General features: G+C 42.2%; 4 protein-coding genes and 2 long non-coding RNA genes across 9 annotated transcripts; 4 read left to right on the top strand and 2 right to left on the bottom strand.

Annotated features, from left to right (window-relative positions):
* Nucleotides 1–3,145: 3,145 nt before the first annotated feature.
* On the bottom strand, nucleotides 3,146–18,315 carry FGF16 (fibroblast growth factor 16). The gene is made up of 4 exons (XM_048864118.2): nucleotides 17,394–18,315; nucleotides 9,783–9,886; nucleotides 3,651–3,892; nucleotides 3,146–3,310 (listed from the first exon to the last, which is right to left on the bottom strand). The coding sequence occupies exons 1-4, from the start codon at nucleotides 17,665–17,667 to the stop codon at nucleotides 3,247–3,249; spliced, it is 684 nt and encodes a 227-aa protein (XP_048720075.1). The 5' UTR covers nucleotides 17,668–18,315; the 3' UTR covers nucleotides 3,146–3,246.
* A 23,751-nt stretch (nucleotides 18,316–42,066) lies between these two features.
* Nucleotides 42,067–351,723, top strand: LOC142073234 (uncharacterized). Of its 3 annotated transcripts, XR_012670000.1 has the most exons (7): nucleotides 42,067–42,374; nucleotides 101,763–101,795; nucleotides 127,422–127,547; nucleotides 152,763–152,897; nucleotides 318,283–318,410; nucleotides 320,777–320,847; nucleotides 348,266–351,723. It is a non-coding gene; the product is annotated as an uncharacterized LOC142073234 (long non-coding RNA). The 3 variants fall into 3 exon arrangements; XR_012669999.1 differs by lacking the exon at nucleotides 101,763–101,795; XR_012670001.1 differs by lacking the exon at nucleotides 127,422–127,547.
* Nucleotides 351,724–396,952: 45,229 nt separating this feature from the next.
* On the top strand, nucleotides 396,953–443,407 carry ZDHHC15 (zDHHC palmitoyltransferase 15). The gene is made up of 12 exons (XM_048865238.2): nucleotides 396,953–397,208; nucleotides 411,374–411,400; nucleotides 414,807–414,901; nucleotides 417,413–417,533; nucleotides 419,793–419,862; nucleotides 420,561–420,593; nucleotides 422,178–422,298; nucleotides 424,663–424,795; nucleotides 426,750–426,876; nucleotides 427,684–427,793; nucleotides 433,885–433,967; nucleotides 435,597–443,407. The coding sequence occupies exons 1-11, from the start codon at nucleotides 397,091–397,093 to the stop codon at nucleotides 433,926–433,928; spliced, it is 999 nt and encodes a 332-aa protein (XP_048721195.1). The 5' UTR covers nucleotides 396,953–397,090; the 3' UTR covers nucleotides 433,929–433,967; nucleotides 435,597–443,407.
* On the top strand, nucleotides 404,544–406,061 carry LOC142073233 (uncharacterized). Its single transcript, XR_012669998.1, has 2 exons — nucleotides 404,544–404,913; nucleotides 405,510–406,061. It is a non-coding gene; the product is annotated as an uncharacterized LOC142073233 (long non-coding RNA).
* A 1,116-nt stretch (nucleotides 443,408–444,523) lies between the features above and the next one.
* Nucleotides 444,524–471,210, bottom strand: UPRT (uracil phosphoribosyltransferase homolog). The gene is made up of 7 exons (XM_048865239.2): nucleotides 470,879–471,210; nucleotides 456,916–456,958; nucleotides 452,872–452,941; nucleotides 450,601–450,663; nucleotides 449,530–449,691; nucleotides 447,679–447,777; nucleotides 444,524–444,979 (listed from the first exon to the last, which is right to left on the bottom strand). Exons 1-7 carry the CDS (start codon nucleotides 471,154–471,156, stop codon nucleotides 444,873–444,875), a joined length of 822 nt encoding a protein of 273 aa, XP_048721196.1. The 5' UTR covers nucleotides 471,157–471,210; the 3' UTR covers nucleotides 444,524–444,872.
* A 126-nt stretch (nucleotides 471,211–471,336) lies between these two features.
* LOC142073232 (uncharacterized) lies at nucleotides 471,337–478,861 on the top strand. 2 transcript variants are annotated; one of them, XM_075132487.1, is made up of 2 exons: nucleotides 471,337–471,616; nucleotides 476,308–478,861. In XM_075132487.1, the coding sequence occupies exon 2, from the start codon at nucleotides 477,332–477,334 to the stop codon at nucleotides 478,127–478,129; it is 798 nt and encodes a 265-aa protein (XP_074988588.1). In that variant the 5' UTR covers nucleotides 471,337–471,616; nucleotides 476,308–477,331; the 3' UTR covers nucleotides 478,130–478,861. The 2 variants fall into 2 exon arrangements, with proteins under 2 accessions (XP_074988588.1, XP_074988589.1); XM_075132488.1 differs by having other exon boundaries at nucleotides 473,741–478,861.
* Nucleotides 478,862–479,235: the final 374 nt, after the last annotated feature.

The following is a 479,235-nucleotide window of genomic DNA, read 5'->3' as shown; positions in this document are numbered from 1 at the left end:
TGTGACTGCAAGGTTGGCTCTTCCATCACTCCCTAGCCTACAGGGAAGAGCCCTACCTTCTGAAATGCAGCTCCCTTTGAACCAAGTAAGGCTAAAATTGGTGCAGAAGGGCGGGTGGTCTTGTGATTAGGGAACAGAACTGGGAATTGTTACTTCCTGGGTGACTGAACAAGTACTTTAACCTCTCTGTGCCAACATTTGCTCCTGTAAATGTAAAATACAGCATTTTCCTTACATGGTACTATAATATTTTCAAATCTGCTGTGCTCTACATGCAAAATAGCATTAGTTGGGGGAGGCACTTGATACTGAAGTTCTCTTCGGCAGGAATAATCTCTTTAAGGTTTATCTGTTGCACCTGTAACTGTCCAGGTGGGTTTCCTCAGGACTTTGCTCAAATGGAGCAGTGAGAAAGGAGCCCCCATCTGATGACATCCACCCAGCTGCCTTTACTTTACAGAGAGATTTTAAGATGAGAAATTTAAACTTTTAACATAAGGAAACAATATAAACAACCAAAATACAATATACATTTAGTTTTTCTTTCACTAATTCAAAACAAGTTTCAAGTTGAAGCATTGCGAGCATTTTTTCCTGTGGACCATGGGCTATACAGCAGCCTTGGAACTTGTCTGTCAGTGCAATTGGTGTGTGGAATTTTCATTATGGAAATTATGTGATTGTAGGAAAACCATTTCACCCAATGCCTTTCATGCTGCTCTACTGTACTGATTTCAGAGTCCATCTGCAATTCTTGTCAATAGGACTACAAGCTATAGGAACTTCTGACACAATGTAAAATACTAGCATTTCCAACACATTTACAAGTGTAAAAGGTCCATTTTATTACACTTTTCATAAATGAGCCTGACTCTGACTTCTGATATAGGTACTGAGATGTTTCAGTGATGACTCAGAGAATAAAGGAAAAAAACATTTTATTTCAAACACTGGATTAAATTCCTTCATGTCTAGCTCATTCGGGTAAAGCTCTTTCAATCTTTACCTTGCCACTTGAAGTCTGCTGTCCGTAGTGGTGGTTGCATTGCGTACACTCAGCTGCAAGGACAGAAATGTTTGGGAGAGCAGAGAACTGTTGCAAAGAACTGGCAAGATTGTCAAGAAGGGGAAATGATACTAGATAAAAAACCTGTGTGCATCAGACAGAGCTGTGTTAACAATATAATACACATGAAGCATGATCTGACCATCCTTATTTTGGTAAAACTAACATGGGAATAAAGTAAGGGTGGCGGGCTAAGACCTACAGGAGTTTGTGCTTCTCCATAGCTATTCATACAGCTCCTTAAAGGCAAAACTGAAAAACAACACTAAAAGATGAGGTTGCAAGCAAAACATTTTTAAAGCTACAGGTCTTGATTTTCTTTTACATATGGAGACATAAGTGTCTCAGACATTATTAGCTCTTTGGATTTAAAGTGCAGGTGAGCTCGACAAAGTGACCATGTAAAAATGGCACATTCTTATTCAACAGACCTGCTCCCTATGTGTATTCAGAGTCAAACTTGCTGATGTTAATGTCAGAATATCAATTGGACTGTTAGCCCTATAGAGGCCATACAACTGAAGAGAAAGGGAGCTGGAATCTTGAGCTTAATCAGCAGAATTTGTTAATTTACTCTCCATCAATTGAGGGTATAATACTGCACAGGTGTTATCAAGGGCTTAGAAGACACTGGGCAATTTGTACTGTAAAACTTTTATCAGTGATAGGGCGGGTGGGGGACAAGAGCTAGAGAGAGACCAACTTAATTTTCCAGAGCTAAGACTGAGTTTGCAGGTCTAGCAGGTAGAAAAACCACCTTTTAGCCCATGAGCCCATAAGTTCAGCTCTCTTCAGTGCAGCATTTAATCATAGTTAAGTGCTGTGCTAAATCAGAGTCTTAACTTGAAGACTGAGCACATTTGACATGGAATCGATGGGATAAAATTAACAAAGCATCCCATAAGGCAGTTTTCACAGAGGGCACCCTTGGCACTGATTCAGGAAAGCACGTCAGAATAGCATGTGCTCCGGTGCTTCCCAGAATTAGGGCCTTTTAGCAGTAGCAATGAAGGTTGACTGGGAAGGAGCTGCCCATTTCTTGAGATGTTAACGCCGGCCACAGGTTATTCTTCCAGCAATGCCCGTTGCTGAAATTGTCATTACTATGATAAGGTGAATGTTTCAAAATACTCTGGAATGACTGTTTTTGGTTTTGCTATGTGTTTTCTCTCTGCAATGCCTCTGCCTGTCCTCATGTTTGACTATTTTTTTGCAGCATTAACGCTGGGCTGGTTTGTTAGTCAGGAAGGTTGTTGCTCAATGTTCTGTTTAGTTTTTAGAATGGACCTGTAATCACTCCTTAATCCTGTCATGTGTACCGGAGTCTCATTAATACTACATGGGTAAATACTGCATATGTGTTCAAACTCCTTTGAATTCCTTCAAGCTCTTTGCTATCCTGCAGCATTGGTTAGTTAACATTTGTAAAGTACTTTGAAGACGCAAAGCACTGACTGCTAAAATACTAAAAGTGGTAAAGATGTGTTGAACATCGTATCGCCTTAACTTCAGTTATGAATGAGAGCTCCTCATCCTTGTGCCTCTGCTGGAGCTAAATCTTTCCCAGTGTATCATTTTATTTTGCCTATATTACTGCAACTGAGAAATGTCTGAGTGAAATCCTGGCTCCACTGAATTCATTGGGAGTTTTGCCCCAACAAAACTTTATCTTGACCTGATCAGGTGCTGCCTTTGAGTGCCACCTTTCATTAGCACTGGGTTTTATGGATTTGTGCTGCCCGTCACAAGAGTCTCATGGTTTGTTTGCCTCCACCTCAACCCAAAACACTGTACTGTTCGTTCTCATGGTAAGTGAACAAAACAAAGTTAGTGAGAAATCCACAATATAAAGACAACTTTATTGCCAATAAGCTCTTAAAACTCTTTTTTTCCTGTTTCAGTAGGACCTTATTCTTCCTGATGAAAATCCGGTCATAACATCTCTCATTAAAAATAAAATTATTTTGAAATAAATAAATATATAAAATAAATATCATATACATTTTATAAATAGTTTTGTCCTTATGCACAGTATCCATGCTTACATCTTAATAATGTTTCCCACCCTCACTCCCACCCTCAACAGCAGGAAAAAAAACACACATCAAGACCAGTCCATAATAATCCATGTTGCAAATTCCAGGGCCACTTCAGCAGGGTACCATTTGAAGGGCATCTTCTTAAAACGTAACCATTCCAAGCTTACCAGCAGCATCTGTATCAGTTCTGTGGTCTTTTTTTTTCCTGTAATCAAGTTGTTGTGGGTTGTTTGATTTTTTTGTTTTGAATCATCATTGTATGTGAACATTCCACCTCTTTCATAACCTCCAGGTAAAGACAGTGAATGAAAATGAACGATTATACGGAGGGCTCCCTCCCCATACCCTATACCCCACCCCCACAAATAACCCAGCTTTGATATACACTTTAAAAAATGAGGAACGGCAGTGTTGAATTCAAGGTAAGTGCTTTTCTATGTTATCTAAGTTTATAGGAATGATGGAATGACTATTAATATAGTGCTCCAGGAAAAAGCTTGGAACCCAAGTATGTACATTGACTGGACAGCGGCAGGAAATATCACCTATAGTGGAAAAGGTCTCTGTACATTGCAGGTATTTTAGCAGGGTCCACGGGTCTGGGTAAAAAATGAGTGAACTTCTGGTGTCTCTTAGTCCTGTATCCTTCACGCGGTGAGCCGTCCTTGTTCAAAGCCACATAATACTGTCTCTCAGAGTCGGAATGTTTGTAGAGGGTTGAGGCATAGGTGTTGTACCAGTTTTCTTCAAACTGCTCTCGGAAAACGCACTCCCTCGTAAGTTTCTTCTGTGTTGGGGAGTGACGAGAAGGAGAGAAAAGGCACATGCATGAACTTTATACTTGTAATGCTTTATAGATTCCATTTCCTCCTCATCTTGCACCTCAATTTCCTGAACTTTCTTGGCTTCCTAATTTTGGCTCCCCTAAGGCTGGCTGCTGCTGACTGTAAAGTGCACCCTTGCAACATGCTTCATTTCCCATTCATTAATTCTAGAGCTAAGCCCAATATCATAAAAGCCCCAATTCAAATACCCTTGAACTTTGAGAGGGAAGGCAGCAAAATCCAACCTGAGATCTGAATCTGAATTTTGCTGTTTTAAAAATAGGCTGAACCAAAACTCAAAACCTGAACACCCCTGGAATAAGGAGTGTTTGAGATCTGTATTTGAATGTTGTAGCTTGGCTACATCTTTATTTAACACAGGGAAAGGTTCAGGCCTAAGATGGTATCGCTGTGCTTTGTATGCTGCATGATACACAGCATTAAGGGCTGCTACAAGGAGATCAGATTTTGCCTGTCACCTTAAGCACAAGACTTGTCAAACGTACAGATATGTCTAGCTGACCAGCGATTAAAAGTGGAAAAGGGTGCAGTTAATTTCAAAGGTTTAAATAACCCTGAAATGCACTTTGAACTCTCAGAGCACACAACCATATAAAATACAATAATGAAAGGACTATAATCTCTGGAAAAGCCGAACTGTGGTCTGAGGCCATAAATGTAATGGAAAAAGGTCTTTGTGCTCAGCGGCATAGTATTGTCCTACAGCCAGGACACCAACCAATAATGGTTTGTAATGGGAACTGGGGCCCAGACCCCGGAGCATAGTGTGGCTGCTGTGTGCCCACACTGCCAGCCAAATCTTAGTCATAGGGTCAAAGGCCAGAAGGCACCACTTGATCCTTTAGTCTGAACCTCCTCTATATCACAGTCCACTATCAGCACCTGCACATTAAACCCAACAATCGAAATGTGACGAAAGTATTACAGCCCACAGGAGATTAGAGTGTTCTGTGCCCCAGGCAGAGAGTAACAGGGACTGAGGTCCCAGGGAAATGATTAAGTGAGATATACCCAGATAATCCTGGCAAGTGACTTGTACCCACTTGGTGCAGAAAGCAACCCCCTCCCCCCAAAGGTCACTGCCAATCTGACCTGGGGGAAATTCCTCCCAACGCCACACATGCTGATCAGTTAGATCTGGGGTAGTCAATTATTTTTTTGTAAAGGTCCAAATTTCTTGCTCAAGGTATAGTCAAGGTCCAGACTCCAGAGAAAATAATAATAGAAAAAATAAGTAAATAAAAAGATTTTGGGGTCCGTTCAAAAGAATGTGGCACTCCAGATTTGGCCTGCGGTCTGCCTATTTGACTACCCCTGAGTTAGACAGGGAGCAAGAAATAGCCAGCTAAGCACTTGAGAGCACGAATACTCAGTGTCACCTCAGAGCCCCGGTCCTCCCTTCCAGTGTCCTATCTCCAGCTGTGGCCATCCTGATGCTTCAGAGGAAGGAGATTTAAAAAAAACAAAAACAAAAAAAAACCTCCCAGAGTACATTGGCAGAATGCCTTCCTGACTCCTGCTGGTGGTCCACTAAAACCCTGAAGCATGAGGTTTAGGAACATAAGAGGTAAACTGGAAGTGAGCCCTAGGACTGCTGAGCCTCTGCCCCACCATCACAAGCAATCCCATCATGCAATTGCACTCATAAATTTGTCCAGCTCTCTCTTAAAACTATTTAAGTTGTTTGCCCCCACAACTCCTACTGGGAGGCTGTTCTAGTCTGGGTATGGAGCCAGTGTAATCAGCCATCGGAGGATCATCTCAGCACAGGGAAATTCTCAGGTGACACAGAGTCACTGGAGTGACTGGGACATAGGGGACATCTGCGGCCTCTCTCTCTCCCATTGATCTCTGTCTGCCATAACTGCATTTTGGGGCTTTTGGCTGCTGGCACTGACGTTAAACAACATGCAAGTGACATGCACCAAGTTGACAGCGTTGCATGGAGAGTAGTATATTGCTAACTGCAAAAGGACAGGTTAGATCTGTCACAGAAAAGATTTGCAATCAACCTTCTACATTTAGCAACATACAGATTTATTAAATGGAGAAAAAATGAAAGCACTGAGGGAGTAGATGGCTTTGATCTTTGGGGCTGTTAAATTCACACACACAAATATATGCAAGATTAGCACAGAGAAAAATGACTTCCTTACTGAACCCTTACAAAAACACTAGACTATTCTACAGCAACGTCCCAAAATATGGCCCTACCGCCAGTACAAGATATCATTTAATGGGCCTTTACTGTAGAATACTGTTATACCTTTTAATAAGGGAATCCTGGTCAAAGTGTTGACACCTCTTCCAATATTTGGTGTTTTTCTTAAAGCCCTAGCTCTTGGAATCCTATGATTTCAAGAGAATCTGTTTTCACCTTCTTTTTATTATTTTTTTTAAAGAACGTTTCTAGTCCTTCATGATTGCACAGAAAAGCTTGCAAATGTGACCTGAGTTGTACCCTGAAGCCAAATAAAATTAATACAAAAATATTTTATGTATTATTTGTTTTAAATTCTCATGTTTTTTAACATTTGGGCTTGATGATATTGCTGTTACAGCCACCTGGCCAGTATGAAGTACATTTTCTAATGCGCAGGTCAGTGGTGGCAGAAAGGAAAATTCCAATGATATTGTACTGAAATTAACTCTTGTTACCAACTAAGATTATATGCTATTATATTGACATTTCTGTGGCATGACATTAATGGATTCTGTAGTTTGATTGGCCTGATTGTGGGACTGTCTGTTGCTTTAAAATTGCAAGTACAGCACTTCAAAGCAAAACAAGCAGAATGCAGGTTAGTTTCCTACGTTTCAATAGTACAGCTTAAGGTTCTGACACCAAGAGATGGTGAGCACCCAACTCCTACTGACTTCAATAGGAGTGGTAGTAGCTGAACTCTTTTCAGAAGCAAGCCCTACTCCTTCCTGAAGTACAATCTCACTTTCTGTTACCTGGTACAATTGTTGTTCAAATTAAAATTAAATTAATGCCAAATGGAAAACAAGAGTGACAAGAATGCAGATTTTGGGTCCCTGCTGTTGTGTGGTTTAAATTTTTCAACCAACATTTTTCTCAGTACTTATGTGCCAATAGACTCCAACAGGATCTCATAATGTTTCCCTAGACATTACCCCTGAGGGCTCTGCATATGCCTTTTACCACAAGTGTAACTGCACATTCCATCCTTCTGGGCTGTCTGCCTAATCTGTGAACATGCAGCACATCAATTGAGAGAAGAAGCTTTCTCCCTTTTGCCCTACTCTATGCATGTGTAATGCCATGAAGGACATTGATACACTATCCTCACTTCCACCAAGATGCTTACCAAAAATTAGCCATCTAAGGTGGGGTATGTTGAAGTGGAGAGGGATAGCTCAGTAGGTTGAAGCGGGGAGGGAGTGGTTTGAGCATTGGCCTGCTAAACCCAGGATTGTGAGTTCAATCCTTGAGGGGGCCATTTAAGGATCTGGGGCAAAAATTGGAGATTGGCCCTGCTTTGAGCAGGGGGTTGGACTAGATGACCTCCTGAGATCCCTTCCAACCCTGATATTCTATGACACTTGAAGGCAGCAGATAATTATTAATGTATAGGTTATAAAAGAAAAAAACCAACAACCCATACTGCCAGTAATTTGGAACCATTGAGTTGTGCTCATCACTAACCTACATAAATGTGTGATCTGATCATTGTTGCTCTCATCTTTCCTCCTTTTATTTGTTATACTCATTTGGTGCATTTTATTTCAAATTAGATAAGTCTTCAGAGCAGAGAGTATGTGCAGGGATGCAGACTAGCATAATGGGGCCCCAATCCTAATGGAGGCTTTTGCTCACTAGGATGATTTAAATGGCTCATAATAATGATGATGTGGCAGGTTTTGATTTTGAGAAACAAGGCTAAGGTTTGAGCATCACCATGTCACCCTGGATCGCCTACATTGCATATGCCCTATATATTTAGACATGCGGTTAATAGCTTATCAGTCAATTAAATATATGCAATATAGGTGAATTAATTTTACTACTAACCCTTAACTGCCTTTTTTCTGTTTAAATGTGTAAACTTAACACGTAGTTCTCTGCATTTAAATTTTGGGTTTTTTTTATTTGGAGGAGTATTTTAAAGGACGTGAGGGGGAAAAGGGGAAATTGCCTATGCACAGAAGCATTTAAATTATCTCTCTTAGGCTTTGAAGTTCACACCTCATGAAGAGAAATGGGGTTTGTGTGAGTGGTAGTGTGTGGGGGCTGGTTTTCTATGAAGGTTTGTACATCCGGATTACACCAGTTTAATGTACGGTGTGATTCTAAAGTGATTTGGTTCAATCAGTGTAAAAAGCTGGGTTGTCCTGTTTCAGTTTGAAGGCGCTTTACTTCAATTTGGGTTCAATTGATTAGGAATGGATTTAAATTACACTGAAATAAGCTCCTTTTAAACAGAAATATAAGTGTGTCCACACATGGGTTTGCATTGTTTTAACTAAACCAGTGCAAATTTGTGTGTGTAGAAAAGGCCTGAAGGGGATTTATTTTGCTTTAGGTTAAGTCAATTAGCTCAAACCAATTCCTGAACTAACACACTCTTAAACTGAAATTAAAGGCTGAAACCCTGGCCATATTGAAGTCAATGGCAATTTTGCCATTGACTTCAATCAGAGTTAGGTTATCATCTGGAGCATCCACAAAGAGATTTGCACTGGTTTAACTAATCAGTTTAAAACCCGATTTAAGTTAAAATTGATGCAGTTTTCTGATGTAGACTCAGTCTAATTTTGATGGATTGTGCTGGGTGTATTTTAGTAAGACATTTACAGTCTCGATTCTGCAGCAGCCCAGGGGCCTATTTCATCAGGCAGAGACACTACAGTATGAGAATGTCACAAAGGGGGTGGATCTTCATTAACTTCCACTAAAAGTCTTAGCTGATGTCTGTGCCAAAGGATTTTTCAATCACAGAACTTTCTATCCTTCCCTGTCTCCAAATCAGTGCTACCAAGGCCTGATTCCTCTGTAAGAACCATTTACAAGCATTGTTTGGAGGGATTTTCCAGCTATTTTGGAGTTATTGGTAAGCAAAACAAGTCTCTCGTCTTCATCAGTTTTAAACAGGCTGAAGTGATTTTCCAATGGGATGAGACCAAGCATGGAAAATGTCAGTGCCAAAGGGGCATTTTTTAGAAGGTTATGAGAACACAGGAGTTATAATGAAAGTTCCACCATAACTTTAAGTACAGCTTTCATTATTGAAAAGCTATAATATAAATGTATGCATCTGCAGACGTAAATATATATTCCTGTGTGAACCCAGATCATTCAAAGTGACACACTGTTCAGATGAGAGAACACAAACACACACCCTGATGGTGCGCTATAATTTATTGCCTGGCCTTTAGTTTATGATCACCACAATATCCCTGAATGGCAGAACCACAAGTGAGCTACACAAAGCTCCCAAACAAAGGCTAATAATAAAAGCTTTATACCCATCATGTTCTTGTCTGTTTTCTTTATCCCAAATATTTGTCAGGTTTTGTTAGAGCTGGATTGGTCTCTCTCTCTGCTTTTTTCTACTTCAACTTTGGTTGCAACTATGACAACAATGGAATAATTGATATGCGTGGAGCTACATGACATCCACAGGTGCAGTACAGAATCATTTGATTGGTTGTAACAGGCTTGCAGATGACCATGTCCTTAGGGAAGGCTGGCAGCTTATGTGGTGCCCTGTTGGACTCTCATATGGGCAGTACGCAGGCTAGCCCAGCTCTCAGAAGGCACTGTGTAAGTTTTATAGTATTACAATGATTATAAAACCTCAAACTTACCGACCCATACAGCTCTCCTCTCTCATTCATTCCGAGGTAGAGTCCTGAATCCACCCCACGGATACTAACCAGCCCCACCGCCAGGCTAATGAACTCCAAAATCCCTAAAGAAGAGGAATACAGATCATTCAGAGAACAGAACTGACACCAGGTACAAGTGACAAAAATAAATCAGCCTTCCCCTGCCTGTTGGAAGAGCTCTTTGTTTACAGGGTGTTCTATGGGCCCTGACTCTCCTCTTGCTCACACAAATGTAACCCACTGACTTGCACTCTGAAATCCTCACCTGTGAAGCATTACTATAGCCTTACAAAGTTTAACTTCCTCAGGGAGAGTAATCCTTTATTAGTAAAGTATCATTAGTTTCCTTGCCAGTCACTGCAGGACGGGACAGGTGAATATTTTGTGCCTGGTCTGATAACTGTCCTTAACATTCTGGAAGGCTCTATAGTAACAATATTTATTATCCACTGAAAGTTAGGTGGTGATGACCCCCACCATGCTTCCTGTTTGTGGACAGTCTGAGGGGACTGGCTCCGCGGAAAACCCTTTGGAGGTTTGCAGGGACGGCACAGCAAGGCTATGGACGATTTCCCTCTCTCTTAGTTCAGAGGTTGGTTATGTACTTGTGTGCGTGTGTGTGCGCAGGCATCTCAACGAATTCACTGGGAGCTATGGCATGGAAGAGAAGAGTGTGTTCACTCCCCCAGTCCAAGCTTCTGTTTAAACTGATGGGAGAGAGATTTCCACTGAGCGAACATCTCCCTCCTTCTAACCTTTCATACAGCTCTGAATCTATTACCCCAGCTCCTAGAACATCCAGCCCGGGATGAGCACACCTCCCCCACCCTGCTCACGTTACCTCACACGGCTCCTCATGTGCGTGTGCCCCGGGATTCTCAGTGCACCACGTGGGGTGAGTTCGGTCATCTGCCACCTGCTGACTTTACTGGGAGTCACGTGGCTTGAAACCCACCCCTCCAGCTGCACCTGCTTTTGACTCTTTGGAAATGTACCTTCCAGTATGTCAGGTGCATCGCTCATACAGCAAGGACGGTATGGCTAAATATAGGACAGATGTCCCACTTTCCCTCCACTCCCTCAATCGTAGGGTAGGTAACCTTCTCACTCAGCTATGCTGGCAGTTAAACTAGTGGCAACAAGGTAGACTTCCTAGTTTAACTTAAATTTTGCTCCCACAGATAAGCTGTTTTTTGGTTTTACTTCCCAGCTCGTGCCTTGACACTTGTGTGGTGTTAGAATTATTCCACCAGCAGCTATAAGACTGGTAGCTTAGTGCCCTTCTTTTACATGTGCTTGCTGTGAATGTAGTCCCAATTTAATCTCTCCACCCTACTGACTAACATACCATGGACCCGATCAAATTTCCAATAAAGTTAGCAAGAGCTGCTGGGTGTTGAGCACTTTTGGAAACCAGTCACTTATTTAGGAGCTGAAATATGGACTTCCGAGCCAAAATGTAGACTTCTGTTTTTTAAAATCTTGACCTAAATGTTCTTAATGGATTGGCACACACATTTTCTAGAGGGTTAAATCTGCAGCCATATTCCGTCTGGGAAAACCTATCCTTCCTATGACCCCAGACTCGCTTCTGCCAGTGAAGTGAGTCACCCTGTTGTGACTCTAGTACAAAAAAATGGAAGAATACAAATTGTTTCCTTACGTTCTGTGCTTTCTACAAAGGGATATGTGGCAGGATCCAGAAATTACCAGTACTTGTTTTCTAGCAAGCAGGGAGTTAACTCCTACCTTAGACAAAAGTCCCAGTCAGACAGTCTGGGGCAATACAGGGGACTCTTTAAGAACAGGCCTTTGGTACTCAGCAAGGGCGGGGGGGCTTTTTAGAAGGCCCATTGGACACAGACTGGCTTGTGCTCTAGACTGCAGAGGTTTTCTGCTCACTACTGATGTGTTTTCTGGGAGGTGGCACTGTCCAGTGAACTGGGAGTCGAGGCCTAGCTTCTATTTCTTCCTCTGCAAGTCACTAATTCTGTAACGTGGGGCAAGTTACTTAACCTCTGTTCCTTTGCAAAGTGCTTTAAGATGTCCGGGTGTAAAGGGCTATATAACTGTTAACTATTATGCTACACCATTTTGTTTTCTTATTGTACATATTGACCTCTAATCCATAAGAATCCCTTTCCTAGACGTAGAGACCATACTGAATGAGACTATTTTTATTTATTCTATTTTTTTGTTGCTGAAGCAACAAATTCAGTTCACCAATTTACAATACTTTGGGAGTTTATTGCATTTGTGTTGAGTACATTTATCCTCTTGCAGTTTCACAATCAGCAACATTTGGGATGGGACATGAGGCTAAGGGGATTAATAAATAAAAGGGTGGGGGGAGGAGTTTTAAATTGACTGGGCAAAGTCTGAATGAGAGGCTCACATAAGGGAACAGGAATATAGCACTATCTTAGAAACTAGGAGCCTCTTTCTCACCCAGTAAGATTAATTAATTTTTATTTGTGTGAGAAATGCCTGAAAATGTTTGAGAACCGTGAATCTATCTTAAGTACTTATACCACCACCACCACCCCCATTTCCATAGCATCTAAGTGCCTCATAACACCCTTGTGAGAGATGTACTATTACCCCCACTTTACAGATGGGGAAGTGAAGCACAGAAAGCCTAAGTGACTTGTCCAAGGTACAACAGGAAGACTATAACACAGCTGGGAGTTGAACCATAGTTTCCCAAGTCGTAGACTAGATCTTACGCACTAAACTCTCCTTCTCCTTTTTAAAATGGATGGGTAAACAAATACTTATCCTACTCTGGGGTAGATGTCTACCTCTATTTTTGCAGGCACTTAACTCTCTTCCGGTATACTCATGACAATCTCTTTTGACAATGTCACTTGTAATATTCTTCTTTTCTGATCATTCGAGTGGCACTTAGAGAAGTGAACCAAAGACAACTATGTTGAAATAACATTAAGAGTGTAACTTAAACCCACAAAAGTCGGGAGAGAGAGTGAAGGCTGAAAAAAATGTGGGCGGACATCCATCTTGTCCTTAACTCACTCCAATTGCTAGACAAAATTGCAGCTTTATGCCTCTGATCTCCACCAGCACAGGGAGTGGCCACTGGGGTTAGATCAAGAATTTACTTTCTAACTGTAGTGGGGTGTGTTTATGAAAGTACGTGATTTTCTTTTCCAACACTTGTCTCTTCTTTTGTTGCTTGATTATTCATTCTGCTTGCTCTTTGAGTCCCTCTACATAATATTCAGAGAGATTTGACTAGATGAAGTAAACACTAGAAGGGATGAATAATCCTTCTAGCCTCCTTTGTAATGGCCAGATCCCACTCACTGTTACATTACTAAATGAATGTTTAAGGAACTGTTCAGCTGGCTGCACCTGTCTCTTTTTGCACAACTATATCCATGTGCCTGGGTGTAGAAATATCAGATGTTGTACTGATCTCTACAAATCTAAAGCTTCAGCTAAAAACCTCAACAACTGTTTGGGAACAGGTGCACTAAAGTATGAATGTCAAAGTCTTCAGAGGAGCTTCCTCTACAGATTTCACTAGCTTCCCCTCAAAAAAAAAACAAAAAAAAACCTTCAATACAGACTTTTTAGATCTGTGCTGGGGGGAGTTCTGTTTGCTGTCCTTATTACTCTTCAGTCTAAACTTCGACAGCCGGATTCTCTTCTCAGGGCTTGTGTACACTGGAAATTTACAGCAGTGCAACTTTCTCACTCAGGGGTGTGAAAAAACACCCCCTTGAGTGCAGCAAGTTTCAGCACTGTAAAGCACCAGTGTAGACAGTCACCAGTGCTGGGAGCTACACCCCTCGTGGAGGTGGGTTTTTTTTAGAGCGCTGGGCGAGCTCTCTCCCAGCACTGCGCCGTGACCACACAAGCCACGTTAAAGCTACACTTATAGATTAGATTACCTGTAACTTTGTTGAAGTCAGTGGAGTAACACTAGTGTAAAACTGGCATAAGTCAGAAGAGAATTGATCCCTGGTTGCAAGGAGTTCCCCAGTAGGTCTAGCATTCACATAAGGAACTGGGGAACTGATATCTCCTGGGGAACTGATATCAATTCAAAATCCCTTCCAGATTTCTGCTAATCATCCATTTCTTTGGTATAGGAAAAGGTCTTGGCAGACCAGTAATAACTGAGATATGGTTTCAAATTCTTCCAGTTTCATCTATGATTCTTTAGGTAGGGCTACTAGTTTTGTGCTGACATCTGGGAACTTCTCCAACATGAGACCTAGCTTTGCTCTACAAATCCTGGAGAGTCTTTCTCCAGGATCCTGAGCTAATCCTATTCAAAGAGGAATGTGCTTCAACCTATAGGCTACAGTATTCTCCATAAATATGACCCTGTTACCGTCTTTATTTCCTATGGACATATCTCTTGAATCCCACACTAGGCCTCCCTCCCTTCGCCCCCAGAGGCTAGGAGCTCCCCATCATATTACTCTGACAGCATTTTGCTTCGTTGTCTTACTTTAAAGAAAACTTTTAAGTCTTGTACAGATTTAGACTCTGCACTTTGGGGATGGATCAACAGAGGATGGTGCAGACACAGTACACTTTTTCCTGAACCCCATCCAACATTACAAGATAGATAACAAGTCCAGTTCCACCCCTTATTCCAGCTGCAGTTGGATAGATGCCATGGCTGTGGTGTCCCGGAGTGTTATCCTTGGAGTGGATCTAATTATCTGCTTAGGAGGTCAGGGTGCATCTTCGCAGTCTATGGGTCCTGTCAAGCTAGCACCCAAATCTCAGGAGTTTCTAAATCTAGCCACATTAAACTTAGTACCCTAAAGTAAACCCCATCTTTGGCTGTAATCTAGGTCCTTCACCATGCTTTTCCCCTTCCCCAGAATTGTGTAGTGTGCCTATTTCTGTAATAATTCATTGTCTTCTGACTGGTGCATGCAAAATTCAGGAATGCATTGGTACATGAAATTCTAATGCAAACCAGACCAGTTACATTGGAATTTAAATATTCATGGCTACTGAATGCAGATGGTGAATACAGTGTGCCAGTACATTATTACTTTGCATCTCTGTTGCAGCTAAGCTCAGTCCAACTTTATCTGAACATGAGGATTCCTGTGTAATCCTCTGGGGTCTTGCCCTGCAATTATAACAAATAACTATTTATTTTACGCTGCCTTTGGGAAAACCCCGAAGGAGAAATCTGTAATATTTTATATCTGACGTCTGGTCTAGTTTACGTAGCTGGATGCTGACTAGTAAAACACTTATGGAATGCTAACGTTTCAATTTATTGCACACACACTATGATTAACTCTTAATCTTAACCTTGCAAAACTAATGAAACGTATTTGCTTGTTTTAATATGTGCAGTTTCCAAACTTTGTTTAGAGACAAATTTATTTTATCTTAAGCTTCAAAAAGTGGAACTGGGTGAGGTTCTGTCATTAGATGCTGACAGTTTATTTGTCTAAAGATGTGTAAAAAGTGAGCAGAAAAGTAGCGATAAAGTGGCAGAAGTAGATTAAAAATATACAATAGATACAAAGGACTTTCTTTCAGTTCCTCTTAATATGGAAACTCATCACATGTTGTGAGATGAAAGGGAAAAGGTATGTGTCTTTTAGGAGGTAATTAAAGAGCACTTGCCCCATGAGCCTATTACTACCTTACTCTGACCTGTGGGTTATGACTTTTTTGTTGATTTAGGCAAGGACATGCTACCTGCACCTGGTGTTTATGCAAGGTACAGTACACAGTCAGGGGTTTTGGTTTTTTTGTTTGATTCCAATGAATTCAAAATCTTTGCCTTCAAACAATAACAACAAAAATATTCATAAACTATTATTTCTCAGATAAAATGTATGAGTAACAAAGCTTAAAAGACAGAATAGAAATCCTTTCAGTGAGGAGTTAAATTATTGCAAGCCACAAAAAGTCACAAGAATGTTTCTTGCAACCTGTTGACTGTACAATTGAGATCACCAACTTGGGACTTGTTGATAGTTTACACAGACACCTGCACCATTTGCCAAAGTAGCAGGAGTTTTTCTTAACTCTGTTCAGACTTACTGTACTTCTGTGCCTGTGGCTTGAGATGCATTTTTCAAAGATTACATAACAGTTTCATTAGAGATCTGTGAGTTTCTGTGATACTAATACAGACTCTGAAGTCTTTTCCATCTTTGCCCTGGATGCTAGGTAAATCAGCAATGTTCTGTCTATTCTCATTTCATTTTTCTCCTCCTGAAGGTTAAGGTCACCAAATATTTTCTCAAAAAAAAAAAAATCTTTCTGCCCTGCTGATTCTGCTTTGGGGACATTCTTAATGGCTATGCAAGTAACGCAAAAGAAAAGACTTTAGCCCACAAACTCTGCAAAGGCAAAAAAACCACAAGGTTTGTTTTTGTTTGTTTTCCCAGAGTGCTGTGTCTCCTTTCTTTTGCCTTTCCAGCTACGCTGAGCTTCAGAGGTCCGAAAAGAGCTGAAGTAGCCAGCAAGTTGCTTTTTTTAAAAAAATCATGTTTTTGTGCACCTGCAGAATGACTTAGCACTGGTAGAATAGGAAATTGAAAATAAAAATGCCCAAATTTCTGGGGAGTGAGCGCATTTGTTTAGAATTCTAATTATATCCATTCCAGGGATGATTTATATTAATAGTGTAATTAGTTTTGCATGTGAGACAGGCGGCTGGGCTCTTTGAACAAGTTCATAAAGAAAACAGGCAGCTTCAGAGCCATCGCGTGTATTGAGCAGAGAAAAGACACCTGTTTCTTGGATGGGGGAAGATGTGGAGACAACTCTCCCACTTGGAGGGGGGAGAAAAGGGGGTTAACCCCTCACTTTCGGAGGGGGGAGATCACAAGGATGCATTGCATCGGATTCAATGAGGAATTTTATAAAAGGTCTAAAAGAAAAAGGAATAAGCAGAGGCAAACACGTGGTTTGGAAGCTAACCAAGTTCGGGATTTTAAGGCTGTAAACAGTGTTAACAAGGTGACTCGTGGGTACTTTTCTATTCTTCTGCACGACTCCAGGGAACTTTTCCGCAAGATAAGGCGCCCTCACCTACTGTCTCACCGCCAGGAAAGGACTCGGAGCCAGGCACCGAAACCCCGAGGGATTAACCTGCCCCAAAAAAGCTTTTGCACCCTCCCCAGTTTCTCTGGCTGTGTTCAGGCAGGACAGACCTCTCCCCAGAATCCTCACTGCATCTCTCCCCCTCTTTCCTCCGCTTCCCAGTGTGGGAGTCTTGATTAGGCGTTTGAATCCGTGAACCCCAGTCGGACCAGGCAGGCAGAGAAGATTCCCTGATACGCCTGTAGCAATGCAAAGAATGCGGAGCTTGTCTTCTGCTCAAACGCAGGGGGAAGAAGTGCAAAAAGCATATTTGGCACATGCAAAAAGAATGTGGAGGCAAATGGAGGTGAACTCAGGATCCTCAACCTGCTTTGTCTGGGACTGCAGGAAACTCAGACCAGACCCTAAGCAATCAGTGGAAAAGCGAGACTAGAACACCCCGCCCTTGCATTCCCCCCCCCCCCCATCTCCCAGCAGCTCCCACACGTATAAGGAAAAATCAGTGATAAAGAATATAAGCTCCTTTCTTACCGAATCTGCTGTGGTCCTGCCTGGTGCCATGCACCGTGCCATTGGGGAAGATTTCCAGATGGAAGCCCGTCCTGCAGTAAAGCTGCCTCCGCCTGAGGATACCTTTAAGGTGGGCAAAGTCAGTGGGAGATCCCCTCTGGAGCCTTCCTTCAATCTGTCCCAATCTCTCATTCAAAAAACCAGGAGAATCAGCTAAAGCAACATTCCCAAGAGAGGAGGAAAATCCATGCAAATCCAAATCCAGAGATCCAAGAAAGCCCCCTATCTCAGCCATCGCAATAGCAGAGAGAGCGTGTGTGTATGTGTGAGAGAGTGAGAATAGTGAATGTCTGTGCAAACAATAAAAAATTGCTGGTCTCTTTTTAAAAATGTGTGTGTGTATTATATATAACTAACCAGCTGTGAGCTTGGCTGCCTTCAAGTAACTTCCCTACCCTCTCACAGTGTCTGATTTGAACGCCTGACCTTGCTTTGAATAAAAGTATTGTTTTTCCTTTGCATTGATCTCCTCTTGCCTTTCATAGCTGGATATGTCCAGCTATCAGATGCAAACTGCACTTTATATACATACACACTCCCCTTACATTGACATATTGGATATTTAAATGCAAGCCACACCTCACTGGCATCCCCTTTGGCTATTGCTTTTTTTTTTTTCCTTTTTCTTCTTCTCTGATCCATTTGGCTTTTTTTTTTTTTAAGAGAGAGAGAGAGAAGAGGGAAAAAAAGCTTCACTCCCTCTTTTATTATGAAAAAATGGCAGGAAAAGGCTACACATTGCACTGAGGCATAACAGCTTTTGGCAGGTTCTTGTAAAACTGCTGATGAAATCATGGAGCCCTGTGTATGCAACCCTACTGATACACAGACTGCACATTGCTGCTGGCTATCCAAAACACTTTGTGCGCGTGTAGCAGTTTGTCTTTCCCCTTCCTTCGGTTCAGTGTGTCTGTTTAGTTATACCAAGCATAGTACTTTCACAAAGAAACCAACTTTCCCATCCCCCATCTCCTATTTTTCACACCAACCCTGAATTAATCACAGTAAAAACCCTTTCCTATTCAGAACTCTGTCTTTCAGTCAAAGGTTTTATTTTGTGGGGCTGAGGTTGGGGTTTGGAAGGGGAATATATTTCAGACACTTTTTTTGCAACATTAGACCCATCTGTAATTTTTTGCCCTGAACAACAGACATAGTGGTAAGGGTAGTGGGGGAGGGAGGATAACATGTAAGGAGAAAACTTTAGAAGCATTTTTCAGCTAAATATGTAAAAACTGAAAGAGATCTTTTTGAAAAATGATACTTCAGATTTTATTACTTGATTTTACAAGCCACTTGAGAGAAGAATATATGGAAGGAGTTTCCAAGCCTGTTGTGGGCTTTCTCCCCACCTTTTTCATGTTGGAAACAGGTGTTTCCTAGCTCTCTCTTGCCCTGTGACACTGTATCTGTAACAGCAGCTGCTGGGCGAGCTGCAGACAGACAGAGTCAGGCACAGGGAGACATGGGGACCAGAAAATGCGTGGAAAAAAAAATTCCCCGGAGGGGAGCTTGAACCCTGCTTTGATGCAATAAAATGGACATTTTTTTCAGAGCTCCTTTCCCCTCTCCGTCCCCCCGCTGTAGCCCTTCCACCCTCACTTTCTGGGCTGCACGGGCAGACAGCAGAGGACTCCCAAAGGCAAGGCGTGTCTGTGCTCTTGACCACTAGAAGGCGCTGTCGCTTGCTGTATTGCTTGGTATCCGCGCTCCTGTCCTTCCACTTGGCCTGTGTGTGGTGAGGGGACGCGGCCGTCCCCCTCCCCGAGTCGGCTTGGAGTGGGGAGGGACAAGGCGATCTGCTCTCTACCGCCGCCCGCTGGAGAGCAGCAGGGCAGCGCTTAGAGCCAGGGGAGGCAGACAGCCTGCCATGGAGACACAGCAAAGGGGATTAGAAACAATAGTTACAGGGAGCTGAAAATGCTGGGAGATTAATGTCCCTAAAACAACCCCCCCCATCAACCAACCCCCCCCCCCACTATTCAATGTCAGCTTTTCCGAGGAAAATAATTCTTTCCAATAACTCTTTGTCCTTCCTCTCCCACTGTCCAGCCAAGCCCATCACACCCCTTAACAGACATGTCTAGAACCTCCCAACATCACTGTGAGGGGAGAGGGGCATTATCCCCATTGTATGGAGGGGTAAACCAAGGCACAAAGTGGTGCAGCGACTTACTGAAGGACAAAAAGCAAGAGGAACAGAAGCCAGGAGTCCTGATTGGCAGTCTGCTGCTCTACGCCTCCCTAGACCCGTCTTTTCTTATGTGAAATATAATAAATCACTAACAATAAAAGTGAAATAACAGCCCAAGTTTTTGTCTGGAGTGAAGGTAGAAGCAGGTTTTAAATGAGGGCTATTGTGTCCAAGAGATATGGCTGTCAGTGGATGACTGGAATTTGGGCTGATGTTAACAGTGATATTTGAAGCATAAAAGGATTTTTTTTTTAAATCTCTTCCTGGAATTTAACAGAAATTTAACAATTGCCTTTCACTGTCTGTTCTTACATTGGAGAAATTCTCTCTTGGTGGGCAAAAAATCTGTTGGTGGATGACTGAAGAATAGACTGTACAGGGTGAAAATGGCAAAAGTCCAAGATAAAAACAAACCCTATCAAGTTAAATAATCATTAAGGTCTAATAGTGCAAACTCTACTAGGTGTAATGCTAACAGTCAACAAGATACTCACAATGGAGAACACTGTGGGTGAAATCTTGGCCCCACTGAAGTTAATAGGAGTTTTGTCATTGATTTAACTGGGGCCAGGATTTCCTCTTATGTCTGGAAGTAAGTGTTTAAAGGGTCAGGGCCTAGATGTATTAGAAAAAGGAGAGAGAGAGAGAGAGAGACTCCTTCATAATGGGCCTGATCCATACCCCACTGAAGGTAATAGGCATCTTTTTCCATGGACTTCAAGGGGCTTTGGATCAGGTCCAATATCCATCAACCAAATCCAAAGGAGGACTAGAGGGGCATTCAGGAAACTGACTAGGGGTACTAGGGTTCAATTACATTACAGTAAAATCCAGGATTTAATAAAAAACACAAACCTACATGCTTAATGTAAAACAAAAGCAGGGAAATCCCCAGCCCAGGCTGACATTCCTCTCTTAACTCTGGTGATTATGGTTAGCTTTTGCAGCGTCTGCAATACGGTCTGTAGGAAATTATATAGCCCACTACAACAATGCAGGATGTTTAGGCACAATAGGGTGAGGGGAAGGTAGCTTTCACTTCCTTTTTTATCTTTAATTTCCTGTTTTTTTGCTAAGAGGATGAAAAGAGAGTAGAGAAATTTTGTTTCCTGCAGTGTTACAAAATATATATAATTTAAATTTGTGGGTCTGGATTGACGCCTTTAAAGGAGGAACACATAGTTAGCTATTTTCCCATGTATTGTATAGAATATAATTTTGTACTAATTTATTTCTTAAAATGCAGGAGAAAATTATATACAACATGCCACAATACAGGGGAAAACTATAATTCTATATAATACATTGCAAATATGTTATAATCCATCTAGTTTCCCCCAGGTTTATGCATTGATTAAAGTGTATATTGTCTACTGGGAGAATTAGAGTGATTACAGCCAAATTAATCTCTCTTTCTATTTACACAAGTTTGCCGCAATATTTATATTTATTTGAGCATAATGGACCTTTCAGAGCCATTACCATCTATTGTGGGAATGCACATTTAGCCCAGTAGTAAAACTCCTAATTACATTTATTTGTTTAATAATTACTGTTCATAGGCAACAGCAACATTTGATATCTCACCTACTAATTGTAAAATCAAAGGCTTTGGTGCTGCAATTGACTCTTCACAGGTGCAGGACTGCACCCATCTGCAACTAATTGCAGGACAGGGGTCAGAGTTATAAATTAGTTAGAAAAGAGTAAAATGAATAGAATAATCAAACCCTGATACTGTAGATCCTCTGCCCAAGACAATGCCATTGATAAAGGATCCAGGTAGGGTTGCCAGTTTTGGTTAGATCTGTTCCTAGAGATTTTATCACATGACATAATCTTTAATTCCTGGAGACTCCAGGCCAATCCTGGAGGGTTGGCAACCCTACCTAGGCCTGGATAAAAATTTTTTAATAGCATTGATAGCTATGGTCACATACAAGAAATCAGCTATATGAGGAACAAGACAATTTAGAGAATAAGGAAACATCATGGAGACCCTTTTCACTGTATTATAATAATACATTCTCTTCTCCAGCACCACCCATCCAAGGATCTTAGTGCACTGTACACATTTTTCTGAATTAAGACTCACAACCCCATTCTGTGAGGTAGTGAATAAACAGATTTTTTAATGGGGAGATTTTATTAAATCCTTTAATTGACTGTGATTCAATTTGTTGTTTAATTTATGAGTGTAATTATTGTGGTAGCATTTAAAAGCTCCAATCTCAAATGAGGACTCTATTGTGCTAGGTCCTCTACAAACACAAAACAAAAATACAGCCCCTGCCACAAGGAATCCTGGGGACTTTACTTGGGGAAGGAGTCCTATTGATGTACATGACATGAACAAGGTGAGTACCTCATATTTTATTTAATTATGGTTAGAGTAGGTGGCGGAGCCAGGAATAGAATCCAATGCTAAACCTGTCACATTTGGGTGCCTAAGTTTAGGAGACAAATCTGTAACTAGGCACCTAATTAAGTGGGCTGATTTTCACAGGTGATGAGCGCCCACACTCTCATTTATTTAGGCACCCAGAAATGGATAAGTTTTAAAATAGTGGCATTAACATTTAGGAAACTCAACTCGCCAGGTAGCACAGCTCATTCAGAAGCCATGATATTATTATTTCCCCTGTGAAGAGGAATTATTGCTACCTGGTGACTAGGAAATCTACATCCTCCTGAAGGAGGTATTCTATGAATGACAGCTCCTTCTTAGTTCCACTCTATTTGGGAGTTGCAAGTGCTCAGCACCTCTGAAAATCAGGCTTCTTAGGTGGGTAAATGTGGATTTAAAAATCTGGCTTGAGGCACTCAAGCTAATATACCTCAGGAGCCTAAAGGACTTTGATCTGTATATCCAAACTCCCCTGCTCCAACCCCTTGATAATTAGTGTGGTATGAGAATCTCAATCAGGAAAGGGACATGCTTCTTTACTCACGGAGAGCACTGCATGTTACAGTGGGCTCCATTTCTAAGTGTTTTAGTGCTATCCGTGTAAGAATAACATGAGCCTTGATAATTCAAGTAACAGACTGCCTTTTGTGTAAATAGGCCAGGCTTGTCTACACTGGGAAATTTACTGATATAATTATACCACTATAGTTATGCTGGAAAATTTCCCCATGTAGACAAGCCCACAGTAAAAGTGTGACCCCTTTGTTCTAGTATCTGAATTATGGAAGTGAAGAGGAGTTGAATAAACATGCAGAGCTCTGTTGCTTAAAGGCGTTTAAAAATGTGATTTAGCACTTTGATATGTCCTGACTTCGGAGACTTGTGTAGGATCTTTCTACCTGCCAGTGGCCTGAGTTCAGAAGCTGGTGATATTATTAAAGAAAAAACTGTATCTTCTTTCCTCGTTGTACAAGATTGGATGCAGGCTGGTAACTATTTCCTGGTAGAATATGTGCACTGGCTTTTATGCTCTGACAAAGGAGAAAATTTATTTTCTATGCTTTCCCTCTGTATGTAACTCACATATCTACCTACTATGAGTTTATCGCATAATACCAGGCCAATGTAGCTGTGGTTCATTGTTAACTTGCTCAACCTGGGGTAGTGTTGGTGGATGGTAGGAGTGTAGTGTCCTGGTAAAATCCCCTCCAGTTTCTTGACCAAGCCTAGTAACAACTAAGAAGGGAGAGCCTCAAATAATCCATTCTAGTAGGGTGTCTCATGACACATGAGGACCTAAACTGCTGCAGAGAGTGCTGAATTACAAGTGAGTCAGTTCCCTCTCTGATTTCACTGCTGAAGAGGGAGAAGGATAGCCTCGGAGTTGCAAAGCATGCATAGGTTGCAAGAGTCCCAGTGAAACAGGGCCTCAAGAGGTTGCTTGGTTGGTTTGTGCGTAAGGTTGCCCCTGACCTCAAGTTTTACCCTAGGCCTTGTTGTATGCTAGGGCAAGACTTGAGGGGTTTTGGCTTGTGTTGTGCAGATGCTTGTAAGTGTTGCCACATTCAGCAAGGCTGATGGTTACTTTAATACCCAATCTTAGTGCATCAAGTTAAGAAGCTCTTGCTCACCCAGGTGTTTTGGTTTAAAGATGGAATCTGGGGCAAGGCTGGATCTAGTTCTCTGTGTGGGTTCACCTGACCTTATTGCTAATATGCATGACATATAACGAAACAGAATTTAATATCCTAATTTCTCTGCAGGTGAGAGAATACATGAGGAAATCCCAGAGAAACATAAAGAACGTTCTATTCCAATGCAAATAAGATGAGTGTTGCCCTGTATGATTGTTACTCTTCTTTTCTGCTTAAGTTTCTATCCTTTCCTATTTCAGATATGCATAGAAATGTCTATTGGGAGCATGTCTGTACAGTAAATATATTAGTTGATAGATGGTGTTGCCATTAAGGCAAAGGATTGGGAGTCAGAACTGAGTTCTATATCTGCCCGTGCCAAAGCTTGCTTTGAACCACTCTGTGCTTCTGTTTCATCATCTGTAAAATGGAGATGATACTTGTCTCTCTCATCAGAGGGTTGTAAAGCTGAACTCATCAATGTTTTGTAATGTGCTTTGAAAGCCTCAGATGGAAGGCCCTACAGAAATGGGTAGTACTAATATTCCCATATGAAATTTTGAAATAAAGGGTAGATGAAAAGGGGATAAGAAAGTGAAAAGTGAATGCCTGAGTATTCTTAAATGCCATGAATGTGGGTCCTAGTAATAAAATGCAGTTTGAGATACTCATGATGGTGTTCTTTGCGGGACCCGGAAATGGCAGAGACTGAACATAGCTAAAAATCTGGAAGGCTAACATTGCACTGCTCTATGGCCAAGTTGGCAACTTGCTGCTCAGAGATCTTGGGCAACAGGAAACCTCCTGCTAGGAAGGAATTAACAGAGACACTGCAGTTTCTATTTTCATGATTCTCTGCCATTGTGGTTGTACTGTTAGGCTTATATTCATTGTGCAATGACACAAAAATACAAGCATATTTTGTCATTGCTCACCTATTGCTTTGGCTTATGTGATTTTTAAGGAAGGGTAATAAGCCATTTATTCTGTCTTGACCTGTACATTATGCAGATGATGTCTCTGTTAAGTGATCCTCGCAGCTCAAGGAGGAAAGGAACCAAAGAGCATGTTTATTTTTTTTTAAATCTTTCCCAGCTTTCCTTTTTCACTTATTAATGAGCATGGGGGGACACAGGGAGGAGAGTGAGAATGCATGCTGGGATGTGAACATACATGTTTGAGTTTGTATGCCTTTACAGTTGAGAGCATGTGTACCTACAAGCATGTGTGGGCATCTGCAGGCTTCTCTGAGCTTTTCAGTTCTGCAGGTTAATTTGATCTTATGCTTATGACACTGCAGTTTTTGGGCTAAACCTTGCAAACATTCCACATGAGTACTAAGTATATATTTCATGTACTATGTATATACCTACTGTATTTTCCACTCCATGCATCTGATGAAGTGGGTTTTAGCCCACGAAAGCTTATGCCCAAATAAATGTGTTAGTCTCTAAGGTGCCACAAGTACTCCTTGTTGTTTTCACATGAGTAAAATTGCTCACATGCATTCATGGAGGATTGGCCCATATAATTACAAGGTGACACATTTATACTAAGGAAAATGTTTTTTAAAACTCTGTAAATAGGATTCTTGGTTTTGCTAATTATTAAATACATTCCTTTCTAGAATTCTAAATAATGTGTGAGTTCTTTTCTTTAATATATTTCCTTAAATAATGTATTGCATTCCCACTGCCAAAAAGGCACCTGGGCACTTTTGAAACTAAAATAAATCTGTGTTTAAACCATTAATGGTAAGTAATCAAATGCCCAGCTCCCACTCTGCCCCAGCACCATATCTGTGCGGAGGGGAGTTAAATAGATATGAAAAGCCAACCCAAACAGGCATGCCTGTGCTGAGTCCTGAAAAAAGCCAATGGATAGGGAGGAAGATATTCCGTGGAGGCCCTGCACCTTTGCCCTACACTGAGGGCTTGATCTTGCAAGTTGTTTCTACTCCCAATAAAGTCCAGATCGAGCCCCTTGCAAGATGTGATAGGTTCCTTTTCAGAACAGTGAGAAATTAGTGTAAGATGAATTCTGTTATAACACGAGGCTCACCTTAGTAGAGATGGTTAAAAATGGGAAAGAGAAGCTAAGAAGAAATAGTAATGCAAATATTTCCCTATATCTCATCTGACAATACAAGTGAGTGAAGTCAATTTGTAACATCCAGGAAGGTTGTTACCTCCCACTAAGATTTGGGGGAGAATTCTTTATTCAGGGCCAGTTCTAGGGGTGGATGAGCAGGGCAGTTGCCATGGGCGCCAATTTCCAAGGGGCTCTGTACTGCCTTTTTTTTTTTTTCTATGCCATTTTGGGGTGAGGAAGTCTGAAAACATTTTCCACCCTGGCCTGCAAAATGGCCAGGACTGCTCCTAACTGGGAATAATAATGGAACAATTAAAATTGCACTTATTCAAAACCATTTTCTTTTTGTGTCATACTGAATGGTAAGCATAACCAAGGATCAATCAATGACACTGCATAATTTACAAATGTAGACTCTTCTCAGCGCTGTTCAGCTCTAGGCCCTGATACAGCATAGCACGTAAGTACATGCTTTAAGTTGCATTGACTTAAATGAAACTAAATTTCAATATGACTTAAGTACAAGCTTAAAATTAAGTGCATTGCTGAACTGGGGTCCTAATAAATATTAATTAGAAATGAATACATTGACACAAACTTTCTCAGTTGCAGAGCAATGTGTATTCTACCGGACAAGTGGATAGGGAATTTAATTTAAGACTGAATCCTGTATTGCCCTTAAAAGTGTTCCGCTGAAGCCAACTTTGGAAAAAAAACACCCCCACTTCAGTTTAAGGACAAAATTTTAAAAAGAAACATTGCAGGAAAAAGGGGACAAAGAACAAAGTGCCGTGCTTCAGTTCAAAGGAAAGTCTACATTTATGCAATGGGACCAAATCCTTCTCATTTTATTTACACAAGGTTTCTCTTTGACTGCTATATATGATGGAGATATACAGAGCTACTCTTCGATAATGAAAACCTAAAAGTCAGGTTTTGTTACAAAACATTTTTTTACAAAATTAATTAAAAATAATTTCAGGAAACATTGTTCTTCCTTTAAATAGTTTAATATAAAAATTCATTTGCTGTGTTGCAAACCCCAACACCACAACATTGGACTAATTTATGAGGACCAGAAAGTGAACCTAAGTAGAAATTTAAAATGAAATAATCTCATGTAGTTTCATTGTCCTGCCTAAGTGAAGAGAATGAATCACAGAAATGGTGAAAAGTACATGAGTTTTAAGTGACCATTAATTAACAGGCTTTTTTTTTTTTTAAATATGGGGTGCTGATACCATGTATCGCTCTTACATCATACAAGGTCATAACTGTGTGTGCTGGATTCCAGTTTCTGCAATCATCCTTACACATCTTTTAAAAAGAAATTTGGGGGTGGGGAGGGGGGAATAACTAGGTCAGAACAAACGGCCAAATGAATGTACAGTCATCAAGGCTGGAATAAATGCAGCATGCAGTAATGAGTATACTTTTAGAGGGGAGTTTCAAGATCTGAAAATGTTTTACAAATGTTTAACTAGGTCTTACAACATCTCTTAGAGATGGCTATGCATTATTATCACTTTTTTACAGATTGGAAAATTTAGGAACAGAAAAGTTTAGTGATTTAGTCAAGGACACACAGGGTATGTCTTCCCAGCAAAGCGAACTTGGGTGATTGGCACCCAAGGTTAGCCTACCCTGGATGTGAGCAGCCACACTGCAAAGCCCTCCCTTAGTTACTGTGCCAGCACTTGTGGTGTCCTCCCCCATGAGTGTCTCCTAGGACTTCTGGGGGTATATCCTATGCTGCAGTAAGCAGAGCAGCTATATGATTCTTCCCCAGTCAACTGTGGGACAATAGTTTGTCCTTCTGGGCACACACAGAATTGTGGGAAGGCATTGGAGGAATCTCAGCACTGAGAAGTGGGTGATGTACCATCTGGAATTAAAGTCTCACTTGGGTTTGACCCTCAAGCCCCAGATAAGCTGGGTTGAAAGGACCACCAAAGTTGGGGGAGAGAGTTTTGTATGTGGACGGGAGCAGGTTTAGGAGCAACACCCAAGTCAGAGCTCATGTTAACTTAGACACAGAGTCAGTGGCACAGCTGAGCTAGAACCCAGGAATCTTAACTCCTAGTCCACTCCTGAAAACCGCAAAATTCACTTACAACAGACTTCAATAAGGGAAGGAGAAGAGGAGGATCTTCTCAGATAGTCATATCGGAACATGATGGAAAAATCCTGTTGCTGGGGTCTCCTCTAGATTAGAAACCTCCCATTGTGTCTCCCTCAAGCTCACAATAAATGTACCAAAAATTGAAAGTGAAAGTAACCCTTGCCCCTTTCCAGACACTTGGCTTATCGACATGGCATTTTGGACCCAGCAGGAGTGAGTTTCCCAGCCTAGGTAAACAGACTTGTGCTCCTAGAGTGATGCTAGTGTTCTACAAACAGCTGTATCGATAGCGCTTTGAAGTTACAGCTATTTTTAGAAAGCTAGTCCTGCTAGCTGAAGAGTGTCAACTGAGACGCTTGGTCCAAAATGCTGGGTAGACAGATCCTTGGAAACATTGCCATGCTTTATACATGATGTAGTGACAGCTGTGACTCATGACTGATGTTGGGATGATGATTTATCTTAGTCTGCACCATTTCCTTTCCTTATGGAAGACAAAAGCAAATGCAAACAAAGCATGTTGACACATTTCTTTGCAAACAGACTTGATAACAGCACAATGATGCCCAACTGGAAGAGCTAGGTCTAGGTTTGGTAGAAGGAAATAATAGGGTCTCAGGTATACAGTACCTCACAGGAAGATTGTAATGAGACCCAGCCAGCTATAAGAAAGAAAACAAAACCTACTGATTTTAGTCCAAGCAAAGAAAGAGAAAAAGAACAGATGCATGCGTTCTTCTGTCCATGCACAAACTGCAATCAGCAGTGCTGAGTTAGAAGCAGATAATAGCCTAGACTTCTTTTCTTATTGTGCTTCCTGCTGAAGAAATACCCTGGCTCACAGAGCGAAAAGATTTAATTTGGGGTGGGGGAAAGGGGGAGGAAGAGCAAGGACCTCACACAAGAACTGACCTAAATGCCAAGGAGGTTTGAATAATCTAATTTACAATAAAATGGTATTTACAATGTTATCAGACAAAGCTTAGCAGTGTTAAGTTAAACAGCATATAATGTGATTAGTGAGGGGGTCATGCCCATGATGTCATGCAAATTCTCTGAACTCTCAGTATGGGAAGATAATGTCTCAGGCATTTATTCTCTTGTGACATGTAAAAGCTCCCCAAAGGTTTGGGTTGGGAGGACAGCATGCGCGTGTGTGTGTGTGTTTATATATATATATATATATATATATAAAGAACAAAATCCCAATGTGGCTTATTAGTTCAAACAGAAAAAGTCTCTCAGCATGACAGATCTCAACCGCATGTACATACAAGGGATACTGAATGCATCCGATGAAGTGAGCTATAGCTCATGAAAGCTTATGCTCAAATAAATTGGTTAGTCTCTAAGGTGCCACTGTACTCCTTTTCTTTTTGCGAATACAGACTAACATGGCTGCTACTCTGAAACAAGGGATAATGCAACTTAGTGGTTAGAACAGGGGCTTGGGAGTTGTAAGGTCTGGGTTTTATTTCTGATTCTGCCACTGACTTGCTGTTTTACCTTGTGCAAGTCATTTAAACTCTCTGTACTTCTGTTTATCCCATATTTAAAATGGAGATAAAGTAATAATATTCACACACCTTTGTAAAGTGCTCCAAGATCCTTAGGTAAAAGGCCCTATATAAGTGTAAACTATTGTGATTCTGCTCCTAATGCAAAACCAGTATGGAATATGCAACAGCAACCTTCAGTGTAGATTAGAGTGGAGAACTTCATTGTGGGCAATGGCTCATATGTACAGCATTAAATCCTGGCATCCCTCTTTATGTAAAAATGCAAAAATTGTGGGTTTTTAAAAGCAAATTGTCTAAACTAATCAATCCACAGACCATTAAAGAATCAAAATGACAAAATATAAAAGTTTTAAACTCAAAGATAATGTGATGCTTATTTTAGAACATATTTTGAGTCTAAAGGAGCTCTTAATACTAACAGTTAAATCAGCAAAAGTCCCCTTAAACTTTAAAACTCTTAGAGTGTGTATGACAGGCCAGACTGTGAACTCAGGGACTGTCTACACTTACTGGGGGATCGATGCGCAGCGATCGATGCATCAGTGGTTGATTTAGCGGGTCTAGTGAAGACCCGCTAAATCGACCGCAGATCACTCTCCCATCGACTCTTGTACTCCACCAGATCGAGAAGAGTAAGGGGAGTTGACGGGAGAGTGTCTCCCATCAACGACGCGTAGTGTGGACCTCGCGGTAGGTAGATCTAAGCTACGTCGACTTGAGTTATGCTATTCACGTAACTCAAATTGCGTAACTTAGATCGACTTTTCCCTGTAATATAGACAAAGCTGAGTAACTCTAGTGTAGATCTGGAGTAACTCCATTGAAGTGAATGGGATTACTCCAGATTTACACCATATAAACTGAACTCAGAACCTAGCCCACTTTATTTCATGCTTACTCTTTAATGGAAGCATACAGCTTCTTTACTCCCACTTCTTGCCATGAGGTGAAAACAGTATTAATTGTTTCATTCTAATTTAGGGATTGACTATATGGTATTTCTTTTCTCAATGATGAAGAAAATAAACACTGGCTAGACATAAAGTCAAGTGGAAGTTGAAGTTGCTTGGGCCATCACAATATCAGGCCCAAAAACAAAATACAGGAAATCTTTATCTCAAAAAGGGGAATGGGGTGGATAAGGACAAACAGGATTTGAAACAAAAGACCATGCAATATAATATCCATAGGATGTGGCAAACTCAACTGAAACAGAGTTGTATCATGTGTGTCTTTTATCACGACAATGATCCTTTGTATTAGCTGGAGCACTGATTGATGTTTAGGGCATTATCTCTGCTCTGATGAAGAATGCCTACATTAATTTTATTTGACTGCAGAGGGATGCCCTTGGGAATAAATCACTGTTCAGAAAAGGGAAGCCAAACTTTTGTCTCTGCATGGCTGATGAATCATGAGCAGGAGCCAAGTGCAATATGCACAGAGCGCAATGGGGCATTAGCCAGTCAGCTCAGGCATGTGGGATGTACTAATTACAAGAAAGAATGAAAGCAAAGCCTGCAGGTAGTCACCTTTTAAATAATCAGGGCTGACAGTTTTATTACAGTAGCAGAGGTTAACACTTCGTAGGTATGTGCTACATCATGTGTGCTGCCTGTATGAAATATTCTTTGAGCATTACATAATGTATTTAGTGGACAATTTTTATTTCAGGCATTTTTATATTACTAATGATTCCCCCCCCCCCAGAGTTAATTATAAAAGGAATATCTTATTGTTGCTGCAGGTGCTGCCAATGGATTATGCTGGATAATGTATCATATAGAGTTTTCAAATGAGCTATGGGTAATTCATCAAGGAGTGATATACATTCTAAAACTCAGAACATTTCCAAGAATTAATATTTCCAATACCCCTCTGTAAGATACGTTAAAATAAGTTCTTGAATTTTTGTACCTGGACAAACCGAGGCAACTGTGGTCAAGCTGACTGAGCATAGTATGATTAGTCAGGAGACCTGGGTTTTCTTATGGACTCTGCAACTGACTTGTTATGTGATCATGGTCAAGCTGGTCTGTGCCTCTGTTGGCCCATCTGTAAAATGGGGGATAATGATACTTTTATCTGATGTTTGTAAAGAGTTTTGGGGTGTATGATGAAAAGCATGATGAGAGTATAAAATAATGTACTTACATAGTATTTAATTAATATCATAAAGTTTTTCACATCTTAAAGCATGAATCTTTCCGTTCACAAGATGTCCTCCTCATAGCCAGGGCTGACGAGGATGGGGGCAAAGGGAAGACAAATGTACCAGGGCCCTGCCCTGCAAAAAGCTGTAACTGGGATGAAATGGGGGGGTGGCGGGAGGGAGGGCCCCAGCCAACATGATGTACCAGGGCCCCAAATTTTTCTCAGTTGGCCTGCTCATAACTCCCACAGGAAACAAGTTAATTGGTAAGCAAATAACTATAGCTGCAGTATCCCCTTGGGGCCAAATTTCTGTTCCATGTTATGAAAGCTGTAAAAGGTGCCGTGCCCTCAGCAGGTGCCGCACAAAGGGCATGTCTCAGCTTGCCTCTGTAAGGCAGAAACTGTCAGGGCACTAGCTTCTTGAGGCTCATCACAGATTTCCAAACCCAGTGCTAAACAGCTGTGTGACAGAGCCTTGAAAAATTGGTACTAATCTAACTAAATAAATGGGGATTTAACCAAATAGAATGTAGCTGCAAAATAACATCCAAAAATTCTTACTGTGCTCTCCTTTGGTAAAACAATCCCTCTTACTTCCTCCCACGTAATATAAGCTGGAGAAGAGAACTAATGTTTAATCATAGGCTGTTTGGGTCCACACTGTGGAGTTACAGAACACAATAAGTAATGAAGTTGAATCATTTCATTAAGTGTGACAGCCTTGGCTATGTTAATTAACACAATAATAGCTTCAGCTAGATCTGGGCTGGGCAAACTTTTTGGCCCGAGGGCCGCATCTGTAAGTAGAAATTGTATGGTTGGCCATGAATGCTCACAAAATTGGGGTTGGGGATGCAGGAGGGAGTGAGGGCTCTGGTTGGGGTTGGGGGCTCTGGGGTGGAGCCAGAAATGAGAAGTTCAGGGTACGGGAGGGGGCTCTGGGCTGGGATGGGGCAGTGTGGGGGGGTAAGGGCACCGGCTGGGGGTGCGGGCTCTGTGGTGGGGCTGGAGATGAGGAGTTTGGGGTGCAGAAGGTTGCTCCAGGCTGTGACTGAGGAGTTCAGAGGCTGGGAGGGGGATCAGGGCTGGGGCAGGGGTTGGGGCATGGGGAGAGGCTCAGAGGTGCAGGCTCTGGCCAGTGCTTGCCTCAAGCGACTCCCGGAAACAGCAGCCATATCGCAACTCTGCCTCCTACGTGGAGGCATGGCCAGACGGCTCTGCATGCTGCCCTGTCTGCAGGTGCCACCCCTGCAACTCCTATTGGCACTTGGGGCAGGGGCAGTGTGCAGAGTGGAGCCCCCTGGCTGCCCCTACACATAGGAGCCGGAGCGGGGCCATGCTGCCGCTTCTGGGAGCGGCATGAAGCAGCCCCTGACCCTGCTCCCTGGCTGGAGCACCAGACGGGGGCCATGCCAGGCCACTACTTCTGGGAGCTGCATAGAGCGGCCCCCAATCCTGCTCCCCGGCTGGAGCGCCGGAGCAGGGCAAGCCCCAGACCCTGCTCCCGAGTGGGAGCTAGAGGGCTGGCTTAAAATGGCTGGCAGGCAAGATCTGGCCCGCGGGCCATAGTTTGCCCACCCCTGATCTAGATCAATCCATAAGCAATTTACATGTACAAAGATGTATCGCACCAGTCACCTCTGAAATACAGTCACCTTTGTGTGGTAATTCAGGAGTTGTTTAACAGCACTCAGTTCCTAGCAGTTCAGGATGGGAGAAAAGAAGACCTTTGTTGCTGCATATCTTCTGGATTTTCACTGCACTAAACTTCCTGATGAGTGTCCAGGCTTTCATGATAGATCTTGACATATCCACTTCTGAGATTGCTTTTCTCCAGTGTGCTCTTTGGGCTACATTCAGACTCTCTAGGAAGTGGTTGTCTATTTCTTGGTCACTGGATTTTTCTTTGTTTAAGGAGGCCTGCACATTTTTTCATCCAGATATCGTGTATAGTTTATTTTTGGCACCCACATGGGATGGACTTCGTGGTGGTGACCTTCCTGAACCGCATCATACAGATGCATCATACATGATACCCAAGATACGGTAAAAATCTGAGGTTATAGCTTTACCAAAACTTGGTAAAGCCCACTCTTTTTAGGAGCCAACTATTGCCCAAATATCACTTCTGAATTATAGCTACAAACTCCTACAGGCAGATAATCCTACAGAGAATTATGCTCAAGATAGAACAACTTTTGCATGATGATCAGGCAGGGTTCTGAACAAATTGAAGCACCCGTGATCCAGTGATAGCACTTCCTATGAACATCGACAGTACATATCAACAGATGCAGAAAACTAGAGCTGTCTCTTTTGATCTTACAGCAGCCTATGACACTATCTGGCACACTGGTCTGCTGTACAAGATGTCAGCAGTTCTTTACAATGGGTTGTCATGGCAACTGAGCTGATGTGCCAAGGTAGAGATTTTCAGGTGGCTCTGGGCCACAAAACCAGCACCTGGAGATTCCAGAAGAACAGACTCCTACAAGGCTCTGTGCTGGCACCAGCTTTATTTATATAATGTATTAACCAATAACATACCAAACACCATCTCCAGACGGCTCACATACACAATGAAATCTGGCCTTAAGAGACCATGATTTCTAAAAGATTGAAGAGAACCTGAACTGTGATATGGTTGCCATAGGTGACTATTGCAAGAAATGATGATTGAAACCAGGTACATCCAAAACTGTGCCAACATGCACCATGCTCAGAGCCAGCTTGAGCTTATCTTTTTGGCACAGGATACAAAGATGCTGTATTTAGGGGTCCCCCTAAAATGCGCACTTGCATACAAATACCAACTTACTAAAGTTATTCAAAAGATCAGGAGCGAACCTCTCCTGAACAAATTAGTGGGGTCTATCTGGGGAGCAAATGTGCCAACACTGTATAGTTTGGGGCTTGCTCTCTGCTATTCAGTTGGTGAATAATATGCCCGAGTTTGGTTAATTTCTGCCCACGCTAGACTAGTAGCCACATCATGTCTTACTCATACCATAAGTATTATCACAGGCACACCAAAGCCAACAACAAACTTTATGGTTCCCAGTCCTAGCCAATAATCCTCCGCCTAATATCCAGTGTCTGAATGTTGCCAACAAACTGATCACTAAGATACAGAAAATGATATACTTCAGGGATATATGGGATGCACCTTTCCACCAACTGCATAGCAGAAATTCTGTCTGGATAATGTTGCAAACTTTCCATCTAACTAATAATGTCATCAGCTTACAATGGTGGGCAGAATGGGAACAAGCCTCTGCCACTACCAGGAACTTCCAGATCATTATCAAACCAGATGCATGACTACCTGGCTTTGGGCTCCCATGCCACCTCTGGAGCCAGCTTAACAGGTTCAGATGTGGCATGTTTTGCTGTGCCAAGACCATCCATGCCTGGGGCATCCAAGACAACCCATCCAAGTCTGTGGTGAATGCTGCATGCAGTCTCGATGGTTGGTTGTTTTGTGCTGGGCTCTTTGGAGGTCTTAGCAAACGGAACATTGCTGACTCAAAGGCCATTGACTGGCTCCAGACTCTCTTTAGCTGGGTTTTTTTGTTTGTTGTTTCTCCCACTATCCCCTGCCCCCGCAACCTTGATCTAGTCTTGCTCATATGTAATAACTATGTAGTGATTTAGAATACTTTATTAAAATAAAATTACAGGGGTCAAGTTTAAGAAGACATAATTATTCCAAATGCAATAATTTGGAAATCTTATTAAAGATTTGCAAAAAGTGATCTGGGGTCATCTTTTTGGTTTGTTTAGTTCTGTAAAGCATTTTGAGATGCAGATTGTATGAAAGATGGCGTACCAGATAACATCATATTGCATTAATGACCATAAGTGGTCAGGGCCATTACATCTGCTCTTAAAGGTGACACCTGTAGCAGCACCTTTTTGGTCAGTACTGAATCAGAGGGCAGAGCACCGCACACTAAATTGCTTGTGCCATTTTCTACGACATCCTCCAGTGCTTCTTGGAGGTCTGCCCTTCTTCAAATACTGGCTAGACATGACTGTCCTTAGCTTGTGAGACCTGTCAGATCACTTAACCATAACGGTTAGACTTGATAGATAAGACTAAAAAGGTGAAATGGGGGAGGGGAAACAGATATCAAATGTAACTGTGAGCTAAGTAACTACTAAAGACTAACACAGGAAAAATAGGATATGTCCAGTTAACGTTTTTTTTAAGAAAAAATCAACTGTTTTCAAACTGCCAGTAGTTTTGTTTTATTTCCAGGTCATAAACCTTGCTCGCAATCCTGTATCTTTGCAGAGTGTATGTGCTCAGCAAAATGATCAGAAGTTAAACAGCAACAGCTGCCAGAGAAGACCAAGATGTACTAGCAAATCATTTTAGTTAAAAGGAAGACAAAAATCTATGGAGTGCGGAAGTGAGTTTTAAATTAGCCATTGCACTAAACTCAGCACTAACAAAGGACCATCTGCAGGCTTCCACAAAACAAACTAGAGCATTGAGTTAAAACTAATGGAAGCCAGTCATTGAAAAGGTTTTCCTTATTTACCTAATTGGAAGCAAAATAATTCCTTTGGTAGTTGTCTTGTTTAACAAAATTTCTCCCTTTTCCTGATTTATACACAGTAAGATGAGCTTGTTAATTACAACCATATTTCTCTCTGTGCAGATTGGTGAGTGTTTGTTTGGGAAAACCTGGAAACTACATCCACAAATCAGGTGGAAAGATCTGCAGTGCAAATTCCTCATAGAATGCCAGATTAAAGTCTTAATCTGGAAGACATCCTGAACTTCATTATCCTGTTCTGTGTATTGGGGCAGCTCTGCTGAGTTTAGTGCAAAGTGGGCCATAGTGGAAATCAGAGGAATAAACTCATTAGAAGTTTGCACTGGAACTAAGATTTGAATTGGAGCTCCTAGGGATCCTTTATCAACTAAACCAGCCTGATTTCCTTCCTCATTCCATTATTTCTGGAGCTAATTTTCAGATAAAGTAGAAAGGGGCTGTTTCTTTTTGATATTTTTTTCTAAATATTGCAGAGATTATAATTTAGGGAAGGATGCTGCCTCGTTAAGTTTTTCTCATTGAATTCAATGACAACAGGATCAGGGCCTTAAGGCAGCAGGAAGGACTGCGTCAGCCATAGTCTCCCTAGAACAACGACTTGTCTTGATTATAGTATTAGTTTGGTAATGGAAGATGAGCTCACCCCTGTGAAAGATTAAATAAAGTATCACAACTTGGCTGGCCTTAAAACAACTTTCTTCTCAGCTATGTTTTGAAACCTTGCAGCCTCCATGGTATTCTGTAATTTGAAGAGGGGGTCATAAAAATGTTTGCAAAAATGTGTCCTACGTCTGATGGCAAGAAGACAAAAGCACAGATGGATAAAGGGCATGACTAGAGGTGATATTTCTCTTTCTAATAATAAAGTAAAAATAAATAATCGATTTGAGGATTTTAAAAGCAAGTGAAATTAATCAGCCCGGACCTTGCCACTAATCTGAACACTTCGGAGCTTTGAAGTTTTTGAAATCCATATCCAAACTTTGCAACACACATACTTCTCTGTTCAAAACCTATTTATGTCAATGAAGCATATAATGTAAATTATTTCTTAGGTACAAGATGACATGTCAATAGGACTGATACTTGCTCATTTGGCATGGGATGATGGATGTTGTGGGCATTGTAATGAGTGCTCTTAATGTCGCGACTGCATACATAAGGGAGCGTTGAGGTATTATAGGTTGGCACTGTTAACCGGTCTGCTTTTTTCCAGATTCTGTAATGTTAATATCACATTGGTTTGTGTGGTCACTGTGATGGGGTGTGCGCCCCATTCTGGCCTTGAAAGGGATGAATTAGGCTGGATAGGCCCAATCAGCCAATTAAGTTGCAAACACAGGGGACATTTAGGCTGTGTGGAGGGCACTAATTAGAAGGAAGCTTACCTGTGAGGGAAATGGTTTGCTTCTGTAAAGTTAGGCTGATGAAGGACCAGATCTTAAATGCTCACCTTAGGGTCCTGGACTGGAACCCAGAGTAAAGGGTGGGCCCGAGTTTCCCTACCATCCACTGCAGAGTGGTATTGCTTGGGACAGTGAATGGGAAGACTGCCTGAGTCACTGTGGGAGTCAGGGAAGCAGGTGTGAGGACTGCTTGTGCAGAGAGACTTTGAAAGACAAGTGAGCTGTAGCTCACGAAAGCTTATGCTCAAATAAATTTGTTAGTCTCTAAGGTGCCACAAGTCCTCCTTTTCTTTTTCCCTAGAAGGGGAATCACAGTGTGACCTGACCGGAGGGCTGAGTCACGAAGATGCTGTACTGTGACTCTGTGAGCAGGAGGAGAGTTGTAACAGTGGAAGAGAAGAAAGGGGGAGCTGAACTGGGTGGAGCTAATCACTAGAAGGGGGTGCCACCCAGTAGTGAGTAGAGCAACCTGTAACAGTCACTGTAAAACACTAACATTCAAGAGGAGGTATTGTTTAAGCTGATTCTTAGTTTATTTATCAATTTTATCTTTCAAGTTGAATAAGCTGCTGTGCTAATGACTCAAGTTGTATGTTCATTCTGGTGCCATGCCATGCCCTCTCTTGATCAAATGTATCCTAGTTGGCCTTTACTTTTAAATATTTCTGGGTAGTTTGATTGTTTGGAGTGTGTCTTCCTCTAAAGATATTTCTACATTTAAAAAGTGTAGTGTGAAAGGAAGAAAAGAGCCACCTCTGATCACTTCACTGGAGTTAAAGAAGGGATTAATTTAGCCCATTATTTATACATGAGACAGGAACAGTTTCTTTGGATGTGGGAATGATCTGCCTCCTACCACAACACTGCATGCTGCCTGATTCATGATATCTACCTTAAAAGCAGATATCATGACATCTGACTAATCTGGTATTTCTTTCTTGAACAAGCTCAGAAAGAGGGCTGTTAATTAGCTTATTTTCCTTCAAAATGTAAAATAAGGCAGAATATAATAAGTATTCTACTGGCAAGCGTCTTAACTCTAAGAACTCTTAGAAATTCAAAGAACTGGAGGAGGCGTCTGTGAAACGTACATGCAAAGTGGAGAAATTCAAGCAGACTGGCTGCCAGTAACTTGAAGACACCCATAACGACTGCTTGTACTTGCATGGTTTATTATGACTCATAACTACACAGCCAGAGTTCCAACCAGTGCATGTAATTCCTGGAAGGTAGGAGACCCCCCCCGCCCCCTCGAAAAAAGAGAATTTTTAGTTCTGTACATTTCTTTAGCGTTGCCAACTACTACTAACCTGACAATGCTTCAAACAGTGCTAACTGATCAACGCCACAGTGCTTGTACCATCCTCCTATCATCTGTAGAATCCTATCCAAAACATACGTAAATATTCTATCTAGTCTGAGGACTCAGCTTATGTTAATTTGGATGGAAGTTGCTTTAGGTTTGGGCTAGCTGCTAGACAACCCAACTTAATGAATAGAGTTACCTGTGCAGCCAAATTTTATATAAAAGGGTTAACAATTCTACAAATGTGGATTTGCTGATTATTGTTGAAGAGTCAGTCCTTTATCAAGTGTAGTTATCTGAAATCCTTTGGCTAAAACCTATGCTAGCAAGTGCTTTTGCTTTTCAGAAGCAATATGGCTTAATACTAGTATACAACATGTGGCAGATGGCAACTTCATGTGCAATCAGGCATGAATGTGTGCCTCAGTTAGCCCCAAATAACCAAGATTTGGGGGCTGACTCTCCTCTTAAGTACACCAGTTTTACACATGTATAACACCATTTATTTCAGTAGCGTTACTCCCGATCTATACTGGTGTAAGTGAGAGTAGAATTGGTCTCATAGTCTTTCTATTTTTCTGTTTCAGCAAAAAACAAACCAAAAAATCCGCATTCATCTGTGGGACATTTTAGGTGATCTTAAACTGCTTTGCTTTACAGAGCTTTGTAGCTGAGTGGATCAAGAGAAACCATTACTACAATGTCTATGAGTACTTGTGGCACCTTAGAGACTGACCAATTTATTTGAGCATAAGCTTTTGTGAGCTACAGCTCACTTCATTGGATGCATACTGTGGAAAGTACAGAAGATCTTTTTATACACACAAACCATGAAAAAATGGGTGTTAATCACTACAAAAGGTTTTCTTTCCCTCCACACCCCACTCTCCTGCTGGTAATAGCTTATCTAAAGTGATCACTCTCCTTACAATGTGTATGATAATCAAGGTGGGCCATTTCCAGCACAAATCCAGGGTTTAACAAGAACGTCGGGGGGGGGGTAGGAAAAAACAAGGGGAAATAGGTTACCTTGCATAATGACTTAGCCACTCCCAGTCTCTATTCAAGCCTAAGTTAATTGTATCCAATTTGCAAATGAATTCCAATTCAGCAGTCTCTCGCTGGAGTCTGGATTTGAAGTTTTTCTGTTGTAATATTGCAACTTTCATGTCTGTAATCGCGTGACCAGAGAGATTGAAGTGTTCTCCGACTGGTTTATGAATGTTATAATTCTTGACATCTGATTTGTGTCCATTTATTCTTTTATGTAGAGACTGTCCAGTTTGACCAATGTACATGGCAGAGGGGCATTGCTGGCATATGATGGTAGATATCACATTGGTGGATGTGCAGGTGAACGAGCCTCTGATAGTGTGGCTGATGTTATTAGGCCCTGTGATGGTGTCCCCTGAATAGATATGTGGGCACAGTTGGCAACGGGCTTTGTTGCAAGGATAGGTTCCTGGGTTAGTGGTTCTGTTGTGTGGTATGTGGTTGCTGGTGAGTATTTGCTTCAGGTTGGGGGGCTGTCTGTAGACAAGGACTGGCCTGTCTCTCAAGATTTGTGAGAGTGTTGGGTCATCCTTCAGGATAGGTTGTAGATCCTTAATAATGCATTGGAGGGGTTTTAGTTGGGGGCTGAAGGTGACGGCTAGTGGCGTTCTGTTATTTTCTTTGTTAGGCCTGTCCCGTAGTAGGTGACTTCTGGGAACTCTTCTGGCTCTATCAATCTGTTTCTTCACTTCCTCAGGTGGGTATTGTAGTTGTAAGAATGCTTGATAGAGATCTTGTAGGTGTTTGTCTCTGTCTGAGGGGTTGGAGCAAATGCGGTTGTATCGCAGAGCTTGGCTGTAGACGATGGATCGTGTGGTGTGGTCAGGGTGAAAGCTGGAGGCATGTAGGTAGGAATAGCGGTCAGTAGGTTTCCGGTCTAGGGTGGTGTTTATGTGACCATCGTTTATTAGCACTGTAGTGTCCAGGAAGTGGATCTCTTGTGTGGACTGGACCAGGCTGAGGTTGATGGTGGGATGGAAATTGTTGAAATCATGGTGGAATTCCTCAAGGGCTTCTTTTCCATGGGTCCAGATGATGAAGATGTCATCAATATAGCGCAAGTAGAGTAGGGGCGTTAGGGGACGAGAGCTGAGGAAGCGTTGTTCTAAGTCAGCCATAAAAATGTTGACATACTGTGGGGCCATGCGGGTACCCATAGCAGTGCCGCTGATCTGAAGGTATACATTGTCCCCAAATGTAAAATAGTTATGGGTAAGGACAAAGTCACAAAGTTCAGCCACCAGGTTAGCCGTGACATTATCGGGGATAGTGTTCTTGACGGCTCGTAGTCCATCTTTGTGTGGAATGTTGGTGTAGAGGGCTTCTACATCCAAAGTGGCCACGATGGTGTTATCAGGAAGATCACTGATGGATTGTAGTTAAGTCATTATGCAAGGTAACCTATTTCCCCTTGTTTTCTTCTACCTCTTCCTTTCCCCCCCCCCCCCCGACGTTCTTGTTGGACCCTGGATTTGTGCTGGAAATGGCCCACCTTGATTATCGTACACATTGTAAGGAGAGTGATCACTTTAGATAAGCTATTACCAGCAGGAGAGTAGGGGGAAAGAAAACCTTTTGTAGTGGTAAACACCCATTTTTTCATGGTTTGTGTGTATAAAAAGATCTTCTGTGCTTTCCACAGTATGCATCCGATGAAGTGAGCTGTAGCTCACGAAAGCTTATGCTCAAATAAATTGGTTAGTCTCTAAGGTGCCACAAGTACTCCTTTTCTTTTTGCGAATACAGACTAACACGGCTGTTACTCTGAAACCTACAATGTCTATATAACTCTCTGACTCTTCACTGGCTTACTAGAGAGCTCAGCAGAAAATTAGAATTGCTTTATGAAGCCACTTAAGTTTGAACAGAGACGACAACAGCCTTTCTTCATTTTAAAGTACAATGAGTTAATGAGGAACCAGTTGTGGATATGAACATTGTGTTTAATAGGTGGCTATAGATGCAGAACCTTTAAAAGATAGAGGAAAAGAACACTGTATATCCCTTTCTTGCTGTGTAAGGTATTGTTACGGAGATATACAAACTCCATACGGGACAAGAAGTGGTTAAAGATCTGTTCTGGGTGCAGGCAGCTCTATTCTGCCACACCTTCAAGGAATGCAGAAGCTGTAGGGGGAGCTTAAAAGGGGAGCAGAGCAGCTCACTTGTTGGCAGACCAGGGAAGAAAACAGACCTCCTCTCCAGAAGGCAGGAGCTTCCCAGATGACCACTGCCTTGAGGGAAGAGAGGGCCTCATGCTGATGCACCTTGACAAAGAATAATTTTTCTCTTTCTTATTAACTCTGTTTATTTGCATTAATTCCCTTTGTCTTTTGTTCACAGATTGCCCTGGAAAGGGAGAGACTTTCAAGTGACCTGGCTGGAAGCTGAGTCACAGGAGGAGTCGGGTCACGGCAGCAGCTGTCAACAGGAGACACCCAGTAGGGAGAAAGCTGCTACATCACACCCAGCCACAAGGAGATGACAGCGGTGAGTCAACCCCCTCAGACATACATACTGTGAAAGTTCCAATTAATATATTAAAGTCACTTCTGTGAGGGGGAGAAAATGCGATGACACAATATGGGGCTTAATTCCACTAATTCGAGAGTGGTCCCATACAAGTGACTAAAAGTAACATAATTAGTGGAAAATTAACCACCAAGAAAAAAAAGGCCCAATCCAAAGCCTGCTTAAGTCAATGGGAGTCTTCCCACTGACTTTAATGCACTTTTTGTCTCAAACCCATGGTTCACTTATTTGTCTCTTAATATTCTGAACTTTCTGTCTATCTGGTTCTTGGTAAAGATGTTTAAGAATATTAGAAGTACAATCAGAAACTAAGAGATGTTTTCTCTGCTGCAGAATTGCAGTGGTAATTATGAGGCTCAAAGACAGGTGTGGAATAGTGATAAAGCATTTACTCTTCTGCAGCTCTGAAAGGTCTGACAGTTTTTTGGGATGAAACAGCTGACTATTAAGGACCTCAAATTCTTTCCAAGGAATCTCACAGATAGCTGGGAGTGAAGACGCTGAGTCACTTCTTGGGAGAGGATTGTGTTTTTTACCCTCAATGTAGGGTGGGGCCATAATATTAATCATTATTATGGATAAAAACAAACAAATCCAGACTGCAGTGTTGACCCGATCTGTTTCTCTGCTTTCTGCACTGATATGAACTAAAGTGCATGGTATTCTTATGTTTATCTCTTCCTCACAATGGTTGTGTTAATACTTTCTTCAAATAGAAACAACCGGAAAGAACAGGTCCCAACTCCACGAACCAACCAGTTTTTGAAATTCTTGAATTATGAAGGAAAGTCTTTCTATAGCATAATACTAATGTAACTGCAGTAGCCAGAAAATTAACAATTCCCACAGGTTAGACATTCCTTATATGTGTAGTCATTAATGTGTATGTAACTCTGGTCTAAGGTTTTAATCTTTGTGCTCTTTCAAAAATGTGGTTTTGATGGAAATTTACATGTTAATTGTTTTTATACTTCTTTAACTTTTATTTCTAAAGCCCCAATCCTTTAGGGCCTGGTGACCAACCTATACATCTCTTAATGTGTCATTAGCACGCACTGAATTCTTGATTCGTCTTACATCACTATCCCACACATCTTCTGCTTTCTCCACTCCTCCAGCTTCAGTGCTCCATTGCTCTCCTTCTGCTCCCATCTCTGTTACTTTCTTCAGGCATGGAAAGCTCTTCTTATTCCAGCTTTCTAAGCCACTCCCTTCCCTCATTCAAAACCTTCCTTAAGGCTCACTTATTCTGCAGGGTCAATAAGAAGTGAACCAACCAATCAAAAACCATATTTCTGTAACTCTAGATTATTCCTCTAGAACCATGTATGTCATATCTCTTCTCTTTTAGACTATAAACGCCTCAGGGCAAGCACTGTCTCCATTCCGTGCATTGTACCACATAGAGCATTTAGCCAATGATGAAAATTTGCACTTACGTAGCACAATACACCTGAGTATCTGAATGCTCTTTACACGTATACTCATATTGGCATTTAGTAAGCGAGATAGCTTGAGGGAGGCTGGGTCTGGGTTAGAATTAGACTAGCATTTAGGGTTCAAGGTTGAATTAAAGGTAGGGTTTGGATTTGCCAGAATTATACACTCAAACAAGATTTTTTTAATTTTATTTTTTTTGCCATGAAATTGCAGAAGTCTCTTGATTGATCACCTGATCTCTTGAAATTGATCGATCTGCTCCAGATTTATGGCAGGGTAGTTAAGAGCAGGGTCTGGGCATAACATTTTTTTTAGTCACTTTTACAATGTAAACTGAAAAAGAAAAGTTTTGCCTAATTCTGGAAATATAACTATGAGACGGTGGTAAGACAAGTGCCAGCTCAGTTCAAAGTCTAGGCATTGGCTGAGAACTGACAAGCTCGCAGCTTGAAACCAGGCCCATTTATTTGTGATTGAATGTATTTGGTGAAAACTAATGGCATTCTTTGTTTTCACTCATGTGTATTCTGTTATAATGTAATAGCCAACATTTACATTTTATATACTCTAACTAAATAACCCATCAAATGAGAAAGAAGCCTTGTGTAATGCAAATGAAGAAAACTTTAACAGGAAAGTGCTAATTTTTGTGCATTTTAAAACAAGTGGTCATTTTCTGTGATGACTGGTAGAGGTGCTGGAACAATTTTTATAGTGGAGGTTCTGAGAGCCATTGAACCAAACTGTAAAGCCTATATATAATGGAAACCACTTCAAACTAGGGGATGCGGCAGCATGCCTAGTTTGAGCACCTATGATGATTGGAGATCAGACTCTAAATGCGTTCCTCTCTCTCTCTGTCATTACTCCCTGACGTAAGGGTCACCTGGATGAAGCACAAACCCTCACCTGCACCCCAACCCCCTGCCCCAGCCGTGAACCCACTCTCGCACTCCAAACCTCTCGGCCCCAGCCCGGAGCTCCCTCCTGCACCCCAAACCCCTCATCCCCGGCCCCACGCCAGTCTGCACTCCCAGTCAGAGACCTCACCCCTCATTTCAGGCCCCACCCTGGAGACCACGCCCCAGCCCAGTGAAAGTGAGTGAGGGTGGGGGAGAGTGAGCGATGGAGGGAGGAGGGTGGGGGAGTGAGTGGGGGCGGGGCAGTGGCAGGGCCTTGGGGAAGGTGGGGCAAGGGTGTTCGGTTTTGTGCAATCAGAAAGTTGGCAACCCTACTCATCATGTCATTTCAACAAGTGTAAAACATCGTGTGGCAGGACAGGGGTAAACCCTTTGAATGCCCTGCTAAATTGCTGGCTAAGCCCTGCTTTCTGGTAGGGAGGCCAGGTGCAGGGGCCCAGGCAGTCAGCAGAGAGCCCAGCTGCAGGCCCTAACAAGGGCTGGCTCACTCCTATGAGTTGAGTTAAATAGCGACAGCTGGGCTGAGGACGAGAGGGCTATAAAAGCCCTGAGGACAGCTCAGTGAAGAGGCTACCCTGGGAGGGAATAGGAGGGTTACATCTCTGTGTAAGGGGACTGTTGCCCTCTTACTAACATTCAGTGGGGTGTTTTGGTTGGCTAGCTCCCAGTAGTAAAAGGGGAAGGGTCTATGGGAAATCAGGACCCTGAGACTGACAGTCCCTGGGAACAATGGCGAGAGGTCAGTGCTCCAGGTTAGCCTGCCCACCCTGTCATTCAGGCTGATCAGAGAGTCAGAAGGCCAGGGAGGTCCCATCCTCCATGTGAGCTGGTTTTGCCTAGGTCAGACAGAGTGGGGCCGAGCTAAGGAAAAAGCAGGGGCCCAAGCTGAGCTGGGGAGCAGAGCTATGTCAGATCCAGAGAGAGCAGACCCTGTCCTAGAAGCAGAGCTGTAGCCCCAAAGCCAGAGGCACAGCCCAGAAAGAGCAGACTTGCCCTGGGAGGAGAGCTGCAGCAACCAGAGCCAGAGGGGCCAGAAAAGCAGCCCAGGAAGCAGGTCAGTGCTGGAAGCAGAGTCACAAAAGCAGCCTGCAGAGCAGGCCTGTCCTGGGAGCAGAGCTGCAGCAACCAGAGCCAGAGGGGCCAAAGAAGCAGCCCAGGGAGCTGGAGGCAGAGCAGCAACAGCAGCAGTGCAGAGACAGAGTGGTGCAGCTGGGGCTGGAGTAGTCTGGAGCTGGGTGCGGTGGGGTTACGGGGGCTCTGCCAGACAGGAGAGTGGAAGGGGAGTCCTCAAGGGCAGGGAGGCCACTGGGTAAAGGAAGTGGGAGCGAGGACTCAGATCCTTTCGCTAGCCCACTTCACCGGGGTAGTGCAGAAGCCAGGAAAGTTCCCCACAAGAGCGGGACTATTCTCCTGCTTACATCTGTCTCCTCACCCAAGGAATGGCGCCCCACGGGCCAGCAGACTCTGGGAAGGGTCTGACTGGGGATAGCTGTTGGGGGGGGAGGGGAAGGGTGATAACCCTGTTGCACTGTAAATAAAGACACAAGGGTGAAGCATCGAAGAAGGCGTGGGGACTCTTTATTTAACCAGTCAACACAGGGCACAGGCACGAGAGAGTGGAAACTTGTGCAGACCCTGTGACACACTCCCCAAATAGCTAGAGCTGCGATTAAAATCACAAGAGCTAGCAATACAGGTATGGCCTTTGAAAATAAGAAAATGCAACTGGCTACCTGGGATATTCTGTGAGATTGCCCTGTGAGCCTATGCAGGGCTGCAGCGACTCCCTTGCAGTATGGCCTCCTGGCCACCAGGGGCAGCGGCTGCTGCAGTGCCAATACTGAGGACAAAGAGACTAACTTATCTTCACGCTCTCCTGAGCGGGCCTCGTGCCTGTGTGGTGCTGCTGTGGGGAGACAGGAAGAGGTCTGGCTGGAGGACCTTGCCGGCAGGGAGGTGAGGGCCAGAGTGGGATGTGGGAACAGGAGTTCAAGGGGGGTAGGAGTGGGGTGGGCTGGACTCCTCTTCATGCCCTTCTGCCCTGTATGGTTTCCCTAGCCTGTTCCCCTCCTTGGATCCCTGGCCCCTCAGTCTGTCTTATTTGAGACATGATCTATGTTTAATTCTGTAAAAAACCTGTCTGTCCTGGAGCACAAGCTATACTCAAACAGGTTGCCAAGTAGGCTTCTAGCATATCTGTTTTTAACTCTTTCTGAACATGATGCTGTGGTAGCTAACCTAGCTTGGGGCTCTGGAGAGGATTATGTTTTGATTCGCATTTTAATGTGGTAAGTGAAACCATGCTATATGCTATCTATATGCTGTGTTTTAAATACATTTCCAAACCACAGCATAGATGTACAGGCCCACATTTTCAAAAGCAGGCTTAAAACAGCGTACCAAATATTTATGGATGAGCAGTTTGGAATGCCCCATGTCTTATATTCATGTGTGCAAATGGCATTTATGTAAGTGAGTTAGGTAGGAAGATGTCTTTGTCCCTGATCTGGAATGACAAATGCGTTTTTTATTCACAGACTGAGTTTGTGGATGAACAAAATCACATACAAACTTGGAGGTGCAATGTTAGTCTTACAGATTTTAGAAGCTGCATTGAGGTCCTCTGAAAACTGCCTAACTTAATCCCGTTGTGTATCAAACCTACAATAAGTTGCAATTTCATTATCAAAAGAAAAGCAAAAGTAAAGAGGGTTGGGAATCAGGTATGACAGTTTTAGGGATGTATGTGCATGAGTGCAGCCTTTTACTAGAAGGTCAGCAACAGCAGGGTCTTGTATGTGGTCTCTCGTGAAACAAAACAGCAGCAGTTAATGTATTTTATGAGTAAAGATGAAAATAGTATCCTTTGAAAACTGAAAAAAAGATATGGTGGGTATAAGCATAAATGAGAGGTATAGTCCCTGCCCTGAAGGCCTTGCAGTTTTTCGGTTCTGAGTTTATAGATCTGTTTCTTCTAGTTCAAATCTATTTTTCCCTTCAAATGTGATTCAAAAATTCCAGGATGATTTGTTAAAGAAAATTCCAAAGGCATTTTGTTCTCTATATGAGGGATAGAGGAATCCTGAAAAGTTACTTGTCCAAAGTAGTATGCCTTGTATAAGATTGTGGGGTTTTGTTCCTTTGGCTGCTCTCTGTTCTATTTCTCACTGTGTCTGCTAAGCAAAATGTGAACTGTATAACATTTTGTATAAACCATTTGAGTCAAATCTTCTAATTTAAAATATTCAAAGTAGGTTTGAAATTAAACTAAATGAATTAATCCCATCCTATTCTGAACCCCACCTACATGGCACATGACCAATATTCAGAATCTTTGTAATGCAACATTTCTGCCACTGAAGCAAGAAGAAAAATAGACCCTCACATGGTTGGCTGATCCATATAAGCCACTGTTCAGTGAATAGGCCCTTTGGTGTGTCACTACTTTCTCCTCGTTTGATAAGCCTGAGACATGGTTACTTTGCAGCTTTGGCACTATATACCTGGCTTGGGAATGGTGTGATGAAAACTGAGATTAGATCTCTGTGCTGCTGACTTGCTAATTTTGGACATAATTGCAAGTCTCAAGGCCAGTATGCCTTTCAACAGCAGAATACAGTGTCTGATACATAAAAACTTACTTCAAAATAGAACTCTTAGAGTCACTTTTTCCCCATGGTCTAGTTCTAGCTCATATGTCACCCTAAGGTCACTGGTCTGAGCCCAGGTCCAAAGCTGTTGATGACAAATCATAATTGTGTAATGGCTTTTCTGTGCATTAGGTGAAATGTGTTGCTCACCACATTCTTTTACCAGGGAACAAATGGGGATCATTTGGAGGGGGGCAGGGTAGATACTACCACAGTTTGCCCTCCTGTTGATAGACGCATCTGAGAGGTTAAGGAGCCTCGGACCATGGAAGCTGGTAGTCCCTCCAAAATAGAACTCAGGCATGTGGGGAAGATGGGTGGGGGAAGTTTACAGTACCACTGCTCATGCAGTTCTGTCAAACCACCACCTTTCTCCACTGAGAGGCATTGCACTGAATCTCTTCACTAGCAGTCATCCCAGCTAACTAGACGTGACTGTGATTAAGAGGAACTATTAAATGGGTTCTATGGCAGCAAATGTATGTGCATCCCTTTCATTTTTGCTAAATGGTTTTGAATAAGAGCCTAAACTTCTGACATTTCAGCAGTCCAGTGCCTGATGAGTTTTCTTTTCATTGATGTCTAGTAATTTCATTTTGCACACAAAAGAAAGTATTTTTAACTGACAAAAGTACTACAACGGTATAAAAAAATCAACAGTTATTCATAACTGTTAACCAAGGTTTGTCCTTGGACAAACTCACAATTTAGTTACGCAATGACTCTTGACTCTTTATTCTGAGTATTCTTCAGATAAATTGTGATGTGTTGGATTTAATAGCACTCCCCACACCACAGTGAGAACTGCCTTGCTTAAAGAGTCTTGGAGCCAGGACTCAATGTACCCCCTAGTTATGAGGTCAGTGTCCCTTAACAGGTGTTAGGCGTAGCCAGCAGAGGAGGATCCACCTCGTCATTGGGATTGCAGCCAGGAGTCTTACACAGGCTATTGCTGTGTAAGAACAGTATCTCCCACACCAACAAATAATGTACTTAAACTTTGGAGTTTAACAGCTAGCTGGAACCAAGCACAACTGGAAACGGAAAAGAGAAGTATTTCTAAGTGCTGCAGTTTTCAAGTCATGATCCAGCAAACCTACACACAGTAACATTTGCTTGTTTGCACAGCATAATCAGATGATGAGGAGGATGATTTTTATTTTGCATTTAATTTAAAAAGAGATGTTAAGAGAAGACATGCAGCATGATCTAGTGATTAGAGTTCTGACAGTCTAGAGATGCAGGTTCTCACTGTATGATCTTGGGGAAATCGTTATACTTCTTTGTGACTCAATTTACCCTCTGGAAATTGTATGTATGTGTATGTCAGATGAAACATGTAAGTTTTTTTTTTCCCTTTGATGAGGAGACCGGGCTGCTTATGAAGGATATTTCCTATTTAATCTCAGCACCCTGCAATATGCACTATGTTTTTTGCATGCTGCTTCTGAAACCTCAAACACAGTGACTGTCTTTGGGCAGATCAAGATCAGATGCATGCAGCTTCCCTTAGATACCATCAAAGCTATGCTTATGTTGGCTGGAGAGGTGACTTCAGGACCCCACATGTGGTACTTGTCTGATTGTCATCAGCATATGTCATCCCTATCTGTCTAGAAAATTGAAACTGTCTTTGGAATGGAGCTGGAGCCTTTTGGATGGTAATACTTATACCTATTGGTACCCTCTATTAACAAAAGTGTTTTGGGGAGAATCAGTTGTTTATGAAGAGTCGATAATAATAATAATGTTAAACTAGAGGATAACTTCCTACTACTGCTACCAAGTAATTGAGGTACTCCTATAACCTAAAGGGTAGGAGTTCTGTGTTGCAGTGCTGAAAGACCCAGGTTCAAATCCTACTGAAATCCAGTGCAAAGGGTCCTCAAGTGTGCAGAAATAGGACAGAGGTGGTGTTCAGATCTATACTGAGTTAAGTTTTGGGTGTTCAGGCTGAATCTGGGCTAGGATTGGAATTATATGATGGTGAAAACTTGCCTTTAGTTCTCACAAAATTTTGGCCCAAGATGGCAGGACAAGGACAAAACCGCTTTTGTGATACTTCCTCCATCTTGAATGGCGCTGAAATCTTGTGAAAACTTGTCATGAGGGTCGGGCACATCATATCTGGTTTTTAGAATTGGGTTCCTTCTGGATTTGGATCTGATAAGAAACCAGAAAAACAAAGGCAGTTTCTTTCAATATGGGGATTTAAATCCAAACTTCTCTGCTCCAGTGTTGAAGAGGTTCCTATCTGAAGGTCTGATTTCAGGCAATTTTCATTTAGGGAGTGACTGTTTAAAGAGCCGCAGGAGCCCTAGAAACTGAAGTCTTTTGTTCACAAGCCACGTACAGTGCAGATGACAGCAATCCGTTTTCCCCATGCATTGCCAACAAGCTTAACCCTGAGCTGGAAAGACTTTACTCTGGAGAAGTGAAAGGAAATTCAGTCTCTGAGCTAACTCAGCCCTTTATTTCCTTGGAACAAACATTGCCAAGTGTACAAAGTTATGATGATTATGTGATGAGGACCCATTGTCCACTAGGGATTTAAGGACCCTATGATTTTAATGGAAGACTGCAAAATAAACGGTCCCACAGGACAGTGGTCTGGAGGTAGGCAGTAGAGCCTCAATATACTTATCCCTGTTATACTTGGACACCTTTGAGAGCTTCAAGGTAAAACTTTTGATGTCTCTTTTACAATGATCTGTTTCCTTACATATTTTGAAACATCTGTTCCAATAGTACTAAAAGTTTGCTGTGACCGATAACTTTTCCAATGCTAAGCACTTGTTAAAATCATAACATGTGTTCAGACCAGACCTGGATAAAGATTGTGCTATTCTCCAAATTATATTGAAAGTTTGGCAATTTTCTTCAAGTTACAACATAACTTTCCCATGAAGTCTAAATATAGACTTAAAAGTAAAAAATCTTTCCTGTTTAGTGGAGAATAATAGTGACCTTTACCTTGTCCAAATCCTATTTTTAAAACCTAGGATTCAGGGATGTGTTGCTGTTTGGGTATTTTTTCAATTAGCAATTCTAATGGACAGTGGCCTGTTTTCTGAGCAATGCCACTTCAGTTGCCCAACTCTTAATTTCTTTGCAGTCTTTCCTTTGTGAAATGTTAACCTACTTGATCAGCATCTGATAAATGCTGTTTCAGGAGGACATAGGGACTCAGCAGAGGTAACAATCTATCCATCCACCTGTAATGTGTACATTTTGGGCCAGATTCTAGCTGATGTAAAATGGCCTAGCTCTGACTCCACCAGCTGAGGATCTGTCCCTTCTCACTAATGAAGACCAAGGTGGTGGAAGTTTTTCCAGCCCTACATGAAATTATTATTATTTTTTATTATTTATTATTTTTAAAGTCTTTCATTTAAGATTTTCATTTGTTCTGACTTTGGGTTAATTTTGTTCTAACAAAATCGGCAGCATTTTCTAGTAGTCAGAGAAAGGGACTTTTGGGTTGTGTTCTTCAGTTTGCCACTGACTCACTTTTCAAAGTTAGGGATCTTACAGTCTGATACTACTAACGCTATTTGCTGTAAGTGCTTACTAACACATAGTTTCAGTTGTTTTAATGGGACTACTCATGTTATTAGTACTTCAAGTCTCTGGGCGCTGTGGATGCTTAGAATCTTTGGAATTCAGGCCATTTATTTAGATGTCTTTTTGAAGGCACCTGTTTTGAAAATGTTGATATTTTTCAATGCCTCAGCTTACTCATCTTACAAATGGGCATAATGATACCCAACTCATAGGCACACCATGAGGCTTAAGAAACCAATGTTTGTAAAACACTTGTCAATCGTTCATTGCTAGGTGATCTATATAAATGCCAAATACTGTGGGGATAATTGATTCCTTTGTTTTTATTCACTATTTCACTTACCTTACTGATGAAAATGATGTCTATACAAAACCTGACAGGCTTCATCAGTTCACTCGGCATTTACTCTGACTGCAGGCCTGATCCTGGAAAGTGCTGAATACCTCTTATGAGCTGTGCCTCGTTCACTTCAACATTTTGCCAGATTGGGTCCTATACTTATTCCTGCTGCTTCAGATATCTTTGCTTGTAGGGCCCTAATTCATATGGAATAATCTAAAACTGCATTGTTTGATTCTTGATGAATCTTGGATCTTCATGAAATTCTCTCTGTTCAAGCTTATTATTTTAGTGTTTTCCATTAATAGTGAGATTTATGCTTGGCAACTATGCCAATGCAGGGCAAGAACTCAAAGCCTTTAATACCAAGTATTTTATATGCCTTCACAGTACGTCAGATAAATCCAATTGAAAACAGCTCTTTAAATCTTTCTGTAGCAAATACCAAACAGATTTTTCAAGGAAGCTTTGTGTGTGGTTTCTCTTTTCTTCATTTTTTTTTTTAAGAAGGCAGCCAGAAGTTGTACTTTTGTTGTTACCATAGATTCTTCTTGTCGGATCCAAATATTCCTAATAGTCAGTGGGAAATTGATTTGAAACAAAATGTTAAATCATATTTTTAGGAACAAAATTCAAGTGTTTCTGTTAATCCCTCTGACATAATAAGGCTAGACAGATACTTTTTCATTTGGTAACCTCAGATTCAATTATTGAATCTATTATACTGGTCAATAAACTACTTTCTTGGAAATCCATAAGGTCTTTTCATTATTGGGGGGGGGGGGGGGGTAGAGTTGGAAAGGACCAAAGCAGGGGGTGGGGAAAAGAGTGGTATTTTCAGCTTTCTTACAGGGTGTTACAATGATGAATAGCAAAAGTTATACAACTTTAGGTGTTTAAAATATTGAAGGGTGCCCCTTCTGTATCAAAGCTCTTTAATGGTTTTATAAGTAATCTAGATTTATTCAAAAACCTTCTGTTCTAAAGACCATTCTGATTTGGGAGAGAAACAAAATTCCAGAAATCTCCATAGAGCCTTATGTCTGGCATGACTTTCAGAACAGAATTTCAGATAAACATCAAAACCTTGGAGACTTTTGGGGTTCAGTCATCATTCCTAGGTATTTTTTATAATTTTTATTTTTGAGTGAATTTAGTGCTTATGGAAAGAGGTTGGACTGAAACCACTGGAGACTGAAATTACCTCAAGTATTTTTTTTTAAATTGTATTATAGTGGTGTTTAGAGGCCCCAACCAAGACTAGGATTCCAATGTGCTAGATGTTGTACAAATGTACTATAAGAGATTCACTGCCCCAAAGGGCTTACAACATACATTGAAATTATTAAATTTAAATCTCAGTTTACAATGCGCAGACAGTGCAATGTATGTTATCCTCCATGTTGCTTCAACCCTGACTTAGGAGCTAGGCCCACTCAGTTCTTGGCCTTGCTTCTGAGATTGCTATCTAGTTTGTTGATTTTTGTTTTGTTCTAAGTAGTTTGGACTCTGGGAACTTGCCACTGTACAGTCACACATGCCACTGTACAGTCATCAAATACTAACCCCTTTCAGTTGCTACTGACCTAGGGTCAGTGAAGTAGCAACAAAAAAATAAAGGAACCAGGACTTGGGAGTGCATTTATCCTACAGCCACATTGAGAGAGACAGTGCAGTATGCATCCGATGAAGTGAGCTGTAGCTCACGAAAGCTTATGCTCAAATAAATTGGTTAGTCTCTAAGGTGCCACAAGTACTCCTTTTCTTTTTGCAAATACAGACTAACACGGCTGCTACTCTGAAACCAGTGCAGAGTTGTGGGGCAACATATCCCCCTCATATCCTCTTAGTTCTTGTACCTAAGCATGGGTTGGATTTGAACAGGTGAATGACTGTATAGTCCATTAGCAATCCCCTGAACCAATTCAGGCCCCCAGTTCCCTTTCCCACCCTTGACACTTGGTATAATTTATGTAGTAATTACACTTCAGTTGTAATTCAATTCCCAGTTTTGCTCTTTGTACAGAAATTAGCACTGAAAGGCATAGCAGTGATGGAGGGCCCTGCAATAACAACCAGGAGGTTGATCTATTTAATAAACATTTGTCAAAGATACCATTTTAATGACTTTGAGAACACAATAGGGCTAACTGTATTTCAGAAGTTCAGCACTGGTTTACACTCTCTTTGAATTTCATGCTGCAACGTCAGCGTTGAGTGATGCTATTAAAGACCCGTGAAATGGAGAACTACCCTAATTCCCCCTCCAAAATAAAAAGCAGAGAAGAAAAACAATGATTCTCTGAATTATTTATCTTTATCCAGTTCCTCTGTCAGTGAGGGGATGAAGCGAAAAATTCAGAACAAAGTAACTTAAAAAAATCAAAGGATTAAAACCCTATGTATGTGATCCTGATGAATTGGATGATTCAGAAGATGTTAACCAGAGCAACAGCTGTAATGGAAGGAAAGCCTGTAAAACACACAGGTTTTCTGATTTATTGTGGTAATCAAGCCTAGAAGTGGGCAGGCACTGGGTGGTACAGAATACCAAAACCTTCCCCCCCCCCCCTTTTTTTGGTGCTGCCTGGGAGATATATTTCAGTCTATGTGGGAAAAAGTTGAGTTTTATTCCCCTTTAAAGAATATTTTTCCCTTCAAAAATGAAAGCATTGAACCAGCACTTTCCTGACTCTCACCTAAAATCTCCTTAGGTTTAAAATGACTATTGATATGGACTGTTCATTATTAGGTGTTTGTAAAGTGCCTAGCATGTTGGGATTCTGATCCCAGATGAAGGCTGTACGCACTACCATAATGCACATAAGTGATCAGAAACTGAAAACATAAATATAGACACTGGATTGATTAGGAAAAATACAAAAACTCCATAGCCATTAACCTCCATCAATCTGACTATGACAGTTTGGTAGGGACTAAGTTCATAAGAATAGTTCATGACCTTATCTCATGGGCTTTATGGAAAGGTTTGAGTTAAAACCAACCCTGGATGTGAGTTGCCTTGCCAACCTCATTTTCTAGGGTAAAATCACCCAAAAACATGATGACCAAGATTCAATAAGACTTCAGAGGTGACGTGTGAGGGGGTCATGTGGGGTCACACCCTCTCCCCCCTCCAGATTTGCTGCTTTGTTTGTACTGAGCATGTTCACATGGAATGAGCATGTTCAGTAACACTGCCGAAGCCGGCTGCCCTCCCTCTGTCTCCTCTGTCAGCAGGCACAGGTTGTCTCTGCCTGACCTTGCCTACATTCTTCACCAATAACAGTCAGGCTTCAGTCTGGTAGTACATGGGATGGAAATGGTCTTGATCTTTGTAACATAGAAGAATAATTTATGTGTTACTGTACTTTGTACCAGCCATTCAATGGGACTTGGGCTCCTTAGTCATGAAAGTGCTTTTGAAAATTTTACCCAATATATACAAAGACTGGCAGTTCAGAACGCAGCACAAAACCCATCTTTCCACATGAGGTCCCCTTCATCAGTAATAAGGGCTCAACAGTCAACCAGTATTTATCATGTTTAGGTAAGTTTGAAAAAAATTCTCTAGGTACAGGATTCTTTTAGCAGTTGTGTGTGTGTGTGTGTTTGAAAAAGGGACAAGAACATGCAAGGTCTATGTGAGTTGTAGGGAAACAAATTACAAAGTAGAATATCTGCCAAAACACCATCTCAAACTTTGCATAGTAGACACATGGCTATAATATTTGATTCTTTACCCTGACACAGAGACTAATTATTATCAAGCATTCCTTAGGCTTAAACAATATCTCTTGTTTACTATCTCTGCATTTGTAATACAGTGTACTTAATGTCTGGTCCAAAATATAATAAAACAATATCAAGGAGTAGTTTGTTTATTTCTATTACTTTTAATCCAGTAACTTTATTAAAGTTTCATGTACTCATCACCTCTGGAAATAAGGCCACTTTTTTGCTTAATTGCCTAATATTGTTCTAGATGTTTAACTTCAGGCACTCAAGTTTGAAAAATTTAATCTTCATGCTGTAGCTCAACCAGAAGTTACGTGCTTGACGCAAAAATTCCTTGGTGAAATTCTATGTCCTGTGTAATGCTGGAGGTCAGACTTTGGTGATCATAAGGGTCCCTTCCAGCCTTAAAAATCTATAAATCTGTGTTGACACCAAGGGCCCAATCCAGAATCCACTGTAGTCAATGGGAACCTTTGTATTCATTTCAGTGGCCTTTGGATCAAAACCCAAATACCCAATGCTGGCCCATTCTAATATTTTAGGGCATCTAAAGTTAGGCAGGAATTTAGTTGTCTAGCTTAACATACCAAGTTTGTTGCATAGGAAGAATGCAAAGAACAAATGTAGAGGAGAGAGCAAAATATGTAAACCCTTTGGGAGTACTTATGGTATTTTATATCTTAAATATGGGGAAGACTGCAAAGACATTGGCAGCAGTAAATATTGTACATCCATTTTTAATGGTGCTCACCAAAACCAAAAATGCCTCAAAAAGTGTACTTTTTGAAAAATGAGTTAGTGTTTACCCATCTATGTAATATGTATTTTTCATGGGAAGAGTTTTTCTTTCCAAGTTCATATCTAGAAACAAAAGTCCTATTTATTTTTGATGAGAGACTGCAATGACATTGCAACTGCAGGTGAAGACTTGTCTCTTATTTATTCCTTTTTATTGCTCATGAACCTCTGCCATGGTCCCAACAACAGCATGAAATGTTAGTTTCAGGTTCCTGTGGAGTAATACAATCAACCTCCTGAATAGCCTTATGACACAAGGACTCACAAAACTGCTGGTGAACAACACCAGCCATAACTAATGGGCCTATGTAAATTCTAACTATTTGTGAGATTGGGGGGGAGAGGGGGAAGAATTATTATCCCAAGTGCTTTTGTTTTTATCATGCTCACTATCACGTCCCAGTCTTCTGATTTCTGTTTGTAGCACTTCTGTAGTCTGTTATTTTTGTTGAAAATAATTTTTGTTGCCCATCACAATTTTCTGGGGGTGGGGGAGGGGAGGGGAGGGGAGGGAAAGGTTGATTAGATACAGGGGAGAATTTTTGTTTGGTTTCCTATCTGTCCTGGATGCACAAAGCAAGAAAAAGTTTCAACTTTAAGATGTTGCCTCTTGAGGTGATTATAGAGCCGAATGTATAATTTATCACATGAATCGAGCTTGTTACTTTTTGAGTGTTTGTGTAATATCTATAAACGGACTGTGAATTTCTTGAACTTGTTTTATACTTCTTTGACTTGATCATCCATCTATATCAGGATTTTTTGGCTAAGCCTGTGAGGCCATACACTCATCTTGATGGCCTTTCTTTGTCTGTCTGTAATGTGATAACTTTTGAATGCTGCATCTGGTCAATTCCAAAATTTTAGGGAATGTTCTAGGCATCAGTGGGCATAACACTACTGATTTTGGGGTAAAATAAAAAATAAACCTGAAAGGGGGAAATGGGGGACAAATGGAGTCCTTAGCCTGTGTTTAACACAGTTACAGCTTCAGGAATCTCTGTAGTTGTCTGTAGATCAAACAACTAGGTGCTGGGACCAAGTAACACCTTGCAACTAATACCTCTATCTCAACTCTGCCTATCCTCCCAACAGAGTTTAACATATTGACTCGCTGAATGATTGATCTCCCAGAGAAAAAGAAATAATAATGTGGGGAGGGAAGGGGGATTTTGCACAGAGCCTCTGACAGGGGGAGAGGGGAGAATAAGGAACCTGGAGTGGGGGGGATTGGGGAGCATGCAGAGCCCCAGTTGTGGGACCCTGGCATGGGGGAATAGAGGGCACACACAGCCCCTACCATGGAGGAAGAGGGGAATGGGGGAGTACACAGAGCTGCTGGCCGCAGGAGGCAGAATGGGGGACCCTTTTATATGTGGGAAAGGAAGAAGAGCGATGCATGCAAAATCTCTGGAATGAGAGAATAAAGGACCCTGATATAGGGAGCATGGGGGGCCCATAAAGAGACCTTGGCATAAGGAAAGGGGCGGAATGCTGGGGGGAGGGGTAGCCAGAGACCTTGGCATGGAGGGAGAGAATGTGGGACAGTGGTGTGTGAGGATGAGGACGTGGGCAATACACTGAGACCTTGCCCTGGGAGAAGAGGGGATTGGGGAACTCATAGCCGTAAGGATGAGGGAGTAGGTAGAAAGAGTTGCAGGGAGTCTGAGGCATGGGGGAGAGGGTAGAGGGGGTTGGGAGGCTGGCACATAGGGAGCTTGTGAGACTGGGGAGTGGGAGAATGGAGGAATGCAATAAGCCCCTGGTGTGCCTACAGAAGCTATGCAGCATGCAACCCTCTAGCTTTATAAAGTGCCTATTGTAGCACTAAATGCTTACAATCTGTTCTCTGCAAATATTCAATACTTGTAATTCAAGCTTTTGCATAGTTGTGATTGGTCAAGCAAGTCATGTGGTATGGTTTCTGTTCCATGAGTGGATGAGCATGCAAGCTCTTTTGACATGAATTCTCATTTATGCACATCTGACACTGAATTTTGTTTTGGCAAACAGCTGAATTTCTCATGAATGGTCAGGGAAAGAAAGCGCCTATGAACTTGATGAATTATTAACCAATTCTAGCAGATATTCATGGAACATTTCTTGCAGTATTTTCCTACCTTTGCCCAGGTGTTTCAATAAAAGTACCTATTTTAAACTCTAGGCACTTATATCACTATTATTAAAAAGAAAAGGAGTACTTGTGGCACCTTAGAGACTAACCAATTTATTTGAGCATAAGCTTTCGTGAGCTACAGCTCACTTCATCGGATGCATACTGTGGAAAATACAGAAGATGTTTTTATACACACAAACCATGTATAAAAACATCTTCTGTATTTTCCACAGTATGCATCCGATGAAGTGAGCTGTAGCTCACGAAAGCGTATGCTCAAATAAATTGGTTAGTCTCTAAGGTGCCACAAGTCCTCCTTTTCTTTTTGCGAATACAGACTAACACGCTGTTACGCTGAAACCTATCACTATTATTATTTACTATAGTAGTAGTGCCTAGGAACCCCAGTCAGGGACCAAGACCTCATTGCACTAGGCACTGTACAAACATAGTATTTATTTAAATGAGAAACATCAATAAAATCGTATTGTCAGGAATTCAGCTGGTTCTGGGCATGGTCACCCAGCAACCCAATGAGCTCTGCTGGGCCCAGTAAACCCTCACTAAGTGATTGTGCCCCCTGATAGGACAGGATGGCGAACAGACCCTAATTATGGTAACAACAGCACCACAATGCCTGCTCAGTGTGTTCCATGCCAGCAGCTGTGCCAGACCTGTTTCCTGTTGAGCTCTTGCTCCATTTCTTGCCTATTCTGTCCCAGCGAGGGTTGCCAACTTTCTAATCGCACAAAACTGAACACCCTAGTCCTGCCCCTTCTGTGAGATCCTGCCCCCCACTCACTACATTCCCCCTCCTTTGTTGGCTTGCTGTCTCCCACCCTCACTCACTTTCACTGGGCTGGGGCAGGGGGTTGGGGTGCAGGAGGGGGTGAGAGCTCTGGCTGGGGATGCGGGCTTTAGGATGTAGAAGGGGCTCTAGGTTTGCGGGGGGGGGGGCAGGCTCAGGGCTGGGGCAAGAGGTTGGGGCACGGGCTTACCTCTGGTGGCTCCTGGTCAGGGGTGCAGTGGCGGGGCTAGGTAGGTTTCCATTCTTCTTTCTTGCAGTGTAGTCATAAAACATCAGAACTGACGTGGTGCTACCCAATCACTAATCCAGCAGGTGCACTTTGGAAAATCTAACAATACATCTGATGAAGAACTAAATACTTTTTGGTCAGTCTTAAGAGATACTGTGCCCTGCAGTTTAGAATCCTGTAAGCAATGACATATGCCTGGATTCACCTGTGGCTTTTATGTAAAGCTTTCATCAGTGATTTTTATTTTTAAAGATAAGGGGACATAGTTTATCACGCAGCTGGTACTTTTAGATTTGTAATTGAGACACTGTTACTGAAATTCCACAATCAGAACACATTTGGTGGTTCTGTTAAATTTATCATTATTTGGCTGCCTCTAGTCACATCTGTTTGTATTCTTACTCTTAAGTGTATCTTTGCCATCATAATGTTGATTATATTTGAAGCAAAAAGAATTTTCATAAATAATATTTACCGGTAGCTGTGAGCTGGACCCTAGAGTCTGTGTGTGTGTCAAGAATGTGTTTTAACCTGAGTATGTTGCAAACATGATATGAAAGAAGCACAGAGAATGGATCTCTGTTACATTCCATTGGAACTTTGATTCATTTTCAAAGCCAAGGCTAGGTAGTTACTCCATAAGGAAGAAAAAGCAAGGGGAAAAGATTTGATGGGAAGAACACTTTGGGAAAATGCAAATATTTGGGAAAAAAGACTTTGGGTGGGGGAAGAACTGCATCATAACTACAGCATTTAAGTCAGAATCTCCCTCCTATTACCCCCCCTTCCCCCGCTGACATCTATTACACGCACAGTATGTGATTTCATGAAAAATTTAAATTTATGAAGCGTCATCAGGCAGATCTATTTGCTTTTGTGTGTTTGAGTACATCTCTGATATAGATCATTAGCTAGACTGTGCCTAGTCTTTATCAGGGACACAACAGAGGGAGGATGAGGGCACAGGGAACCTACACATATGTATTCTCCCTCCCTCTCTCTCTCTCTTTGTGCTCTCAGTATACAAAGCCCAGGAGAGCCTAGCATTGACAGTGGCAGTTGATTTCCCAAAGAAGAAGGAAGGATTTGCCAAAGGTGGGACTATGGCCTTATGCTGAACCATCCAGCGGAGCTGGCTCAGTGCAGGGCCAAGGAGAGTGCATCTTGTTTCCCAGAAAAAGAGTGTTCCAAAGGCTTCTCAGACCAATATACCTGACTGCCTTGTGCCTGCCTGATGCACAATGCATATGGGAATGATCACTGGTGCAAAGGCATTCCTCACCTCTGCCCCAACGTGGACAGTTCAACTGTTGAGTCTTTTCTTTAGTTAAGCAATGCAAATGAAAAGAACCTTAAAGTGGTACAGGTAATTAGTTAAGCAGTTGCTTAACTAAGATTTATTTCATACTCTATCTTTCTTACAACAGGCTGGTGAGTGGTTGACATATAGTATTTCTGCATGTCAGAGACTGCCTTTTGGAATCATTGTAAAACTGTCTGGAAAGTTAAACTTTGTAAGTTATGGTAATGTTAAAAACTTTATTTACTGGTTTGACAGACATCAGAAATGATTTCATCAGCTTTACATGAGTCATAGAGTATAAAAATATGAATCTGAAGTAGTTGCTTATAATTGTACTAGTAGCTGAAAACCCATGCTGCCACACAGGAGTGGCAGTCTCTCTCATACAACCAATGAAATTGTTGCATGTAAATTATCTGTAGAGCAAGTGTGGTAGTTGGCTGAGTTACCTCTGATATTGTGACTTAATTAGCATCATAGAGACTAGATGGAATGTATTAGTATAGAGGGGTAATAGCTCATTCAGGAAGGACAAAAAATGCATGTGTTGCATTATACATCAAGAATATATACACTTGTTCTGAGGTCCAGAGGTTGATAAGAGGCAGATCAGTTGTCAGTCTCTGGGTAAAGATAAAAGGGGTAAAAAATAAAGGTGATATCATGGTAAAGAGTCTCCTATAGATCACTAAATCAGGAAGAGGAGGTGCATGATCCATTTCTAAAACAACAGAAATATCCAAAACACAAGTCCTGGTGATAATGGGGGATTTTAACTACTTAGACATCTGTTGTAAAAGTAATATTGCAAAAACAAAATTTCCAATAAGTTCTTGGAACGTATTGGGGACAAATGTTTGTTTTAGAAAGTGGAAATAACCAAGAAGACAGCCATTTTAGACTTGGTTCTGACCAACTGGAAGCGATCATGCGTGAAAGTGATCATGAAATGATACATTTCGTTATTCAAAGGAAAGGAAGGAGTGAGAGCCGCAGAATAAGGACAGTATACTTCAAAAAAGAAGACTTTAACAGCTTCAGATAACTAGTAGGTAAGGTTCCATGGGAAGAAAAACTAAGGGGAAAAGATGTTCAGAAGAGTTGGCAGTTTAAGGAGACAATATTAAAGGCACAACTGCAAACTATCTTGAAGCGAAGGAAAGATGAGAAGAATAGTAAGGGGCCATCATGGCTCCATCAAGAGCTCTTACCTGAAAATCAAAAAAGAATCTCACAAAAAGTGTAAATATGGACAAATTGCTAAAGAAGAGTAAAGAAGAGTAAAAAAGAATAGCACAAGTAGGTAGGAACAAAATCAAAATGCCAAAGGTACAAAATGAGCTATGCCTAGCAAGGGACATAAAAGGCAATAAGAACAGGTTCTTTAAATACATTAGGAGAAAGATGAAGGAAAGTGTAGGTCCTTTACTTAGTGTGAAAAGAGAACTAGTAACTGATAACATCAAGAAAGTTGAGGTGTTTAATGCCTATTTGGCTTCCATAAAAAAATTAATGGTGACCAGTCATTCAGCACAGTTAATATTGACAACGAGGGGAAAGGAACCCAAGCCGAAACATGGAAAGAACAGGTTAAAGAGTATTTAGATAAGTGAGATGTATTCAAGCCAGCAGGACCTGATCAAACTCATCCTAGGGTACTGAAGGAACTAGCTGAAACAATCTTGGAACCATTAGCAATTATCTTTGAGAACTCATGGAAGATGGGTGAGGACCCAGAGGACTGGAGAAGGGCAAACATAGCACCTATCTTTTAAAAGGGCACAAAGAGGACCCAGGGAATTACAGAACGGCTAGCCTAACTTCGATACCTGGAAAGATACTGGAATAACTTATTTCAGAGTAGCAGCCGTGTTAGTCTGTATCTGCAAAAAGAAAAGGAGTACTTGTGGCACCTTAGAGACTAACCAATTTATTTGAGCATAAGCTTTCGTGAGGTACAGCTCACTTCATCGGATGCATGCAGTGGAAAATACAGTGGGGAGATTTGTATACACAGAGAACATGAAACAATGGGTGTTACCATACACACTGTAACAAGAGTGATCAGGTAAGGTGAGCTATTACCAGCAGGAGAGTGGGGTGGGGGGCAGGGGAACCTTTTGCAGTGATAACTGTTCCTCACACATTCTTGTCAACTGCTGGAAATGGCCCACCATGATTATCACTGCAAAAGGTTCCCCCCCGCCTCCACTCTCCTGCTGGTAATAGCTCACCTTACCTGATCACTCTTGTTACAGTGTGTATGGTAACACCCATTGTTTCATGTTCTCTGTGTATATAAATCTCCCCCTGTATTTTCCACTGCATGCATCCGATGAAGTGAGCTGTAGCTCACGAAAGCTTATGCTCAAATAAATTTGTTAGTCTCTAAGGTGCCACAAGTACTCCTTTTCTTTTTGCGGAACAACTTATTAATCAATTTGTAAGCACCTAGATCATAATAGGGTTTTAAGGAATAGCCAGCATGGTTTAGTCAAGAACAAAGGCCTCATCTGGAGTACTGTGTCCAGTTTTGGGCCCCACACTTCAAGAAGGATGTGGATAAATTGGAGAGAGTCCAGCGAAGGGCAACAAAAATGATTAGGGGACTGGAACACATGAGTTATGAGGAGAGGCTGAGGGAGCTGGGATTGTTTAGCCTGCAGAAGAGAAGAATGAGGGGGGATTTGATAGCTGCTTTCAACTACCTGAAAGGGGGTTCCAAAGAGGATGGCTCTAGACTGTTCTCAATGGTAGCAGATGACAGAACGAGGAGTAATGGTCTCAAGTTGCAGTGGGGGAGGTTTAGATTGGATATTAGGAAAAACTTTTTCACTAAGAGGGTGGTGAAACACTGGAATGCGTTACCTAGGAAGGTGGTAGAATCTCCTTCCTTAGAGGTTTTTAAGGTCAGGCTTGACAAAGCCCTGGCTGGGATGATTTAACTGGGAATTGGTCCTGCTTTGAGCAGGGGGTTGGACTAGATGACCTTCTGGGGTCCCTTCCAACCCTGATATTCTATGATTCTAAAGCATGTCAGATCAACCTAATTTTCTTCTTTAACAGGGTTACTGGTCTAGTGGATGGGGTGAAACGAGTAGATGCGATATATTTTGAATTTTAGTAAGGCTTTTGACACAACCACATGACATTCTCATAAGCAAACTAGGGAAATGTGGTATAGAGGAAATTACTTTATGTGGGTGTACAACAGGTTGAAAGACAAAACTCAAAACTGCTTACAACTCGAAACAACCTTGACAAATTTGAGAATTGGTCTGAAATCAACAAGATGAAATTCAATAAGGGAAAAAGGGGAAAAAATTAAAATGGGGAATAACTGGCTAGGTAGTACTGCTGAAAAGGATTGGGGGTTATAGTCGATAACAAATTGAACGAAAATCAACAAAGTGATGCAGTTGTGAAAAAGGCTGATATCATTCTGAGGTGTATTAAACCTGACCTGTGCAGAAAAATTTAAAAAAGCTGGGCATGTTTTGTCTTGAGAAAAGAAGACTGAGGGGGGACCTGATAAGTCTTCAGGTATGTTAAGGGCAGTTATAAAGAGGAATGTGATCAATTATTCTTCATGCCCACTGATGGTAGGGTAAGAAGTAATGTAAAAGAAGTAAGAAGCAATGGTGTTAATTTTCAGCAAGGCAGATTTAAGTTAGCTATTAGGAAAAACTTTCTAACTATAAGGATAGTTAAGCACTGGAAAAGGCTTCCAAGGGGAACTTTCATTGGAGGTTTTTAAGAACATGTCGGACAAACACCTGTGTGGAATGGCTAGATTTACTTGTTCCTGCCTCAGTGCAGGAGGCTGGACAAGATGACCTCTCAAGGTCCCTTCCAGCTCTACATTGCTATGATATCATAATGGTCTAAGATTCTTGGCATGGCATAAATATATGCCTTATTGTAGCTGTACACCACGCAGATGTAATTCATAAAGTCAAAATTGCTGAGAACTTAAAAGTACATGTTCCCCAAGGTTTGTGCACAGAGCTGCTCCCTGGCTAGAGGTACAACCAGCTGTTTGTTATCCCACCTAGCTGTTACTCCCACCTTCTCTGATCAACTGTCACATTCCAACTGCCACAGAATTTTGGGACTCCAACATTCCATCTGGTTCTCTCAGAGAGTATGACTGAGTGTGAGTGAAAATGTGTGTTCTGGGAGATTTGTGTGGGCGGTAAATGAGGGGTAAATGTGTGCAGCTGTGAGAGGCAGTGTGTGTTTGGGGTTAGTGTGTGCTGGTTGTGTTGTTGTGTATTTGGTCTTTAAGAACTGTGGTAGTTGGGGCATGTGATCCATCATCTGTGCAGTCTCTCTTATGCAGCCAATGCAGTTGTTGCATGCAAAATAGTTGTAGAGTAAAAGTGGTGACTGGTTGAGTTATCTGTGATATCACAGTGCGTTAGGACTCTTGGCATGGCATAGATACATACCTCCTTGTAGCTGTACTCCACATGGGTGTAATTCATACAGTTAAAATGGCTGAGAACTTAAAAGCTGCATGGCAACAGACCATGCATCCAGTAATGACTGAACCTGGTGATAATTTGAGCAGAAAGAGCTCTCAAGCACTCTTGTTGCTGTTTCCATCACTTTTCTAGGCTTCAGAATGACAATCCTGGAATCTTAATAAATAGATGGTAAGAATGCCATTAGAAATATCAGCATGTTTTGAATATCTGTGTGTGTGTGTATGTGTGTGTGTGTGTAATGTTTATACACACTAGTGTATGTGCATATATGCATGTTTCTGTATGTGTGTATGTTTGTAAAATATGACATGTATCACATTGTATTTATAAACATTTCCACTCATGGGATTAAAAAGGAATAATTTAATATTTGGACTTTGTAGAAGATACCAAAGTGTATTTTAGCTGAGATAAGCTAATGGCTGATCTTACTGACTTAGCTTTTTCTCTAAGGCAAATCCTTTTGGTTATCTAGTAGAAATGCTACTTATTGACTACATAGCTTTCAGTTCGGATCCTGGACACAGTGATATGCTGACTGGAAGGGAGACATTGGTCGATGACAGGTTTCAGAGTAACAGCCGTGTTAGTCTGTATTCGCAAAAAGAAAAGGAGTACTTGTGGCACCTTAGAGACTAACCAATTTATTTGAGCATAAGCTTTCGTGAGCTACAGCTCACTTCATCATTAAGCTTCCCTCGTGTGTTTAGCTGCCTCTGGCAGGTGCAGCACTCTTCAAATGGTTTGGAAACAGACAGCTGATTGATCTCTCATTTATTGATTTCCCCACCCCCCTTCTTCACCCAAGCTTTCTTTTGGCCTGAACTAATTACAGATTAGGACAGTTCAGAAGCTATTGTTTGAGAGAACTACTAGATAGTCCCCAGGTCAAACCCTGTAACTTTGCCTATTGCAAACAAGATTTTGTTTTGTAAGACAAACTTAATGGGAATGGTAAACTGTCAAAATCCGGTAAACTGAGCTCTGTGAAATCTATCTGAACTTGAGAGGCACTAGTTATACTTCATCAGTGAGGTAAGAAAATAAATATATTCATGTACCTTGGCTCAAAAAATATTTTAGGCAACAAAAGAGATCTCTGGTTAGAAATACAGTTAGGACTTGACAGCCTGACAACAGTTCCTGCTCTGACACTGAGCAATAATAGTGAGTGCTGTTTTTTTCACAGAAGTTGGAACTGTGTTGACAGATCTTCCCATGTTATAAGCACAGTTTCAGGTCAGAAGCAGTGGTGGCATGCCTCCTGGAGAGCCACACACAATTGCTAATGTATACGGTTTTTTAAAAAGACAAATTAAAGCTCCCTTTTTATCTTGCCTTATTTTTCTATTAAGACTACCCAGCATGGAAACCTGCTGGATGGAGGAACAGAAAAGACACTGAGAAAGGGTCAGACTACTCTTTTTTTTAAAAAAGACATTTGTTTTCCTTCCTCCCATTTTCTCCTTGTCTCTCCTGTTGAAATCGTGATAGCGCTTCTTGTTTGACTGGCTATCCCTCTCTCCCATCTCTGTTAGGTGAGCACAGTCCAGTATGGATCCCCTCCTGATAGTGAGATCACATGGAGTATTTCTGGTACTCTCCAAATGGTTTCGTCAGCAAAATAATCTGGGAGCATAAATCAGAAACTTATTTTAAGAAAAAAAAATAAAGTATTTGTTATTTATATTACAAATAGCAGCCAAAGATCCCAGCCAGGACTGGGACTCAACTGCACTAGGCACTGAGCAAACACAGGATGTATCTTCTCTGAAAAGAGTTCAATCTAACTAAAGAAAGATGCAAGAAGTGAATGTAGCAAACAATCGGAGGGAAGGGGAAAAGACAATGAGAGTAACAGTAGTAATGTTATATGGTCCACAAAATAGCAACAAAAGGAGGAGAGGTGGACACAAGAAAATCTCCCTAAGATGTCTACACTGTGGAGGAAACTGGAGCCTACACCTGTGTACGCTGCAGTGTGAACTGTATTGTCTACAACTGAAAGCTTCAGGAGTTTACAGGACTGTATTTTTTTCTATGTTTAACTATGCATTTTAGCTGCCTTACAGGATTTTGGGGGTAATAGAACCATCAAAGTTAGCCTTTTTGAACCTTTGGTATGTTTAGAATCTCAATTAACTTTATTTAATAAGATATTATCAAGATGGATTAGGCCCCAAAATTGACTTATCTTAAAAGCTGTCATAATGTAAGAGAGAAGTTAGCATGTCCCTAAATTAGTTATCTTAAAGTGGATGGTATTGGTAGTTTATTAATGGCAGAGATAAGTCTGACTGCTAGTGGTTGTAGATGGAAGGCAAGCTGTAACTGAAATGGTGAGAAATCCAAGTATTGAGCATGAAAGAAAGGGGAGGAGATTGAATGAGTGGACATATGGCATAATTTAAAGCTTTTCTCTGTGGCACTTCTACCATGTATAATGTGCAGAGCTCTGATCTTACATCTGAGTTTCTAATTTGAGAATCTGGAGAGATTGGAAATGTCATAAAACTGGCTTGTGTGTATGTACACCGCTGCCCTGTGTTGAACAAAATCTGAACTATTCTACAGTGTCATAGCCTTGTGTGGCTAATGAAGATTTTTTTTTTTAACTTAAGCTGTAGAGGTTTGTGCTTTTGGAGCAGGAGGATCAACATTTCAATCTTGCTCTTGTCATCAAACATATGTGAAGCCCTGGGGGTAGTACAGTGGAAACCACAAAATTTCTAGATGACTGCATATTAGTTAAAATGTCTAGTTAGGTGTGTGCTATCCGGCAACTCCAGAGCTGAGTTTCCAGGAAACCTTTACAGCTTTTGCAATAACAATAGTGTTCATGTACAACTTTGTTCATCATAGGCACCTACAATGAATTATTTGGGTTTTATCTGTGAAATTTCTGGCCAGTGGAAGGACTGGTTTTACAAAGAGTAAGTGTAGGTTGGAACGCTAGTGGACTTAAACCCTTACAAGGAGAAAACAATATTTTAAGGAAAATCATATTTTGGGCCCAACAAGTTTGACCATGATAATTACTGCCAGAACCTTAAATGATGTTGTGTTTAGCAAATGTTTCCATCAAATTCTACAATCATTTGGAATGTTCCCTTTTTTAGTGAAATGAATGCTTGTAAACTGCCAGATGATTAACAGTGTTTGCTGTGATGTAGACAACTGAGGGCGCCCCGAGAGAATCTGCTATGCTTTGCTACTGTAATTTCCAGTAAAGGTTTGGTCAAGATTTGAAGCTGTGTCAAATGATGTATTTTGAAGCTTTAAGTTAAATTCAGACCTGCCAAAAGGTTCTTGATTGCTAGTTTTTCTGGCTGAAAGCATTTAAATGCTCACTCCACCAAGTCTCCATAGCTTCCCTTGTTCCCCCATGCAGAGCACACCCTATCTTTCCCCGACATCCTGACTTTTCTCCTCTGCCCCCTGACTCTCCCTGCCCTCCATGCAGATTAGCCATCCCAGCTTCCCTTCCAATCCCTGACACCCTGACTCCCCCGACGTCCCATGCAGAGCACTGACCATGACTCACCCTCCCTAATCCTGATGCTCCAACCTCCCCCCTCCTGCCCTGGCTCACTCTGCTCCTCATGCAGAGAAGAGGAAAGAACTGCTTCTTAGCTGTCTTGGATATTTCTAAATAAACTGAAAGCAGCAAATCATAGTTCTTTCAGTCCCACCAAAACATTGCAGTTCACAAATTCATAAAGTTATATTAGCATTACCCCATCAGCACATTCAGTCATTCTTAGCGTGATGGCAATGACTTTTGCATGAATATTTGTTGTAGGTGTTATTTAGTTATAAACTATAACCTTCTTCTTTGGCATAAGAAAAAACAAGAGCTGGCTCTAGTCAAGAAATGTTGTACACTGCGTTTTCAGAACCATTAATTTATCCACCCTAATCACCAGTTAAATTATCTCATCCTTCATCTTTTTTCCCTTCTTTTGTCACTCCAAGGAAGGAATATTTCTATCACAATAAAGATTGTTGTGTATTCAAAACAGGAAGCAAAAAGTATTATTGCCAAGCTATGCTGAAAGGACAGGAGACACCGGATATGGTTTAATTAGGCCACAACTTTTTTCCTAAATGTCTAAAAGTACCCAGCAGATAGAATTGTGCAACAGAGGTAATTCCATAATCATTTACACATACATGGGGAAGGGGGCTGCTGTCAGCCCTCCCCCTTTACCCTTACAGGTTTTCTGCCAACCTGCTGCTGGGACCCTGCCCCTTCCCCCCTTGAAAGAGGATTAAGGGGAGGAGAGCTATAAAGGAGAGGGTAGTTGTTCCCTGCTCTACCAGTCATAGGAGTCCTGAACCCCCCTTGTTTCTATTCCTTTAAAGAATGCCTCCTTTAAGTCCTTTTCCAATCCATTTTATCTGATTACCCTATCCCTTCCCTACACAGTACCTGCATTGGATCTCGACCACAAGGAGGTGCCAGCAATGAGCTTGGGTGTCTTCCCCACCATAACTAGCCAGGTTCCCAGAACTCTACTAATGCCTTCTTTAATATCAGCCAAAATGTGTCGACTCCCAAGTCTGACAGGTGGATCACATCCTCCCTGAATAATTCTGGTGCCCCATATGCTATTTCCAGATAAGAAATTACTGACCCCCCCCCACCCGCCGTCTATGAATTTGGCCACCTCTGTATTCATATCCCTCCTAAGTTTGTCGACTCGAGGTATCTTCACAGCTCCCTGCCACACCCTGTGTTGCAACATGCCTGACCAAATAACTTTTACTCCTGGAAAAAGTTCCAGGATCTGTCCCAAGTCCCTCTTAGCTCTGATCATTAAGTCCATCCCTTTACACATTGCCAAATAATTTTCCCTGAGGTGAACCACAATCAATCTGGTGTCTTGATTTGAATGTGCCTTTCATAGTAAAAAAAAACCTCAGTCCTTCAAAATGCTGAAAACACTGTTCAGGTGATAATTGTATTTTTTATTTAAGCATCACCGTGATTTCACACTGTACAAGAGAATAAATAAATAAAACCATTTCCTGAAATGAGGCACTTAGGCACTGTAATAAATGAAGTGTGTGTGCTGGGGGGGAAGCTCCCTTTTATGGACACCCAGCCAGCCAGTAGCTATAAAATCCCTGTTAGTAGCCGTTTTCTAATTGCTCTACCTGTAAAGGGTTAAAAAGTGTCACTGCTATGCATAGGTAAAAGGAAATGAGTGGGCACCTGGCCTAAAGAGCCAATGGGAAGGCTAGAACTTTTTAAAAGAAAACTCCCCTTTTGTCTGTCTGTTGTTGTTCTCCTGGGGAGAGGTGGACAGGGCAGAGCTATGCTGTAAGAAGCTTGGGCCAGGTATGAAAAAAACTATCAGTATCATACCTAGAGATTACTCATTTAAAACCCCAGATATGTAAGTAAATCAGGAAATGTCTAGGAAGACGTGATTGGGTTTATCCCTTGTATTGCTTTATGGCTTGTGGATTCCTCTGTGCTAACCCCAGGTGCTTTTGTTTTGCTTGTAACCCTTAAGCTGGACCTCAAGAAAGCTATTCTTGCTGTTTAATCCTTGTATTTGCTCTTTTTAAATCTAGCAATAGCCCAAGTTCCCAGATGTATTTTCTTTCCTTTTTTTTAAAGTAATATTTACCTTTTTTAATAACAGAATTGGATTTTTGTGTCTTAAGGGGTTTGTGCACTTTTTATTTTTAATTAGCTGGTGGCAACAGCTAATTCCCCCCCCCCCCCTTTTTTTTCTCAGCTCTTCCCCAGAGGGGTGTGTGTGTGTGAAAGTGCTTGAGGGTACCCCAGAGGAAGGAATTCCCAAGTGAGCCTTCCAGGTCTCTCAGAGGGGTTCTGCACTTGGGTGATGACAGTGTTTACCAATCCAAGGTCAGAGAAAAGCTGAAACCTTGGGAGTTGAATACAAGCCTGGATTGGCCAGTATTAATTTTTAAAATCCTTGCGGGCCCCCACCTTCTGCACTCGAAGTGCCAAAGTGGGGAATTAGCCTTGACGGCACACAAAAGACTAGATGCCAAGGTTAAAAAAAAATAGCTTGCTCAAGGACAAAGCACTCAGTGGAGTCTGTAGCCTATACAAAGAAAATTTAGAGGGAATCTTGCAGGGAACAGCTTTGTTTCAACCCATATTCTCAAAATGGTTTCATTTTGCTACATCTACACCCTGACAAGGCAAGTGATGTTCAATTGTTTCTCTCTCTCTCTCTCTCTCTCTCTCTCTCTTTGTCACTGTATATAGCATGCATGTGTTTGGTATATGCCCATTGTTCTGTCCCATTTCTCTCCTCCTACAACAGTTGGATGCACAACAACAAATGTATGTGAGCGTTTGTACTTTGTATTTCTGTTAGTATATCTGTGCAAGAAAAGAAATGTTGTTCGTTGTCAAGGTTCCTTCCCCACTCTGAACTCTAGGATACAGATGTGGGGACCTGCATGAAAACCTCCTAAGCTTACTTTTACCAGCTTAGGTTAAAACTTCCCCAAGGTACAAACTATTTTACCCTTTGCCCTTGGACTTCCACTGCCACCACCAAACATTTATCTGGGTTTATTTATTAGGAAAGCATTGTTTGGAAACGTCTTTCCCCTCAAAATCCTCCTAACCCTTGCACCCCATTTCTTGGGGAAGGTTTGGTAAAAATCCTCACCAATTTGCATAGGTGACCACAGACCCAAACCCTTGGATCTTAAGAACAATAAAAAAAAGCATTCAGTTCTTGAAAAGAAGAATTTTAATAGAAGTAACAGTAAAAAAGAAGTAACAATAAAAAGAATCACCTCTGTAAAATCAAGATGGTAAATACCTTACAGGGTAATTAGATTCAAAACATAGAGAATCACTCTAGGCAAAACCTTAAGTTACAAAAAGACACACAGACAGGAATATCCATTTTATTCAGCACAGCTTAATTTCTCAGCCATTTAAAGAAATCATAATCTAACGCATATCTAGCTAGATTATTTACTAAGTTCTAAGACTCCATTCCTGTTCTGTCCCCAGCAAAAGCATCACACAGACAGACTCTTTGTTTTTCCCTCCCCCCAGCTTTTGAAAGTATCTTGTCTCCTTATTGGTCATTTTGGTCAGGTGCCAGCGATGTTATCCTAGCTTCTTAACCCTTTACAGGTGAGAGGATTTTTCCTCTGGCCAGGAGGGATTTTAAAGGAGTTTACCCTTCCCTTTATATTTATGACATTTGTAGATCACTGTTGTGTTCTTGTGTTATGAGAAGGAGTAAATAACACTTCCTTATTTACTTTCTCCACACCAAACATGATTTTATAGACCTCCATCATATCCCCCTTAGTCATCTCTTTTCCAAGCTGAAAAGTCCCAGTTTATTAATCTCACCTCATAGGGAAGGTGTTCCATACCCCTAATCATATTTGTTGCCCCTTTTTATACCTTTTCCAATATATATTTTTTTGAGATGGGGCAACCAGATCTGCACACAGTATACAAGATATGGGCGTTCCATGGATTTATATTGAGGCAATATGATATTTTCTGTTTTATTATCTATCCCTCTCTTAATGATTCCCAATATGGTTAGCTTTTTTGACTTCTGCTACTCATTGAGTGGATATTTTCAAAGAACTATCCACAATGACTCCAAAATCTCTTTCTTGAGTGGTAATAGGTAACTTAGACCCCATCATTTTATATGTATAGTTGGGATTATGTTTTCCAATGTGCACTGCTTTGCATTTATCAACATTTAATTTCATTTGCCATTTTGATGCCCAGTCACCCAGTTTCATGAGATCCCTTTGTAACTCTACACAGTCTGCTTTGGACTTAACCGTCTTGAGTAGTTTTGTATCTGCTTCAAGTGCTTGCTCATGTCCATTCTAAGTAGGTATGTGCACGCCCACGTGCACGGTAGCCAGAGATTTTTCACTTAGCGGTATCCATAGGACTGGCTCTAGTGCCCCCTTGAGCCCTGTGCTCATGTGCCCTGCCGCCCTCTCTGTTCCTTCTTATCACCAGTGATGGTGGCTGGAACACTGCTTGCTCTTGCAAGTGCCCTTAGTGCTTCTCGAACTCTGAGTTGTTTCTCCCACCTGCTACAGTAACTGCTCATTCCACAAGAGCAAAGGCTTCCTCAGTGGCCTTCCTAGCACAGATCCCGATTCAAGATATTGGTCTTCAGTCCATACCTTTGTGTCCCACTATGCTATCACTCAACAGGCTCAGGACAATGCTGGCTTTGGTAGAGCAGTGTTGCAAGCTGCATGAAAGTGAACTCCAGACCCACCTCCAAGGATACTGCTCATGAGTCACCTTCATGGAATGGACATGAGCAAGCACTCGAAGAAGAAAAAATGATTGCTTACCTTTCGTAACTGTTGATTTCAAGATGTGTTGCTTATGTCCATTCCATGACCTGCCCTCCATCCCCACCATCAGAATAGACAGCAAGAAGGAATTGAGAGGACTCGGGGCCGCTGGCGCCCCATATACTGGTGCATGAGCACGGGGTCCCAGGGGGCACCAGAGCCGCCCCTATGGATACTGCTAAGGGAAAAATCTCTGGCTGTTGTTCATGTGGGCACACACCTACATGGAGTGGACATAAGCAACACATCTCGAAGAACAATCCGTTATGAGAGGTAAGCAACTGTTTATCTGTTTATTCCTTTTTCCAGATCATTTATGAATTTATTGAACAGCTGTGGTCCCACTACAGATCCTTGGGGGACCCCACTATTTATCTCTCTTCACTGTGAAAACTGACCCTTTATTCCTACTCTTTGTTTCCTATCTTTTAACCAGTTACTGATCCATGAGAGGACCTTCCCTCTTAACCCACGACCATTTACTTTTCTTAAGTAAGCCACCAATTGGAAGGCATGAGATGCCTTGTCCCAGGGTTGGGGTTCCACAATCACCGCTCCCAAGAGAAGGAGGCAGGTGGTGGTGGTTGGGGACTCTCTCCTTAGGGGGACTGAGTCATCTATCTGCTGCCCCAACCGGGAAAACCGAGAAGTTTGCTGCTTGCCAGGAGCTAGGATTCACGATGTGACGGAGAGACTGCCGAGACTCATCAAGCCCTCGGATCGCTACCCCTTCCTGCTTCTCCACGTGGGCACCAATGATACTGCCAAGAATGACCTTGAGTGGATCACTGCAGACTACATGGCTCTGGGAAGAAGGATAAAGGAGTTTGAGGCGCAAGTGGTGTTCCATCCTCCCCGTGGAAGGAAAAGGCCTGGGTAGAGACTGTCGAATTGTGGAAGTCAATGAATGGCTATGCAGGTGGTGTCGGAGAGAAGGCTTTGGATTCTTTGACCATGGGATGGTGCTCCAAGAAGGTGGAGTGCTAGGCAGGGACGGGCTCCACCTAACGAAGAGAGGGAAGAGCATCTTCACAAGCAGGCTGGCTAACCTAGTGAGGAGGGCTTTAAACTAGGTTCACCGGGGGAAGGAGACCAAAGCCCTGAGGTAAGTGGGGAAGTGGGATACTGGGAGGAAGCATGAGCAGGAGAGCGCGAGAGGGGAGGGCTCCTGCCTCATACTAAGAAAGCAGGGCAAACAGCAAGTTATCTCAAGTGCCAATACACAAATACAAGAAGCCTGGGAAACAAGCAGGGAGAACTGGAAGTCCTGGCACAGTCAAGGAATTATGATGTGATTGGAATAACAGAGACTTGGTGGGATAACTCACATGACTGGAGTACTGTCATGGATGGATATAAACTGTTCAGGAAGGACAGGCAGGGCAGAAAAGGTGGGGGAGTTGCACTGTATGTAAGAGAGCAGTATGATTGCTCAGAGCTCCAGTATGAAACTGCAGAAAAACCTGAGAGTCTCTGGATTAAGTTTAGAAGTGTGAGCAACAAGGGTGATGTCATGGTGGGAGTCTGCTATAGACCACCGGACCAGGGGGATGAGGTGGACGAGGCTTTCTTCCGGCAACTCACGGAAGTTACTAGATCGCAGGCCCTGGTTCTCATGGGAGACTTCCATCACCCTGATATCTGCTGGGAGGGCAATATAGCAGTGCACAGACAATCCAGGAAGTTTTTGGAAAGTGTAGGGGACAATTTCCTGGTGCAAGTGCTGGAGGAACCAACTAGGGGCAGAGCTCTTCTTGACCTGCTGCTCACAAGCCAGGAAGAATTAGTAGGGGAAGCGAAAGTGCATGGGAACCTGGGAGGCAGTGACCATGAGATGGTTGAGTTCAGGATCCTGACACAGGGAAGAAAGGAGAGCAGCAGAATACGGACCCTGGACTTCAGAAAAGCAGACTTTGGCAACCTCAGGGAACTGATGGGCAGGATCCCCTGGGAGAATAACATGAGGGGGAAAGGAGTCCAGGAGAGCTGGCTGTATTTTAAAGAGTCCTCATTGAGGTTACAGGGACAAACCATTCCGATGTGTAGAAAGAACAGTAAATATGGCAGGCGACCAGCTGGGCTTAACAGTGAAATCCTTGCTGATCTTAAACACAAAAAAGAAGCTTACAAGAAGTGGAAGATTGGACAAATGACCAGGGAAGAGTATAAAAATATTGCTTGGGCATGCAGGAGTGAAATCAGGCAGGCCAAATCACACCTGGAGTTGCAGCTAGCAAGAGATGTTAAGAGTAACAAGAAGGGTTTCTTCAGGTATGTTAGCAACAAGAAGAAAGTCAAGGAAAGTGTGGGCCCCTTACTGAATGAGGGAGGCAACTTAGTGACAGAGGATGTGGAAAAAGCTAATGTACTCAATGCTTTTTTGCCTCTGTCTTCACGAATAAGGTCAGCTCCCAGACTACTGCACTGGGCAGCACAGCATGGAGAGGAGGTGAATAGCCCTCTGTGGAGAAAGACGTGGTTCGGGAGTATTTAGAAAAGCTGGATGAGCACAAGTCCATGGGGCCGGATGCGCTGCATCTGAGAGTGCTAAAGGAGTTGGCAGATGTGATTGAAGAGCCATTTGCCATTATCTTTGAAAACTCCTGGCGATCGGGGGAGGTCCCGGACGACTGGAAAAAGGCTAATGTAGTGCGCATCTTTAAAAAAGGGAAGAAGGAGGATCCTGGGAACTACAGGCCAGTCAGCCTCACCTCAGTCCCTGGAAAAATCATGGAGCAGGTCCTCAAGGAATCAATTCTGAAGCACTTAGAGGAGAGGAAAGTGATCAGGAACAGTCAGCATGGATTCACCAAGGGCAAGTCATGCCTGACTAATCTAATTGCCTCTATGACGAGATAACTGGCTCTGTGGATGAGGGGAAAGCAGTGGACGTGTTGTTCCTTGCCTTTAGCAAAGCTTTTGACACAGTCTCCCACAGTATTCTTGCCAGCAAGTTAAAGAAGTATGGGCTGGATGAATGGCCTATAAGGTGGATAGAAAGTTGGCTAGATTGTCGGGCTCAATGGGTAGTGATCAATGGCTCCATGTCTAGTTGGCAGCTGGTATCAAGTGGAGTGCACCAAGGGTCGGTCCTCAGGCCGGTTTTGTTCAATATTCTCACCAGGAGTGCTTCCACTGACCTAAGACGGGCAGTGTGAGGAGCTGAGAGCCCAGTTTCAGCTGCCTCCTGGGCTCCTGGCAAGCTGCCCCCCCCCCGGCTCCCAGTTCCCCGTTGGGAGCAGGATAAGTCACCCAGGGCTTCTTGCCTCCCTGTTTGCCGCTGGGAGGGGGGAAGCCACGTGGGGCTTCTCCCCCTCAGGGAGTGGAGTCCAGCTGCCCTGACTTCTTGGCCCCCGCGCGCACCCCACCGGGAGTGAGCAGCCTTGTCACTTTCACAGCTCCAGCATGGAGCTGTGAAATTGATAAGACAGCCAAGCTTCCCAGCAGGGAGGGAGGGGAAGCCACCCGGGCTTCTCGCCTACCCGTTCCCACTGGGAGCGGGGTACAGCCTCCCAACTCTCCAAGGGAGTAGGGGGCAGCTGGACTCTAGCTGCTTGGCTTTCTTGTCAAATTCACAGCTCCTCTGACAGGCCTACCGCAGCATCCTCTCGATCACATTGACATTCTTGTGGTACATGAGTAATGTTTCTGCTTGTTGTCTTTGCATTTGCCAGTCTATATTCTTCATCAAGCAGAACACTTGAATTCACATTTGATACTCAGAGATTTTTAATGGAAATGATTCTCTAGCTCTTCAAAGAAGGACTATTACACCCTTACAATTCTCCTGTAAAGCATTACAATATTCCTTCCTGAAACGGTTTGACTGAGTAGTGGTTTGATGTCTATTTCCTTTCTTTGGACTCTGTGTCTTGCAGTATAGGGGTTTGGATTTGATAATCTAGTCAGTCTTTTCCATTTTGAACTACTTCGATCCCCAAATGAACATGTAAGGGATTGATTCTTGCTACAATGCAAAATATTCCTCTACTATCCACAATGCCAAGCTCATCCCTGCTCTGTGGATTTCCCATTGGATCTGAGATGAGTACAGAAGATGGTCTCCATTGTTTGGAGAGAAGAATTTGCCCTGAGTGGTGTGTGTGTGTTTTGTTTTTTGCTTGGTTGGTTTAGGGTTTTTTATTTTACAGAGAGTAACACAGGGGACATGATGGAAATATTTGACCTTGGTCATATGGTAAGTCAGTGCTGGCGTAGCACATGGGTCTCTGTAGTCACTGATCATAGGCTCTGTTCCAAATGGATGTGCTTCAAAAAGGTGACATCTCAGATGCCCTCAGAAAACTCTTTGCAGTAGCTATCTCAGCATCTGTTTTTGTTTTTGTTTTAAACACCATTGCAACCTTTGCAAAAGATTATTTTGGAGGAGGAAATGACATGATTGAAGGACTGGATGGCCTGCTAAGAAAGGTTGGTTGGTGGTAGGAAAAGATCAGGGAGTGGTGGACCTGGAGGGACCAAACCTCTCTATTATTATGACATCATCTCATGCCCCTAGCACTGGCCCTGAGTAGAAATGGCAGAGTACCTAAGTACATTATACTGTATACTGATCAAAGTTCTTTAAAACTCAAGTGAGACTAAAGGACTCAAATTTATTTATGGTGTTTTTCTCTTGTCTTCAGGGATTAATTTGGATGACAAGGATGTATTTGGCCCAACAAGTAGAATTTCAAAAGAGCAAATTTGGCAAAAGATTTGAGAAGTAACAGGTGAAGGTAAATAAAATTGAGCTCTGGAGGGAAAGGATGAAGAAGAAGAAAAATGGAAAGTGTGCAAAGACAAATATATGGCCAAAGACTGGGGCCAGAGTCATGTACAAATGCACTTGGGGGCCACTCCCTGCTGACACGTACTTGCAACTTTCTCTGATATTCTTGTGAAAACTATTTCAGCCATGGAATTAAAAAAAATAAATAAGAAGAGGCAGGTGTGTCTGTATGAACAATTGCCGTAACACTGATGAGAACTGTTATCTTATGTATCATTACGTAGTCGGAGGGTGGGGGATTTATTCTTTCAGCATTCCAAAGCTTGATTATTATTCCTACAGGATTTACGTTCAATAGATTTCCTGCCTGTAGCCTTTGTCTTAGAGAGATTTCTGACAAAATTATTTATTTTATGGGATAATATACACTCTTACCAGTGCTGATGACAAAAGTTTGTGCTGAAGGATACATTTGCAAATACTGAAAATTCCCTTCAGATTGTATTTAGAGGTCACACATGACTCCTTATCAAGATCAGCTAACACAATAGGGCTCAGTAAACCCAAAAGACAGTGTTACTATTGTATGTAAAGACACTCAAATCAGGGCCCCTTAGCAAACTGCTTAAGCATGCACTTTAAGCATGTAAGTCATCCCACTGAAATTAATGGTATAACTCAAATGCTTTGAGTTAAAAGCTTGCTTAAAGTCTTTGGTGGGCCCCAATCCAAACTGGCTTTCAGTATGTTATAGGCTAACTTCCTGGGAATGGCACTGAATTAGAGGTGTGCTAAAGTATTTGTAACAAGATGAAAAATTACTTACAATCCAAGGTTTTTATTACGTTTTCAGTTTTATATGAACACAAAAATGAAACCATTTCTGTGTCATCTGAGTATATGACGTTTCAAAAAGAAATGGGCTAATTTTCTAAGTGAAAGCGACTGCATTGTGAATATGTAAATAGTCACATTTTTACATGTTTACGATGCTGAAGTGGTTTTATCTCCAAAAATTAGGTATGAAGTGAAATAAAATAAAAATTGTGAACAAACATAGTTCTGTGCTGAATATTTCTCATGGTCTGCAGAGAGGCAAGTTAATAGCGCTCTGCATGGGCACATGGGTCCACCCATGCAGATATGATTGCAGACTAGGGTATCTGTGTGTAATGTAGAAGGATGTGCATGTTGCTTTCAATGCTTCCTAGTGGTGGTCCTATTTATACCTATTTATAATTAGTAAAGAAATGTCTGTTGAGGAAAATGGGAGCATAAACTCTGGCAAATGAAGTGTAAAATTACAATTAGGAAGGCCAAAAAAGAATTTGAAGAACAGCTAGCCAAAGACTCAAAAAGTAATAGCAAAAATGTTTTTCAGTACATCAGAAGCAGGAAGCCTGCTTAGCATCCAGTGGGACCAATCAACGATCGAGATGCTAAAGGAGCACTCAAAGACGATAAGGCCATTGTGGAGAAACTAAATGAATTCTTTGCATCGGTCTTCACGGTTGAGGATGTGAGGGAGATTCCCAAACCTGAGCCATTCTTTTTAGGTGACAGATCTGAGGAATTGTCCCAGATTGAGGTGTCATTAGAGGAGGTTTTGGAACAAATTGATAAACTAAACAGTAATAAGTGACCAGGACCACATGGTGTTCACCCAAGAGTTCTGAAGGAACTCAAATGTGAAATTGCAGAACTACTAACTGTAGTCTGTAACCTATCATTTAAATCAGCTTCTGTACCAAATGACTGGAGGATAGCTTATGTGACACCAATTTTTAAAAAGGGGTCCAGAGGTGATCCTAGCAATTACAGGCCAGTAAGCCTGACTTCAGTACCAGGCAAACTGGTTGAAACTACAGTAAAGAACAAAATTGTCAGACACATAGATTAACATAACTTGTTGAGGAAGAGTCAACATGGTTTTTGTAAAGGGAAAACATGCCTCACCAATGTAGTAGAATTCTTTGATGGGGTTAACAAGCATGTGGACAAGGGGGATCCAGTGCATATAGTGTACCTAGATTTTCAGAAAGCCTTTGACAAGCTCCCTCACCAAACACTCTTAAGCAAGGAAGGCAGTCATGGGATAAGAGGGAACGTCCTCTCATGGATTGGTAACTGGTTAAAAGATAGGAAACAAAGGGTAGGAATAAATGGCCAGTTTTCAGAATGGAGAGAGGTAAATAGTGGTGACCCCCAGGGGTCTGTACTGGGACCCCTGTACTGGGACCAGTCCTATTTAACATATTCATAAATGATCTGGAAAAAGGGGTAAACAGTGAGGTGGCAAAATTTGCAGATGATACAAAACTACTCAAGATACTTAAATCCCAGGCAGACTGCAAAGAGCTACAAAGGGATCTCTCAAAACTGGATGTCTGGGCAACAAAATGGCAGATGAAATTCAATGTTGATAAATGCAAAGTAATGTACATTGGAAAACTTAATCCCAACTATACATATAAAATGATGGGGTCTAAATTAGCTGTTACCACTCAAGAAAGAGACCTTGGAGCGAACAGAATGTTGGGAATCATTAAGAAAGGGATAGCTAATAAGACAGAAAATATCATATTGCTTCTATGTAAATCAATGGTACACCCATATCTTGAATACTATGTGCAGATGTGGTCGTTGTGCAGATGGTTACCATCTCAACAAAGGTATATTGGAATTGAAAAAAGTTTGGAAAAGGGCAACAAAAATGATTAGGGGTATGGAACGGTTTGTGTATGAGGAGAGATTAATAAGACTGGGACTTGTCATCTCTTGTCCAAGATGAATAAGGGGGTATATGATAGAGGTCTATAAAATCATGACTGGTGTGGAGAAAGTAAATAAGGAAGTGTTATTTACTCCTCATAACATAAGAACTCGGGGGCACCAAATGAAATTAATAGGCAGCAGGTTTAAAACAAACAAAAGGAAGTATTTCTTCACACAATGCACAGTCAACCTGTGGAACTCCTTGCCAGAGGATGTTGTGAAGGTCAAGACTATAACAGGGTTCAAGAAAGAACTAGAGAAATTCATGGAGGATAGGTCCATCAATGGCTATTAGCCAGGATGGGCAGGGATGGTGTCCCTAGCCTCTGTTTGTCAGAAGCTGGGAATGGGTGACAGGGGATGGATCACTTGATGATTACCTGTTCTGTTCATTCTCTCTGGGGTACCTGGCATTGGCCACTGTTGGAAGACAGGATATTGGCTTGATCGACCTTTGGTCTGACCCAGTATGGCTATTCTTATGGATGACACATTGACCCTACCCAAAATCCTTGTCATAAAGTTGGGAGTTTACAAATTATGGTGGACTGTTATCAGTAAACCTCAAGTACTGTCTGTCTGTCTTTTTATTTATTTCTGAAGGTTTTGTTTTGATGTGTGCATGAGCTGCAATATTCTTCCTTAATTAGAGTTGAGAGAATAATTTGAAACAAATTAATTTTGTTTAATTAAATTTGGCCTGTTTCTTTGCTTGTAGATGAGTAAATCTCAATTTCCTTGAACATATTTGTTCAGATTTATTCTACAAATATCTTTTCACATTTTTTCCTCTAATGGTTTGGTCTTGGATGTGTAACATTTGAGCTGTGTTGCAGATAGTTTTGATTACTAGAGCACTGTGTAGCTTGAAAGCTTCTCTCTCTCTCTCTCCAACAGAAGTTGGTCCAATAAAAGATATAGCCTCACCCACCTTGTCTCTGAAAGGACATAGCATATTAGTTACATTTCTAAAAGTCTCTCTCTTCTCTCTTTTAAAAAAGAAAAAAAAAATCAAACAACTTGTTAAACATGTGTCTAGACTAGAAATTCTCCCCTGAGCTCCTGGTAACTACAGGTGCTCGTCTTGCTCAGGACACACCCTCTGTGTACATTCCTCACATTCCACAAGTGACTTTGCTTATATAACCTTAACTACACTACCTCCCTAATAGCTAAACTGCGGGTTTCTTTCACTTACCCCACATGACTATCTTTATCACTCCAGCAGGGCTTACTCTGCACAAATCCCTTCTCCATTTCTTGTTCCATAACTCTTATTACAACAGCTAAACATTAAGGCGTCAGTTCAGGAAAATATGCTTATTCAGAAGAGCACTTAAACACTTGCTTATGTCCTACTGAAGTCAGTGTGATTATTCATATTAATCATTCTTTCCAATGCAGTTTACTTTTAAAAGCTATGAGGCCATGTTTACACTATAGTACCAACTTTGGATGCATGTTATACATATACCAAAGTTGGTAGATCACTTGGGCACGTGAATTCTTGGGTACTTGCACATACAAACCAGGTATGCTTGTGTTGATGGAAAGAGTGGTGCACCATGGGCAGGTATCCCAATGTGCCTCATGTCACTGTCGATCCCAATAACTTTTGAGAAATTTTCTCAATGTGTTATGAGATAGAAATGGCTCACCTAGGGATCTGTGGGAGCTATGGGTCAGGGTTCCCAGCATGCAGTTTTCTCCATCCCATAATGCCATCCACGTTCCATAATTTTCATGCCTTTTTGAAAAAACATCCCACAAACCCAGATGGCACTTCTCGGTGTCTGCCATCATTGACAGAAGCATGGAGCCCATAGACCTCTGCACTATTCTCATGAATGTTACAAATAACAGAAGAATTGTGAGTCCTGTATTTGCAGGCACACAGGAAGTACCACAACAACAGGGAACATGACGATTTCTTCGAGGACAGTTTGCTAAGGGACAGAGCAAAAAACACTTCAGGGTTGTTGGTGGCATTAACGGAGCAGCTGCAGGTGGTGGAGTGCTGCTTCTAGGTCCGAGAAACTAGCACTGACTATTGGGATTGCATCATAATGCGGGCTTGGGACAACATACAGTGGCTGCAGTATTTTGGTATGTGAAAGGCCACATTCCTGGATCTGTGCGCCAGGCTTACCGTAGCCCTCCAGTGCAGGCAGACAACAATGAGAGCTATGCTAACCGAGGAGAAGAGAGTGGTGTTTGCAGTCTGGAATCCCGCAACACCAGATTGCTACCAGCCAGTGGGAAATTACTGGTGTTGGAAATCGACAGTGGGGGCTATAGTCATGCAAGTGTTTAGGGCTACTAATCATCTCCTGTATGTGACTCTCAGCAATGTGGATGGATTTTCAGTATTGGGGTTCCCAAACTGAAGTGGGGTGATAGATGGCACACACATGCCTATTTTGGCATCAGCCCACCTTGCCACAGAGTACATCAAGAGAGAGGCTACTTCTCTATAGTTATGTAGGTGTTTGGTGGATCACCAGGGATGCTTCACCAGTATCAGTGTGGACTGGTGAGGGAAGGTGTATGACACTCGCGTATTTAAGAACGCAGAACTGTTCAGAAAGCTGCAAGCAGGGACATTCTTTCCTGACTGGAGGATTACCACTGAGGATATTTAAATGCTTACTCCTCTGGCTCATGAAGCTGTACGCTGGTCATCTGTACAGCACCAAGAAAAGATTTATGTACTGGCTCAGCAGGTGCAAAATGACTGCTAAATGTGCTTTGGGTAAATGGAAGGGACACTGGCTCTGTTCACAGCCTGCCTCTTGCCTGCAGGCACTGCTCCCCCCCCCCAGCTCCCTTTGGCTGATTCCTGGCCAATGGGAATGCGGAGCCGGTGCTCGGGGTGGGAACAGTGCATGGAGCCCCGTGGCCCCCCTGTCTAGAAGCCGGACCTGCTGCTGGCCACTTCTGGGGCGCAGTGCAGCATCGGAACAGGTAGGCACTAGCCTGCCTTAGCTGGGCAGCACCACTGATGGGACTTTTAACCTCCAGGTCGGTGATGCTGGCCAGAGTGACCCAGTGCCTTACATGCCGCAACCCGGTACTGGGTCGCAACCCAAACTTTGAAAAATGCTGGGTTAGAGCACTGGACTCAAAGGTGCTGTTGCTGACTCTGCGATTGAATCATAGTGTGACTTTGGGCAAGTCATTGCAACAGTGTGTCCCTCTGTATTGCCATCTGTAAAATGGTAATGATAATATTTACCCATCTTTTGTATAGTACTTTGAGATCCTTCGATGAAAGATACGATTTAAGTGCCAAGTATTCTTACAGTCACTTAAAATAGTGCACTTGAAATCGATTCCCCCTTCACTTAACTGCAAAGACCTGAGTTCAGGCTTACATTTTTCTCAAAATTTGCTGAGCTTTTTGGTGTCATTAACCATTGCAAGGGGAAACATAGAAACCAAGAATTGCTAGGTAGATAAAAGGGAAAATGATTTTAAAAATGTTTTGTCTGAAAATAATTTTGTATTTCACTGATTTATCTTCAGTAGTTTTCAGAAATGATTCTCAGAAGCTGCTGAGTTTCATCTTTAACCATCACTAATATTCATCTCAGAAATCTTTGAGAGAGGGCAGCCCTTTAATATATTATAAGTATGACTTCTCATATTGGGAGGTACTGCCGTGTCTTTCTTTAACTGTAAGCTTACCCCTGGAAGACATTGCTTTCCAATACTACCTTTAACTAGAATTTAGCAATAAAAATATTAATTGGGGCACACAGCTCATGAATTTGCATAACCCTTGGAATGTTAATAATGTCACAGTAAAATATAGCTCACAACATGAGTTCAAAAAATGTCTACTGTATATCTTGAAAGTTTAACTAAGCCTCCAGACTGTCATGCCAAGCCTTATACCCATCACAGATCAGGATGGATTGTCAAACTGATACCTTTATTCAGGATCAAGATTAGAGAGAAATGATATCCGCATAAAGCAAGCATCATCAGTTCAAATGAAGCTGTTCTTTCCTGATGCTTTTGCATCAGCCAGTTATCTGGGGTTTTAATTTAATAATATATTTGCTCTATATCTCTATTTATTTTATTTTTAAAAGGCTAATTTACCTTCCTTAGCTATTTTTATAACTTTCATTTTTCATTTCTCAGATGCCTTCATTTGTGTCAGCTAATTGCTTTCCATACTTCCCTTAACGAGGCTTATCTGTTGCCATCATATCAAATGTTCTCTGATTTTGCTGGTGCTGAAGAAATCTCACTGATGACCTCATGTTCCTGTGGCTTGGCTTTTTTGCTCTACTCTGATTTTTAAAGGTGACCTCCAAATGATTTTTTAAAAATTGGTCTTGTAGGGCTTAAGCTCTTTTTTGCTCTTCATGTTGTATATGAAGAAGGCTAGAAATTTTTTTCTTAGAAAAAAAATTAAAAGTTGTTTTCCTGTCTGTCTGTTTTTCCGGTGAAATATCAGGAATGCAAAGCTGGTCTTTACTGGTTTTCCTGGAAGAACTTTTGGTGGTCTTAAAGCATGTGTATTTGTATGTTTCTTACACCTTAATTAAAGGAGTGGTGTGTGTTTTTGGAGCTGGATTTTTAACAAAGATATGTTTCCTCCAAGTTGTGCGTTAGTCATTGAAGCTAAATAACTGTTTATTTTTTGTTAACAAATAAAAAGTTTAAAATAGACTGGTTACAAATTCCTCTCACTCCCAATTGCTCAACCTTCACTCTTTTGACTCTTGTGTAGTCATCATTTCACTAATTCTCTAGTCATCACAGGGTCTTCTTGAGTAAACAATACCTGAACATTTAATGTTGAAAAACAAGCAAAGAAAACGTCTCTCCTTTCAGGTCATCTTTATACATTAGAATAGGGATGGGCAAACTTTTTGGCCCGAGGGCCACATCTGGGTGGGGAAATTGCATGAAGGGCCATGAATGTAGGGCTGGGGAAGGGGGTTGGGGTGTGGAGAGGGTGCAGGAAGGGGCTCAGGGCAAGGGGTTGGGGCAGAGGAGGGGTGCTGGGTATACGAGGGGGTTCAGGGAAGGGGGTTGTGGTTAGGTTGACCAGATAGCTAGTGTGAAAAATCAGGATGGGGGTGGGGGATAATTGGAGCCTATATAAGAAAAAGCCCCAAATATTGGGACTGTGTCTATAAAATCGGGACATCTGGTCACCCTACTTGGGGTACAGGAGGGGGTGCACAGTGCAGGAGGGGGCTAAGGGCAGTGGTGCAGGGAAGGGTGCAGAGTGCAGGAGGGGGCTTGGGGCAGAGGCTTGGGGTGCGTGCAGGGTGCAGGAGGGGGCTCAGGGCAGGGGGTTGGGGGGACGTGGTGCCGGCTGCTTCCGGGAGCGGTGTGCGGCCCATGGCTCCACAGGGGTAGCAATCCCGCAGGCCGGATCCAAAGCCCTGAGGGGCTGGATCCGGCCCATGGGCTGTAGTTTGCCCACCCCTGCATTAGAAAGTAGCAAAAAGGCAAAGAGCAAGCTAGTTTTCCATTTTGTAGGTCGCTTCTTAAAGATGTTACAGACTGAGCAAGATGGAGCCTGGTGGGGCTCAGATGGGAGGCCTTCAGGAATAAACCAATTTCAGCCCAACCTGTCTCTTTTTTCAGAGGTGCTAAGTACTTGTAACTCCGATTGAAGTTAGCTGGAATGATGGGTGCTCAGCACCTTTAAGAACAAAGTGATTATTTATTATTATTAATTTTATAAACTGCAAACATAAAGTGTGTCAAGCTGGAAACCCAAAACTTGATGTACCTTTTGAAAATTTAGGCCATATTGAATATGGACATAACAATTTTCTTAGAGCAGTGGCTCTCAATCTTTCCAGGGTACTGTACCCCTTTCAGGAATCTGATTTGTCTTGCATACCCCCAAGTTTCATCCTCCTGCTTAAAAACTACTTGTTTACAAAATCAGACATAAAAATACATCACTAGGAATATAAATATTGTACTTACATTTCAGTGTATAGTAGTATATAGTGCAGTATAAAGAAGTCATTGTATGATATTTTAGTTTGTACTGACTTCATTAGTGCTTTTTCTGTAGCCTGTTGTAAAACTAAGCAAATATCTAGATGAGTTGATGTATCCCCTGGAAGACCACTGCGTACCCCTGCGGGTACATGTACCCCTGGTTGAGAACCACTGTCTTAGAGGCCCTTCTGAATATTGGCCTAGCTCTCTAAAGTGCTTTTCATTCCCACTGACTCTCAGGTCCTTCTCTCTGGGCATCTTTGGAACTCATATCCACATGGGCCCCAGCCACCCTAGCGTCAGCATGCTGCTTCCCTGAATAGGAGCAGCCTACCTGGGCTGGGACCAAAGGGGAAGAGCAAGCAGGGCTTCAGGGAGAAGCGTGGGTGGGGCCACGCTGGGCTGTTTGGGGAGGCAAAGCCTCCCCCAGCCTATGCAATGCAGCGCCCATGCATATCCACACTAAATCATTTTGTAATCCTCTCTAGGCAGGCCCTGTACTGGAATTGCAAAGGTGTCAGGTGCAATGCTAGAGAGCTTATTCATGGCTTCTCTTTGCTGGGCTTTGTTATTTTGGAGGGCTGTATTGTGACAGGTGATATGCCTCTTTAACTCTCAATGTCTTCACTCCAGTGTGCTCAGCCCTTATCAGGACTGAGGGCAATAATCACCAAATTTCTCATCTATCTTAGAGGAAAAGTAAAATTAAAAAAAAAACAACAGTTGTGCGAATGTGTTTTTTAAGCAAGCTGAAGGAATCTGCTACTGACATGTAACTCCTCTGTCTTGGTGCTCACATTGATGCATTCTGTTTGCTTGTTATAAATCTAAATTGCCATGTATAAAGATATTTATAGCTAGATTATCTAGTATAAAGTTATTTAGAGAGAGATCATCTAGCACAGGAAATATTTTGTTGGGAGAGAGAACTGGAGAAATGAACTGAAAAGGCATCAAGTTTTGCACTGTTAAACATTCTAAAAATAAACTGGAAACATTAAAGTATCTGATTTTTTTCCCTCTTCCCTCTTCTCCTCCTCCCTCTCAGGCATGTGTACTCATAAAATTTAATGGAGTGAAATTGCTTGAAAGAACTGGGCCATTTTTTACTCCTTGATACATATGTGAACAATTTTAATAAAAAAAAAGGTTGATTCTTAAACAGCTTGTGGTCGATAATTTGTACTGGACGGATGGATTTGGTCACTGTAAGCCAAATAAATAAATTAGCGCTATCTTTGAAATGTATAGCCAAGCTTGGCATCTGCGGTTACCATACTCTCCCTTCAGTTCAGATACTTTCACCTGTGCTGCTGAACCAGCCTAACTGTGTTCTATTTGGCCTTGAGTTAGAACAGAGGACCACCTGCCTGGAAGAGATGTGAAATGTTACGCGTGCCTTTGTAATGGGATAGAGTACCAGAGTACCAAGTCTGCAAATATTTTACTGAGCAGGTCATGTATTAAGTAGAGGACTGAAAGGCAAAATGATAAATGATGAGGTCATCCCTTTAGAACTGGTGTCCAGGTGGTGAAAAGCCAGAGGTCCAAGGATAAAAAGTTAACTTCCTTTTAGGTTAGCCAGCTTAATGTCTTTGCCTTAATTTTCACTATATTTACCAGTTTGTCTCAAAGTTTTTTGGTTGTTTTGTATATAAATACAACGATCCCACTTTATAATTACAAAAGGAGGATATGTTTAGCTGTTCTGATTAAAAAAGATGAATTCAGAAAAATTAAAGTGATGCTCTTGGGTAATTTAGGCCAAAAATGTACATTTTACGTAGGAGTACCATTTTACCAAGTCCAACGTCAATATTTTAATGAATTTTTCCAGAGAGATTTTTCTCTATGGGGAGAGTGATGAGGGTTGGATTTAAACATTCCACTCCAGTTTTTATACCCCATACATTGAGCATTGGCTAGTACATGAGAATCCAAAAGTGAAACTGAATAGAAATGAAAATAGAATTGACTATTCCAAGCTAAGTGAAATGTAACAAACAGCATAATTGATGAAATGTAACTTCTGATTTACAGTATTAGTTTTATTATAAAATGTCAATAGGTGAACAGGGAAAGAAATTGTTTTATTTGAAATGATTTTTTTATCTGAGATTGTTCCTTTAATTAGATATACATATCAAGGTGGCCATGTGTGAACAAGTGTTAGATTTGGATGGGATTGAACAGTTAGACTAATATATTTATTGGTATTGGTGTATTGGTGCATGTTCATACGCAGGTTAGGTTTATTTACATTTTGTGCAAATTATACATGGCTTCCCATTTACTGGTAGTGGGGGAGGGCAGTGCAGTTGGAAAGGTTGGAAAAAATTCCAACTATCAATCTGTTGATACAACTGTCAATCACTGGGAATTCTGATGGAAATAAATTCTGATCTGAGTAACATAGTATTGCAAAGGCAATGGGGCCCACTGAATAGGGCACTGATGGGAACCAGGAGACCCCGGTTCTATTTCCAGCTTTTGTCATTTACTTGCTCTGGGCAAGTTATTACAATTTCTGTGATCATCCTTGTCACACCAGGTCTTTTCTAGTTTTGGGAGAGGAGGAGACGGTGGGAGAATAGATATTTTTGCCTAACTGCGAAGGGAATTATGCTTTGGGTGAGAAGGAAGACTTTAGGCTGCCAAAGCTGTAATTTTTTGTGGAATATCATTTGTGAAGCTCACAAGCACCAGTTTGTGTTCAGATGTGGGCTGAGCACTATAGTGGGAGCATTTAAAAATCATTAAAGTTTATCAACTTTCTGAAATTTACTGGGATACTCTTGATAGCGGCTCATTGCTTCCATGTGGGCAGCTTACATTTTTGGTGCTTGCATGGTGGAAAGTTTTCTGATGCTTTCATTTTGCTGACAGTTGAGCAGTTAGTAGGTTTAACGTTATGTTTACTTGCTGTATATTATTCAGCCACTAGATGTTTCTGAGTTCTAGACAGGGTGTGGTCTCTGGTAATCAACAGGGACAAACCTGAGACTCAAACTGTGTGGAAACCTGTTTGTATGTGTCTATAGCATGTAGTTAAAAAATGCCCCCTGTTTAAAGTAGACTGTGGTTCCTTATATCATGACAGCAGGAAAGCTTATTTCAGAGAGGCAAGTCACCTGTGTAGGTCAATGACAGTTTTGCCTGACTAAAGCTTGCAGGATGCAGACCCTATGTGGAAGTATTTTGTATGTACCAGATGTGCCTGTTAGTTAGGTGTGGGCAGCCCAGAGGCATATCATGTAGCTGAAAGATGTAGAGAAAGTTTTCTGTATTAAAATAGGTCATGTTCATTAGACATTATAGGTAGAACTTTCAAAAGAGCCCAAGTGACATAGACACATAAGTCCTATTGAAAGCCACTGACTGTCAATGGGACTTGTGCTCTTAACTCACTTTGGTGCTCTGGAAATCCCCTTCTCCCCCATGGCTTTGGACTCATCAAGCAGTGGAACCTCTCAGCAAAATGATTAAACCAGAAGACTACTCTAGCTTTCATATAGTAAGAGTCTAACCTGGTGAGATCATGGATACTGCCTGTGGGGTGCTGAGCACCCACCCTTGACTCCACTGATGTCAGCAGGACTTGTGGATACGCAGCACTTCACAGGATTTGGTCCTCTCAGGGCATTGTCCTGGAGGACTGCAAAGATCAGCATAAAACTAATCATACAAACATTATTATAAACATAGTCCCAGCTAAAAAAGAAAAGGGGTAATAAGAATGATAGGAATTCTTTACCCATCATTTGCTTTTATCACAATAAGATATGAAACTCTGGGGTGGTCGGAATTCTTTTTCAAGGAACTCTTTTTTTTTTCCTTTTAATTAACTTGAGTGGCATCTAGCAAGAGTGAATAAACTAATGGTAACAATTTGAAACAACTTTTTAGTGAAAGGCAAAAAACCTTCCATGAAAAATGTGCAGTAATAGTTTTTTTTCTTTCTTTTTTTCCCAGTCTTTCCTTAGTAAATGCTAAGGAGTCCACCCTGAACCAGATGTTGGGAGTCTATAGTTTAGTGTTTCTGGATCGGTGCCCAAACTTTTACCTATCTTTTCAGCTATTTACATGGGTTTTATTTCTCCAGCTGTGCTTTCATTGATACTGTACAGTTGCAGACCTGCTAAATTAAGAGTCACTAGTGTAGGGTATTACTGTATTTTCAGTGAGACTAACAGTGATATTAAGCATCAAATGAAAATCATTTGGGCTTTGTTTCGTGAACAGGAGGATCAGACTTAATGAAGGATGTGAAGAAATTTGCCATGGACAATGATAACATAGAGGGAGGGAAGGGAGGCGTATAGGAGTATTTTTCCAAAACTACCACAGAGAGGGAACAGACAGTTGCTGCATATGTATGGAAAAGGTGCATGGGGATGTCTTTTGTTTAAAGCAGACTAAACTTTCACTCTGTTGTTTGACTTTAAAGCTATTTTTAGTTTTAATGGTTTCTACTTTAGTTGCCTTTTCAGTTTCCATCCTTACCTTGTACATTTCTTTTTTTTAAATTTGTCCTTGTGGATTAGAGTATCACAGGCTTATTCTCAAGAGCATCTTTGGCTTATTAATGCTTGAAATATTAGTTGAAGGCACACACTCTTCCAGCCAATATAGCATAGAACCCACATCTAGAGGGGCCTCCAGGGGTAAGCTGCATGGGATAGATGAGCTGGCCAGCTTTGTTTAGCGAGAGGTAACTAAAATACTGTACTTTGATAACTTTGTCTTTGTGGTACTGTGAAATAAGAACATAAGAATGGCCATACTGGGTCAGATCAATGGTCTATCTTGCCCAGTATCCTATCTTCCAACATTGACTGGTGCCAGATGCTTCAGAAGGAATGGTCAGAACAGGTCAATTTGAGTGATCCATCCCATCCAGTCCCAGTTTCTTGAAGTCCAAGGTTCCTGAAGCATGGGGTTGTGTCCCTGACTTTCTTGGCTAATAGCCATTAATGGACCTTAACCTCCATGAATTTACTTAATTCTTTTTTTGAACCCAGTTGTTCTTTTGGCCTTCAAAACATCCCCTGGCAACAAATTCCATAGGTTGACTGTACATTGTGTGAAGTAATTCCTTTTGTTTGTTTTAAATCTTCTGTCTATTCTTTTCATTGGGTGGACACTGGTTCTTGTGTTATGTGAAGGAGTAAATAACACTTCCTTACTCACTTTCTCCATACCATTCATGATTTAATAGACCTCCATCATATTCCCCCTTAGCTGTCTCTTTTCTAAACTGAACAATCTGAGTCTTTTTAATCTCTTCTCATATGGAAGCTGTTCTATACCCTTAATCATTTTTGTTGCCCTTCTCTGTACTTTTTCCAATTCAGTATATCTTTTTTGAGATGGGGTGACCAGAACTGCATGCAGTATTCAAGTTGTGGGCATACTATGGATTTATATAGTGGCATTATGATATTTTCTGTCTTATTATCTATCCCTTTCCTAATGGTTCCTTTTTGTTAGCTTTTTTGACTGCTGCTGCACACAGAGCAGATGTTTTCAGAGAATTATCCACAATGACTCCAAGATCTCTTTCCTGAGTGGCAACAGTGAATTTCAACCCCATTATTTTGTTTGTATAGTTGGGATTATGTTTTCCAACATGTATTACTTTGAATTTATCAACATTGAATTTCATCTGCCATTTTATTCTTCAGTCTCCAAGTTTTGTGAAATTCCTTTGGAACTCTTCACAGTCAGCTTTGAATTTAACTATCTTGAGTAATTTTGTATCATCTGCAAACTTTGCCACCTCCTTGTTTATTCCTTTTTCCAGATCATTTATGAATGTATTGAAAGCCATGGTCCCACTATAGATCCTTGGGGGATACCACTGTGTAATTCTTTCTCCACTGTGAAAACTGACCATGTATTCCTACCCTTTGTTACCTATCTTTTAACCAGTTACTGATCCATGAGAGGACCTTCCCTTTTATCCCATGGCTGCCTTCTTTGCTTAAGTGCCTTCAGTAGGGGACCTTGACAAAGCCTTTCTGAAAGTCCAAGTATATTATATATACTGGATCACCCTTGTTCACATGTTTATTGGTACTCTCAAAGAATTCTAATAGATTGGCGAGGCATGATTTCCCTTTACAAAAGCCATGTTGACTCTTCCCCAACATATTGTGTTCATCTATGTGTCTGCTAATTCTGTTCTTTACTATAGTTTCAACCAATTTGTCTGGTACTGAAGTTAGCCTTATTAGTCTGTAATTGTCAGGATCACCTCTGGAGCCTTTAAAAAAAACAGAACAGCATTACATTAGTTATTTGCCAGTCATCTGGAATAGAGGCTGATTTGAGTGATAGGTAACATACCATAGTTAGTAGTACTTTAATTTCATATTTGAGTTCCTTCAGAATTCTTGGGTGAATACCACCTGGTCCTGGCCAGTTATTGGTGTTTAATGTATCAATTTGTTCCAAAACCTCCTCTATTGACACACCTGCCTGGTGCAGTTCCTCATAATTGTCACATAAAAAGAATGGCTCAGGTATAGAAATCTCCCTCACATCCTCTGCAGTGAAGACAGATGCAAAGAATTCATTTAGCTTCTCCACAAGGCCTTGTTGTCTTGAGTGCTCCTTGAGCACATTGATCATCTATTGGTTCCTACTGATTGATTGGCAGGCTTTCTGCTTCTCATATACTTAAAAATGTTGCTGTTAGGTTTTGTCTTTTGCTAGTTGTTCTTCAAATTCTTTTTTTCGGCCTGCCCAATTATACTTTTACACTTGACTTGCCAGAGTTTGTTTCTTTCTATTTTCACCAGTAGGATTTGACTTCCAATTTTTGAAACATGTCTTTTGTCTTCTACTCTGGTGTTTAGTTATGGTGGCCGGGTTTTTTGGTCCTCTTTAATGTTTTTTTTTTAATTTGGGGTGTGTATATGTAATATATATATAGTTTGAGCCTCTGTCGTGGTGTTCTAAAAAACTTTCTAGGCAGCTTGCAGGCATTTCACTGTTGTGATTGATCCTTGTAATTTCAATTTAACTAGTATCCTCATTTTTGTGTAGTTCCCCTTTTTGAAATTAAATGCTGTTATGGTGGGTTTCTTTGGTATTTTCTAGCCTACAAGGATGTTAAATTTATTTACGTTGTGCTCACTATTACCAAGCGATTCAGCTGTGTTCACCTCTTGGACCACATCCAGTGTGCCACTTATGACTAAATCAAGAATTGCCTTTCCCGTCGTGGGTTCTAGGACTAGCTGCTCCAAGAAACAGTCATTAATGGTGTCTAGAAATTTTATCTCTGCATACCAACCTGAGGGGGCATGTTCCCGGTCAATATGGGAATAGTTGAAATCATAGAATCATAGAATATCAGGGTTGGAAGGGACCTCAGGAGGTCATCTAGTCCAACCCCCTGCTCAAAGCAGGACCAATCCCCAGTTTTTGCCCCAGATCCCTAAATGGCCCCCTCAAGGATTGAACTCACAACCCTGGGTTTAGGAGGCCAATGCTCAAACCACTGAGCTATCCCTCCCCCCTTATTATTGGGTTTTCTGGTTTGTTTCTCTAATCTCGCTGAGCATTTAACGGTCACTGTCACCATTCTGGTTACCATCACAGTCACTGTCGCCATCCTAGCATATTCCCACAGCTACACTCTTACTATTCAAGCATGGAATTTATATCCATAGAGATTCTGTGGTACTGTTTTAAAAGATTTTTACTATGTTTGACTCTACGCTCTATTTCATATACAGTGCCACTCCCTCTCCAGTGAGACTTACTCTGTCATTCCTATATATATTGTACCCTGGTATTACCATGTCCCATTGAATATCATTGTTACACCGAGTTTCTGTGATGCCTATTATGTCAATATCATTTAATCCCAAGCACTGAAGTTCACCCATTTTAGTAGGTATTTAGATTTCTTGCATTTTGTATACAAGCACTTCTAAGAGTTGTCACTTTTTAGTTGTCTGCCTTCATATAAGTGAATGTGACTCTCTTGCATACGAATGTTTCTCTTCAGCTCATATCTATACTTTATAAACTTCTATCCTCTCCTCTTTACTAGGATATAGAGTATTCCTTTAATAAATCCTCCCATAAGGGATGTGTCTTCCCGAACCACATGCTCCTGCGCACCTGTCAGCTTTCCCCCAGCCCTTAGTTTAGAACCTCTTCTATGACCTTTTTAATATTACATGCCAGCAATCTGGTTTTGGTTTAGGTGGAGCCTGTCCTTCCTGTATAGGCTCCTGCTTTCCCCAAAAGGTTCCCCAGTTCCTAGTAAATCTAAATCCCTTCTCCAAACACCATTATCTCATTGACGCATTGACTGTCCAGTGGGCCCTGCGCATGGAACTGGAAGCATTTTAGAGACTGCTACTATGGAGATCCTGGGTTTTAATCTCTAACCTAGCAGCCTAAATTTGACCTCTAGGACCTCTCTGCTACTTTTCCCTATGTCACTGGTACCTACATGTACCACGACTACTGGCTCCTCCCCAGCACTGTACATAAGTTTGTCTAGATGTCCTGAGAGGTCTACAACCTTTGCACATGGCAGGCAATGCAGCATGCAGTTCTCCTGGTCATCACAAACCGAAATCCCCTGTTACTATTACCCATCTTGTCCTAATAACAGGAGTCCTCGTCCCTTGAGTGGTATCCTCAGTGCAGAGAACATCATCTGGAAGGAGGGTCCCAACTATGGGATTTAAGTTTATAGTGTGGCCTGCTGTGATGGGGGTTGGGACTGTGTGCTGAGCCTAGCAGTTTGTTTTCCCTCTGCTCCAGCTTGATGTTCTCCTTCCCCAAGACTTTCATCCACCCCAAGAGCACAAAGGCTGTCAGAGTGGGGATGGGACTGCTCTGCTGTGTCCCAGAAAGTCTCACCTGTGTAGCTCTGTGTCTCCCTTAGGTCCTCCAGTTCAGTAACTCTGGTCCCAGTAAAAACAACGAGGAGTCTGGTGGCACCTTAAAGACTAACCGATTTATTTGGGCATAAGCTTTCGTGGGTAAAAACCCCCACTTCTTCAGGTGCATGGAGTGAAAATTTTCATGCATCTGAAGAAGTGGAGTTCTTTACCCACGAAAGCTTATGCCCAAATAAACCTGTTAGTCTTTAAGGTGCCATTGGACTCCTCGTTGTTTTTGTGGCTACAGACTAACATGGCTATCCCTCTGATATCTGGTCTCGGTGATACTCTGAGGGCCATGAGCTGCTTGCACCCAGTGCGCACACATGCCACACACCCACAAGGCAGGTAACACATGCTGCATTCAATTTAATAAACTGGATAGTCCCCACTCTGCTGCTGGACTTCTACCTGCATTATTTTTATTCTTGCTGGGGATTAGTTTGTTTGTTTTTGGTGTGTCTGTGTTTTTGGGTGGGTGGGTGTGGGGGAGAGTTATTGGCCGAAGTTTAGAGACTATTGATTAGGTGTTTCTTGCTCTCACACTCCTTCTCTAAACTCCCCCACAAAAATCCCCATTTGCTGCTCCTGTTTGCTAGCTCCTCTGGTCGCTTCCAGGCTGACTTTTTTAAACCCATGTTCTTCCTAAGTTACCCAGTCCCCTTGTTAGGGATTCTAAAGTGAATAGGGATTGAAGGATGTCAGACTAGCGTTTCATTAGGAAGCTCTCAGCCTTGCCTAGCAAACTGCAAGGCTCAGCACACAGTCCCCCAACCCCCATCACAGCAGGCCACACTATAAACTTAAATCAAGCAGGCACAAGGCAAGCACACAACAAACAAACTGGCAGGTGGCAAACTGGCCCCGAGGGTCATGTAGTTGCTCCTTCTACACCTGGAGAACTCCCTTGCAAAAATCCCATTTGCTGCTCCTGTTTAATAGCTGTTGCCAGCGATGCCAGCAACAATAAAATACCTGTGTGCTTATGCATTGAGAATGGAGCATCTGCTCCAGCGATATTCGTAGGGTGAGCAAACACTTCCTTAGCTTTTGCATTTCAGATGCACATTTGTAGATTAATTTCACTTTTAATTTCTTGTTTTATTATGTCAGTAAACCCTTATTGTGTGAAGTTATTTGTTTACGTTATGTAGCGTGGAACAATGGGCAGTTAAAGATCTTAGCAGTTGTCCTTGATATGACATGCCAAATCTACCTCCATCCCACACAGACCCACCATCACCTCATTTTTATTGAGGTGAATTATGTACATCAGAATGAGTTAATTGAACAGACACTTGTTTACATTAGAGAAATCTGTTATGCTGTCATACTTTCTGCATTATTTTATCCTTCTGTTTCCATATGAACAGAGTAATGATATACTTTTGGTATGAATTATTTTTAGTTAAGTGAAATAGCAAACAAGAAAGAACAAAAGTAAAGCCTCCATGAGAGGCAACAGTGTATGCATCTCTTATGCGACAGTCTGCACTGAACTGAACGCAAAATAGCTGCTTGTCTCTGTAGAAACTTGAGACTTTAGGCATTTAAAGATGCAGTACACAGAAAACAAAAGGTTGCTTACCTAAATGCAACTCCTTCATTTTGCCTCCTGTGTCCCATATTCTAGGCTTTAGGAGATTGAGAAGTGTGGCTAGTTGTCTTTTGTGTTGCAATGGGTAGCACCATACATTTTCCTATATCCACATTCTAATCCCTTGCATGATGCCTAAACCAGTTCATAGAATTGTTGAAATACCTACATTAAAAACCCTCTTTTGTGCCAGCATAACTCTTTTCTACATCAAATTTAATTAATGTCCTTAAAATTTGCAGTTGGCCCAGTTGTGAAGTTCAGATCAGGACCTGAATTTCCCTAACAAGGTTTTTGGATCTGGATTTGGGCCCATTTTACTTTGTGTAACTTGCCACTCTTTAAAAAATCTGCTCCTGCCTCCCCTGGCAAAATGGCAACACTTTTAAAAGACAAAGTTTCCCAATAAAAATCTGTTTATAGATTTTCTTCAATAAAAACACTTAATTTTTAGTGATTATCAAAGGGGCCACACTGACAACTGGCCCTGGAGACTGAAGACCTTAGGCTACGGACACAGGTTAAATTAGGGCAGTGACAAGGTAGGTTTCCCCCACAGTGTGTCTAAACCTTATTTTACAGAGCGGAGTTCAGTTTTCATACCTATTGTCTGATCAAAAACCATTGAATTCATTAGAAGGACTCCCATTGACTTCAGTGGGGCTTTGGATCCTATATCCTTGGTCTTTCTAACAAAATACCAACATGGAGGCCAGGCAGCAATGGTGGTTTTGAACAGATGTCTGGTGATAATCCACCAACTCTTATCAGAACAGGTTTCAGAGGAACAGCCGTGTTAGTCTGTATTCGCAAAAAGCAAAGGAGTACTTGTGGCATCTTAGAGACTAACCAATTTATTTGAGCGTAAGCTTTCGTGAGCTACAGCTCACTTCATCGGATGCAAAGCTCAAATAAATTGGTTAGTCTCTAAGCCACAAGTACTCTTATCAGAACAGTCACTTAAGAACCACCCTCTGATGAGCAAGTTTGGTCACTATTGATGTAGTCTGGATTTGAACCAGTGCCATTGAACCATTGGTTAGTTCTGTACAACTGTATTGTTTTGTGGAGTTTTTCAAATAAACTACATGTGCAAGAGTAACCTCTAGAAGCATGACTCCCAGACCATGTAGACAGACTTGCTCTAGCTCTACTTGAATTAACATGCTAAAAAGAGCAGCATGGATGTTGTGGCATAAATGGCAGCTTGGGTTAGCCACCTGAGGTTGGACTGAAGGGGTCAGGTGGGCTTTGGACTTGGGTATTTAGTGTGAGCCGCAGTGTCCACACTGCTATTTTAGCACATTAGCTTGAGCAGAGCTAGCGTGAGTCTCTACCCGGGCTGGGAGTCACGTTTGCTGTTGCAGTGTAGACATTCCCTCAATGCTTTAAAGAGAGTACAGCTGGAGAGCTAAAAGCAAACAACAGAAGGAGAGAGAAATGATGAGCTACAGGCAAGGAAAGATGGGGAGATTGAGGAAGGGTGTTCTAGAATGCTGGGTCCATTGAGACAAAGGCTGTCTGAGTGGCAATGATAAGTTTGCATAGCTGGGTTAGACTCAGAGGAACAGAAAAATTACAAATCAGTTTTTGTCATCAGACTTGCAGTGTAAATACTGTACTAGCATTTTCACAAATTATATTAGATGAGATTCAAACAATTATAAAACAGTCCAGGTGAGAGAGAGCTTGTCAGGATGGATGTAGAGGGCTCCAGAGCTACTGTAACTTGTCAAAACTGAAATGAGAGAGGCCTTACAGAATGGTTGTATTGTACAGGATCACCACGTATCCTTCCAAGTGAGCTAGTTGTGGGCAAGGAAACGTTCTGGACAAAATACATGGGATGCTCAAGATGTTATAGACAAGTGCCTTCAGCATCCTTTTTGGACGGCATTCTTACAAGCACCCTAATGAAGTCATAGATACGATGTGTATAAAGAAGGTGTGTCTGAGTCTGGGGGACTGGATTGGACTGTGGTTGGAATACAAGATTGGGGTCAGGCACCTATGTGTTCTAATCCAGACTTTAGTACTGACTTCAATCTGTGGAGCTAAATTAATACCATAAAGCTCTTGCTCCTACAGTTCCTGTGCTCCCACAGCATTATCTGCTAACAATGTTATAGTTCAGGCTAAGATTTTGTCCTGGATATTTTTAGTAAAAGTCACGGACAGGTCGCGGGCAATTAACAAAAATTCATGGAAGTCTGTGACCTGTCCCTGGCTTTTACTAAAAATAATTGTGACAAAATGGGGAGCAAGGAGGATCAAGCACCTACTACTGCTGGGCAGCTATGGGGTCCCCCCACCACTCGCAGTGGCTGGGCAGCTGCATGGTCTCCCCACGGCAGCTGGGCACCTCCAGCCCCACCGCCCCAAGGCTGATGCGGAAAATGTCCTGGAGGTCTCTGGAAGTCATGGATTCTGTGATTTCTGTGACAAAATCTTAGCCTTAGTTATAGCATATACCTTTTTAGTAAGTAATTAGAGATTTTTACACCCACGATTTTTGGCATCTTTTATCATTTTTATCCTAACGATGTGTTTCGGTTGCCAAGCTGATTATGGTAGTTGAAAATAAATAAACTGCTTCCTCGCTTACATGTCTTTCCCATTCCAAAGATTCTTGGAAATTTGGGCCTAAGTTTTTTTTTTTTTTTAAGATTTCTGAAAATTCACATAGAATATTTTCAAATGTACTCACTTGCATTTGTACACTCAAAATTGGTACGCACAAATCCTGCTTACTGTCAGATGGGTTTGTGCAGATGTAGATGGCTATCGCGCACACATAACAAATATCTGTTCAAAAGTTCCTGTTTTATGCACATAATTAGTTGCACTTACAGATACTGTATGTGCATTTTTGGAGATTGTTTGTTTGAAAATTAGACCTTCTAGCTTACAGCTCATGAAGCTGCTATGGGACCAAATCCTTGTCCTATTAAAGACAATGGGAAGTGATTGCCTCTGATTTATCTGGACTAGGTTTTAACCTTTATTTCTAAAACTTTCATAATTCACCTGTAGTCTTCTGATCATCTGTTTCCCTTCCCAGCAACCACCTGGAACTTTCACCTTCTTGTTCTAGGAACACAAATGCCCCTTGGCTGGACAGCTTTCTGTTCTTTAATTGAAGTAGCAGTTTACTACAGTCTGTACAATTCAGCTCTGTCTCTTCTGGAGTCTTTTGTACATAGTCATGGGTGAGGGAAATAACAGATGTCACTGGAAAAGCTGATTTTCAAGTGGAAAATTTGTGAAATGTAATAATTTGTTGACATTTATTTCTTCCCTTTATTGGACACACTGAAAGGATTTACAAGCAAATATTTGGGAACCCTTCTCTTTAGAGCTAGAAGATTCATAAAGTTCAAGAGGTATCCTTTATGCAAGCCTATGGACCAGACAACTTCAAGGTTTCATGGCTTGGGTCTCAGCACAGCAAACTTATTTTCTGAGCGATAGGAGTTGGGATTGGCCATAGGTTCTCCCCTCATGACAGGAAAGTTTTATTCTGGTCAATTTTGGTTAAATTGAGAGAGGTTTGTTTGACAATTTCTCTCTCTCTCTCTCTGTCTCTCTTTCTTTCAGGAAAGCAAAACAAAAATGAAACACACCTCAAAGGTAACTTTTGCTCTGCATTATCTTTGTTTTTTTTATAATGGAAAGGGAACTGATCTAGTGTGTTCATCAGTCAAGAAGCAACCTATTTTCCGTTCTGTCCATAGTTTATACGAAGTGTCCAAAGAATAGAATTTGCTTGTGCATTTTTTGATTATTTAAAAAACCATAATGGCTATTCTAGCAGTAAAAGTGTCATGAAATTACTGTAAGGTTGCATGAGTTTTGGCCATAAATCTTATTCGCTTCAGCTAGATCTCATACTTTAATTCACCGGGGTATAAAATACTATTTATACTACTTCTTAGTTCACTTAATCATAATTAAATGACTTCAGAGGGCAATAATTCCTAGAGACTCTTTCTTTGATGTGACACAAATAACAAACTCTTTGTAATGTGTAGGTGTTCTACTTCACTTTTACATTTTGCCACAGTCTTATACAACATATAATGTTCTCTTTAGCTACAGGCATATGGTCTAGTTACATGCAACATATGGGTCACAGATGGGCTGACACGGCCGCATGACATCTTTTTTAATTTCATTGCACTGTATTGAGGATATGCTTGGACCTTTTCATGATGGCTTGAAAGGGGTCTACTAAGGGTTTTCTTTTTCTCCACCTGTGCATTTGTATACCATTTTTTTGCCTTTAGATTGTGTCATATTAATAAACAACGTTATCAAAATCATACCATGATGACAAATTTATTGTTGCCTTAAGCATGGCTTCATTGCAAAGTATTCATAGCTTCTTTTCTGATTTTTGGATATGCCTGTTATTCTTGGGCTTGCTTTTTCTCCACTGATCCCCAGCAAGAGGACATTCTTAGGAAGCAGAGAGGGGCCTGAGCCAAAACCCTGGCTCCAAATATCCTTGATTTTGGAGAGTTTTTGAAAACTAGATTTGAATTTTCAAAATGATCTAAACCAAAATAACAATATTTTGCCCTTCTATAGGACCTTCTATCCAAGCATGTGAACCATGGCTGCTGATACCATGATTGTTAGCATAGACCAAACTCAAGACCTTCAGCAACAAAAGCACAGGTCTCCAGGCCAGAGCCTGAATGGAACCTTTGGGTTCTACCAAAATAGACATAATAAATTATTTTTAAAAATAGTAAATTGCAGAAGTTTGTGTGCTGTGCTTGAGGAACTAAGGTTATCAAGACGTAATCCTGGTTGGGAAGTGAATGGTTACTTTAATTTCAATATCAACACATCAGCGTTCTCAGAGCCTTTATCAAAGGTCTGATTCTTGTTGTCTATGGTTGAGGAGCTCTGACTTGACAGCACATTGGATTAGGGCCAAGAGAAAATATAAGTTTGCCGTATCAGAACAAACCACTGGGTCATTTATCCAGCCTTTGACAGTGGCCAAAAATACGTTAAGAGGAAGATGAATGCCCCATTTGTACAAGGCTGTGTAAATGTGATGGAGATGGGAATTATTTGTTACGTTATGTCTGGTAGCCAGAATATAAAAGAGAATAACTACAGGATGGTGAGTTTGATTCCTTACAAGTATCGCTGGCAGTTGATCCATTACAATAGAAGCAATCCCTGTTCATTAAACAGTGAAACTAATACCTGGCAAGACTGACTGAGCACTCCAGCCTCTGACCTTTGTTTCCCACTATTAGTTGGGTGTTCTCCTCCTGGCCTAATGTTATGGTACGGAGATTGAACTAACACAAAAGCTCAGAAGAAGGAGGTGGGGTGAGGGATACTAGAGTACGCATCCAACTCATAAATTGTCTTTCCTGCCCTTTGAAGTTCTTTTGTACTGTCCATGAAAGCCCTGAAGCCTTGCAGGTTTGGACTTTCTGCAATAGAAAAATTGCAGTCAAGCCAGGAGTTAGTCATTAAGCTAAAATATTTTATACTTGAGAAGGTTTCTTTTTTCTTTTCCAAAATGTGAAAAATAAGCTGCTACTTCAGGAGCACTTGTCAGATGTGCAGATACAGCATTTCTTTTCCCCAAAGTGACCAGGTCTGAAATCAAAGCTGAGAGGAGGTGGGGTAACTAGGAACTGCTCCAGTATCTCAGCAACTAAGTTGTAACTCTGATTATGTTGTTGTTGTTGTGTTTCCAGACCAGATTCCTTTATTCCTAAATTTCACATTTTTGGTTACAAGTTGACACAATGGATGAAAAAACAGACTTAAAAAAGAAGGTCTTACAGTTGTGTTGAAAGTCTGTTTCTGTCACATGTTTTACATTTTGCTAATCCCTTTTCAAAAAAGCTTTCTCTATGTCTTCCTGGTCAGATGGTTTGATTAAGCAAATATAATAACAGGTTTTTTCAATTATCTGACCCACAGTATCTGAACTTACATCATGCATTTTCTTTGGAGGCTGGAACCAAAACTCTTTAGGTAAATAACTGGGAATTTTACATTTATTTCAGCTGCCTGTTTCTTTAAGGAACAGACTCAAGCCCTATTCCATTGTTAAGAATTTGTGCTGAATTACATATGTTTTTAAGGCAAATATCTGTTAGAACTAACCCAGAATGGGAAAGTGTCATGAAAATACACCAGTCTTTGGATAAATTTGCTTTGCATATTTCATATGCTTTAATTAAGAACAATACTACTGGCTCTGGATGAAAAAATGATTTTTTGGGGAGAAAAAGAAAATATATTTTCAATAGAAATGTGTTTGGACCAATGCCCAGATAAAAATCTCCCCTAATTTCGTGAAAGTCTAAATCTAGAGCTAAACTTTGTCTTTGCTGGATATCTCTAATTTTACATATAACGTGATATAGTTGAGATCCAATGAAGTGAGCTGTAGCTCATGGAAGCTTATGCTCAAATAAATTTGTTGGTCTCTAAGGTGCCACAAGTCCTCCTTTTCTTTTTGCGGATACAGACTAACACGGCTGCTACTCTGAAAGTTGAGATTTTGTTAGTTTTAAGATAAAATCTATAATCACTGATATACTTGCACCTGACTGATAAGATTTATCCTTTTAGAGGAAAACTATTTCAAATAATCTACAGTGGATTCAATATTGTAAACTCATGAAGCCTAAATTGATGCTAGTTACTTCTATAATCCCTTTAAAGTACTTTTGACGAGCAGAGAGGGGACTGCAGTAGAATTGATGCAGCCCTCGAGTGTATTAACTCTCTCTGCAAGCTTTTCCACAGGGTTAGGGGGAGGGAGGGGAAACAATGCATATGGTTTTTCCACCTTACCAGTCCTGCCTCTCTTGTCTCTGACCTGCTCCTTCACTGCTCCTGATCTTCAACTCAACTTGTATTTTGTCAGGATTGAGTGGAATTCTGACCTCTCAAATTTTTAGTCTGCTCTAAATCTAGAACCCACCTTTTTGTGTAGGTTTTAAATTTGGTATAAGTTATTGCACTCATTCCAGGAACAGAGGGATGAGAGCAGAGAACAAAACAGAAGAGTTAATTTAGTTCTCCATTTTTCTATATCAGGCTTAGGGACATCACTTGTACTATACTTATGGGCTCCATGTTTTCCTTTCGCCAGTTGGTTTATTCACAAAAATGTCTTTAAAGATGTTTTATCCATTCTGTTATCCCTTTAATATGTATCCTCCTTGAGCTGAATACATTTGTCCCAGTTTTCTCTGAATAGTTCCCTGCAAAGTATTTTGTTTTAGAAATGAATTAGGTTTGTAGTTTGTAAATACAATACACTTACCAAAGCTTGTCACTTTTCTGTAAAACGGCCTCTGAAATCCGTCTCCTTCTCCATCTCTTCAGGTAACACCCTGGTCTAGTCTTTGGCCATTGCTCACCTGTAACCCTCTGTCCCCTCTGCCATCCCAACACCCAACCTATTCCCCTTTAGTATATGGTACATTCAAAATGCTGTAACATATACAATTAATCTGTCACCGCTCTGATCCAGTTGGTCCTCAACAGGTTTTTCATCACCTGTATCCTTTTTAATTTCCTCATCCTGATCATCACCTATAACTTTGCTGTTGTCTGCATCTTAAATCTCATCTCTTACCACTTCCTGTCCCCCTTCACTCCACCAACACCACAGTCCTGACGACCTTCCTTCAATCCCACCCGACCTCCTGGGTATGTACTTGGATGGCTAGTCCAAGCCTCTGCCCATGCCCATGCGGTAGCACTGCTATTTTTAGCCTGCTATGTTGAGCAGAACAAGTGTGTGTCTGCCTGAGCTGGGAATTACACCTCCCAGCTGCTGTGTAGACGTACCCTTTGTGTTCTTCTCCTACTCTAGTCTTGAGGTTTCTCCCATATTGCCCCTTAAACCTGGAAACATCCTAATGCAGCTCGTTCCAGTCCTCTCCTCTTCTTATTTCCTCCAAAGGTCACTTCTATGAACACTGTCAGTTAATGCTATGGTTCATTAAAAAATAACAGACAAAACCAAACTGGTGCTGCCCTGCAATATATCTCCAACGGGGACTATTTGTGCCTATGTTTATTTTGTTTCTAACTGTTGCCTATGTTTAACTTCCCTGACCGTGAGTTTCTTTGACCAGGACTCTCTCTCCTTGGGATCTGTACCATGTTGAGCACGCTGTCTGTGTTCGATAAATAATAAATGATTATTTACTAAAGGGTCATTTTGCCTCTTCCTTTGTATCGATTTTTCTCATTAGCAGAATGGAGTTACATGTCTGTCTCAAATGAACATAAAAGAACCTGAAGTCTGAAACGATCCTTTTTAGGGGATGAGGGCCTGCACCCACTCCACAATAAAAATGGATTCAATAGAAGGTATTAACAGGGAACTGGAATTTTTCAAACTCACTTTAAAGGAAAAATACACAATTTTTGACTGTGTCAACAGCAATGCCACTACTTGCTCTCTCTCGGTACAAAGAGTGCACACGCTGTTATAGTTATTGGCAGTGAGGAAATGGAAGTGAAACCAACTCAGGTACTGAAAGGAGGACAGTCTGATTTCTGAATGTTATCTCTTGGATTTTACAACTTTGTTTTGTAATTACTAACTAAAGATGGGTCTGAAATCTGTGGATCCAAACCTCTGGATCTGAATAGCACAGAATTTTGAGATATTCAAAACTCACATCCAGATTTCAAAAATAAATATATTTATTCATTTGTAGTTTTACTACTCTACAGAAAAGAAAAGAGCACCCATCCAGTGCTCTGGGTGCCCTGGACAATATTTTTAAAATATACTAATATCTAAAGATTCCCATACACTAAAGAGTCCCATCGGTTTTCCCAAGATCAAATCAAAACAAATATTAATTAATTTCACAAAATCTCTGACAGAGTCTCACACCATTTGTATCCATCTCTTCCCCATTTCTTTGTGGACCAGGAAGAAGAGTTGTGCTCTGCAGTCTTCCCTGAACATTAACAAACTCAAGCCGTTATGGACCAAGATGAGGAGTGAATCCCAAAGGCCTAGGGCCCTAATGGAAACTGTCCGGCCAATGCCCCCAGCCTTATACCTAGGGTGACCAGATGTCCCAATTTTATTGGGACAGTCGCAATATTTGGGACTTTATCTTATATAGGCGCCTATTACCCTCCCACCTCCTGTCCCAATTTTTTACACTTGCTGTCTGGTCACACTACTTATACCAATGGGTCTCCAGCTCTGGTGTCTCCACTGACCACAGATGTGGCAGCATGTCACAGGGCAAGAGATGTGAAAATAAAACCCTTTAGCAAGTGACCGATATCTTTGTAATGGGCCAAGCCAGAACCCCAGTTTCAAACACTGAATGCTTGTACTCAAACTGTTGGTTTAACCCCTCTATGTAAGAGTTTTTTGCCTTTTTTTTTTTCGTTTTATTAAATCTGGTTTGAACTCTTTGGATGGTGTGAAACTATACAGATGCATGGAAGAGAGGGTTTGAGAATGACAGCATCTTGCTAAAATCTGTGGAATCTAATAATATCCTGATAATAGAGCTGGGTGGAAACTATTTTCCCATTTTGCAAGAATTTTTCAAACATTTTTCCCATCCCAAATCAAGGCAAAAAGTTAAAATCTCAAAAATATTCACAAACCAGAAATCAGAAAAACAATTTGGCTCAATTGAAACATTTTGTTTCAATCCTTTCAAAAAATTATTTCAGTTTTGAACTTGAGAATTTTTATATTTTTTACTATAAATTAACTTAAATTTTGAATCAAAGTCATTTTGACCTAAAAAGCAAACTTGTTCATTTTGAAAATGTCAAAATGGGCATGTTTATAATTTTAAATCCTTTTTTCAGAATTTTTTCAAAATGGGAAATTAGTCAAAAATGACTTTCCTGCCATTATGGTTTTGAGCAATTGGCATTTCCTGATTTAAAAAAAAATGTTGAAAAATTCTCAACCAGCTTTACCTGAAAATGCCACATGATTCTCAGTGATATTGATGTGAGCTGTGCACGTGCAACCAATATGCAGATTATCGGTGTTATTTAGAGTAGATTAAGTGGATTGGATAAAATTAGAGCTGATATGAAATATTGCTCAAAAGTATAGATGGGCTTATACTGCTAAATGTGCATTTGTATTTTGCACTCCTCAATGACTGAAGCTGGTGATTGGAACCAATCTTTTGGTTCAGGATCCATGTTTGCTCCAAACCTCTTGAGGTTAGTTAGTTCATCAACCCACAAAAGATGCCCAAGGTGCTCCTTGATTCTTCACAGTTATTTAAAGAATTGGTTTAGGTTACAGTGTTGCACCTTTTGTCAGCTGGCTTTTGTAAAGAATTGTACAAAGGCAAGTAGTCCTATTTTTGCAGACTTATCTTTCTTAAAGGTCAAGGACTTTCTTCCTCCTACTGAAACCTTAGAAGACCCCTAGGCCCTGTATCTCCCGCCAGACATTAAAGGGTACATTTCAAAGCAGTGAGTGTGGGAGGTACATACACAAATCTTTTTAACAAATAATGGGATTTATTTCCGACTTGATCCGCTTGAGCACCACTTAAAAAACTTACCTCTGAACATGTGTCTTAAAAGTCCTTCAGTCACCACTCTTTGGGATACAGAATTTGTTGGCAGGCAGGGTGTGGACATTATTTACCTTGTGTGTGTTGGGGGGAGGGAAAGTAAAAGGCAGTTTAATGGCTTCATAGCCATTTAGTTCCCTTGGGGCAGCTGCTGCCTAAGCTGACCATGGTAAGACACTATTATTCTGGAGCTTGCATCCAAACTAGATCACATCTGCGAGTTAAAAAGACAGGTTTCAGAGTAAGAGAATGTAAAAAGAATGTATGTAGGCCTTTGGCAACGAAAGAAGCTCCCATCATTTTCATAGCCCTGCTGCAAGCATACCAGGGTCACACAGATCACATTGTTAAACTTGCATTGTGCACTGACTTCTTTCCAATCCCAGGTCTGTCTGAGAGCCTGGCCCTTATTTTCAAAGCACTAAGTGATCCAGGCCCAAGTTATTGGAGAGACTGACTATGACTCTACACCCCTATGCAATGCAAACAGTGAGCACGCTGAAACAGATGGAGCCCAGATTTAAACTTGTGGGAGCAGGCAGCAGGGCATTCTCAGTGGAGGAAATCGTTACCACCAAAGAGAAGGCTGAGTCCAGAAGAAAAGTTATAGGAGGAATGTGAATGAAATGAGAGCAATGACTGTGGATAAGAATGGGGAGGATATCCCTTAAGTAGGAAGCAGCATAGAAGAAAGGACAGTGATGGCTGAGGGAGTAGTGGATGAAAGGGGCATCAAGACTGAAGAGAGTTTGGCTATGTGGGCCAGGCAGATTTATGTTGGGCATTGAAGGTGAAAACAAGGAGCCTAATCTTTGGTGTCTGCTCATTCTCTTTCATGCCTTACAAGCAGTGCAAAGGGGATGGAGAGCTGTCCTAGCAGGGTAACTTGAGATTTCTCTTCCATAGGGAACCCCTGAATGGCATAAAGCTGGCATATGTTTATGGCACTTACTCTTGGACTTCTGCTCAAAGTAGTGGGTGTGCAGGGGGAGGGAGGGATTGTGGCTGGAATACTCAGTATGGGAAGCGATCCTGGGATGGTGTAATTGCCTTAAGGGGCAATCCCAGGCAATGCAATTTAGAGCAGCACTGAAACTTCTTTAACATGTGCTGTGTGCTGAGTGGGCCAAACTGGTTCCTAGCTGCTCCGAGTATTGGTGTTGTAGAAAGATGACAGAAAGCTTATCTATGCCTCCTTTTCTGAGGTGTTTCAAGCGCAGCTCAGCTGCACCTGAGAATCTGATCAGGAAACTGATGTGGTGGTGAAGAGGAAACTAGTGAAGGGATTAAATAAGGGAGGTAAATACCGGAGAGGGAGAGGAATTATTTAAGCTCAGTACCAATGTGGACACAAGAACAAATGGATATAAACTGGCCACCAGGAAGTTTAGACTTGAAATTAGACGAAGGTTTCTAACCATCAGAGGAGTGAAGTTTTGGAATAGCCTTCCAAGGGAAGCAGTGGGGGCAAAAGATCTATCTGGCCTTAAGATTAAACTCGATAAGTTTATGGAGGAGATAGTATGATGGGATAACATGGTTTTGGTAATTAAATATTCATGGTAAATAGGCCCAATTGCCTGTGATGGGATATTAGATGGGGTGGGAGCTGAGTTACCCAGGAAAGAATTTTCTGTAGTATCTGGCTGGTGAATCTTGCCCATATGCTCAGGGTTTAGCTGATCGCCATATCTGGGGTCGGGAAGGAATTTTCCTCCAGGGCAGATTGGAAGAGGCCCTGGAGGTTTTTCGCCTTGCTCTGTAGCATGGGGCACGAGTCACTTGCTGGAGGATTCTCTGCTCCTTGAAGTCTTTAAACCACGATTTGAGGACTTCAATAGCTCAGATATCGGTGAGAGGTTTTTTGCAGGAGTGGTGGGTGAAATTCTGTGGCCTGCGTTGTGCAGGAGGTCAGACTAGATGATCATAATGGTCCCTTCTGACCTAAATATCTATGAATCTAGGTGATGTCAGATGGGGCAAGAACTAATTTTTGAAATCTGTTTTAGATTAGGGGTCTCGGACTTTAAATCCTCTCCTTCACACCATAGTCCCTTAACCCAACTAACATCAGCTCAAAATAATTCAAGAAAAAAAGTTTGATTATGCCATCGAATACTGAACGTTTCCTTTGTTTTGTTTCTTAAATTTAAAAAATAGTTTTAGATGAGATATTTCTTTAATATTGTGTTGCTATTGATATATGACCCCTAGCAAGTTTATTCCATCCGGATGCACAGTTCACTCAAATGAATTATTAGAGCAATCACAAAATCCATAGTAGAAAAGCGAGCAATTAACCTTTACTAATAAGAGCCAGAGGTAGGCTTTGAGAGAGTAAAAGTGAAGTAGGTAGCTGGTGTTTAGTTTCAACAGCTAATTTTAACACCAGCAGATGGTGCTAAAATGTCCATTTTTTAAAACAAACATCTCAAATTTCCTTAAAATCATAAACTGTCAGGGAAAGATAAATTGAGATACATTAGCTAATTGCTGTGGAAAGTTCAAGCTAGGGTGATATTAGTCATCATTTTATTTAGACTAGCATAACATGCATGGAAACTTATGTAGCCCTTTCTTATTTTGCTTTTAAGATGTATCAGTTTTCCTTGAGTCAGGTCTTTACCTTGAGTAAGGTAATTAAAGTATTTCAGGAATTTCCATCCATATGCAAATCTGAAGAAACACCCTGATGTACAATTTTTACAGATAATTAAGAGAAAGATTTATGTGTTTGATTTGTTTTTCCTTTATCTGAGTACAAGCTACAGAGGAAACAATTGGTAATTCTTTATTCCCAAGACATTACTCTGTGGCTTTGAAAAATGTTGCTTTGTTAGTTGCTAGTCTATTTGGAAAGACGTACTACAGTATTTTTTAACCTGTAGTAGCCCTTAATACCAAATGGAAAATACAAAAAATTAAAGTACAGGAACTGACTGGATAGCTCAGGGAGGTTGGTAAAGGGACACAGAGTCTGTTCAGTGGCCTATGTGAAATGGGTTGATGTGTCTCACAAAATAGCTCATAGTGGATAAGAGTCCATCTACATAAAAATGATAACCACAACTGGCACCATTGTTGGTAGTTTCAATAGAGGGGCAAGGACTGAATAGGCCACTTAAAATAAACTATTCTCTACCTATTAGAGGGAATGTAATGTGTTGGATTTATATACATATGCATGTCCATATGATATGGGGGAGAAGACAGAGAAATACCATATTTTCTGTGGCTGGCCCACGGAGTGGGTAAGTGACCCCACAACTAGCAACAGCTAAGAGTTTTCCTGCAGCTCAAATAGTACAGGTCTGTGTTTCTGGATCAGAAGGACCAAAGTCTGAGTCTCATCTCCTCACGGGTGAGTGTGTGATTAATATAGTAATGGTCTGCTGCACATGGATTTATAACAGTGGTCCCTTTAAGTAAGAACTGAGGCACATTTCTCAAGGTAGAGTGGGGAACTCTCCAGGCTTTATATGTTTTGTGTATAAACTGAAGGTTTCAGTCTCAAGGTCAATCCAGCACTTTCATTATTATCATCATCCTTGTTTGTAGTCTGGTAGTACTTAAAAGTGAGTTCCAGATTCATTTTAAACACACAGCTTTATTCTCTGTAGATATATTATACAGTTAGTATGAAGAAATGAGTATTGTAATAATATTGGTTGTACAGCACCAGATAATACAGCCACAGAGCAGAAACCAGGCAGACAACCAGCTTGCACCCCCAAATACTATAAATCCGCTTTAAAAACAGACATGGAGGGTGGGATTTTGACTGAGGTCACCAGGGCAAACTCAGTTTAGGTCTTTTCCAGAAAAGCCAGTATGCACAGAATACATAGACCTCAATTTATGTACCTTAGGGAGATGAAGGAGTACACCAATCCTGTGGTTATGGGGAGTCTGGGTATCTCAAACCTGTGCCTACAAAATTAAACCATCCTTTCTAATGCCTAAAGACATATTTAAAAGTTTCTTGTCTTTGTCATTCAAGTCTGGAGATTATTGTTAGTGAGGTATTTTAATCATTGTATTCAATAGCTGTGAGCCAGATCCTGATGTCTCTTCCATTGACTTCAGTGACAGTTTTCCCTGAATAAGGGTTGAGAAATGACTTCAGAATGTATCCCCTTAAAAATAACTTGATATGACTATTGAATGTTTTAGCCAGCCATGAGGTCACTTTGTACTATGCAGCACCCTGCTGCTCACTTTATAAATACCCCTACCATAGCAGTCGCCCAACTGATGCAGCAGATTAACACCATGAAAAGGTATCCACAAAGACTTATTAAAAATGGTATGTAACTATTTTTGGCAATGATGCGTGTATAATTATTTGCTGACCTATTGAATTGGTCATTGAAACACTGTGAAATTCAGGTTTTAATAAGCATTGCCATCATGATAATTAAAGGCTCTGTCTTATGGGAATGTGTGCTTGTTAAATTGTAATTTGGTTTAAAAAATAATTAAAGACAGAGGTTATTTAGGAAGGAAGGCTTAAGACCAAGATTGTATCTGTAAGAGATTAAAGACAGGAAGCCCCAGGGTATTGCAGTCCTGAAATGCAACTCTTATGAAAGAAAATAAAGAATTATAGGCAGCACAGGTAGTGATGCCTATAGTTAAAGTTGTCCAACACTTTCTATTATAAGATTCTGTTTTCAGTTGCTTATAACTTTGCCAAACTTAAACCATTTGGGCTGAAATTTTCCATGCCAAGTGTCTGCCTCAGATTGAATTTTTTGGAAAGTTTCAGCTAGAACGGTTCAGCCACTTCTCAGAATGAGAATGAGGTTAGGGAAAAATACATTGTTTTGCCCATGTTAAAAATCTTACAACTGTTTCCTTGAGAAGCCCTAATCCCTCTATCCTTTGGAGCAGGGATTTGAAACTTTGCAGGGGAGTTGCCCTAATGTCAGGGCTGTGCCTTTTCCCACCCCGATAAAAATTCACCCAAATTTGGCCAACTTAAAAAAAATCAGTTTTCATGTGCCCAGAGACTTGTTAGAGTCTGGCAGCCAACTTCTCTAAAGATTCATCTGCAGTTAGCACGCTTTATGTCTTCACTGCTGTTATGTACCAACCGGACTGCACATGCACCATCCCCAGAGTGACCGAGCATGTTCCATCGTGGGACTGCAGGGGCTGATCAGGATTTCCCTGCAATTGCTCTTCCTGGTTGCTAGACACTGCTGTGGCACTCAGCATAGGAACTGAGAGCAAGAAGATACTCTGTCTTATGCTCTCAGTGACCCTTCTGCTTGTGCCCAGGCAGTGTGGAGGAGAAGGAAGAATCTGCTTGACTTGAAAACAGAGAGCTGAGGGACAGGGAGTGGGATGAGGGGAAGAGATGCAGGGTGGTGGGGACAGTGGCAGGAGTAGGATCTCAGGGGCGTGGGGGAATAGAAGCCTGGAAGGGAAGGGGCAATTGGAGCAGGACCTGGGAGAGTGGGACACAAGACTTGGAGGATGGCTAGGAAAAAGAGGGGGAGAGTATGGGCAGAAGTCATGGAGTGGAAGGATAGATGCAGAAGGGGACAGGCAAGAACAGGTATAATTGCAGGAAGTGGGGATAGGAGCAGAAGAGGAGTCTGGGAGGGACAGGGGTGGAAGGGTCTGTAATCACTAGAGGACACTCCCATATAGAATTTGGAACTCATCCTCTTATTCCTGAGTCTCAGCTGTCCTTTTCTGTTTAGCAAATAGGTTTGAAACCCTCTGACAAAACGTGTTTCTCCATCCCCTCTAGTGGCAGATCCACACAGAAGATAACAGCCTTCTCCAACTATCAATTGCTCCGTCAGGTCAAGAGGATTGTAATGTGAATCTTAAGGTCCCAACCCTGCAGATGACTCATACTGGAGAGTCTGTATGATTCCACCTGATATATTTTTGTTTTTTAAAATTTTTTTTTAAAAAAAACTTTGGAAATTACATAATAAAAGACATTAAAAGAATGTTAAGGTGGCAAAGTCAAGCACTAAAAGGTTAGGAAGTGGCAGAATTAAGTTTGCCATGGCCATTCAAGCCATCTTGATTATGCTGTCAAAACCAGCATGTTGTTTTATGCTCTCTCACTCTAAAGTACTTTCTTAACAGTCCAATCACAATTCTCAATTCAGATTGTTTGTTTATTTTTAAATTATTATAATGTTTTACAATTACTGTGGTTCAGTTCAAGAACCAGTGATGATCCATGCTTTAAGGCACAGCTGTACTTAGAATGCAGCAGTATAAAAATAGCATCTACATTAGAGATAGACCAACACTAGAACCTCTAATCCAAACCCTTAGGATTTTTTCGTGGGCCTATATGAGTGAAGTGTTCATTTCAGATTCCTGGATCTATACCCTGCCTCTTTCGTTTTGTTTCTGGATTGAGCCCAGAGCTGGAAAGGGTCTGGTTTCTGGTTCAATTCTCACAAAAACAGCTTGCAAAATGTTGGTTCTGTTGAACCTACATTGCTCCCCTGAGTTAGCCTGATCGTTAGCCTAAACCTGATTTCGATCTGGATCCTCATCTGAAGGCTTCCTCCTCATCCCATCTGAACAGCTTACCCAATGCTGCTCCTTTAGGTTCTTGGATTCACATCTGTTTTATCTTGGATTCACAAAATCTCTTTGTCTGCCACTCAACAGCAGCAAAGAAAAATTTTATAAAGAGTTGATCATCTCTCAGACAGTACCTACAAAGGTGTACCAATAAGAAACTAGCAATGCAGGATCTTCTTTCTGAGATGAAACTAAAAATCTATACTAAACTAGAGACCATCTTTAAATGAAATAAAATTTTCATAGACTTAATGTGTAAGAGACAGTCTTTGGCATTTATTACACAGTTATTAGCCACACTGAAATCCAACCCAATTATTAGCTTGTCCACTATCTCAGCTGTCCAATCTTCAAACCCAGTTTTCGGACAGGTACACATTCCTCAGTCACTGTCTCCATTTGAGACCAATTAGGTAGTTCAATTTTTAATCCCCTATTCCGTAGCCTTTTTAGCATGTCTGGTCTAATAACTGTTATGTTTGAGCTGGTGCCCACTATTTCCATGCATTTCATAGATCCTATTACACATTCAACAGCCAAACTCCCATTATTGTTTAACTGTTTAAACGTGAACAAAAACTGTGGGGCCCATCCTTGAACCTCCAAGCGTTGCCCCTTCAGCTTGACCATTTCCCATATTGGGAGTGGGGCATTCACTAGACACTTGTGATGCTTTGTTCTGGCCAGCCTTGCATTTTTAACATACCTTGTTTACAAACCAAATTTATCACTTTTTTCAGGTCATTCAAAATGAATCCCCTTTTCCGTCATACATATTAGTCACAGAGTTGTACTTACAGGATTCCTGGTGATCAGCTTCCGTCTTCCTCACTCATGGCTGCTTCCTCTTCTGGTACACTGCTGCTAATTTTACAGTTTCATGGAGTGTTTTTGGCCTTTCACCAAACTTGATATACAAGTTCAAGTCTAGCTGTCTATAAATTGGTCCACTGCCAATTTCTCCTGAAAATCTTTGCTGGTGTCTTGGTATGCCAGGAACACAAGTCTCCACAGGTCTGCTGACAGTTTAGGTGGAGAATCTCTCCCCCGCCCTCCCCCCCATGCTTAGTTGTACCAGGCTGGCTTCAAACAACATATCAAGGGCTTGTACTATATCTGGATAATTCAGTCTCTTTTATGGGAGTAAGTTCTGTAGCACCATCAGAGCTGAGTCACTCAGGTTGGCTGCTAGGATTCCCCCTTTGTGTCCATCTTCCCAGCCATTCACTTGGGCTATGATGATGAACTGAGTCAAATACCCCTCCCAGAGAATTTTTGCTATTATTTGTCCTGGGACAATTTGACCTCTCTCCTCTGGGGTCCTTGTGGGTAACAAACAAGTTAGAAAAGTGTTGTAAGTGTTCTGTCTTACCTGGTTCTCTGGCTGGCCCAGTTCCTCACTTAAGTAGGTTCTTACAACTATCTTAAATGAAAGGTGGTGGTAGCACCCAATCTATAACATAACCAGTGCAGTATACATTGGTTTCTCTCATTGTGGACAGGAAGTTGGAAGCACTGTACCTTTTGAACCTTGTTGCTCCATCCCACAGTGCAGTCCCTGGCATTTGTAAATTGCTCAGCCTCCCTGTTCCAAGCAAGACTACAGAGTGCCATGGGATAGTTGATTGAAAAGTCCTGGAATGCACTGTCTTATAGTGAGGTACTGTGGATAATTGCATGATTGCCAACTTCATGGATTTGGTTGAAGGTAATACGGATGGAGTAATTACAATTGATTATTTTTTCTGCTATTGAATTCAGGGAAGTCTTATGGCCTATGTTATGCAGGAGGTCAGACTAGATGATCACGTGGTCCTTTATGGCCTTATAATATATGACTCTATTGAGCCAATTAATATACTAAATTGATTGCTCATTTATTTATTTGCTGCGTAGTGGCTTAAGTTCTTAATTGTTTACGAATCATGTCTGTTTGCCCTTCACCTATGGCTCTCCCCACAGCCCCCTTTCCCTTACTCTCATCACCCTCCTCTTCATTGACTTGCTCTATATGCTTGCTTGCTATTACCCTCCCCCTTCAGTTCCCACCAGCTCTGTATACTCTTCTCCTTCTCCCCTTCTCAGATCCCCACCTCCTGCAAATCTGTGCCTTTCTCTATACCCTCCTCTTACTCTACTGCTGTGAAGAACACTGCCATCTCTCAGTCGCCCAAGACCGTAATCTGGGCTTCATCTTTAACTTGGTCCTCTCTTTAGACCCACACATCCAGGTCAGGTGTAAATCATGCTGTGTTTTCCTTCATTGCATATCAAAGATCTGACATCTTCTCTTGTCTCATGTTTTCCAGACCTTTATCACCTCATACCCTGACTATTACAATCTCCTCCTCTGTGGCTTTGACTTCTGCAACCTTGCCTTTCTGAAGTCCATGCAAAACTCTGCTATTTAGGTTTCAGAGGAACAGCCGTGTTAGTCTGTATTCGCAAAAAGAAAAGGAGTACTTGTGGCACCTTAGAGACTAACCAATTTATTTGAGCATAAGCTTTCGTGAGCTACAGCTCACTTCATCGGATGCATACTGTGGAAACTGCAGAAGACATTATATACACAGAGACCATGAAACAATACCTCCTCCCACCCCACTCTCCTGCTGGTAGATCATCTTCCTGGCCCGTCATTCTCACTATTTCACACACACCTCTTGAATCCTTCTACTGGCTTGTCCTTATCTTTTCCAATTTATCCCTGCTCTATCTGTCAGCTTTATGATATTATTACATTATAAGCTGCTGTCTTTGCTTTGCCAAAAATGCCAGCTTTTACAATCTGTTAATTAACTCCCATAAGCACCTTCGTGCTTTCTCTCATGCCATCCTCTTGTGTGGTATAATCCCCCTGGAAAAGTCTATAAAGCTACTACTTTATTCAAATCCTTCTTTAAAACTATCTGCTGCCATGATGCCTAAAGACCAATGCTAGCTGATAATGATTAGACAGATGACACACTAAACTGTGTGCTCAGCTGTACTCACATTATTGTTACCTGTTCCTTCCCTTTCCTTTCCATCCCTTACCCTCACTTGTTGTTTCATCTGTCTGTTTCTTGTCACTAGCCAACAGCATAAAAACTTTGGAGCAGGGAATGCCTTTTTAGTACATTTGTATAGCACCTAACACAGCATAGCTCTTATCCCTGATTGGGATCTCTAGGCACGGTTGTTATACTAGGAAGGAAACATATCTCAATCTGAGAGATCTAAAGGTCTAGAAATGCACTCAATTTGCATCCTGAAAAATTATGCTTTTAAATTTTCCATGTTCTCATGAGCTGTCAGGCTATGTCACCAGTGTGTGTGTGTGTGTGTGTCAAACAACAGAAAACTCTTCTTATTATGTAATTTAAAAAATCCTACATTATGGATGAGTATATGAAATATTTTTGAAAGATTTTTTTTTTCTTTAATGTACCTTGTGTATGTTGTCCTTGCAACACTGCTTTTTGCTATGGTAACAACTTCTTTTTTATTGGAATGGAGCATAAATGTGTAATGCTGCATCAACCCCTTTACTCCTGAGAGAAATTAGCTTTAAGAAGATTTTTCTGCCAAACTTTCTAGGAGGAAAAAAATGTTGAAAAATGTGCAATAATTGAGAAAAACAAGATTTTATTTTACATAGGAATGTTTCCCAATAAGATGTGTCATTGTCTGTTTGATTATGGTCCTATATTTGGAAACATTGACCATTTTTAAATAAAGGGGTGGAGAGATTTTTTTTGCACACTATATTTCATTTCTGTTATTTTTCATATCAGAAAGTAAGTGGTTTCTTTCCTGAGTCAAATGAGCAACAGCTGGAACTTCCTGCTCCCCTCCCATACTTCCACTTGAGGATCAACATCAGCTGTGGCTTTGTGGAGAGGCATAGTGTGGGACTGAGATTGCAATTTAGCATCTGATTTGAGTATGTAATAACAATTAGGAGCTCCAGGGTCCAGCAGCACAATCATGGGCCTTGGAATACACTTGTATCTGGATGTGTTCTAAATCTAAGTTCTCTGGAGGGTAATAAGCCTGCAAGCAGGCCAAGAAAAGGAAAAGGAGAGAACTTGGTTTGGAGGTACTTTAGGACTTCCCTGGAGGTCCTTCAACCAGTGAATCATCAATGTTGAAATATTTGCAGCCAAATTCCAAGTTCAGGCTGAATTGTGGAAAGGGAAAGAGGAACGCTATATAAATTGGACAGTTGAATTGTCTCCTCAGGATCCCTAATAATTGATAGACACTTCATACTATCAAGTCTGTCACCATAATGGATACAGTTATGCCACATTATTCAAATTAGGCCTGATACTGCAAGATGCTCAGGAGTTCCTGCCAGATTCTAACTACCCTCTCTTCCCAATAAAGTCGACAGAAATATCTGATCTGGTGATCAAGAGCAGACTTCAGTCTATAGGGCTGTCAATCTTATACCTTTTTTGTGAATTGTCCTATCATGCACAAATAAATGAAATTTTAGATTTCTCAAAAGTACAGTGAGAATACAAAATGCTATACATGTGCAGTCACAGTGCAGGGTAACTGTATCTTGTATTTCCTCTCAGTGGTCCAGCAAGGGCACCCACTCTCAGGCTTCCTGCTCCCCAGCCATTCCCTTTCATGGGTGGAGACCTGCATCTCACTGCCCTGTAATTAGGGCAGTGAGATGCAGGTCTCCACCAGGCTGCACAGTTTCCTGCCTTCACTGTTATTCCCAGCAGAGACAGGCTGCCCAAGCAAGCACACCTGTTGGCTTTCACTTCAGACACAGTTAACAGCATGACTGCCTAGTTATAGATACCACTACAGGAAAAAAAAACATTAAAAACAGTAAAAGAACCTACGTGCATGCTTATAAGCTTACCAGAGATCACTTCAACTCTAACATGGGCTCTGGCAGGAGCAGTCCTTCAACACCCCGCTCACAGTGTTTCCTTGTGGTTTCAAGTTTATCTCAGCTTCAGCTCAGAACAAGCACGTAGTCTTACAGAGCCTCAGTAGGCCCAGTCCTTCCAACCCTTCCCTAAGGATTGGGGTCCTTTATGTACCAGGAGTACTGTCCTTTTGCTGGATCAGGAAGAAGGCTTTGAGCCTTTTTAAAACCAGGCTCTTTATCCAAAAATCCTTTCTTTGTCTGTTGTCCTTGGAGAATCCAGTTTGAACTGGCATATACACATCTCTCTGGGATGGTGGCTTCAAAAGGCTGATAACGGAGGAAGTACATTAGCATCCCCCTCCTCATAGAGGAGTTACATACAATTCCACGGTAACACATGCACAATTGCATTTTTAATACAATGAATGCAAAAAAAATTTAACCTAATCCAATAATGTTTAATTCAGTAACGTTTGACCAGGATGTTGTCATTCTGTCACAAGTGTCTCTGAGGTAATTTGTAAGAGAAAGGATATTGTAAGACATTGCTGCTGAGAATGTGTCACCACATTCTTGGTGGCACTGTAACTGCCTGAGACATATTACAGCTGGGATCTGATACCAGTTTGCAGCCACTTCTTATGCCCCACTAATGCAAGCAGTGGTTTAAACCATAATCTCATTTTAACAGTGGTCCTCATGATTCAACTACAGTGTGATCTTTGCCCTACCCTGTAAATTAACTCTGAGCAGACCTGTGAGTTAATTTTGTCGACACACTTTCAGATTTCAGAGGAACAGCCGTGTTAGTCTGTATTCGCAAAAAGAAAAGGAGTACTTGTGGCACCTTAGAGACTAACCAATTTATTTGAGCATGAGCTTTCGTGAGCTACAGCTCACTTCATCAGATGCATACCGTGGTCACTGATCTTTATTTCCTATGAATACAACTTGCATAGGGAGAGGAAATTAAGATACTATTTATAGGGGCTAATCAGGCAAAAATCTGTAGAAGTCAATGAGTGCAGAGTTCATTCTGAAGTGCAGTTACGGTTAGAAAAATATCTCCTTCTTACTTGACAAATCTGTTTCCTGTGTATCTTTGAGTCCTACCTTCTTATTACAGTGACACAAGCAAGTGCGTATTGTTGTTAGTACCATGTAGCCAGGGCGACCTGGGGTCTATTCTGCCTGGTGTATCCTTAGTGAAAGTGCTAGAAAATATCTAATTCAAGAAGCTTTGTAGCTGATGATGTGAAAGTCTGTAAAGAGCTTTGTGATTGTTCAGGATAAACAGGACCGTATAAATGTAATCTGTTGTTTTATATAAAGGGTGAGAAAAAGTAATTTCATTATGATTAAAAATACGATGTGTCTTTTTTAATGCAGAAAATTTCCCCAAAAAACAACTTGCAAATTAAGAGAATAACTGCATAAGATGAGTTGTGTCAGAGAATATTATACTGAACTTGTTTTTAACCTGCTTCCCAGTGGTTTCTTCTGTTCTCTAAGTTAGTGAGTGGTCAAACATTTTTTTTTGCGGTGTCATTCCCAGGAATATGGAATGAGTTACCACTAGAACTATGTCCTATCTATTCCTCCACTCTCTGGAGAAAAACTGATGACATTTACTCCATATATGCTAGGGAGTTTGAGGGTAGTCTGGAATTTGGTTTTACTTATAGCAATATTTGAGGATGGTGGACTGTTATTTTTATTTTATTGACTTTACAAAATTGTTGCACAGCCAATGAAAAAAAATCTAAAAATTAAGTAAAATGTTCCAAGTTGAACATTTTTAGCTCTCTTAGCTCCCAGTGGTTTTATTTGGGACACACTAATCATTTTTACTTCTCTGTGAATCAAATACTGAGATTCTTCTTTATCCTAAGGTCCACATATCGATTACAATGGGTATTTCAGCCTGTTTGCAGCTTGGGGGCCAAACCAGACCTCCCAGTCACTGGCAGTAGGTAAATGGTCCGTCATCTGAAATTCTCACTGTTTTTTCCCTGTTACCGTAACAGCAGGCAGGCTGAACCAGTCTGTGACTGGTGGGATCAATAACAATGAAAGGATGTTACAGATTGCCAAGAAAATATTCATTTCCCTATATTGGCTGCTGGGTGAAGGTAGCTGTAACTAATTTTGTATGCCACTAACAATGTAGTGATACCATCTAATTTTAAAGAACCATTTGCATGGATGTAACATTATCCAGTTCCAGTATGTTGTGGGAAGTTATAATTGTAGGCTTTCTGTGCTGCAGTTACTTGATACAACAGGACTGAGTCAAAAGTGCTTTCGTATCTCCAGTTTATAAGCTCCCTGGCTTCTGTGGGTTTTTTTTTCTCTACCCTAATTTTATTTAATTGTAGCTTTTCCATTTTTAATTCTGTACTCTTTATCAAATCCAGTATGTTAGTTGTAGGAGGTGTAGGGGTTCTGTGATTGTAAAACCCAGACTCCTACATATGAGGTTTTTTTCTCTCTCAGCATCGGCATGAATATGTATTGAGTCTTCTGAAGCCACAACATGGCTAGAAGGTGCCTGATAAAAGAGGTACCATAATTTATTTCTGTAGTTTGCATTGCTAAATGAACAGCTGAAAGCAGAGAAGGGCAGCTACAATATTCCACCATTTACTCATATTTCTAACAGTTTCAGCTGATTCAGTCATCCCAGGGCCGGCCCTAGGTTTTTTGCTGCCCCAAGCTCCGAGAGCGCAGGCAAAAAAAAAAAAAAAGGTGGGCGGGGGGGAGGTGGCCGGAACGCCGCCCCTGGAATTGTGCCGCCCCAAACACGTGCTTGCTTTGCTGGTGCCAAGAGGCAGTCCTGAGTCATCCTATTTTTATTTCCAATACCAACAAAATAGCATCTGTAAGTTACTCTAGGTAGGATAAAAATTATAAAGAATTTGGTTGTCATCCTTGGACACAAGTGATCACCACTTGGATCTCTGGAAGGAGTTTCTTCCCATGATTCATAATTGGCTTGGTGCATTATTACTTTTTTTTAGGCTTTGCAGTGAAGCGTCTAAAGTTGGCTACTGACAGAGACAAGATACTGGAATAGATAGACCATGTCTCCGTTCCATTATGGCACTTTCTATCTACTTAAATCTAAAATCTAGCAAAAAGATGCTAGAAACATTTACTTGTAACTGTCTAGTAAGGTGGGTTTCTTCCCTGTCATTTGGAAAATTTGAATTTTGTATGTTCATACAATAAAGTTGCTCAGGTCACTCATTTCATATTATCTTTTTCTGTGAGACTAGAGATGTCGCCGTGGAATGGTGTTGTGGAAAAATGCAGTTACAATTAAAACATACCTTTAAATAAAAATAATTGAATACAATTAAGAAGTTTTGTTTGGGGGAACTATTTCAGGATTTCTTATTGTGTACCTGATGTCATTAACTTATAAAATAAACTAATGACAAAATATAAACTGTTCATTTTAAATACTTAATAACAGACCCTTGCTTGCTATTCCATGAATTTGGTCTATGGGATGGGCTCTATACTATCAGGATTCCCAAAATCAGTTTTCCAAACAGGAGTAGACATGCTTGAGATACATATGACCAGAGGGACTATTATGTGAGTGACTACCTGGAGTGAAGTTTTGGCTGAAATTAAATGTAGTATCAGTTAGTATCTGATCTGACTTGTATTGGGAGAAATCAAGCTGAAGTAGACTCCAGGGTGATTGACTCAATCTAATAGACTGCTTCCATCTTTAACTATGATCCTGTGGAAGCAGGAAAAGATAAATAAATCCACAACAAAAATTCATTCTATTGGAGGAGGAAAGCAAGGAAAGAAAATGCTAATCTGAAAAATATCTGGCAAAAATAGCACTTTAGTATAACTGTAAGCATGGCACAATTGTTATAGATTTGGAAGAGCGAACTCTATTCATTGCAACAAAGCTATCTGATAAATTTTTTACAGAAACTTTATTATGTCGTCTTATCCTGCTATTTGTCAAGGTCAGTGACAGTGGGACAAGTTTGGTGGGATTCTCCCATCAATCCACCAGGGTGCACTGTACTAACATTAGTTCCACTAGTGAAACTGTTTAGTAATCACTGCTCCTTCCCAAGAGGCTTTGACTAAATGCAGCTGCATGATGCATGTGCTTACAGGAGGGCACCTTCAGGTTAAGAAAACACTAATTTATGTCTGAAAATGGTTCTCGGGTAAACTGCTACCAAGACATGAAAAACTGGATCTGAAGGAGCACTATCTTAAGGAAAAAGCTAAAGTATAATGCCAAAGATTCTGTGGGTTATTAGACCTACTGTATGTAATCAATATATTTTAATATAGAGATAATTTATATATATGGCTTGATCCTGCAAATTATTGAGCATCCATGACTCCCGCTGATTCCAAGGATATGGCCCATAATCTCTATATTAAAATAATAGTAAAGGTTTGACATAACCCTTCAAAAGCCATGGCATTCAGAGTTAAAGCTTCCTACTGGCACTCTGAGGAATTGTCTGCACATAGTTATTCAGGAATAGCTATTTGGAATAACTCCATACATGGACACTCTTATTGCAGAATACGAATGTTGATGCATAGAATTATTCCAGAATAGCTATTACATTTTAAATTGACAACTGTACCTTATTCCCGAATAATTCTCCTGTATAGACAAGCCCTTATGCATGTTGGCATGCTTGCATGTATGGGTCTGTGTTTTTTATTTTTATTTTTTTTTGGATCATATATGTGTGCAAATTTTAGTGCTCCTGGAAGAAGGTATATCTTGAATGAATGCATTCTTCTGTTATCTCCAGAAAAGATACAACTGTAGAAATACAAACGTCCACACAGCCACACCAATTTGCTTAACCCTGAACAGCTATGTTATATGAAACAAGTTGATTACTGCAGTTTTTAAATAGGTGACCACATCAGAGAACCCACAAAAACAACTGGTACGAATTGGTGGCATCCTCTTGGCAGTCTCAGAAAAGAGCCTTTGGAGTGAATGGACATGCAGGTTGAAATCCTTTCTCACTCCTAATAGTGATCTCTTCAGACTGCAGGTCAAGATTGAGGTGTATAGGTTGTGCTAGATGACGGAAGCTTGTATATATTGGTACTACATATTCTAAACCCTAGAAAATATACTCTATCTGATACATTTTACTTCATAAAATCTAGCTAAGTTCCATGCCGTGCTTTTATTAGCAACAAGAACATGATAATTAGCCAAAGGGAAATAGAGAATAAACAAGAAGTAGGTTACGAGGCTTTTTGTATTTTCCTTATCCATTCTATTTGCTTTAAAACTCCTTATGTTACACTCCTATATTAAAAAGAAAAGGAGTACTTGTGGCACCTTAGAGACTAACCAATTTATTTGAGCATAAGCTTTCGTGAGCTACAGCTCACTTCATCGGATGCATCCGATGAAGTGAGCTGTAGCTCACGAAAGCTTATGCTCAAATAAATTGGTAAGTCTCTAAGGTGCCACAAGTACTCCTTTTCTTTTTGCAAATAGAGACTAACACGGCTGTTACTCTGAATCCTATATTAAAGTGGGCTTTCTGCTGCACAATACTGGCCATATCTATTAGCAGACGGAGTGAATCAAAGCTAAGTGCTTCCCAAACTAACTAAAAATGCAGGTCCCAAACCCTTTCACTTATGTTTGGGGGAAGAGGGGGCAGAAGTACTGATATTTGAGTTGGACAATTTTGCACTATGTTTGGAACGCAGTACATTAGTCATCTGATCCATTTGTTCATCAAATATGACTTTCTCAAACTTCTAAAAAAATGTTTTGTTGGGTCCTTTTCTTTTTCTTTCTTTCTTTCTTTTCTCAGATCTCACTCTGGGACTCATCTGGTGCTATCTCACTTGATTATTATGCTTGCCTCCACAGCTCTGCCTCTATTAAGAGAATTGCAACAACCCTAGGTGAATTCCTTGCATTCCAAGCCAAAAGCAGAACAGATTTAGAAACTAATACTGCTTGGCTGATGATCACTGCCATTCCCTTTTCTATCACTTTTCTCTTTAATTTAATAAAATCCAAGACCTTAACATTATATTTTTGGAATTGGACCTAGAAGCTGTGCTAGCTATTTCTCTGTTAATGGTTCTCTGAATCCTTGCATCTGTGATAGTAATAAGAAAAACGACACACACTCCAGGTCTGAGCTTGGAAGCTGGCACCTGTTGCCTTTCAGCTCAGGAGTCAACTTGACTCAGAATGAGATGGAACTCTACTGATTAAGATACATTAAGTGATGCTGCATTTTAATCCATATTAAAGACAATCGTTTCTATTTCTGTTCAATGAGTATCTTCTTGGCTGATTTTAAAAAAAAAACAAATATTGTGAATTCAGTTACTTGCCAGTCATTGTCACATGTGAATCTAGTGTCAACAGCTCAATAATGCTCTTGTCGAACCCTGATAACATTCAGCATTCATTTTTTTCATTAAATTTAAGATGCTATAACACATCAAATGGTTTGGGCCCTGGCAATCTAAAAGACCCTCCTTGATTGCTCTGAAACAGTTATGATCCTCAGAGGCGCCTGAGCTAATACTCTGCTTTAAAACAGAGGGGTCTGTTGATAGCTCCTCTCTTCAAAAGGGATCCTTTACTTTGACATGTTCTTGGAAAGACAGGATTTATTTACATTCATGGCATGGCTCTTCTTGGATTTTTTCAGGAGGGGTACAGGGTATTGGGATGACTGATTACTTGGCGTTAGTTTCAATATTTGATGAGGTCCTTAAGTATTCTTGATCTGTCTGTATATGTATATGTTGCAAAGTGGCTCTTGGTGGTAAAATATATTTGTGCGAAGCATGCTTATCCTTGGGTATAATTTATATGTGCACAAACCCTTATGGTTTTAGATAGTCAAAATATACAGTGATAGTATGTAGTTAACCAGTGGAAGAACAATCATTCCCCCTTGCCCTCACAACGAACAAGCAACACTAAGGTAATGGCACCACCCAGCAAAAGCCTCTAAACATAAAGTTAAAGCTGATGAGTAATTTTATATGGGTAGGAGGGAGATTTAGTTGGCATAGTCTCAAAGTGGTTATCGTTAAACTGCAGGGTAACTCTTAATAATAAATGTCCAGGTCTGACCTCTAGGGGTTGTTAACTGTCTGCATTTACTGAGGGGTAAAGGTTAAACGAGAACTTGGTCATCCTGAATACATTCCTTGTATATTTAGGACTCACGGACTGCAATAGAAGATAAAGTTGCACGGGCAGTACCAGCATGTCTGAAGCAAAGTGAGAGAGAGAGAGAGAGGAAAAACTGTGATGGGATAAAAGTCTTTGCTACTCTACTTCTGACGGTATACATACAGTACTAAATACCAACATTCAATATTTGGGAGCCATGGCCTGTTTCCAAACCTGCCAGCATTTGAGATGTAAAGTCAATACTGGAGGGAAATACACCTTTTAAAGTAATTGAAATACATTGCACTAGGAGAAGTTTGCTTTAAACTTTCTTTTTGAGATTCAGAGGGGAAAACACTTACATTAAATATGAACAGTTGGAATGTGCTATTGAAAGCCTCTGAACCCTTGTGTAGTTAATACCATAATAAGGGCTGATGGAGCATTATGGGCCAAATTTGGAGAGCTACTGAGTACCTGCAACTCCCATTGCAATCAATGGAAGTTGCAGGTGTACAGCTGCTGTCAGGTTTTAGCGCTGAGCTTGGATGACTGACTCAAAAGGAAAAGCCATAAGGAAAATTAATTAGTGGAAGAAATATGTCACTGCCCCTGCTCAGCTGGTAGGTACATATTGGAGAAAGATGATATTGGGTATCAGGGCCTGCACCAAAAAATTTGGCAGAAATCAAAATGCCCTGTTGTAGTTACTAGGCTTGAGGAAAACTTTCATAGAAGATTATATAACCCCTATTACACTATTTATTTATTTATTTATTTATTACATTTCTTATATAACACCATAGAGAGTCTATTTGGGGCACTCTGATCTCTCACATGCAAAGGTAAATATGTATGTAAGGCTTATAAAATATGTATTGAAATAAAATTTAGGCACTGAAGTGACATAATGAACCAAATTCTTTCCTGGTGTAGCTCCATTAACCTAAGTTGATTAACCACAGCTGAGTATATTTGCCCCATTATTTTCCTGGATAAATATTTATTTTGGTAATAAATTTATTTATTCAACAAGCAAACAAAATATTGATTTTACTATAAGTGCTAATTTACGAAAGTTATATTATTTACTCAGATCATAATGATTTTAAAGAAGTCATTACACTGCTAAACAAAATCATTTTTGATCCAAAAGGTGGTAAAACCTCTGAAGAAGTTATTGTCCTTTGTTAATAATGGCTCCAAAAGAGCCAATAAACCAAGAACTAAAAATCCTGTCAGTGTGACTACTGCTCATGTACTGTCAGGGATGAATGCTGGGAAAGAGCACAAAGCCAAAACGAATGGGTTGTGGTGCTAGGAAAATACGCTTCGACTTGTGGGTCTTTGTACGCTCAGTTTCTCATGGACTAGCATAGAGCTGTTGTGTTTGGGTTTCCATTGCTGGCTGTGTTCAGGAAAGTTTTTATTATTATTATTACTGCTACTAGTACTTTTGTGGTAGAGCCCAGAGGCATCAGTTTGTGGACCAGAGCCAGGCAGTGCACAGACTTAGCAGAAATATAGTCAGGGTCACAAAGGATTTAAAATCAACATGTAAAACCAGAGACAATGAGTGGATACAACAATCATATGAGGGAATGCAAGGAAACAAAATCATATGATTGGTGTGCTATACAGTGGTTAGAGCACACCACTGTTTAGCCATTGTTATATTTAAATCCCTCCTCTTGACTCTCTCCCCACACAAAGAAAAAAGTATACATTGAATTAAATTAAAAAAGTTTCTATTTGGTTTGTACTACTCCTTTCCACACAAAACCAAGAGACCCAATTCTGCTTCCATTCAAGTCCAATGACCGTTTGCTTCAAAAGGAACAGGAATGGGGATTAAATGTTGACCGTTCGACCAGATGATTCCTGAAATAGGCTGAGATTTTGCATCAGTTCTGGTTCCTTTGACTTTTGACTTTGTAGTTTGTTTCACTTTATTTCCCCATAGTATCTTCTGCATAGTGTGTCTGCATCTCAGAACACCACAGTCAGATGTAATAGTATGGCATATAAGCATTTTTCATAGTAATTTAAAGTAGAAATGAGTCCGAGTTGAAAAATTTTATGTCTGAGACTTTGCTTTAGCTCAAGGGCCAAATGTGGTGTTCACATCCACATCAGGTGCTGACCTTCCCCAAAGTTAGGGATGACTGGATCCAGGGTTCTGGTTCAGACCCTTCTTTAAACAATATATGAGGGAGAATGGAGAAAGTAGTTGTAGTATGGTCTCTGTCTCAGGTTGAATTGAAAAGGGTAGCTTTTAAGGTGAGATTTGAAGACAGGGCTGCTCATGGGACAGAAAATAGAGACTGTCAAATAAATGGGGCAGCGCAAATGTAGAAGTGAGCCTCAAGTTCATGGAATTTGCAAGAGGGAAGGGAGATCAAGATTCAATAAATATAGAGAGTGCAGAAATAAATAGGTTGATGTGAAATGAGGTGCATGCAATGGAGCAAGTCTGTTGATATTATGAAACCCAGAATGGCAATTTTGAGTTTCATCTGAATATGAACAGGAAGCTGATGGAGAATGCAGAGTTCACACTGTATACGATGCGACTGTATTTCCTGGACCAAGACTGAGTAGTGTGGATGTCAGGGGCCCTGTATTCTATTTAGACCCTCTGTATTTTTGAGAATGGGATTTAGGAAGACTATAAAAGAGTTTGCTTTGTAGTAGTGACACCTATTGTACTAAGAAGGGTGAATATAAAGAAAATAAAGCAAGAGTGATGGGAAATCCTCTAAAGCATTTTCACGTAAACAGAATTTATACTTGTCAAGGAAGGAAGACTTTAAAAAACCCACTGAAAAAGTTTGAGCTCTACTACTTTCATCTTTATTCTCTGAGAAGTTTCAAATATCAAGAGCAGAGAGGGAGATTGAATCTCTAATTAGTAAAGGGGGCAGGTAAGACATTAATTGATTTGTTATGCTACCGCTTTGTCCTGTGCTGTATTTCAGAAAAATAAGACAGCTGTAATATTCTTCAGCAACAGAGCACAGATTTTCATATGCTAGAGAGTTAGAAAATGTTGTTGCCTATTGTACTGGTGAGCCTGTACTTTTCACCTTTGTGACAGTCTGTACTGCTGTGTTCACCCCTTTTACAGGACTCTGATAAATCTTGTACAAAGGATGCCTTGTGAGGTATCATTTGAAAACTCATAGTTTGCTGATCAGTATTGTCCTGGTAAAATATGTGTGGCGACATTGTATGTAAAGTTATAAGATTCTACGGTATAGTATTATTAAAAGCACCCACAAACCAGTGAGCCAGTGCCTCAGCCAGGTGTCAGCAAAATCAAATGGACTATCACCTGGTTAAGTGGCCATTCTTTGGAAGGGAACAGGATATGGAAAGATTTACATTTTGATGAAAAGCAGCAGGGGTTCCCACCCATATGGATTTTCTGTCTCCTGAAACTCTGCTGGAGATGATTCTTAAAGAAGAGGAAAAATATAAGAAGGAAGAACAAAGGCCCCAAATCATCTCTCCATTCATCTCTACTCATAGCATTGACAACACTTGAAGGACAAAGGAAGCATCACTGGACTGGGGAGAGATCCTGGCTGAAAGGAATTCAGCCAGTAAGACTGCTATAACAGGAGGTGCAGCATGGGGCATGGGTCACTTGCTGGAGGATTCTCTGCAACTTGAAGTCTTTAAACCACGATTTGAGGACTTCAATAGCTCAGACACAGGTTAGGGCAGTGGTCCCCAACCTTTCTGTGGGAATAGCATATTCCTATTCCCAGAAGACTGTGGTGGGTGCCAGACACCCTGCCGCCGAGAAGTGGCAGCAGCAAGAAGCGTCGCTGCCGAAATGCCACCGAGAAACGGCAGTGCTTCTCGGCGACATTTCAGTGGGTGGTTCTCCAGTGGCCGCGCTCGGTGGCAGCATTTTGGCGGCACGGTGTCAGGCGGGCACACACAACTGTCCTGGTGGGTGCCATTGCACCCACAGGCACCCCGTTGGGGACCCCTGGGTTAGGGGCTTGTTACAGGAGTGGGTGGGTGAAATTCTGTGGCCTGCATTGTGCAGGAGGTCAGACTAGACGATCATAATGATCCATTCTGACCTTAAAGTCTATGATTCTATGAGTCCTTTGCTTTGAATTCACTTTAGCTTGTTAAGTTAGGCATTAGTTGTGATTTACTTTTATTTTCTTGTGACCAATTCTGACTTTTCTTTTTCATTACTTGTAATTAGGGCTGTCAATTAATCACAGTTAACTCATGTGATTAACTAAAAAAATTAATTGTTATTAAAAAATTATTATGATTAATCACACTGTTAAACAATAGAATATCAATTGAAATTTATTAAATATTTATTAATTTTTTCTACATTTTCATATATATTGTATTCTGTGTTGTAACTGAAATCAGTGTATATTATTTTTGATTATATATACTTGCACTGTAAAATGACTAAGAAATAGTGTTTTTCAGTTTACCTCATACAAGTACTGGTGTGCAATCTCTTTGTTGTGAAAGTGTGTAGTTTTTTTGTTACATAACTGCACTCAAAAACAAAACAATGTAAAACTTCAGAACCTACAAGTCCACTCAGTCCTACTTCTTGCTCGGCCAATTGCTAAGACAAACAAGTTTGTTTATATTTACAGGAGATAATTTTGCCCTCTTCTTATTTACAATGTCACTAGAAAGTGAGAACAGGCATTTGCATGACATTGCAAGGTATTTACATGCTAGATATGCTAAATATTTGTATGCCCTTCCATGCTTTGGCCCGCATTCCAGAGGACATGTTTCCTTGTTGATGTTGCTCATTAAAAAAATAATGTGTAAATTAAATTTGTGACTGAACTTCTAGGGGGAGAATTGTATGTCCCCTGCTCTGTTTTACCTGCAGTCTGCTATATATTTCATGTTATAGCCGTCTCGGATGATGACCCAGCACATGTTCATTTTAAGAAGACTTTCACTGCAGATTTGACAAAATGCAAATAAGGTACCAATGTGAGATTTCTAAAGATAGCTACAGCACTCAACCCAAGGTTTAAGAATCTGAAGTACTTTCCAAAATCTGAGAGGGATGAGGTGTGGAGCATGCTTTCAGAAGTCTTAAAAGAGCAACACTCTGATGCAGAAACTACAGAACCCGAACTACCAAAAAAAAAAAAAAAATTAACCTTCTGCTGGTGGCATGTGACTCAGATAGTGAAAATGAACATGCATTGGTCTGCACTGCTTTGGATTGTTATTGAGCAGAACCCATCATCAGCATGACTGTACACTTTGTATTCGGTGTTGTAATTGAAATCAATATATTTGAAAATGTAGAAAACATCCACAAATATTTAAATAAATGGTATTCTATTATTGTTTACCAGTGCGATTAATCGCAATTAATTTTTTTAATTGCGTGATTAATCATGATTAATTTTTTAATTGCTTGACAGCCCTACTTGTAATCACTTAAAATCTATATTTCTGTAGTTAATAAACTTGTTTTACTGTTTTATCTAAACAAGTGTGTTTGGATTGATATGTTTGGGAAACTCCATTTGCGATAACAGAATTTGTGCATATTATTTTCTATTAATAAAATGATCAGACTTTATATGAGCTTATATTGTCCAGGAGAGTGCCGGGCACATTTCTGGGGGGAAGTCTGGGACTGGGAATTTGCTGGTGTTGCTCTACAGTGTAATTCAAGAGTGGCTGGCCATAGCACTCATACAGTATAACTGGGAGTAATTTACATGCTGGAGGCTGTGTGAGAGCAGACCAGGAGTGGTTGCTCTCATAGTGAAGCAATGTAAAAGGCACCCCAGATTGGAGAATTGAGAGGACACAGTTTTTCAACAGTCCAGACTGTATCCTGGATAATGTCACAATCATATTTTGGAAATACTGGATTTTTGTGGGTTTGTTTTAATTTTAAATTGTTTTTTGAGGAGCCAGTTTTAAAGATCTGGAATTCCTTTCATTTAAAAAACAATGCATGGAGAATCATTAAAGCAATATGTTCTCTTCTAAAAGGTTGCTGTGGTACAAACCTAAAAACATTTGCAAGAGTGGCATAGTTCATGTATCTATGTACAACGTAGGACATTAGAAAGCTGTGAAAGATGAGGAGAAGAAAAGATGGAGGGAAGGATATATTTTAATCAGGACTGGATTGGAACTCAGGGCCGACCTTCACATGTAATGGTGTCTGTCATAACTCTGGAGTCCCAGATTTCATGCAGAAACTTCATAGTATCACTGCTGAATCCTTTGAAAGTTATAATCAATTAAGGTGTTTAGTAGTGTTAGCTTGATTCATGATTTGGAACCAAAGCTGCTTTTCATTTCAAGATAGTATATAAGAAGTAATATTGTGATCTAGATTTGGATTTGGGTGTTACAAGAATCTTTATAAAAGCAGTATATGCATATGTATCATGTATGTAGATAGTTAATACGAAGAGTTATTGACATAGCATTGGTCATTGTTTGTTAGCTCAATAAAGTTATTAGGCACTGCAAAAGGCTTCCTGACTACAGATCTTAACAGTGGGGATATCTAACCTTCAGGAGAATAAAATACTGATTTTTTTAATATGGTTTCAAGGTCTATGTAGATATCTTGGAAACTTCTAGAGCAAGGATACTGCTGTGTAAAATGTGTATACACTGGTTCAGTGTGTGTTCTGTATAGGTACAGCACTTAGGACAATCGAGTCCTTGTCCAAGACTACAACACCTAGGCACTACAGTAATACAAATAATAAATAATGATCGTAATTAATCCATGAGCTGAAAGCATACAGGCACCAGAACTGTCAAAGAGATAGAACCTAGAGACTTTGGCTCCCAAACATAGCTCTCTACCACTTGAACTAAATCTCGTAGGGATGTTTACACTAGAACAGGAAAGTGTAAATTCCATCTTGAGGAGACATATCTGCACTAGCTCTGATTGAGCTAGTGTGCTAAAAAAAGAAGTGTAGCTCAGCAAAGTGAGTGTTGGGAGGGGCTAGTCACCCTGAATATGATCCCGTTCGAGACTATAGTGTGGTATGTACTGGGGTGACTGGCCTTTTGTGACATCACAGCTACACTTCTGTTTTTAACACAATCAGAACTAGTGCAGGTATGTGTTCATGAACTGGAATTTACACTTTCCAGCTCTAGTGTAGGCATACCCTTAATCTCTTTTAGTTGTTGTAGTTTTGGGGTTCCTGTCCTTTGTACCAACTACTAGAAGGAGACATGGTCAAATGCTTTGATAGTATAAGATATTGGAATGGCAGCAAAGCCTTTTTGGGTCTCACTTAGCCTTAGATCAGTTTTATGGTCATTAAGTGTTAGTGCTTGTCTACACAGGAAAGTTACACTGGTATAAGGTAAGGTGTGAATTTAAACCAATATAGTTATACCAGTATATCCACCAATGTGGATACTCTTACTCTGGAATAAATGCATTTCAGTTTATTTTATTTCTCTTTGGAAGGGATTAAATCTAATCTCCCCCGAAAAGCAGTCTTTTTTCTGGAACAAGGTTGTCTACATGGGGAGTTATACTGGTATAATTAAACTAGCAAAGCTATATCAATATTAATGTACCAATATAACTGGTAAAACTTTCCCACATAGACAAGCACTTAGATCAGAACAGATTAACATTGTTCCCAATGGAATTACTAAAAAGATTACCACATAGTTTCAACAAAATATTGTGAGCCTCATCTCTGACTTGGATGGATCAATTACTCTGAGGGCTGATAAGCTGTCAGTAGTGCTTTCTCCAGATCTATTCTGTCTTTGTTCTAAGTGCTGAGACTTATCATGTTGTTACAGCATAGGTTCCACAAAATAATGCTTGCCATTTCACCGTGACTGAGCCATATTTGTACCTCTTCTGCCATGCAGAATGCCCAGTGATGTCAGTGGGAATAACATATGTGGATTGAAGGCTATGTATGGCTTTAATAACTCCTCTTACCATGATGGTATATAAAGATGACAGAAGAAAGGCTGACAATTGCATTTTCTGGAGAACTAAATTGCTCTTTTGTTTTTTAAAAGACGTTCTTTATCATTTGATTGTTATTTTCTCCCCCACTCCTCGCCTGAAGTCAAATAAAAAAAAGATAAAATGAGTGATGAAAAAAAGAAGACCCAGTCCTATGGTTTTTGGAGAGGTTGGTGTGGAAGGGAGGGCAGACACAAGCCAAAATAAGTGTTTGACTGTTTTGCAAGATAATCTGTACAGTGATGTAATATCAGGCACCTGGTGCAATCACATCATCATTGGTTTTAGCTTTTTTTATGACTAACAAAAAAAAATTAGCCAACAAGTAGAAAAAAAAAAGCTGTAGGCCAGATGTTCTTTGAGAATGGAATAAAGTGAGAGGTGAAGTAAGTGTTTGACAAGAATGCACAGGGAGAAGATTAATCACCACTTCAGTGTTCCATGTCCAAAATGATTGTGTCTGTGCTTGTTTATGAATGTCTGATTTTGAATTAGACAACTGGTGTTCTCATCAAAATACAAACACAGAGAATTGCTCATTTGAATAGAGGACTAATATCAGACAGATGTAAGTGATTTGGATGCCTTTAAATAAAGCAGAAAGCAGCAAACTATTAAAAGAAAAAACAAACTGTTTGTCCAAAACTACCATGATATGACTTGTTGATGGTATGAAAAATCAACTTTTCACTTCTGTTTTAAGTACACAATCATTATAATCTCCTTTTTCCAATCTCAAAGTTGGGTAGGGCTGACTTCTGTTTGGTTCTTCTGTTTATTTGTTACTTAGTTAAGTACCTAGACTGCCAGCCACCTCAAGTCTAGGCTTAAGTACAAAATAGTAAGTGCTTAAACTGTTGAGAAGATCAATCACCACATTCTAATAGTGTACGTGGCATTGTTTTTAAATTGGTAAATTACATATTTATTTTTACTGAGATTAGTAAGAATGAACTGGGAAATATAAGAAAGGTACAATATGTAAAGTGTATATGCCGCCCAGCTAGCAAGCAGCAGAATTTAGCAAGCAGCAAACTGTTCCTGACTCTAATAAATAAGTGAAATAAGAACATAACAGAAGAATATAAGAATGGCCATACTGAGTCAGATCAATTGTCCATCTAGCCCAGTATTCTCTCTTCTGACAGTGGCCAATGCTAGATGCTTCAAAGCGAATGAACATAACAGGGCAATTATCAAGTGATCCATCCCCTTTTGTGCAGTCCCAGCATCTGGCAGTCAAAGGGTTAGGAACATCCAGAGCATGGGGTTGAATCCTTGACCGTATTGTCTAATAGCTATTGATGGAGCTGTCTTCCATTAACTTATCTAGTTCTTTTTTGAACCTAGTTATAGTTTTGGCTTTCACAACATCCCCTGGAAACAAGTTCCACAGGTTGAGTGTGTGAAGAAGTACTTCCGTTTGTTTGTTTTAAACCAGCTGCCTATTAATTTCATTGGGTGACCCCTGGTTCTTGTGTTATGTGAAAGAGTAAATAATACTTACTTTCTCCATACCATTCATGATTTTATAGACATTTATCATATCCCCCTTTAGTTGTCTCTTTTCCAAGCTGAACAGTTGTAGTCTTTAATCTCTCCTCATAAGGAAACTGTTCCATACCTCTAATAATTTTTGTTGCCCTTCTCTGTACCTTGTCCATTTCCAATATGTGTCTTTTTTGAGATAAGGTGATCAGAACTGCATGCAGTATTCAAGGTGTGAGTGTACCATGGATTTGTATAGTGTCTAACATTGTTAGCTTTTTTGACTGCTGCTGAACGTTGAGTGGATGTTTTCAGAGAACTATCCACAATGACTCCAAGATCTCTTTCTTGAGTGGTGACAGCTAATTTAGAACCCATCGTTTTGTATGTATAGTCGGGATTATGGTTCCCAATATCCATTACTTTGTATTTATCAACATTGAATTTCATCTGCCATTTTGTTCTGCAGCGACCCAGGTTTGTAAGATTCCTTTGGAACTCTTCACAGTCAGCTTTGGACTTAACTATCTTGAGTAATTTTGTATCATCTGCAAACTTTGCCACCTCACTGTTTACCCCTTTTTCCAGATCATTTATGAATATGGTGTCCGTACAGATCCCTGAGGTATATCACTAGTTACCTTTCTCCATTCTGAATAGTGACCATTTATTTCTATCATTTGTTTCTTGTCTTTTATCCAGTTACTGATCCGTGAGAGGACCTTCCCTCTTATCCCATGACAGCTTAGTTTGCCTAAGAGCCTTTGGTGAGGGACCTTGTCAAAGCCTTTCTGAAAGTCCAAGTACACTATATGCACTGGATCATGCTTGTCCACATATTTGCTGACCCCCTCAAAGAACTGATATGATGTGTGTATACGTATGCACAGTAGTACACATGATATACATTGTGTGTCTATGTGTATATTTTCTTGAGAATCAGATAATTATCTTATTTTAGGATCTGGCATTAAATATTAAAGCTGAAGGAAGGAAATTGGAGATATTTTAGAAAACTACAAATACAACAAATAAAATTGGTTGGATATTATTACACTGTACCGCAACAAAGATGAATATGTATTTATCACTTATGTATTTGGTCACATATTCTGTTCATAATAAATAATTTTGCAAGCAAATCTTGGAAGCGCTGATCATAAATATAATAAAAATTGTAATTATGCTTTTCAAAGTGGGACCCTGATATTGATTGAAGTCTCTATGAAATACTGTAATAGTAATAATAATAATAATTTATTGCTAATCATAAAATTACCCTATGAAACTTCTCACATGATGGTCAACAGACACTTTGTGCAAAGAAAACAAATAACCACCCTAGCTCATGCATGTGCAGATGAATATTGCTAGATAAAGGTATATATGCAGTATCATCTTTGTTATCCAAATATCAATTATCCAATTGTCATATCCTCTGTCTACTAATTAACTCAAACATTCTCTTGATTATTTGAATGTATTCAGTGTTCCCCATGACACTGAGATTATTAACACTGCTTTGTAAATATTGTTGAGGTTTTTCCTTTTGTCTTAAGTGCTGTGTGTATCATGATGAGTGGAACTGGAGTCAGAGGGCTCAGATTCTCTGGAGGGCCTATTATGGAGGGTGTGACAGATATGGCAATTTTCTGCAATATCTTTGGGAGCTCATATTGGATTAAGTTTAAATAGCTGTGGAGTCCATTGTATTATAAATGCAAAGTTTATGTATTATTCTGGAACTGTATGTAACTTGTCTAGGGGGAAATCATGGCCTATGTAAACGCTAGGATGCATTTTGAGCTTCAAAGAACTATTTTGAACAATGTGCAAGACAAGAAGGAACTTCTAGGACAAACAAAGTTAAATGAATATTCTAGGAAATAGCTGAGGGAAGGGGAATGCAAATTCCCCCCTCTAGACCCAACCTTTTGAAGCTACGCCCCGTCGAGAGAATCATTGTCTGACTGATTACATAGTCATAGTTTCTGAAGATCAAAGACCTGAGCTGTGTAAAAGAAAGGCTAGCTTATGCATAGGTGTGCTTGTCCTGAGCCAAGATGGTTATGAACTTATCATCCCAGGAAAACTTTTTTGTGGGGTGTGCAGGACTGATCTTCTATCAGAGCGCTTGTAGGAGATGGGGATTATTGCTGGTAAGCTTACTAGGATGCATTAGATTTTTTGTATTGTTTTAAATATGTTTTCTTTATAATGCTTTCACATTAAGAATAAATGTGCCTGCTTAAGAAGGGCTGTGTTCTAATTGTGGGCAATTACACTGTTTATAGCCTCTGAGGAGAAAGCAAAGCATAGATACAGGCTCGTTAGGCTGTCTGACTTGCTGGGGAACTCACAGTGTAGGCAGGGAGCTATGCAGCCTGGGAAAACCCTGGTCAGGAGGGAGAGCGACATAGGTCTCTGCCCGAGAGAGGTGATGGCTGAGGAGCCAGGAGTCTAGAGTGGATGTCCTTGCTGGACAATGCAGGGGTAGTACAGGTGCAGTTGGTCCGAACGGTGACAGAGGGGACACCAGGGGAACGGAGAACACAGGGAGTTAAGCTTAAAGAAACCCAGCCACATGGACAGGGCAGTCCACTTAATAAAGTTCCATTTGTTCAGCTTAACCTTCATTCAGCAATCCTGTTTGCAAAAGTTCACTCTCCTTTTATCTGGACATTCTCATTCCTTGTCTTCTGTAAAGATGGGCCTGTTTGAAAGAGTTTGGATTTTAGGGTTGATTCAGAGGCTATCCAAATTCAACTCTTAATCTAATGAAGCTGGTATTTTGATTTCTCTGCTTCCATTCCCCACCCAAAGCCAATCACAAAAAAGAAAAAAAAAGGAGCCAGGGACGGGGGACTGTAGCCAAACATTTCAGAACTATTACGATTCAGTTTAGAATTTCTGTCGAGAAATGGCTGAAGTACAGGATGTGAAATGGCATTGTTATGTTTGTGTCTCAGTGATCCCTGGTTAGGTCTAAAAAGTTTTTTGTTGATTTTTTGTTTTTAAGAAGCTTTTTCTGCTGGGTTCTTTTTGGGATCTGACAGCCAAGCTGCATTCTATCCTTCTCATGTATCACCACCATCTTATAAATATACCGCCTCCTTGAAGTGTGGTTTAAGTTTCCACCCTTTTCTCGCCCTCGTGCTTGCTATCACCCCTGTTTGGAGTGACTTTGCACCCCTCTCCTCATGTGGGTCGGGTCCTGGCTTCTTTTCTGGCACCTGATGCCTCCATCCAAGTGCGCTTCTCACTGTGCCTTTTCACAGGGTGCTGCTCCTTGAGAAAACAAAGACTAATACTGCTACCTGACAAGGAGTGTAAAGCCTAGTATGCAGGAGCAATAAAGTAAATGCAAAAAGAAAAGGAGTAGTTGTGGCACCTTAGTGACTAACCAATTTATTTGAGCATAAGCTTTCGTGAGCTACAGCTCACTTCATCGGATGCATACTGTGGAAAGTGTAGAAGATCTTATTATATACACACAAAGCATGAAAAAATACCTCCTCCCACCCCACTCTCCTGCTGGTAATAGCTTATCTGAAGTGATCACTCTCCTTACAATGTGTATGATAATCAAGTTGGGCCATTTCCAGCACAAATCCTGAAAAAAGTAAATACAACAAACTCTGGCAAAGGAATGACACCCAGAATAATAGTATAACAAAGAAAAGGCGTACTTGTGGCACCTTAGAGACTAACCAATTTATTTGAGCATAAGCTTTCGTGAGCTACAGCTCACTTCATCGGTGAAGTGAGCTGTAGCTCACGAAAGCTTATGCTCAAATAAATTGGTTAGTCTCTAAGGTGCCACAAGTCCTCCTTTTCTTTTTGCGAATACAGACTAACACGGCTGTTACCCTGAAACCTGTCAGTATAACAAAGGGGGACTTTATTGGGAACAGGAAAATAGGATCTGGGGAAGGAATGGGCTAATGATAATAAATAATAAACGTTAATAAACCAATACCCCATTTCTTAATACTCATCAGTGGTCCAACCCCCAGCTTCCTCCCTGGCACTTTCTCAAAGCAGATGGTTCACTGAGGTTTCAAGTCCTGAGGTGGTGGAGTATTGCAGTGCTGTTGTGTTGGCCCACTTAAATAATAGTTCCCTTATTTTCTCTTCACTCCTGGGGTCTTCTCCTGACTCCAGCTGGGTTTGCTGTTCCCTGGCCTGTAATTCTCCTGAGATGTTGGCTTGCTCTTGATACTAGTTGAGATCTTTGTCCGCTGGATGCTGGTGACTACAGTGCTGGAGCTGCTTGATGCATGCAGCTTAAGAGTGTCAGAGCTGTGCAAAAACTCCTGTGGGGGGTGAGTGGGAGTTTAGCAGGGACTCTCTGAGCTGAGGTCTTCCTCTCCCATTCCAGCAGCCATACCAAAACTAAAGCTACATTCTTTCTCCTTTATGTAAAGTCAGGCTGCCCCATCTCTGTAGGGCTGTGTGGGCTTGTCTTTGGTCCAGTGAACTTTTTGTCCAGATCACACCACGCAGAAGCTTTCCTATTGGACTCAGCAGGGTTTCTAGTTCCTTCTGTCCCCACTCCTGACTCCATGCATACTGGAAAATGAGGTCAAAGGGCTATGGTTGCAGTTTTAGTTGTAGTTGTTTTGCTAGAGTCCCCTGGAGGATTGATCTGGAACACCAGGAGCTGCCAAAGTTAAAGTGCTGGCTAAATACACCCTAAATACACTTATGCAATTCCATTAGCATTGGGGACATTTTTACAGTTATTTTCAAGACAGAACCCCACTTGAGGGATCCTTTCTGACCCTTCCACAGATTATCATTTCCATGGCAGTCAGACGACCTTGCTGAATGGCTCAAACTTCTGCATAACAGAGATCTGTGTGGGTTTGTTTGTTTATGTTTCAAGATTAACTGGGATCGGCGATTCATATTGGATGCATATGAATATTTACTGATACCCACGTCTTTTGCCATTAATAATCGTGTGAAGATTACTCTTATACTAAAAAGCATTATTTCTCTTTTGCTACTTTTATAAACAAAGGAATTTTCTAAATCCCAATAATATTTAGGCCAAACACTAAGAGAGTAAGACCTTCTTTTCTGTTTATCCTATAACAAAATGCATACACTATATCTGTAAGAGCGTGTATAATTCAGAGGACCCTCAATTTTATGAAATCCCTTTTCATCCCCTGGTAACCCACTGCACATGCACTTGATTTTACAAAGGTTTTGGGCATCTCCCTTAATAAAATTCAAATGATACTGCAGTAGTATTCTTCAGGCAGTCTGGAAGCCTGAATGTATGTCCTGTAATGCTCCAAACCTCTGTCACCCTAAGGTTCAGAACTTCTGAAGTGACTCTCAAATCGAGACCTCCCGCATGGTAATACACTGTGTCACCAGAGTAATCTTTGGGCAAGACTGACATGTAATTCTGCTGAATGTGTATAAGGCCACTAAATCCTCCTGCAAACAACCTCAGGTATTGTGATGTCACAGTCACCCACACACAGCTTACTTGTGAAATGGAACTTCCTGCTGCAGTATTTTAAATATGAATAATTCTTTTCTTACCTTAGTCTCCTCAAATAATTTGATTTTAGAAACACAATAGAGACGTATATCTTGATACAAGCATCTCCAAAGTTCAGGTGCATTTGGACCTGATGTTTTGGTGTGGATATGTGAATTTAGTGGCAGGAACCTAGGCATTGCAATACTGAAGCACACCAGTTTCTAATCTTGGCCAGTATCTTGTCTTCAGCAGTGCCGCATACCAGATGATCCAGAGAAAGGTGCAAGAAATCCTGCAGTAGGTAGCTACTGAAGAACCTGCCCATGGGAAATGTTTATTCCTAACTCCTGACAAATAGGGAGTGGTGTATGCCTTGAAACGTAAGGTTTTGTATCCCTTCCAAAACTCGTGTGTTTTTAAATTTTTAAAAAATCCTTATAATATAACTCTGGATGTTCTCATTATCCATATAATGTTCAAATCTTTTTTTTGAATCCAGCTAAGTTCTTGGTCCTAACAATATCTTATAGCATTAAATGTTCTTGAAAGAAGCTGGTTTGACAGCACTGGAGATTGAGGTCCTTTTTAGCCACCCAGTAAAAACATCATGGGCGCTACAGTACATGGTTGCCACACTGCCCTGACAACATTCCTCAGCTCTGTCTTGAAGGCACCACCTATGGAGATAAAATTTTACTCTTATCATTCAGTTCTAGGTCTCTCTGTCAAGAGTGTTAACAAAGAGGCAAGTTAGTGCCAATTGTAGTCATAGCTTTTTGATGTGGAGACTTGTTCATCAGGAAGTGAGATCACTAGATTCATTTTCACAGAGGCTGCCTAACGGTCGCAAGTGTGTAACAATTTTGATCCCCATTCAACTGGGATGGATTTAAATAGGCAAAACCCAGCAAATTACTTATTACCAATCCTTTAAATCATCCAGTTCCCCAGTACTTTGAGATGCCTGGATGAAAAGAGGTACAAAGTGCATTGTGACCAAAACAGCAAGATACACTTTGTGAAACAGGTAGGTGTTGGTGGGTAGCCTTGTTGGTCTGTATCGACAAAAACAATGAGGAGTCCGGTGGCACCTTAAAGACTAACAGATTTATTTGGGCATAAACTTTCGTGGGTAAGTTCAGATGCACCAAAGCTCATGCCCAAATAAATCTGTCAGGTAAGTGTTGTTATTCCCATTTTGCAAATGGAGAAACTCAGCCTCAGAAATGTTGAGTGTCTTTTCCAAAGTCACGTAGCAAGTCATTTGCTGAGTCTTTTGGGGTCTGATGTATGTTTATCAGGTAACATAATTTGGTAATCTGAATACAGTACTTTGCACTGCCATTTTACTTGCCAAAATCACAAGAGATATTTTCAATCTCACTATTTTAATATGGTGTTATTTCCCCCCATCGATATTAGACAAAAATGTTTTAATATATCAATAATCTTTGTACAATTAAAAATTTAATTGTACATAAATGAAGTTTCTATGTTCACTATCTTAAAAGATTAGTTCCTGCAGGCCTGCTGTTCACATCAGTAGCAATATAAAACAACAACATAGCCCCATATAATGACAAATCATCTAGCCTAAGTCTGCCAATAGCTCTTTCCACTTTAGTTCTACGAAGAGATTAAACCTCAGATCATCATTTCTCATTGAATCAGGCTATATTTTCCAGTCATGTTTGCTATCATTTTCCCTAGGTGACCCTAAAACATTTTATAATTTTATTCCATGTATCTGTCTGAGTATAAAGCTACACTCATGCATCATTTAACACTCCTCTGCTGAGAAGGTCGATGTTTTGGCAAGGTTTGGTGTTGATGTCTTTATGAATGGAAAATTTTGGTTTTACATTGTATCAGTAACCCTGTAGATGTGATATTGGGATGTAGGGATCTAATATCTTGGAAAATGCCTGGTGGGAGCCAACTCTGCTCTTGTTAGGCTTACTTTTGAAAGAGAGGCTGACTTTTGCAGCATATAAAAGTACCATTCAACTGTCCACTGAAAAATGAAAGGGTGAAGAGCAAGAAATCTGCCATTTTTATTTTGGCCCATAGTCATTAGTTTAGATAACTAGCTACTTAATTAATTTTCATAATAGCAAATTTATTTCATTTATGTAGTAGCAAATTAAGAATTAAACGTTGACTTTACCATAGGTTAATAGTATTACACATTATTAAATGACCTTTTTAAAATATGTTTCAATATCCAGGATTACATCGATATTATTTTTTAAAATAAAATCTAAGGATAGATTTTAAATTAAAATATTCTGAAAAATAATGAAAAGGGGATTATATCTTTCCTCTTCTTTATGGAAGTATGTTGTGGAATATCTAAGTATCCTTTTAGGTCCCGCCCGTATAGTCCACTATAAATGCAAAACTCTAATGGCGCCAGTGGCAAAACTCCCATTGAGTTTTTTGGAACCTTACTTGGAACCTGACAATTCCACCTGCACTACAGGAAGGAAATGTGTGGACGGTTGCTTTTTTTGTTTAATTTATTTTCTTGCCGAAACTCGATGGAATTCATTCTGGAGTCATGTGAAAGCTTCAGGTCTGTCCTCCTTCTATCTGGGATTTACCTGTGTCTTTCACAGAGCAATGTTCATAAATCATTCTATTATTTTCAGAGAATGAGAATGCTGATGGTTCTCTGCTCCCTTCTTCTTTCGCACAAGTTCAGAATTTGTTATGTAATAATTAGAAACGGGCCATTCAAAATGGTGGCAAGCATTCTACCATTTATGGGCCAAAATCTTGTGAGAACTGCTTGCAAGATTTTCAAAAAGAAAAGGAGTACTTGTGGCACCTTAGAGACTAACAAATTTATTTAAGCATAAGCTTTTGTGAGCTACAGCTCACTTCATCGGATATCCAATGAAGTGAGCTGTAGCTCACAAAAGCTTATGCTCAAATAAATTTGTTAGTCTCTAAGGTGCCACAAGTACTCCTTTTCTTTTTGCAAATACAGACTAACACGGCTGCTACTCTGAAACCTTGCAAGATTTTAATACCATTGAGCCCAAATCAGAGCTTGGATTAGAACCTTAATCTAACTCTAGTGTGGATCCAAACAGAGCCTCTTTGGACTGTTTTAGAATAATAGAATATTGCCTGTGGGTCAGAGAGATCACTCAAAAGCCTGAAGCTAGGCAGGTATGTATCCATCTTAGAACTTTGTCACCACTGACACCTGACCCTTAGCATGAAGAACTGTAGCTGTGTCCAGGGAATTCCTATTTTTACTATTTATGATAGAAAAATATTAAAAAGTTCTAGTGCTAATTTCCAGTTTTAATTATAGCATTATAGAAAGCATGCTGCCCTGTGTATTTCTGAAGCACATACTCTCAATACTATTCAGTCTTTAGTTTCCTGTTTTCAGAAATTCTGCCCACCACAACCTTTTTTTAAACCTTTATTGATATTTTGATATTGATTGGTATTTGCCTTTGAATCCAGAGAAATTAACAAACAGGGAATGCCTTTCCTGATAATTCTACAAACACAAACAAAAACCCCTTTTTACTCATCTGCACTTATATCACATTCTAAGTACTCAGTCAGTTCCATTTGTTTTGGGAGATAGGTAAATAAGGATAGCAATCCCAGTTTTACAGATAAGGAAGTATTGGCACAGGGTATCAAGCCAAAGCCAGGATTCAAAGTCAGCAGTTCATAGTTTCCAGACCTGTGCGTAGTCCACTAGATCTCACGAGTATTGCAAATTCTAATTCATTCAACGCTCCTGCAATCCAGTCATTTTAGGATTTGTAATTTTATAAGCTCATATCAGTGTTAATTGCCATGAAGGACTCTGGTTATCTCAAGACAATTAAGAGATAAGAAGAGAATTGGTGGAAGAGTGAATCAGGGGTCATAGTCTGGTTCACTATACAGGCAACCAATATGTTCATTCTGATAAATGAAAACAAAATACAATGTTTAAAAGAAGCCAAAAAATATCCTAATAAATACTAAGAGTTTGACCATCACACAGAGTTGGGTTTTCTTGGCAAGAGGGGCAGGAGTCATTTCTGAACAAACAAGATTGAAATTTATGTCTTAGTGGAGCAATATTGGAAGCCTGTTTGACATACTGCACAAAGGCCATTTCCAATGCTTTCAGCCAAATGAATTTCCTCCATGTAGAAAAGGGGAAAAACATGTGCTGTGTTTATTTCAGATGCAAGCTCCATCCGTACCCAAGAGCAGATAGGCTACGCTTAGAATGTAGGAATAACTCACTGACTCTACCAGTGGGTCAAAGGCAATGGATGTTCATTTTTTAACTACAGGTCTATGCAGATTTTCAGAGATGCTGGGCACCTGCAGCACCCGTTGATGTAAGCGGGATTGTTGGTGCTCAGAATGTCTGACAATCAGGGCTCTAGAGGACAGCGGTTGTCTTCAAGCACACTTGTACATGTCTAGCTGTTCTTGTGAGCTTTAGTGAATACTTGTACAAGAGGTTTATAAAAGAGGCTGAGATGAGAAATATCTTTAGAGATAGGAATTACTTTATCTCTTCAGAAATATTAACTAATTAGTTCTTCCAACACCCTGTGAGGTAGGAAAGTATTATTATCCCTATTTGTGAAAATGAAAACAGGCACAGAGGTTAAGAGACTGCTGCCTTTGAGTCCTATGCTTAGTCTATTGGACTATATTGCCTCTCAGCTAATTAGTAATAGGTACAATTTTTCAAAAACACCTGTGTGATTTAGGAGCTTGTCACATTATCAAAAGTGACTTAGACACCTAGGGTTAGATTTGTAAAGGTATTTAGGTGTCGAAAGATGCAGATAGATGCCCACTGGGAGTTTCAAAAGCACCTAGGTGCCAAACTCCCATTGAAATGAAATAAATGAAATTGTACTTTGGCATTTCAACTTTGGGTCATGTCAAGAGATACAGAAGCATGTGGGGACAGATATAAAACAAAATATTTTAAAAATATGAATTGTTTTAATCTAAAAAAGCTTGGTTCAGATCTAGTTGTAGTATGGACCAAAGACTGAGAGATTATTTCTTCTCCTTGTGCACCGCACAGCCTAGCAGGGATCTCATGCATGCAGCGGGTCATGAGCTGAGCAGAACTTTTCCTGCAGTTGCTTCTCTTTGTCACTAAGGGCCACCATGGCACCAGCCACCAGAACTGAAAAAGGGAGAGGGTCTCTCCTCTGCTGTTAGTGCCTCCCCTGATGGTGTCCAGGCATCCTGAAGGAGAAGTGGGGAAAGGCTTGACTGGACAGGAGGGCTGTGAGGAGCTGAGGGAGAAGTGGGGCAGCATAAAGTCAGCCTAATGGGATGGGGTAGAGGGCAGGATAAATGGAAGTAGGAATAGAATGGGGGAAGGCTGCCTCAGTCTTTCCTCCTCCTCCCCTCAAGTCCTCCCCACAGGTTGCCTTAAGTTCTGCTCCTTGCACCGCCCTTGCCCACAAGTCCCTAGCTCCCCAGCCAGAGTCTGCTACTGGATGCCTTTGATTCCCACTAGCATCTGAAGACTTCTCAGTCATTCCTGGCTCCCACAGCCCCCAGACTGCCTCTAGCACTTCCAACCCTCCTTTTGTGTGAATGGAAGAGAGAAGCTCCTTTCCCCTCATCTACCTCCAATTTCCATTGGATTGGACATGCTCAAAGAGGTGGACATCAGTGCCTGTTTCTCACTAGCAATAATGTCACACGTGGAGCTGCACAAAACACAATGTTTATGGATATGGAGGTAGAGTAGTTAAGGATGGAAAAAAGTTACTAGATCAAGCTCCTCACCCTTTTTAAGTATTCTGATGTAAGTCTTTGCTAATGGCCATATATGATACTAAAAATAGGCCTGAACCTCAAGGTTTAGAGTGGTTTAAATCATAGGGGCTTGTGACTATCTGTATGACATATTTAACTGATGTGAGCCTGAACCTTATCCCAAAGGCTGAGAACACTCTCTCTCTCTCTCTCTCTCTCTCTAATATTTGCTGTGTTAACAGTTTGATCCACTACAAATGATTCGAAAGGGAATAAAAAATTAGCAGGTAGTTGTGAAAATTGTATGAATAATAACCACCTGTTTTTTAAAATGTGTTTGATGTTGTAATAGTTGGTGAATACTGAATGGTTCTAAATCTTTAATTCCATGTTTTCCTTCCCTATGTAATTCCTTTATCCCCAACTTTCCCTTCCTACAATATTAAGCAGCAGATGGTATAAGCCAGTTAGATGCTGCTCTCTTCCCCAGAGTTTCCTGCATTTCAGAGATGTTGCAAAATGCTTTTAGATCATTTGGGATAAAATACATTATATAAATGTTGTTGCCCCTTTTTGATCCAAGCAGCTAGTCAAAATTTGCAGGCTGTCGGTGTTCCAGTTGTGAGTAGAAATTGGTGGTAGTCAGGTTTTTCTTTGACGCAGTTTTGTTTATTTACAAAGAATGTACAAAGCCTGTGTCTCTCATCACAGCAGGAATCAAATAGCAGGAAACAGCTTCTTTTGCTCCCAGTAGGAAGAGTACTCTTTTTCAGTCTGTATGCCTGACACAAAAACCTCTCCCCAGGTTTCTTCCAGGGTCAGCCACATGCTTGTAGCTGCCCTTCAGGCTTCCTCTCTTCCTTAGTCTGTTCTTGTCTGACCTCAGTTTCTGTGAGATCTCTTCTCACCCCTCCCCATAAAACTCCAAAACAATCTCTCTCCCACCACAATATTCAGCCAAACTCCTGGGCGGGTTCACACACAATTGTGTTAGATGGGTCTTATGCTTACAGTTATGTTATCTGAAGGACGAGTCCACATCTACCAGTCTCAATGGGATTTTAATTCAGCAAGGTTTCGCCCAGCTCATAACATAAATTAGTAATGTTATGTTGTATTACAAAACATTTCAACACAAAATATGTTCTGTTCTTAAAAAATTGTTGCAGCATTGCTTCTTTTCTATGGTTTAAATTGGATTAACGGTATAAAGGGGTTTTGTTTCTCTGCAGAGCTGGCCTCTGGAATCTTCTCAATCTTTTTCACAGTTTTAACTTTTAAAACCTTTCCTGAGAATTATTTTTCTCTGAGCTCCTATTTTAAAGGGCTTATTTGCTTTAAGAAATTGCTTGCTTGCTTGCTGTCATTGTGAAGGAATGTATCAAACCTGGTGTCAATAAGCTTAATTGGAGTGAAAGTCTGATTGGGTTTTGGGGAGGAGCGTGTATTTTGCCCCCTTGCTGAGCCCTAGAAAAGAACAGGCAGTTCATCTTCACCACAGCAGAAATCCAGAGGAATAATCAGGAAATGTGTAAGTAAAACCATCATTTGAAGATTAAAAAGAAAAACTCAGCTAGTGTTGGTGTTTTACTGTTGCTAGTGGATCAATGCATCAGACCTTATATCTTGAGTAAGTGAGAGCTTAAAAACACGAAGGATGTAATTAGCAGGTGAGCATTTAGACCTGACGAAAGGGAGATGGTGGGACTGGAAGATCAGACCAATTTTGGGAAAGAGGGGAAGTTTTCTGGATCAGGGACAAGTTAGTGGTTCCTAGAGAGGACCCTGACAGTTAGGTTGGCATATCTTGGTTCCTGTTAGAAGGGCTGAGTTCTTCATAGGAAATTACTTCAGTGTGCATTTGAACATGACGAAAAGTTCTGGGAGGCAGAGAGGAAAATAGTGCATTGCAAGGAAACCTCTGATGGACAAATGCTCTTAGCTGGCTAGGGCTATTCTAAGTAGGCATGAGATAGAGAGAGGTTAAGAGGAGGATGTATAATTGTATGGCTCCCATACAGTACAGGAAGTTACGAAGTAGCAGAGTCACTGAAAAAAGTGAACTTCAATGTATTTGTCATTAATGCTAATGGACTCAAATTGTTTAACGGAACACAGAGGTGGATATAAAATCAAAGTGTGTGTGTTGACTGCAGGATTATTTTGTGTTTTTTGTCTTTGGACAATAAAACTGTACCTAGAAAGAGACTCTAGGTGTGGCAGTGGGTCTGGCAGGGGCTGGGGACAATCCAGCACCTTACAATGGCTGAATAGGTCTTCCTAATATCTATAATATTTGATATAATTTTCTGTAACTATGTATAATATAGAACTATATAATATCAAGAGAGGCAAGCCTTACGATACCCTGGTAAGGCTTTTTACACAGGTAAACTGAGGCACAAAGACCCAGAAACAGAGTTCAGAGGCCTGATTCTTCTGTCACTTATACCAGTTGTATAATGGTGTAAATATCCACTAACTTCAATGGAGTTATTCCTCATTTACACCAGTGTAAGTGAAAGGGGATCAGGTCTCCAAAAGTCCTGTCTCTATGTTCCATGCTCTGACTACTATATATCACCTGATTAGGATGACATGAGTTGCTGTCTGTTAAGTGCCTTGACGTTATCAATAAAAGGCTGGGAAAGGCATATGTTAAGTATGTGTGATGCACTAAGGCACCAGTTATGCAGCTGATAGTATGTGGGCAGGTGTGTCTAGGCAGAGCCTTGTTGAATTGAATGGAATTCTGCATGGGTATAGTGGTCCATCTGCACGCTATCCGTTATAAGATTAGTGCATAAATAATTCCAGTTATTAAATATTGATAATGAGCTATTTCAGGTGATGGCAAGGGATCACATTATAGTAAATCTATTAGTACAGTGCTGGGATATTTAAAAATAAAGACTAAAACTCGGGTTTGTTTTAGAAAAAATGGCCAGTTGAGTCCCCTTCACATATACTTTTGTGCGAAATTCAGTAAACTCACAGATATTTTCTAAGTGAAAACATCTTTGCATTTGGAGTAACTGTTTTTTTCTTTTTCTTCATGACACCACATCTTGAAAGGATAGTGCAGCAGGGTGAGATGAAAGGCAAACCTCATAAAATACTATTTTTTAGTATTAACTCTAGAAGAAGGGAACTTTTTCCCCAAAAATCTTTGTCAAGGCCGCTTTAAAAACTTCTGTGTTGACAGCTCAGATTACATATAATCCCCCAGCTGTGAAAGGACAATTAGTGCCAAAATCTCTAGAAAAGCTTTCAGTTCTCAACAGGTGCATCGCCATTTTGTTCAGGTTTAACATCCACCTGCCAATATTTGGGGAAGGAAATTTCCACCTTCTGCCATTATCCCTCCATCCCCCAAATATCAACTCCTATTACAGCCTCTATCAGAGCAGCTCCAGTCTCATATTGTACAAGAAAAATGAACAAGGCTGTACTTCTATTCTTTTGTCTATTCCATTAGCTTTCTTTAGCTTTTTGATTAAAGGAATCTTAATTTTGTGGGGGAGGGAGTGGAATTGCTGCATTTGTTGTCTCATATATATTATGAGCCTCATTCTCCTCAAATTTATGCTTGTGAAAATCAGGAGTTAACTCTCTTTACAATGCTATCCATCATCATAAATTTTAATACAAATGGAAGAAAGTACTTCTTCACACAAGACACTGTCAAAATGTGGAACTCTTTGTCATGGGACATTGGGAAGGCCAAAAGTATAACTGGGTTAAAAAAAGAATCAGGTAAATTCATGGAGGATATTTCTATCAATGGCTATTAGCCAAGATGATCAGGAATGCAACCCTATGTTCTGAGTGTCCCTAAACTTCCAACTGCTAGAACCTGGGATTGGATGACAGACGATGAATCACTCAAAATTGTTCTGTTCATTCCCTCTCAAGCATCTGGCACTGGCCACTTCAGAAGACAGGATACTGTGGTCGACTTGTGTGGCCATTCTTATGTTTTTATGAGTTCATCTAATACCATAATTTATGTTTACTATTTTCTAATATAATTAAGAAAAACAAAAATGGAATATCTTTGGTTTCAAGGACATGCATTTCTCTTAATCTGAGGGAAATAAAGACACATTGGGCATATTGATAGCTGATGTAACAACTTTGCGGTCGGTGGAGTTATAGCAGTGCTGAAATTGTCCATTACTTTTCATTTACGGCATTTCACTTGTTAGTGGGTGAGAGAAAAATGTTAACTTATAAAACTCTTTTTCTAGATGGGATGTGTCATTTGATAATGAGTTTTGTTTCCTCCTTTAGCTCGGGAAATATTCAATAAATTACGTAGTTTAACTTTGCATGGCACCCTGTACAAGGGGGTCTTCATCCAAATTTGGCTTCTAGATGCCACTGTAATTCAAATAATAATACATATTTCTGACATGTCAGTAGGAGGGGAAGCCAGATAACTTATGTAGTACCTCTCGTGTAGTATGTGTCATCATGTTGTGTTATGGGCTAAAGAGCTGAATGGGGAATAGTAGATGGATCTTAAGAAATGAAAACTGCTTAAGATGGCACTGACTTATAAACAATTCCAAATATTTTTGGCATAGTTTTCAGAAATTTATTTTCTCTTTATACTTTTTTTTATAGGTAGAAATAAGTTCCTGAATATTCATCAGGAAGGAGTGACCTGCACACGTGAAATTCTACGAGCTCAAAAACCTGATATTTTTGACAAAGCAAGCACTTCAGAAGGTTGCAGCCTACAGGGAGGCTGACTGCCTGGTGAGTTAATGGTTTATAATAGAAGAAAGGAAGCACTTCTGGTTTAATTATGAGAGCGATCAGATGATCTAGTAAAACATGATGGCTCTTTACATTTTGTTGCCCTTTTGCCTAAGCGGTTAGACAATATTTGGGGTCTTGCCAGATTGTTTCTATTAGGAGGAGTAATTGCTGATATGAATCACCTATTTCTTTGGTGCAATCTTGTTTATTTACAAAGGATATATACAAAGTTTTGTTTTCTTGAACACAGTAGTTCATTTATTTGCTCACAACTTCCAAGCCGGTCTTTCTAGCCAGGCCTGTGGCTCTGTCTCTGCTTTATCTCAGGGCCATGCTCATGACTGTTTCTTGGGTTCTCTCTTTGCTTTCTGATTGCTTTTTGCTTCTGACACACATGCACACACACAGATGCATACAACTCCAAAAAGCCAAATGCCCCAGCCCCTGCATTTGCCATAAATTCCCAGTCCCAGGGAAACTCCTCAGCAAAATCCAGCAACTTTATCTTGCTTTTACTTTTGGTTAAGAGAGTATTTATCCCCACCTCAACATACAACAACCATGTATGTGAAACAATTTAAGAAGGGATGCTATTCCAGTGACTTCTCTATGGTATTACCCACAATATTTGTCATTTTCTAATTGCCTCTACTGAATACTTTTTAGAGTTGTTTACAAAAAAGCAGATGAAATTTTATCTTAGTGTCATGACATTTTTAAAAAAACTGTTTAATGTTCAGTAAATTGTGTAGATGATTTTTAGGCCCCGATCCTGAAAACATATACATATGTGTTTGAGTACTCGTAGGGGTTAATCCCATTGAAGTTAACAGGGTTACTTCACATGCTTAAAGTTATGAACATATATGTTTGCAGGATCAGAGCATTAATTAGTTCTGTGACATCTGTACTGTTGATAAAGGTAGTTTGTGATTAAATTGTCTGTCTTTAACACCTTATATGTTAGTGTGCTAATTAAATGCTTGTAAAACAATAAGCGTAGTGTAGATATACAAAAGAGATAGCTGTAGATAGTTGTAACTTGGGTTTTGTAGGGGAAGTTTGCATTAGTGGAAGTCTGTACAAGTATTGTATTGCTTGCTACTTTCTACTGATTTACAGTCCTGTATTAATGCAGTATACTCAAACCACAAGTAAAGTAGGAAGAACGACAATAGACCACTAAAGGTCTGTTGCAACCCAAAATTATACTAAGATTTGATTTTAAAAGCTAGTAATTTCTCAGGAAAGTCACACTTATGAAGTAACAATTTCTCTTCATTCGGCACAGACTTGAATGATACATTGAATTCAGTATTGGAAAGATGCCAGTTATGGATCCATAGTTGAGACGATATAGTGTTTTCACTTACAGCACACATGTAATCTCTTATTTATAAAGAATATAACATATCCTCCCCAAAATTATAACATTTACTATTTGAGCACTGAGTGAATTTTCTGAGAATGTACAATAACTTAATTTGTGATAAATTTAATTTTTAAATAGGCCCTTTAAGAAATTTACCACCTGGTAGCAGATTAATTTAAATCCCAAATGATCCCAGTAAGGGAATAATGCAGACTTTTCAAACCTTCTATACAAATAAAACTCACTGAAATAGTGTACACAGGCAGCATTTGACATAAAAAAAAAAAAGGATTTATGGTCATTTTTTGCCATTATTCTACCCAACAGAAAGTTTAGGAGAGATTGAACAATAATATTTTTCAGAAAATTCCACAAACAAACAATTTCCTTTTTTCAAAATAGCTGCCACCCCCTTTGTTCTCAATAAGACTGAAGTGCAAAGATGCTCTCTATCAACGTGCCCTTCTTAGAAATAGCCACTGTCACCCATTATTTTCAATAGGACAGAAGTCACAGACTGTTCTTAGCAAAGATGACCATTGCCTCCATTCAGCTGTTCTTCACAGTGCTCCCCTCCATCTTCTGACTGCATATAGAGCCACCATCTTCCTTGCAGGCAGTTTGGCTTCCCTTATATTGGAAACAATGGGGAATGCTGGCTTTTTATAAAGTGGCCTCTTAACTGAGGGCAGCTTTTGGCCTTGGGCCTAATCAGAACAATAACTGATGGCAGCAGTTTTGAAAGTGTGCAAGTCTTTGTGAGTTTAGCAGGAAAATGGAATATACCGACCTTTTCCAACAAATAAACTTTCAATTATGAAAATTAACAGCAATAAATTACCATTTTCCCAAATATTTTCAAAAACTACTTATTGCACCAGACTGACTCACTGCGAAAGGCAGGATGGGGAAATTTGTTGGGTGGACAGTTAGTGTGCTAATTCACATTTGTATGCAGATTGTTTCGGGGAATATGGGGTGTGAGTGTAGGAGAATGCAGATAGGAGGAAGGGGGAAAGTAATATATATCTGTGTGGAGGAAAGGGGAGAATAAGTGGAAGAGGAAATTGGGTTCTGTGTGTACAGGGGAATGAACAGAATTTAGGAAGAAAATGGATTGTGTACTTTGTCTGGTTTACATCATAAAGTACTTGTAAACCTCAGTGTAACTGGGGAGAGGGGGCAGGGGGAAGTGTTTTAAAAAAACAAAGTAAAACTCATTTTTAAAATCAGCGGCATGTAAGCTGGGGCTACAAATTGATATGTGTTAATCATAGTTGGTATGGTTATTGCATGGTTTTTGATAATTAAAAAGTTATTTTCAATTTAATTTAATTTAGGCCCCAGGTTTTTTTGTTGAAAATGAATAAATTTTTCTAAAACCTAATGTGAATACAAATGTTTTAATGAAATTTTACATTATTTTAAATCTTCTTTTAAGTTTTAAGTGTTCTGAACTTAAATTCAGCCTCTCAGTGCTAGTGGACAAAAATTCGAAAGGGAAACGGAAGACTCTTGTTTCATTGCCCAAGATATGTAAAATGCAAACAATGGAGGATAAAAGCAGTATATATATATATATATATATATATATATATATGTGTGTGTGTGTGTATAAATATATATATAATATAAAATTATATTTTTAAAATGTTGGTTATCAATTTAAGGTATTTCTGACTATGTAGCAATATGTAGCAAATGTAACTAAGTGGTGTACAGTACTACTAAATACACTAAAGTCATTCCAAAGGCCGGGGGCCTGCAAGTGAGAACTATTGATTCTGGAAAGTTAAGTGCCAAGGAGAAAGTACAATCAGACAGGGGAATCATCTATCACTGAAACTATCAGTGTTGGGGAGTTGATATTATTTCCAATTCATAGCTGTGGAAAAATGAGACAGATTGTCGTTATCCAAGATTAAACAGCAGGACAGTGACAAATCTGGGATTTGAATTCAGAGTGCTTGACTCCCAGTTCCAATCTTAAAGTCCACAGAATACTTAAGTCTTTGAAGCATTTGCTAATACTGAACTGTGGTATGTCAAGGGCCTGGAGTAATAAAAATACGTTTCTACTAGTTGTAGTGCTGGATGTTGTCTGCATAGAAATTAGCATGGTTAAAGTGGGCATTAAGACCTCTCACATGAAAAAGTGGGTTAAAGATGGCACTCCAGCATTGGCAAGGACAAAGATAAGATGTAAAATTTTGTCAGAAGTGAAAAGGGAGGGGTTAGATATGTAAAATTCAAAGCAGAGAGTCAGTGATGGAGGCAGTGGTTCTTTGCTTTAGATACTCAGGATAGGCTAAGTAGAGTCCCTTTTTGTTTTTTTTAGCTTGTAGTTTTCAAATGAAGTTCCTTGAGATCAAATACAACCCCCTGACTCATTCAAAGTTTAATGGACTGGCATTCCTTGATGAGGCAGAAATCCCTATGTTGCATTGGCAGAGCATGTTCATTTATTGTACATGCTCAGTAAATTCCAGTGGATTACATACATTTTCCTAAACCGATAGATATAGTTTCACCATGCAGATTCATCTGTGAGGTTAGTGATAAATCATATGGGGAAAAAATCCATTTGAGTGTGGTAATTGCATCAACTTGTATTATTTTAGTTCAGCATGGTCACAGATATAAATGTCCTTAAAAGAACCAGAAAAAAGATACACATTTACTATCCCCCTTCCTCCCCCCCATCATCCCCATTTTTCACTTGCTTCTATGAACAATTGCTAATATATAGGCCTGGAAGTACTTAAAGACCTTCATATTTTTGAACGATTGACTGGCTCCTTAACTTAAAAAAAATGTAAAGTGGTGAAAGGAAATCTTCTGTTGCTGCAGAAATGTAAAAGTAACATTTTTGGCAAGCCACGTTGGATGATGTCATTCTGGAGAATGTGTTAAAGTCTGTTATTTTACAGCGGGAACTGATTTCTCTAGGCAGGTCAAGTCTATGGGCACTTAGTGTCCCTCTCAACTTTAGCCAAACAAGATCTGTGCGTTTTTACACATCATTTGGTGGTAATAAACCATGCACACTGTTAAACCTGGGACCCAAAGGCATTTATTTTTTTCTAATATATATATTTTTAAAAAATCTTTTTGATCTTTTTGATCTCATAGTATTTATCATCTGGGTCCATCTCTTGAATTGATAAAGGAGCAATGGTTGCAGGCACTGGGTGTTGCTTGCCTCTTGTAGTGGACTTCTGGGAAATGAGAATACAAAGAGCAGCTTTATAAGAAGCATTACTTTTTTTGCTTCTCTGACATACTGCCAGTAACTCGTGTGGTGACAATTCCTTGCTGTTTTTTTTTCCACGTGGTTGTCAGTACTTAGTCAATAGATAAGTGGAGTAGCAGCAATTCTGTGAATATGTTCGTTTTTGTCAGGGTAAAAGCTGATTCTCAGATCTGAAATACATTAACTCCAGCCCAAACCTTTGGTAATCTTCAGATACCTTTGATATTTAAAGCATTAAGTGACAAGGATTAGATTCCCCTGAAATGATCAAAGAGTGAGTATGAGTTAGGTGGTCTTTGTAAGGTGTAAGGAATGTCCAGTTTAGAACCAGTACCTTTAGTTCACTTGTAGGCTACGAAGTGGATTGTTGCTTGTTACCTTTTAAATCAGCTTTGTTTTGATAACAGCTGCTCTACCTCATCTGGTGACTATTTAGCCTCGTCACATGGTATTGGTGTTTAAAACAAAATCAAAAGAACAAAATAAGTAGCAAAGAATACAGAGGGCCAGATTCCGATCTCTGTTATGCTAGAGAAACTTTGTTGACTTCATTGGCGCTATTTGGTATTTACACTGATGTGATTAGAGTCAAATTCTGACTCCGTCTCCAAACAGAATTTTCTGGCTCTGAAATAAGAAACTTCAGGATCAGCCCAAAATTCTGTTGAGAGAGGCTGTTCCATTCCATGCTTTACATTTGGTTTCCATGCTCTTTTTTTTGTAATAAAAATAATGTACTACTAAAATTAATTACTTGTGTTCCTAATACCTTTATGCAGGTTGAATTCAATTTGACTGCTTAAATAAGAGGGCACAGTCAGGCCTCATAATTAATTATTAAATTTGAAAAAAAATTCAATTTACCATTTGTGTTCCTTCTTTGCATTTCACTCAGGGTGACTATGAAAATATAATAGCCTGTTGAGTAACACTTCTGTTTCTAATAATACTACTACTTAAATAGTGTTTTCCATCTGCAGATTTCAGAGTATTTTACAGAAGAGATTTTCTGTCTCCTAGTTGGCTTTATTTCTTCTTCTTGTGCACTGGCATCAGGCTATTATATTACAATTTACAGTGCTGCTGGGGGTTGTTTAAATCCACCATGAAAACTGCTTGGAATAAAATTTTTAGAAAGGAAATTAATTAAAATATTAGGTTGCGTAAAATCTTATCTTTATTAAGAAAACTTATTTGCTGGATCTAAGCTAAGTTGCTGTTGTTACTTTTACAGTAACATCCTTTCATGTCCTGTGTTGTAAAGATAATTTTATCTCAATACTGAGAGCAATATTTTAGAAATGATCATATGGGGCAGATCCTGCTGGTTCTGTGGAACTTTTGAAGGATAGCTATTCTAAGTGAGGCTGATAGCACCACTTTTTATTAAGGTTGCCCAACACTTCTCATTATATGGGCTTTTTTCCGTTGCTTATAACTTTGCCAAACTAACTACTGGGGCTGAAATTTTCCATGCCTGTTGTCTGCCTCAGGCTGAATTTTTTTTTTCAAGTTTCATCCCAAAAGTTTCTGCTGTTTCTGAGAACAAGGCTAGAGAAAAATAAATTGTTTTACAGTGTTAAAGATTCTGTCTAGTTTTGAGACGCTCATGGTTTCGACCAGGGACTTTAAATTTGCAGTGTGGTTGCTTTTATGCCTTTCACTATTCCTCTGAAAATCCATTCAAATTTGGCTTGGTTATGAGGCTTTGAAAAAAAAATCAGTTCATACATGCTCAGTAGAGACTTTTTAGAGTTTAACGGCTAAAATCTCAGTCTATTCTATTCTTACTGAGCATGCTCCAATCCCTCATAGCTCCTAGGGCTCACTAGACTGTGCATGCACGATCACTACAAACAATTGATCATGCAGGGGCAGAGCCAGACTTTTCCTGTAATTGCAGCTCCTGGCTGTGGTGAGGCTGGGCACAGGAACTTAAGAGCAGGGATCCTGACTCTTGTGGTCTCTCCTGTTGGACCTGGGGAGAAAGAAGAGAGTAGATTGGGGCAAAGAGCCTGGTGAGACTAGGACTGAGGGAGGATGCTTGGGAAGAGAGAAATTATAACAGGGTTCTGGTTGGGAAATGGGAACCTGGGAGAACCTAAGACTAGTTGGGGAAGGAGATTGGAACTGAGGGGGTGGGTTTGACTGGAGGGGAGGCTGGGACTGGGAACTGAGAAGAGGAAGCCTGGAGTGGCTAGATAAGGGGAATAGGGCTGGTGTGTGAAATGGGGAGGGATAGGGAGCCATTTTGTGTGTGTGTGGGAATATTGAGATCGGATGAAGACCTGGGGTGGGGGGAGATTGGGACTGTCTGGGTAAGGAGATTGGGTCTGGGAACTAGTGGGGAGGGACCTAGTGTGTGCGCGGGGGCTGGCAGTGGAGACAGATCTCATGAAGAGCTGGGGTGTGGGGAGATAACTGAGATTGGGTGCCAAAGAGAATGGGACAAGAAGCTAGAGAGGGGAGTGGGATGAGGCAAGTAGCTGGGTTTGGAAGAGAGATCAGATGAGGAGTCAGAAGAGGAGGAGAGAGACAGATCAGGCAAGGATGAGGTGCCGGAAGAGGGAATCTGAGACTTGCTGGGCAAATAGAGCTGTATGAGAAGCCATTAGAATGGAGACTGGGACAAGGAGCAGGGCTGGGGAAGGCTTTGTCTACGCTAGCACTTTTGGCGGTAAAATTTTTGTTGGTCAGGGGTATGAAAAAAACCAACACCCCAACCAATGTAAGTTGCACTGACAAAAGCGCTGGTGTGGACAGCACTATGTCAGCGGGAGATGCTCTCCCACTGACATAGCTACCACCGCTCGTTGGGGGTGGTTTAATTATGCCGGCGGGAGAGCTCTCTCTTGTCAGCATAGAGCATCTACACAGGAGGCCTTACAGCAGCACAGCCTCAGCGGTACAGCTGTGCCACTATAAGGTCTGTAGTGTAGACATAGCCAAAGAGACAAGACCAGAATAGGGCTAGGTTGGAGGGGACAGGGCAGAATAGGTCAAGCTTTGGTGGGGGGAGGTATAAATAGGCACAGCAGTCTCTGACCACTCGAGCACATTCCCCTCCAGTGTCTGGAATGGAACCCAAGATTCCTGAGACTCGCCATTCCTTTGATGTCAGCAAATATCTGTGTAATCTACTGGCAAAGTGTGTGTCTATCTCTCCCCCCTCTAGCGCTGGTCCACATAGCAATGCAAGTTGTCATCCTTTATCAGATACTAAATTAACTCCAGTGGCAGAGGTCTGTGTGGTGGATCTAAAGATCCCACTCTGCTGATGAACCATATGGGTGTCAATACAAGGGAATTTGCTTGTTTTGGTTTGCTTTTTTAAAAAAAAAAAAAACCAAACCCTCAGTAATTACACTTACAAACAGCTACAAACATCAAGTTTGCAAAGTCAACCACTTGACATTTAGGAACTGCCTGAATTAAGTTTGCCTGTGGAACTGGCCCCTTTGGACATGATCATGGTTCACCCTGAATGAGGTAGGAGTGCTGATGAAAAAGTAGTATGTGATCATATAATTAAAGGCTGCACAATACATATCCACTGAGGACAGGACAAGAAGTAATGGGCTTAAATTGCAGCAAGGGAGATGTAGGTTAGCCATTAAGAAAAAACTCCTAATTTAAGTGTAGTTCACCACTGAAACAAATTACCTAGGGAGTTTGTGAAATCTCTGCCATTGGAGGATTTTAAAGACGGGTTAGACACACACCTGTCAGGGATGCGTTAGAAAATATTTAGTCCTGCCTCAGTGCAGGGGACTGGACTAGATCAGTGGCTCTAAACCTTTCCATACTGCTGTACCCCTTTCAGGAGTCTGTTTTTTCTTGTGTACCCCCAAATTATTCCTCACTTAAAAACTACTTGCTTACAAAATCGGACATAGAAGTACAAAAGTGTCACAGCAGACTGTTACTGAAAAATTGCAGACTCTCATTTTTTACCATATAATTACAAAATAAATCAATTTGAATATATATATTGTACTTTCATTTCAGTGTATAGTACACAGAGCAGTATGATTAAGTCATTGTCTGTATGAAATTTTAGTTTGTACTGACTTTGCTAGTGCTTTTTATGCAGCCTGCTGTAAAACTAGGCAAATGTCTAGATGAATTGATGTATCCATTGGGAGACCTCTGTGTATCCCCTGGGGTACACATACCTTTGGTTGAGAACCACTGGACTAGATAACCGATGAAGGTCCCTTCTTCTAGTCCTACATTTCTGTGATTCTATGAAAGCTTAACTTTTACATTTCCTGACTTTTTCTGGAAAATGAACATTTGAATTTCCTTAGGTTTTAGGGGTGGGGGGGTTAAGAAAAAGGAAAGGAAACTGCTTGTGCTTAAACATTAGAGCTGGTTCAGAAGCAGACAAACAATCTTACAAAAATTTTCAATGCAGTTTCCATTTCTCAGGTTTCAAATTAGACCCTGTCAGACTCCTGGCTGAGCTCCCACTTGTGGATGCTCACCACGCAGCTTGGTTTGGACTCTCACTCTGGATCCATGAGCTTCTAAGCTCCTTTGGGTCTGGGCACGCTCAAGCCACAGTCTCTGGCCCCGCTCAAACACGCTTCCTGAGCACAGGCTTTGTCTGGCACCACTTCTCTGGGCTCCCAAGATTGCTAAAGCACATCCTCCCCACAGCTCCACCCCTGGGTACTCCAGGTTATAGTTTAGCCTATCAGGGACCATGAGTTTGTAGCAAGAAGATACGGACTTGCAGAGGGATTTCTAAACCGTTCACTCTTTCACTCAAAAGTACAGGATATGCATACAGCTAGGCAAAATAAGAAATACCTCCTATGCAATTCCTTCTCTCACCAAGCTTAATCATTCTCTGCGTTTTGGTCAGTACATTCACAGGTCCCTTCTCATGGACCTCACTCCCTCCAGGTCAGTCTTTTCCTGGTCAGAGAGTCTCCTCTGTGTTTGACTCCTGCAGTAATCTCCTCCTTGGTTTGATCAGGTCCAGCAGTCAAACAATTCCTCTCACTCAGAAATCATGTCCTTTTGTGTTCCCTGAACCTCCCAGAGCCTGTGGGTTTCTCTTTAAGAACAAGTTCCAACACCTTGTTTCTTTGTTCCTTCTTTTCTGCTCGAGTTTTCCACTGCTCTAACCCATTCTCCTGTAGGGACTCTGGTTAGAACTGGTTTTCTCCATGGCTATAGCTGTCTCATTTTTCTACAGCGCCCCCATTTGAATGAAAGGCTATTCATGTTAATGACTCTCAGTTGTTCCTGGTCTAGGAGGTGTGTGACAGCAGCCGTGGTAGCAAGTGGTTTCCTGCTGCAGTTTCCCCTAATGTCATCAATAAGTTCACTGAGGCTTTATGTATGGAACAAAGATCCTTCTGAGGGGTCTAGTTCATTAAAGAACCAACAAAAATTCAAGGAAGTCTTCACCCCAGTGTCTTAGTTGTGAGACAGAGTCAGTTTCCTATATGGGTGCACCACGCCTCTCCATCTTCTCTTGTCTTGGGTTCCTTCCTAAGAGTCAGGCCTCTTGCTGTTACCTGGGAAGAATCCTTCCCTGGAGCCAGGGTTCTGTCTGTAGAATTCAGCTATAACTTTTCTCCAAGGCTGCTTATAGATCTTGGTAGACTTGGCTTCCGGTCACTGGTTGCACCCTGTCCCTCACATCACACCTTCCAATGAGCTCTCCTCAGGAGCTTCCTGTCTCTAGGAACCATATTAGTTAGTTGAGCCCTTTATCAGGCTGTTTAGCTAACTAGCTGCCAACCAACCACCTAAAGGATTTAATCACTTCCAGGTGGGTTGAGTTGGCTCGTTCTCTGTTACAGGGCCTGTCACAGGTAGGCTGGTCCCTGATTCCCCTGAAAGGGCCAGCCTCTGTGATAAAGCAATTTCATAAAATTAACCAGAATTCATAAGAGTCACCAAGACAAATGTCCCAACTTTCACAAAGATCTGGAAATTTTTTTTTTAACCAAAATTGAAATTAGTTGTTTGCTAAACACGTTTTTAAGGCAACAAAAACATTTTGATATCTATTTTGAAAACAACGTTGGTAAGAATTTTGATTTAAATGTAGTGAAAAAATGAAAATTTCAATAATATCAAAAAATGTTCATGAAATGTCTTTTTTTTTTCAATGAAAAACTACGCAAAAATTTTGAGCAGCTCTATAAATCATGTTAGCATTTAAATGGCCCCAGTAAAGAACTGAAGTTCAACCCCATTAAGGTGAATGAAGCTGGGAGCAGTGACCCCCCAATTTCATCATAATACTCCTTAGCTATTATATAGCCTTTTTCATTTGCAATACCAGTAATAATGATTTTATGGTAGCACCCAAAGACTTTGCTGATGATGATTTTTGGATGGGGAGCTAGTTGTAGCAAGACAGAGTATCAGAGCATCCCTTTATATCAGGGGTAGGCAACCTATGGCATGCATGCCAAAGGTGGCACGCAAGCTAATTTTCAGTGGCACTCACACTGCCCGGGTCCTGGCCACCGGTCCGGGGGGCTCTGCATTTTAATTTAATTTTAAATGAAGCTTCTTAAACATTTTAAAAACCTTATTTACTTTACAAACAACAATAGTTTAGTTATATATTATAGACTTATAGAAAGAGACCTTCTAAAAACGTTAAAATGTATTATTGGCACACGAAACCTTAAATTAAAGTGAATAAATGAAGACTCGGCACACCACTTCTGAAAGGTTGCCGACCCCTACTTTATATTATGATAACTTTGTCTATCCATCTGAAGAGATTTAAAAAAAAAAAAAAGCTTAGAACTTGATTAAATTACAGCAATTGTTGTGGAGAATTGTGAGAGTATTTTATTTTATTTTATTTTATTTTATTTTTCTTATGCTCAGTTTTTTTTCTTTTGTCTCTGATGTTAATACTGTGTTCTGGAGAATTTTGCTGTTAACTTGCTATTTTTGAAATGCACCGTTCCTCATGCAAATTATCCCAGTAGCGGCCACTGCCAACCAGGCAGGAAAGAAACGGAAATTCTCCCACTCTCTCCATCATGCCTAGTTTCATTAGGCTCCGCTATAAATCTTAGTGGATGACCTATGAACATACTCTGCAGTATTTTTTTTGTTTAAGCTTGCCAAAGACACGTCTCCTCACTAAGGACTACGACGTGTGATGTTAAAACTTTCAAAGATCACCTGTTTGGAGTTATCTGTATGTGAATTACTGGTAGTCAGAAGAGAAAATATTATAGGTATGTTAGAAGATGTTAATGGGTGCCATCAGTCGCAGACATGGTTAAAGCTGATGAGTATACCTCATTCAGGCTAAATGGAAGGAGCCTTTTTGTGTAATGATAGCTGCAACAATAAGAAGCCAGCTCCTGAAGCAATGGGCAGCATGGCAAGGCCTGAGCAGAAGTTATGTGGACCAAGAAGTTTTCCTGGGGAAATGGAGGGGCTAGGGGATTGATTGGTTGCAGCTGTGTGTCTGTGTGTGGCAACAGTAGAAAGCCAGCGGACAGTGAGAGAGGCAGTCATGTGCATGGCTCTGAGAAGCAGAGGTAGAGCTCCTTGGGGCACAGGACTCACTAGAAGAACAGGCTTGGATTTCTAAGCAAGGAAACTGCTGCTATTGTTTCTTTCTACTATGTTCAGGGAAACAGGAATTTGTGGCCTGTTTGTAAATAAGCAGGATTGTACCAAAGAAATACCTGACTCATATGATCAATTTCTCCTCCTAACAAAACAACCAGGCAAATCCCCAAATATTTGCTAACGGCTTAGGCCAAAAAGGGGCAACAATATATTGTTTTACCCATTTAAAACTCAAAAACATATTAACTCTATTTCTTCAAACTTTTTACACACAATCAACTTCAGAATGTTATGAACCTCTGACAACTGTTTTGCTATAGTAACAATAGACTTGTTTATTATGTTAAACCTACCTGTGAGAATCCAGCTGATAGAAATGTTCAATGTTATGACTACTTTAGCTAGCTATGATTACTGTGATTTCCTTTTCAAATCATCCAGTATATCCCTGCTTAGATAAATAATCCACACAATATTCCCCCAAATATCTCTCTAATAACATATACATACCACTGTGTTCTAATAACTCATACTTTAAATGGTTTAATTATAGGAATCTTATAGGGCTATAATACAGAGGTCATGGAGGGTGAAGTGATGCTCTTGATCTGATGCGGGGAAGTGGTCCATAATAATAATAAACTGGATTCTTTGTTCAAGCAAACTCTCAAAAACATATCAGCTCCCCAGATAGGATTTTTCCCTTTCCACCTGACTTCTTCCTGAAGCTCTCTAATGTTCTCAAGTATGTATTGCTTTTGCTCATTCCTAGGGTTACCATACCTCCAGTTTGTCCTCAACATTGCCTCTTTTTTGAGGCTCTGTCTTCTGTCTGGGTGGATTTTTCAAATGAGGGAAAATATCTGGAATTTTTGCACACATTGCAGCTTAGAAAGAGCCTAGATTGGTCCGCTTCCTCATTGGTTCCCCTGCATTTGCACCTGATTGATCCATTCCCCTGTAGCCAGAGCTGCCAGATCCCACCCACCCAGTCCCCAGCTCCTGGCCCTGGGGAGGGGGTCCCAGGAGGTGCTGACTGATGGCTGTTTCTGCATCCTGGGCTTGTGCCAGACACCTTGACAGGGAGCAACACTGCCCCCAACCTCCAGTGAGTACCCCCACCAGCACCCCCAACTATACCTCATCTCAAGCTCCCTCGCCCTGTGGAAATGTTCTCTTTTTGGGAACCTGAAGTATAGTAACCCTTCTCATTCCTGCTTTATTCAGTTAGCACTAAATACATCATAGGAAGCCAATTGGTCCCATGCTTTTAGCTGTTCCCATAAAATAAGGAAAAAGGGAAAGTAAAGAAAGGCAATACATTACCCCTGGGGGCATTCTGTGCCAAAAAATTAAAAATTCTGCACCAAAAAAAAATTTTTTGCACACAATATTTTAAAATTATGCAAATTTTATTTTGTCAAAATAACACTACATAATCATGCAAGTTTCAGTTATTTTGATAATTTATTTCAAAATACCTTTCAGCACTTATGTCTGTAACAATACAGACACAAAAATTCCCCCAGGAGTAAAAGGTTAAAGAAATCCCTATGACAATCCAGTTCCTGTTTCTCTGCCTTCTTCCCACCCCAGAGCCCAGCTGGGGGGCCAGACACCCACAATCCCTCTCCCCCCTACCCCCTGAGCCCAGCCACTGTGCCCTCCCAGCCAATACACCCAATCCCCCAGGAGACCAGTCCAGCTCAGATACCCACACCCTCTCCCCCCAAGCCCAGCCGCAGGGTTCCCCCTTGCCCAGATACCACCACCCCTCACTCCCAGAATCCAAATACCTTACCCCCACTCTGCCCCAGAGCCCAGCTGTGCCCCCCCCCCCCCCCCCGCCAGTTCAGACACCTGCTCCCCTCCCCTCCAGAGCCCAGGGATCCAGAGGGAGAAACAGCCTGATGCTGGGTCCTGGGCTTGTGTGGAGTTTCCTGCACGCCACTGTCTCCTTCCCTCAGGGTGTGTGGGGAACTGCAGCTCCTGGGAACCCTCTAGCTTCCTCCCCTTCCCCCTGGCAGTGTCTTCTGTGTCCAGCAGCCCCTACTAGCGATCAGCAGCACTGCAGCCCATTTCTGTGGGGGAGAGGAAATTCTGCATGCACAATATTGATTTCTGCAAAATTCTGCATTGCGCAGTGGTGCAGAATTCCCCCAGAAGTAACACATTTAGATGACATGTAAAAAAAAAAATGAAAACAGTTCCTTATTCGACATCTATTCATTCTCTGCATTTCATTGCCACAAAGAATCATCAGCATATTCCTACTGTGCATGGAAATGAGAAAGGAACAGGAAAAGTTTATTACCATATGTGCAGCTATCTAATTTTAGACTATAATAAGGGTGATCAGCCCTCATACTAGCAGGTATAAACTCATTGTCTTAGAGGATCAAGGAAAGAAATCTTTCCTCAAACTAATTTTCCCCATGTATAGCAATTTTCATATACAGCTAGGTGCATTCTCCAGAAAGAGGGTTGCCGCCTTCTGAAACCTCAGATACAGGCCTGTGCAGGATACAAGAATTAAAGAAAAATGATCTGGAAAGTCTCTTGTTCTTACAGTAATTTACAAGCACTTCACCCACTATCACCATCGCTGGTAACCAATCAGATTTGGAACTTAGTCATACGCATAAATCATTTAAACCGATGATACTGTTCATGTAAAATTAGCAGGATTTGGTTTGTTCTGAGTTTAGTACAACAGGCCTAGTATATAGATTTACATAATATGTAATCTATTTCTCTAACTGTAACTTCTAACCACAATATCCAAGTCCTACATACCACCATAAAAATTAATCCTAGGGGAAGAAAATTTTCATTGTTGTCATCTTAAAAGTTGATACATAAAAGAATAGAAGGCCTGAAGCCTTATGGAGTGTGCTTAACCAAAGAAGCTAATACATATTCTTACTGTGTACCCCTTGTCCTGTCCAGTATCCACTGTTTCCCATGTAGACTTCCATGACCGTGTCTTGTTTTATTTTTACATTGTAAGCTCCTGCAGGAGCAGAGACTTTTTATTGGCCTTGTGAATAGAGGTGGGCAAAAAAATGTTGGTCAAAATATTTTTCAGTGAAAAATGCCAAGTTAGCAACATGAAAATGTTTCACAAATTCATGTCTGTTTTGCCAAAGTGTTCATGTTAAACAAACAATATAATCTGGAAAAAAATGTTTTGAAGTTTCAAAGGAAAACATTTAAATTATTTTAGTTCAAAGGACTTATTTCAAAATGTCCATAAAGTTTATTTAAAATTTTTTTTAAACATAAAAGAAGTTCAAAGTAGAAATGAAATATTTAATTCTGGTTTGAACTTAACGTTTTGTTCAAAATAATATTTTTTTACTTTTCCATTTGCTGAACATTTCAAAACAATTTGTTCTCAGTTCAACTTGAAACAAAAAGACCTTTAAAAAAATTTTTTTGGACTTGCCAGCGAACCAAAAAATCCGATTATTCACAGAACTCTATTTGCGAGGCTTCTAGCACACTTTTGGGTGGTTGATTAAAAAAATAATATGTATGATTGCATTATGTGTTACACCAGTTCTGCAGGAAAACAGACTTTCAACTATCTAATGAAGTGTTAAGTTTGATTTACTGTTTATGTGTTCAATAGTAGATGTTAGCCAGAATTCAGATAATTTAAATCCTATAAACTGGCTATGCCAAAGGCAGCATAAACTGGAGAGTCATCAGCATGTATGTAATAGTTCACACAATGTAATACTGTCTAGATTTTCATCATTAATTTTCCTGGACTAAAACCTAGTAGAGAAATTGGAGAGGATTCAGCTGGAAAATAGTCATAAAATCTAAATGTTCTATGGAATATCATATTAATATTTGTCATTTTGCAGTAGTTCTTTGGTAATGCTTGTTTTTCAAGCACTTCATCCCACTATAATTAAAGTGAAAAAAATCCACTATTTTTTTCTTTCTATTTTTTTTAGTGCATTTAATTCGTTCTGTGGGTGGGCTCAGGAAACCCGTAGCGGGGAAATTCGAACAAATCCACCACAAGCAGAAATAACTGACCTGACAGCAAAAGAGACACTTGCTGAAGCACTTTGAAAAATAGTATATTTTTGGGGTGTACTTTTACTCTCCATCATTATTAATATTCTCTTAGGGTGAAATTAAGCCCAGTGCAGCAGCCGCTATGCATTAGTGAAACCCTACAAGCCCATAATCCAGGGACAAGGTGCTCAGAACAAACAGCATATGCCAGGGAAGTGCATATTTCCCTCTCACTGACCTTCCAATGTGCCTCTCTCAACCACGACATGGTTAGACAGAAGCGCCATCTCAATGGGTCATTCAGTCCTTGGCCTCTCTCCTGAGGCAGCCAGCAACAGGGCTGAGTAATGCCAAGTAGATGGGTGGTTTTTGTAATGTGAGTACTTGTCCACAGGAACTGCACTGGAGTAGATGACTCAAACTCTGTGCCTATGCAGTACTTTACCTCTGTGTTGGAACTACCTACAACGGTAACATTGGATGGCACTTTTTGTGATGTGAATAGATATCCACAAGGGACTGGATTGAGACTCCTAGTTTATTTCATCTAGGCTACCCACCAGCTATCATAAGGAAAATTTTTTAGCTATAGCACTAAACACCCGAACCGAGTTGGAACCAGTGTGTCGAATATATCAGGTTTTTCCTGCTAATTCACTAAGTCATACAATCTCCTGTGACTTGATCCCTGCTGCTTACCAATAATTTTAGCACTAATTTGGGAATAGTGTTTGTTAGTTATCATGACCTGAATTCTCTTTTCAGATTCTAGGGAACAACTTTCATCAATGTCAGTTTGTTCACAAGTATGTGAGTGCAGAATAATGGCCCAATGCATAAAGTTCTCAGCAAAATACGGTGATCTTTAAATCTTGAGGACATTCCAAGTCAGATGACAGAAATATAATGGTTGGTCAAATATTGGGTATTAAAATAACTTCAGAAGGAAAATGTGAATATTTTTAATATAAGAAAACAAAGATTTCATATATGTTATCGGTTGAGTTAAATGTCATTGAAACTGGTGGTGTAGCAGGTGCCCTTCATCCGGGATAAATGTAAGAAACAGCTAAGCTCCTTTGTGGAACCATATACAGTAGCTGAAACAATAGCAGCCTCTGCCCCGCAAAAAAGGCACATGCTGGCTAAAGGGTTTTGCTGGGTATCATTTTGTGAAGGTTTGTGTATCTGTGAAAGAGACAGAAAGACCAAAGAAGCAGAGTGAGAAGGAAACAAGGAAGTACCAGACAGCCACAGAAGCAGTAGCACTGTGGCTCTGTCTCGGACAAAAAGCTGAGAGAGAGAGGTTTTGGGCCAAGTGCTGACTAGAAAGGGGTTTGGAGTTTTGAGCAAAGAAACTGTCTCCTGGTATGCGAGTCCTGCTGTGTGGAGGGAAACAGGACTATTTACATTCTTTGTAAATAAGCAGGATTGTATCAAAAATACAGGCTCCATCATCAGTTCCTCCTCCTAACCGAAACAACTCACAGGACCCTAAATTTTGGCTAATTGCTCAGGTCAAAAAGGGGTAATAATATTCTTATTTCTTAGGCTGTGATCAGATGTCTTGCTCTGAAGGCTTTTTACTGAGTTACATCAGTGACACAATCAAAACTTACAAGATGTCATTCAATTCACTCTTTCAGTATGTACTATCATAATTTGGCTTTTATCCAAGAAATAGTTGCTTTTGTTAACATGTAAGGAAAAATGGTGTGGTTGAGATTTTCAAAGCAGTCTACGGCAGTGTTTCTCAAACTGGGGTCTGTGAGGGTGCTCCAGGGGGTCTGTGAGTCATGTCTGGGACCGCTGGCCCCGCTGATCAACTCCTCCCCCTCCCTCCAAGTGCCTCCTGCACGTCGCAGAACAACTGTTCAGCGGCGTGCAGGAAGCAGTGGGAGGAGCAGGGATGGTTCATGCTCGAAAGGAGGGGGTAGAAAGAGGTGAGGAAGAGGAGGGGCAGGGATGGAGCTGGGGTGGGAAGAGGTGGAGTGGTGCCTTGGAGCAGGGTGGAGTGGGGGATGGATTTTTTTCTTCAAATATAAATAAACATCACTAGGCTTGGACGGCTGCAAAAATGTTAAATCAAAATGGGGGTCCTCGTGTTGCTAAAGTTTGAGAACTGCTGGCCTAGAGGATTTAGACACTTATCTTTTATTAACTGTAATAGGAAATGTGTCTAAATCACCCAGACTGCTTTGAAAACCTCAACTTAGTGTTTGTAAATATACATACGGAAATATACTAGTTTCTTACTTTTTCTTTATAGGTGTGTTTATGTGTATATATTGTTACTATGTCAACATATACATATAATGTACATTATGGGTCAATGATTTGTGAGTAACCAGGATAAAATTATCACTGCATCCAGACAGTTGTTAAAGGGAATGAGTGAGGTAAAGCACCTTTTGTCTGGGCAGTAAAACCTTTTCTGAGGTTCCTTTGTGTTGCAGAGCTGCTTTACAAAAGAAGGGTTAATGGCTAGGCCACCTATCTAGACCACATAGAGCTAGGTGAGTATCTTGGACTAAAGGTTTTCCAGGTAGAAACCCCAGGGGCAGAGGCAGGTGCAAGTAACAATAGGTGAAATCCTGGCCCCAGTGAAGTCAATGGCAAAACTTCTTTTGATTGAAATAACACCAGGATTTCAGTGTGTTTTAATAGTTCTGTTTGAGAAGGGTCTAAGAAAGATAGAGGTCTAAGAAGTGTACCACTTGGTGACAGGACAGTGCAGTGGTGCTTTCGCTGAGGTTTCTGCAAAGAGTTGCTTTTATGCAATTTACAGTTAGTTCTGTTTAAGGACCTCGGGCTTGTAAGCAAAGGGGCAACAATATAAACATATTTTGTATTCCTCAGAGTTCTTTAAGTCTTTTGAGCAGATCATATTGTTAGCATTTGAAACTTAATGGTCTTTATAAGAGAGATTTGTTTAGTCTGTTCTCCTAAGGATCAGCTGTTGCTTTGGCTGTTTCATAGGATAATAGATATCTGTGTGGATCTTATCATGGAATTTCTCTGAATATTAATAGGAGTTTTGAGGGCAGTTTACTCATACTTCATACTAAAAAGACACATCTGTCATTAAAATTGGAGAAGTCACAAATATGGCACTACCTGGAGCATCCCTGAAAGGCCTTATCTTGCAATCTGTATGACTAAATCTGCTAGGGAAATAGGGTATAATGTCAGGAGGAAGAATGATTCACAAAAGAAAACTGTGGGAAGACTAGGTTGTTTTTTTATTTTTAGGAGGTGCAATTAACATGAAAAGATTAAAAAAAAAAAGAAAAGAAAGAAAGAAAGAAAGAAAAGGAGGGGGAGAAAGAACATCTTCTCTTTTTACCTGAACCGTTAACATGTCTGTTTTTTAAATATATTTTTAAAAATACGCACCTAGCTTTATATTGATACCAGATGAATGGATTATTCATATTTATAAATTTCTAATTTTATGGTAGCTGCCCTTACCCACGATCCTTACACTAAAGAGCTACAGTGTAAATAGATAACGTATAGATTATGGGTGCTCCTTGGGATGGAACTAACAGCAAGTTGTCATGGTGGTTTTATTTTGTATGTTTTTTTAAACACTTTTTTGAGAGAGGAGGTCTAGTGTCAGTAGCGCATGTTCGTTATAGTTCATTATATTAATAGGCAGGATCTCACTTTACTGCAGTTATTGCTGGTTTATGGTCTTTTATTTTGAGGTAGGAATCAGGCCATAAGCAATATTTGTATTTCATGGTCTATGAGCACTATCTATGTAGTTTGTTTTGTCATAAGAACAGATAGATCTGGATGGAAAACCTTTTAAAAGCAGTATCTCGTTGAGAGATAGGAAAGGACATATTATGGCTTGAATCAGCTAATTGGGCATGCAGAATTTTACTGTCTCATGTATGGAAAACAAATTCTGTTGCAGGCATATTTTCATTTGGTTAGGTGTCATCCTGGTGAAGAATGCATTTCTATAACTTCCGGTGAATTCTTGGTGAATAGCATTTGTAATTAAACAAGCTTTTACATACCCCATATTCCTTTCTGTATTACGCAAATGAATGGAGCGGTTGACTGTTGTTAAAGCCAGAAGTGTGCCTAATAATTGGCATGATAGAAAAGCAAATTGGTAGCTCAGTACCTTTTAAAAACAGCTGTAAAGTTTTTATTCAGTAGCAGAAGTCAATTGATTTTGTTTCCCTTTCTTGCCTGGTTTTCCTTTGCTCTTGCTCTGTGGTCTGAGCATGTTACATTTTTCTCCCACAGCTGTTGAAGAGGTCTGCAAAAGAGCCAGGTTCAATGGCTCACACCTGTGTAAGCATTGAGGTAGAATAGTGTGAATTAGCCAAAAGCTACAGATCTCAATGTAAACTGTTCTTCATTGTGGTAACTGAGGAGGGAGCTTCTACTGCTCCTGTGAAATGTTTCCCTGCTATATAACCTCAAAATATTAAAAAGAAAAACCAAACCCATAAAACCCCAAGGTCTCCAATTTTTATTTCATGCCAGGTCAGTGCATACCAGAGGCTTTCTCAGAGAGTGAGTCACATAGGACTTTTAAAATGTTGTCTGATTAAGACCCCAGTAGAACCTCTTAGTTTCATTTCTTGGGAGCTTTTTATGGACCCTTTTCTATTTTAGTCTTAAGTCAAGTAAGTTTGTGGTAGAGTGCATCGATAAAAACAGTGGAACAGAGCACCACCACACTTTGGAGGCATTGTCATCTGCCTCAGTATCTTGAATCTAAAATGGGCTCAGCAACCTTCCACCCCGAACTTTGGAGCATTTGAAATATAGATAAAATTTTGCTTGTAGGGGTTTTCATCTTCTGACTTCCACTATGAGTTTCAGTGTCAGATGAACCCAAAATCTCTAAGTGAAACTCATTGGAAACTGGCAAGTTCCTCCTATTTTAGGAGGTTAGAATTGTACAAAACTACTGAGTTTAACGTAGTTTGCATGTGAAACCATAAATCTTTCCCTGATTTATGAAACTGAGCCCAAATTTGTTGAGTGTACCTTGGTATCATTTTGTAAGTTTCACACAGTTCTCCTTTATGCCATACACTTATGCACTGACAGGCTATTGGCTTGGAAACATGATTCTGAGGAGCAATTCTACAAAGAATTGTCCAGAGTCCTTAGATGTGTAAGGTCGTTGATGATGTTATATGACAAACCCAGCCCCCAGTCTTTCTGTAATCACGGCAGTGAAAATTAACTTTTATTTCAAGACCTCCTACAATAAATAGCCCCAGGAAGAACATGAAACAATAAGCAGTTACGAGATTTGTGTAGCTATATGTTTGTAATAAATCCTTGGGGAGCTAAGATGTCATACTTGTTACTATGTTCCACACCCTTGCCAATTTGATCTTTGTAGCAACAATGGAAATAAAACTTGCCTTCTCCTGCTCTAAAACCAAGGCACCTACCCTACCACTCGAGATAAAGCAGAATCTTGGTTAGAGATATAAAGCTTTTCACACAGAACAGCAACTCTGTTTTCAGCAGCGGGTAGTGGTGCACATAACAAACACAACTCGGTTTATTATGGTATTTCATATATAGCTCTGTTACTCTATCCTGTGTATTCCCTCTTTCTCACTATGGTAGCTTTTCCAGAGAACTCTCACATTGAAGTGTATGAGGTGGTATGAAGACCTGAAGGAATCAAATTAACCAGGAGTCCAATTTAAAATCCAGGTGCCAGCTGTTTAGGCTGCTGGGTACGGCGAGCTTTTGGAATTCTAGTCAAATTATTTAGGAGCCTAAATTGGAGATGAGCTTTCTTGAAAATATGGTCTCACTTGGGAGTGCTGCATTTTCCTGAAAATTTGGCCTTAGGCCAGCTGGTGCTTACTTTGTGTCTGTGATTGTTCATAAATCAAATGATTGCACTTAGCTTGCCAATTGTTGTTTTGCATATTTAAATCTTGGGAGCTCCACATCAAACCCCTGCTACCATAATGTATTATCTAACAGTGGAAAGCAAGGCTCTCTTTATGGGCAAAACCTTTTCCACCTTCCTAGGGCTTGTCAACATGAGGAGTTTAGTTTGCATGGGGTTGATGCTCACTAGTTGGTGCACAATACATAAGCCATACTAGTAGCATGTACATGGGACAACTGTGCCATCTTTCAGTGTGTATCGTGTGCATTAAGCATATGGTATTTCAAGCAGATATTACATGGTCCTTTTGCTTCACTGCTGAGCTGTGTGCATTCTGGGATTTTTCTCACTGCACATTGAAGAGTGTCTTTTAATTTACAGGGTTTGAAGGGGCTGTCTATTGTTTGTGTGCACGTAATGCTGCTGTGCACTATTTTGACAGCCCTCCAACTGCTATCTCACATTATTTTGTGGGTGTCTGTGACCGACCTGTTTACCTGTGTGTCCTGCACTGCCCTGGAAGCAAGTTGACCTGATGTCCCCTCCCGTGCTTAATCCGTCTTAATCCAGCCCTGCTTTCTTGTCACAGGTTTATGACAGCAGTGTTGCAAAATATGCAGACTTGGCCAGCTAAACCAGACTCTTATAAGACAGAATGCAAAAGGAGAGGGACAGAAATGAAAAGAAATGAAGTGAGGAAGAAAAAGAATACAGGGGTGGGTGACACAGTCTCACATCCCCAGTTGGTGGTTGGGATGCAGCTGGAGCTGGTGGAGGTGTTGGATCATATTAAAGAAGTTCTGTATTAAAATCACAAATGAGTTTGATTCCCCAGAGTTTAAATTCCAGGGTATTACTAATTAAGAGGTCTCTTGGTTTTTGGTACTGTTTCTCTCCCTCTATGTGTGAAACTTGCAAGCTGCTAATTGTGTTAGTACATTCTAAGACAGAGTCTATTCTCAAAGCAATTCACAGAGAGAGAGACTCAAAGCAATACTCTAACAACAGAAACAGCACCCAGAGACTCCCCACCCTTTTGTTGTATTAACAATTGTGATTAAAATAGAGATAGAGGATGTATGTGGATGGATGCTTGGTGTGGATAATAACTGAATGATCAGGGAGGTGCCAGCCTAAGAATCCAGTGTCCATCGGCTGAAGAAGGTGTCAAGTGGAAATAACCAGAGGACCCCCCGGAGGGCAGACTGGAATCCACCCAACAGCCTCAAGAATGGGAGAACCAAAGAACAAGATAACATCTTGGAGCCCTCAGGAATGTGCTATCTGCTGATTGATTCAGCAACAGCATGATGAAGCAATTCCCATAGACTGGCATAGGAAGAAATTCCTATAAAAATAGACTCTAAAAAGTGAGAACTTTGGGGTCTGATTCTGCAAACCAACTTCCAGGAGCATCAGATGAGCATCTGACAAGGCCCTGCTCCCTCCTCATGTCCAGGCCACCTGGCCAGTGGCTTGGCATGAGCAACTCTAAGGCTGGTAACTATGATAACAACCTTGCAGAACCTGTGTGTGTATGTTTGTATGAATGAATGTGTGAATAAATATGAGATTGAATGGAATGTTATAACTATAACTAACTGCTTACTATGATTCTTTCTGTATTCACAATAAATGTGGTATTTTGCCTTTTTCCCTTTAATAAGATCCTGCTGGTTTTTATTTTATTGGTATAACAGAGGCCCCTCTCTCTGGCCTGATTTGGTCAGGACATCTCTTAGGATCAGGATGCTAAAGGCTCAAAAATGTCATGGTAGACACCTGGGTCCTGAGAGATGGTTGGGATGGTAGCCATGATGGTGAAGCTGACTCCTTCCCCTTGTCAGCCAGTCACGGTACACAGCATTATGGTGGCCAGCTCTTTTCCACAGAGTCTCTTTTTGAGGACCCTGGAAGAGAGCGATGAGTGAATAGTTCATCTTCTCATTATTTTGTCCACCAGTTAGGCCTAACTTCCAATACACCAATTTTGGTTCTTTAATTTCCAGTCCTACACTTTTCCTGTTTACCAGTCATGATCTTAACACAGTCCTTGAATTATATCAGTAGGCCCAGCCCAGTTTCTGTCTTGCTTTTGCACCTTTTGTCATATAACTTGGGACACGGGTGGTCATGTCTACTGGCTGCAGCAGGAGTCGGGCACAATAGTCAGAGCAGGAGTCATACCTAGTGGCTAGAACACGAGTCAGTAGCCAGGAATCTGAGATGGTGTCAAAGGTCAGGTGCCAGAGCCAACGGTCACAGCCAGAGTCAGGAGCCAGAGCCTAGAATGTGAACCTGAGTCAGAGGCCAGTGGCCAGAACTGGAGTTATGGGTCAGGAATAAGAGCTGAGGGTCAGAGCCAGGTTACCTGAAATGAGGCAAGGCAGGAACAGGGCTGGGTCTAAGTTTGGGAACAAGCAGGCACAAGAGCTATTGCAGCCACTGGTGAATACTTTGACCAGCTGCTGAGCTTAAGAGCCAGTCTGTTGATTCTTCCAACCAATCAGTTGGCATAGCCAATCAGGCAGCTTCTTACAGGCCATTTGTCCTTGTTAGGTTGCCTGGAGCCTGGCTGTAGGAAACTTTAGGGCTAGAATGTGTGACCATGGGGGTTCTGGGCTGCTGATGCACATCACCACAGGAGGTTTAGGCTGGGCTCCCAAAGGAGGACCCTATGAGGCTGGGCTCAGCAGGAAATACAGCCCAGCAGGACCTGAGTGGCAGCTCCTTGCAGCCCCCTGATTGGCTGGCACCAGTACTTAAGCCAGGAAGCCATGACTAGCTATCTGAGCAACAACACAGACTGCCTGCCTGTCTCTGCTTCAGATCCCAGGTGTAAAAGACTCCGGCCTCCGGCTCTGCCTGTTTCCTGACGCAGGGCCGTCCTTACCCATACGCAAAGCAGGCAGCTGCGTGGGGCACCAGATTTCCTGGTGCCCTGTGCAGCTGCGTGCTGCTCCAGCCCCTGTTCCGGCTCTTGCCCAGGGCCCCTGCACTTGCTCTGCCCTCGCCTCACCCCTTCCCAGTCCCAGCCCCACCCCCACTCCTCTGAGGAGTGCAGCAGGCCGGGTTTGCACTCACTGGCAGTGGGAGTGCAGCAACCTGGCCCCAGCCGCACCACCGGTGAGTGCTGGGGCGTGGTTCCCCCCCTGTCCGCCAAGCCGCGCCCCCCCCCCCCCCGCGGAGGCCTGGGGCCCGCTCCTCCCCCGCAGAGGCCTGGTGCCCCAGACGCACCCCCCATGGGGGGGGGGGGGGCTGCGTAGGGCCCCAGAACAGCTAGGGGTGGCCCTGTCCTGATGCCTGACTCTTGATTGCCCTCTGTCCTGTCTTGGACTCTGGCCTTGTGGTACCAGACCCGGCCCAAATCCTGACTTCAGCTCTGATTGCCCATGTCCTGGTAATGACACTGGGTCTGCTGCAGGCCCTGATTCTTGACAGTTTTTCTCATCAACAGGTGATATGGGTTATTGTGACATCTCATGAACTTTCACTCACATTTTACAGTTGATCTACAATTAGGATACATTTTAGGCCCAGTTATCAGAACACATGCATAGGGGAAGCCAGGTGAAAGCCAGTGGAATTCTGGGACTTCGGGTCAAACTCCAAAAATCCAGGATTCTGCTCCCTCCGTCCTGTGTTTCCTCTCTTTATGGACAGGTTAGTGCCATTTTCAAATTGCTGTTGGCCAGCAGGGACACAGCAATGTGCCCAGGGCTGGATTAAGACCTTTAGAGGCCCTAAGCATTGAAAAGATTATGGTGCCCCCCCCATATGTAATTCAAAATAAAAACAATACTATACTGTAAAATAAAATTTTATTTTTTGAAATGACACAAAACTTATATGTATGCTGAAATTAAAATAGTTTCTTTCTAGATTTTCTGATTGCAAAATTCTGGATATGTTCATCAAAGCTGACTCGATGAAGCATGTCTGCTTCCATACACAATAGGGAAAGTGAATCATGTCTGTCCTGACACATTGTTGTTCTCTGAGGGTTTTGAATTCTTTTCAGCTGAGAAAAAGAGCATTCTGCGGAGCAGTAAGTAATCATCAATGTTAGAAAAATACGTAGTGTGATCTCTACATTTGGAAATTCACATTGTATTCCGTCTTTCAGTATTGTGTCACGAAGATCAATGTGACTGAATTTCATTTTTCCTATTTCATTAAACTTTGCACGCATATAACAGTGGAACTGCCGTACTTCTCCACAGAGATTCATGTTCAAGTCAACCGGGTATGAGTCAACTAGCTTTTGGGAACCTTGTGAATATTGTTCATCAGATAAGTCCATATCGTTTAGAAAAGAAAATCTACTTGATACTTCTTTGTACACTTCACCTCTCCTCTTCATATGAGCTTCAAGTGTATCAATTATAGCATAATAAGTAGATACGCAAAATTTGTCTTTAGGATTCAATGCTGTTTCTGTTGAACTGTTATCATTTGCTTGTTTTTTCCTGATTCGCTTGCGGGACTGGGCTTCTTTGTAGTTAGTATCAGGCAAGATATCTTTTGATATGTCTTCAAATCTTTTGAAATCATTCCTCAAAGTGTGTAAGTGGTCTGCTAGTGATTGACAGAGGTCTGCACATGTTTTCAAATCCAATTCTTTTTCTTGGAGAGCTTGACTTGTGTCGTAAAAGTGTTGTAAAATTTCATTCCACGTGGTCAACATGAATACAAACTCTAGTTCTTGCATCTTGTTTGCAATGTTTTCTGCCTCTCGTATCTTTTCTCCCTTTTTCGATTGGTCTTCAGCTATACTTTCTAATGCATCCACAATCTCTGAGTAGGACTCCAGAATTGCACTTGTTGCCACTTCATGTGCCTCCCAGCGAGTATGAGAGATTTCAGCACACAGATTTCAGTTGAACATATTGCCCAAATGTGTTTTAAGAACTGCCCATCGGTGTGTTGAGGCAGAGAAAAATGTATAAAGTAACTGGACTGTTAAGAAAAAACTTACTGCCACCGGACAACAATCAACAGCACCGCGGCCAACAAGATTGAGAGTGTGTGCGGCACATGGTATGAATCTGGCATATTTGTTCTGTTCTAAAAGCTTCTTCTGCATTCCTTGATAACGCCCTGACATGTTGGCAGCGTTGTCATAAGATTGACCTCTGCACTTTGAGAAATCTATTTTGCAAACTTGGCACAGATAATGCAGTACTTGATTTGCCATTTCTTCACCAGTGTGGCTTTTCAAATTGAGGAATGTTATAAATCATTCAACTGCTTTTCCATCTGTGGGAGACACATATCTTAGTACAATACTCAGTTGATCAATATGTGAAAGATAAGGTGTAGAGTCGACAGATAAACTGAAGTACCCAGTAGTACTTATTTCATCCACAATAGTTGAACGAACTTTGTCACTCATTAGACCAATGAGTTCATCACATATTGTCTTGGATACGTATGATGGGTTACCTTTGCCAGCATTCCTATATTTTGAGATATGGCCTGCTAAAAATGGGTCAAACTGAGCCACAAGCTCCAACAATCCCAAGAAATTTCCATTCTGCAATGATCCAAATGTGTCATTTGATCCCCGGAAAGGCAGACCACATTCAGCTAATGTTTGAATAACAGCTATAACACGTTGCAAGACATGTTGCCAGTATTCACGCTCCCCTTTAATTTGTTCTTCCAATTTTTGTGTCAGTCCAAAGCCCTGTCTTCAATTTAAATATGTCAACATTGAATCTCTGTGAGTAGTGCTATTTTCATGTTGTTCAATTAAAACCGTATTCCGCCAGTCACTAAATCCATCTGCAGCAAACCGGATGTTGAAGATTTATATACAAAAAGTTTGCAAACAAAACAGTACACAGACCCTGTTGATGGTGAATACAGTAGCCATTCTCGAGTATATTTCTCACCATTCTCTTTCATGCCGACAAATATTTTTTGTGGACAATATCTTGTTTGTTTGCCATAGGTAAAAGTCTGACGTGATTTCTCAAATGGCCCAGTGTGTTGTTGACAATCATTTGATCCACAGTCTATCCAGTAAGCTACATCATCGGTACTGAAGTCAACCCACATACCAGGATGTTTTCTCCTATTATTTACAGCATGAGCAGCTCTGACACATCCACACCTTCTAGAACAATGTTTTACCACCAGGAGTAGGATGATTAGTTACAGTCTCTGACACATCCACAGGTTCTGGAATGGTGTTTGTTTCACCCATAGAAAAAGGCTCAGTCTCTGAAACACCTACAGGTTTTGGAACGATGTCTGTGCTACTGAGAGAAGCTGTTGCTTCTGATGGATTCGCTTTGAAAAATGTCAGCTTTGGAAGATTTTGGAATATTTCACTAGTTTTTTGTTTCTTTTCTTCCACCAGTTTACGGTTCTGTGCTCCACTCAGTTGGTTACGTTTCATCCTGCCCCTTATCTCAGTTATTAAAAAAAACAAACAAATTACACAACATACACGATTTTTATGTGTGTGTGTGTATGTGTGTATATATATATATGAAAGAAAAAACGAATCAAGTACGTATAACTCAGAAGACTATATCAATAATAAAACATAAATTTATTGCAGTACATGACAGGATCTGATTTCCTCGCATTATTTCAATCTATGTTAGTAGGATGCCCCCCTGGTTTAGGAGGGGATAAATAATAAAAAGAGAACAGAAAAACAGGGGAAGAGTGTGTAGTGGAGTGTAAGGAAGTCTAACAAAGTTCTGATTTTTCCCATGATGACTACTTCGATGCTTTTTTTGAAATATCAAATATCAAATTTTTAAAAAAAAAATCTTTTTTTTTTTGTGCCCCCTGCTTTGCTGGTGCCCTAAGCACGTGCTTAGTGTGCCTATTGGGTAATCCAGCCCTGAATGTGCCTTGCTGCTATGCTGGCAACTGTAAATACACAGCGATTGTTTGGGCTTTATTTGAGCTCTCAGGTGTCTTCAGTTTTGGACTTCAGTCATCACACCACCAAATAGCTGACATGGCTACAATAGCAGCTCCTGCAGCAGCAGACATGGAGGGAGGGAAGACAACACCGAGCAACTACTACTGTATTACACAAGCTCTTTCTGGAGCAACTTCACACAACGCCATTTCTGGGCTGCAGACTTGGGGTGACCAGCATTGGTGACAGAATTTCATGATGGTGAAGGCTACCTTTTGTGAGATCTGTGCTGAACTAGCCCCAGAGCTGCAGCATACCAACATGCAGTGTCCCACACCCACTAGGAAACAGGTCACCATTGCCATCTGGAAGCTGGCCGCTCCCAACTGTAATTGGTCTGTTGCCAACTAGTTCACCATGGAAAATCAACTGTAGGTGTGTACTTGCATGCCGAAGATACTGTTGCACTAAGTTATAAAACTTGGTAATGCTTAGGAGATTGATGGAGTTGCATGCATGGGGTTCCCATACTATCTTGGGGCAATGGATGGGACCCATGTACCTATCATTTGCCTCCCATGTCAGGACTCCTCTATTTCTTAATTCCATCCTCTGAAATTCAGTCCAGTTGTGGGGAGATGGTAGGTGGTATATGGGTGGGGATTAGATTGAGAAGTTGTGATTTATGTTCCTGGCGTGGGTCTGCAGTTTATGTTGTCCCTTGGAGACTGTAGAGTGTTGGGATTTATGCTCCCAGTTTGGGGGCACAGTTCATGCTGTGCTTTGGAGGTAATTATATGAAGTCAGAGGGGTTGGTATTAGTGGGAATATTGGGAAAAGGGGGTGGAGAGGCTGGATACTAATGCCCTATGCATCCATTTTAGGTTGTCCTGACTATCAATGATGATCCTCTGAGGTGGGTGACTAGAAAACAGAGGATAATTTAATTCAGAAAGGGAAAGGACAGATCAGTGATATGCTGTGAAATAATATGGTTCCTCCAAAGTGATGCAGGAGTACAAGGGAACTGTGAGCTGTGCCAGGGGCGGTGACCATACAGCTGTCCCACAGAATATCCAGACTAAAATCAGTTTCTCAGTTTAAGGGCATGGCTACACTTGCAGATGTAGAGCGCTTTGAGTTAAACCAGCCTTTGCAGAGCACAGTAGGAAATCGCTGCAATCTATCCACACTGACAGCTTCAAGCACACTGGCGTGGCCACATTTGTGGCACTTGCAGCGGCATTGGGAGCGGTGCATTATGGGCAGCTATCCCAGCATGCAAGTGACTGCAACGTGCTTTTCAAATGGGGGAGGTGGGGTGAAGTGTGACAGGGAGTGTGTTGTGTGTATGTGGGGGGAGAGAGAGTGGGTTTTTGGGGGGCTGAGAGCATGTCAGCATGCTGTCTTGTAAGTTCAGACAGCAGCAGACCCCCTCCTCCTCCCCATCTCTCTCTCTCACACAACATTCCATACTAATGGTTGCTTTGTCTCAGAGTAGATAAGCAGCCGGCTGTCAGAAACGGAGCTTTCAAAGGGCATTTCCACATTCCTACAGCCGATTCCAAACAATGACAAGAGTGGCCACTTGACTTAAGGGGATTATGGGACGTTTCTGGAGGCTGATCAGAGCGCAGTAATGCAACACCTCGTTCACACTGGTGCTGCGGTGCTCCAGCGGGGGTGCAGCAAACGTTATTCCACTCGCCGAGGTGGAATACCAGCAGTGCTGTAGCCATGAAGTCAGAGTGCTCTGTGTGCCTTGCCAGTGTGGACGGGTAGTGAGCTAGTGCGCCCGGGGCTCCTTTATTGCGCTGTAACTCGCAAGTGTAGCCAAGCCCTTAGATTCTGTTTTATCTCCCCTGCAGACATGCTGAAGGTGCAGAGAGAAATAGACTGGATTTTGCATTGATTGTTTGAAATCTTAACCGCTCCCAGTCTTTCTATGAAACATGTAAATCTGTGAAAAGCCATTAAGAGCTGTATAGTTATGTTATCGCTAACCTAAACTTCTTTTCCTATACGAATCCCTGTTACAGGGCATATATACCCCGGTAGGGAGAAGTAGCAATACTGTCTTTACGGTCATGCAGTGCACATGCCTACATAAACCTCACATAAGCTGTAAATACTAAACAAACTTTTTTCCTGGAACAACCGTTCCAATAATTTTTGAATTTCACACAACAAAATAGTATCGTTATTTGAATCTGCTGTGTGTGGTGTGGTGCAGTTGTGAGTGCTCCATATGGCCACCATTTTGAACATGCACATAGAGTTGTGGGGAGTGCTTTTCATATGCAAACAGCCAATGGTTGGGGCTTCAGCATGAGATAGAAGCCAGTTACCCAGTCAGGGCAGTCACCATTTTGAAAACATGTTTGGGAGCAGAATGAAAGGGGGCAGCGTTGGGCGAGGGAGAAAGGGAAGGAGGTGGGGGCCGGGGTCTCAGAAATACTTCTAGTTCACGTCCACCAAAAAGGGCAGCATCCGTGGAGCCCTCAGAACAGAAGCTAGCATGACAGTATAGCATAATAAATGGTATAGATAAATCTGAACATAGAATCATAGACTGTCAGGGTTGGAAGGGACCTCAGGAGGTCATCTAGTCCAACCCCCTGCTCAGAGCAGGACCGATCCCCAATTAAATCGACCTTAAAAACTTCTAAGGAAGGAGATTCCACCACCTCCCTAGGTAACACATTCCAGTGTTTCACCGCCCTCCCAGTGAAAAAGTTTTTCCTAATATCCAACCTAAACCTCCCCCACTGCAACTTGAGACCATGACTCCTTGTTCTGTCATCTGCTACCACTGAGAACAGTCTAGAGCCATCCTCTTTGGAACCCCCCTTCAGGTAGTTGAAAGCAGCTATCAAATCCCCCCTCATTCTTCTCTTCCATAGACTAAACATCCTCAGTTCCCTCAGCCTCTCCTCATAAGTCATGTGTTCCAGTCCCCTAATCATTTTTGTTGCCAGGTCCCCTGGATAGGATCTTCCTCCTGTGTCCTAGGCTGGGCTTGGGGTTGGGAATTGGCCTGGCTTCCTACATGGCCACCCACAGGGTCCTTAGTTTTGAAAAGATCCTGATTGTTCAGGGAGATCTCTTTACTGACCTCCTTGTTGTCATCCTCTTCCAATGACTTGCAGCCATCCCTGGGCGGGGCGGGGGGGGGGGGGGGCTGAGTTTCCTCGGTGACGACAGCAGCAGTAGTCCATAAGGGTGTGGGGTTCTGTAGTGGCGTGCCAGCAAAAAATCCTGTCTAGCTCTTCCTAAAATAGACAGGTCAAAGGGCACTGTTGTTGTTGCCATCCCTGGGGGTGGGGGGCATGCATTTTTCTTAGCTGCTTGCTCTGATAAGACACTGGTAGGTATCATGGCTGTGACCCTTCTTCTCCATTTACTTTGTGATCTCCTTAAAAAGTTTCTTATTATTGAGGTTGGTCTCAAGAGCTGCCAACACTGTCACTTCTCCCCAGATGACGAGGAGATCAAGGATCTCACCATGGCTCCAAGTGGCTGCTCCAGGCATGTTGTAAGGCTGCTGCAGTAATATTGCTGTAAGGCTGATATAGTCGAATCTGGGAGCAAATGAGCCAGTCCTGCCCCTGCACCAGTTTTTAGCGTGGGAGGGGACATCAGGTCAACTTGATTCCAGGGCAGTGCAGGGCACACAGGTAAACAGGTTGGTCACAGACACCCACAAAATAATGTGAGATAGCAGTTGGAGGGCAGTCAAAATAGTGCACAGCAGCATTACGTGCACACAAACAATAGATGGCGCTAACTCAATTTGAATCAAACTTAGTACACTTTGGAAAAGGATTCCAGAATTTGCTCCATGTAGGGAGTTAGTGCACTTTATAAGTTTGTTTGCAAGCATTTTAAATCCTCACAAATTCGAGTTACTACAGACTATACCCCCCAAGTAGACAAACCCTTAGCTTTTTGAACCCTTTGGAGAGTTTAGAATGGAGGCTGGTAACCTGATAGGGCAGAGGGCTGTTGTCTGCTGTATTTGAGCGTCATTGTTGCCTGGCAGTGAGAATCACTCTCAGGGAGAGTGGCTGCTTTGCAGAAGGGAGGATAACTTTTTTCTTGGGATTAGGAAGTGCTGCTGCTGCTGCTACTGTAGACTGGTTTTTGTGTTATTGCTGGCAAAATATTTACTCCTGCTTTTGTTTAATTCCACTCAGCTAGTCTTATTCAAGTCTCTGTAACCCTGGAGCCATGTTATTTATGGCTGTTAGTTGTCAAATAGAACAATTCATTAAGCGGCTCAGTCTGCTGATGCCCTTTTGTTTTATTATTCAACTTCCTGACACCCTTCCATTACTGTCTCTACGATGTCACAATGTTTCCAAGTTTTGCAACACCCTTTTTGTTGCTGAGGCCTTATTTAGCTGCCCATCCTGGCCCAAGCTGCCAGGATGAATGAGAGAGTCTTGCTCACAAAACCACATTCATTTCCCACCCCACTAGATCTAAAATCTTTGGGTATGTAGCTCAGACACAGGTATTTTAGATCTTGACTTTACTTAATGTGACAGCCTAGATCAATGCAGGATGTGTAGGACTCTTGGGTTGGATGTGCTTTCATTTATTGACACCTGGTATACTATCTCCTTCTTATCTGACTGAAGTTTGTCCAGTGAAATTTTGCCTTGGAGACATAGTAATATTGTGTAGTAATAACATATTCAAGCACATTTCCAGACTTGGTCACCAGAGGCTCAGTCCTGTTCAGCTGCCATAAATGGAAGTAGGATCAGGCTCAGTGATACCTAGACTTTATTGATCCATATTCAAATGTGGTAGGTAAAGTGGTCTAAGTGAGTCATTATGATGGGATAGAAGAAACGGGATGTAGGCTGTAAAACAACCAACAGGATGGTATAAATAAATTCTGTTCAACCCCACTGACTTCATTGGGATGGCACAGTGTGAATTAGGGCAGTATGAATTAGGTCCCGTGACTTTAATAATTCATTCTGTATTTCTTTTTATATTTTTAATATGAATTTGGTACTTGTGAATGTGAGAGAGTAATAACGCTGGACTTTAGCCAGCCATAGTGTGGGCAAAGACAGTAAAATTCCATACACAGCTGTGCTAGTGTACCTCAATCCTAACTTACAACATTTCCTGCTGTTCTAGAACTGGTCTTGTCTTAAACAGACTGCCAATCATGACAATTTCAATAGTTTTGTGACAGGTTTCAGAGTAGCAGCCATGTTAGTCTGTATCCGCAAAAAGAAAAGGAGTACTTGTGGCACCTTAGAGACTAACAAATTTATTTGAGCATAAGCTTTCGTGAGCTACAGCTCACTTCATCGGATGCATTCAGTGGAAAATACAGTGGGGAGATTTATATACACAGAGAACATGAAACAATGGGTGTTACCATACACATTGTAACAAGAGTGATCAGGTAAGGTGAGCTATTACCAGCGGGGGGGGGGGGGGGGGCGGGGCGGGGCGGGCGGGCGTGGCGGCTTTTGTAGTGATAATCAAGGTGGGCGATTTCCAGCAGTTGACAAGAATGTCTGAGGAAACGGGGGGGGGGGGGGGGGGAATAGTTTTACTTTGTGTAATGACCCATCCACTCCTAGCCTTTATTCAAGCCTAAGTTAATTGTATCCAGTTTGCAAATTAATTCCAATTCAGCAGTCTTTTGTTGGAGTCTGTTTTTGAAGTTTTTTTGTTGAAGAATTGCCACTTCTAGGTCTGTAATCGAGTGACCAAAGAGATTGGAGTGTTCTCCAACTGGTTTTTGAATGTTATAATGCTTGACGTCTGATTTGTGTCCATTTATTCTTTTACGTAGAGACTGTCCAGGTTGGCCAATGTACATGGCAGAGGGGCATTGCTTGCACATGATGGCATATATCACATTGGTAGAAGTGAAACGTTAGTGCTCTGATTCACTGAAAATTTGAGTCCATTCTCCATATTGACTCTCTTGAGCACCTGCTAATCTGTTGGTTTCAGAAGTGGTTAGATTCTTTGGGCCTGACTTTGACTTTACTGTACATATAATGGTGTAATTCAACTGACTTCAGTAGAAATACTTTTGAATTTAGATCAGCTTCAAGACCCCATTGACTAATTCAAACTTTATTCACATGTAAATCTCTTTGCATTTTACTATTTCAAATTATACCCTAGCATATTTGTCTTTGCTTGTGTAAAGGTTTCATTTCTCTTTCTCCTGAACTTCCTCACCCATACCTTATCTATTGTCATGCTCTCTGTTCTATATTGATACTTTATCACAGCTTGTTGTCTTTTTTCTTTTTGCAAACCCTACCATGGTCTTGGTTTCTTTTAATGATCTGGAAAACCTCCAAAATTCCATATTATCTGTATAATGATGTTCTCTTGAAAGACATTTATTGTCATGGTTTTCTGGGGACTTTGTGAAGATTTTTGGCAAAATTTGGAGTCCAGCTCTAAAGATGCTGGGCTGCCCATTCTTTCAGAAACAGAGAAGTCAGTTGCATAAGAATGTGTTGGAAATGGTGCAGTGTTCATTGTCTTTTGAAGGTAACATTCCCGCTACCTTATTCAGAGCCTTTTGATGTTCTGAACAAATCTTGAGTGGAACTTGATAATAGTCACTCGTTGTCATGCTCCTGTGAGGCTTTACATGTTTTGTAGTTGAGAGTGAGAGAGAAAATTGCCTGGTGATTAAGGCACTGAACTGGAATGCAAATTATTTGGGTTCTGGTCCTAGCTCTGACACAACTTTCCTGTGTGACCTTAGGCAAGTCATTTAATCTCTCAATGCCTCAATTTTCTGATATAAAAATTGTGAATAATAATATTTCTTTACCTCCTAGCAATACTGAGGCTAGATTAATATGAGATGTGCTCTGATTTTATAGCACCTTATCAGTGTCTTGACTTATTTGAATAACATATTAGGGATATTCATATGCTCAGCTAATACAGAAAAATCAGTAAAAAAAGGTGAAGAGGTTTTCATAAATTTAATTTTAATTTCAATATACATCATATTTAGAGGTGAGAGGGAAAAATACTTCAGTATAATATTTTGTTCTAATGACAGCTTGTAGACTATCTATCTACAGTAGTGAAGGTTGAATGAAAGAGTAACTGCCCAAATCTGGTGTATGCAATAGTTTAGCTAACTACTCTCTTTTACAGGAATAACAAACAATCACTATGTTATTAAGTGACACATTTCTTACTTTTGGAAACAAATGGTTAAATAAAAATCCCAATCCATGATCTGCATCAAATACAGGTGCCTCTCAAACTTGAATATCAGACTGAGGAAATGTCACTATCTTCTTTACAAGGGATATAATACCTGAATGCCAGAGTGCCATCTAGTGTTTCAAATCATTACAACAACATAATTGCAACTCTTACTGCAACCTCTCTAAATTTTTATGCCTATAGTTTCTGTCCTGGCTGCTCCTAGAGGGATTGGTTGAGACTGTCTGGGAAAGCCTAGTGCATGCACAAGGGATAACTGATTGTTGGTGAATGAGACTTGTTCTTCACAGACTGATATTGTAGAGAAATGGAGTGTAGCTGAACTGTGAAGCTCTGATCCAGTTCTCCCCCAAATGTGATGGAACTGGAGATCATTCAGAGTGAAATTCAATACTCCAGGTATAGTAACTAGATAGATATTGAACATTTATATGTAGCAATTTATATTTAGCAATTTATAAGTCCTTGAACCCAAAGGTTCTGATTCTTTTCACACTAATATTGGTGTAAATGAAGAGCTCAGGGCTGTTTCCCTGATGCAAACTCAGTATGAATGAGAGGAGAATCAGGCAGCAAAACTTCAGTTAAGATAAACACCTGAGAGTCTGGAAGCTAATCCAAAGTAAATTACTCTCTTGAGTCTGCAAAATTAAACTGCAAATCTGCCAAGTACAGTCTTCCTCACAGTACTTTGGTACTTTCACTGTTTGGCTCTGCCAGAACCAGGAACTGCTGAATCAGGTGGATACAATTAACAGAACTTTTTTGAACCTGCTAGAGACCTACCAGGGGGCGGGAGTAATTAGCACAAATAAAAAATTTCCCAGCCTGTGCAATGTTCTGTGGTTTTCAATTCCTAAGGCTCAGGTGCCTGAAAACAACATATTAAGTTCTGAACATGGCAGATGGCAGCCTGGCACTTGGAAAATCATCTTCCAGCTTCTAAGCAGTTTTTCTTTCCTGCCACACCTACAGTAAAAAGAATATCCTATTAAATGTGGTCTCCCAGCTGCAGCCTTAGGTCAGTCAAGATCCAGCCCTGTGGACAAGAAGTGCCAGCAAGGAGAGATGCCAGCCAAATGCTAAGAGCATGAGAGTACTCTCCTTTCCTGCTGCCCCCATCTTTGGTTCAAGTCAGGCCAGGGAGGATTATGAAATAGGTCTGTATGGCATGTTAGAAGCTGAGTCCTCTCATAACAGAATGTGTGATTTTTGGAATAAACCACCACAGCTACAGCAAGTTACACATTAAAACTCCTTTTCTTCAAAGCAGCCAGGCCTGCTCTGACAGACAAGAAAACGAATCATAGTGGCAGTTCAGACTTACCTCAGCACAGCATACCCCGTGAAAAGGTCACCCTTTCAAGTCCAAGAATTTTTGTGTTAGAACTATTATCCTATTAATTAATCTTTTTATTTTCTCTCTGTGTCAATGTTAGATTTTAGTAGAGAATGGAGCTGTACTCTGGTAACTTTTTCTTACAAATGCCCCACTCACAAGGAGCTCTAGGGTACACTGCTCAATATGGGGTCTGAATTTAGGACTATACATGGTAGTCCTAATTCTCATTCCTCAATAATGATATTTTTTTCAAAAATCAATTCAGTTTTCAAACACCCTAAGGTTCACAGTTGTTCATATCCACGGTTGGCCCATTAAAGAAAGAGAGGCAGAGTGCAAAATTTTGATCTAGATTTTGGGTTTAAAACATTCCCGCACTTCAGTGGTGTTTGGATGCCTGGCTTCAGAGCAGGTTGATCTCCATGAAAAATGTGCTCATCTTGCAGGATATGTTCTGTGAATGGGGTTTGTGAACAGAAGAACCCTGTAGTGTGATTTACAGGGAATGGAAATGAATTAGCTCTTGCTGATTTGCTTGGAAGTTTAAGTTTGATACGTTCCATCCACCAAGGGAACCTACTCTTATTTCTTTCCTCCATTCTCACCATACCCCCTGGGTCCCTCTGCTTAATTTGGGTGTATGCACAAGGAGAGCTTGCTAAACTGACCCCTCCCCCACTTCTTTTTGGGGCCAAGTGGTGCCCTCTTAAGGTTTTCATGGGGAACGAAGAAATTGTGAATTTTGTGGTTATGCAAATACCCTCCACTGATGATTGCAGAATGCATTGAAACTTTAGCCTTGTCTGCATTTAAATAGTTTTGCACAGCTCTGGTTAAAATCCTATAACAAGCTGGCAGTTTTTGCTCGAAAACCTCATCCTGTTAACTAGGTGATGCTCCTGCTGGGAACTATTTTACTGACTCATTTTCATAACTCATTATCCTCACCCATATATAGGGGAGGTATATGTGTTGTTTCTGGAGAGAGAGGGGGGGGGGGGGAGAGAGAGAGAGAGGATCTATATGTAACTAAACAGTCATTGCAGAGGGATCCTGAAGACAGCTACATTTCAGTTGGATTTTGTGTTGCTTCATTTTGGTGGCTTAACTGGAAAAACAAGAGCAGCTCATTTGGGAAATAGTATCTTACATGTACATAGCTTTTTTTCATGGCAAAAGAAAACACCTAGCAAATCAACAAAATAATTTAGCACAAGAATTTGACGATATTATACAAGGGGAAACTACAGAGGTGATATAGGCAAAAAAAGTAGTTACCATATTGAAATGTTGGATTTACAGCCATACTGTATGCATAATGTCATGAGTTTTATTCAGCTCCTGAATTTTGTCTTTTGAAAGAATGCATGCTTATTTTGAAAGCTGAATGATGATAAATGTGGATGGAAGGGTGAGGCAAGAGTTTGCCACAAAATCATAAATTTGTATCTGGGGATAGGTCTTCAGGTCTGTGTGTCATTCAAAAGACAACAACTTTAAAACACAGCACTCGCTTAACGCTATGTGAGTATGGGCTTCGAACTGCCCCAGAGGAGAAATAGAAGGGCATTGTATATATAAAGGGAAAGTGAGCATAGGGTAAGAGAGCTACTGTGGAGAAGGATATAGGTAACATTAATCAGCATGAGGCCAGTACTAGATGGTGGCAAACAGCACCAATATAGGTGTAAAAATTCACCCCACAGGATGGAAGTGTGAAAGACTGCCTAGGGAACAGGGTGATGTATTGTAGATGGCCCACATTTCTAGGTGTCCTAGCATTGGAGAGAGAACTTGTGGAACCAAGAAAGCCAAGGTATCAGGTGAGTGGGCAAGTTGGCAGTGGTGAGTGGCCCAACAGTACACTCTACAAAGTCATTGGTAACTTGCTTCACTTGTTCATCCCCTGACTTCTGCTTGTTGAACAGAAATGGATGATCACATAGATATCCATGTCAGTTTCTGGTGGTGATTACTTTATATTTCCCCATTTTGTAAATCCCAGATATGCTAGTTTTGTATTGTTTTGTATTTTCTTGAATTTAAAAGGAGAATGCCTTGTTCCACAAGTATGCCCTAGTTGTAGTTGACTATGTGTTCACCCCACAGCTGCAGCCATTTCCAAGCTTAGTATTGTCTAGTTGCTCAAAATGGCATCTTTTCAATATTAGTACAGTTTGCTTTGGCTTGCTGATGAGTAGATATCTATGGAAAGCCATAGTGCACAGCCAAAGGCCTATTTTTGTCCTGAATCAATATAGCTTCGCAAGTGCAGGTCCAGGATCAACATAGATTCATGGAAACTTTTGCTATATGCCTAGCAGTTAGGGCTTTGTGCTCTCCAGAATATGCTTTGTCTTTGTAATCTGTGTGTCCTGAGTAAGGCATAAACCAGTGAAAAGAAAGGGAGGGGGAAAATATTCTTGGAACAAATGAGATTTTATTTTCTGGCATCTACAATATAATCCTTGTTAAACTTTTTCCCACTTCAAGTCAAACACAGGTGTACGGTCAAGACACAGCTGCTACAAGATGTCTCCAAAAATGTTGATGATCAGACTTTGAGAGATGGTACAGAAAAACCTAGAACTGGTATAAACCTCCCCACCTCATCCTTCAACTACACAAAATAGATTATGTATTTCTGTATATGTATGTTTCCTGTTTGGATCTCAAAGTGCTTTAAAAGCATGGCGGAGGATGAATGTTATTGCCATCTTGTAGATGGGAAAATTTAGGCACAGAATGGTGAAGTGACTTGTCCACCAAAGTCACATAGTCAATCAGTGGTGGAACTGGGAATACAACTCAGGCTTCTTGAGCCTGGTTTCTTTCCCTAACCACTAGTAAAGCTAATGTTAAAAAAATTATATAGTATACAAGTTAAGAAAAGAGTGTCTGTACATCTGGGTATAGTGCTTAGATTATCCACAAATACAAAGTTTGTTTTTAAAATCATAAGATACATATAGTGCATAATCAGCAATAACCCAAATTTAGGTGAATAAATTTAGCAATACAGTTTAGATATTAGCATCCAAGTATTCGGGTACATTACTCATGAAAAGTTATACAGAGAGTTGGTTGTGGAAAGCAAATATAGCAATGAGTGAAGATTGTCCCTCAGTAATTGAAAATTTAGGATAGGTTGTCCATTTAGAAAATACAATCCATGAGGAAAGTATTTCAGATACTTTCCTGACTATGATTCTCATCGGCACTCCAGCTCATCCATCCTGGTATTGCCAATGTCTGGTGATGTGTTCTATGTAGATGTCCCTCGACCATCTGATGGCATCCAACACCATGAGTTGCCACATCAGCCAAGCGTAGCACTCACTGATTCTGCATTCTCTCAACACTCGCTGGTTACTGGGGTCCCATGCGCCCAGGGCTCTGATGACCAGTGGTTGTATCTGAACCTAGTAACCCTTAGCTCTCAAGGTTTCAGCTAGAGGGGCGTATTTCTCCACCTTTCGAGCTTGGGCATCACGGAAGGCCGGGGTCCTGTTCTCGAACGACACTGTGACGTCCACCATCATGATCTTCTTCTGATCCTCTTAGGTGATGACGATGTCTGGTTGCAGCTGGCTGTTGGTTCCGGGGATGGCAGAGTTCATGGCCACCTTCCCTACGGGTGGCGGGATGGCTCTGACTAGGCAATCCGGGATGGCATTATGCTGCAGCTGCCAGGCTCTGGAATGGGACGTGGGGTAGTGTCTCGTTGGCATAGCCGCACTTCCTGCATCACTTGTCCCTATTCCCATGGCAGACAGCTCCGTTCAGTGGAACGCAGTTGAGCCAGGCCCTGTGGATGAGCCTCTAATTGGCAAATTGGATGGAGCTGCCCCCAGGAAGGAAGTGGTTGCTGGCATCCCACTTGCACGTCACCTCGATACTATCCAACATAATCCTAAATCTTTTTTTGTGATAAAGCTTCTCCATCATGTTTATCCCCTGACATACATAGGAGCCCAAGTAATTGCCCATTTTTCCTGCAAGTCCTAGGTAGGTGGAATCAGAGCATTCCATAAGGAGTGGCTTACAGTTAGGGTGACCATATTTCCCTGTGTTGAATATGGGATACCTGGTAAAATTACTTGTATTCAAGCGAGTTCAATGATGATCAGTCAGAACTATGCAGTACAAACATTCAAATTAACATCAAGTTGACTGAGCCCCTGTTAAAAAGAAATACGGCATAGTTGGATTCTTTTTATTTACCTTGTTATCTTTAAGGTTCACACAGGAAAAAGTCACACACACACACACACACACTCACTCCTGTTCACCTCCCTCACACAGGGGGCATGACCGACTGACCCTCCCCTCCCTGCCCTGAGCTCTCCGCCCTCCATGCCTGGCTGGCTGGCCTCTCCTGGTACCTGATGCCGCACCTTCCTGAGCCAACACATGGGGAGCCATGCAAGTCTTCTGGTCCCCCTCCCCAGATTTCTGTCAGGGTTCACATGAGAATGTGGCCAGCAGCAGCCTTTCGGCACTCTGCAGGAGGGAAAGGACAGAAACTGCTCCCAGCTGTGGGGATGGGGTGGGGAGGGATGACCTGGCCCATGTCTTTTGCGGAGCCCCTCTCTTCCTCCTCCCCTCCACCTCCCCATCTGGCAGCAGCTTGTCCCTTCCTGTCTGCACAGTGTTGAAAGTCAGCTAACACCTCCAGGCTGCTGCTGGCCACCGACATAACCCAGCCGCCTCTAGCTACAGCACAGGCAGGAAGGGGTTAAGCCCTAAGGATGCATAGTGCACCAGGGCCCAGGAAACCTGACTGGAGGGGCTTAGTGAGGGGGCCAAAGAGGTGGCTCAGCAGAAGGGAGAGGGGGTTCTCTGCTGTGGAGCCTGCAGTGCTGTAGTGTGAACAGGCTGGAAATCACTTCCCGCCGCTCCTCCACTCCAGAGCTTAGCTGAGGAACAGAGAGACTCCCTTGTGCCAGCACTGTGCGAGGCTTTGGCACACATGGGGCTCGACTCCTCTTGGCCAGTGCCCCAGGCTGGAGGGTCTTGGACTTTTCTGGGGGACTGGTGCAGCCAGAGGCAGTGGGGGAAGGAAGGATCCTGCCACCCAGGCTGTTAGTGAACTGAGCACTCCGACCGGGGATTGGTTCTCCGCACAGCACTTGGAATGGGACACACCCAGCTGGGGGGGGATATGGCAGAGCAGCGGAGCTGGAAGGCGAAGGGGCAAAGCAGGGAGAGGACAAGGGTCACCAGGTGTCCGGTTTTTGACTGGAACGTCTGGTTGAAAAGGGACCCTGGCAGCTCAGGTCAGCACTGCCGACTGGGCTGTTAAAAGTCCGGTCAGTGTTGCTGCGGGTCTAAGGCAGGCTAGTTTCTACCTGTCCTGGCACCGTGCTGCACCGCAGAAGCGGCCAGCAGGTCGCTCTGTGCGCTGTCCCCGCCCTGAGCACAGGCTCCACACTCCGATTGGCCGGGAACTGCAACCAATGGGAACTGGGAGGGCGCTGCCTGTGTGCGAGAGCAGCGCATGGAACCTCCTGACCCCTCTGCCTAGGACCTGGACCTGCTGGCTGCTTCAAGGGTGCAGCGTGGAGCCAGGAGAATCAGGGAGCCTGCCTTAGCACTGCTGCACCTCTGACTGCAAGCCGCCCAAGGTAAGCCCACGCCCAAGCCCCAGGCCTGAGCCCTCCCCAAACCCAGAGCCCCCTCCTGTACCCCAAATGCCTCATCCCTGGGCCCACCACAGACCCTGCACCCCCAGCTGAAGCCCTCACCCCCTCACACCCCAGCCCAGAGCCCCCTCCCACACTCTGAACCCCTCAACCCCAGCCACACCCCCGAGCCCACAACCCCAGCCCAGAGCCCATACCCCTCCAGCAGCCCAACCTCCTGCCTCAACCCGCAGCCCCCTCCTGCAGTCTGAATCCCTCGGCCCCACCCCCTAGCCTGGAGCCCCCAAATACCTAATTTGTGCATGAAATCATAACAAATGTGGACACAAACTAGGTTTGCAGTTATGCTGCCACATTAAAAGTCATGCTGTTATTTATATTTTGAATTGGACCAGAACTAGAACATCAAACTTAATCCTTCAAACAATAGAACAAAATAATATAAATAAAAATAAAATATATGTCAGTAACTGGTGATGAAAACAGAATATTGCAAGGAACAAGGAACTCAAGCCATTAGAAGTGGTATTAGGAGGAAGAGAAGAGAGGTTTTGAGAAAATTTAAAATATGAAGAAAGTTAGTTTTTAAAAAGGAGATTTTCAAAGATTTGTGAGTAGAAGAAGCAAAAGTCCAATATTTTGGCACTTGGAATGGGAACGGAAGAAAGAATTGTGGTGCAAAGATGAACCAAGAGAGCAAAAGGGAATGTGAGGAATAGTTGGGTAAGAAGGGTAGTACTGGTTGGGGTGACAGCATTAAATGTAGGAGTATGAAATTAAAGCATCAAAAGAGAAGGATAATAAGCCAATGAAATGAAAAAAAGAGGAGAGAGATATGTGACTAGCGAGGCCAAAACCACTTGGTCTGTTGGCATAGAAACAATTATGTGGCTAACTATTTTGGACGATGTACTAAAAATGATTTTTCCATTACCCAGAGCCTGTGAGGTTGGGTTATCTTTCGTCATGACACAAGCCAAAACAGTGTGAATTGTAAAGAGGTTAGTAACACATCTGTGGCACGACTTGATATTTCCAAAAGAACAACTGTTTACTCCACAAATCAACTGAGTTGCTTCATGCTCTGTGTTTACTGGCAGTCTTACACTGGGTCCACCTCAAGGTGATCTATAGCTTTAAATCCCTAAATGGATGAGGCTTTACCATAAAAATGATCACCCCTTTTCATGCTCCACCACAGTAGCTGTGTTCTGTAAGGATATGCATGTGATGGAACTGAGACTTTAATTTGCAGGAACTGGGGGACAAGGTGTTTTTGATGCACGGTCCTCAGCTATGGAATTCACTTCCATACTGAGCTAGAGGGTTGTCACCTTCAGGTCACAGTGAAAGACCCATCTCGGAGTTGCAGAGTGGTCCTGCAAATGTATTGCTGGATGCAAATTGCCTACATTACTCTCTTCCTTGAAGTAAGCAGCTTTAATATGAAAGAAAGAGAGGAGAATCTGTCTTCTTACTTTTGGGAACTAACATGTATTCATGTAATGGCACGCAGAAGTGAATGTTATTGATTCTATATATGATACAATCAAAGTAGGCATCTTAATGAAAATATTTTCAAATAATCCCCAGATAAATCGGATCCAAGGCTACCTTAACTATCATCACACAGTTATTTATAATACAAATACTATAAGATAGTATTTCCATAAGCGCACACAGAGATTTGGGCCTGATTCTCCACTAGCTTGCATCTTGGGTCATCATTTACAACTGTAAAGTAGGTGTAAAATACTGTCATAGAAGAATGGTAGTGTGTGTCAACCACCTCGCATCAGTATAAACAACCACATAAGGTGTCAGAGCATTCAAGGCTATATACTTGCCCATATAGATATGTCTGCAAGAGATATATGTTTTCTAAAAAGGAAATGCAGTTGATACCATAGTTCTTGTGTTATGGCTGGAACCTCACAAAGATACAGGATTTATATTTACATCTTTTCTGTGAGTCATGCTGTACTTGAAGACATGTGGCAGATGCAACAGCTGACTGCTTCACTACAGACAATCTTCCAAATTTACAACAAAATCTGAAGAACAATAAAATAAAAGGGAGAAAATTGCAGTTTTTTACCAGTTTATTCTGGATTCCTCACTCTGCATAATGAGATGAAGACTATTGGCACTTTTAGTCTAGGATGAAGAGTTTCTAGTTTCTCTGCAAGCAAGACTGAAGTTAGCCTTCCATTATAAGCTTAATTTTGATACCCACCATCAACTTTACCGAAACCAAACCAGTTTGCGTGATATTTCACATGATAGATCTTATGCCAAGGTAGAATTTTTCTGAAAGTGTGTGGCATTTGGAAGACAGAATGATCTCATGTTTGAACATTGCCTTATTGATTTTTTTGGCTTGTCATATCTTCAAAATGGCTTGACCTAAAATGCCAGATTTGTTTTAATCTGTTGGTCTTTGTGAGGACTTAGTCTTTGACTAATTTGGGGAAATTATTCATGGAATCATTTCATTATTAAAAGCAGTATCTGCTTCTGTTATAAGTATGAAGTTTATAAACTCCATGTGACCCCTGATGCAGAGACCGCCATAATGGGAGAGTGACAGGTAGAGAACCACACTGAGTGATGAGGGGCTGTCTGGGGAAGCAGGAGAAAGTCGTGGTCTGGGGTGGATTGTGGATGGTTAAAGAGCACATCAGTTGGATATGGTCTTTGGAGGGAAGAGGAACCATCCAGCTGTCCACAAATAAATCCACTTTAAATATCCTCCAGCCCATGTAGCTCTCTCCCCATGATTGGTGAGGCTAGATGGAGAAGCAGGATACTAGGAGCTACATCTTGGGAGAAACTTCTCCTTTCTTTAAAGCCAGGAAAAACAGTGTCGGACATCTCTTCATGAGAAATGACCATATTCAGTACAATAATTTGGGACGCGTCCCAAATATACACAGATTTCAATTGTTAGTGTTGTTATATTGTGTTATTTTAAATTGGTTCCCTCACTTTACTCCATTTGAGCCACTCTGCTGTCAAGCTCCAGTGAGAAAGGAGTGTGCTTGACCACATTGAAACAACAAGTGAACTACACAGGATATGTCTACACTACGGAATAAGGTCGAATTTATAGAAGTCGGTTTTTTAGAAATCGGTTTTATATATTCGAGTGTGTGTGTCCCCACAGAAAATGCTCTAAGTGCATTAAGTGCATTAACTCGGCGGAGTGCTTCCACAGTACCGATGCTAGAGTTGACATCCGGAGCGTTGCACTGTGGGTAGCGATCCCACAGTTCCCGCAGTCTCCGCTGCCCATTGGAATTCTGGGTTGAGATCCCAATGCCTGATGGGACTAAAACATTGTCGCGGGTGGTTCTGGGTACATATCGTCATGCCCCCGTTCCCTCCCTCCCTCCCTCCTTGAAAGCAAGGGCAGACAATCGTTTCGCGCCTTTTTTCCTGAGTTACCTGTGCAAATGCCATACCACGGCAAGCATGGAGCTCGCTCAGGTAACCGTCACCGTATGTCTCTTGGGTGCTGGCAGACGCGGTACGGCATTGCTACACAGTAGCAGCAACCCATTGCCTTCTGGCAGCAGACGGTGCAATACGGCTGGTAGCCGTCATCGTCGTGTCCGAGGTGCTCCTGGCCACATCGGCTGGGAGCACCTGGGCAGACATGGGCGCAGGGACTAAATTTGGAGTGACTTGACCAGGTCATTCTCTTTAGTCCTGCAGTCAGTCCTATTGAACCGTCTTATGGTGAGCAGGCAGGCGATACGGATTGCTAGCAGTCGTACTGTACCATCTTCTGCCGGGCAGGCAAGAGATGAGGATGGCTAGCAGTCGTACTGTACCATTTCTGCCGAGCAGCCATGAGATGTGGATGGCATGCAGTTCTTTTGCACCGTCTGCTGCCAGCCAAAGATGTAAAAGATAGATGGAGTGGATCAAAAAAAGAAATAGACCAGATTTGTTTTGTACTCATTTGCCTCCTCCCCCGTCTAGGGGACTCATTCCTATAGGTCACACTGCAGTCACTCACAGGGAAGGTGCAGCGAGGTAAATCTAGCCATGTATCAATCAGAGGCCAGACTAACCTCCTTGTTCCAATAAGAACAATAACTTAGGTGCACCATTTCTTATTGGAACCCTCCATGAAGTCCTGCCTGAAATACTCCTTGATGTAAAGCCACCCCCTTTGTTGATTTTAGCTCCCTGAAGCCAACCCTGTAAGCCATGTCGTCAGTCGCCCCTCCCTCCGTCAGAGCAATGGCAGACAATCGTTCCGCGCCTTTTTTCTGTGCGGACGCCATACCAAGGCAAGCATGGAGGCCGCTCAGCTCACTTTGGCAATTAGAAGCACATTAAACACCACACGCATTATCCAGCAGTATATGCAGCACCAGAATCTGGCAAAGCGATACCGGGCGAGGAGGCGACGTCAGCGCGGTCACGTGAGTGATCAGGACATAGACACAGATTCCTCTGAAAGCATGGGCCCTGCCAATGCATGCATCGTGGTGCTAATGGGGCAGGTTCATGCTGTGGAATGCTGATTCTGGGCTCGGGAAACAAGCACAGACTGGTGGGACCGCATAGTGTTGCAGGTCTGGGACGATTCCCAGTGGCTGCGAAACTTTTGCATGCGTAAGGGCACTTTCATGGAACTTTGTGACTTGTTTTCCCCTGCCCTGAAGCGCATGAATACCAAGATGAGAGCAGCCCTCACAGTTGAGAAGCGAGTGGCGATAGCCCTGTGGAAGCTTGCAATGCCAGACAGCTACCGGTCAGTTGGGAATCAATTTGGAGTGGGCAAATCTACTGTGGGGGCTGCTGTGATGCAAGTAGCCCACGCAATCAAAGATCTGCTGATATCAAGGGTAGTGACCCTGGGAAATGTGCAGGTCATAGTGGATGGCTTTGCTGCAATGGGATTCCCTAACTGTGGTGGGGCCATAGACGGAACCCATATCCCTATCTTGGCACCGGAGCACCAAGCCGCCGAGTACATAAACCGCAAGGGGTACTTTTCAATAGTGCTGCAAGCTCTGGTGGATCACAAGGGACGTTTCACCAACATCAACGTGGGATGGCCAGGAAAGGTACATGACGCTCGCATCTTCAGGAACTCTGGTCTATTTCAAAAGCTGCAGGAAGGGACTTTATTCCCAGACCAGAAAATAACTGTTGGGGATGTTGAAATGCCTATATGTATCCTTGGGGACCCAGCCTACCCCTTAATGCCATGGCTCATGAAGCTGTACACAGGCAGCCTGGACAGTAGTCAGGAGCTGTTCAACTACAGGCTGAGCAAGTGCAGAATGGTGGTAGAATGTGCGTTTGGATGTTTAAAGGCGCGCTGGCGCAGTTTACTGACTCGCTTAGACCTCAGCGAAACCAATATTCCCACTGTTATTACTGCTTGCTGTGTGCTCCACAATATCTGTGAGAGTAAGGGGGAGACGTTTATGGCAGGGTGGGAGGTTGAGGCAAATTGCCTGGCTGCTGGTTACAGACACCAGGGCGGTTAGAAGAGCACAGGAGGGCGCGGTACGCATCAGAGAAGCTTTGAAAACCAGTTTCATGACTGGCCAGGCTACGGTGTGAAAGTTTTGTTTGTTTCTCCTTGATGAAACCCCCCGCCCCTTGGTTCACTCTACTTCCCTGTAAGCTAACCACCCTCCCCTCCTTCCTTTGATCACCACTTGCAGAGGCAATAAAGTCATTGTTGTTTCACATTCATGCATTCTTTATTCATTCATCACACAAATAGGGGGATGACTACCAAGGTAGCCCAGGAGGGGTGGTGGAGGAGGGAAGGAAAATGCCACACAGCACTTTAAAAGTTTACAACTTTAAAATTTATTGAATGCCAGCCTTCTTTTTTATGGGCAATCCTCTGTGGCGGAGTGGCTGGTTGGTCGGTGGCCCCCCCACCGCGTTCTTGGGCGTCTGGGTGTGGAGGCTATGGAACTTGGGGAGGAGGGCGGTTGGTTACACAGGGGCTGCAGTGGCAGTCTGTGCTCCAGCTGCCTTTGCTACAGCTCAACCATATACTGGAGCATACTGGTTTGATCCTCCAGCAGCCTCAGCATTGAATCCTGCCTCCTCTCATCATGCTGCCGCCACATTTGAGCTTCAGCCCTGTCTTTAGCCCGCCACTTACTCTCTTCAGCCCGCCACCTCTCCTTCTGGTCATTTTGTGCTTTCCTGCACTCTGACATTATTTGCCTCCACGCATTCGTCTGTGCTCTGTCAGTGCGGGAGGACAGCATGAGCTCGGAGAACATTTCATCTCGAGTGCGTTTTTTTTTCTTTCTAATCTTCACTAGCCTCTGGGAAGGAGAAGATTCTGTGATCATTGAAACACATGCAGCTGGTGGAGAAAAAAAAAGGGACAGCGGTATTTAAAAAGACACATTTTATAAAACAGTGGCTACACTCTTTCAGGGTAAACCTTGCTGTTAACATTACATACATAGCACATGTGCTTTCGTTACAAGGTTGCATTTTGCATCCCCCCCGCTGCGTGGCTACTCCCTCAACCCTCTCCCCTCCCCGTGGCTAACAGCGGGGAACATTTATGTTTAGCCACAGGCAAACAGCCCAGCAGGAACGGGCTCCTCTGAGTGTCCCCTGAAGAAAAGCACTCTATTTCAACCAGGTGACCATGAATTATATCTCACTCTCCTGAGGATAACACAGAGAGATAAAGAACGGATGTTGTTTGAACGCCAGCAAACATACACTGCAATGCTTTGTTGTACAATGATTCCCGAGTACGTGTTACTGGCCTGGAGTGGTAAAGTGTCCTACCATGAAGGACGCAATAAGGCTGCCCTCCCCAGAAACCTTTTGCAAAGGCTTTGGGAGTACATCCAGGAGAGCCGCGAATGCCAGGGCAAAGTAATCCTTTCACATGCTTGCTTTTAAACCATGTATAGTATTTTAAAAGGTACACTCACCGGAGGTCCCTTCTCCGCCTGCCGGGTCCAGGAAGCAGCCTTGGGTGGGTTCAGGGGGTACTGGCTCCAGGTCCAGGGTGAGAAACAGTTCCTGGCTATCGGGAAAACCGGTTTCTCCGCTTGCTTGCTGTGAGCTGTCTACAACCTCCTCCTCCTCATCTTCTTCATCCCCAAAACCTGCTTCCGTGTTGCCTCCATCTCCATTGAAGGAGTCAAACAACACGGCTGGGGTAGTGGTGGCTGAACCCCCTAAAATGGCATGCAGCTCATCATAGAAGCAGCATGGTTGGGGCTCTGACCCGGAGCGGCCGTTCACCTCTCTCGTTTTCTGGTAGGCTTGCCTCAGCTCCTTCAGTTTCATGCAGCACTGCTTCGGGTCCCTGTTATGGCCTCTGTCCTTCATGCCCTGGGAGATTTTGACAAAGGTTTTGGCATTTCGAAAACTGGAACGGAATTCTGATAGCACGGATTCCTCTCCCCAAACAGCGATCAGATCCCGTACCTCCTGTTCGGTCCATGCTGGAGCTCTTTTGCGATTCTGGGACTCCATCATGGTCACCTCTGCTGATGAGCTCTGCATGGTCACCGGCAGCTTGTCACGCTGGCCAAACAGGAAATGAGATTCAAAAGTTCGCGGTTCTTTTCCTGTCTACCTGGCCAGTGCATCTGAGTTGAGAGCGCTGTCCAGAGCGGTCACAATGGAGCACTCTGGGATAGCTCCCGGAGGCCAATACCGTCGAATTGTCTCCACAGTACCCCAAATTCGAGCCGACAAGGCCGATTTAAGCGCTAATCCACTTGTCAGGGATGGAGTAAGGAAATCGATTTTAAGAGCCCTTTAAATCGAAATAAAGGGCTTCATTGTGTGGACGGGTGCAGGTTTACATCGATTTAACGCTGCTAAATTCAACCTAAAGTCCTAGTGTAGACCAGGGCACAGAGTGATTTGATTAACAGCTCTGAGTGATTGGATTAGCAGTTGATGAGTTGTAATTTGAACTGTTGCATCTCCACTACATTATTAGCTTCAGCTCAGGAGTTGCAATCCATTCCCCCTGACAGGCTAGCTTGCAAGATTAAAGCACCATTTAACTTAAGCTATAGATTTTTGTATGTGGATGGGATTTGATTTAGGGGCAATAGTCAAGTTATAGCTCAAGCAAAGAGTGTAGTGAAGACAAGACCTTAGAACAGACATGTAGCTATGAAATCGGTGGCTATGCAGCTTTAAAGTGCCAGTCAAAATATTAGGTTGTTTATACACTTGAGGCTAAAAGTGGTGGGGAAGTTACACAGGTGTGTACAAAACCAAAGCCACATACTCTAGAGTCCTTGACTCCACAAGTAAGTAAAGTCGGATTTAGAAGGATTTGAAACATACAGACATAAAGATTGTTAACTTCTGTACGTTCTTACCAAGATTTTCTTCATAAAAATCTCTCTCTTTTTATTGCAAGGTGCAATGGGTTTGCAGACTGTAAGGGTGGCAAGGTATGGAGATATAACTATGGTTAGCTAGGTGACCTTTACTGTGCATTTCCATATTTTCTGTTTGTTGGATTTTTTGTTGTTGTGTTCTTTACTTTAAGTTTAAAGTTAACTGTAAATTTCCAGGCTTTCTAAAGTTTTGTTACATGAAAACTGTAGTGTTCCCTTCAGTAAATGAGGGATTCAGCTTTGGCTTAGTATTTTGCCTCACAATTTTACTGTACATTTTATTTTTATTCTGTGTCTATGGACCTGATGAGCTTCACTTACTGAAATCTACATTTTAAAAATGGGGGATCTAGATAAGCTGGCATTCTTCCATCAACAGCCGTTGGGTGCTATCTAAGTCAAAAATATGGAAAGTCTGTCAAGGTTTGACAGGTTTCAGAGTAACAGCCGTGTTAGTCTGTATTCGCAAAAAGAAAAGGAGTACTTGTGGCACCTTAGAGACTAACCAATTTATTTGAGCATAAGCTTTCGTGAGCTACAGCTCACTTCATCGGATGCATACTGTGGAAAGTGTAGAAGATCTTATTATATACACACAAAGCATGAAAAAAATACCTCCTCCCACCCCACTCTCCTGCTGGTAATAGCTTATCTAAAGTAATACACTGCCATACAACACCAATGGCTAGTTTGTGCCAGCTGGTTTGGGGTTGTGGGGCTTGGGCTGTGGGGTTATAAAATTGCAGTGTAGACTTTTGGGCTTGGGCTAGATCCCAGACTTTGGGACCCAGACAGAGCCTGAATATATATGCCTTAATTTTAAAGCCCGGCTTGAGCCTGAATCCGCTGACAAAGGCCAGCTCTGGGGGGGTTTGTTTTGTTGCACTGTAGATATACCTTAGGCCAGTGGTTTTCAAACTTTTTTTTTTCTGGCGACCCAGTTAAAGAAAATTGTTGATGCCCATGACCCAGTGGAGCTGGGGATGAGAGGTTTGGGTATGGGAGGGGCTCAGGGTTGGGGCAGACGGTTGGGGTGAGGGCTGTGGGGTGGGGCCAGGAATGAGGGGTCCGGGGTGTGGGAGGGGGCTCTGGGCTGGGGTAGAGGGTTGGGATTGGGGAGGGGGCCAGGGCTCTGGGCTGGGGGTGAAGGCTCTGGATTGGGGCTGGGGATGAGGGGTTTGGGGTGCCGGAAGGGGCTCTGGGTTTTGTGGGGGGCTCAGGGCTGGGGCAGGGGATTAGGGCGTGGGGTTGGGGCGTTGGCTTACCTCGGGCAGCTCCCAGTCAGTGGCGCAGCGGGGGTGCTAAGGCAGGCTTCCTGCTTGTCCTGGCACCGCGGACCGTGCTGCACCCTGGAAGCGGCCAGCAGCAGGTCTGGCACCTAGGCGGAGGCATGCAAGCAGCTCCACACAGCTCTCGTTCGCAGGCACCGTCCCCGGTGCTCAGGGCAGGGGCAATGTGCAGAGCCCCATGACCCCCCTGCCTAGGAGCTGGACCTGCTGCTGGCTGCTTCCGGGGCGCAGTGTGGTGTTGGAACAGGTAGGGACTAGCCTGCCATAGCTGGGCAGCACTGCTGATGGGACTTTTAATAGCCCGGTCAGCAGTGCTGATCAGAGCCGCTGCGTCCCAGTGCCTTCCATTCCGCAACCCAGTTCTGGGTCGCAACCCACGGATTGAAAAACATTAGTTTAGGCTCTGTATTTTTCAACAGCTCATCCAGGGCAGCTCTAGTAAGGAAAAAGTTGCTTTATCCTCAGTTGGACAATAGGCAAAAACTTGTAAATTCTTATAAAATGTTGACTTGATTATCTATCAGGGCAGTCTGCACAGCACCAAAGACAGTGCTAATTTTTTCACCCTGTGGAATGTATCAAGTGACTTCTCATGCTTTGAAATTACTATTATTCATCTTTGTTGTTGGAGATCAGTGGGAACATCATGTTTCCCGATGCCTAACACCCTTAGTTTCATGGAAAGAGGGCAAGCATTTTCATTTTTCCAATTTTTTTTTAAAGCTTTTTTGGACCTTGGAACTGGCAGGAATTTTCTTTCCCTGCTATTACTAGTATTTGATTTGGCACAGAATGCTCTTACTGGAATTGCTTTGTATTAGAAGCATTCCCCTAAAGAGATAAAAACATGTGATTTATTAATCCCTGGTATTTTATTTAATAGATAAGTTGTTGGCTTTCCTTCTCTCTTCTTGTTCAGCATGTGGACAATATTTATTTATTGTCATTTTTGAGATTCGAATTAATATGATTAAATACTAAATCAACTTCAGGCTTGGATAGATTCTGGATGTGGACTGATCCAGATGTTAATCCAAAATGGTATCTTAACAGTTGCAAAATTTTGGAACTAAATCCTTGTTTAACCATAATTGCTTGTTGGCTAATTCATGTAACCATAAAGACTCAGAACAGTGGAGACCTGAGAAAACTCATAACCTGCCCCTTCTGTGTTGGTCCATTGTGTCCTTAACTGGTATATTTACTTAACAAGTGTGATCAGAATTATAACATATGTCAGCAACTGATGTGTGTGGTTTTATTTTTAAATTGGGAGGTTTATTTTTGTATCAGATATTCAATTGTTTTATCATATACACAGAAAAAAGAAAAGAAGTACTTGTGGCACCTTAGAGACTAACAAATTTATTTGAGCATAAGCTTTCCGATGAAGTGAGCTGTAGCTCACGAAAGCTTATGCTCAAATAAATTTGTTAGTCTCTAAGGTGCCACAAGTACTCCTTTTCTTTTTGCAAATACAGACTAACATGACTTCTACTCTGAAACCTGTCAATACACAGAAAAGTTAACCATTCACTAAGGTATCCTATGTGTTGTTTTTTTCCTACTAGAGTCAGCCTTCTAATTTCTGGGTAGACCTGTTAAACATTGTTGCCACTCCAATGCCCCCATCTCCTCAACTTCAGCTTACTCTGATCCACCATTATCACATCACCATGCATAGAGACAGCTTAAATATTTTAGGGAGGTATATTAAGGATGGCTTATTATATAAGTAAAAGGGAAGTGAGTGAGTGTGTGGGTGAAATCTTTAGGTGTCCCTCAGCTTTCTGCTGCAGAAGTACAACCCAGTTGCTTGTTCCTTTCAATATTAGAGATCAGTTTATATAGGTTTTTCAAAGAACCTTAAATGTTAGGAAATAGGCTAGAATCTTACTTAACAATGAAAGCTGAAATTCTCCTTTACATTTCTAGCTCTTCCAAATCAGGCTGTTCGCAATCTTGGGCTTCATATAGTCTAAAGGCCTAATATGTTACTTATAACAAGTATCAGGGCCAGATTCTCAGTCCCACTCGATCCCCTTTGTGGCATGTGAGCACTCCAGCAGATGTGACTTCTCAAATATAGTATAAAGTTGGTGGAGCTGACTCCTACTCCAACCTCCCACTTTCATACAGATAGGGGTGTGACAGGTCAGAGTAGAATAGAGCTCCCCTAGGACAGTTCACAGCCACTATATTGTCTATAGCCAGATGTCATAAGTTAGAACAGCTTCTAGTAGAACAGCCATTGGGGGTAGGATGGCTTAAGAATCAGGGAGCCACTCCTCTGCCTTATCTTATCATGTATGGTCCTTTGGGGACGGACTATAACCAGCTGTCCCAAGTTAGAGGTGCCCCTACTTGGGTCAAGAATCAGGGAGATGTTACTGGCTCCCTCACAGTCCCTTCCCAGGGCTGTGTGTGTTGTGATGCAGGATAGAATCTGGCCCTTTAAGTGATTTTTCACTGCAGTTTTTGCCTTAGTGATTCTCCTTAAATTGTTCCTTATTTTTATTAGAAAAAGAACCACTACATTTCAAAACTTAAGTACATTACCTAGTTGCAATATACAGCATATGTGTAGATATCTTGTTTGTTAGGGATGGGCCTAAGCCATGGAGAGAACCAGCCTTGAATCCAAACTTCCCCAGGGTTCATGAGAAGGGCAGAGGAGAGGACTGAATCTGGGTGAAGAAAACAAAGATTTTCCTCCTGAACGATCCCAGTTTGGCAAATATGCATCAAGGATTTCTTTGATGTTCAGAGCTTATGTTGGAGCCTCAAAAGGTTCAGAGTGCAGGTGTGGTTCATGTTAGACAAACACTCAAAATTTCAGAGTGTAACTTAATCGTCAGTGTCTGAAAACTCGGCTGGACATCTTTGAACAGGCTTTCTCGTGACACTTCTGAGAATATCTTCCCATTGGGTGAGAAATTCAATGACAGTTCTAGGAATATTTTAATTTTGGAGAAAAGATTCATGATGGGATGTGTGAATTGCACTTTACATATTGCTCATCATTACTCAGAACAGATTTCATCTTACTTCTCAGGTTTTACCCTTTTGGGGAGCCTTTTTTAAGTACCACTTTATGAATCAGAAGACTGGAGGCATAAAGCCAGCCAGTTCTTAATTCTCTTCTCGTCCCTCTGTCACATATAGCTTAATAGCATTTTTACGATAGGATTGGTTTCCAGCAGCTGAGGCAGTTTTTGTGTGTTACAGAAGGGTTCTAATAAACTTGGATCTTCCATGTGGCAGTTTTAAGTAATAAATTCCCAAATACTTCTTAGCATTTACTTTATGTAGCTTTTTTTTTCCTTTCAAGCATTAATTCATCTTCATCATTACAGTGAAATAGGAACTTTTTTACTGTCCTCATTTTATAGATAGGGAAACTAAGTCATAGACATGAAGGGACTTCTCCAAGATTAGAGAAATAGTTAATGGTCAAAAACTCAAAAACAGGTTTTCCTGGTTTCCAGTTCTCAGATCACTAGAGTACTCCACTTTCTTCTACATTTCATTTTATCTCTGCTGTCAGGAAAGTAGCACATCTTGGAATCGCCCTTGTTTTTACTGATTTTCTTTGGCACCTTATGAAATGACATCCTGTAACGGTCAGGAACTATTCACTAGCATGGGATCCATTGGCTGGGGAGATTGGATTTTTTTATTTAAAAGATTACATTAAAAATCAACAGTAATTTAAAATAATAAAATAATGCTGTTAGAAAAAAAATTGATTCCTTTTTTAATTTTAAAATTTACCTGCAGACAAATGCTTGGCTGCCCCTAAGAGAACTACTGACCTAAATGTCAATGACCAGCCTTGCTTAAGACTTGATGCAGGGTCTCTCATGTCATTTTGGATGTACCTAGAGTTACTGCCAAACCATTTGGCACAGTTCAGGAGTGTGCTGATTGTGTGCAGCGCTTCACAGCACAGGGTGCCAAAAATTATAAAGGCCATTTTTTAATATTTTCCACAATGTCGTATTGCTATTAATGTAAATTACAAAGAGATTTCTTTTTTATCAAAGCAACCTACAAAAAAAGAAAAAGTGGTGTAATCCATATAAATCACTTGCCTGTATCATGCACAGCAAAATTCAGGGTCGGCAAGGCTAAGCTTTTCTATTTGAAATCAGGGTTTTCCCCCTGACTGTAAACATCTACTCAGAATTATGTGTGGTTTTAATGGACCCTACTCACCTCCATTCCAACCGTCGCACTCACTACCTATGCTGTACCTTTCATTTACTAACTAAAAATTGAAGACTGACAGTGAAGTCACTACAGAAAACAGTTAAATATTTGACCTTGCTTTCTGCTAATTTATATAAAAATCAGATTTATTTCTTTTTGGAGAAAAATTCAAAAGCACATTATATGTGCACTGGTCATCCTTGGTTTATTGCAGTCCAATGGAATAAGAGATTTTGTGTGTTGTAGTGGAGGGAACATTTTAACCATTTGTTTCTCTTTGCCATCTATTTTCTTTACCAGTTCAGAGCTTGTGCAAATTTCAGAGCTGCATATGATATTTCCCAGGCCAAAAAGGATGCAGGCATCAGTGCCTCACTCCATATGTCCAGATTAATTACAGTAGAAAGATGCAAGGTGTTCTATCCTGCCCCATGTTGTGTAAACATCTACCCTCTGACAAGTGAAGGACTGAGTCAGTCTTGAAATCAGGTTTCTTGCATGACAATAAATTGGTTTAATGCTAGATCATGAAACAGAACCTGAAATCTCTGTATGCGGTCTGTAGACCATTCATCAGTTTGCTTGCAGGAATACTAACGAGCATTATGAATTTATAACTGTCTTTTGCTGTGTTTCAAGTCACTGGCTGCTTAGGGAATGTTCTAATCAATGGGAACAAAAACAATGAGGAGTCCAAGAAGTGGGGTTTTTTTACCCATGAAAGCTTATGCCCAAATAAATCTGTTAGTCTTTAAGGTGTCACCGGACTCCTCGTTGTTTTTGTGGATACACACTAACATGGCTACCCCTCTGATACTAATCAATGGGAACTGTTTTAAAGTAAAGAACTAGCAGTGTTACTGAATATGTTCTATTGGACAGGAGTACTACCTGTAGGAAGGACTAGCTTCTCCTAATGAAGATGGAATGCCATCTACCAGAGTAACGTGTTGAGTGAGGTAATATCTTTTATTCGACCAACTTCTGTTCATGAGAGAGTAAAGCTCTCGAGCTTACCCAGAACTGCTGCTTCTACCAGAGTATGTAGCTATCATATGTAAGTACTGTCTGTAAGTACGTGCCAACTAACAATGAACAGCTTTACTGTCTGTTATTGAGGAAGAACAGGTCTAAGTCTGAGGGTTAACATCAAATAAGTTGGCTGTTTTTTCTTACCTATCCTACTTTGTGTAAAGATATCACACCTGTATTTCAATTATTTTCAGATAGGTATTGACATTCTACCTGGTCAAATAAAAATTTCTCCAGTCGTTTCAGTTGGAAATGATGTCCCCCACCTCTGTCCTGAACTGTTGTCTAGTTTAGTTTTGTGCTGATTAAATGTTTTTTCTTTCCACACCAGAAATGGCTACACTTCTATCATGGGGAAGCAATCCTTGTGTTTTATAAGAGCATATTCTATCCACATTCTCCATGCAGAGCCCCCTTTTATGGAAAAGGAATGTGTGATGACTGAAAGGAGAGTATAGCTCATAGCTTGTAAAGGTGGTGAAACTTCTTGTGTGAAGCATAGAGTTTTAAGAATTTTGGTAATTCTATGCGGTTACTGTACTTTTAAACCCCAGAACATTCTAGGATGCAGAGTTAAAAAGATGTCAGTTGGAGGCAGTCATAGCTGCATAGGAGGCTGAATCCTGAATGAAGTAGGGACAGATCTATCTTGTAAATAGACCCATTCACTGTTTTAACTTGATTCATTTTTGTTACTTTATTTTTCTTGTTGTCTTGATCTGGTTGAAGTAATTAAATTAAATGCATATTTGTTTTACTGGATTGTGGGAGACAAAGGGTCTCACTATAAACGGTACTATTTTAATGCATTGGTGTTGGTGTTTTGTGTGCTCAACTGTGTGTGAGTGTCGTTGACTGGGCTTGGACCCTTCTGGAAATATCAACCCCCTAAAGTAACAATGGCAGGAATACGTCTCTGTGCTAGCCCTTGAGGTTGATGTCGTTTTGAAAAGTACTGTCTGAGAGTGGAAGGGAAAGAAACAGCAGCCCTTACTCCTGGAATAACTGCAGGTAAGTTAGTTTGCTGCACTGGCATACCTCCAATTGAACTCTTCTGAATGGTAGTCAGCTTAGTCCAGGCCAAGCTTGAGAGAGACTTTGTGTGGTGATATTTGGCAGCACAAGCTGTGCTTAGCAAGACTGGAACCTATAGAGTTAGATGCAACTGCAGGGTCAATCTGTACAGAAGCGTCAAGAAAATGTCTTTTGTGTTCCTTTCTACTACGTTCTGTCTCTCCTCTACCATGTGGCACCATACATTCTCCAGTGACCAAATTCTAGTTCCATTGATTCCAGACTTATCCATTGGTTTCTTATAATTATACATTGTGTTCAATTGATTTGGCCCTATATAAATTCATTCTTTCTCTCTGTCACATCAAACCCAAGCCTCAATGGATATAAGATCCTGCTATAGTGTGTGCATGTCTGATTAATTACTCTATAAAATGTCCTCATTTATAGCATTATTGTTGCTAAAGATTATGTTTCCTAGATTCCATTCTATGCTTGTATATTTTATTCCAAACTATACCTATTAATGCCCTTAATAAAATAAAATTAAAAAACCTCCTACATGAAATTTAAGAAATAGTATAGGTTAAAATAACAGTTATCAATTCAAGAGCTAGATAATTTTATTTAACATCTGTTTTCAGTTTCTGGATCTCTGTGCACAATTCCATGCCATGGAGTGATGTATTGAACCAGTTTACTGTGAATGCTGTATCCTGTGCACACAGCGCTGTTGCTTGACAAGTGTCACTGACCCATGAGACCAGTTGAAGGGTTTTGGCAGAGAATCAGTACAGTGAGGTCAATTCTGGTTTTCAGGGAGAGAGGGCTTTGGTGTTGGGAGTAATTAATGCCATTATAAAGTACTGCAGGATAAACTACTCCAGAGAAGATTCAGAGTCTTGTTTTAGAAAAGCATCCAAAGTTACTGATAATGATTCCAGGCTTGTCCATATTTCTTGGATGTGTAAAATCAGACTAGGAATCTCATGGAGCACAGACTTTTACACGATTTCCAGTATTACTTGCTCCCCTCTGAACTCTACATATCATGAACCTTTCCTGTGATAGTTTGACATTTCTCATTCTAATAACTTCACGTGTCCTTTTTTGCAAGTTCCCTTTTAGATCAAGGGCTATAGGCCTGTGTTTGTGGAATAAAATAATCTCAATTTTCTCCCCACCCCAAGAGTTATTGTGAAGTCCTAGGAGGCTGTGAAGCATTGCAAGACAACAGCCACAGTGTTTGTAGATGGCCACAGATTTATTACCATATTTACTGTATAGCTCTTGGTCTGCCTGCCTGTTTAGTTAGGGGAGATGGGGGAGGCATTGCTATACAAAAGGTTTATCTAGATCAAAACATAAAAATACCATACCGGTGAGTCAGAAACAGGTAGACCAATATTTAGCAATGGCTAAATCTTTACAGAGATTCCTGTTGCATCTCTGCATTGAATAGACATCCCACTGTGAAATAAGGCAATGTCTACACTATGGAAACTGTAAAAGAGTGCAGGTAGCAAGTAGGTGAGCCTGCACTCTGATCACTTAGATGCTCATTAGTGCCCCAGGAGAAGCTGATGAGGCTGGGGGAAGTGGGGGGTAAAAACTTAATTGGCCCCACATCAGCCCGGGGCTGATAAAAGAGGCACAGGAATGAAGTGCAGATAGGGAGAGAGGGAGGAATAGGGCTCTCTGAGTCTAGTCATACAGGGGCCTCAGAGTAGGAAGACCTCTGTTCCCTTCAGCTTCTGTGGGGAGGGCCTAAAGCTCAGCAAATATTGTAGATAGGTGGGAGCACGGGGGACTGTGGTAATACTGGTGAAGGGAAATTGAAATAAAGTTTCACTGAGAGCACACCCAGTGGAGACCATGCGGTATCTGCAGGGAAGAGGATGGGGCAGATACAGGTCTGTGTTACAGGGACTATAGCAGCATAGTGTCAAGTCTCAGGGGGTAGCTGTGTAAGTCTGTATCCACAAAAACATCTAGGAGTCCAGTGGCACCTTAAAGACCAACAAATTTATTTGGGCATAAGCTTTCATGGGTAAAAAACCCACTTCTTCAGATGCATGGAGTGAAAATTACCGATGAAGAGAAGGGAATTACCTCACAAGTGGAGAACCAGTGTTGCCAGGGCCAATTCAATCAGGCTGGATGTAGTCCACTCCCAATAACTGATGAGGAGATGTCAGTTACAGGAGAGGGAAAGTTGCTTTTGTAGTGAGCCAGCCACTCCCAGTCCCTATTCAAGCCCAAATTAATGGTGTTAAATTTGCAAATGAATTTTAGTTCTGCAGTTTCTCTTTGAAGTCTATTTCTGAAGTTTTTTTGCTCAAGTATGGCTACTTTTAAATCTGTTATAGAATGTTCAGGAAGATTGAAGTGTTCTCTTACTGGATTTTGTATGTTATCATTCCCGATGTCCGATTTGTGTCCATTTATTCTTTTACATAGAAACTGTCCAGTTTGGCCAATGTACATGGCAGAGGGGCATTGCTGGCATATGATGCATATATAACATTAGTAGACTTGCAGGTGAATGAGTCCCTGATAGTGTGGCTGATGTGGTTGGATCCTCTGATGATGTTGCTAGAGTAGATATGGGGACAGAGTAGGCAACGTGGTTTGTTACAGAGATTGGTTCCTGTGTTAGTATTTCTGTGGTGTGGTGTGTAGTTGCCAATTATTGGGAGTGGGCTACATCCACCCTGATTGAATTGGCCCTGTCAACACTGGTTCTTCACCTGTGAGGTAACTCCCTTCTCTTCATGTGTCAGTATATTTATGCCTGCATCTGTAATTTTCACTCCATGCATCTGAAGAAGTGGGTTTTTTACCTATGAAAACTTATGCCCAAATAAATCTGTTAGTCTTTAAGGTGCCACCGAAATCCTTGTTGTTTTTATAGGGTTAGGGTAGCTACACTGGCATAACTCTATAGCGTAGACACAGCCTGCAGCGGCAGAAGGGATTTTTCTGTCACTGTAGGAAGACCTCCTCTCTGAGCAATGGCAGCTAGGTCAACAGAAGCATTCTTCTGTTGATCTACCTGCATATGCACTGGAGGTTAGGTTGGCATAGCTATGCCACTGAGCAGTGTGGATTTTTCACACCTGAGCACTGTAGCTATGTCAACCTAAAGTTTAAATGTAGACTAGGCCAGTGACTGACGCAATATTTCCAAATTGAGGTGTATGACAAAGTACCTCAAAACTGAAGTGGTAACCTTCATGCAGGGTAGTTGCTTTTCACCTCATATCCAGTCTTTACAGCATCTATTTTGAAGTCCCTAGGCAGAGGAGAATTGCTTTTAAAGACAGAGTTTCAGGGCCAAGCTTATCCCTCATGTAACTCCATATGCTTCAGTATGATCAAACAGGGAAAATTTGACTCTCAGTCCCAGTTATTCTGAATTTACCAGAATTTAGGTCAACATAGCTACTGTGCTCGCGGGTGTGAAAAATCCACACTCCTGAGCATTGTAGCTATGTTGACCTAACCCCCACTATAGATGCGGCTAGGTGGACAGAAGAATGTTTCCGTTGGCCTAGCTACCGTTGCTCAAGGAGGTGTTCCTACAGTGTGGGAAAACCCCCTTTTGTTGCTGTAGGCTGCATCTACACTACCAGATTATGCTGGCATAACTATAGCACCATAGCTATGTCATGATAGTCCCCATTTTATAAATATGGCCTTAGTGTCAATTAAGGTAACTTTTTTTTTGTTTTTGTTTGCTGTAAGGTAGTAACTTGAATAAACTAAGTCACAAAAATTGTATAAAGCTTTACTCTGAAGTAGCTATACTTCCACATGAGAAAGTAGTGTGAGTCTATTTGTACCATATTCTCTGTACAGTTCCTTGTACAGTACATTTACTGTCCAATGTCACCTTATACACCGTATGATAAGGCCTCATGCCTTAGATTTCGCTTGAATGTAATATGGGAGGTAATTTATTCTATATCTAGAAATATGATTATTTTTGTTTATGGTCTAAGTAACATACCCATTTGAATTATTCTCTAAATATTATGTGAATTAATCCTGTTTAATGTTTGTATGCCCCAGTCTGACCATGAACTTGCTGGTTTGCATCTGTCTGGCTCTGATCATCCTTTTTCAATTTTCTGTGGTCTTAATGAGCTGAGGGGCTTGGGTCACAAGTGAAAATGAGTTCTTTGACCTTATTTATGTACATTGCACAACCACTGCTCAATCTGGCCCAACTGGCAGTCTCTGCTCAGCAGAGGCCCAGAGCAGGAATACCAATGGTAATGTAGGCCAGAACTGAGGTATATTGGCAGAGCTGTGTTGGGGCTCAAGATTGTTTACAAGTCAAGACTGAGTGGATTGGCACGGCTGTGTGCAGTGAAAATTGCCCATCTCCTGCTCTCACTATGTCTGGCTCTAATCAATCCTTCATCTTCTGAAGTACTGAAATTACTCAAGAAAGAAAATAAAAGGCAGTGTATGTGGTAATATGAGGATAGGGATGAGACTGGAAGCCAGGAGTGCTAATGATGCCTATCCTGTTTGAGACACTGACTCGTCTAGTGACCTTGGGCAAGTCACTCAACCTTCTTTTGCTTTAGTCAACTCATCTGTAAAATTAGATAAAAGCAATACTTCATCAAACGCCAGATGCTGCATATGAAATGAGGTTTGATGAGGGAATAGACCATGAAAAATATGCATTTCCTTAATAAGAGTTTAAAGAAAATTGAACAAAGATAAATGATCCATTTGTTAGCAATTAAAAAGGTAAACCCCTATGAAAACATAGGATTTTATAGAAGCGTGGATTGCAATATGGTATATTATTGCCTTAGTTTATTTTGCTTAATGTAGTGTTTGAAAAGCTGCCCTGTGCTAATTACTGATCAGCACAAGTTGAATGTCTAAAGTGAAAAGCATGGGCTCAGATCTAAGAGAAACCTCATGCCAAGCCCCAGATTGTGGTGATTTTTTCTATTTGGAGCTTTCTGCTGTGATCCTGTGCCAGCTAGAGGGGTCAATCAACAGATTATGTGAAATGCTCCCTTTCCCAGTGGCCAGCCATGTTTCTCTCTATGGTACTCCCAAGTGTAACAGGAGTTTTAAAACTAGAGATGGACCTGAGCCACAAAGTTCATGTCCAGATCTGAACTTTCCCAGAATTTGGATGTTTAGATGAGTAGTTTTTGGTTCAGGGCCATCTCTATTTAAAATGTATCTGTGCTAGGCTATCTAAACCTATTGCTGTATGTGCGTTGAAAATAAAAACTCTCTCTAAGGTTCATATTTTCCAGGAATAATTTAAACTTATATATTCCTTGCTGCTATAGTAGGTGGTGTGCTACTAGCTAGCAGTATATACTTCGGAGTGTATTGCTACTTTCGAGGAGTTAGAGGAGAAGGCAAAAGCCTGGTAGCCTGATACAGAAAGATGATTTATGGCTCTCCTACAATGTTCAGAGGCTAAAAACCATGGTAGTATGTATTCACAGATACATGTCTGATCCATATCGCAGAAACATGACATTTGATAATCTAGCTGAAGCACATCTTGAAGACTTAAACTGAAATGGCGATAGGTTGGCCTTGGTGCAAGAAGAGATGAAAGCTGAGTGGACTACTATCTTAAGAGCCTATAGACAAATGGATGGTAATATAGATACAAAAAGTACTGTTAATAATGAAGCTAGTTCCTGCCAAGCCTATATCTATTAGCTTATATGATTATAGTGAGCCCTTGCCCTTGAAGGACAGTAAGAAGCTTTGATGAAAATGGGTTGTGAGACAGCTGCCAGTTTGAACAGGTAACAGGAAATAAACGGGTACATCATGTTGGAATAGGACTATGGCACAGAAGGGCACATTGTTGAACATGGTATCTAATACAGGTTTGGAGGGATTCACTTGTTTTTCTCTTATACACAATTGGATTTAAAGTTCTTTTCCCAGGATGAATTTAACCTCCTTGACTATAATTCACACAGTTAGTTTATTTTAGCTCAGGGACCCACTGGAAGAAAGGGAGGAAAGAAGAGATTATGTAGAACAAAATGCAGCTAAAAAGGATTTAAACATTTTTAATTGACAGTTATGTACAGTGCATACACATCCCTATTTTTATACTGTGTGTTAGAGATCTTCGTTTGAAAGATTATATATTTTATTTATAGACAGGACAACCTCAGTTATTCATGTCATGGGGGACAATGAATACTCAGGACATGAAGAGAATTTTCAGTAATGGTGGGGGATAGAACCTTGTTTTGGATCAAAAGTAATTTTTGGATAATTGTAGTTTGGAAAATTATAGATGTACTGAGTCTGTCACCATGTATAATTATGGGCCGTATTTTCAAACTTGGGCACCTAATGCTGCCTCTGCACACTCAGACTGGCAGTTAAGCACCCAGATATTCCTGTTAGATATCTTAGCACTGAAATGAAAACATGTCATCAGATCTTTCACCTTAATGCACCCCCTCGTGGTTGGGCATGCTGTGTGGTTGAACCTTCCCTTGAATTCTTGTCACCTGGGATATAAACAAGTCCACAGAGACCTTCGGGTATGAAGAAGTGGCTCCTTTGGAGGGTCTCGGTTATTAACAGAAAAGACCAATACAAAATATAAGCAAAATCTTCACCCCAGCTGGGAGACCGAGTCCATCTGCTCCCACCTGAGATCTCCGCTGACATCATCCAATCTCTCCACCTGGGGCTCTCTTGACTCATGTCCCTGACCTTGGAGTCAGGTCTCTTGCAGCTAAACTGGGTAGGGTCTGTCTCCAGAGTCAGGGTCCATGGAGAGCCATCAACGGCAGCTCTTCCCCAAGGCAGCACATATTTCCTGTCAGGCTGGGCTTCCTGCCACTGTCTGGGAGATCCCCCGGCTGAGATCAGGCCCTCCTGGATATCTGCCAGCTGCAGTTCTCCCATCTCTAGGACATACCATCTAGCTTTCTGCTCTGGTGAGCCATCTTGAGAGCTCCTCTCCACAGGAACTTCCTGTATCCTTGGGAGTGCCTTCTCTAATGAGCTTGAGTAACCTTTATTAGGTCCAGCTGCTTGTTTACTATTTAACCATTAATCAGCCACCTGGGACCGTCTGTTACTCCTAGGAGGGACTTCCATTCAGATTCAGGTTTTGGTTTGATTCATTTTGTTCACTAAATGGATATCTTGATCCAAGATTGATTTTAGAATACTTCCAAAGTTCAGAGGTTTTTGTGTATTACGGTTTAGTTTGGGCCCATTATCATTCGTGTTTGTATACATACTGTACATCTGTTGAGAACCAAATAATTTCCATTCATAAGATACTTTATTTCTTCTCCAAAGCTGCATAAAGGATCACATGCTGCTGAGGTTTCTCAGAAAGAAATATTTTTGCATGGTAAAATAGTCACATAATATCAATCCAAATGGTAAGAGTGCAAGTTAGGGCTACCTCTTCAGGCAGCTGTAATTTAAACACAACTCTTTGTGCCAAATTTCCAGGCTTTTTTCCCTTTTAATGAATATATGTTTTTTAGAAATGAAATACTTTTTGCCTTCTCTCCAATTCTGCACCCAATTCAGTGCTATGTATTCATGGTTTTGCCACAACAGGTGTTATGGGCTTCTGTGAAAGATTTCAGAAAATCTAGCAAAATGATTAAGATTCTGAAAATAATTATTACATATTTAAAAAGCATCCTATTCAGCAAACAATGCAACACAAAATGGAATGAAAATCAAATCACCATAATCAGAATTAATAATACCTTGCTCTGAGATAGCTCTTTTTTGAGGAGCTACTATCCTTTTAAGGTTTCAGAGTGGTAGCTTTGTTAGTCTGTATCAGCAAAAACAACAAGGAGTCTTTGTGGCACCTTAGCGACGAACAAGTGTATTTGGGCATAAGCTTTCGTGGGCTAGAACCCACTTCATCAGATGCATGGAGTGGAAAATACAGGAGCAGGTATAAATACATGAAGATCTCTGCTCCTGTATTTTTCCACTCCATGCATCTGATGAAGTGGGTTCTAGCCCACGAAAGCTTATGCCCAAATAAATTTGTTAGTCTCTAAGGTGCCACAAAGACTCCTCGTTGTTTATCCTTTTAAGAAGCACCAATCACTGCCTTCAAAGCAAATATTTTGGAAAGTGTGTTTAATTCTTCAGAGTGAGGGGGGGAATAGTCCTCGCTGGTGTCAAATTGATTTTTAATAATCTGAGCAAAGTTATAGTTTTAAGTCTCCATTTTAAGATCTTTATTTTTTTTTAACACAGTTGACTGTAAATTCACTCTGTTCATTTAAATAACCTTGATACCATCTGGGTTTTGAAATTTGGGTTTTTAAAATATTTTGTTACTGCAATGAACTTTTTTTGGAAATATTTAATATTGACTGAGCTGTCAGGGCTTGATTTCACTTTGTGAAACTGAGTGAGGTGATTCATTTCAGTAATTTGCCCATGTGGAGAGAGATACTTAGTTAGCAAGAAAGAACTTGGTGAGTGACTAGTGACTAATGAGAATGGGGTTGAGTGAGTGAGGTAAAGGGCATTAGAGAAAGGGATGAACAACTTTGAATAAACATAAACTTGAATCAAACTTTTCTTTTGAGAATCTACATTTTTGTATAAACTTTTTCTTGTTTTATTTCTTTGTTTTTTTATTTTTAAATGTTTATGCATTTCCTAGCTTGGGAGCAGAAAAGGAGGTATTGAAATCCAGAAAGAGAATTTAGTCTCACAGTGTCATGTGATGTGTCTGCTGTTATGGCTGTTTTCTTTACACTACACCTAAAAATTTCTGTGGACTCTGCTGTCATGCAGAGACAAGCAGGCATTTTGTGTTTAGTTTAGCGCAGACTATCACAAATAGAAAACATGCTCTTCTTTCTCATGGAGACTTCATGTTTTCTTTTTCGTTCATTTTGTGTTAATCTGATTAAAAGTATCTGTTTGATCTTTGTGTATGGCAAAACACAACATTCACAATTTCTCTGGCCTGACCAAGAAAGAGATTTCTGACCTAACTTGTAGACCAGAAAGGTTTAGGGAACTGCCTGAGATTTTGGATACTTATCCAAACAAAACTCCAAATCTTCTGTGGTTTATCTGTCTCTGTTTGAAATGTGGATGTGAAGACTGAATCAGATGGGCCTGATCAGAAATGAACCTGAGCCAAAATAGTTGACCCAAAATTCCCTGAACTTCGGTGGTCCTTATCTGAATTTCATGGCTTGGGCCCATCTCTAGATCATCAGACCAAATGGGAATTAATTCAGAGTTTGTTGGCTGTTGTAATATAGCATGGTTCAGTAGTCAAGAGTATGGAACTAGGAATGAGGAGATGGGGTCCTATTCCCAGCTCTGTCATAGACTTGCTGTGAGACCTGGGGAAAGCCACTTCACCTCTCTGCCTCAGATTTTCCATCTGTAAAATGGTGGTGATGATTACTAATGCTTTGAGATTTATGGATTAAAACACATTATGTACATGCTGAGTGTTATCATATGTGTTTTATCAGCTAGTTTAAACAATTAAAGATAGAGTTGTAAAACACCTAGGTGAAGATGGTATGAGAGGGACAAACCAGTACAGCATTTGTAATAGAAAAGTGTGCCACCGCACTATTGGCGAGAAGATATTTTGATATGCAACCTGTATTGGAGACAGTTATATTTCGTCTTTCTGAGCATTCCAACAAGGTTGCAATTTGTGGAGGTAGCTTTGTGCTGGAAACCTGTGGACAGCTGTATTTGAGAAATTGAACTGACACCACCAATTTGTTTCACAACAAATAGGGCTGAACGTTAGTGGGCTAGGAGTGTGTATGGGAAGCTTGTTTTGTTGCCATCTGTGCTGAACTTGCTATGTGGACATAGAGGATTTCAGTCCTCCAGGACTGTCAGTCTGTCACTAAATTAATTGGTTAAAACTAACCATGATAATAAAAGCATAGATTTAGTTTCAGTGATTTATTCATTGTCTGTGGTTTCCATTACACTTTTTGCTTTAACAAGATTTCCTTGTAAATAACTCCTGAACCCAAATTGTTTATTAATTAACTAGCATACAGGTTGCCAGCATATGCAGAGAGTTATTGTCTTGTCTATAACATTGCTGTCTGTCCTGTTCTTTGATGCTCCCATACAAAGTTTTGGCTTCATCTATTGCAAGCTTACCACTCTCTGTGCAGTGAGGATAAATCATCAATTCCCGTCATTACGCTAAATCATGGTTTGAGACACCCAGAGGTGCAAAGATTATTCTTTTGCTCTTTAATTTATGAAGACATTTGCTCTTGAAATAACTGAAAGCAGCAGCTGTTTTGTTACTGATCATGAAGGAGCCATTCTGAAGGGCATTGAAATAGAAGATATTGTTGGAAACCAGGCGCAATTTGCTGGAGATGTATCAAAGAAAGCTATAGTAGTCTGCGTCCTGGCTCACGCAGCAGCCGGAGCAGATAGGAAGGGTTCTGGTGAGAAGAATATGCTTCAGCAGCTTGCATCTTATGAGTAAATGCATCTTATGAGCTGTTGGGCCAAATGAAAGAAGAAAACAGCATGGCATTTCTGCATTGCATGAGAGATAATCTGCAGCATGATACTTAAACTAAAACAGTCCGGTAGATTTTAGACAAGCCCTCTGTCTACAGGAGCATCTGTCAAGTAACAATGCATGTGCCTAGATAAGAGTGGAGGAAGTGAAGTGGTGATAAGCTTGTTTATATTAAATGACAAATTAAAACATGCCAACTATCTGCAATGTCAACTGGAGTGTCTGCATTCCACCCAGGGGGAGCTCTGGAACGGGGGGTTCAGAAGTTCAATCAATATTCTTTACCAATTCACAGGCTTCTGATATCAGCACTATTATTGTGAGCCCTCATGGTGTTTAAGAGGAACATGACCAAACAGTTGTTATTAGCTGTGTACTTCCATAGCTTCTTCCATCCAAGGATTTGAAATACTTATAAACATTAATCAACCATCCCAAATCTACCTTAAAGTTGGACATTCCCCATTTATAGACAAGGAATAACATTTGGGACTTGTGTTCTTAAATCAGTTAGGTGCTTTTGAAATTCTCCCCTTATATCACTATGTAATCTTAAGTGAGTCATTCAGTGGCAGAGCTGAGACTAGAACCTAGATTTCCTGGCTCTCAGTCCTGCGTTTTAACCACTGGATCATGCTATCTCCAAAATGTAATTAGCCTTAACTGTCAATCTTCCTGATATGTTCTGTATTGCAAGAAGCACAGTCTGGGACTAAGTCACAGAGTAAGCAGTAGGTTAATCCTGGTTCAAATGAAAGGAGACCTAACCTGAATCTTTGCCAGATAATTTAGAAAAACTGTGTGTGTGTGTGTGTGTGTGTGTGTGTGTAAATAATATAGATACAGTTGTGGGTTATACAAATACAGTTTGTGCAGGACTGTTTTCTACATCTTAACTTCCGGGTTTGACCTGTTGGACTGTCTTTGAGTGTAAATGATTAAAATAGTTTGAGTGGATCCTGTTCTCCTTTTATTTCCAGCCCAGTATTGAAATACCCATTTAATAACACCTGCCTGGGTAATACAGCCTGCCTTGTACCCAGAGTGTTGTGGGCTGGTTGGTCAGCATTTGGGAGGATAAGAAAGTGAGGCTGATGCACATTCTCCTGGACCCTTTTGTTCCTGAAATTTTTCAGGAGATCTTGTCCTGCTGGAATTAGCAAAGGACTGGGACTCAAACTCTCGAGTACTACTCTTGGCTCTGACACTGACTCCTTTTTCTGTGGCCTTATGTTAGTCGCTCACACCTCTCTGTGCTTCACTTCCCACATATATAAAGTGCAGATAATCATAATAACCTACCTATCTGACAGGGCTGTTGAAGACTAATCAGATAATGTTAGTAAAGTGCTTTGAACATGGAAATGTAAGATTTAAGTGTTAACCTCTGTTAACCTAACCTATGCTAACCTATGCTCCCAGTTGATACAGTATACCTCCAGCATTGCTTGTCGCCCACACATCACCTCCTACCTGGGGGTCTATTTCAACTTTCCATCTACCCCAAGTGCACACACATTTTTTTCTTTAAGGGGGAAGCTTACTCACCTGTTTGATTGTTCGTAACGCTAATAGTGAGGGGGAACAGAACCATAAATAACTAACAGATGCACAAGTGCACCTTGGGGTGAATGTGTTATGGATACAAGACTGTCATCACCTCCTTCACACACCCGTTTGTTATGTGCTCATGTGGTGTGCACCTGTGGCTTGTTGCTACTTTGGCTGTGCACTTGGTTGAAGTATGGAAGACCATGTGGGACTGAGGAACATATGGTACTTGTGATGGATCACCCACCGTGTGGAGACCTCTGCCAGACCTTGGCACAAAGAAGTGAGTGAACAATGAGTGTGAGGAAAGAAACCAACTTTCCAGATTGACTGTAAACTTTCTGACCTGAAGAAGAGCTCTATGTAAGCATGAAAGCTTGTCTCTCTCACCAACAGAAATTGGTCCAATAAAAGATATTACCTCACCTGTCTTGTCTCTGTAAACTTCCTTGATTTTTGTGGGCTTCAGCAAGACCTCTTCTCTGTAGTAGGGCCCTTTCTAAGCAGCAGGGGGTTTGGAGGGGGTTGTAACAGGGGAGGCCTAACACTTAAGCCCCACAGCTTCATTGGCAAGCTTAATTTTCCAGTTTAGTTCTTTATTTACCTACCACCTTATTGAAAATCCACCCTGCTCAGTGGTTATCCCAACTGCCCCTTATACTTGAGGATAGGAATTTGTTTGTTTTTATTTGAACACCAAAAAGACACCTATCCAAGTGCTCTCCCTGCCATGATGGGTAATTTAAATCACAGTTAAGAAAAACACTGGTACTAGAGCAGAGGCCAGTCCCTCTTCAGCCAGGAACAGAATAGCCAGCCTTCACAGCATAAATATCTCATCTCAGATCCCCCATAAGCTCTTATCAAAAACCAAAACAAAAAAACCCTGGACCTGACAATCTTGTATACCTTAGCCATCTTGAAATACCCACTCAAATAGATATATGCCTTGCCACATGCCTTGAAGGGCAACACAATTGGGGGTATTTGGGACAGGGTAAAGGGGGTGAATTCTAAAGCTATGGGGACCTCATGGAGATTGTCCTGCCAGCAGCTCTCACTCCCTTGAACGAAAGGAACTGCAGCTAGAGCATCACAGCTGAGGTACTCAAAATTCTTCCCTACCTTGGAATTGTGTTACCCCCAATGACATTTCTTCAATACTATCAGCATAGGGCATATTGTGCAACTTGGGACCAAGTCATACTGTGACAATTTTTATAGTCATTTCATGAGTCCCTGAAAAGCAGGAATTTGTAATCATAATGCTAATACAATCATAACTATAGCAGTGCACTATCCTAATACCAGGTAACCTTTGAAATTGAAGTTCTGTCATGTTGCATGGCATAGCAGCTGTGATATATCCAGTAAAAGTGCTTGTCCATAGATGCTGAATAGTCCCAGACAGAGCTGGACAAATAGAAGGGAGGGTTTTCCCATGAGCTTTCATCAAGCTAAGTTTTGTTTGTACATATATTGGTGGAAGTGAATTTCAGACGTGTAGCTGAGGTTTGTTTAATCATGAAACTAAATTTGTATGGGGAAGAAATAGTACTTTTTACAGGCTAGGTCATTGTGACAGGTCTGCCAAGCTGTCTCAGCCCCTTGTCAGGGCACCAGTGCCTCCATCAACCCCCTGGTTAAGGAAAACCAACTTGGGCCAGGCTAACAGTGAGTTTTAGTCCTCCGGAGGCCTAGAATGACCTGGAGGTGACATGGACCAATAGGGAGCCAGCAGGCCAGTTAAGAAGGCTTGCATGCTGCCTCTGAGAGTAGTACTGAATGAAGCTGGGACAGAGGAAGAGCTAACCCAGAACCCCCAGTGCCTCGGCTTCAAGCGCTGCAACCAATCACCTATCTCTTACATTTTATTTGTTTAAAGGTGTGGAGAGGCATATACTGAGTTGGTAATTATTTAACTGCTTAAAGACTGTAGGCAGAGGTTATACACAGGCTTCCCTTCTCCGGACCAGCTGCCACACCTTGTAAACTGAGGTAGGGAGTGCCTGGCACTCTACACTTTGGCATGGGGCGGACTCAATAGTAGTGAGTAGATTTGCTTACATTTGTCCAGCCAGGGAACAGAAACAACAGCATGTGACTTAGGTAACTAATCACACTGCATGAATTCACACATGAATACTAGCAGTGAGCAGATTGCGAGCCATCATAACCAAAATTTGTTCTTGCAAACAATTTCTGAACAGCTGAGAATAATGAGGAAAATTGTAAAAATTGAGATCTTGGGTTTGCACGTGTGTAATTGCGTTGGATTTGCTTCTGATTAACACTGGTGTTAGTGAGATCAGAATCGGGTCCAACATCACTACACTTTCATAGTTAAATGTAATAGACAGATAGATCTGATCTATTAGAGAACATGATGAAACTTGCCTGCAAAATATTCTAGTGAGAACCAACAGCATCTATGATTATTTGAAATTCAGTTCAAAGATTGTGCCCAGTTGGCTAAATAAAGAGTTCCATTTGGAGTCACTGTACTGAAATCCTGTCTCCTCTACTCTTGGAAAAATCTACACCCACCAACACAGTTCTTTTAGTCAATCAGAGGGTGGAGAGCTAAATCAGTTGGAGCTTGTGCCTTTTCCATCCCCAGAACATTCTACTCTCTCCAGTTTAGGAGATTGATCAGAAGGACTTGAACTCAGATACCCATGTGGAAGAGGGGAAATAGAGAGTGCCCATAGTGTGGTCCCATAGGGCAGTCTTATTTAGTTGTTGTCTGAGGTAGATAATGTTGTGTTCAGTCCCTTTGAAATGTTAAACTTATTAGTATGGCAGTAAAACCAAGGATAGCTACTATTCTCTTTTGTGTGCTATATAATTGGAAAAAAACCACACTTTATATCAATGCTACAGTAATACAAATAATAAATAATAATGTTTTGAATGTTAATAGTTGTACCAAAAAAGAGAACAAGAAGCCACATCTACAGCGGTAATGTCTCCTCCCAGCCATTCATATTTTTCTTTCTTCTACTAAATGTCTGCTCTAAGAGGCTGTTCTCTAAACATGGCAAGATATTTGTGATACCCTTAAAAGTGTGGAGTCCCCATTAACAAGCTGTGCTTTCTTTTTTCTTTGGCATTGTTGCACCTGTTTTGCCTGTGGCACTAGACACTGGATAATGAGGTAACCTAATGGGTTGAGTGCTGGCTCAAGTCTCTTTTAATAGTCCAGCAGGATGTATTTCGTGCACTTGTTTTAAGTCGCTATTGGGTGAGAGGGAGAACATCTTTGAGGGGCCCCTACTTTATTTGCAGACATTTGTATTGCTATTATGATGGGGGTTTTTTGTTTTTGGATTAGCATTTCAGTAGGTTACAATACAAAGTAAAGGAGGAACATGCAGGGGTTTACTGGGAATTACGGATTAGGCATATGTCTCAGCACTGTTATCACAAGGATTTTTTTTAATTTTTTTTTTTGGGTGTGTGGGCTCCTCTGGGTTCCATCCATTTTTCCTACCCCTAGAAAACCTTTCACCTGGAGACAATTCAACTTGTCTTCTAGAAGCAGCTCCAGACCTTTCAGTCCTGCCCCGGGTCAGCTATGTGGTGGGAATGGCTATAAATTGCCCGAGGTGCTTTCTCCTGGCAGGAGATGAGCATGCTGCCTCAACAGCACTCTTAGCCTAGGAATGAATGTGGATCCTCTTAGTGCTTCTCTACATGGCATGTGACTGCGCAGCAAGCCTGGTTGTGAATGTACAGTGCGCCATCTTGCCGCCCAGTAACATGTCATGTGGACACTGCCATAACTCAGTGAAAGTCCCAAAGTGTGACTTGGTGTCCTAAAATTTCAAGTACTAGTACACCAAGCTGCATTTTCAGATAAAGAAACTAAGGGGCACAGATGAAGCAACTTGCCATGGTCATGCACATCTGAGAATAGAGTCCAAGGGTCCTATTCATCTATAGTGTAACTCCATTAACATTGATATAGTTACAGCAGGGATCAATTTGGCCCCAAATTCCCACTCCTGTGAGCTAACTACACATTCTTAGAAACAAACCAGAGCCACGTTAAAGTAAAAAAAAATTACATCAGCAGACCATATCCATCTTTTATAAAATGGTGAAATCCAAGAAATTGAAACGGTACATTGATCAGAATGCAAATCTCCTATGTACACCTAAATGAATATTGTGGTTCTTTGAGTCTCTTGTACTAAGGGTTTATTAACTGACACTTGGGCAGTTCAGTAACCGATGATATGTAAGGCTTGGGTTTCACATGGCTTTTGTCAGGGCCGGCTCCAGGCACCAGCTTTCCAAGCAGGTGCTAGGGGCGGCATTCTGAATGGGGCGGCCGTCCGTGTCCCGTGGTGGCAGCTCTGCTGCTGGTGTGGCGGCGGCAATTCGGCAGCGACTGCTTGGGGCGGCAAAATTGGTAGAGCCGCCCCTGGCTTTTGAACAGCTCACTCACATGTCAATGCTGCATAGCTCCAAGCTCTAACCCAGTAATGCAAGTATTTCTGTGCCTGCCTGTTCCTGCTGTGACCATGAGTCTCACATTAGGGAGAAGATTGATGAATCCTACAAAATAGTAAGTAATACGGGAAAACCATCTATTTGCTATATTAGTAACTCCCAAGAAATCATGGTGGTAAGATGGTTGGTGTATGTATGTGGGCAGATTGTAGTAGAGTATTCACAAGTCCAGTCATGAGTAATAACATATAAACCAGGTTTCAGAGTAACAGCCGTGTTAGTCTGTATTTGCAAAAAGAAAAGGAGTACTTGTGGCCCCTTAGAGACTAACCAATTTATTTGAGCATAAGCTTTCATGAGCTACAGCTCACTTCATTGGGTGCATCCAATGAAGTGAGCTGTAGCTCACGAAAGCTTATGCTCAAATAAATTGGTTAGTCTCTAAGGGGCCACAAGTACGCCTTTTCTTTGAACATCTAAACCAGTCTCAATGCACTTAAGGAAATGACATCCTAATGATTCTCCAGGAAGCAGGTATGCATAAGTGGATAGAATCCTCACCCCACCTGCAAACAAAATAAACCAGACCCTGGGAGGAGGGACTGCTTCTAAAGATGGGTAATTCTAAAATAACACTACATGATTCCTCAGCCTGGCTGTTCCTAGGGTCCTTCCCTCAGGATCACTGACCCAAACACTAGCACTGTGCCTGACGAGTACTCTTACCTTAATTGTGAGTTCAACTGTAAAAAAGTGAGTGGAAGTTTGTAAAGTGCAACAACAACATGTAATAATAAATGTGGGGGGAGGGCAGCCTGAATTAATGTAAACGGAAAGGGTTTTACTCAAGGACTGTTTTAAGATAACCCGAACCAAAACTGGTGGACAAAATAATGAAGGGATGGGCTACTGCTGGTACTAGAACTCAAAAGAGTTCCAGGATTCCACTCCCCTACTCAGACCACTAGACTACACTGGCTTATTTGATGCACATTTTGGACCAAATCCATCTATGAAGTAACTCCACATTACTGGCATCAGTGGAATTACAGTAATTCTGAATTTGGGCCCCATGGCCATATCCTGCCCCTTCCAGCCCCATTGACTTGATATTTGTGAATGGCCCAGGGGGAACAACAGTCAATCTCACTCTAGCATATTTCAGTAGAATGCGAATTATATAATGTGTATACTGACAAGGCTTCACAAGACAAGGGATTTTAAAGTTTCCTAAAATGAGACAATGCAGGTACAAGTGTATGAAGGAAATGAAGTGTTTCTGATTAATATATCTATAGGTTATCCAGCTGTGAAGTCCAGATATTCATTAGAATATGTGTTAGTGCTAAATTTGTGTTGAGATTGCTCTTTCTGGAGTGCATGGGTACATAGACTCTGCAAGGTGAGATATAAATAGTAAGAGGGGAAGCAGAAAGGTAGGATAAAAAAGGGTAACTCAACTTCTGAGGAGGTAAGCGAGGTAGCCTGGTTGTCTTTTTTCTGTTTCTCTGCTATGGTTGCATTAGGATTCCATGTTAATGTTTTTTGATGTAATATCTCAAATACCCATAATGGACCAACTTCTAGTCTGTTACACCAATGTAAATTCTGAATAACTGCATTCTGTACTTTCAGTGATGTAACTGAGAGCAGCATTTAGACTATCATCCTTATTTCCCTATAGAGAAGGCTACTTTTTGCAAAGCTTTAATATTTTTAATGATTCTGCAGATTACACCAAAAATCTTGGAAAGAAAACAAATCTATCAAAAGTTTTAAAAGCACAATTACGTGGAGAATTTCTTTTGCTCAGGGCATTGACTCAGGCTTCTGGTACCTCTGGGCAAGATTTTGATTCATGAATTGTTGCCATTCTATAACTAAACATTACTGCTGTTCTTAGATTTTGATGGAAAATGTAAGGTAAATTAAACCCTTATTCTACCCCCTGAGGTAGAAACAAGGACTAAACGACAGGGGATGGATGGCTCAATCAGGGTACGTCTACACAGCAACTAGACACCCACAGCTGGCCAGTGCCAGCCGACTCGGGCTTGTGGGGATGAGGCTATGGGGTTGTTTCACTACTGTGTAGACTTCTGGGCTCAGGCTGGAGCCTGAGCTCTGAGACCCTCCCACTTTGTAGGGTCGTAGAGCTGGGTTCCAACCCAAACCCGGGAGTTCATACAGCAGTGAAACAGCGCTGCAGCCTGAGCCCCATGAGCTGAAATTAGCCGACGCGGGCCAGCCATGGGTGTCTAGTTGCAGTGTGGACATAGTCTAAATTGCCTTTTTCTGTTCACTCCCTCTGAAGCATCTGGTACCAGTCACTGTCAGAATACTGACAGGTTTCAGAGGAACAGCCGTGTTAGTCTGTATTCGCAAAAAGAAAAGGAGGACTTGTGGCACCTTAGAGACTAACCAATTTATTTGAGCATGAGCTTTCGTGAGCTACAGCTCACTCACTTCATCTGATGAAGTGAGCTGTAGCTCACAAAAGCTCATGCTCAAATAAATTGGTTAGTCTCTAAGGTGCCACAAGTCCTCCTTTTCTTTTTGTCAGAATACTGTTTCCACGGTATGCATCCGATGAAGTGAGCTGTAGCTCACGAAAGCTCATGCTCAAATAAATTGGTTAGTCTCTAAGGTGCCACAAGTACTCCTTTTCTTTTTGCGAATACAGACTAACACGGCTGTTACTCTGAAACCTGTCAGAATAGAGGATACTGGGCTAGATAGACCATTGGTCTGACCCAGCAGGGCCATTCATATGTAAAACTGTTTCCCTTCAGTTACCTTAAGCTCCTGATTTTCATAAACCACCTTTTCTTGTCAAAATGAATTCCACGTTTTAGTTAGGTAAGGTGACATGTTATTAAGTGCCCAGTGGAGATGTCAGAATTCAGCTGACTTACAGTGCACAAAAAAATAACACCCACCACACACAGACACTTCTTGACAACACCGAATTCTATTTTGATAAGGTGGTCTGCTGTATATCAGATCTGTTCAGTGGCTCCAAACAGTTCAGGGTTGTTTCTGTATTGGATGAACTCCCTCACTTTTGAGAATTTCATTTTCATTTCATGGGATAGTTATTATCAAGCAAATGCTTTTATTCATCTAAAATTGTTAATTTGGTATTCATGAAAACTGCTGGACTGAAAGGTATTGGAAGCTAATCTACTAACATGCTTCCTTCCAATCCTCTGTCCTGAATTGGTGGGAACAGCCCTATGTGTGAGAGGGGAGTTAACTCTCCAAAGCTTCTCTTCTGAGACTGCATAACAGAGTATGGCAGAGCCAGTTGTGATGGTGGGCAGGTGGGAGTATGTATGGACTCCTGCCCCTTTATAATCTGATTGACACAAGCCAGTCTTTTCACACAGCCTATCTGAACAAGTGAGGCAGAGTGGCCCAGTGGCTCACTGGAAATCCCAATGCAGTCAGTGACATTCAGGAAACTTGGTTTTATTTCTAGTTCTCGCTGGCTTTGGGCAAATCATTTCACTTCTCTGTGTTTCTTTCTCCTCCCACCTTTTGTCTTCTCTATTTAGAATGTTAAGATCTTCAGAGCAGGGACTTTCTCTTAGTATGTGTTTATGTACAGTGCCTAGTGCAATGAGGTCCTGATCTTGCTTGGGCCCTCTTGGGGCTTCTGTAATACAAATAATAAAAATAGTAATAAAAACTATCAGGTGATAACACTTTTTGTTCTCTGCTGCAGTTTTGAACTAGTAACAGAATCCATTGTATTATATTACCAACGCCCTGGGCTATCCAACTGCTCTTACCTTTCAATCCATTGACAGATTACTGACTTGACTGAGTATCCGGGGGTAGCCGTGTTAGGCTGTATCCACAAAAACAACAAGGAGTCCAGTGACACCTTAAAGACTACAGATTTATTTGGGCATAAGCTTTTGTGGGTAAAAAACCACTTCTTCAGATGCTGAATTAATTTCTTAATTAGCTTCCCCTCACCTTCCATACATATTCAGGCTTATGTTCACCTTTAGGGCTGTTCACCTTTAGGGCTCTGCACAATTCTGTTTCTCCTTGCATTTCTGTCCTTCCAATCTCATTTTGTAGCTCTTCCTCTCTTCTCTCTTCCTTCAGTCCACCTACAACACCTGCCTAACTTCTTCCTTTTTATCCTTCTCTACTTTTGTCTTCATAACTTATTCTTGGCAGTCCCTTATGCTTGGACAAGTCTGCCTTTTATAATACATTAATATTTGAAGTTTAGTCTTTATCTGGATCATTAGGTGTATCATATGTGTGTCTGATGAATCCCACTTTGGGGGCCAGGTTATGTTCTCTTCTATTTATTCATCACAGTCCTTTAGCGGTAGATGTCATGGTCCTTTTTCCATCCTTTATAGGTCACTAGAGCTCAAATACAACTCAGCTCTTCGTAAAGCAAATGTAGATTTCACCTTATTTCTACTGGGCTGGCTCCCTCAGCACATAACTGTTGTTGGATCTCTAAGTGCGGACTGGTGCGTTAGTTACAACGAATAATGCTCCAGCCCTGTGAATTACATCTTTCTTATATTTAACATATCTAAGCTATGTTCTTTCTGCATTGATGTCTGACTTCTAGCCCCTTCTTTCTTCTTCGTTCCTATTCACTGCTCCCAGCATGCACTGGATAAAAATATTTACTATCTTTAAAGGCCTAGACATTTTAATCATTCTGTGATACCTTGCTCAAGACAAAGCTATTGTCTGCATGCAACAAATATAAATAATGACATAAATTTCAGAATTTTGGGTTTGGGTTCATATTAACACCTGAAAGTTTGGATGCTTAACTAGACCTCCAAAGTCTGCAAAATATGACTGAAAATGTCAAAGAGCCTTCTCTTTAATGTAATTTGTAGAAGTTTTGGTTGAGGGTCTGGTTAGAAACTATTACTATTGCCTTCCTTGTGATATTTTGGTTGTTTTAGTTCCAATGAACACCACAAAAATGGAAGGTTAAGGGCTAATATCCCCATGTGACTTTTGGATTTCCCTATGCACATCAGGTAAATAAACATTTCAGTCTGAATTATTCTTATTTTTGATTAAGGAAAATAACAAGAAAGAACAGTTTCCATCACAGATCTCACACTGTGTGTGACTCCAGTATACAGTCTGAACTGTATTTTGTCAGGTTTAGTTCTAAAAAAAGGAGAGTTTTAGAAGTGATTCTTGTTTTTTCCTCTCAAAACCAGTTTATCTGTCTTGTTCCAATGATTACATAGACATGCTCCTTTCTTCTAACAGAGCAGAACTGGGATTGAAAGTCTCTGTGCCACAGAGCACTCTACATTTTTTACACCTGTGTGACCAGTATGCTTGGCTCAATGCCATGAGTAGCCAAGTTCCTTTCCCGTAATTCCAAAATAACTGTGAAACATATAAATTCCTAGTCTTGACCTTTTTTGTACATTCCAGACAATTTTGGCATGAGAATATGCTTTCCCCAAACCCAGACTTGCGTTGCAATGTTACAGATCATGGACAGGAAATAGCAGCAAATGTGCTGTACACTTGCACATTTATTTCCATTTCTGTAGGGACCATAAAGCACAGTTTTGTGTTTTTAATGAACAGCTTAACTTTTTCCCATAAGCATGTAAACTTCAGGGGCAACCTGACAAAAAGGTGTAACTCAAATGGCTGTTCGCATCTTTAAACATCTATGGTTGGGCTGTGTACTAATAATATTGGCCCTCTCTAACTCTGGAACTATTGCATTTGGAGCGTGAACAGAGAGTCTGTAAAATAGCAGCAAATTATAGGGAACTATATACTATCTGAAGAAGAAAGACTCTAGAAGAGAATAATTAGAGAGATAACAGTTGGGCCTGTTTCTTACCTTGGGTCTTGTACTATGCTTTCAATATGATGCTAAGGCAGTGGTCTCCAAACTCTTCATGGTTGCACCCCTCTTATCCTTGTCCACACACAAGCCCCCGGGGAATCAGGGCTGGGAGTGGGACCACATTCTGGGGGGGTTGGGAACACAGACAGGAATAAGGAGCGGGTCTGGGGCCGAGACAGAGCTGCTGCCAGGGGCAGGACTGGGGCCAGGAGCGGAGCTGCAGCTGGGAACCAAGGCTGGGGGCAGGCTGGGTCAGGAGCAGAGCTGCAGCCGGGGGCTGACGCTGGCAGGTGGGGCTGGGAGTGGAAGCCATGGTCTGGGGCCAGGGCTGGGGGCGAGGCTTGGGCTGCGGCCAGGAACAGAGCTAGGAGCCAGAGCTGCGGCTAGACAGAGCTGGGGGCAGAGTGGGGCTGGGTGGCGCTCCTGCCTCGCCCCTCTTGGGGGCTGGTCCAGGCCTCACTGCAACCATGCCACTGAGCATCCTTAGGGGGGCGCGCCCCACAGTTTGGGGTCCTCTGTGCTAAGGCATGCTCTGGGACTTCTACTATGCTGTAGCAGTGTCTGCAAAGATAGTAACGTGTGGCTGGCTGCTGTACTTGCCAGGCAATAACTTGCCAGGTAGACAGGCCCTTATAGGGGTCTAAATCAGGAGTAACACCTGTGATTCAATGGAGGTTACACAAGTTTAAAACCAGTTTAAATGAGAGAAGACTCAAGCCTAGTTAAACACAACTCTGAACATGACAGTTTGATAAGACAAATAATCCTTGAATAGCTGACATTGAAAGGGACAGGCAATTTTAATATTTTCTTTGATGTTTTATTAAACACAGTTCTTTTTACTTTTCATTCAGGGAAGTATCCTACATTTCTACTAGTTGCTCAGTGTTGTTCGATCCTTGGTTTCTCCAGCTGCAAAAATAATTGAATCATTAAATTACTTTTAAAATATCAAATTTTCTTTTAAAGCAGAGAACTTATCTTACAACTTTGAAACTTTGAGCCTTTACTAAGCAATTAAATGATGAGTTGTATTTTCTGCATCTTAATCTGCTTCCCAGAAGAACTGTCTTGGCTGCCATTTCTCCTTGTGCTGAGAATTCAAGGTAAATGAGGGATTGGACCAATTGATTCTTTATTTCTTTCTATACTATCTACTATATAAATAACTGTCTACTGCATTTATGCCTTACGTATTTATAGAGTTTTATCAACATAATTCCTAGAGAGTTGCTCTACTTGAACTATGGGATCAGAAGGAAAAGGCAGCCTATATGAAAAGCAAGCAAGAAAGGAAAAGACATTTAAAATTAATCTCACAAACCCAGTTATCCTTCCATCTTGTACTGCTGCCTATTCTCATTTTATCTCTCATTCTCTATCCAGGACATCACACAGCTCAGTGTATGTACAGCTGCTTGAAACTCTGACTCATTCTTTTTCGAGTGATTGCTCATGTCCATTCAACTTAGGTGTGTGTGCTCGCCATATGCACCCGTGCCAGAAGTTTTTTCCTCAGCGGTATCCATAGGGGACCAGCTCTGGCGCCCCCTGGAGTGTCACGCGCATGCCGTAGCATATAGGGCACTGACAGCCTCCTCCATCCTCAGTTCCTTCTTGCCACCAGTGACGGTGAATGGAACTGGTGCTGCTTCTGCTAGAGCTGTTGCTTCTTGTTCGTTCAAACTCATTTGCCTCTTGCAAATATTATTGTATATAGTTTCCCTCTAGCATAGTTCAAACTATTTGTTAAGTTAGAGACTTAGTAGGTCCCTAAAGGGACTTCACCTCGGGACGGGGCATGCCCCAGTCTGCAGGCGTTAAACCCTGCGATTGCTGTAAAAGGCCCATGCCCATTAGTGATCCAGATAATAATAGTTTACAGTGCTTGGGCAAAGGTCACAGTGATAAGTGCAAAATCTGCAAGTCCTTCAAGCCCAGGATGAAGGAGGAGTGTGACATTCGTTTGAAGGCGCTCCTGATGGAGTCTGCCCTTACCCTGATGTCGGAGCAGCGCTCCAATTCGGCACCAAGCACCATGACCTCAGTGCACAGCGCCCCTCCAGTACCGTCTATGAGCCAGCACTGGTCTCCTTCCATGGCTCCAGCCAAGAAGCTCAGGAACAAGGCGCGAGGAAGATCTCCAGCTTCCTGCAAGGGAAAGGACAAGTCTGGGGTGGACCAAGGCCCTGTCTCGGGTGCCTCTTCACCCCCTTCGGGATCCCAGGCCCCAGCTCAGGTCGAGCGGTGTAGCCCAGCCCACTCCCCATCGGCTACCCTGGATAGCAGCAGAGGTCCCCATCAGCTCCAGGTGCCATCCACACTGGAGGCCCTGCAAGCGGCGCAAGACATTATGTCCCTCCCGGTGCAGCCCACTCTGGCCCCTGCAGGGTTCCAGTCCCAGGGTAAACCTGTGTTGGGACCACCACAGTCTTCACCTTTCCAGCAGCGCTCCCCGTTGTGGTGGACATCCCACGAACGGTCGCCCTCTCACAGCCAACACGCTTCTGACCACAATAGGGAGAAGCTTCGCAGCCTCATCCGGTCTCTGGATCTTGGACAAGGGCAGAAAGGCTCGAGGCGTGGCTCACAGGTAACTGGGCACAGACCTCTGGAGGCATGCGCCCCCAAGCAGGAGTTTCGGAGTTGGCGCCTGGAATCTCTGTGGCACTGGTACCGCTCCAGGGACAGGTTGATGGACTGACGGTACCGTTCCCCAGACCGTCGCCAATTCCCCCGGGGTGGTGTCACCGCATGTGGCTACATCTTCACGACACCAAGCCCGCTCTAGTTCCCGATCCTGCTCCACATCCCGGTACTGCTCGTTAAGCATGAAGAGTAGATCGTCGGCCCGGTGTTGTCGCAGATATGCAGAGCGCTGCCAGTCAACGAGGCCCCAATCCAGACACTCGTCGAGGTCAGCCAGATCTAACTCTGGGAGGGATGACCCATACCGATTGGGACAGAGCCACCAATCAGCCACGTCTTGGTCGCAGGGGAGCGACCACTTGGGCTCTGGCTCAGGCTCGGAGCAAGGTTCCCTAGCGGCAGGACAGGCTCTGGCACCTACAGTGCAGACTACATTGGCACCACCGCAACTGGGCCCGTGGCCTCAGACTCCGTGGCCAGCACAGTGGTACCCATGGAATTCATGGGGGTTCACTCAGCCCTCTCAGGCGGCCCACTTGGTATCTGGAGCTTTGGAGAGACGGGCAACTGCCCTCTCCCACTCCCCTCCAGCCCAAGAAGTCTCGGCTTCAGGCACCCTGCAGGCAAAGGAGGAAGTGGGCGAGCAAGCCACCGGACCACTGATGTACCAGCAGAGGACCCCTTTGTACCAGCTTCCTCATCATCATCACAAGACGAGGCCATAGTGGGGCCCCCTTCACCGGTGCCCCAGGATGATGCTAAGGTGCATCAGGAGCTGTTAAAGGGGGTTGCCACAAACCTGGGCCTCCAGGCAGAGGAGTTAGAGGAACCCAGAGGCTCCTCTTTAATGTTCTTTGCCCCATGGCCCTGGCCAAGGTAGCTTTGCCCCTGCACGAGGTGGTCGCTAAAATTACAAATGCCCTCTGGCAAACCTCCTCCTCCTTGCCTACCATCTCCAAGAGGGTGGAGCATACGTACTTTGTGCCATCCAAGGGCCACTAGTACCTTTATACCCACCCTGCTCCCAATTCCCTACTGGTAGAGATGGTCAATAACAGGGAGAGACAGGGTCAACCAGGGGCTACCCCTAAGAATAAAGACTCAAGGAGACTGGATTTGTTTGGGCATAAAGTTTATTCGTCCTCCAGCCTACAGTTGCGAGTGGCCAACCATCAGGCCTTACTAGGCTGCTATGATTTTAAAATGTGGCAGGCCATGACCAAGTTAGAGAGCACCCTTCCTGGAGCTTCTAGGAAGGAGTTCTGGGTGATCCTGGATGAGGGCTCAACAGCAGCCAGAGCAGCTCTCCAGGCGGCATTGGATGCGGTGGACACCACTGCCCGTGCCATGGCATCAGCCATCTCATTGTGCAGGGCTTCGTGGCTGCTCCTCTGTGGTCTTTACTTGGAGGCTCAGTAGTCAGTGCAAGACTTCCCTTTTGACGGGCACGCCTTGTTCGCAGAACAGACGGACGTTAAGCTCCATGGGCTGGAAGATTCCCATACAACCCTAAAAACACTGGGCCTGTATGTCCCCAGTCCTGCCCACAAGCGGGTTAAGCCTCAGCAGTCTCAGAGCCAGGGGAACCACCCTTGCCAGGGGCCTCCCCACAAAAGTTCCAGGTGCTACAAGAAGTGTCCTGGCCACCAACCCCCGTCTACATCCCCAGCGGGCTCGACCCGCAGTAAGGAGACTGGCAAGCACCCATTTTGAGGGTACGTCCAAGGGTGACCTACCGGACTGTTCCCCGGATCCTTCCTTCCCTCAGTTTGCCAACTGCCTTTCTTCCTTCCTCCCTACCTCAGTGACCTCAATACTGTGGCACAGGGTTACACCCGACAGTTACTTCCTACCCCCACTTCCCACCTCCACTCCCTGTCCCTCTTCAGGGACCCCTCTCACGAGAATCTTCTCGTACAGGAGGTAGAGGGTCTACTACAGCTGGGTGAGGTGGAGGTAGTTGCTGTGGAGTACAGGAATAAGGAGTTCTATTCCCAATACTTTTTAATTCCCAAAGCCAAGGGGGGTCTGCAGCCCATACTAGACCTGCGGGGCTTGAACTGCTACTTAGCGAAACTGAAGTTCCGCCTGGTGTCTCTGGCTTCCATCATCCCCTCCCTGCGTCCAGGAGACTGGTACGCCGCCCTTGACCTGAAATATGCGTACTTCCACATTGCCATCTTCGAGGGACACAGATGCTTCCTCTGGTTCATGGTAGGTCCCGACCGCTATCAGTTCGTGGTCCTCCCATTAGGCCTAGCGACAGCACCACAGTGCATGTCAGTGGTGGCGGCTTACCTCAGAGGTCGGGGTATCCAGATCTACCTGTACCTTGACGTCTGACTCGTCAAGGGCATCTCCAGGTCCAAGGGGACATTGCAGTGCTGCTAGCCATGTGCCATTGCCTCAGCCTGTTGGAGAATGACAAAAAATCCACTTTAGTTCCAGTACAGAGGATAGAGTTCATCAGAGCAGTGCTCAATTAGACCTGTGCCACTATGTCTCTGGGACTTCTGCATCGACCAGGGAATCCATGTAGAAGCATGTCACCTTCTGGATGCCAGGAACACACTAGCAGATCACCTAAGCAGGGACTTCTCCTCTCAGCATGAGTAGGTGCTCCACCCGGAAGTAACCAGCATAATTTTCCAGTGGTAGTGAACTCCCCAAGTGGATTTGTTCGCCACCAGACAGAATAGGAGGTGCCACAGGTTTTGCTCCAGAAGGGGTCTGGGCAAGGGTTCCCTCTCCAACGCCTTCCTCCTACCATGGGCAGGAAGCCTGATGTACGCATTCCATCCGATTCCACTCCTCAGCAAGGTCCTAGTGAAAATCAAGTGGGACAAGGCGCAGCACTGGTTCAGGATGCTTTCAAGCTTGTCAGCAATCCCTCCCTGGCCCCTACCGAACCAACCAGACCTGCTGTCACAGGATCACGGCCGACTATTGCACCCCAACCTCGTGTCCCTCCACTTCACGGACTGGATGTTGCGTGGCTGAACCCAGATGAGCGGACCTGTTCGGACGGGGTCCAGAAGGTCTTCCTAGAGACTAGAAAGCCCTCAACTAGGCAGACCTACCTGGCAAAGTGGACATGGTTCTCCCGGTGGGCAGCCAAACGGGGCATCTCTCCTTAGCATTCTTTGATGCAGTCCATCTTGGTCTACCTGCTTCATTTAAGGAACCAGGGCCTGGCACACTCTTCTATCAGAGTGCACCTGGTGGCCATTTCGGCCTTTCTTCCGCTAATCCAGGAGCAGACTGTGTTCCCCCCGACATGACAGTCAGGTTTCTTAGAGGTCTTGAGAGTCTCTTTCCTCAAGTTTGGTCCCCGGCCTCTCAGTGGGATCTTGGTTCTGTCCAGGCTCACAGGTCTGCCCTTTGAGCCTTTGGCCTTGTGCTCCCTATCTCACCTATCATGGAAGGTAGCTTTTCTGGTGGTGGTGACGTCGGTGAGGCGAGTCTCCAAGTTGCAAGTCCTGACCTCAGAACTGGCATACACGGTCTTCTATAAGGATGAGGTCCAGCTCCGCCTCACCTGGCTTTCCTTCCCAAGGCGGTGTCTGCTTTCCACATGAGCCAGGATATCTTTCTTCCGGTCTTCTGCCCTAAGCCCAGTGAAACTAGTGAAGAGAGGCGCCTCCATGCTTTGGACGTAAGAAGACCTCTGGCTTTCTACCTAAATGGGACAAAACCTTTCTGTAAGTCGACTCAGCTGATAGGATGAAGGGCCTCCCAGTGTCCACTCAGAGGATTTCTAACTGAATCACCTCTTCCATTCAGACTTTCAACGAGTTAGTGGGAGTCCCTCTGCCGTCGATCGTCAGAGCCCACTCGACTAGAGCGCAGGCATCCTCAGCGGCCTTCCTGGCATACATTCCAATCCAGGACATCTGTAAAGCCGCGACATGGTCCTCAGTACACACGTTCATGGCCCACTATGCCATCACGCAGCAGGCCAGGGATGATGCTGGGTTCGGCAGAGTTGTGTAGCAATCTACCTGTCCATGAACTCCTTACCTGCCTCCAGGAGTACTGCTGCGAGTCACCTAAGTTGAATGGACATGAGCAATCTCTCAAAGAAGAAAAGAATTACCTTTTTCCGTAGCTGGTGTTCTTTGAGATGTATTGCTCATGTCCATTCCACGACCTGCCCTCCTTCCCCACTGTCGGAGTTTCCGTCAAGAAGGAGCTGAGGGTGGAGGGGGCCGGCTGCGCCCTATATGCTGCAGCATATGCACGCCACTCCAGGGGGCGCCAGAGCCAGTCCCCTGCTGAGAGAAAAACTTCCGGCACCGGTGCATGTAGTGAGCACACACACCTAAGTTGAATGGACATGAGCAACACATCTTGAAGAACACCAGTTACGGAAAAAGGTAACTGTCTTTTCTCTTGCTTTTGGGAAAATAAAATCACGTTAATCATTCTGATAGTATGCTTGAAGTACAAACCATTCATAGCATTTACTACTAGATGTGCAGATTCGCCAAAGTTCTCTCCTTTGATTAAAAAAAAAAAGTTTTCTTTTGAGCTGAATTACTGCTTTTTTTTAGTGTCACTAAACTTTTCTTTTTCTAAATCTCTGTCACGGAATACTAATACTGGCAAAAAATGTCATTTTTCCTTGTGCGTGTTTAACTGTTGTTCATTTGCTATGGGAACAATTTCATTTTCACACACCCTCTTTTTTTGTTTGTTTTTTTACAAACATGTGCCTGCCTTGAATTTGACATCCTTTATTTATTTTTGGTGTGTGCATTACAGAATGCATGACCTCAGCTATTCTGGCTTGTCCTGTTAATAGCATACCTGAATTCTTGGCAAAAACATCATTTGGGGAATGCTGAACAGCTCCAGGTTTTTTGGGTAGAAGAAATATAAAATTAATTAGCAACATAATTTAGGTCTTTATCTACCTTGTAAAAGCACACAAGTGTTTGTACTAGTAAGAGGCTCCTGGCTTAGATTTTGCTCTCTTGTTAAAAAGTAATATATTGCTTAGAGTAGTAATTATATTAACACCTCCAAAATTATCTCATCAGGTAAAGCAAGAAGCATAGAAGAAAATAAGAGTCAGAACCATAACCTGGAATCAAGCACTGATAGCATATAAAACCATCTCTCAAAAAATGTTGAATAGATATTTTCCCTGATCCAGCATTTCAATCTGCTAATGCCGATGCCTGTGCCAGCCTTGAAACATACACTAGCAGATCTTGTTGCAGGACTGGGCTCATTATCATTACATAGGGGAAAATGTGTTTCCTTTAAATAACAAGCTACCAATTGTGTCATTTCTCCGCAATTTTGTTCTTAGTATCATTATCGAATTTGACTATTTAAAGATATAAAAATTCTAGTAAGACATATAAAAGATGCAGTTTCCTTTCTTAAAATGATTCTTTCAGAAATTTGATTTGGATTAGATTCTTCCAGACAATGTTCAAGATGATTTTTTTTTTTGAACCTCTCTTTAAAGTGTTTGGAACTCTCTTCTAAGAACTCACTGAGCAAATGCAAGTTCCCTAGTAATTGCTATTATTTTCTTAACAAATGTAAGGGCTTCTCTACACTACCCGCTGGATCAGTGGGCAGCGATAGATCCAGCGGGGGGTCGATTTATCACATCTAGACGTGATAAATTGACCGCTGAGTACTCTCCCGTTGACTCCGGTACTCCACCAGAACGAGAAGCGCAAACAGTGTCGACGGGAGAGCGTCAGCTGTCAACTCAACACAGTGAAGACACTGCGGTAAGTAGATCTAAGTACATTGACTTCAGCTATGCTATTCACGTAGCTGAAGTTGCGTATCTTAGATTGACCCCACGTGACAGTGTAGACAAGCCCTAAGATTGATATCAAACAGGATCCTATGAGCTGAAATATTCACTTTGAACACCAGAGATTCATTCGCACGCGCTCTCTCTCTCTCTCTCTCTCTCTCTCTCTCTCTCTCTGTGTCTCTCTCTCTCGTAGACAATTCAGTTTCTCTAACAAATCCTTTGCAAGGAAATATTGCTTTGAAGTAAAGCTAAGAAACCGGCAAAAATAAAAACTAGCTATTAAAAACTATATTTTAATGCCATAAGTGATGTTTTCCTAGTTGAGATTCCAAGTGGCCTATTACCCTCATCTATGTTTTGTATTGGATTACATTTTTGGCACTGGCTGTTAGCAGTGGCCTCACCCCCCACTGTCAGCAGTGTCTCTGAACTGATATGGTATCAGAACAGTGTCATTATATGGTAGCTTTCACAGAGCTAATCCCATCTGGGGTAAAAGTTAGTGCTGTCTTTCAGAAGAATCCACTTAGGGTGACCAGATGTCCCGATTTTATAGGGACAGTCCTGATTTTGGGGTCTTTTTCTTATATAGGCTCCTATTACCCCCCACCCCCTGTCCTGATTTTTCACATTTGCTGTCTGGTCACCAAATCCACTGGAGATGGAATTCAGCAGGAACTTGGCATCGATTATCAACAATCTATCATTAGGTTTCCAGTTAGTTTAAAACTCAGCTGTTTCTTAGAGTACTCCCAAGTCTATGGTAACTGTACTGTTGGAATCAGTGGATATTGATCCCTGTTACCTGACAGAGGCATAATGTTCTGGAACCCTGACTTGATGTGACTGGGCCAGGAAATAAGGACCAGTCTTTTATCAGCACTCCTGTGTATCACACTTTATTGCATGCTGTCAGAAGAAAACAGAAATCTGTGGCAAACATTGAACAAATGAAGCTACTGGAATTCCTGAGATTTCCCTGGAAGAGAACCTGGAAGAGAATTTTTTTTGTGGGAGAGGGAGGTGAGAGAGAAGAGACTGTCAAATCCTCCTGGAAGCAAATGTTTTTGAAGACAAATTTAGAAAGGCTGAAATCTTCCACTCTCTCACATGTGGCAGGCTGGGAGGCACTGCGATCTACAGTACCTTCTTTGTAGGAGCATGATGAGGGACTGCAGAAACATTCAAAAATTTTAAGAATACTTGATCCATGCAAAAATCTCACTTGGGAAAGGTACGTTTTCCTTACAAGAGACCAGTTGCCAGATAAGACTGCTAGACCATTATGTTATAAAACTGTGTAGTAAAGCTAAGTTATGTGAATATGAATAGTTAACCGATTAAGTAACTAAAGACTGAATTATTTGTGATATAAATAATAACTAGGTTAAAGCAAGGTTACTGCAAGAAATAGATTGATTGCAGTGCTAATGAAAATTCTGCTTCCCATATGAATGTTAGCAAGCAATGAAAAATACTGAAGTGCATCTAATTAAAAATGCATACCAAAGTATACAAACAGAATGCAAGTAATCAAAATGGAAAAACAGATTTATTAGCAATACATCTGAAAGCGGTCACAACACACTGCAAAGGTGTACAGCACAAGAAATGGAATGCCATACATACAGTAAAAGCAGTCATTAAAAGTGTGTGATGCTCAGCAAAAAGTGCAAAGAAATACAAAAGAAATACAAAATACATTGATGAACTCAGAGCTGAAGAATAAAGTTGTAGTAAAAAAAAAAGCAGAGAAAGTAATAAACTGAACTGGCTCGTATTCATGTTCACCACAATTTATTACTGGATGGGCTCAGAATTGCTCTGCTGCATGGCATAGGCCTTAGATTACTAGTCAAATCATCTTGGAAGCAAGTAGTTTTGAAGACAAATCAGAAAGGCTGAAATCTTCCACTCTGTTGCATGTGGCATGTGAGAGGCTTGTGAAGCTTTATCTGGCTGCAGATTTGTTGCATTAGTATTTTCTGAGTGCGGTCCGTGTGCCTGGTGCTATACAAATGTAGAAGATGTGGTTTCTGTTCCCACTCTAATGACTTAGACAATACAGGACAGATAGATCAAATGGTACCAAAGTTTCTTTTCTCTAAACATGACTGTAGTGGGTTATCATTGTAAAGATTATTGGAAGAAGTGTGTTTTAAGAAAAAATTTGTATGAAAGGAGGGTGGTTGTTTGGTGGACAAAAAGTGAGAGACTGCTTCAAGCACAAGGGACAGTGAATGAAAGCATGAAGACAAAGGCAGGAGGAAGAGAGCAAGGATGGTTCCCAGCACTAGACTAAGTAATCAAGATACCTGATTTGGTTCCCAGCCCTATTACAGACTTGTGTGTGACCTTGGGCAAATTGTTTAGGCCCTGCTTAAGAATGCTTAAGAATCTGAGTATCCCACTAAAGTCAAAGTATTTAAAGGTTTCAGAGTAGCAGCCATGTTAGTCTGTATTGACAAAAAGAAAAGGAGTACTTGGGTCTCTAAGGTGCCACAAGTACTCCTTTTCTTTTTTTAAAGTATTTAAAGTTTGTGTAACTGGGCAAGCTGCTTCCTGAGCACCCCTCATAGCCAAAGCACACTCTGCAGCACTCTGTCTCTATTTTCCCTTTTCAGGACTCCTGAGACCTCCATGAGAGACTTTCTTGTGGACAGTAATGCCCATCTGGATTTATTAACATAAACAATTCCAACTATCTTCAAAGTCCCAAAATATAGTTAATCACTACAACATATAGTCCATCAGTTCAACACCAATTCAGCTCTGCCAGTCCCAGGGTTATTCTTCAGTCCCAGCCTCCTCTTTTATCAAGCAGCTACTCCAGCCCCTTCTAGCTGGAGTCCTACCCTGTTCTTCCCAACAGGGACTCCCCGGTCTTCCTACCTGGAGTCCTTTTTTCTCCAGGAAAAGTCCCAACCTGCTCCTGGTGTTGGGTTTTCTCCTCTGAGAGGTCAGCAGTTGAAACTCTCTATTGTTCTGGTCCTCAGCATTCTTCAGCCTTCTAGCCCTGGCTTCAAGGCCTAAACCCTTTTCCCAGCCAGAGTCTCTAGCAGGAACGTCCTGCTGACTGCAGTACCTCTCTGCCACAATTTCCTCTTCCTGTTTCCTGCTCACCTCTGGTTCTTTATTGAGACCATCTGCCCTCTATCAGGTCCCATTGAAAGGTGGGCCAAGCCAATTCCCTCTTAAAGGGACCAGTCCACCATATTATGTGTGCGTAAGTGCTCTGCTGAGGTATTAATTCCTCTTTGTCTAAGTTCCCCGTGGACAAATGAGAGAGAGATTTCCCTATCAAAGAGAGGTGTTGTGAAGATAAAATTAATAACATTTGCAAGGTGCTTATTCAATACAGCAATGGGACCACAGAAGTACCTAGATAAATAAAAGGAGCAGTGAATCATGAAGTCTAGCCAGAATTGAGAGATATGGGGGAATAAGAAAGAAATGAGAAAAGAGATGAAGTCAGGGGCTGTTGGAATTGATATTGTGGACCCCGCTTGCATAAAGCCACCTTTCTCACCCACTCCTGGTTGTGTACTGAGCAGCATTCAGGCAGACCCAGGATCCGAGTGTTGGCCATGTCTAACTGATGGTATTAGTCTCCTACTTTTATACATATTTTATTTTTAAATGCTATACCTCATGCCAGATTTTGCAATAACTAGCTTAGATTTATATGTTGTATTGTTTTTTCCCCCCAGATCATCCTGTTCTTACTGCAGTTCATTTTAAAAATTATTTCTGTACTTGGTGCAGTTGAGTAGTAACATAAAAAGTTGCAGTTCATTATAGCTATCAACTAATCATTACCCTTCTGTTTGAGTTCAGCGGAATGAAGGTTTTCCAGTATAAAGTTTTCAATTTTCTTTCCTCTTCTGGCTGTTTTTTAAATAGAAAAATATTTCTAATCTTCCAGCAGGGGGAGACAAGAGTGTATTAGTTTTCCTCAGGGAAAATGGGGAAAAAATGGTTTGAAAAAAATATCCTCATAATTTATTTTCAGGCCCCCTCTCCAGATCACTCTAAGATTATTTAAAAAGAGAAGAGTAATGAGTTTTAAAAGACACAATTAATTTTAGGGTTCTGGAAAAATCAGACTCCGTATGAGAGATTCACCAGAAATTCTGGCAGGCTTTATTCTTTCATACTTCATTATGGTCTTTCAATCGCTTTATGGATATGTCTATACTGCAGTAAAACATCCGTGGCTGTCCCGTATCAGGTGACTCGGGCTCATAGGCCTTGGGCTGCAGGACTATAAAATTGCAGTGTAGACATGTGAGGGAAGCAGTGAATGTATTGCATAAAAGATTATGAAAAACCGGTTGCCAGCAAAGGTAATGCAGGGAAATCTAACTGTTCCATTGATTTTTTCCCTTTATATGAAGTGTTCACTTAAGGGTCTAACCCTAAGCAGAGTTCAGATGTACTGAGGTACAAAAGCATATGTGCAGCTTGCTTTATGATAATTTGTTAGTGATTTCATGCAGCTTTGATCAGCATCTTCCTTAGATAATGTATCTTCTCTCCCTCCCCTCCTCCCCCCCCCAGTTCAATGTGCTTTCCTGGAGAATGCTATTGCTAGTGAGAACTACCCACAGTAAATGGAAAAATTGGTTCAGAAGAAAATCAGAAAGTAATAAATCTTTGCTATTGCCAAACCAGATCTAAACCTCTGGGTTAAAAAAAAAAAAAGTCTCTTTTCCTCAAATCCTTTTACCTTTGATACATAATTTCATCTGGTGAGGGAACTCCCAAAGAGTGATGCATGTGAGATTTCTTTTAATATTGGCATTTGGCTACTACCTCACAAAGGCTGTTCAGATGCTGGGTTCTACAACTTCTAGCAGCGTATTAAATTTCAGTATCATCACACAATGTCCTTGTTATGATGTTGTATCATTCCTGAAAGGTATTTTGGCAGCTTTCAACATCCTGTAAACTAGACTTGCATGATACAAGATTGCCCCATCAAATTAGGAGTATGCCCTAAATAACTTCACTAAACTGAATCCAACCTTTGTGTCCCTTAGGGTTCACCTGTCACTAATTTTACATGGCATGCTAAAGAAAAACACTTTTTCACCTTTCACCTTTGTAAATATCTTTTTAAGACTTCATGCTATTATTTCATCTCAGTCAGACTCCTTGAGATGAAAGGCAGAACCTTTTAAATTTGGCATCAGTTTTTACAAATCCTGCTTTACATGATCAGAATTTTGCAGGTATGCAAATGGAGACATAAATATTTTTAGGAGTGTTTATGTTGCATCAGTGCAAATTAGTTGTAATGCAAAAGGTGGAATCTATAGTGGAATCTTGCCATCTTCTTGTTACTTTTCCTGTGCTTTTATTGTGATGTATGTTCAAATTGCTTACTAAGAAGAACGTTATCTTTAATTGCAGTGCGACATTTCAGTTCATTGTAAATATTAAATTGGCACAAATTCTAGGTTCTGCCTAAATTTATGTTAACATGGTTTCCTTCAGTAACGGAGAAGAGAGTTAATGTGAAATTTTCACTCTGGCATCAGTCATTTTTACAGTATTTCTTTCTGTGTGTATCTTTAGCACCGCTCACTGCTATTTATGTGGCTCTGGAACCTGAAAAGGGTTCACTTGGGGAACCTGCATAGATTAAGAGCTAGAGAACACCCCTGATCTCATGCAGACAAATGCATTGGAAATGGGTGAATAGATAGACTGTTGAAGGACCTTACCCCATTTTGAATGGGTGAGGAAGTTAACAGCCATACAAGAGATGATGGTTACTTATTGTTCACTGTGTATGTGAACAAGGATTGAACATTATGTGCTCACAAAAGACACCAAAATGCTTGTTGACATTAATTGAAACACATTTTCCAAGTGACTTGTAAATTTGAATGCAGTTTTTCATGGCTAAGCTTTTTTACATACATTCAGAAGTTGCAAAAAGAAAAGGAGTACTTGTGGCACCTTAGAGACTAACCAATTTATTTGAGCATGAGCTTTCGTAGCTCACGAAAGCTCATGCTCAAATAAATTGGTTAGTCTCTAAGGTGCCACAAGTACTCCTTTTCTTTTTGCGAATACAGACTAACACGGCAGTTACTCTGAAACCATTCAGAAGTTGTTTACTCATGTCATGATCACTGCCATAAGTTGTCAAGCAGTGTTTAAACCCAATACCTTCAGCACAGATCTCCATTATATGACATGAGCTAAAGGAGTAACCGCATTAACTACCAGCAGTAGTAGGCTGTTATCCTCTGTGGACTCGCTAGAGGCAGAAATGTAACATACACTTTCCAATTGTGTTACACACACAAATTGATATCTAGTACTGCTCTTGGCCTCTCAATTTGCAAGTGCAGTGTGTACATACAGTTGAAAGTTTTTGCATGCACAAAACTAGTATTGAAAAATTCCCTACACCAAAATACACACATAGGACCAGATTAAAACTCTGTTGAAAATGTTATGTGTATCCTACTGTATCACTTCTTCGCCACATTAAGCCTCTGTCTGGATTAATTATTTACTTTGAAGTCTCTGCTACTTTACCTGTAAGGTAGATCCAATCATCCTAGTGACATCATAAGGGCAGTGAAGATAGCCCAACATGTTGGGCTCATGGATTTAATGAAACTCGCTCTATTGCTTTGTAATATTAAAAAACCCTAGCTTTTGAGATTGATGAAACTCCTCAGCTTCACCTCACATGGGTTTAATCGGTGTCAGCAATTGCAGCAGCATCTGTCTCTCTCTTTCTCTGGTTTTACTTGAGGAGCTAGCGGTACCTATTAGGCAGGAAATGGTTATTCAATTGGTGAAGAAGTCAGAATCTCTCATGGATCCCTTATATTTCTCTAAAATAGAGAGACAAAGTGATTTGTACTGTTTCTTTGGGGTGTCTCAAGATGATACAATATTTCCTTTCTTTCCTGAATCACAATTTCAGGAAGGAATAGTCAGGCTTCTTTGTTATGTTTTCTTGGCTGGGAATCACTATAAAATCAGGACATGCATCCAAACAGCACACAGTAGACAGTCCATAAGATGCTGAGCAATAGCTGACTCAAGCCCTTCTTCGAGATGACGCACACTTTCTCAGTTCCCATTTTCCTAAGTTCCATGGTAACCAAAAGGTCAGCCTTATTCCCCAAACAGTGGGACTCAGATGTGAGTCTAGCAACATTTTTCATTCATCAAATCCTTTAGGGCCTGTTCGTTGCTAGTGTTCATGTATGGGCGTATCTGTAGTTTTCCATGATCCTTTTGCACAGCTGGTTGGATGTGCAGTCTGTATGCAGTTTAGCCAGAGAAACATCCAAAGCCACCCTGATGGCTCAACCCATAATGTAACCAACTATATCACCAAACAGTAGAGTCCTGGAGACCCCAGAATTTTCTTTCCTTCGGGGGATACCACAGGATGGCTGGGAGTGTGCTAGAAGTGTTCTGGAGGAGGGAGAAAGTGGATGCAGCTAACATTAACCTACTGCCCATGGCCAGTAGTAATAACATTTTCATTATCCAGAAAAAGATGAGAATCTATTTGCTTTTTCAGCTACAACTGTAGTAATTGCTGAGAACACGTACTGTGCAGTTGGGATAAATTAAGAGAGAAATGAAACACCAGTAGCCCACAGTGAGGCCTGACTCGGATCTCTCTTGTACCACTCTTACATCAGTGTAATCCCATTGATGTCCAGATTTACACCAGTGTAAATGAGCTCAGAATCAGATCCAGTATGGTTAGTTATGGTGGGGGGGAAAAACAAACAATATAGCATCATCATATGATGATCATCTTGCAACTCCACTAGTATCCCTGGAGGAAGTTAAACAGAAGCTACAAAAGTGGGACATTTTTAAATCACCATGTCCAGATAGCTTGCATCCAAGAGTCTTAAAAGAGCTGGCTCAATAGATCGCTGGACCGTGAACGTTGATTTTCAATAAGTCTTGGAGCACTGGGGAAGTTCCAAAATACAGGAAAAAGGCTAATGTACCAATTTTAAAAAATTTAAGTAGGATGATCCAGGTAATTGTAGCCCTGTCAGCATGACATCTATCCTGGGCAAGATAATGGAGTGGCTGATATGGGACTGGATTAATAAAGTATTAAAAGAGGGTAACGTAACTGATGAAAATCAACCTGGGTTTATGGAAAATAGGTCCTGTCAAATTAACTTGATATCCTTTTTTTAATGAGATTACAACTTTGGTTGATAAAGGTAATAGTGATGATGTAATATATTTAGACTTCTGTAAGGCATTTGACTTAGTACTGCACAATATTTTGATTAAAAAACTAGAACAATAAAAAATTAACATGGCACACATTAAATGGATCAACAACTGGGTAACTGATAGTTCTTGAAGTTAATTGTAAATGAGGAATGGTCATCCAGTGGGTGTGTTTGCTGTGGTGTCCCACAAGGATTGGTTCTTGGCTCTATGCTATTTAATCTTTTTATCAATAACCTGGAAGAAAACATAAAATCATCAATGATAAAGTTTGTAGACAACCCAAAATTTGGAGAGTGATAAATAATAAGAGGAAAGGTCACTGATACACAAGCAATCTGGATTGCTTGGTAAACTGGGTACAAGCAAACAATACGCATTTTAATACAGCAAAATGTAAATGTGCACCTCTCGGAACAAAGAGTGTATGTAAGCCATATTTACAAGATGGGAGACTCTATCCTAGGAAGCAGTGACTCTGAAAAAGATTTGGGGGCCATGGTGGATAATCAGCTGAACCTGAGTTCCCAATGTGACACTGTGGTCAAAAGAGCTAATGTGATTCTGAGATGCATAAATGGGAATCTCAAGTTGGAGTAGAGGTTATTTTACCTCTTTGACACTGGTGCTACTGCACCTGAAATACTTGTCTAGGTCTGATGCCCACAATTCAAGAAGAATTGGAAGGGGTTCAGAAAAGATTCATGAGACCAATAAGAGGATTAAAACCTACCTTATAATGATAGACTCAAGGAGTTCAGTCTATTTATCTTAACGAAGAGAAGGTTAAGGTGAGAGTAATTAACCATTAGAACAATTTACTAAGGGTTGTGGTGGATTATCCACCACTGACAATTTTAAAAGCAAGATTGGCTGTTTGTTTTTCTGAAAGATTATTTCAGGGAATTGTTATGGCCTGCCTTGCACAAGCAGTCACAGATGATCACAATGGTCCCTTGTGCCCTTGGAATCTCTGAATCTCTTAAAACAGGTGATTGCCTAACAAAAAGTTCTTTGTGCAATCTTCTTTAAGACACCAATTCAGCAAATTACCCTATTCCCCAAAGTATTTAGGTACATGCTTAGAGTTAAGCAAATACTTACATCCCATTGACTTAATTGAATGGTTTCAGAGTAGCAGCCGTGTTAGTCTGTATTCTCAAAAAGAAAAGGAGTACTTGTGGCACCTTAGAGGCTGACAAATTTATTTGAGCATAAGCTTTCGTGAGCTACAGCTCACTTCATCGGATGCATTCAGTGGAAAATACAGTGGGGAGATTTATATACATAGAGAACATGAAACAATGGGTGTTACCATACACACTGTAATGAGAGTGATCACTTAAGGTGAGCTATTACCAGCAAGGGGCGGGGAGGGGGAATCTTTTATAGTGATAATCAAGGTGGGCCATTTCCAGCAGTTGACAAGAACATCTGAGGAACGGTGGAGGGGGGAGGGGGGGAATAACCATGGGGAAATAGTTTACTTTGTGTAATGACCCATTTGCAAACTGGATACAATTAACTTAGGCTTGAATAGAGACTGGGAGTGGATGGGTCATTACAGAAAGTAAACTATTTCCCCATGTTTATTCCATGCCCCACTGTTCCTCAGAAGTTCTTGAGTACTTGTGGCACCTTAGAGACTAACCAATTTATTTGAGCATGAGCTTTCGTGAGCTACAGCTCATGCTCAAATAAATTGGTTCGTCTCTAAGGTGCCACAAGTATTCCTTTTCTTTTTGCGAACACAGACTAACACGGCTGTTACTCTGAAACCTGTCAGAAGTTCTTGTCAACTGCTGGAAATGGCCCACCTTGATTATCACTACAAACGGTCTCCCCTCCCCCTGCTCTCCTGCTGGTAATAGCTCACCTTAAGTGATCACTCTCCTTACAGTGTGTATGGTAACACCCATTGTTTCATGTTCTCTGTGTATATAAATCTCCCCACTGTATTTTCCACTGAATGCATCCAATGAAGTGAGCTGTAGCTCACGGAAGCTTATGCTCAAATAAATTTGTTAGTCTCTAAGGTGCCACAAGTACTCCTTTTCTTTTTACTTAAATGAAGTAAACATCATTTTGAATAGACAAATTACACTTACCAATTTTAGAACTAGTAAATGACTCCCAACTTTAGTAAAATATAGAGCTCATTGTAAAATGGGTTATTTTCCCCATGGAAAATTTCAACTTGTTTGAAAAACCAAAAGTTTTAATTATTTTTGATGAAAAGTTGAAATTTTCCATAGGAAGTGCATGCCTTCATTGAAAAATTTTGTGTAATCAAAAGCTCATTTTTTTGTCAAATCATTAACACCAAACTGAAAAGGTAACCAAGTGGTTCATGCCACCGATTGTGCAATTGCTAAAGTAAATTCATGATCTTGATTATTTATTCCAACTATTATTTAACATAAAGCAAGTTGATCCTGTTTGACTGGTTGAACATTTATTGTATAGTGGCTCTTAAGTTATCAGCCCATAAAGTCAGGCTGATAAGTGCCTTTCTGAAGTCTGATTGGCTGAACATACTACGTAGAGACCTCCTGTTTTTCACTCAGTGTAGCACAACTAAACTAAGTTTTGTAAAAAGTTAGAAAAACATTTGTTGATATGATGGTTTAACTTACTGTTTAATAATGATAATAAATAACCTCCAAATAATGAAGTTAGTTTCTAAGCACTAATTACCCGTGACCTTTGGAGCTCGTAAGCTTGAGGGAGTCTTAAACACAGAAGACATTTATGGCTGTGCATTTTTTTGTCTTTGTGTTTCATCACTCTAAATATATAAATGCTATTAAGATGGTTAATCTCCTGTGTTATGTATTTTAAAGTCCCATGTCAAAAGAATGTGCCTTGTGTTTTGGAACATTCTTTGTCTTATGATTTGATTTATCATCATCGTTAATGTTTAATATAATTAACTGGAAAGCCAGCATTACAAGTGTTGGTGTGTAATTACTCAAGCATGCTGAGCTGTCATTGAAATGGACAGCACATCAGAGACACCATACAAAGTGCATGTATATAGGTCAAACCAGGAGTTCCCAACTAATAAATCTATTATTCTAAACACTGCATGATCTTATAGAAAAACTCCATGAAATGATGCAAGTCAATGGTAAGGACGCTCTTACAGCAGGCCATTCAGAGCATCAGCAAAGATATGAAACTACTTATTAAGACATAGTGAATTCCAGCAGGTAAGCAGGATCTGATGCAAAAATTAAACCTACTTGCGGAATTTTCCCTAGAGATGATTTTGGCAGTAAACCAAAAATCCATCTTGGAATTTTAACCTTTTTCTTCAAGTGACTGCACATATTCATTTCACTGTAGGTATGCACACACACCTTGTGCACAGTTGTCAGAAAACTTTTTCAGTGGTGCTGGTGGGGGCAGCTTGAATGCCCTGTACCATTGCGTGTCACTGTGTGTAGGTATAAGAGGGCTGAGAAGCCCCCAGCCCTTCTCAGTTCCTTCTTACTGCCAATGACAGTTGGAGCCCTTCCAGTCTTGTTATTGCAAGTGCTTCCCTCACTCCTTGGATCTAGTTTGATTTATTCTCTTAGTAGTTAGGTAGGTATAGAGTATTGTTAGTGACAGGTTTCAGTTTTAGGGGGTTTTAGACTATTTTTTAATCTCAGGACTGGGACTGGGGCCACGCCACTCTCTCTGGGGTTTGTCCTGCCAGTCATGTACCAAGTCGCTGATGGTCAGCAACCCAGAGCCCAGCTGCCTAAAATATTTGGTGGAGTCCCACATCAGTGACAGATGTCACAGCTGACCTGTGCCAGGTCTGTCGAGGCCAACCCCTGAAGTTTCCACAGAAAGACATCAAAAGCATGCAGTACCGATGCCTTCTATGCTTTCAGTACCTCAGAAACCAGTAAAATCAAGGGGCAAACCACCGATGATATCCCTGATACTGCCATCGCTGGGCTTGGGTTACCTATCCCCAGTTCAGGCAGGATCTGCTCTACTTTTACCACAGGACTCAAGGTCATCTTCCTCAGACTCAGAGGTGTGAGGTCTTTTGTGTCCCAGTTAAGATGGGACAGATATCCTCCACTAGAGTCTTGGTGCCCAGGGGTCTCGCAGCAGTCTCAGGAGTGGGCCTGTCTCAAGGGGCAATGCCCCATGCAAGAATGGGCCCCAACCACGTCAGTGGCCCTTCTGGACCCCATGGGTGTCCCCCCTCATGCTAGGACCTTCCCTCACCTACCTCTGTTGGCTTTCTTGAGGGCTCACTGAGGCAACACAGGCAATACTCTTTGACACTCAGTCCTGGGATTGGTACTGAGAAGCTGGAAATTGCTTAGATGACTCCTCCACCGCAATACCAGACTTTGCTTTAGCATCCCAGTGCATCATCTTCATCACCTGATGAGGCTACAGAGATGGTGAGTGATTCATTGCTTCCAGAGGATCACAAGGCTCACCAAAAGCGACTTAAAAGGGTGGCCTTTTTATTCAACATTCAGGGTGAAGAGGTCAGCAAGAAATCTCACAAGCTAGTGGACACATTAGCTTCAGCAGGGCCCTCCAGGGTGGTGCTCTTGATTAATGAAGCAATTTATGAATCATAAAGAGCACTCTGGCAGACCCATTCTTCTCTCTCTCCCACAGCAAAACAGGCAGAGAGGAGGTACTGTGTCCCTTCTATGGGTTTTGAACATCTCTTCTCTCAGCCCACCCACCTCTGGGCTCTTTGGTTGTGACAGCAGCTAATCCATGGGAGAGGCAGGGGCTCAAAGTGTCAACACTGAAGGGAAAGGAGCTGAAGAGACTGAACTTGTGTGGCTATAAGGTTTATTTGATGAGAGGATGGCAACTTGGAATAGCTTGTTGGCTAGCAATTCTAAGTCGCTATAACTTTACTCTCTGGAAGAATGTGATGAAGTTTAAAGACAGGGTACCAGATAACAGCAGGCAAGAGTTCATTGTGATGGAGGAGGAGGGAAAGCTGTTGTCCAGGGCAGCTCTCCAGGATAGCTTGGGTATGGCTGACTCAGCAGTTTGAACCATGGCATCTGCCATAACTATGAGAATATGTTAATGGCTGCAATCTCCTGGTTTCCCACCAGATGTGCAGCAGACCATCCAAAACCTGCCTTTTGAAGGCCCCTCCCTCTTTTTGGAAAAGATAGGCAATAGCTACATAACCTAAAAGATTCCAGGACGACCCCAAAGTTGCTCGGAATCTATATGCTGACAACAAAAAGCAGCAGTTCTGCTAGCAGCAGACACACAGATGTCCGAGCTTTATAGCTTGGCCTCAAGATCTTCTGAGAAAAAGGGGCAAAAATTACAGGCAGCAACCACCTTCTCTGCCTCAGCAAGTTTTTTTCAACCAGCTGACCTGTCTAAACATGGATTTTGATGGGTTTGTCGAGAGCAATACACCAGTTCCCACAAGACTACTTGTTCCTACCCCATGTGTTTTCCAATTGTCTATCCCATTTCATCTGTGCTTGGACTCACAGCACATCAGATTAGTGGGTCCTAAGCATCGTGGATCTGGGATACTCGGTTCAGTTTGTTTCTATCCCCCCTTCCCACTGCCTTTCCCCATCCCTCTTCAGGGACCACTCTCACAAGGCTGTCCTTCTGCAGGAGATCCAATCTCTGCTTCAAGCAGGGGACACAGAGGCAGTTCCTCTGTTCCTCAGGGGAATGGGTTTTTATTCCCATTATTTCCTTATTCCCAATAGGAAAGGTGGTCTCAGACCTATTTTAGCATTTAAGAGAATTAAACAAATACCTAAAGAAAATTAGGTTCTGTATGGTTATCCTAGCTTCCATTTTTCCTTCCCTGGAACAAGGGACTGGTATGCTGTCCTCGATTTAAGATGCTCAATTCCATGTAGTAATCCATCAAGACAACCAGAAGTTTCTCATATTTGTAGTGAATGGAACCCACTATAAATTCATAGTACTGTACTTCCATTCAGCTGCCCCTCACGTTTTCACAAAGTCCATAGCAGTGGTACCTGCATATCCCCAGAGACTGGGTGTTTGTTTTCTTACTTAATCAACCGGCTTGTGGGAGGCTGGTCCGAGTCTCAAGTACTGTCCAGCATGACTATCATCCAGTCCACCATCACTGCACTGGGATTATTACTCAACTTGGACAAATGAATTCTGAAACCTGTGCAAAGTACAGAATTTATGGGAGCACTCCTGGATTCTATAAAAGCCCATGCATTTTTACCACAGTCAAGGTTCCAAACACTTCAAGGCTAGGTCATGGAACGAAAAGCACATCCTATTACCACAGTGCACACTTTCCTCAGACTCCTGGGGCACATGGCAGCATGTACCTATGTGGTACAGCACTCCAGGTTACACTTCAGGAAGCTTCAAGGATGGCTAGCATTGGCCAGTCATCACCATCTAGACAGAGTGGTTCACATACCAGAGGTAATTTTTCGTCCATGGATTGATGAACAGACTCTCTGAAAATTTGTATGGTAGTTCCCTTTGTGTCCCACAACCACCATGTTGATCAAGGATGCCTCATCCTTGGGTTGGGGGACACACATGGGAACCCTGCCAGTCCAAGGTTTGTGATTTTCTCAAGATCTGAGGACGCATAAATGTCAGGGAACTGTGTGCTGTATGTCTAGCTTGTTCAGCCTTCTGTCCACATACTGTGGGAAAAAATCTGCTCGTGTTAATGGACAACACAGCAACTGTGTTTTATGTATGCAGGCAGGGAGAAATGTGTTGGTCGCAACTGTGCCAGGAGATAGCTCTCCTATGAGAGTTCAGGGTAGCCAACTCCATTCACCTCAGAGCTGGTTACCGTCCAGTTGTGCAGAACATATTGGCAGATCACCTGGACAAGTCCATCTTCCAGCTGTGGGGGACTTCCCAAGTGGACCTGTTCACAACAAGGACCAACAGAAAGTGCCCTCAGTTCTGCTCCGAGAGAAGGCATGGCCCTGGATTGTTGACCGACACTTCTCTGCTACCCTGGAAGAACTCCCTGCTGTATGTCTTTTCCTCTAGTTTCATTACTGCCCAAAATCTTGTCCAAGACCAAACAGGACCATGCTTACCTCATATTTATAGCACCGGTGTGGTCTTGGCCCTATTAACCTTAGCAGTCAGACCTCCACTATATTTCCCATTAGATCCAGATGTGACTTTTCAGGACCATGGCTGTCTGCTCCATCCCAACCTCCAAGCTCTCCACTTGACAGCATGGATGCTCCATGGCTAACACCATTGGAAAGGGCTTACTCTAAAGATGTTCAGGAAGTATTTTTGAATAGTAGAAAGCCTTCAATTAGACATACTTACCTGGCCAAATGGAAACTTTTTTTTAATCTGGTCTCAACAGAAATGTGTCTCTGCAGAGCAGGCTTCCAAACAACCAAGTATTAGACTAACCTGTGCACCTAAAACATTAAGGTCTGATACTTAGCTCTATTAGAGTACATTTGGCAGCTGTTTCAGCTTTCCACCCTATTCTTGGTGGATAATAGATCTTTTTTCCAACCTCATCACTATCAGATTTCTAAAGGGTTAGACAGATTATAGCCACAGGTACAAGAACCTGTACCCCCATGGAATCTGAACCTCGTACTGGCAAAATTAATTGAGCCACCCTTTGAACCTATCACAACTTGCTCCCAGCTCCACCTCACTATGGAAGTGGTGGTTTTGGTTTCAATAACTTCAGCAAGAAGAGTGGGTCAATTGAGACCCTTGGTGTTAGAACCTCTCTATACAGTTTTCCATAAGGATAAAATTTACCTCCGTCCTCCCCCAAAATTCCTGACAAGTGTGATGTCCAAATTCCACATTAATCAGGCAATTCATTTGCTGACTTTCTTTCTGAAGCCTCATACTCATGAAGGGGAAACTTCATTCTTTAGATGTGAGAAGCACTTTAGCCTTCAACTTGAACCACATTAAGTCCTTTATATCCTCAATGTAGTTTGTCACTTTTGTGGACAGAATGAAAAGCCAACTGGTTTCTACTCAGAGGATTTCCTTCTGGATTTCTTCTGGTATTTGTTTGTGCTACTAGTTAGCGAAAGTCATGCCACCACCTACAGCATTGGCCCATTCGACTAGATCACAGGGAGCTTCAGCAGCTTTCGTGGCACAAGTACCTATTCAAGACATTTACAGTATGGTGACTTGTTCATTAGTCCACGCTTTTGCTGCTCATTATGCCATTTTCCATCAGTCCAAGAATGCTGCTAATTTTGGACAGCTTGTTCTCCAGTCACTGTTCAGGTAGACTCCGGACATGCCTCCACATGAATCTGCTTGCAGGACACCTACAGTGGAATGCACACGTGCAATCACTGAACAAAGAAGAAACAGTTACCTGTCTTTCCATAACTGTTCTTGGAGGTGTGTTGCACTTGTTCATTCCACAACTCACTCTCCTTCCCCTCTCTGTTGGAGTCTGTCTGGTCAGAAGGAATTGTGGGGAGAGGGTCAGGGCAGTTCTGCTCTCCAATACCTGCTTGCAGTGGCATGTGATGACATTTGAGCTGTCCAATTGGGAACCGCAGGGGGAAAAGTTGCCCGGCAACAGTGCACGAGGCACGTCCACCCCTACAATGGAATGGACATGTATAACACATCTTGAAGAACAACAGTTATGCAAAGATTTGGTAACCATTTCTTCCGCTTTCACCAAATCTGAAGGGACTTCTTTCAGACCTATCTCTAATTTTCAAGTAATAATATGAGGTACTGCTAATCAGCAAGCAGTGCTGAGCTACTACACATACAAAGTACAATACACACGCACACAAATACTACTGATGTATGAACAAGCACAATCCAAGTGATCCAGATGGTCATCCATATCTTTGAAACCTCACACCCCATTTGGCACTCAAACATCTCCCAACAACTTCCATCAGGTTCCATCAGCATCTTGCCTGCTTTGTTGCCTCTCTGTATAGGACAACCCAACAGTCTGATAAAGCAGTAACATTAAATATTTGCCTTTCAGTGAGAAAGGGTATAGATATCACTGAGTGGTAAAATAAGAGTATTTCTTCTTTTCCACAAAATCCTGCTGTTATATGTACATTGTTCTTTCATACTTCTGTTGGCTATTTCTTACTCCTGTCAGAAGCGAATAGGAGGCTCTGTGGATTGGTGCTGTCATGATCTCATCAAGCTTGTGAAAAGAAAACAGTGGTAATGTGGAAAAACTATATTTTTCAGAATCTTCTGTGCTAAAGCAACAGTTGCCTAAGTTTATCCAAATGTTACTTCAGTGGCTGCTACGGCACATGACTTAGACAGCTATGATCCTTCAACCTGAACAATCAATTTCATTTTGGTGCAGATTTTTGTCAGAGTTTGGCTTGGCCTTTGCTTTTTATTTGGTCTGAAGCATAAGAGATCAGACTTTCAGAGGAATTTAAAGCTTGCTCTGTGTGTGTGTGTGTGTGTGTGTGTGTGTGTGTGTGTGTGTGTGTGTAATTTTTTCCTGATTTCAGACATATACAGAAATATACTGCATCTTATATATTTGATTAACAGTTAACTGTGACTCCTAAGAAAGACAAACAAGGAAACTTTAATGGCAATACTATTAAATGCACATTATCTAATTTCTAATGTTCAGAGTTCTAATGATACATATATGAAGAAAAAAATTCTCTCCCCACCACATGAATACCATTGCCATTCTTTAGCCCACAACTCCTTGCCTTCTGAACTGAAGCCTTGATGAAATCTCCAAACATCAACAAATTTTTTAAAATGGGTAGCAGAGTTTTATTCTGTTGCCTCAAAGTCAATCAGTCATGTACAGTGCAAATACCAGAGCAGTTCTCATTATGTCCATAATTAAAATGGAAGGTTGACCTTGTGGCTAAAGAACAGGACTGGAGTCATGAGAAATGTGTCCTAGTCCCACATGGACTACTCAGTCTGAGTCAGATCACTTAATCACTCTGTGCCTCAGTTTCTCCGACTGTAAAATGATTAAAAACAATTAAATGACAAAATCATATTTTGTCAAAATGCCCTAGGGAGAAAATTTCCAAAGAATCACCATTACTTCTGATGCCTCAAGTTAAAATGAATGATTTAGGTTAGATCTGAACCTTATAACTGATTTTTCAGAGGTGCTGGGGACTTAAACTGGAGTTGTGGCTATTAAGTACTTCTAAAAATCAGGTCTAAGGTTTCTCAGGGAAGGCTTTTAAAATCAGTAGCCACTCTCAGAGATTTTCTGTATAATATATAATAAGCCAAAACAGTCAAATTTAATTCATTTAAAATTCAGAAAAATTGTAGTGGGAAATTTCTTGCGTTATTCATCCAACTCTTGTTATAAACAAATTCATTTCAAAGTCCTCTCTAGTGTTTGATTAGATGTAGAGAAAATAATTCTCTTCAACAGAGCTAGGCCTTTAATAGATGTATTCCTTAAAGTGGGCCCGACTGTGCTAAAATGCTAAGTGCAGCCAATTCCAAAGTTACTGATACAAAACAAAGATCTGTAAACCCTTATTCACGTGCCTAGTCATCTCTTTTGACTGTGTAAAGTACTATGTAGTCATAACAATATTTAGCACTTACCCAGCAGTTTTCATCTCTAGATCACCAAGGGCATTACAAAGTACAATATTACTTAGTCCATTTTACAGATGGGGAAACAAGCTGAGGGAGGGGAAGTGACCTGCCCTTGATCACACAGTCAGTGGCAGAGCCAGAACTAGAGCTCATGTTGCTTGATTATTCCATGCCCTATCATCTGCACCACGCTGCTTTAAAATACATAATTGATTAGTAGTATTGTTGACAATGAAGATTTTTTTAAAAAGTGGCCTGTGAGTGATCGTTACCATTCACTCTAACACATCTTCGTGCTTTTCCTTCTCTGTCCAATATCCTTCTCCCCAATGGCACTCAGAGAGGTGACAGTCATCCAGGGTAATGTGCTAAAATAGTCCAAATCCTTCCTAAAAGGATGATGTCAATGGGTAGTGATGGGAAACTGCATCTTCAGCACCCGACTCCTCACTTATGGAGCTCCACTAGGATCAGTTCTCTCTCCTGTCCTTTTCAACATCTGCATGCAACCATTAGGTGAATGATCAGATGACATGGACTCAATATATAGATGAGACACAGCTCTACCTAGCCTTCACCGCATACGCCCACACCTCTAGCACCAGGATGGCCCAGTATTTGGATGAGATTAGCTCTTGGATGAAGAAGAGCTGTTTGAAGCTGAACCTGAACAAGACAGAGGTGATGCTGGTGGGCAGAGGAAAGTATTGGGAAGAACATGAAGCTATGTTGCATTCTCCATTGGTTGAAGATGCACACCCTGGTCAATGTGGTCCATAGTCTTGGAGTACTCTTGAATTCCTAGTTGACACTGAGCTTTCACATAGCAGCATCCATGAGTAATGCTTTCTACCATCTCAGCTTGGCTAGAGAACTGTGTCCTATCTCGGCAGACAAGGATTGGGCCTTAGTTATTCATGCCTTCATCACCTCTCAGCTGGATTACAGCAAAGCAATATATCTGGGTATAAAACCTTCAGCAATTAGGCAACTCCATCAAGTACAGAATGCTGCAGCATCTCTCCTTAGTAACACAGGCTACCGCAAACATATCAGACCTGTCCTTTGCGCTCTAAACTGGCTTCCTACGGTATATCAAAGCAAGTTCAAGGTCTTAGTCCTTACCTTCAAAGCACTCAATGGCCTGCACCCAGGATACCTAAAAGATCATCTAAAGCCCTAGGACAAAGACCATGATTGACAACTACATTCCTGGCACATTAAGAATAAAGATAGTCTATGCAGGAGATAGAACCCTCTCTGGGAGTGTTCTGAGACTCTGGAATGAACTCCCCCCTGAACTCAAGATCATCACAAACCTCACCACCTTCTGCTCCAAGTGTAAGACATATTTCTTGACTTGCCTTTTCTAAGCGTGTGTGTGTGTGTGTGTGTATGTATATATACATATATATGTATATATAGATATATATATTGTGGCAAGGCACCTCCCTTGTCTCACCAGACCTAGCACCTCCCCCTCTGGCAATGGCAGGCCTGGGGTAAATCAGCCCCACTCTAGGAGGGGTTTGCCTTCCCCTTTCTGTGCTCCTTTGGTCATATTTTCAGGGTGGGCTCAGGGTCGACTTAAGGGGTGATCCTCCATCAAACAAAAAGGGGTGATCCTCTATCATAAACACAAAAACAAAGTGAGATATCTTTCGTTGCCTCCTCGCTGGGGCAGGGTGTCGTCCTGTAGTTCGTCATGGGGTGTCAGTCCTTCCCCTAGTAGACACTCAGGTTTGGCTCTTTCCCCTATGGGAAGGAGCACAGCCTGTCACCCTGGAGAAGCTTATTTTCCTGCTGTCACTAACCTGGCAGCAGCTTGTGTATGTCTCTCTAAAGTGCCACAAGGACTCCTCGTTGTTTTTGCTGATACAGACTAACACGGCTACCACTCTGAAACTTGTGTGTGTGTGTGTGTGTCTATCCTTTCCTCTTCCCAGAGGAGGGGGTTTTAAAGGCCTCAGGCAGCACTTAATAGGATTCAGGTGTCCCTAATTAATCTGAGGTAACCCCTTCTCAGCTTGTAGGGAAAAGGGCCTTTAACATTCTAGAGCTAACATATCAGGCTGCCAGGACCCTCTTGCAGCCATCCGGCTTTGTCACTATAGATAGATATAGATATGAATGAAAAAAAACACACTACCAAAACAAGACACTCCACCAAACATGCTTATTCCATTGGAGAGAAGATGAGAGACAAACCTATGACAGATGTGTAGCCATGTGGCTTAATGTATTGCTGGAAGCTTCTCAGATACTATAGTGATAAGCGTGGTATAAAAACCTATATAGAATAGAATAGGTTATCTTCAAACACTATGCATCAAGAAACACTATCTGTCTGAAACTTTTAAATGCCCTCCAACATGCCAGAAACCCTATTAATTGTGCATTGTTGTTGTTATAACTCCTTCTACATCCCTAAGCATCCAGAGAGAAATACTGAGATTGTGTTTTTGTAGACATATTTTGAACACTTCAAAATAGCAATGTACTTACAAAGCCAATTGGGCTGTTATGTAACTCCAGCCCAACTTGATTCCCCCATTCACTCTCTTCACTGTGCTGCTGCATTTGAGCCAACACCCATGTCCAGTCATATAGGGTGTGCTTGGTAGCTGCAGGTCCAAGACACCAGAATCTGCAATGTATTTTTCCAACAGCTTTGGATCTGTGTGGCTGCTTCTTAGCTGGCCTCAGCTTAGGCGTCATGTCTCGCCTCTTGGCTGGGCTCCACTCTTGGCTGCTGTCTTAACTCCCTGTGGGTCTGGCAATTGCGTCAGCCTAAGGGCTGCCTTGCTCCTCAAGATGCCATTTTCCCTTTTAATTTAACTGAAAGACATTTACTTCCGTTTATTACATTTGAGAATTAGCATCCTCTTGTGATGATGCTTAAACAGTCTGTTATAGGCCACAATATTCAGTTGACATTATCCACAGGGACTTGTTCAGACTAAAATTAGCATTTTTTAATACCAGTAGTTGGGTATGTGTGTGTGGGAGGCGTAGAAAGCAGAGTCTGAACTCCCTGGAATCAGTGTGTATGACAGTATATAGACTCATTAATATACTTGATTCCAAGACAATGGTGTGTTCTAATTAGTCAGGGACTATTAGTCAGGACTACCGGGTTCTGTTCCTACCCCTAAAGATGACCTGCTACTCTAATCAAGTTGCTTAGCCTCTTTGTGCCACAGTGCAACATAGAGCTAGTAATGCTTCACTTTTCCATCTGCAATCATTCCACAGAGTCAAGGGCTTATGGAAGGAGAGCCTCAGGCAATGTTAATACACTATGAACTTATGTAGCGCCTTCCATTTGAAGACAAAAAGCAGCCAAGTACTATGGAGTTTTCAGCCCAATGAGACTGAAAGGGGTAGCTCAGGTTTGACTTCTGATCCCAGCGTGGCAAAGCAGAGGGAATAACAAGCATTAGCAGAATAGCCAGAGTACAGAAGACCTGCCCCATTAATGTCATGTAGATTTACCTATTCACAGTGAAAATTAGCATTGCATCATTAGCACGATTAGGTCAGTGAGGGTTTGAGTATCTGAAGAGTCTCCCAGGACTCTGTAGGTTGTAAGAGATGCTTTCAGTGCTCTGGTATCCCTGTGGCTCATAAAGAGACTGAGATACCACTCACTGGATCCACAGCTGCTAGAGGACAACTACTATCATGTGGCACTAAGATACTATGGTGATAGGTGCATTAGAAATAGATGGATAACAGGACAGGGAAACAGGATATCTGGGTTCTGTTCTCAGCTACACTACTAACCTGGAAAAATCATGTTTAGTCTTGGTCTCTAAAATACTTATATATCTTACAGTTGATTAGTGAGTAGAGCTGGTTGGGAAACAGAGCAGGGGAAACATGAAAAAAATTCTTTCCATGTGTTAAACATTTTTTTACCAGGTGTAGAAGTGAGGGTTAATTCATGAATGTTTGTAAAGGGGTTTGAGATCCTCTGATGGAAGACAATATAGAAATGCAAAGTACTGTTACATGATGATAGTAGTGGTAGCTGCTACCTCAAAGCACTAAACACAGCTACTGCTTAGGATCAGCTAACTTCAGTAAAAGTGGATTTTTCGTGTTTGTCTTGTTTTCCCAAGACCGTTCTTCTGTCTCTTAGCACAATTACAAAGTTACAAAAAATAAAGCAATTAATTTTTACAGAATGGGATCAGGCATGTGAGTTTCTGCAGTATAAATTAAGAAGGGCATGTTGCTACTTGTGTCAATTTGACAGGTGAATAAATTGTAAATCGTTCTAAATCTAAAAATGATATTGCTCTACAAATGAGACAAACAAAGTTTCACGTATCAGGTTGACAAATTTTCATTTAAGAATTCTTGTGGTTTAGATTTTTTTAAGGCCTCTACTCTGTTGTGCAATGTTATAATAAACTCTGGGTCTCATATGCTAATAAACTGAAATGTATTAACATGTAAGTGTAATCAGTAATCTGATCTAACAGAAGACAAATTACCAGAATTGCTTCTTTGGTCTTTGCGTTCAGAATAGGAAGCTTCTATTGATTTTGAGTCTGATGAAAAGCTTGACTGTGTGATGAATTAACACATTCTTAATCTTTCACTTCATGGAGACTTGAGTTCAAATCCTGGATTGTTCATAAGTGAAATCAACTTGGTGATATCAAACCAGTGCCCAGTAGACATTTTCTGTTATGTCACAAAACTACCACATAGTGCAACAAGATTGGCAGTCTCTGCTTAGCACTAGCTAAGTACAGGAATATCTGAGGTTGCAGGTGAAGATAGAGGTGCATTGGCAGAACTGCATAGGAAAGCTCACACAGCTCCTTTTTATGCATAGACTACCTCAAGCCATCGTTATTAGTGCCTCACTTTAGTGAGGAATGCATTTAATAACACTATGTTGTGATCATTATGTGAAATGTCAGGGTCACTGTCTATGCAACAGGCTCTCAAAGGAACTACCCAGAACTAGCAGTTCAAAAACCAGGGCACCATATGTTCTGTGATCTGTGGCTACAGAATTAATCTCTTCCTACATAGTTGTGCTCTAAAACATGAGCTTTGTTTAAAATAAAAAAGCTTCTAGACCAGTGGTTCCCAAACTAGGGGTGCCACTTGTTCAGGGAAAGCCCCTGGCGGGGCCAGGCTGGTTTGTTTACCTGCCGCATCCGCAGGTTTGGCCGATCGCAGCTCCTATTGGCCGTGGTTCACCGCTCCAGGCTAATGGGGGCTGCAGGAAGGGCGGCCAGCATGTTCCTTGACCCACGCTGCTTCCGACAGCCCCCATTGGCCGAGATCGGCGAACCGCGGCCAGTGGGAGCTGTGATTGGCCAAACCTGCGGACGTGGCTGGTAAACAAACTGGCCCAGCCTGCCAGGGGCTTTCCCTGAACAAGTGGCAACCCTAGTTTGGGAACCACTGTTCTAGGCCATTAGGGCTACAGAGAAACAGTGGAGACATAAATGAACATAAAGAGTGCAGTGATGTCTGAGTCTGCAGAGAGGGTGCAATGATAGCTGTGAGATGTATAAACTCCTTCATTCATTTCAGTCAGGGTCCCCATGGACTCTGATTCTGCAGCCATGGAATTTGGCATTTTTCCAAGACGCTGTGGAATGCAGCATTTTTGCCATAGAATTCACCATTTTGCTGCAGCTGGCACCTGGCATTTCGTTTTCAATCTTCCTACTTTGCCACCCTCTAGAGGTCTCATGCCCCTCAGCTTTCCCCACAAGGAAGCGTTAATTGTTTGACAGTGCATTCTCTCTGCTCTATTCCATGGAGTCAGCCAGCATGGAGTTATGGAATTAGAGCTAAAGTCTGGCTTGCAGCTAGGAAGCAGGAGGAACCAGAAGTGTAGGCTAACTAGCTAAGCTACCTGGAGAACAGCACAGCAGCGAAAGCTGAGGTGCTGAGAAGCTCAGCCAGTGAAATCTGGCTTTTTCTCTCACATAGATGATGGAAAAGTAGGTCCTAAGACAGGGTGTCTGGACAATATCATGACTGCCAATGCACCAGGAGAACATAGCAGAAAAAAATCTGTTGTCTGAAATAAATGTTGCTGAAAATAGTCACTGAAGAATTTTACATCAATGAGTGTTTTCATAGCTATGAGCCATTGTGTGTCGGGAGGTGTATGTTCAGGGTAGGAGGATGTGAATGAAAGGTATTTAATGGAGATACAGTAAATTAACATTGCAAAAGGATGTTTCTTGCCACAGAATTCGGATGTTCTTGCTGCAGAATTTGGTCCCATTGTGCTGCAGAGTATACAGGACCACCTTGAAAGAATGATATTTGCAGTTGCTTAATGCCTTTTTTTTCTTTCCAGGCCACTATTTTATTTTAAAAAGGTATAATTACACATAGACTCTCTCCTTGAGCCTCTATGTAAATCCTGGGGGACTGATGTGATCTCTCAGGACCAGACCCTAATCAAAATACATTTTAGCTCCTCCCCCATCCTGACATGTATTATCTCAGCAGAAGGAAGTGAAATAATAAGCAGTCTGAGTGACATCAGAAACAACAACGTTAACACTAAAGAACCTAACAAAAATATATCAAACTAGCATCACAAAAAATCTGCCTGCAGTGGACACTGAAAAACAACTGTGGTGTATAAAACATGGAGGAGGGCTGTATACTGAAAAGATTTGAATCATAGTGGCATAGAAGTGCTTACCAGAATGCACTGTTGAAAACAGTCAACAATTCATGCAGATAGCCTTTTTTATACCTTATCAATCAATTGTAAATCATATATTTGTTTGGCTGTGAATTATATGCAGAAGTCTTGTAAAGAGTAAATTCTTAATGTAAACTACTAATTTCTTGTGGATATTTGATCTTTTACAAATTTGCATTTCTTTATGTAAGCAGAGTAAGGATGAGCTCCACCCTGACACCTGGTGGTGAGGTGTGGCAAGTTATGGAAAAGAACTTCAGGGGCCAATCTCATTTGCATAGGCACACCCACCCCACCTAGAATGAGGCCATAGCTGCCCAAATGGTACTTTGGCTGCTGTGGGATCCCCAGTGTCTCTGTTATTGGGGCAGGAAAAATAAATTATTACCCTGATTATGGGAACTGTGCTTGGAACTGTACTTGGCCTTTTGTTATGATGGAGGGACTCACCATCAACTAAGTAGCACTCGCTAGGCAAGGGTCATGGGTTCCAAAACTCTGAATTGAGAGAGACTGGGGACAAGTATTAATACTTGGTGGCATGGGCCTCTTACATGCTAATTGCACTACCTCCTCTCTCCACTGTGGAATATCAGAGTTAATTTTGATTCCCTTAGGAGTCTAGTTATAGGCTGCTGAGCTCACTTTGGGCTAATGGTGCACCAGCACTGAGGCTCCCCTACTACAAGCTGAATTCACCAAAGAGCTGAACTGACTAAGAGTTGAAATCACTGAGTGTTGTGTTAAGTAGTGGGGGAGCCTGAAGATATATTGTGGAGCAGTTCGTGGGATGGCGGGAGCTGCTTGTGGGATGTGGAGCAGAGCAGTGCGTGTACCGGCTGGTGGAGCCGTTCGTGGGATGGCGGGAGCTGCTTGTGGGATGCGGAGTGGAGCAGTTCGTGGACCAGCTGGTGGAGCCGTTCGTGGGGTGGTGGGAGCTGCTTGTGGGATGTGGAGCTGGTGGAGCGGAGCCCTATGGAGCTGCGGGGCAGTCAGCTTCAGATCATGTAAGGTGCCCCTTACCTCTCTTCCCCCCGCCCCTGATCTCCACCCAGGTTGGGAGGTAAAGCTCTGCAGATAAACTTTCGAACTCTGGGACTGCCCTGACCAGGGACAGAGACTTTTGGGTCATTGGACTTTTGGGACTTTGGGTGATTTCGGGTTGCTGGACTCAAGAACCAAAGGGAAAGGACACGACCCAATTTGCTTGGGGTGGGTTTTCGCTCAGGGGTTGTGTTGTGAATCCTGTTGGTGGTGTTTCCCCAACATAATGCCACATTGTTTCTCTCTGTTATTAAAAGGCTTTTTGCCACACTCAGACTCTGTGCTTGCGAGAGGGGAAGTATTGCCTCTTGGAGGTGCCCAGCAGGGGTGGTATATATTTGTCCCAGGTACTGGGTGGGGGCTCGAGCCGGTTTTGCATTGTGTTATTGGAATGGATCCCCTAGATATTGAACCCGGCCCTTGTTGCTGCCAACTCTGATGGGCAGAAGGGTTACATTTATATCAGATAAACACTAATTGTCTGTCTGCAGTGAACTATTACTTTGAATTAAATGCAGCATGATATAAATTTTAAGGAAAGAGCATAAAGGCCCCCGACTGTGCAACAGAACTCCTATTAAAGGCAGGATTAGACTTTCTGTTGGACCAGTTCAGTAAATCATTCTTGGCCTCATCTCCTGAAGTTACAAAAATAAGTACATCCTGAAAAGAAAAGAATGTGACATAGCATGGATTTGGAGTAATCTACTTCTGAAAGTATGAAAGGGGGGATATTTTCCTATTAATAACACTGTTGTGACCCATTTCCAAGTTCCACTCTTGACTTTTTGTACATGCAGCCATCACTTTGGGACCAATATCCTTTACACTTACTTATGGTAGCACCATTTAGCCAAAAGTCTCCAAATACTTGAAAATTTTTTATTACATTTCACAACCCCTAGGAGAGAAAAGTAAAAATGAGGCACAGGGAATTAATTATTTTTAAAGTTGCACTACTAGTCAATTAAAGAGTTGGGAAAGAATTCAGGAGTCCTGATATCTCATCTCGTCACTTCTAATATTGAGACCATGCTCCCAGGCCTTTTGCTCTGCCTTATCAACACCCTATAATGAATGATTTAAACTAGTACAGAGGATACTATAGGCCAAATCCATCCCTGGTATAGGAGGGTGAACTTCAGTAAAGTTAATGTAGTTTTACCCGCTTACACCAAGATTGCATTTGATTCCCTAAATTAGTTTGCCTGCTTAGCAGTATGGATGCGGACAGGGGCGCAGCCACAGAACACTCACAAAAAGTTGGGAGGGGTATTCCAAGGGGAATTGTATCCCAGAAGGTAATTCAGTCCAGTGATCTATGCTTGGACCATATCTATATTCTTCAAGTCTCTTCTCTTCATGAACGAGAGTCCACTTTGGCACCCCATCCTTAGTAACAGGGGAGTGGGGAGGGGGAACAAAAGGGTAGTCCATATTTTATATACATGGAGAGCTACTATAAAGGGAGAAGAATAATAGACACTGACTAAATAGGGTCTCATCTCTCCACAAGTGATCTCCAGCGAATTATAAGACATGCTAGAGGAATCTGGGAACAAACACTGATAGGCTGTTTGGTCCCATTTTAGCCTAATAATTTCCAAATTACTGTGTTAACCTTTTCGCCTTTATTGACAGGTCACCAGAGGTAGCTTTTTGTCAAGATCTATAAAAAGATTTCATTTTAAATGGGTCATTTTTCCTCTCTAACACAATATACTAGTTGGAAACATCAAGTCACATGTTGGATAAGACCCCACTGTATATTCTAAATGCTCTGACCTTATTCCTTTCGGTTTTGAAAGCTATGCTGGATAAGATTCCACAGTGTGTAAAATCAAAACTTATTAAGATTAAAAAGAACAGGCTTGAAGTATACACATTAATCTTCTAATATTAAAATTACATGGAGTGAGGAATTACAGTCTGATAGATGGAGAATTGAATTCACTCTCTTGGACTCCATCTGCTCTTTGGGGAGTCTTTTTGAGGGACTAAATTTTAAAGAAATCTGTTAAAAGTCTGTTTGGAAACTTTTCAATATGGTGCAACACTGGAAAAAAGCTGGTTTATGGTCAACTTTTATTTTTCTGCAAAGGGGCGTTTACCACAGTCACAAATGGTGACTTATCAGTTGCCTGTAATTTATAGCAGGTGGATGATTGCTCACCGCAAGTTTTTAAAATCAATTAACAAAGAACATGACCTTAATCTAAATTATTCAAAATACCCATTACAAATGACTTCAAATTGTGGTTAGCCAATATCCTCTTTCCTTGTTGGTTTTCCATCCATCCTTTCTTATCTAAGATGTTGAAAACTGCAGCACAATGGTGCTGGATAAAGAATACTAAAGCTGGTGAGCATTAAACGCTCTGCTGGCTTCTCCTGTCTGCCAGCTACAGTCCATACCTTTCCAGCTGTTGTGGCACTGCATACTCGATACAGTGGAAGTGTAGTCTAGTGCTTAGAGCACAGCGCTGAGTCAGGATTCCTGTTTTTTTCCCTGTTTTAGGTGGCCTTGTGCAAATTGTTTTCTCTGCCTCATTTTCCCCATAATCATAGCTCCCTATCTCACAGGGACTTGTGAAGCTTAATTATTTGTAAAAGGATTTGCAATCCTGGGATGAAAACGCATACGTGCAGTATACTCGCGTTTATTCGAATAGCATGGGGGACATGGATTTTATTCAAAAAATCAGGAATTCAAATAATCGAGAGGGCAGCCTCTTCCCCCAATCCCTCCAGCACTCTCCCTGACACTCAAATAGCTGGACAGAGTATAGACTTCACTATTGTCACTAGGCATGCACAGTAACAGCAAGGCAGCAGATTCCCTAGTACCTGTGCTGCTCCTGCTGCTGCTTGGCTTGGTGTGTGTGCCCCAGCCCAGGCTCCTGCAGGCCTCCTGGGGAGCAGCAGGGAGGCTGCGCTGAAGAGGGAGTTGGGTATTTTGGTGCTGCATCAGCCAGGGCCAGAGCTAGAGAGGAGGTGAGGGGGCAGAAGGCAGCAATGTGCATGCACGCAGCTGGACATGGGTGACAGAGTATTTTGCTGGGGAGCAGGGTGCACACGAGCAGCAGGGTATTTCACTGTGGGGATTGCATGCTGGATGCCTGACTGAGAGATTGGACAATAGCAGTTGTTTTAGGAGTGGGGACAAGGAAGGGATTCAGATAATGTGGAGGTTTGGATAATAGGGTTTTGGCTAAACTGGAGTATATTGTAAATGTATTGCTAAAAGTATGTGAATTTTGTGACTAATACTCGTGGTTCAATATTAAAAATGTTCAAGACACCAAATGACCTAGATTAGCGACGTTTATTAACTAAAACAAATCAGTACACTAAAAGGAGACATAGGCACATCATTCCATGAAGCTATTGCAGTGTTCACCTTACACAGTAGGTTTGCTTCCACTGATACACTCCCAGAATTACCTGTGTTTAGATCATGGTTGTTTATGAGTTAGAAAGCACTGTACAGGTCACACTGAACTAAAATTCACCAATCAGCTTTTTACCTTCTTTTTTTAATACTATGGTGTACCTTTTCTTGTCTTTGTTTTGGATAACACACTCTAAACCAGTTGGACATAGAGGTACATCCCAAACTGTGCTAGGACAGACCATTCATGTATCTAGTTTTTGACAGGCTTCCAATTTTCTAATGCCAAAGCTGACTTCAGCTTTGCAAAGTGTTGTGGGATACTTGACCTGGGTGATGAGTGTAATACATTCAGTTAACATAACTCCCAACACATATATAATGTATATCATATTAAGACCATGTGCATAATAATACTTATTAAATGGGATGTATACTACACATAACATACATATATTGGCTAAAAATGTAGTGTATTAGTAAAAAATACATTTCATATAGATTCTCTTGCCATCCCACTTTCTGAAGGCAGCAACTGCTCTACAACCACATCTTGCCTACTCTATAGAAAATTAACATCACCACTGATCACACTGACTTGAAACATGAGCCTCCTAAACTATCCTAATACTTGTATGCATAGCTGATATGTGTGTGGTGGACACGTGGTGAGAAAATGCATTAAACGCCTCATTTCTGGTGTCACCTATTCATCTACATAGTACACTAACAAAACAGATAATGCAGAACCTACAGACTGGAACCTTTGTGAACAATGACAAATAGTGCTCGCAGCAAGCGCAGTCAGATGAAGTTTAATCGCACCGAGGCCGTCCAGATGGAGATGAGATTTGGCTTCATCATCATAGGGCAAAGGCCATGAAGATGACTCAGACCAGTGCGCTTCTGACGTCCTGCTGCTTTGAGCCCATACGCTGATGAACTTTCCTATCACCGTGGAAATAATAACCTCTTCAAATGTCAAGCTGTCGCTTCCTATAGTTTGGAAGTTAAGTTTGAAGCATATCCAAGTGTATGCTGCTCAGCTGGCTGGCAGGATATCTGTCATACCTCTCCACTCACTCATTGACTTGCACTTTAGGGAGAACACTCATCAAAATTATTTACTGACCAAAGGGAACAATATGTGAGCTGGGGAAAAAGAAGTTGAAGCCAGGTTTGAATTAAAGAGGAGGGGAAAATGTGTTGTTGGTTTTTTAAAAAGGGGATGTTGGGGGGAAATCCCAACTGTTAGCCTGTAGTCTATTAATTGTTTGCCTTTGAAATCCATCCCAGTTCTTCTTGACTGACAACAACACCAGATTTAGGAGCGATGAGGCAAAATGAGGCACAGTTTATAACGTCTGCCTGACTGTCTGGCTGTCTAGGGAAAGGAATACTTCTGGGCTGCACCTGTTCCATTGTGGTAAAACTTGTTTTATCACTATAGCTACAAAATGGCTGATCCGCCGACTGGGACTATGGCCTTGTGCTTAGCGAGTTTTTTGAAGGTGGAGTATATTTTCTACAGACGCTATGACACCGAAGGCAGGATGTTTACTGTGCACTGTAGATGTTAGTTATTATCTGGCAACATCAAGTGGAAAATACTAATAACATTAAGTAAAGGCAGCAAAATTATAACATTTTAATAGGCCTCAACCTTTTGCAATGACACCCTTTTAATACTTTGATCTGATTTCAAACAACGGAGGCCAATTTTTCCCTATTACGTTTAATAAATTACTACAGCATTGGGGCCTGGCTTTTTTTAAAGAACTCCCATCAGTAACAGGTACTTAGCGTATAATCCAATTTTAAACAAAAAAGTGGTTTAATTTACCTTACAGTCACCACAGAGACTATAGAACTTGACATTAATAAGGTTAAGACACAAATTCAGTTGCCTGGAGTGTTCATTCAAGAAGATGGAAAGCCTTTCTAATAATAGAAATATATGATTGCCAGTCTGCAACCCATAAAATCTAAGGGACAGGCGTTAAGAGAGAAATGCAACAGTCTGAGAAGGATGGAAATGGAGAGCAAATCTGTGAAACTCTGTTTTTTAAAAAGTAAGAAAAAGGAAGCAGGAAATCTTTTATTTTCACACTTAAGGAAAGATAACTATAACTATAACTCAGTTATAGTTAATGAACATATTAAATGAGGGTAGCAGAGCAAGCAATAAATGAGCTAAGATAAAACCCTGTCCTCCATCCCCAAAAGATAAAAATTCTAGAGCAGCAGAGGAAAACAAAATGAATAATGAGAAGAAAACAAGTTTCTCAAATAGTTCGTAGACTTGTTCCTGTGAAAGGCCAAATACTGAAATCTAACTCAGGCAGACTTTCCACTGATTTAACTCCACTGAGTATTGGGGTTTTTAAAATAACTAATGGGGTATGAAAAGAAGAGACATTTTTCATAAACGTTCATGGGAAAATTGTTATTTCAGTCTAGGCTAGTTCACAGCTCAAAAATTTAGACTTTCCTGAAATCTACAAGTAGCTGGTCCCATATCAAAACAGATGCAAATTATATAATGTGGATTTTAAGGAACTATTATGATCTGGTCAGACCTGCGTAATATAGGCCATAGAATTTCACCTCGTGATTCCTGCTTCTAGTCTAAGAATTTGTGATTGAACTGGAATATATGACTCCAGTGATGGAGAATTTGAAACATCCCGTAGCAATCTGTCCTTACTGTTAAAAATTTGTATCTCATTTCCGCTTTTAGCACTGTTGACTTCAGCATCCAGCATTTGGATCTTGTTATGTCTGCTAAATTCTGTATCTTTTCCCTATCGAGGTAACTATAGATAGATTGTGATCATGCTGCATCTTAAATGTCTCTTTGATAAACTAAATAAATTGCACTCCTTTAAGTCTCTCATTAGGTGTGTCTCCTTGTTTTTAATCAGCTGGGATCTGACCCTCAGTTTTTTTAAATGTCTAACTGTTCTTGTTAACAGTTTTTTTCAAATTCCTCTTTAAAATGTGAATACCAGAATTGGAAATAGTTAGTGGTCTCATCATAGGTTCATGCTATTTTTCTTTTCAATGCCATCATACTGCTAACTCATGTTCATCTGATTATCTACAGTGACCATTATAGTCCTTTTCAGAGTCATTGCTTTACAAGGTACTGTCCCCCATCATATAAACTTAGTCTGTATTCTTTGTTTCTAGATGTAGGACCTTGCATTTAACAGCCTTGTATATGGTATCTTGCATGAGGTAAGCACCATTCCGATCTAAGTATGGACTAGACACAAATTTACTTCACTTGAGAGAACTAACAGAATCAAGGTGCAAAGTAGAATAGCTGCAGTAAGTAATCTGTGATCATGGGGTTAAGCAATCTGAAATTTCACCATGGCATGGTAAATAAGAAAATATGTGAACATCTTGTGTGTTGCTAATTTTTGAGCAAGAACAGTGAAATCCCTGTTCATAACTGTGGTAAAGAGCTATAGTACAGATCACTAGCCATTTAAATCTCTTCGGAAAGTTCAAGGGAACGGCTGGTCATAGACTCAGAGACTTTAAGGTCTGAAGGACCATCGTGATCATTTAGTCTGATCTCCTGCACATTGCAGGCCACAGAACTTCACCCACCCGCTCCTGTAATAGACCCTCTGACTCTGTTACTGAAGTCCTAATGTTCAGTCTAGAGCAAAAGAAGACTGGGGGGAAACATAACCATCTATAAATGCATAAAGTAAAGAGGACAAGGATCGATTATTCTCATTAGTCAGTGAGGACAGAGTGAGCTGCAGCAGAAAAGACTTAGGAAAAATAGCACAACTCCTAGAATTGTTAGGAAATGCAGTAAGTTTCCAAGGGATTTTGCCAGTGCTATCACTGGAGACACTCAAGGCTAGACATGACACCCATCTTTTGGGGATAATTTAGGGACAGTGAGATAACCTCTGCCAGAAGGCAGGTTAATGTATTAGGTTGACCCAGCAAAGATTCCTTCCAAGCCTAATAATCTTATGGTTTGAGACCACCAGCACTGCCATTTAGATACTCAATTTCTCAGGCAACTTTCCAGAAATAAAATCTATTCATGTAAAGTTCATACGTATGTATATGCTCCTGTAAGTGTGGGGTAGATCTATGCTATGTAACTATTTGGGATCCCTTTAATAATTTGAGAAATGGTGTCTGGCAAGGCAACCATCTGGCCAGAGAATACAGGCAAAAGTGTACGTCACTGGTGTTCAGCTATTTATATTTAGTCCATGCTGCCAATGACTGTGCTAGAGAATAAAAACAAGATAAATCTCCAAAAACACATAATGTACTGTAACCCCAAGTTTTTGTCCTTGTATTTACAAAGCATCTTATCTCCCTTCTGTACAAGGTATCATTGAGAGAAATGTGAAATGTATCATCTCCTAAAGTTTACTTTCAGGGTACCCCTTTTGAGGGACTCGCTTTGCACACACTTTCTTTTGTTATCTGCAGTCTCTCTGGTGTTCTTTTGAAGTTAAATTCACATTTCTTGCATCTCTTCTGTCACTCAGAAAGGAGGCTTTAGATATACACTGGACAGTCAACTATTATAGTGCACATTCCTGAGCAATGTTCTGTTTCTGGGGGAAATTCTGCTATATGAAGATATTATCTGGCCAGAAGGCCCTTGCCCTACAGGAGCCCATCTTTGTAATTAGAGCATCTGAGAGGGACTGGCTGGGCCCAGAAGAACTTCACATTCCAGGACCTCATCCCCAAAGTGTTGGTTGCAGGAAGATGGTATCTGGACAGAAGACTGGCCTAAGACTGCATCTCCAGAAGTGTAGGTTCTTCTTCACCCTAACAGGAAGGAAGTAAATAGAGATGGACTGTCTTAAAAAGAAGAAAAGAGAGATGAGGCTGCCTGGGAAATGGGGGAAGGAAAATGGATGAATGATCCACACTTTGTTGAGTTTGGAGATAAAGTACCAAAAATTCTTCTCTCACTGGCATCAATATATCTTGGGGTGGCTCTGGTTACACAAAGCCTCAGTAGTATGGAGAGCTCAAGTCATTCATAGATGCAGATACACACACGGACATTTATAAGTACAAGCACCCTAGAATTTGTAATGGAGAACTCAGGCTTTAATGGGATAAATAATATAATGTGCTTATCTGTGTTAGTAAGAACAGTTAGACATATAAAAAAATGAGGGCAGATTTCAGCTGATTTATACCAGGTGAGGAGCTGTCCCTCATATGTTTAAAAAAAAAATCTATTTATTTTTCCATTTATGTTTATGCTATTTGCTTTCAGCGTGCCCTCAGCTTGGACAGGTTTCAGAGTAACAGCCGTGTTAGTCTGTATTCGCAAAAAGAAAAGGAGTACTTGTGGCACCTTAGAGACTAACCAATTTATTTGAGCATAAGCTTTCGTGAGCTACAGCTCACTGCATCGGATGCATACTGTGCAAAGTGTAGAAGATCTTTTATACACACAAAGCATGAAAAAATACCTCCCTCCACCCCACTCTCCTGCTGGCAATAGCTTATCTAAAGTGATCACTCTCCTTACAATGTGAATGATAATCAAGTTTGGCCATTTCCAGCCCAAACCCAGGTTTTCTCAGCCCCCCCACAAACCCACTCTCCTGCTGGTAATAGCTTATCTAAAGTGACCACTCTCCTTACAATGTGTATGATAATCAAGGTGGGCCATTTCCAGCACAAATCCAGGGTTTAACAAGAACGTGGGGGGGGGATTAGGAAAAAACAAGGGGAAATAGGTTACCTTGCATAATGACTTAGCCACTCCCAGTCTCTATTCAAGCCTAAATTAATTGTATCCAATTTGCAAATGAATTCCAATTCAACAGTTTCTCGCTGGAGTCTGGATTTGAAGTTTTTTTGTTGAAGAATTGCAACTTTCATGTCCGTAATCGCGTGACCAGAGAGATTGAAGTGTTCTCCGACTGGTTTATGAATGTTATAATTCTTGACATCTGATTTGTGTCCATTTATTCTTTTACATAGGGACTGTCCAGTTTGACCAATGTACATGGCAGAGGGGTATTGCTGGCACATGATGGCATATATCACATTGGTGGATGTGCAGGTGAACGAGCCTCTGATAGTGTGGCTGATGTTATTAGGCTCTGTGATGGTGTCCCCTGAATAGATATGTGGGCACAGTTGGCAACGGGCTTTCTTGCAAGGATAGGTTCCTGGGTTAGTGGTTCTGTTGTGTGGTATGTGGTTGCTGGTGAGTATTTGCTTCAGGTTGGGGGGCTGTCTGTAGGCAAGGACTGGCCTGTCTCCCAGGAATTGTGAGAGTGTTGGGTCATCCTTCAGGATAGGTTGTAGATCCTTAATAATGCGTTGGAGGGGTTTTAGTTGGGGGCTGAAGGTGACGGCTAGTGGCATTCTGTTATTTTCTTTGTTAGGCCTGTCCTGTAGTAGGTGACTTCTGGGAACTCTTCTGGCTCTAGTGGATACAATTAACTTAGGCTTGAATAGAGACTGGGAGTGGCTAAGTCATTATGCAAGGTAACCTATTTCCCCTTGTTTTTTCCTAACCCCCCCCCCCCCCCCCCCGACGTTCTTGTTAAACCCTGGATTTGTGCTGGAAATGGCCCACCTTGATTATCATACACATTGTAAGGAGAATGGTCACTTTAGATAAGCTATTGCCAGCAGGAGAGTGGGGTGGGGGGAGGTATTTTTTCATGCTTTGTGTGTATAAAAATATCTTCTACACTTTCCACAGTATGCATCCAATGAAGTGAGCTGTAGCTCACGAAAGCTTATGCTGAAATAAATTGATTAGTCTCTAAGGTGCCACAAGTACTCCTTTTCTTTCAGCTTGGACAATAACACTGGCCTGCTCTGTTTCTTTAAACTCTGTTTTCCTTTCTGTCTCAGTGTTGCCGTGTCTGTCCTTCAGATGGTGCTGAGGAATATTTCTCATTCCATAAAATTTAAAAAAAAACCACAACAATATTTCTACATGTATTAGGTCTTGTAAAACTTTTTTAAAAAATCATTTCACAAAACCTCTATGTTGAGCCTAGTCTACCTAACATGGTATCAGACTACCAAGTGAGTTAGAAGACTAGCGATATTCACTAACTGTATTGGTTGGGTGACTGCATTCAGTGGGTATGAATCAGCGTATGGTCTCGGTCTGTTTGCTTGGGAATCACATCTCCATCAACTTGATGAGATGCTCCTCTGGCTTCTTCCATTTCATAAAAAGAAAAGGAGGACTTGTGGCACCTTAGAGACTAACAAATTTATTTGAGCATGCTCACTTCATCGGATGCATTCAGTGGAAAAAAATCCACTGAATATATCCGATGAAGTGAGCTGTAGCTCACGAAAGCTTATGCTCAAATAAATTTGTAAGTCTCTAAGGTGCCACAAGTCCCCCTTTTCTTTTTGCGGATACAGACTAACATGGCTGCTACTCTGAAACCTTCATTTCATAGACTTTTTACTTGTGCTGGGATCACATTTTAAAATTCAAACTCTAGCATGAGCTAGGCAATGATAGATTAAAAACCTGAGCAGCAAGTGCTGCCGTACTGAACACTAATGAGTTACATCAGATTTAATTAGAATGTTATGTTCCAGCCCTTTTCCCTACCCGTTCAGTGTATGACCACAAATCCTTGAGCCCAGAGTGGAGATATGGGGCCAAATTCTATGCTCAGTTGCACTGGGGTTACACAGATGTAACTGAGCACAGAATTTGGCCTGTAGGTTCCCCCGTTCAGTCTTTTTTTTGCCAAGCATTAAATCAGAAAAAGGATTCTTTTGATACTGACCGTCAATGGGAAATGCTACAGGAAGGAGCTTTCCTGTTTTACTTAGCTCAGTATAGCAGTGGGAAAACAACATATTGGAGTGAACCCTATAAAATGGCTGTTTAAAAACTTAAGATACTTTATTGTGCGTGGATACCTCCAAAAAAGGTTAGCTTTTAAACTTCATTCTTGGATTTAGTGCCAAATTCTGATCTCAGGTACACTGACATCAATGGTGTTACTCTGAAGTTACATTTTAAGACAAAAATCTGGCCTTTGGTCCTTAGTGAAGACAAACGCCTTGAAGAAATTTGGTTCACAAATGAAAAGGTAGTAAAGGGCTCTGTAAATAGCGGTTTCAGGGGGACTGGCTCTTTCAAGATGGGTTTTAGTGTCACTCTTGAAGAGAAACCAGGAATTTTGCACCTTGAAGTTCTGAGAATCTGAGTGTTTCAAATTATGTTAAAATTATGTGCTAATTATATTTTACTAATACAAATACTTTATATTTAGCACCTTTCATCCAAGGATCTCGAAAGACAATATGAATATTAATTAATTAAGCCTCACAACAACCTTGAGAACTACATAAGTACAGATGTTTAAACTGCTGAAGCACAGAGAATTTGAGTGAATTGCCCATCGACAAGGAACAAAAGTCCTGACATTCTCTACTCTGTTTAAATTACTGTGGAAAAGTGCCTCCTTTAAAACAGCATCTACATTATATACCTTTTCTCCTGTTTTGGACTCTTACAAGTTATTTTTTTAACAACTTTTGCTATTCAACTTTTTAAAAGCACATACTGGTATCTACATCTTAAAACTCTTGCGCACAAAGATTTGATTTAATGTGCCATGTTTAGCGTTTGTTTCCCAATCTGCCTTGAGTAGCTATTAGGATTTTGTGCCTTTATGTGGACATGGCAGTTTCAGTCAGTGCCAGGAAAAAAGTAATAACTCCTCTTTAACAGAGCATAGGTTTTAAAAGTTAACGAGAGACACTTGAAAACTGGCAACTTTTCAGTGTAGGAAGAAAGAGTAAGTTACGTCTGATGTAGTCAAGGGGAAAAAGAAACAGAAGACGCCTGTCCCCCCAAAATAGTCTTGGCAAATGTGCAGTAGCAGGTGTGATGCTAGATCAGTAGCACCATGATCTATTGTCAAATACTTGACAATGGATAAAAATTTCCAAATGGATCCACGGTGGTTGGAAAATCTTGAACAGTCAAGTCAATTTTTTTCCTTTTTCTTTTGCATTTCTTACAGATTTACAGGAAGCATGGGGGGGGGCGGTGTTTATGTGTGTAATACAATAAAATAAAATAAAACTGCTGCAGTCTGGCAATGAAAACCAGCTGAGTTCAATCATCAAGATTGTTTAGATTGAAACCACCCTGGGAATGACTAAAAATCACAAAAGTACCATAAAATACAATGGAAGCAGTATTACGAATATTAGTAAGAGAAAGTATTTTTGTTACTTATAGCTAAAGTGTTAGGGCAGAGCTTTTACCAGGGATTATGGGCATTAATCTATGGTTACATCTGCAGTTTACAGACCTCCTGAGATTTTTCAAAAATTGTACACCCACTAATAGTAAATCACAGCCATGAGGTTATTAAACCTTTTGCTTTTAGTAGGGATGGTGAACTAGTTTGAACCCCATTTAAAACTCAGACCTTTTAGTTCCATTGCCCACATTTTATTGTGGGCAGTTTAGAACAAACCTGCAGCTGTTCTAAAACAGTCAACATTATATAACTGCCAGTGTGTGATTTTAAAAAAACTACTAACAACAACTTTGGCACTAGGATAAAATAGTCCATAGGAAATACTCAGCATTAAGCAACTAGTTTATGGACTTAAGAGGCCTCAATGGAACCACATCTTAAGTGAATTTAACTTTTAATACTGTAAATCCCATCCAAACAACAGACAGTAAATAAATGCATCTTTAAAAGACAAGCTTTTGGGTGTGTATATGACCTTGGTGAGTGAAATTACAGCAAATACTAGTGTGTGAAGGTAATTATTTTTTTGAATCACAGGATAATAAAATGTCTTAATTGGCTTTTATGGACCCATGTCTTAGTTGCATACACAGTTAGTTCAGTTATATTTATACATAGGGCCCTACCAAATTCACGGCCATAAAAAACATGTCACAGACTGTGAAATCTGGTCTTTTGTGTGCTTTTATCCTATACTATACAGATTTCATGGAGTGACCAGTGTTTCTCAAATTGGGGGTTCTGCCCAAAAGGGAGCTGTAGGGGGGGTCACAAGATTATTTTAGGGGGTCATGGTATTGCCACCCTTACTTCTGCGCTGCCTTCAGAGCTCAGCGGCCAGAGAGCGGTGGCTGTTGGCCAGATGCCCAGCTCTGAAGGCAGCGCCCTGCCAGCAGCAGCGCAGAAGTAAGGGTGGCAATGCCATACCATGCCCGCCTTACTTCTGCACTGCTGCTTTCAGAGCGGGGTGGCCGGAGAGTGGTGGCTGCTGACTGAGGGCCCAGCTCTGCAGGCGGTAGCACAGAAGTAAGGGTGGCAATACCGTACCATGTCATCCTTACTTCTGTGCTGCTGCTGGCAGCGGCTCTGCCTTCAGAGCTGGGCTCCCGGTCAGCAGCCACCGCTCTCCACCCGCCCAGCTCTGAAGGCAGCACTGCTGCCAGCAGCAGTGCAGAAGTAAAGGTAACAGTACGGCACCCCCTACAATACACCCCCCACTACAATAACCTTGCAACCCCCTACCCCCCACAACTCCTTTTTGGGTCAGAACCCCTACCATTACAACACCGTGAAATTTCAGATTTAAATAGCTGAAATCATGAAATTTCCTATTTTAAAAATCCTATGACTGTGAAATTGACCAAAAGGGCCCTATTTATACACAACTCTCAAGTGTTGTGCAGCTCCATGTGTGATGTTTTACATAAATTTAATGAACTAATTTGCAGATCTATGAATAATTTGCATATATATTAACAAAAACTTCTGCTTATAGCCAGTGCCTCTGCTCAATGAAGTGGCAGTGGTAGAATATGAGATAAACAAAATTTGACAGCTCTGTGTGGGTGAATAGGTACCAGAGTGTTTAGGGGCCCTGGGGTAGGTGGGTGGATGCTAGAAGTTTTTTGGGGTTGCTGGGTTAGTTGGGTGCGTGTGTTTTGGGGTGTTTGAGGATGCTTGGGTAGGGTATTGGATATCTGAATAGTGCTGAGATTTCTGGGATTGGCTGGATGCTAGGGTGTCAGGAATAGGAGGGCCAGGGTTTCTGAATGCTGTCTGTGTGGTACCTCAGGCCTGCTTGGGGGTTGGTAGCTGGGATCTCTGTGGGACTGAGTGAGAGGCCAGAGACTAAATGGAGGAGCCTGGAACCAGCAGTGAGCTCCTTTACCTTGTGTCCCCACCATCTACTGCCACTGCCTTCTCTTGCTGTTACTGCTGTCTACTGCTCCTGGTTGGTCTTTCCCTTCTGCTTTCCAGCAGAGGGAGCAGTGAGAGGAGAGGGAGCTTGCAGAGCAGGTGCCAGAGTGACCTCTAGTGGGAAGAACTGCAGCCCTGCCTACAGCTCATCTGGTTGCCTGAAGGTGCAGTTGGGCTGTGGGAATGCGTCGACAGGGTTCCCAAATGCCTGAGTATCAGACAAGATAAATGACACTATGCAACCCTCTTTTCATGAGTGTGTACAGTGTTCAAAGAAGGCAAAGGTTCCAACATGCTTTTCAGTTTTTTGGTATCCCTTAGAATGTATCTGGATGCCCGACCTTTACTTATGTGGAACAGGGAGGGTCAGAGGAAAACAAAAGTTCAGTTATGCTTTATACCTGATAGCCTTTTTCCTACTAATAATATTTACCAAGGATCCCGGGAGCAGTGATAGCACTTCCTTAAAAAAAAGAGCAAGGGGCTAAGTCCTTTGCTGCATCCAGACTCCACTGGAGACATCAAAGGCTGGGGAGCCCAAAGAGGAGCTGGTTTCTGTGCTTTGACCTTTGGGGCACCCTGGCTGTCTCTGAAGTATGCCCTGGCTGCATCTGTCCCATGAGTTTGCCAGCCACTGATTATCGGAGCACAGAATACTCCAGCCATACCCCCTATGCCAGTGGCTAGGAGGGAGTAGCACAGGGCTGGTTGCTTGAGCTGGCTATACCTCATAATCAGAATGGCACAAAAAAGGCTGCTATGGGGCTAAAGATTGAGCCCAATTCATGTAAATGGATATTTTAAAACTGGAGGAAGCAGTGTCCAATGGTGAAAGCAAAAGACTTGGAACTGGAGTTTCTGGTCTCACTCAGTGTGACCTTGACAGGTCACTAAATCTTTCTGTGATTCAATTTACTCGTTTGTAAAAATGTGAATATTGAAACCTACTTCATAGTGTTGGTAAGACTTAATATTTGTGAAGTGCTTTGAGATCTGGGGATGAAAGATGCTAGAGAAAAGCAGTGTTATAACTTTATAGGAAATAATCACACTTACAGCTAAGCACACTAAAATGGGCAATCTTGGGCTTCAGAAGAGGGCATCAGTTGACTGTTGCAATGGTTAAGGTGGAATTTTCCCAAAATATTAATATTGCAACTGCACAACCTTTTTGACAACACTTTTTTTTTTAACAAAAAATGAAGTTTTCCACTGAAATTTTTAATTTTGGTCAAAATTGTGACTGGGTTTTTGACAAAACAAACAAACACCACGACACCAGAGACTAAAAAACAAAAAAAATTGGTTAAAATTTTCCGTTTTCAAAAAGAAAATCAGTTAAAATTTTAATGAACATTTTATAGTTTCAGTTCAGTTTCAAAAACTGATTTTTTGTTTTACTGAAAACAGTTAGAAAACCAAAAGGGTTTTGAGTTTTTCTTAAAAAATTGAATGTTTCTATGGGAATCTTTTAAAAATAGACAAAGTTTAAATATTAAATAATTGGCTAAGTATATATTTTATTTTGTTTATTGTTACCTTAGGCCAGTGGATCACTGCAGGAGACAGATAACTGAACCAGTATTAAACAGCCTGTATTTCCTTTGAAATAAAAACATATGTATTGTACTTGGTGACTTTGGTAGGAGATGCTCCCGGGACACAGCTAGAGTTCACGAGAACCAGTGGTTCTCAATCTGTGGTCTGTGGACCCCTGAGAGTCCACAGACCATGTCTAAGATTTCCAAAGGAGTCTGTACCCCCATTTGAAATTTTGTAGAGGTCGCATATGAAAAAAGTTTGAGAACCACTAACTTGGACCTCCGATCACCAAAACTTAGAACCAGCTATAGGAACAGAGCAGGCCTCTAGAGGAATTTGGGAGAAAAATAAACGCTCAGTAGGCTGTCAGAATTCCAACAGAGTGAAGGTTTTTAAACCTCTAGAGTATTAAAGGTTGACTGTGCTATTTTAGATGGCAGTAATATAGTCTTCAGAAGAACAGTAGATGTATCAAAAGAAAAGTCAATTTGTTTTCAGTAGATTACCCTTAGAAATATTGTTAATAATCAAAATCAACTAGAAGGAAGGATATATGAAACACAAATTCAGGTCCAGCTCCAATGTTTTTCCCTTGAAATTTGGGCTTTGGATTAGCAAAAGGTGAAACTTAGTTGACCTGAAGTCTATCCCAATATTGCCAATTGGAAAATCTTGTGAGATACTTTAGGCATTTCCATTAATCTCTGATTTTAGCCACAGTGTTTCTATGCCATGTGAACAGCATTTATTTCAGTATTTCCTCTTCCAAACCTGACTTGCTGCTGTAGGGTAGATAATTTAGGTACAGCTCTTTTATTGTAAGCTGTTTGGGGCATGGATTGGGGCTTCTCGGTGCTTTTTAAATTAATTTGTTTTGGTGGTTTGATGCAGTTTTTATTTTATCTAACCTGGTTCATCCATCTTGAGAGCTGACCATTCTCAGTTCTCTTGGAATAAATTGCAGCTACATCTCCTTACAGCAGGCTCCAGAGCACCCTTATGTTTTCTGGAGGCTTTACGTCATAACCAATGATAAAATGAAAACAACATTTCTGTAAAAGAAATAGTTCATTCTCTTGGGAGAATCCATCACCGGTTTACAGTGGGAAAGAGGCATGTTCAATTTATGCATGCTATGTTTAATTAAAATTTCCAGAGAACCGTTGTAGCAAACATGTGAAAAGGTCAAATCCATCTTGATTGCTACTGAATCTTAAGGAGGTTTGCTTGTAATAGAGTCTGTGAATGTCTAACTAGGTTTCAGCTGAACAATAATGTTTCTCTTGTTTAAATCTTGAACGTGGGACAGACTAGGTTCAATTTAACTGGGAAGATAGACTGCACTCCTGCAGAAGGGAATATCTTATGTTATAGGTTATGCTGTTATTTAACTGATCTGTATTTCTTGTACTGTAAATAAGAAAAGGAATTCTGTAATGAACCCCAATTTACTATAAAACTTCTGGGGAAGTTCGTCCTCATACATTTGAAGATAGGGGTCAAGTCCTCTGGACCTGTAAATCATTATAACTCCATTGAAATCAATGGGGTTATGCCAACTTACAAGAATGGGTATCTGGCACACTAAGAAAAAGACTAATAATTACATAGCCATCTTGTTATGAATCGGTGAATAATAGATATTTGCACTGATTATAGGAGTGAAACCAGGTCAGTATTTCAGACCATCTGCTTCATCATAGACTTCCTGTCAGCCATAGTGATTTTTGCTGCATAATACAAAGAGTAGGATAGCTGATGGTCATGTGAAGCCCACATTGCTTTCCAGAGGTCTCCCATGCACAGGGCAAGCATGTATCTGCACCACCCCTCAAGAGAGTGCAGTGTGTACTCTCCTCTGCAGCCACCTAGGCTGTCTAACACATAGGTGAGTGAAGGGGGATTGAAGGGCATGGGCTTGCTGCCTACCTACTCATTTGGGGTGACTAGCTAGTACCCTAGTGGGAAGGGCAGGAACTACAATTGTGCCTGATTCTTGCCTGGGATGGCTTACAAGAAGAAGACTTCTTGCATCTGCTGCAGATTTGCTTGTGTACTCCCACAAGTGCCAGGGACAATTCAGCCTTTACTAATTAATCCTTGCAATGCCTATGTGAGATAGGTACGAATTATCCATTTTACAGAAGAGAACACTGAAGCAGATAGGTTATGCAATATGCCCAAGGCCACAGTGTTAGTCATTGTTAGCACTCAAATTAGAAATTGGGAATTCCTGGTTCCTAGACCTGTGCTTGGACCAGGTGACCATACACGGTCATTCATCTGCTCCCGGTCCACATCCCCCTTTCCCTCACACATGTTATTTCAGTACCTCCATATCCAGTCAGCAATGGGGGAGGGCGATGAAACAAATATTTTAAAGTATTTTTTTAAAACTTTTCAACAAATATTTAGTGCAGGTTTGGTTGGTTGTTTGAATGCAGGTTCCCTTCAGTTTTTATTTTTCTGAATCAGTTCATCTACCCCTAATTTTAAAAAAAGATGTGCTAAATTATCCTAGAGAGTATGTCAACTCTGTGGTGCAGCAAGGTTTGAAATAACCTATCCATGTGTAGAAGATATGTTTAAAAGTGACAGCTTGCAAAAGCAATCAACAAGTAGCACCATGTCATCTAGGGGATTGGTGTGTCTCTGTCACATCTCCATCACAGAATTGCTTGCAGATAGCATGGTACAACTTTAAGCATAATGCTGGTTACCCATAACACTCTCTTTTTGTCCCTTCTATTATAGTAAGACTCTCATTGCAGGTGAACTTCAGGGTAGCAGTTGAAAGGGAGTTGGGGGAACCAAGCAAACCCAATTTTACATGTATATCATTTTCATTGCTTTATTTTACATAATTTCCCCTCTTTTTCCGAAGCCATCTGGCACTGTTTTCCCTGTAACTAGAGGAGCAACGTACTGGGTTTCACAACCAACACTCTATCATTTCTTGGTCATTCAGAGAAGGCTGTCTTATAGCACAAAGAAAAGTACTTCAAATTAGGCCTTTTGGTTTTTTACAGCAGTTATGCCATTCCTCCTCTGCAAACTGTGCTAAAACTGCTTCTGTGTCTGCAACATCAGCAGGGTTGTTTGATGGAATGTTGTGTTTCACAAATTATCATAATTCCTGACTTTATGATTAGAGGAAGTTGTCATGGGAACGTTCACGTGATTAAAGGCCAATTTGATAATGTGAGGTCTGATATTTCTCTGTGTTTTGCACACACATCTATAATTGTCATCATATTTGTTTTTATTTCATATTTATAAAAAACAAAATCACATGTATTTGAAACTTACTGTAGAAGAAAATATGGCACATTTTCATTATATTTCCATGACATTTGAGAAACATCATTTTTTGGAGTTCCTGCTTATCACTTTCTGTTTGGTGTCTCACTTCACAAATGACTAAATGGTGCTCTTCTCTTTAAGGCTTAAAACCTTAAAACCTGATTATGCATATATTTAACTTTGTACACCTGAGGTGTCCCATTGAAATAAAAGCCTTATTCAGTCGCAAACCAAAATGTTGGTTGGTGTAACTGTGCTGCTGGAGGTGTCTTCTTTTGCATGAGAGACAAAATCAAACTCTTGACCATCAGTGATTCCATGGCCAGCCTCCAAACTTTCAGTAATCCTGGCTGTGTATTTAATTAAATTCCCCTTAGCACAATTTCCCTGTTGCTTTAAGTGAACATGATATTATTACTCACTTCCTGTCATTCCATAAATGTTCATATAATGTTAATGGTACAATTATAATGGCTACAGTGTTCAGTTCCAGATGAGATTGTAGTTCAGTACTGTATGAAAGGAAAGGAACTGGGCCACTGGGCTAATTTCAGTGATGTAAGATATGTAGGGGTTTGTTACAGATCAGGTGTATTTTGGCCAGATAACAGGTATTAGTGACTGTGATGGGTTGGACCCCCGATCTGGGATGCCACCTGATGTGCTAGGGTCCCACTAGTTCCACCCCGTTCCACCAGCCTGGGTTTCCTCACCCTGTCCTAGCTGTGCCAGGCCCTCAAGCCTTCTCCAGCGTGCACGGATGCACGCATACACACACGCACACACACACAGAGCGGTAGGGACACACCCAGCTACAAATGGACACAGAGACCCTGAGATCAGCTCTGTGTGGGCGCAGGGACGGATTAACCATTAGGCTAATCAGTCTATAGCTTTAGGCCCTCCTATTTTTAGGCCTACTGGTCAGGCAGGGGGCATGGCCAGGGCCAGGTGAGGGGTGGGGGGAGTGAGCTTGCTCACGCAGCCCTGCTGGAGCGCTGCTGCCAACAGGAAAGGCAAAGCAGCCCCCTGTGGCTTGGAAGGAGCTCAGTGGCAGCCTGCTGCTTCTGCTCCCTCCCGTCTGCGTCTCCCCACGCTGCAGGAGCACACTGCCAGGTATCCGGTTAACACTGGTGACCCCACCCTAAAAATCCAGTTACCACGGGAACCTGTGCCAGCCGTGGGTGTAGTTTGAGCAGGCATTGCGCCCCACCCCACTCCAGCTTCCCACCCCCAATTTCTCTGGAGCTCTGCTTAGCTGTCAGGGAGGGAAGAGGCTCCCTCTGTCCCTCTCCTCGGCTGAGGCTGGCAGGCAGCTTCAGGATGCTGCCAGGCAGCTTCAGGATGCTGCCTCCTGGGTCCTAGTGCCTGTCACCGTCATCTTCTGTGTGTGCTGGGTCCCATTTCTGGACAACTGGTGAGTGTCTGTGGGGGTGTAGGGCAAGGAGGTGGCAGGGGGAAGAGGCAGTACCAGAGCAGTAGGGTGGGAAGTTTGCACAGAACCTGCACACACTCTGTCCAGCTCCAGACAGAACTATTGCCCCTCCCATGTATAAGGAACGAATTCCCACACATTTGTAGGAAAAACAAAACAAAACATCCTGTTCCGGATACCAGTACTTTAACTTTTACAATACCTTCCATCGAGGGGCTTCAGATTTATAATGCACTGTGGTCAATATTGTATTGAACTGTATTAAAAATCAAAGAAATCCAATTTTTTTCTTTGATGTATTTTTCTGTACTGGGCAACCAAGTTCTTTCCTTATACTCAGCCTAGTTCCACAGACCAACGCATCTTTGTACTTTTAAGGGTTGCAAAAGCACTGGAGGAAGCTCCATACACACTATTTTAGGTTTTTCCCTCCCATTTCCCTCAAGGATTTTAAATCCACTTCTTAGCAGGCTATGATAGAAAGACTGGCTGAATAGGCTAAAGGCAGGTTCTGTCCTTTTGCTGGTTCTCCAGCAGTTCAATCCATCATAAAAGTACCTCACATTTGATTTTTTTTTGAATTTCATTCCAAAAATGTAAAGCTAAATAAACCTGAAGTTAGTCCTCATTCTTCTGCCCCAACTCAAACTAACTTCTTTCCCAAGTGGAAAATATTGGGTAAGCATGGAATGTGTGTGATTCCAGAAGGGAAGGAGAACATAGGCCAATTCCTGCTGACAGTTACACCTGTGTAGCCTTATTGACTTCAGGGAGAACAGATTTTTGCACAAGAATAGATTTTGGTTCCTTCTGCTTTTTCACACCTCGTATAAGCAGAATCTCATTCACTTTCCTCCCTTAAACTCTGAGCACTTTAAGGAAAATAATAAGCAAGGTCTGCTTGATTTACACATGCAAATGAAATAGGAACCACTCCCTTCATTCTACACCAGCCTTAAACAAACACCAGACCTTATGTAACAAGGGTGTCACTACAGCAGCCTTGGTTGGACTGTTCTTTTGAAAGATACTTAATGGTTCTTTAAAGATGCTGATTTTCAATGAAGTCTTTTTGTTCAGGGGGGCAGAGAACACAACAGGCAATAGCTCTGTTTGGTCAACTCCTAGTCATTCAAAAGCTGAAAGGCTTTAGATTATGTTTGTTTAATGTTTGTACAGTGATTTTGAACAGCTAACATAGTACAGAAGTCCTAAAGATTATGACTGGGCAACCATCTAAAGATCTGTGTCACTTCTAGCCGTTACCTTTTTCTTACAGAATGCTTAAAACAAACAAATGCAAACCATAGGGGATGGTGCACACAGAACTCATGCTTAAAAACCTCATGTCAGAACTGCTGATCACTCATTCTAGAACAGAATACTTAGTCCTGCCATGAGTGCAGACCAGATGACCTCTCGCGGGACGAGGGATGTGCTGGCTGCCGCTTCCCGCAGACCCCATTGGCCTGGAGCGGTGAACCACGGCCAGTGAGAGCCGCAATTGGCCAAACCTGCAGACACAGCAAGTAAACTGAGCTCGGCACAAAAAGTGGGAATGTGCTAATAAAGTTTGTGGATGATACAAAGCTGGGAGGTATTGCCAATTTAGAGAGAGACCGGGATATCATACAGGAAGATCTGGATGACCTTGTAAACTGGAGTAATAGTAATAGGATGAAATTTAATAGTGAGAAGTGTAAGGTCATGCATTTAGGGATTAATAACAAGAATTTTAGTTATAAACTGGGGACGCATCAATTAGAAGTAACAGAGGAGGGGAAGGACCTTGGAGTATTGGTTGATCACAGGATGACTATGAGCCGCCAATGTGATATGGCTGTGAAAAAAGCTAATGCGGTCTTGGGATGCATCAGGTGAGGTATTTCCAGTAGAGCTAAGGAGGTTTTAGTACCGTTATACAAGGCACTGGTGAGACCTCACCTGGAATACTGTGTACAGTTCTGGTCTCCCATGTTTAAGAAGGATGAATTCAAACTGCAAAAGGTACAGAGAAGGGCTACTAGGATGATCCAAGGAATGGAAAACCTGTCTTATGAAAGGAGACTCAAGGAGCTTGGCTTGTTTAGCCTAACCAAAAGAAGGTTGAGGGGAGATATAATTGCTCTCTATAAATATGTCAGAGGGATAAATACCGGAGAGGGAGAAGAATTATTTAAGCTCAGTACCAATGTGGACACAAGAACAAATGGATATAAACTGGTCATCGGGAAGTTTAGACTTGAAATTAGATGAAAGTTTCTAACCATCAGAGGAGTGAAGTTTTGGAATAGCCTTCTAAGGGAAGCAGTGGGGGCAAAAGACCTATCTGGCTTTAAGATTAAACTAGATAAGTTTATGGAGGAGATGGTATGATGGGATAACATGATTTTGGTAATTAATTGATCTTTAACTATTCATGGTAAATAGGCCCAATGGCCTGTGATGGGATGTTAGATGGGGTGGAATCTGAGTTACTACAGAGAATTCTTTCCTGGGTATCTGGCTGGTGAATCTTGCCCATATGCTCAGGGTTCAGTTGATTGCCATATTTGGGGTCAGGAAGGAATTTTCCTCCAGGGCAGATTGGAAGAGGCCCTGGAGGTTTTTCACCTTGCTCTGTAGCATGGGGCACTGGTCACTTGCTGGAGGATTCTCTGCTCCTTGAAGTCTTTAAACCATAATTTGAGGACTTCAATAGCTCAGACATAGGTGAGAGGTTTATCTCAGGAATGGGTGGGTGAGATTCTGTGGCCTGCATTGTGTAGGAGGTTGGACTGGATGATCATGTTGGTCCCTTCTGACCTTGATATCTATGAATCTATAAACAAACCAGCCCGGCCCGCCAGGGAGCTTATTCTGGTGGGCCACAGGCCAAAGGTTGCCGATCCCTGACATAATAAATATTTAGGCCCTTCCCTCCCATTAGCCTTAGGCCTCTCATAACCTTAATCCAGCTCATAGAATCAACTCAGGGATTCACCCAGCACTCACATGCACATCCCCTTTGGGGAGTAAACCCAAAATACTATTGTTTTGCACGGTATAGAAAAATCTGCATAGCGCAAGCTCATAAAAATTGTCCTCTCTCTCAATGCGAAAAAAGATATGCACAGTTTCTTGCCCCCACAGATATGAATTGCACAAACTGGGTTATGTTATAAACAAGAAATAAGTTTATTAACTACAAAAGGTAAAATTTAAGTAATTATATGGGATAGCAAACAGAACAAAGCAGATTACTGAACAAATAAAACAAAACACACAAATTAAGCTTAATACACTCAAGAAATAGGTTACAAAATGTAATTTCTCACCCTAAATGTTGCTTTAGGCAAGTTGCAGAGTTTCAGTAGCTTAGAGTTCCAGTTATTTCTCTTTACAGACTGGACCCCCTGCCTCAGCCTGGACTCAACCCTGCCTTTCTCTTCAGGTGTTTTAGCAGTCTTTCTTCCTGGGCAGGCAATGGAGGAGAGCCCTGATTGATTTACTCCCCAGCCTTAAATTTGCATAAAGTGGGAACCCTTTGTTTCCAGTGGAAAAATACCAGCAGTATCCAAGGTGGTACGCTGTACCAGATGACATCATCAGATGACTCTGCAGTGTCAAAGAAACATCCCAGGAAGCTCCTCAGGAAGGTGGGAGATTAGTATCTTCAAAGTTCTATTGTCCTTTTTAAATATGTGTAATGTCACAGTGACAAAGTAGGGTAGCTTGCACCAATTGGGAATTCAGTAGGTATGTAAAATAAGTAACTGACACCAAATTCAGCCTCAAAATAAACAGGCATAACTCCCATTGACTTCAAGGCTGAAAGTTGTGTCTGGTATGGATATGAATAAAGTAACTTCAGGGTTAAACATCTAGGAATGGTGTGAATGGTGTGCATACAAATTAAAGTAATGCTGTGTGGTAGAAGGGCTGCTTTATTTTACACCCTCCTGTTCATTGCTTTCCCTGCAACACCCCATTTCCATCCCTCCCAAGTATAAGTTAGGTTTGTAACATACTAACATTGAATACCAAAATAGATGTATGCTTAACTGCTTACCTCTTCCAGTTGGTACTCAGATACAGCAGTCATGGGCACAGTATATTCACAGACTGTCTTGCAGGCATCCCTCCAGGAAACCTCTATCCATTTACTTACTTTTTGTGAGGAAAATCTTATGTAAGATGAGCCAATCACATCTTTTAATGATAGAAATGTAGGACTGGAAGGGTCCTTGAGAAGTCATCTAGTCCAGTCTCCTGCACTCAGTCAGGACCAAGTAAATTTAGAACATCCCTGACAGGTGTTTGTCTAACCTGTTCTTAAAATCCTCCAGCCTCTTTTGGAAGCCTATTTCAGTGCTTAACTGTCCTTAGAAAGTTAGTTAGAAACTATACTTAGACAGGTTTCAGAGGAACAGCCGTGTTAGTCTGTATTCGCAAAAAGAAAAGGAGTACTTGTGGCACCTTAGAGACTAACCAATTTATTTGAGCATGAGCATCACATCTGATGAAGTGAGCTGTAACTCACGAAAGCTCATGCTCAAATAAATTGGTTAGTCTCTAAGGTGCCACAAGTACTCCTTTTCTTTATCCTTAGACAGTTTTACTAATATCTAATTTGAATCTCCCTTGCTGCAGATTAAGCCTATTACTTCTTGCCTGCCTTTAGTGGACATGGAGAACAATTGATCACTGACCTCATTATAACAGCCTTTAACATATTTGGAGATTATGAAGTTCCCATTCTGTCTTCTTTTTATTTTTTCAACACTAAGCATGCCCAGTTTTTTAATCTTTCCTCATAGGTCGGGTTTTCTAAACCTTTTATCATTTTTGTTGTTCTCTGGACTCTCTCCAATTTGACAGCATCTTTCCTAAAGTGGTACCCTGGATTGGACACAGTACTCCATCTGAGACCTCACCAGTGCCAAGTAGATCAAGACAAATACCTCTTGTGTCTTACATACAGCGTTCCTGTTAATATACCTCAGAATTATATTAGCCTTTTTTGCAATTGCATCATATTGTTGACTCATATTCAATTTGTGATCCACTGTAACCTCCAGATCTTTTTCAGCAGACTACTACCTAGCCAGTTATTTTCCATTTTGTAGTTGTGTGTTTGATTTTTCCGCCTAAGTATAGTACTTTGCACTTGTCTTTATTTAATTTTATCTTCTTGGTTTCAGACCAATTCTCCAATTTGTGAAGGTCATTTTGAATCCTGTCCTCCAAGATGCTAGCAACCCCTCCTAGCATGGTATCCTCTGCAAATTTCATAAGCATACTCTCCATTCAAGTCATTAATGAGAAATTAGGTTGGCATGACATGATTGCTTGACAAATCGGAATTAATAAGTGTGTTGTTCATAAACAGAGAACTCTATAAAATTTAGCATTTCTTATTTAAAATAAAAATTCTATAAGCAAATGTAATATCTGCCTAGCAATAATGACATACTCCTATTACACAACATGCAGCTTTCCAGCCCTTTGTCTCCCCATGTCTCAGCTTTTATTGTGCCACTTTATCACCTTTTTTAGTGAGAGCGATATCATAGTTCCAGGCAAGTAGTGCAGCCACCATTTTCTTTCCATTTAAAAGAAAGAAAGAACTCATCAGAATGCAACAAGAACATGTTTTCTAGCTAAGCCAATTGATTTTAAATTTGGGTTCTCAAAAAATAAAATTGTTTTTGGCCTTCATCTGGCTCCCAGGACTAGAACTCTTGGGAGATGCCAATCTCCGTAAGCTTTGGTTTACTTACTTCAGTCTCCCTTTTCACTCCCTGTGTCCTGTTCTCCACCTGAAGATCACAGGTAAGCTTTACTGTATAAAGTAGTGGTTCTCAATCAGGCGTGCATGTACCTCTGGGCATACTCATAGGTCTTCCAGGATGTACATCAACTCATCTAGATACTTGCCTAGTTTTACAACAGACTACATAAAAAGCACTAGCAAAGTCAGTACAAACTAAAATTTCATACAGACAATGGCTTGTTTATACTGCTCTATACACTGTACACTGAAATGTAAGTACAATATTTATATTCCAATTGATTTATTTTATAATTATATGGTAAAAATGAGAAAGTCAGCCATTTTTGGGTAGCAGTGTGCTGTGACACTTTTGTATTTTTATGTCCAAATTTGTAAGTGAGTAGTTTTTAAGTGAGGTGAAACTTGGGGGTACACAGGACAAATCAGACTCCTGAAAGGGGTACAGTAGTCTGGAAAGGTTGAGAGCCACTGGAATAAAGTACAGGCGCTGAGCCATATTCAGAGGTACATGCAGAAGGGCAAGGCTGTAGCAGATAAAGCAGCCAACAAGAAAGTGTTAGAGGAAGATGGGCCTTGCTAAAACAACACCCTGTGCATGTGAATTACACTCACTTGCATTTACTTATTCCCACTAACCAATATGTTGTTCACACTGCAATTTACATCACCTCTGAATTTGCCTCATAGCACCCAATCCTGGTATTGTTGAAAGTGTTGGCAAAAGCCCATCAACTTCAGTGGGAGTGGAAGCAGGCTCCTAATGTTGTTTTTTTACTCCAGTAGGTACATGCTTAAAATTCTGCTTATAAACATTTTTTTCCTAAAATATTTTTGCATATTTTCCCTCAACTTATTCTTGCTTTTGAAATTTGGTTCTGAGCTTAATGTGAGCAGAATGCTTTTATCTAAAAATAGTTTACACACATTTTTTATCCACTAGACAGGCTATGGTCATTTTCTGCTTCTCCCAGCTCATCATACTATTCTTTCTCTGAGGGCAGCAACAATGCCACGCTGTAAAGATCCTTTCCAGCACTTGTATCTGGCCTCATAGAAAAGTCTGCATGGAGTTCTGCTGGCAATGTAAAAATGGACTCTGGGTCTGTGATGTTGTTAAACCAGGGGTTCTCAAACTGGGGGTCCGGACCGCTCAGGGGGTCGTAAGGTTATTACATGGGGGCTTGCAAGCTTTCAGCCTCCACCCAAACCCCGTTTTGCCTCCAGCATTTATAATGGTGTTAAATATATAAAAAAGTGTTTTTAATTTATGGGGTGGGGTGTCTCAGAGGCTTGCTGTGTGAAAGGGGTCACCAGTACAAAAGTTTGAGAACCACTGGGTTAAACCTATTGACAGGTTTCTGAGCTGCCTTGTGACAATGTGTTCAGTTCATTCCATTGTGCTTGTTCAAAATATATGAGCTGTCATCACTTCCGGAATGTGGTCACACGATTCCCTGATGACACACCCAAGAGCTCCTCTCCCACAGTAGATGCTAATAATTTATTCATTTATACCAAAGTCTCCCAGACTAACCTCAGAACCACCTTTTCATAGACATCTGTGGACCAAATATTCAGGATGTCCCCTTCATTCTGAGAAATTCTTTTTATGGACCTGTGTGTGTCTGAGTAAGTTGTGTTCCCTTTTTGGACACTGAAGTCACGTTTTCCCATTGATTGAAATGGGACCAAGATTCACCCATTTGTGAATAAGACCCACAGTTTGTTGTAATAACCATGTTCTTGAAGGACTCTGCAGTTACTACCATTGATGTCAATAGAAGATATTCAGTCCATTAGATGTTTTAATTCCTGAATTGCCTAAGCTGTAAAATTTCTTAATTACAGTCTCTTCAATGTATGTGAATGTTGAGTCATCTGTAAATGACAACAATAAATTACATAATGGTTTCAGAACTTGAGACATGAAAGCTTAGGTAGCCTGAAGTGTAATTAGCAGAGGAAAGCAGCCTAAACACATTTGGCTTCTGCCAAAACATTTAACATTTCATTGACTAAGCGGCAGTATCAAAGATGTTTAAGAATTTGGAACATAAATTAACACTTAAAGGACTGGAGAGGCAAAGGATAACATCAGTGAAAGGCAAAGGAATGTGATGAATGTTGCTCACATGGTGTGGGAAATATTTCACAAGCCATTGCAGGGTCTGATCTGTGGTTTTTCTTCATGTGGCTCCAATTTGTAGAATTAAGCAATCATATCTGTGGTATTGCTAAACATGCTAATGCAGTTGGTTGATTTTGTTATGACTTACCCTTTTTTGTCACAGCATTGCAAAGTGCCTCACCCTAATTTAAACCATATGGACAGGGATCATGTCATACTTGGAAAGAAACCAATCAAACAAGACATACGAGGGTGGGCAGACCTGACTTGTTTTAACAAACTTTAAGAAAACATTTCTAAGGGGATATTCCAGAAAAACATGCTTACCAAGAGGCCTTGGAACAGATGTTTCAGCTCATGGATTATGTTGCTTCTCAGTTATTGTTATAGAACTCATACAGGTATAACTAACTCAAGCAAAGCTTTGAATTACTATGACCTTCTAAAGCTTTTACTGAAGGTCTTCTCTTTTCTGGCAAGAGAGATACACAGGCCTAGACACTGAGCACCAGCACTGTAGCCTTCCCACACCTTTTACAGATTATTCAGTTAGAGGTATCATCATCAATTGTGCCTCTGGGTATGAACTTGTACTCTAGTGGCTCAGGTTTCAGAGTAGCAGCCGTGTTAGTCTGTATTCGCAAAAAGAAAAGGAGTACTTGTGGCACCATAGCCCTGGTCTACACTAGGACTTTAGGTCGAATTTAGCAGCGTTAAATCGATTTAAACCTGCACCCGTCCACACAATGAAGCCCTTTATTTCGACTTAAAGGGCTCTTAAAATCAATTTCCTTACTCCACCCCTGACAAGTGGATTAGTGCTTAAATCGACGTTGCTGGCTCGAATTTGGGGTACTGTGGACACAATTCGATGGTATTGGCCTCCGGGAGCTATCCCAGAGTGCTCCATTGTGACCGCTCTGGACAGCACTCTCAACTCAGATGCACTGGCCAGGTAGACAGGAAAAGAACCGCGAACTTTTGAATCTCATTTCCTGTTTGGCCAGCGTGGCAAGCTGCAGGTGACCACGCAGAGCTCATCAGCACAGGTGACCATGATGGAGTCCCAGAATCGCAAAAGAGCTCCAGCATGGACCGAACGGGAGGTACGGGATCTGATCGCTGTTTGGGGAGAGGAATCCGTGCTATCAGAACTCCGTTCCAGTTTTTGAAATGCCAAAACCTTTCTGAAAATCTCCCAGGGCATGAAGGACAGAGGCCATAACAGGGACCCGAAGCAGTGCCGCGTGAAACTGAAGGAGCTGAGGCAAGCCTACCAGAAAACCAGAGAGGCGAACAGCCGCTCTGGGTCAGAGCCCCAAACATGCCGCTTCTATGATGAGCTGCATGCCATTTTAGGGGGTTCAGCCACCACTACCCCAGCCATGTTGTTTGACTCCTTCAATGGAGATGGAGGCAATACGGAAGTAGGTTTTGGGGACGAAGAAGATGATGATGATGAGGAGGTTGTAGATAGCTCACAGCAAGCAAGCGGAGAAACCGGTTTTCCCGACAGCCAGGAACTGTTTCTCACCCTAGACCTGGAGCCAGTACCCCCCGAACCCACCCAAGGCTGCCTCCTGGACCCAGCAGGCGGAGAAGGGACCTCTGGTGAGTGTACCTTTTAAAATGCTATACATGGTTTAAAAGCAAGCATGTGAAAGGATTACTTTGCCCTGGCATTTGCGGTTCTCCTAGATGTAGTCCTAAAGCCTTTGCAAAAGGTTTCTGGGGAGGGCAGCCTTATTTCGTCCTTCATGGTAGGACACTTTACCACTCCAGGCCAGTAACACGTACTCGGGAATCACTGTAGAACAAAGCATTGCAGTGTATGTTTGCTGGCATTCAACCAAAATCCGTTCTTTATCTCTCTGTGTTATCCTCAGGAGAGTGAGATATAATTCATGGTCACCTGGTTGAAATAGAGTGCTTTTCTTCAGGGGACACTCAGAGGAGCCCATTCCTGCTGTGCTGTTTGCCTGTGGCTAAACAGAAATGTTCTCCGCTGTTAGCCACAGGGAGGGGAGAAGGTTGAGGGGGTAGGCACGCGGTGGGAGGAGGCAAAATGCAACCTTGTAACGAAAGCACATGTGCTATGTATGTAATGTTAACAGCAAGGTTTACCCTGAAAGAGTGTAGCCACTGTTTTATAAAATGTGTCTTTTTAAATACCGCTGTCCCTTTTTTTTTTCCTCCACCAGCTGCATGTGTTTCAATGATCACAGGATCTTCTCCTTCCCAGAGGCTAGTGAAGCTTAGAAAGAAAAAAAAACGCACTCGCGATGAAATGTTCTCCGAGCTCATGCTGTCCTCCCACACTGACAGAGCACAGACGAATGCGTGGAGGCAAATAATGTCAGAGTGCAGGAAAGCACAAAATGACCGGGAGGAGAGGTGGAGGGCTGAAGAGAGTAAGTGGCGGGCTGAAGCTCAAATGTGGCGGCAGCGTGATGAGAGGAGGCAGGATTCAATGCTGAGGCTGCTGGCGGACCAAACCAGTATGCTCCAGTGTATGGTTGAGCTGCAGCAAAGGCAGCTGGAGCACAGACTGCCACTGCTGCCCCTCTGTAACCAACCGCCCTCCTCCCCAAGTTCCATAGCCTCCACACCCAGACGCCCAAGAACGCGGTGGGGGGGCCTCCGGCCAACCAGCCACTCCACCACAGAGGATTGCCCAAAAAAAAGAAGGCTGGCATTCAATAAATTTTAAAGTTGTAAACTTTTAAAGTGCTGTGCTTAAAGTGCTGTGTGGCATTTTCCTTCCCTCCTCCACCACCCCTCCTGGGATACCTTGGTAGTCATCTCCCTATTTGTGCGATGAATGAATAACGAATGCATGACTGTGAAGCAGCAATGACTTTATTGCCTCTGCAAGCAATGATTAAAGGGAGGAGGGGAGAGTGGTTAGCTTACAGGGAAGTAGAGTGAACCAAGGGGCGGGGGGTTTCATCAAGGAGAAACAAACAGAACTTTCACACCATAGCCTGGCCAGTCATGAAACTGGTTTTCAAAGCTTCTCTGATGCGTACCGCGCCCTCCTGTGCTCTTCTAACCGCCCTGGTGTCTGGCTGCGCGTAACCAGCAGCTAGGCGATTTGCCTCAACCTCCCACCCCGCCATAAACGTCTCCCCCTTACTCTCACAGATATTGTGGAGCACACAGCAAGCAGTAATAACAGTGGGAATATTGGTTTCGCTGAGGTCTAAGCGAGTCAGTAAACTGCGCCAGCGCACCTTTAAACGTCCAAATGCACATTCTACCACCATTCTGCACTTGCTCAGCCTGTAGTTGAACAGCTCCTGACTACTGTCCAGGCTGCCTGTGTACGGCTTCATGAGCCATGGCATTAAGGGGTAGGCTGGGTCCCCAAGGATACATATAGGCATTTCAACATCCCCAACAGTTATTTTCTGGTCTGGGAATAAAGTCCCTTCCTGCAGCTTTTGAAACAGACCAGAGTTCCTGAAGATGCGAGCATCATGCACCTTTCCCGGCCATCCCACGTTGATGTTGGTGAAACGTCCCTTGTGATCCACCAGAGCTTGCAGCACTATCGAAAAGTACCCCTTGCGGTTTATGTACTCGGCGGCTTGGTGCTCCGGTGCCAAGATAGGGATATGAGTTCCGTCTGTAGCCCCACCACAGTTAGGGAATCCCATTGCAGCAAAGCCATCCACTATGACCTGCACATTTCCCAGGGTCACTACCCTTGATATCAGCAGATCTTTGATTGCGTGGGCTACTTGCATCACAGCAGCCCCCACAGTAGATTTGCCCACTCCAAATTGATTCCCAACTGACCGGTAGCTGTCTGGCGTTGCAAGCTTCCACAGGGCTATCGCCACTCGCTTCTCAACTGTGAGGGCTGCTCTCATCTTGGTATTCAGGCGCTTCAGGGCAGGGGAAAGCAAGTCACAAAGTTCCATGAAAGTGCCCCTACGCATGCGAAAGTTTCGCAGCCACTGGGAATCGTCCCAGACCTGCAACACTATGCGGTCCCACCAGTCTGTGCTTGTTTCCCGAGCCCAGAATCGGCGTTCCACAGCATGAACCTGCCCCATTAGCACCATGATGCATGCATTGTCAGGGCCCATGCTTTCAGAGAAATCTGTGTCCATGTCCTGATCACTCACGGGACCGCGCTGACGTCGCCTCCTCGCCCGGTATCGCGTTGCCATGTTCTGGTGCTGCATATACTGCTGGATAATGCGTGTGGTGGTTAATGTGCTCCTAATTGCCAAAGTGAGCTGAGCGGGCTCCATGCTTGCCGTGGTATGGCGTCTGCACAGGTAACTCAGGAAAAAAGGCGCGAAATGATTGTCTGCCCTTGCTTTCACGGGGGGGGGGGAGGGAGGGAACGGGGGGCTGACGATATGTCCCCAGAACCACCCGCGACAATGTTTTAGCCCCATCAGGCATTGGGATCTCAACCCAGAATTCCAATGGGCAGCGGAGACTGCGGGAACTGTGGGATAGCTACCCACAGTGCAACGCTCCGGAAGTCGACGCTTGCCTCGGTACTGTGGAAGCGCTCCGCCGAGTTAATGCACTTAATGCACTTAGAGCATTTTCTGTGGGGACACACACACTCGAATATATAAAACCGATTTCTAAAAAACCGACTTCTATAAATTCGACCTAATTTCGTAGTGTAGACATACCCTTAGAGACTAACAAATTCATTTGACCATAAGTTTTCGTGAGCTACAGCTCACTTCATTGGTGAGCTGTAGCTCACGAGAGCTTATGCTCAAATAAATTTGTTAGTCTCTAAGGTGCCACAAGTACTCCTTTTCTTCTAGTGGCTCAGTAATCCTCAATGTGTTTCTCCACTTCAAGCATGTACAGTTGGTTGAAGCATAAAGACAAAAATGGGGGATAAACCAGCACTAAAAATCTGTTTGTTACCAGATGTGAAACAGTGGATTTAAAGTGAACTTTTGGGTACAAGCACTATAGATTTTGTTTGTGATATCATTTTGTCATTTGTGCTGTATAGCAACTGTTTCACTTTTCTGAGCAATTTGCGTTCATTCTCACACAGTAACTTTTGAAATAAATTAAGATAGTTTCAAGATTTTGGATGTTCATTTGTATTCCTAGACTCAGCAGCAGCCTAGGGAGAGGAGGTTAACCTAACAAAACCTAATCACAACTTACATAATGTATATATGACAGGGAGCTAGGTATGGTATTTAGATCAAGGTACTGGCAGTTAGGAGATCTGAGTTCTATTGCTTACTCTGCTCCTAACATTGTGTGGTTTGTTCAAGCCATTTATCCTCCCTGTATTTTGTTTTTCTAATCTGTAAAAGAGGTTGATATTTATATACTGCAAAGGCTATTCTAAGAATTAATATTTACAAAGTGCTTTGAGATCCTCAGTTGCAAAGGACTATAAATACTCATTATCATTAAAGCCCCAAACCTTGGATCAATATATATTTGATTTCTTTTATTGTGGTCCTGCCCTATGTCACTTCCTGAGACCAAGCTATCCTTTGGATATTTTGGAGGCTTATATCTACACATTTAGAAAATTACTTATTTCTCTAGGATGACCAAACAAATTCATTGCTCCAGCTAATGTAAATCCTTTGTGGAAATCGGAACTTTGAAATATACAGAGCAACAGATGAATTTAGATCAGTGTTTCCACCTCATGTTCTGAAAATACATTGGACCTGAAACTTGATCTAGTTAGATCATAAGGCAAAGAGTAAATTTTTTGAAAAGGACATAGTAGAAGAAGAATGTATGTGTAATGGCCAGTTGGCTGCTGCTTGCTCTTTTGTTACCAGTCATATAGATGTTTTGGATAATTCTACGGTATCCGCATCTAATACCTGCTTAGTCAGACTAGCTAAAAAAGAAGCATAAGAAATAAGAGGCAACAGGAATAATTAAAAATTGATTATTATTTGTAACAAAATATCTTCATCTTGTGCCTTTCATTCCAAAGCAACGCACAGTACTTTGAAAATTTTAGAAACATATATACAGGATTCATTTTCCCTACCACCAAAGAGCAACCACCTCTGAAATTAAATGAGCCTTTTAATAGTGCTCAACAATAGTAGTGAAATGTTTAGTATAACAAGTTGAAATGAAATCTAGGAAGGTAAAACTACAGGATGAGGTTAGGAAGGCAGAATTTGAATGTGCATACTGGAAATGGCCTAAAATGCTTGTGAAAAGTGCTTTAGGATCATTCCATCAGAAGATGGAACTCCAATACCACAGTGTCCACAAGTCCACACTCCAGTGTAGGTTCAGTACAAAGGTCCCAATTCAGGAAAACATACCAGGCTTATGCGCTTCCTGAATAGCGATGGATGTAAGTATGTGTTTGTGTCTTCCCGAACTGGGGCCTAACTCAGTGGGAAGATCAACATCTAGTGAATTTATTAGTCAAGAAAACACTATCCTCAACAGATTATTTAGTTTATCTGTGACTGTTAGACAAGTAACACAAATAGTAATGGAGAGAGAAATAGGCTGATTTAAAGAAATCTTAATTGTAACCAAATACTGAAGTTTTGGAGCAAATTTCTGAAGCAGGAATGGAATGTTCTTGTTCCTGGGGCAAGTTGCCTTAGTGCTTTGGTAGCTTGGGCTGGAAGAGATGGTGATCAGGCAAAACACTGAACAGAAATATACAAACTCAACATTTTTTATCAAATAGCTAGAAATCATTTTAAAGAATTCAATATGGGCAAACTTTAATTTAATTAGGTCCTGTTTACATTAAACTTATACCCCTTGGCTTTTACCAGCTCTGTAGAACTCTTCATTTGCAGGTGAAATTTGCATTGATCCCTCTCTTCTCTGGTTATTCACACAGACTCCAACCTTCCGTTTGTCCAGACTTATTCCTCAAAAAATTCTTATATGTAATTGCAGTGCTGACAGACTCTGGTCGTTGATGCGTGGGATCGAACCTGGGACCTCTGAAGCTTAGTGTATGAGTCAACAGATATTCAGCTTTTAGCCAAGGCTGTAGCAGACTCATCAATCTCTATTGGGCTGGGTGCCACTAGACGGGGACAGAGCACAACACCAAGCAGGCACGAGTTACATAATGGTGCACACATCCTAGTAGGGTTTAAATTCTGTCAGTCTCTTCACCATGTAAAATTTTGGCTCTTTGTATTTCTTTTTCAGTCAAACCTGAACATTGTCCTGAATCAAATGTCTCGCTATTGATTTTTTAATATGGAATTAAATACAAATATTTACTTTTGAATTTATTAAGAGCTCTTATTTTTTAAATGGCTATTTTAGACCTTCACTGGGGATTTCACATGGTCAGGATTTGACCAAGCAACCTAGAGGTGAAAAGCTATACATCCCATTGCTAGTCATCCCCCTCAGCCATTCAATACCCCCACTGCACATTTAAGACTTTTTTTACTCCATTCAGTACCTCTGTCTCACAAACATGCTTGTTTGTCTGAGTAGCTCCTCCCTAATTACTTGTCACTATTAAGCTGCATTGAACCATTTTTGTCTTGATTAATAATTTTTAGCCTTTTAAAGGCTAAAGGCTTTTAAAGATCTGTGTTTTCCTCTATGTGCATGTATAGTCTGGCTACATTCAGTCTCATTATGTACTGCTCCCACTACCATCTGTTTCTGACCAGCACTATTCTTTGCTTTTGATTTCTGGAGCAAATTTCCACTTATTCCATAACTGCTACACCTTCAACACTGATATTAACCTCGGATGTGGAGCTCTGTCAGAAATATTCTATGGGCACAATTTTATCATTAGGAAAGTTGCAGATGGATGCTGGAGATGACTCTCGTTTTTATTAATGCTCGGACTCTACACGTCATAGCGCCTTTCATCAGTGCAGCTCAAACACTTTAAAAATTAATTTGTGTTATAAAATAAAACCTCTGTGAGGTAGATGGTGGTATCTCCACAGGACTTCGAATTAGAAAGGAACATATATGCTGATTTACAAATTCTTTAAAGCTTAAGAAACATTGATCATACATTTAACAGTTGGAAAATCCAATGAAAAATATTCCCGTGAATAAAGTTAAATTAGACACACTAGACCTGATTCTGATCTTGTTTATACTAGTGTAAACCAGGAGTAATTCAATTGAAGTCTGTGGATTTACATCAGTGTAAGCAAGATCAGAATGAGGCCCATTGTACTCTAAATATGTCATGAATGCAAAACATGGTGATATAGTGCTTCTTTGCTTGTTCTGCCAAATTTTAATAGCATTTCTTGGCAATTTGGTGAAACTGGAGGAGACTGAAGTCCCAAAAGGGACACTGTAATGGTTTTAAGTATTGTTTATATTTGATATCATCAAAAGATACAGGGTTCCCCAAAGAAACATTTTCAATTATAATTTGCTACCCTGGTCAGACCTAATTACCATTCAGCCCACATATTGGGAATGGGAAGACAATAGCTTAGAATGAGAAGCCACAGCCCTTCCATGGGGTATTAAGCAGATGTATTAAAGCTCAAGTATAGTATCAGTGTATATATAACATATGGAAAGCTACTGGTCTTCTTTCCTGGTGTTTATTGCTAAGTTTATGCTGTTTTGTGATTAAGGGTCCTATTCAATATTCCTTATTCCAGCAAAATTCCCATTGGGAAAGAGCCTGAGTCCTATATTCAGTGTGCACTCAATCCTTACCTAGGCAAAGTCCAAATGGTTCATTGTCAGTATTTCCTAAGTAAAAAGAATAGGATTATACTCTAAGTAACATGCATAGATATGCTCTCTGATAACTGGAGCTTGCTTCAATGATTCCGAGGGGTGAGAGTGGCAGAACTGCTCAGTTCAAGTCCTCGGATGGCTAGGTTCTGCTCATGATTGAGTGTGTGTGTTTCTTATTGACTTAAATTTCTGCACACCTAAGGGCAGAATTTGGCCCAAAGTGACCACAATTAAATTATTGCTGATAAGTGCTGCCATACATCTGCAATAGATATTTCATATCAAAACAAAGAGCACCTTTATGTTGTTTCTCCCTCTCTAAGGCTAGCACCTGTCCTCAGTTTAATTAATGTTTGGAAAGCATTGTGATTATGTTTTAGCAGTTACCAGCTCTCTGCACAACCACTGCTCTTAACAGTGTATTGGAAAGGATGAAGCATAGACTGAGTATTATTCAGTTTACTCTAGCGGAGAAGTGGGTCTAGGATGAGAATTAAGGAAGAAAAGAAAAATAAACCCTCAGGTTTTGTCTCCACTTTGTGCACTTGAAAGATCCCATGGCATTTTTCATAAGAGTAGGGTTTGCCACAGTGTCCTTTACTAAAATTTTATTTCCCTCGAACAGTTTATTGTATTGTGATTAGTTGCCACTATTGGTCACAACAGTGGATGCATTTCAGTAGTACTAAAATACTTTGGGAATGTTGGGATGAAAGACTCGGTATAAATATAAAATACTGACATAAGCCTAATTAGTTGTCTAGCTGATAGTTCTGGTGTGCATTTACCACTAGTTCATACTCAGTCATGATATTTGCAAATGCATATTATGTGTGTGTGCAATTCTCAAAATTTAGCTCATATCCATGTTCCATTGGGAGGGCAATATATGCCTGGAAAGGAATACAATGAAAATCTATATTGAACAACCACCAAAGGAACAGCAAAACTCAGTTGCATAGCAAGGATTACCTTTATCTAAAAGGGGAACACCATTGCACTGTAATGCTTGCAGCAGGGGTTCTCAACCTTTTCCTTTCTGAGCCCCTCCCACCCCCCCTCAACATGATATAAAAACTCCACGGCCCACCTGTGCCACAACAACTGATTTTCTGCATATAAAACCCAGGGCTGGCGTTAGGGGGTAGCAAGCAGGGCACTTGCCTGGGACCCCATGCCACAGGGCCCCCGCAAAGCTAAGTTGCTCAGGCTTTGGCTTCAGCCCCAGGTAGCAGGGCTCAGGGTTCTGAGCTTCAGCCCCATGCCGGGGGCAGGGGGGGCCTTTGGCTTTGGCTTTTTGCCCTGGGCCCCAGCGAGTCTAATGCTGACCCTGTTTGGAGGACCCCCAGAAACCTGCTTGCAGCCCCCCAAGGGGCCCCGGACCCCTGGTTGAGAACCACTGGCTTGGAGGATATTTTAAGTGTTTAAGTCAAGCAGTGGTTCTCCTATTTTTACTCCAGGCTGGTCATTTCAAAATGAAGAGATCCTCTCAACACACAGTTCCCCACTGCTTGATTCTCAAACATCCCCTAAGCCTTGTCTGGTGCACTTGTTGTTCATGGACCACATTTTAAGGCCACTTGTTAAGAGAAAGAGCCACCTAGTTTCCATATCTCTGGACCTGCCACAATAGAAGTAAGACTGTGGGGATCAGCAAACTGCAGATCTTCTGCCCACCTGATCTCCTTGTTATCATCCTCAACTGAGCAAAAATAGGATACAGTCTGGGAAATTATTGAAATGGGAGACCAGGTTGTCTGCTGCACTGGAAAGCTAGATGTAGCGAATGATTTGGGGCAAGTGCCAGCTTTTCCTTATGTGTCAGGGCAACTGAAATATCTGGTTGGTGATAAATATAGCCAAACATTCATTTTGATTAGAGATAGCTCAGTAACTTAAAGGTGCAGCTAGTCAGAAAGTTTCAAAATTTTAACATGAGATGGGTTTTTTTTTAATTTTTCAACCAGCTCTACTCAGAAGGCCACTTAATGCTTCCACCAGCAAAAAAAGGATGCTTCCACCAGCAAAAAAAATCCATAATTTCAGCAACACAAATTTCAAGACAGTTTCAACTGTGTTAGGACTAGAAACAAGCCTCCTACCAGACCCATGCTGTAAACAACTAGATAATGCTGGCTCTTGCCAGTATTTAATTGATCATTATTAATGAAATTTAAACTCAGGCATAGCTAATGGGAAACATGATACTGAGTCTTTTTAAATGTATATGTTCAAAAGGTATATTGGAACTAGCAAATCAAACAAATTTGCTTGTAGCAGTTATGTATAATGTACTTTGACATTTTCTGGTTAAAGAGGGTAAATGGTACCTTTCCTAAGCTGTACAGTATCTGATCAGAACTAGAGAAAATATGTAGCATGTGACACTTCAGGCCACTAAAGTTGCTTGAAGTTAGCGTTTTGCAGAATTCCAGTAAAATGCCAAGATGTACTGGAGTCAGTTAATTCCAATGGTAAAGCATTGTCAATAATGTCTAGATCTCGTGTAACAAAAATGCAGCAGTCAGAACTAACTTGGCAGATTGCTCTCTCCAAAGTCAGCAAATCCTGACAGAAACTCATCAATCAGTGACTTTGCATCCCTGCACATGTGCAGGTATAACAGACTCCTCATCTTCTTTCAAAACTAGAGAGATGTTCAAACTTTTCAGTTTTCTTTGCTTTAAAGTCCCTTAAGCTAAGAAAAGAATCTGCAGTTTTCCTTTTCCTTTTCCTCAGGAACTTGACACTTGTCACACTAAGATGGCCAGACAGACAGACAGATGCAGCTATAAACAGTAATCGTCAGACTGACCACCTCTTTCTTATTCTGTAACAGGCCAGATTATTTCTTTTATCTCCTTCTTTTCTGTATTAAGCCAAAGAATAGAAACAGTGTCCAAACAAGTCCAATGCCAAACTGCTTTGAGGAAGTTGCATTGATTTTGGCTTCCCATGCAAAATTTATATAAAATATATAATGGGGCATCACTGAAAAACATTCCTCTGTCAATATCATTTCTAGTGCAGGACTCTGTGTGTGAATGGAGAGCTGCATTAATCACACTATTACCAGATATGGTTATGGGTCATTGGTAGACTCACTGCTTCTGTCCTCTTCCCTGTTCTAATTAGGTCTTCCTCCATCATGGGTTTTGGCAGCAATTATAGCCTCCTTTTCCAGTCTGAGTTGCTATTTTATTGTTTGAGTTCCTTATAACAATAACCTAGCTTGTTTTGGCAAAGAAATTTCACATCAGCCACATCTCCACTGGGCATCTATATTGGCTAGTATTATCATAAGGCTTACACACCAATACAAGAGGTTTCTGAGCCTGTTTATTTTGCTGGATTTCAGAAAGGGCTGAATGACTATTGCTGCTATCTATAAATGTTATGACCTTTCTATCTGAGCTGATCATCTTTGAATATTAGGATGGAATTTTATCCCCCTTAGTCTCCTCAACAAGTCCCAGATACTAGTTTGCAGACTTCAGTGGAAGCTGAAGTGATCTCAGCTCTTTTGAAAATCAGGCCATTTATTTAGGTGCTTAAATGTGACGTTAAGTGGCTAGTTTAGACTCTTATTTTCTAAAAATTTGACCTACCATTCATCTCTGTTATCCTCCTTCTGGTGCACTTCAGCGACAGCAACAAGTAGCATGACAAAGGCCATGAAGTTGCCTGGTATTATAGTTTTACTTGCAGCCTAGGTCCAAGGCTACGTAAGGATTTGGTCCAAGGAATTCTTATTCCATGTGGTCTTGACCTGAGAGGAACTTTAATGTGTATCCATTTTTGTGGGAGCTGTGAATGAGTAGTTTGGACAAAGCCTTTGTCCTGCAATCTGTGGAACCATTTCAGTATCAAGAGTAGACCGTACATTCTCAGTAATCTGTTACTGTTTCTTTTTAACTGAACACATTGATGGGTCTGATACCACTCTCACTGACATTAATAGAGTAGAATTAGGCCCTAAGTGGTTTAATTCTTTGTCCTCTAAAAAAACCCCCACATTTTAATTGAAAAGGAAATGGGGTAAAAAGCATCCAAAAGAACTAAATTATTTTTGCTAATAACTAAATTGGCTAAATGAATTTATTTTTAAGACGTGCATAACACGTAATTCCTCATCTGACTGTTTAACTCATTAGTTAATATTTACAGCTGAGTTATAAACCTCTGGAATAACAGAGAGAGTCTTCAAATGCTGACAGACCCTTCACTTTAAAATGGAGGAATCACACTGTTAGAATTAAAAATGCCAACATTAATAATCAGTACAGCTACTCTGCCACCAGGGAGTAGAGACAGCAGTGTGATATTTCCTCCAGGATATGGTAGAAGGTTACTGTCAGACTCCACTAATAGTTTTAATGTCTATTTGATATGTCGCCTCTCTCACTCACCTCAGTAATAACAATGCCAGCAGGACCTAGCCTTGACTCATTTTCGTTGTACACAATAATGCAGTTTGCTGCAGTTAAAATGTTTCATCCTGACCTGAAGCCATGAGTTGCCAAGCATTTCTTTCATGGGAAGCCCAGGCTATGTACAAGGCTGTAGAAATAAACCTAAGAACTTAGAATGTTTGATGTTCAGAGGTTTGGCATCTTTACATGCAAGCCTGATACAAATCCTAGGTTGTGTGGACTAGAGAACAGAATACTGGACTTGGACTTAGGAGACCTTGGATCTATTCCCAGCTTTGTCACTGTCTTTCTGGGTGACTTTAGGCAAGTTACTTCACCTTTCTATGTCTCTGTTTCACCAGCTGTAAAATGGGAATAATGATACTGACTTCCTTTGAGATCTACTGGTGAGCAGCCCTACATAAAAGCTAACTATTATTATCCTTTTAACCTTAAAGTGAAAAATACTTCATTTCTACATTTTATGCCATGTCTAAGGGCCAAACTTTGCCCATCTGTAGTTCTGGAGCTTGGGAATGCAGGAGGAACAGAATTTATAGAGACTCTGCAGGTAGTCCCTTGTGCACCACAGAGTCCAGCTTTGTGGGCAATTAATTCCCTTAGGAGGTTTGGGTTGGAGAGTGCAGGGCATAGAAAGAGTTGTGGTGGATCTCCTGCTCTGTAGAAACAGTAATCACTGTTCCCACAGAGCCAGTGAGCAGAACCAAAAAGGGCTGCTACCTCCTCAGGGCTGCATGAGAGGTTGCAGAGTGTCTCCAATGGCCTGAGAGGGCATGGTTTCTCTTTCTGTGAAACCTACACTGTGCAAAACTTAGCTTCTTGGGCATGGGAGAGGGGAGGAGGATTGAGATCTAACATTTTTGCTAATATTCTGTAATGGAAACAAGTTAATTCCCAGTCTACTCTGCGTGGGTTGCCATTATTAGTCACCTCCCTAAGCACCTGGTTTCCCATATTAAACCTATTCAGCTCCTGAAGTGAGAATTTTCTATCCATACCTCCAGATGAGTCTTCCTTGGATATTTGTGCCTGGAAACTATTAGTATTAATGAGAGCTATGTATGCACAGTGGGAGGAGAGTACAGCCTTTGGTGTGTGAGGTACAGGAATCTCTGTCACTGGCAGGTGAGGGCTAAAGGGAACAGTGCCACCAATGCCTTGTCTTCTGCTTGCAAGATGTATTCATAGATATTAAGCCATTTCTTTACAGCTATTTTCCTCTCATAAAACCAACTGCAAACTACTAAATAATTATCCATTCTCTAACCTTTAACAAGAATAAAAGGCTCAGCATTGACTTCAATATTTGCTTTTAAGTGCCTCCTCCCTTCATCCCTCCCTTCATCTTGACCTTGACTTAGTCACTAAATTTGCCTGTAACTTTTACCAAGTCATCAGAATGAATGGAATATATTTGGGGTGTCCAGCATGGGGGGGGTCATTATTCTTGGGTGGAGATACAATATGGATAAATAAAATGTTTAATTGCAAAACTAAAGGAAAGGGAAAAGAACATTTATAATGAGCACTTGGTGCAGCTTTCCATTGTTCTTTTGCTCAAGGAGTGTGTCCATGACATCAGATGATGAACATTGTGGTCTTCTGGTTTTTTTATGACTATTACTGACCTTTTTTTTTTGGCTAGGTTTTAATGCATTTTGATTAATGTCCCAAGATGAGGGGACAGATTATCTAGGAGGAAAAACCATGTCCCTTTGAATGCCAGCAAAACTGCAGAAATACCAAACTTCCTCTGTTTCACAGCCCCAATTGTAAATGCCTTTTTTTCTCAGCTGCTTTCTTTCTGTTGTCATGGTGGTAGAGTGCACTTCCCAATCCCCTCAGGAAAAATGAAACAAAGTCAAAATCATCCTTCCTGATAGAGTCAAAGCTTATAACAGGAACTCCACTATGCACTTGAGTTTTGCCAGCCTTTCTGTGTACAGGAACCTTGACATGGCTCCTATAACAATTCGTATTAGCTTGTATCGCTTTTCAGCTTTTCAAAGATGCAGAGCTCTTCTGCTGGCTTATCCTGGCAACAAGACCAGGTCAGTTTTATTGGCTGCATCTCGAGAGTACATATTAGTTTCAATTTCTCTCAGAGGCAGAGGAAACAATGTTAAGGAATGGGAAAGGTCCTGCAGGGAAAAGCCCTAAGGACAGTCAAGCTCACAAGAAAGCTTGTGGTAACATGAATCTAGATTTCCTTGTAAGCTTGTGTCTAAACAATTTTAACAACTTTATAAATAATAAAGCATTGCTCTATAAATGCTGATTTGTGCATATGTGTGGTTTTTATTCCTTCTAGACCTTCTCTTTATCCTTTTAATCTCTCTCAACACTCTTTCAAAAATAAAAATGACCAAAAGTTAAAAGTCAAGCATTTCCTTCAGTAGTACTGGCTACTTTCCATTTGTAGTTAAAATTGTTTATAGTCTGTAATGACTAGATTCTCTCTCTCACACACATATCACTTTCAAGTAAATTAATCATAAATAACTCCTTTCTTTTATTCAGGCTTCTTTGTTCTTCACCAAATTCTTCCTGCAGAAAGCAATGGAGACGTCAACATTTTATTATCAGAGAGTTTTAAACAGAGCCACTCCCAGAAGACACAAGAAATATGTTTGTAGTTTCTTCTCTTTGAAACTCCTGGCTTTATGGTACTTGCAACCTGAGTTCATATACAACAAACCCTTAATCACAGAACAGTCTGTTTTGACAGTACTAAATGATCCATTCAAGTCACCCTTGTACAAGAATTCAGTAATGTCTCTGCTTTTTAAAGAATATGCTAACGTTAACTTGCAAACATGGGCAGGAGCCCAGATCTTTTCAAAAGAGTGACATTTAGCATAATTTTTGATGTTCTAAATGGCTGATCTATATTCAGATCTTAGAAGCTCAATGCAGTGTGAGTGTCATACTGGAAGCAAGAGAGAGGTCATGGTAGCTAGCTGTTCATGGACCTCAGTTTCTGACTTGTTATAGACTTACTAGTCACATAAATTGTTGAAAGATTTCAATTCATTCCATCACTAAATCAATTTTTTGAGTTAAAAGCTGCTAAATCGCAAGTGATTGTCATTAATCACTTGTTTATGGTACCTTAACACATCCATGCCCACCAGAACTTCTTGGTTTTCATTCTTCTGCACACTGTGGCCACTCAGAACTTCTTGGTGACACTGGGGATGGAACTAAAACCCATTCTGCTCAAAAGCACTTGCTTACCCACCTCTTGAGCTGAAAGAGAATCTTCTTAGGGTGACACACTACCAAGCAATTCTTGACTATCCACTTGAGGGTATTCAAGGCTGAAATCTTGGTGGGAAAGCTCAGGCAATCTTGGCACTACTGAACCTAAACCCAACCCTCAGACTTGAACCACAAACTCTAATATAAAGAAAACCAGTTCCAATAACTGTCCTCAACCCATCTCTCATGAAACGTGACAGTTAGGGCCAGGTAAAACTCTGTGGTTTCCTTTGACAGAGGGCTGTGAGGATATTTTCATGGGTTTTGATCCCACACATTATGTTATGTTTTGAGTTTCGAGTTTGAAATGAATCCAAAGACTCAAAGTGAAACTCATTTGAAATGTGTGGACTTTAATGGCAAATTCTCTAAAGAGAAATCAGTAAAAACTTTCACCAGCTCTGTTCTAAAGTAACATCAACCTTTGTTGATGCCCTTAGGATGAAGTATGGAACTATTGTAGAATCAAATATAGACTTGAAATGTGCAGTTAACTGGGATTTGAGCGTGAAAGGAGTCCTTGGATCTTGCTGTTTATATTGAGTTAAATATAAAGGACAACCCATTATGTGTGGAAACAATGTGAGAAATTCCCAGGGGACTGTAATTGTTCCTTAGGTTGATATTCAGGACTGTGAATGGAGTTTGACAATACCCTGGTGCTACAATGTAAGCTAATTTTCATATTCATCTTCCCACCTCTTAGGTTTTTTAAGCCGGCAAGTAGAAAGGAAGATGGGTCCATCCACTCAGTCTTAGCACACAGTGGAGTAAGCACAAGATTTCTGGGCTAGTGTGTGCTGGTGATGGGAAGCATGCCAGCTAGCTGGGAATTTAGCCATACACCCAACCTGGCAAATCACTTCCTGTTGGGGCCATGATGAACCTGTATGATGACTAAGGAGATGACTAAGGGGGAATATGATAGAAGTCTATAGAATTATCAATGGTGTGGAGAAAGTGAATAAGGAAGTGTTATTTACCCCTCCACGTAACATAAGAACCAGGGTCACCCAATAAATTTAATAGGCAGCATGCTTAAAAATAACAAAAGGAAGTACTTCTTCACACAGTGCACAGTCAACCTGTGGCACTCATTGCCAGGGAATATTGTGAAGGCCAAAACTATAACTGGGTTAAAAAAAGAATTAGATAAGCTCATGACTCTATTAGCCAAGATGATCATGTATACCACCCCATGCAGTGGGGTCCCTATGCCTCTGACTGCCAGATGCTGGGACTAGACGACAGGGGATGGATTGCTTGATGACTGCCCTCTTCTGTTCATGCCCTTTGAAGTACCTGGCATTGGCCATTGTTGGAAGACAGGACACTGGACTAGATGGACCATTGGTCTGACTCAGTATGGCCATTCTTACGTTATCTTCTTATGCATGTGTGGTAGCTAGTTACTGTCCCTGGCTATCTCAAGTTTGTCTAAACAGTGCAGACAAAAGAATGAATATGATGCATCAGTCCTTTACTGACCTTAGAGTGGGCTCAAGTTGTGACGTTCAAATCTATATTCATGTCTAAATCTGACCTTTCATAAGCTAGACAGGTGTGGAAAAAAGTTTGGATCTGGTGCTCTTGTTCAGATCTGAATAAGTGAATTTGGAGGCTAAAATCTTCAACAATGCTCCATGAAAGTGAAGATAATCAGAAGGAAACATATATTGCTACTAGTCTTGTAATTTATCATGTAGGTACTTGTCTGTTCTGTTAAAATTACTTATGTTGGGGGTATGGGCATTTGCTTGGCATAACGGGGCAGATTCATTATGGGCTTCCTTGACTTTCCTTTCTTTGACATGTCAGATTCTGGCCACTCATATTCTGGCTTCAATTTCTGATCATTTTGATTCTCCCAAATGCATTCTACTTGTGACCAAATGAGACAGTTCAACCTTAAGCTTCTATAAATAACAGGAAAACATTAAATATCAAAGGACTGAGGCATTCACTTGGTGTTTATTGTTCTTCATCTGTTCTTCATGTTAACATGTTAGCTCAGAATTCCTGTTGGCAAGGTCAGAATTGTGATGTCATTAAAGGTTTGGTAAAGTTAGTTCTCCAGCCATATGTTTGGCAAACATTGTGAGGAAAGAAATTAAAATAATTTTAGTATTAAGCAGTCAAGAAAAACCACTAATACTTAGACTTGGTCATTTTAAGATTTTATTATACTAAATGGCAGAAAGACTATTAGACTAGACAGTTACACTTGGAATGATAACAGTATCCTGAGGAAAGTGGACCTTAGATAGTACTGTATGGAACAGTTGTTCCATTGTTAAGTTAACTAGACTTCAGGTTACAATTAGACATGACAGGCACTGCCTTTCTATGTGAAAAAAGCACACCTTGGAAAGTGTTATAAAACACAAGCCCACAGCATTCATGACTTTAATCACACGAGAAGTGTAATCATTGCCATGAAATATATGGCCTTAGGTGTCGTATTGCCATTATGGAATGGTATTTATACAGTACATAAAAATAAGGTAGACAATTAGCTACTCTGCTCAGTGTTGTCATCACCTGTGTATTTACTATATAGTCAAGACATGGCTATGACTTCATTACCAGCCAATCAGAAAGCTCTAATTTTGTCCAGCATTTTAAAGTCATTCCAAATAAAAAACGTCCAACTTTTTTATTCACCCATGAAACAGACCACAAGATACTAACCAAACCAAGCTCACAGAAAACGTGATACTCCAGCTCTACAAATACATCTTGGGGGAGGAATTGTTTTGCTTCTTTTAGAATTTCACAATACAACAGTGTTTCCCCAAGCTTATTTGTAGCAAGTCAACCTCCATGCCTTCCATAAACATCTATACCACACTTCTTGACTGGTAGTCTGTTGCCCTTATGACTTTTACCTGGCAACAAATTACTGTGAGACAACTGGTGCCATCATGAACATCCACAATGGAGTGTTATATTGACTAATAATATTTACCATTTGTATAGCGCTTGTGTTGTTCAAAGAGCTGTGTGGAACAGGTAAATGTTACTAACACTATTTTGTGGGAAAACAGACAAAGGACCAGATTAAGCCCCGGTGAAAGCTGGCACAAGGTCTGTGAAGTTATATTGTAGTCAGTGGGTGTTGCGTCAGCTTACGTCAGAGCTGAATTGGGCCAAAAGAAAGTAAGTCAGTTGCCCATAATTACAGGGTGAAGTTCCTTGGGTGTGGCACCCATTCTGATGCTTGGACCAGTAGACCACACCTCTCTCTAAAGCCCCCTCTGACGTCTTTACCACAAGAAGCTTATGATATTGACATATGCTGAATGATGGGCTTGGAAGAAACAATTAGTTTACTGCAATAGTACTTTATAGGCATGATGAGCAATACTCATGAGACCAAAGTCTCCCCGGGCAGTCTGTCAGATATAGCTACATTTCATCCGGAACAAAGTTTTGTATTTGGGAATTAAAGCCTTGTATCCATTTGTCATAACTGCCCATTTCTGCTTTGGTGGCATGTTTCTTTATCATACTCCCCCATCTTTTAGAGAGTGGAGCAGAAAATGTCTCTCTGTCTCAAGCTCTCCTCTTTCTCATCTGTTACACAATCATTCCTCTCTTCGTTTGCACAGCTGGAAAAGAGAAGTAAAGCCAGAAAGTGAAAAGAAAAAAGAAAGCAGACAAGAAGTTAGACAAAAGGCAAAAGTTGAAGATTAAGAAAGAAACAAGGAAGGACGTATAAGCAGAGAAATTAAGAGAGGTGAGGGTTACAAAATTACAAAGAAAAAAGGATGGGTGGAGAAGACAACTATGGTGGTCCTAAATCCTGTTGCTCCACATGATCTTTTCACAAAGAATTATGAGTCACGAAAGTTTTAGGGGTGAGCTACTGAAATTTGTTTTGGGCTTCCCACTACACTCCCATGCAGGATGCAAGAAACCTCCCATTAGCTAATGCAGAAAGGATGTGATCTAAGGAAAAGGGAATGTTCCAGTGACAGAGGGGTCAGAACCCTGCCAGCTCAGAAGAACAGAGCAGAAGGTCTGGGCATGACTCATGTGTGCCTCTCCCAGCATCATATACCCAGCACCCAGGACATGTTGCATGGTAAAGCAAATAAGATGTTGTCAATATTAGAGCTCTGAAGGAGTCTGGGATCCGGAAAAAAAGTGTGTACAGTTTGGGGTTTTATCAGTATTAATAGTTTTTCAAAAACATTGAAACCAGCTTGCCCACTTCCCTGGTGTTTAATAGCTAGTAAAATAACAACACAAAATATTATTTAATGGGTCTGATTTTCCACGGCCCTGCACATTCTGGAGTTATTTATTCCTGTACAAAGTGAGTGTAAAACATTTCCATTCTAATCTAGTACCATTTAATACCACTTTGCACTGTTGTAAATTACTACACTAGGTGCCAAGACAGTGGTGTAACGGGTCCAAGTGCTATACATCTGTGACACTTTCCTAAAGGTAGCCAGGGCTGCTGGGCCCCTTGCTACCTCCTGCCCTTAATGTGAGGGAGCCTTCTCTGTGCCTACCAGGGGTCAGCTCCCTGACTCTCCCCCACAGGCAACACAAACACTCCCCTCTCAGCCCACGCATGTTTCACTGTACCTCATGCAGGCTTGAGATAGGTACATTCCAACCCCTAAGTCCTCCGAGCATGCTCCTGCATTCCAGGCCCTTATCTACTGGACACTCACAAAATTACCAGACCTGCTTTTCTCAAAGGAACAGTGCACTGCAGCTTACTAGTTACACCTTAGAACACTGCTTAACACACAGCACATAGATTTGTTTATAGAGAAAGCAAGTACACATTTATTTAACTGAGAATAAACATTCAAATGATCACAAACAAAAATATTGGAAACAAAGGGTTACATATCAAATAAAATTATAACACACATTCTAGAGTCTAAACTCAACTAACGAGTTGCCTCTTGTCTAATAAGATACTGCTTAACCCAAGTCCTTCTGACAACATTTTTCAACCAGGATGGTTGAGGCCCTTCTTTCATGAGCTCAAACATGCTGGCAGCTTGCCTCTCCCTGAGATAGAATGCCAGGGTGTCTTTCTGCACCCCCAAATGTATCAGCTCAGACCTTTGCTCTTCACCTGAAAACAGCATCATTGTCATCGTCCCCTGATGTTTACCTCTTCCTGTTAATTTTCCTTCTGAGGCCCCCGCAAGCTCTTCATTAGCATCGGACTCAGTATGCTAATAGAATTCTATTGTAGGACATACAGTGGGCAGCTAGGGAGATAAGTGTCTCCCACCGCCTGTCCAGAGACGTCTGTCTCAAGGCTCACTACTTCTGAGTGACCTCTCTTTAAGTACAAGACCTTAAGTACATAATTTACAACATATATACATATCTCCTTACATATTATCCACACATACATTTAGCAAAGAGTGTGATGACTAGTGAAACACAGGCATGACACTCTTTAGTAAAACAGAAAGTAACATGACACTTACATGACAATCTTTAGTAAAACAGAAAGTAAATACCAGACCTCTGAATTCCCTGTAACCCATAACCCCCCTGCGCCCTTTGCCAGTTGGCATCCATAGGTCCTAAGGTCACAGTATTTCTCATCCCAAAGCACCTCAAAGTGCTTTTTAAACTGTAAATGCAGGAATCCCATCATCCAATACTGAAATTCATTCAGCTTGGAGGTGCCCAGAGGCACCTGCTTAACCATGCACAGAAGCACGACACAACATTTGGGACGGAAGGCAAGCATATCCCTTTGCCATTAATATCTGTCATTTTATGTCCTGGAGATAGTTCTCGAAACAATGAAAATTGTTTCACTGTCATTTTGAGTTGGTTAAAGCCCTTCTCATCTGTTTTCAGCTCTGTATCTGCTGCTGGAAATGGCATACTCTTTTCCCATTTAATTTTATTTACAATAACACAAGTCTCAGTAACAATAGTGGGCCAAATCCTGCAGTCACCATATTCAAGCCATACATTTCAATGGGAATTTGGCTGAGTAAGTACTCTACAATATTTGGCCCAGTAATAATGCTTTGCACTTATATGAGCACCTTTTATTCAACATTTGCAGTGTTCTTTTCAGGTCCATAAATTATTAACCTTGTTTTACAGACACGGAAACAGGGATGCAGAGAGGTGAAGTGACTTGCCCAAAGCCACCTAACAAGCCAAAAAGAGAACCAGTAAGTGTTAAATCTAAAGCTCATAAGACCACTTAAGTGACATCATCCCTTTCAAAAATGATATCCAGTGATTTCCTTTACCTGCTGTCAAAGTTTGTCACAACCGTGAAATGGTCCCACGCAGGAATAGGGATGGATGGAAAACATGATGGAAGCAATCGATGGGAAAAGGAGTGCATGTGTGTGTTTGGGTTTGGGTGTGTGTTAATTATCCCTTTTTACCATCTGTGAATTTAGGTGGAGTGTTTGACCCTAAAAAGCAAACAGTGAAAATGCTGCTACTTGCTAGGAAGTGTAGGTGGGCTGTTATGCTTTTCTTTTATAAATGTCCATAAAGCCTTAATCATTAGGGGGAAAGGCAGGCTTTGTTATGAAAAGCAATTACAGAGAGTCACTTTTTCCAAAAGGTACATTGTACTTGCTCTCAGATTGTTGCATTGTGTGGTGATGAATAACACTTGGAAGCACATGTCAAAGTTATCACTGCTGAGTGGAAAGAGTACATTTTTTTCCATTTTATGTCTAGTTTAGACTATATCAAAGAGAAGAAAAAAATTTAAAAGCCGAAAACATGTTGAAACAACGTTACGGTTGTGACAGAAGTTGACGACAGCCAGGAAATTCCAAGTTATGGCCCTCACTCTGTCCTTTGTGTGAGTTCAGGATAGAAGTTCAGCCTCCCAGCTCCTGGGACAGTTTGTGTCACAAAAACTTTAAGTTTCTGAAAGGTTTTATTTGCTATTACATGTTTGCCTGTTAGTTCCTGCCTGTTTCCCTCCTCCCCCTTTGATCTTTCATGAAAGTTTATAAAACCCACATTTTGTACCATGCTCCTTACAGTGCTACTTCAGGCTCTTGGGTAAATATGTACTTATAAAAAATTAGTCTTAAGTACTCAGTACCCCAGAAAGTCCCCGAAAGGATTCATTCTGGTCTGTTGGATAAATACAAATGTCTGTTTATATATATGTTTATAAAGGGATGTGGTGTCCACATAAACCTCATGTTAAAATATTTTCCTTCCATCTGTTAGTAATAAGAGCAGCTCAGATTATTAAAAGAGAAAGAATGTTTTAAAAAATCATATTTACTATTTTACCATTTGAACGTTTAAAAAATATTGCATTTTACTCAGAGTTTGACATTAAAAACTAGCCTGGACAGTTTCACTTTAATTCTCACTCAGTGTAAAAACGATTCATGGATTATAAAGCCAGAAGGGAGGGATCCATTGTGATCATCTAGTCTGACCTCCTGCATAATACAGGCCATAAGATTTTCTTGAATTAATTCTGTTTGTACCAGAACATATGTTTCAGAAAAACATCCAATCCTGATTTAAAAATTTCCAGTGATGGAGAATTCACTACAACCTTTGGTAAATTGTTTCAGTGATTAATTACCCTTACTGTTAAAAATGTGCACCTTATTTCAAGTCTGAATTTGTCTTGCTTCAAATTCCAGCCATTGGTTCTTCTTATACCTATGTCAGCAAGATTTAAGGGTTTTCTATTATCAAATTTCTGTTCCCCATGTAGGTACTTAGAGATTGTGATCAAGGCACCCATTGATCTTGTCTTTGTTAAACTAAACAGATTGAGCGTCTTGAATCTTTCACTATAAGGCAAGCAGCAATATACAGGCCAGAATCACGACAGTAGGCTCAAAATATTCAGGAGGCCAGTCATTTGGGGAACCATTGGACAAAGCCATGATGTAACCCTCAGATTAATCAAAAAAGACTTTGCAGATCCCCCTCACTCCAAATCTAGGAAAAGGGAAAGACGACCTTATTACAGATCTATATAACCTTTTCATGACTGCTTCTCTAAGTATGGATGGCTAGACTACAGTAAATGCAAATGGAACAAGTCTAAGCCCAGAAAGGGGAGAAATCATTCTTCCGTCAGTGCAAATTGCAACACTAGAAACAATGCCTGACTATGTTCAGGAGAGATCCAAGGTGCAACACATAGGTGGGAGTTTATTAAAATTCAAGGACAAACGGCCTCTTTACTCATTGGACAGATAAGTCCTTGATATGGTTCTACAAGAACCAGAGAATTTTCAAAGATTCTGAATCATTGTTTTCTCCCCTCTACAGTATTCTACTAAGAAGGCAAAATATGCTAAAGACCATATGTGATCAGTGGTTCCCAAACTTGTTCTGCTGCTTGTGCAGGGAAAGCCCCTGGCAGGCCAGGCCGGTTTGTTTACCTGCCGCGTCCGCAGGTTCGGCCGATCGCGGCTCCCAGTGGCCGCAGTTTGCTGCTCCAGGCCAGTGGGAGCTGCTGGAAGCGGCGCGGGCCGAGGGACATACTGGCCGCTGCTTCCAGCAGCTCCCATTGGCCTGAAGCCGCGATCGGCCAAACCTGCGGACGCGGCAGGTAAACAAACTGGCCCAGCCCGCCAGGGGCTTTCCCTGCACAAGTGGTGGAACAAGTTCATCTTTTGCGAATCAGTGAGGTAGAGAGATTCCCAAGCTGGAGATGTACTCCAGCTACTACTCAGTCTTGTTTCTGGTACTCTGGTGGATGAGTCCAAAGACAGATTCCACAGTGGGAAAACCATGGCAGAGCCAGAGATGTCTGTCATAACACCAGATGCCTGTCTGGAAAGTCTGGAGTGTGTTCTCCAAGAAATCGGTGGCACAAGGGACACAGATGTTCTCAGAGCAAAAGAAAGGCATGAGCGGCGGCTGAACCCCTACTTTGGGGAGGCAAGCCTGCTGGCCCCGTCCCTTCCACCTAAGGCCCCACCCTCCACACACCAGAGCCCCAAAACCCCCATCTCATGCTGTAAAAGGAGAAGCCCTGACTCTGAGGGCCCCCCCATGACTGGAGGAGCCCCAGCCTGCCTGCCCCAACCACATCGGGCTGAGCTGCTGCCGCTGGCCACCCTAACTCACCCCCCTCCGAGCGCCAGGCCGAGCCCCGACCCCGCCAGAGTCGAGCTGAGCCACCCGCCACCCCGAGCGCCAGGACAGCCCAAGCATAGGGTCAGGCCAAGCCTCCGGCCTCCCACAGCACCACGCCAAGCCAGGCTGAGCCGCAGGCCTCCCCCAGTGCCAGGCCGAGCCGCCAGCCCCCTAGCACCAGCTCCTCCTGCCCCTGAAGGCCCCCCGCCACTGGCCCCAGCACCCGAGGAGGAGGGACGTGGCAAGCAGTAGGATGGGTGGAGGGGAGGAGGCGGTGGGAGTCTTGGGGTGGGGCCAGGGCCACCACAGCCCAGGTGTCCGGCCGTGGGTCGGCAACAGCTATATATTATACCTGCCTATATGGCCTATTATACCCGCTACCCATAAAGAAAGGCATACATTTTCTAGAGCTGAGGGCAATAAAGTATGCTTTTCAATAATTGGCCCCAGTGTTGCCAAACGGTCAAATTCCGATAATGACAGATAGGGTATGTAGACCATCAGGGGTGTACAAGCTCACAGGATCTCCAAAAGAAAGCAGCATTGATGTAGTGGGCAGAGGCCCATCTACAGTCTATCAGGTCCTTGCATATCAATGGCACTAGAAATGGAAAATCGACAAGCTGAGCAGCAGGTAAATCAATCAGGCAGAATGGAGTCTTCACAACAAATCATTCTGATTGATCATCAAAAAATTCAGGAGTTCTGATTCTGATTCTTTTTGCATCTAAGGCAAACCAGAAGATTCACCAATACTTTGCAAGAAAAAGGAAGCTGGGAGTGCTAGGTATAGATGCCCTGTAGCTCAAATGGTCAAAGGACTTACTTTATGCTTTCCCCCCAGTGCCCATCATCTCTAGGAGAATACAGAAGATCAGAAAGACGGACAAGGAAGTGATCTTAGTGGCCTTGCATTGGCCTAGGTCAGGGGCAGGCAAACTTTTTGGCCTGAGGGTCACATCGGGTTTCCAAAATTGTATGGAGGGCCAGTTAGGGGAGGCTGTGTCTCCCCAAACAGCCAGGCGTGGTCTGGCCCCTGCCTCCTATCCAACCCTCCCCACCCCCGCTTCTCGCCCCCTGATGGCTCCCCCGGGACTCCTGCCCCATCCAACCCCCAGACCTCCGCCCCGTCCCCTGACGGCCCCCCCTGGACTCCTACCCCACCCACCACTCCCTGCTCCCTGTCCCCTTACTGCCCCCAGAACCACCACCCCTGACTGCCCCCTACTGCCCCATCCAACCCCCCCTCTCCTTCCTGACTGCCCCCCCGGGACCCCTGCCCCATCCAACCCCCCCTGTTTCCTGCCCTCTGACCACCCCGATCCCTATCCACACCTCCGGCCCCTGACCACCCCCTCGAAACCCCTGCCCTCTGTCCAACCCCCCTGCCCCCTTACCGCGCTGCCTGGAGCACTGGTGGCTGGCAGCTCTACAGCCGCTCCGGCCAGAGCACCGGGTCAGGCCGCGGCTCTGCGACTGCACTGCCCGGCCTCCCAGAGCGTTGTGCTGGTGGCGCGGCGCACTGAGGCTGCAGGGGAGGGGGGACAGCCGGGGAGGGGCCGGGGGTGAGCCGCCCAGGCCAGGAGCTCCTGGGCAGGAGGGTCCCGCGGGCCTAGGAGGTCTTGGTTTCCTGACCTCATGAATATGTCAATGGAGCCACCATTGTTCCTGAATGAGAGTCCAGATTTGAGGGTCCAGTTCTTAACCAGGATCCAAGCAAGTTAAATTTAGCAGCTTAGCATTTAAAAGGAAGTTTCTAAAAGAAAGGGGTTACTTTGCAACTCTGTTAGCATTGAGTAGAAAATTGACAAACAGGGCTTACTCAAAAATCTAATCTAAATTCAAAGCTTGGTGTAAAGAGAGACACATTCAGGATCATGTAGGCAAAACATCTCATGTTCTGGAGTTTTTGCAAGATGGTTTCAATATCAGGTTTCAGGCTGATACCTAGAAAGTACATGTTTTTGTATTGTCTGCAATTTTGAGAGCATCCAGAAAATCTTCCATTTCCTACCATAAGGACAGTTGTCGCTTCATTCGAGCAGTGCAGCTATTGCATCATCATAAGGTGCACAGAGCTCTATCTGGGGATTTGAACATTGTGCTCAGTGCCTTAATACAGGTGCCCTTTGAATCTATGAAATCTGTTTCATTATTACTTGTCTATCAAAAAGACCTTTTTCGTTGCTAGCACTTCAGGAAGAACAGTGTGAGTCACTCCATCCTGCTGCATCGTTCACAAAGATAACGTGGTTTTGAGAACGGGTCCCACCTTTATTCTAACATATAATAAGATTTTTCATTGAGCTAAAGAGTTCTCATTGCCTTTTTTGTCCACATCGTTCTCACCCAAAGGATAAGCTATCACTTTGCTGAATGTAAGGAGAGCCTTACAATTTAATCTGAAAAGAACTGAGAGCGTAAGACAAACACCACCCTTTCTGGTTTAATTTCATCCAGGAAAAAGAGGTGCTAAGGCATCTATATCATCAGTCTCATGATTGTGTATAGAGCAAAAGAATTCAATCCTCCAATGGGCACCAGAGCTCATACAGTATGAGCAGTGGCGGCATTGTGATCTGAGAAACCTGTAAAGCTGTAACTTGGTCATCCCTGCATACATTTACTGAACTTTACAGAGTAGCTACTCAGTCCTCAGCTGATTGTCCTGCATGCTGTGCTCATATACAACAAACCCTGAGGTTCTGTGGACCTATTCCTTCAAAGCAGGGAAAAATTTCAGGTAAGCAACCACAAATTCTCCCAAACTTTGTGTCATCTGCAAACTTTATCAGTAATGATTTTATGTTTTCTTCCAGATCACTGATAAAAATGTTAAATAGTGTAGGGCCTTGCGGGACCCCATTAGTAAAATACCTGCTCTATAATGATCCCTTATTTACGATTACATTTTGAGATCTATTAGTTAGCCAGTTTCAATACATTTAATGTGGGATTTTAGTTTCTTAATCAAAATGTCATCTGATACCAAATTGAATGCCTTATAGAAGTCTGAATATATTACATTAATGATATTATCTTTAGCAACCAAATTTGTAATCTTATCAAGAAAACATATCAAGTTAGTTTGACAAGCTCTGTTTTCCATAAGCCTGTGTTAATAGGTATTGATTATAATTCTCTTTTAATTCTTTATTAATTGAGTTCCATATTCTGCGTAGGATCAATGTATCTTTTTAAATGAATATTTTTACATAGATCCTCATCATGCCATCAGAGCCATTCCAATCTGTGGTGGAATGCTAATTTTTGTGCTGTACACAATATTTTAAAAAATATCTAAAGACAAGCAACTAAATTCAACCTTGAGGTAAGGACGCAGCTCCCATTTGACTTTAGTGGGAATTGGCTCCTGCTTACTCCAGGGTTCTTCATTTACCCTGCTTATTTTCACAGATCATGTGGTTTCTATTATTTTAAATATTTCACATTTTTAACACTGATTTTAATATAGAAAGAAAAATAAAAAAGTATTATTGTGAGCTTCTGTTTAACAAATTTGATTTTTGGCTGCAATCTTGTACATTCAGGCCAGAACGCATATATTTATGGCTGAGTTATAAACCTCTCCAAAAAGGGCAAAACCCACCGCCAAGCTCAATCATAACTGGGAAACGTATACAATTCCATCATCAGTGAAACTAGAGATAGGGCTGAACCTAACTGCTGGATGCGAGCCCTATCAAACTTTGATATGGACCCTTGAATGCTAGGTATGGAGTACCATTTGACTTAGTGTCTTCATGGGGATTGTGGCCAGGTCTCCAGAACCTCTGTACAAAGGATGCTCTTAGCTATATGTGTTGTGAGTGAATATGGATTTTGATACTAATTTTAATAGACTGAACAAAACCGGGGACTATGGTGTGTTTGAAATTCAGATCTAGATCTGAATCTTGTAGCTTGAGACCATCTCCGGTGGAAACTCATTCCTGTCTGACAGCTCTGAATGGGTGATGTGAAATGAGATGGGGATAGAAGTAGATATTTTATTACAAAACTCCAAACTATGTGGCACTCACTTGATTTTGAATTTTACTTCCAAGTTTGAATTCAGCCTTCATTCACTGAAAAAATCACAACAGTTCTTGATCCAGTCAAGAAAACCTCATCCCTGTGCTGAGGTGACTTGGTCTGATGTATGACAAAATCAGGTTAGATTTTTGGTTTTATATTTTAGAATAAAATTATAGAAACAAAACATAAAATAAGTCTACAGGATGATGTGAATACCAACTTCTTCGCCATGAATGTTTAACATGTATATATTTATATAATGGAATAATATCTCCACATGCCCTTCCACCTCTAGCATTCTGGCTGTCTGCCAGGATTTTTCTGTGCCCCCTGCCTGACACTAAACTCAGCTCTCTCAGGTGTTGGCTAGAAAGCTGAAGGCACAGGCAGAAGCTGAGCAGTCAGCAGAGGGCAACATCACTTTCTCACTCATAAATACAAAACTAGCACATTATAAGCTTCCATTCTGCTGCCCTGCCCTCAGCATCCCTCAAATTCATAATGAAGAATTTCACCCTTAAACTCCAGAAAATCACACTGGTCCTATCGCTGACTGGGGAATACTTCAGCTAACACCCTAGACTATTGCTTTTTTTTCAGTCCATTTTCTAAATCTTTATTGTGCCAATATACATAAACGGTGTTTGACACTTGATTACGGTCCCATACCAAGTTTTTTCTTTATTCTAAATAAATAAATAAACAATGCCGTGTATAAACGTGGTAACTGTTGTGTGAGATGTACTGGCATTTAAAAACAGTCGCTCTTAAAACTGTGACGCATTCAGTTATCTTAACCTACAGTAGTTCATAAAGTGAGGTAATTATTGTGTTGAATTAATAAGTCCCCTTTGTCATTCACAGTAAATGGTTCCTAAAATGCCTGCACTCCCTTCTAGATTAATAATAGCCTTTCCAATGTGGTTCCTGTAAACAGCTACAGTCCCATATGAAAATATCCGGACGAAGGATCCTACACAATTGCAGTGATACATTTTTCCAGGAACCCAGTACAAAATCCATCATTCAATCAATAAACAAACCTCTCTCACACTTTTTTGTTCTTGCAAATGGTATGGTCAAACTGCTGCCTCTATTGGAAACTTCTTTTACAAGTGCAGTATGAGTTTGGGAAATCTGTCAAACATTCTGAGCAGCTGCTGAGCAGAGCCCTCCGATCCATGTGTGCTTTGGCACTGGAGGGATGCACAGGAGCGAGGAGTGAGTGGAGGGACTGGGCTTTGAAGTCTGCTTGGTGATGTTATATTATTCTTGGCTCTTGGCACTTTGGAAAATACACTGCATCAAGTTCTCATCATTGCTGAAGTGCACAGTTTTTCTCAAGGCTGTAGAAGGGTGGTTTTAGCATTACATTCGGCTAGGAAACACCTCAGTAATTTAGCAGCTGAGATTGTTATTTTTATTACATTCTTGTTAGGTTTTTTTCTTTCTGTGTTTGGACTTGTTCCATGGCTTGTTTTTGGGGGTGTTTCATGCTTTCACCCAGAAGCTCCTGGGTACTTCATCTGTGAAAGCCAGATTTGCTTTGGAGTTTCATTCACAACTGAATTTACTACTTTGAAATGTGGATTCAGCGATATCCCACACTCACAAAATTTGCCTTTCGATAGCATCTTCCACCCAAAGATCACAAAACCGTTTACAAACATTACTAAAATTAGGCTCAAAATACCTGCGTGTTACATAAGAATTGTAATGAGTCAATGTCTGTGCACAACTCTGCCCTCTAACTGATTGATAAGAACCTCCCTACTGTTTGTCAGAGGTCTTATATCACTAACAGAGATTCTCCTTTAACTCAAGTGCTAGCAACATGTGCTTTTGGAATAAGAGGGCCTGAATTCTGTCACCATGAATGGGCAAGTGTTCATGTGTGAGTCTTAGTGACAGGCACTAGAGTAATGCACAGCAATGATTTCCATTTAACTTGGGGTGGGAAGAGTAGGGAGGGTTAATTAATTAATGTTTGGAAAAATGGGTTTAAATTGCAGGGACAAAAGGTTTATCAAAGGAGCCTTGCAAACCCAAATGGTTGAGAGATTCATGTACCCTCAAACTGGTTCATCCTTTTCTTATATGGATGATACTGTTCGCACCATTACTGATAAAGTATGGCGATTGCTATGTGTTTGACTTTCCAGATTTTGATCTGCCTGTCCCCACTTGTTCCTCCATGGAGTTCAGAAAAGAATTCCTATTTCCTGTACTTCCCCTGTTGGATATTGCCTCATAAATCTTAAAAGGGTTCTTCTAACCTAAAACCCTAGAGCTAGTGATGGATTGAATCACAAAGTTTGGGTCCATATCTGACTGTCCTCAGAATTCCTTCCAATGGGTTCAGGTCCAATATACTGGTACTGCCTAGTAGCTTCTAAGCAGCTAAACTGAATCAACAGAGAGATATCAACTTTACTTTATACATACTACATATGTGATGTAATAGCTACTGTGACTTAGCTAAGGTCTCATCTTCTTAGATATAGTGCTTGATTTTCTTTGAAAATGTGATTTATTTTTCTTTTGCATTTTGTGTGATACTCACTGGCTTTGTGGTGTTTTCATAAATATGTTTGCATTGATAAGATCCTTCAGATAAATAGTTTTTGAAAAATTATACAAAGATTTTAATTAGTAAGGGTGAAAAAGCCATGAATATTGATTTGTACATTTAAATTAATTATCTTCAGTCATGTTCACATCTCTCATGCACTGCTGCTTTTTGTAAACATTTGAACAATCAAGTTTTACTGGCAAAAACATCCCTGAAAAGTGAATTTCAAAGTTGCACATGTTAGTAATCACAAAAACCAATTTTAAACCTTGCATACATAAGTACAGTTGTCAGAAGTGCTTGTGTATTTGCTTGTTCAAGGAATAGAAACAGTGCCATATGACCTATTTAACCTATCACAATGAAGCAGTACATCTTGAATTTTGAATGTTCACAATTGATTCATAGGGTAAAAAATGTGAGAAGGTGTTTATAAAAAATGGTGAGCACTGAATGGATTTGAGAGGATCATTATCTCCTTGCAGATGTCTGCAAGCAGAAAAAGAAACTAAATTTTTCAAATAAATTACTCATTATGGCTGATTTGCTAAACTCTAATTACAAATTTAACATAGTTAAAATTCTCTGTACCCAACCCATGTTTTTATGTTGCAGAAATAATCTGAAATATATGTGCAGCCTGAGGTGCTGAGCATACTCCACTCACATAAATGTCAAATGGGAGTACGAGGGTCTCAGAACCCAACAAGTTTGGGCCATTACTTTATATCAGCTAAATTGCCCTCTGCATCTAGGTCTGTGTCTGGCTGCTCTCATTCCTGGTTTACTTACACACTTTTCATTGACATTTGTGGAAATGCAGCCTCCTACATACTTTTACCAAATGACTGCATCACAGCCAAATTCTCCTAAATTCGAAATAAATAAATAAGCTGCTGTTTCCACTACTTTCCTCCTTATTAGTCATACCAAAGATGAAGGAGGTCTTTGATCAGCATAAAATTATGCAAATCCATTGGTACCATATTTTCTTAGTTTCATATTTGGTTTACAAAATCTGAAGTCATCCCTTAAGAACTCTCTTTGTACTTTTGTCCCTCAAAACAAACACTCTTGAGGGTCAAATCCCAACATGATATTCAGTACAAAAACTTTAAATAAACATTTTGTCATCAACCAGAACTCAGTTCTGGTAATACTTTACAACAAATGGAAATTAATTAGTAGCAAAGAAATTCTTCTGGACTTACATATTACAGACTACATCCCTTCTAACTCTTTGGTGCCAGCAGAAAGCATATCCTCATTCTAATCTTTAACAAAACCACAGAAACATTTAGAAAGAAACAAACTTTTTGAAAGAAACCTTTCGAAAGGTACTAAAGTCCATGAATCTGACTCCTTTATCCCACTGAACTACTCACATGAGTAAGTACTATCCAGAGTGCACAAGGGTTGTAGAATCAGGTCCTTAGAGCATGAACTCTTCAGAACAGAGATGGATCTTTCTTTTGTCTCTCTGTCTGATGTTATTTATGCTGCATTCATTTACATAGTGTGTGTGTTTATATAGAGTGCCTGGCATACTGTTAATTTAAAAATAAAATATATGCTATTATTAATGTGCTTTGAAAATGTAAAATAGATATAAAGTTCTAAATGTTATTAATAACCATCAAAATGGATGCTAACCAGTGGACTGTTTGTGTTTTGATCATTCATCCCAAGGAGACTAGTTTGAGCACCAGCATTGAGCACTCAGTTGTAATTGTATTGCCCTTCCATTATTACTGGGGTTATTTACATGAGTAACTACTAGCCAGCATAAGTAACAGTTATAGTATTGTGCCCTAATTAGACAATGAACAGACAAAAAAGGAAGATGGAAGGTAGAGAAAAGTGTGAATGAAAAGTGAAATCAAGCATATTTCTTGTTAATTTCACCATTTTGTTTAAAGTTTCTTCAGTTTGTTGGATTTGTGTTTATTGTTTTCATTCTCCCCTATTAGTTCATACCTCTGTGAGGGAGGGAGGTGGAGAGTAGGAGGACAGAGGTTCCTAGGCCTTTTAGAAGAAGTAGAATTTTGGGGAGACTTGAAGGAGGAGAGGCACTTTACAAACACTCATCTATTGGATGGCAACAGACAATTGTTAAATTCTGTATTTTTTCATGTTATTTTTCAATGTTATTTTCAATGTTATTTTTAAAAACAGTATGGCTAAAATGATTCTTTTACCTCTTTAACCCCATAATATTGTATTTTTAATAGATTCCACAGTTGCTGACAGCTGGTTGTGATAGAGACAGATTGGTCAACAAAGAATAAACTTTGTGCATTTTTCATACCTATTCTATATTTTGTAAGGGGAACATTTAGAGTAATTTCGGTACTCCCAGGAGGCCTAAAAACACAAGTGAATTTTGAGGGCAAATACCTCTATCAGGAGTTTACAGAAAGGAAATGCCCTTCAAACAAATAAACTCATGCATCCTGTTTGCAAAAAGAATTATAATATAGGCAACAAAAAAGGTTGGAATTGTTATTGGAAGGAATACAGATTGCGGTCATGGTGTTTTAATTTGGTTGAAGTCAGCCAAGCAGTCAGTAGTATTAAATGTATTCCTTCTTTATTCAGCGAGCAAACTGAACTAGTTCTTCCATCATTAGTCTCCTACTCCATTCCCTAAACTATCTATAGGATCCTCGAGTATGTACTGCTTGACTCACTCCTGCTTTCTTCAATAAGCATTAAATACAACATGGAGACTTGGGCTCTTTGGCACGTAGATCATTCATGAATGTACAAAGGCCAACATACATGCTGTTGTATAAAGCAAAGTCTTTCTTCAATTTGCAAGTTCTCCCAAAGCTGTGTGCAGTGGTGTTGTAGCCATGTTGGTCCCAGGATATTAGAAAGACAAGCTGGGTGAGGCAATATCTTTTATTGAACCAACTTCTGTTGGTGAGAGAGAAGAGCTTTCAAGCTACACAGAGCTCTTCCTGGCCCCTGAGAATATGTGCTAACTACTTATGCAAAATTATCTGTTCAACCTTTTAGTTAGCCATGACACTCTGAGTACCTTTCCCAGACCTGAGGAGGTGTTCTGTGTAGTTCATAAGTTTGACTCTCTCACCAACAGAAGTTGATCCAATAAAAGATATTACCTTACCTACCTTGTCTCTCTAACTCCTCCCAAAAGCAGAGTCAGGGTCAACAGCAAACAGTCTCTCACCTGAAAGACATTCAGGGTATTACTAAGAAACAAGAAATAGATTTAAAATAGCAAACCAGTGAGGAATGTATTCCTTCTTCACCTTTCACTCATTCATTCGAGAACTCTCTCTTCTCTCCTTGTAGCATGGAGGTCAGCATACCAGAAGTGCAGTAGACACAGAGATACCACACTGAAGGGCAGATTATAAGAACCTGGATAGACAGAATAAAGAAATAACACATGAACTTACACTCAACAAACAGATTTGTCACAAAGGACAGCAGAATTGTTAGTATCACAAAAAGTGTCTAGTCTGTCATCTCCCTATGGAGGCATTTCATTGGTTATAACAAAATGTTAGGGCTGTTCAACTTTAAATACACTTATAATGCCCTTTTCCCAGGAATCAACGTGCCTCAAACTCACCTCAGAGATCTCTTTCCTGGAGCTGTGACCTCATGAAGTCCACTTTTAACCTTGCTGGGCAGATTTTGGAGTAGTCTGCAATGTATCCAGTCCAATCCCACCAAATGTACTCAGACTAATCCCTCCTCAAGGGGCAACCTTTATCCATGTTATTCAGAGGTAACACTATCATTGCCCAGAGAGCAGGAACATATTGTCTCTTCCCTTGATCTCTTTTTCCTGGTGTGATGGTGGCTTCCAGCTACCAGCAGGCTGCTTGCAATCTAGCAATGGCTCCTTACTCTACCAGGTCCAACCCACACAGGGACAGGGAACAATATAACTGGAAAGTATTGCACCTCATTCAAATTCTGTGGCCATTTCTGAAGTCTCCTCTGCTTCTGAACACAGCCAGAGTGTTGCTCACAAACCCAACTGTATTTTGCTGTTAAAGCCAATAAGAAGGTTTAATTGACCAGACATTAGTGCCTTCACTTCAAGAATTCATGCCAGGGCAGCTCAAGCTCCAGAAACTTGATGCTCCATATGAAGAACAAAATGTTCATCTGATCACAATTGCCAGGACTTGGACCATGATTTTCAAGACCAGAGTAGCTTATAAACTAGCACATTAGGCTGAGTCACTGTTCTGGCAGGATAGGTATAATTTCTTTTTATATAAACCTATTTCTGAAGTACTTTATCATCCCACAAGCATTCCAATACAAATGTCTTTGTATATCTGAGTTTTGCAAAGACAAAGATTTACATCAGGTAGGGAGGGAGCAACACCATGTTAGGTCTTTTAAAGAAGTGAAGTAAAAACAAATCAAAGACTTTATTTTTGCGTTTTGACTTGATGCTCAACTGACCCTTAGACCACTGAGATGTTTTCCACACCAGTTTCCTTTATCCTCTCCAAGAGCATTGGTTCACTTCACATGGCCTTTGAGAAAGGTTCTATCTGTTATATAAACAAACATACACTGACATGACTTAAAAAACCATGATTGGTAAACAAAACTCAAAATCACCATGTAAATATATTCTGCCAGAAAAAAAACCATCTCTCTCAGGGCTAAGTTCACAGATCCTCAGTGTGGGTCGTCACCTTTCTATAGCTGTAGAGGCAGAATCAAAGCTGAGTGGATGGCTGACAAGGGACTAGACCCCATTTTCTGGAGACCCCCTCAGTTTTGTTCTGCCTATTGTAGCTACTGGCAGGGCAATGAATCCAGCACCTCCTGCAAGAGAGAGAATTAAAAACAACAACCCTGAAGAGGCATATTTCCTGTCTTCTAGCTCTGTATCCCTGCCAGAGGATGCAGAAAAGAGAGGTTTGTGTCTTGTGCACTCCAGCCACCTCATCTGCTGAGTCAGAAAGGTTTAGCCTTGGCTGCCTTACTCCAACCTAGGAGTCAGTTCCCCATATACTCCCCACCAGCAGGAGTCAGACAGTCAGGCCACAAACATCTCAAAGAATGGCAGAAAAATAAGGAGAGCCCTTGGCCATCGGAGGTGGTTACATCAAAGGGCAGTGGCTCAGCACAGGGAAAACATAAGCAGGACCAGCTGAATGCACCCTAGACAGAGCAAGGAGCAGCAGGTAAGACCATTTTGGGTGCATGCCCTCCCTCAGTGTGGGTCTCGCCATCCTCTCCTCACCCCTTTCCTTGTCATGCAATTCAGTCTCCTTCCCTTAGCACCAGGGGAAGTCAGGAATTATGGATTGCAACGGGAAAGAAAGGAATCTCCCCTTCAGGAAGAAATTCCCTCTTGGGCTAGGAGCTCTTGGATTTGGCACAAAAAGTACCTTTACCTCAGAGGCTGCCACACTGTGAGTCTTAGGCAGCAGCTACAGTGTCTCCCTTAAAGGCTGTGATGAAGTGGGAATTTTCTGTAATATTTTAATGAATTTCTGTGTGTGCCTTAGTTTCCCCTATATGCTGCATTGTTACCCAGTGCAGGGAAAAGGACTGTTTGCTCTCAAGGCAGTATAAGAGACATAGGCATGAATGTCGCCTAGCTATCTGGGCATTAGTCCCCATATTAGTGAAGAATTTGAGAAGATAGTGGCAAATCCAAGCACCAAAACACTGACAACTAGCAACCAATGACTCAGAGGGAGAGAGATTTCCCCAACCTCTCAGGAGGGAAGCTCAGCAACATACCCCATCTTGGGAACAAAGAACTGGAAGGTATGAGTTGGGGAATAAGAGTTGACTACTGGAAGGAGTCAGGGGCTCTGACCTGTAGTCTGACCAAGGAGATCAGACTGAGGGCTTGTCTTCACTACCTCAGTAAGTCGACCTACGTTATGCTATTCCAGCTACGTGAATAATGTAGCTGGAGTCGACATAGCTTACATCTACTTACCCCAGTGTCTTCACTGCGCTACATCGATGGGAGACGCTCTCCGGTGAACTTCCCTTACTCTTCTCGGGGAGCTGGAGTACCAGAGTCAACCAGAGAGTGCTCTACCATTGATTTAGTGGGTCTTCACTAGACCCGCTAAATCAACATCTGCTGCATTAATCGCAGCAGCGTTGATCTCCTGGTAGTGAAGACAAGCCCTGAGACACAGACAGAGCTTGAACCCTGGGGGTCAGTACAGCTTGGCTGGGCTCTGGGCTAACCAGAATGGTCTATGGTTTAACCTTCAGTTCTCTGTGCTAACCTAGAAATGTCCTATGCTGTGTTCCAATTGACTAATAAACCCTAATGTTTTGGCAATACTCTTTGAGTGTCATGGCAAATGCTTGATGAGGTGCATTAATCCCTGAAGCATATACAGATCTCTACCAGGGAGTCTATCTCAGTTGGACTGGCTGGGCACAGCTTATGGTGTAAAACAGGAGTTCTGGAGCCCCAGAGGTCCAGTTTAAGGAGGCTATGAGACTGCATGGCCTACCCTGGAGGAAGAGTGAGACCAATTGGGGTTTTGGCACACTGAAGGAGTTTCTCCTAGAGACTGTTTCAAAGCTCAGGGTATAGCACCAACCTTGTGGATCCATGACACAGGCCGCCTATCCACTCTCAAAAGAGCAAAGATAAAGAAATGCCTGTTAGCAAGAAGAGGTTTGCAGGACTCTTCATCTGACTCAGGTAACCAACCTCCACACCTCCGAAATAGGAAGGGAAAAAGGGTTCAAGAAATTACCTCAGTAACTTAGGAAAAAATTGGCCCATTCTTCTGTGGAGACCAGTTCCTCTGACTCATCATCAGAGGGTGCAATAGATAAAGGCTCTGCTCACAAACTCTTCATACGTGGAAAATAAAAAACAATCGAATTGGAATAGAATTGTGTGTGTGTGGTTCTTCATCTTCATCATTATTTAATTCATTTTCCTCCTCATCTTCATGGGGCTCACCAAAGAAAAAGAAGGCTAGAACATCTAAGTTCAAGACAGGAAAAAAAAAGTCCAGGGTAAAGTCAGGATCTTCTTCATAGTAGTAGTGTGAATTCTCAATCTCAGAGTCTGAATTGCAGGATGAAGCAAAACGAGGATCTTTTCCCAACTGAACCATTTGAAAAGATGTTATGAAAGGTGATTGGATACTTGAGTATGCCATCAGATGAACCCATTAAAAAAGATCTTAAGGAAGAAGAAGAGAGGATTGGTACAGAAATTACAAAGAAAGACATATTTTCCAACCGGTTGGAAAAATCTGAATCAGACATTCCCCTTCATGTCTTTTTGGAAAGAGTAATTAAGTCCAAATGGGAGATACCAGAAGAGTCTATGGATTGTCCAGACATGCCCAAATATTTTACAATGTGAACCACAGCAAAGCAGATTTGTGCGTCTTCCCAACGTGGATGGGGCTATTTCAGCATTAGTCAAAGACACTGTTCTCCCAACAGAAGGGAATAGGGGATCTTTCCCGAAAGAATCCATTTTGCCAGCCAAAAGATGGGACAAGATCAGATCAGCAGCTGCCCTCCTGAGGAAGTGCCTGAGCATGATAGTAGGCATCCTAACAAGTATTCTAGAAATGATTGTGTCCTACACAGGTGTAATGCCTTTGGTAAGAATTAATATGAGGACTCTCTGCAGGGGTCTCAAACTCAGTTTACCTTAGGGCCAGTGCCAGTCCTCAAATCCTCTCAGTGGGCCAATAATGTCACTGAAGATGGTGTTCAGGAAAGAAAAAGTTTATATTGTATTTTTTATTTTGAATTTCTTAGAAATAATAAAGCTGTCATACAACTTTATACAATTCTTCACCTGCCAGAGAGTTTTTAGTGTTTGCCAGACACTTGGCAACACTTCAGTTCTGTCAGTTTGTTGATGTTTGGCTCAATTACTGAGCAGTTGAAACCTTCGGGATTGCAGCAAGGGGTGCATCAGATAGTTGTGTTCGGTATTTTGACTTGTTTATAGTCATTGTGGAAAAAAGTGATGCTGCCTTCATGGTTGACTCTGCCCAGCAACTAGTGGTGAAATCTCTGTCCCTCTCCCCCAGCCGATGGGAGCTGCGAGGGGCGGTGCCTGCACCAGACATTGCCGGCAGCATACTGCAGTGGGGAGGTTCTTGGGCTGCAGATGGCCCACGGGTCTGGACTTTGAGACCCCTGCTCTAGAGTTTTCTGCTGTTTTTTCACCACCATTTTCTGATTTTTCCATCTCGAAAAGTGAAGTTCCATTACTTGTGTTGAAATCCGTAGCTTGGTGGATGAGTCCAAAGACAGATTCCAGGGAGGGATGGCCATGACAGAGCCAGAGAGGTCATTGTAACAACAGATGCCGGTCTGCAAGGATGGGGAGTGTTCTCCAAGAACTTAGTGGCTCAAGGGCCACAGTTGTTCTCAGAGCAGAAGAAAGACATACATTTATTGCCAAGGGCAATAAAGTATGCTTTTCAACAACTGGCCCCAGCATTGTCAAAGAGTCATATTCTGGTAATGACAGAATATGTTGGCAACAGTGTACACAAACCATCAGACTGATAAGGCTCATGGGATCTCCATGATGCAGTGGGCAGAGGCCCATCCACAGTCTATTAGGTCCTTGCATATCAATGGCACTAGAAATGTGAAAACCGACTAGCTGAGCAGCAGGTAAATCGATCAGGCAGAATGAAGTCTTCACAACAAATCATTCCGATTGATCATCAAAAAATTCAGAGTTCTTATTCTGGTTCTTTTTGCATCCAAGGCAAACCAGAAGATTCACCAATACTTTGCAAGAAAATGGGAGCCTCTGTCCCCCGCAGCCCTAGGCATAGATGTCCTGTTGCTCAAATGGCCAAAAGGCTTACTTTATGCTTTTTCCCCAGTATCACTAGGGTAATGCAGAAGATCAGAAAGACGGATGAGGAAGTGATCTTAGTGCCCCCTCCCATTGCCCAAGGGGGTCTTGGTTTCCTGACCTCATGAACACATCAGTGGACCCACCATTGTTCTTGAATCGGAGTCCAGATTTGTTGTCCCAGGCAGGGCTGTCCTTACCCATACGCAAAGTATGCAGCTGTGTAGGGCACCAGGAAATTTGCAGCTGCATACTGGTCCAGCCCCTGCTCCACCTCTTCCCCAGGGCCTCCGCCCCACCCCGCCTCTTCCCGCCCCTGCTCAACTCCAGCCCCGCCCCCACTCCACCACTTCCCCAAAGCCCCCGCCCCTGTTCTGCCCTGCCCCACCTCTTCCCACCGCTGCCCCACCCTTTCCTGCCCCTGCTCTGCACCAGCCCTGCCCCCACGCCCCTGAGGACTGCAGCAGAGCTGGGCCTGCGCTCACTGGCAGCAGGAAGTGCAGAAGCCCAGCCCCAGCTGCACCGCCAGTGAGTGCTGGGGGGTGGTTCCCCACTGCCCCCCAAGCCAGTCCCCCCTCACAGAGGCCTCCCCCCCCCTTCCCCAGGGGAGCTGTGTAGGGCCCCAGAATACCTTGGGACGGCCCTGGTCCCAAGGTCCAGTTTTTTCTACCAGGATCCAAGCAAGTTAAATCTTGAAACTTAGTATTTGAAAGGAAGTTTCTTGAACAAAATGGTTACTCCACTGGTTATCTTTCAACTCTGTTAGCATTGAGGAGAAAATCAACAAACAGGGCTTACTCAAGGATCTGATCTAAATTCAGAGCTTGGTGTTGAGAGAGACATATTCAACATCATGTAGGCAAAGTGTCTCATGTTCTAAATTTTTAATAAGAGTCAGTATCAGACTGCAGGCTAATGCCTGGAACAAACATGTTTCTGTACTGGCTGCAATTCTGAGGTATCCAGAAAATCTTCCATTTCCTACTATATGGACAATTATTGCTTCATTAGAGGAGTGTAGCTATTGAGCCCTCCTAAGATGCACAGAGCTCCATCTTTTAATTTGAACATTGAGCTCAATGCTTTACTGCAGGCACCCTTTGAATCTATGAAATCAGTTTCATTATATTATTTGTTTATCAAAAAGACCTTTTTGATCGCTATCACTTCAGAAAGAAGAGTTTTTGAAGCTTTGTCACTTGATCCATCTTGCTGCATCTTTCACATAGACACGGTGGTTTGGAGAGTGGATCTCACCTTTATTCCAAAAGTAAATTAGATTTTTCATCCAGCATAAGAGATCTCGTTGCCTTCTTTTTGTCCACATACTTCTCCTGCAAAGGAGAAGCAATGGCATTTGCTGGATATAAGGTGAGCCTTAAAGGCTTATCTGAAAAGAATTGAGAACATAAGTAAAACAGCCTTTCTGGTCTTATTTTATCAAAGAAAAAGAGGTTCTAAGGCATCAGAATCATTAGTTTCACAGTGGCTATGCTGATGCTTTGGTGAGGGTTGTTAGGAACTGGGACATAGGCGGTCTGGCCTACAAGTCAAAGCAGAAGTAGGGTTGCCAACCATCCAGGTTTTACCCAGACAGTCCAGTTTTTGGTTTCTGTGTCCAGGTGCCCTTTAGGGTTGCCAGGTGCCCATTTTTTTTACCAGAAAGTCTGGTTGAAAAGGGGGCCTATTAGTGTCAGGTCAGATGCAGACACCCAAAGTGCAGATACCACAAGGCGGGGAAGCTGCCGGGTAATTAACCCTTGCCAGTCCCTGCTCAGTTGGGGCTGCCTCCTACCTGCAGGCAGGCTCCTTGTCAGGCTGCAAAAGCTCCCATCCCAGCCCTGGAGGAGAAGGAGCCCAGCTTGAGGCATGGGGGAGGTGGAGATGATCCAGCGAGCAATGGCGGGAGGGAGGCAGAAGAGCGAGCGATGGGGGTGAAGCCTCGAGGGAAGAGGCAGAGAAGGGGGCAAGTTCTCAAGGGAAGAGGTGGAGCAGGAGCAGGGCCATGGGGGGTCCAGTTACCAGCAATTAGAAAGGTGGCAACCTTAAGCAGGAGTGGGATCTAGTGAGCGGAGAGGGTGTCTAGATTAGGGAACAAAAGCAAGGGTCAGAACCAGAGTCAGCTGCCAAATACCAGAGCCAGGAATGGAGCCGGAGTCAGAACCAGGAATCAAAGCTGAGAGATGGAGCCGGGGTCAGATATCAAATGCCAGAGCCAAGGATCGAGTCAGAAGTCAGAGACAGAAATAGTAGCCAATGGTCAAGAGCGAGGCGTAAGGGCAGGAACTGGAGGAGAGGCAAGGGTCAGGCACAGGCCAGAAGTAAGGTAGGCGCTAGGAGTGAGGACAGGAGCAGTGCAGGAGTCAGGAACAGGGTTGGGTGCGGATTGCAGGAGGCAGGAAAGTGCAGGGCCCAACACAGCAGCAGCAGGGAATCTGCACGATTGTTCAGATGTCCCACGTGGCTCACTTCCTGTAGGGGGAGTGAACCATTCAGGCAGCCTCAGGCTTTGGGTGCTCCAATAGCACTTCCTATGTGACCTGACCTTCCAGGACTGGCAAGATGCTTCTTCACCCATCTCCCCTGTTGGCAACAAGGAAGTGTCAGAGATCCAGGATGCCCATAGCCCTGGCTGTTAGACCTGCACTGTCAGATCCTTACAGGCATATGGGACAAAGGATTCAATCCTCCAGTGTGCACCAGATCTCAACTCAGTATGAGCATTGGCAGCATCATGGACTGGGAAAGGGCAGGCCCTTTACAATGAAATCTGTAAAGTTGCAACTTGGTCATCCCTGAATACATTTATCAAGTTTTACAAGATAGATAGATACTCAGTGTTCAGCTGATGCAGTCTTTGGCAGCTGGATCCTGCACACTATGGTGATTCCTTAGGGTGAGGGAATCCTTTCTCTCAGTGACATTATTTTGTACCCTCCCTAGGAATGTTGTTGTTGCTGAGAAAATCCCACATGGTGGATTTGTGGAGAAAATGGGAGAATTTGTGGTTGCTTACCTGAAAATTTTCCCTTCTTCGAAGAGCTAGATCCAGTCATCCCTGAAAAAGGGAGATCTGTCTAACTTATTGTTAAAGTTCTCTGCAGTAGTTAAATGTTTCTTGTTCATAATGTTATCTTGTTGAGTATTAACATGCAGATGAGAGACTCATTCTTTGTTTTACAATCCAGATGGACTAGCTTTGGAAGCATCTCGAAACTGAGGTCGTCTCCGGAAGGTAAGGGCTAGTCCCTAGTTAGCTGTGCAGTCAGGTTTGATTCTGCCCCCTACAGCTGCATAAGGCGACAACCCACACTGAGAATATGTGGATCAATTCCTTTGACAAGGGAAGATTTCTGGGCAAGCAACTACAAATTCTCCCATTTCAAGGCAGTCTCAGACTTTTCAAGACAACAATTTTTAGTTGGATTAAGCTGGACTAAACCCAGGCCCCAGAAGTGAAAAAGACAGTGTTTGTAAGCCTAAAGCAACACTTCACTGCCAATTAGTTTTAAGTATGCATTGCGCTGTCAGAGTTCCAAGTTCTGTGGAAAGTTGAACAATGTTTTAACATTTTAAGAACAAGGGGACAGGAGCTTAACCCATGTATCACTGCTCTGAATTTCATTCTAGGCATTTTTGGGTTCAGAAAGGATTCTAAAGAATATTTTCATCCGGAACACCAAAATGATGGCTAATAAATTATTTTCCTGTAGCATTTCATAAACATCATTTGCCAGAAAGCCAGATCAGTTTCTAATAGTTAAAACAATTAAGGCTTAGTTCTTTGATTTCATTGGAAGGGCATCCAATACCTATCCATCAAAGTCTTGGTCTGGAGCAGTTTTTCCAGAGATTTCGTGCTTAAAAATGATGGATCTGCAAATGCTGGCAAGCCTTTTTTATGTAGATTTTTCTAACTATTCCTTGCTTTGCAGCAACTGGCTGCAGTTGTATTCTTGAAAGACATCACAGAAGTGCCATATGCAGACAGGTATATGTCCAGAAATATTCCCTGTAGTTTTGAAGATGAACTGCAAATGCTTTTCGGAATATTTTTTCCCCAGACTGTTTACGTTCCCAGATCAGTAGGAAAAATACTAAGGGTCAGATTTTCAAAGGAGCCGGGCCCTAACCTAATATTGCACCCTTGTTTTGTACATCCAACTGTTTCTATGTATAAAAGCTCCAAGTTGCCCAGGCAACTGCATTGGTTCATGCAAAGCAGGTGATTAGTCCTCCACCCAATTTCAGAGCATGGGTGTAGATGGCATGTGCAAATGTAAGTTTTTGCAGACATAGAAAAGTGGTCACTCCAAAAAAGTGGCTGCACAAAACTCGGGGGTCAGTTTTCGAGGCTGCTTTTGACATTTTGGGCTCCATTTGCGTATTGTTGCCCCTTTTCAACCCAAGTGGCCAGTCGCCGTTCAGTTTCAAGTAGAAATTGATGGAGTCAGGTATTTTCCTTGATGCAATCTTGTTTATTGAGAAGGAGTATATGAAGTCTGGTGTCTCTGAACTCAGAAGGAACCAAGAAGAAAAGAAGCAGTTTCTTTTCTTACAGCCCATGCCTCTTTAGCAAACATCGGACCCAAAAGCTCTTTCCCTAGCTTTTTTCAATGTTATACTTCTTTTACAGGCTCCTACTTGGCTTTCTTGCCTTTGCCTCTCTCTGTCCTTGTCTTTTTCAGTTTCTGTGTGTTTTCTTCCTATACTCACATGACCCAAAACAATACTCAGTCCAAAGATCTTGGGTGGGTCCACCCATACCTTTTGTCCTACGTGTAGGAGCTTATGCTTACATTTACATTAATTGAAGGGTGACCTATCAATCTCAATTGGTTTTTAACTTCACCCATACCTAGGTTTTACCCATCTCATAACAATATTTTTAAACTACCAAATAAATATATTTCAAAGAAACGTATTTTAAAAAAACAGAATCCCCAGTTTAGCAGTCGATATTTCCCTTGCAGGAGTTGCTGCCATCAAGGAGTCATAAAGGAAAATACTCTGTTCAATGGTAGCTCTAATTAGAGATTTGAGGAGCTTGAAGTCATTCAGATTTCACATTGGTAATTTCATTAATACTTGCAGGGAAATGCAAAAATCCAAACTAAGGACTTGGCAGGTAATTGAAAGAGGCAAATGGTTTTTCATTTTGATTTTAATCTGCAGAATTAGAATCTGATCTTACAAACACTTCTGTACACACTTAACTGGGACTACTCACATGCTTAAAGTTAAGCAGGTTTGCAAGTGTTAATAAGGCCCTGATCCCACACCAATTATGGTGTGGATGTGTGGGTATTTTCAGCTTTTTGTCATTGACCTATGATGAAAGGTGATTTTGGAAGTGGTGTGTCTGAAGTATTTCTTTATATATGTTTACAGTTTTTTTTTAATTTACTTTCCAAAAAAAGACACAAAATTCAGGCTCTTAAAACAGTTTTTTGTTGTGATTTTTGCTTTGTTTGTTTTTTGCTTTATTTTTGGTTTTGTTATAATTTATGTAGTTCCCCTTTAAAGAAACTGTTTAAAAGAGTTGAAAATGACAGGTTGATTAATCAAGAATAGCTCTTTCCCCACTCCAGCAGTCTCTTCCAGGGTTAAAACAAAGAGCAACAATTGCCAGATTTCTTAATTTCTGGGCCTCATTGAATTTAATGCCTGTTAACCCCTAAGGACTACTGAAACATTTGTGCTCTGTAGGCCCTTAGCCAAGCTTAGCATGCTGCAAATGAAGTAATGCCATACCTGTCCATCTGTTTGGCCTATAGCTTTACAATATTTGGGATAAAAGTTTAATTTCATATAATTTTCTGTGACATTGTTTAGAAATAGACCATTTGTACGTGTCAGAATGAAATGCAAATCACCCTGTAGTAAATGGAAGTATGATTTTTGATTGATGTTTTGTAATGCATGATTGTTATGATTGCTACCCTGTTGTATATCCTCCCCTTCCTCCAGAAGAAAATGTAATGGAAAATGTAACCCTAACAATTATATACAGATGGTACCATCCACATTATTTCAACTCTGTGTAGTGGCTTATGTTTCTGTACTACAACTGGTGCAAATTAAATTTTAGTCATCTTCTGTACATACATTATACTGTATCTCCACTGGCTAAAAGATTAAGAACTGCACAGCTGTTGGATGAGAGGCCATGTAGTTCCATTTATTTGGCTGTTCTGTGTTGCCTGTGCCAATGAGAAACTGGTGATCCAGCTGAACTTTTTGAAAAAAGAGTATGGCTGTAGCCCCGAATTAAATGCCTCCGATAAAACCATCCTAGAATGTTTTATTTTCATGATGTGACAAATCAGGTAGAGGTGTAATTTTTGTTAATCTTAGATGTTGGAAGGAACAGTCAGCAACAGGTGATTTTATCTCAGTTGTGGGGCCCAATTCTGCTTGTACTTAAGTGATAGATGCTTTGTCATTGACTTCAATGGGAGCAGGATTGGGTGTGTGTGCATGCATGTGCGTATTTTAAGAGTTGAAAATCAGTTCCTCCTTCATTTACTTCCAAAGACTTGAATAGTAAATAGAAAATAGAGATGTAAAAGACCTAGTAGGTCATCCACTTCATCTCCCTTTCCCCCAAAAACTGATGTTGATGTTTCCGTAAGTGGCACTCTTCCCTCTCAATTAGTACTGAACCAATTCTTCAATATAGTGTTAAAAGCCACTGACACACTTACTTAAATTTCTGTAACTCTCTGGGGCAGGAACTCTCTTTTTGTTATGTGTTTGTGTAGCGCCTAGTACCATGGGGTCCTGGTCCATGACTTTAAAGACTTCAGGGGAGTTATTCTTAGGGCTTCTCTTTCAAAGGGTTTAATCTGGATTGAGTTTACGCAGGTTAGTTAACACACAATACACAAACAGCACTAATAGCATGCACATAGGATAAGTGCACATCATTGTGTACATATAATGGCTACTTGCTACGTACTAAGTGCATGGCATTCTTGGAGGATAACCCAGGATCCTTTCCTTCATTGCAGAGCAGTGTGCATTCTAGGATTTTTCTTGCTGTGCATCCTAAAATTCCGCTGTCTATCTTCTATGCTTTCGTTCCGGGTGGGTTTGTGCCATTTTCAAATTGTTTTCAGCTAGCATGAACCACAATGCTCTGTGCCACTATACTGGCAATCATGAATATGCAGAGGCTTCCTGAGCTGTATTTCAGCTCTCAAAGCCAGGTGGTTTCAGTTTTGGACTTTGCCTGTTGCACCACTGAGCACAGGGTGTGGCAGAAGCAACAACTCCTCCAGCAGCAGCAGTAGATTCAGTGGCAGCAGAGGAAGTGGGAAGAGGACAAGGAAGAGCATGACACTGAGCAACTGCTACTACAGGAGCTGTTCCCGGAGCAGCATCACACCATGCATTGTGGTTTCTGGGCTCAGGAAACCAGTGCTGATTGGTGGGAAAGGATCATTCTGCAGACTTAGGTGACCAGCAATAGCAAGAGAATTTCAGGATGGCAAAGGCAACCTTTTTTGAATTATGTGATGAACTAGCCCCAGAGCTGCAGCGGCAGCATGCCAGTGTGCAGTGCCCCATAATCAGGGAAAAGTTGGTCCATACCCATGGAGAAGTGTTCATCTGGATGGTGGCCACTCCCAGATGCTACCAGTCCATAGCCAGCCATTTTACCATGGAGAGATCGATTGTTCGGGCCATTGTCATGCAGGTTTGTGATGCCATGCATATAACTAGGTTATAAAGCCTGGTAATACTCAGAACATGGACAGCTTTGCACACATGAGGTACCTGAACTGAACTGGGGCAACTGATGGGATCCAGGTGCCTATTATTTCACCCAGTCAGGACTCAGAATTTATAAACAGAAAGGAATGTTCCTCCATGGTATTCAAAGGCTGGTTGACCACCATGGCAGGTTTACAAACATAAATGCAGGGTGGTCTGGAAAGGTCCGTGATGCTAGGGTCTTTCGGAACTTAGCTCTATTAAAAAGAACAGTTTGCCCCCAGGATCACTGTAGACTTTAATAGTGTAGAGATTGCTTTGATTATCCTGGGAGACCTGTCTTATCTTCTGCTGCCCTAGCTAATGAAACTATCCACAGGCTGCTTGGACTGAATGAAGGAATTGTTTAACTATCACTTCAGTAGTTGCAGAATGACAGTAGAGTATGAAAGGAATAGGTGGGAAGCTGCAGAAAAAAATACACCTTACATTATTGCTGCATGTTGTATTTTGCACAATATTTGTGAGATTAAGGGAGACAGCCTTAATGATGGCTAGGGAGCTGAGGTATGAGCCTTGATCAGCGGTTTGAGCAGCCAGCAAGATGTCCAATAGAAAATGGAAACAACCAGGACAATACTGTCTGAGACGTCTACTGCTCTTGCTTTTGGTCGCTGGGCTGAAAATGTGCAGCTGTACATCCCGTTGTTAACCCAGGGAGTGGGGGTTGGCGGAGGGGTTGAGATGAATTTTGAGAGGTTCAGTCTCTCTTATGGGTGGGGATGGTGGCAAGTTGTGGCAATCCTGAGGTTACCTTGTGTCTGTTCCTTGTAAAGCCTATGAATTATTTAAGATGCTTGAGTTTTCTGTGTAAAATGCTTTGATGATTCTTTATGAATTAAATTTTAATGTTTTATTAGTAAACAACAAACTATTTATATAATAACCAGAATTAAACCTTTAATTAAAACAATAATGCAACAAAAATTCAAGGTGACACAGCACAGTGGAGGGCAGAACACAATGGGAGGAAGGGGTGCTTCAAGTTACTTTGTTATTGGGGAGCAGGGGTAACAAGGTGTTTTGCCCTTGTCATGTGAATAAAGGACAGCAAGCCTGTGCTTGGTGTGCCCTGATTGAGGAACTCACTCTCAGCTGGACTGCGCTCTCTAGGCAGGAGTACCAAAGCCCAGCGGAGATGACAGAGGGTGGGGTCGGGTGTTTGTACTGGTGGGGTGGGCTCTGCCTAAGGGTTCTAGACATTATTTGATACTCCCCCTCTCCACTATGTAATGACAGAGCTGATTAAGACTCCATTGAGGCTCCTTTGTTGCAGATCAATGAAGCTGATATCACTGATAACCAGGTCTAAGCACTAGACTCGCCGTGGGACAAGGTCTCTGGTGAAAGAGACTGCCCAGCCTGCATGAGCAGTGAGGCTCCCCGACTAACAGCTGAAATCACTGAAAACTGTGTTAAGTGGTGGGACCTCAAGACATCCCAGACGTTCCAGTGGAGTGAGTGGCTCGTGGAGCGAGCAGGCAGCAGAGCAGCCGACAGCATAGCCAAGCAGCTGGTGGAGTGAACGGGCAGCAGAGAGGCCAACGGCAGAGCTAGTGACTGGCAAGCAACCAACAGTGGAGCGAGCAGCTGACTGGCAGAGCAAGCAAGGTGACTCCCCGCCCCCCGAGGTGGGAGGTGAACTCACGCAAATGCACCTCTGAACTCTGGGTCTTCACTGACCAAGGACGACAACTGCGAGTGGGGTGCGGTGAAGGGACAGGGTAGGGACACGTTAAAGGAACTTTTGTTTATTGGACTTTCTCACTGCAAGGTGAGAACCTGAGGCAAATGACACTGCCCAGCGTATTCTGGGTTGGGTGTTTTGTTCGTGGTCTTATACTTATGAATCGTGCTTGTGGCGTTTTCCCAAGTTAATACCAGGTTACTTTCCCCTTTTTATTAAAAGTTTCTTTTCTATGCAGCACAGACTCAGTGCTTGCAAGAGGGGAAGTATTGCCTCTTAGAGGCACCTAGTGGGTGGTGTGTAATTTTCCCAGGTTACTGGGTGGGGGCTCGAGCCAGTTCTTTGTTGTACTGTTAAAAAGGAACCTGTAGATATTGAATCTGGCCCTTGTCGCTGCCGACTCCACCTGGCAGAAGGGTTACAATTTGAATATGCCTGGGAAGGGCCAGAGCCATACTGTCAGCCCCCATTTTGAGCTGGTGAATGAAGTTGGAGCAGGGGATATTGCTGGGCAGGACAGGGAGGGGAAAGGAAAATAGGTAGATGGGCATGTACCCTCCATGGTGTGGGCTTGAAAATAGTTGATAGTCAGGGCTTTAGCAGGAGCAGCCACCATTTTGAAAATATGTAGGGTGTGGCACCAAATGGACAGTGTGGGCCAAGGGAGGGAGGAAGGGTGCTGGATACTTGAAAAGGCACCAACTTGTATCTGCCAATAAGGACTGTCACAGTTGATCACTAGGAACAGAAGCTAGCGTGGCAGTGTAGCATAATAACAATAAATTGTAAAGCTGGATTCTTACATGGCAAGGGTCCCTCAATAAGATCTCCCTCCTCAGGCCCAGCTTGGGTTTCTGGCTAGGAAGTAGGCTCAATTCCTACACTGCAGGAGCTGGGTTTGTTTCCTTCCTGGCTGGTGTCAGGATTCTGAGTCCCAAAGAGATCCTGGCTTTCAGTGGACAGCTCTTCATGTTCCTTCTCCTTCCAGCCTACACAACTTTCTTGGGTTTAGTTATGGTGTAACTGATCAAAATGTTGTCCTGCTGCCCAAAAAAATGGACAAGTTACATTTCAACTGCCGGAACTTTTTCTGGTATCCTTGGTTTTAATGGACAGTCTCCTGAACTGTTTGTGCTGTATCCTGCACTGGTAGGCATCCTGGCTGTGACCCCTTGCAGATCTCTGCTTAGCAGTGTCCACAAAAAGATCTTTATTCCAGTGGCTGGCCACAAGAGCTTGTTGCATCAATGCATCTCCCCATCTGGCAATGCAATTTAGGGTCCCAGCATAGCTCCAAGCGGATGGTTGAGGCATGTTGTAAGGTTTCTGGAGTAATCACAGCAATGCTGATGTACTCAAATCCAGGAGCAGACAGGTAAATTCTGGCCCACACCTGTTTTTAAACAAGGAAGTGGACACCCAGTAAACTTAACACCAGAGCAGTGAAGGGCACATGGGTAAGTAGGTCAGTAACGGTCACTCACAAAGCAGTGTGGGATAGCAGTTGAAGGACTGCCAAAATAGTGTGCAGTAGCATTGCATGCACATGAGCAATAGCTTGAACTAATTCAATTTGCATCAAACTCAGTTAACGTTGAAAGAGGCCTCCAGAATTCATGAGAAATGCAGTTAGTATGCTATAATGAATTGTGTCATGTATATGCTAGCATTTTCAAACCAGATTAACCCGATTTAATCCAGTTTAAAATCCCCATGTAGACAAGCCCTCAGTTTACACTGGGGTAACTGAGAACATCTTTTAGACACAATTTAAAAGGATTTGGGGCCTTTTGGTAGAAATGTGAGCAATAGAATCTTACCAACTTTATTTTCCATTAACATTTCTATGGCTCACGCTTTAATGATCCAGGTAATTAAAATTCCTCCTACCTACAGTTTTTCTTGCAGTTTGAGCTGACTACAAGAATGTTCACTTCCTGTCTTAAACTCTTAATGTTAAACAGCTGCCAAGTTTCACCCTGAAATAGCTGCATTTCTATGGTAAAATAAATAAATGTCCTTCTTTTTATTATCCATTACCTGTTGATACCTATAAGAGTGTAATGAGGTTTGTAATATAATGTCTATAAAATATTTTAAGATCCTCAGATGATGCATCTTTGGGAAGTGCAAAGTATTGTTTTTATTATTTTTCACCATGTGGATAAATAAATAAGTTAACGTTTTAATTAGGAGCACTTTTTCTCTTTAAGTATCTGGTCCATTGCTTTAATTATGGTACACAGATAACTTCTAGCACATGTAAGAGCAGATACTGTAGGATTAGTGGTCCAATCTTGCTCTTATTAAAGTCAGTAGGAAGAGGACCTACATCATTAACATTTTCTTCAGAAAAACCTGGATCAGAGTATCCACGTTTACCATTTATTAAAACATATTTAATAAAAAAGAAGTTGTTAATCTCAGAAGTCAGTCAAATTAGCCATTTCTATGAAGTTTTATACGTATGTGCTGTAGACATTGGCCCCTATAATCATAGTACTTAGCACTTATAGACTTGCCCAAGATTAAACAGTGAGTCTGTGGTAGAGCCAGGAATGGAATCTCAATGTCTGAAATTTTTCATTTTATTTTTTTGGGAAATTCCATGTTATTTCATTTTATCCACCTGGTGCGGGAGGGGATATGTATGGTCCTGCTCCCCAGGGAGCGGAAACCTGGGTGACTGGGCCAAATTTGAATGAATGGCACTGCAACCCGGTGTGCCAGGTCTCAAAGTCTGAAACTGGGAGCCAGGAGTTGCCATTGTGGGGTGAGTTTTTCATTTTACTTTGTTTTAGGCATGATTTTTTTTTGTTTTATTTCACGTTATTTCATATTTACAAATAACACAGGGCTCTACCCATACATAACTGTACTTTTGGTGTGTACATACCCAAAGTGAAGATGCTGCTTATTGTAAACCCAACGGTATGGAATTATTGTAAAAATGTAGAAAAGACATTTCCACTGATATTTGTTTCTGCATGTTTCAAAGACTTGTGTTTAATATTTTTTTTAATGTTTGCACATTACAGCCACCCAAATTCTAGGGTTCTGGGGAATGGAACAGGAATTGTTGGAAATTAGCATTGAAATAAATTTAGATTTATAGAAAAACTCCAGGAGTGCTTGACATACATGTTTCCATGGAACTAGAGATGGGACCGAGCTGCAAAATTAAGATCTAGATCCAGATCCTCCAGCCTTACCCTTAAGGGATGAGAAGTTGAAATTCAGATCTCAACGTTGATTTGAACCCATCTCTCCATCATCTAATTACAGTAGAGTTCTATTTATAAGGGTCAGTTTGAGCTGTTCCTCTTTTTGATTGTTATATCTGAATGATGATTATGTGTGAATCCATGAAACCACAAACTTCCCAAATCAAACTGTGTATATGTGCATAATCCCACCAGTTTCTTCCACATGTCTTAGTGCTATAGCATGACAGTCAAGATAGAACTGGTTGAAACTAGCACTCTAGGGTTGCCAATTCTGGTTGGATGTATTCCGGGAGGTTTCTGCACATGACAGAATATTTAATTAAAGCTTAATCTTTAATTCCTGGAGACTCCAGGACAATCCTGGAGGGTTCGCAACCCTAACTCCCACCAGCCATAACATTCTTTTCCTGAAGTTGAGCTCACCACAAGAAGTTGTGAAATTCTTTCCTACTTTTGAAAGAAATCAACAAAAATAGAGAAATTTCTTCAAAGTTGAACACCAGACATTTGATTGTAAGTGATGACAAACGCATCGCTTCCTGGTGTTTTTTGGAAAGTTAGATTTGTTGCCAAGAATCAAATCTACACGTTGTGACCACTGATGCTGAATTCAACTAGATAATCCAACTGCCACAAAAACTTAAGTTCCTTTGGGTACACCTACACAGTAAAAAAAGACCCATGGCAGTGAGTCTCAGAGCCTGGATCAACTGACTTGGTTTTGCTCCTCAAGGCTAAAAGTAACAGTGTAGACTGTACATGGCAGCACCTGAAATGAAAAGCATCAAAAAGCTAAGACAGCAGTGATGGGGTGACAGCTGAGCCTGGTATGTCATGCTTAAAAGGCACCTGATCCCATAGTTCAGTGCAGCATGATTGGCGGCAAAAGAATCTTCAAAAATCATCATTGACCTTGAAGAGTTCCAGGGGTCTGTGTGTGTTTGGCACTATAAACCACCACCAGTAAGAATAATTTAAGAAAGAATCAACCAAATTCTTCTAAATACATAGAGCCTGATCCAAAGCACATTAAAATCAATGGCTTTGGATCAAGCATTTATATATACAGTCATAGGTTGGTATTCTGTCTTCATATTTACCAAATACATCATTTATAAGGTGGGGTTTCACCATTGGGGTTTATTGTGTGTCCATAATATTGCCCCATATCTGAGAAAAGTTAACTTTTTTTAGAAGAGAGAGGTGGTTCTGAAAAAGTGATTGAAACTGTCAGACACTTTCTGCAGTCTCTTTCCTTTCAGTCAAACTTTTAGTGTCTGATTTAGCACACCTTCTGGAGGCAAAACTCCCACTGAACAAAAAAATGGGAGCTTTGTCCTCGCAACAACAGCAGGATCAGGCTCTTAAGTGGTTTTTCTGCCTTACTTTTTAGTGGGAAATCTTATTATTCTTATTTTGAGTGAACTGAGCAAACCATTAGCAGAAATCTTTTCATCCCTTTATCTTTATCTTTAAATAAAAAGGTTGAACATGAAAGAATTGTATGATAGTCTCAGCACATTAACAAAATATCATTTGGAAACTTGTGAGTTAAACCCTGTGAAAGATAGCTAAGTCCTAAGTTATTAATATTTAGGAAATTCTATAATTTTTGTGGTGTCACTAAGTGGTGGTGTCCTGGGAAGGTTTGAAGATTCCTGGCCACTAAGTGGCAAGGTACGTTGATAGTCTGGAATAGAGTGTGACCTGCCATGGTTCTCGCTGCCAGAAACTTTCCTCCTCGCCTGTCACTCGTAATGTGACTAAGCTTCCCATGCTACCAGGTCCTGATTCCTCCCTCAGGCCAGGAGTCAGCAATAGGTAGGGAGTCACTTTTGGAGCTCATTTTATGGGTAGTGAGTAACAAACATGGAAGCCAGCCGTGGGAAGAGTAGGGAGGTGGGACTAGAGACAGTGAAAAGTGTGTGGGCAGCATGAGGTTGTTGGATTGCTCGAGGGGGAACATATTACAGTGGTCAGTGGGAGAGGGTTAGAGAAGTAAAAAAGGATTGCTAGGAGAGGGAGCAGCAGCTAATAGGAAGACAGAGATCAAGGTGGTGTGGTAATGGGAAGAAAGAGAATAGGAGAGAGTACAGTATTCTAAGGGATAAGTTGTCACAGATGCCTCTTTCCATCAGCCTTTGTTTTGCCTCTTGTGAATTCCAACACCTACACAATAATCTCTGTTCTAAAAGCACTGTCAGAATTCCCAACACTGAACCCTGCAAACAAGTGTGTTCTCAATTAGGACAGGAACTCCCCACCCCCTTTATTTGATATGAGTGTTCAGCTCACATTTGCTGGCCTCCAGAGGAATCACGTTAGCACATGTTCCAGAGTGTTCCACCTCCCAAAATCATAGAATGTGCATTTCTTATAAACCAGTGCAGATAATTGCCTGGGTTTTCTTTTTCATAGCCACCCACCTCCTCTTCCCAACTAGCTTTGATTTAAAAAGCCAAATCTCTTCACATCCACATCAAAAGCAAAAAGTTTGCTCTGTGTCACCTCTCCTGGGATTTGGATTCAAATTTTTCAGAAGAAAGATGGAAAGAATAGCTTGATTTTTTTTAACTTTACTACCCTCTGTCTCATCGATAATTTTCAGGGTCATTGGTGGAGCAGCCTCATAGACCAAACTCATAAATATAGCACAAGTGATTCTTTATTTCTATTGTTTACGATTTATTCATACTCTAAGTGTGCTGAGTATACAACAGAGGATATAGTCCTTGTCCTGAGGAGTGTACGGTCTAAGCTGGATATATGTTTTGTATATTTATGTGTGTTCAAGCATCTCAGGCCCTGGATAGGCACTTCTAAAAACAGATCTGAGGCAATAACACAGTGAGTGATAACAATAGACACTAGGGATAAGAGGAGGATGAGGGTTCAAACATATTGTGTATTGGTTTTTTTGTGTCATGCATGGGACTTGGTATTTATGTTGGCTTTCTTTCCTTTTATTTTAATGTGGTTTTGTAATTGCTTTCACGTTTTGGGAAGAGGGAAGACAGACTGAGGAAGAGGAGGAGTGGGTCCTGGAGTGCAAGTTAGTGGTGGAACCCCCAGCTGAAAGGAATGTACTAGGAGGGGAGGAGAGGCACTTTACAGCAAAGTGTTTCCTTTCAGTATTATCTGGAAAATCTTTTGGTTTTTAGGGAAATACATAGGTGTAAAAATGACACGGTCGGGAGGAACACAGACTGTATGCCAGTCAGACACATAACACCCCTGCTAAGTTTTGCATTTGGGTTGTCTCCCTTGTACAGGGGGATGCTGATTACAAATGCATAGACAGATACATAATCTCTTGGGGCCAAATGCTGAGGTTTCTTTCTGAGTTCTTATTCAGGCAAATGCCACAGATCTAAGCAAAAACTGAGTAAAGTCTTTGAGATTCAGCCTTTAGTGAATGGGATCCCAGTTTAACCCGGTACTGTTTCCCACCAGCACATTTACATTCATGTTTTTCCTCACTGAAAGTATCAGACACCCTCCACTTAAAACTATTTTGTGCACTTTAAAGTGCTTGGAGCTAACACTGACTATTTTGGCACAGTTTGGGGGTTGCAGTTCCGGACAGCTACAATAAGCTTCCCTGTTCCATTGAGCAAGGTTGTTTGACTTTTTTGAAACTCTTAAACCCTTCTAACATGGTCTGATGTTGGGACTGTTTTAAGTTGTTTGTTGTTTTATTATTTGTATTGTACCAGAATACATAGAAATAAGATGACAGTAGGTTTGCTGTTTCCCTGAGGCTCTCACAGGATGTCTCAGGAACTACACAATTAAGAAACTTTCAAGATAAATTAATTAATGGGAGTAGCATGAATTAATTAAAAGAAGAATTGACTCCTGAGAGTTCCTCTGGATTTAAACAATTAGAGCTGAGTACAGAATTCAGCATGAACCACCTCTCCAGTGCACGTGAGAGACAAGCATGTGTTGTCCTAGTGAAGATATAGTGAGTTTAAATCCAAGGGGCCAATTCCTTGGCCCTTCAGCCAGCTGCTTTGCATTGCTCATGCAGCACAAAGGAGACAGAAAGCTACCCTTATGGGGCTGCTGGTAATGTCCATGACATTGCAGAATCCTTGGGTGACGTAAAGCTGGCACAGCTGGTGCTACACCTCTCATTTCCCCATAACTGACCTAGTGGATTGTGACATTACCAAGGGTACAATCTGGACTGTTGAACAGCTGTGTCCCCTCAATTCTCCAGCCTGGGGTGCCTCTTACACTGCTTCTCTGTGAGAGCAACCACTCCTGGCCTTCAGCATGTAAATCATTCCCACTCCAGAGTTATATTGCAGAGTGATACCAGTAAACTCCCAGTCACAGACTTTCCCCCAGAAATGTGCACCTTGTGCTGCCCCGCCCCTCCTAGACAAGACAAGCTCATATAAAGTCCATTATTTCATTAAGAGAAAATGATATGCACAAATCCTGTTATCTCAAGTGAAGTTTCCCAAACACTTCAATCCAATAAATACTAGTTTAGATAAAACAATAAAAGAAGTTTATTAACTACAGAAAGCTGAATTTTAAGTGATTGCAAGTAATGAGGCATAAAAGTCAGAATTGGTTACAAGAAATAAAAGGTAAAACATAAACTAATACCTAACTTAACAAGCTAAGTGAATTTAAAGTAAAAGGATCTCTCTCACCACATGTTCTAGCAGTCTTACTGGCTGAATCTTTCAGCCAAGATCCCTCCCCAGTCCAGTGATGCTTCCTTTGTCTTTCAAGTGTTGTCAATGCCGTGAGTAGAGATGAAGGGAGAGATAATCTGGAGAGTTTGTTCCTCATTTTTATATCTTTTCCTCCTCTTTGAGAATCATCTCCAGCTGGGGTTCAGGAGAAAGCAAATCTGTGGGACGGGAACTTCCAGCTGTTTCTTTCCCAACATGTAAATTTCTCTCTTATACCTTTTTTCCTGCCAAAGAATGGTTGCTTAACCAGGTGATAATCCATTTGATTTTGTTGACACCTGGCTGAGGCATCAGTTTGCCTTTTGTCTCTGATGAACTAGTTTTTTAATTTTGGAGCATGTCTCAGCAATGTCATATGGTAGAATTTTATAACTTTACATATGGCATACAGTGTTGCCAAACATATTTTACCAGGACAGCAATGATCCGCACATTTATGAGTTTTCAGATGATAACTCACAAGGCATACTTTGTACAAAATCCATTATAGTTTTGTAAAAAGGGTGAACATATAGATACAGACTGTCACAGGGATATTCCAGAATAGGCCAAGGCCTGGCCAGAGTGGCTTGCATTCCAGTGATCAACTGGTGTTACTATTCCTGGGAGCCTTTACTACTAGTGTAGCGTAGACTAGCCAAAGGGCAACAAAATGGAAGATGAAATTCAGTATTGAAAAATGCAGCATAACGCACATTGGAAAACATAATCCCAACTACACACACAAAATAATTGTGTCTATCCACCCCTTAACATATTTGAAGACTTATCAGGTCCCTCCTCAGTCTTCTTTTCTCAAGATTAGACATGCTAATTTTTTGTAAACTTTCCTTACAGGTCAGGTTTTCTGAATCTTTTATAATTTTCTTCCTCTCATCTGGACTCTCTCCAATGCATCCACCACTTTCCTAAAGTGTGGCACCTAGAATCGGACACAGTACACCAGCTGAGACTTCACCAGTGCTGAATAGAGCAGGACAGTTACTTCCCATGTCTTACATACAACATTCCTGTTAAAACACCAGTTGCGGGAAAGGTCCAATGAACAGCTGGCCTTATGGTTTCTATTGGCCTAGTCATTCCAGGGGCTCCCAGTTGCAGACTCAATTTCCCCCATGTGCTTCAGTTGCTGCCCCAGAGGTTCTATCACTACGGGAGGACGGGAGAGTGGCAAAGTAGGGCAACCCAGGCCTACCCACTCCACTAGGTGCCAACCCAGAGCCCTATGGGTCTATCAAAGCATCAGGCCCAGTTATTGAGCTACCTCAAATTACATTTCCCCCTGGGTCACTTCCTACCAGACTGGAGCTCCTCAGTTTGAGGCATGGTTGCTGGTTCAGCAGACTCCCCTTCATCTCTTAGTGTCCTGTTCAATCAATCTCTTTTAGGGCTTCCAGCTCTCAAAGAGTAGAAGAGGCAATGGGAGTGAGGGAGGGAATCAAAGTCCCTGCTGCTAGAACAGCCTTCAGAAAGCTGTTGCCACTCCTCACACAGATCACAGCATCAACCTTGCCTCCTGCTGCACATGCAGCTCTTATCCCCCAACCACTTTTCCTGGACTACCTGTGTCCTTTTGAACTGTTCCTCTGCTGGAAACATGCCCTGAACCTGTGGAGGGCTGGGGCCTCCCTAGCCCAATATTTCTCTACTCCCAGCCCTGGTACAGTGAGGGGCCTGTAGACCCCATCACAACACCCCAGAATGATGTATCAGCCTTTTTCACAACAGCATCACATTGTTGTCTCATATTCAGTTTGTGATCCACTATAACCCCCAGATTCTTCTCAGCAGTACTACCACCTAGTCAGTTATTCCCCATATTGTAGTTGTGCATTTGATTTTTTCTTCCTAAGTGTAATACTCCACACTTGTTTTTATTGAATTTCATCTCGTTGATTTCAGATGAAATCTCTAATTTGTCAAGGTCATTTTGGATTCTGATCCAAAGTGTTTGCAACCCATTCCAGCTTGCTGTCACTTGCAAATTTGATAAGCATACTTTCCACTCCATTATCCAAGCCATTAATGAAAATATTGAATAGTACCCCACTAAATATGTCCTCCCAGTTGACAGCTAACACTTGATGAACTACTCTTTGAGTTGTCTTTCAACCAGTTGTGCACCCACTTTGTAGTAATTTCATCTAGACCACATTGCTGGTTTGCTGATGAGAATGTCATGTTGGGACTCTGTCAAATGCCTTACTAAAATCAAGATATATTATGTCTACTGCTTCCCACCCCCACCCCTCCTATCCATTAGGCCAGTAGTCTTTTCAAAGAAGGAAATTAGGTTGGCACAGCATGACTTGTTTTTGACAAATGCATGCTGGCTATTTCTTATAACTCTCTTATCCTCTAGGTGCTTACAAATTGATTGTTTAATAATTTGTTCCAGTATATTTCCAGGTATCGAAGTTAGGCTGACTGCTCCTCACCCATCCTCCATGAGTTCTTGAAGATAATTCCTTATGGTTCAAAAATTGCCTCAGCTAGTTCCTTAAGTACCCTCGGATGAATTTCATCAGGCATTGCAAACTTGAATACATCTAATTTATCTAAATATTCTTTAACCTGTTCTTCCTATTTCAGCTTGCGTTCCTTCCCCTTTGCTGTTAATATTAATTGTGTCGAGTATCTGGTCACAATTAACCTCTTAGTGAAGATTGAAGTAAAACAGGCATAAAACATCTTAGCGTTCTTTATGTCATCGGTTATTAACTCTCCTTTCCTGAAAAGTTTCAGAGGAACAGCCGTGTTAGTCTGTATTCGCAAAAAGAAAAGGAGTACTTGTGGCACCTTAGAGACTAACCAATTTATTTGAGCATGAGCTTTCGTGAGCCAGAGCTCACTTCATCAGATGTTACATCAGATCAGTTACATCTGATGAAGTGAGCTGTGGCTCACGAAAGCTCATGCTCAAATAAATTGGTTAGTCTCTAAGGTGCCACAAGTACTCCTTTTCTTTCCTGAAAAGTAGAGGACCTAGACTTCCCTTCATCTTTCTCTTGCTCTTAATATGTTTAAAGAACCTCTTTGTATTGGCTTTTATGTCCCTTGCTAGGTGTAACTCATTTTGTGCCTTAGCCTCTTTGATTTTGTCTCCACATGAGTGTGCTTTTACTTTGTGCTCCATCCTTGTTTCCATGTTTTGTGGGATTTCTTTTTGATTTTCAGGTCCTTAAAGAGTTTCTGATAAGCCATATTGTTCCTATCTTTCCCTTGCATCGGGATAGTTTCTGGTTGTGCCTTAAATACTGTCTCCTTGAAAAACTGCCAACACCTCTTTTATTCCTTAGATTTTCTTTCCATGGGAACTTATCTACCAGTTCTCTGAGTTTGTCAAATTCAACTTTTTTGAAGTCCATTTGTCCTTATTCTACTGCTCTCACTCCTTCTTTTCCTTTTTTAGGGTATGTCTACACTACAAAATTAGGTCGATTTTATAGAAGTCGATTTTTAGAAATCGATTTTATACAGTTGATTGTGTATGTCCTGACTAAGCGCATTAAGTCGGTAGAGTGTGTCCTCAATACCGTGGCTAGCATTGACTTATGGAGCGGTGCACTGTGGGTAGCTATCCCATAGTTCCCACAGTCTCTGCTGCCCATTGGAATTCTGGGTTAAGCTCCCAATGCCTGATGGGGCAAAAACATTGTCAAGGGTGGTTTTGGGTACATGTCATCAGTCGCCCCTTCTTCCCTCCCTCCTTCCCTCTGTGAAAGCAACGGCAAACAATCGTTTCATGCCTTTTTTCCTGGGTTACTCGTGCAGACGCCATACCACGGCAAGCATGCTGTTGTGAGCATTGTAAACACTTCGCACGTTATCCAGGAGTATGTGCAGAACCGGGCTAAGAGATGCCAGCACAAGGACGATTGTGATGAGGACATGGACACAAACGTTCGTGAAAGCACAGGCTGTGGCAATTGGGACATCATGGCGGCAGTGGGGCTGGTTGATACAGTGGAACGCCGATTCTGGGCCCGGCAAACAAGCACAGACTGGTGGGACTGCATAGTGTTGCAGGTATGGGATGATTCACAGTGGCTGCGAAACTTTCGCATGCGTAAGGCCACTTTCCTTGAACTTTGTGAGTTGTTTTCCCCCACCCTGAAGCACAGGAATACCAAGATCAGAGCTGTCCTGACAGTTGAGAAGTGAGTGGCAATAGCTTGCAATGCATGACTGCTACTGGTCAGTCAGGAATCAATTTGGAGTAGGCAAGTCTACTGTGGGGACTGCTGTGATCCCAGTAGCCAATGCAATCACTGACATTCTGCTATCAAGGGTAGTGACTCTGGGAAATGTGCAGGTCATACAGGATGGTTTTGCTGCAATGGGGTTCCCTAACTGTGGTGGGGCGATAGACGGAACACATATCCCTATCTTGGCACCGGACCACCTTGCCAACCAGTACGTAAACTGCAAGGGGTACTTCTCAATGGTGCTGCAAGCACTGGTGGATCACAAGGGACGTTTCACTGACATCAACGCGGGATGGCTGGGAAAGGTGCATGATGCTCTCATCTTTAGGAGCTCTGGGCTGTTCAAGCAGTTGCAAGAATAGACTTACTTCCCAGACCAGAAAATTACCGTTGGGGATGTTGAAATGCCAATAGTTATCCTTGGAGACCCAGCCTACCCCTTGCTCCCATGGCTCATGAAGCTGTGCACAGGCAGCCTGGACAGTAGTCAGGAGCTGTTCAACTACAGGCTGAGCAAGTGCAGAATGATGGTAGAATGTGCCTTTGGACATTTAAAAGCTCGCTGGCGCTGTTTGCTGACTAGGGTAGACCTCAGTGCAACCAACATTCCCATTGTTAGTGCTGCTTGCTGTGTGCTCCATAATATCTGTGAGAGTAAGGGGGAGACGTTTATGGTGGAGTGGGAGGTTGAGGCAAATCGCATTGCAGCCAATTTTGAGCAGCCAGACACCAGGGCTATTAGAAAAGCACCGCTAGGCGTGCTGCACATCAGAGAGGCTTTGAAAACCAGTTTCATGACTGGCCAGGCTACAGTGTGACAGTTGTGTGTGTTTCTCCTTGCTGCAAACCCTCCCCCTTTGTTGATTTTAATTCCCTGTAAGCCAACCACCCTCCCCCCTTTGATCACAGCTGGCAAAGGAAATAAAATAACTTGTTTTGAAACCATGCATTCTTTCTTTATTAATTTTTTTAAAAATGAGATAACTGACAAGGTAGCTGGGGTGGGGTGGGGTGCGGGAGGAGGGAAGGACAAGGACACATAGCTTATTGTAGCCACACTACAAATCAAAACTGTTTGAATGACAGCCTTCTGTTGGTTGGGCCATCCTCTGGAGTGGAGTGGAGCCTCCCACCCGCCATATTCTTGGGCATCTGGGTGAGGAGGATATGGAACTTGGGGAGGAGGGCAGGCGCTTATAAAAATGGATGCAGCGGGGGTCAGTGCTCTTGTTGGCTTCCTGCAGCTCCAACAGACGCGTCATCATGTCTGTTTGCTCCCCCATTAGCTTCAGCATCGCCCCCTGCCTCTGCTCTTCACGCTCACTTAATGCTTTCCTGGCGTCTGCCACTGAATGTCAATGTGGGAGGACTGCATGAGCTCGGAAAACATGTCATCACAAGTGTGTTTTTTTCACCTTCTAATCTGCAATAACCTCAGGGACTGAGATGATGGGGGAGCATAGAAACATTTGCACCTGGGGGGAGATAAAAAGGGAGAGTAAAATGTAAGATGATACATTTCTGAGAACAAAAGGAAGACTCTTTCACAGTGAATCAAGCAATTCACAGCAGACAGCACATGTGCTTTAGGTACAGGTCACATTTTGCCTTTTATATTGAGCACCTGCCGGTATAGAGACACATCACAAATGGCTGGGCAGCAGAATTCGATCTCCAGGCAGCCATGGTAAGCCTTTTGGTATGCGGGGTTGGCTTCTTACACCTTCATAACATGTGGGAATGGTTTCAAACTGCAGCGCCATCCTTTCCCATAGCAAGCAATTCCAGTTGGGTTTCATATTTAAAAGGAGGGGCTGCGGTTTTCAGGTGGATGTGCAGCACACACCTCCTCCCCCCACCACGTGGCTATTCTCTGGGATGAGCCCTTCACCCCTCCCCCCACCACGTGGCTATTCTCTGGGATGAGCCCTTCACCCCTCCCCCCGCCATGTGGCTATTCTGCAGAATGATCCCTTTTAGCCAAGCGTGAACAACCCAGCATGAACGGGGTCCTTTTACTATTCCCTTACAAAAAAATCCCCTATTTCAACCAGGTGACCATGAATGATATCACTCTCCTGAGGCTAACACAGAAAGATAAAGACCGAATGTTGCTTGAATGCAACCAAAACCCAGGACTATTCGCTGCCATGCTTTGTGCTGCAGTGATTCCAGAATACTTGCTACTGGCTTGGCATGGTAAAGTGTCCTACTGTGAAGGACGAAATAAGGCATACCTCCCCAGAAACCTTCTGCAAAGGCTTTCAGAGTACCTCCAGGAGAGCTTCATGGAGATGTCCCTGGAGGATTCCTGCTCCATCCCAGACATGTGAACAGACTTTTCCAGTAGCTGTACTGGCCGCAAATGCATCCCAATTCTTCAGGGCAAATCAAACATTAAACACTATTGCTTTTAAACCCTGTACTGTAGTTACAAATGTGCACTTACCAGAGCTACCGTCTCTGGCTTCAGAGTCGGGGATCCTGCCTTGGGAGGGTATTGGCTCCAGGGTGATGAAAAGCTCCTGGCTGCCAGGGAGAATGGATTCACCGCTTGCCTGCTGCACATTCTCCTCTTCTGCCTCCTCCTCTTCCTTATCCACAAAATCCTCCTCTCTGCTGCATGAGACTCCCCCCTTGCAGGTGTCCACGGACAGTGGTGGGGGTAGTGGTAGGGTCCCCCCCTAGAACGCCATGCAGCTGATCACAGAAGCGGCATGTATGGGGCTCTGACCCAGAGCGACCGTTTGCCTACTTTGTCTTTTGGTAGGCTTGCCTGAGCTCCTTGACTTTCACGTGGCACTGCTGTGTGTCCCTGTTGTAGCCTCTCTCCACCATGCTCTGTGCAATTTTGGCATATATATTAGCATTTCTTCTTTTTGATTGGAGTTCAGCCTGCACAGATTCTTCTCCCCATACAGCAATCAGATCCAGTGTCTCCCTTTTGGTCCATGCTGGAGCTCGTTTGCGATTCTGGGGGACTGCATGGTCACCTATGCTGCTGAGCTCACCACGCTGACAAAACAGGAAATGAAATTCAAAATTTCCCAGGGCTTTTCCTGTGTACCTGGCTAGTGCATCAGAGTTCAAAGTGCTGTCCGGAGCAGTCACATTGGAACACTCTGGGATAGCTCCCAGATGCCAATACCGTTGAATTGCATCTGCACTACCCCAAATTCGACCCAGCAAGGTCGATTTTAGTGCTACTCCCCTCGCCGGGGAAGAGTACAGAAGTCGATTTTAAGAGCCCTTTAGGTCAACGGAACAGGGTTGGTTGTGTAGACGCATTCATTTTAAAATTGACCTAATGCAGCTAAATTCAACCTAACGACTGAGTGTAGACCAGGGCTAAGACTCATGAAATCTATCATTTTGTGATCAGTTTTACTCAAATTGCCGTCTACCTTCAGATCCAGAACTAATTCCTCCCCGATGATCAGAATTAATTCAAAAATGGCTGTCCCCCTGATTATTTCATCCACTTTCTGAAATTGTCCCCAGTACATTCCAAGAACTTACTGGAAATTTTGTTTTGCCAAATTACTTTTCCAACACGTCTAGGTAGTTAAAGTCCCCCATTACTATCAGGTCTTATGTTTTGGATATCTCTGTTATTTGTTCTAGAAGTGCCTCATGCACCTCCTCTTCTTGATTTGGTGATCAATAATAGATCCCTACCATAACATCACTTCTTTTATCTTTACTCAAAAACTTTCAACTGGACAGCCTCACACCTCCCTCTGGACCTCATAACCAGTATATTCTTGATGTACAATGCAACATCTCCCTTTTTTCGAGCCTGTCCTTCCTGAGCAAAATGTTGAGTAGACTGCACCAGTGATTTCCCTCTTCTTTCTTCTATGACCTTAGTATAATTTTCTATCCCCTTCCAGCATCTAGTCCTCTCTTAAGGTTGCCTTTTTTTATGCTTATCTGGGGGCGTTTGTCACCTGCCACCTTCAAACCTAGTTTAAAGCCCTTCTCACTAGGTTGGTGAGTCGGTGTGTGAAGATGCTCTTTACCTTTTTGGTCAGGTGGACCCCATCTCTTCCCAGCAGTTCTTCTTCTTCCCAGAACAGCATCCCATGGTTGAGGAAGCTGAAGCCGTCCCATCAACACCATCTGCGCAGCCACACATTTATCTCCAGGACACACATGTCCCTGGTGCGCCCTTACCCTCAACTTGGAGGATGGACAAGAACACAACATATGCCTCTGACTCCTTCAGCCACACTCCCAGAGCCTGTGGTCACTGCTGATCTGCTCAGGGCCATACCTAGCAATAAGTAGCATCAGTGCCCACTATTATGTAACAGTGATTGCACTTCTACTAGGCAGGACTGAGCTGGCAGCCCCACAACAGCACTCTCATTAATGTTCATTAGAACTCTCCATTGTACTCTCTGTCTTGCTGATCACTTTCTGCTTTATGAATCGACAGGCTGCAGTTCACACCTGCCTTGGGTAGGATCAAGCCTAAGTCAATAGGTTTGTATCTTTTATTTAAATGTTAGTGATGTTACATTACACCATTGAGGGTTCGACTCTGGCAGCTACAGTCTCAAGTTCAACAGAGTTATCTCTGCTTGTTTTAGATCTAGCGCTCATAGGAACATGTGAAACCACAGGCAAGTAACAATACAATCCATTATCTTATCAATTTTATTAAAGTTACTAACAAAGTTATGAATGTCACAGCATATACAACTCCTGGATATATCCATGCACCAGTTATAACTACAGACATACTCACATCCTCCTAAATAGTGTTAGGGTCTGATGGCTCTCTCATGGATCGATCATCAGTAGAGGGATGGCAAAGAGTCCTTATAGACTAACAGATGTATTGGAGCATAAGCTTTGGTGGGTGAATACCCACTTAGTCGTTACTGCTGGAGTTTTCCCATAGGAAGCTCAAGTTTCCCACTCCAGGCACCCCCTTTTAATAATGTGATTTTGCCTATGCCTACATTCTGTGCATGTACATGAAAGTGTCAGTCCTCTTTTTTTCTTACTGGTGTAGTGTCCCCTAGAAACTTAAGGGACCCTAATTTCTTTAGGTTCTCTTTGTTCTCATTAGCATTGACGCACAACCTATATCCTGTGGTTAAGACACATGTTGAAAGTCAATACCATCTGGCTTTCACATTGGAGGGGGTTCAGTACACTGTCTAAGTCTTACCTCAAGGATTCCATAACAGTCCAGCTATCTTGCATAGATAAATGAAGTGAATTCTGTCTAGGTTTTCCAAACCATCTGTTTTATTCAGTATGTAGAAGACATTTGTTTTCCAAGAGAGACTTGAGAGGAATATCTGGAGTGCCTGGATGAGCTTTTAGAAATCATCGTGGAAGCAGGACAAAAGTGTAACCCAACAAAGGTTAAACTAATGGTCCCAGAAGTTTCTTTTTTAAGTATCACATTGTCTCAGGGAGGTTGTATGCAATTCGGGAATTGCCTACGCCCACTGACATAACTTCTTTATGTTCATTTCTAGGTTTAGCAGGATACAATCGAGACTTCATCCCTAACTTTGCTTACATTGCAGGTCCACTCTACAATCTCTTGAAAAAGGAAGTAGTTTGGGTCTGGACAGACCAGCATGTAAATGCATTTGTCAAATTAAAGCAAGAAGTAGTGTGGGCACTTGTGCTGATCACCCCAGATCCTAGCAAACCATATCATCTAGAGGTATCTGTGAGTACAACTGCAATTGCAGCAGTAGCTTCTCTCGAGAGAGAGACATGGAAAAATCAGACCAGTAGCATATGCTTCCAGGAAAATGAGTCCAGTGAAACTTAAATTGGCTACAGGTTCATTGCCTACAGGTTCCTGCAGCTATGTGCAAAAAGTTACATGTGTGACAGGAGAGGTGGGCTGGTGGTGAATGTGTTTGTAGGATTATATGTTTTCATTACACTTAGCATTAGCATGAACTCACAGAACAGATCATACAGTTCTCTCCATTTTCTACATTATGGGCTTGATTTATTTGTTCATTAATAAAGCCAATTCCTTTATCATGTGCTATTTGCAAAGATGTTTGTTATACCCAGTGGGACTGATTTTCCGTCAGATGCTTACCTGGGTTGGGGTAACAATAGGTTTAATTTGATAACTCTTGCATTTTATTAGCTGTGAATTTAGTAGCTGTGAACAGCAGAATAATATGACACAAAAGAAAAAAGCTGTACTTCTCCTGCTACAGGGAGGTCCAAACATCATATTTCACAACCCAGTGAATTGCTTTCTTGTGGGTCATAAGAAGAACATACACTATGTGACTGAGGCAACTAACTTTTAATATCTTCAGTGTAAAGTGGACTATTTCTAACGGATCATGACATTATCAAACTGCTGTTTTAAATCATCTCCATGTGCTGTAGCAATGCTGTAAGACGCATTTTCAGATGTTATTCATTCAAGTTCAATGAGGGGAAATTGGAAACATTTGGGTAGACCCTACTTACAGATCTGTTAAGACCACACTGCAGATACGTAATTTAAATGCATGTGGAGGTGGGGAGTGAGGAATTGGGAAAGGGGTGAGCAGGAATAATTCTCTCTCATCATCACAGATTTTGTAACTGTTGCATGAACCCTGCTATCCAACCCACATTGTGGAGACTATGGGATTTTCTCAAAGGTGGCATTTTTTCGTATTCTAGGGATCAGATTCTGCCTGGTTGCAGAACAGGGTTAGGTGAAGCAGCACAACTTCTGCTCTGCCGTGGTGCCTGGAGCCAGATGGCACAGGCCACAAAGTGTGAAGTGTTCGTCCAGAAAGGCACTGAACTGGCACCTCTGCCAGCAGAGCCACAGCTAGATTTTAAAGCTGCCTTCCCACACAGGAAGCTCGCTCCCAGGGAGACCGAATGGTAGTTCTGCCACCTCCCCCCGTTGAGAGGGGAACAGGGGCAGTGGGAAATTTCTCACTATGCCATATCTAGCTGGGCAAGACATTGATATGGGATGTTTTCAGTGCTTAAATACCGATACATAAATACCTGAGAAAGATAAATTTTAACTGGTTGAAGAAAACAAACTGTGTGAGGGCTGTTGTTTTTTTGTCATGATAGATTCATATTTCTCCGTAAAACGATTTGTGGGGAGTGAGTGATTAATAAGAATGCTTCAGCTATCATTGCTGCAAGGCATGCAAAGAGGCAAAGAAGATGCTTACCAGCAGCTTCACCAAGCCCTGCCTTTGCACTGGTAGTTTCCTGTATGAGAATATACTGCAGTATACTACAGGAATTGTCCCAAAGACACCAGCTTAGCAGTTTTACAACGGTGTTTTTGGCTATTACTACATGATACTATAAAATACTTTCATATGGTTTATAGCAGTAAATACAAAATAAGAGGTAACTTGGAGCAATATCCGAACAAGCTAACTGCAAGAATTATTCTTTACAGAAGACAGTTGAATTTTGAACATACATGTGCAGATTATAGTTAATTAAGCGCAGAATTTAAAGCAACCAAAATCCAATATGGAATCATCTAAGGAAGTACAACTGTACATTCTTCTTTGAGTAGATGCTGCAGTTTTTTCCACTTAGGTGGGAGCGTGTCCAGCGCTCTGAAGCCGGAGACATTTGCCTAGCAATAACTGTAGAGGGGCAGCATCTGCACTTTATGGCCCTAGCACTTCCCCTGGCTACGTGAGGCAGTGCTTCCTCCACTCCTTACTGCCTGTGGCTGAAGTTAGAGCTCTTCCCCCTCCCCAGGAAAAGCGTGGACCGGCATGGAGTTGGGGCCAGTGCGCAGAATGGCGTGGGTACCTCTAACACTTCCCTGGTATCGAGTAGGGAGGCCGACCTGCCGCCACTTCAGTTTCTTCTTATCATCTGTGAGGGTTCGCCGGAACGGTCATTCTCTCTTGCTTCGGCAAGCCTTCTCCCTAGTAGTCTTCAGACTGTTTCTTCTGTAAATAGTTAGATCAGTAGATAGTAGTGGTAGTTGGTTTAGTCAGTATATAGTTAGAATTCCAATAGGGAATTGTTCTGGGGGTGCCCCCTATTCCTCCTCCCCGCCCCCCAGTACCGGGGCATGCCTATGCCCAGGAGGGACCCTCACACTTCCTGTTTGAAGTGTCTGGGGGAATCGCATCAGAAGGACTGTTGCAAGATCTGCAGGGGATTCCGCCCCAGGACTCAAAAAGAAAGGAACCAACGGTTGAAGATCCCCACTTGGAGCCAGGGTCAGCAGAACCGATGCCTAGCACCTCAGCATCAGTGCGCAGTGCTCCAGCATCGACACGGGAAACTTTGGCGCTGAGAAAAGACTTGGATAAAGATGCTCGGCACCGACAAGCCTCCCTGCACAGAGGCTCCATACATGGTAGAGTGCGGCACCAGTCCCAGTCCCTAGTTTCCTGCAAAAAGAAGAAGCTGGACAGAGGGCACTCACCCACACCAAGACCGGGACGTAAGGACTTGACTATAGTGAGACCCATGTTGGGCCACCGCTTCGCCTGGCACCATTGACTCCTGCCCCAAGAAGGGGTCAGTCAAGTCCAGCTTCCCAAGACTCCCCTCCCTGGTGCCGTCCCAAGGCAAGTCAGCAATGATACTATGTTGATCATCATCACCTCAGCACCAGTCACCAGTATATTCTGCCAGCAGACTGACAAGGGAGCCTCACACTGGTCCCCAATATCCCATGATCCTCCTACAGTGAGTCCTCCCAATCAGAGTCAGAGTCCTTTGTGTCCACGCAGAGCCAGCACAGATCGGAGTGCAGACAGATCGAGGTTAGACAGGGAGAGACAGCAATTTAGACAGGGAGAGACAGCAATAGCCCATGCAATGGCAGGCTCCAGCCCAATGGCCATTTTGGACCGCCTGGGCATTTCATCAAAGCCAGGGGTCCTATTCCAGGAGGTCGGTGTCGGTGGCCTCAGAATCCCACGCACCTCCCCCAGTGCAAGATCAGCTGCCCTATGCCACGCTGGAAGACCCGGCACTGCATGATCCCCTCAGTGCTGAAGGCCAAGAGCAAGGGCCAGTCCCAGTTAGAACCTTGTCTTCATCCTCACAAGATGAGGCAGTGGCTGGAACCTCCATGGCTCCTGCACTCGAGGATCATAGGGTCCACCAGCAGCTCCTGAAGAGGGTGGCCTAGAACCTGGGGCTCCAAATCAAGGAGGTCTCTCAGTCATCAGACCCCATAGTTGACATCCTGGCCCGCTCGGGTCCCTCCCGAGTTGCCCTGCCACTCATTAAAACCATACAAGATACCACCAAAATCCTGTAGCAGACACCCATGTCCCTGCCCCCAACAGCAAAAAGGACAGAGAGGAAATATTTTGTCCCCTCTAAAGGGTTTGAACACTTTTATTCACAACCACCGCTGGACTCCTTCGTGGTGGCGGCAGCAAATGAACAGAAACATCAAGGGCACCAATGTCCATCACCTAAAGCTCGTGATGCGAAGAAGCTGGACCTCTTTGGGAGGAAATTCTACCGGGGGGCTCAAGTTTCGGATTTCAAACCACCAAGTGGTCCTTAATAGATATCGCTTCAGTTCCTGCGGGGCTATGTCTAAATTCATGGAACTTCTGCCAGAAGACTCGAGAGCGGAGTTTTCTGCCTTGGTTGAGGAGCGCAAGCTTATGGCAAGGGCATCACTCCAGGCAGCCCTGGACGTTGCCAGTTTGGCCGCTCGTACCATGGCTTCAGCAGTGGCCAGGGGGAGGAGCTCCTGGCTGCAGGCATCAGGGCTCCCATATAAGGTCCAACAGACCATCCAGGACCTCCTGTTTGAGGTTCGACCCTTTTCGCTCAGAAAACAGATTCACGGCTTCATAGCCTTAAGGACTCAAGAGCCACTCTCAAGTGCCTGGGTCTCCATACTCCGTCTACGCAGTGGAGGCATTTTCAGCCCCAGCCCCTGCCTCGATTCTACCAGCTGCAGAACAGGCAGGACTACTCTAGGAGGCATAACAGAAACAACAGGAGGCAGCCTCCTCCCTCGTCAGCTCAGGGCTTTGGGCAGCCAAAACAGTCCTCTGGTCAAAAGCAGGCCTTTTGAAGGTGCGCCCGAGGGCAACACACCAGTTCAAACATCAGATCCAACTATCCCTTCTTTTTTGTGCCGACTATCCCATTTCTACCTGGCATGGGCCCGAATTACGTCAGACCACTGGGTGCTCTGCATGATAGAACTGGGATATTCTCTCCAGTTCAGCTCCCTCCCTCCCTCCCACCCCCTTTTCCCCGTCCCTCTTCAGGGACCCCTCTCAGGAGCAGCTTCTAATGCAGGAGGTATGCACGCTTCTAAGTGTGGGGCTATGGAAGAGGTTCCTCAGGAACTAAAGGGCCAGGGCTTCTATTCCCATTGTTTCCTAATCCCAAAAGCCAAACTATGACAGGCTGGATCACAGAAACCCCCTTGGGAACTGCCAACTGATGTGCCAAGACTACTTCTGCCCCTGCTTTCCTGCCCAGTCAGCTTAGGACTTCAGTGCCCTGCCTGGTTTGAGCCAGACCCGCTAGCCTGCTGCAAACCCAGACCCAGATCTGAACCATGTCCCCTAACAGCTGTAGGCTTAACTGAAAGCATCTTACAAAAGTGTTTCTGTCCTTGACACTCAGATGCCCAACTTCCAATGGGGTCCAAACCCTAAATAAATCAGTTTTACCCTGTATAAAGTGTATACAGGGTAAACTCATAAATTGTTCGCCCTCTATAACACTGATAGATATGCACAGCTGTTTGCCCCCCCTCCAAGTATTAATACATACTCTGGGTTAATAAGTAAAAAGTGATTTTATTAAATACGGAAAGTAGGATTTAAGTGGTTCCAAGTAGTAATGGACAGAACAAAAGTGAATTACCAAGCAAAATAAAATAAAAAATGCAAGTCTAAATCTAATCAAACTGAATACAGATAAAATCCTCACCAGTTCAGGTAAGCTTTCTTTTACAGACTAATCTCTTTCTAGTCTGGGTCCAGCAATCACTCACACCCCCTGTAGTTACTGTCCTTTGTTCCAGTTTCTTTCAGGTATCTTTGGGCGTGGAGAGGCTCTCTCTTTAGCCAGCTGAAGACAAAATAGAGGGGTCTCTCAGGGGTTTAAATAGAGTTTTTCTTGCGAGTGGAGACCTTCTCCTCTCTCCTATGCAAAGTCCAGCTACAAAATGGAGTTTTGGAGTCACCTGGGCAAGTCACATGTCCATGCATGACTGAGTTCCTTACCAGCCACGCCACATTCCTGGGAAAGCCCAGATGTGGATTGGCATCTTCAAGTTCATTGTTGGCGTAAGGGCTTCTTGATTGGGCACTTACTGAGAATAGTCTTTTCTCAGGAAGCTGACCAACTGCTTCACTAAAACCTACTCAGAATCAAACAAGTATGCAGCCAATATTTATAACTTCGAATACAAAAATGATACATGCATACAAATAGGATTAATAGATTCAGTAGATCATAACCTTTACAGAGATATATTATGTGGCATATGTAGCATAAAACACATTCTAGTTATGTCATATATACATTCATAAGTATATTTCCATAAAGTCTTATGGGGGGCATCGTCACACCAAAGGTGGCCTCTGGCCCATCCTACATGTGTGAGACCTCAACAAGTTCAAGTTGAAGTTCTGCATCATTTCTTTGGCCTACATTATCCCTGGTCTGGATCCAGGGGACTGGTATGCCACCCTCGACTTGAAGGACACTTATTTTCATATTTCAATAACACTGTCCCACAGAAGGTACCTCAGGTTTGTGGTGAACCACAGTCACTATCCATGCACAGTCCTCCCCTTCGGCCTGTTGGCGGCACCTCCAGAGTTCACCAAGTGCATGGAAGTTGTGGCCAATTTTCTGCGAAAGCGCCAGGTGCAGGTGTTTCCATACCTCGATAACTGGCTAATGAAGGGCTGCTCCAAAGCGCAAGTGGACACACATGTGAGGCTGACAAGAGCAACTTTCGACGACCTTGGCCTTCTACTGAACATGCAGAAGTCAACTTTGTCCCCCGTTCAGAGGATAGAGTTCATAGGGGCAGTACTGGACTCAAAAAAGGCGAGAGTATTTGTCCCAGAGTCTTGAAGTACAACAATTACAAAAGGTAGGTAACCATTTTTTGTTTCATCGCTGTTTTTCAGATGGGTGTTTTGCACTGGATAGGGATTCTCTCTCATAGGAGGAACAGATAGATGAATGAGAGAGCCATCTAAGACACAAAAAGAACAGGAGTACTTGTGGCACCTTAAGAGACTAACAAGTTTATCAGAGCATAAGCTTTCGTGGGCTACAGCCCACTTCATCGGATGCATAGAATGGAACATATAGTAAGAAGTTTATATACACACACACACATATACATACACACACTTGCAGAGAAGGTGGAAGTTGCCATACAAACTGTAAGAGGCTAATTAATTAAGATGAGCTATTATCAGCAGGAGAAAAAGGTTTTGTAGTGATGATCAAGATGGCCCATTTCGACAGTTGACAAGAAGGTGTGAGGATACTTAACATGGGGAAATAGATTCAATATGTGTAATGACCCAGCCACTCCCAGTCTCTGTTCAAACCCAAGTTAATGGTATCTAGTTTGCATATTAATTCAAGCACAGCAGTTTCTCATTGGAGTCTGTTTTTGAAGCTTTTCTGTTGCAAAATTGCCACCCTTAAGTCTTGTACTGAGTGGCCAGAAAGGCTGAAGTGTTCTCCTACCGGTTTTTGAATGTTATGATTCCTGATGTCAGATTTGTGTCCATTTATTCTTTTGCACAGAGACTGTCTGGTTTGGCCAATGTACGTGGCAGAGGGGCATTGCTGGCACAAGGCACAGTCCAGCTGTGATAGGGTATTTCCAGGAAGTGGTGTGCAACATCAGCTGTAGCTCCAGCATCTTAATTAACAATTTGTTGAACTGGCAGAAGAGAGAAAGTTAAGGGAGTTGATTGCTCAGCTTATCCATTTCCAGAAGGACATGATTTTAATTTTGAAAATGTTATTCGATCTAAAAACTGAGAGTCTCATACCCACTGCATGAGCAATTCTTAGTTTACTGTAGAGCCTGAAGTTAAGAAAAATACACACGCACCTTTACATCTAGTGCTTTTATGAATCATTTCAAAGAACTCTAAGCAGCAGTAGCAATATCATGGCTACATTCTATGAAAAGAAAGGGCTGCATTGCTTATGTTGTTTCCAAAAAAATTGTTTTGTTTTGCATTCCCAGAAGTTCCTTTTTTTCTTCCGAATAGGTCAAGCAGGAACATTGATGTAAATCCTGTGTATGGCGATTTTGTTAGATTTCCAGCAATTGCAATGGAACATATTCATAACAAGTATGTTTTTCTCTAGAGTGATACCATTAGTCAAAATATGTTTTATCATATTTCCACTACATAAACACAAATATCTTTCAAGAATCAAGCTTACTGGTCTTGAGGATTACAATAGCCACATCTTATAAATGGTTCATAAGCCCATGCAAACCATAGTTTCAACTCAGGATGGAAAGTGTTTGTTGGGACAACTATCTCCTACCAAACTAGAAGGCTTGACAACATAGGAGGATAATATTTTATGAGCTGGCTGGGCTGTGCCTGATAAAACAGTAACTGTGATGAGTCTCGTACTTTAAGCATGTGACTGCTGACTGAATGTGATAAAGGAACCAGAGTTATGCATCCATGGTGCTTCAGTCTCATTGCTATTTGCTCATTGTCATATTTATCTATTTAAGGTGTGTACATAGCTTCAATGACATATTGTTTTAACACCTCATAATCTCAATGAGCCAACAATGAACCTGCTATCCCTAGTGAAATGTAGCGACCATCTGTCAAGGTTCCTTCCCCACTCTGAACTCTAGGGTACAGATGTGGGGACCTGCATGAAAGACCCCCTAAGCTTATTCTTACCATCTTAGATTAAAAACTTCCCCAAAGGTACAAACTTTGCCTTGTGCTTGAACAGTATGCTGCCAGCACCAAGTGTTGTAAACAAAGAACAGGGAAAGAGACCACTTGGAGACGTCTTCCCCCAAAATATCCCCCCAAGCCCTACACCCCCTTTCCTGGGGAAGGCTTGATAATAATCCTTACCAATTGGTACAGGTGAACACAGACCCAAACGCTTGAATCTTAAGAACAATGAAAAATCAATTAAGTTTTTAAAAGAATAATTTTAATTAAAGAAAAGGTAAAAGAATCACCTCTGTAAAATTAGGATGGTAAATACCTTACAGGGTAATCAGATTTAAAACAGAGAATCCCTCTAGGCAAAACCTTATGTTACAAAAAGACACAAAAACAGGAATATACATTCTCTCCAGCACAGCTTATTTTACCAGCCATTAAACAAAAGAAAATTAACACATTTTCTAGCTAGATTACTTACTAATTTAACAGGAGTTGGAAGGCTTGCATTTCTGATCTGTTCCCGGCAAAAGCATCACACAGACAGACAGAACCCTTTGTTCCTCCCCCCTCCATATTTGAAAGTATCTTGTCCCCTCATTGGTCATTTAGGGTCAGGTGCCAGTGAGGTTACCTTAGGTTCTTAACCTTTTACAGGTGAAAGTGTTTTGCCTCTGGCCAGGAGGGATTTTATAGTACTGTATACAGAAAGGTGGTTACCCTTCCCTTTATATTTATAACATCATCCTTGTACACACCCACTTAATTGTAGCAACTGTCTTTGCACATGTTAGGATATAGATATTCAGGATATAGATAGGTCTGTAAAGGCCTATACTCTAAGAATTTAGGTGTATTCTTATCACTTGGCTAGTTATAGAGATATAAAAGAAAGAATCAAAATCACTGTCTTCTGGTGTAAGGGCCTTCTCTTACTGTGACAGTCTGAGGCCCTGTGCTTAGGCTAAGACCTTTGGCTAAGCAGCAGAGGCAGCCATAAGCTGGGAAGCGACCGGTCACATCCTCACATTCCAAATTAGTCACATTGAAATAAGGTGCTATTGGGCTGTTAGAAATACAATCCTGTCCTGATAATGCCTATCGCCTCCAGAGAAAGGGAAGTGCCTAGAAGATGTAAAAGGAAACTTAGTTTGATAGCACCCTGTCTGGCAAGAACTCACTTATCAATAGCTGGGATGTGAAATCCTCACTTCTGTATTGTTTTGTCATTATAGTTCCCACTTTGCTATTGTTTGTCTGTATAATCTCTGTCTGGTTCTGTGATTGTTTCTGTCTGCTGTATAATTAATTTTGTTGGGTGTAAACTAATTAAGGTGGTGGGATATAATTGGTTACATAATCATGTTACAATGTTAAGATTGGTTAGTTAAATTTCAGGAAAATAATTGGTTAAGGTATAGCTAAGCAGAACTCAAGTTTTACTATATAGGCTGCAGTCAATCAGGAAATGGATGTGGGAGGGGGGAAATGGGAACGGGGGTGGGGAATTGGAATCATGTTTTGCTAAGGGAGGGAATGGGAACGGAATGGGGGTGGGGAATTGGAATCATGTTTTGCTAAGGGGGGGGAATGGGAACAGAATGGGGGTGGGGAATTGGAATCCTTTTGCTAAGTGGGGGGAAATGGGAACAGGGACATAGGTAAGACTCTGTGGTGTCAGAGCTGGGAAGGGGGACACTAAGAAAGGAAACTGGAATCATGCTTGCTGGAAGTTCACCCCAATAAACATCGAATTGTTTGCACTTTTGGATTTCGGGTATTGTTGCTCTCTGTTCATGCGAGAAGGACCAGGGAAGTAAGTGGGTGAAGGAAGAAGCCCCCTAACAGCACACAATTTTGTACTTGCATTCCCAAACTAGTACAGGTTGTAAAGAAACAAACTTTTCAATGATTTGGTGACTGTGATGAAAACTAAAGAAAGAGATTTGAGCTACAAAAAGCAAATGACATTATTGGCAAGACACCAGACTAGAAGTAACCAAAAATTTTAAAGCACATGATTGTAGCGACAGACTGAGTTACCATAAACCACCTTCTGTTCCCAGTACACAGTCACTTTTATTTAGGTGAACATTAAAATGTATTCTCCCAAGATCAAGAGGCAAATATTGATTGAGATTGTAATGAGTTTGTGGTCCTCCAGAGTAGCTAGTAACCAACTGAATATGAATGATTTATAAAACGAAAGTGTATAGACACATGAGAAGTCTAAGTAGGAATTGGCTTGAAATGTGCATCGTCTGTCTTGTTCCAAGTTTATTTGGTGTGAATCTACTAATAGAACCTGATACAAGTACAACTACTATTTTTTGAGAATTTCAGAAATAACTAAAAAGAACAGATTGGAGCATTATTTTTTTACCTTTACCTTGTTTCCAGTTTTAAAATATGAATGTTCAAAACCAAAGTCAGATCCTTAAAAATAGGCTAGAAGAGTCTCTCGTGTACATAAACATGTACAGCTACATAAAACAAACATGAGTGAAACTTAGAAGTACTGAAAATGAGAGACTCCTTCATTCTGCCGTGAGTCAAATGCAGCTGCAGACATATGTTTCCCCTTGTTGGGGTCCATTAGCAAGTGTAGTAACTATTTTCTGGCAGTCATAACGCTAGCCGACATATACGTCCAGGGATCACAGTGAGCTGAAACAGAATTTCAGGGGTGAAATCCCAGTGAATAGCATTAAGGGCGTTGTTATGTATCACCATGCTAATAAAACTAACTACAATTTAGCAGGAACAAAAGTTGGCAAAATATGACTTAATTTAGTCTGCCAGTATTTATGAGCACGCTTGGGGCTCATCAGCATTAGGAAAAAGAGGGAACCTTGTGAGTTATATTTTGTTCTGAAAATTTCAAGCCAAAACTTGTCATCCACACAGCATTTTTAGAAAATTCTGTTTTTCCTCACAGATTATTACTGAATTGATAACAAGTTGTACCTTTCTTAGAGCCATCAGCTATTATTCACTGTCCATTATATTATTAGTAGTCACAATCCAGACTAGCTGAAGTTTATATGACATAAGAGAAATTTTACTTTGGATGGCAACAGCAGGCTGATCCTGGAGCAGAGTTGCTACACTAACTTTCTGCACTCTGAAGACTTATGGTGATTGGTTTTAAAGGGCTGTACTGGCTTATATGAAGGATAATTATTGTGGGATTAATGACTTTGTGTAAAGAGAAACAGGAGAAATATTAATCATCAGCGTAACTTCACTGTTTTTTGCTGAAATTGCACCAGAGATTAATTTGGCCCATTGTTTAGTGCTTCTATTACTCTGAAGGAATATAGAGAGGGAGAGAGGAAAGAACAAAGACTTATGCTAGGAATAAAGAACAGTTTGAAAGATATATAAAAATCCATCAAATCTTCTCCACTATCTGGTTAAATGGAGTATCTCATGAAGACTAATATGGTGGGAAATAAAGATAAAGGACAAAATAATGACACTATTGAAGTTAATGGGAGTTTTGCTGTTGACATCAATGGAGCTAGGATTTCACACAAAGACATGAAGGTGGAAAGAAAGTTCAGGACTAAGACTATGTGGAGCATATGGTCTTTCTTCCTGAGTGCTTTGGTTACTTTCTGGCTTCCTTCACAAACCAAGAGTCTACATGAAGCTACAAATGCCAAGTCTCTATCAGACAATGAAAACAAAGCAGATGTGCACAAGAATTTAAGAAGACAAAAGAATAAATGAAGAAAGTGGACACTATTTTTAGAATAAATAGGTTAAAGGACTGGAATATTTTACCTGGGGAGCTGTATTAGAATAGAGAAAGATAAGAGAGGTAAAGAATAATGTCATTAACTGAAAGGGCCTTAAATGGACTATAGAAGCTTTCTGAAGAAGACATGTCAACTAGATAATGACCCACACACACAAATCTTGTGGTGGAATACATCCTTCCCAGCTGAGATGAGTGAACATAAACATGAGCGAAAAGGAGGAATGTGATCGAAACAGCAGGCTACGGCTGAAAGAAGATCACGACTGACTTATGAGAAGTGTTTAAAAGACTAAATAAGTTATTTTCCTTCACCAATGACACGCTTTGCATATAATTCAAATCTTAACCCAAATCCCAAATCAGGGAGTTTTAAAGAATGGGAGAGCCATGGAATACAGACAATTGACCAGCTGCTCAGCAAGAAACTTTTCTAATTTATTTGGAAATCAAAATTAACTTTAACTGGCCCTCTCTCCCATGGTAACAGTAACTTCAAACTAGAAATTATATGTCTTAGCTTTCTGGAAAAGTTGTTTTATACAGAAAGCTAGCTTTAATAAAAGTGATGGTGTCTGGTCTCCCATCAATTAGGAAACAAAAAAAATAACTAATTTATATCAATTGTTGCAGACAACCTTACTTTAAAAAAAAAAAAAAAAAGGCCATATATGACATGCTGGAAAAAGACAAATTACATCAGAGGAATGGGATTTGACCTGGAAAAGGGGACTGGCAACCTCAGTCTGTAGCACAATTCAAGGAAATTTCTTTAAGATAACTGTTTCTTTAAGATACTGGGCTTAAATTGCAGCAAGGGAGGTTTAGGTTGGACATTAGGAAAAACTTCCTAACTGTCAGGGTAGTTAAGCACTGGAATAAATTGCCTAAGGGGGTTATTGAATCTCCATCATTGGAGATTTTTAAGAGCAAGTTAGACAAACACCTGTCAGGGATGGTCTAGGTAATATAGTCCTACCATGAGTGCAGGGGACTGGACTAGACGATCTCGAGGTCCCTTCCAGTTCTATGATTCAATGGTACTTAACACCAATCAAGTTAAAGTAAAGATATAGATTGAATGAGGATAAATGTTGGCAGAATTGTGGTGAAAGAGGAGATTTGATGCATATGTGGTGGACCTGCAGAATCATTAGAGTATTGGGATGCAATTCTTAATCAGATATTACAAATTGTTGGATATCCCTTACTAAATGATCCCTTGGTAATTCTCCTTGAAGAGAAATTAAGAATTCATCTCAGGTGCTAGTAGCTGCTAGACTACTGATACCCTCTCACTGGAAAATGAAAAATGGTCTAAAACTAAAGGAATAGTTACAAAATGGGGCAGGTTGTTATTATGGAAAAATCAATTCACCAATTACATACCCAATAAAATAGAGGACAAATAGATATTTGATTACCATTTAATCAATATTCAGACAAAAGATAATTAACCTAACAAAACAGGTTTCAGAGTAACAGCCGTGTTAGTCTGTATTCGCAAAAAGAAAAGGAGGACTTGTGGCACCTTAGAGACTAACCAATTTATTTGAGCATATGCTTTCGTGAGCTACAGCTCACTTCTGAGCTGTAGCTCACGAAAGCTTATGCTCAAATAAATTGGTTAGTCTCTAAGGTGCCACAAGTCCTCCTTTTCTTTTAACCTAACAAAACAAAAGCACACCTGTCCAATTTTTTGAATATTAACATTTTATAGAGGTTTCCCTTAGTTGAATAAAATAAAAAAAAAAGACCACCATGTTCTGAGTAGGGTAGGGAGCCTTACTCTGTGATAGGGAGAGATCTGATGGTTGTATAACATTTTTCTAAACAACAGCTCACTGGTGTAATGATTCTTCTCATCTCTGATATTTACATGGCAATGATTTGTGAACCTGTTAAAACTTCCTAAATAAATTAATAGATTTTTTTAAACAAAGACTAAATAGGTATAGTTCAGCTAAATGACAAGGACATGGAAATCTTTTCTACATATTTGAAGGGTGTGAATATCCAGAAGGCAATAAAACTCCTATGAACAGCATAATGAAGACTCCATGTCTGCTTGCTCCTCCTACAGCTTCAGTGAGAACTACAACCATGCCATGTTGTTCTCATTCTGTCCTTGAGATTTTTCCTCACCTGAACTGCTTCAGGAATAAAGCTGGCAATTTGAAATGTGTATCTGTACTGCCTGCTGCGTTCCACATCTCTATGCACAATCCCCTAGATTCCAAGATACCATTATACTCAGATGTTCGCAGGCCAGATACAGTTAGAGACATCTAGCAGCATGTTAATAAAAGGCCTGATGAAGAATAAATAAACCTGCTATTGCTCTTCTAAGAATTGCTGCCACCAGGAAATTTAAAAAGTTGCTTATGGCATATGCTGACTGCCTACATCCATGGACCGCTTTTCATCATTGAAATAATAGTCACCATACCCAAAGAAAATTGTGCAGGCTATAGTGAGTTAACAAAGTCAATCCTTCCCGATAAATCCTGTGCATCACTGATGTTACTAGAAATCTGCTAAAACTTTAAAGTGAACTTTCAACTAATCACATAGTTGCCTTCATTTTCATCTTGGAAAGACAACACTGAATTTTTTCTTTTTACCTCATTTCTACTATGTGAAACAGATTCAGGTTCTGCAGCAGCTTCACAAGAGTCAGAGGATTAAACCACAGAGTACATTATGCTAAAATGTTGGGAAGGCTTCAGTGACCCATTGGATATAATTGTGTTTACCAGAGCTCAAATACAGCTAGGGGGGGAAAGAGTAAAGAAGTTTGGCAAGACTAAAGTAAAGATTTAAAAAATAAAACATGGAATACAGCTGATTCATAAAGCACTGCACACTCTCCTGAAGTGCCTATGGAAGTATTGTTACAAACCTAGAAACTAAGGAGGAAAAAGCATAAAGTACAGTGGTGAAATGCACATTGATTTCAAAAGGAATTTTGCCTGCGTAGCTGAGTACAGAATTGTGTTCACACAGTTATTGTAAGACCCCTCTGTTGAGACTGCCGAACCCTTTCCATTATGAAAGATTCTTGCAAGTTTTTTTTTTTTCCAGAGAAGTTCTGAGCACCTCCATTGTTTGCAGCAGGCCACTGATATTCAGCATGGAGCAAGCCATTGGACTACAGAAGTGCCTTTTCTTTGGCCCTGAAATTCCATTTTGATGTAGCTGAGTCATAAACTGCAAAAAAAATAAAAATAAAAATCACAATTTCTTTTCTCTCACTTGCATGCCTCTAGAAAATTTTGGCAGCATGCCAAAATAATAACTGCACATGAACATTTTGAAGGAGGCCCATATGGCCATCAAAGCAGCAGCAGCAGCCATTCCACCAGAAAAAGTGGGAACTGCTATAGAACTGGGAAGAGAAACACACTGGGCTCCCCATACCCCAGTGACACCCCCCTTACCTGGCAAATGGCCCCAGAACCCCATGCCACCCCTCCAGGGACACCACCTGGGACAAGAGCTCTACCAGATCCTGGGGGGTGCAGAAATCTAGGCCTCTTTCCTGTAATCCCTTCTGGACACAATGCATTTCCTCTGTAGCCCATTCTCTCCCTCTCTGGGGGCACCACATGGGTAACAGAGAAAGCCAGACCAAGTCCTCCCAAGCCAACTGTTGGCCCATCATCTGGTCCCAGTGGCCCCTTCACTGGGATAACAGCCTTCTGCTGTTGCCAACTAGTGTAGTTAGTCATATAAATCAAAGTGGTAAATGTCTGTGCTGAAGGTTTAGGGTTCAAACCCTGATAGTGGTGGGGATATTGTTACAGTTGTACTGAATAGAATTTGATTTTACTTTTTACAAAAATCTAGAAAATGCATACAAAAACTATGATAAAGAATGTTATTTAGGTTGCAAAGTCAAGCACTTAGAAGTTAGGAAATGCCATATTTATGGTTGCAGACATCTAACTTCTAAGTGCTTGACTTTGCAACTTAAATATCTACTCTTCAAGGGTCTCTAAGCAGATTTCCTAAATCCCAAGAATATATGACAACAACAATCATGGGGAAACAGTTCTGGGAACAATCACTGTGAAAAGGTATACATGCTATAAAGCATGATAAAACAGGTGGTCTTTTCCAGTGCCCAGGATGTATTTTAATGCACCAACCACCACTGAAAACTGCATATTTAAATTTCATGTGAAAAGAGATCAATCAGCTACAGAAGAACCTCAGAGTTACAAACACCAGACTTATGAACTGACCAGTCAACTACACATCTCATTTGGAACCAGAAGTACACAATCAGGCAGCAGCAGAGATAAAAAAATAAAACAAATACAGTACAGTACTGTGTTAAATGTAAACTACTTAAAAAAATAAAGGGAAAGAAGCATATTTCTTCTGTATTGTAATGTTTCAAAGCTGTATTAAGTCTGTGTTCAGTTGTACACTTTTGAAAGAATCACCATAATGTTTTGTTCAGAATTATGAACATTTCAGAGTTATGAACAGCGTCCATTCCCCACGTGTTCATATCTCTGAGGTTCTACTATATTGGACTATGATAGACTCTCACAGTAAACAATATTATGTGGACTCCAGCACCCTCTAATGGTCTGTTCATGTTTTTTATTACGCATGTGTTCCTTACACATACATATGTAGTGTTGTTGTAGCCATGTTGTTCCCAGGATATTAGTGTAACCAGGTGGGTGAAGTAATCTCTTTTATTGGACCAATTTCTGTTGGTGAGAGAGACAAGCTTTCAAGTTTCAAAAGCTTGTCTCTCACCAACAGAAGTTACTTGCTTTCTCTCTCTCTTACAGTTACATACACAGTGACCATGCTTGTGATATTAGGAGACAAAATCTTGTCCTAATAGCCACCTTTCCCTTTGGTGCTTATTAACAAATTTGTAATATCCAAAGCAGTTTTGCACACAATTGATGATCACAAAAATGGAGATGTATCTTGTCATTTTGTTGGCCAGAATTACTGCATCAAATTATTATAAGTTCTAAAGAGGGGGGTGAGAGAACTGGGAACTCTGAAAGAGCAGGAAGCAAAAGTGAATTTAAAAAATCATGTTGCAGTGCAAGTTATTTGAATTTAAACATAAGAGAGACTAGAGCATTGGGAAAAACCTCAAACTTTCTAACCTCTGTAGGGAAAACGTACCTATCTAACTTGGTTTTAATATTAGTGGTAGGCTTGCCAACTTCCCCAAATCTAAAGTCTACCAATACTTAGAGCCAGATCCGCAGTTGGTGTAAATCAATGTATACTGATTTATATCAGCCGAGGCTTTGGCCCATAGTCACCTGACTTTATTTTAGGCCTTACAAGGCAGCATCATGACATTCCTTTCACATGGTATGCTTCAGTGTGCGATAACATGGTCATTGTGTATAAATGCAATCGCATAATATAGGGTGCAAGAGTCATGATATAGAGTTGCAATGCTGTGCCTAAATTATTTTCCTCAATAAAAGAAACCAAAAGTAGGTCTTCGGGAGGCAGGGGGTGGGAAAGGAGCAGGTTTTTAATATGAAAATATGATCTTTACTAGACAGGTTTTAAAGACAATAAAAATATGATTCTGATATATTAGTACTAGTCAAACACATTTTACACTTATAACATCATCTGTCAAGGAGCTGGAAAAATTAGGAAGAAAAACAAAAGCATGGATAAAATATGAACCTCCCTCCCAAAACCACCAATCCAAAACAAACAGGACCTCTTCTGAGATTTGAAAATGTTCAGCTGACTGTAATTTATTTGTTAATGTTATTTAGTAGTCTTGATCTCAACGTCCACCAGTCCTACAAGCTTCCTGATACTACAGTGATGGGAGCTAGATAAATCAGATAAATCCCAAATTTACCAAAGTCTTATGCAATATCCAAAACCTTTATAAAGTTGGAGTTTCATAAAAACAAATGTCGTTTTCAATAAGAATTTCAGATACAGGACAAGATAAGAATTTTGATAACAGAGATTCACGGTTCAGAAAGTAGGGGCTTATCTGTAGAATAATCCTCAACCTTAACTATAGCAACTATATGTCTTTGTCAAGGTCTGTAAGATGCGATAAGTACATTTAAAGGAGACTTCAAATATATAATTTTATACAATAATAAATCCTGTAAATGATTGTATCTTCTCAATAATTCTACCTACAATTCAATTTAGACACATTAATTCATTAAAATGCATCTCAGATAAACAGTTCCCTTCCCAAACTATTTATAGCATGAACACATCTTTGTCAGTTTTGACTTGTGCTCTGCTTGGCAGTAACCATGAAGGCTACTCAGAAACTTCAGTTAGTGCATCATGCGCTGTTACTTTCTTGAGCAAAGTGGACTAGGCTGGTGATAGCATATGACATCTGTACTTCACACTGCACTGGCTACAAAGTTCTGGGTGAAAATAAAAGTGCTAGTTTCAAGCTAAAAAGTCTTCATAACCTATCTCCTAACCAGCTCTCCCTCTGCAACTTGCTCTGCCATTTCTATTTGTCTGGAATGCTTAATCTAACCATCCCAAGGATGAGACTTGGGGAAGCTGGGGTAGAGCATTCTGAAGGAACTGAAATGTGAAACTGCAGGACTACTAACTGTAGTCCGTAACCTAGCATTTCAATCAGCTTCTGTATTAAATGACTGGAGGATAGCTAATGTGACGCCAATTTTTAAAAAGGTCTCCAGAGATGATCCCTGCAATTACAGATCGGTAAGCCTGACTGCAGTACCAGGCAAATTGGTTGAAACGATAGTAAAGAACAAAATTGTCAGACACATAGATGAACTTAATTTGTAGGGGAATAGTCAATATGTTTTATGTAAAGGGAAATCATGTCTCACCAATCTACCAGATTTCTTTGAGGGGGTCAGCAAGTATGTGGACAAGGGGGATCCAGTGGATATAGTGTATTTAGTTTTTCAGAAAACCTTCGACAAGGTCCCTCACCAAAGGCTATTAAGCAAAGTAAGCTGTCATGGGATAAGAGGGAAGGTCCTCTCATGGGTTGGTAACTGGTTAAAAGATAGGAAACAAAGGGAAGGAATAAATGGTCAGTTTTCAGAATGGAGAGAGGTAAATAGTGGTGTCCCCCAGGGGTCTGTGCTGGGCCCAGTCCTATTCAACATATTCATAAATGATCTGGAAAAAGGGGTAAACAGTGAGGTGGCAAAATTTGCAGATGATAGAAAACTACTCAAGATAGTTAAGTCCCAGGCAGATTGCAAAGAGCTACAAAAGTATCTCTCAAAACTGGGTGACTGGACAACAAAATGGCAGATGAAATTCAATGTTGATAAATGCAAAGTAATGCACACTGGAAAACATAATCCCAACTATATGTATAAAATGATGGGTTCTAAATTAGCTGTTACCACTCAAGAGATCTTGGATTCATTGTGGATAGTTCTCTGGAAACATCTACTCAATGTGCAGCAGCAGCCAAAAAAGGGAACAGAGTGTTGGGAATCATTAAGAAAGGGATAGATAATAAGACAGAAACTATCATATTGCCTCTATATAAATCCATGGCACGCCCACATCTTGAACACTGTGTGCAGATGTGATCAACCAATCTAAAAAAAGACATATTATAATTGGAAAAGGTTCAGAAAAGGGCAACAAAAATTATTAGGGGTATAGAGCGTCTGCCATGAGGAGAGATTAATAAGACAGGGACTTTTCAGCTTGGAAAAAAGACAACTAAGGGGGGATATGACAGAGGTCTATAAAATCATAACTGGTATGGAGAAAGTAAATAAGGAAGTGTTATTTATTCCTTCTCATAACACAAGAACTAAGGGTCACCAAATGAAATTAATAGGTAGCAGGTTTAAAACAAACAAAAGGAAGTATTTTTTCACACAACGCACAGTCAACCCCTGGAACTCCTTGCCAGAGGATGTTGTGAAGGTCAAGACTATAACAGGGTTCAAAAAAGAACTAGAGAAATTCATGGAAGATAGGTCCATCAATGGCTATGAGCCAGGATGGGCAGGGATGGGGTCCCTAGCCTCTTGTTTGTCAGAAGCTGGGAGTGGGTGACAGGGGATGGATCACTTGATGATTACCTGTTCTGTTCATTCCCTCTGGGACACCTGACATTGGCCACTATTGGAAGACAGGATACTGGGCTAAAGGGACCTTTGGTCTGATCCAGTATGGCTGTTCTTATGTATCTGACCCGCTCCTCTGGCTCAGTTTAGAAAGTGCTGTAAGATGCATCTCACTGTCCACATTTATTGCTATTACAGACTCAGCCTCCTTGGCACTGAGAAAACTCCAGGGCCGCCCGGGTGAGGACAAGTGGGGCAATTTGCCCCAGGCCATGGGGCCCGCAGGGGCCCCCCATGAGAGTTTTCAGCTGCAATTCGGCAGCAGGGGTCCTTCCGCTCCAGGTCTTCGGTGAAGTGCCCCGAAGACCCGGAGCGGAAGGACCACCACCCCCGAAGACCCCAGGACCCCTGAATCCTCTGGCCAGCCCTGGAAAACTCAGGTTTTCTTTGATTCTATTAAGGTTGCAGTAGAGGTTGTTGAGGCCCAGAGCATATTCTTTTCTTATTCTTGGAAAACGTTTTTGCTTTTAAAATGTAAAATTAACTGAGATATAAGTGTGTGTGTGATGATGAAAATGTTACTGCTTTATCTTTGACTTTCTCTTATAGCACGCACACGAGGTCAACCGATGATAGCATTATCTTAGTGGACCAAACCCAGACAAAACTCACATTGACTTCAAAATGTATTTTCTGAGTAAGGTCCTCAAAGGATTTTCATGGATGTTTATCTTCACAGTTATATTTCCATTTCTCCTCATGCGTACACATTACAAATGTGAGCTGGTTTCAGGTTGGTGACATTTAAAACTTTAGGCATAAAGTACCTCAAGTTTTAAAGGTGAATTAATGTGAGCGCTCACATCTTTCTGGATCCTTGTCTTCCATGCCAGTCCTCACCATAAGTGTCCCCCTCTAGTCTTACCCAACTTTCCAAAGACACACACCTCTCAGCCTGCTGCCTCGCATGCAGTGATTTCCCCACACCCCCCCTGAATTTCCCCAGCACCCTCTCCAGTTTTGTGAACTAGTTACATGCCAATTTAGTGACTGTTTGGAAATCTGAACTGAAATTGAAATATTAATACACACTTTAAAAGCATATACAGTGTATGATAAAATATGTGTATCTGAAAAAGTGTAATAGATTTTAAAAGTATAAATGTAAGCAAGGGAATAGTCCTGCTATTGTGGAAAACTTTCCTGGCTTCTGCACTATCCCGGTGAAGTGGGCTAGCGAAAGGATCTGAGTCCTCGCTCCCACTTCCTTTACCCAATGGCCTCCCTGCCCTTGAGGATTCCCCTTCCACTCTCCTGTCCGGCAGAATCCTCGTAACCCCAACAAGGCTGGGCCCAGGATTCCTGGGGGGCTCAACCCCCAACCCTGCTGTGGTCACCTAGGACAGGGGTTAGGGTGTCCCCACTCCGGGGTACTCTCTCTCTGCACTGGGCACTTCTCTGACCCACTGACCATTACATACAAGTTAAAGCAAATGCAAGTTATTTAATCAACAATTAATTTTAAAAAGAATAAGGAAAAATGGGAAAGGTTAAAGGAAACACATCACCCCATTCTGTGGCAGGGAACATCACAAACAGTGTCTCTGGAATGTCCGGGCCGTTCACAGTCTGTTCCTTGTAAGTCCCAGGCCTCCTTCTCAGGCCCTGGCTGTGCCGCAGGGATGCTGTGGGTCGGACACTTGCTCTGGTGGTGGCCACACGCTCTCAGGCTCTAAGTGGTAGGACCCTTCTTCCCAGTGTCGCCCCCGCCCTGTTGGGGTTACGATTCAAGCCTGGCCTGCAGAGCCTCTTGGCTGAGGCGTCTCCCTGTGCTGGGCCTGCTGCCCAGGGGCCCCCTCACTCTCCTCAGCTGCTCACCGCACCCAGCTCCGGACTGCTCCAGCCCCAGCTCCACCACTCTGTCTCTGCACTGCTGCTGTTGCTGCTCTGCCTCCAGCTCCCTGGGCTGCTCCTTTGGCCCCTCTGGCTCTGGTTGCTGCAGCTCTGCTCCCAGGACAGGTCTGCTCTGCAGGCTGCTTCTGTGACTCTGCTCCCAGCACTGACCTGCTTCCTGGGCTGCTTTTCTGGCCCCTCTGGCTCTGGTTGCTGCAGCTCTCCTCCCAGGGCAAGTCTGCTCTCTCTGGGCTGTGCCTCTGGCTTTGGGGCTGCAGCTCTGCTCCCAGGAAAGGGTCTGCTCTCTCTGGGCTGCTTTTTCTGGTCCTTCTGGATCTGGCCCAGCTTAGCTTGGGCCCTTGCTTTCTCCTTAGGTCAGCCCCACTCTGTCTGACCCAGGCAAATCTAGCTCACACAGAGGATGGGACCTCCCTGGCCTCCTGACTCCATGATTAGCCTGCCATTCAGGCTGACCTGGAGCATTGGCCTCTCCCTATTGTTCCTGGGGACTATCAGTCTCAGGGTCCTGGTTTCCTATAGACCCTTCTCCTTTTAGTACTGGGAGCTAGCCAACCAAAACACTCCCACTGAATGTTAGTAAGGGGGCAACAGTCCCCTTACATAAACATAGACTAGCTTCCTTATACAGCTATTGTTTTTTATGACAATGTCAGTGCATTCATTTCGGTGATGTTTGCCAACCTAATAATTTCAAATTATGATTTGTAAGTGAAGTCTGAATGAGCTCTCCCTGACAGCTAGTAATGAGCTGGGGGAAAAGGCTTCAGAACCAGGTTGTATTTACAATCACATCTAATCTACCTAGGTATCCAGCAAACAGAGTTGTGTTGCCCAGGTGATAGATTTTGGATGGGGTTGGGTTACAAATCACTTGAATGTGGGGGGTGGGGGAATGAAATGTTGTTATTCTTATTGTATGAGTAAAGGGCAGTAGAACTGTAGTTAGCCAGTGTTGATTGAGGGCATCAAGAGCCAGGTGTTTTGCTTGATGGTCTGTCTGAGTCACAAGTACTATTTGACCTGCCCCACTCCACTGTTTAAAGACAGAGGTGATTAGGCTCCATAGATAGTCTTTTGTTTTATTAAGTGACCAATAAGCTGAAATCACTGAAAATCAGGTCTAAGTGCTTAGACCTGCTGTGGGACAGTGTTTCTGTGGAAGAGATGGCCCAGACTGCACTAGCAGCGAGGTTCCCCCACTAAGAGCTCAGCTGAAATCACTGAGTGCTGGGTGGAAGCTCAAGAGACCAACTTGCAGAGGTCACAGTGGCAGGTGGCAGCAGAAGGTGACAGTGTAGAGCCATTGGCAACAGAGCTGTGGAGTGAATGGTGGCACAGTGAACAACAGTAGCCAGAGCAAACAGTGAGCAGCTAGAGGAATAAGCAAAGTGCTTTCTTGCCCCCCCACCTGGGAGGTGTACTCATGGGAAAGCACCTCTGAACTCTGAGTCTCCACTGACCAAGGACAACACTGGTGAGTGGGGTGCAGTGGAGGGAAAAGTGAGGGGCACGTTAAATAAACATTTGTTTGTTGGACTATATTTTAGTGACTTTGCTCCAGAATGCTAGATTTGTGCCTAGGAATGGAAACTTATATAAATATGTTTCCTAGTAGTCCAAGATTTTTAAAATGCATTATTTGCCACAGTTGTTATCTCACGTCGTTGCTATCTTGAGAGGTCATTATGTTGGGGAGGTTCTGTACTAAACATTTGTATTATTATAATTCATTTTTACATAAGAATGGTCATATTGGGTCAGACCAATGGTCTATATAGCCCAGTATCCTGTCTTGTGACAGTGGTCAAGGCCAGGTGCTTCAGAGGGCATGAACAGAACAGGTAATCATCAACTAATCCATCCCCTGTTGCCCATTCCCAGCTATTGGCAAACAGGCTAGGGACACTCAGAGCATGGTGTTGTATCTCTCCTCATCTTGGCTAATAACATTTATGGACCTATTCTCCAGGAATTTATCTAGTTCTATTTTTTAATCCTGTTATAGTTTTGGTCTTCACAGCATCCCCTGGCAAAGAGTTCCATGGATTAACTTTATGTTGTGTGAAGAAGTATTTCCTTTTTTTTTTTTTTTAAAAAAAAACCTGCTGCCTATTAATTTCATTGGGTGACTGTGTTCTTGTGTTATGTGAAGGATTAAATAACATTTCCTTATTCACTTTCTTCACTCTTTCTTGAGTGTTAACAGCTGATTTAGACCCCATCATTTTGTACGTACAGTTGAGATTATGTTTTCCACTGTGCAATATTTTGCATTTATCAACTTTGAATTTCATCTGCATTTTGTTGCCCAGTCACCCAGTTTTGTGAGATCCCTGTGTAACTCTTCGCAATCTGCTTTGGACTTAACTATCTTGAATATTTTTGTCACCTCACTGTTTACCCATTTTTCCAGATCATTTATGAATATGTTGAAAGGTAATGGTCCCAGTTCCAACCCCTCAGGGATACCACTATTTATCTCTCTCTCCATTCTGAAAACAGATAATTTATTCCTACCCTTTGTTTCCCATCTTTTAACCAGTTACTGATCCATGAGAGGACTTCCCTCTTAGCCAATGATGGCTTACTTTTCAAAAGTCAATTTAAATTAAATACATTTTTTTAATTTATATTTTTTTAGAAATCTAGACCTGTTATGTGTTTTGCATTATCCTAACAAAACATTTAATTTATTCATATCTCTTTTATATGTTGCAGATCAAAGTGAAAATGAAAAGACAAAAAACAATACAACAATTTTTCCACTCAAAGGCCTCAAAAACTAACCAAGGTGAAGAACACATTGAGAACCAAGAATATATCAATATGTCATCTGAAGGTTCAAGTGGTGTATCTACATCTGACCAGCCCGAAGCACAAATACAGCTACCTACTGAAGAAACAGTGTCTGTCTCCAAATCCTAAAGGCAGTTCCTGATGTTTGTTGGTCAGAGTGTTCCCATTTATTGAAGTTACAAAAGATGGCTACTGGCACACCTCTAGCAAAAAAGCTTATGAAGAAGGAAAGCTCACCAATGCTATAACTGGTAAAAGTGGAGGAGTTTGGTTTGTCAGACTGATCAGCAAAGCCAATGCTGACAAACTATGTGAAAAGGCAGCAAAACACCAGGCCTCTGAACTACATCAACATGCAGAAAGCCTTATAAGCCCACTTTCAAAGCCCATTTTAGAAGTACTTAATGAAGCTGTTAAGAATGCTGGAGACACAACACAGTTCATGCAAACAAACATGGCTGTGGCATCATACTTTCTATTTAAGCAAGAGATATCACACACTACAAACTGGAGGCCAATGTTAAGTGCATTGTCACTTGTTCATCCTGTAGTTGAACACTGGTTCCAAACAAGACCAGCAAATGCTCACTATCTTTCCCCAAGAAACTCAACTGACTGGCTACAAGCATGCGGTGCAACAGTGAAAGACTCAACAGTTGAAAAAGTGAAGAACTCCCTCTCCACATTCAAAAAATTTGCATACATGGCTGATGAATGCAAATGGGCATCAAGTATTAAGTCATTGTGTACATTCTCTTGATGTCAGTGGTAGGCCAGTAGATGCATTTCTAGATGTTCAAGTTATAGAAGACACATCGGCTGCATCTGTGACAACCCACATCTTGGAGTTAAATGCTTGTCAGTCGGACCCCAAACAGATGACTGCTTGGGCATTTGATGGAGCTGCAAACTTCTCTGGAAGACATGGTGGAGTACAAGCTTTGCTCAGAGAAAAGTGTAACCCTAATCTCTCCTATACACACTGCAGAGGCCATCTACTCCAACTAGCACTAGTATAAGCTGCAGAATCTTCAAAGGACATTAAAAAAAGCTATAAATTTAATGTCTTCATTATATTCTTTTTTCAGCAAGAGTCCAAAACGACTGAATATCTTGAAAAATATAGAAGATACACTGGGACTGAAGTTCATATTAGTCCAACCTGGAAAAGCCTTCTGGCATTCTCATGAGTGATCCTTGACTGTTGTCTTAAAATTACTCCAGCCGTTATTACTAGCTTTGGAAAGTATCTACCAAGATGGGATGGATCTAAGTAGTGAGGCTGGTGGATTACTTTTGCTACTACGTTCAGAGAAGACTACTGCCATTCTCTCTCTCATAAGTCTACTGTTGAAACCACTTGGGTCATTAAACAATGCTATCCAGGCATCTGCTACAACAGTAGTAGATCTTTGTCCAGCAATAGAAGCTACATTTGGATCAATCGGAGAGCTATCCATTGAAAAAGTACTGGAAGAAGCAAAGACTTCAGTCCAGAAGTTGACTAATGAAGGCATTTATATTGACTCCTTAAGTGAAGAGGACAAGAAGTGTTTGTTAAGACAACTGAAAAAGTACACAGACTTGATTCTTAAAAATTTACAACAGCAACTTCTAGATTCTACACAATCACTATGTAGCTTTTACAGATGCCTGTCCTATAAAACACCAACAGTTGAGTGGAGGGAGGCACTACCAGCAATGGGGCTGTCATGTGATCAGGACAGACTAGAGAATTTGAACACCGAGTGGAATATCATACGACGAATAAATGAAGATTTGACTTCAACTGCTTTTTTATCATCACTAGTGGCTCGACCCGATCTTTGTGCTATCTTTCCTGGGATGAAAGAAGTAGAAATTCATCTCTTGCCACTCCCAGTCACAACAGCTACAATTGAGCATTCTTTTTCATCATTGAATAGAATTTTGTGTTCTGAAAGAAATCGCCTTCTGTCTGATCATGTGACTGAACTAATGAGCATATCAGTTGAAGGAATGGAAGTACTGGATACACGAGAAGCCACCAAAGATGAACGCATTGCATTCAAGAAGTTCATTAACAGAGTTGTGCAAAATTATAACAAGAAACCACGAAGGATGTAGACGTAGTTCTTCATAGAAGGCTTGAGTAGCCAACCTTAATTTGTGTGATTTTTAAAACCTGAGTTAAATCTAATAAAATGGTCATGAAACATTTTTATGTTTTTACTGTGGTGCCATACAGCCCACCTTCACCCTCACAGTCTCACCCCTCATCGACCCTGACATCCCCCACCCCCTGTAAATTCAAATCTCCCCCCCCCCCCATTTCAATTCCTGGGGAAACAGCTGCTCACATCCACTCCACTGAGGAAGGGAGGAAACAAAATCAGTTTGAGGCACTAAGACCCCAATCCTACAAGGATTTACACTTATTTAACTTTATGGCCTGTAAGCAGTGCCACCGAAGTCACTGCACATGCTTAAATCCTTGCAGAATTGGGGCCTGAGATGCTTTAGTGCTAAAAGCTTGTGGCAGAAGTCTGACAGGAGATCTTAACTAAGCTGGGGCAGTGTATGAAGGGAAGGAAGGCTTTTGATAGCCCACTTAGGGGGTCTAGCTATGGCAAGCAGTTTCAGAGGACTGTGTAAGGTGGGTGCTGTTCCTTAATTATGCTGCATATAAAAAAAAAAATGTATTTGCAGTATTCTAGTTTCACATGGTAGCTTTTCTTCCAGAACAATTTCTTTACATTGCAGGCAGTTGAATGGTTGTGTAATCAATCAACATTGCTGCAGAATTTAGAGCCAATATGCCAAATATATGTGGCGTTGGTCAATGCATTTCATATAAAGCCGGTTGAAAGTTTTCAAATGTAAATATTTCTTTATTAAAAATCTTTTTCAAAAATGAAAATTTCATTTTTTGTTAATTTTTTAAAATAAAAAACAAAACAAAATTGCAAATTTTCAGTTTTTCTTTAACCTCACCTTTTTTTCCCCTCTGATTTTCAGGGGCAAAATGAAAAAAAGGCAGAGAAAGGAGAAATAAGGGGTGAAAAAACAGAAAACCAAATATTTTGAAGCTGAAATGTTTTAGTAAAAATGTCATGAATATTTTTTTATCTCAATTCCTTTTCAAAACTTTGAAACAAAACATTTTGAATTTTTTGAAAACTGTCATGGGTTTTTTTTTTTATTTTTGTTCAGCTTTAATTACAGAGCTATTCACTACCCATAAATGTTCTTAACACAGAGTTAAGATTGACCAAATGTGTGCTTTATACCTTCCCAGAATGTCAAGGTCTCCTATAGTTAAACTTCTGAAAACCAGAAAATACAGAATTAAGATATTCACCAGCCCTTGACCCTAATGCTGTGGCACAGCAACATTATAAAGGAGCAGTAGTGTCACCACATTTAAGGGTACATCAGAATTTCCACTTTAACGAGGGTGAAATGGTCTGCAAAACTTCTCTCTTTTGGGTTAGTACATCATTTTAAATGTGTATTGTAGTTTGTGCACAGCTTGATTTTTTTTCTATAGCATTTTGTAGGGAGAAATGTCATTTGAGGCTTGCTATATGACAGTTTTTAAAAGGGCAATGTGACTGAAAATATTTTAATGTCTGCTATTTCCTTCAGACCTCTTTTTCATGGGAAATACTACCCTTTGAGGGATGAAATTGATACTGATTCCTTGATTTGTGTAGACTGAATAAATTATTGTAGAAAATTGAAATTTGTTCTATATTTATATTTCATGATAAACATAAGATGCTGGTTTTGCCTGAAAGCAGTATCCCGGTGCCACATAAATCAATGTTGACTTTATACCAGCCCTTAGAATAGGGCTCTTTATTATGGATGCAGTTCCCATAGTTACCCTGTGATCATGCTGAAATTATTTTTCTTTGGTTTCAGAGTAGCAGCCATGTTAGTCTGTATCCGCAAAAAGAACAGGAGTACTTGTGGCACCTTAGTGATTAACAAATGTATTGGAGCATAAGCTTTCATGGGCTACAGCCCACTTCATCAGATGCATAGAATGGAACATATAGTAAGAAGGTAGGGGGGTGGGTGTGTGTATCTATATATACAGAGAAGGTGGAAGTTGCCATACAAACTGTAAGAGACTAAATTAATTAAGATGAGCTATTATCAGTAAGAGGGGAAAAAAACTTTTGTACTGATGATCAAGATGGCCCATTTTGACAGTTGACAAGAAGGTGTGAGGATACTTAACATGGGGAAATAGATTCAATATGTGTAATGACCCAGCCACTCCCAGTCTCTATTCAAACCCAAGTTAATGGTATCTAGATTAACTAGACTGGGAGTGGCTGGGTCATTACAGTCTAGTTAATCTAGATACCCTTAACTTGGGTTTGAATAGAGACTGGGAGTGGCTGGGTCATTACACATATTGAATCTATTTCCCCATGTTAAATAGGGTGGGGCCTCGGGCGGATTCAACATCCTGCTGCCAGCCTGCCCACGCTGTCCAGGGGTAGCTGTTCCTTTTGCCCCCCCCCCCCCCCCCCCCCGTCAGCGGCGGCCCAGGGTGGGGGCAAAAGGGGCAGGGATGTTAAAGCCATGGCAGCGCTTTAAGCAGGTCCCTTTGCTGCGTCAGCTCTTTGAAGCGCCCTGCTTAAAGTGCTGCCGCAGCAGTGCTTTAACACCACTGCTCTTTTTGCGTCGTGTGGTCCCCCCCTCCCCCCGGTTTGGTGGCCCTGACAGTAGGGACCCGGCAGGGCTCCTGAGGGGGGTGGCGCAAAAAGAGCAGCAACATTAAAGCGCTGCCACGGCAGCACTTTAAGGCGGTAAAGGCCGGTACAGGCGGCTATCTTTTACCGGTACCCCATACCGCCTTACTTTCACCCCTGCCAGACTGGCAGCGGGCTGAGTGGCTCAGCCCGCCGCCGGCCGGGGGTCCCGGGCGCCCTGAGCCCGCCGCCGGCCGGGGGTCCCGGGCGCCCTGAGCCCGCCGCCGGCCGGGGGTCCCGGGCGCCCTGAGCCCGCCGCCGGCCGGGGGTCCCGGGCGCCCTGAGCCCGCCGCCGGCCGGGGGTCCCGGGCGCCCTGAGCCCGCCGCCGGCCGGGGGTCCCGGGCGCCCTGAGCCCGCCGCCGGCCGGGGGTCCCGGGCGCCCTGAGCCCGCCGCCGGCCGGGGGTCCCGGGCGCCCTGAGCCCGCCGCCGGCCGGGGGTCCCGGGCGCCCTGAGCCCGCCGCCGGCCGGGACCTGCAGTGTGCCATTTAAAAAAAAAATCGGCTCGTGTGCCGTAGTTTGCCGACCCCTGTTCTAGTGTATACTGTACTTTAAGGGCGATTTAAGGGATTTTCAAGGGAAATTTTGATTCTACGTGATTTTCATTTTAGCCGCTGACCTTAGAACCTCACCCCCGCGTAAGATGCGACTCCACTGTATTGGTGACTGGACCAACTGCTGTTGGTGAGAGACCCTTTGGCCCTTCCCAAAGCTCTTCCTTGGCTCCAGGCAGCTCCAGTTCTCTCTGGCCCAACAGGGGAACGATATTGTCCCGCCCACCTTGCGTCTCACCTACCAGCAGGGCTCCCACCACGCAGCCCATGGCCACGGTCCCCGCCTGCCCTTCCCCACGCAGCGCCCTCCGCCCTGCCCCGGCTCCCCCCGCTCTGCGGGAACGGCCTTTGCTGTGCACTGCCAGCGCAGTCCCCGCCAGGTGGCGCTGCGGCGCAATGGCCAGCGGCGCCAGACCTCCGCTAGCCGCGGCTTGCCAGGCCTCCTCAGTGGAGTTCCGAGCCGCCGGCTTCCCCGCCCTGCGCCAGCCCCTCTCTATGGATCGCCGATGCGGATGGGGCTGGGGAGAAGATGGCTCTGTCTAGGGGGCTGCGGTGCTGCCAGCGGGTGCTCGCCTGGGTGCCGGTCGTTATTATCACCCTGGTGGTGCTCTGGTCCTACTACGCCTACGTGTGCGAGCTCTGCCTGGGTGAGTGGGGGGGCTCTGCCCGGCTGGGCTGGTGGAGGGGCGGGGCCTCTCCCTGGGTGAGTGGGTGGGAGGGGGCTCTGCCTGGGTGGGCTGGGGGAGCTCTCCCCGGGTGAGTGGGGGGCTCTGCCTGGGTGGGCTGGGGGAGCTCTCCCCGGGTGAGTGGGGGGCTCTGCCTGGGTGGGCTGGGGGGGTTCTGCTTGTGCCTGGCCAGGGACCTGAAATTTGGGTGAGTGGAGGAGTGAAGTTCTGCTTGGGGGACTGGGGAACAGGATTGAGGGGGCACTGGATGAATAAATGTGATTGTGTGAAGCAGCGACAGTAACCTGGGGTGAGAGAGAAGCTGACACCCCCGTATTTCCCCCCATCCTGTATATGAGTGGGGTGTGTATGTGGGGTCTCCCAGAAGGAGAGGGGGGATTGAAGAGAGTCTGGCAAGAGGAAAGAGCCTAAATATTTGGCCCCAGCCTGGGGGGATGGGGAGGATTCATTCCCTTCCAGACTGGGGAGGAGATGGGGAGATACAAACTGTCAACTCTTAAGTGTTTTTTAAAAATCACTATTTAGGCCCCCCAGAATAATGGCAACTGTAAAAATAATAGTTTTTAGATGCTTATTATTTCCCTTCTGGGGTTTGAGTAAAGGCTCAAGCTTTTTCCTGCAACCATGAACGCTAGAATCTTTTTTTAAAGAAATAAAAGCTGAGATTCTTATGACTGTGTGACTCCAAGAGCTTGGGCTTGACACAAAACCCTAAATATTTTGAGACTTGTGATACCATGAGAGTTGACAGCACTATGATGGTAGTAAAAGCAGCATTCATATGCGGGGTGAGAGTAGCAGTGTTTGTTCTGAGCTGCACGTTTGGCCGTAAATAAATTCTTTGCGCATGGGCCCTTTAAATTCTTGTTGAGTAGATTACCCAGAAAAGAGACACATCCAGATATAGACCAGTTGGTCAACATCTGTGGTCACTTGGACACAACATCTGTCACCACTGATCTTGCACTGACTCTCATCTCAGAAGTGCGAGACAGGGGTAACAGTGACTAACTTTAGGTTTGCATTGTCCAATGCAAGAGCAGTAGCTCACAAACACACCATTATTTGTGAAGTTATTATGGATAAGGACCCTGATTCTGCTAGTATTACTGAGTCTTAATAGGATGATTCATCTGGTCTTGTGTTGGCACAGTTGGGTCCACAGGGAATGTCATTTATCATGAGTTTCAGGAGAGTTGGGGAGGTGGCTCTGCTCTTTGCATCTTACTATGTCTATACAGTTGCAGTAGCAGAGGGGAGTATGTGTAAACAAGCAGGGGAATCACACCCCGCAGTTAGTACTATAGATGTAACCTTAGATGTAGAAAGTGACTTGTTCTAATGACAGATATATTTGTTTCAGAGAGGTAGCCATGTGAGTCTGTACCAGCAAAAAAAAAAAACCCCAAAAAAACCAAGGAGTACTTGTGGCACCTTAGAGACTAACAAATTTATTTGGGCATAAGCTTTCGTGGGCTAAAACCCATTTCATCAGATGCCTGGAGTGGAAAATACAGTTGGAAGATATATATATATGTACACACACACAGAGAGAACATGAAAAGATGGGGGTTGCCATACCAACTCTAATGAGACAAATCAATTAAGGTGGGCTGTTATCAGCAGGAGGAAAAAAACCTTTTGTAGTGATAATCAGGATGGCCCATTTCAAACAGTTGACAAGAAGGTGTGAGTAACATTAGGGGGGGAAATTAGCATGGGGAAATAGTTTTTAGTTTGTGTAATGACCCATCCACTCCCAGTCTTTATTCAAGCCTAATTTGATGGTGTCCAGTTTGCAAATTAATTCCAGTTCTGCGGTTTCTCATTTGAGTCTGTTTTTAAAGTTTTTTTGCTTTTTCCATTAGTATGCCAGTTCCAGGATGCGATTAATTTGGGGAATGTTTGTGATGCACTAGGCATCCCACTACCCCAGATTCATGACTGAGTTCTTTTCTTAGCTAATGTTGAACTGGTATTGTTGGCTGTTGAATGTGGAGTTGAATCTGAATCTCATATTTTCAGGTGCTATGGCGATGGGTTCATAAAAATAAATATGAAGTTGAGGGGGTTGGGGGAGACACAGACCTCCAATAAAATTTCATGTTAATGGATCCTGAACCATATTTAAAGGTGGTTTTCATTTAAATTAAATAAAGAATAGTGAGTGATGCTGTGCAATGCAGACCAATTTCTTTTGTCTCTTTATCTAACCTAGGCTTTTGCTATTTGAATGATTAACTTATAAGAACAATGAGTGCTGTCTGCAATAAATTGCTTTGTTGCAGTACTACCTAAGAGGCTAAAGTGATTATTAGTAAGTTTGCAGGGAAGTTTAAAATAATATGATGCATGTAATAGTATTTAACATTTCCATAGCACTTTGTGGTAGGATGTCTGGGTGCAATCTATGAAGGTATTTAGGCACCTACATCCCATTTATAAGCACCTGAGTCCTGTTTTTAAGCACCATTGCAGCCCTTAAAACTCCTATTTGGCTACCACCTAAATCAATAGTTGCCTAAACTCACTCAGCACCTCTGGGTATGTGCACTGCAGCCTTTCTCTAGGTGCCAGAGATAGATCAGGTGAGTGCCCTAGTCACCAATCTATGGAATATCCTGATGTAGGTCTTCCTCAGTCGCTCCTATTGAAAGCATTCCACTTTAATTTAAACCAGTGGTTCCCAAACTTGTTCAGATCCTTGTGCAGGGAAAACCCCTGGCGGGCCGGGCCGGGCTGGTTTACCTGCCATGTCCGCAGGTTTGGCCGATCGCTGCTCCTTTGGGCTGGAGCAGCGAACCGTAGCCACTGGGAGCCGTGATAGGCCAAACCTGCAGACGCGGCAGGTAAACAAACTGGTCCGGCCCTCCAGGGGCTTTCCCCGCACAAGTGGCAGAACAAGTTTGGGAACCACTGATTTAAACAATGGAATAATAAATAGTAATTGGGCCAAAGAAAGAGTTAAAATGACTCCATAGCCTAGTGATTAGAGCACTCTCCTGTCAGATCCCTGCTCAGATCCCTTCTACCCCTCAGTAGGAAGGGGGACTTGAATCAGGAGAGTCTCTAGCATCCTGGAGGATTACCCTGTGCATTAGACTACAGGCTATATGGAAAGTCTTCCTGATCCTCCTGTCATTTGGTTTGGGTCCCATGTGCAGCTTTGGTGACCAAATGCCTATGTTTCTCTGGGTCCTGGATCACTAGTAAAGATGCCTCCTTGCAGCCCATAGTTAAGTGCTTATCTCTGTGAGAGGGGCCGGGCTCTCTGGTCAGCATCTCTCATTGGCTAGTTTAGGTGGCTCCCCACCTAGCATGCTGGCTTTGTGGATTACAATCTAAGGAGGGGTTTCAGAGTAACCTAAGTAATCTAAGGAGCCTATCCTTCCTCATTCATTTTGTAAGGAACCTAGGTGCCTAACTCAGGCTTTCTGGATCTCAGCAGCATTCGTGTGATTTTTCTAGGCACCTAAAAGGCATCGCAAAGCCTGAGTCACTTCATGGGTCACCACTTATGTGCCCATCATGTGACCCAAGAAGGAGTTAAACCTCCTCACTAGCCAGAAAGGAAGACACTGTACCTAAAAGAGATGGGTAGAGCTGACAGCTGTGTGTGTTAAGCAACGGGGAGGTGGAACTGATGGCTGTACCTCTTTATTGGGGTAAAGCCAAATAAAGGAAGGAGAGGTCATGAGAGAGGAGTGAGGGATGTTTCTGAGATGAGAAAAGAGCTGCTTTCTGGTCTCCTCCTAACCTAGAAGGCTCTTGAACCAGACCCCAACAAGGGGAGTGGCAAAACTGCAGAAACATTTGCTTGTCTTGTGCTCAGAAGGACTGTACTGGTGGTAGGCAAGGCAGTAACCATGGTAAGATCTATTTTTGTTTTTCTACAGTTGGACTAGGTACAAGGAAGTTGCCCTGCATTTGTTGTTTCATTTCAACACGTAGTCAAGAGAAGCCACCCCAGGACTCTTTTTTTATTCTCCTTTTACTGAGATTAGAACTACATAATTCCTTTTAGGAATTAATTTAAAGGGACTGTAGCCCCCAGCTGCGCAGATATGGTCAGTGGTTTATTAGCCCAATGACATAAAGAGGTTAACAAAATATGTACCTAAAGTACCATTGGAGTTTTGGAAAGTGTTTTGATAGAAGGACTATATAAGTTTAGTAATAATAATATTTAGTTCTTATAAGATCAAATCCAACTCCCATTAAAGTCAGCATCCAAATTCCCTTTATCTACTTCCACAGGCCCATATCATGCTTTTCGACTGTAGATTGTTCTGCAGCCACAAACTGGGTGAAGTGTTTCAAACAGGGTGACAGTGAGGGAAGAAGAAGTTTGTTTCCTGTGTTCTTGGTCAAACCATTGGTCTCTTCAAAGCCCATGCAGAGCAGACAGGACCTCAATGTCTAAAATTTCACCTAAAAGAGATGCATGCACACACACACACACACCCCACAAACACAATAACTGTATGAAACTTAGTTTATCTGTATTGGAAGGATGAATGGCTGAATTGATGCTCTTAGGATTTGAATCTGCTTTTCTAGGGAATGCACATATCTGAAAACTGATGCTTAGAGCACAAAGTTGGCCCTTCTGAACTCTTGGCATAATACAATTTTTCTTTTTCTTTTAAACAGATTCTGTAACATAGTACCACTGTGAGTTTGAAACGGTGTAGAGGTGATGTACTCTATTCCAGAGGGAATATCTCACACTATTATCACTGCAGCTATTGCTGCCTGATTTGGATATAAAGCCATGCTTCAGAGGGGATCTGGTTCCAGTGACTGGCTGGCGGATGCTACCACAGCATGAGAATGATAGGGAATGAGGGTGCTGGAGGTGTGAATATTATGCCACGTCAAGGAAGAGGGAAAAGAACAAACTGTTGCAAAACCATAGAGTTAAAGCAGGGATTGGCAATGTTTGGCATGCGGCCCACCAGGGTAAGCTCCCCGATGGGCTGGGCCAGTTTGTTTACCTGCCGCATCCGCGGGTTTGGCCAATCGCGGCTCCCACTGGCCGCGGTTTGCCATTTCAGGCCAATGGGAGTTGTGGGAAGCGGTGCGGACCGAGGGATGTGCTGGCCACTGCTTCCCACAGTGGCCTGGAACAGTTAACCACGGCCAGTGGGAGCCGCGATTGGCCGAACCTGTGGATGCGGCAGGCAAACAAACCAGCCTGGCCCACCAGGGGGCTTACCCTGGCAGGCCGCGTGCCAAAGGTTGCCAGTCCCTGGGTTAAAGCTTCCACTCCCACTAAAGCAGATCCTTGGACTTATGATGCATGGGGGGGTCCTACTGTGGGCATCAAAATGAGCCTTAGGAGGGAGCCAGGCAGCAGTTGTGTAATGCTAGTGAGGTCTCGTAGTGCTGATTTTCAAAGAACCAAAGAAAAGGGAAGAGGATATTGCATATTCAGATGTGAATAAATGACCATGCATAGGCAAATGATAAATTTTGCTGTATTTTTCAACTATAAAAACCTGATTACTTAGCTGATTTCAAATAGCCTACGGCTCAAAAGTACCAGATAGCATGGCATTAACAAAAGCCACCTTCATCAACATATGCAATACATCTCAGTTCCTATTCTAATTTGTATTTTCCATGTGAACCGGTTGAAAGACCATATTCAAAGAGTAATTATCAATGGATCGCTGTCAAACTGGGAGGGTGTTTCTAGTCGGGTCCTGCAGCAGTCAATTCTGGGTCAGGTACTGTTCAGTATTTTCATTAATGACTTGGATAATGGAATGGAGAGTATGCTTATAAAATTTGTGGATGACACCAAGCTGGGAGGGATTGCAAGTGCTTTGGAAGACAGGATTAGCATTCAAAATGGCCTTGACAAATTGGAGATGTGGTCTGGAATTGACAAGACAAAATTCAGTAAAACCAAGTGCAGAGCACTATACTTAAGAAGGAAAAATCAAATGCACAACTACAAAATGGGGAACAACTGGCTAGATGGAAGTACTGCTGAAAAGGATTTGTTGGTTATAGTGGATCACAAACTGAATGTGATGCTGTTGCGAAAAATGGCTAATGTCATTCTAAGGTGTACGAACAGGAATGTTAAATGGGAGGTAATTGTCCTGATATACTCAGAACTGCTCATGCCTCAGCTAGAGTAGTGTGTCCAATTCTGGGGGCCACGCTTTAGAAAAGATCTTGTCAAATTGAGAGCGTCCAGAGGAAAACAACAAAAACGATAAAAGATTTAGAAAACCTGACCTGTGAGGAAAGGCTAAAAAAACTGGGCATGTTTAGTCTTAAGAAAAGAAGCCTGAGTGGGGGACCTGATAACAGTCTTCCTGTGTGTTAAAGGTGGTTATAAAGAGGGCTTTCAGGTAGGACAGGAAGTAATTGGCTTAATCTGCGGCAAGGAAGATTTAGATTAGATATTAGAAAATGTTTTAACTGTAAGGGTAGTTAAGATCTGGAATAGACTTCCAAGAGAGATTGTGGAATCCCCATTATTGGAGATTTTTAAGAGCAGGTTAAGCATACAGCTGTCAGGGATGGTCCAGGTTTACTCAGCCCTGCCCTCAGCATAAGGGGTTGGACCTGAGTTATGTTCTGTCATGGGTATCAGATAAATTGATGAGATTAAACCTGATGTAGTTAAGTCTTATTTACCCAGGTAGAAACTGCAGCTGTTTTGGAAACATTGGGAGTTCCAAAAGGCCAGAGCATTGATGTTTTCCCAGAAGCTGAATAATGACTCTGGGCCCTGGTCTACACTAGGACTTTAGGTCGAATTTAGCAGCGTTAAATCGATGTAAACCTGCACCCGTCCACACAATGAAGCCCTTTATTTCGACTTAAAGGGCTCTTAAAATCGATTTCCTTACTCCACCCCTGACAAGTGGATTAGCACTTAAATCGACATTGCCGGCTCGAATTTGGGGTACTGTGGACACAATTCGATGGTATTGGCCTCCGGGAGCTATCCCAGAGTGCTCCATTGTGACCGCTCCGGACAGCACTCTCAACTCAGATGCACTGGCCAGGTAGACAGGAAAAGAACCGCGAACTTTTGAATCTCATTTCCTGTTTGGCCAGCGTGGCAAGCTGCAGGTGACTATGCAGAGCTCATCAGCACAGGTGACCATGATGGAGTCCCAGAATCGCAAAAGAGCTCCAGCATGGACCGAACGGGAGGTACGGGATCTGATCGCTGTTTGGGGAGAGGAATCCGTGCTATCAGAACTCCGTTCCAGTTTTCGAAATGCCAAAACCTTTGTGAAAATCTCCCAGGGTATGAAGGACAGAGGCCATAACAGGGACCCGAAGCAGTGCCACGTGAAACTGAAGGAGCTGAGGCAAGCCTACCAGAAAACCAGAGAGGCGAACAGCCGCTCTGGGTCAGAGCCCCAAACATGCCGCTTCTATGATGAGCTGCATGCCATTTTAGGGGGTTCAGCCACCACTACCCCAGCCGTGTTGTTTGACTCCTTCAGTGGAGATGGAGGCAATACGGAAGCAGGTTTTGGGGACGAAGAAGATGATAGCTCACAGCAAGCAAGCGGAGAAACCGGTTTTCCCGACAGCCAGGAACTGTTTCTCACCCTAGACCTGGAGCCAGTACCCCCCGAACCCACCCAAGGCTGCCTCCTGGACCCAGCAGGGGGAGAAGGGACCTCTGGTGAGTGTACCTTTTAAAATACTATACATGGTTTAAAAGCAAGCATGTGAAAGGATTACTTTGCCCTGGCATTCGCGGTTCTCCTAGATGTACTCCTAAAGCCTTTGCAAAAGGTTTCTGGGGAGGGCAGCCTTATTTCGTCCTTCATGGTAGGACACTTTACCACTCCAGGCCAGTAACACGTACTCGGGAATCACTGTAGAACAAAGCATTGCAGTGTATGTTTGCTGGCATTCAACCAAAATCCGTTCTTTATCTCTCTGTGTTATCCTCAGGAGAGTGAGATATAATTCATGGTCACCTGGTTGAAATAGAGTGCTTTTCTTCAGGGGACACTCAGAGGAGCCCATTCCTGCTGGGCTGTTTGCCTGTGGCTAAACAGAAATGTTCCCCGCTGTTAGCCACAGGGAGGGGAGAAGGTTGAGGGGGTAGTCACGCGGTGGGAGGAGGCAAAATGCGACCTTGTAACGAAAGCACATGTGCTATGTATGTAATGTTAACAGCAAGGTTTACCCTGAAAGAGTGTAGCCACTGTTTTATAAAATGTGTCTTTTTAAATACCGCTGTCCCTTTTTTTTTTTTTTTTCCTCCACCAGCTGCATGTGTTTCAATGATCACAGGATCTTCTCCTTCCCAGAGGCTAGTGAAGCTTGGAAAGAAAAAAAAACGCACTCGCGATGAAATGTTCTCCGAGCTCATGCTGTCCTCCCACACTGACAGAGCACAGACGAATGCGTGGAGGCAAATAATGTCAGAGTGCAGGAAAGCACAAAATGACCGGGAGGAGAGGTGGCGGGCTGAAGAGAGTAAGTGGTGGGCTGAAGACAGGGCTGAAGCTCAAATGTGGCGGCAGCATGATGAGAGGAGGCAGGATTCAATGCTGAGGCTGCTGCAGGACCAAACCAGTATGCTCCAGTGTATGGTTGAGCTGCAGCAAAGGCAGCTGGAGCACAGACTGCCACTGCAGCCCCTCTGTAACCAACCGCCCTCCTCCCCAAGTTCCATAGCCTCCACACCCAGATGCCCAAGAATGCGGTGGGGGGGCCTCCGGCCAACCAGCCACTCCACCACAGAGGATTGCCCAAAAAAAAGAAGGCTGTCATTCAATAAATTTTAAAGTTGTAAACTTTTAAAGTGCTGTGCTTAAAGTGCTGTGTGGCATTTTCCTTCCCTCCTCCACCACCCCTCCTGGGCTACCTTGGTAGTCATCCCCCTATTTGTGTGATGAATGAATAAAGAATGCATGAATGTGAAGCAACAATGACTTTATTGCCTCTGCAAGCGGTGATTGAAGGGAGGAGGGGCGGGTGGTTAGCTTACAGGGAAGTAGAGTGAACCAAGGGGCGGGGGGTTTCATCAAGGAGAAACAAACAAAACTTTCACACCGTAGCCTGGCCAGTCATGAAACTGGTTTTCAAAGCTTCTCTGATGCGTACCGCGCCCTCCTGTGCTCTTCTAACCGCCCTGGTGTCTGGCTGCGCGTAACCAGCAGCCAGGCGATTTGCCTCAACCTCCCACCCCGCCATAAACGTCTCCCCCTTACTCTCACAGATATTGTGGAGTACACAGCAAGCAGTAATAACAGTGGGAATATTGGTTTTGCTGAGGTCTAAGCGAGTCAGTAAACTGCGCCAGCGCGCCTTTAAACGTCCAAATGCACATTCTACCACCATTCTGCACTTGCTCAGCCTGTAGTTGAACAGCTCCTGACTACTGTCCAGGCTGCCTGTGTACGGCTTCATGAGCCATGGCATTAAGGGGTAGGCTGGGTCCCCAAGGATACATATAGGCATTTCAACATCCCCAACAGTTATTTTCTGGTCTGGGAATAAAGTCCCTTCCTGCAGCTTTTGAAACAGACCAGAGTTCCTGAAGATGCGAGCGTCATGCACCTTTCCCGGCCATCCCACGTTGATGTTGGTGAAACGTCCCTTGTGATCCACCAGAGCTTGCAGCACTATCGAAAAGTACCCCTTGCGGTTTATGTACTCGGCGGCTTGGTGCTCCGGTGCCAAGATAGGGATATGGGTTCCGTCTATGGCCCCACCACAGTTAGGGAATCCCATTGCAGCAAAGCCATCCACTATGACCTGCACATTTCCCAGGGTCACTACCCTTGATATCAGCAGATCTTTGATTGCATGGGCTACTTGCATCACAGCAGCCCCCACAGTAGATTTGCCCACTCCAAATTGATTCCCAACTGACCGGTAGCTGTCTGGCGTTGCAAGCTTCCACAGGGCTATCGCCACTCGCTTCTCAACTGTGAGGGCTGCTCTCATCTTGGTATTCATGCGCTTCAGGGCAGGGGAAAGCAAGTCACAAAGTTCCATGAAAGTGCCCTTACGCATGCGAAAGTTTCGCAGCCACTGGGAATCGTCCCAGACCTGCAACACTATGCGGTCCCACCAGTCTGTGCTTGTTTCCCGAGCCCAGAATCGGCGTTCCACAGCATGAACCTGCCCCATTAGCACCATGATGCATGCATTGTCAGGGCCCATGCTTTCAGAGAAATCTGTGTCCATGTCCTGATCACTCACGTGACCGCGCTGACGTCGCCTCCTCACCCGGTATCGCTTTGCCAGGTTCTGGTGCTGCATATACTGCTGGATAATGCGTGTGGTGTTTAATGTGCTCCTAATTGCCAAAGTGAGCTGAGCGGCCTCCATGCTTGCCTTGGTATGGCGTCCGCACAGAAAAAAGGCGCGGAACGATTGTCTGCCGTTGCTCTGACGGAGGGAGGGGCGACTGACGACACGGCTTACAGGGTTGGCTTCAGGGAGCTAAAATCAACAAAGGGGGTGCCTGTACATCAAGAAGTATTTCAGGCAGGACTTCATGGAGGGTTCCAATAAGAAATGGTGCACCTAAGTTATTGTTCTTATTGGAACAAGGAGGTTAGCCTGGCCTCTGACTGATACATGCCTAGATTTACCTCTCTGCACCTTCTCTGTGAGTGACTGCAGTGTGACCTAGAGGAATGAGTCCCCTAGACAGGGGAGGGGGGGAAGCAAATGAGTACAAAACAAATCTGGTCTATTTCTTGTTTTGACCCACTCCATCTATCTTTTACATCTTTGGCTGGCAGCAGACGGTGCAGAAGGACTGCATGCCATCCACATCTCATGGCTGCTCGGCAGAAGATGGTACAGTACGACTGCTAGCCATCCCCATCTCTTGCCTGCCTGGCAGAAGATGGTACAGTACGACTGCTAGCAATCCTCATCTCTTGCCTGCCTGGCAGAAGATGGTACAGTACGACTGCTAGCAGTCCGTATCGCCTGCCCGCTCACCATAAGACGGTTCAATAGGACTGACTGCAGGACTAAAGAGAATGACCTGGTCAAGTCACTCCAAATTTAGTCCCTGCGCCCATGTCTGCCCAGGCGCTCCCAGCCGACGTGGCCAGGAGCACCTCGGACACGACGAGGACGACTACCAATCGTATTGCACCGTCTGCTGCCAGAAGGCAATGGGTTGCTGCTACTGTGCAGCAAAGCCGTACCGCGTCTGCCAGCACCCAGGAGACATAGGGTGACGGTTACCTGAGCGGGCTCCATGCTTGCCGTGGTATGGCGTCTGCACAGGTAACTCAGGAAAAAAGGCGCGAAATGATTGTCTGCCCTTGATTTCACGGAGGGAGGGAGGGAACGGGGGCCTGACGATACGTACCCAGAACCACCCGCGACAATGTTTTAGCCCCATCAGAGTGCTCCATTGTGACTGCTCTGGACAGCACTCTCAGATGCCCGATTGTTTGCCGTTGCTCTGACGCCGGGAGGGGCGCTTACAGGGTTGGCTTCAGGGAGCTAAAATCAACAAAGGGGGTGGCTTTACATCTAGGAGTATTTCAGGCAGGACTTCACGGAGGGTTCCAATAAGAAATGGTGCACCTAAGTTATTGTCCTTATTGGAACAAGAAGGTTAGCCTGGCCTCTGATTGATACATGGCTAGATTTACCTCGCTGCACCTTCTCTGTGAGTGACTGCAGTGTGATCTAGAAGAATGAGTCCCCTAGACAGGGGAGGGGGGGAAGCAAATGAGTACAAAACAAATCTGGTCTATTTCTTGTTTTGATCCACTCCATCTATCTTTTACATCTTTGGCTGGCAGCAGACGGTGCAGAAGGACTGCATGCCATCCACATCTCATGGCTGCTCGGCAGAAGATGGTACAGTACGACTGCTGGCAGTCCGTATCGCCTGCCCGCTCACCATAAGACGGTTCAATAGGACTGACTGCAGGCAGGACTAAAGAGAATGACCTGGTCAAGTCACTCCAAATTTAGTCCCTGCACCCATGTCTGCCCAGGAGCTCCCAGCCGACGTGGCCAGGAGCACCTCGGACACGACGAGGACGACTACCAATCGTATTGCACCGTCTGCTGCCAGAAGGCAATGGGTTGCTGCTACTGTGTAGCAATGCCGTACCGCGTCTGCCAGCACCCAGGAGACATAGGGTGACGGTTACCTGAGCGGGCTCCATGCTTGCCGTGGTATGGCGTCTGCACAGGTAACTCAGGAAAAAAGGCGCGAAATGATTGTCTGCCCTTCCTTTCACGGAGGGAGGGAGGGAACGGGGGCCTGACGATATATACCCAGAACCACCCGCGACAATGTTTTAGCCCCATCAGGCATTGGGATCTCAACCCAGAATTCCAATGGGCAGCGGAGACTGCGGGAACTGTGGGATAGCTACCCACAGTGCAACGCTCCGGAAGTCGACTCTAGCCTCAGAACTGTGGAAGCGCTCCGCCGAGTTAATGCACTTAATGCACTTAGAGCATTTTCTGTGGGGACACACACACTCGAATATATAAAACCGATTTCTAAAAAACCGACTTCTATAAATTCGACCTTATTCCGTTGTGTAGACATACCCTAAAAATGGCATGGAGGGGCTAGCCATTGTTTCTAGATAAATGTGGATCAGATCTGCTCAGTTTTCAAGGTGGCTTTACCCTGTCGTCTAAACTTTTATGGTGCCTGCTACTGACATAAGAGATTGTGTGTTATCATTCTAACGTAAGCATTTATAACTCTTCATCTAAATCATATGACCCCAGGACAGTCAAGAGTAGTAGGAGCTCCTTAATACCACAATATGTACCAACAACTTCTCTTAATTCATCAGTATCTCTTCCTGTAGAACCCAGTGTTTTTCCTTGGAGAAGTCTCCCTTTTAAATACTGTCTTGATCCCACTAGGTTTAGCTTGTTGGAGCAAATGAAGTCACAGCCCAAAAACTTGTTTATTTATGAGTGTTTGCCAAAAGGTGTTGAAACTTTAAAAAAAATCAGAGGTTACACATACTAAGCTGTATCTCATTGTCTGATCATATGTGTAAAGTTACCTGCGTAACTTCAGTTTCCTAGGCGGGTAACTGTGTTTTTATTCAACTGTCAGTTTTAGAAATATTTGCCTTACTTGTAACAGAGTTCAAAAACACCCAAATTTCTGAAACAGAGGTTTTTTAATCTTGTTCCCTCCCCAGAGAGAGAGAGAAGAGACAAATTTTGGAAATGAGGGAGAAGTATCAGCTAAAATGACAGGATCTTTTTGGACCTTAGTTTCTTTACCAAAAATGTATTGTGGCTAATGACACTTGTGCATTTCCTGAGAATTTGTTCTTTTTATCCACTAACAAGGGTCAGCTTCATAGCCACTAACCACCAGCTGAGAACTGGGCAGATCTCCTATTGCATCCTGTCAATTTTGCCACTCCTTAAATCAACCTAGAGGGGTAACTGCTGAGCAACACAAAGCTCTCACAGCTCTCCCCCTCCCTCCTCAGGGGCAACTGCTCTGTACTCAGAGTAGCTGTTGAGCAATGTACCCCTCCTCCCTGCAGGCTGAAGCAAGCAGTGAGCTCCATAGTGCTTTTGGTGCCCTGTTAATCCAGATTGCAGCTAGATGGGTCCAAGTAAGACGCTGTGTCATTGCAGAGTACCACTGATTGGCTACCTGGCTAGGCCATGACAGTCTACTTTAATTTTACATTAATACAAAATTAACTGTACTATCCATGGATATTAGTAAACAAGACTTCCAATGTAGAAATGAAAGCAGCTGTAAACTAGCTCCAAGCAGGCATATCAGTAAATAAGTGAAGATGTTATTTGGACAGGCTGTTAGAGGAGCCCTGATTATCTGCAGGCATCAATACCATTGGGACTCCTGAGAAAAATTACATTTTGTTGGAATGGAAAATGGTGTAACTAAGATGATTGAACTTTTTATTATGGAGCCCATTCAAGGGAATAAATGAAAAGAGCTGCTTTCCCAGGTGTAGTGTTATGTCTGATCATGGTTTAATGATAAAAATTGGGAATCATTTCTTTTTGGTCTTCTAGCATATTGAAATTCTTTTTTTTATTTTTATTTTGTTTTAGAAAAGATTATAGACTTCTTTGGGAATTTCATCTGCTGCATAAACATATAGTTGTTTTTTCTTTTTCAGTGACTCTAACCAATCCTGTAGAACAAGGTAGGTGAATTTTATTAAATAGCTTGGCATTTGTCCATAGTTCCAAAAGTGCACAAACATCTACTTAAAAGAAAGCAGTTGAAAATCATTTTTTGTATATTTATGTACATACAGCTCTCAAGAGAAGGAAGGGAAAGGGTATTCGTGCTGAATCTCCAAATAGTAGGATCTTTCAGTTCAGTAACAAGAAAATTTAAAAGCAAACATTTCCATGCTCCAGCAGACTACAAACAATAACTTCTTGTAGAATTCCATTAAACCATCATACTCTTTCAATATTTCCTTCCCCCGATTGCAGATTACCAGGATATGTACAGCATGTATCAAGAGAAGTGTTCTAACCTCTCTCCGTGCTAGTGAAAGGTGCCAACTGGAAGTGGAAACCCTCTGTTTATTCCCAGAACAAGTACAGCACGGGCAAGCTCCCAAAGCACCTTCACACACACTATCCTACTTTTTCTGTAAAAATACTATCTCTAAACAGTAGTTCAGTCCCTGTGGCCCCAATTAATGTTCTTCATTGCTGTATCATTTAATGCCACTTGTAATGGTTTTGTAAAATAGACATCTCTCGACCAAGACCACTAAACTCATTTTCCATAGGCCCCTGGGCAGCCATTGAATGATAATGACTTTCAAACTACAGTCTCTATATGAATTACAACTAGCGGCCTAGGGGTGAAAGGTTTTATGTCCCATTACTAGTTCACCACTGCACTCTCCTTGTTCGCATGCACCTTCTTCAAATTCGTTCAGTAATGTGAAAGTTTATTCTTATGGAAGCAGAAACAGAACTACAAGGTCACCGAATAAATCAGTCAGGAGGAGCAGGCAGGATTAGACAGAGCTACCATTGGCACGTACTGTCAGTGGGTTAAATTCCAACCCTGTGCTATGGGGGTCAATGGGAGTTTTGCCATTTGGTCCTTTGAGTCAGATTCTCTGTCCTGCTCCATCCCTTTTGTGCTACTTTAATGGTACAGAGGAGATGCATTCTGGCACTGTCTCCCCTGCTGGAGATTTCCACAGCATGGGAGAGTGCCCAGCAGGTGTATAGCTGGCATACATAGCTCCCACACAACCCATCCCAGGGGATGGGGAGGAGTAGCAGGTTTACTGATCCTCATCTGGCAGACTGGCCCTTGAGAACCCATGTCAGCCAGAACAGACGAGCAGCTTCCAAGGCAGAGAACTGGAGAGCTGTAACTCACTCCCAGATGGCCCCCTCTTTCAGTGCTGCACCAAGCAGGTTCTCTTTGCAGCAAAGTACTGCCCCCAGTATTTTAAGTGGTCACAAAAGAAATGTAGAAAACATGGCAATAGGTTAATGAGGATCCAGCAAAATGTATCTTATTTTGTAAAGTTTGCCAGTGAACTTAAATCACTGTGCATTTAAGTTCCCTGGACAAAAGTTTGCTCACCCTGATCCTTTTTTCCCAGAGAAGCCCCTCTGTGCCACCTAACCAGCATAACTAAACCTTCAGCAAGAGTTATCTCCTTAAATGCCAGTTTAAGAATGACTGAGTGCTTGCCCTATCCTGCTGGGATACCACAGAATGAGTTAGTGGCTTGTCACTCCCAAATAACTAGCATCCCTTAGTTATGTCTCTTTCATTCTGCCAATGTTCTTTAAAAATATGTGCCCCCAAAAGCAGTACACTGTTTTATCTGAAGTCAGTGGAGTATTTGGATCTGCCCCAGTGGGAGCCATTTCCAGTGTGAATTCCATTACTCCTGAGATGAGTTTCTTATTGCTTAAGGCTACTTTGCACTACCAGAGTAGAAATTCTTTACTGATGTCACTCAGTAAATCCTGGGAAGGAGCAGGGAAAATGTCTTGGAAGGGTTGTGAAGTATTTCTCTGTGAAATAGAGCTTTTAGGACATCTCAACTTCTCAGAATTTTTTCAGTCCACCACATGTGTACATACCATGTATATTATTGGTATGCACAGAGAATCCTACATTACTTCCTAAATTACTATATTCTAGCTCTATATCTATATATAGTGAATGATACACTGGAAAGATCAATAATGCATCTAAATAGGCATTCTATCAACAACAGTGGGCGACATGGATGCTTCAGAGGAAGGTGTAATCTCATATTGCATAGAATTGTGCAAAAAAGCTATCTGAAGAAGGTTGATCTTGTGGATAAGAAACAAGACCAGAAATCAGGGGACCTGAGTTCTGTTCCCAGCTCTGCAATAGATTTTTTTTTTGAGTTTATTTTAATTTGTGTGCACGCCTAAAGGCAGTGTGATGAGCACACTTCAAATAAATAAACTTAAGATAACAATAACGTACCCTCCCCGAGTGGATAACTTATTATTCACATTGAAAGGGCCAAATTTTCAAGTGTGTACTCAGCCTTTACACTAGCTAAATTTCCATAAAATATAAGTAAGGAAACAGGATTTGTCTTGGACTATAGCCTTCTGACTCTTCCTGTGGTGGTCATATTAATTCTGAGTTCAACATGATCAGGAAAAGCACATATTTGCATCTATTTAAGTGACAGACTTAGAAATAAGGCTGTCTCCTGATTGCAGATATAACCAAGAGTGGCGGGTGAACATGCCGTTGGGGGGGAGGCTAGCCCCTGGCCCCTCCCCGTCTACCCGAGGCTCTGCCCCTCCACTTCTGCCCGCTGGAGCCCAGAGCACCACTCCCTCCACAGCACGCCCTCAGCCCCAGCGCTGGGTGGGTGGGCGGCACAGCTGGAGCACCCCTAGCCCCAGAGCACTGGCTGGACGGACGGGCAGTGCAGTGTGGCCCCATCTCCAGCCTGCCTGTCCCAGCGTCTCCACCACAAAAGAGCAGAAAAGAAACTGGAAGCAGGCAGGAGGGGTCTTGGGGGCGGAGCATTGGCAGGGCCACGCCAGGCTGTTTGGGGAGGCACAGCCTTCCCCTGCCTATGCTACCCACTGCCCATGGATATAACTGTAGTTAATATTGTAGTTTTGTTTAAGCATTTAAAAAAAGATCCAAGCGCTTTGCAAAGCTGATGCAGAACTGCCCTTTGCCCTTCTGAGTCTCTTCATATGCCTCATTTCAATATCTCATGTCCTCCCAAATTCTTTCAAGTAAAGAAGTTTGTATATTGAAATAAGATTGCTCCAGGTACCTTGTTTTTCATATGATAATGATATCGCTATGAATTATAACCCTGCCTCACAGCTGTGATCATTTCCTGTTTTGCCTACTTGCTGAAAAGAAATGTTTTCCCATTTTGCTTTGTCACATGAGCTCTGACAGCTGCAGTTGACAGTTCATAAGATATTTGATTTTTCCCGTGATACAAAATTCCATTGGAGCATAATATTTTTAAAATGAAGCACCCTGAATGGTGAAGAGTATAGAGGGACTTCTGCTTATGATTCATTATTCTTTTCTTCTCTTAGTGGCCTACCTCAGCATATTCCATGTCATCTTTGTGCTCTTTGTGTGGACATACTGGAAGTCCGTTTTTACTCTCCCGCTGCAGCCAGATAAAAAGGTAAGGGCCTACGTCTTCACTACCCGCCAGATCGACGGGGGAGCTGCCACGGTCGACTCGCTGCCGTGAAGACGGCCAGGTAAGTCGAACTATGATACTTCAGCTACACGAATAGTGTAGCTGAAGCTGTGTATCTTAGTTCGAAACATACACCCACACCCACACACACCCCCCCACACCCTAGTGTAGCCCAGGCCTAAGTACTTTTCATCCATGGCAAGCCTAAGACGAAAGTGGAGACAAAGGGAGAATTCAAGAAATCCACCTATACTACTGTGGCCAAGGACAACTGATGAGTCTTCCTGGTTAGATGGAAACATGTCTGTGGCTGTCCATAAAAAAGAGTGCAGTTGAACGGTTCTGAGAATTGTTTAAATTAAGCTGTCTAGGGAGCTTAAAGCAGGCATGATGTTGCTTTACTTTCAAGTGGTTTAGGAGCTAACAGGATTTTAAATGGTTGAGGATAATGGGATTTATTATTATTAATTTACATCTTTTAATGTCTTCGATCCCTAAGCACTTAACCCAGGGGTGGGCAAACTTTTTGGCCCAAGGGCCACATCAGGGTTGCAAAACTGTATGGAGGGCCGGGTAGGGAAGGTTATGCCTCCCCGAACAGCCTGGCCCCGGGCCCCTATCCGCCCCCTCCCACTTCCTGCCCCCTGACTGCCCCTCTCAGAACCTCCAACCCCCCCTGCTCCTTGTCCCCTGACTGCCCCCTCCCGGGACCTCCCACCCCTAACTGCCCCCCTGAGACCCCACCCCGTATCCAACTTGCCCCTGCTCCTTGTCCCCTGACAGCCCCCTCCCAGGACCCCTGTCCCCTGACTGCCCCGACCCCTATCCACACACCTGCCCCCTGACAGGCTCCCCTGGGACTCCCACGCCTATCTAACCCTCTCTGTCCCCTGACTGCCCCCCATCCAACCCCCCACTCTCTTACCATGACGCTCAGAGCAGCAGGAGCTTGCAGCCCCGCCACGTGGCTGGAGCCAGCCATGCTGCCCAGCAGCAGTGGCAGGCCAGAGCGCTGGCGGTGCGGCAAACTGAGGCTGCAGGGGAGGGGGACAGGAGGGGTGGGGCCGGGGGCTAGCCTCCCCAGCCGGGAGCTCAGGGGCGGGGCAGGACGGTCCCACAGGCTGGTTGTGGCCCGCAGGCCGTAGTTTGCCCACCTCTGATTTAACCAATCCTGATGTTCTTATTCAGTCTAACTTCACACCAATTCCATGAGAATTTTTCCTGAGTAAGGACCTTGAGATTTGGCTCCTGTATACAGAGCTGGATTAAAACAATATGGAGCCCTAGGCATGCCTGCCAGGAGGTCCCCAAAGGGTGCACTGGTAGTGGTGACAGGGCCTCTTGAGGAGCAGCAGCAGTGTTGCACCCTTGGAGGCATGTGAGTTGTTCCCCTAGAGTGGGTGTGGGGCCAGATGATTTTTCTCTCTGGTTCTAGTGTTGGCTGGCCTGCCCTCTGTTGGAGGCTATCTGCAGACTCAGACAAATGTCACTGAATTGATTACACTCGCTTCATATTTTCAGGGGATGGAGGGGGGGTTGGCAACCTTGAAGGCTTAAAACATATTTTTTGTTTTAAATGAAAGGTGAAATTCTGACATTACATGACTGTGGGATGTGTCTATTGTTTAATTTGCCAATCCCTGCCTATATACACATAGGAGACACCTATCCCAGTAGCAAAATGTCCTTCTGTGGTGATAATAGAAATGGAAAAATCACTGTCCAAGAGCACAACAAAGAGGGAGAAGAGGCATTGAAAGAACCACTTCACCAAAATGTAGATTGTGATTCATTTACTTGACAAATCATATTCTTAATTTTAGGATATTTTTAAGATGGAGAGCATGACTTACTGGAGCACAGGACTGGGAGCCAGGAATTCCTGGATTCTAATCTTTGCTCTGTCATTGATTTACTGTCTGACTATACTCAAGTCACTTCACTTCTTTATGCTTTGTTATACCCCTTGGTAAAATATTTGGCAAAATACCAACCTCAGAAGGCTGTTTGAGGTTGAGTTAATGAATGTTTGTGCAGCAGTTTAAAAATACAGCTCCAGAGTCTGAGCTTAGTTACAAAGATGTAAATTTACATGTCAGTGGAATACTCCAGATTTGAACTAACGTAACTGAGAACAGAATCTGCCTCATAAAGTGCAATGTAAATGCCGCTATTATTATCATCATCATTATTTGTTATTTAATGAAGAGAAAACATCTAAGGCAACATGTAGTAGTGAAGCTAATCTATTATGCTCTAACCTCAATTTCGGTTTGTATCTCTTATGAGTGAATCAGTTAGTTCCGCAGCAGTTGATCTGTCCAACAGTGATTACCTCTCTGTTTATCTCCTAAATGAAAGCTCTTCTAAGTGTGATTAATGTTTGTGCTTTGGAAGTGGTGGGAGGATAATGGCTTTTCCAACCTGGCCTGCATTTGAAATATTACTGTACTACACATGGATAACGGGTCCTCTCATCATTTCTGCTTCTAGTTCCATATGTCCTATGCTGACAAAGAGCGCTATGAAAATGAAGAGAGACCGGAGGTACAGAGGCAGATTCTTGTCGAAATTGCAAGGAAGTTGCCAGTGTACACAAGAACGGGGAATGGAGGTCAGCTAAGCAGAGGCTCTGTTGATGTAAATCTATTCAATCATGCTAAGCATTGTATGCTGGCAATCCATTTTATACTGACAGTAACAGCAAATCCCTCATGCCAAGACATACTGCTAAAGGATTTCAGTGCTCAGAACTTTAATGCTGAGGAAATACTATTAGTTTAAAAGGATTTCCTTCCTGGCTTCCTCCTCCAACCCTCCTGATTGGGGAAAACGAGAAATCCTTGAATACTTATCACATTTTCAAGTAGAGTGCCGGGGGCTTAGCCTTTTGTTGTCTTCCTTTCTGTAGTTATAGTTTGGAAACGGTAGTTATTAATGTAGAATCATGGGCATAGCTTGGGGGGGATAGGAGAGTACTGCCACCCTCCCACCCCCAAAAATGGAAAGCTCGGGCAGGCATGGAATTTGTATGCCCCCCCCCCACCATGTGGCCCCTTTGGCCTGACTGCAGCTGCCCCCTCAAATATGGAAGCCAAACCACACCTATGTGTAGAAACAAATCTTGTAGCCTTTTTTTTTTTTCCCCATTTTAAAGAGGGTTTGGCCTGAGTAAAGACTTCAGGACATGGCCCCATAAATGAGGTCAACAGTTATTGTCCCTTATGGGCCTAGTTCTGCAACCAGATACGCGTTGTTACTCCTGGGGGAATTCTGTGCCACTGCGCATGTACAGAATTTTCCCCCAGCAGAATTCTTTGCTTCCCTGCAGAAAAATGACTTTCTGACAGGGAAGCCACAAAAGCAGTCATGTGACCCTCCCCAGTAGTATGTTTTGGATGCCCAGTGCAGCCTGCAGAGAGGTAAATCACTGTGGGGCAGGGAGCAGGACTGGGGAAGACCCAGCTGGTAGCTCCTACCTTGTGCTGGGCTCAGCTACTAGTCCCAGCTGAGCTGGGAGGACATGGGACTTCCTCTTCCCTGGCACAGCATCTAGGGCTGTGTCAGACCCACCCCCAGATTTCTCCCCCGGCTGTAGGAAGCTCTGCAAACTCCACCCCCCCACGTGCTTCCTGCACCCATTGCTCCTCAGCTGCAGAGGGAGGGATCACTGTACAGGGAGCTGCTCCCCCATCCAACCCCCTCATACCCAGACCCTCCCACCAAACCTCACCCCCCCCACAAACAAACCCCCCCCAATGAGCCCCACTCCCCTTGCACCTGGACTACCCTGACAAGCCACCCCACTTTAATGTTTAAAAGGATTTTAAACCTGGATTCCCCACCCCACTGAGCCTCACTCCCCCAGCATCTGGACCCCACCACCGAGGCACCCCCCCGCACCCAGACTCCCCTGCCAAGCTCTGTCCCCCCACAACCAGACACACAGACCCCACTGAGCCCCAACCACCTTCATCTGGACCCCCCTGCAGAGTCCCATTAATGTTGTACACAGAACCCCCCAACAAGCCTCTGTGCATCCAGATCCCCCCGCACCAGATCCCCCACTGAGCCACCCCCACACAGAACCTTCTCACCCCACACATGGATCCCCTCACACTAAGCCCCTCCACACTTGGATCTTGCCTTGCTGAGCCTGCCTGCCCACACCTGGTGCACTTAGCACAGAGGAGCAGGGCTCTGGGGTGTTTCTGGGGCAGGCCCGGTCCTCGCGCTATGTCAGAGTTGGGTGCAGCATCACTGCTGAGTCCGTGTCCAGGGGGAAAGCTGCACAGTGATCTCCCACCTCTGTGCAGCCAGTGGCCTGTGCTCCCCAGTGTCATGCTGGAGCCTCTACATTTATTTGACAAATACAATTTTCAGAATTTTAAAATATTGTGTGCAGAATTTTTAATTTTTTGGCACAGAATGCCCTCAGGAGTAACACATGGAACTCTTGTTGAAGCCTAAAGGAGTTCTATGGTTGGAATTGCTGCAGTGTTCAGGCCTGTGTATTCTTTAGTCAGCAAACTTAGGATCTGAAGTAAGCAATTTTTGTCCTGGGCCATTGTTTAAATGGAGCTTTTTCAAAGCCACAACACAAATGTACATGTGTACACACATCCTGTTTCTACGTTTCTTTTGACTACCTTCAAGCTGGATGTACATTCACCTCAAAGCCAGCCCCTTGGAGTATTAGGACCACCATTTATCTGTTTTTTTGCCTGGCAGCCTGAATCAACTGTAAAGTTGTTTAGGAAGCCAGTTATGAGGGAAAGGATGAGAACATGAACAGAATATTAAGTGTGTGTTCTCTTCCTGCTCATTATTTAACACTAACTACTAACTCTAATACTTCTGTGTTTAATTTTAGCTATTCGATTCTGTGATAGATGCCAGCTAATCAAGCCTGACCGTTGTCACCACTGTTCTGTTTGTGCTATGTAAGTTGTTGAAATGTTTTGACACCAGTGAATTGAGCCACTGCTAAGCAACAAAAATGACAATGTCTTGAACATGTACTTATACACATAGAAGTATCCAAATGTTTTCCTATGTTCAAGAATAGCTAAACAGTAAGGGCGAAACAGTCAAAAGGACTTCTGCTAGGTCTTGTGCACATGTGTGCCAGCACCTACATGCACGAAAGTGTTAGCATTTGCACTCCCAAAACACTGTGTCCCTAATATGTTTTGTGGTTATAGTTTCTACACTTTGCCTGCATGGGTGTGAATCTGGTGGAAGGTTTGCCAATTTATGAAAGGCACTAGCCACTGTCAGTGCACTCAAAAAAGTTTTTTTTTTTTTTTTTTTTAAATATGTCAGGCCTTCGCTATGTATTGATCATGCAAAGATTGTAAGCATCCCAGAGCAGGAACCATCTTCATTTTTTGTCTTGTACAGCACCAAGGATGTCGGTAGCTCTTACAACAACAACAAATAGTCAGCCTTAAAAATGGTGCCTGCCTTAAGAATGATGGAATGATAGCAGCTATCTTAAATCTATCTCTTTGTAGAAATCCAACACAAAACAGCAACAAAGTCTTCTGACCTACAGTTGGTGGAGTCTTTGTTTATGAGTCTGTTTAAGTTCCAAACATAAGGATCCTCTTTGTTGTATTCTTTTTCTTTCCTTTTGCAGGTGTGTGTTAAAAATGGATCATCATTGCCCATGGTATGTCCAGGATATTGGTCTGTATCTTTCTGAAAGTAAAGGCTATTTAAATGCTTTTGTTGGTATTGTGTCTGCATGCCTCTTTCTTTTATCATGGAGGATGTATCTCTTTTTTGTGTTTAGCACTGTATGAAATGAACATACTGGGAAGACTTGCTTGAAGCATTTGATTTCTTTTGAGGGACAGATAAGGAATATTCTTGTTTTATTAACTGCATTTTTAGAAGCTGTTATAAACTAATCTACTCTTAGATTATTACCCAGAATTGTAAAGGGGCCTCAACCCTACCTTTCATTTTGGGTACATAATCATTTGGGCAAGCAGTTAGTAGTTGCACTCACCAATAATATTTGCATGCAGTATGCATATGAAATGGTGTCATTTGGGCATACGTGATAGTGTCTGCAGAATGGTGCATGGAAAATTAAAGCTCACACTTTGAGAGTTTGCCCCCATATACTTATTTCCCAGAACTACCTGGTTGAGATTTTTTTAATTACTGTCTTTGGGTTTTCCCAGCTCTGCTACTCCCTCCCCTTTACTAGAAGGGAGGCTTCAGGAACCAGAGGCAACACAGACATGGGTCTGAAACATACCCCCATATCTTATTCCCAAACGTAGGGGGTTCCAAATTTGAACCCAGGTCCAGATGCGAGTCTGATGCACCACTGATTAATACCTAGTGGAAAGATTTACACATAGATTCATAGATGTTAAGGTCAGAAGGGACCATTATGATCATCTAGTCTGACCTACTGCACAATGCTGGCCACCGAATCTCACCCATCCACTCCTGCAATAAACCTCTCACCTAAGTCTGAGCTATTGAAGTCCTCAAATCATGGTTTAAAGACTTCAAGGTGCAAAGAATCATCCAGCAAGTGACCCGTGCCCCATGCTGCAGAGGAAGGGGAAAAATCCCCAGGGCCTCTTCCAATCTGCCCTGGAGGAAAATTCCTTCCTGACCCCAAATATGGCAATCAGCTGAACCCTGAGCATGTGGGCAAGATTCACCAGCCAAATACCCAGGAAAGAAATCTCTGTAGTAACTCGGATCCCACCCCATATATAAAGAGGGTTTAAGATGCTATCACCAATGTGAATGGAGAATTCTGACTTACTACCATTTTGCACTCATTTTGCACATATGTAAATTACTCCACGAGGTGGACGTCCGTGGTGAATCAGGCCCAAATGGCCCATACAAGCCAAATCAAAATCCCAAATCTGGGTACCTTCAGAGTTTGGGGTATTTGAAATCCAGATATGAATTTTGCAGCTTGAGCCCATCTCTGTGACAAACTAGCGACGAGACCAAACTGATGGAGGTCTGGTCTTTTGATGTTATCAAATACATTTATCATGTTTTCCTTGGTGTGACTTTTGCTTGCAGGTAAAATACAAAAGTAACCAAGAACTCAGTTACATTTCATTGTTACCACTAAGGGGAGCTATTATTGAACAGATTGTTTTGTATAATCAAGCACCTACATTTAAAATTTAAAAAATTACTTTTGTATTCCTTGTCTTTGGACCACATGTGCTGTAAGTATCCTGATTTCAACTTTGCTTTAACTCTTTAGGGTGAATAACTGCGTTGGATTTTCTAACTACAAATTCTTTCTACTGTTTTTAATGTATTCTTTGTTGTATTGCATGTATATTGCTGCAACAGTCTTCAAGTATGTCATCAAGTATTGGACAGTAAGTGTATGAAATCATGTTACTTTTATGTATTTTATTACTCTTATTGTGGCTTTAAACTCTGCTGTGTTACTCTTACTGTCATTCCACAGAAAAATATATTGCATTTCAGTAGTAGGGGGGCTTTTTCTTGAATTCTGTATGTCCGTTTAACTCACATTGTGATTCAGATATGCACAAACTGAAGGGAAAATAGGCTCCAGTTGTAGAAAGGTTTTGGCTGAAAAATGCTAAACCTGTTTTTAAATTTCTTCTACAAATGCTACCAAATTTGTGCATGAAAGGACATATTTTCAGCCAGTCTTTAGGGCCCAGAACTTGCAGCCTAATTTTAAACAAAATACAAGGGAGTGTGTATAAACTATAAGAAGGAGTGGGTGATGGAGGGAGAATGAGGGTAACAGTAACACATACTGTCCCAGAACTGACTTGAGCAACATATTACAGGGATCATTGTTGCCAGTTGCAGTTTTAGTGTATTCATTTTTTTAACTGTCCTATGTATTGTGTAAGGGGAATGTAAAGACTCGCAGAGAGAGAGATCAGATATAAAAGATTTACAATTGAATATCAGTCATGTCTGGAATGATCTTTGTGACTAGAGAGGTAGAATTATAAAGCAAGTCAGAATCAGTACATCGTTGTGGTGATCTTGCAACAGAACACAATGAAACTTCCTAAATCCAAGAACAACTATTTGGGAAATACTGAAAAATTATGTCATCTCATCTCTTTATGTGCTTGTATTGCCTGGGGGGATAGTTGTCTCCTGGGTAAAAATTGGCAGGTTACCAACATTTGAAATGTATTAAGTGGCTGCATGATCACCACATACACATTTTCATTAGCATTGCAGGAAACTATTACTTGGAGTATATTCTTTTCTGTGACTTTATGGTTTGTTTCCTGTAATTCCCAGACCCACTTTCCCAACCTTCTCTGAATCCTTGCTCCTGTGGATCAAGTTTAGTGTGTTAAGGGAACAAGTGAGAGGAAAAGTAAATGAAACCTACTTTGGTGTTAGTTTTCATGGTGTTACTTGCCTGCTTGTCTCCATAAGCTTAGTTCCTGCAGTACATCTTCTCTTTTCTCTTCTCTTCGAGTTAGAACTAATATAAAGAGCTTTGTCCTGCCATTGATCTACACACATTCATTTTAGGATATGGCATTCAAAGAAACTGCTTTGACCTTCATTGTTTCCTTATAGTTTTTCTTTTTTGGCTTAAAAGTCGGACTGAAATACTGAGCACTTCTTTATATTACAGTTGGTTTATATGGAGACAGTGTCCGCTGACGGAACAGGAGATGGGCCTCAAGATTCTTGATATCTAATGCCTGCTGGTGCTGCTGGTTCACTTTGTGACTTTGGCCAAGTCACTTAGAGTATGGCTACACTGCAGTAAAACACCCGCAGCTGACCTGCGTCAGCTGACTCAGGCTACGAGGCTATCAAATTTTAGTATAGACATTGGGGCTTAGGCTGGAGCCTGGGCTCTGGGTCCAGCTGTGGGTGTTTTTATCGTAGTGTAGATGTACCCTTAATCTCTCTGGACCTCAATTTTATAACAGATGGTGCTGTAAACCATACCTCCAACCCAGTCACCCCTGTGGGGCACTAATAGGAATTAGTCCACATACTCAGGAGGGCAAAGGTTTTGTAACTCTCCCTTATGTTATGTAGGACTTGTAAGGTGGAGGAAGGCTTTTGCACATTTGCTCACTTGCAAGGGGTAGGTACAGTCTGTCTTTAAACTGCAGAAATTAAGTGCCAGAGAGGTCCTCATGCTCCAACATGTGAAATGAAGCATTTCAGCCACCTGTAAGATTTTCTGGGCTTTTACTAACTGTAGACATCTGTCACAAGCATTTGATTTACCTGCTTGTTGCTGTTATAGCTGAGAGAGAGGGAGTTCAAATTTCTGATCTCTTAAATTGGAATGTAGCCATTGGAAAAGATGGCAGCGTATTAATGTGCATCCAGGAAAATGTGAAGATTAAAGGAAACTCAGCAGAATGTGAACAGGCTTTGAAAGCACTTGTTATTGCCTGCCAAATTCACTGTGGGCATAGGAGACACTTCTCATACCCATATGGGGGACTGTGAACATACTGGCCCAGTTCCATACAAAAAATTAATAGCAAAGCCCCACTGTATATCTGCTTTGGAAGTGATGAGGGAAAGAGCCAGCTTATTTCTTCTTTGTCTTGTCTATTCATTGTAGGGAGAGGTGATTTTTTTTCTGCAAGTCTGAAAACCCTACACATCCTTAATGGATCCAGTGTAACGTCTGATTTCCTTTAGGCACCAAGATTTCTCTCTCCCTCTTTTTCATGTCCTTTATCCTTTTTTCCTTTTATTTCTAGGACGAATTGACCAATGGACGTTCCAAGTTCCATGTCCTTTTCCTTCTTTTTGTGGCAGTCATGTTCTTTCTAAGCCTGATGTTTCTCTTTGGCTACCACTGCTGGCTCGTCAGTAGAAACAGGTCTACTTTGGGTAAGATTCCATATGTACACCATAAAGCAGTGTTCTAAAAAAACGTGTGCTGTTCACCTCTAGGTATACCAGCAAATATTTGAAAAAGCATTGAAATAAAAAGATTTCTAATTTACACTGCTGGGGGTTTTCCTCTTCAGCTGACAAAAGCTAAATTGGCGACGTGGAGACTGTAAAATAGAAGGGCCCGATCCTGCAAATGCTTATGCATTACTTTATTCACTGAAATCAATGGGACTACCTGTAAGTACATTTACTTACACGTGTGTTTGCTGAAGTAGGCCGTAAAACAGCAAGTGGATTTGAGGAAAAGTACATCCATCTTTTCTGATGGTGAGTGAGGGTAGGGGTATGTGGAATTGGATCAGTTTTGTGAAAAAATTCTGAAATTCCATGATTTTTGAGCCAAAAAACTTCCAAGTTTCAAAATTTGAAACTGCATTTGGGTGAAGATCAGGTTTCACATTAGAGCACAAATATCACGTTTCAATGCAGATACTACCATTTTGTGACATTTTTGAATGACAAAGTGGCTTGAAACAAAATTGAAACTTTTTTAGCAAAGTTCCACACACAGATTAATCTCTCTCTTTCTTGCACAGACCTAGTGTAGGTTTGCCTTGAAAACTCGTTTTCAAAGGGCACTAGAACTCATCCATAGGCCTTTGTGCTGGCCTGAAGCATCAGGCCTCTACACAACAGTGTAGAAGGTAACTTTAAAAATACTGTTTCTGATGCCCTCTATTTTATCATTTTCTCCCTGCACCGCTTTTATCTCTCAACACAGGGCCTGTGTATCCTACCCTAACTCTTAATAGATAAGTGATAATTCATCAAGCACTCTGAATTTCCACACTTGAGATATGGTTCATAGAAGGGAGTTTGTTTCCGTTTTATGCTTCCAGTCTTAGGATTAGAAATTCCCCAATTTTTGTGTCTTTCCAGTGAAATTCAGAGCAAGTCTCATGAAAGAATGTTTAAACACATTAAATAATAAACTTCATTTTATAATTTTTGTTTTGGGGATTAAATTAAAACATCGTTAATTGGTTTTATGATTATTCTATGGGTTTCATCTGCAAAACCAAATCCATGCCATCAATTTTAAGGTAAGAGAAATGATAATGTAAAGATTTACAGGCATGCAAAAAGAAATGGCTGTGATCTCCACATTCATTCCTGTAATATTTCCATTTTGGTCCATGGTGTGGTATGTTTAATTGCTGAATGCAGTGGCTCTCAACCTTTCCAGACTACTGTACCCCTTTCAGGAGTCTGATTTGTCTTGTGTACCCCCAAGTTTCACCTCACTTAAAAAACTACTTGCTTACAAAACCAGACATAAAAATACAAAAGTGTCACAGCACACTGTTACAGAAAAATTGCTTACATTCTCATTTTTACCATATAATTATAAAATAAATCAACTGGAATATAAATATTTTACTTACATTTCAGTGTATAGTATATAGAGCAGTATAGACCGGTCACTGTCCGTATGAAATTTTAATTTATACTGATTTCTCTAGTGCTTTTTATGTAGCCTGTTGTAAAACTAGACAAATATATAGATGAGTTGATGTACCCCCTGGAAGACCTCTGAGTATGCCCAGGGGTACATGTACCAGTGGTTAAGAACCACTGGCTTAGTGTACTCAAAGATGGCTACTGTATAGCTTAAAGACGGTAATTTACTTTGCATTGATTAAAATATGTATTATTTTCCTAATGTCTAAATGGGCTTCCTTTGATTTTGATGAAGTTTGAGTGAGGAAGGGACCTCAGGATTTGTCCGTTGAAAATTCCCATGAGGATACAGTGTCATCACTTTAATGTGTAACAAAGCAAGGTTTTGAAAAATCTTAGACACCTTATGTTGGAGCTTCAGCATAAAATATTTTGTTTAACATTTGCTTCTTTTATTTTTTTCCCCTATGATGGCATCTGTCCATAGAGGCGTTCTCAGCTCCAGTGTTTCAAAATGGCCCAGATAAAAATGGATTCAATCTGGGCTTCATAAAGAATCTTCAGCAAGTATTTGGAGAGGAAAAGAAGCTGTGGTTACTACCTATTGTATCCAGGTAAGTGGTAATCAAAACAGTGGAAAAGAGGCCAATACCATGAAGCTGAGGGCCAAATCCTGGTCCCTGGGCTCAGCCTGAGTGTCGACCAGTTATGTATTGCGGAGTTCTGCAAGAATCAAGAGGAGCTGGTGTCCTCGCATGTAGATTGAGAAGTGGCTAGGGAGTCACTCCTAAGCAACAGCTGCTGCAGCCTCATTGCTACACCTCCAGCTGTACTGCTGACTGGAACGTGGTTAGGCAGTCATAGACCCACCAGCAAACATCTTTGCCTTGTCCCCCCAGGCTTCCTGTTAACATGGATGAATGAAACTGCCACGGAGCACAGCTTCATAGTGTACAGGTGGTCTGCACCTTCTCTATTGGCGTGTGTGTGTGTGTGTGTGTGTCTCTGTCTGTCTGTCAGTCTCTCTCTCACATACACACACACACACACACGAACGATTACATTTAGCTATCTCTCTTAATTATATTTAAATGATTGAGCTAAATTGAACTCCATTTGAGTTACACCAGTAATGAATTCGGACTATAATCTTTATCCCACTGATCTTTTGCAAGAATTCAAGATCAAAATCACTTTAAAACATGGTCTATGAGCGCCCATCAAAACAAGGTTCCAAAACTGAACCCAGTATTTTCCAGAATTTAGTCCTTTGAATGTCCAGAGATTACTTTTAAAGACTTGTTTTAGGTTTGACTCAAGCCCAAAGCTTGACTCAAGCCCAAAGCAAGGAGTAAAGTTGTAGTTCAACCTTCAAATGAAGCAAGTCGGAAGTAGCTTATTTTCTGCCTTTGTCTCCCCAGCCAGGGTGATGGACATTCCTTTCCAATGAGAACGTTGTGTGAAGCTCAGAATCCACTGCTAGCAAATGAAGAGCAGTGGGGAGATGACGGACTGGATGAAGAGAACCATGGTAAGGTAACACAAAAGGAAATTTAGTTGTGTTTTAAACTAAAGTAACTGTTGGGTGGATTTAAAAATAGTCACTGAGAACCCACTATGAAAGTTATTCTTATGAAAGAGCATGTTGGCTAAGTCTCTGACAGCTCTGACTTAGTTAATGAAATAGAACAAACATAAGGCCCAAGTTTGGAATGAGTCTCCCATTTTGCAGGAGGAGCTCTGCTCCTACAAATACAGTAACTCCTCACTTAAAAAGAACGAGGAGTACTTGTGGCACCTTAGAGACTAAAAAATTTATTTGGACATAAGCTTTCATGGGCTAAAACTCCGATGAAGTGGGTTTTAGCCCACGAAAGCTTGTGCCCAAATACATTTGTTAGTCTCTAAGGTGCCACAAGGACTCCTCGTTCTTTTTGCTGATACAGACTAACACGGCTACCACTCTGAAACCTGTCGTCACTTAAAGTCGTCCCGGTTAATGTTGTTTCGTTGTTACATCGCTGATCAATTAGGGAACATGCTCGTTTAAAGTTGTGCAATGCTCCCTTATAACGTCATTTCGCAGCCACCTGCTTGCGGGGAGAGCAGCCCGTTGCAGCGAGCTGGTGGGGCTTGGAACCAGGGTGGACCGGCAGCCCCGCATCAACTCCCCTAAGTTCCCTGTGCAGCAGCCACCCAGAGGCTATCGATTGCTGGCAGTTCAGCTGTCCGTCCCCCCCACTGCCAGGTGCTGCTCCTGACCTGTGCCTTGGAGCTGCTCTCCAGAGCCTCCTGCTTGCTGCCAGCAGGAGGAGAGGAGGCGGGGGGCGCTAATGTCAGGATGTCCCCCTCCCCCCTGCTCCTGCACGCCACTTACCCTATCCCCATAGAGCAGGGGGGACACACAACAGGACTCAGGAGGGAGGGAGCTTCCTGGCAGCAGCTGCTGCAGTCTCAGCTTGCTGATTAACTTAACAAGGCAATGTACTTAAGAGTGGTGTCTGCATAATTAAAGGGGAAATGTGCATCTCTCTCTCCCCGCACACAGGGTGTGTGCCTCTGTCCCTCCGTTCCTGCTGCCTTGTAGAGCGTGAGGCTACATGAACAACGAGTTAGCCCTTGAGGGCTCAGCCAGTTGCTAGTTCATCGTTTAGCAGTAAGGCTTCCCCGGGAAATATCCCACCCTCTGACTCCACCCCCTCAACCAAGCTTCACAATCATCATCGCTCTGTACGGTATTCAATTATTTGTTTAAAACTTACACACACACATATAATATGTCTCTTGTCTGTCAAAAAAAAATTTCCCTGGAACCTAACCCCCCCCATTTACATTAATTCTTATGGGGAAACTGGATTCGCTTAACATCATTTTGTTTAAAGTCGCATTTTTCAGGAACAGAACTACAACGTTAGGTGAGGAGTTACTGTAATTGGACTTGCAGTTTTGCACCCACATTTGCAGGCAGAAATGGTGACTTTTCTTCATCAAGCTATTTGATTGCTCCCACAAATTAAATACGTAGATGTGTAAATACTCTTTGCACCAGGTATGCAATGTAGCTGTAGCCCTGTCGGCCCCAGGATATTAGGCAGACAAAGTGGGTAAGGTAATATTTTTTTATTGTCTCAGAACTCTGTGTGACTCAAAAGCTTGTCTCACGCTAACAAAAGTTGGTCCAATAAAAGATATTCCCTCACTCACTGTTTGCACCCACAGTTATTTGGGACATGAAACTGTGCATGCTCAATGAGAAGTTTACCCAGCGTACATGTCAGAGTGTGTGTGCACATGCATATGTACAGTAACTGCATTTTGGCACTGTGAATCAGTCAGTAAGGATGCCCAATTATGCTTTGCCTCAGTGAGACTGTAAGGTAGGTGGTATTTAAACAAACCTGTCCATGCTGCTATAATTGGTGTTAAAGAAATACTTGTGCCTACAGCAATTATAGTGAAATGGCTTGTTTGTACAACAGTTATAATTTCAGATTAATTGAAAATTAATTTTTGGATTGATGGAAATAAGACTTGATGGACCTCTAAAAACATAGACACCCTTTTTATGCTATGGTGCTCCTGTGAAATAGCCCCTGCTAATATGTCCACTCGCTGCTTGCTTTTGCTCTGGTTAAGATACCTCTACAATCAGTTTCAAAATAATTCAGTGCTTCTGCCTGTTGAATCACAATTTTTTTTCTCATGTACTTGTTAACCCCCAAACTCCGGCCTTCAAACATGATGACAAGCATTAACACATCCCGGTGTCCTGTAAAGCTTCATGCCCTCCAAGTTTTAGGGTTCCAAAATATTGTCACTTGGTGTCATGAGGCAGGTGCTTTCTGTACGGAGCAAGGATAGCCACATATATATGTGTGGAAAGTATAATAATAAAGGCATAGATATTCCATCCTGGCATGAAAGCTCAGCAGATTTCTATTTAAAAAATTGGATCATGGTTTTTTCCTATAGGAATCGTGAAAACATAATAAACTCTTGTGTAACCATAACTTGTGAATTAAGCAAATATAGGTGAAGAGCTTGCTAATGCACATTTAGTGCTATAGAGACTAGGCTTTCATTAGGAGCTCAGCTTTGGTATCATGTTAACTGTTTCCAGGCTTAAAACAAGACCATTCGTGTTGTAGTTCACTTCCAGGAAGCCCCCTTTAGTCATTTTCAACAGTGCGTACTTGGGGACCTGTGTGGAAGCAATAGCTTTGTTTAAAAATAAAGCTTGTGTAGGTTTTTATAAGTGTGTGCAATCTTGTTACTTGCAGAACACAGAAAGAAGGTAGAGGAAGGATGGTCCAGTTATTAGGGTACTAGCCTAGGATCTAGGTTCAGTTCTCTGCTCTGCCATAGACTCTCTGTTCCTCAGCTCCTCATTTGTAAAATAGGGATAATAAAACTGCCTTACCTCACAGGGATGTTGGGAGGATAAATATGGTAAAGACTCCAGCACTTTGAGATCTAATGATGAAAATTGCAATATAAGACCTCAGTATTTTTTTTTATTTCTGACTATACAGCACTTGCAGCCTTACTGTCCCCGGTTTAATGTTAGCTTGTGTTAAAGTTTTATTGTCATTGCAAAGCAAATAAATGAAACCTTGTCCAAGGCACACTTCAGGATTTCATGAACAGAGCTGAAGAGGCTCATTTCAACATTGGTTCAGATAAGTGATTTCAAATGGCCTTTGTACATCTGGGCTGAAAAAACATCTGCTTCTGCTAAGACGTGTATATTTTAGTTAAGCTAATCTGTCTGACACGGTGATGCATTGCTGATGAACTTTTTAAAATAACATTGGTGTTTTTCTGTGTGCTATTTGTGATAATTTAAAAAAAAATCAATCCGTCCCTTCAGGAGTGGTTCCCAAGTCCCCTACCCTTTACAAAGTGTTATGGCCTCTGATTAAAAAGTCTGCTTAGCTCTCTAAATATGAGCATAAGCATGCATAAGAATGAAATTAGCTTTTGCCAAGTCAGCTCTCAAAATCTGAGTTTCAAGCCTTATGATCGTAGTGCTCATATAATGATCAGTGACCTGTACTAGGCTCTTTCCCAGTGAAGAAAATGGTGTGTAATCATCTTGCTCTGAAACTTGGTGAAGTTTTTTTCAGCACCAATAGGTAGGGCCATTTTGGTTAATTTCATAGCCAGAGGGTTTTTTAATTGGTCAGTTTCATGTTTTCAGATGTTTGACATCTGAAATTTCAGGGTGTTGTAACCATGCTTCCTGCAGCTGGAAGAGGTTCCCAGAGGTGGAGGTGGGTCTGATCTTCCCCCATACTGCTGGGAGCGCCCCCACAGGGGCTCCTAGCATCCAGTCCTGGCCTCTTCCCCTGAACAACTGGTGTTTGGTGAGGGGAGATCAGACCCACCTCTGGGCACCTCCCCAAGCTGCAGGAAGCTCCATGGCTGCATTGTCTTCAGAGCCCAGCTGAAACCAATGAGGGTGCAATGCAGCCAAGGAGCTTCCTGCAGTCAGCGGAGATAATTGGAAGTGGGTCTGATCTCCCCCCAAGAGCAGCCATGCAGGAGAAGAAAAAGTCCTGTCCCTCCCCAGCCCGGCAGACTAGCAGCTGGAGCTCAGTGACAGATAGGAGTCCCCGGCTGGAGCGCCCCCAGCCCTGCCCCTTCCTCTCCCCTCCAATAGCTAGAGTTCACGGGGGAAGTCTAATTTCACGGTCTGTGACGTGTTTCTCACGGTCGTGAATTTGTAGGGCCCCACCAATGGGACTCGAATTCCTTCCTAGAACACAAAAGCAGAATGATCCCTCCCCTGATGTATTTAAGTGGTGTCTCTCTCCTCTTGGAGCTTTTGCAGCACACACCTATGATTGCTCAGGCACCTGCACTTTGGTAGAAGTAATAAGAGCTGTTCTCATCATCGGAGTCCCTCCTCTAGGCATATGAGGAAGAGGAAGTGACATGCCACAGAGATAATTTAAAAAAAAAAGAAAAGAAAAGAGAAAATGCTTGATCCAGTTTTGCTGTATAATGTTCTCCTTCTGAACCACCACGCTACAATCCTTGCCTGTGCTGTGGTTTGATTTTTCTGAACATAAACAAAGCGAACACCCAGCAGACCCTTAAAGCTAAAAGCAAAAATGGCAAAGGCAAACTCCTTGTGGATATAGTTTTAAAATCAATCTTGGGGGAAACTGGAAGACTTCTGAATACAAGAGACATGTTACTGAAATTCAGGAGGCGGGGAACACCATGACCTGGACTAGGTGTATGAAAAAGAATATTTTCAGTTGCTTTTATCTTCACTGTAAGATTGTGTTCCTCTCGGTTTGAAATGGGTGTTGACCTTTGCTCTGACTTTTTTTGTACATTGATTCGCTAAGGATTGTAGCATTTCAGTTAGAATGAAAAACATTCTGAGCTTCTTGATCAACCAGAAACCAAGAACATTCACTTTCAAATGCACTTTAATTCTTAAGTTATGGCATTTTTCTGATTTCATTAATGCTGTCCTTTATTCACAAACATATTCTCTCTCTAATCTATCTAGTCAGGAAGTTCCCCCAAATGGCCTGTGCTGGCAGATTATAAAATAATCTTATTTTTTCTAAAAATTAATCTTGAATTCACTTAATATCCAAATCCTGAATTAGTTGGTCCTATGTGTGCTTGGATTCTGTTTGCCCTTATAGTAACAAGATAAGGCTGTGGACAAGAACTTTTTAAATATCTATGTAGTATATGATGTTAACAACTAATCACACAGGTGGATTTAAATGTATGTTTCAGGGCAAGTCAAAATTCTAGATATAATTAATATATGTAGTACTTGGATATGTAGTACAGTAAATTTGGGAGCATAATCATGAGAGTATAGTTCCCCCTGAATTGACCACATATTCCAGTGTTTTCTGTGTCATAGTTGGAAGCGGTAAACACAGATTATCACATAAAGCTTCAAATATCTGAAGGCACCTGATTTCAATTTAAATGTTACTCATTAGGAAATACTGTATGCATGAGAATTGCCTTGACTGCAGTTGAGGAACTTACTGCAGTGCTCTGACCAGGAGGAATTAAATAAAGAGAGACCTCCCTGTCCTGAGAAATCATCAGTTAATTTGCATAAATCCTTGAAACAAAGCCAATCACCTCTTTTTTCATTGTAGGGATTAAATTCCAATCCATGCAGATACATCCATCCCCTTCTATCACATGTATCTGAGACACAACTGATACTGCTTTGCAGTCTCTCATTTTCTAGCCATCTCTTTCCTTCCTATCAATGCACCAGCACCTCAAGTGCTATAGTACTGTAACTGAGTATTTGGATTACATCCAGAGCAATAGCAGCAAGACTGTATAATTTTCTGAACTGATCAGACCTGAAACATGCCATTAGAATTGGAAGATCTTTACTTGTCAAAGTGGCTGTTAAAGCCTGTGAATCAGATAATGTCAATAAATAAACTCTCAGTTTAGAAATCAGCAGGGTTACCCCTGATGGGGATGAATGTCTGATTTTTGTTTAAAATGGTGTTAAAAAAAATTATCTAACATTTAATGGCTAATGGTGTATTCAGAGCATAAGGATGACAGGAACACTATACTATCTATCTCTAACCATTTTGTTTTCAATTTTATAGGTTACCATGAAGGTTCATCTCTTGCCATGGAAATGGAGACATAGCGGTTTGCAAATCTGATGGTACAAAACTCATTCAGACAGGTCAGCACTTTGTTTTCAGGTGACTTGAGACAGTCTGGTTCTGACATGGGACTTCTTCTGAGGCCTTGTCATTTAACCTGTTTGTCTATATCTCCTTCTGTGAAATAGGATAATAATGCCTCATAGGGACACTCTGAGGATTAATTATGGTATGTTTGTACAGAGCTTTGAATAGAAAAGTGTGAGATAAGGTAATGGAGGTTGGGGTTTGGGGGGTTTTTATTTTATTTTATTTTTTTAACCTCCCAGGACTGTGGTGAACTGTCAGTGTGGTGCACAGAGTGTTGCCTACAGTGTTCTCTCTCCTTGTTCAGAGATCTAGAAAATAAATTTTACATATCTCTGACCTACTTGTGTGAGCTAAGAGAGCCCAGAGAAGCCCCCTCAGTTTACACACCCCATAAGAGCACCGAAAGGCATTTAACTTGAAGGAAAGGATCAAAGAGTTGTGAGGTATTTGATGGTGGAATGTGGCTGGGCAGTATATTCCCTCAGATTTAATCACATCTCTCCCCCGCATGACCACAGGAATGAAGATCTGTTTCATGTACTTCCAAAAGTAGCGGGTAGAATACTGTGGAATAGGGGAGGAGTTGGGAATAGCCATGCTACATAGTAAATTCCTCTTCCATGCAATCAGGGCTAAATTACAGTAGCTTACAATGCTCAAGTCAGTAGTGACTCTCCCATCTGGCTTTTTCTCACCGTGGAGGGGCCTGGGTATAACAGCAGATGGCATGGGCTGGGAGAGGAGTCAGGTCCTTCATGTTAGAATGTCACTGATCCATCAACTTAGCTCCCATATGTTCTGGCCTTCACGACATTGGGAGGATGCCCTCTCACAGCTCCACTCAGTTATGAGCTGTGTCCTCCTCAAGTCTCTGCAAAGGAACCATGCAATGAAGCACCACTTCAAGAGATCTACTTCTCTTTCTGTTCTGTAGGTAGGGCAGTGTAGGGCTGTGGGTAGACAGAGGACATTTAACCCTTATTTTGTTCAAAGTGTTAATTGTAAACTCTGTGCTAACGCAGCATAATCCAGTACCTTGTTCTGTGCTTCAAAAAGATGATTTAAGGCCTGGTCTAAACTAGAGAATTATATGGTAGAACTACGTCACTCAAGGGGTGTGAAGAATCCACGCCGCTGAGCGATGTAGTTATACCAACCTAACCCTGGTGTAGACAGAACTATGTCGGGGGGGCGGGGGGGAGAGCTACTCCTGTCATCAAAGCTACCGCCTCTCGGGGAGGTGGATTTGCTACGGTGACGGTGTAGTAGCATCTTCACTAAAGCGCTACAACTGCGCTGCTGTAGTGTGGTACGTGAAGACAAGCCCTAAGACTATTTGATAAACTAATTGTTATAGCTTTTGAATATGCATCCACTTTCTTCTGAGGAGGACGATGCTACCAACCCAGGAAGGAAATGTTCCGAATCTTGATAACACTGAAAGCCACTTGCTGCCCTACACCCATCAAAAATGCTAGTGAGAAGGCAAAGTGTTTCCTTGAAGTTTGTATGATTTAAAATAAAAATGTTGAACCCAGTATAAAGGCTGAAGCAGGCAGGTGTGAATTGCTCTGACAGAACAATGCTTAGTTTATTTTTCTTGTTCCTTTAAATTTCAGCTTCCTTCTCAGGAGCCAGCATCTTTTCTTTGCACAGACTTCAGAATTGAAGGTCAGGAAGCAAATGGATATTCAGGATAAAAAAACATCATGAAGTATTATCTGACTGGAATCCTAACGTTCTAGACTGATTGTCCAGAATACCTGCTGGGCGGATCTTTCAGGGCTTTACAAGTTCAGGGTGTTTTAAAGTTAATGTCTGAGCGGAGCAGTTTCATAGACAGTGGGCCAGGGCAGACTGGCCTGAATATATCTATATATAATTGTGTCTGTAATAGGTGAAAAGTGTTGGTGTAAATGCATTTCCACAGTCCTTTCCATTGCTGCAAACATCTGGCACTCTAAATCTCAAAATACTTCAAGCCTTTATATTCCCAGGCAGGCTGTTTATCTTGGGCCTGATTCTTCAGCCTTTACTCATGGTGAGTAAAATGTACACATAAATCAACAGAATTTCTTGAGTAAGTACTACTCAATGTGAGTCAGGTTTGCCAAATCAGGGCCTAAATTGGAAGAGCCCTTTGTGTGTATGTGCAGTGTATATTTAGATAACATGCATATACATTTGCAACTGTATATGTGCATAAAATACCTGCTCATGCTGGCAGAAGCAAGGTTAAAGAATATGCCAAGGCCACTGATGCTTCTGTCTAGAAATGCATCATCCTCAGTACGATTTTGAAGTTTACTGGCCTTCAAGCACAATCCTGTAGCAGGTACTCAAATGTTATATTGTCTAAAATTCCCTTTAATGACTTCATTTAATTCCTAGGCCTAATGTATGGGAATCTAACAATCACATAGAGCACATTCTTCTTCCCTCTCCCACCAGGATCCGCATTTTATAAAGGTTTTTAATCACTGTTTTCAGTTCCCCATAAGCATCGATCTAGAAGCAGGTAAATTAGAAACTTGCATTGAATGTATGGCTCCAGCAAGTGAGATTGGAGCCTCAACCAAGATGGTTTTAGCCCCATAATGCTGAACAAGCAGCTGATGTATTATATTAGCTCAAACTTCTGCCTGATTAAATGTATTGACTGGGGCTGTAAAGATTTTTTCAATACCAAGCTGTGGTCATATTTCCCAGTTACTTTGCATTCCTTTGACTGCACATCATTGTTCCAGATTTTTTTAAGCTACTTTTGCAATCAAGAATTTTATACTAGGTAATGGAATTTGGAGGTTTTGGGTCGTAGATGTTATGTAGTTCTTAGTGGTAGGTCTTAATTTTCTCTTTCCACCTGCAAGATTCAGGATTGACAGCTCCATCATCATCCATGCTGGAAATCAGATGCTTGTTTCATAATAGTAATGTATGGACAATACTAATATTAGTCCTTAAGCATAGGTCATAAGATCAGTCATTATGCTCACTATATACCATTTTAGATACAACTTTTTATTTAGTATCAGTCTTTACTTTCCTGTGGACAGTTCCTGAAACAGCAAGTATGGATGTGATGAGAAACTGCTTGATAAATGTTCAGTGACAAAGGCCTTGTCTACAGAATAGACTTTTTCCCCCTGAGATTTCTCTCTTGCTGCTATGAGAGGAGGATATACCAGTGGTAGCAGCAGCTGGAAATTGTAGGGGAAGAACCTGGTGTACATAACACTCCTCCTCCCACCTTCTGTCACAGATATAAATCACTGCTTTTGGAAGAGACGTCTTTCATCTCTGTATTTAAATCCTGGAGCTGGTAATCAAACTCTTGCTTTCAGCAGCAACATATTTTACAAACACCTAATTTAACTCCTAGAAGCTGGGGTAAGTGGGACTGCAGAACACATCCATATCCTAGTGTAGGTTCTCTTCTCATCTCTTTTTTTGAGTGTGTTAGCTAATTAATTTGTACATTGTGCAGATGGGACCTCAGACACCTCTTTTGGTAGCTGTTCTGTTATCAGGTGGCTCTCAACATTTTTTTTATCAAATCTGAATCTGCCTTTCTTTAATTTAAGCCCATTACTGCTTTTAATACATTCATAGTCAACTTCTGTAAAGGCTTGCTCCTTTCATTACGTTATTTTCTGTGAAATACTAAGGAAAGATAGCCATGAAATCAAAGTAATTGCCTAATCTCATACAAAATGTGTTTAAAGGGAGATTTTCAAAGGGAGAAATGCAGTTAAGTGTCTTAACTCCCACTGAAAATTAATGGGAGTTAGGTACCTAACTGGTGTTTGTGCCTTTAAAAATCTTCCCTTAAATCACTACAAACTCTTTAAAATGCCCTATGTATAAAAATGTGAAGATAAGGATTGTAGCAGGAGGCTGGCATATTATCTGTTAGCTTGATTGTATCCTTCAGAGCAGGAAGAACAGCGCTGTAGCCAGACCCACATGGAACTCCTGGAGTTTTTTAGGTAGGTTCTTATATCTCTTGTTTTGTTTTTCTGTTTACAGCCATCTAATTCTTTTGTTTCTTGCCAAAGCTAACTGTACAGTGGTAGCAGGAGAGTATTTACAAGGTGCTATAGAAGCTGCTCCTGTTTGCTCACTGACTGCAGCTCTGACCTTCTTCTTTGAGTAAACCACATCAGGCTGCATTTCCTGTTGCAATTATCACTAAAGTGGCAGGCCATCAGTGTTTATACAACTGTCCAATTCATAATGGGACAGTCTGAAGTAATTTCAGGTATTTTGAAATACTGTTTTGAAATTTCCACACTTAATTTACATATTCTAATTTAAAAAGCTATTCTGTAGCCAGGTAAGGCTGCAGGTCTCCTTTTTAAGGTAACTTGGTGACTGTCTCCTGTCCAAACAGAAACTAACTGTTTCTTAGCTCTTCAAAATCTACTTTTAAAAATCAGTACCAAGGCTCAAAACTAAATGTGCTTAGAAAATAAAATAAAATGAAATCAATGCTGAAGTTCAATCCAAGTGAAGCGTGACAAATATAGTACAGAGCAGGAATGTGTGAGTGACAAAAAAATCAGTTTTCAAAATAAACCTGTTTGCTTTTAGAAGAAATGGTCATACTATGATTGCAGATCGAATTTGTGGATGCTGCAGTCCAATGCAACAGAGTGGAGTTGTGCAAAAACTTTACATCCCAAGAAAGAAGTACAGAAAACTGAGTACAGAAAACTGTATTGAACATAATTATGCCCAAAAATGGAGAGATACAGTGTGCCTTTATTTCCTTCCCTAGAGATATTCTGCATCTGCCGCCTTCAAGGCTGCATGTAGATGAATAACCAGGCCCTTTGGGGAAGCCTAGCACTTCATACAATATTTCTACTTAAGTTTCCCTGCTTTGATGGTGTGTCGTGACTACAGATCTACTCCTAAGGTCACAGAGGATGACATACTAAGAAGTGTATAACTCGGTCGGTATTTTTCACTATTAAAAAGGATTCTGTCAGCTTGAAATCTAGTCACCATAAAAATTGAGTTAAATAGTTTCGACACTACCTGTGATTTGTTGTGGTTTTACAGTCAGGTTCCTATTTATTTTGTAAAGTGTTTTTTTTCCCCCTTCCTTCCCTGTTTCTGTAGGAAAGTCGTGCACGAACATCAGGGGAAATGCACTATGCACACAACGCTATCAAAAGCACTAAGTAAATGCACTGAAAAAACAGACTGTTGGTAAAATATTCAGCCTGGAGTGTGATTTTTAACATTCTGATAGCCCTTTAAATTTAAGGGTGCATTTTCTCTTTCACTGGTGCTATTTGCTGGGCATATTTTTATGCTGCATCACAGAAAGAGATGTTTAAGTCCTATGATATCATCAGGATCCAGTTGTGTCTCTGTTCTTGCCAAGGAAAAGAATGGGCTTCACAGCTGTAAACTGAATCCCAGAAAACAGGAGTTAAAGCTCTATTAAACTTTTGGAGCACAATCCTTCTAGCAGGTCCCAATGTTTATTTTTAAATTGTGTGAATGCAATATTCCTGAAAGGTGCCAGATTGATAGCCCTGCACAGTGTACTGTTTAGCCACAAACTGGTGGCAGCAGTACAAGCTTTCCCGAAAGGGAATACCTCTGGGGCTAAAATAGCTGGCAGTCTGCTTTGAGAAATGAAGGCTTGAATGGACAGAGAGAGGCAAGTTGCCAGTTAGTGCTCTCCATGGTGGCTTTTTGTGCTTTGGATGTGGAAACTGAATTGAAATCACTGAATTCAATTTATGTAATTCACCAAACAGCCATCAGAGTAATTTTTAGTCACAACCAACCTGGACTGAATTCAAACCAGAGACCTAAAGATGAAAAGCTTAACAGGGGTTCCTAAAGTCTCTTTGGAAATGTTAAAACACTAAACATTAATTTAGCTCAAAGTCTAAGAACTTGGGTATTGAACCTCCCCATGCAAAGCACGTTCCCCTGTTCCCCCAGCCCCAGATCCATTTTATACTGACTGTGGTGTTCATATCAGATAAGAAACACATTTATTTGTCCTATCCTCCTCTTCCTCTCCTCCCCCCCCCCTCCAAAAAAAAAATGACCGTACTTATAAACACTTTCCCCAGTGAATGTCACCACATGCACAAAGAATGCTGTGGGTGGATTTTACTGTAATATGAATCATTCCGTCAAGCTGCCTGTCTCCTATGAATAACAGTCCAAAATATCCCACTGACAATTATCCTCTTTACATTCCAGATACCCTGCTCTAACAAGCAGGTAAGGCATCATATTGATGCCTGCATAGGGTGTCTTGTGACAAGGCCTCTCCTTGGCCAGTGAGTTGCTCTCCAAGGAATTAGTGTTTGTAAGCATCTCTGCACTGCAGTTTGTTTTGTAAATTTGGACTCTTGCTGAATCAGTGTAAGATGTTTTTGGAGTAGAATAAGTTTTTGTATTCCTTTAAACAGGAATTCAGTTCTGTACATTTTTAATAGACTATACTTGTTGCATGTAGGCGTACTGTAATCAGTAAGGACGAGGAAGCTTTCTATTAGCATGATAGTGTGATGAATGTTTACTTGCCAGAAATGGCCAGAGCTGTGGTTCAGCAAAATATACAGTGTATTCCAAGTGTAGGAGGTGTGTATTCTGGCACAGGCTGAAAGCATAATTTTGTACCAGTTACAGGACTAGCTGCATAAAGTCTGTAACACAATATGAATGTAACCTGTCAGGAAGTACTTCCTTTGTATCTAACGATGTGGATGGAGGAGTTAAGATTTTAAAGATGCATTCAGGGAACAACTGCCTTCAGTACAGTTGTTAAGCCAGCACAGCAGACTTGCCATTCATATGGCTGACTGTTCCACAGAAGTGTTAAAGGAACTGATCATTAATAATTGTAAGCAGGTTAACAAAACATTGCTGGACCCTTGCCTGTTAGGCCTGAGTCAACTCAAAGTTGCACGTTCTCTTTTTGTGTCTGTGGTACAATGTTTTGAAACTGATCTACTTGAAAAATGTCTTGTTCTTATTGGTATTTTTCAGTTGTCAGCAGGTGTTCTGATGCAGAACATTTCAAACTGAGGTTTTTTCCCACAAACCATCAATTAAAGCATTTGCATGGCAGAGTTGCTTTTTCATTAAAACTAATGTTCTGTTAGCAGCTTGGAGGGTGGCAACCAATTCAGACATGGAGCATTAGATATGTACTTTTCCTGATCATTTCCTCTTATTTCATCTCGTTTCACTTTTTTGATAATTAACAGTCCACCAAGATGATAGCCATTTGTTCATTTTAGTTTTTACAGGCATTCTTATTTCTTTTTGTTAAAGAAGAATACAAAGTGAGAAGAGTTTTTCTTTCTGATCACATGCAAATGACTTACAATTTATTATTTTTCAGCCAGCTGCATTTTTTCCTTTAGTTACTAATACAGAGAGTGGATGGAATGGGCTCTCAAAAAATGTCGTGCAATGTAATTTCTTGGTTTGATGTCAATTTGTTGATGGGTATCTTTGCATCATCCTTGTCATTCTGATTTGTTTTTTTGTTCAGTGCAGCAAGATCCAATTTTCTATATCTTCTTTTGAATGCTTAAATATTTTTTTAAATCCCTATTTTACTGTTTTCTGTCTGCAATTTGGAATGTACACATTGAAATTTTTAAAAATGGTATTAGGTTTTACATTTATATTTCAAGTAAGACCAAAAATCTTTTATGTCCGCAAAGATGCGGTTTAAAGTATTCATTCTATATCAGGATTTGAGGTTTGCAGCAGCATCTGCAGTACAGCTGGTATTAGAAAAATGCATGATTGTTAAAATACACAAAATAGAAAAGGGTCATTCTTGTTCTTTTATTCCAGTTGTGCTTAGGAAGAGGCATTCTTTTTGCACTGGGTGCTAATATCAAACAGCCCATGTAATGCAAAGGTGATTTTACTAAACAGAACTTTTTTGTTACTTGTAACTAACTTTGCATTTACTTGTGACCAAATCCTATACCAAACCTGGACAGACAGAGGTGTCTTTCCCCCACTCGCAAAGCTGTAGAGCCTTTGCAGTGTATTATCTATTACACACCTGCATGGAAGGAAAGCACATAATCTGTATCTCTGTGTTTTTCTTTCTCCTCTGGGCCCTGGTGCTCAGTGAGCCCTAAAGCTGTTTTGTGGTGCATCTATAAATGGAGCAAAGTCATGACACAGGCATCTGGTATCCTAACTGTGCAACAAACCACCCTGGTTCTGGTGTAGACAGGGCCTTTCTACAAGGGTGAAGGACACTAAGCACTTGTCTACACATGAAAGTTATTCTAGAATAAGGTAGGGTGTGAATTTCAAGTGCAATGGCTATTCCAGAATAACTTGTGTGTAGACAAACCCCAAGTACCATAAAAATGTAAGTTGCTTCATTTACGCAGGGAGCTTTGATTTTAACTTCCGCCAGTTCTTTTGTAAAGTTTTCAGTGCATCTTCATTTAGGGACGGACTTGAGCCATCATTTAGTCAAGGGAGATCCTCCTTCCCTAAGTTTTTAAAACAGGAGCATTTTAAAAATAACTTTTTTAAAAAATTCATACTTACCTGTGAGATGTAAGCAACCTACATGTTGGAGTTCATTTTTCATTAGTTATTTTGTTTAATATTTTACTCTACTTCAAAATCCATTTTGACTGGTCAGCTTCACTCCTTGCTGCACAGGCATGGGTTTTGTTTGCTGGGGAAGGTGTGAATCAAACTAAACATTTTATCCAAACTACTCAGAAAGCTTTGCTTGGGGAGAAAACCTACTGTCACTCGTCCCCTTCAATATTAACAACCAGTGCAGAGAACTTTCCCTTTGCACTAATGTAAACTGGCATAGTGAGCCATATCATGTCAGCAACTTTAAACGGGACTGCCATTTGATTTAAATTAGTTCTGCCTTACATATACACACTAACTTACTTGCTGGCACAATATGGCCCTATGTTCATACCAGTAAGTGTGTTTTCTTTGCTTTTTTTGAAATGCATCTTGCAGATTCAATGATTACTGGAGTGTTCAGCTAAGACTGTGATAGATTGGAACTGCATGAGGTTTTATCTCTCACACTTCCTTATGTCAACAGGGGGGCCAAATGTTTTCCATAATGTTATGAAAAGTCTGACAGCATTGGGAATGTTTTTGCGCAGTTTCAAGAGTTTTTATTAGCGATGCTGGCATTGGCTTTTAGTGTCAAATGGATTTTTACAAAAACTTTCTGTACAAACCACCATTTTTATTGGCCAACAAACATTCTCTATATTTGATGTGTTAGTAAGTTTCAGTAGCACTTTCAAGGAGTTTTTATGGTTTGAATACTGAATATTATGCATTGTTTTCTACTATTTGTTTTTTTACTAGAGAATCGCATGGTTTATACTGTATTGCAGTAAAGAACTGCATTAAAATTGTTTTAGCTTTACACTGATGTTGATTATTGGCCATAAGTTAGTCTAGAGCACCATTTCACAGGCAAGGTCTTGTAAGCCTGAAACAGCTGTCTGAGGACAGGAGGGTGTGATATCATCCCACCTAGGCGAGGTTTGAGAAGATCTCACTGCTGGAGCTGCGCGCATGGCAAGCTCAATTCCTGCCTCCTTTGCCCTGGTGAAGGGATACTTGCGCCAGCTTGTCTTTTTGAGGAGAATTCCCATTCCACCCTATTACAGGCAGGAAGCTTACCAGTACACCACACTACAGCATTTATGTGTTGGGATATTTTTTGGATGATATTAAGCACCATGTTAAGGTGAGGTACAAGTTTTACAAACAGGCAATCCAGTTGCTATCACTTATGTGTGAAAAACTTTTTTTGCTTCTCTTTCCAGAATAAACTGTTCGCGCTAGGTATTCCAAAAAATTACAGTAAGACAAGACCCTGTTTTGTTGTGCACTTGAAGCTGACGGACTTAAATATTTTACAGTAAAAATTACACACCAAGAAGCTAGAACTACATTTAAAGTGTGTCAGAGTTTTAGCTTGTGTTTAAGAAGCATTTAGACCTAATTACTGGACATAAAATGCAAGACAGCTACCAACATAAACCCCTTTCTTAGGAATGCTGGCTGATAGATAGGGCTAGAAACCAGGCATCACTTCATCTGACATTTTACTTATCTTTAAAATGGTTAATTAGAACACATATGTAGCTTAACACATAGGGGTTTTAATAAGGCACAACTGCTAAGTATTTTGTGTAGAGATTTTTTTTGAAAACCATACTGTTGCCATCTTCAGCACTAGCCCTTTGAGCATTTTCACTACAGCAGCAAGTGGGTTATGGTGGAAGGTTTCTTTATTTTTTAGTACCACAGAGCTTAATGAGGCACCTACATGTTTTACTATGTGGAATTAATCCATAAAGAACAATGACCTAAAAAGAGTTGAAATCAATGGCTGTGGGCACCATCCAGGGACCAGAAATCTACCTCTGGTGCTAATCTCTATGCAGAGTTCCTAGTGCCTTCATGATTTTTGAATTAGTAAAATAAGCTGTAATGACTACACCAGCACAATGAAAACTGTACCAACATAAAATGAAATCTACACTGCATGCTTTACAGCATGATTTTATTTTGCTATTGCAAACAGCTATAGAACAGGGTTATGAAAGAATAAATAAATTAAAGCACTGAGTGTGTAACGATTTCCAAAAGCTCATTAAACAGCCTTTAGTTTATAATAATTGAATGTTCTTCATTATTGTATCTGATTCAATTTTCAGAAAGTAACCAAACAAAATGAATGTAGGTCAAATATTTTTCCCCTCTGGCCAATAAAGATTTTAAATATGCCTGCAGCCAGCCCTGCTACAAATAATAAAACGTAGAAAAAACACCATTGTAATATACAGCAACATATTGACATAACCAGTTTGTGTTAAGTGTCAGTCCGTTCCAAAATACTTCTGTCCAAAGTGTGTTGGTGCAACAGGATGAACTTCTGTAGTTAAAATTGTGATCTCTGGGAACTCCTGGATGATAGATTTGGCACCTTTTAAGGAAGAAAGAAGAAAATAGTTGAAACTACACTTTGTAGTTCAGTCCAGCACCTACAGGATTTTATAATCAGTTGAGCAGAGGTTGGTCCCCTGTAGTTACCTCACCTCTGCTGTTTGATCCACTTTTTGCATTTACACTGGGCTTGTGCAGGGCTGAAACTGTGGAAAAGCAGCATCACTTGCCCCACAACCTCAGCCGTGCAGAACACAATGCCACCCACAGCCTCAGAAACAACTCTGACATCATAATCAAAAAGGCTGACAAAGGAGGTGCTGTTGTCATCATGAATAGGTCGGAATATGAACAAGAGGCTGCTAGGCAGCTCTCCAACACCACTTTCTACAAGCTATTACCCTCTGATCCCACTGAGAGTTACCAAAAGAAACTACAGCATTTGCTCAAGAAACTCCTGAAAAAGCACAAGATCAAAATCGCACAGACACACCCCTGGAACCCCGACCTGGGAAGTTCTATCTACTACCCAAGATCCATAAACCTGGAAATCCTGGGCGCCCCATCATCTCAGGCATTGGCACCCTGACAGCAGGATTGTCTGGCTATGTAGACTCCCTCCTCAGGCCCTACGCTACCAGCACTCCCAGCTACCTTGGAGACACCACTGACTTCCTGAGGAAACTACAATCCATCAGTGATCTTCCTGATAACACCATCCTGGCCACTATGGATGTAGAAGCCCTCTACACCAACATTCCACACAAAGATGGACTACAAGCCGTCAAGAACACTATCCCCGATAATGTCATGGCTAACCTGGTGGCTGAACTTTGTGACTTTGTCCTTACCCATAACTATTTTACATTTGGGGACAATGTATACCTTCAAATCAGCGGCACTGCTATGGGTACCCGCATGGCCCCACAGTATGCCAACATTTTTATGGCTGACTTAGAACAACGCTTCCTCAGCTCTTGTCCCCTAACGCCCCTACTCTACTTGCGCTATATTGATGACGTCTTCATCATCTGGACCCATGGAAAAGAAGCGATGGTCACATAAACACCACCCTATACCGGAAACCTACTGACTGCTATTCCTACCTACATGCCTCCAGCTTTCACCCTGACCACACCACACGATCCATCGTCTACAGCCAAGCTCTGCGATACAACCGCATTTGCTCCAACCCCTCAGACAGAGACAAACACCTACAAGATCTCTATCAAGCATTCTTACAACTACAATACCCACCTGCGGAAGTGAAGAAACAGATTGATAGAGCCAGAAGAGTTCCCAGAAGTCACCTACTACAGGACAGGCCTAACAAAGAAAATAACAGAACGCCACTAGCCGTCACCTTCAGCCCCCAACTAAAACCCCTCCAACGCATTATTAAGGATCTACAACCTATCCTGAAGGATGACCCAACACTCTCACAAATCTTGGGAGACAGGCCAGTCCTTGCCTACAGACAGCCCCCCAACCTGAAGCGAATACTCACCAGCAACCACATACCACACAACAGAACCACTAACCCAGGAACCTATCCTTGCAACAAAGCCTGTTGCCAACTGTGCCCACATATCTATTCAGGAGACACCATCACAGGGCCTAATAACATCAGCCACACTATCAGAGGCTCGTTCACCTGCACATCTACCAATGTGATATGCCATCATGTGCCAGCAATGCCCCTCTGCCATGTACATTGGTCAAACTGGACAGTCTCTACGTAAAAGAATAAATGACACAAATCAGATGTCAAGAATTATAACATTCACAAACCAGTCGGCAAACACTTCCATCTCTCTGGTCATGCGATTACAGACATGAAAGTTGCGATATTACAACAGAAAAACTTCAAATCCAGACTCCAGTGAGAGACTGCTGAATTGGAATTCATTTGCAAATTGGATACAATTAACTTAGGTTACCTTGCATAATTACTTAGCCACTCCCACTCTCTGTTCAAGCCTAACACCCACCCACCCCCTTCCTCATACATTCTTGTTAAACCCTGGATTTGTGCTGGAAATAGCCCACCTTGATTATCATACACATTGTAAGGAGAGTGATCACTTTAGATAAGCTATTACCAGCAGGAGAGTGGGGTGGGGGTAGAGAATAACACCCATTTTTTCATGGTTTGTGTGTATAAAAATCTTCTGTATTTTCCACAGTATGCATCCGATGAAGTGAGCTATAGCTCACTAAAGCTTATGCTCAAATAAACTGGTTAGTCTCTAAGGTGCCACAAGTGCTCCTTTTCTTTTCTGCTATGTCTCTGTTTGAATTTCACGAGTAGCCCTGACAGGCATTAGAATTTCTCCATCCTCCCACCCCACTAAACAGAAACCAAAAGTCATTCTCAAAGCCCCAGAAGTCAGCAGAGTAAGATGGGACTGAATTCCTTTCTTAACCAGTCAATGCCACTGTTATTCACAAGGGATCGCTATTGAGTCATATGACATGCCCTTTAACAGAGTGGAAAGGAAAACATCAAATTGAACCAACGTCTTTCATGTCACATTTTATAAACTACCCTGACCACCTGTTGTTGTTTTTGTTTACATTTTATCCATTTCTTTCCTCGATTTATAACTTTTCTCCCACTTCAGTCCCCAAATAAGACTACATTAAATCAGCTCACTGGAACTCTTTTTAAAATCTACTCATTGTGTACAGTTCTGTGTTGCATGAATAACCTTCTCCCAACCTATTCCTTCAACTTACCATGAGGTGTGGAGAATAGGCTTAGTAGGATAATGACACTTGGTTGAACGCCATGTTCTATAAGAACTTTTACAGCTTCAATGACAGTATTGCCAGTGCCTGGGAGGAGGGGAAAAACAACACTGTCCTTATCAGAAAGACTTTACAAGTCATTTGGAACTAGATTAAGCAGAATTCACCTTCAGAGGGGATTAGCGTACCACCAATACTAGCGTGTAAGTAAACAGACGGAATATGTCCCTTTTCTGCTGCAGAACAGACCACTCACTCTGTTACCTATGGCAGCTTCGTGCCTTGATGACGCTACTGCAGCTAGGCACTAAAATACTGTATTAAGGGCAGGTTTCAGAGTAGCAGCCGTGTTAGTCTGTATTCGCAAAAAGAAAAGGAGGACTTGTGGCACCGTAGAGACTAACCAATTTAAATAAATGGGCTAGTCTCTACCGTGCCACACGTCCTCCTTTTCTTTTTGTATTAAGAGCCTGACCCAAAGTCCATTGACATCAATTGGCTCTTGGTTAGTCCCTCTGGCAAGAAATCACAGTTGAAACAGAAAATGACAATCGAGTTCCTTGTGAAGGAGGAGAATTAAGTATTAGAAAATTCGCTTCAGCCTGACGTAAACTCTACCAGCTTCTGAGGCTCTTTGGTGGCATTAATTAATTTAATTTTGAAATAATTTAATATAAACTGTTAAATAGAATTTTTAAATGTAAAATTAGCGTTAACTAGTATTTAATTAATTTGAAATTTTAAAGTGTTTAGCATGCAATAATAGTTCTAAATCTTTTCTACACTTACATACTAAAATTTATATATTAAAAAAGCAATTTACAGCAAACCCCAGTTCTCCCCCACCCCACATACACAGTGGGTCATACTCAAGCAATTTGCACCACATTTATTTTACCTCATTAGATATCGCCTCAACGTGTGTATTTTGAAAATAATGCCTCAACAAGTAATGCAGTTTGACTAAGGACTTGGCTACACTTGTGAGTTAGAGCACATTAAAGCAGCCCCGGGCGCCCAAGCTCCCTACCCATCCGCACTGGCAAGGCAGGTAGAGCGCTCTGACTCCACGGCTAGAGCGCTCCTGGTACTCCACCTTGGTGAAAAGATTAACGCTTGCTGCGTCTTGACTGAAATGTCTGGGCGTCAGTGTGAACGAGGTGTTGCATTACTGCGCTCTGATCAGCCTCTGGAAACGTCCCATAATCCCCTTAAGTCATGTGGCCACTCTTGTCATTGTTTTTGAATCACTACAGGAATGCAGGTATGCCCTTTGAAAGCTCTGTTTCTGACAGCCGGCTGCTTATCTGCTCCGAGACAAAGCAACCATTAGTGTGGAATGCTGAGAGAGAGAGGCGAGGGGGGGTCTGCTGCTGTCTGAACTTACAAGACAGCATGCTGACATGCTCTCTGCCCCGCCAAACCCCTCTCTCTCCCCCCACATACACACAACACACTCCCTGTCACACTCCACCCCACCCCACCCCCATTTGAAAAGCACACTGCAGTCACTTGCATGCTGGGATAGCTGCCCATAATGCACCACTCCCAATGCTGCTGCAAATGTGGCCATGCCAGTGCGCTTGAAGCTGTCAGTATGAACAGACTGCAGTGCTTTCCCTACTGCGCTCTCCAAAGGCTGGTTTAATTCAAAGCCGTCTACGTTGGCAAGTGTAGCCATGCCCTAAGGTTTATTCTAGCCGAACTTGATAAATTCTCTGCGGTGTTGCTCAAGGCAAGCTAAAATCCTACTAGTAGTCATTGACATTCAGGGAATTTTACACAGAACACCGATTAGTCAAACAATATTTAACACTAACAATTCTCTAAGACACTCACTCAGTATTGGGTACATGAGAAGAACTTTTCTCCTGTAAATGTCTGGTGGAAACTTGGCATAGTACACTTTGGCTCTCTGAGTCTCTTCGTCGCTCTGTATCAGGATTTTTCCTATTCGGATGGATCTGCAGCAATCCCGTAAGCCTTGTTCCATTGCCTCTCCTTCAGTTTAGTAACAAGAACAACAACAAAAACCCTGTTACACATCAAGGAAGAAAGCACCACAAGCTACTACTAGTAAAGGACATTCAATATTTAACTGTGGTAAGGAGATTATTAAACCAAATGGCTAAAATCACATTAGATTATTAACTGGAAGTTTTCACTCTGCTTAGATAATGAAGTTAGCCTGATCAGTATCACTCATTGGTCCCAAGCACTAACACAAGGCTGGTTTTCAAGGATATAGCAAATCTAAATCTAAAATATAGCAAAGTTTCCTACAAACATTTTGATCATTCCTAATCAGTATGAAAAACCGCTTTGAGTACTGAGATGGAAACTCATCTGCAAATCTCTAGATACTGATGCATCATCATGATACTATAGAGGGGACAGAAAACACTGCATCAAGTGGATTTCAGCCTCTTGCTGTTAGATCTTTAAGAACTGTTGCTATCAAGCTGCTAATTAAGTTAGACAAAAAAACCCACTAGCATTCCCCAGAATGTGCACAATTTCTACCAGTAGCCACAGTTTATTTGGAGAATTGTCGGGAGGGGGAAATTAATGGAAACAAGGATAGGGGTTTCTAGAAGCAAGGAAAGAAGGGCAGGCCTTGCTCCATTTGAATGTCCTCGACCTAGAACCCCTTCTCTAGCAGCCACAGGAAATCCCCAGCAACTGTTCTATTTCCTAAGGGCTTAATAAAACACATTACTTGATAGTGGTTGGGTGTAAGCTTGGTTGGAAACAGGACACTTTTATGAAGAGAGAAGAATGGCAGTTGGAGGACTTTGGTGAATTTTGTTCATCAGAGTAAAAGGGGTTGTTGCTGTTCTTAAAAGCAAGGTGGTAAAGAGATTTAAAGAAGAGCTTTAAACACAGACGCATTAAGAAACCATGGCTTACCACTTCTCATTATGCTGACTCCACAGTTTCCCTTCTCAAATTTCACTCCTTCATACTTGTACCCTGTGGGAGGAAAGACAGACCTGATGATCAGTGAAAGTCATTGTGCCTTTTTAACCCATTTGGTGCCCCATTAGGTTATAGTCTTAAATGATATTCCCATGAATGGAACTAACATCTCTCTAAGTACATACTGTATAAAGAGGAGCTACGGATGTATGCCATAGTCTGCGTGGACCAATAGTATGATAGTGTGCCAAATACTATGGGCCTAAAAAAGTGATGGGCAGAGGAACAAAAATGTAAGTTGGCAAAGGGCTGGTAACATGGAGTTTAGAGGAGAGCCTTCCCTGCTGTAGGATTTTAGTTTAATAACTCCTATTCTGGGCACACTTCTTATGAAGGATGCCATACAAAATAAAGCTGAATGGTAACTTCAGAAGAAGCGAATGGATACAGGCCAGTGCTGTGAACAGATACCAGAAATATGAAACTACTTGAGTTATTTGATTTGTGCAAGGAATAACCGGAAAATACTATGCAAGTGATGGGGTCAACTGACAGCCCTGGAAGCTAAAGTCCTTTACTTATTCAAAAAACAGCTTGGACAGCAGGGCAAGCTTCCCCTGCCCAAGCATTGTGCTTCAGTCTTAATACTGAGGCTGGTGCAGAGTTCAGTCTACACCTGTGGAGACTGAGGGAATTATGTGTAATATTTTTTATAAATATCAAAAGCCCCTGTGGTTCTCTGTGTGACGTTACCCAGCCTGACTGCCAGGAGATAAATCAGAAGAGGCTGTTCAGAAGGAAGCAAACAAAAACTGAAATAATGTCCTTGAGGAAACACTGGGTAAGCTGTTTATTGGGAAATAGCCTGGGTGAAGCCAGGAAGTGGGTAAGCAAGGTTACTCTTCCCAAGGCTCAGCCTAGCATCAAAGGAGATGCTAAACCTTAAAGATGCCAGCCTCGGGCAGGAGGAAGGGTTGAGTGAGTGGCCAGAGGCTGCCCAATGAGTGTCAGCAACAGCTGCCATCCTGGCAAGGGAGGACAGATGCAGAAGAGACATGCTGCAAGCATGACAGTCTCCTTCTCCCAGCCAGAGATGAGGGTTACTCACAAATGCGGGCAAAGAAAGATTATGGTACAGGTAAGGGAAGATGTGTATAGGACTCTGTTGCATTAACTCTTTGCTCAGGGTGCTATGTTCCTTTGGGGGTAAGAATACTTAATGCTTTGTTTTGGAAAAGCTGCTGTTTAGTTGCTTTAACTAGTAAGAGGGTTTGAGAGCTAAAGTGCTTATAGGTGCCAAGTGCTGTTGGGTCTGTCACATTAACACAGTTGGGAACACAGATCTGGTCGGAGAGCGGTTGGTCCATGTGGTGCCATCCAGAGTGAGCTGCAGGAAGCCAGGCCTGTCACCTAACAGGAACATTCAAGAGGTCTAAGGCACAGTTTGCTCTATAACCATGGCAATGGCCCAGTCAGAAGTCCTTGGGCGTTCTTCTGCAAAGGAGCTACCAGCTGCAGTTTGGAATACAGCAAACTCATTTCACAGAGGGCACTTAACAAACAGCCTTCAAGTGGTGTCAGCTGTTGATCGATGTGGACTGGATTTGAATCCAGTGTTCCAGAGGAGAAAGGCGACACTTCTGTTAAACCAGTAAAACAATGTTCATCTGTATTACTTTTAAAGCCTCTTTCCCAAATTCTAGCTAATGCTACACTGTTTCCTGTTTAACCTGTCTTGCCTGTAACCCCATATTTGGCTTCAACGGGAACAAGCCAAAATGATTCCTATGGGTTCTCTCTAGTGTTAACACATAGATGCTTCCCTGATGATGCAGAAACTAACTTCCTGCTCCTCTGTTATCACTGCTATCTGGTCCCCAGTTGAAAGCAACCAGGCACAGAGAATTTTGCAAGACCTCTTAAATTTGCCTAAATCCCCCCAACTCTCCTTAATGGGTAAGTAAAACATCATCAGGGTTATTTTCATCATCACAGTAAGGGCAAGTAAGCAGATCTGGCACCTGGACTGGTACATTTTCATGATCATTTTGCTAGACTGATTTAAATTCTTACTAAATAACTCTTGTGTGTCTTGCTGAAGTGTATTAGCCAGTAAAGTTTGGGTTTGTTAAATGTCAGGAAGCGGGGCCTGACCTGAATGTTCAGCTGAGTCAGCCTCACAAGGATTCTAAGTTCTACTTTACATATAGTATGAAGCTTCTACTGCCAACCCTACCAGCTGGGGAGTAAACTCCCAATTACCTGTTGGAGTGGTCACTGTGCATTCTGTATATGGCAGCTGATTTAATCCCTCTTCAACCACAAGTCTGATCTGTAGAACCAAAGGAAAGCATCAGCTTAGAGAGGTTTCTTACCCATCAAGGTAAGGTACTGTATTCTAGTAGTTTTACCAACATACAGTGAACATGTTTCAACAAGGTTTTCCCCTTGCCAGTTTATTTTCATATCCCTATCTCCGTTCAGGAGCTGCAGTGGGCTGCCCAGAACAGCCTGACCCGCAGCACTGTAAACACAAAGCTAAGTTCCCCAAGGCAAATCAATCAATAGAGAAATATCATCACCCCTCCCTTTGACACCTATCAGTTGTCATTATTATGGGATGCTCTGCAAAAAGATTTCACGTTCACAAACATGGCCCAATTTCAGCAGGGATATCTCTACAGGAGACAGAGCCAGTAAATTCCACAGCCTCAGGTGATCTGAAAACCCCTAGTCCTCCCCCAATGATAGCTCTGTAGCTGTACCCCAGGCAAGGTTATTTAAAATGTATTAATCTGACCCAGGGATGATTTCCCATGAAAGGAGCTCCAGGTATTAAAGATTTAGAAAGTAGAGCGAGCCAGCAATTCAGAGCCCAGAATGCTCAAAAACAAAACAAAACAAAACAAAAAAAAAACCCAAAGCCAAGCAAAGATGAAAATGTATTAAGCAAAAGTCACTGTATAATGATAGAAGTGAGGCAATCTCTCACAGGACTGAGCACATAACTTATCCATTGACCAAAAAAATATAAGGTTCATCTCTACTGTTCTCATTCCAGGAACAGGGCAAAACCCACCAGAGGAATCTTTTCTATCCTTCCCTCTCAACCCAGTTCCCAGTGCAGACAGACTGTCTGTTTAAGGGAAGTTCTTCAGTTGCAGTCAGTGCCAAAGGCCTTTCGATTTATTGTCACGCCAAAGAAAGTTCAGTAATTTTATTGGCATGACAAGGTTGATGAGTGTTCTCAAGCTTACCACCACAACAATTTCAATTCGGAGCAGAGTTTTATAGTGGGCCACATTCAGAGATGATGGACAGGTTATGTCAGTGAGTGAGTGGGTCAGAGTTGGTGTAATTCACACACCCAGGGGCCAGAAGACAAGAAAAGCAATTAGCAAGATGCTGTAAGTAAATGTCAGGAAAGATGGATGCTTTCATTTTTCTCCATGGCATATAAATGACACCAAACTGCATATCAGGAAGTGGGTCCTACTGAGTCCTGCACCTCCATTGGCATCCCCTGTGAATTTGGCCCAGTGTGTTCATCTCTAGTTTGGTAGTTACAGCTAACAGGAAGCTGTCACTGCCAACTTACTCCCTTTTTTAAAGTGAAGTTTTCTTTCTTGCGCTTTACTGGCACATTCTAATCCTGACAGCTTGAAGGAAATATCACTTGTATCTGGTTGTGCTGTTTGTGGGAAGATGCATCTTTTAGTACTCTTAAACCAAGATGCACCAGGCTTTGAACGTACATGCCTAGGACCGGGAACAGAAAGGGGCAAAATAAATTACCTAGACCAGGTATGGAAGGCACCCACCAAATGCTGATTTCATGTTTACAGTGCTAGCACAACTCACTCAGAGACTTAGGTTATGTCTACACTATCAGGGTAAATTGACCCAAGTTACGCTACGCCAGTGTGAATAATGTAACTGGAGTCGATGTAACTTATGTCGGCTTACTGCAGTGTCTACACCGTGCTGGGTCAACGGGAGACACTTTCTCGTTGACTTACCTTACTCCTCTTGTTCCTGATGGAGTACTTGGTCGAGTCCCGCTAAATCGACCCCCAGTGCATCGATTGCAGCAGTGCCGATCCCGCAGTAGTGTAGACATAGCCTGAGTTCTACTTTGTGTTTGAGTCCAGTGTCTCCAACTCTTCAGTGGAAGAGACTGGAAAGCCCTGCAGTGTTCTCCAGCAGCTCCTGGTCTGCTCCCAAGGCTTTTCAAAGAGCCTCTACTCAACCTTTTCAGACCAAACATCAATGTTTTGATATTTCACCACCAAAGCTCTAATCCAAGTCTTTATAATGCTCAGATCATCTTCTTAGGCCATTATTTTAACCATGTGCCTCCACTAGCTTCCCCTTCTCTTCTACAAACACCAGATTTGTCCTCACCATCGTGTTTTAGCTGCCTGACACACCCTTCACAGATGCATTAGCACATCAGTGACAGCCACCTTCCCTCTGCCAGCCTTTCCACCTATTAGTCCCCTTCTCCCCATAGCACCTTTGCACACACTCTCATGCTGCCTATTACGTATGGGAACAATTGCATGAAAAAAATCTGCACTGCTAAATTTATCGGCCTTCAAATCTCTCCCTGTGACTCATCTGCTGTGACCCTCCCAGAGACTGCTAGCAGCCAGTGCCAAGCAGGCAAAAAGCTAAACTCTGCTCACATCCAATCCCACCTCTCTGTTTATTTCATCCATCTGTTACATTTTATCATTTGGGCAGGGACTGGCTTTTTATTAGGTTTGTAAAGCACCTAGCACAATGGAGCCCCAATCTGCCTAGAGCTCTAGGCACTACCAAAGTACAAATCAAACAATAAAATATACAAAACAAGACATCCCACAATCCTATGCACGGGTTCTCCATTTCTTCCCTCTTCTTAGGAGGAGGAGGGACCTGATACCTGTCTAACGAATGTCAAGCCTGTTGTATGACCAGCAGGTAGAGGCAATCCTGTGAGCAGCAGCTCTAGATCTGTAAATGTGCAGGTTAAGCAACACTGGACTCCAGCACCAGGAGCCTGAGTTTGGCTCAGTGACTGGAAAGTTACAGCCTGCAGCAGTGAGGAAGTAGTTTGTACATCCCTAAGACGGGCACAACACGTCCAGGAAAATATGAGAGGGCCCAGGGTGAGGACTTTCACACTGGGGAACTGCAACAGGGGTAAGTTAGGGTTAATTAAGGTTTTCTCCTGCCTGTCTTGCAATAGCCATTGTTTCCCTTCTATCAAAACTTTAGCAACATATTTTTGACCCATCTTCTTTTTTGAAGTGATTTGATAGGGGAGGAATACCCCTTTGAGAGTAGGTCATGATGGGAACCCTCTGCAGAGTAAAAAATAAAGTGCTTTCAGAAGGAGCTCAGTGTGGTAGAAACTCTTGTAGAGAAAGCACCCTTGATGGAGAGAACCAAGTTCTGTTAATGTTCAGTACGGTTTATTTTTATTGTTTGCAAATCTTGACTCTGCGTATAATAAGATTTTGGGAATCCTGGGAACCCTGACAAATAGGAACACTAAAATGGAAGTGACCTAGAAATAAGTCTTTCACATCCTGTGTGTATCTTCCACGATTGTCCTTATTTGCTTTATTAACTGTCACAAATGTGTGTTTGAAACAAATGACATTTGTTGGAGACTGTGACGTTACACCCCATATTCTTCATAGAAATATGGTTATGATATGAATATGGCATAAGTAAGATAGATAGCTCATGTAAGATATCATTGGAAAGGTTATGATTTAATGAATGTGATTATCCAATTTGTATGCCTGTATCACAGTATTAACATGTTAGCAGATTGAAGTAAAAACCGTAGGCTCCCTGGTAGTGTTACTTTGACTTGTTAATATGTACTGGTGGAGGTAAAGGCTCTTGGATTGTTATTACTATTATTTATTTGTAATATCGTGTAGTCATGGAACAGGACCCCATGTTCAGGCCATTAAAGATCCCATGGCACTTTTAACAAGAGTATGGGTGTTACTCAGGGAAACTGAGGTAGGCACATCTGTTTCCCTAGCATTCTCAATTACCTACAAGCTTTTCACTTCTGTTCTAACATAGTAGTGTGTGCTGTTAAAACAGCTGCTGCATTCCACAGGTGGCTGAAGGTATTTGTGAAATCCTTTGGCATGAAAGGCATCTTATACAAAGACATTAAGAAAGTTACCGTCAAACAGCATTCACAAATCGCTCCCACCCAATGACTCTCCAGCATGAAAGTCCTGTTTAACACAAGTGTCAAAGCACAGCAACAACAAGAAGAAATTCTCCACCTACCAGACGATCAGCAGAAAACACGAAGTCCCCTCTACTGGCTGTCCTGAAAAAGGTAGCAAAAGTGCTAAATTAAATTGCGGAATAACTTTTATTTCGATAACACTGATAAATAATTCAAGGATAGTACACTGTACATAGCAGGAGTTCTCTGCATAACTAATTTCTACTGGATAAAACTAATTGGAATCTCTTGATAGTGGGTAACTAATATTCAGGGAACATAAAGCTACAGCCAGGCTTGCCTCTTACTATAGGCTAACATTTTGCAGTGCTTTGCCCAAAGCAATTAGAATATGAAAACCTAAGATTGCTATGTAAGCTTTCCATGGGAAAATCTGATCTTGCTTCCACTCCATCCTTGCAGGCCACCCAAACTATCATGTGTTCACTTCTTGAATTTACAAACATTGTGTTCAATATCCTGCGTCCAATCAAGTCAATAGCCAGAAGCATTGTCATCAAATGGGAGCAGTACCAAGCCTCCAGCGCTGAACTAAGAATCCAACTGTCTGTCTGACAGCCCTAAAAAACCCCAAACAAGCCATCAGAATATCATGTACAAGCACATCTTAGTACTACATGCAATTAGTTGCAGCTCTCTCTAAATTTCCATAAAGAAATGTTGGCACCAAACTCCATATTTTTGCAATATTTTACTTGAGGGTTTACCTGCATGAAAGTCAGGAAACTTGGTTATTCCCAGAGCAACTGGTGACTTGGCCACATTAAAGACATTGTTTTTAAAGGGACAGTGTCAGTTTGTCTTAATTTCTTTCCCCATGTTACCAATCTTATACTAATAATAAGTTTATTTAGTTTATCACATCACTGCTATTTATTTTTTGGCTTTCAATTATGCAGTGAACACAGACTAATCACTTTCTGGTTCTCTGGCATTAAAAGGAAACCCAAAACTTTTTTTAAAATGGCTTCAGGTAAATCTGCACAGTGTTCCTCTGATAATTCTTGTGATTTTACAATCATATTTTGTTTTTTTAGATTTTGATTGATATTTTGTTCTTTGATATTAATTAATTATTGGGAAAAGGGGAGTGAGCAGTGAGATCGCAAAACTTGCAGATGGCACATCTAGGTTCTTCCATACCATGGAATCTAAGAGGATCTAGGTAAGCTAAGTGACATAATGACAGATGAAATTCACTGTTGACATTCAAAATGATGCACATAGCTTATTACATTAATTATATTGACTTGGGGGGAGACCTGGGTCTCACTAAGCAAGCAGTGTTTGACTGCATAAGAATAGAGAATAATTCTGAAAATATGGCAGACCAGTGGTGTTCAGGCCTGGTGACCCGATGTCAAAAATGAGAGTAGACTCAGGAGTAGACTCAATATCACAAAGAAGAGAAAATATATTGAGGCAATACTGCCAAGTTCCTCTTGCTGTCAAATCTAGAATTAAGGCACCGAGTGTATTTTAAGTGTCTGCCCTGCTAGAAGTGGAACATGCAGGGGATGCCACCCTCCACTGCCCCCCCAGCAGTGAAGTCATCTCACTGATGTGTTATGCACTGCTGAGTCATCCGGCTTTGTACAGCAGTGAGGAGCATATACCCTGCTGCTTTACTGTCTTCAGTTCTATATTATTCACTCTAAACACCTCAGGGAATAAAAAGCCTAAGTAGAATACAATAAAATGGTCACAAACAAAAGCCACAATAACCTTTAAATACCTACACTTAAATCCTGCCTCGTGTTAAGTCTGGATTTTAAACAATACAGACACACTACTGATCTAAGCTAACGAAGTTGCTTCTATGGAAACCAGAGATCTTGGGTGCACTAGACTTGATTTTATTGCAAATTGCAATACTACAGGTTTTAGCCTCCAGATCACTCAATCTAATTTATCCCTGCCATGAATGAATGAACTTTTGTGAGATGATTTTTATAGTCTCACCAGTACAGAGCTTTAAACAAGAGACTACAGCAGTGTGCTCCCACATAACCAACATTGAAATGCACAAGTACATTCTCCATTAGAGGGTTCAAAATTCACATCCATTAGACTTAAACTGTGGGCAACCACCTCTAACTAAACACTGGAAAGCTTGCAAAACTGAGCAAGTTTGCGAAAACATCTTGGATGTAGAGATGAGGAAGTGATATGGAACCTATCCTATCCCCCAGTCTCCTGCACACGTGCCCAACTCCTGTTAATATTAATGACAGCTACATAAAGGAAGCAAAAGGAACATGGACAGCTCTAGAGAGAGAAGTGGACTAAGTCAGTAATGACGATTTGGTGGACTAACGTATGCTATCTTACCCAGTATGAGGCATTAGAAGGACTAGTAATAATGCCAATTACTTTAACTTCCTTAGGCTTCAGGGGTTGTACTGAAAACAATGCCAGGACAACACCCTGGTGATGGCAGAAGAACCTAAACAGAACAGAAAGGAGAGAAATACCCACCGGCTATTTGTGGTGATAAAATACATATATTTAAGACTTCATCTTGCAGACACAAGGTTTGTCCAAGAATAGTCACTTGCCAAACGGGCCCAAATCTTGGCCCTCCTGTGCTTTGTCACATGCCGCTGACCAGAGCGCCACAGCATGGCATGACTCCACGGATACAGAGCTTTGTAAGTATCCTAAAAGGGGGAACCCATGAAATGCCACCCAGCCCACAATGGTAAGAGCTTTTTTAAAGTGTCTTGAGATTTTGCCTGATTTTCCCCACCATATTTTGCAGCAGATGCCAGATAGTTATTGCAATGCAGGAGTGTATTAACTTCCCTGATTCCTGGAGAGAGGGGAGAAAGACTTATTTGCGTGAGCTCCCACTTCCCCAAGCACCTCCCACCATGGAATGAACACAGAGCCCCACTGTGCCCCTCTTCTGCACTAGCCCCAACTGTCCTCAGGATCCCACAGGCTAATATGGAACTAACCTGTGTCAGAGTAAGAGACTATCCCACCCCTGCTCCCGAGGAAGAGCCACAAACTGCCTCACTCAGCCCTATATCTTGGTCACTTCTCTCTCATCCTGCCCCTCCCAACTTTGTGGCTTTTTCATAATGTCCCAGTGCCTCGACCATCTGTCTTCTGGTGCACTAAGCAAACACACCTCCCCTCTAAGACTTGTAATTGTGGTGCTATCTGCTCATTTTTATACTACTTTCTATCTAGAGAGATCTGAAACAAGACGTGATCTGGATACCCTGTAAGTGAGCCAATTTTTCCTTCCTTCCTAGCATTGTCTATTGAGGTCTCATTATGATATCCGTATCAAGCAGACCAAGCTCTTGGCAGCATGGAACTAGTCCTAGCTGCAAAGCTCCATGCCTATCCCTGCTGCATCCATTCTTAAGAGGATTTCCAGCACTACAGTTGCTTAAAAAGACCAGACAAGATGAATTATGCCGTTCCCAGAAAAGAGCATCACAGCAAGTTCTAGTCACCCTGTGCCTAACTGTTCCTTCTCCCCTATGTGATTTAGCAGTGAACATTTTAGAATCCTCCTGGATGAAAGATTATTGCACCCTGGAATCTCTTACTCCACCACTGAAATGTAGCTGTCTTTCTCAGATGGAATGTGGCAATAAAACTGCTGCCATTTTTTCCCCTGTGAAAGTGTTAACAAATGAGATGCGAAAGCCTGCTTGCCTTTTTGAACAGCCGCATTGGGTCTTCCCCCCTTACACAGTAATGTTTTTTTCTAGTAAATGTTTAGTGAAAAGCTCAGAGCGTCAGTTACAGCTCTGCTGCCTTGTCATCATGCCATGTTCAGGATCGAGTGTAGCTCTGAGACTTGTCATCATTGCAGTAGATATTTTAGTGATCCATATTTATGAGTCTCCACCGCCTCTCAACAAAATAACATAGCCTTGCAATGAATCTAATGTGTCAATCTCCTCAACGGAAGAATCAGCCAGTGGCTTGCAGGCTTGCCAAACCCAAAGTCCTACTGAACACACTTGGAAAAGCTGAACACTTTTTTACTTGCAGCAAGAAAGACACCCACTAAGTGGGATATTTCCCTGTGTTCCAAAAATGACACAGTTTTCCTTTACTAGTCTCAAAACTCTTTACAGGGGAAACCCTTCTCACCAACAAGTTTTGAGTGGACACGACAACACCATGGGTTGGGGAGGCAGAACTGAATCCTCCCTCTCGCCGCAGCCCACTCTCAAAGCCCCCTTTCTGCTCTGCAGGGGAGACAGCTGCCAGGCAGTGTGTCTGATGTGCAGAGTCGCTCTCTATGGAACCTCCACAGCCTGTACAGCGACACTGCAGCAGCTCCGTGCATTCTGTGCCTGTGGTACTATTACTCTTCAGCACACAGAGAAAAAAGATACAGAAAAACACTAATTTAAAATAATTTAAACTACGGAAGATAAGGTTACTTAATGCATACAGGTTTCAGAGTAGCAGCCGTGTTAATCTGTATCCGCAAAAAGAAAAGGAGTACTTGTGGCACCTTAGAGACTAACCAATTTATTTGAGCATAAGCTTTCGTGAGCTACAGCTCACTTCATCGGATGCATACTGTGGAAAGTGTAGAAGATCTTTTTATACACACAAAGCATGAAAAAATACCTCCCCCAACCCCACTCTCCTGCTGGTAATAGCTTATCTAAAGTGATCACTCTCCTTACAATGTGTATGATAATCAAGGTGGGCCATTTCCAGCACAAATCCAGGGTATAACAAGAAGGTCTGAGGGGGGGCGTAGTAAAAAACAAAGGGAAATAGGTTACCTTGCATAATGACTTAGCTACTCCCAGTCTCTATTCAAGCCTAAGTTAATTGTATCCAATTTGCAAATGAATTCCAATTCAACAGTTTCTCGCTGGAGTCTGGATTTGAAGTTTTTCTGTTGTAATATTGCAACTTTCATGTCTGTAATCGCGTGACCAGAGAGATTGAAGTGTTCTCCGACTGGTTTATGAATGTTATAATTCTTGACATCTGATTTGTGTCCATTTATTCTTTTACGTAGAGACTGTCCAGTTTGACCAATGTACATGGCAGAGGGGCATTGCTGACACATGATGGCATATATCACATTGGTGGATGTGCAGGTGAACGAGCCTCTGATAGTGTGGCTGATGTTATTTGGCTCTGTGATGGTGTCCCCTGAATAGATATGTGGGCACAGTTGGCAACGGGCTTTGTTGCAAGGATAGGTTCCTGGGTTAGTGGTTCTGTTGTGTGGTATGTGGTTGCTGGTGAGTATTTGCTTCAGGTTGGGGGGCTGTCTGTAGGCAAGGACTGGCCTGTCTCCCAAGATTTGTGAGAGTGTTGGGTCATCCTTCAGGATAGGTTGTAGACCCTTAATAATGCGTTGGAGGGGTTTTAGTTGGGGGCTGAAGGTGACGGCTAGTGGCGTTCTATTATTTTCTTTGTTAGGCCTGTCCTGTAGTAGGTGACTTCTGGGAACTCTTCTGGCTCTATCAATCTGTTTCTTCACTTTCGCAGGTGGGTATTGTAGTTGTAAGAATGCTTGATAGAGATCTTGTAGGTGTTTGTCTCTGTCTGAGGGGTTGGAGCAAATGCGGTTGTATCGCAGAGCTTGGCTGTAGACGATGGATCGTGTGGTCAGGGTGAAAGCTGGAGGCATGTAGGTAGGAATAGCAGTCAGTAGGTTTCCGGTATAGGGTGGTGTTTATGTGACCATTGCTTATTAGCACTGTAGTGTCCAGGAAGTGGATCTCTTGTGTGGACTGGACCAGGTTGAGGTTGATGGTGGGATGGAAATTGTTGAAATCATGGTGGAATTCCTTAAGGGCTTCTTTTCCATGGGTCCAGATGATGAAGACATCATCAATATAGCGCAAGTAGAGTAGGGGCGTTAGGGGACAAGAGCTGAGGAAGCGTTGTCCTAAGTCAGCCATAAAAATGTTGGCATACTGTGGGGCCATGCGGGTACCCATAGCAGTGCCGCTGATCTGAAGGTATACATTGTCCCCAAATGTAAAATAGTTATGGGTAAGGACAAAGTCACAAAGTTCAGCCACCAGGTTAGCCGTGACATTATCGGGGATAGTGTTCTTGACGGCTCGTAGTCCATCTTTGTGTGGAATGTTGGTGTATAGGGCTTCTGCATCCATAGTGGCCAGGATGGTGTTATCAGGAAGATCAGCGATGGATTGTAGTTTCCTCAGGAAGTCAGTGGTGTCTCGAAGGTAGCTGGGAGCGCTGTAGCGTAGGGCCTGAGGAGGGAGTCTACATAGCCAGACAATCCTGCTGTCAGGGTGCCAATGCCTGACATGATGGGGCACCCAGGATTTCCAGGTTTATGGATCTTGGGTAGTAGATAGAATATCCCAGGTCGGGGTTCCAGGGGTGTGTCTGTGCGGATTTGATCTTGTGCTTTTTCAGGGAGTTTCTTGAGCAAATGCTGTAGTTTCTTTTGGTAACTCTCAGTGGGATCAGAGGGTAATGGCTTGTAGAAAGTGGTGTTAGAGAGCTGCCGAGCAGCCTCTTGTTCATATTCCGACCTATTCATGATGACAACAGCACCTCCTTTGTCAGCCTTTTTGATTATGATGTCAGAGTTGTTTCTGAGGCTGTGGATGGCATTGTGTTCCGCATGGCTGAGGTTATGGATATATGCCATCATGTGCCAGCAATGCCCCTCTGCCATGTACATTGGTCAAACGGGACAGTCTCTACATAAAAAAATAAATGGACATAAATCAGATGTCAAGAATTATAACATTCATAAACCAGTCGGAGAACACTTCAATCTCTCTGGTCACGCGATTACAGACATGAAAGTTGCGATATTACAACAAAAAAACTTCAAATCCAGACTCCAGCGAGAAACTGTTGAATTGGAATTCATTTGCAAATGGGATACAATTAGCTTGGGCTTGAATAGAGACTGGGAGTGGCTAAGTCATTATGCAAGGTAACCTATTTCCCCTTGTTTTTTTCTTACCCCCCCTCCCCCGACGTTCTTGTTAAACCCTGGATTTGTGCTGGAAATGGCCCACCTTGATTATCATACACATTGTAAGGAGATTGATCACTTTAGATAAGCTATTACCAGCAGGAGACTGGGGTGGGAAGAGGTATTTTTTCATGCTTTGTGTGTATATAGAAAGATCTTCTACACTTTCCACAGTATGCATCCGATGAAGTGAGCTGTAGCTCATGAAAGCTTATGCTCAAATAAATTGGTTAGTCTCTAAGGTGCCACAAGTACTCCTTTTCTTAATGCATACAGTGTCCTGGAGAGGTGAAGTATTGTACGGATATGGATGATTTAAACCATTGCTTGAAAATTTTACACAACACCTACTGTCAATGACCCAACCAAAGGCAGATACAAAAGACCAGGGAAGGCCACTGGTAGTGCCTGGTGGCAACTGCTGCGATAGCCTGCTTCCCAGTCAGCAACAAAGAGAATCTCACAAGTGTTGACAGTTTCACGGCTGCCCAACCCTGTCTGAATAACACCCAGGAAACTGGCAAGCGTCTTGTCTGCTTCATGCTGCTGCTCACGAACTTCTATAACCCGGAGAAAACGATCAAAGGCAGCCCTCTCCCTTAAAGTTGTTCCAGAGGCAGCCTCATTCCATTCTTCTCCTCTTTCACAATTGCTTTCTGGGAAATCCAGCACTCAGGAACTTTCTCTATTCCCTTTCTTGCTCTGGTAAGTTTACATCTATTAGCTACTGGGGAAAAAGGAAATGTTAGTCATATCTGTATTGCTCCCTTCTCCTGTTCAGTCACAGTCATTGCAAGTCAATAGCAGAACCTAACTGGAACTCCAAGTCATGTGCTGCTTTAGCCTCTTCTTGGTATTCTTACATGCTTTATTTAAATATTTGGTTAACAGGTGAGGCTGCAACATATACCTCACACTGATTTAGTGTCTTAAAAACTTGATTTTTCTTTAAACAGCCAAGCTTACAAAAAAGGAGGCTCTCCTTGATCAAAGGAATGAATGTGGGGGTTCAAAGCAGCAGGAATTTGAAAAGCAATCTGCTAAGTGCCAGAGAAGTGGGGATTGTAATGAAACTACTGACCTATCGAATGGCACAGTGGCACCAATGGATGCTTCTACAATAAATCTGACATCATAGCCAGTGAGCAATGGTTCTTCCTGCTCCAAAGCACAGGACCAATGTAGTACTGCTTTCTATTCTCTGTACGTATATAGCTCCTCACCACATACTATGCATTTTAGCATGTACATCCAAAAGCAGGAAGCAGAGTCATAATACAGCAAGGAGGCAGACAGTATGAAAGCTACAGCACAAGTCTTAGCAGTGAGACAAGAAGAATAATTGACTCTGAATTAAGGAAAGTGTAAGCCTCTTTTAACATGTTGTAACTAGAAGTATAAAGACAGGGTTTTTTTTTTTTTTTTACAAACACTAGGTCTTTCTACCTGTGAGGATTCCTTCCTGCTTTTAGGGTACTATTAAAAAAGAAAAGAAGAAGAAGAAGGAAAATAACAAGAGGCTAGAACTATAAAAATTGGGTAGTTAGTCATGATTTCATGTTTACTATATGCGTGAGAGGTAACTTCTAGTCTCAATCAAACTATGAATAGGAATGATCTGGCAGCAGATCTATTTTAAAGTCACTTCTTTAGCCAAACTAGTGACTTACTGGTCATGTCCTGCACAACTCCAAATAACATGTTTCTGTTCCCAGTCCCAGCTTCTTGTTCTGAGTTGGGAGACCTGAAGAAATAAAGGGACTCTGTTCCAGGTAGAAATGAGCAGGATCTTGCACTACATCTGTTAGTTAAGGAGTGGTGTTGTCTGACTCCAAAACAGCGAAAAAACCTGGTTGGATCAACACGTGTCCCAGGAGTGGGGAGACCAGGAACAAGACAGATGAAGTGGGTGAAAGAAAGCGTGCATTGTTTTTGACTACTTTCTGTCTTTGTCATGCACAAAATTTAAACAAGCCTGGACATAAGAGACTGCATCAGAATCAAGACAGTTGGCTTGCAACTACAAATAGACCATGTGGGTGTATCCCATGTGACCAATTTCCAACAAATGCAACAGGGCACACGCTGGTGCCCCATACCTTCCCCAGCTTCTATTTATGGCTCCACACAGACTTTTCATTCTGTGCACTATATAAAAAATCCAAAGAGTAGTTAAGTTTCACCACCACTATTTCCATATCACATCTTGATGTTCTCTAGAAAAGTGTTTCTCAACCAGTGGTCCCTGAGATCTACCTGACACAGTTTAGGAAGGCAGCAAGCCGGTCCCTGGTATCAAAAAGGGTGAGAAACACTGCTCTAGAGAAAGGAAGCAGCAGCTTATTACCACAAGGTCTTATGTTCTCTTGTCTCAAATGCTCCAATCAGCTCTGAACCTGCCAAGGCCAAGCGTGCGTGGCAAAAGACTCAAACTAAGGAGTGAAAAAATATTACAGGAAGCTTTAAAGTCACAGGATTCATTTCTTTAGCATAAATAATATTGAAACAGAGGTCTACACCACAATTTAGCCCCACAGCCTGAATGCCATGAGGCTGAGTCAGTTGACCCTGGCTCTTAGACTTAGCCCTAGTCTACACTAGGAGTTGAGGTCAAATTTAGCAGCATTAAATCGATTTAACCCTGCACCCATCCACACGACCAAACCCTTTTTTTCGACTTAAAGGGCTCTTAAAATCGATTTCTTTACTCCACCCCCGACAAGGGAATTAGCGCTGAAATCAGCCTTGCCGGGTCGAATTTGGGGTAGTGTGGACACAATTTGATGGTATTGGCCTCCGGGAGCTATCCCAGAGTGCTCTATTGTGACAGCTCTGGATAGCACTCTCAACTCAGATGCACTAGCCAGGTAGACAGGAAAAGGCCCGCCAATTTTTGAATCTCATTTGCTGTTTGGCCAGCGTAGCAAGCTGCAGGTGAGTGCAGAGCTCATCAGCAGAGGTGACCATGATGGAGTCCCAGAATCGCAAAAGAGCTCCAACATGGACTGAACGGGAGGTATGGGATCTGATCGTTGTATGGGGAGAGGAATCCGTGCTATCAGAACTCCGTTTCAGTTTTCGAAATGCCAAAACATTTGTCAAAATCTCCCAGGGCATGAAGAACAGAGGCCATAACAGGGACCCGAAGCAGCGCCGCATGAAACTTAAGGAGCTGAAGCAACCCTACCAGAAAACCAGAGAGACAAACGGCCGCTCCGGGTCAGAGCCCCAAACATGCCACTTCTATGGTGAGCTGCATGCCATTTTAGGGGGTTCAGGCACCACTACCCTAACTGTGTGCTTTGACTCCTTCAATGGAGAGGGAGGCAACACGGAAGCAGGTTTGGGGGACGAGAAAGATGATGATGATGAGGAGGAGGTTGTAGATAGCTCATAGCAAGCAAGCGGAGAAACCGGTTTTCCCAACAGCCAGGAACTGTTTCTCACCCTGGACCTGGAGCCAGTACCCCCCAAACCCACCCAAAGCTGCCTCCCGGACCCGCCAGGCGGAGAAGAGACCTCTGGTGAGTGTACCTTTTTAAATAGTATACATGGTTTAAAAGCAAGCGTGTTTAATGATTAATTTGCTCAGCATTCGCAGCCAGTACAGCTACTGGAAAAGTCTGTTAACGTGTCTGGGGATGGAACGGAAATCCTCCAGGGACATCTCCATAAAGCTCTCCTGGATGTACTCCCAAAGCCTTTGCAAAAGGTTTCTGGGGAGGGCAGCCTTATTCCGTCCACCATGGTAAGACACTTTACCACACCAGGCCAGTAACACGTAGTCGGGAATCATTGCAGAACAAAGCACTGCAGCACATGTTTGCTGGCGTTCAAACAACACCCGTTCTTTATCTCTCTGTGTTATCCTCAGGAGAGTGATATCATTCATGGTCACCTGGTTGAAATAGGGTGCTTTTCTTAAGGGGACATTCAGAGGTGCCCATTCCTGCTGGGCTGGTTGCCTGTGGCTGAAATGTTCCCCGCTGTCAGCCTGCTGTTAGCGTTGGGGGGAGAGGGGAAAGGGGGAGGGGTTAGCCACATGGTGGGGGGAGGCAAAATGCGACCTTGGAACGAAAGCACATGTGCTATGTATGTAATGTTAACAGCAAGGTTTACCGTGAAAGAGTGTACCCATTGTTCTATAAAATGTCTTTTGAAATACCACTGTCCCTTTTTTTTCTCCACCAGCTGCATGTGTTTCAAGTATCACACGATTTTCTCCTTCCCAGAGGCCAGCGAAGATTAGAAGGCGAAAAAAACACACTCGCGATGAAATGTTCTCTGAGCTCATGCTGTCCTCCCACACTGACAGAGCACAGACGAATGCGTGGAGACAGACAATGTCAGAGTGCAGGAAAGCACAAAATGAATGCGAGGAGAGGTGGCGGGCTAAAGAGAGTAAGTGGTGGGCTGAAGATGATAGGTGGTGGCAGCGTGATCAGAGGAGGCAGGATTCAATGCTGAGGCTGCTGGAGGATCAAACTAATATGCTCCAGTGTATGGCTGAGCTGCAGAAAAGGCAGCTGGAGCACAGACTGCCGCTATAGCCCCTGTGTAACCAACCGCCCTCCTCCTCAAGGTCCATAGCCTCCTCACCCAGACACCCAAGAACACAGTGGAGGGGCCTCCGGCCAGCCAGCCACACCACCCCAGCGGATTGTCCAAGCAACAGAAGGCTGGCATTCAGTAAGTTTTAAAGTGCTGTGTGGCCTTGTCCTTCCCTCCTCCACCACCCCACCCGGTGCTTCCCTTCTCCGCCACTCCTCCCGGGCTACCTTGGCAGTTATCTCCCCATCTGTGTGATGAATTAATAAACAATGCATGAATGTGAAGCAATAATGACTTTATTGCCTCTGCAAGCAGTGATCGAATGGGGGAGGGGAGGGTGGTTAGCTTACAGGGAAGTAGAGTGAACCAAGGGGCGGGGGGTTTCATCAAGGAGAAACAAACAGAACTTTCACACCGTAGCCTGCCCAGTCATGAAACTGGTTTTCAAAGCTTCTCTGATGCGCACCCCGCCCTCCTGTGCTCTTTTAACCGCCCTGGTGTCTGGCTGCACATAACCAGCAGCCAGGCGATTTGCCTCAACCTCCCACCCCGCCATAAACGTCTCCCCCTTACTCTCACAGTATTGTGGAGCGCACAGCAAGCAGTAATAACAATGGGAATATTGGTTTTGCTGAGGTCTAAGCGAGTCAGTAAACTGCGCCAGCGCGCTTTTAAATGTCCAAATGCACATTCTACCACCGTTCTGCACTTGCTCAGCCTGTAGTTGAACAGCTCCTGACTACTGTCCAGGCTGCCTGTGTATGGCTTCATGAGCCATGGCATTAAGGTGTAGACTGGGTCCCCAAGGATAACTATAGGCATTTCAACATCCCCAACGGTTATTTTCTGGTCTGGTCATCACTCTCGTCACCGCGCTGACGTTGCCAACTAGCCCGGTTTCACTTTGCCAGGTTCTGGTGCTGCATAAACTGCTGGATAATGCATATGATGTTTAATGTGCTCCTAACTGCCAAAGCGATCTGAGTGGGCTCCATGCTTGCTGTGGTATGGCGCCTGCACGGAAAAAAGGCGCAGAACGATTGCCTGCCATTGCTCTGACGGACACAGGGGCGACTGATGACATAGCTTACAGGGTTGGCTTACAGGGAATTAATATCAACAAAGGGGGTGGCTTTACATCAAGGAGAAACAAAAACAACTGTCACACAGAATGGCCCCCTCAAGGACTGAACTCAAAACCCTAGGTTTAGCAAGCCAATGCTCAACCCGCTAAGCTATCCCTCCCCCTGGGTATTCCAGGGAGGACTGAATCTCCATTAGTTTTCAAGGTGCCTCTGACAGACCTCACCAAAACGATTGTCGGCCGTTGATTTCACGGAGGGAGGGAGGGCGTGATGACATGTACCCAGAACTACCCGCGACAATGTTTTTGCCCCATTAGGCATTGGGATCTCAACCCAGAATTCCAATGGACGGTGGAGACTGCAGGAACTGTGGAATAGCTACCCACAGTACAACGCTTCGGAAGTCAATGCTAGCCTCGGTACTGTGGAAGCACTCCGCCAAGTTAGTGCACTTAGAGCATTTGTGTGGGGACACACACAACCGACTATATAAAAACGATTTCTAAAAAACCGACTTCTAAAATTAGACCTAATTTCATAGTGTAGACATACCCTTAGTTCTGCAAGTTTTACCCCAGGGCCAGCCAGAGACCGACCGAGCATGCTTCAGCAGCACAGTCTGACATGCTGCTCCCCACTTAGCAAAGGGGTGCTGCCGACAAATGCAAGAGTCTAAGACTGAGAAGCAAAATCAAACCCAAGACACTGTACTTCCTCGCCCCTTGAAATGCCCACAAAGCTTGAGCAGCATCTAGGTCTCAGAAAGAGTGGGAAGCCTGAACAGTGGTGGCCCTTGTGTGACCACCTACGGTGCTGCCAGACGCACTCTTGTTGTTACCAAGAACTGGCCCTCCTCACAGCCCTTCTTTGCTGAGACAAGTCATAGAATCATAGAATATCAGGGTTGGAAGGGACCCCAGAAGGTCATCTAGTCCAACCCCCTGCTTGAAGCAGGACCAATTCCCAGTTAAATCATCGAACATAAGTGACATAAGTGACATAAGTCCTGTCACTTAGGACACTTTAAACCTTTGCCTGATTCCCTCTCCATAAAATTGCACCCCACATATACCCTCAGCCTCCTGCCTGCCCCCCCAGCCCAATCCCTCCTGCTCCCCCCCATCTGATCCCCCGTCTTCTGCTTCCCCCCCCCCCATCCCACCTGCTGCCTGGGGCCCCCAGCCCGATCCCTCTTGATCCCCCACTTCCAGCCTGGGCCTCCTCAAACCGATCCCTTCTGCCCCCAGCCCCCTGCCCGCCCCCCCGGCCAATCCCTCCGCCCCACCCACCCCCAGCCCGATTCGTCCTCTTCCACAGCCCGCTCCCCACCCCACCCCACCCCCTGGTCCCCCGGGGGTCTCCGCTCTCCCCACCGCCCCGGCCGGGCCCTGCTCTCACTTGTCCCTGATGATGGTCTGCAGCTCGCGGATCTGGTCGTTCATGGGCAGCAGCTTGAGCTGGGCTCCGATCTGCAGCGGCTGCGGCCCGGGCTCCGGGGGTGGGACCCCGTTGCTGCCGCTGTCCGGGCTGGGGCTGCTGTCGGGGCCGGGCTCCGCGAAGCGGATCAGCCGCGTGCTGCCACAGCCACCCCCTGCCCCGGCCGCCGGCTGTTCCTCCTGCTGCCGCGGGCCGCCCGCCGCGCCCAACGGCCGGTTGTGGCAGGGCATGGTCTCCATGCAGCGGGGCGCGCGCCGCCACCCGCCGCCCGCGCGCAGCCCGGGTCCCTCGCTCCCGGCCGGGCCCGGCCCGCCCCGTCCGCGCCCATTGGCTCCCGGCCCTGCCACTCACCACTCAGAAGGGGTCCCGCGGCCGGGAGCATAAGGCCCCGCTTCCCGTCACGCCCGCTTCCTGTGCGGAGCACGCGGGCGACGGCGAGCAGAGGGCTCCTCCCCCCGCCGGCGCGAGCGGGCTGGGCTCTCCGTCCCGTGTCGCCTTTCTCCCCCCCTCCCCCCCCCCCCGAGCTGCTCCGCGTGCCCCCTGCGGTCCCCTTCCGCCTAGCGCGCCGGGCCGCTGCGCCCCGCTGGGGACCCCAGTGACCCGCCCGTCCCCCCTGAGCCCCCTTCCTTCCGCGTCGGCATGGCCCTGGCGCTCCGCCGCCAGCGTCGCTCAGGCATCAGCAGGCCCCTCCCCGGCAAGGTAAATGCCGGGACCCCTCCCGCTGCCCTCGGCTGTGAGGTTGCCGGCCCCGTGACCCCGCTCCCCTTATCCCCCGGCTGTCCTTCCCCAAGGCCCGCAGGCGGGCTGAGCAGCCACGTGCCGCTCGAGCCCCCCCCCGGCGGAGAAACGCCTTGGTGGGGATCCCGGGATGGGCAGGCGCTCGGGGCCGGGGGGGGCTGCTCTAGCGGGATCGCCAGGGTGACTTGTAAATGAGGATTGAGAGTGAGTTCAGCTCAGCAGGTGTTCGCGGGGGCGGGCAGTGGTTGTCTTTAGCTATTGCAAAGGGGCAAACCCCTTGCTTAACCCTCCTTTGTGCAGCCCGTGTACGGATTGTTCGAGTAGGTTAAAGGGATTGCAAGGGACCCTATAAATCAGTCTACCGGCCAACGTTGTTGTTGAAGGGTTTTGCCAACTCCAAGGATAGAAATATATATTTATCTTCAAAGGAAGTGGTTTTGCATATTGATTTAATAGTCCTTAATGATTCTGTTGGGAGACTAGCTGGCACTGGGTAAACTCCTCTACCCACACATCCCTCCAGCCTTCCTATGGGATATAGAGATGGCTGTATTTTCATCTGGTTCCTGACATACCCACTAAAAACGCAATTCCTTGTAAGGACACACCTGCTTGATGGAGGGGAGGGGTATGCCAACTAGAGCTGTATAAGGATATTACCTGGTCTCTCTGGACAAACTTCAGCTCTGCTATTCCCCCAGGTGTTCAGGGGGCTAATAAAAATGGCTGCTTGGGAGATAGGAAGGAGTAGGAGAATGTCTTTGGTCAGGTATCAGAGTAGCAGCCGTGTTAGTCTGTATCCGCAAAAAGATGAAGTGAGCTGTAGTTCACGAAAGCTTATGCTCAAATAAATTTGTTAGTCTCTAAGGTGCCACAAGTCCTCCTGTTCTTTTTTTGGTCAGGTAGTGTTCTATCCCCAGGGTCAGAGGAATGGATCTAATCACGGACAGGGAGCTTTTTAAATTTCCTTTCTGATTACATTAATTAGCTTAACTTGTTATGAGTACTAACCCTTGAGGGACAATACTTTGTTGCCTATAAATGTGTGTTCCTTTCCAGTTCCCATACTAAATGTAGCCTGGGCTTCCTAATGCCCCATACAGGTATTGTCCTGAACTAAACAGTCATTGAATGCTGACTATGCTAAATATTACAATGCAGCCTTCCTTATCTGAACTAATTGGGTCAGTTATATCTTTGAAGATATTTGAGGAAGATAGGAAAAAATAGGGGATGAATTCTGGACTATTTGCCCCCAAAATAAGCATCCACAGATGGTAATGCTTATACCATAAATAGCCAGAGTTTGACAGATTTATTTGAAAAAAAAATCCCAGGTGCCCATCTTATGTGCAAAATTTCAGATGGTATTTTTTCAACAGAGAAGTTGTGAACTCTTGGAGAGAGCGGGTTTATAATGGAAATAATGGCAGAGCCTTAACTGTAGAGGCACAAACACAGATCCTTCATTGGAGTTGAGGTGTTTGATTCTGCAATAATTAAGGGATGCATATCAGTTACTCTAGGCATATGCCTGTTAGGAAAATAGGAATTTAAAAAAAAAAAAAAGCAAAGCCTTGGTACATCTTAATTATCTTGTCAATTCATTTAATCGGGAACTAGGTATGTAGTAATACTGCAGTTTGCAGAGCACAGTAGCATTCAATGAGAACTTCTTGTATGATTTTTTTTGTAATGCTTAAACATATATACAAGGGAGAGAAGACAAGATAGGACTCCATGAAAGGCTGGACCACCATAAAAGTGCATCTATAGAAACAATGTCTAGGGTTGAAATTCAGAGGGCCTCAAACCAGGCTTTATCTTTCATACTCCCAAAGTACATGTAAAGGTATTTGCAGTTACAAAATTGTATGTGCGTCTGTGAATGCTTGCAAAATGTTTACACATTACACTCATGCATTTTTTAACACAATCAGAGGCTGCTGAAAATGTGGCCTAAACTTGAAGTTTAGATTATGTGAAGCAAATTTTCAATGATGGGAAATGGAGCACAGGCCTCTCTGCCAGATCAATTTCCCTGGAATGTAAAGTGCTCTGGGATTGTGTGCTTTAAAATTTTAGGACGAACAGCAGCCCCGGAACCCAATCGAAAGGCTGCCAGATAAGTGGCATCCCATAACAGGAGGCATGAGTGTGGGGAACTGAAGACTACTGCAGGAAAGAATTCTAGGAGGCTCAAAGGAGAAGGGAGTCTGACCTCAGGAAGCTTAAATATGTAACCATAAACATCTCGCAAACCAGTCTGAATCTGAGTCCCAAAAGTCAAGGCTTGTGCATGTCCCTAATGTATTTGTGTTTTGGGGGTTTAGAATTGGTTCAACCTGTGCTGCTCCTTGTTATACTTTTTTCATGCTTTGTGTGTATATAATAAGATCTTCTAAACTTTCCACAGTATGCATCCGATGAAGTGAGCTGTAGCTCACGAAAGCTTATGCTCAAATAAATTGGTTAGTCTCTAAGGTGCCACAAGTACTCCTTTTTTTTTTTGTTATACTTAATGATCTTTTCACTCCTGCCTTGTCCTCCCTACCCATTTCTTGCATCCACCTGTTGTCTCTCATCATATGTTAAAATTATAAGCTCTTTGGAACAGAGACTAAACAAAATTTATTAGAGCGCCTAGCCTTGATCCCTGATTTGGGACTCTAAATGCTACCACAATACAAATAATTATATTAATGTCAATGAAATAAACTTAATTGCTGCTATCTTGGCCCAAATTAAGGGCCCAATCCTACCCCCACTGAGGTCAGTGGGAGGTTTGTTATTGACTTCAATAGGAGTTAGAGTGGGTTGCAAGCTAATATAAAATAGACAGTTCAGCACATTTGTCATGTTTTCCTTCAAGAAGAGTAGTCTGAATTAGGTTCTGTGGCCTCTCCCACTATTAAGAGGGTATGTCACATCAGCTGTTAAACTCAGCATGAAGCCCATGAGTAGTAGGTTCCAATCCCATTAGGTGAGGCATCCTCAGGGAGTGCTGTGACAGTGAAACTGTTGTTGCTTGGCCCTGCCTGACAAAAATCACAGATGGGAGCCACATTACTGCATGGTCCCTGCTAGAAGACCTAATGCAGGATCAGGTTTTACATTGGTATAAACTGGGAGTAAGTGCATTGAAGTCCAAGTTAGTCAGTGTAAAGCTTGTGGAAGGGGAAACAGAAACCAGTCCTGTGTGTATGACAGAAAAATCAAGCTGTCAATTGTCCATTCATTGTGGTATTATTTCTAAAATATTCTTAAATTTATGTATTAGAGTCTGCCCTCTTGACATTCATACTAGCTATCAGGTCAGTTGATTTCTCCTCCCTACTTCATGCTAACTGACAAAACTCAGAAATTCCAAGTCCTGTGAATTGTGTTGTATCCCTGTCACTGCTCACTGAATTCTGATTGTTAATTAAATGATGAGACTCCTAAATTCCAAGCCATTAATTGGACTATATTACAATCGTGGCCAGGAATACTTATCAGTGAATCTGATGTTTACTGCCTGCTTTATAATTACAGTTAATATCTCAGGTCCTTTGAGGGTGGAGAGACAATACAGAATGGAAGGGGAGCAAACACAAATGTGAGGAGAGAAGAAAAGAGAGGAAAACAAATCCATTGTTATTCCAGGCACACACACACAAAAATTTAAACCTCTTCCCCAACACTGCTCTAAACCTCCTGAAACAGCCACTTCTTGTTATGTTTCTACACAGAAAGCTAAATATATACTTTCTGTCTACAATTATTTTTATATTTAGATTAAGGATATAAAAAAAAACAACAAGTAAAGTCTGCATGTGAGAGCATTGTGTTGATGTCACCTCTGCACATGCTACAGTAACCCTGACATCAAAATGACTGCTATTTCTCCACACATACAGAGTTCTTGGTCATTTAAAGGTGTAGTACACAGAAAATAAAGTGCGGAACACTGAAGGTAGGGGGAGAATTAGGGAAGAACATTTTCTGCTGAGACATAAAGCCTGAGATTTTATAAGAACTATTAGCGAACAATTTAGTAGAGGAAGTTAGTCCTTTCTGTGGCTCAGAATGGTCACATGCAATCTGCAATATTTTTAATAAACTTGTTCAATATTTACAATTGCTCAACTAACACTTTATGCAAACATATTTTGGATTGTGCATTGTTTGTAAACTGTTTTCTGCAAAGATTCATTTGGTGCTCACTGCTCATTATTCAAGCTGCATGGTTGTCATCAAGAAAGTTACTTTATATTGTTCCTTCTCCGTGATTGGATTAACATAATTTTTTTTATAATTACCCGTGGGAACACACATAGTTGTGTGAATATGAGACTCCCCTGAATATCTGTATGAACAAAGCCTTGCACATCCAAATGTTAGCAAACAGCAAAAAAAGGGCTTATGAATACTGCTGAGGCAAATTCACTTATTTGATATGCATAAATGTTTGCAAATACTGTTTTGCAGTATTTGCCCATTTCTTGCCCTAACCATTTCACATAGTGAAAAAAAAATCGTAAAAACACAGCTATTGACCCCGATGGTCCTGACCAAATTGAAGTTCAGCTAATTACTTTCTGCCTCCCTATATTTGCACTGTAGTTTACTGGATTTTTCTTCAATTCCTGCCCTCAATTATTGTGTAATAGAGCGGGATGACCCCAGCAACTGGAGGCCCATCTCCCTCTGCTCCCCAATGTTCAAGCTGTATGCCAGCTACCTGGCGTCGAGGATCACGGAGTGGTCGTTGAGCGGGAGAGCCATCAGCTCTGTCCAGAATGGCTTCATGTCCTGCGAGGGCTGCTACGAACACAACTTCGTCCTCCAAACCACCATCCAAACAGCCAGAAGGGTGCAGAGGCAGTGAGCGGTAGCATGGCTCAACCTGGCTAACACCTTTGGGTCCATGCCCCACCACCACATCTTTGCCATGCTCCAGGAATTCGGGATGCCAGAGAACTTCCTTCATGTGATCCAAGAGCCATATGAGGGATGCAGCACCACCATCTGCTCGGATGCAGGGGAGACCACCGAGATCCAGAGCGGAGTAAAGCAGGGCTGTGCCCTCAGCCCCATCATCTTTAACCTCGCCATGGAGCCATTGCTGCGAGCGCTTTCCAAAGGCACAGATGGCTTTAACCTCCACGGTGAGAGGGTGAGCGTCCTGGCTTACGCGGACGACCCAGAGCCTCCAAGGTATGCTAGACGCCACCAGTCGAGCTGCCAACTGGGGCTCCTCCTCAGTGCAAAGAAGTGCGCAGCTCTCCACATTGACAGCAGCAAAAGGGACTCAGTGCAAGCGACGGGGTTCCAGATTCAGGGCAAGCCCGTCATCCCCCTGGCAGAGGGGCAGGTGTACTAGCACCTCGGCACGCTGATGGGTTTCTGTGTCCAGCAGACACCCGAGGACACCATCCAGGAGATCTTGCAGGATGCCACCAAGATCAACGCCTCCCTGCTAGCACCGTGGCAGAAGGTAAACACCCTGAACACCTTCTTTTGATCCTCCGCATCTCGTTCATCCTAAGGGGATCTGCTGTGGCAAAGGTGCCCCTCAACAAGACAGAGAAGAACGACCGGCAGCTGGTGAAGAAGTGACTGTTCCTTCCCCAGAGAGCCAGCAACGAGCTAGTCTGCATCGCCCACAGGCATGGAGGCGCCAAAGTCCCCTGCATGGGCAACCTGTGCGACGTCGTGGTGATCAACCACGCCTTCCACCTGCTGACGTGTCCTGATGCCACAATAAGGAACATCATGGCAAACGCCCTACGTGACATGATAAAGAAGCAGATCGGCAGAGCCCCTTCCAACCAAGACATCGCCACCTTCCTGAGCGGCTCCCTGGATGGCGAATTCGGGCGGGACGGGGGCGACATTGCTTCACTGTGGTCCCGTGCTCGCAATGCCATGCATCGCCTGGGGAAGCACATCGGCTGCCGCTGGAAGTGGTGTGAGGAGCACCAGGAGCTGGGAATCTTGGCACCGCAGATCAGATCCAATGACTACACCATTGTCACCCTGAGCACCAGGGGCATACTGGAGAGGACCCTGAAGGCCACCATCCACTCGCTGTACGTGGAAACCCTGAAACGTAAACCACACCAGGGTAAAGCCTTCGAGTTGACCAGCAAGTGGGATGCCAGCAACCACTTCCTTGCCAGGGGCGACTTCACCCGTTTCGCTGACTGGCGGTTCATCCATTGTGCCCGATTCAACTGCATCCTTCTTAACGGAGTCGTCCACCAGAGGAACCGAGACAAGCGTTGCAGGAAATGTGACTACTCCAACAAGACCCTGCCCCATGTCCTGTGCAGCTGCAAGCCCCACTCCAGAGCTTGGCAGCTGCGCCACAACGCCTTCCGGTACCGCCTGGTGAAAGCCATCGCACCATGCCTGAGGGAGGTTGCTGTGAACTGCACCATCCCTGGTACCGACAGCCAGCTGCGACCTGACATCGTCGTCACCAACTAGGCCCAGAAAAAGGTCATCGTCGTCAACATCACAGTCTCCTTTGAAAACAGGACCCCGGCTTTCGCAAAGCCCAAGCTCGTAAGCTGGAAAAGTACACTCCCCTGGCCGACACCCTGAGAGTGAAAGGCTATGAGGTGCAGATGGACACCCTGATCGTCGGAGCCCTGGGCACCTGGAACCCCTGCAATAAGCGTGTGCTGCGGATATGTGGGATTGGTCGACGCTATGCTTATGGGGCGCCTCATGGTCTCAGACACCATCTAATGGTCCAGGGACATCCACACCAAACACATCACCAGCCACCAATAGTACCAGGAGGCGTGAGCCGGAGCGACATCGTGCATCGACCACAAGAAAGGGACCGAGAGACTTTGTCCATTGGACCATATGAACTGGAACCATAAACTCACTGAACGTTAAATCTCACCAAATGGGGGTCAATCCATCCTCATCATCGTATCCACTCGTTATACTCCACACCTGAACATAGCCATCATATGAACAACATACCCTCATATCTCAGTGTCTGTACTTTGACCCGTTAACCTTTTACCCCCAATTGGGGATATTGCAGATTATGTATTCCTTATGCCAATTTTAAACCAAACTTCACACCCCTTGATAATCTGTATGTTATTCCCTGATAACCAGAAACTTCTACGCTTAAACTCTGTACCTTTCATTTTTTTTAAACATCATCTTAATAAAATTTTTATTTCTGTGTTCTTATAATCAGCTGCTGCATTTTACTCCAGAGGTGTTTGCATTCCAGTGGTAGATGAAGTAAATTACTTTGGCTGGGAAGGCAATGTATTTTTGAAAATTTGGCCTTATATTTCTAAAGGAACATGCAAAAAGACTTGGAAAATATGGCCCAGAAGACCACTAATGCTATGCAAAATTCTGCTATAGTGGCTGTCAACTCCTAGTGGAGTTACACTCGGGATAACTTTGGCTGAGTGGTTCTTCTGTCATCCGGATAGTTCCTTGAATTCATGCTGAATGAAGCAAAAGTAAATACAAAAAAAAAAACAACCCCACCTAACAATTCTTGTCTATTTTTTGATATTTATAAAGGGAAATAATACCCCACACTTTGCAGTCCC

This window comes from Caretta caretta, chromosome 9, assembly GCF_965140235.1.
Source record: "Caretta caretta isolate rCarCar2 chromosome 9, rCarCar1.hap1, whole genome shotgun sequence".
NCBI lineage: Eukaryota > Metazoa > Chordata > Testudines > Cheloniidae > Caretta > Caretta caretta.
Note: the sequence above shows the minus strand (reverse complement) of the source record. Positions and strands in the feature narration are given on the sequence as shown.

Bases quoted from the DNA above. Each gene is read 5' to 3' on its own strand.
- FGF16 (XM_048864118.2), bottom strand. From the start codon at position 17,667: ATGGCTGAGATAGGGGGCTTTCTTGGATCTCTGGATTTGGATTTGCAT. The intron at 3,893-9,782 runs GTAAGTTTGAGG...TCCCCAACACAG, and splicing joins GAGGAGAGCTGTATGGGTCG to AAGAAACTTACGAGGGAGTG. The intron at 3,311-3,650 runs GTGATATTTCCT...ACTTGATTACAG, and splicing joins AGAGACCTTTTCCACTATAG to GAAAAAAAAAGACCACAGAA.
- ZDHHC15 (XM_048865238.2), top strand. From the start codon at position 397,091: ATGGCTCTGTCTAGGGGGCTGCGGTGCTGCCAGCGGGTGCTCGCCTGG. The intron at 426,877-427,683 runs GTAAGTGGTAAT...TTGTCTCCCCAG, and splicing joins TTACTACCTATTGTATCCAG to CCAGGGTGATGGACATTCCT. The intron at 427,794-433,884 runs GTAAGGTAACAC...TCAATTTTATAG, and splicing joins ACTGGATGAAGAGAACCATG to GTTACCATGAAGGTTCATCT.
- UPRT (XM_048865239.2), bottom strand. From the start codon at position 471,156: ATGGAGACCATGCCCTGCCACAACCGGCCGTTGGGCGCGGCGGGCGGC. The intron at 456,959-470,878 runs GTGAGAGCAGGG...TACCTTTTTCAG, and splicing joins CAGACCATCATCAGGGACAA to GACAGCCAGTAGAGGGGACT. The intron at 452,942-456,915 runs GTAGGTGGAGAA...TTGGTTCTACAG, and splicing joins TGTTTTCTGCTGATCGTCTG to ATCAGACTTGTGGTTGAAGA.
- LOC142073232 (XM_075132487.1), top strand. From the start codon at position 477,332: ATGGGCAACCTGTGCGACGTCGTGGTGATCAACCACGCCTTCCACCTG.